Raw genomic sequence first — 576716 nt, 5'->3', positions numbered from 1 at the left:
TCCCTATCAGTTGGGACTCTCAGGGTGCAAATATCAGCCTTATCGGTGTTCTCAGGGTTCTCCTGGGCCAAGCATATACTCATACAACAATTCTTCAAAGGTGCGGTCAGACTCAGACCTCAGAGGAAGCCAAGGTTCCCAAAATGGGACCTTCCCCTTGTCCTTAACGTCCTTTCAAGATCTAGTTTGTCGGACTCCATTAAAGATCTTACCATTAAAACAGCCTTTTTAGTAGCAATCACTTCAGCTAAAAGAGTTTCTGAGATCAGTTCTCTTGGTTATAAAGAACCTTTTCTCACGTTTTTCCCGGACCGAGTAGTCCTAATTCCGATGCTCAATTCCAATCCGAAGGTATCATCGGTTTTTCATGAGAACCAGGAGATTGTACTTCCTACCTTTCGTTCTTCAGAGGATAATGAACCTCATCCCTTGGATGTAGGGAAAACTCTTATGGAATATCTCCAGTCAACGTCTTCTTTCAGACAATCGGATAATCTCTTCGTCCTTTTCTCAGGCAAGAATAGAGGGAAACGGGCCTCGTCAAGGTCCATTGCGGCCTGGATTGTGTCTGCCATTCAGCGAGCTTACTGTGTAGAGGGTTTGGCTCCTCCGGAGGCGGTGACAGCCCACTCGACGAGAAGCATCTCAACGTCCTGGGCAGCTTCACATCATGTTGCACCAGAAGTAGTCTGCAGAGCAGCTTCATGGTCTTCTGTAAATACGTTCATGACACATTATTGTGTGGAGCCAGCCTCCTTATCTTCAGTTAATTTTGGCTTGACTGTTTTGTCTGCTAATAATTTGAAGTAAAATTTGATTTGAAACATTCCCACCCGTGTGGTTTGGGCTAGTTATTTCCCACACGTAGGCTGCCATGGAGACTGCCAGGAAAACGGAAAATTCCTATCATACTTACCGTAATTTTCCTTTCCTGGTGGTCTCCATGGCAGCCGGAGTTCCCACCCTCTGGTCTTGGATTCGGCTAAGATATGGAACACTGGCTGTGCCTGCAAGCTGAAATTTATAGAGGGGGGTCCTATACCATTGGAGAGGAGGCGGGGTTAACCCACGTAGGCTGCCATGGAGACCACCAGGAAAGGAAAATTACGGTAAGTATGATAGGAATTTTCCGTTTTCTTTTTTTACATTTTCTGTATTTTTTCATTTATATTGCAAAAAGTAAAAATCTCGGTGGAAATTAATTACCACCAAAAGAAAGCTCTATTTGTGCAAAAACAATTATAAAAATGTCATATGGGTATTGTGTAGCATGATCACGCAATTGTCATTTAACCACTTCCCGCCCGCCCTATAGGCAAATGACGGCGGGAATGTGGTTGTATTATCCTGACCGGAAGTCATATGATGGCGGCAGGATTATACAGCTCTGCGCGCCCCCCGGGGGCACGCAGAGCGGCGATCGGTGATGCGAGGAGTCAGTCTGACTCCCTGCATCTCCGATCTCGGTAAAGAGCCTACTGACGTAGGCTCTTTACCATGTGACCAGCCGTGTCCAATCACGGCTGGTCACATAGTAAACAGGAAGAGCCGTTGATCGGCTTTCCTTAGTTCGTGCCTGACAGGCACGAGTAAAGGAGCGCCGATCGGCGGCTCCCCTGACAGGGGGGGGTCGGCACTGGTAATCAGATCATTGATTACCAGTGCTGACCCTCGGGGGGGGGGGTGCCACTAGAACCACCAGGGATGCACACCCATGACCCCAGGGATGCCCACCTATGACCCCAGGGATGCCCACTATGGCCACCAGGGATAGCAACTGGTGCCTCTCCTTGTTCTAACTTCTGACCGTTGGTATCTCTGGGTCTGTGAAAACCCCCTTGTCTGCAAGAGTAAAAAGTATCAGGGCCCGCCCCTGATCGGTTAAATTGACCATAGTGATTACCACTTTGCGGGGTGTTATAAGGGTGATTGGTAATATACCTATCATTATCCCCATCACTATAATATCCATCCCTGTCAAGGGGCTCAAAGCAATTATGGGAGGTGCCACCATCCCTCCATGGGGAACCGTGATTCCCATAACCGACATGATGACTGCCATGATTACGCCAATTATCCCCAAAATCTTGATTAGGGCGAGGAGGATAGTAGATTTATGTTTATTCCCTCTCCTCTGGGCGTAATTCCACCCCCCCTGGGTTGGTGTTCCAGGTACTCTATTATAGGAATTCCCGGATTGGGGGGCATTTCCAGACTGAGGGGCCAGGTTAGGACCAGACAACGTAAGCTGATTCCCTACATCACCTCGTGGCTCCTCTTGGACAGGTTTGTTTTATAATCCTGTAGGTCTCTAGAATATTTCTTCTTTTTCTTGGGTTTTTGTTCCACCTCCTCCTTCTCTAAAACCTTTTTAAGGGCACTGGATCTATTGCTAAATTCAGTGGTACCAGAAGAGGATGCCTAGAGACCTTTAAGCTAGATATTTCCTCATCCAGCCTAGTCAGCTTAAGTTTTTTCCTCCCGATCAAAAACTTAAGCATATTCAAACCGGCATCGTTAAAATATTTGAACCAAACAGCAAGGTCCTTCTCGTCCTCCTGTGGGCTAATCTCCCACCTAAGACTCAGAGGGACCATTTATTCAAAAGGGCAATATCCCATTTTGTGTGTAGTTCAGACACCATGATATTTTTCAGCCGCAAGAACGCACCCCCCCAGATCACTAGATGAGGGTGTTTCTAAATCATCAAAGGCCTCTTTGGTGTCAATAACGTGATTAGCCCTAAAGACAAAAATATCCATGGCTAGATATAAAGTCTATGCGGCAGCAAATATGAGTAGTCAGGGAAACAATACAAAAAAGAAAAAAATATTTGCGCTCAAGACATAAATTCAACACAGCATAAATAAAAACATATGAACAAGGCAGCAGCTCTATAGGAAGATTACAGTCCAATGGAGTACATTAACCACTTGCAGACTGCGCACAGTATATTTACTGCGGCAGTCAGCCCCTCACAGGCAGAGTGACGTAGATCTACGTCACTAGCCTTTGAGGGTCTAGGGAGCGAGCGCGCGCCCCCGGAGGCACGCTCCCGCTCCCCCGGAGGTGCGCTCCCGCGTGGTCACGGACCCCCCCGCGCGTGTGACCAGCGGACCCGATGTCCGCCTGTCACTCAGCGATCGTCGGGGGAGAGGGAGAAAGTCAGGCGGCTAGTGTAAACAAGCCGCCTGTCATTCTCCCCTGTGTAGAAACTGTGATCACACGGTTCTACTATGTAGGACCGTTGATCACTGTTTCTACAGCTCAAGCCACAGCCAATCACAGTTAGAATCATGCACCTAGGGACACACACAGCCCCTCCCTCTCAAATAAAGTTAACCCCTTCACTACCAGTGTCATTTTGCACTAACAGTGCATATGTATAGCACTGATTACTGCAGTAATGTCACTGGTAACCCCAAAAGTGTCAAAAATGTCAGTCAAGGGTCCGATCTGTCCGCCGCAATGTCGCAGTACCGCAAAAAAATCGCAGATCGCCGCCATTACGTGTTAAAAAAAAACAACAAAAATGACAAAAATCTTTCCCTTTGTTAGTAAACGCGATAACTTTTGCGCAAACCAATCAAAATACGCTTTTTGCGATTTTTTTTACCAAACATATGTAGCATAAAACCAATTGACCGAAAATGTTAAAACATTTTGATTTTTACATTTTTTTGGGGGGAATTTCATATTAAAAAATGTGAAAAATATTGCTATTTTTGCAAAATTTACGCTTTTTTTTGTTTATAGCGCATGATCAAAAAATCGCACAGGTGATCAAATACCACCAAAAGAAAGCTCCGTTTGTGGGAAAAAAAGGACGTCAAATTAGTTTAGGCACAGCATCGCACGACCGCGCAATTGTCCGTTAAAGTCACGCAGTGCCGAATCGCAAAATACCCCCTGGTCAGGAAGGGGGTAAAATCTTCCGGGGCTTAAGTGGTTAAATAGATAAGGAGCTGCGCCAAATATATGTAAAAACGATGATAATGAATAAAATAATCCAAGACAATGCCATGTCACTTCCAGGCGTCGGGCTTTTAATAATGCGTGCTCACATCATCTTACCACGCCTCTGATGATGTCACAAGTTTGACGATACGCGTAAGGTGGACGTATCGAAGTAGAGCACGCCACACACCGCGGTCCTTTCAAATATTGCAATGCTGTTGATATGACGAGTTAAATGTAAGCGCATTACTTCTAATAAACCCTACTTGTTTAGACTTACTTCACTATTGGCTGTCCTTTGTCTCTCCTCGAGCTTACTTTGCCAGAGACAGCTGTATATGGTTTTGGGAATCATCATATATTTATGTTAAGAAGTCTTGTGTCTGCTGTGGAAGTGAATTAGGATCTACCAGTCTCACCATGGTTTTTATCATCCAATGCCTGTTTTGACCGCTCTGTGAAAAGAGGGTCAATCTCTCTGGTAAGAAGCCATGAGTGTCAGCACACTGGAGATAAAAAGTATGTGAATCAGCGCTCACAGGGGGTGCGACTCTCTGTAGTAGCAGATGGTAGGGGCTGGCAGTCAGATGAGAGACAGTAAGATACTGGCACATAAAGGGGGATGCACGCTGGAGGAGCCTTGGGATGGGGTAAGATATTCCAGTGCCTGTGCTGGCTAATGTTAGGCTGTCCTCGGTGCAAAGGGGAGGGGGGGTGGGAAGTAAAAATCCACTGGTCCGGGTGGATAAGGGGGGGGGGGATAAGAAGCAGTTACTGGGCTGGGCAGCACTCAGGGCTGCTATCCGGCTGAGCGAAGCGGCTCGTAGTGTGCATAAAGGATGAGGGGAGAAGCGCCACTGGAGTACTGTATAAAAGGGTTTTATTAGTTAAGAACAGGCAGGGTAAGGAAAACTCACATCTGGGGTGGAATAAAGCAAACACTGTGTTGCCCTCCGTGGGATGGTCAGGTGGCTGGTCGCCTTCTCTGTGCCTTGGTACCGTCCGATCGTCCGGGAGGAGTCCGAGGTTGAGCTCAGGCGGCTTTCGGGTAGGTACAGCTGGGGAGATGCAGAGAGCTTGTGGTGGCGGCGGCTGGCAGTGTCTGACGTCACGGGCAGTCCTGGTTTAGTGGGCGTATCCGGTACTCACAACATGTTTCGGAGTCTGCGCTGGATGCCGTGGTGGAGCATGCGCACTCCTTTGTCAAGTGTCCGGATATGGGGTAACAGGAGGAGTAATGTTTTAATGTGATCCACGCCCCCTTTGCTTCCTACATAAACTCCTCCTGTTACCCCATATCCGGACACTTGACAAAGGAGTGCGCATGCTCCACCACGGCATCCAGCACAGACTCCGAAACATGTTGTGAGTACCGGATACGCCCACTAAACCAGGACTGCCCGTGACGTCAGACGCTGCCGGCCACCGCCACCACAAGCTCTCTGCATCTCCCCAGCTGTCCCGACCCGGAAGCTGCCTGAGCTCAACCTCGGACTCCTCCCTGACGATCGGACGGTACCAGGGCACAGAGAAGGCGACCAGCCACCTGACCATCCCACGGAGGGCAACACAGTGTTTGCTTTATTCCACCCCAGATGTGAGTTTTCCTTACCCTGCCTGTTCTTAACTAATAAAACCCTTTTATACAGTACTCCAGTGGCGCTTCTCCCCTCATCCTTTATGAGTGTCAGCACAGGGTGCAATTAGGATTTCCTGCTACGCACTGGTGATTGGTCGGCTGAGATCTGGTCTCTTTCTCCCTTTCCAGCTCTATTTATAAGACTGTTTTCTTGGACTTTATTGTCTTGGATTATTTTATTCATTATCATCCTTTTTACATATATTTGGCGCAGCTCCTTATCTATTTAATATTTCATGGGTAACAAAGGCCCAGGTCAAACAATTTCTACTTGCATCTGTACATCCCAGTAAGGTTTCCAAACATACTAAGACCTTTTTTTATTCTAGTTTTTAGCCTTAGGTTTACTGGGGCTATTTTGCTGTTCAGGTTGAGATATCTACGGTATGCAAAAATTAGTTTAGTAAATACATTTCATAGGCTTGACTCTAGTGTGGAATTGAGCAATAAATGGGGGTTGATTTTCATTCAGGATATTCTTATCTTTCTTTCTGATGATACCATCAGTGCTTGACTGATACGCTTCATTGATCTCCCTTTCAGGGTAGCCTTTTTTTTTTAATTTTTGTTTTAGGACTTGACTTTGTATAACATAATCTTTTTTAGTGCAATTATGGCATAGGCTGAAGAACTGACTTTTAGGAATGTTCTTCTTTCATATGGGATGGTGACAGCTAGCTACATGCATATAAGAGTTACCAAATGTCGGTTTGAAATGGTTGGTGGAAATGATTTGTATACCATGTGAATCCAATACTAAATCTAAAAATATTAGGTATTGTCATTAAAGTATGCAACAAACAGGGGTATGGATTCCTTTCTTGATAGGAATTCAGTTATGTTTATTATCCGCACCTGCCTCTGGTATATAGTCTTAGTAAGTGTCTTTATAAATCTGATTGCCACATAAAGCTACTATATAGTAATGTTAGGTCTTGTTCTTTTCAATCCAAAAAAACAATTTGGAATGTTCTAGACATTCATCAGATTTCATGTAGATGCAAGTAATATTTCTTCCAGCATTGAGCCAATTGTTACTAATACATTCCATACGTAGAGGTAAAGTTTTACAAGTTCACAATGCTTATCTGGTTTCCTTGTATGACATTATAATTGCACATTTACAGAGAGTCTGTGACGTCTAGAAAATACCACCTGTAAGAACAACAAGTTTAAGATCTTGTAATTTGTCTACTCAGGTAACATGTTTGCATGTCCATTGAACCAGACTTTACAGATTAACTTAACCACTTGCCAACTGCCAGCAGTACATATACTGCAGCAGGTCGGCTCTGTCCCGTGAAACAATGTAACTGTACATCGATTTGCGGGACTGCGAGTGGGGGCGCCCGCCCATTTGCCACGGGAAAAGCTGATCTGCAGGTCAAGCGGCCGCAAATGCTGCCGGGCAACCACGATCGCTCCTTGTGGAGACAGAACGGCGGTCTCCCGTTGTAAACACGGCAGGCCGCTGTTCTGTCAGTAATAAACACAGGGATCCTATGTTCCTCTTATTTAGGAACACAGGTCCCTGTGTTCATTCCATAAGTACATCTCCCACACAGTTAGAAAGCACCCCCTAGGGACACATTTAACCCTTTTATCTCCCCTGGTGTTAACCCCTTCCCTGCCAGTGTCAGCTGATTACTGTAGTAATGTCACTGCTCCCCCCAAAAGTGTCAAAAATGTCAGTTGGGTGTCCAATCTTTCCACTGCAGTATCGCAGTCTCGCTAAAAATCGCTGATCGCCGCCATTAGTAAAAAAATACAAATAAATAAAAATGAAATAAATCTTTCCCCTAGTTTGTAGACGCGATAACTTTTGTGCAAACCAATCAATATACACTTATTTACCAAAAATATGTAACAGAAAACATATTGGCCTACAATGATTAAAACATTTGATTTTTTTTTTTTTTTTTTTTTTTTTATTGGGAATGTTATATAGCAGAAAGTTAAAAATGTAGTTTTTTTTCAGAATTGTCAGTCTTTTTTTTATTTATAGTGCAAAAAACAAAAACTGCAGAGGTGATACAATACCAACAAAAGAAAACTCTATTTGTGGGAAAAAAAGGACATCAATTTTTTTTTTGGAATAGTGTCGCATGAACAGGCAATTGTCAGTTAAAGTAATGAAGTGCCGAATCGCAAAAAATGGCCTGGTCATTAAGAGGGAAAACATTTCGGTCCAGAAGTGGTTAAAATGCAATTTTTTTTCTGGGAATACATCACTGCTATGTTCACTAAAACTAGGTTTGTGGAACTAGATATTTTTATGTCCTTGCTTTCTATTATATTATAATTTTCTAGTTCTAGACACCTAGAATAACATGCACTAAATTTCTATATTGAAGGAACAGGCCTGAATTTATACTTACCTGTACTTGCAGGAAACTTGCTTCTACCCTAGGGGACTGGCTAACCTCTGACAGCAGTTTGGGTCCACTTATATTGAGTAGATGAGCTCTAATTAATACAATACAATATTGCAGCAACACAAACCATGCTGGGGCAGCATCAGTGAGAACCTGCCCATGTAGTGCTTACTCCCGATGGAGCCGCTTGATATATTGGATTTTCTGTTCCTATGCCTTGACACTGTGAACAGCCTCATCCCCTCTGACACACCTGGTTGACTAAGGGTTATTGCAAAAACCTATGTGAGCAGAAGTATTAGTGTCCTACACACAACTATATATAGGGCATCAGGAAATAAACACCAAACTACTTAACTGTAAGTAAAATATGTATATTGTCTCAGATTGAGAGTAAATAGCAACACACAAATGAATGAACAGGTAGAAGAAACTGCTTGCTCACAGTTAGCTAAATTACATAGTTACTAGGTTATTGCAGTTAAGTCACCGCACTGGGTCCTGTTCTATTTAATCTCTATGTAAGTTGATGATACAAAGGTGTGTAATCGGGTTGATATCCCCAGAAGTGTCTTTAGTATGAAACATGATTTGGCATTGCAGTAAAATTGGTCAAAGTAGTGGAAACTGCAGTTCAATGTATTTAAATGTAAAAAATTGCACCTAGGGAAGAATAATCTAACATTTGGGGTACACATTGGGGGTACAGTGATGGTCAGCACTTCAGAGGAAAAAGATTTTGGGGTACTTATTTCAGATGATCGCAAAATGAGCAAACAGTGTGACCAGGCAGTGAGAAAAGTGAAGATAATTCTAGTATGCAACACTAGAGGGGTCACCAGCAAGAGGAAGGAGGTTCTTATTCCTCTGTATAGATCTTTAGTGAGATCTCATTTAGAATACTATGTCCGGTTCTAGAGATCTTCCTTACAGAAAGATATTGATAAAATAGAAGGAGTCCTGGGATGCGTAACAAAAATGGTGAAAAGTCTGGGGAGTAAACATATCGATAGTGACTTCAGGAACTTAATTTATAGAGTCTGGAGGAAAGAAGGGAAAGGGTAGACAGGAGTGAAACCCTGAAATACATCAAGGGGGTGAATAAGGTTCAGGAGGGCAGTTTTTTCAATATGCAACTGAAATCAAGAACACGGGGACATGCCCTCAAACTAACTGGAGGAAAGTTCAAAACTAACTTTAGAAAGTATTATTTTACTGAAAGGGTCATTGATGCTTGGAATAAACTTCCAGCAGAGGTAGTGAGACAGTCAACAATAAATGACTTCAAATATGCTTGGGACAAATATAGCTCTATACTCAGAAAAAAAAGTTAAGTTCCTTTGACTATTGGTAACTCAGTCCAGGATCACTGTGGAGCCGTTGGTAATTATATGGCTCCCGAATTGTAATCTTCAGCTGGCTAATCAGTGGGGCCCAGTCTTTAAGGTGGTGCACATAAGTACAGTCCTGTTAAACCTCTGCATGCAGTGATTTAAGACTACTAGAAGAATGGTCAGTCCCTTTCTTACTCAGTCTCTTAGAAGTGATAAAGTCAAACTCTGCTATTGGCTGCTCACTAGTCCCAGACACACAGCGATGTGGATTCTTGTCTGTCAGCAGTCCTTTTAGCTCTGCACTCAGGGTACTCTGGTACTCAGTGCTCTGGTCTTTAGCATTTTGGTCCTTAGGATACAGACCATGAGTACACACATAGCAGAGATGATGTGCACTTTTTGGTTCTTAGGATACAGACCATGAGTACACACATAGTAGAGATGATGTGCACTCTGCAGTCCCCTCCAGCAAGAGGAAGTTATCTTCTCTACAGCCTGGGATAAATCTGCTTCTATCCCCTCCAATTAATAGTCTATATCTGGGAGCTGTAGTCCATCATTCTGTTTACTCTTATGCAAGATTCTCTTCTTAGAATACAGTTCCCAACCATTTAGTGTGGCCAGCACCAAGGTCTCTTGAGCTTCTCCTGCATGTTAGCTCCCTCTGCTGGATGGAGGCAGACAGTGTTAACTAATTTATCACAACAATCTGGTGAGTGCACATAATGCAATTGCAGCACAGTGTCCTAGATTGCTCCTGTTACTTAGCAAAGCACGTGGCTACACCTGCATGCCACTAGCAGGCAAGGTGTCAGTCTGGAATTTTTAATTATAGACAGAAATGTGTTACTGGTAGGTAACAATATGTTGTTAGGGGGTCTGTGTGCCACCCCTGTTAGTCCTGCTTCCCTAGACCAAAGCCTATATTGGCTATGTAGAAATCCAGCCCTCAGGATAACCTTTCTCTCGAAAACTATCAAGTGGAATACACACACAGTGCTTGGTAAACTCTAAAGTGACCTTCACCTCTACTTGAAAGAAGAAGTAAGAAAATTGTTCTCTAAACTGGTGACTTCAGCAGTTCCTGAAGTGGTGAAATGGAGTATATTTATTTATAAGGCCAAGACCCATCATGTCACTTTACCTCACTTTAAATGGCTTAATTTGAATCATTTAGATTTTATTGCTCCGCTCTCACTGCTCCGCTCTCACTGCTCCGCTCTCAGAGGGTGTCATCATTTTGCATGTGAGATCCCCACAGGTTAGCTTCTAAAATGCTAGATGAAAATAAAAGATATTGGCCAGTGCATTCCAACAGGAAATAAGATTAAATTAGCTAAAATAAATCCTGGGCAACTAAACTCTAACGTAAAAATGCATATGAAAGCAAAAGAAAAGGCATTTAAAAATACATGGCTGAGAGGTCATTGTCAGCATTCCAACAATACAAAGAATACAATAAGAAATTTAAGAGCACAATCAGGGAAGCTAAAATAGACCACAAAAGGCACATAGTAGAGGAAAGTAAAAAAAAAAAAACAAAGAAATTCCCTAAATATATAAACAGTAAGGAAGTGATGCCAGAACATATTGGCTCTATAAAGGATGATGAAGGGAATTTGGTTACAAAAGACAAAGAGAAGGCAAAGGTGTTAAATATTAAAGGCAAACTGAGTAGCGCAAGTCCGCACACCACAATAGGGGCTCTCTTTGGTGCTACGCACAAAATACATATAATAACCAATTGTCTAAAAAAACAAATCATCTCAAAGCCTTACCCCTCTAAAATGCATACAAAGAAGTGCAATATCAGAAAATAGCAACAATAAAAGTGCTCTATTAAAGTGTTTCAGTGCAAAATAAATATATACTCTTTTACAGTGATGGCATATACATGCTTCACTGATAGTTTGTATAAATAAAAACAGTGTCCATGAAAATATTCTCAAAACTCCAAAATATTTTATTCACAGTAAAAAATCTACCCAGGTGTTACACTGAAAAAGAGTCCTTCACCACTCTCGCTAGATCAAACTCACAGGATTGTTGGGCCAGTCAGATTATAGGCAAGCAAAATTTCTCCAAAAAGATCCCTGAGTGCTTTCTTCTTATTGGCAATAACAATTAGAGTATCCTCCCACATACCATAGTATCCAGTATGGAAGATAGAAAGAAGGAAGAAGGCTGCCATTGTGTAAAAATTTATTAGCAGGCTTTATTTAAAATATACAATATGATTCCACTCACATGAACCCAGTGTCCACCTGACACTAGGGATTACAGGCTTAGGTTTTAAATGCATTCTTCTCAGTTGTCACAAAGGAAATGGGGACCAGTGACCAAGACTGTAATGTTAATAAAATGTCACAGAATGTACTCTCGTGGCTAACGAAAGCCAGTATCAGAAAAAGACTTGAAAAACCTAACATAAATAAGTCACCAGGACCAGATGGCTTACACCTGAGGGTCCTTAAGGAACTCAGCCAGGTGATAGCCAGACCATTGTTCCTAATTTTTAGGTTTACTAACTGAAATGGTAACAGCTAATTGGAGAAAAGCCAACATGGTACCAATAATTTAAAAAGGGCCAAGCTATAACCAGGGAAACTACAGACCAGTCACCCTAACATCGATATTATGTAAGCTAATGGAGGGGATAATAAAGGACTATATACAGGATTTTAGTAATAAAAACTGTATTATTAGTGGTAATCAGCACAGATTCATGAAGAATTGTTCTTGCCAGACCAATCTCTCTTTTTTTTTTTTTGTACCTGTTTTTCACATAGTGTGGTTTTTGTCCATCATATAATTTTTGCCCATATAATTTTTTTCTTTTATCAATTAATTATATGTGTATATCATATTGTGTTATTCGTCTAATTGACAACATTACAATACAGTTTTCTACATATTTGATTCAGTTGTTGGACTGTTATTTTCCCTTGCTGGCACTTGGCGGCATCGGCTGTTTGGGCGGACATATGTGTGTCCACAGGCATAGTTTCCCCTCTCCTCTTGGTATGGGGTTGTCTTCACCTGCATTGGGAGGGACTCCCTCCGGCTGTCTCCCCTTCCACCGCCTCGACTGGTGTTCAGGGTATGGTCGGGTGGTTCGTCACTTCCCTGAAGACGGCGCATCCGGTTTTGTGTGCCATCTCTTTGGAACGCACATCATGCAATACATCAGATGGTGTCACTCCCAATGACATCATCGACCAATGCGGTTTGGTTTAAATGTGGCGGCGGGATTGTGCTGCATGATGCGGGGTATTTAAGGGCTGGGGCTACAGTCAGGGGCGACATATTAGTGGGCTACTCATCTGTCTGGTACGTAGCGTTTGTTATTATTTTTAATGACTTTGGGCTCCACTGTTCTATGTTTGGGATTACACCATTCTCCCGTTTACCTTTAGGTCCTAGGGGCTACCTCCTATATGTGGTTCTGTGGGGCCCACTGTTAAATGTGGAGCCTTTGATATTGTTTTTTTCCCTCTTCTCCATTACATATACTCCTTACCTGATCTCACTACTGAACTATTCAGGATAGATCCTTCTTACCTTATATTGGTAAGTTTTGGCAATCATGTGAAGTATATTGCTTTTCCCCCTTGTTTTATCATGCGGGAGATTTTTACTTACTCATTTTATTTTAATTTTCATGCTACTATCATTATCCCTATTACTATTCTTTCCAGATCCCATATAGGAACCCATACTCATAACAGTGGATATTGTGTTAAGCCCAATAACCAGACCCCTCATATACGCCATCAGCTGCACATTTCATAAGTGGTATATATTCACTTTTTATTTGCATAAGGTAACTCTTATTTTTATATTTCTTCATTATTAGTTTATCTTTATTATCACAGCCCATAATGTATTTTTACCCCCCTTTTTCTTCTCTTTTTTCGTTGTAATATGATTGGATAAAATTACACTATACATATATCTTCTCTCATCCCACATTAGTGTAGACATTTACTGGTGTTCTTGGTTCCACTTACTCCCTGTGTCCGCCCAAAGCCAATTTTCTACCTTGTTTGCTTGGAAAAGGTTTGTCCAACATTGGAATCATATTTTTCTGTGTATTTACTATGTTGATTCAATGTGTACACATACTATTATGTACAATTACTAATATTGTTCTTTTTTCTGTTTAAAGAGTATTATGGTCTGTATCTGGTCCTGATGAAGCTCACCACAAAACGCATTGACTCTTAAGCAGATGTATTCTCATATCCACGCATTGTTTGATATATATTGTACTTTCTTGTATATACATGACTCACAATTTTGTCATGTCCATTTGCACACATGTTTGGTGACTTAGACCTGTATTTGGTCAGTTTTATAATTTTTTATGAATTAGTGGTTTTAACTATTGAATCAATAAATGTGTTTTTATATATTTGTGTCCAAGTCTATCTTATGATGTGCCCTTAAAGTCCACACATGTTTTCAGTTGTCCTTCTCAACTGGCATTTTTTTTTTTTGTCTGTTTATTTGGATTATGGCACGCTCCTGATAGCTCCCTTTCGGTTACCAATCTCTTAACGTTCTATGAAGAAATGAGCTGCCATTTAGATAAAGACCTGTGAATATGGTGTTTCTTGGATTTTGCAAAGGCATTTGATACAGTTCCCCACAAATATTTACTTCACAAACTGAGGTCTGTCGGCATGGACCATAGGGTGAGTACCTGGACTGAAAACTGGCTACAGGGGCAAGTCCAAAATAAATAGAAAGTACACAGAATGGTCCGGTGTGGTAAATGGGGTTCCCCAAGGATCTGTCCTCGGACCTATTGTGTTTAATTTATTCATAAACGATATAGAGGATGAGATAAGCAGCTCAGTCTAAGTATTTGCAAATTATACTAAGTTAAGCAGGACAATAACTTCTGTGCAGGATGCGGAAACCTTATAAGAAGACCTAAATAAAATAATGGGGTGGGCAGCTACATGGCAAATGAATGGCAATAGGTGGAGAACTTCTGGGGGAATCCAGGATGGAAAAGGACCTGGGAGTCCTAGTAGACAACAGGCTCAGCAATGGCATGCAATGCAAAGCTGCTGCAAGCAAAGCCAACAGAATATTTGCATGCATTAAAAAGGGGATTCACTCCAGAAAAAAAACAATAATTCTCCCACTCTACAAGACTCTGGCCGGCCGCATATTGAGTATGCCATCAAGTTCTGGGCATCAGTCTTCAGGCAGGATGTGTTGGAACTGGAGAGCATTCAGAGAAGGGCAACAATGCTAATAAAGGGACTAGAGGATCTCAGCTATGGGGAAAAAACTACAAGCATTGAGCTTAGTCTCTCTGGAGAGGATGCGCTTAAGAGGAGATATGATAGCGATGTACAAATACTGTACTGATGACCCTAGCATAGGGAACAAACTTTTCAGTGAAAGATAAAAAAAGTTAAAAAGACACGCAGCCATTCACTGAAATTGGAAGCAAAGTGGTTTAAACTTAAACTGCGAAGAGGGTTCTTTACTGTCAGAGCAGTAAGGATGGGGAATTCTCTTCCACAAGCAGTGGTATCAGCAGGAAGCGTTCATAGTTTAAAAAACTATTAGATGGGCACCTTAACAATCACAACATACAGGGATATACAATATACTATTGACATAAACACATACACCCACACACACACCATAGTTCGAACTGGATGGACAGGTGTCTTTTTTTCAACCTCACCAACTATGTAATTACAGTATGTAACTATGCAACTCAGAGTGTTTCTCAACTTTTTTTCAGTCAAGGCACCCTTTAAAATTATAGACAATCTCAAGGCACCCTTTAATATACAAATTAAACAACCTTAGTACATGTCAGTTTAAACCATGGTGCTCATGTTGAGCATTTCGTTGAAATTGTTACTGTAACGCACATTCATTAATAAAAAAATGTAAAAAAAATAAATAAATAAATTATGGACAGTCTCCAAGCACCCCATTCTAAAATGTAAAAAAATATTCTAAATGCAGCAACATTCACATGTTGGACACCCAAAGTTAAAGGTGATTTATTCTTCCAAGGCAAATACACTTTTGCACACTGGTACTGACTAGTATTCCAATGTTTCTCTTCTCCCTCAGTTTCTCTCAATCAGTCAGCTAATGTTACCCCAGTGCTGAGACAGAAGGGCACAGGAGGGTCAAACAAGGATACTGTGGAGGCAACAGACATCCTCCTTATCAACTGATGACATCATTGGTTGTTAGGATGCCAGTGTCTAGAAAGTCCAAATGGTGGATAATGAAAACCCATGGCTTTGTGTTTCTAAAAGACAGGCTTGATCCACCTGCTGGCTTGTATACAATTTTTGATACATTTTTAGGCATTTTGCCAAGGCACCCCTGAAGAAACCTAATTGCATCCCAGGGTGCCTAGGCACCCTGGTTTAAAAAGGCTGATGTAGTTATATTATAAAAATCCTCATACTCAGACACAACCGTAGCATTGCTCCAACAAGCTGACACTTGAATAATCTTTATAATGCTAATAATGAGATACAGCTTTGTTCTTGTCAACGTTGGGATCTAAAAACTTTTTGCTTACTAGATTTTAATTTTTCACAAAAAAAACAACAACTACAAAATAGATACTGTGGAGTGTATGTATAAACAATTTGCATAACAATTTGCACAGTGAAAGTTGTATGTACATTCATTCTGGGTTAATAGGGCAATAATGTGACTGTTATTAGGCTATTTTGCATGCTGGACTAATGTTTTTCATTGTTTTAAACAGAAAATACTGCAGTTATCCACTAGATGGTGATACGTATTACAGGAAATGTCCAAATAACTGGTATTTCCAAAGCTCAAGGGCCAGCAATCATGCAGCCCTTAGCATGCTGATACTAGGACGGTATAACTTTCAGCATCAGGAAGTGCTTACAAAGAGGTCCCTAAGGATTATGCTTCACAAAGCAGTGACATGACAAATGCTCACAGGTGCAGGGCTCTTCTTCACCTCTACTTCCCAAGAGGAGGTGCAGAAAGCAGGTGAGAGGTGATAAGCATCTTGCTTTATATGGCTCTGAACCAAAGCCAGGTCTATTACAATGCATCAAAGGCAGGAATTCACTCACTCTATTGTATCCATGGAGGGGACTGTCACTAGGCAACTCTCCTAATTTGGACTGCAAACTTGTCTCCATAATCTGGCAGGTGGGGGGAATTATTAGTTTACAGGTGAAAGCTTGTAAATAAGATAGCGTTGTTTATTATTTCAGTTTAATTTACAGAAACTTACAAGAACACTGCAAGTTGCAACAACACTGCATTTCAGAAATGCAGTGTTCTTGTAACACTTGCATGCATTCCTACAACACACAAAAACAAGCATTCCATTTGCAGATTTACAACACACCTTGCTAGCGCAAGCACAGATTTGTGTACCAAAACGCATGGTAAAACAATAGCAGTCCTTTTGGGGTGGTACAATTTGAAAAAAAAGGTGCTTACACTTCTTTGGTGCACATAGGGCAGTCCATTGAAATAATGGTCTGTCCTAAATGCGTGTGCACCAGCGCACCAACTTAGGTGTGAATGGAGCCTAAAGCCAGCCATGTACCATTCGAATATCTGCCTGTTCAGCAAGAACCAGCAGTGATTCAGATCATATATGGACATGGTGAATATAACCAAGTTGATGGATCAATCACCTTGAGTACAACCAGCCTGCCAGATTTTACATGTGATTATTGCTAGAGGCTATTATAGCCACTAACAATAGTCACTGTGTTCTCCAGACGAGGATGGCTCCTACCAGTTGGGAGAAGAAAATGGCTCTGAGGGATTGATTACGCTGTCAACACTGTCTGTAATGATGGGGGAATTGGGCGATTTTCTTTCCTGCAAACCTTGGTTGCTCCATGTATGGTCAGCCTAAGGATCAACAGTTTTTTTCTGTACTAGCTGAAAATGTTCCTAATAAAGCCTAAAAAATCAAATGCAGCCACCACATTTAAAGCTGAAGTATAATACATTTTTGTTTAAAGTGGTTCTAAAGGCATAAGATTGTTTACCCTAATGCATTACCTGCATTATTGTAAAAAAGCTTCCAATATCAGCTCCCCCCAGCCCCTCCTTAAAACCTAACTTGGCTTCTTTTTCGATCCAACACCGCATCTCCCTCTTCTCACAGAGGCAGCAGGGGATGCACACAGCCCAGCTTGGGTGTGCATTTGCATGAGTGCCCCCATATCACACATCTTCATATGGGGCCAATCGGAGAAGAGGAGAGCAGAGAGCGCCAGGGGGGAATTTCAGAAGAGGAGGTAAGAGGCAATGGTATTACTCCCTATTAGTAGATACATATAATAGTAATATAAAAGTATTTAAGGAAAACATATACTTTTGCAACCACTTTAAGGGTTTAGCTATCCTTTAAAGGGTTAGCTCACTTTTTCAGCAAAAAACAAAAAGGTGAACTAGCATCCTACACCCCTGTCAGTGCCCACACAGCCGGTGCAGCGGTCCAGGGATTTAAAATCCCCACTCTTTTCCCTCTTTACCCTGCAGGGCTTCTGGAAGAGCTCAGAGTGCTTCTGATTGATTAGCACCAGCACGTTCTGACCACCCATAGAGGGAAGTATAGTGGAGACATGGGTGGGGGAGGGGGGAGGGTTAGGGTGTCAATTCAACTATTCATTTTTCCTGGAAATGAAAAGGGGTACTTGAAGTACATGAAATCAAAGCTGGTTGACTTGTGGGACAAAAGATTTGAGGGACATAATCTGTCAGATCTTTCCTGTATTGCAGGTTTTACTGTTAAGTGGATGCTGGGACATTTCCCACAATCCAGTCAGACAGCAATGATATATTTTCATTGTCATCGTGACTAAGTGACTTGAAAAATGACCTTTTATATATATATATATATACTGCAGGGTGTGGCCATCTGTAGATGCCTTGGACGCCTGACCATGGACTAAATATAGCACTGTTTAAAATTCCAAATAGCTTTACAATGCTGTTTGACCTGACCGGGTTCAAAGAAGGAATGTCCTGTCCAGTGCACTGATAGATTGGATTAAAATCAGTTTGATGAAAAAGTACAGGAATCCCAGAGGGAAAGGGTCACTAATAGGAATGCTAATTGATTTCCATCGGAAATGGGAAGTATAGGGGAAGTATAGGGGGAATACAGATATTGGTGAGCATTACATACTCTAATAATTGATAAAATCCTAATTTAATTCACTTGTCATTGAGAACTGAATGGATGGAAAAAAAAAACAACCATGTCACAAGTTCTAACCCTTCCCCACTCTACAAGAAAATGTGTTTTTGTTTTTTTTTTCTGTGTCCCTTTTGAAGAGATTTCCCATCAATTCCTATCCAAAATAGGAATATAGATGAAAAAAACATAACAGAGGTTCTAACTTTTCCTACTCAAACTAAAACAAAATAAATGGTTTTCACTAGAGTTTGCTTTAAGGTTAAGAGTTATCTGGGAAAAGAACAACTTATTTTTTATTTGTGATGCATTACAGTTGTGCACAAGGTAAAATAGTTTTACTGCATGTGTAGCAAAGTGCCCCATACATTCCCACAAGCCTCTGGACTTCTGGACATATCTAGGGAATATAATTTCCCTGTTCTTTGCCCTTCAGTGCTCAGGTTTACCACACCTGATGAGGAAAAAGTGTCCGGGCCTGGAAAAAGTGGTGGGGACCTGCTACCAGGTGTATGATCCCCCACATTCTGCATGCAGAAGGAAGCAGCCACTGCAGAGAGTTCTAGGGCAATTGTTTCCAGTTTACTGTTCCTCAAATGGAGTGGTCCTATTCCACTCACCTGGACCTAGCCTGCTCACCTGGACTGTCTGGACTACCTGGCCCAGTCTACCTCCCTGTGCACAGTTTACTGATGTAGTTATCCTCTCTATATTTATACTATAGCATTTCAGAGAGAATCTCTGTACTTCCACCTAGTGTTCTAAGTAACAGATATTGCTTTAATGAGCATCTGTTTGCATAGCAACATTATCTCATTGTTCTATATTGAACGCATACTATTTGCCTTTCTGACCCAGTTGATATTCTTCACACTATGGAACCTGTTTAGTAACATTCATCTTAAAGATACCCTCTGACTGCTAATTTGGCAGATCTCTCATCCTGTTACACATTTTTTTCATGCATTATAAGGGAATACCAGGTTTATTTTTTTCCCTAAAAATTAAGCACTTTTTTCAAAAGATTCCAATAAATACACTAGATTTAGAGAGTGGTACCTTCATTATAAAGCCACAATTATTTTTACAGGGTAAGGCCCCATTTACTCATGTACACTTAAGTGTGTGCTTGTGCGAGGGCCATGTTTTCGCACACAGTGTTACACAGGTGTTCTATGCGTGCCTATTCATGTCAATTGGGACACAGCAGTTGTGTGGACACAGCCGCTGCTCATAACTTGACAACCATGTGGGTGCGGACCCCAAACCAGATAGTATGAGTTCAGGGACCTCACCTGCATGCGCCCACACAGATGTCAAATTAGGAGCAGTGTCTGTGCCCCTGCAGCTGCCGCATCCCAATTGACATGAATGGGACTGCTAGCATGAGGATATCCCCATGCGGACAAATATGACCCTCACATGAATTTACGCTCAAAATTGCCCATGTGAAGAGGTTTTCCTGGTAACAAGTAATATTCAACTGGGAACATGGGAATTTTCCATGACAAATAAAATCAATCATATCATTGTTTAACTATATACACTCTTCCTGGGGGCCTGTTTACCAAGTAATGGGCAACAACCTATCTGTTCCCTTTATAGCAGTGTTGCCAACTGTCAGTATTTTTACTTGCAGCCAGTAAAAAAAGGAGCACTCTTCTACTGCCATTAATTTCCAGTGACAGGAAAAGGTTGCCAGTAAAAAATATGGCTGTGATGCTTGGATCAGAACTGCGCATGTGGAGCCAGCCAAGACCATCCAAGTGCCTACTACAATGTGTTTAGGCGGTGCTGGCTGGGGACAGGTCTGGCGAATGTGGTGCCTGAGCATTTCGTGTGATGACATGGTGAAAGGGAGCAGAGCAGAGCCGCTGAAGCCTCATGTGCAGGTCTGCGGGACAGAAGCAAAGCAAGCCGTGTGTGGGACTGTCAGTGCTGTTTAGATTCGAGTGAACTGAAGGGACCAACTTTTGTTGCCAGCGGTTTAGACATTAATGGCTGTGTGTTCAGTCAACTTTTGTTGCCAGCGGTTTAGACAATAATGGCTGTGTGTTGAGTTATTTTGAGGGGACAACAAATTTACACTGTTATACAAGCTATACACTCACTACTTTACATTGTAGCAAAGTGTAATTTCTTCAATGTTGTCACATGAAAAGATATAATAAAATATTTACAAAAATGTGAGGGTTGTACTCACTTTCGCGAGATACTGTATATATATATATATATATATATATATATATATATATATATAGATATATATATATATAGATATATATATATGTAGATATATATAGATATGTATATATCTATATATATTATTTACAGCCTTGTCCAAAAGTTTTGAGAATGACACAAATATTAATTTCACAAAGTCTGCTGCCTCCGTTTTTATGATGGCAACTTGCATATACTCCAGAATGTTATGAAGAGTGATCTGATAAATTCCAAAAAATTCCCTCTTTGCCATGAAAATGAACTTAATCCCATAAAAAGCATTTCCACTGCACTTGTGAAGATTGAAGAAGGCTACAGGGCACTCAAGAAAGTCCAGCAAGCACCAGGACCATCTTCTACAGTTGATTTAGCTGCAGGATCAGGGCACCATCAGTGCAGAGCTTGCTCAGGAATGGCAGCAGGCAGGTGTAAACGCATCTACAATGAGGTGAAGACTTTTGAAGAATAGCCTGGTCTTAAGAAGTGCAGCAAAGAAGCCACGTCCCTTCAGGAAAAACATCAGGGACAGACTGATATTCTGCAAAAGGTACAGGGATTAGACTGCTGAGAACTGGGGTAAAATCATTTTCTTTGCTGAATTCCCTTTCCCTTGTTTGGGGCATCCGGAAAAAACGTGTCCGGAGATGAAAAGGTGAGCGCTGCCATCAATCCTGTGTTATGCCAACAGTAAAGCATCCTGAGACCATTCATGTGTGGGGTTGCTTCTCAGCCAAAAGAGTGGTCTCACGCACAATTTTTCCTAAGAACACTGCCATAAATAAAAAATGGTACAAAAACATCCTTTGAGAGCAATTTCTCCCAACCAACCAAGAACAGTTTGGTGATGAACAATGCCTTTTTCAGCATGATGGAGCAGCTTGCCATGAGGTGTATTTTGCACCCCCCTTTTTTTTCTCTTTTTTCATTGTAATACGATTGGATAAAATTACACTATACATATATCTTCTCTCATCCCACATTAGTGTAGACATTTACTGGTGTTCTTGGTACCACTTACTCCCTGTGTCCGCCCAAAGCCAAATTTCTGCCCTGTTTGCTTGGAAGAGGTTTGTCCAACATTGGAATCATAATTTTCTGTGTATTTACTATGTTGATTCAATGTGTACACATACTATCATGTACAATTGCTAATATTGTTCTTTTTGTTTGTTTAAAGAATATTATGGTCTGACTGGTCCTGATGAAGCTCACCGCGAAACACGTTGACCCTTGAGCAGACGTATTCTCATATTCACGCATTGTTTGATCTATATTGTACTTTCTTGTATATACAGTACATGACTCACAATTTTGTCATGTCTATTTGCACACATGTTTGGTGACTTAGACCTGTATTTGGTCAGTTTCACAATTTTTTATGAATTAGTGGTTTAACTATTGAATCAATACATGTGTTTTTATATATTTGTGTCCAAGTTTATCTTATGATGTGCCCTTAAAGTCCACACATATTTTCAGTTGTCCTCTATAACTGGCGTTTTTTGTCTGTTTATTTGGATTATGGCACGCTACTGATAGCTCCCTTTCGGTTACCAATCTCTCAACTTTCTATGAAGAAGTGAGCTGCCATTTAGATGAAGGAAGGCCCATGAATATGGTGTATCTTGGATTTTGCAAAGGCATTTGATACAGTTTCCCACAAACGTTTACTTCACAAACTGAGGTCTGTCGGCATGGACCATAGGGTGAATACCTGGACTGAAAACTGGCAACAGGGGCGAGTCCAAAGAGGCAGTGATAAATAGCGAGTACTCAAATGGTCCGGTGTGGTAAGTGGGGTTCCCCAAGGATCTGTCATGGGACCTATTCTGTTTTTATTTATTCATAAACGATAGAGGATGAGATAAACAGCTCAATCTCAGTATTTGCAAATGATACAAAGTTAAGCAGGACAATAACTTCTGCGCAGGATGTAGAAACCTTACAAGAAGACCTAAAAAAATAATGGGGTGGGCAACTACATGCCAAAGGAAGTTTAACGTTGAAAAATGTAGACTAATGCATTTGGGTGCTAAAAATTTGAACGCAAGTTACTCGCTAGGTGGAGAACTTTTGGGGGAATCCAGGATTGAAAAGGACCTGGGAGTTCTAATATACAACAGGCTGAGCAATGGCATGCAATGCCAAGCTGCTGCAAGCAAAGCCAAAAGAATATTGGCATGCATTAAAAAGGGGATTCACTCCAGAAAAAAAAATATTTTTTATATAATTCTCCCACTCTTCAAGACTCTGGCCGGCCGCATATTGAGTATGCTGTCCAGTTCTGGGCATCAGTCTTCAGGTAGGATGTGTTGGAACTGGAGAGCATCCAGAGAAGGGCAACAAAGCTAATAAAGGGACTAGAGGATCTCAGCTATGGGGAGAAAACTACAAGCATTGAGCTTATTCTCTCTGGAGAGGAGGAGATATGATAGCGATGTACAAATGCCGTACTGGTTACCCTAACATAGGGAAAAAACATTTAAGTGAAAAGTAAAAAAGATTTAAAAAAATTAAAAAGACACGCAGCCATTCACTGAAATTGGAAGAGAAGTGGTTTAACCTTAAACTGCGTAGAGGGTTCTTTACTGTCAGAGCAGTAAGGATGTGGAATTCTCTTCCACAAGCAGTATCGTCAGGAAGCGTCGATAGTTTAAAAAACTATTAGATGGGCACCTTAACGATCACAACATATATGGATATACAATATACTATTGACATAAACACATACACCCACACACACACACACACCATAGTTCGAACTGGATGGACTGGTGTCTTTTTTCCAACCTCACAAACTATGTAATTATATAACTATGTAACTCAGAGTGTTTCTCAACTTTTTTTCAGTCAAGGCACCCTTTAAAATTATAGACAATCTCAAGGCACCCTTTAATATACAAATTCAAAAACCTTGAAACCTTAGTAAATGTCAGTTTAACCATGGTGCTCATGTTGAGCATTTTGTTGAAATTGTTACTGTAACGCACATTCGTTAATAAAAAGTGTAAAAAAAAATATATATATGGACAGTCTCCAGGCACCCCATTCTAAAATGTAAAAAAATATTCTAATAGCTTTACACAATGCAGCAACATTCACGCGTTGGACGCCCAACGTTAGAGGTGATTTATTCTTCCAAGGCAAATACACTTTTGCACACTGGTACTGACTAATATTCCAATGTTTCTCTTCTCCCTCAGTTTCTCTCAATTGGTCAGCTAACGTCACCCCAGTGCTGAGGGAGAGGGGCAGAGGAGGGTCAAACAAGGATGCTGTGGAGGTGACAAACATCCTCCTTATCAACTGATGACATCATTGGTTTTTAGGGTGCCAGTGTCTAGAAAGTCCTAATGGTGCACAATGAAAACCCATGGCTTTGTGTAACTAAAAGACAGGCTTGATCCACCTGCTGGCTTGTATACAATTTTTGATCAATTTTTAGGCATTTTGCCAAGGCACCCCTGAAGAAACCTAATTGCACCGCAGGGTGCCTAGGCACCCTGGTTTAAAAAGTCTGATGTAGTTATATTATAAAAATCCTCATACTCCGAGCACAACCGCAGCATTGCTCCAACAAGTTGACATAATAATAATCTTAATCATGAGATACAGCTTTGTTCTTGTCAACTTTGGGATCTAAAAACTTTTTGCTGGCTAGATTAAAATTTTTCACAAAAAAAAAGAAAAAAAAAAAACAACTACAAAATAGATACTGTGGAGTGTATGTATAAACAATTTGCATAACAATTTGCACAGTGAAAGTTGTATGTACATTCATTCTGGGTTAATATGGCAATAATGTGACTGTTATTAGGCTATTTTTCATGCTGGACTAATGTTTTTGATTGTTTTAAAAGGAGAAGAGGAGAGCAGAGAGCGCCAGGGGGGATATCAGAAGAGGAGGTAAAAGACAATGGTATTACCCCCTATTAGTAGATACATATAATAGTAATATAATAATATTTAAGGAAAACATATACCTTTGCAACTACTTTAAGGGTTTAGCTATCCTTTGGGTTAGCTCACTTTTTCAGCAAAAAACGAAGAAAAAAAATGCAACACTGCACAGTTAGCCACTAGATGGTGATACGTATTACAGGAAATGTCCAAATAACTGGTATCTCCAAAGCTCAAGGGCCAGCAATCATGCAGCCCTTAGCATGCTGATACTAAGACTGTATAACTTTCAGCATCAGGAAGTGCTTACAAAGAGGTCCTTAAGAATTATGCTTCACAAAGCAATGACATGACAAGTGCTCACAGGTGCAGGGCTCTTATTCACCTCTACTTCCCAAGAGGAGGTGCAGAAAGCAGGTGAGAGGTGATAAGCATTTTGCTTGATCTGGCTCTGAACCAAAGCCAGGTCTATCACAATGTAGCAAAGGCAGGAATTCACTCATTCTATTGTATCCATGGAGGGGACTGTCACTTGGCAACTCTCCTTATTTGGACTGCAAACGTGTCTCCATAATCAGGCAGGTGGTGGAATTATTAGTTTACAAGTGATAGCTTGTAAACAAGATAGCGTTGTTTATTATTTCAGTTTAATTTACATAAACTTACAAGAACACTGCAAGTTGCAACGACACTGCATTTCAGAAATGCAGTGTTCTTGTAACACTTGCATGCATTCCTACAACACACAAAAACAAGCAGATTTACAACACACCTTGCTAGCGCAAGCACAGATTTGTGTACTAAAATGCATGGTAAAACAATAGCAGTCCTTTTGGTGTGGTACAATTAGGTGCTTACACTTCTTTGGTGCACATAGGGCAGTCCATTGAAATAATGATCTGTCCTAAATGCGTGTGCACCAGCGCACCAACTTAGGTGTGAATGGAGCCTAAAGCCGGCCATGTACCATTCGAATATCTGCCTGTTCAGCAGGAACCAGCGGTGATTCAGACCATATATGGACATGGTGAATATAACCAAGTTGATGGATCAATCACCTTGAGTACAACCAGCCTGCCAGATTTTACATGTGATTATTGCTAGAGGCTATTATAGCCACTAACAATAGTCACTGTGTTCTCCAGACGAGGATGGCTCCTACCAGTTGGGAGAAGAAAATGGCTCTGAGGGATTGATTACGCTGTCAACACTGTCTGTATTGATGGGGGAATTGGGCGATTTTCTTTCCTGCAAACCTCGGTAGCTCCATGTATGGTCAGCCTAAGGATCAACAGTTTTTTTCTGTACTAGCTGAAAATGTTCCTAATAAAGCCTGAAAAATCAAATGCAGCCACCACATTTAAAGCTGAAGTATAATACATTTTTGTTTAAAGTGGTTCTAAAGGCATAAGATTATTTATCCTAATGCATTACCCGCATTATTGTAAAAAAGCTTCCAATATCAGCTCCCCCCAGCCCCTCCTTAAAACCTAACTTGGCTTCTTTTTCGATCTAACGCCACATCTCCTTCTTCTCACAGAGGCAGCAGGGGATGCACACAGCCCAGCTTGGGAGTGCATTTGCATGAGTGCCCCCATATCACACAGCTTCCTATGGGGCCAATCGGAGAAGAGGAGAGCAGTGAGCGCCAGGGGGGAATTCCAGAAGAGGAGGTAAGAGGCAATGGTATTACTCCCTATTAGTAGATACATATACTAGTAATATAATAGTATTTAAGGAAAACATATACTTTTGCAACCACTTTAAGGGTTTAGCTATCCTTTAAAGGGTTAGCTCACTTTTTCAGCAAAAAACAAAAAGGTGAACTAGCATCCTACACCCCTGTCAGTGCCCACACAGCCGGTGTAGCGGTCCAGGGATTTAAAATCCCCACTCTTTTCCCTCTTTACCCTGCAGGGCTTCTGGAAGAGCTCAGAGTGCTTCTGATTGATTAGCACCAGCACGTTCTGACCACCCATAGAGGGAAGTATAGTGGAGACATGGGTGGGGGAGGGGGGAGGGTTAGGGTGTCAATTCAACTATTCATTTTTCCTGGAAATGAAAAGGGGTACTTGAAGTACATGAAATCAAAGCTGGTTGACTTGTGGGACAAAAGATTTGAGGGACATAATCTGTCAGATCTTTCCTGTATTGCAGGTTTTACTGTTAAGCTGATGCTAGGACATTTCCCACAATCCAGTCAGACAGCAATGATATATTTTCATTTATGTCATCGTGACTAAGTGACTTTAAAAATGACCTTTTATATATATATATATATACTGCAGGGTGTGGCTATCTGTAGATGCCTTGGACCCCTGACCATGGACTAAATATAGCACTGTTTAAAATTCCAAATAGCTTTACAATGCTGTTTGACCTGACCGGGTTCAAAGAAGGAATGTCCTGTCCAGTGCACTGATAGATTGGATTAAAATCAGTTTGATGAAAAAGTACAGGAATCCCAGAGGGAAAGGGTCACTAATAGGAATGCTAATTGATTTCCATCGGAAATGGGAAGTATAGGGGAAGTATAGGGGGAATACAGTTATTGGTGAGCATTACATACTCTAATAATTGATAAAATCCTAATTTAATTCACTTGTCATTGAGAACTGAATGGATGGAAAAAAAAAAAACATGTCACAAGTTCTAACCCTTCCCCACTCTGCAAAGAAATGTGTTTTTTCTTCTTTTTTTTTCTGCGTCCCTATTGAAGAGATTTCCCATCAATTCCTATCCACAATAGGAATATAGATGAAAAAAACATAACAGAGGTTCTAACTTTTCCTACTCAAACTAAAACAAAATAAATGGTTTTCACTAGAGTTTGCTTTAAGGTTAAGAGTTATCTGGGAAAAGAACAACTTATTTTTTATTTGTTATGCATTACAGTTGTGCACAAGGTAAAATAGTTTTACTGCATGTGTAGCAAAGTGCCCCATACTTTCCCACAAGCCCCTGGACTTCTGGACACATCCAGGCAGAGATGTATAGTAACGAAGTAGAACTACTTAAGTACTGTACTTAAGTACCGAAATGCGGTATCTGTACTTTCCTAGAGTAGAATTTTTTTCTCCTACTTCTACTTTTACTTCACTACATTTTTTCGATGATTTCGATACTTCTACTCAAGTATTTTTTTTTTGTGCTGCATAGTTACTCGTTACTTTTAAAAAAAATTACCACTGCCAGAACAGTAGATGGCAGGTTACATAAAGCTCAAAAAAATGTGTATAATGTCATTTGTAAATCAGCGCATACGAAAATAAAGGCTGTGTATAATAAAAGCTGCTATACCAAATCTTTCCAATAAAAAGAAAATATGAAACAAATAAATAAATTGTGCTACAGCGCTTAAAGTGCATCAAGAAACTACTAATAAACACAACTTGCCTGTGCGAATAAAGTGCCTGTGCAATCGATATAATATCATTGTTGCCCCCAGTGCCCTGCCCACACTCCACACAGTATCAAAAATAAAGTGACATGAATGTGCTAAAGCCTAAATGCATTGAAAATAATTATTCCCACAATGTAACAGTAAATTCAATTCATATAAAATATGACAATAAATCACAATAAAATAAGTTATGAAATAAGTTAGGTCAGGTGCGTGCAACAAGTTGAAGTGTGTAAACCTATCTATAACGAAAAGTCCATAAATGAATTCCAGTGTGCAAATCTAAAGTGTCACTTCACTTGTCAGATGCTTCCACCTCCTTCAGTGCTCGAGTGACCGACCAACACACTTAATGGTGGTGGCACTGGTGGATAGCGTCTGGGTGGCACTGTGGCACTGGCATTGACTGCACTGGTTCAAAAAGCCATATATATTTAATTATTTCAATTCTAAATCTCATAGGTCCTCTCCTCATAAGATATTAAAAACTTAAGATTAGGTGATGAACTTCTTGGCGGCCCTGGCAGGATGACGGGGACACCCGCCACTTCTGGAGCCGAGCCGCTGTGATTCCCCAACATGTGACAAAGTGACAGCCAGGAGATCTAGTGGTTAGTAGTGCTCAACAATACCGCTTTTATATATAAAAATGAAATAAAATATACTGACTCACAATTTAGTAGTAGGTAGCGTGTAGCAGTAGGCAGCACAACTCAATTCAATCAATCCCACAGCCTCGCTCGCGCCGCGGCCCGCGGAATCACTGTCATGATCATCAAGTTAAGACCGCACTGGAGGAGCCGTGCTGCCGTCTTCCCGCTCGAGGTCTCTGCCTCTAGACGTGTTGTGTGTCACTCAGACTCCACCCCTTAGGGCCCTTACTGAGAGGAGTTGTGACACGGGCGGCGGGACTCGGAGCATTTTCTTCGTTATCTCATCTTCTTCTCTATGAGGTGAGTGAGGTGGACTGTAGAGAGGGCCTAATCCTTGCCATGGCAAATGTGCCATTTGAGAATCAAATAATCAATATAAAATATTAATATACAGTGGGTACGGAAAGTATTCAGACCCCCTTAAATTTTTCACTCTTTGTTATATTGCAGCCATTTGCTAAAATCATTTAGGTTCAATCTTCTTCCTCATGAATGTACACATAGCACCCCATACTGACAGAAAAACACAGAATTGTTGACATTGTTGCAGATTTATTAAAAAAGAAAAACTGAAATATCACATGGTCCTAAGTATTCAGACCCTTTGCTCAGTATTTAGTAGAAGCCCCCTTTTGATCTAATACAGCCAGGAGTCTTTCACACCTGGATTTGGGGATCCTCTGCCATTCCTCCTTGCAGATCCTCTCCAGTTCTGTCAGGTTGGATGGTAAACGTTGGTGAACAGCCATTTTTAGGTCTCTCCAGAGATGCTCAATTGGGTTTAAGTCAGGGCTCTGGCTGGGCCATTCAAGAACAGTCACGGAGTTGTTGTGAAGCCACTCCTTCGTTATTTTAGCTGTGTGCTTAGGGTCATTGTCTTGTTGGAAGGTAAACCTTCGGCCCAGTCTGAGGTCCAGAGCACTCTGGAGAAGGTTTTTGTCCAGGATATCCCTGTACTTGGCCGCATTCATCTTTCCCTCGATTGCAACCAGTAGTCCTGTCCCTGCAGCTGAAAAACACCCCCACAGCATGATGCTGCCACCACCATGCTTCACTGTTGGGACTGTATTGGACAGGTGATGAGCAGTGCCTGGTTTTCTCCACACATACCGCTTAGAATTAAGGCCAAAAAGTTCTATTTTGGTCTCATCAGACCAGAGAATCTTATTTCTCACCATCTTGGAGTCCTTCAGGTGTTTTTTAGCAAACTCCATGCAGGCTTTCATGTGTCTTACACTGAGGAGAGGCTTCTGTCGGGCCACTCTGCCATAAAGCCCCGACTGGTGGAGGGCTGCAGTGATGGTTGACTTTCTACAACTTTCTCCCATCTCCTGACTGCATCTCTGGAGCTCTAGGAAGGGTTCTGGTCATCCCAAACGTCTTCCATTTGAGGATTATGGAGGCCACTGTGCTTCTTAGGAACCTTAAGTGCAGCAGAAATCTTTTTGTAACCTTGGCCAGATCTGTGCCTTGCCACAATTCTGTCTCTGAGCTCTTCAGGCAGTTCCTTTGACCTCATGATTCTCATTTGCTCTGACATGCATTGTGATCTGGAAGGTCTTATATAGACAGGTGTGTGGCTTTCCTAATCAAGTCCAATCAGTATAATCAAACACAGCTGGACTCAAATGAAGGTGTAGAACCATCTCAAGGATGATCAGAAGAAATGGAAAGCACCTGAGTTAAATATATGAGTGTCACAGCAAAGGGTCTGAATACTTAGGACCATGTGATATTTCAGTTTTTCTTTTTTAATAAATCTGCAACAATGTCAACAATTCTGTGTTTTTCCGTCAATATGGGGAGCTGTGTGTACATTCATGAGGAAGAAGAATGAACTTAAATGATTTTAGCAAATGGCTGCAATATAACAAAGAGTGAAAAATTTAAGGGGGTCTGAATACTTTCCGTACCCACTGTATTATATACACACGGGTCATGGGTGGCTTTTTTGAACCAAGAAGAGTGAGACTGAAGGCTATGATGATTATCCGACCATCCATGATCCATGGACCATAAGTGTTGTGTTGTGGTGGTGCCTGTGCTTCCTGCGGCCTGCCTCTGCCTGTGCGGCTGTGCCTGCACTGCAGTGGCCACTGGCAGTGGCACTTGACTTAAACAAAGCAAATGAGCACTACTAGTGTGAAGGACAGGTGGTGGAAGCATGTTCTGACAAGTTCTTATAATGAAAATAATATAGACAGCTTTTTGAACCAGTGCAGTGCCAGTGCTACTAAGGTGAGAGGCAGAGAGAGAGGCTATCCAGTCTACCACTTTACTTGAGCAGATCACAGAAGAAAGGTGGAAGCATCTGACAGCAAGTGACAAGCACTTCTTAGATTGCACACTGGAATTCAGTTATGGACTTTTCGTTATAAAGTTTAGTTTACACACTTAAACTTGCACCTAACTTATTCACAATCACAACTTATTTTATTGTGGTATTGTCATATATATTTTATATGAATTAAATTTACATCGTGGGAATAATTTGCACTGCATTTAGCACAGACATGTCACTTTATTTTTGATACTGTGGGCGATGATTTTGAATACAAGAAGAATATATATAATTGCAGGCACTTTATTAGCATTTTTAGCACAGCCACTTTGTTAGTAGTTTTTGATGCATTTTTCACTTTAAGCATTGTAGGTTTGAAGAAGCTGGCCTGGCACATCATCATCAATTGAGCAAATCAAATCAAACCGCGATTAAGAAGACTGCGCATGCTCCTGTTCTGCCTTTTGATCAGCTGAAAAGATGGACGAACCAAAAACACCACCTTCCACCCCTGGCCCTTCAACTTCAAGTGATCTGCCTGGCTGTGAGAGTGAGGAAGCTCAGGAAGGAGACCACCCCTGGCTTTAAAAGGTGGATGCTTTAAAAGGGGAAGGGAGGGACATACTTTATCTGTTTTTTGTTTACAAAAAGTTACAGCCTAAGGAATTGTGATTGTCCTTTAGGTTAATCATTTGAATAAATCATTTGAAATAATAAAAAACAATATGATGTTCAAACTTTTGACTTCTTTCTTTGTTGCCCCCAGTGCCCTGCCCACACTCCACACAGTATCAAAAATAAAGTGACATGAATGTGCTAAAGCCTAAATGCATTGAAAATAATTATTCCCACAATGTAACAGTAAATTCAATTCATATAAAATATGACAATAAATCACAATAAAATAAGTTATGAAATAAGTTAGGTCAGGTGCGTGCAACAAGTTGAAGTGTGTAAACCTATCTATAACGAAAAGTCCATAAATGAATTCCAGTGTGCAAATCTAAAGTGTCACTTCACTTGTCAGATGCTTCCACCTCCTTCAGTGCTCGAGTGACTGACCAACACACTTAATGGTGGTGGCACTGGTGGATAGCGTCTGGGTGGCACTGTGGCACTGGCATTGACTGCACTGGTTCAAAAAGCCATATATATTTAATTATTTCAATTCTAAATCTCATAGGTCCTCTCCTCATAAGATATTAAAAACTTAAGATTAGGTGATGAACTTCTTGGCGGCCCTGGCAGGATGACGGGGACACCCGCCACTTCTGGAGCCGAGCCGCTGTGATTCCCCAACATGTGACAAAGTGACAGCCAGGAGATCTAGTGGTTAGTAGTGCTCAACAATACCGCTTTTATATATAAAAATGAAATAAAATATACTGACTCACAATTTAGTAGTAGGTAGCGTGTAGCAGTAGGCAGCACAACTCAATTCAATCAATCCCACAGCCTCGCTCGCGCCGCGGCCCGCGGAATCACTGTCATGATCATCAAGTTAAGACCGCACTGGAGGAGCCGTGCTGCCGTCTTCCCGCTCGAGGTCTCTGCCTCTAGACGTGTTGTGTGTCACTCAGACTCCACCCCTTAGGGCCCTTACTGAGAGGAGTTGTGACACGGGCGGCGGGACTCGGAGCATTTTCTTCGTTATCTCATCTTCTTCTCTATGAGGTGAGTGAGGTGGACTGTAGAGAGGGCCTAATCCTTGCCATGGCAAATGTGCCATTTGAGAATCAAATAATCAATATAAAATATTAATATACAGTGGGTACGGAAAGTATTCAGACCCCCTTAAATTTTTCACTCTTTGTTATATTGCAGCCATTTGCTAAAATCATTTAGGCTCAATCTTCTTCCTCATGAATGTACACATAGCACCCCATACTGACAGAAAAACACAGAATTGTTGACATTGTTGCAGATTTATTAAAAAAGAAAAACTGAAATATCACATGGTCCTAAGTATTCAGACCCTTTGCTCAGTATTTAGTAGAAGCCCCCTTTTGATCTAATACAGCCAGGAGTCTTTCACACCTGGATTTGGGGATCCTCTGCCATTCCTCCTTGCAGATCCTCTCCAGTTCTGTCAGGTTGGATGGTAAACGTTGGTGAACAGCCATTTTTAGGTCTCTCCAGAGATGCTCAATTGGGTTTAAGTCAGGGCTCTGGCTGGGCCATTCAAGAACAGTCACGGAGTTGTTGTGAAGCCACTCCTTCGTTATTTTAGCTGTGTGCTTAGGGTCATTGTCTTGTTGGAAGGTAAACCTTCGGCCCAGTCTGAGGTCCAGAGCACTCTGGAGAAGGTTTTTGTCCAGGATATCCCTGTACTTGGCTGCATTCATCTTTCCCTCGATTGCAACCAGTAGTCCTGTCCCTGCAGCTGAAAAACACCCCCACAGCATGATGCTGCCACCACCATGCTTCACTGTTGGGACTGGATTGGACAGGTGATGAGCAGTGCCTGGTTTTCTCCACACATACCGCTTAGAATTAAGGCCAAAACGTTCTATTTTGGTCTCATCAGACCAGAGAATCTTATTTCTCACCATCTTGGAGTCCTTCAGGTGTTTTTTAGCAAACTCCATGCAGGCTTTCATGTGTCTTACACTGAGGAGAGGCTTCTGTCGGGCCACTCTGCCATAAAGCCCCGACTGGTGGAGGGCTGCAGTGATGGTTGACTTTCTACAACTTTCTCCCATCTCCTGACTGCATCTCTGGAGCTCTAGGAAGGGTTCTGGTCATCCCAAACGTCTTCCATTTGAGGATTATGGAGGCCACTGTGCTTCTTAGGAACCTTAAGTGCAGCAGAAATCTTTTTGTAACCTTGGCCAGATCTGTGCCTTGCCACAATTCTGTCTCTGAGCTCTTCAGGCAGTTCCTTTGACCTCATGATTCTCATTTGCTCTGACATGCATTGTGATCTGGAAGGTCTTATATAGACAGGTGTGTGGCTTTCCTAATCAAGTCCAATCAGTATAATCAAACACAGCTGGACTCAAATGAAGGTGTAGAACCATCTCAAGGATGATCAGAAGAAATGGAAAGCACCTGAGTTAAATATATGAGTGTCACAGCAAAGGGTCTGAATACTTAGGACCATGTGATATTTCAGTTTTTCTTTTTTAATAAATCTGCAACAATGTCAACAATTCTGTGTTTTTCCGTCAATATGGGGAGCTGTGTGTACATTCATGAGGAAGAAGAATGAACTTAAATGATTTTAGCAAATGGCTGCAATATAACAAAGAGTGAAAAATTTAAGGGGGTCTGAATACTTTCCGTACCCACTGTATTATATACACACGGGTCATGGGTGGCTTTTTTGAACCAAGAAGAGTGAGACTGAAGGCTATGATGATTATCCGACCATCCATGATCCATGGACCATAAGTGTTGTGTTGTGGTGGTGCCTGTGCTTCCTGCGGCCTGCCTCTGCCTGTGCGGCTGTGCCTGCACTGCAGTGGCCACTGGCAGTGGCACTTGACTTGAGCAAAGCAAATGAGCACTACTAGTGTGAAGGACAGGTGGTGGAAGCATGTTCTGACAAGTTCTTATAATGAAAATAATATAGACAGCTTTTTGAACCAGTGCAGTGCCAGTGCTACTAAGGTGAGAGGCAGAGAGAGAGGCTATCCAGTCTACCACTTTACTTGAGCAGATCACAGAAGAAAGGTGGAAGCATCTGACAGCAAGTGACAAGCACTTCTTAGATTGCACACTGGAATTCAGTTATGGACTTTTCGTTATAAAGTTTAGTTTACACACTTAAACTTGCACCTAACTTATTCACAATCACAACTTATTTTATTGTGGTATTGTCATATATATTTTATATGAATTAAATTTACATTGTGGGAATAATTTGCACTGCATTTAGCACAGACATGTCACTTTATTTTTGATACTGTGGGCGATGATTTTGAATACAAGAAGAATATATATAATTGCAGGCACTTTATTAGCATTTTTAGCACAGCCACTTTGTTAGTAGTTTTTGATGCATTTTTCACTTTAAGCATTGTAGGTTTGAAGAAGCTGGCCTGGCACATCATCATCAATTGAGCAAATCAAATCAAACCGCGATTAAGAAGACTGCGCATGCTCCTGTTCTGCCTTTTGATCAGCTGAAAAGATGGACGAACCAAAAACACCACCTTCCACCCCTGGCCCTTCAACTTCAAGTGATCTGCCTGGCTGTGAGAGTGAGGAAGCTCAGGAAGGAGACCACCCCTGGCTTTAAAAGGTGGATGCTTTAAAAGGGGAAGGGAGGGACATACTTTATCTGTTTTTTTTTTACAAAAAGTTACAGCCTAAGGAATTGTGATTGTCCTTTAGGTTAATCATTTGAATAAATCATTTGAAATAATAAAAAACAATATGATGTTCAAACTTTTGACTTCTTTCTTTGTTGCCCCCAGTGCCCTGCCCACACTCCACACAGTATCAAAAATAAAGTGACATGAATGTGCTAAAGCCTAAATGCATTGAAAATAATTATTCCCACAATGTAACAGTAAATTCAATTCATATAAAATATGACAATAAATCACAATAAAATAAGTTATGAAATAAGTTAGGTCAGGTGCGTGCAACAAGTTGAAGTGTGTAAACCTATCTATAACGAAAAGTCCATAAATGAATTCCAGTGTGCAAATCTAAAGTGTCACTTCACTTGTCAGATGCTTCCACCTCCTTCAGTGCTCGAGTGACCGACCAACACACTTAATGGTGGTGGCACTGGTGGATAGCGTCTGGGTGGCACTGTGGCACTGGCATTGACTGCACTGGTTCAAAAAGCCATATATATTTAATTATTTCAATTCTAAATCTCATAGGTCCTCTCCTCATAAGATATTAAAAACTTAAGATTAGGTGATGAACTTCTTGGCGGCCCTGGCAGGATGATGGGGACACCCGCCACTTCTGGAGCCGAGCCGCTGTGATTCCCCAACATGTGACAAAGTGACAGCCAGGAGATCTAGTGGTTAGTAGTGCTCAACAATACCGCTTTTATATATAAAAATGAAATAAAATATACTGACTCACAATTTAGTAGTAGGTAGCGTGTAGCAGTAGGCAGCACAACTCAATTCAATCAATCCCACAGCCTCGCTCGCGCCGCGGCCCGCGGAATCACTGTCATGATCATCAAGTTAAGACCGCACTGGAGGAGCCGTGCTGCCGTCTTCCCGCTCGAGGTCTCTGCCTCTAGACGTGTTGTGTGTCACTCAGACTCCACCCCTTAGGGCCCTTACTGAGAGGAGTTGTGACACGGGCGGCGGGACTCGGAGCATTTTCTTCGTTATCTCATCTTCTTCTCTATGAGGTGAGTGAGGTGGACTGTAGAGAGGGCCTAATCCTTGCCATGGCAAATGTGCCATTTGAGAATCAAATAATCAATATAAAATATTAATATACAGTGGGTACGGAAAGTATTCAGACCCCCTTAAATTTTTCACTCTTTGTTATATTGCAGCCATTTGCTAAAATCATTTAGGTTCAATCTTCTTCCTCATGAATGTACACATAGCACCCCATACTGACAGAAAAACACAGAATTGTTGACATTGTTGCAGATTTATTAAAAAAGAAAAACTGAAATATCACATGGTCCTAAGTATTCAGACCCTTTGCTCAGTATTTAGTAGAAGCCCCCTTTTGATCTAATACAGCCAGGAGTCTTTCACACCTGGATTTGGGGATCCTCTGCCATTCCTCCTTGCAGATCCTCTCCAGTTCTGTCAGGTTGGATGGTAAACGTTGGTGAACAGCCATTTTTAGGTCTCTCCAGAGATGCTCAATTGGGTTTAAGTCAGGGCTCTGGCTGGGCCATTCAAGAACAGTCACGGAGTTGTTGTGAAGCCACTCCTTCGTTATTTTAGCTGTGTGCTTAGGGTCATTGTCTTGTTGGAAGGTAAACCTTCGGCCCAGTCTGAGGTCCAGAGCACTCTGGAGAAGGTTTTTGTCCAGGATATCCCTGTACTTGGCCGCATTCATCTTTCCCTCGATTGCAACCAGTAGTCCTGTCCCTGCAGCTGAAAAACACCCCCACAGCATGATGCTGCCACCACCATGCTTCACTGTTGGGACTGTATTGGACAGGTGATGAGCAGTGCCTGGTTTTCTCCACACATACCGCTTAGAATTAAGGCCAAAAAGTTCTATTTTGGTCTCATCAGACCAGAGAATCTTATTTCTCACCATCTTGGAGTCCTTCAGGTGTTTTTTAGCAAACTCCATGCAGGCTTTCATGTGTCTTACACTGAGGAGAGGCTTCTGTCGGGCCACTCTGCCATAAAGCCCCGACTGGTGGAGGGCTGCAGTGATGGTTGACTTTCTACAACTTTCTCCCATCTCCTGACTGCATCTCTGGAGCTCTAGGAAGGGTTCTGGTCATCCCAAACGTCTTCCATTTGAGGATTATGGAGGCCACTGTGCTTCTTAGGAACCTTAAGTGCAGCAGAAATCTTTTTGTAACCTTGGCCAGATCTGTGCCTTGCCACAATTCTGTCTCTGAGCTCTTCAGGCAGTTCCTTTGACCTCATGATTCTCATTTGCTCTGACATGCATTGTGATCTGGAAGGTCTTATATAGACAGGTGTGTGGCTTTCCTAATCAAGTCCAATCAGTATAATCAAACACAGCTGGACTCAAATGAAGGTGTAGAACCATCTCAAGGATGATCAGAAGAAATGGAAAGCACCTGAGTTAAATATATGAGTGTCACAGCAAAGGGTCTGAATACTTAGGACCATGTGATATTTCAGTTTTTCTTTTTTAATAAATCTGCAACAATGTCAACAATTCTGTGTTTTTCCGTCAATATGGGGAGCTGTGTGTACATTCATGAGGAAGAAGAATGAACTTAAATGATTTTAGCAAATGGCTGCAATATAACAAAGAGTGAAAAATGTAAGGGGGTCTGAATACTTTCCGTACCCACTGTATTATATACACACGGGTCATGGGTGGCTTTTTTGAACCAAGAAGAGTGAGACTGAAGGCTATGATGATTATCCGACCATCCATGATCCATGGACCATAAGTGTTGTGTTGTGGTGGTGCCTGTGCTTCCTGCGGCCTGCCTCTGCCTGTGCGGCTGTGCCTGCACTGCAGTGGCCACTGGCAGTGGCACTTGACTTGAGCAAAGCAAATGAGCACTACTAGTGTGAAGGACAGGTGGTGGAAGCATGTTCTGACAAGTTCTTATAATGAAAATAATATAGACAGCTTTTTGAACCAGTGCAGTGCCAGTGCTACTAAGGTGAGAGGCAGAGAGAGAGGCTATCCAGTCTACCACTTTACTTGAGCAGATCACAGAAGAAAGGTGGAAGCATCTGACAGCAAGTGACAAGCACTTCTTAGATTGCACACTGGAATTCAGTTATGGACTTTTCGTTATAAAGTTTAGTTTACACACTTAAACTTGCACCTAACTTATTCACAATCACAACTTATTTTATTGTGGTATTGTCATATATATTTTATATGAATTAAATTTACATCGTGGGAATAATTTGCACTGCATTTAGCACAGACATGTCACTTTATTTTTGATACTGTGGGCGATGATTTTGAATACAAGAAGAATATATATAATTGCAGGCACTTTATTAGCATTTTTAGCACAGCCACTTTGTTAGTAGTTTTTGATGCATTTTTCACTTTAAGCATTGTAGGTTTGAAGAAGCTGGCCTGGCACATCATCATCAATTGAGCAAATCAAATCAAACCGCGATTAAGAAGACTGCGCATGCTCCTGTTCTGCCTTTTGATCAGCTGAAAAGATGGACGAACCAAAAACACCACCTTCCACCCCTGGCCCTTCAACTTCAAGTGATCTGCCTGGCTGTGAGAGTGAGGAAGCTCAGGAAGGAGACCACCCCTGGCTTTAAAAGGTGGATGCTTTAAAAGGGGAAGGGAGGGACATACTTTATCTGTTTTTTGTTTACAAAAAGTTACAGCCTAAGGAATTGTGATTGTCCTTTAGGTTAATCATTTGAATAAATCATTTGAAATAATAAAAAACAATATGATGTTCAAACTTTTGACTTCTTTCTTTAATAACTACATAACACAGTACTTCTACTTCTACTTTCAGTACTTGAGTAGAAATTTTTTTTCTAAACTACTGGTACTTTTTACTTTTAGTACTTAAGTAGCAAATTTTTTGAAAAAACTACTTGCAATACTTAAGTAAAAAAAATGTTGAATACTTTAGTACTTCTACTTAAGTAACTTTTTCTGCGAGCACTTCCACTTCTACTCAAGTCACTTTTTGATCGAGCACTTGTACTTTTACTCAAGTAGAAATTTTGAATACTTTATACAAGTCTGCATCCAGGGAATATCATTTCCCTGTTCTTTGCCCTTCAGTGCTCAGGTTTACCACACCTGATGAGGAAAAAGTGTCTGGGCCTGGAAAAAGTGGTGGTGACCTGCTACCAGGTGTATGATCCCCCACATTCTGCATGCAGAAGGAAGCAGCCCTGCAGAGTGCTAGGGCAATTGTTTCCAGTGTACTGTTCCTCAATTGGAGTGGTCCTATTCCACTCACCTGGACCTAGCCTGCTCACCCGGACTGTCTGGACTACCTGACCCAGTCTACCTCCCTGTGCACAGTTTACTGATGTAGTTATCCTTTCTATATTTATACTATAGCATTTCAGAGAGAATCTCTGTACTTCCACCTAGTGTTCTAAGTAACAGATATTGCTTTAATGAGCATCTGTTTGCATAGCAACATTATCTCATTGTTCTATATTGAACGCATACTATTTGCCTTTCTGACCCAGTTGATATTCTTCACACTATGGAACCTGTTTAGTAACATTCATCTTAAAGATACCCTCTGACTGCTAATTTGGCAGATCTCCCATCCTGTTACGCATGTTTTTCATGCATTATAAGGGAATACCAGGTTTATTTTTTTCCCTAAAAATTAAGCACTTTTCTCAAAAAATTCCAATAAATACACCGAATTTAGAGAGTGGTACCTTCACTATAAAACCACAATACTTTTTACAGGGTAAGGCCCCATTTTCTCATGTACACTTAAGTGTGTGCTTGTGCGAGGGCCATGTTTTCGCACACAGCGTTACACAGGTGTTCTATGCGTGCCTATTCATGTCAATTGGGACACAGCAGTTGTGTGGACACAGCCGCTGCTCATAACTTGACAACTATGTGGGTGCGGACCCCAAACCAGATAGTATGAGTTTAGGGACCTCACCTGCATGCGCCCACACAGATGCCAAATTGGGAGCAGTGTCTGTGCCCCTGCAGCTGCAGTTGGAAGTCATCCCAGTTGACATGAATGGGACTGCTAGCATGAGGATATCCCCGTGCGGGCAAATATGACCCTCACATGAATTTACGCTTGAAATTGCCCATGTGAAAAAGTTTTTCTGGTAACAAGTAATATGCAACTGGGAACATGGGAATTTTCTATGACAAATAAAATCAATCATATCATTGTTTAACTATATACACTCTTCCTGGGGGCCTGTTTACCAAGAAATGGGCAACAACCTATCTGTTCCCTTTATAGCAGTGTTGCTAACTGTCAGAGGAGCACTTTTCTACTGCCAGTAAATTCCAGTGACAGGAAAAGGTTGCCATTAAAAAATATGGCTGTAACGCTTGGATCGGAACTGCGCATGTGGAGCCAGCCAAGACCATCCAAGTGCCTACTACAGTGTGTTCAGGCGGTGCTGGCTGGGGGCAGGTCTGGCAAAGGCGGTGCCCAAGCGTGTCGTGTGATGACATGGTGAAAGGGAGCCGAGCAGAGCCGCTGAAGCCTCATGTGCAGGTCTGCGGGACAGAAGCAAAGCAAGCCATGTGTTGGACTGTCAGTGCTGTTTAGATGTGAGTGAACTGAAGGGACCAACTTTTGTTGCCAGCGGTTTAGACAATAATGGCTGTGTGTTGAGTTATTGTTAGGGGACAACAAATATACACTGTTACACAAGCTGTACACTCACTACTTTACATTGTAGCAAAGTGTAATTTCTTCAATGTTGTCACTTGAAAGGATATAATAAAATATTTACAAAAATGTGAGGATTGTACTCACTTTCGTGAGATACTGTACATATATATATAAATATATAGATAGATATGTACATATAGATAGATAGATAGATAGATAGATAGATAGATAGATAGATAGATAGATAGATAGATAGATAGATAGATAGATAGATAGATAGATAGATAGATAGATAGATAGATAGATAGATAGATAGATAGATAGATAGATAGATAGATAGATGATAGATAGATAGATAGATAGATAGATAGATAGATAGATAGATAGATAGATAGATAGATAGATAGATAGATAGATATTATTTACAGCCTTGTCCAAAAGTTTTGAGAATGACACAAATATTAATTTCACAAAGTCTGCTGCCTCTGTTTTTATGATGGCAACTTGCATATACTCCAGAATGTTATGAAGAGTAAACGGATGAATTCCAAAAAATTCCCTCTTTGCCATGAAAATGAACTTAATCCCATGAAAAGCATTTCCACTGCACTTGTGAAGAAGGCTACAGGGCACCCAAGAAAGTCCAGCAAGCACCAGGACCGTCTTCTACAGTTGATTTAGCTGCAGGATCAGGGCACCATCAGTGCAGAGCTTGCTCAGGAATGGTGGCAGGCAGGTGTAAACGCATCTACAGTGAGGTGAAGACTTTTGAAGAATAGCCTGGTCTTAAGAAGTGCAGCAAAGAAGCCACGTCTCTTCAGGAAAAACATCAGGGACAGACTGATATTCTGCAAAAGGTACAGGGATTAGACTGCTGAGAACTGGGGTAAAGTCATTTTCTTTGCTGAATTCCCTTTCCCTTGTTTGGGGCATCCGGAAAAAACTTGTCTGGAGATGAAAAGGTGAGCGATGCCATCAATCCTGTGTTATGCCAACAGTAAAACATCCTGAGACCATTCATGTGTGGGGTTGCTTCTCAGCCAAAAGAGTGGTCTCACGCACAACTTTTCCTAAGAACACTGCCATAAATAAAAAATGGTACAAAAACATCCTTTGAGAGCAATTTCTCCCAGCCATCCAAGAACAGTTTGGTGATGAACAATGCCTTTTTTCAGCATGATGGAGCAGTTTGCCATGAGGTGTATTTTTGTAACGCTCCTGCGTTTTACGTATGATGTGGATTTTCAGCTGCAGAAATATTCCACTTCAGTAGTCATGTAGAGAAACGCTGAGACACCATTCCCAACTCTCAATGACTCATCATGTGTGGATGATCTCAATTCAGCAAGTAAATACACACACTCAATAAGATGTTTCCTAGAGTGACTTATGTATATAGTAACACAGTGATGATAGGCTGAAGAGACAGGTTGGGTAGAGATGGTAGATGACAGACACTTGAAAGGAAATGTTTCTTGAAAGTAAGATAGTAGCAGATGGGATGCAGATAGGTTTAGCAATCATGTATGGTAGTAGATGACAGAGTAACAGGTGGACATACAAGAGAGATCAACCCAGTGCAAGAACAGGTGGTAGTAGGCTCAAGAGCTAGCAATCTTAGATAATGCAGATGTAGTAATAGTCCTTAGTATGCAGAGCTAGATAGTGTAAGCTTTAGTATAAAGGTTATAGAGGTTTCCCCTGTGGAGTACTTATCACTAATAGCAATGTAGCAGAGGAGAGGTTCGGCAAGAGCGGATGATCCGGTAGCGGGATACAGGGATCAGCGCAGCGTGGTTCCGACAGCGAGGTATGCTTGCAAGCATGAGAGCTTCAAGACAGGTTAGCATCAAGGCACAAAGCAGTTTGAACGAACACATGTGAGTGAGAGCCGGCGATCTAAATAGCCATCCAGTCCGGCGCTCAGTGATGACAGCATCAGTCTTAAAGGTGTACGCGCACCTTACCAAAAGAGAATGGTGGGGCGCATACACTTATGAAAGAGTAATTAGGGTACCCAAAGGTACCAGAAAATTACAGTACCCCCCCCTTAAGGCCGGCTCCTGAAGGCCTCTGGAGCTGGTTTGTCTGGGTACTTCGCATGAAAATTGCGGATTAATCTAGAGGCATGTATGTCAGAGGTGTTTAGCCAGGTGTCGTCTTGGGGCCCATAGTTCTTCCATCGAACCAAGTACTGAAGTCTTCCTCTGTGGATACGAGACTCCAGAATCTCTTTTATCTCATATTCTTCTCCACCTTCAACTTGTACAGGAGGAGGAGGTGGGATAGTAGGCCTTATTCCTTGGTCAGGAACATGGGGCTTCAGTAGCGACACATGGAAAATGGGATGTATTTTGAGGTCTATTGGCAATGTAAGCTGTACTGCAGCTTTTCCAATAAGTTTCTTGATTGGGAAAGGTCCCAAGAACAGAGGTCCAAGCTTTTTGCTAGGGATTTTCAGTCTTAAATTTTTTGTTGAGAGCCAAACGAGGTCCCCGATAGCGTACTGAGGAGAAGGTTTTCTGCGAAGACCATAGTACTTCTTTTGTTGACTATGAGCGTGTGCAATGGTAGTATTAAGCAAACCCAGAGAGTCCTTTATTTGGGTAAGATAGTCTGAAGCTACTGGGTTATTTGAAGGAAGGATGCGTGGTGGAAGAATAGAGGGATGAAACCCATAGTTCAAGTAGAACGGACTCTGCTTGGTCGTACTGTGGGTTGCGTTGTTGTAGGCAAATTCTGCCAGAGGGAGAAGATCCACCCAATCATCCTGTTGGTAAGAAGTGTAACAACGTAAATATTGCTCGATGCATTGGTTGACTCTTTCAGTCTGTCCGTTAGTCTGCGGATGGTAAGGAGAAGTGAGCTTCCGCTCGATCCGTAGTATGTGACATAGTTCTTGCCAGAACTTGGAAATAAATTGTGATCCACGGTCAGACAGAAGAGTTTTTGGGATACCATGTAACTTAAAGACATGTTTCATCAGGAGTTCTGCCGTTTGTTTGGACGAAGGTAGTCTGCGAATAGCAATGAAATGTGCCATTTTTGTCAGATGGTCCACTGACACTAAGATGGTATTAAATCCTTTGGAAGGAGGCAATTCCACTATAAAGTCCAAGGACACAACTTCCCATGGAGTTTGGGGTATTGGTAGACTGCATAGTAGACCGGATGGTCTCGTAGTGTCAATTTTGGACCTGGCACAGACATTGCATGAAGAGACAAATTTTTGTATAGATGTTTTAATGTCAGGCCACCAGAATTGCCTGGTAATCAGATTAAGAGTCTTTGTCATACCCATATGTCCTGCCATAGGCACATCATGCGATAATTCCAAGATCTTGGTGCGTATGGTAGGTGGTATGTAAAGTTTGTCGTTGTAGTAGAGGAAGCCTTCTGCATCAGTATTTAGTTGTGGTGGGGGTGAATCCAAACTTATACCATGCAAAACCTCTTCCTTCAAGGAACGGACAACTCCAATAATGCATTTGTGAGGTATTATAGGAACGGAAGGGATTTCGAAGTAGTTTTCTTCAGTTAGTCGTGATAGTGCATCCGCCTTTTTGTTCTTACCTGCAGGTGTGTAGGTCACTAGGAAGTTAAACCTTAGAAAGAATAGTGACCATCGTACCTGTCGGTGCGAGAGAGTTTTGTTAGTCTGAAGATATTGGAGATTTTTATGGTCCGTGTATATAAGTATTGGTAATTGGGTGCCTTCGAGTAGATGTCGCCAATTCTCCAGAGCCAATTTTATAGCAAGCAGTTCCTTTTCACCCACGGGGTAATTTATCTCTGGACTGCTTAGGGATTTAGAAAAAAAGGCGACTGGATGAAGTGGTGAAGTGTGAGTTGGTCGTTGGGAGAGTATTGCTCCTACTGCCATGTTTGACGCATCTACTTCCAGAATGTATTGGAGGGATGGGTCTGGATGGCGTAGTATGGGAGCAGAAGTAAATCTTGTCTTTAACAGGTGAAAAGCTTTATTTACTTCCTCTGACCATTTGAATGGTTTTTTAATGCTAGTGAGCTGTGTGAGGGGTCTCACAATAGCAGAAAAGTTTCTAATGAACTTCCTGTAGAAATTCGAAAATCCAAGGAATCGCTGTAGCGCCTTGCGTGTGGTTGGTGTAGGCCAATCCTGAATGCAGGATATCTTACTCATGTCCATCTCGATTCCTGTTTTGGATATAATGTAGCCTAGAAACAGTACCTCTTCTTTATGAAACAAGCATTTTTTCAGTTTCACATAAAGGTTGTGTGCAAGCAATCTCGATAATACTAGTCTTACATGTCTTATGTGTTCAGACAGGGATCGTGAATATATAAGTATATCGTCCAGATATACCACAACACAGACATCTAGTAAGTCTCTGAAAATATCGTTTATAAATCGTTGAAAAACTGCAGGGGCGTTGCATAGCCCGAATGGCATTACAAGATATTCGAACAATCCGTATCTGGTTCTGAATGCAGTCTTCCACTCGTGTCCATCATGGATTCGAATGAGATTGTATGCTCCTTTCAGGTCCAATTTTGAAAAATAGGTAGCTCCACGCACCTGCTCAATGAGCTCAGGGATAAGCGGTAGAGGATAGCGATCTTTTATTGTAATAGCATTCAATTGCCTATAGTCGATGATAGGCCTGAGACTTGAGTCCTTATTGCGGACAAAAAAAGAGTCCTGCTGCTGTGGAAGAAGTGGAAGGTCTAATAAAACCTTTTTCCAAATTCTCATCCAAATAGTCTTTGAGATGGGAAAGTTCATCCTGTGAAAGAGGATAAACATGACCGAACGGCAATTTGCTATTTGGGAGTAGATCAATGCTACAATCATAGTCTCGATGGGGAGGTAGTGCTTGAGCATTTTTCTCAAGAAAAACCTCAGAGAGATCCTGATAACATAGTGGTGCAATCTCATCTGTCACCACAGACAGGATCTTCCCGAAAGACGGGAGGTTACACGTACCCTCGCAATAGCAAGAGAGGAAGGTCAGGGTCCGTTCCTTCCAATCTATGGTTGGTTGATGTGTGTGCAACCAGGGAAGTCCCAAAACAATGGGAAAGTGGGGTGAAGGTATTAGATTGAAGGTAGTGGTCTCCATATGAGACCCGTTAGTAGTGACTAGGAGTGCCTGTGTCTGATCAGTGATCGGACCAGAGGATAAAGGAACACCGTTAATAAGACTCACTGAGACAGGTTTAAGTTTAGAAATAATAGGAACTTTATTTAAAGCAGCAAAACGTATGTCAATATAATTTCCACAAGATCCTGTGTCAATCATGGCCTTAGTAGTAATCCTGTTCTGGTCCCACTGTAATGTTAAGCAAACAGAAAGGTAAGGGTTAGTGATTGAAGTTGTCAATCCCCCTAGGAGGACATGTGAACACTCACCCTTTTTTTTGTAGACTAGGGGACAGACGTTTATCTTGTGATCCGGGGATGCACAGTACAAGCAGAGATTACCAGATCGTCTTCTGGCTCTTTCCATAGTTGATAGAGGTGGGCGTATGGTTCCTACCTCCATAGGAACGGGGTCAACGGCCGAAATCCGAGAAGAACTGGATAATGGCATTCCCATTTTCTCAGCCTTTCTTTCTCGTAGTCTTCTATCTATGGTGATACTGAGTTGTATCAATGCATCCAGGGTTTTTGGCAGATCCGCTCGGGCAAGCTCGTCTTTAACGGCCTCTGATAGGCCAAGCCTAAATTGGGATTTCAGAGATGCATCATTCCATTCTGAATCAAGGGTCCATCTCTTGAATTCTGCGACAAAGTCTTCTACAGGTCTCCCACCTTGTTTCAAGGATCTTAATTGAAGATCGGCAGTACTCTGCCTATTGGGATCATCATATAGGCTAGTGAGTTCTGCTAGGAACAAGGCATAGGAGTTGAGAAGCTGGTCGCTTTTCTCAAAAAGAGAGTCTGCCCAGGCCCGAGGATCGCCTGTTAGGTAAGAAATAATAGTACAAACCTTAATGTGATCAGTAAGGTAGGTACGGGGTTTTAGCAAGAAAAGTAACTCACATGCGTTTTTAAATTCGCGAAATTTTTTGCGATCGCCTGTAAATACCAAAGGAGGATTTATTTTGGGTTCAGGGGACTGAGCAGTGGTAAGTTGTGTCAGTCTAATTACCTGCTGCGACAGAGCCTGATTGTCTTCTTTTAATTCAGCAAGTGCGTGTATTAACGCAGGTACTTGCTGTTTTAATTGTGTCATCTGAGTGGTTATTTCTGCTGAATCCATTTGTGGTTCGTTCAATCTGTAACGCTCCTGCGTTTTACGTATGATGTGGATTTTCAGCTGCAGAAATATTCCACTTCAGTAGTCATGTAGAGAAACGCTGAGACACCATTCCCAACTCTCAATGACTCATCATGTGTGGATGATCTCAATTCAGCAAGTAAATACACACACTCAATAAGATGTTTCCTAGAGTGACTTATGTATATAGTAACACAGTGATGATAGGCTGAAGAGACAGGTTGGGTAGAGATGGTAGATGACAGACACTTGAAAGGAAATGTTTCTTGAAAGTAAGATAGTAGCAGATGGGATGCAGATAGGTTTAGCAATCATGTATGGTAGTAGATGACAGAGTAGCAGGTGGACATACAAGAGAGATCAACCCAGTGCAAGAACAGGTGGTAGTAGGCTCAAGAGCTAGCAATCTTAGATAATGCAGATGTAGTAATAGTCCTTAGTATGCAGAGCTAGATAGTGTAAGCTTTAGTATAAAGGTTATAGAGGTTTGCCCTGTGGGGTACTTATCACTAATAGCAATGTAGCAGAGGAGAGGTTCGGCAAGAGCGGATGATCTGGTAGCGGGATACAGGGATCAGCGCAGCGTGGTTCCGACAGCGAGGTATGCTTGCAAGCATGAGAGCTTCAAGACAGGTTAGCATCAAGGCACAAAGCAGTTTGAACGAACACATGTGAGTGAGAGCCGGCGATCTAAATAGCCATCCAGTCCGGCGCTCAGTGATGACAGCATCAGTCTTAAAGGTGTATGCGCACCTTACCAAAAGAGAATGGTGGGGCGCATACACTTATGAAAGAGTAATTAGGGTACCCAAAGGTACCAGAACATTACAATTTTGCACCCCCCTTTTTTTTCTCTTTTTTCATTGTAATATGATTGGATAAAATTACACTATACATATATCTTCTCTCATCCCACATTAGTGTAGACATTTACTGGTGTACTTGGTTCCACTTACACCCTGTGTCCGCCCAAAGCCAAATTTCTGCCTTGTTTGCTTGGAAGAGGTTTGTCCAACATTGGAATCATAATTTTCTGTGTATTCACTATGTTGATTCAATGTGTACACATACTATTATGTGCAATTGCTAATATTGTTCTTTTCTTTTGTTTAAAGAATATTATGGTCTGACTGGTCCCGATGAAGCTCACTACGAAACGCGTTGACCCTTAAGCAGATGTATTCTCATATTCACGCATTGTTTGATATATATTGTACTTTCATGTATATACATGACTCACAATTTTGTCATGTCTATTTGCACACATGTTTGGTGACTTAGACCTGTGTTTGGTCAGTTTCAGAATTTTTTATGAATTAGTGGTTTTAACTATTGAATCAATACATGTGTTTTTATATATTTGTGTTCAAGTCTATCTTATGAGGTGCCCTTGAAGTCCACACATATTTTCAGTTGTCCTCTACAACTGGCGTTTTTTTGGTCTGTTTATTTGAATTATGGCATGCTCCTGATAGCTCCCTTTCGGTTACCAATCTCTCAACGTTCTATGAAGAAGTGAGCTGCCATTTAGATGAAGGAAGGCCCGTGAATATGGTGTTTCTTGGATTTTGCAAAGGCATTTGATACAGTTCCCCACAAACGTTTACTTCACAAACTGAGGTCTGTTGGCATGGACCATAGGGTGAGTACCTGGACTGAAAACTGGCTATAGGGGCGAGTCCAAAGAGGTGGTGATAAATAGCGAGTACTCGAATGGTCCAGTGTGGTAAATGGGGTTCCCCAAGGATCTGTCCTGGGACCTATTATGTTTAATTTATTCATAAACAATAAAGAGGATGAGATAAACAGCTCAATCTCAGTATTTGCAAATTATACAAAGTTAAGCAGGACAATAACTTCTGTGCAGGATGCGGAAACCTTATAAGAAGACCTAAAAAAATAATGGGGTGGGCAACTACATGCCAAATGAAGTTTAACGTTGAAAAATGTAGGGTAATGCATTTGGGTGCTAAAAATATGAACGCAAGTTACTCCCTAGGTGGAGAACTTCTGGGGGAATTTAGGATGGAAAAGGACCTGGGAGTTCTAATAGACAACAGGCTCAGCAATGGCATGCAATGCCAAGCTGCTGCAAGCAAAGCCAACAGAATATGGGCATGCATTAAAAAGGGGATTCACTCCAGAAAAAAAAACAATAATTCTCCCACTCTACCAGACTCTGGCCGGCCGCATATTGAGTATGCTGTCCAGTTCTGAGAGCATCCAGAAAAGGGCAACAAAGCTAATAAAGGGACTAGAGGATCTCAGCTATGGGGAGAAAACTACAAGCATTGAGCTTATTCTCTCTGGAGAGGAGGAGATATGATAGCGATGTAACCGTACTGGTTACCCTAACATAGGGAAAAAACATTTAGGTGAAAAGTAAAAAAAGCTAAAAAAAATGAAAAAGACACGCAGCCATTCACTGAAATTGGAAGAGAAGTGCTTTAATCTTAAACTGCGAAGAGGGTTCTTTACTGTCAGAGCAGTAAGGATGTGGAATTCTCTTCCACAAGCAGTGGTATCGGCAGGAAGCGTCGATAGTTTAAAAAACTATTAGATGGGCACCTTAACGATCACAACATGCATGGATATACAATATACTATTGACATAAACACATACACCCCCACACACACACCATAGTTCAAACTGGATGGACTGGTGTCTTTTTTTCAACCTCACCAACTATGTAATTATATAATTATGTAACTCAAAGTGTTTCTCAACTTTTTTTCAGTCAAGGCACCCTTTCAAATTATAGACAATCTCAAGGCACCCTTTAATATACAAATTCAAAAACCTTAAAACCTTAGTAAATGTCAGTTTAACCATAGTGCTCATGTTGAGCATTTTGTTGAAATTGTTACTGTAACGCACATTCGTTAATAAAAAGTGTAAAAAAAAAAAAAAAAAAAAAAAACAGTCTCCAGGCACCATATTCTAAAATGTAAAAAAATATTCTAATAGCTTTACACAATGCAGCCACATTCACGCGTTGGACGCCCAATGTTAGAGGTGATTTATTCTGTACTGACTAGTATTCCAATGTTTCTCTTCTCCCTCAGTTTCTCTCAATCGGTCAGCTAACGTCACCCCAGTGCTGAGGGAGAAGGGCACAGGAGGGTCAAACAAGGATGCTGTGGAGGTGACAGACATCCTCCTTATCAACTGATGACATCATTGGTTTTTAGGGTGCCAGTGTCTAGAAAGTCCTAATGGTGCACAATGAAAACCCATGGCTTTGTGTAACTAAAAGACAGGCTTGATCCACCTGCTTGCTTGTATACAATTTTTGATCAATTTTTAGGCAATTTGCCAAGGCACCCCTGAAGAAACCTAATTGCACCCCAGGGTGCCTAGGCACCCTGGTTTAAAAAGGCTGATGTAGCTATATTATAAAAATCCTCATACTCCGAGCACAACCGTAGCATTGCTCCAACAAGTTGACATAATAATAATCTTAATAATGAGATACAGCTTTGTTCTTGTCAACTTTGGGATCTAAAAACTTCTTGCTGACTAGATTTTAATTTTTCACAAAAAAAAAAAAAAACTACAAAATAGATGCTGTGGAGTGTATGTATAAACAATTTGCATAACAATTTGCACAGTGAAAGTTGTATGTACATTCATTCTGGGTTAATAGGGCAATAATGTGACTGTTATTAGGCTTTTTTTCATGCTGGACTAATGTTTTTCATTGTTTTAAAAGGAGAAGAGGAGAGCAGAGAGCGCCAGGTGCTTACACTTCTTTGGTGCACATAGGGCAGTCCATTGAAATAATGGTCTGTCCTAAATGCGTGTGCACCAGCGCACCAACATAGATATGAATGGAGCCTAAAGCCGGCCATGTACCATTCGAATATCTGCCTGTTCAGCAGGAACCAGCGGTGATTCAGACCATATATGGACAGGGTGAATATACCCAAGTTGATGGATAAATTACCTTGAGTACAACCAGCCTGCCAGATTTTACATGTGATTGTTGTTAGAGGCTGTTATAGCCACTAACAATAGTCACTGTGTTCTCCAGACGAGGATGGCTCCTACCAGTTGGGAGAAGAAAATGGCTCTGAGGGATTGATTACGCTGTCAACACTGTCTGTATTGATGGGGGAATTGGGCGATTTTCTTTCCTGCAAACCTTGGTAGCTCCATGTATGGTCAGCCTAAGGATCAACAGTTTTTTTCTGTACTAGCTGAAAATGTTCCTAATAAAGCTTGAAAAATCAAATGCAGCCACCACATTTAAAGCTGAAGTATAATACATTTTTGTTTAAAGTGGTTCTAAAGGCATAAGATTATTTACCCTAATGCATTCCCTGCATTAGGGTAAAAAAGCTTCCAATATTGGCTCCCCCTAGCCCCTCCTTAAAACCTAACTTGGCTTCTTTTTCGATCTAACGCCACATCTCCCTCTTCTCACAGAGGCAGCAGGGGATGCACACAGCCCAGCTTGGGAGTGCATTTGCATGAGTGCCCCCATATCACACAGCTTCCTATGGGGCCAATCGGAGAAGAGGAGAGCAGAGAGCACCGGGGGGATTCCAGAAGAGGAGGTAAGAGGCAATGGTATTACTCCCTATTAGTAGATACATATACTAGTAATATAATAGTATTTAAGGAAAACATATACCTTTGCAACCACTTTAAGGGTTTAGCTATCCTTTAAAGGGTTAGCTCACTTTTTCAGCAAAAAACAAAAAGGTGAACTAGCATCCTACACCCCTGTCAGTGCCACACAGCCGGTGTAAAGGTCCAGGGATTTAAAATCCCCACTCTTTTCCCTCTTTACCCTGCAGGGCTTCTGGAAGAGCTCAGAGTGCTTCTGATTGATTAGCACCAGCACGTTCTGACCACCCATAGAGGGAAGTATAGTAGAGACATGGGTGGGGGAGGGGGGAGGGTTAGGGTGTCAATTCAACTATTAATTTTTCCTGGAAATGAAAAGGGGTACTTGAAGTACATGAAATCAAAGCTGGTTGACTTGTGGGACAAAAGATTTGAGGGACATAATCTGTCAGATCTTTCCTGTATTGCAGGTTTTACTGTTAAGCTGATGCTAGGACATTTCCCACAATCCAGTCAGACAGCAATGATATATTTTCATCTATGTCATCGTGACTAAGTGACTTGAAAAATGACCTTTTATATATATATATATATACTGCAGGGTGTGGCTATCTGTAGATGCCTTGGACGCCTGACCATGGACTAAATATAGCACTGTTTAAAATTCCAAATAGCTTTACAATGCAGTTTGACCTGACCGGGTTCAAAGAAGGAATGTCCTGTCCAGTGCACTGATAGATTGGATTAAAATCAGTTTGATGAAAAAGTACAGGAATCCCAGAGGGAAAGGGTCACTAATAGGAATGCTAATTGATTTCCATCGGAAATGGGAAGTATATGGAAAGTATAGGGGGAATACAGATATTGGTGAGCATTACATACTCTAATAATTGATAAAATCCTAATTTAATTCACTTGTCATTGAGACCTGAATGGATGAAAAAAAAAAAAAAAAACATGTCACAAGTTCTAACCCTTCCCCACTCTACAAGAAAATGTGTTTTTTTTTTTTTTTTTTTCTGTGTCCCTTTTGAAGAGATTTCCCATCAATTCCTATCCAAAATAGGAATATAGATGAAAAAAACATAACAGAGGTTCTAACTTTTCCTACTCAAACTAAAACAAAATAAATGGTTTTCACTAGAGTTTGCTTTAAGGTTAAGAGTTATCTGGGAAAAGAACAACTTATTTTTTATTTTTTATTTGTGATGCATTACAGTTGTGCACAAGGTGAAACAGTTTTACTGCATGTGTAGCAAAGTGCCCCATACTTTCCCACAAGCCTCTGGACTTCTGGACACATCCAGGGAATATCATTTCCCTGTTCTTTGCCCTTCAGTGCTCAGGTTGACCACACCTGATGAGGAAAAAGTGTCCGGGCCTGGAAAAAGTGGTGGGGACCTGCTACCAGGTGTATGACCCCCCACATTCTGCATGCAGAAGGAAGCAGCCACTGCAGAGAGTTCTAGGGCAATTGTTTCCAGTTTACTGTTCCTCAAATGGAGTGGTCCTATTCCACTCACCTGGACCTAGGCTGCTCACTAGAGATGTATAGAACTGTTCGCCGGCGAACAGTTCCCGGCGAACTTAGCATGTACGCGTTCGCCGCTGCCGGCGAACATATGCGATGTTCGGTCCGCCCCCCATAAGACATCATTGAGGCAAACTTTGACCCTGAACTTTACAGTCAGCAGACACATTTCCAGCCAATCAGCGTACCTCCCTCCCACACCCTCCCACCTCCTATAAATAAGCAAGGGCAGCATCCATCTTAGATCATTCTGAAGCAGTGTGTGTAGTGAGAGTAGGGAGAGAGCTGCTGCTGCTGCTGCTGCTGCTGCTGTTAAGCTAGGGACAGTTAGTCAGTGTTCCTGGTCTTGCAGTGTTCTTGGTCCACTACTGCTGTAATATCAGCACCCCAAAAAGCCCTTCTAAGGGCTGGTATTTGTGTTTTTTTTTTTTTTATATATATATATATATATATATATACCTAGCGTCCCCAAAAGCCCTTTTAAGGGCTGGTAATTGAGTTGTTTCTTCATATATATATATATCTATATCTATATCTATCTAGTGTCCCCAAAAGCCCTTTTAAGGGCTGGTAATTGAGGATTTTTTTTATTTATATATATACATATATATATATATATATATAGTGTCCCCAAAAGCCCTTTTAAGGGCTGGTAAGGTAATAGATTTTTTTCTTTATATATATATCTATATATATCTATTGTACACTGCAGTTGCCTGCCCGCTGTGTGTGAGAGGCCACAGACCTACCACAGACTGTACTGTGTGCACACCACACTAATTTCGGGTGGCACAGGCACAGTACCTGGCATTTTAAAAAATATTTTTTTTTCCTCTGTCATAATTGCAGTGAGTGCTGTGTCAGGTCCACAGAGTGCACTGTACCCACTGCAGTGCACTGCCCACCACTGATATATATACGGTGGCACAGCATCTTGTTGCAATAAATTGAAAAAAAAAATATTTTTTATTATTGCAGTTGCCTGGGCTGCCAGTTACTGTCAGGTCCACAGAGTGTACTGTGCCCACTGCAGTGCCACTGTGTGCCCACCCACCACTGATATATAAGGTGGCACAGCAGCTTGCAAAGTAAAAAAAAATATATATATTTTTTAATTGCAGTTGCCTGGGTGCCAGTGACTGCTGTCAGGTCCACAGAGAGTGTACTGTGCCACTGCCCACCCACCACTGATATATAAGGTGGCACAGCAGCTTGCAAAGTAAAATAAAATATATTTTTTTAAAATTGCAGTTGCCTGGGTGCCAGTGACTGCTGTCAGGTCCACAGAGAGTGTACTGTGCCACTGCCCACCCACCACTGATATATAAGGTGGCACAGCAGCTTGCAAAGTAAAATAAAATATATATTTTTTAAAATTGCAGTTGCCTGGGTGCCAGTGACTGCTGTCAGGTCCACAGAGAGTGTACTGTGCCACTGCCCACCCACCACTGATATATAAGGTGGCACAGCAGCTTGCCAAGTAAAAAAAATATATATATTTTTTAATTGCAGTTGCCTGAGTGCCAGTGACTGTCAGGTCCACAGAGTGTACTGTACCCACTGCCCAACACTCCTATAGGGTGGCACAGCACCTTGCACTCATAGTACACAACACATTAAAAAAGAAAATGACAGGCAGAGGCAGGCCACCCCGCAAGGGCCGTCGTGGTCGTGGTGCTGTGATTTCCTTAGGCCCTAGAATAATGCCCAGTGTTCAGAGGCCACCACAGACCCTGAACTCAAAAAATTCTGAGGCCATAGTTGACTGGCTTACACAAGACACCCAATCGTCTACAGCTTCCGCTCGGAACCCTAATGCACCATCCTCCTCCAGCTCAGCTTCGGGCACCTCTCAATTTACCACTCGCCAGCCCGCCGGCACCACCACCAACACTAGCACCACAGCCGCTTCACTTGATCCGTCAGAGGAGTTATTTTCACATCTGTTTGAAGAAATAAGTGATGCGCAACTATTAGTGCCAGAGGATGTAGATAACGGGGATATGTCTCAGTCAGGCAGCATTATACACATGGACGTACATTGTGATGATGATGATGTTGTACCTGCTGCCTTTGCTGAGTTGTCAAGTGAAGCGGCTGATGATGACGATGTGTCTGTGAATGTCACCTGGGTGCCTGCTCGAAGAGCAGAAGAAGAGGGGGAAAGTTCAGATGGGGAGACAGAGAGGAGGAGGAGACGAGTTGGAAGCAGGGGGAGGAGGTCATCGCAAGGAGCTAGTGGCGCAGTCAGACAGCATGTAGATTCGGCACCCGGGGTCAGCCAGACAGCACGCCAATCAACGCAAGCTGTTGCCACCACCAGAATGCCGTCCTTGCAAAGCTCAGCAGTGTGGCATTTTTTTTGTGTGTCTGCCTCTGATATCAGCGATGCCATTTGTAACCTGTGCCAAAAGAAACTGAGTCGTGGGAAGTCCAACACCCACCTAGGTACAACTGCTTTGCGAAGGCACATGATCTCACATCACAAACGCCTATGGGATCAACACATGAGTAAAAGCAGCACACAAACTGAAAGCCACCATCCTCCTCCTGGTCCAGCATCTTCAGCCACGTCAACCACTGCTGTCCTCCATGCCCCCTATCAACAACCCGCCCCTCCGCCTCTCACCTTCAGCAGTTCCTGCTCGTCACCTGCCCACAGTCAGGTGTCTGTGAAGGAAATGTTTGAGCGTAAAAAGCCAATCTCGCAGAGTCACCCCCTTGCCCGGCGTCTGACAGCTGGCTTGTCGGAACTCTTAGCCCGCCAGCTTTTACCATACAAGCTGGTGGAGTCTGAGGCCTTCAAAAAATTTGTCGCTATTGGGACACCGCAGTGGAAGGTACCCGGCCGAAATTATTTTTCACAAAAGGCAATCCCCAACCTGTACTCTATTGTGGAAAAGGAAATCATGTCACGTCTGGCACACAGTGTTGGGGCAAGGGTCCATCTGACCACTGATAGCTGGTCTGCAAAGCACGGTCAGGGCAGGTATATAACGTACACTGCGCATTGGGTAAACCTGCTGGCGGCTGCCAAGCATGGAATGCGTGGCTCTGCTGCAGAGGAGTTGGTGACACCGCCACGACTTGCAGGCAGGCCTGCTGCCACCTCCTCTACTCCTCCTACTCCATCCTCTTTGCTAACCTCCTCGGCTGAGTCCTCTTCTGCTGTTGCGTCTTGCTCCACACCAACTGCACCCCCCCAGCTCCCCAGGGGCTATTCCACATGCCGGATACAACAGTGTCACGCTGTCTTGGGGTTGACTTGCCTGAAAGCAGAGAGTCACACCGGACCAGCACTACTGTCCGCCCTGAATGCACAGGTGGATCAATGGCTGACCCCGCACCAACTGGAGATCGGCAAAGTGGTGTGTGACAACGGGAGCAATTTGTTGGCGGCATTGAATTTGGGCAAGTTGACACATGTGCCGTGCATGGCACATGTGTTGAATCTGATTGTGCAACGTTTTGTGCAGAAGTACCCAGGCTTACAGGACGTCCTCAAGCAGGCCAGGAAGGTGTGTGGCCATTTCAGGCGTTCCTACACGGCCATGGCGCACTTTGCAGATATTCAGCGGCGAAACAACATGCCAGTGAGGCGCTTGATTTGCGACAGCCCGACACGTTGGAATTCAACACTGCTAATGTTTGACCGCCTGCTCCAACAAGAAAAAGCGGTCAACGAGTATTTGTATGACCGGGGTGCTAGGACAGCCTCTGCGGAGCTGGGTATTTTTTTGCCACGCTACTGGACGCTCATGCGCAATGCCTGTAGGCTCATGCGTCCTTTTGAGGAGGTGACAAACCTAGTGAGTCGCACTGAAGGCACCATCAGCGACATCATCCCATATGTTTTTTTCCTGGAGCGTGCCCTGCGAAGAGTGCTGGATCAGGCCGTAGATGAGCGTGAAGAGGAAGAGGAAGAGTTGTGGTCACCATCACCACCACCAGAAACAGCCTTACCATCGATTGCTGGACCTGCGGCAACACTGGAAGAGGAGTGTGAGGAAGAGGAGTCAGAGGACTCAACAGCGGCTGCAACAATACCTACTTTTTCATGCATGTGTACATGCCTAATTTTTCTGGCCTCTGGTGCTACACTGTGGCTGCAAAAAAACAAAAAACAAAAAAAAAGGCACATACATGTGTCAATTCCCCTTCGTGATCGTTACCTTGTCGTGGTGAAGGGGCTTGCGTATCACAATGAAGCGATCACCTCTAGGATTGTGTTGGCACACCCCAGATGATAAGGTCGTTGCTTCATTGTGTACAGACCAAAAGCGATTCGCAGGATAATTTTTCATAAAAAAAAACATTAATTTTCTTTCATTCTTTCTGCGGAGCTGGGTATTTTTTGGCCGCGTTACTGAATGCTCATGAACAATGGCTGTAGGCTCATGCGTCCTTTTGCGGAGATGACAACCCTGGTGGTCAGTCGAACCCAAGGCAACATCATCGACCTCATCCCATATGCGTTTTTTCTGGAGCGTGCCCTGCGAAGAGTACTGGATCAGGCTGTAGATGAGCATGAAGAGGAAGAGTTGTGGTCCTCATCACCACCAGAAGCAGCCTTGTCGTTGTCAATTGCTGGACCTGTGGCAACGCAGAGAGAGGAGTCTGAAGAAGAGAAGTCAGAGGAGGAAGGTGGCTTTGAGGAGGTGGAATACCAGCCACAGCAGGCGTCCCAGGGGGCTTGTTCTCACCTTTCGGGGACCCTTGGTGTTGTATGTGGCTGGGTGGAGGAAGAGACCTTCAATGATGTCAGTGAGGACAAGGAACGGGACATGGCTAGCTTGGTATCCAACCTTGTGCAAATTGGGAGTTTGCGGTTGTGCAAATGGACTGACTGACTGTTAAACGGGGAGTTTGGTCTGTCAGAGTTTGGTCTGTCACTGTGAAGCGGGCGACGGGCGTAACCCTTACACTACTTGACCGATAAAACATCATACCTGATCGTATTCACACACTGGATGTTTTAGTGCTGGTTTACACTGCCGCTACCACTAAAGTAGCGTCGCTTCCAGTGCGACTTTGGCGCGACTTAGCGCGACTTTGGCGCGACCTCTTTGCGAGGCGACTTTTTATTTGGCCAATCACAATATCATGTTTTGTGACCGTCACCTAATTTCCTTTTCCTGTTTTTTGTTTTACATATTTCCCCATGTGTGCAGTGTTGTCTGTGTCATAGCTCAACTGATAGGCATGTTTGCCTTGGCATATCATATTTCAGCTTGCCAGAAAGAAAAAAAGACAGCTGGAAAGACACTGCATTAGTTTTCTACTAAAAATCATAAGAAAAATGCTGTTTTTTTTGGGTTGTGGACATACTACAGAGCTGAAACTTGACAGGTACACTTTTTAGACCACCCAGACACTAAATACAAAAAATGACATGCCTGCCTAAAAAAATGCCCGATAAATGCCTGCAAGAGAAAAAGCCAGCCGCAGAGAAGCCGTATTCCTGAAAATATAAGAAAAATGCTGTTTTTTAGGGGTTCTGGACATGCTACAGAGCTGAAACTTGACAGGTACACTTTTTAGACCCCCCAGACACTAAATACAAAAAATGACATGCCTTCCTAAAAAAATGCCCGATAAATGCCTGCAAGAGAAAAAGCCAGCTGCAGAGAAGCCGTATTACTGAAAATATAATAAAAATGCTGTTTTTTAGGGGTTCTGGACATGCTACAGAGCTGAAACTTGACAGGTACACTTTTTAGACCCCCCAGACACTAAATACAAAAAATGACATGCCTGCCTAAAAAAATGCCCGATAAATGCCTGCAAGAGAAAAAGCCAGCCGCAGAGAAGCCGTATTACTGAAAATATAAGAAAAATGCTGTTTTTTAGGGGTTCTGGACATGCTACAGAGCTGAAACTTGACAGGTACACTTTTTAGACCCCCCAGACACTAAATACAAAAAATGACATGCCTGCCTAAAAAAATGCCCGATAAATGCCTGCAAGAGAAAAAGCCAGCCGCAGAGAAGCCATATTCCTGAAAATATAAGAAAAATGCTGTTTTTTAGGGGTTCTGGACATGCTACAGAGCTGAAACTTGACAGGTACACTTTTTAGACCCCCCAGACACTAAATACAAAAAATGACATGCCTGCCTAAAAAAATGCCCGCTAAATGCCTGCAAGAGAAAAAGCCAGCCGCAGAGAAGCCATATTCCTGAAAATATAAGAAAAATGCTGTTTTTTAGGGGTTCTGGACATGCTACAGAGCTGAAACTTGACAGGTACACTTTTTAGACCCCCCAGACACTAAATACAAAAAATGACATGCCTGCCTAAAAAAATGCCCGCTAAATGCCTGCAAGAGAAAAAGCCAGCCGCAGAGAAGCCATATTCCTGAAAATATAAGAAAAATGCTGTTTTTTAGGGGTTCTGGACATGCTACAGAGCTGAAAATTGACAGGTACACTTTTTAGACCCCCCAGACACTAAATACAAAAAATGACATGCCTGCCTAAAAAAATGCCCGATAAATGCCTGCAAGAGAAAAAGCCAGCCTCAGAGAAGCCGTATTACTGAAAATATAAGAAAAATGCTGTTTTTTAGGGGTTCTGGACATGCTACAGAGCTGAAACTTCACAGGTACACTTTTTAGACCCCCCAGATGCTAAATCCAAAGAAATTTTTTATTTTTATTTTTTTTTAATTTTTCCAATAATTGGCTCTCTATCAAAAAATTATAATTTTTAAGAACTTTTTTTTGCGTGATCCCTCTCCGGCATGCCACAGTCCAGGTGTTAGTCCCCTTGAAACAACTTTTCCATCACTATTGTGGCCAGAAAGAGTCCCTGTGTGTTTTAAAATTCGCCTGCCTATTGAAGTCTATGGCGGTTCGCCCGGTTCGCCGGTTCGCGAACATTTGCCGATGTTCGCGTTCGCCGTTCGCGAACGGCGAATTTTAGGTTCGCGACATCACTACTGCTCACCTGGACTGTCTGGACTACCTGGCCCAGTCTACCTCCCTGTGCACAGTTTACTGATGTAGTTATCCTCTCTATATTTATACTATAGCATTTCAGAGAGAATCTCTGTACTTCCACCTAGTGTTCTAAGTAACAGATATTGCTTTAATGAGCATCTGTTTGCATAGCAACATTATCTCATTGTTCTATATTGAACGCATACTATTTGCCTTTCTGACCCAGTTGATATTCTTCACACTATGGAACCTGTTTAGTAACATTCATCTTAAAGATACCCTCTGACTGCTAATTTGGCAGATCTCCCATCCTGTTACACATGTTTTTCAGGCATTATAAGGGAATATCAGGTTTATTTTTTTCCCTAAAAATTAGGCACTTTTCTCAAAAGATTCCAATAAATACACTAGATTTAGAGAGTGGTACCTTTACTATAAAACCACAATATTTTTTCAGAGTAAGGCCCCATTTACACATGCACACTTAAGGCTCCTTTCACACACTCCGTCCGTTGGACGGAGTCCGTTTTTCTCAGCGGGGGATCGATCCGCTGATCCCCCGCTGAGCAGGAGGATGACAGTTGTGTCTCCGTGCTGTGTGCAGGGACACAGCTGTCAGTTCCCCATGCATCTCTATGGGGGAAATCGGATGGGAATGGACCATCAGTCAGTTCTCATCCGATCTCATCTGATCCGATCCGCTGGATGGATGGAAAATAGGGTTTCCATCCGTCCAGATTTGACGGATCGGATGTCAGTGGACATGTCTCTGCTGACATCCGATGCCCTATAGGGATGCATGGGGGAACCGTTCAGATCCGCCAAAAAAAACCGGACAGGCAGATCTGAACGGTCCGCCTGTGTGAAAGGGGCCTAAGTGTGTGCTTGTGCGAGGGCCATGTTTTCGCACACAGTGTTACACAGGTGTTCTAAGCATGCCAATTCATGTCAATTGGGACACAGCAGTTGTGTGGACACAGCCGCTGCTCATAACTTGACAACACGTGGGTGCGGACCCCAAACCAGATAGTATGAGTTTAGGGACCTCACCTGCATGCACCCACACAGATGCCAAATTGGGAGCAGTGTCTGTGCCCCTGCAGCTGCCTCATCCCAGTTGACATGAATGGGACTGCTAGCATGAGGATATCCCCGTGCGGGCAAATATGACCCTCACATGAATTTACGCTCAAAATTGCCCATGTAAAGAGGTTTTTCTGGTAACAAGTAATATGCAACTGGGAACATGGGAATTTTTCATGACAAATAAAATCAATCATATCATTGTTTAACTATATACACTCTTCCTGGGGGCCTGTTTACCAAGTAATGGGCAACAACCTATCTGTTCCCTTTATAGCAGTGTTGCCAACTGTCAGTATTTTTACTTGCAGCCAGTAAAAAAAGGAGCACTTTTCTACTGCCAGTAAATTCCAGTGACAGGAAAAGGTTGCCAGAAAAAAATATGGCTGTGACGCTTGGATCGGAACTGCGCATGTGGAGCCAGCCAAGACCATCCAAGTGCCTACTGCAGTGTGTTCAGGCGGTGCTGGCTGGGGGCAGTACTGGTGGAGGCGGTGCCCGAGTATGTCGTGTGATGACATGGTGAAAGGGAGCCGAGCAGAGCCGCTGAAGCCTCATGTGCAGGTCTGCGGGACAGAAGCAAAGCAAGCCATGTGTGGGACTGTCAGTGCTGTTTAGATTTGAGTGAACTGAAGGGACCAACTTTTGTTGCCAGCGGTTTAGACAATGTGTGTTGAGTTATTTTTAGGGGACAACAAATGTACACTGTTATACAAGCTGTACACTCACTACTTTACATTATAGCAAAGTGTCATTTCTTCAATGTTGTCAGGATATAATAAAATACATTGCATACTAGCTCATTATGCGGTACTTACCTTAAAACGAAGCCCTCGCAGTGCCGCCCGCTCAGCGATAGGGCGGCCGACATGTCTGGCCGTCCTGCTTCCTTGTTCGCGTCCTTCGGCCATCTGATTGGCCAGAGGCACAATTACATCACTCCCGCACATGCACGCGGGAGCCGCCGTTCACGGCACTGGGCTCTGAAGGAATGGCACAGGTGGCCGTTCCTTCAGAGCGCATGCGCCGATGATGTCATCGGCTGCATGCACTGTAAATATCTCCTAAACGGTGCATGTTTAGGAGATATTTATAGCACCTATAGGTAAGCCTTAATATAGGCTTACCTATAGGTAAATGTCAAAAGTGGGTTTAATAAAAAAATTGCGAAAAATTTTGAGAAAAAAATTACATTTTCTACTTTGTCTTTTAAAAATATCCAATATGCTAAATGTTTGTCATTTATTTCGGCCAAAATGTATTTAGCTACGTCTTTGACAAAAAATCTTGATAAGCGTATTTTTATTGGTTTGTGCAAAAGTTATAGCGTCTACAAACTATGGTGAAAATACTGGAATTTATGCAGCTTTTACTTTCTGACTGCCTATCTCATTTCTTGAAGTGCTAAAATGGCAGGGCAGTACAAACTCCCCCCAAATTACCACTTTTTGGAAAGTAGACATCCTAAGGAATATCCTGAGAGGCATGCTGAGCCCATTGAATATTTATTTTTTTTGTCACAGGTGTTTAAAAAAAAAAAATGTAGGGCGGGCTAGGCGGAGGAGCTAAATGCAGGTGCTGGCAGGTGTCGTGACCGGTAATGCTAACGCTGCATTTTAGGAACCCTAAACTATTTGGGATGCTAGTATAGTTCTGATCAGAGCAAAGATATTGATCCGTTCAGATACTATACTATTAATGGAGGTGTTTGGTGTGTGTATGTGTGTGTGTATGTGTGTGTTACTGGCAATCAAAGGGTTAAATTATATTTCTAAATATGCGGCGGTGATCTGCGCTGTCCTAGGCTGACGTTAACTATTGTTAACGCTAACTAATGTCACCTGTGACACTAATATAGTGATCAGAAAAAAGATCTGTACACTATAAAAGTAACACTGTGACGGAGCAATGAAGGGGTTAACTGGGGTGATCATGGGGTTAAATCTTTATTGGGGGGATGGCAGGTACCCTAAATCTATTTGGGACAGAAGCTAGCGCTAAATTAAGTCACAGGGCACACTATTACAGAAATCAGCAAAACCGCTTTATACTGTATATAGTGTGCACTGTGACAGGGGGTGAAAGGGTTAACTGTGGGGGGGGGGGGGTGATCAGGGGCTTAAATGTGCCTATTTAGGCGTGTGCAAGTGTGCCGTTTGGTGTACTTACAGTTGATGCTCTCTTCTCTCAAGCTGGAACCGAAAAGGACTCCAGGAGGGAAGAGAGCACCGTTTCCTGCGCCTGTGTTTACAAAACACAGACACAGGTTGGTCTGCCATTGGTCAGAACCAAACACTAGGACCAGGCCAAAAATCATTGGCCTGGACCTGATGACTGATCGGTTCTGTACTGAATCAGACCATCGCGGGGATGGAGGGTGCGTGGGGGCGTGCCCCCGAGCCCCAGGAGCGAGCGCCGTACAGTTATGGTGATTTGCCTGGGAGTGGCTGCCTGCCGCAGTTCATCTGCGGTGGGTGGTCTTAAAAAGGTTAATCTTCATAAATAGTCAAAAGCTGTAATTGTTTTAAACGTCTGATCATGTGCTAGCAAACATCCTTTTTTTTTTTAAATAGTCTTACTTCTTCTTAATTCTTCATATTAAAAGTAAAAATTGCTTCACCTCATCGTTTACTTTTCTGTGTGACCAGTCTTCTAAAATACTTTAACTTCAATGTGTCATCACCTGATAACCCCCTAATGTGGAGGTAACTAGATGAAAACAAAGTGGATGATTATAGGATTCTTAGTTCCATACAGGCAGTTCCTGGTTTTCATACATCTGACTTACATATGACTCCTACTTACAAATGAAGGGAGACAACAGAAAGTGAGAGGAAATCTACCTCTAGGAAAATAAATTAACTCCTGGAAGAGTTATCATTGGGAAAAAGGTGTCTCCACTAAAGATTTATTATTATTATTTATTATTTATTTATTATTTATTTTCTAATACCATTTCACCTAAATGGTCGGATTCATCTCACCCTCACTTATTGATCGGGGGGCGGAAACCGTGGCCCCCCCCCCCACCCTTCCTCTCTCCCCTCCCCCCCTTTCCTTTCCCTATCCTCCTCCTTCTCCTTAAGCTCAACCAGGGAAGTGGTCTCTCCCTTCCTGGAGACATCACTCCCCTCCTTGATTTAATATCTGCACATACAGTCACTGATATACGCATCCTGACTTGGTCTCTCACCAAGTCACCTTCCTTTTTTTTTGTCACCCCTCTTTCTTGTTTGCAACACTCCCCAAGTTTTACATCCGAGAACCACATAACACCTACAATTACGCCTGTGATTTAGATAGTTACTCTACGTTTTATAGATAACGCTGAGCCTGGGTCATACACGTTTTAATGGGCTTCTCCATTCAATATGCCCCCTGCTTTAGGCTCATTAAAGTTACTTTTTTCTTTTGTCATAAGTATTTTAAATGTAGTCTTATGGGATACACTTTTCCTAGTTACTTAGATAAGTGCTATGTTGTTATCACCAATATTTTTGGTTATTGTTCTCCATGCGTTTCAATTCAATTATTGACATGTAATACGTACCACCCTTTAAACAAACTGTGTTGCTTAACTTTGGTTGTAATGTTAAACATTCTCAAGAGACTGTATGCCATCTGTATATGCTTATATTTTCCTCAATAAAAACTTTTTTGGAAAAAAAAAAAGATTTATCACCAATCATTGTTTCCACGACAACCCAAAATTTCCAAAATTCAATTGTCACAAGGACAGAACGTGAGGTAGAATCTCCTAAACAGGGGTACAAACAGAAAAACAAATGTTACAGGGGCGTTAACCATTCCCTATGTTATCCAAAAAACCTAAAAATGATGTTTTTGGCTGGAAAAACCTACAGAACCTTTCCGGTGTATACAGTACAGTATATAAATGCAATATATACATGTACATAGATCTGACTGCATAAAAAAACATAACATCTGAAAATAATGCACCTGTAACATATAAATAATCTGAAATACATGTGTTTGTTGTCCCAGTTCATGTCTAGTTTCAGTTGAATAATGTCATCTACAAACTCGAACCAATATGAACAATTTGTACTGAATTTCTCTACTATATTGTAAATTGTAATATTTAATTACAGTATGCAGTGACAGTGGTTTCTTTTCATTACTGTAAATTGTAGTGTAGTTAAGTCACAATGGGCAGCCAAATCCCCTCCTCCTCTCACACCTTCAGGTAATATTACTAACAAGCCAAGCAGCAGTTTGCATATCATCAGTCCCATTGTGTGATACACATCCACCTGCTGAATACTACTTGGACTTCTTTAATACAGAGCTTGAATCGTAGGGTCAGAATGAGGAAAAAGCAAAAACATTTCATATTATTAACAATGATATGGTTTTGGGCTCAGACATCAATTTCAGGTAATACTACAGGTAAGAATGCAAAATTACCAATACTTTAATTTATTTATTTATTTATTTTTATCAAGGAAATATTTTTCTATTATTTAAAATTTAAACTGTTTTAGTTGAATGTTGCAATTGTGTTTATATATTCTCATTCATAATAATTTTTGTTGTTACTTTGTATTCCTGCATATTACTTTGCAAACTGCATAAGTTATAAATCTTGATCATGTGTTGGAAACAATAGACAGAGTGGTGGAAACATTAATAATTTATTATTAATTGTATAACGCATATTCACATTTTGTTTTTTAGTTTTTATCTTAATTTGCATTTTTACACACACATATTGCTTTGCCCTTTTTATATATTATTACACATTTTACTTCCTTTTTTTTTTAACTTTTAAATTGGGTGATATGTGATTACTGGAAAATCTCCAATTATATATATATATATATATATATATATAAAATTGTGGTGTATAAACCGTAATTTATGTTTTTTTATGGTTTTTATTGTGGAACTGTTACTAGATATTGCATTGATTAGCTTTTCACTGTTGGACTTTCTTGTCTGTCTGGGATATCAGTTCCCAAATGTTTTTTTTCTAATGTATGAACTATATCATCCTGGCTCAAAAATACTAGTTTACCTATTCTTATATGTAATAGCTTTTGAAACCTTGCCGCAATTTAATTTAAATTGATTTATTAATATTTGTCTGCAGCCTGACACTGGGTTTGCTACTCGCACAGTTTAGTTTGACCTGGCCCTGGGCATTGTCACACCCAGAATTGTGTAGAATTGTCCCCTGGAAGCAGGGGATTGTGTACAGTTTTTGGTAGCTGAGAGACCTACAACACATATCAGACATTTCCAGAAGAGCCAGTTATCTGTGACTGTTTTTGGCAAACACCATTCTTGCTCTCCAGGAGCCTGAAATTATACAACATTATCCTTATTTCATCTTTTTTGTTGCCTAAATGTTTTGCTTTGAAAACAGTATTATTTATGGGATGCGGAACTTGAAGAACCAACAGACCTAATTAGCATTAATTATAAAAATCAAGCAAAGTTTAGCTCTTCAATTAAGTTAACTGAAATCTGTAAATAAGTGATAGGAGAATGAATATGGAAAATTACTTATAGTACATAAAAAAAGCAAAAACCTATCTTTTAGTTTTGGATAGAGTAGAGACTAGTTAGAAAACCCATTTTTTGGTTTAAGTTCTGTTGAGTTAATTACTTTTCACTTTCTGCCTTAATGACTTAACAGGAAGTTAGAGAGGGGGGAGAGGGAAGGGGGGGATTTTCCCTAAGAACAGGTTTTCCCTTTTGCCTTATCTCCTGTTCTGGTGATATCTGTCCAGTTTTGGAATTCCCATCCCTTTCTGTCTTGGTGACAATGGTCACCAGGACAAGTAAATAGGGTGAATCTCCCCAGTGGGAAAACAGACAGCAACCTTGCCTGCTCAACTGTTGAATTTGAGCTGGATTAGGTAATACAAAAATCCATAGCAACTATTCATTTTACTGAATTATAAGCCCAGTCCAGAACCTAATCCTTTATTTTAAAGCTCTAAAGAAAGGGGAACCATTATAGTCCCTAAAATGCATAGATCCACCTTGTAAAACATAAGAATAAAATGTATTTTGAAGTTTTATCAATTGAGTCTCACTTTTATGTTTCAAATTTCTTTCATAATTCCACAGGGCTGAATTAAAAGGGTCCTTGGTACTAAAGAGCGGTTTACTAATCTCCAAGCACCTCCCATTATAAAGTGCAACATACCAAGCATTCCAGTTCCCCTCTCCTTTACCAATACATAGGCAATGGCATTACATATCTGGAGAAAGATAACAAAAAGAGGGGCACACTGACCTAATGCATTACCACTAAAAACATTTATTAAAATAGTAAAATGCATAGAATATACTCACAAAAATGGTGTGAAAGTACACACATATCAACAAATCAATAAATCAGTAAAGACGTCTCCAAGGTAGCCAGGCACTGCGTAATGCTGGACGGCGTGTGGCAAGAAATGTTGCTGGGAGGGGGTTCGCCCTCGAAACGTGTCAGCCTAGCCACAGCAGCTCCGTGCGGTTTGCCGCATGCCGTCCAGCATTACGCGGTGCCTGGCTACCTTGGAGACGTCTTTACTGATTTATTGATTTGTTGATATGTGTGTACTTTCACACCATTTTTTGTGAGTATATTCTATGCATTTTACTATTTTAATAAATGTTTTTAGTGGTAATGCACTAGGTCGGTGCGCCCCTCTTTTTGTTCTTTTTTTTTTTCTTTCTCCAGTTTGTATTGGATACCCTTGGTCCCAAGGTGGCAGCAAGACCTTCAGTCATACCCATCCAAATTTGTTGGAAACTTTCCTCTTTCTTCCCATTATTGCACTTGAGCGCAGGAGAATTGAACAGCATTACATATCTGACAGGGGTTCTAACCTTCCCCCGATCTATCCATAACTAAAGTTTGGCTATGGTTTAAAGCAAATTAGTCCTAAAACTGCTAGATCTGGACAATTCAATCAAAGCAAATGATTAATAAAAATGAAAGATGTTACCTTATTTTAAATTTACATTTCATATCAAATAAGTAGATCAAAAGATATAGGCAGTCAATGTTATATGCAACTCAGTGGCGTAGCGTGGGGGGGTGCGGAGGGGGCCACTGGCACCGAGCGCAACATTTAGGGGGGCGCATCCCACGCCCGCCATCCGCAAGATCATAGTGTCTCCCATCCCTTTATTGTGACAATGCCCCGTCCGGCAGCCCGCCCACTCTTTCCTGCACTTGGCTCCTTTACTGCCTCTTTGTGCAGGACGAGCGGTGGATGCTGAAGGTGTCATGTGTGGCCAGGGGGCGGGGCTGGTCGTGGGTGAAGATGGCAGCTGGTGGCTCGGTGCATGTGCAGCACCGCTCTTGGAGTCTCTCCCTGCTGTCTGGACCGGCTGCCTCCACGCTGGCTGCTGCTGCTGCTGCTGACACGCTGTGTCTCTCCTTCGCTCCAGATCGCCTCTTCAAGTCACCAGTGTCTGGACACAGAAAGAGGCGAGTGATGTGCTGCCTGCCCCGGGAGCCCAGGGAAGTGGACATGGGTGGGGGGAGATAGGTCAGTGTAGGGGGGTGTCAGTGTATGGGGAGGTCAGTGTAGGGGGGTGTCAGTGTATGGGGGGGTCAGTGTAGGTGTCAGTGTATGGGGGGGTCAGTGTAGGTGTCAGTGTATGGGGGGGTCAGTGTAGGTGTCCGTGTATGGGGGGGTCAGTGTAGGTGTCAGTGTATGGGGGGTCCAGTGTAGGTGTCAGTGTATGGGGGGTCAGTGTAGGTGTCCATGTATGGGGGGGGGTCAGTGTAGGTGTCAGTGTATGGGGGGTGGGGTCAGTGTAGGTGTCAGTGTATGGGGGGGTCAGTGTAGGTGTCAGTGTATGGGGGGGGTCAGTGTAGTTGTCAGTGTGTGGGGGGTCAGTGTAGTGTCAGTGTATGGGGGGGGTCAGTGTAGGGGGGAGTCAGTGTATGGGGGGGTCAGTGTAGTTGTCAGTGAAGATGTCAGTGTGGGGGGGGTCAGTGTATGGGGATGTCAGTGTAGGTATAAGGTAGGTCTCTGTAGTGGTCAGGTAGGTCAGTGTAGGTGTCAGTATAGTAATCAGGTAGGTCTCTGTAGTGGTCAGGTAGGTCTGTGTAGTGGTCAGGTAGGTCTGTGTAGGTGTCAGTATAGTAATCAGGTAGGTTTGTGTAGTGGTCAGGTAGGTCTGTGTAGGTGTCAGTGTAGTGGTCTAGTAGATTTGTGTAGGGGGCGCAAATTACCTTGCCCCGGGCGCTGACAACCCACGCTACGCCACTGATGCAACTCTTACTACTAGCCTCTGAAACTTACTATTAATCATTTAACTGAAGGAGGTAAGACAGGGTGCTTCAAGCTTGATTTATATGGGAAAGTCAACATTACTTGATCTGCCTTCATCTCTGGATCTACCAATTGTTTTGGAGTGAAGTTATTAATTTTTTTGTGCTTATTAACCAATTGTATTGACTTTAAATTACCCAGATTTGTGTTATGTTGGTGAAGGTATAAGACTAGTAAAGTAGGACCATGGCAGATAATGTACCTACTAATGGGCTCAGAAACCATTATTGTATTTTTGTAAATTGTGAATTAAAGGTATTTTTAAATAAAATTACTGTGGAATTATCAGCCAAAGTGCATGGGAAGCCAGGTATAAAAACAGTTACGGTAGTTAACGTTTAAAAATAAATTGGAATTCAATTTGAAATATTGGAGAGCCTGGGAACCCGTAAAGATTATGTTTTGGGCCCCCTTTATAATTAAAGTGGTAATAAATTAATTGTTTTAAAAAAATTGTTGACAGGTAGGGTTTTATGACAGAATACACCCTACTGGTCTCTTCTGTCATAAATGCTTCCTTCTACCTGTCAGCTGTCATGTACAGTGAGCCACATGTGTGTAGCTCAGCGTACATTCACGCCACCCAATCTGTGCCACGAGGATGTAACTCCTGTGCGTATGTAAAGTAGTGATGTCATTGTGACCCAGCTATTCAAGCGGCCAAACCGATAAAACCTGGAAATAATCCCAGTCGAAGGTGGAAGTGCCTGGGAACCACAAAATCAGTAACAGTGCGACAATAGAGGGTACTTTATGACAGGTAAGTATGTCATAATGGGGGTGATTTACTAATACTGGTGCACACACAATCTGGTGAAGATGTGCGTACCTTGTTACCCCGAAAGTAAGACATCCCCCAAAAATAAGGCCTACTTACAGTTTTGCCTCTCGCTGAAATATAAGGCATCCCCCTGAAAATAAGACCTCCCCGATAATAAGGCCTCCCCCGAACATAAGGTATCCCCGATAATAAGGCCCCCCGCAGCTACCGTAACTCTGGACCGTAGCGGCGGGCACCGCCACGCATCTCACTGTTGGCCGCAGTGCAGCCGGAGCAGAGAGGAAGTGCAGGGTCTCTTTTAATCAGAGAGCCCACGCCGCCACTAAGGACAAGCTGCCGCCTGCTGCTCGCTTTGCCCTGACGGAGTCTGGCTGACTCACAATTAGACAGTGAGTTGCACGAGGCAGGAGTCGAGCACATTGTGTGGACACACAGGGGTGACTGAGGTAGGGGGAAATGTCTGATAAAGGGGTGGGGGGGGGATGTCTGGTGAAGGTGTCCACTGGCACAGGGGTGGGGGGTAGGGATGATCGAACTTTTCAAAAGTTCGGTTCGGCCAGAACATCCGAACATCACGAAAGTTCGGCCCGGATTTCAGAACCCCATTGAAATCAATGGGACCCGAACTTCGGTAATCAAAAAACACCATTTTGAAGCCCTAAAACCCAATAAATGCCCCTAAAAAGTGCTTAGGGTTCTGGGTCATGCCCCAGGGACTATTAATCACACAAAAAAAAGTTCTTAAAAATTGTCATTTTTGATAGAGAGCCAATTATTGAAAAAATTAAAAAAAAAAAAAGATTTTTTTGATTTTGACATTGGATTTAGTATGTGGGGGGTCTAAAAGGCGTACCTGTGAAGTTTCAGCTATTTAGCATGTCCAGAACCATAAAAAAGATTGTTTGTATTTTGTCACTTAGAACATAGGTTGTTGGCTTCTCGCTTTTCACACATTGCCGGTTTAATAGCAGGCGTTTTTTTGGGCATTTTTTGGGTTCTTTTGAGGCAGGAAAAACATCTGAACTTGTGTATACGGGTATATATACCACTATACACAAGTTCAGATGTTTTGCCTGCCTCTACAGAACCCAAAAAAAACGCCTGCTACTAAAACGGCAAGGTGTGAAAAGAGCGAAGCCATATTACAGATCTATAATTGCACTAATACAACTGATCTTTTTTTATGGTTCTGGACATGCTACAGAGCTGAAACTTCACAGGTACACCTTTTAGACCCCCCAGACACAAAATCACACAAAAAAAAAAGTTCTTAAAAATTGTCATTTTTTATAGATTTTTGATAGAGAGCCAATTATTGAAAAAATAAAAAAAATAAAAATAAAAAAAGTGTCTGGGGGGTCTAAAACGTGTACCTGTGAAGTTTCAGCTCTGTAGCATGTCCAGAACCATAAAAAAAGATCATTTTTCAGTAGAGCAGGGATGATGGGACCCTCCTTTTACACCTATATGATCTTTTTTTGGGTGTTCTGGACATGCTACAGAGCTGAAACTTCACAGGTACACATTTTAGACCCCCCAGACACAAAATCACACAAAAAAAGTTCTTAAAAATTGTAATTTTTGATAGATTTTTGATAGAGAACCAATTATTGAAAAAAAAAAAAAAAAAAAAAAAATTCTTTGGATTTAGTATCTGGGGGGGTCTAAAAAGTGTACCTGTGAAGTTTCAGCTCTGTAGCATGTCCAGAACCATAAAAAAAAGATTGTTTGTATTAGTGCAATTATAGATCTGTAATATGGCTTCGCTCTTTTCACACATTGCCGGTTTAGTAGCAAGCGTTTTTTTGGGCATTTTTTGGGTTCTTTGGAGTCAGGAAAAACATCTGAACTTGTGTATAGTGGTATATATACTACTATACACAAGTTCAGATGTTTTGCCTGCCTCCAAAGAACCCAAAAAAATGCCCAAAAAAACGCTAGCGTCAAAAAAAAAACACCCAGGTGTGTTGTTGCAGGCATTATTTGGGGGTTTTTGGAGCTACTTAACAGGTACACTTTTTAGACCCCCCCCCCCCCCCCAATACTAAATCCAAAGACATTTTTTTTTTTTTTTCCAATAATTGGCTCTCTATCAAAAATCTATCAAAAATTACAATTTTTAAGAACTTTTTTTGTGTGATTTTGTGTTTGGGGGGTCTAAAAGGTGTACCTGTGAAGTTTCAGCTCTGTAGCATGTCCAGAACCCCAAAAAAAAGATCATATAGGTGTAAAAGGAGGGTCCCACCATCCCTGCTCTACCGAAAAATGATCTTTGTTTATGGTTCTGGACATGCTACAGAGCTGAAACTTCACAGGTACACTTTTTAGACCCCCCAGATACTAAATCCAAAGACATTTTTTTTTAAATTTTTTTCAATAATTGGCTCTCTATCAAAAATCTATCAAAAATGACAATTTCTAAGAACTTTTTTGTGTGATTTTGTGTCTGGGGGGTCTAAAAGGTGTACCTGTGAAGTTTCAGCTCTGTAGCATGTCCAGAACCATAAAAAAAAGATAGTTTGTATTTTGTCACTTAGAACACAGGTTGTTGGCTTCTCGCTTTTCACACCTTGCCAGTATAGTAGCAGGCGTTTTTTTGGGCATTTTTATGGGTTCTTTAGAGGCAGGCAAAACATCTGAACTTGTGTATAGTGGTATATATACCTGTATACACAAGTTCAGATGTTTTGCCTGCCTCCAAAAACCCCAAAAAAATGCCTGCAACAACACACCTGGGCGTTTTTTTTTTTTTTGACGCTAACGTTTTTTTGGGCATTTTTTGGGGTTCTTTGGAGGCAGGCAAAACATCTGAACTTGTGTATAGTGGTGTATATACACACATACTTATATGTATATACACACCTAGACATATATAGGTGTAATAGGAGCGTAACTATATTGGTGTTAATTATTTCATTAGCGCAAGTAGTTTTTTCTGCTCCTTTCACACCTATATATGTCTAGGTGTATATATACAGACATGGGTGTGTATAAATACCCCCTATACACATGTTCAGATGTCATGTCTGACTCCAAACATGTGCTCAAAAATCACTAGCAACGCCTGCAGCCAAAAACAATGCTGGCGGCGGCGAAACCATATTACAGAAGCGAAAGTGACTTGAGAGAAACTAGCTTTTCTCTATAGCGGTCACCCTGCTATGGAAGGGTTTGGTCACCCTGCCATAGCAGTCACTGTCAGTTCACCCTACACTACATTTCGGTCACCCTGGCACTTAACATTTTCCCTACAGAAACTAAATTTTTGAAGCTAACTAAAGTGTAACGGAGCACTCTAACTACACTAGATATCCCTTTCCTCACACTAATAAATGCTAAATGACACTTTTAAAGTAAAATTAACAGAACTGCTTCCACTCTCTTCCATGTCCAGTATAACAATTCTAGGAATTTGGCGGGGGCTATCTTATATACTGGGGGGCGTATTCACTAATGATTGGCCTAGGGACCCCCTAGTCACTCCAATCACATTCCTAGCATTCTCCTGCCCCCTCAATTGGCTTTTGCTAATGGTTCTGGTCCAATCACAGGCTTTTAAAGCCCATTTCCTAAACCATTGCATTTTGGTCGGTTCTGGTTGCCGAATTCTGAACTTTTTGGGCAAAAAGTTCTAAATTCGGCCGAACCTCGAACACCCAATGTTCGGGCCGAACCGATGGTCGACCCGAACTGTTCGATCATCCCTAGTGGGGGGGAGTGGAATCACTTAAAATGACACAAGCGGATCAGAGAGGGAAATCAAAATGACACAGGAGGATGTAATTTGCTGGTTTGTGATGACAACTACTACCGTACCGTATACAGGTAATAACTTTCCTTTTTTTTTGTTCAACAATAAATGTGTACCATATTCTTCTTCATGGAAAAATAAGACATCCCCTGAAAATAAGACTTAGCGCATCTTTGGGAGCAAAAAGTTATGTAAGACACTGTCTTATTTTCGGGGAAACAGGGTAGTAACTAATCAGCTTCTATGTTTGAGCTCTTGTTCACATTGAACGTGGCTTTGAAATATTGAAACTTTATATGAACTTGCATGATTTCAAAGTCAAATTTCAGTCTGACTTTGGGGATGACTTGAAAGACATTTGTGCGGGTTTATGCATAGACGTCTATTAAAGTCGCCCCAGAAGTAATTAAAAGTACTGCAGGAACTATTTTTGAAAATCAGTGGGGCGCCGCAGAGTCAACGTCGCACTGATTGGGAAGGTGTCATTGCCAGCAATAGGCTGCGATTTGTCATGTGATTTGAACTGTCACATCGCAAGTCAAATCGCTCTGATATGAACAGGGGCTTATTGTCAAAGCTTAATTAAAGAAGCTGAAGTTAGAAGCTGATGTGTTACTATGCACAGCTGCACCAGATTCTATGTGCTCCAGTTTTAGTAATTACCCTAACTGTGCTAATTTGCGGTGCATACTAGCACATCATGACTTAACCCACCTGAGGACCCATGTAATTAAAAAAATGCATTTAATGCCACTTTAACATGGTTTCCAAGACTTATTCCTTTTGGAGGAATCCCTTGACAGAAGTTATATTCAGTAAAGTCAGGTAAGGATACCTTTGGGTATGAAATATAACGATGAACTGGATTTTTTTTTTACCAAAAATATGTAGCAGAATACAAATTGGCTTAAAATGATGAAAAAATTAGATGTTTACATTTTTTTATTGGGAATATTATATAGCAGAAAGTAAAAAATATTGCTTTTTTTCAGAATTGTTGCTCTTTTTTTGTTTATAGCGCAAAAAATCAAAATCAAACAGGTAATCAAATACCACCAAAAAAAAAGCTCTATTTGTGTTAAAGTAATGCAGTGCCGAATCGCACAAAATGGCCTGGTCACTAAGGGGAGAAACCTTCTGGTCCAGAAGTGGTTCATGAAATTCTTCTTCATGGTTAGCTTAGTCAGACAAAGTGATATTTTTTTGTGTGTAGAAATGCAAATGTAATGGAAGCGTTTAAGTTTTAAAAAAATAATCCTTTGTCCTGAGGTTTTTTTTGTGTCTTCGTCTCTGTGAAATTGCCCCATGTGGTACAGTATTTATAAGTATTTTGTGGGTACAAGGACTGTGGCATATACTGTATGTGTGCAGTGTACAAAGAAACTAGAAACTGATTATGTTCAATCATCCCCCTTTAAACCCCTCCCACTGTTAGGCAAAATATGGCCATACTCATTATTCGTGCACCGCAGAACTTTTCTGTTTCTGTTTTATCCCAAGGTTGTTCAAATCTTTCATAATCCTACTTGTGCTTATATTTTGGCACACAGTTTTGCCTTTTTTTATTGCAAAGTTAGGTAGATTACTTAGTATTATGAGTATTGGTAATGTTTACATATTGTTTATACTTTTTAATTATCATTTGTCTTAGTTATTAATAGGAGTTTCTGTCATATTTAACCACTTGCCTTCTGTGCACTTAAACCCCCTTCCCATCCAGACCAATTTTTAGCTTTCAGTGCTCTCACACTTTGAATGACAATTGCTTGGTCATGCAACACTGAACGCATATGCATTTTTCGTTCTTTTTTTCACACAAATAGAGCTTTCTTTTGGTGGTATTTAATCATCTCTGGGTTTTTTATTTTTTACAAAAAAAAAAAAGAAAAAAGACAGAAAATTTTGAAAAAAAAAAAGTTTTTCTTATTTTCTGCGAGTAAATTTTGAAAATAAATACATTTTTCTCCTTCACTGATGTGCGCTGATGAGGTGGCACTGATGGGCACTGATAGGCTGCACTGATGGGCACTGATGAGGTGGCACTTATGGGCACTGATGAGGTGGCACTTATAGGGCACTGATGAGGTGGCACTGATGAGGAGGTACTAATATGCCGCACTGATGAGCACTGATAGGTGGCACTGATAGGCAGCACTGATGAGCACTGATAGGCAGCACTGATAAGCACTGATAGGCGGCACTGTTGGGCACTGAGAGGTGGCACTGCTGGGCACTGAGAGGTGGCACTGACGGGCGGCACTGATGGGCACTGATAGATGGCACTGATGGGCACTGGCGGGTGGCACTGATGGACACTGACGGGTGGCACTGATGAGCACTGATGGGCGGCACTGATGAGCACTGATGGGCAGCACCATCAGTGCCCACACTCAGTGCCCATAGTGCTGCCAGTCAGTGCTTATCAGTGCCTAGATGAGCAGGCACTGATGGGCACTGACTGGCAGCACTATGGGCACTGATTGTGGGCACTGATGGGGGGCACTGATGGCGGGCACTTAGTGTGTTTTATTTACCTTGTGTAATCAGGGCACTGGTGATCAGTGCCCTGATTACATTCCTCTGTGTCCCCGATGGCTGATCGTCTCTGCTCCTTCCTCACACTGCAGTCTCTGTGTGAGGAAGGAGCGCTGGCGATGAGAGATGATCTCATATGTTTACATATGAGATCATTTCTCATTGCATGGGCCGATCACGTGGTAAATGGCCGCTGTGATTGGCCATTTACCATGATCTGTGATTGGCTGTGTCCAACAGATTTCCCCCGATGCACGCTCGCAGGAGCGCGCGGGGAGCCTGTCTCTGGGAGGCCGTTTAAAGACGGCCTCCCGGAAATTCGAGTCCGCGCTGCAGCCGTACTTCGGCTATAGCGCGGATGTGAAGAAGTTAAGGTTGTCAGTAAAAAACGTGCTTTGTCCATGTTTTGTCAGTAAAAAAAAACGTTGTAGGAGGTTGACTGCCTTATTAACTACACACACACAAAAGTAAAAAGGTCATGCCAATAAATCATATCTCAGATAAAATGTTATGAATTGTGAGATAGAAAGGGAAAGTAAGTATCTAATGTCACCTTGTTTCTTTTTTGTTCTAGTTTACCACATTGTATATATATATATATATATATATATATATATATATATAGAGAGAAGGGTTGGGACTTTAGATGAGGTCACAACTAACCATTGTACCTCCATCCCTAATTATTTGAAAACAAAAAGAAAAAAGGTTGGGACTTTGAGTGAGGCATAAGACTGAGTCTGGTTGTAAAACAAGGACATATAAATGTAGATAATCATGAATTTTATTGAGTCCAACCAATAATGACAATGTTAAAAATGTATGAATACAAAATAACATGCATAGATAGTGCCAATCTGGCCAGGACTTAAATGGGTATGCAGTATCACAGTGATCTAAATTCCAGAATAAAAATAAATATAAAAGAATGGTTAAGACAGACATATGTATGCTATGGCACGCTGCCAACATAGTGGCGGCATGTCGAGCACGGAAGAGGCGTGGCACGGATGCGCTGCAGCCACAGCCCACCCACATCTCTCCCCCGTCATAAGAGGGGAGGAAGAGGAAGTGAGCAGGGAGCGGACGGAGGGCATAGCAGCTCCCGGGGTGGGGCAGAGCAAAAACCATCCATCATAAAAAGTCAGAGAGGCCAGAACTAAAATAAAATAGAATGAACAACATCATAACATATGTCTGTCCAAGAATGCAAACATTGTAAATGCATAAAAAAGGATAATAAATGCTGACCCAAATGTGAGAAAGGGGCAGCCCCCTGGATGTCAATGAAACAATTAACAGGGTACAATCAGGGTAGGTAAAATGCCTCCATCCCGGGGACATGTATATATATATATATAGAGAAGGGTTGGGACTTTAGATGAGGTTACAACTAACCATTGTATCTCCATCCCTAATTATTTGAAAACAAAAAGAAAAAAGGTTGGGACTTTGAGTGAGGCATAAGACTGAGTCTGATTGTAAAACAAGGACATAGAAATGCAGATATTCATCAATTTTATTGAGTACAACAAATAATGACAATGTTAAAAAGGTATGAATACAAAATAACATGCATAGATAGTGCCGATCTGACCAGGACTTAAATGGGTATGCAGCATCACAGTGATCTAAATTCCAGAATAAAATGAAATATAAAAGAATGGTTAAGACAGACATATGTATATGGTATGGGAAGATTTTCCATGAAGATTGCATCTTGTAATGCTCTACGTGTTTCGTGTTTCTACACTGGTCAGGAGCAGAAGCAATCATTGTATCTATCAAGGAATAACAATGTCAAAAGGAGTGCCAAAATGTCTGATAGTATCATCGCCAAAACATGGCAATGTCTGTCAACAAAAGGTGTTCTACTTACAAAAAGATACAAAATTCCACCACATGGGGCTTGTAAAGGAGGGTGCTCTGAAACCGTCTCACCAGGGAGCTGAGGGGGCAATGTCCTGTACTTGTGGGGTAAGAAAGCAGAGATGTGAGAGAAGTGTCATCTCCATGGGAAAGGAACCACAGCCTCAGCTAGTCATCCAATATAGTACCTAAGAATATATGTGTGAAGTAGTAGATTCATATATAAAAGGTATTATTATCGGGAAAAATATGATTAATAGATGTCATGCATAGTGAGGCAGGGAATAAGTGCCAAACACCCAAAGGAGAAGAAGAGGAAAAGCATAGTCAGATATATTAAAGCATTTACAGTCCTGTACAGTACAGTACAGAATGCCACAAACAATGGGCAGGAAATTCCCAGCATCACAACTTCCTTGTATTAGATTCACTAATAAGTAGGTTGGAACGATGTCATACAACTGGTATAACATGGTATTTATTGCTAAATTAACTAAAACCATGTAAATTATTTTATTGAAATGTTAGCTACCAACAGGCCTTGGGGACAAAATCTGAATTCTTGTGAACGATCTTTGTGTTAATACACACATTCCAAGTGTGCATGTTTATACAGTGAAAAAGAGAAAAGGGGCATCTCCCACATTGGCTTATCTTGAGGGTTACAAGTACTAATTAGCTAAAAAAAAGTCCAGCACAGCAACTACTTCCCTTAAATTAGTCAGCTGTTGTTAACCAGGCAATGATTATCTCAAGTTTTCAGAAATTGTGGGTAATAAGTGTACCTTTGTGTATACATTGTCGGTTGATTTACTAAAGGCAAATTGGCTGTTCACATTGCAAGGGAAGTTGCACTTTGCAAGGGAATAATCCCCAATGCTTAGTAAATGCAGTGAAATGTCACTTTTCAAAGAATACCCAATCATGGGCAAAAGCAATAAAAATAGAATGTTTGCCTTTACATGATCGAATAATGGAAGTCAGAAGAGCGTGACCTCATTGACTAAGCTCTGTGGAAAATTCTATTTGAAAGAGCAACTTCCCCTGCAAGGTGAACAATATTTTGCCTGTATTGAATCAATCACATTAATACCATTTTATAGAACGTTTTTTTCATTTTTTTTTAATGTTGTTGTTTTATCAGTTACAAAAATAAACAAACAATATTATGTGAATGTATAGACAAATGTGATCCCTGATAGAAAAATACATTATTTGATAACCAAATTATTTACATAACATATAGATATCTCTTTGAAACATTATAGTGGATTATTTGTGTAAATATGTCTCATGAACAGAAAATTGCAGCGCATAAATGAACAATGTGAATAAATTTGTGACATAAAAAAAACATTATACAAATCAAACACAACGTGACAAGCATTAATGAGTGCACCTCCAGATAATTACAAAAGAAGGTGAGTTAAAAGTAAAAAGTCCTAAATATAGATCCTTATGTGCTTAAAAAGGAATCCAGGAGCAGCCAAAGTGACATTCAAAAGCAAATCCATACAGGAGGCTTACCAGAAAGCCAGTGACCTCCTTATTTAGTGTGGTCAATGCTCGCTTGTATAACCAGACATGGATCACAAAGAGGAAAAATGAACGTCAACACACGGAAATCCCTGTGGCAATATGAGTGTTATCTGATGTTCAGGTAATCTCCCATTTGCTCTTAACAAACCAAAGTGTATGTAAAATATGGGCTCAATATAGTGTGATACCATAAAAAACAATCATTTATTAAGAAAGTAATGCACTTACAAAGTGAGGTCTTGCAAACAGCATGTAAAACACCAGAGGACAGAAGTAATCCTTTCCCCCAGCAACCAAAATGGCTGTCGTCTGGCCATGAATGTGCAGTAGCGTGTGTAAGTGTTCTTCCCTATGGGTTTTGTCATACATGACGCCATCAGGGGCACGTACACACACCTCGACCATGCCTTTATATAGTGGCTCGAACGGGGAGGATCCACGTGCAATTGGATACTTACCATTCCAAATCAGGTTCAAAACTAATCAGCCCAAAGAACTTATAAGAATGAACTTTATTTTTTAGCTACCGCCATCTTGTGAATTAAAACAAGAATGCACCTGAATTACCATAAAAGTTAATAGGAGGGATTAATATTAATAAAATGAACATGTCGCGCCCTCTAGTGACTTATTAAAAAAAACACATAATACGTTCCAGCACAGGACGAATACAGTACTGCGCCATTTTGTGGCCAAAATCAAATAACCACAAGAAAGTGATATGATAAAAAATTTAATGTAAACATTGTTCTAAATGTAAAAAATGTGTACATGTGGATTACATTTTGGTCTGATGAGAGCAAAGGGGAGATTACCTTAGCACCGGATAACACTCATATTGCCACCAGGATTTCTGTTCGTGAGCGTTCGTTTTTCCTCTTTGTGATCCATCTCTGGTTATACAAGTGAGCATTGACCACCCTGCATAAGGGGGTCACTGGCTTTCCGGTAAGTCTCCTATGTGGATTTGCTTTTGAGTGTCACTTTGGCTGCTCCTGGATTCCTTTGCAAGCACATAAGGATCTATATTTAGGACTTTTAACTTTTAACTCTTCTTTTTGAATTATTTGGAGGTGCACTCAATAATGCTTGTCACGGTGTGTTTATTTTGTAAACTGTTATTTTATACAAATGTATTCACATTGTTCATTTATGCGCTGCACTTTTTTGTTTATGAGATTTTTATGTATCTCTTATCAGAGATTTTAGTGTTCAGCTGCATCACCTATTAAGTATCACTAGCGCAGATTTAGGTTTTTTATTCATTTTTTGTGTAAATAAGTGATGGATAAAAAGATAAGTGATGGATAAAAAGATTGTAACTGAATGTTTGAGGGGGTTATAAAAGGATTACCAAATATCCAATTTTTGGCAAAATGTCTAATGAAGTTATGAGCTGAGTGGAAAATATTTTATGAACGTTATGGAGTCCATTCTGGTAAAAACCTGAGATTATGACAGATTGAGAGTGCTAGGCTAGGCTAGGTTTGCATTATTACACATTTTAAATAGGACGCCCATATACTGCAGAATGTGATATATTATCTTTAAGCTGCAACAGAAAAAAACATATTTCTTATGGGTCCACACTGGCTGGTACTGTGCAGAAAACCAAGAGGCCGTTTTGAGAAGAAAACGTGTGTGGCTTGTGCGACAGTCACAAGAAATAATGACTTTGCACAGCACATTCATCACCTTGCATCCCCCCCAACATTTTGAGATGGGAATGAGAGACACCAATTAGCAAAAGGATGTAGGCATAGGACACACCCCTGCCATGCCCCCTTTAAAGGAGAATTATACCAACAAAAATTATTAGAATTAACCCACAAGTTCTTTTCTTGTTTATACCACTACTATTCCTTTATAATGGCTTTTGAAATTTACAAATGCAGCAATTTTGATGTCATTCACTGGTGCATGCCAGGTCAGTAACGTCACAAGGGGCGGTGCCACCAGGTGATGTCACCAGGTGGCCCTGCCCCTTTCCCTTCCCTTTTTAGGAATTGTTAAATGACAGATCAGGCATTCTGTGGTTAGCCTATGACATGGGTGGAGACTTTTTTTTTATTCTTTGGGTTTGGCAGAGCAGCAGGCATCATGATTAATGATGGATACAAAATGGGGGCATTTTTTCCTTTTCAATAAACAAATTTTAAAAAACTGCCTCCTGTCTTTATTTTTTACACTTTTTTGCATAAAGCACGCTGCGCTTTGTGAATGGACCGGCGGCGGGGAAATGAGAAGGGGTGTCAAAACTAGATACCAGTTCCCCCCTCCCCACCAAAAAGTACCAAATGTGGCACCAGAGGGGGGGGGGGGGAGGAGGCAGATAAGTGGAGCTTCCCCTTTTGCCTAAATTAAATTCACTGTAAAAGAGAGTGTAAAAAATGGTTAGTTGAAAGGTTTTTTACACTCAAAACTGCAATTGCAATATTCAGAGTACACAACTTATCTGAATTCTCAGCTTTCTACTTAGATCTCTTACTTAGATTCTCTACTTAGACTTGTAACAAGTATTTCCCACAACAGTTGTGCATCCATTCTCCTCCCCTAAGGTCATAACAATTGTGATGTAGAGTTTTTAAGACTCCTTAATTGTTTAGATTATCAGGAATTCATCAGGGGAGTATGACGTCAACACTTTGCTTTGTAAAAGTTGTGCTAAACTGGAAATTCCAGTCAGGCTACCTTGCCATTCGAGTCTCCAAGACTGGCTATTGAAATTCTGTATACTGGAAAAATTTTGGTATAAATAACCTTTAAAATAGGCTATATTGATATGTATCATGGGCAGCTTCGGCACACAGTAGTTGAATGTATGTTATTTTTTATTAATATGGTTATGTTTACATTTCTGTTCCAACTACGGCTAGTTTGTTTGTGTATGAAATATCAAGGAAAGCAATAAAAAATGTGTTTAAGGCCTCTTTCACACTATCCGTCCGTCGGACGGATTCCGTTTTTCTCAGCGGGGGATCGGCGGTTGGATGACAGCGTTGTGTCTCCACGTTGTGTGCGGAGACACAGCTGTCAGTTCCCCATGCATCTCTATGGGGGAAATCGGATGGGAACGGACCGACGGTCCGTTCTCATCCGATCCCATCCGATCCGATCTGCTGGACGGATGGAAAATAGGGTTTCCATCCGTCCAGATTTGATGGATCGGATCGGATGTCAGCGGACATGTCTCCGCTGACACCCGACCCCCCATAGAGATGCATGGGGGGGACCGTTCAGATCCGCCAAAAAAACGGACAGGCAGATCTGAACGGTCCGCCTGTGTGAAAGGGGCCTTAGGCTTCTTGCTGTCACCTCTAACACTGCTACCCTTGGCACTAACCGGAACGTGTCTTATAATAAATACAAACCTAGCAGTAGAACTTATAATAACCTAAAATATTTTCACATTTTGTTTAAACCTGAACTCCAGGCGTGGCAATTTTTACATTGTTATATTGGTCCAGCTTGAGGATCCTTGAGGATGCTGAAAAACACTGTAGTAGGAACCTAAAACTTCAATGACTGCCACTAGCTTCTCGGTCCTGTGCCAAGCCACTGCTTTCCTCTTACTGAACAAAGGAGGTTGCCAGCTCAGTATGGGTGCCATTCAGAGAACACTTTGCAGGTCTCAGTGTTCCCTGATTGGATAAAGTGGTAACAAAGTGGTGATCCCCCCCCCCCCCCTTCACCTTGTGCAGCCAGAGTATACTGTAGCACCCTATAGTGTGCTAGAATAGGTTAGCTGTAGAGTAAGAAAATTTTGCCTGGCTCATCTGGGTCAGGGATGAGTGACTCAGGGAGGCTGGGTGGCTCATCAAGCAACACCACTGGCAACTCCCTCTGCTCTTTGGAACCTTGGAGAAACTTCCAGATGTAGAGGGTGGAGTCTTAGAGAAGCTGTATTGAGGAGGGCCCCAACCCAGCAAGTGGGCTGGAAAGGGGTAGGCACCTCTTAAATAATCTTAAGTTATGCCAGCAAGGGGACAGTCAGGTGGAAGGTGGAGATGAAGTGCTGAGAAGGCTGTCGGTGGCCCTTAAGGGTGCCAACTAGTCTGGGAGGTGACCCTGGGGCCTGGAGCTTGGGTGCTAGAGGGACCCTTCCCAACACATGGAGGACTCCCTCTTGGATGCATGGGAGCAAGTGTGAGGACAGCACAAGTGTGAGTCAGCACATCCAGGAGATCTCCTGAGGAGTCAGCCGGGTGGGCTAGTGAGTGAGCAGTCTGTGAGGACTGTGGAGAGAGAGAGTGCCAGCTTGGGAGAGCTGTGGAGAAGTAGCAAGAAGGGCTTCTGAAAGAGGCAGCTGCAGCCAGGCCTGAAGAGGTGCTGCTGGAATCAGTAGCCACAGGGATGTAAGCTGGACACTAGACTTTACTACACAACCTAGGAGCCCAGGGTCCCTGCCTGTAAAGACCTTCTTGCTTTGCTGATTGCTTTGCCAAATTTAAAGTGTCCCAACTGAGTCTGAAGTTCTGCAAGTAAGTGTGCTGGAGGCAGTGAGGAGTGTATAAAGCTGTGTATAAGAATAGTTGTCCCTGATTTGACTTCTTAGGTCAAGTGGGCATCCCATAATACCCCTATCCACATCCAAGATATATCCTTTATCCACTAAATAAAATACAAAAACAAAGCACTGGACTGTTTTCTGACTCTGGGAGCCTTAAAGCTAAATGTGGATTTACAGAACATTACAATTCTCAGGGACAATATCAGTGATGTATGTAGAAATTTACTATACTTTTACATTATCCATACCTTCCAACATTTGAACTTCGGAATGAGGAACACTGAAAGAGAACAAAACCTGCGGTGCGCAGAGCGCGCCGTGGCAAACTGTGGGTGTGGCCAATCGCTTAGCAGTAGGAGGGGATTAAGGGATAGGGTAAACAAAACCCAGACTTCCTAGTACTCATAAAATATGCTTTGATTGCTCAGCCTACCTTCATAACAACTTCATTAAAATAGTCAGATACTGCATAGCAACCAGCAACTGTTGAGACAACGAAGACTTTGGTGAGAAGTATATAATGTACAGTATTGTGTATATAGTGCAGGAGAGTGTAATGTACAAAATGCAGGAGACAGGAGTATGTAATGTACAGAATGCAGGAGACAGGAGTATGTAATGTACAGAGTACATGGGACAGGAGTGTGTAATGTACAGAATGCAGGGGTCAGACTCTGCACCATCCACCCCCCAGCTCTATCCACCCCAAATGCCCATCCCAGCTCCATTCACCCCCCAGCTCTATACACCCCAAATGCCCACCCCAGTTCCATCCACCCCCCAGCTCTATACACCCCAAATGCCCATCCCAGCTCCATCCACCCCCCAGCTCTATACACCCCAAATGCCCATCCCAGCTTCATCCCCCCATGCTCTATACACCCCAAATACCCACCCCAGCTCCATCCACCCCCCCACCAGCTCTATCGACCCCAAATGCCCACCCCAGCTCCATCCACCCCCCAGCTCTATACACCCCAAATGCCCACCCTAGCTCCATCCACCCCCTCACCAGCTCTATACACCCCAAATGCCCACCCCAGCTCCATAACCCCCCCCCAGCTCCATACACCCCAAATGCCCACCCTAGCTCCATCCATCCCCCAGCTCCATCCACCCCCAGCTACATCCCCCCCTCACTTACATTCACCCCTTTCCCAGACTCCCATCCCAGCCCTATCCATCCCAAACACCTACCCCAGCTCCATATACCCCAAATGCCCAACAAAGCTCCATCTATCCCCCAGCTCCATACACACCAAATGCCCACCCCAGCTCCCTACACCCCCCCCCAGCTCCATCCACCCCAAATGCCCACCCCAGCTCCATACACCCCTCCCCCAGTTCCATCCACCCCCCAGCTCCATCCACCCCAAATGCCCACCCCAGCTCCATACATCCCTCCCCAAACTCCATCCACCCCCCAACTCCTCAGCTACATTCACCCCCTTAGCAACCTCCCATCCCAGCTCTATCCATCCCAAACACCCTTCCCAGCTCCATATACCCCAAATGCCCAACAAAGCTCCATCTACTCCCCAGCTCCATATACCACAAATGCCCACCCCAGCTCCATCCACCCCCCCAGCTACATCCCTCCCCCAGCGCTCCATCCACCCCCCCCCAGCTTCATACACCCCAAATGCCCACCCCAGCTCCATACACCCCTCCCCTAGCTACATCCCTCCCTCAGCTCCATCCACCCCCCCAGCTACATTCTACCCCTTCCCAACCTCCCATCCCAGCTCTATCCATCCCAAACACCCACCCCAGCTCCATATACCCCAAATACCCAACAAAGCTCCATCTACCCCCCAGCTCCATACACCCCCCCCAAGCTCTATCCACCCCAAATGCCCACCCCAGCTCCATACACCCCCCTGGCTAAATACCTCCCCTAGGTCCACCCCCCCAGCTACATCCCTCCCCCAGCTCCATCCACCCCAAATGTCCACCCCAGCTCCATACACCCCCGGCTAAATACCTCCCCCAGGTCCATCAGCCACCCCCCCAAGCTCCATACACCCCCCCAGCTACATCCCTCCCCCAGCTACATCCACCCCAAATGCCCACACCAGCTCCATACACCCCCCGGCTAAATCCCTTCCCCAGGTCCATCCACCCCCCCAGCTCCATACACCCCCCCAGCTACATCCACCCCAAATGCCCACCCCAGCTCCATACACCCACCTGGCTAAATCCCTCCCCAGGTCCATCCATCCCCCAGGTCCATCTATCCCCCCAACTCCATACACCCCCCCAGCTACATCCACCCCAGCTCCATACACCCCCCCCAGCTAAATCCCTCCCCCAGGTCCATCCATCCCCCCAGGTCCATCCCCCAGGTCCATCCATCCCTCCCAGTTACATCCATCCCAGCTCCATACAACCCCCCCCAGCTAAATTCCTCCCCCAGGTCCATCCATCCCCCCCAGCTACATCCACCCCAGCTCAATACAACCCCCCCGGCTAAATCCCTCCCCCAGGTTCATCCACCCCCCCAGGTCCATCCGTACCCCCCAGCTACATAAAATCCCTCCCCCAGGTCCATCCATCCCCCCTAGCTACATTCACCCTCTTCCCATGCTTGAAATGTCAGACCTCAGATCAGAGGACCATTGTGGCAGCTTGCTCCCCGGCTCCTCCTCTGTGTACAGGAAAACACAGGAAGGAGGAGGGGTGGGCTCAGTGCACTCCGCTCTCTCTCTCTCTCTCTGCATGTTACAGGCAGCTGAGAAGAGAGAGCGGCTGCTATATTGCTTGCGGCGGTGCGGGAACCAAGCCACACCGCAGCGCCATTGCGGGACTCAGCCTGATTTGCCGGGATCCTGGGACACGGACCATTTTCCGGGACAATCCCGGCGAATCAGGGACGGTTGGGGAGTATGCATTATCCTGTGACATACATACAGCAGCAGCAACCCAATCTTATTGATTTCCACAACAAAATACATTTTTATTAGGTGTTTTTGCAAAAACAGCTGTCAGGAAAGAGCTCACCTGCTGGTGGCACTGTAGCTCCCAGATCCATAGGCTGCAGTTCCAGTGTCCACCAGCGTGTGTCTCCCAGCAGTCAGAAGCTGACCTCTAATGCAATCAGTCATCACCTGATGCTGGTTGCAGTAAGTGTATTTAAACCCTGTGCATGCTCCTCCTCACTGCCTTGATGTTGTCTCCATGTGCTCCTGACCTGCGTTCCTGTGTCCCTGCATCCTGAGCCTGGACTCTGATCCTGACCCTGCAGCCTGATTCCTTCCTTCCTTCCTTCCTTCCTGCTTGCTTACTCCATCTCTTGTAACCCTCTCCCTGTTCTGTCTTGTTCCCAGCTCCCTCTGCTTGATCTCCCGTGTATGACCCCAGCTCTGTTACAATTATTATTCATTTATCCTGTTTTCTGTATATATTTGGTTTGAGCAGTTGTTCGCTATGTGTCACTATTGTTTGGTTATCTGGTTGGATTTACACAGTTGTAGCTTTCTGGAGGTGCGTTTACATTTGTGTTATTCACTTATTTTTAAATAAATTATGTTCTTTACACTTTAATCATGCCTGATATTCTCTGTGTCAGTCCACACATTTCTGGTCACACCTGTTGCTGACATAACACCAAGGCCAGTCCTGACGAGAAGTGGCTGCACAGGGAAGCCATCTTGGCTCTGCTGTTGTTTGTTGCAAGATGCATCTTGAGGAGGTAATCTACTTTTCTTTGCTAGTGACAGAGGAAAAAGAATACTGCTGCCAGATATTAAAGGAGTGGGCCAGGGACCAGCTGTTAGAATGTATTTGTCTTGCTTATTCCCTAGTTGATCAGGGCAGGGTGCTGTTGGGTGATGTTCAGCCATTGATTCAGGTTTGTGCAGAGTTGGCTTTGTCCAGTAATCCTAAAGGCAGTGATGACTTTTCTCCCCCCTTTAGTATGGCTCAGGTAGAATTACTGGTATGGTTATTGGAGGATGACTCATCTTATTTCTTTGAGCACTATTCAGCATGTTCCCAACAGGTGCTAGTAGAGTGTATTAATGCAGTGCAGTCTTTTGTCAGGCAGGCAGAGTGTAAACTAAATCTTGTTCAACCGTTTCTACAAGCATGGTCAGATATATTGCACTCAGCTTCAGTCAGTTTGCAACAACCCCTTCCTACTGCTAGACACCTGCCTGCTCAAAGATCTCTCTTTCCATCACCCACAGCAACCACAGTTGCAGCCCAGTATACCCTACTACCAACCATATCTCAGTACCCTGTTCCCACTTGCTGCACCTACCCTGCCTTTAACCCCTTGAAGCTTACCTCTTCTCTGCTGCCTGCACCCATCCCTCAGAAATCCTCCTTAGCAACTGCTTCCTCTTTTTCAAAATCCCCCAGCTTTTCTTTGCTATCAGCTGCTCCCCTACTCGCAGCCCTGTGTTAACATGCAGAACCTCAGTGGCAAAACCCAAAAATAAACTAAAGTTTCCAACTCGCAAAATCTTGCCACTATCCAATTGTGGCTCTACGCCAGCCAATCTGCTCCAGCTTGCCTCAGCTTCGGGTGCACTAGGGGACCCGGGTCAGGTAACCAGTGCCTCAGATACCTAGGTGGCTTTTGAAGTGCAGAGTAAGTCCTGGAAACCAGGCAAGCTACTTGGCTATGGCGAGACACTTCTTGTCAGAGTTCCGGTATTGTCACATTACCCCATGGCTAAGTCTGCAGACAACTTGTGGGACCCCAGCATTGGGGTACCTGCTGTTTTGCAGGACTTGAAGTATCAAATTCTGTACATCTCAGAGGATCTATCCAGCAGGACACCCAGCCAGTTGCTTGACCTCAACGGTGGGATACCCAGTCAGTCACCTGACCCAGGCAGTGGGACACTTTGCCTATTGTTGGATCTTGGCAATGGGACATCTCGCTTGGAACCCGGTACTTCTTCAGCCTACAAGGAACTTTTGCTCTGGACTTATGCAGCAAATGACTGTCTTTTATGGACTGGTTTAGCTAGGGTTGTTTGGAGCGTCCTGAGGCCGCTCCTTAGAGGGGGGGGGGGGGTACTGTCAGGAAAGAGCTCACCTGCTGGTGGCACTGTAGCTCCCAGATCCATAGGCTGCAGTTCCAGTGTCCACCAGCGGGTGTATCCCAGCAGTCAGAAGCTGACCTCTAATGCAATCAGTCATCACCTGATGCTGGTTGCAGGAAGTGTATTTAAACCCTATGCATGCTCCTCCTCACTGCCTTGGTGTCTCCATGTGCTCCGGACCTGCGTTCCTGTGTCCCTGCATCCTGATCCTGGACTCTGATCCTGACCCTGCAGCCTGATTCCTTCCTTCCTGCTTGCTTACTCCATCTCCTGTAACCCTCTCCCTGTTCTGTCTTTTTCCCAGCTCCCTCTGCTTTATCTCCCGTGTATTACCCCGGCTCTGTTACAATTACTATTCATTTATCCTGTTTTCTGTATATATTTGGTTTGAGCAGTTGTTCGCTGTGTGTCACTATTGTTTGGTTATCTGATTGGATTTACACAGTTGTAGTTTTCTGGAGGTGTGTTTACATTTGTGTTATTCACTTATTTTTAAATAAATTATATTCTTTACACTTTAATCATGCCTGATATTCTCTGTGTCAGTCCACACATTTCTGGTCACACCTGTTGCTGACAACAGCTGATATTTGTGTAGCAGCAATACAATCAGCCAATACAGCTAAAATCTATTGGAAGGTATATACTATAAAAAAAAGCTAAAGCTATCCTTGCCATACAAATTGCATAAAAGTCACATAGTATATAGCTTTTTGTGATATCATTTTCAGTAGCACACTGTATTTTGTACAAGGTTTCCTAAAATATCAAGCCAGAGTGCACCAAACCATCAACCAACCCCAAACCCCCATTGCAGACCTGAGGCAGTTATGCCCCACAAAAAAAAAGTGGCACGTTTTAGAGACAAAATGTCACATACCTGATTGGAGGGTGGTCTCTGTTGTAACTCCAGCCCAAACACCCCTGGAAGTGGAACAAGCAGTGCAAAGCGACAGAAGGAACAAGAGTGCAGGAAAATGTTTATTACAGGACCTCAGACTGAGATGCCCACCTGGAAGATCCAGCAGAGCATATGGCCAGAATTGTCAGTTGAGGGATCAACAGCACCATGAGGGAAACCCGCAAAGGTTATAGGGGGAACTCTAATAGGGCCAAAGGGTCGGGATAGCGGAATCCTCAAGTGATCCCAGCAGGCAGGAAACATAAATACACATATATGACTGTAGCTGGTTCTAGCGGGTGTCCAGAGCGGGCACTAAATGATTACGTGGACTTAAATCTAAGACAGTAGCTGGGGTCAGCAACAAGTGTACAGCGAGGTATGGAATCACAAGCTGAATCTGAGAAATAGATGAAGCTGAGTTTAGGAACTAGTAGGCAGGGTATAGCTAGGTCAGTAACAGGATTTAAATGCAGGACACAGGTCAGAACACAAGCTGAAGACCAGTCAGCACTGACTCTGAGTTAAAGCATCCCTTAAATAGACTGTCTGGCAACAATACTGAATGTGGGCATGCACATGCCTCTGTGCTCACACTATGAAGCATAAGAACAAATGTGCGTACTTATGGGCACAGGAACAAACCTAGCCACAATTCTGTGCACAGAGCCACTAGAAAAAAACAATGCTTTGGGTTGTTTACCCGCTATGCTTCTGTTTAAACCCTACCTTTTACATCTGCTAATGAACCCCAAGTTGATAACCTCCTGGTGGCCCAATACTGGGGACTGTGGCCTGGCATTAGCACACAGCCAAACCCATCTCCACCATCAGGAACTCTGGTGAAAACTGGTTAGTGCTTGGACCCTGTACCCCGGGTGAGCCTGCATCATCCCCCAAGGAGACCTGCTTGTGCATTTTTCTTCCTGGTTTCTATGTGAACCTTTATGGTGCTATAGCTACTGGCCTCCAAGCCTGAACCCTGACCTGATAGAATAATCTGGCCTAAACATGGAGGCGGCTATAGCAACTACTGTGACTCTTTTCAAGCAGCAAATTGTAGAGCTGCAATAGTTTGGGGTACCTACCAAGAAACATTTTCTGAGCCCGAAAGTTTGATGAAAGTGCAACAGGAGGCAATCCATGTTCTGCAGAAACAACTGCTGGACTTATGTTCCCAAGATGATGCTAATGCACATGTGCCTCTACCACCCAAATTCAATGGAGTCTGCCGCCATTAGAGGTTTCCTTAACCAATGTTGTATATATCTCCAGTTGCAACCTGCTGGGTTTATTTCTGAGAGGAAGAAGGTAGTATTTGTTATCAACCTCCTGACTAAGGAAGTCCTAGCTTGGACCTCCCCTTATGTAGAACAAGATGATTTTGAATAATTTCAAGTCATTTATGACCACAACAGATGCTCTTCTGCTGAAGCAAAGGTGCAAAGCTTGTGACAGGGTAGATGCTCTGTTGCTGAGTACATAGCTGAATTCTAACACTTGTCTCAGATACCACTTGGAACCCAGTGGTGCAAAAAACTCACTTCAACCAAGGGCTCTCTGAACAGGTAAAAGATGAGCTAACTAGAGTAGAGACTTCTCATGATCTCAAGGCTTTCATCCAATTATGCATCTGAATCCGGTTAGGCAGTGACCAGTGGATATTTGATCCATCTATGGGCAGACTGATTGTACCCAAGCTGATCCATCAATTGACTTGGGTACAAGCAGAAAATTGGATTTTAGCACATGATTACTGCCTGTGGCTATAGCCACTAGCAGTAATCATTGTGTTCTTCCAGCCAGGAAGACTTTCCCCCATCAACACTGACTGCATTGATCGGGGGAATCAAGTGATTTCCCTTCCTTACACCCATGGGGGAAGGAAAGAAAATCGATTGATCTATGGCTTGCTTTAGAGAACCTATGTCTATATTGTGTGGACTTTGGGCATCACACAGTTAATTGTTCTAGCAAAGCTAAAATAACGATTGCTGTGTCTGATGGCATAGTACTTGAACAAATAAATTCTATTCTTCTACTAGTCTGTTCCCTCAATTGATTAATTAAGAAAATACAGATAATGCTCTACTATCATCCTTGCTCTCCTATGCTGGACTTGGGGGGCCATGGTGAATATTATGAACATGGAGTTCATCCGAATCAATATTATTGAAAAAATAAATAAACCAAACTCTATTAATATGGAGACGGTTGATGGTTCACCTTTATCTTCAGAACCTGTTACCCATGAAACTGTTCCTCTTGTCACTTAAGATTCCTTATCATCCTGGGCATTCCTTGGTTTTCTATCCATAATTTCTCCATTAACTTGGGGGCACAGACTACAAATTTGACATCCCCCATTGCAAGGAACATTGCAGAGAACCTTATCAATAAGTTCTCTACTAATCAAGGAACCACATGTTGATGTCACAACTACCAAGTCGTTAGCTGCCTCCACAGTACTACAATTTCTGGGATGCCTGTGATAAAAAGTATGCTTTTCCTTACCCATTCAATTTTCCGGTTAAAGTGCCCTCATGGGCAGAAATACCTTTTGGTCACATTTATTCTCAGGTGCTCAGGGACTGACTTGATGAGAACTTTAAGAAAGGAACACTCAACATGTCCTGCAGGAGCAGCCCTGTTCTTTGTTTGAGAAGAAAAGACTCCACCTTGCATCCATGCATCAATTACAGGGATTTAAAAAAAAAAAAAACATTTTTAAAAACCGCTATCCAAAAATGCTGAAAAGGCACTGCACTGCTAAAGTCTTTACCAAACTAGATTTACAGGAGGCATATAACACTCTCTGCATTTGACAACGAGACAAATGGAAGACTGCTTTTTTGCATACTAGATATAAACATTTTGAGTCTTTGATCAAGCCTTTTGACCAAAGTGGTGGATTGGCCTGCCTCTAGAAATGTCAAGGAATGGTATGCCTTAATATATGCCAAATATATATTCCTCACTTTCAGAATCAAGTGCTTTCTTTTCCTTATCCACAACCAGTACGACTGATTTTTTTCAACTGCACCATAAGTGTGCTTTTAGAATCTACATCTTACATAGTTACATAGTTACATAGTAGGTGAGGTTGAATAAAGACAATAGTCCATCCAGTTCAACCTGTGTAGGTGTGTGTGGCTGTACTCATCTCACATACCCCTGAATGTTCTGATCCTTGAGATGTAAGTCTAAGAGTCTTTTGAAAGCCACCATACTACCCGCAGAAACCACCTCTTGTGGTAGAGAATTCCACAATCTTGTAGCCCTAACAGTAAAGAACCCCCCACGTTGCCTGTGGTTAAAATGCTTCTCCTCTAATCGCATTGTATGCCCTCGAGTCCTCATGCAATCTCTTCGAATGAACAGCTTTTTTTCTAAGCTGGGATCCCCATTAAGATATTTATAAATTGCTATCATGTCCCCCCTCAGACGTCTCTTCTCCAGGGAGAATAAATCAAGCGATTGTAGACGCTCTTCATAGTCAAGGTCCTCCAATCCCCTAATTAGTTTAGTTGCCCTTCTCTGGACTCTCTCCAGCTCCAACACATCCCTCCTGAGGACTGGCGACCAGAACTGGACAGAATACTCCAGATGCGGTCGGACCAGAGTTTTATAAAGTGGAAGGATTATAGTCTTATCTCTGGAATACATCCCTTTCTTTATGCATGCTAATATTCTGCTGGCTTTGGCAGCTGCCGCTTGACATTGCATGCTGTTGCCTAATCTATCATCAACCAAGACTCCCAGATCCTTCTCCATTTTTGATTCCCCCAAGGGTACCCCTCCTAACGTGTATTGTGTTTTTATGTTTTTAGTCCCCAAGTGCAAAACCTTACACTTCTCCACGTTAAACCTCATTTGCCATGTCGTTGCCCACTCTGTAATTTTGTCCTGGTCATTCTGTAGGATATCTGCTTCATGCTGTGCAGTTATTGCCCTGGCCAATTTTGTGTCATCTGCAAAAACTGATAACGCACTACTGATCCCGTCCTCAATGCTGTTTATGAATAAATTGAACAAGGTTGGTCCCAGGACTGAGCCCTGGGGCACCCCGCTTACAACCTCAGACCAGTCTGAGTATGCGCTGTTTATTACCACCCTTTGGACACGCCCTTTAAGCCAATTCCGCATCCAAGAGCAAACTCTGCTGTCGATACCTGCAGACCTTATTTTATAAATTAAGCGCTTGTGGGGAACTGTATCAAACGCCTTAGCGAAATCCAAGTACACCACATCCACTGGTCTCCCCCTATCTAGCTCACAGCTTACCTCCTCGTAGAATGCTAAGAGATTGGTTTGACAAGAACGCCCATTTGTAAACCCGTGCTGATTAGAGATGTATAGAACTGTTCGCCGGCGAACAGTTCCCGGCGAACTTAGCATGTTCGCGTTCGCCGCTGCCGGCGAACATATGCGATGTTCGGTCCGCCCCCCATAAGACATCATTGAGGCAAACTTTGACCCTGAACTTTACAGTCAGCAGACACATTTCCAGCCAATCAGCGTACCTCCCTCCCACACCCTCCCACCTCCTATAAATAAGCAAGGGCAGCATCCATCTTAGATCATTCTGAAGCAGTGTGTGTAGTGAGAATAGGGAGAGAGCTGCTGCTGCTGCTGCTGCTGTTAAGCTAGGGACAGTTAGTCAGTGTTCCTGGTCTTGCAGTGTTCTTGGTCCACTACTGCTGTAATATCAGCACCCCAAAAAGCCCTTCTAAGGGCTGGTATTTGTGTTTTTTTTTTTTTATATATATATATATATATATATACCTAGCGTCCCCAAAAGCCCTTTTAAGGGCTGGTAATTGAGTTGTTTCTTCATATATATATATATCTATATCTATCTAGTGTCCCCAAAAGCCCTTTTAAGGGCTGGTAATTGAGGATTTTTTTTATTTTTATATATATACATATATATATATATATATATATAGTGTCCCCAAAAGCCCTTTCAAGGGCTGGTAAGGTAATAGATTTTTTTCTTTATATATATATATATATATATATATATCTATTGTACACTGCAGTTGCCTGCCCGCTGTGTGTGAGAGGCCACAGACCTACCACAGACTGTACTGTGTGCACACCACACTCATTTCGGGTGGCACAGGCACAGTACCTGGCTTTTTAAAAAATATTTTCTTTTTCTCTGTCATAATTGCAGTGAGTGCTGTGTCAGGTCCACAGAGTGCACTGTACCCACTGCAGTGCACTGCCCACCACTGATATATATACGTTGGCACAGCATCTTGTTGCAATAAATTGAAAAAAAAAATATTTTTTATTATTGCAGTTGCCTGGGCTGCCAGTGACTGTCAGGTCCACAGAGTGTACTGTGCCCACTGCAGTGCCACTGTGTGCCCACCCACCACTGATATATAAGGTGGCACAGCAGCTTGCAAAGTAAAAAAAATATATATATTTTTTTAAATTGCAGTTGCCTGGGTGCCAGTGACTGCTGTCAGGTCCACAGAGAGTGTACTGTGCCACTGCCCACCCACCACTGATATATAAGGTGGCACAGCAGCTTGCAAAGTAAAAAAAATATATATATTTTTTTAAATTGCAGTTGCCTGGGTGCCAGTGACTGCTGTCAGGTCCACAGAGAGTGTACTGTGCCACTGCCCACCCACCCACCACTGATATATAAGGTGGCACAGCAGCTTGCAAAGTAAAAAATATATATATATTTTTTTAAATTGCAGTTGCCTGGGTGCCAGTGACTGCTGTCAGGTCCACAGAGAGTGTACTGTGCCACTGCCCACCCACCACTGATATATAAGGTGGCACAGCAGCTTGCAAAGTAAAAAAATATATATATATTTTTTAAATTGCAGTTGTCTGGGTGCCAGTGACTGCTGTCAGGTCCACAGAGAGTGTACTGTGCCACTGCCCACCCACCACTGATATATAAGGTGGCACAGCAGCTTGCAAAGTAAAAAAAAATATATATATATTTTAAATTGCAGTTGCCTGGGTGCCAGTGACTGCTGTCAGGTCCACAGAGAGTGTACTGTGCCACTGCCCACCCACCACTGATATATAAGGTGGCACAGCAGCTTGCACTCATAGTACAACAGTAACAACACATTAAAATAAAAATGACAGGCAGAGGCAGGCCACCCCGCAAGGGCCGTCGTGGTCGTGGTGCTGTGATTTCCTTAGGCTCTAGAATAATGCCCAGTGTTCAGAGGCCACCACAGCCCCTGAACTCAAAAAATTCTGAGGCCATAGTTGACTGGCTTACACAGGACACCCAATCGTCTACAGCTTCCGCTCGGAACCTTAATGCACCATCCTCCTCCAGCTCAGCTTCGGGCACCTCTCAATTTACCACTCGCCAGCCCGCCGGCACCACCACCAACACTAGCACCACAGCCGCTTCACTTGATCCGTCAGAGGAGTTATTTTCACATCAGTTTGAAGAAATAAGTGATGCGCAACTATTAGTGCCAGAGGATGTAGATAACGGGGATATGTCTCAGTCAGGCAGCATTATACACATGGACGTACATTGTGATGATGATGATGTTGTACCTGCTGCTGCTGCCTTTGCTGAGTTGTCAAGTAAAGCGGCTGATGATGACGATGTGTCTGTGGATGTCACCTGGGTGCCTGCTCGAAGAGCAGAAGAAGAGGGGGAAAGTTCAGATGGGGAGACAGAGAGGAGGAGGAGACGAGTTGGAAGCAGGGGGAGGAGGTCATCGCAAGGAGCTAGTGGCGCAGTCAGACAGCATGTAGATTCGGCACCCGGGGTCAGCCAGACAGCACGCCAATCAACGCAAGCTGTTGCCACCACCAGAATGCCGTCCTTGCAAAGCTCAGCAGTGTGGCATTTTTTTTGTGTGTCTGCCTCTGATATCAGCGATGCCATTTGTAACCTGTGCCAAAAGAAACTGAGTCGTGGGAAGTCCAACACCCACCTAGGTACAACTGCTTTGCGAAGGCACATGATCTCACATCACAAACGCCTATGGGATCAACACATGAGTAAAAGCAGCACACAAACTGAAAGCCACCATCCTCCTCCTGGTCCAGCATCTTCAGCCACGTCAACCACTGCTGTCCTCCATGCCCCCTATCAACAACCCGCCCCTCCGCCTCTCACCTTCAGCAGTTCCTGCTCGTCACCTGCCCACAGTCAGGTGTCTGTGAAGGAAATGTTTGAGCGCAAAAAGCCAATCTCGCAGAGTCACCCCCTTGCCCGGCGTCTGACAGCTGGCTTGTCGGAACTCTTAGCCCGCCAGCTTTTACCATACAAGCTGGTGGAGTCTGAGGCCTTCAAAAAATTTGTCGCTATTGGGACACCGCAGTGGAAGGTACCCGGCCGAAATTATTTTTCACAAAAGGCAATCCCCAACCTGTACTCTATTGTGGAAAAAGAAATCATGTCACGTCTGGCACACAGTGTTGGGGCAAGGGTCCATCTGACCACTGATAGCTGGTCTGCAAAGCACGGTCAGGGCAGGTATATAACGTACACTGCGCATTGGGTAAACCTGCTGGCGGCTGCCAAGCATGGAATGCGTGGCTCTGCTGCAGAGGAGTTGGTGACACCGCCACGACTTGCAGGCAGGCCTGCTGCCACCTCCTCTACTCCTCCTACTCCATCCTCTTTGCTAACCTCCTCGGCTGAGTCCTCTTCTGCTGTTGCGTCTTGCTCCACACCAACTGCACCCCCCCAGCTCCCCAGGGGCTATTCCACATGCCGGATACGACAGTGTCACGCTGTCTTGGGGTTGACTTGCCTGAAAGCAGAGAGTCACACCGGACCAGCACTACTGTCCGCCCTGAATGCACAGGTGGATCAGTGGCTGACCCCGCACCAACTGGAGATCGGCAAAGTGGTGTGTGACAACGGGAGCAATTTGTTGGCGGCATTGAATTTGGGCAAGTTGACACATGTGCCGTGCATGGCACATGTGTTGAATCTGATTGTGCAACGTTTTGTGCAGAAGTACCCAGGCTTACAGGACGTCCTCAAGCAGGCCAGGAAGGTGTGTGGCCATTTCAGGCGTTCCTACACGGCCATGGCGCACTTTGCAGATATTCAGCGGCGAAACAACATGCCAGTGAGGCGCTTGATTTGCGACAGCCCGACACGTTGGAATTCAACACTGCTAATGTTCGACCGCCTGCTCCAACAAGAAAAAGCGGTCAACGAGTATTTGTATGACCGGGGTGCTAGGACAGCCTCTGCGGAGCTGGGTATTTTTTTGCCACGCTACTGGACGCTCATGCGCAATGCCTGTAGGCTCATGCGTCCTTTTGAGGAGGTGACAAACCTAGTGAGTCGCACTGAAGGCACCATCAGCGACATCATCCCATATGTTTTTTTCCTGGAGCGTGCCCTGCGAAGAGTGCTGGATCAGGCCGTAGATGAGCGTGAAGAGGAAGAGGAAGAGTTGTGGTCACCATCACCACCACCAGAAACAGCCTTACCATCGATTGCTGGACCTGCGGCAACACTGGAAGAGGAGTGTGAGGAAGAGGAGTCAGAGGAGGAATGTGGCTTTGAGGAGGAGGAACACCAACCACAGCAGGCATCCCAGGGTGCTCGTTGTCACCTATCTGGTACCCGTGGTGTTGTACGTGGCTGGGGGGAAGAACACACCTTCAATGACATCAGTGAGGACGAGGAATTGGACATGAGTAGCTCGGCATCCAACCTTGTCCAAATGGGGTCTTTCATGCTGTCATGCCTGTTGAGAGACCCTCGTATAAAAAGGCTGAAGGAGAACGACCTGTACTGGGTGGCCACGCTACTAGACCCCCGGTATAAGCAGAAAGTCTGTGACATGTTACCCAATTACCGGCAGTCGCAAAGGATGCAGCAGCTACAAAATAAGTTAAAAACTATGCTCTACACAGCGTATAAGGGTGATGTCACAGCACAACGGGAATCCAACAGGGGAAGAGGTGAAAGTAATCCTCCTCCTACCACCACAACCACGCCGGCAAGGACAGGACGCTTTACAGACGTCTTGTTGATGGAGGACATGCGGAGCTTTTTTAGTCCTATGCATCGCCACAGCCCTTCGGGGTCCACCCTCAGAGAACGACTCGACCGACAGGTAGCAGACTACCTTGCCTTAACTGCAGATATCGACACTCTGAGGAGCGATGAACCCCTTGACTACTGGGTGTGCAGGCTTGACCTGTGGCCTGAGCTATCCCAGTTTGCCATTGAACTTCTGGCCTGCCCCGCTTCAAGTGTGCTGTCAGAAAGGACCTTCAGCGCAGCAGGAGGTATTGTCACTGAGAAGAGAAGTCGCCTAGGTCAAAAAAGTCTTGATTACCTCACGTTTATTAAGATGAATGAGGCATGGATCCCGAAGGGACTGACAGTGGGGGATGCATTTGACTAAAAAAGGCCTGGTGATGACTGAGATGCCTTGGCCTAAAAATGGTCCACACGCTGCTGTATATAATCATTCTCTGCATGCCGGATGACTTACGTGACGTCTCCGCCACCAACTACGGTTCAAGCAGCAATGTTTTAGTGCACTTTCTGCCTTAAAACCTCAATTTTTCAGGCCGCTGCTACAGCAGCGGCTGCAACAATACCTACTTTTTCATGCATGTGTACATGCCTAATTTTTCTGGCCTCTGGTGCTACACTGTGGCTGCAAAAAAACAAAAAACAAAAAAAAAGGCACATACATGTGTCAATTCCCCTTCGTGATCGTTACCTTGTCGTGGTGAAGGGGCTTGCGTATCACAATGAAGCGATCACCTCTAGGATTGTGTTGGCACACCCCAGATGATAAGGTCGTTGCTTCATTGTGTACAGACCAAAAGCGATCCGCAGGATAATTTTTCATAAAAAAAAACATTCATTTTCTTTCATTCTTTCTGCGGAGCTGGGTATTTTTTGGCCGCGTTACTGAATGCTCATGAACAATGGCTGTAGGCTCATGCGTCCTTTTGCGGAGATGACAACCCTGGTGGTCAGTCGAACCCAAGGCAACATCATCGACCTCATCCCATATGCGTTTTTTCTGGAGCGTGCCCTGCGAAGAGTACTGGATCAGGCTGTAGATGAGCATGAAGAGGAAGAGTTGTGGTCCTCATCACCACCAGAAGCAGCCTTGTCGTTGTCAATTGCTGGACCTGTGGCAACGCAGAGAGAGGAGTCTGAAGAAGAGAAGTCAGAGGAGGAAGGTGGCTTTGAGGAGGTGGAATACCAGCCACAGCAGGCGTCCCAGGGGGCTTGTTCTCACCTTTCGGGGACCCTTGGTGTTGTATGTGGCTGGGTGGAGGAAGAGACCTTCAATGATGTCAGTGAGGACAAGGAACGGGACATGGCTAGCTTGGTATCCAACCTTGTGCAAATTGGGAGTTTGCAGTTGTGCAAATGGACTGACTGACTGTTAAACGGGGAGTTTGGTCTGTCAGAGTTTGGTCTGTCACTGTGAAGCGGGCAACGGGCGTAACCCTTACACTACTTGACCGATAAAACATCATACCTGATCGTATTCACACACTGGATGTTTTAGTGCTGGTTTACACTGCCGCTACCACTAAAGTAGCGTCGCTTCCAGTGCGACTTTGGCGCGACTTAGCGCGACTTTGGCGCGACCTCATCGCGAGGTGACTTTTTATTTGGCCAATCACAATATCATGTTTTGTTACCGTCACCTAATTTCCTTTTCCTGTTTTTTGTTTTACATATTTCCCCATGTGTGCAGTGTTGTCTGTGTCATAGCTCAACTGATAGGCATGTTTGCCTTGGCATATCATATTTCAGCTTGCCAGAAAGAAAAAAAGACAGCTGGAAAGACACTGCATTAGTTTTCTACTAAAAATCATAAGAAAAATGCTGTTTTTTAGGGGTTCTGGACATGCTACAGATCTGAAACTTGACAGGTACACTTTTGTGACCCCCCAGACACTAAATACAAAAAATGACATGCCTGCCTAAAAAAATGCCCGATAAATGCCTGCAAGAGAAAAAGACAGCCGCAGAGAAGCCGTATTCCTGAAAATATAAGAAAAATGCTGTTTTTTAGGGGTTCTGGACATGCTACAGATCTGAAACTTGACAGGTACACTTTTGTGACCCCCCAGACACTAAATACAAAAAATGACATGCCTGCCTAAAAAAATGCCCGATAAATGCCTGCAAGAGAAAAAGACAGCCGCAGAGAAGCCGTATTCCTGAAAATATAAGAAAAATGCTGTTTTTTAGGGGTTCTGGACATGCTACAGATCTGAAACTTGACAGGTACACTTTTGTGACCCCCCAGACACTAAATACAAAAAATGACATGCCTGCCTAAAAAAATGCCCGATAAATGCCTGCAAGAGAAAAAGACAGCCGCAGAGAAGCCGTATTCCTGAAAATATAAGAAAAATGCTGTTTTTTAGGGGTTCTGGACATGCTACAGAGCTGAAACTTGACAGGTACACTTTTGTGACCCCCCAGACACTAAATACAAAAAATGACATGCCTGCCTAAAAAAATGCCCGATAAATGCCTGCAAGAGAAAAAGACAGCCGCAGAGAAGCCGTATTCCTGAAAATATAAGAAAAATGCTGTTTTTTAGGGGTTCTGGACATGCTACAGATCTGAAACTTGACAGGTACACTTTTGTGACCCCCCAGACACTAAATACAAAAAATGACATGCCTGCCTAAAAAAATGCCCGATAAATGCCTGCAAGAGAAAAAGACAGCCGCAGAGAAGCCGTATTCCTGAAAATATAAGAAAAATGCTGTTTTTTAGGGGTTCTGGACATGCTACAGATCTGAAACTTGACAGGTACACTTTTGTGACCCCCCAGACACTAAATACAAAAAATGACATGCCTGCCTAAAAAAATGCCCGATAAATGCCTGCAAGAGAAAAAGACAGCCGCAGAGAAGCCGTATTCCTGAAAATATAAGAAAAATGCTGTTTTTTAGGGGTTCTGGACATGCTACAGAGCTGAAACTTGACAGGTACACTTTTGTGACCCCCCAGACACTAAATACAAAAAATGACATGCCTGCCTAAAAAAATGCCCGATAAATGCCTGCAAGAGAAAAAGACAGCCGCAGAGAAGCCGTATTCCTGAAAATATAAGAAAAATGCTGTTTTTTAGGGGTTCTGGACATGCTACAGATCTGAAACTTGACAGGTACACTTTTGTGACCCCCCCAGACACTAAATACAAAAAATGACATGCCTGCCTAAAAAAATGCCCGATAAATGCCTGCAAGAGAAAAAGACAGCCGCAGAGAAGCCGTATTCCTGAAAATATAAGAAAAATGCTGTTTTTTAGGGGTTCTGGACATGCTACAGATCTGAAACTTGACAGGTACACTTTTGTGACCCCCCAGACACTAAATACAAAAAATGACATGCCTGCCTAAAAAAAATGCCCGATAAATGCCTGCAAGAGAAAAAGCCAGCCGCAGAGAAGCCATATTCCTGAAAATATAAGAAAAATGCTGTTTGTTAGGGGTTCTGGACATGCTACAGAGCTGAAAATTGACAGGTACACTTTTTAGACCCCCCAGACACTAAATACAAAAAATGACATGCCTGCCTAAAAAAATGCCCGCTAAATGCCTGCAAGAGTAAAAGCCAGCCGCAGAGAAGCCATATTCCTGAAAATATAAGAAAAATGCTGTTTTTTAGGGGTTCTGGACATGCTACAGAGCTGAAACTTCACAGGTACACTTTTTAGACCCCCCAGATGCTAAATCCAAAGAAATTTTTTATTTTTATTTTTTTTTAATTTTTCCAATAATTGGCTCTCTATCAAAAAATTATAATTTTTAAGAACTTTTTTTTGCGTGATCCCTCTCCGGCATGCCACAGTCCAGGTGTTAGTCCCCTTGAAACAACTTTTCCATCACTATTGTGGCCAGAAAGAGTCCCTGTGTGTTTTAAAATTCGCCTGCCTATTGAAGTCTATGGCGGTTCGCCCGGTTCGCCGGTTCGCGAACATTTGCCGATGTTCGCGTTCGCCGTTCGCGAACCGCGAATTTTAGGTTCGCGACATCACTAGTGCTGATTACTGCTGATGATGTTGTTGTCTTTAGCAAACTCTACGATATAGTCCCTTATCATCCCCTCCAGAAGTTTACATACTATTGATGTCAAACTGACAGGCCTATAATTTCCCGGGATATGCCTCTGGCCCTTTTTGAATATCGGAATACATCCAGTTTGTCTACATCTACAGTTATAGAAGAAATTAGCTCTTCAGAGTCATCAGTTACAATTTTAGCAAGTACAATTGGTATCACAAGTGTAGAGAGTGAAATGTTCCTTTTTCACTCAAAATTATCCAGTCTACTGATTTAAAGTCTGTCAGTCCTGAAATCACTTCATTGCAGACTTCCCCTTTTTTAACCGGTTGCCGACCGCCGCACGACTATATACTGTGGCGGTCAGCCCCGGCCAGGCAGAGTGACGTATGGATACGTCACTCGCCTGTCACTGACTTGAGAGCCAATTGCGGGCGGGCGCGCGCCGCCCGCCGCGGCTCGTTCACTGACAAGTCAGTGCGTGTGACCGGCAGACGCCATGTCCGCCGCTCACACTACGATCGCTCCGGTGAAGGGAGAAAGGCGAAGCGGCTTATGTAAAAAAGCCGCCCGTCATTCTCCCTGGTGTAAAAATGAAGATCAGACGGTTCTACTATGTAGGACCGTGGATCTTTGTTTTTACACCAATAGCAATGTCCCTATACAGTTAGAATCACGCCCCTAGGACACACTTAACCCCTCCCTGTCCAATACAGTTAACCCCTTCCCTGCCAGTGTCATTTTTGCAGTAACAGTGCATATGTATAGCACTGATTACTGCAGTAATGTCACTGGTACCCCCAAAAGTGTCAAAAATTTCAGTCAAGGGTCCGATCTGTCCGCCGCAATGTCGCAGTACCGAAAAAAAAATCGCAGATCGTGGCCATTACGCGTTAAAAAAAAACCCACCAAAAATGTCAAAAATCTTTCCCTTTGTTAGTAAACGCGATAACTTTTGCGCAAACCAATCAAAATACGCTTTTTGCAATTTTTTTTAACCAAACATATGTAGCATAAAACAAATTGGCCGAAAATGTTAAAAAATATTAAAAAATGTGAAAAATATTGTCATTTTTGCAAAATTGACGCTATTTTTTTGTTTATAGCGCATGATCAAAAAATCGCACAGGTGATCAAATACCACCAAAAGAAAGCTCTGTTTGTGGGAAAAAAAGGACGTCAAATTTGTTTAGGTACAGCTTCGCACGACCGCGCAATTGTCCGTTAAAGTCACGCAGTAAAAAATCGCAAAAAACCCCCTGGTCTTTTAGCAGCCAAATCCTCTGGGGCTTAAGTGGTTAACTGTAACATCATCAGATACAAGCAAGTTGGAAATATCACTTTTCAAGAATTTTTTACTTCAGAAGCTGTAGATGGGTCTAAGCTATCAATGCCAGAAAGCACAAGTTTTGAAGTGTTTTTGAAGTACTAAAACCAAAGAAAAGCTTAAAGGAGTTGTAAACTCAGAAGGATTTTGGTCTCAATGCATTCTTTGTGTTAAGAAAAAAAACCTTCTGGGTGTAGCAGCCTCCCCAGCACCCCCTAAAACATTCCTGAGCCCCATCTCTCTCCAGCGATGTGCACGAGTCCCTCGGCCGTCCAAGAGTCTCCCTCCTGATTGGCTGGGACACAGCAACGGCGCCATTGGCTCCTGCGGCTGTCAATCAAAGTCAGTTGGCCAATCAGGAAATAGAGGGGATGGGGCCTAACTGCAGCTTCGTGTGTCCATTCAGCTCAGCTCGGGTGCCCGCATAGCAAGCTGCTTGCTGTGGGGGCACTTGATAGGAGGGAGGGGCTAGGAGCAGCAATGAGATACCCAAGATCAACTGCATAGAGGAGGTAAGTATAACATGTTTGTTATTTAAAAAAAACAAAAACAAAAAACAAAAGAGACTTTACAATCACTGTAAGCCTAATATTGTGACCATATGCAACATTTTATAGTGCCATTGCTGATTTTTTTTAACTGTATGAACAAGAACACTCACTCAGCCATGCGAAAAACTCCAGTATGTCTACTTTGACATCAGCAGACAAAATGAACACCTGCCCAATACCCACACCTCCAACAGCTCCTGGTTTAAAGCAGGTATAAAAACTATTAGATAACTCAATGCAGGCACCTCCCTAACCTCCTTCCAACAATTATGCCAAAAATGACATCTAAATGCCAGGCACTTCTTCGTGTTCCTTCAGCACAGATCTGCTCTGAACCAAGTCCAACTCTCTTCATGCCCCTTGCTCCAGGATTTAATATGATTCTATGATACTCCGTGACCACATATCAAAGGTATAGCCTTTATCTGCAAGCTTTTACTCACTCCTCTCCCTCATGTCAAGACTTCTTTGATGCATAAATGGGAGCAAAGAACCAACCAGACTTATACATCTGATCAATGGAGTCTAGCTCTTACTTCAACACCTAAAGCATCCCACTGCATAGCACAGTGGGAAGTGGTGCAAATTTTTCAAAACTGGTATTTATGTACCCCTCCACCTCATCAAACTGTTGGAGAGAATGCGGTGACTATGGTAAATATAACAAATTTGAGACTTGACTCAGAAATAGGTGGCACCACATTCAACTCAAACTGAACCGCATTCTCCTCAGGAACTGATGTGTGTGGGACCTTTCCTATATCACCGTATTGGTTGGTGCTTCATGTACCTTTTCTTTTCCCCTTGGGAATAGGATCTCCTGAGGAAGCTATATGCAAAACGCGTAGCGATCTATTGGCGTATAATACCTGAGGCCTTTGTTCGGCCCAGACTATCCTAAGACCATCGCAGACCTAGTGTGCTTTCCACCACATACCAGATTATAGTCTGATACGGGCTTGTAACAGGCTCTATGTTATTACCTCATTCGGGACATATTGTTTTTGTATCTATAATACATTTTTTGTCATATGATACAATTTTAATACCTAACATTTTTACTATGTTTTCATAATAAATTTATATTTTTTTATTTGTTGAGTATGTGTTTTTTCTTTATGGGATTACTGGTGGCACCTTAAATGTCCTATTTTTTTTAATGCTCTTCTTTGTTCAATGCGGTGACTATGGCTCTCTATTTCACATTTGGTGGAGCTGTACCAAGCTCTCTAAATTTTGGATGGATCTAGCTCAATTTATCACTTCCATTACTCACACCACCTTCTCTCCTGCTCCTCAATCTATACTCCTAGGCATGGACTCACACCTCTGGCCTTCTAAATTGAAAACTCTTGTGACCCATATTTTCATAGCAACTCGACTGGCCATTGCCAGAAAATGGTAGTGCTTTTACCCCCCCCCCCCCCTCTGTAGAGGAAGTCATATCCATACTAAATGATAACTGCCAACTTGAATATGCTTTTGCTAGGGCCTATCTTCAATTACATTAATTCTATGCCATGTGGCAACCTTGGCTAATGGACTCTAGAAGCCCTAAGAATTCAAATGATCTGAATGATCACCAGAGGTCTGACCCCTATCAAGCCACCCGTTGGCTATCATAGTGACATATTTTCTACTTCGTTCCTAGAATCCTTTATATACAATATGCTCTTCTCAAGTCCTTGTTGTTCTTACAAACTTACCAGGCTCATGTTTGCCTTTCTTCTACATTGTACACTGCTACTAATGCTTGTCAATTGTTTATTTTGTTCTTTAAAAAAACAATAAAAAAACAAAGCAAAAAAAAAAGAACACCTGCTCTTTAGCTAGTGTTTAATAATACATACAACATTAGAAGTGAGAGTGAAAGTGTTTCTGCCTCATCCACATCCCAGTCTGCTCTTCTATCATCCTTGAAACCACTCCACTTTAGCCTCTCATTACCTCAAAGTAGTTATCATCACAGCCATCAAGAGTTAAAACATCAAGTGCTCTTGGTATTTCAACTTTAGAAGCTGAAGAAAGATATTCTCTATCAAGATTTGTACAAAAATGTCAAATTGTGTCTTCATCACTCTGTTCAGAATCAAGTTCTTCTTTGTCCTCCTTTATAAAAACAACTGTTGAGACCAGAATGCCTTTGGAATTTATTTCTGATACATCCAGTTTTACGTTAGTCTTTTGGTTCTTTAAATGCTGCATCATCACAGCCAACCAGATTTAAAACATCAAGTGGATTTTTCAACGTCAGAAACAGGAGAAAGATCTGAAAATTCAACAACCTCAGATTTTTTAAGTGCAAAAAATCTAAATATGTTTTAACTATGTTCTTTAGAACCAAAGCAGGACTAAACCCGTAAGCAAGTATTTGTTTTTTTTTTTTTGCAGTTTACCATTTCTTAGATGTGATGGCTGCATTATTTTTCTTTTGTAGGCTTCCTTTCTTTTGTTTTCACCGGATGATCTAGCCAGCAAGTAAGAACAAGCTGTCTTGTAGAAGTATCAGTTACAGAATTGAGACAATCCATTTAATAATGATAGAGGTGCTTTCAATGATCAGCTTTTATCTATTTATGTAAAACCTTTATCCCAAAAGGAGAAAAAACTGTTTGCTGTAACTGCTTATATAGTGTTAGCTGGAGTTCAGCTCCCATTTGCTAGTGTATCTAAATCTGCTAGTGCATCTAACACTTCCCTCACCCCTTCGTCCAGAGTAGAGGAATACATACGGAAGAGTCTGTCAGTGTCGGTACAGATAGATATCCAGCATGATATTTTTCCCCATTGAGATCTTTTTAAAAATGTTTAAATTGTTTTTTAAACTGTTTTTAAATTGTTCCTTTAATTTTTTTGAGCAGTGTACATTCCACATTAATAATTTTGCCACCAAAATGGTTGTGTGCTGTATATTGCCTCCAGCATTGTTCCTGTTTCTTCTTGCCAGAGGCTGCCATTTTGCTGAAACCCAGAGCCCCTGAACAACCCCTTAAGGTTGTCAGCAAATTGGCCTTTACATTTTTGGCACAGTGATGAAAAATAGAGAGCAACTGAGCATGTGCAGAGCAGAGTGAGACAGTGTATTACTGAATTTTAAGCAGTATACTGTAGGCACTTATTTTAATCGTTTCACATAGCTATACCTGCAAAATGTCCCAGCCTGAAGAGATCTAGCAGGACTTCATTTTCTGATTAAAGTTCCACTTTAAGCTGACCATATACTACATTGACACGTATACTGATATTTGTATAAACATTTATAAAAATGTTGTGTTTGCTTTTAACATTTGATTTTGGGGTGAATGGACTTTCCTGAATGAAAACCACATACATTGTTAGAAATTAATTCATTCAAAAAACAATTTCCATCCTGCTTCTTGGAATTTTCTCATCCTTATGGTCAAAAATGAATGTTGATTTAACCCAACTAAAATTGAAAAAGTAAATGAGTGTTATTAGAAAGAACATAGAAGAACTTAACATTTTTAAAACAAATGATACTAGTGTATGCCCAGCTTTGGAGTGGTTCCACATTTTGGAAGAGCAAAAAAGCCAAACTTGGACTGCAGTATTGTCAATCGGTTGAGAGGGTAGTGTTAAAAGCACTAGTAAACTTAAATGAACTTGACTAACAAATTAAAGCTGCAATGAAACTAACGTTTTTTTTAAGCAGTTACAACAACAGGTTTTTTTTTCTGCTTTTGGAGTGAAGGGTTTACATACTGTAAATCAATAAAACGCTAATCATTATAAGCACCCTTATTAGTGTTAAATGGCTTGTCTCAACATTCTATTTGCCACTTTCCTGGACAGCTTGTTAGATTGTAGAGAGAAAAAGTATTCCTGCTTCACCAATAAGTCACCAGTCTACTCTGTTCAATGTCTACTTGACAAGTGCAATCTGTTTCGTTATGAATCAAAATTTGGACAAAGTCTTGGTTTATTAAGAGATTTGGATGTATCTGAATCTCCAAATCACAATAGTAAGGAATTTCAACAATTCTGAAATAAAGTATAACGAAACAAAACTAAATAGTTTCATTCAGACCTTTTGTTAATGCTTGAAGTATCCGAAATAATGTAACAACATAATGTTTACAAACAGAATGAAGCCAGCAGAGAACTGTCAGTTGTGACCAGAGAGGGGTTACCTTCATCAGGTGTAGCAGGTCATTGTGTTGTCAGGCACCGCTCATTGCAATTAAAGAGGTTGTAAACTCGGTAAAATTTTTTTTTTTTTTTTTACAACCTGAAAGAAAAATACATAATGAGCTAGTATGCATCTCATTACTAGCTCATCATGAAATACTTACCTTAGAATGAGCCCCCGCCGTGCTGTCCGCTCACCTCTATGACGGGCGACATGTCTAGGCGCCCGTCTTCCGGGATCGCGGCATCCGGCCATCTGATTGTCCGGAGCCGCGGTGACATCACTCCCGCGCACGCGCGCGGGAGCAGACAGTCACGGCACGGGGCTCTGAAGGAACGGCATGAGCGGCCGTTCCTTCATAGCGCATGCGCCAGTGACGTCACTGGATGCATCGAAGGTAAATATCTCCTAAACGGTACAAGTTTAGGAGATATTTACAGTACCTATAGGTAAGCCTTATCATAGGCTTACCTATAGGTACAACTTGCAGAGGAGGGTTTACTTCCTCTTTAAGGTTGGATCTACATCGATGGATTCAACTTTTGACATTGGATTTACATTGTGGGACATTATTTTTTGTGTTGCAATTACTTATTTTAATTAAGAACTTTTTTTCTATGGCGCCTGTGTTTTTTTTATCTTTTCAGTTTTCTTTTGTAAATAAGTAAGAGGGAGTATTATGTACCCTATCCATTTTCACATAGAGGGGTTAAATATTTGGGCCCCTTTGTTCTAAAGTGGGATTCTGGATTCTTGCAGAACCCCACATCTGTTTTAGTGGGACAGGATGTAGAGGGGAGACCCTTATCTCCATCTTGCCATTTTGTTCACCCATTTGCTGAACTTCAAGTCTGGTTTTGGGTGGAAATCATCTTTAACCAATACCCAAAGCCCATCCTTATTCACACTTGCACAATCCTTCATTCCCCAAGGCTGTGCATTACTGAGCTGGACACACAGTAAAGAACTTGGAGAAATGTACATAAGTATGATCTATTATGAATGTGCTGGAGAAAGGGGTCCACTATTTAAACTAATTTTAACCAAAATAAAATGTATTACAATGTATATGTTTTGGAAAAATGATTTTTATTCTTAGTTTACATTTGCATTTGTCTTTTTTTGGTTTTTCTAGCTTACAATGAATCTACTACGTCTTCCATTGACTTCACAGGTAAGTGAAAAACCTGCTTCTAGCTCTGCTTGCGGCTTAGTTCACATATGTGTGGCTGCAAGTTCATGCCTGGGATCCAGTATGTCTGTTCACCGGTTCAGGTGTGATTCAGGTCTGAATTTTTGCCTGAATTCACACCTGAACCCGACCCAAACACACACCAAACCCTTTTTCAATCTGGACTGTGGCTGCCGTGGACATGTGGGAACCGGCTCCATTGAGAGCGGGTCACACTTGCCTGTCATGCGAATTGGATGTGGAGAGACCCGTATCCAAATTGCATATGTGTGGACCCAGTCTGAGGAAGGGATGCTAATTCTATTTGTTTAATTAACATTCAGTTTACCACTACAGAAAGTATTTACAAATCTGTTAATTAATGCACAGAGTAGGAGGCAACTAAAATGAGGAATAAAAGGATAAGTTCACCTTTTAAGAAAAAATAATGAATTCACATATTTTTGCTGGAAAAAATCAGCATTTATTATTTTTTCCTACAGGAGCCTTGAAAGTATTGTACTTGTGTTTAGTGGATCATTGGGTGCAATGTCGGGCTTCTGCGGACAAGCTATGCAGCTTTCAGCCCATATGTCTGATACAGGCTGACTGTTTCCAAACTGCAGGGCTTGTGAACGAACTATGAGAGCCTTCATCAGTGCCCTCACAGTCCATTCAGAACTACAAGCTGTCAACCACAGTGGCTGACGCGAGTTGTAGTCTATCTATTCACAAGGATGAATGAATGATGTGACTGTGTGGGCATGAAGTTTTCTGAATTGTGACAGAGGGTGCTGGGAGAAGATCCCCCACCCACTGTCACACTGAGTTGGAGAGAAGGGGGAGAGCCTGCAAAAGCTGGGACATGTTACACGTTCCACTCTAACAACCCCAGCAAAGCATGATCCAATTTGCTACAGCAGGGGAAAAAATTCCTTCCTGATACCCTGGGAGGCAATCGGATATTCCCTGGATCAACTTTACCTATAAATATTAGTACCCATTTATATTATGTACACCTAGGAAAGAATCATAAAGTGGTTGCATGATAAAGTAGTGGTACTGCTACTAAATGACAGACCCAGTCTTCATTCTGTTTGTGAACAAACTGGCTTGCAGGGATTGTTCACAAATGAAGTCAGGGGGGAACTGTTGGTTGTGACCAGAGTAGCTGGGGTTACCTCCGTCAGGCGTGGCAGGTTGTCATCTTGTCAGGCACTGCTCATTGGGACTGAAGCTCAATCTACATCACAGGATGAAGTGATTGAAGTTGGATTTACATTGTGGGACGTTATTTTTTGGGTTGGAGTAATTTTTCTTATAAAGAACTTTTTTTCTATGGTATCTGTGTTTTTTTTTAACTTCTTAGTTAGCTTTTGTGAATGAGTAAGTAGGGGCAATATGTACCCCATACATTTTCACATAGGAGGGGTTAAATATCTGGGCCCCTTTGTTCTAAAGCAGGATTTTGGAATCTGATAAGCCCCCCTCCACAGACCCCTATATCTGTTCTAGGGGACAGGATGCGGAGGTGAAGCTCTTGTCCCCATCTGGCCATTTTGATCACTGATTTTCTGAATCACAGGCAGGCTGGGTTTGGGTCTAAATTCTCCTTAACCGAAACCCAAAGCTTATCCTTGTTCATAACAAATCATACTTGCCCAAACCTTTACGCCCCTGGATAGGGCTATGCATTGACTGGCTGGCCACATAGTCAAGACTTTGGAGGAATGGAGATATACATAAATGTGATCTGTTCTGAATGTTCTGGGCGAAGGGGTCCACTACCTACATCAAGTTTAAGTAAGAGTACCACAATGTACATGTGTTTTTTGTGAATACTAATTTTTATTCCCAGCTAATTTGTATTTGTCTTTTATTTTGTTTCTAGATACCAATGAGTCTACAATGACTTCCGTTGACTTTACAGGTAAGTGAAAAACCTGCTTCTAGCTCTGCATGAGGAAAGGATGCCGATACCATTACCAATTCAGTTTACCATTAAAAGAAGTATGTACAAATCTGAATATGAATAAGTAGAGCAGAAGATAAAAAATAAATAAAAAAATAAATAAGTCAAATGGAAATACACTTTTGTTTTCCTTTAAAGCATGTGTAAACCCCAAAACACAAATATCATATATTACAGCTTACCAGTCCTGAAATATGATGGTTGTATTCATTTTCTTTTTTTTTTGGGCTTGATTTTCTTCCGACTTAACTGGCCATACACTTTTAGACCTTTGAATGAATGTCTAAACGAATATTCATATGAACATTTATAGAAAAATGCTCAGTACATTAGATGACTTTAAACTTTTTTTCGCTTTTAACATTTGATTATGATTTTTCCTCACCAAAAACCACATACCCTGTTAGAAATCCATTCATTCATAGGAGTTTGCCAATTAGCCTTAAAAGGGGCCAAACTTTAGCAGGCAGATGCAACTGCCCCTACCCCTCTTCCTAAGGAATTCTTTAATATTTGCCTGTAAAAACCAAATTTTTAATAAGGGTTGCCAAACCCTAGGAGAAGCACACCTAAGCAAATTCACCTAACCTACAGTTGTGTATTTAGCCTATTCTTTTACAGGGTGTCTACACATTACCTATTTTAGAATTTAAACAGGGTTGCTTTAATAAAACAAGTGTTCAGGCAGTCGGTACTGCTCTAGTGCTTTGAAGTAACTCAATTTTTAGGGCTCCTGGCTTAATTAGCTGTTTCCTTCTGAAGGAAATGAGGGAGATATAGCAATGTCACGGACCTCTATTCTTACAGAGACTGGCCAGTATGTCTAAGGTTTCAGACTGGAATATTTGAGGGCAACACAACATCTTTTGAAATTTGTAAAACAAAATAAAAGGGTAGGGGATGGTGTAAAAAACTTGAATTCCAACACATGGAATATAAATAGGAAATGTTCGAGCAGGAGTATTAAACTGAATTGGCACTGAAAACGTTTTCAAACTCTGATCATTTCTGATTGAAAACCCACAAGAATTCAAGTAAAACTATGGATACAACTTTTTTTTTTTATTTTGGATCCAGCAGGGGAAGGATATAACCCCTGTCAGATTTTTTTTTTTTTTCATTCACAGCCTGTCCCATAGTCAAAACAGTAAGTGAGAGGAAATCCCTACAAATTAAGGGAATTCCTTGGGGTCTCCCAGGTCACCTGAACTAGTGTCCCCATTGGAAGATTTCCCCTCTATTACTTTTCTGGAGACAACCCAATGTTGTGATTTTATTTATTTTTATTTATTTTTAATTTTGCTAATGGTAAGCAGGACTAATAGAGAGAATGGAAGAGGGGTAAAGGTAGCAATAAAAAATGTTGTTCTAATCCCTCTTCACTGTAGCCAAATCTAATATGAAAAGCTTTGCTGTTAGTAATACTTTATTAGATGTAACAATAATAGTTACAATCTATTATAGTGACACTTTGTTATAACAACTAACTTTAGCTTAATCAACATATTAAACCAAAGTGAACATATTTTAAAACACTGCAATTTTCCTTTTCCAGAACCCAGTGCACTTCCTACATTGGCTTCGGAAACTCTTAAAACATCCTCTATTATTCCTAATGCTAGGACTTTTACAGTTCCCACAACACAACTCCCCACTAGAGCTGCAGGCAGTGAAAGCTCTGCTGCTTCTATAAATGCACAGTTAACCTCTAAGGCTGCCAATACCACTTCAGTTGACTCATCTAGATCTTTAATCATGCCATTGCCAGTTGCAACAAATATTGAAATATCAACTCTAAATAATTTCACATTTCTAAAAGCAACAAAAACCCCTACACAATCAGAAACAAGAACTTTAAAAACCTTACCTGAGAAATCATCCAGCAAAACTGGACTTTTTTCAACAATAGATAGCAGCATACTTATGTTATCTGTTTAGTACTATTAGTACATTTACAGTGCAAACATGTGTGGTCACTATTACACTTGATGAAAGTGAAAGTACCCTTGTTTCCTCAACAACTATACCATTTACTGTACTGACATCTAACACCCATAAAATCTGAATCTGAAAAATCTCTAACTTTAGATCTACTGAACCCCTGTTTACATCATCTTTATTTACTTCATAACCCATTGTTTCATTTTCCATTTTCTTCATTTGCAGAAACATCCTCATCAAAAATTCAGACATCAATATTCACTGATACAACTGATGAAAGGGAAAGCACCTCTACTTCACCATCAACTGAACAGTCTACCCTATCTCCTAGTTCATCTGCTGTTTTATCGACATCAGAAAACAGGACAGTTTCTTTGCCACCCAGCCCAGTTCCAATATATACCTCACAGTTCACCGATGCATCTGCTTCCTCATCTACTGAGAAAATCACTACTTATGAGTCATCAACAAAATTTCAAACATTTACTGATGCAACTTTCAATGAATCATCTGCCTTTTCATATATAACATCACCAGGGGTAACAATTAAGGAAACCTCAGATACAAATATGATATCAGCTTCAGCAGCAACAAGCAGATCTGAGCTGTCATCCTCTGAAAATTATCCACAAGAAACAGTGAAGCAAACATCAAGCACAAGTATGATTTCAGCTGCAGAAACAGCAAGTGGACCTGAGCTGTCAGCCTCTGAATTTGAAACAATCTTTAACTCTACATCTACAGAACCACTGACTACATCCTCATTAATTACATCAGAACCTCTATCTATATCTACAGAGACATCTAGTTCAGCCACTCTTGTTTTTACAGCAGAACCCAGCACAGCTGCCAAATATACCTCAGAATATTCCAGCACATTTGCTTCCACATTCACTGAAGAAAGTAATGAGTCATCATCAAAAATGCTCACATCTATATTTACTGAAACAACTGCTGAAAGTGAAAGTGACCCTGCTTACCCAAATACTGAACAATCTACTGAATTAAATTCTTTCCCATCTGAATCTACCTCTGATTTCCCAATAACTGAACAGTCCACTGAATTAATTTCTATTCCATCTGAAACTTTCACAAAAGAGACACCTATTACTTCACACTTAACATCATTAGAAGAAACAGTGAAGCAAACATCAAGTACAATTTTGTCATCAGCTGCAGAAACAGTAAGTGGACCTGAGCTGTCAACCTCTGAATTTGAACCAACCTTCAAAGTTACATCTACAGAATCACTGACTACATCCTCTTTAATTGCATCACAACCCGGCATTTCCCAATCCTCATCTACAGAGCCATCCAATTCAGCCACTCTTCTTTTCACTACAGAATCCAGCACAACTGCCAAACATGCATCTGAATTTTCCAGCGCAGTTGCTTCCACGTCCACTGAAGAAAGTAATACTTATGAGTCATCATCGCAAATGCTCACATCTATATTTACTGAAACAACTGCTGAAAGTGAAAGTGACCCCGCTTACCCAAATACTGAACAACCTACTAAATTACATTATTTCCCATCTGAAACTACCTCTGCTTTCCCAATAACTGAACAGTCCACTGAATTCATTTCTATCCCATCTGAAACTTTCACAAAAGAGACACCTATTACTTCACACTTAACATCACTAGAAGAAACAGTGAAGCAAACATCAAGTACAATTTTGTCATCAGCTGCAGAATCAGTAAGTGGACCTGAGCTGTCAACTTCTGAATTTGAAACAACCTTCAAAGTTACATCTACAGAATCACTGACTACATCCTCTTTAATTGCATCACAACCCGGCATTTCCCAATCCTCATCTACAGAGCCATCCAATTCAGCCACTCTTCTTTTCACTACAGAATCCAGCACAACTGCCAAACATACATCTGAATTTTCCAGCGCATTTGCTTCCACATCCACTGAAGAAAGTAATACTCATGAGTCATCATCGAAAAGGCTCACATCTATATTTACTGAAACAACTGCTGAAAGGGAAAGTGACCCTGCTTACCCAAATACTGAACAATCCACTGAATTCATTTCTATCCCATCTGAAACTTTCACAAATGAGACACCTACTACTTCACACTTAACATCACTAGAAGAAACAGTGAAGCAAACATCAAGTGCAATGATGACATCAGCTGCAGAAACAGTAAGTGGACCTGAGCTGTCAACCTCTGAATTTGAAACAACCTTTAAAGTTACATCTACAGAATCCCTGACTACATCCTCTTTAATTGCATCACAACCCGGCATTTCCCAATCCTCATCTACAGAGCCATCCAATTCAGCCACTCTTCTTTTCACTACCGAATCCAGCACAGCTGCCAAACATACATCTGAATTTTCCAGTGCATTAGCTTCCACATCCACTGAAGAAAGTAACACTCATGAGTCATCATCGAAAATGCTCACATCTGTATTTACTGAAACAACTGCTGAAAGGGAAAGTGACCCTGCTTACCCAAATACTGAACAATCTACTGAATTACATTCTTTCCCATCTGAGACTACCTCTGCTTTTCTAATAACTGAACAGTCCACTGAATTCATTTCTATCCCATCTGAAACTTTCACAAAAGAGACACCTATTACTTCACACTTAACATCACCACAAGAAACAGTGAAGCAAACATCAAGTGCAATGATGACATCAGCTGCAGAAACAGCAAGTGGACCTGAGCTGTCAACCTCTGAATTTGAAACAACCTTCAAAGTTACATCTACAGAATCACTGACTACATCCTCTTTAATTGCATCACAACCCGGCATTTCCCTATCCTCATCTACAGAGCCATCCAATTCAGCCACTCTTCTTTTCACTACCGAATCCAGCACAGCTGCCAAACATACATCTGAATTTTCCAGTGCATTAGCTTCCACATCCACTGAAGAAAGTAACACTCATGAGTCATCATCGAAAAGGCTCACATCTATATTTACTGAAACAACTGCTGAAAGGGAAAGTGACCCTGCTTACCCAAATACTGAAAAATCTACTGAATTACATTCTTTCCCATCTGAGACTACCTCTGCTTTCCCAATAACTGAACAGTCCACTGAATTTATTTCTATCCCATCTGAAACTTTCACAAATGAGACACCTACTACTTCACACTTAACATCACCACAAGAAACAGTGAAGCAAACATCAAGTGCAATGATGACATCAGCTGCAGAAACTGTAAGTGGACCTGAACTGTCAACCTCTGAATTTGAAACAACCTTCAAATTTACATCTACAGAACCATTAACTACATCTTATTTAAATACAGCAGAACCCAGCATTTCTCTACCCTCATCAACAGAGACATCTAGTTCAGCTACTCTTGTTTTTACAGCAGAACCCAGCACAGCTGCCAAATATACTTCAGAATATTCCAGCACATTTGCTTCCACATCCACTGAAGAAAGTAACACTCATGAGTCATCATCGAAAATGCTCACATCTATATTTACTGAAACAACTGCTGAAAGGGAAAGTGACCCTGCTTACCCAAATACTGAACAATCTACTGAATTACATTCTTTCCCATCTGAGACTACCTCTGCTTTTCCAATAACTGAACAGTCCACTGAATTCATTTCTATCCCATCTGAAACTTTCACAAAAGAGACACCTATTACTTCACACTTAACATCACCACAAGAAACAGTGAAGCAAACATCAAGTGCAATGATGACATCAGCTGCAGAAACAGCAAGTGGACCTAAGCTGTCAACCTCTGAATTTGAAACAACCTTCAAAGTTACATCTACAGAATCACTGACTACATCCTCTTTAATTGCATCACAGCCCGACATTTCCCAATCCTCATCTACAGAGCCATCCAATTCAGCCACTCTTCTTTTCACTACAGAATCCAGCACAGCTGGCAAACATACATCTGAATTTTCCAGCGCATTTGCTTCCACATCCACTGAAGAAAGTAACACTCATGAGTCATCATCGAAAATGCTCACATCTATATTTACTGAATCAACTGCTGAAAGGGAAAGTGACCCTGCTTACCCAAATACTGAACAATCTACTGAATTACATTCTTTCTTATCTGAGACTACCTCAAATGAACCATCTGATTTGTCACATCTAACATCACCAAAGGCAACAATAATGGAAACACTAAGTACAAATATGATTTCATCTGCAAAAGCAACGAGCAGATCTGGGCTATCGACCTCTGAATATCAAACAACTTTTGACTTTACATCTCCAAAACCATTGACTACATTATCTACATTTACATCAGAACCTGAAATGTCTTTATCCTCATCTACTGACACCTCCAGTATCTCTACTCTTTTATCCACTCTGGAACCCAGACAAACACCTATATATACCTCAGAATTTACCAGTTTATCTGCTTCATCATTTACTGAGAAAATCACTACTTATGAATCATCATCAAAATTGCAAACTACTATATTGACTGAAAAAACTGCTGAAAGTGAAAATGCCCCTGCTTCCCTAACAACTGAACAGTCTACTGAATTACATTCTATTGAGACTACCTCAAATGAATCATCTGCTTATTCACATCTAACATTACCAAAGGCAATATTAATAGAAACATTGAGTACAAATATGATTTCAGATTCTGAAGCAACAAGCAGATCTGACATATCAACCACATCACTTAATCATTCTTTTTATTCAATTGTCACTTCACCAAAGCCATCAGGTGGTGATGATTTTTCATCTTCACAAATCCCTAGCAGCTCTACAGAATCACAATTAAAAAGTTCCTCTGCATCAACCCCTAACACAACTACTAAATCAAATATTGCTACTACATTTCCTGAAAATAACGGTTTATCTACATCAACTAGCTCAGAGTCAACATCAACTTTGTTTTTTGACCCATCATCCAGCACTGTTTTGAATTCAACAGCATTTCCGAATTTTTCATCTTCATCATCACCACTAACAGGTACATTTTTCTTTTCATGTAATAGATGCAAAAAATGACCTATTTATTCATCTTGATAGAGCTGATCTAGTCAGATTGCTTCTTTTAGAGATCCACATTTGTATTATCAAATTCATTTCTCCTTTGCTTTTGCTTGAAAGTATTATCCTGTTTAGCAAAGAAAATACAGTAATTAAGAGTTGATGATATTTAGTTTCAGTACATCAGTTTGATGTTTAGTTTTTATTGTCAGCCCTAAACCTCATAGAACTGGGTGGAAAAAGCCTCTATATACTTCTGCTCTTCATAAACTCCAGCATTTTTCTTCTTGAGGAAACAGTTTTACACCTTCACACAGAATTTTAACTAAAGCAAAAATAAGAATTTATCTACAAACTACAGTGCACCTGACAGACTGTAGGTGGACCTTCATGTCCCCATGAAGCTTATTCCTCCCCACTTTGATTACTAATCTCTCCAGTGTGAAATATGCTCTCTCTCTCTTTTTCTCACAGTAGTGTCTTCACTCCTTAAACTCTAGTTTCGGTGTAGCACACAGACCAGGTTAATCCAGTGGTTTGATCATAGGTTCTGATCCCTTAGTGGAGCAAGCAGCCAAGCACAGAGTATTTTCAACCAGATGTATCAAATCTCACTCAGTCCTCAGACAGTAATCAGGCACATAGTACCTTTTTTGTTGTTTTTATTTGTTTTGTACAACTGGGATGGGCTCCTCTAAGGGCACAGCCCCAGCAGCATGTCTGGGACATTCCCTCTAGCAAAAAGAGGTGTAAAGGTCACAGTTTTTCTCCTGAGAATTCTCTAAGGCCTACTTACTGTGATCTAGGCAATCTGAAGGCCTTCTTTCAGCTTAATTTGATGTTGACATAAAGCATCCCAGGAAGATCCCCTCTGGGTGTTGCCTTGAGTGTTCCTTCAACTTTAGGGGTGATCTTTCAGCTCCTTTGTAAGCTAGAATCATCCAGGACTTCTGCAAATTTCTTCTACGCCTGGAAAGGTTTAACAGCTTTTTGAGGCTGGGTCAATCTCCAGCAGGTGAAGGACCCTGCTATTCTCTGCTCTCACCCTTATTTACCACTCTCAGCCCCCTCTTGGTCACTTAATCGACCAGGGATTGGCAGAGTCTGCATATAGGGCCAGCTCAGACTTTCCTCTTTCCGGCTCACTATGTTTCCAGAAAATTAGGGAAAGACAGGAGGAGACGGGCAAGCCTTCAATTGCAGAACCAGAGTAGACAAAAAGTGATCCACAAGCTCCGCTGGCTACAGCAGAGCCTAATCACTACATTTACCTCTCACTACCCTAAGTAGCACTTGGCAAGCATGGTGATACACCTGTGTTCCTCTTCTTTTCTCCACAGCTTATATAGATTACCCTCACTTCTGCCCTATTGGCCAGGGACATGTGCATTTTTATAAATCTTCTTTCCATCCTATTTACCCCCTGCTTTTCCAAACTTTTTGGGAGATTTCACACATTCTTGGCCCTCTTCTCCTCTATCTAACTTTCACCCCCAAGCCTGACACCCTCCTTCCTCTGACAGCAGCAACTATCCACACACTTTCATTTCTATGCCCCTGTTACCAAGAGCCATTCCCCCCCTCTGATCCCTTGCCTCCATCTTCCCATGTGTCCACTCAGTCTGTAACAAGTTTTCCTCTGTTCATGACCTCTTTATCTCCAACTCCTTTAACTTACCTGCTATTACAGAAACATGGCTTCAGAAATCTGACTTTGCCCACTCCCCAAATCCAGCGAATGAAAATTAGATGGAGTTTGAATCCTTCTATCTCCACAAAGCACTTTCAGGCTATTTCTATACCTGTGTAAAAAAATATACAGAATATATTCCACGCGCCAATGGGAAAGGGTGTATTATTATGTGCAAACAATCTGTATACTTGGGAATAAATAAATAAATAAGTTGGTGAAGAAGCAGTTGCTGTAGGAAAAAAGGGTATGCTAAAAGGTGAATGGTCTTGTAAAAAGACCAAATACAGTGCTTGCTGTTAAATAACTAATGGATAGCAATATACATGCCAACTTCTTATGGTAAACGTGAGTGTGTGTTAAAAAAATATATCATAAAATGATATCAATAAATAAATGAATATACGTAGATCATCAAAATTCCCAATAAATAGTTAAAACGGTGCCATAAAAGTGCATAGGTGACTAAGTGTATAAAGTATAAAAATATAAAATAAATAGATCACAATCAACAATATACAAAAGAATAAATGAACAGTCCAGAGTATATGGTGACTTTGTGCTCAAAAAAAAATATATATAATGTCCTTAGTGAAAGTGAATCTTCAAAATTCAAGGTGCACATGCTCAGGCTTGATTGGCTGTGTCAGCGATTTCAGGTCCCAAGTGAATTAATAAGTTTGATCACTTACCAGATCTAGTGGGTCCTAAATGCCATATGGCACTAGAACCATTCGAGCTTAAAAGCCCCCTGGGCTAGATGGGTTCCCTTTATGTGTAGTCCTATGGGCTGGTAACGGCTCCTTAGGCTCCAGGGCAAACAACCCGGTGTAGTAGGGAGGGAAAAAGAATGCTCCAAATAGTATCGTATATTAGAGTTCAAAAAGTTTATTACCTAATACACGGGTTCAAGATAATAAAAAGCAGAAATACAGTGTCATTGGTGGTCAGCGGTGCGGGCTGCACGTCCTCCTCGCGGAATGGTGAGCTGGCTCCTGGCTTGTGCTCCACCTGCGTGACGCAACAAAGCTATGCGGTCCAAGCTGACGTGTTTCGTCACCGGAAGTGACAAAATGCGTCAGCTTGGACCGCATAGCGTAGTAACATCCCAGCTTCTCTGAAGACGTCACAGGAAGCGACAAAACGCGTCACGTCGGGGCACGTCTAGGTGGAGCGCAAACTGGAAACCTCCACTCGCTACTCTGCTGAGAGGACTTGCAGCCTGTATGTTTGACTGCTTGGCATTTGTTTTAAACGTTTTTATGCAATTTTACCCACCGAATGGGAATAAATAGCTTTCATACTATACTACACCATCTGGAGCATTTTCCATTTTCCTATATACTGGACCCCACCAGTCTGAACAAGCTAGGATCCATCTCCTTGCTCCTGTTTACCTTCAAATTTCTAGTAAGTCTACAACCATTGTAAAGCAGAGTGCAAACTGTTGGCACTATATAAATCCTGCATAATAATAATAGACCTACTCATAAAGTGTATTATACCTATATTTTTTTTTAACAAGGGTATGGTGACTTATATCCTGGTTTCGCAATCTCTCTGCTTTGTTATTTCCCAGCTTTACTAAGTGCCTTTTTAACGCTTCCACTGTTGTAAATGTAGGGCTTTTGTCAGCAGCAGCATGGGCTTTCACACCTATGTACAATATAGCAGCAGCAGGTTTTTTACATTTGTTAATCCAACCTGGCTTACTGATGGAAGCCTGATCATTTCCATACCTCCTATGAGGTACAACCTTCCTCCACCCCTCCCATCCCCTCCTGCTATGTGTCCTGGGCTCCATTGCCCATTACAAAAAATAATAATGATCAATGGGGTTAATAAACTGACTGTTTCTCTACAGTGCCATCACTAATCTGTGTGAGCCGACCTAACCAGAGCATAAATCAAAAAATATGTCCCATATAGATCTCAGGACAAAGAAGTTATAAAGTCAGCTCAGAATTGGCCGAAGGAAAAAGTTCTATCAGAAGTGTTCTGAATCTTAAATTGTATTTATTGGATAGATTGTCACATAAGCTGATTGTATGCCGTGACAATAGTAGTTATATTAGCTACATACATAGAGTGTTTTAAAGACACTCACATGTGTGGTTAAACAAATACCTCTGGCTGGTAAATAAAGTTGTCTTTTCTCCCTTCAAGAAGCAAGTAGAGACTTGAGGATAAGATTCCGATATTGATGCCTCTACTGAGTTCAGAGATAGCTGGAAAACAATGTATCAATCTCCGTAGCCCGCCATCTAACAGGGATCTGAATTGCAGTGTCACGGCCACTAGTGAACGTGTTTCGCAAGAGAATTGCATAGCTTCGTCTGGACCATTGCCCATTAGGCTGCGAAGCATAGTGATCAGTGAACATTCTCATGTAGCACCCTCCTCTAGATAGGCTGCTAAGTTAAATATAGTTTTTGGCTTCACTGTAGTGAGTGAAGCATTGATTGATTGTTTTTGCCTGTTAGGGGTTACCTGAGCAGAGTGTTTGATTTCTCCCACATGCCCCTGAAAGGGGTTTCCAGAAAGGTTTTTCTACTTAGATGTTTGTCCTCCTACTAACTGCTATTAACGATTGTGGAGTACCCTATGATTCAGTGCCCCCCTCCAGGGGTAAGTGCTATATGCATGTATATATATATAGATATATATATCTATATATATATATATATAAGAAAAAAAGTCCACAGGGATTTCTGCACTATATATATATATATATATATATATATATATATATATATATATATATTCGGATCTATTCAGGGAGATTTTGGGTGGGAAAGAGCCTCCAACCCTGACTGTGGGTGTTTTGGTCCTAAAAGGGTTAATACATCTGCAGGAGAGGGCAGAAAAGGACAGAAAGCAGTCAGCAGGTGTCCATGAGGTGCGGCGTGGGGCAGGATACACTTTTCAGGGGAGCTGCACCCTGTTTTGCTACTGAGATACAGCTGTGGTGAATTTTCTTTGGACCCCTGCAGCACGCAGGAACTTTAAACCCTTTTATGAGACAATGTTATACCGTACTAAGGGTGAGCTGATGGAATGATGGAATGATTTGTTTTTCATGCTCCCAAATAAGCTATATTTGTTCATTTTATAAGCAGGTGATATCTGGAACCTCAAATATCACTATATATATATATATATATATATATACAGTGGGGATCGAAAGTTTGGGCACCCCATGTAAAAATTTGTATTAATGTGCATAAAGAAGCCAAGGAAAGATGGAAAAATCTCCAAAAGGCATCACATTACAGATTAGACATTCTTATAATATGTCAACAAAAGTTAGATTTTATTTCCATCATTTACACTTTCAAAATAACAGAAAACAAAAAAATGGCGTCTGCAAAAGTTTGGTTCGGGTGGTTGTTCACCCCTTGGAGTATTGGTGATGTCTCTCTCTGGGGTTGTGTTAACTGATATTGTAGTTATATTATTCTGCCATTTATAAGCTGTTTCATTCCTATAGTCACTCACATCCCTTGTGTATTTCCTCTTTTTCCTTGCTGCAGTCTTCATCTTTTATCTCCATATCTTTATTGAGTCTGGTAGAGAGACTATTAAAATCAGGTAGATCTTGTAGAGGATCTATGAGTTTTTTTAACTCACCAATTTGTTCATCAATTTTTCAAATTTTCTGTTTTCTTTTAATAAGAAAGTGAAGTATCTCTAATCCTTGGTTATTAAATTATTTATAGTTTTAGGAGTTTTTATCTCCATTACTTATAGCCATCACAATTTTTACCATTATTGTGTAGACCGATTCGATTTATTATTAATGGCATTTTTTTAGGGGATCTTTTTTCCCTAGTTTCGAAAGGCTATATTTATTTATTAGGCAGATATATTTATTAGGCAGTTATTGCTATTTTTAACTAGCCTATTTCTAAATTAGTTTATTATGGGTTTTATTTTAGCTCATTTACTGTCATTTCTTGATTATTATCCATTCCGATTTTTAATGCATCTGTGTTCCATTTCATTACTGTCATTTTGATGCATATATTGTTGTTAAGACTTGCTCTGTTACTGAGCCCCAATCTGGTGGTGGTTCTGTGAAATATATGTTGTTTAGCGGTCGCCATGGTGACCGCTTGCTATAGCCGGTACGTCAGTCGTCTTCTTATCCCTTGATAAAGTGACGTTGTGCTGTGATGCAACGCGTCCGGAGAAGCCATCTGAAGTCACTTCCGGTCCTCGGCCGAGACCGGAAGTCCCCGGAATACACCGCCATACCGCTGCCACGCTACAAATGCTGTATTACTTTGGTTAAAATGTGAGTTTTTTTACCTTATGCTTTTACAAATAAATGGTTTTATAAAAACTTACTACACTATGAAGTCCTCCCCTTTATCTGTGGTTTGAGTTTCAAACCCTACCTAGGATATTTCCCCTTTGATGTTTGATGCTGGCTACCTAAAAGGATTTACAAGCTTGCCTTAAAGGGACCAACACCGGACCATTACCTCTACATTGGAGACCCTGTTGCCTATTCGTACAAACACTCATTAAGAGTGACTTGGAGGTGAGCGGCCATTTCGCTCATTTATGGATACATGCTCACCACCACAGTGAAAGTAGTTTCCCGCACCAACTGAATGACCACAGTTTCCCGCACATCCGGCAACAATTTTAGACACCAGCACTTTTTCTATGAACTTTTATGCTTTCCATGAACTTATGAACTTTTTTGATTTATCTTCATCCATATAAAGTGATTTTCTTTATATGTGATTTCTACCCCTGCTCTTGGTTTTTTGGGGTATTTTTCACCATCATTACTGTTCACAGTTTTTTATGTCACACAGCTTCATCTGTTTACTGTGTATATATATCACTTTTATGTTCCTTAGATCAGACCATTTTTCCTTTTGCCTTGGATCTGATCAGCTAGTTGCACTTTGCACCTTAAGCTCACTGTCACTTTTTCTTTTATAGTGACTTTCTGTGGATTTTTATTGTTGAATATTACTGTGGTTCACCTTATTTGCACCATTTGCACAGTGCACTTTACCACATCACTTTAATATTTATATTCAATATTTATTTGATGCTATTTACGATCATCACCTCCTATGTATGTGTTTATTAATTCTTGCATTTTTATATAATCTATGGGGTTGATCTAGCGTGGGTTTTATTTACCCTTTCTATTTGCTTTTATGTATGTGGTGGCACTACTAAGAATTAGCTGCTAATCTCTGTTCAACATTTACACTCTATATCTATTATCTGCTTACTACATCTGGTTTATGGTCAGCGCATAGGCTTTTCTTACCTTTATCCTAATCTGTAATTTGATGCCTTTTGGAGATTTTTCCATCTTTCCTTGGCTTCTTTATGCACTTTAATACAAATTTTTACCTTTGGTGCCCAAACTTTCGATCCCCACTGTATATATATATATATATATATATATATATATATATATATATATAAATATATAGTATCTCACAAAAGTGTGTACACCCCTCACATTTTTGTAAATATTTTATTATATCTTTTTATGTCACAACACTGAAGAAATTACACTTTGCTACAATGTAAAGTAGTGAGTGTACAGCTTGTATAACAGTGTAAATTTGATATCCCCTCAAAATAGCTCAACACACAGCCATTAACGTCTAAACCCCTGGCAACAAAAGTGAAGATGTCCAAATTGGGCCCAAAGTGTCAATATTTTGTGTGGCCACCATTATTTTCCAGCACTGCCTTTATCCTCTTGGGCATGGAGTTCACCAGAGCTTCACAGGTTGCCACTGGAGTCCTCTTTCACTCCTCCATGATGACATCACAGAGCTGGTGGATGTTAGAGATCTTGCGCTCCTCCACCTTCTGTTTGAGGATGCCCCACAGATGCTCAATAGGGTTTAGGGCTGGAGACATGCTTGGCCACTCCATCACCTTTACCCTCAGCTTCTTTAGCAAGGCAGTGGTCATCTTGGAGGTGTGTTTGGGATCCCAGTCTCCAAAGGGAGGGGATCATGCTCTGCTTCAGTATGTCACAGTACATGTTGGCATTCATGGTTCCCTCAACTGTAGCTCCCCAGTGCCGGCTGCACTCATGCAGTTCCAGACCATGACACTCCCACCACCATGCTTGACTGTAGTCAAGACACACTTGTCTTTGTACTCCTCACCTGGTTGTCGCCACACACACTTGACACCATCTGAACCAAATAAGTTTATCTTGGTCTCATCAGACCACAGGACATGGTTCCATTAATCCATGTTCTGGCTTGTCTTCAGCAAACTGTTTGGGGGGTTTCTTGTGCATAATCTTTAGAAGAGTCTTCCTCCTGGATCGACAGCCATGCAGACCAATTTGATGCAGTGTGTGGTGTATGGTCTGAACACTGGCTGACCCCCCACCCCTTCAACCTCTGCTGCAATGCTGTCAGCACTCATACGTTTATTTCCCAAAGACAACCATAGGATATGACGCTGAGCATGTGCACACAACTTCTTTGGTTGACCGTGGCAAAGCCTGTTCTGATTGGAACCTGTCCTGGTTAACCACTGTATGGTCTTGGCCACCATACTGCAGCTCAGTTTCAGGGTCTTGGCAATCTTCTTATAGCCTAGGCCATCTTTATGTATAGCAACAATTCTTTTTTTCAGATCCTCAGAGAGTTCTTTGCCATGAGGTGCCATGTTGACCTTCCATTGACCAGTATGAGAGAGTGAGAGCGATAATATCAAATTGAACACACCTGCTCCCCATTCACTCTTGAGACCTTGTAACACTAATGAGTCACATGATACCGGGGAGGGAAAATGGCTAATTGGGCCCAATTGGACAATTTTATGTTTGTGAGATACTGTATATATATATATACATATATATATATATATATATATATATATATATATATATATATATATATATATATATATATATATATATATATATATATATATATATATATAATGTATATATTTAAAATGTTTTAGTTTTTTATATATATATAAATATATATATATATATGAGTAGGCGGGTGGTACCTCCTACATGTTCCCCTCCTCATTAGGTGCCTAGTGTGGTTCACATAGAAGGCCTACCCTGGGATGGGTTCAAACAGAATCATTTAATTACACATGGGGTACCTTTTCTTTCTGTGCCATTTTCATTAATGCCTTGGGACAAGGCTGAGGCTGCTGTGGAGGACTACTCAACCTTAAGGCGGGCTTCTGCTTTTAGAGATGATTGCATATCATGTACACTTGCACCATAAATGTTCTCAAGATAACTCTCAGGTCCCCCTGACAATGTACACCTTACTGTAACTTGCATTTAGGAGGGACACACTGAACCTTGCCCACATTCACCCTTCCAGCGCATCACAGCTACTGCTCTCCCAGTAATGGTATGGGGTTCATTTGTGCGCCACTGGGGCGCAAGTCTGTTCCTGTTGCTATGGAAGACCCACCACTCATGGAGAGAGGCACAGGCACATGCTTCATGACAGGCTGCTTGGTAAACCTTGATTACCTGTGGTGACCATTTTTATCTCCATAATGTATGGACTCTTGTACTAATGTCTTCATGCTCCAAGGAGACTTAGTGTCCTAGTTGTAGAAATGTGCCTGTTATTTGCATTCCTTGCAACTGAGCAACTGACTTCATCCCTGATCCTAACTCAGGCTATGTGCTGCCCCGAGATATCTGCAAAGGTAGAGTTCTTGTGTAATAAATGGGTTCCATCAGTGGCATTCCCCAGTGGTTGGTGTTATTGGGGATGAACCCTGGGTCTTGATGATGACCTCCTACATCACGGTCAAAGCAGCAGGTGACATTCTCTTACTCCTCATAAGTGCGGCTTTCCTACTCTCTACCCTTCAGGCTCACTGCCCCAGACCACTTTCTCTCCTTTATAACACAGTGGTCAGACCCAAAGAAAAACCAGCCAAACAAAAGAACTGGGAGAAAAAAAACATTAACCCTCACCCTCCTATCCTAGGCAGCACCTAACTAGGTTGGTTACAATCAGCCTACATATTTATAACTATCTATCTATCTATCTATCTATCTATCTATCTATCTATCTATCTATCTATCTATCTATCTATCTATCTATCTATCTATCTATCTATATATATATATATATATATATATATATATATATATATATATATATATACACTACATTACTAAAAGTATTGGGACACCTGCCTTTACACGCATATGAATTTTAATGGCATCCCAGTCTTCATCTGTAGGGTTCAGTATTGATTTGGCCCACCCTTTTCAGCTATAACAGCTTTAACTCTTCTGGGAAGGCTGTCCAAAAGGTTTAGGATTGTTTCTTTGGGAATGTTTGACCATTCTTCCAGAAGCGCATTTGGGAGTTCAGGCACTAATGCTGGACGAGAAGGCCTGGCTCACAGTCTGCTCTCTAATGCATCCCAAAGGTGTTCTATGGGATTGAGATCAGGACTCTGTGCACACCAGCCAAGTTCCTCCAACCCAAACTCGCGTATCCATGTCTTTATGGACCTTGCTACACAAGGTGTTCTGGAAGAATGGTCAAACATTCCCATAGACACACTCTTAAACACTTAAAGAGTGTATGCTTTTTGCAGACTCCGAGGACATAGTCTCCTTGGCAGGGGGAGAGTGCAGCACCCTTGTCATGAGCAGGGTTGCTAGTAAAATTTAGTTTGCTGGGCAGTAACTAGTTTGGCTGATTATTACTGTGGTAAATTTGACTTCCTCTTAATCTGGGTTTGGCTGTAGTTCTCCCTTCTGTCAGTAGGTGGCACTGTTGCCTCTGACATTAGAGTGAGAAATACAGTTAAACAGGCTATGAATATTTATGTCTCTTTTAGCCAATTACATTGCAACTGGTGTGTGCTGGGAGAGACTATTTATCTGAGGGAAGTCCAATGCTTGCTCTCCTGCCCCCCGGACCTCCTCTGGGGTGGGTGTGTGCTACTATGCTGCTGCTGGGTAGGCCTGAAGCCTGGGGCCTAGCCACATGCCTGAGACTCTGAGGAGGAGAGCCAGTGTTCTGCATGGAAGTGAGCACCCACAGAGCTCCAACAACCTTTTGTGAGTTACCTGCCTTTTTTAAAAGAAGACAGCTGACCAGCCAATACAGATTGCTGAAATAGATTGGACCCAGGGGAGAGGAGTTGCCTCCGAGGCCAATCTGAAGCTTCACAGATTATTGAAAGGGACTGAATCCAGGGAAGAGGAGTAGCCTCCCAGGTCAGTCTGAACCTCATGTCTGTTTTCCTGTACCGCTGTCTAAGTGCCTGCCATCATTTGTAAACAGTGTCTGACAATTTGACTGTTTTCTAAGGGTGTCCTGTGCCCTACCCCTCTCTCCCTTATCTTATTTTTGTCCTGTTGAGAAGAAATAAAGCTCTTCTGTTGTTCAAGTATAAAAGTGACTGGCGCCCATCGTTTCTTTACTTGTTCATTACCCACCATGCCTAACAATCCACACCCAAAGGAGGTATGTAGGCCCTCTCTGCCTCTGAGGGTCACCACCAGGCCCTAGGAGGTTTGGGGGGATCCACTACAGAAGAGAAAAGAGTTTGGAGGTGGGCTCTGTGGGGTGCGTATATCTAAAGGGATCTGGGGGGCGCTGAGGGATAAAGGGGGCTGAAGGGCTCTAAGGGAGGAGGTAAGACCTTTTGATGGGTTCTGAGAGGAGAAGTCTAAGGTTGAGTTGTCCCCCACCCTCTGTATACTTACTTAGTACAGACCTCCTTCTCAGCTCTGCGCTCAAGGGGAATGAAGGCAGCTTCTCCTTCTTTCCATCTCAGGTCATGTGATATGCCACATGACAAACGTAAACGGGAAGATGAGCAATCTGCCCTCACTCCTCAGTGGCATTGTGTTGAAATGGAAGGGTGTTCTCAGCAGGCACCTGTTCTCTTCTGCTCACAGCAGGCTGCATTTGGAGGGAGGGGAGAGCAGAATTCTCCCTCCAGTAGCTATCAAGGCACCTGCTTCTTCTGACAGATGAACAAAGCAGTTGAAGCTCCCAGCATTTTCCTCCCCCCATTCCTTCCACATATCAACACTGTGCCCCTTCTGTCCCCCTGCCCCATTTCCCCTTTTCCCAGCCCTAATTACATTGTTCTTTGGCTACCCTGCATTTTTATACCTTTGTGATAGACAGATGTGTTTCCTTGCAGACCCTGACGACTGTGCCTCAAGCCCATGTAATAATCGCAGTACCTGTATTGATGGATACCATAGTTTCTCCTGTCTGTGTCCTGCTGGTTGGAAGGGAAGCACATGCAATGAAGGTAAGAAAATGTGCATACACATCTGTGTTATTGCATTTCTGTGTGAAAAAGTGGTACCAAAAACTCAACCCAATACTTTCTTTTACCTGCAACACAGAATATAATTGGTTGCAACAGACAACTCGTTTTCTTGCTGGCAGCCACTCAATTTTGTTTGTGCATGGGTTGGAGCCTATTGATTTTTGTTAGAGGTATTTAAATCATCCTGAAATCTCTGTTTGACATTTTAGAGCCTGTCTGGGGAATTAACTAAGCTTCCAATGCCTTTATAATGATGGGGCTAGCATCACATTAACAAGAGACCTGTTTCAAGTCTATCTTCGCCACCTCCTCTAGTTTTTCTTTCAGCATGAAATAGAAACTAGCACAGGTCTGCACCTGATTAACAGAAAACTGCCACAGATTCCCACCATTGTGCGACCACCCACATTCCTCTCTCTGCCACTGCAGTGAACACACAACATGAGCAGAGACTACACAGGGTAAACACCCTCCTCCTCTCTGCTTTTAGCCAAAAGGGAATGGAGACAGGCATGCAGCAACAGCTCTCTCTGTTCTCTGTGCTGTGTGCTTTGCCCGTCAGAGCCACAGAACAGAGAACGGATCAGCTACAATTAACAAAGGAACGTGCTCCCCTTTTACTAAAGGAGTTGCAAAGGCAGAAGGTTTTTTTTTATCTTAATTCTATTAATTATATTCATTAGGATAAAAAAAAACTTCTGTGTGCAGGAGCCCCCCCCCCCTCCCCCACCCCCAGATACTTATCTGTGCCCATCTTTATCCAGTGATTTTGCAGGAGTGTCTCAGCTTCCCAAGACTCCCCTTCTCATTGGCTAAGACAGCAGTGTGATGTGATTGGCTACCAGGTCAGTCAGCCAATCAGGGGAAAGAGGGGGAGGGGCCAGGTCACGGCTCTGTGTCGGAATGGACACAGGGAGCTGTGACTCTGCTCGGTGCCCCCTCAGCAAGCTGCTTGCTGTGGGGGTACTCAACAGGGGTGAGGGGCCTGGAGCACAGAAGAGGCACTCGAGAAGAGGAGGATCCAGGCTGCTCTGTGCAAAACCAACTGCACAGAGGAGGTAAGTATAACATGTTTCTTATTTATAAAAAAAAAAAAAAAAAACAAACAAGACTTTACAATCACTTTAATTAAAAGCAACATCTGCATGTTTTAAGTTTAGAAGAGTTGCGCAATCATTGTGCCAGCCCAATTTTTTGTTAATTGCCCTCAATATATCTACATTTTATTTATTGCAGTTCTGAATATTTTTATACTGGATGTTTCCTATGGATATACTGGATATAGCTAAACTTTGTTTGCTTTACAGATGTTGATGAATGCTCCCTGGGAACCGCAAAATGTGACCCCAATGCTGCATGCACTAACACTGAAGGTTCCTACATATGTACCTGCAAGACAGGTTATAGGGAAACTGGCAAAGGTTGTGAATGTAAGTGTGAGATTCACTGCAATAATCACATATTATTATTTTGAAGTTAAAATAATCCTTTAAAAAACACATTTACCAGGACTATAAATTAATACTTGAATCTGCTCTATGATGTCATTCAGCACACTCACTTTACTTTCATTGGACATAGAATCCAGTGAAGGGCAACACAATTAATGGAGGAGGGGGGGGGAGCTCAGCTTTGAGGATTGATTACAAATATTACAGGTATTTACTCTGAAGAAGATGTGCTGACCCCGTTCAGACTGGGGCGACACGACTTGGTGGGGCGACCTGTGAAGTCGCGGTGCACAGCGTGCACCGCGACCTCGGCGCGACTTGCACTGACTTCATATCATTGAAGTCAATGCAAGTCGCCTCCAGGTCGCCCCAAAGTAGTACAGGACCCTTTTTCTAAGTCGGAGCGACTTGTGTCGCTCCTATTAGAACGGGTCCTGTGCTAATCAATGTCGCGCTAGTGTGAATGGGGGCTAAGAGGGGATATGAATATATTGTACAAATATATCCAGGTTAAATCCAAACATTGTAATAAACTGCTTACTCTTAAGGTTCTTGAGGAGGACACGTGATCATGATTTAAAGTTAGAAGAAAGGAAGCTAACCTTAGATTGCGAAAAGGCTTCTTCACTGTTAGAGCAGGAAAAATGTGAAACCTTGCCCCCCAGGAAATGGTTCTAGCTGCCAGTGTCAACAACTTCAAAAAACATAGACATCTTCCTCAGAAAGAAGAATATACATAACTATGGGAATTGTTAGAGAATACATATCACATACAAAGACACACCTTTTTTTTTAACCTTAAAATCTATGTAACTGCTGTGTGTATGTAAGTTTTTCGGTCCAATAAGGCCAAAACAGAGCTTTTCGATCTTAGTGCAAATCACTACAGTAGTAAATTAAATCATTTTAACCCAATTTTTGATTTTTAAAACCTTGAAAGCTCACCACATAAGCTATGGAAACGTTATACCCCTTATCCCTATTTAGATGTAAAGAAACATATTGGAGAATTAGAGCCCATTCACACTAGCGCGACTTGTGAGGCAACTTGAGGTGCCCCAGGTCGCTTGACATAACAAAAGCAATGTTAATTAATCAGTGCCGTCTTAATTGGCACTACTGAAGTCGCTCCGACTTCAGAAAAGAGTCCTGTACTACTTTGAGGCGACCTGTGATCCGACTTGTCCCATATACTTCAATGGGAGTCGCCTCCTTATCTTAATTGAAGCGACTTGTTATCAGACTTTCCAGGAAGAAGAAAGAGATTAGCCAGGCATTCCCCACATTGCAGCCATGCCTATATGGTATATATATATATATATATATATATATATATATATATATATATATATATATATATATATATATATATATATATATATATGTAATGGTATATATATTCCATTATCTCTGCTTGGTCTGTGTTAGTGGCACTGGTGGACACAGATAAGTGGCACTGGTGGACACTGATTCATAGCACTGATACATGGCACTGATACGTGGCACTGGTGGACACTGATTCGTGGCACTGGTGGACACTGATTCGTGGCACTGATACGTGGCACTGGTGGACACTGATACGTGGCACTGATACGTGGCACTGATACGTGGCACTGGTGGAAACTGATTAGTGGCACTGATACGTGGCACTGATACATGGCACTGATACATGGCACTGGTGGACACTGATTCGTGGCACTGATATGTGGCACTGGTGGACACTGATTCGTGGCACTGATACGTGGCACTGGTGGACACTGATTAGTGGCACTGATACGTGGCACTGGTGGACACTGATTCGTGGCACTGATATGTGGCACTGGTGGACACTGATAAGTGGCACTGACACATGGCACTGGTGGACACTGATTAGTGGCACTGATTCGTGGCACTGATACGTGGCACTGGTGGACACTGATTCGTGGCACTGATACGTGGCACTGGTGGACACTGATTCGTGTCACTGATATGTGGCACTGGTGGACACTGATTCGTGGCACTGATACATGGCACTGATGGACACTGATACGTGGCACTGATATGTGGCACTGGTGGAAACTGATTTGTGGCACTGATACGTGGCACTGATACGTGGCACTGGTGGACACTGATTTGTGGCACTGATATGTGGCACTGGTGGACACTGATTCGTGGCACTGGTGGGCAGTGGCACTGGTGGACACATACGTGGTACTGGTGGGCAGTGGCACTGGTGGACACTGATACGTGGCACTGGTGGGCAATGAGGAAATGAGTTTAAAAAAACAGAAAAGGGGAATTAGGTCACAACACATCATATTCTGATTGGCCAAACACAAAGTCGTCTGCCATATAAGTCGCGCAAAATAATTCACAAGGCGCGCTGAAGTCGCTGTAAAATTGCGGTAAAGTCGTGGTAAAATCGCGGTAAAGTCGTGGTAAAATCGCGGTAAAAAGTCGCTCCGACATGGGTCGACTTTATGGTCGCGGCAGTGTGAATCGGCTCTTGTACATGTGTGCTCAAAGTGTTGCAAATTTGCTCATCAAAACCAGAAGTACCCACAGCAACGTCAGCTAGTAGTTTGTTAGTTTGTTAGAATTTAAACAATTAGGTCATACACAAAATGTATTAAATGTATTTTTCTCTTGGCAGTTATAAACTTGTGTCTCAGCAATCCTTGTTGGAATAATGCAACTTGTATAAGTTCTCTGAATTCCTTTTCCTGTTCATGCCCCATGGGATACATTGGGAAGTTATGTGAAATTGGTGAGTGCATCAGAATATTCCGTATGTGTTATTTATTTCGTTTATTGTACAAGAAACACCTGAAAATGTATTTCTGCTAGAAATTGGTCATTTGGATCCCTAGATCTAATTTTATAGAAAAGTGATTACTTATAGTATAACTAAACTGTATTTATGTGTATAAAAAGTCTGGTACAGAAAAAAAGGCCAAAGAGTTTAAAAGTGAGTTTGTGGGCTCACTGCACATATGGACATCCCAGGTTCACATGTTTGCTTTCATCCTTGATTAATTTTCAGGTGCTCAGGTAAATCCATATATGGGTATACGAATATGGATACAGTATTTCAACCACAGATTTTGCTGGTGATCCCTATCTTATTTGCTTCTCCATCTGACACATTCCTAATGGTCACCAAATGCAATAGGTGACCTGGCTGGCCAAAGCTCATATGCGTTGCAGATAAATCAATAAACTGATAGACCATGAGGCTACCCTATAAATTTAGAAGCTTAAAATAAGGTGTGTGTGTGTGTGTGAGTGTGTGTGTGTGTGGGGGGGGGGGTTGTCCATGGTTGGAGATACCTATTGTAGCACCCTACAGGTAGGTGCTAGGTAAAATATAGTGGGCTTTGTCTGCCTAACAGCAGAGCCATATTTTCTTTTGTGAGGTAGGTTGTCATGGCTACCAAGTGTGTCTGCTGTGAGGGGAGTCTCCTCACTGGCCCTGTGAGAGGCTTCTCATTGGGCAGTGAAGGAAGCCCAATTGGTGACACATTCAAGCGTGAAACTATCCCAGAAGGCAGATTCTGCCGCAAAGAATTCTGGGAGTGGATAAAAGTCTTAGGGGAGTGCATGACTCAGCGTCTTTGACAGGATCAGAGTCCCAGGAGGGAGAGTGCGGCTGCCTCTCTCCTTCTGTCTGAGGAAGCGGATATCTTGGGGTGTCGCCTGAGTATCCAGAGAGTGCTGAGTTGAGCTGAGGGGATCCGGTGTGCCGAGAACCTGCGGAGAGCCAGAGGGGTCCAGTCCTAGGAAAGCCTACACAGGTTGTGAGTACTGAGGATTGCCCTTGGGGGTCTGCCTGATGTTAGAGGGGACCACTCCGGAAGAGGTTCTGGGATCCAGTGTCAGGTAGCAAGTAAAGGGGGTACCTAGGTTGAGGACCCTAAAGCTACATAGGGGGTATATAGTCAGTGGACCCTGAAGAGTGTGTCAGTTGAAAGTACAGCTATACAGAGTTCTACTTCATACTACCTCAAGCTAGTCAAAGCGGGGGACAGTATTCAGTGACTTCCACAGCACAACAGTGTCAGGAGTTCTACAGTTCTCAGTCCAGCATCTTCTGGACTAATAGTCGAAGATTCAGCACTTCTGTGTTCTACAGGATATTTACAGTGTTAGAGAGCGTTGGCTGGTGCCGACTGATGTCAAGGAAGCGCCAATGGGCATTTTCCAGGTGTACAGTCCCACATGTAATTAGTTCAAGCCTCCAGGAGTATCCCACTCATTCCCTTCTCCCATCCCCTTTAAACCAAATAAAAACCACAAACAAAGATACCGGAGTTGTCGCTGCTTCAGTTGTCACACCCAGGGTCACAGCTCACATGGGCTGGAGAGAGTACCGGTACTGATGGCAGACCCACATCAGGCCACAGGCCTGGAAACCTTGCTACACTATGCATTTTTAAAAATACATTTAATTTGGTCACTGTGAAGATGCTGCTCAAGGCAATCTCACACGTTGACATATGAGTCCATACAAAATAAGATTATAACATGGCAAACTACAGCACTATTGACAGTGTGCACTTAGCACTGTTGTCTGCTGTCATTCTGAAATTCAGAAAGGTATTATTTGATAGAAAAGCTGGACATGTGATTAGGAAATCTGCCATGTGGTGATTGTTCTATTGTCCTCCATGTCCTCCATGCAACCTAGGCATTGCCTGTTGTTCAGAATGACATTTCTTTTTATATCTTTATAGAAATTGATGATTGCGCAAGTGCCCCTTGTAAGAATGGTGCAGTCTGTATAAACAAAGTAAATGCTTACTCTTGTCTGTGCCAGAAAGGCTGGACTGGCATCAACTGCACTACAGGTAAGAGGATACTGAATTTTCTATTCCTCTGCAGCAAGTAGGTGAGCTGTGCAGATAACAGTATGAATTATATTGTCAATATTTTTTTTTCAGATGTGGATGAATGTTCCCAAGGTCTTAGTAACTGTGACCAGCATGCAATGTGCACCAATACACCTGGATCCTACAAATGTACCTGTACCAGTGGCTATAGGGGAGACGGCTTTACCTGTACTGGTAAGTGTACAGATCCCCTACTTGGCATGAGTATACAGCTTTTTTTTTATTTTAATACTTTTTTTTTTCTATTAGTTTTTTTTTTTCTATTATTGGTACATGTTACTTAACTACTTAAAGAGTAACTCCACTTCCATGGGAAAAAAACACATATTAAAAAAAATAATATAGCATATACAATTGCAAAATAAGCTAAATTGTAACATACCATATAAAAAGTTACGTTTCTTTTTCAAACTGTAGTTTTGTAGTTTTCTGTAATATGCAATGCAGCATAGCAACCTGGAGGCATTCTATATAGAGACGGTGTACAGATTGCCCCCCAGATATGTCATTTCCTGCTTGTGTGATTGGCACACTGATTTTCCTTGAAGTGTGCACAAAGTTTCAAATCAGATTTTGGGCATTATCTGCAATAAACATTTATGTTTTGGTGAGATACTCCCAACGGTTTAATCACGTGAAAAGGGATTCAGACCCTGCTACTTTCCTCATTAGAACCCTGCAAGTACAGCAGTTATTGATAATTAAAGTCACTCTCATTCACATTCACTTTGCATATGGACAAACACGAACAAACAGCTATATCTCCAATAGAACAAAAGGTTTGAATCTGCAACATAGTTTGTTAAATTCTTTCAATGCACATAGATCACCTAGAGGGGAATGTTTTTTTCTTTTTTTCTCAACAACAGTGAAGTTACTGTTTAAAGAATATCTATGGTCACAGCGTACACTTTCATTTTATAACATCAGCTTTGTAATCGCAATCCATAAAATAGTTTTTTTTTTTATGACAATCAAATATAAGTTTCCTTGATAAACCTATTTTCATTATGTGAGTGCTGCCTTTCTACTGGCATGTCTTTCCACAACTTCTTGTAGTCCATAAATGCTTTGCAGCTTCTCCTCTGTTCACTTTAAATTGCTAAAGAGTATATGTTTCATGGTACCTTGCTGGCTGCAAGCTGTGATTCCTGTACTGATTTGACCTCCTAAAACTCTTCCTCTCAGCACCCCTGTAGTTCAGAAGGCAGGCTCTGTGAATTCTATGACACAGCAATGCCTTACTCACAGGGCATAGTGAATATATGTCACAGAATACAAGGAAGTAAAATGTGTGGGGATCTTCCAAAAGTAAGTATAAAAACTTCTAAACATTTTGGATTAGTAGGAGTTGGCTGTAAAAAAATTGAAATACAATGTGGAAATGAATACATGGTTTTTATTTTGACCTTAGATACACTTTAATTCCGGAAACATGATTGTGGGTTGCAGCTGTTTTTTGCAGAGATAATTCCTATGATGAATTAATATTGGGGATTCATACCAAATAAGATTTCACTGTCATTTCTTTTATTCAGAAATACGTTTATTCAGCTATGGCCCTTCAGTAGGGGACAGAAAAGCAACAAAACGCCTGCAAGACTTTGTTTCTCCTTTTATTAATGTCCCTGTTGGTTTTCCATTTGACTCCGCATTTTATAACAACCTATATGTAAGTATGACATTACTTATTGTAAGATGTATTTCCCAGAGGTATTGGTGAAAGCTGCCTGTTGTTTAATTACCTATCATATGTATGTGTCTATTTAACTCAAGCCACATAAGATAATGTTAAGATGTGATCATTTTCTTTGTGTTTTCCAGTTCACAGATAATGGTGTTGTTGTTTTTCAACGCAACATTTATGACCGCCCCTATGTACTGAGTTATCCTTACACAACCTTCGAAAGCAATGACACATATACACCCTCAATTCTAGCTGCCTTCTGGGCTGATGTTGATGTCTCTGGTTTCGGGGATATCTTTTATCAGGTAATGTCATGTAGGCTATTGGACAGTTACAATTTCAATACTCTTTGAAAGGTTGGTCCACCAAAAAATTATATTTATTTATAGGTGGAGAAAGGTTGACTGAGTAAATAATGATTCTTCAACAGAGAGCTCTTTCTGCCATAATTTCCAGCTCTGATCTTTGATTGTTCCCACCCACTTTTGACCTTTCTAGTATCTCTTTTAGTATTTACCATATTTTAAAATAAATGAAAAAAATCTAACAGACTGGGAGCCCCTCATAATGGCTCCAGGAACCCAAAACACAGAGAGCTCAACAATAGAAAACCCAAAACTCTCCGGCATCTAGCAATGAACCATCAAATTCAGGCAAACATGTTTTTTATCATTTTTTAAAAGGATAATACAATGAACAACAAAGGTAACACACCATATATCTGCAGAAGGGTTATCCAGTTGTATACTGCAGGGAGAGTATAAAGGTACAGGAAGAAGAAACTGTAGTAGCAGAATGGAGACATCCTGTGTAATTGAATAAGTCATAGTAATCCGAAGGGATGGAAGGGAACAAATGTACCATGAATCTCTACTTTGAAACTCTCCAAAGGACAATATCTGAAGGAGAGAATAGAGTAGAGATAAATAGATAAGAAAGGGGAAAACAGGGAGTGAAGAGCAGGGATAGAAAGGGTGTAGGTCCATAAGTAAAAGTTGGCAGTGGATCTCGCACAGTGGTGGGGATGTCAGGGGGGAACCCCTAGTGACAGCAGAAGTGCTAAAAAAGACAGTGGCTATAAAAGAAGTAAGTAAATGAATGGGACCACAACAATGGAGTTCAGTGAATGTCTTCCAAAAAATGATGTAGTTAGGGAGAGTCCTTGAACATTAACCATACCAGCCAGACCCCTTTGGACTTCTCAAAGGTGTCATGATTTTCGGCTACCAATTCTTCTATATAAATATTGCTATTGAGCTGGTCTCAAGCCATTCAGGGAACAAAGCTGAAGATTTTCAGTGTCTAGGAATCAATTGTCTCTAGTATCTAAAAAAATAAATAAAAAAAAAGCGGAACAGAGAGTTTTTGTTCAAATTAGTGATTTAGGTAAAAGTATTTGGTGGGCAAGTTCAGGTAAACTGGAAATACATTTTTGGGTAAGTACATTGTAAAGCAGAAACAACAACACCCCAAAGCTTTGGGATGGCGTGGAGGGGCATGCCCACCAGATATGAGGAAGAGTGCCTTGATAGGCTTGACAGAGCCAATAAGAATCCAAATGGGATGGGAAAACAGGGTACACTCTGGAGAGGGTAGGGTACCATCTTGAGAGTAATTTGAAGTTACGTTCTTGGGTGGCTCAGGCCATGGACAGTTTATGGGTATTGATGAAAATATGTCCCCATTTATCATCAGTAAATGAACGGCCAAGTTCAGGCTTCCAAGAAATGTTTATTAGATGTACCTTTATTCAAAAATAATTAAATGTTTAGTATTTGTTATAGCGATTTCCACTAAGTAAACCATGCTTAGCACTAGGGATGATCGAACGGTTCGGGTCCACCATCGGTTCGGCCCGAACATTGGGTGTTCGAGGTTCGGCCGAATTTAGAACTTTTTGCCCAAAAAGTTCGGAATTCGGCAACCAGAACCGCCCAAAATGCAATGCTTCAGGAAATGGGCTTTAAAAGCCCGTGATTGGACCAGAACCATTAGCAAAAGCCAATTGAGGGGGCAGGAGAATGCTAGGAATGTGATTGGAGTGACTAGGGGGTCCCTAGACCAATCATTAGTGAATACGCCCCCCAGGATATAAGATCGCCCCCGCCATATTCCCAGCATTGTTATACTGGACATGGAAGAGAGTGGAAGCAGTTCTGTTAATTTTACTTTAAAAGTGTCATTTAGCTATTTTTAGTGTGAGGAAAGGGATATCTAGTGTAGTTAGAGTGCTCCTTTACACTTAAGTTAGCTTCAAAAATTTAGTTTCTGTAGGGAAAGTGTTAAGTGTCAGGGGACCGTAGTGTAGTGTAGGGTTAACTGGCAGTGACTGCTATGGCAGGGTGACAAAACCCTTCCATAGCAGGGTGACCGCTATAGAGAAATGATAATTTCTCTGAGTTGCTTCGGGACAGGATTATGGCTTCTCACCAGCAAGCATTTTTTATGCTGCAGGGGCTGCCACTGCCAGTGCTTTTTTGAGGACATGTTTGATGTCAGACATGACATCTGAACATGTGTATAGGGGGTATATATAGACATATATGTCTGAATATGTACCCCTAGACATATATAGGTGTGATAGTAGCAGAAATAAATGCTTGCGCTAATGAAATCATTTACAGTAATATATTTCTGCTACTATCACACCTATATATGTCTAGGGGTATATATTCAGACATATATGCCTATATATACCCCCTATACACATGTTCAGATGTTTTGCCTGCCTCAAAAGAACCCAAAAAAATGCCAAAAAAACGCTAGCCTCAAAAAAAAAAATGCCCAGGTGTGTTTTTGCTGGCATTTTTTGGGGGGTTTTGGAGGCAGGCAAAACATCTGAACTTGTGCACAGTACCACTATACACAAGTTCAGATGTTTTTTCTGACTGGAAAGAACCCAAAAAAATGCCTGCTTTGAAACCGGCAAGGTGTTACAGCAGCGAAGCCATATTCCTGTGCTCAAAGTTTTCTAATACAAACAATCCTTTTTTTTCTGGTTCTGGACATGCTACAGAGCTGAAACTTCACAGGTACACCTTTTAGACCCCCCAGACACAAAATCACACAAAAGAAGTTCTTAAAAATTGTCATTTTTGATAAAAAAGCCAATTATTGAAAAATTAAAAAAAAAAAAAAAAAAAAAGAGTTTTTTTGGATTTCAGATCTGGGGGGTCTAAAAGGTGTACATGTGAAGTTTCAGCTCTGTAGCATGTCCAGAACCCCCCAAAAATTAGCATTTTCTTATAATTTTTATTAGAACAGGAATACGGCTTCTCTACGGCGCTTTTTCTTGCATTTATCGGGCATTTTCGGAGGCAGGCATGACTTTTTTTGGATTTAGTGTCTGGTGGGTCTAAAAAGTGTACCTGTGAAGTTTCAGCTCTGTAGCATGTCCAGAACCAGAAAAAATATCATTTTTCAGTAGAGCAGGGATGGTGGGACCCCTCTTTTACACTTATATTATCTTTTTTTGGGGGTTCTAGACATGCTACAGAGCTGAAACTTCACAGGTACACCTTTTAGACCCCCCAGACACAAAATCACACAAAAGAAGTTCTTAAAAATTGTGATTTTTGATAAAAAAGCCAATTATTGAAAAATTAAAAAAAAAAAAAAGAGAGATTTTTTGATTTTTACTTTGGATTTCAGATCTGGGGGGTCTAAAAAGTGTACATGTGAAGTTTCAGCTCTGTAGCATGTCCAGAACCATAAAAAAAAGATTGTTTGTATTAGAAAACTTTAAGCACAGGAATATGGCTTCTCTGCTGTAACACCTTGCCGGTTTAATAGAAGGCATTTTTTTGGGTTCTTTGCAGTCAGGAAAAACATCTGAACTTGTGTATAGTGGTACTGTGCACAAGTTCAGATGTTTTGCCTGCCTTCAAAACCCCCCCAAAAAATGCCAGCAAAAACACACCTGGGCATTTTTTTTTTTGACGCTAGCGTTTTTTTTGGCATTTTTTAGGGTTCTTTTGAGGCAGGCAAAACATCTGAACTTGTGTATAGTGGTACTGTGCACAAGTTCTGATGTTTTGCCTGCCTCCAAAACCCCCCAAAAAATGCCAGCAAAAACACACCTGTGCATTTTTTTTTTGACGCTAGCGTTTTTTTTGGCATTTTTTGGGGTTCTTTTGAGGCAGGCAAAACATCTGAACTTGTGTATAGTGGTGTATATACACACATACATATATTTATATACACACCTAGACATATATAGGTGTGATAGTAGCAGAAATATATGCTTGCGCTAATGAAATCATTTACAGTAATATATTTCTGCTACTATCACACTTATATATGTCTAGGTGTGTATATAAATATATGTATGTGTGTATATATACCACCATACACAAGTTCAGATGTTTTGCCTGCCTCAAAAGAACCCCAAAAAATGCCAAAAAAAACGCTAGCGTCAAAAAAAAAATGCCCAGGTGTGTTTTTGCTGGCATTTTTTGGGGGGTTTTGGAGGCAGGCAAAACATCAGAACTTGTGCACAGTACCACTATACACAAGTTCAGATGTTTTGCCTGCCTCAAAAGAACCCCAAAAAATTCCAAAAAAAACGCTAGCGTCAAAAAAAAAATGCCCAGGTGTGTTTTTGCTGGCATTTTTTGGGGAATTTAGGAGGCAGGCAAAACATCAGAACTTGTGCACAGTACCACTATACACAAGTTCAGATGTTTTTCCTGACTGCAAAGAACCCAAAAAAATGCCTTCTATTAAACCGGCAAGGTGTTACAGCAGAGAAGCCATATTCCTGTGCTTAAAGTTTTCTAATACAAACAATCTTTTTTTTTTTATGGTTCTGGACATGCTACAGAGCTGAAACTTCACATGTACACTTTTTTGACCCCCCAGATCTGAAAATCAAAAAATCTCTTTTTTTTTTTTTTTTTTAATTTTTCAATAATTGGCTTTTTTATCAAAAATGACAATTTTTAAGAACTTTTTTTGTGTGATTTTGTGTCTGGGGGGTCTAAAAGGTGTACCTGTGAAGTTTCAGCTCTGTAGCATGTCCAGAACCAGAAAAAAAGATCATATAGGTGTTAAAGTTAAAGGAGGCTCCCGAACCACATCCCTGTTCTACTGAAAAATTATCTTTTTTTTTTTCATGGTTCTGGACATTCTACAGAGCTGAAACTTCACATGCACACATTTTAGACCCCCCAGATACTAAATCCAAAGTAAAAATGAAAAAATCTCTTTTTTTTATTTTTTTAATTTTGCAATAATTGGCTTTTTTATCAAAAATGACAATTTTTAAGAACTTTTTTTTGTGTGATTAATAGTTAATGGGGCATGACCCAGAACCCTAGGCACTTTTTAGGGGCATTTATTGGGTTTTGGGGCTTCAAAATGGTGTTTTTTGATTACCGAAGTTCGGGTCCCATTGATTTCAATGGGGTTCTGAAATCCGGGCCGAACTTTCGGGAAGTTCGGATGTTCTGGCCGAACCGAACTTTTCAAAAGTTCGATCATCCTTACTTAGCACAGAGGCTTCACCTTATTTCCTAATCGTAACAGCCTCTACCTCTACCTCTTTAGTAATTAACCCCATTCTGAGCATATATCCTATGATTTGCAAGAGAGAGACCAAAGAAAAGTATAATTAACAGATATTTGTCATTCATAATCTTGCTCTCCATTTATGTCCCTCTCTCCAAAATTGTTCACAGGTCTTCTGTTTGTGAGTTTTGTATAATCGACTTCACTTTAATAATATAACTTAACTTCCATGACACTTAGAAGGCAGGTTTCATGTAATGTCAAATGGAATGTTGTATGTCCATCCAGCTGCCACTGCGGTTCTTTAAACAATTTTGCAGATTATTAATGAGTTATGTCTGGCAAGGGGAGCCTGGTTTATTCTTTTTTTTTTTGTGTACAAAAGCTTTTATTGGAAAGTCAAAACCAAACACTACAAAGCTGATTAAATGTCAATCACAATATGGCATATACAACAATATGTCTTTGGTTTAGTGATGTACATCATGTCAAGCAGATCATGAAAATATCAAAATAGTAACATACTTAAGATCCTGATAACATTTCAACATATATAAAGAAGATTAGGGACATTTGTCCCATCTATCCAATTTGTTATGGACCAGATGTAAAGAATTCTGTAATTAGTGGTGAACATATTCTGAGATTCTGAGGGCCTCCAGCCTAGAGATCATAAAACCGTGGGAGGCCTCCAATTGAGTGCAATCATCCATTGGATAGCACTTAATAGGGTATGAAGCAACCTAGACAAGGGAACTGGAACATCCGGAATATTTGCAAAAAGAATGCACATCTTGAGACAAATAGAAACATCTCTGTCTGATAACTGCATAATTTTGGCTTTAGTTTGGTCCCACAGTCCTTTAAGGCGCTTACAACTCCAAAATAAATGTAATAGTGTGCCCTCCTCCGAGCAGCCCCTAAAACAGGTAGGAGGTGTGGAGGGGTAAAATGAATGCATTAGAGCGGGGGTCATGTACCATCTGATAAAAAGCTTAAGCAGGGTTTCTCTGCTAGTGGTACAACGGGCACACTTATGAAGGTTATGCAACATCTTCTCACAATCTAAGAGAGTAATGGAGCACTCCAAGTCCCGTTCCCAGCCCAGCATATATTTATGCCTCTCTGGGAGTGGAGACTCGTTAAGAAGGAAATACATAGTTGAGATCAGACCCCTACCCCAAGGGGAGGAATATCAAATGACCTCAAATGGTGTACGAGGGGGGCAAAGATTCAAAGAGCACTGAGTTTGAAAAAATTCTCTAATGAGGTTATAATTGTCAACTTCAGAGCTGGGAATCTTATGAATAGAACGTATCTGTTCAAATGAGCAAAATTTATTATTAATAAAAAGGGCCTTCAGAGACACCAACCCCTAGAGATCCATGGAGTGAGAGAGCTTGGTTCCACAGGGAAGGAGGGGGTGCCAAACTCCCCCAGATATGTAGACAGTGGAGAGACTTCAGAGACTAGTCTATATTTGTCTCTGGATCTTGTCCATACCTGGTGTAAATGATTAATGATTTTATTAGTTTGAAGTACAGTATGTGTTTTGATACCTTATTTTTGGACCAAAGTAAGGACTGTAGGAAGCAGGGGAAAATGGATACCAGTTCAAAAGCCAGCTATGGAATATCCTTCTCAGAAGAATGACATTGGGCGATTTGGGTACATTTTGCAGACAGGTAATAGGACCAGAGGTCCGGAAGACCCAAACCGCCCAACTGCTGAGGAGTATGGAGGACATGTCTATTGCATCTAGGCTTCCTACCATTCCAGATGAATTTAGATAAGTCTCTCTGGAGAGAGGATATGTGAGAAATGGGACATTGACCAGAAGCGCCCTAAAAAAAACCAATAATTTCTGTAGTATGATCATCTTTATCACAGCAATTCTGCCTAGGAAGGAAATATGGAACGAGGACCAAGAGGATACAAGGGATCTAATTTGAGCAAACAGGGCAGGGAAGTTGGTAACAAACAATGATTCGTAATAGGGTGTAATATGCACACCCAAATATCTGAAGGATTTAGCACACCATGAGAAGGAGAAGCTCTCTTTCAGAGAAACTTGTAACCAATTGGGCACATTCAAAGGCAAAATAGAGCATTTAGATATGTTAACTCCCAAACCAGATATACCCTGAAAGGCCCTCAGCTCCAAGATTAATTGGGGGATTGAGATATGTGGATCTGATAAAAACAGAAAAACGTCATCAGGATAAAGGCTGATTTTAAATTCCCTGCCCCCTTGCAGTAACCCCTGATCTTTTGGTTATTTCTGATAGCACAAGCGAAAGGTTCAATTGCCAAGGCAAACAAAAGAGGGGGGAGAGGGCATCCCTATCTGGTACCCCTTTTAAGTTGAAAAAATTCGGAATTACAGCCAGGGATAGGAACTCTAGTTTGGGGAGAGTTATACAAGGCTCTAAAACTCTGAAGAAATCTATCGCCTAAACCGAATCTAGGAAGGAGAAGCTCAAGATATGACCAACTGACACTATCAAAAGCCTTGTGTATATCTAGGCTAACTATGCAAGTAGAGTGTTTAAGTACATTAGCATCCTGTATAATATTAGTGACCAGTTTAATATTATCTGTAAGTTGTCTATGTGGAATAAATCCAGTCTGATCCGGATCTATGAGTGAGGTGATATTGCCTGCCAGTTTGTTGGCCAGGAAACGCCCAAAGAGTTTTAGATCATTATTCATGACTGAAATCAGTCTAAAGTTTTGGGGAAGGGAGTGATCCTTGTTAGGTTTGGGGAGCAAGGACATATTCGCCAAGAGTATTTCATCCGGGAATCAATTACCCTGGAGGATAAAGTTGAATAATGTATTCAGGTGAGGGACCAAGATGGGGGAAAGGTTTTATAATAGGATGTGGAAAAACCATAGAGGCCAGGAGCTGTGGAGGACTTTAGAGACTTAATAATCTCCAGGACCTCTGCCTCCATATAAGGAGCATTTAGGGCTTCACTTTGCTGAGGAGAAAGGGATGGGATTGATACCCTATCCATCCAGGAATCAAATTCCTCCCAAGATGTACTTGAGGGATCTGAAAGGAGAGACTTATAAAAATCCGTGAAGATCCAGAGAACATCCTTAGGGTGAGACACCAATCTGCCATCGGGTCTTCTCAATTTGTACACATGAGTGGGTTTAGCAGCTTGATTGAGCTTCCTAGCGAACATGGTGGAAGATGAGTCGCTGTGCATTAGAAATTTAGCTTTGGACCATCTTAGCGCCTTTTCAGTGTCAGTAGACAATAAATCGTCCAAAGCCTTATGTTTGGAGAAAGGAGGGGGGCAGAGGGGGTTTGATAATGCATGTTATAAAGATGATCAAGGTCTCTAGTGCAAATCCTGATGTCAGCTACTCTGGCCCTATTCTTAGCTGAGGCCAGGCCAATTATACGGCCCCTGATAACCGCCTTATGAGCAGTGCAGATGGTTGTCAGAGGCACATCACCATCATCATTCAACTCAAAATACTCATTCAGAGAGGAGGTCAATTGGTTAACAATAGAAGGGTCATTCAGAAGAGAGTCATTCAGCCTCCAACAATGGGAAGATTGTTCCAAACAAAGTCTGGAGGTACTGAAAGTAATGATGTGGTTATCCAACCAGGGACAAACTTGGATATCAGTGTTAGAAGAGTTAGCCAATAGAATAGGTGTGCAGAAAATATAATCTAGTCTGGCAAAACTATCATGGGGGTGGGAGTAAAATGTATAGGCTTTTACGCCAATATTATGGGCACACCAAGCATCAACCACCTGAGCATTACTAAGAGAACATGTCAAACACTTAGGAAAGGCCTTCAAGGAAGAGGTGACACAGCTCCTGTCCAACTGAAATCTCCTCCAACTATCATATGAGGAGACTGGAATTTGTCAAGGGTATCAAAAAAGTGTTTAAAGAAGGAAGAATGAGATTCATTAGGGGCATATACGGAAACTATAGTGACAGATTTACCACAAATCTTGCCCTTCAATATTAAAAATCTACTCTCAGGGTCACTGTATGTAGAAGTAATATCAGAAATGATGTTATTGCGAATAAAGATTGCCACGCCCCTCATTTAATTTGTGAATGTTGAACATCTAAACTGTTGAAATGACTTGTTAAAAAACTTGGGGTGTTTATCCAAAGCAAATGGGTTTCCTGTAGCAGGACTATATCTGCTCCAAGTCTTTTATAATGTTTAAATGCTATTTTTTTCCTTTTTTGAGGGAAGTTAAACCCTGCACATTATGTGATAAGATTCTAAGACCCATAACCAAGCCAGAAAATAAAGCTCATAATAATGAACGCAACCAGAACATATATGAGAATCAACAATATTAGAACAATAGGGAGCGGGATAGGCCAGCCCCAGCAAAAAATTATAGCCCTGTATCTAGGCCTCGGTATGGAGCAACAAGGGGAGGGACAATCTCACCAACCAACAGACCAATCGGCAAATAAACCACTTGCAGAACATAATATTGCATTGCATAAGAAAGTATGATTTTGGTGTTGGGTACATGTGGCTTTCCATTTTTAAAACATAAACATGTAGATTGCAGATAAAAGTAATAAAAAAAATAGTGCAATCAAGGGAAATAGGCATAAAATAGAAACCTATCCATATAACAAAACTCCAGTGGACAATTAAGTCCAACATCCACGCACGGAATCTCGCACAGTGCCAAAAAAGAACCATCAGCCCCAGGAGGAGCGGACTCCAGGCACTTAGTATAAGACGCCGTGAGCGAACAATGGGGAGACAAACCAACGGGAGGGGAGAGAGAAAAAGCCTATATCAAAAAATGCAAACACAGGCAATAATAATATATATATAAAAAAAAACGAGTCAGCCCATAATATGACAAAGAGAGTAAGCCTTAGCCTGGCTCGGGCAAAGGTATCCCCAAAAACAAAAATGAAGCATAGACTTTGGAGATAGGGGAACTGAGGGACCCCCCTGCATGGAATTCAAAAATAAGTTCCTAAAAACTTGGATGAAAAATTCGCTCAGACCAGGCAAGTATCAAACAGGTTTGACCAAGGAAGAGAGATAACAGTGCTAGGCCGCCAAATCTCTAAATGGTTGTCTCCATCTGCGTTGATCGCGACGAGTGGCTGGGGTGGCCCAAACAGGAGAGGATCTTGGGGTAACTGGCTGATGAACACTGGGCTCGGCCTCCAACAATCCAAGTTTGATCAGCAAATCCTTTCCTTCTGTTACGTTATACACCACATACAGTGAGCCATTATGAGGAACTGTAAGCTTAAAGGGGAATCCCCATCTGTATCTAATACGAGCAGATTGCAGCACTGATGTAACTTCTTTCATCTTGCAACGTTTCTCCAATGTGGCCTGTGAAATATCAGGGAAGATCTAAATACTGGGCCCCCTCGAATGAGATATTTGGGACATTTCTAGATGCACGCAGGAGGTCTTCTTTAAGAAGAAAGACCTTAAGGCACAAAACTACATCCCGGGGGGGGGGGGGGGTTATCAGCAGGAGGTTTTGGGCGAAGAGTCCCATGGATTCTGTCACAGGTGAATGAAGATTGAGATCTGTCTGGCAATAAATCATTAAAGATCTTAGTGACTGCAGGTGTAAGATCTGTGATGGACTCCGGAATTCCCCTGATGCGCAGGTTGTTTCTGCGATTCCTATTGTCCTATAATCCTCCACCTGTGCCTGCAGTATATTGTAATTCTCTGCCAAAATTTCGAAATGCTTCCTGAGATCATTATGGGCAAGAGAAAGTTCATCATGTTTGGTTTTTGGTATTAGTAGATTTATGCATTTCTAATTGAATCTTATCAGCCAATTTTTAATACATTAAGGAGAGTCTTGCATCAAGATCTGCTTTGGTGATTTGGTGACAGTACTCACGGTCCTTGTCAGGAGTAGCATGTGCTGGAGGCGGTGTATCTTATTCTGCAGGCCGCAGGGACTGGGTGCCATCTTTGGTCATCTTTGTGATCTCTTTGGTGCGGAGAAGATAGGTAGTTATAGAGTGCTGCCGCGGGCGACCCCGACTTTTTCTGCCTGAAGGCATGCACAAAATTGTTCTCCAGGGGTGCTGGGTGAAAAAAACTTGATTTGCTGTATTATAGTCCTGGCAATCCGGCTTTCTCTCTTCCCTCCAGTGAAGCTCTCAACAAGCTGCCGTCCAGCATTGCGCCGCGCATGGGCCCCCTGCCTGGTTTATTCTATCTTACGCAGACTAAAATGAACAAAAGCCTGGGCCTCCCTGACATTAATCTATATTACAAAACAATGGCAATAGTGCTTATTCTCAATTGGCACCATAGCACAGAGTTTAAACTCTGGGTGGCCTTAGAATAGACAATAGCAGGATGCAACTTAGCAGTTGCGTCCTGCTAATGCCTTTACTGGTTTCCATGGATACCAGCAAAACAGCGGGGTCTGTTGAGCTGGACATCACCTCTTATATCAATCATGCTTAGGATAAAGGACAGATTGAACATAACTGGAGACACACATTGCCTTTAGTCCCCCAGGGGATATCCCCTCAGGGGATATCCTTGGTTCCCACCAGGGGAGGATATAGGATTTTTCAGAACTTGAGGCAGAGGAGGGAATGTGGGCTGATTTTACCTGGCCCTCTCAGAAATCCTAGAATTTCTGAACAGGCTGACCTCTAAGTTACAGACATCTATTTCTCTTATGGAATTTTAATCCATCTGTGCAGCAAATCCTGTGTTTTGTGAGAGAATTGGAATGGAACTTGGTCTGGAAATGACTCCCGCCCAACTGCAAAAAATTATTTAATTATCACACATCTCATTTATCAGTTCCAAAACTCAGGAGATATGTTATAGATTTTTCTCACACTGGAATACAGTGTTATTGGCAAAAATCTTTTCAGGCTCCTTTCGCTGTAGACTCTTGTGGGCATCTGTGGTGGTCCTGTCCTAAGATACAGAAGTTCTGAAAGTCAGTATCACCATGGATTAAAGAAAAATACCCTTAGACATATACAAATTCAACTCTGCATTATATATTTTATGATGTCCCCTTATCTTTAAAAGCCTACGAAAAGAGTGTCATCCCGCACACCCTGAATGCGGTGAACAGCCTGATATCCCAGTCCTATAGACAGGACATATTATATACAATATATATATATATATATATATATAACATTTTCACAAAAATGCTCAGGCATAATTTAGTAAGAAAGAAACAGCAGAAATGATTATTGAGAGAACATAAAGCACATGGTCACTTCTATTTGCTTTAAATATATCATCATATACCAATACATACTATATTAATATAAACATTTAATATTATGATTAATAGAATCATGATTTAGGTTAATTTATTTGATATGTTGCTGTCCTATCAACATATACATGTCATTTTCTAATTATTGTATGGCATTTTTACTCTCTAATCACAGGCTTATGACTTCCAGTCCTCCAATGTGAATACAACATTCAAAGAATTACTAGAAAGCACCGTTGCTGCATATTTTAACTCAACTCAGTTTAAAGCTTTATGGGCTCTGAAAATAACATGGGACAATGTTCCTCCATTCAAGGGGATTTATAACTCAGAGGCTTATTGGAACACCCAAGTCAACAATGTAAGTGTTGCGCTGTGCTAGTGACTACCCATACTGTTAGAGATGAATTCCCTGTGTATAGAAGGATCTTAGTGTGTGTAGATGGATCTCAGCGCTTGTACTTTTGATATTATTTTTATTTTGTAAAGCAAAATGGCCTTTTTAAATCTTTGCCTATAAGGCGCATTAGGTGTTATTGTCAGTGGGCATCTAAATATTAATTCTAGTAGCCCAATATTGTACACTATTCAAACTGCAGTTAGTACTTAAAAGCAGAAAACACATCTTTGATTAATTGTTATGGTTTTTAAACTAGAACAATACAAAAAAAAAAACTTAAAAAAGGAACAGCTCAAGTTTACTTTAACATTATGTAAAAACCAGTCTATTTTTTTTTTTTATGCAACAAGCAGAAAAGGGGCAATTCACCCTATTGCATTGACCGGTGTTCCACCGCATAATTTACCACTACGACACAAAGAAACCAATTGTGTCCAATTCATACTGCAACACAGCCTGGAGCTCGTTATATGGTAATGGAAATAGGAGCTGGATTATGCCATTAACAAATATTCATAATGAAATCCAGCACTACAATAATGGATACACAATAAGAGGTCCAGAACATTTAATATTTTTCTCATTGTTTTTTTCTTTTTAGACAAACACTTTCCAAGTTGTCTTGGTTACTGATGGAATATATTCGTTTGCACTAATCCTGTTTGATGATGGAGGAATGAAGTGGAACTTCAACTCTCTTACCACATCTTATCTGCCAAAAATGGGTTATTACAGGTAAAGACTTTTAGTAGAGTACCCTGCACTTCTTCTTCTTTTAGCCCATTTTAACTTCCACAGTGGTATCGGTAACTGCATGTAAATATGACAAACAGATTTAGAATTATTCTCTTTTTCTAGTGGTATCCCTAGTGCACGTAATGTCAACAACTTCCCGGCTTTCAATGATCCACAGACAGACACATCTGTAAGCATTAGGCAGAGATACCGTCCAGATCAGTACATCGGCTACAACACAGGTGAGATGTGGACACATCACTCAGGTAAAATGTTGTAAGTTTAACAGACACAGTTTTTATTTCTATTATTTTGCCTTACTTTTCAAGGTAAAAAAGGAAGATGGGCTTATCGTCTAGACAGTAACAGCCAGAGCACCATCAATTCAAGGTTACAATGTCTAAAGTGGTATTATAAAGAGGAAATTCCATATTGGCTCTCTAGCACATCACCATGTCCCTGTTCTTACAATCAGGCAACTTTGGACTCCTCTTTTACTGATGGATTTAACATTCGGTACTATGGCTTTGATATCAAGAACGCATCTGGTAAGGTTTAATACTTGATTTTCCATTGGGACACTGCTTAAATCAGTAGATAATAGTCCAATGTTTTATACCCAACAAACAGAATGTTACAATACCTGCAATACCCCATAGCAGTAGCAGTATGTCTACCTTAACATCATATAAGTTCCTTGCATGCAGAAGTTGGATGCAGTTATGCTTTTTTGATGGAGAGGACTCACATTTATCAAGTCTCAACCTACCTGAAAGATATAGGATGACTCAAAATACATGGGACTGTAAAGAACATTTAGGTGTTAGGAGGATCTTTTTGTGGCTAATAGCCTGTGAATCACTGGAGACCCTGTGCACTGAGTATGCAGTACAACTGTGTCATTAGTAAGACCTCATCTGGAATATGCAGTTCAGTTTTGGGCACCATTTCCTAAAAAGGATATCGGGGAACTGGAGAAAGTGCAGAAGGGCAACCAGAATGATAAGAGGCATGGAGGAGCTCAGCTATGAGAAAAGATTGGAGGTACTGAATCTATTCGCTCTTGAGAAGAGGAGATGAAGGGGGGGATATGATCAACATGTATAAATACATAAGGGGTCCATATAGTGAACCTGGTGTTGAGTTGTTCACTTTAAGGTCAACACAGAGGACAGCAAGGGGGCACTCTTTACGTCTAGAGGAAAACAGATTTCTTCACTGTAAGAGCTGTGAAAATGTGGAATAGACTCTCTCCAGAGGTGGTTCTGGCTAGCTCACTAGATTACATTAAAAAAGGCCTGGATTCTTTCCTAGGTGTACTTAATATAAGTGGGTACTAAAATTTCTAAGTAAAGTTGATTCAGAGAATATCCGATTGCCTCTCGGGGGATCAGGAAGGAATTTTTTTTCCCTGCTGTAGCAAAGTGTATCATGCTTTGCTGCAGTTTTTGCGCCTTCCTCTGGATCAACTGCGGGTATAGGATTGTGTATATGGGATTGTATGGTTGAGTTTTCATTACTGTTTTTTTTGTTTTTTTTTGGTTGAGCCAGATGGACTTTTTTCAACCTGACTTAGGCCCCGTTCACACTGGGGCGATCCGTCTTGCCGGGGCGACCTCATAGGTCGGGCGCGCTGCTCGCACCGCGACCTCAGAGCGGCCGGCACGGACTTCATAACATTGAAGTCTATGCAGGTCGCTCTGGGTCGCCCCAAAGAAACTCCGGACCCTTTTTCTAAGTCGGAGCGACTTGTGTCGCTCCTATTAGAACGGGTCCATAGCTTCTCTATGGCGAGCGACCTGTCAGGCGACCAGGTCGCCTGACAGGTCGCCTCAGTGTGAACGGGGACTAACTATGTAACTTTATAAATATTAATGTATTGGCATAATTATTGTTGTCTATATATTTTTTTGAAAGGATGATGGTCATTTAATTACTATACACAGAATCCTTTTAATGGCATATTCATACACCTGCTAATGGACAACTTATTGTATATTTATACACCTGTTAATGAGCATTATTGTAACCAGTGTAACTTACCGTAATTCTAATAATTTGTCCGTTTCAGAACAATACTTGACAGTACAAAATATGTTCCCCTCCAGAAATGGGGCTGGGAGTAGATGTTACTATAGTAGTTGGAGTGGAGCCCTTGTTTACGGTGAGAAGGAGCGATACCTCCCAACTCCATGGACCTCCTTTAACATCTTTAGAAATCTCTCAAACCCAGAAGCTTATGAAAACTACTTCTATAATACAGTTATTCCTCCTCAAAGACAACAATATGAAGGTATTGAATGATATAATCATAATAATAAAACATTATACTATAGCTAATATACTAATCAATTGTTCACATAAACACACTGTGTCTTTATTTTTCAGTTGAGGAGATTGACCCCTACAACGCTTGTTGCAGATATTCAAAATCCACTTATCTGTGTAACCTTTACAGACAGAAAAGACCTCTGGATTATTGTGAAAACTATGTGCCTCCACGCCTAGGTATGTAGAACTAATTTCTTAAAGCCTTCATGTCCATATCATAGACAAAGAAAAATAAAGGCAAATCCTTCTACTGTAGACCTATCTATTCAAATTGGGTGGGTACTTTCTTTTGTCATCTGATTTCATGAAATTTAAAAAAAATATATTTTATTTTTATATAAGTATCAGGATTCTAAAAACATATTTTTACCACCAAAGTACCGCCACACCATCTATGGGGTAGATTTACTAAAACTGTACAGTGCAAAATCTGGTGCAGCTGTGCATAGAAACCAGAAGCTAATTGGCTACCGTGCACAGCTGCACCGGATATTGCACTCTCCAGTTTTAGTAAATCAACTCCTATGTGTCCAAGAACCAACACCAAAGACAATACCATAATGTAAAACATACATTAAAAACAGTTCTATAACCTAGGTATTCAGTAAATAGTTTCATATATTCAACAAATAATTGTACTTTTTTATATAGGTATAATATGACCAGGATCAACTAAAGGTGTTTTTTTTTTTTTTGGCGATTTCAACATAATAGTCCATTTGAAGGTGTATGAAACATGCTTAGTGTGGAAATTCATCATTGCACATTCACCATTTAGCACCTTCAGGCAGTCTTTTTATATTGAGATGGTCTTCACCCATAACAAGATCTGTTTATCTTTCTTATTGTAGGGATATAAAACATGAAATTCTCACAACACATTAATCATTATAAGTTAATTATTCACCATATAGCTTGTTTTAACCCCACCCATAATGGGATTGATTTATCCTTCCTACAAATAATTATTCATGGCCCAAACTGACATTTCCACAAGGATTGTATAAAATAGCAGTAGCAAGTGCATATTAAAGTGAAACTTTACTCAGAAAATTTACTTCTGCTGGATCACTTCAGGCACTACACTTGGGGAGATTTACTAAACTAATGCACACAGAATCTGGTGCAGCTGTACATAGTAACCAATCATCTTGTAGGTTTTAGCCCCCATTTACAAAGGTGCGACTTGTTATGCAACTTGATAGTTCAAAGTCGCATGACAAGTTGCACTCTATATGTGCCTATAGTGCGACTGCCACTTGCATCGATTTGAAAAAGGTTACTGCATTATTTTTGGCGATTTAATGTGTGACTTGCATTGGCATCTATATATATGAAATCGCACTGACTGGTGGCTTTAAAATCGCACTGAAGTAGTTCGATTTCAAAGCCGCATTCAGTATGAATGGGGGATTATTGTCAAAGCTATATTGAACAAGATGAAGTTAGAAACTTTGAGTTTTAGGAAATCTCCCTCATTGTCTCACCCTGCTCTGCACATGCTCAGTTACTCTCTATTTATAGCAATCTACTCAAAATCAGAGCCACTAGAGGCAAATCTGCTGACAGCTTAAATATTTACAGCTGCTCAGGGCCTCTGGGCTTCAGCAAAATAGCAGTCTCCAAGAAGAAGAAGCAGGGACAATACTTGATGCAATTTTCAGCACCCACTAATTTTGATAACATAGTTGTTAATGTGGAATGTATGTGATATTGTAGGCCACACCCTTTTTCCCACAAAAAACCAACACCCCATTCTTAAACCACTAAAGTAATCCAGACTAGACTCACAGTTTTGGCAAAGAAAAGGCCACGGCACTCTTTGTTGGTTTTAATATATATGAAACACATTACAAACATTTAAATCGATCATATAAAACCACTTTAATGAGAACAAAAAGAGTTGTTATTGCTCAGCTTTCAGAACCTCGAGCAACAGTAATCTTAAATTAACATAGAAAATACAACGTCCCCCCTAGAAATCCAGGGTGACCCAACCACACAAAGGTGCTCATGACAGGGGGGGGGGGGGGGGGAGCTTCTTCCTGGTGCTCTTCGGATGCAAAGGGGGGAATTCTAGACCACCATGGCCTTATATAGCCTTCCTCCACTTCCTAGAACATTCCCTATCATCCAATTGGCTAATCCCTGCTCCATACTTAAAGGAACATTAACCTATTATCCTGATATTTTTTAGACATGCCTATAAGCCTTACACTAAATTTCTTAAATATGCTGAGGGCAGCCAAAATCCCACGCAAGTGGGCTCTTATTGTGCCCCCTTTTTATTCCTTGCTAAAGAACAATATTTTTTTATCAAGTTGTTATGGGTAAAGTTTTTCATTAAAGCTTTTCAAGTTTTCTTCGCTTCCAAAGAAGATATACATAGTTTTAAAGAAAGTTATAAATCTTTTTTTTTCACTGGAAGGATTTTTCTATGGAGATCCTCATATTAACACTTTGGATGGGTTGAAGTATACATTTAATGGTCTGGGTGAATTCATTTTGACCAATGTGAAGAATGAAAATGACACAGTTGTCTTCAGACTTCAAGGACGCACGGCCCTCGCTGGTAATGGAACCAGCTATGCAACCAACTTTGTGGCATTGGCAGCTTCCACATCCTACGGTGACCAGGTAATGAACACAGGAAGAAAATATACAAAGGTCTTGTTTAACAATCCGTGTAAACTAATTATTAAACTTTGCATGTCAGATTCAATGGAGCTTAAAGAATGCTAACGAAACCACAGTAAGCTACAATGGGACCTTCATTGAACTCTCAGGTGGGTAAAATTAGTTTTTTAAACGTTCCTCTCTTATGGGTGGTTGTTCAGTTCACACTGTTGTTGTAGTCTTGGAAAAGGAAGTAAATGAAGATGCATCTAAGATCATCTGAACATATCAGCCTTTTTGAGGTGAAAAAGATGTTATGTTGATATATTTGCATAGACATGGCAAAGCTGGGATTGTACCAATAAAGTAGTATTAAACCCAAACATGTGTTATATTATAGATTACCTTTTTATAGATGTAATGGCAGTATTTGTCTTATTTTTATGCTTTTGCAATGTATTTTCACCTGTTGATCCAGCAAGTAAGTCTGTTATTTTTCAATGTCCTTTATTAGTGATGAGCTGAACACCCTCCCTCGGTTCGGTTCGCACTAGAACACTGCGAACGGGGGAAAAGTTTATTAGAACTTTCAAACTTCATTGAAATCTATGGGACTTGAACATGAAAAATCAAAAGTCCTCATTTTAAAGGCTTAAATACAAGTTATTGCCCAAAAAAGGTGTATAGGGGCCCAGGTATTGCCCTGGGGGACATGCATCAATGCACATTTTTTTTTTTTAAAACAGGAGCAGTGATTTTAATAATGCTTAAAGTGAAACAATAAAAATGAAAAATTTCTTTCAATATCGTGCCTGGGGGGTCCCCTTAATGTGCCTTTAAAGTGGCGCATTTGTGCGATGTATGTAGCCTGCTGCAGCAATACTGACATTTCTAAAGGAAAAAATGTAATTTAAACTTGCTCGCAGCTGTAATGTATTGATGGCTCCCGGCAATACAGATAAAAAACAATCACGTCGCCCGCCTCACCCAAAAAATAGAAGAAAAAAAAAGTCACTCCCGCCTCTTTACATGCCTCCCGCGTAATGAGCTGTTTAAGCTGTTTTAGCTGTGACAGCTTTTTTATAGGAAAGGGGCAGGGACACCTGGTTACATCACCCGGTGGCACTTCCCCTTTTATTCACTGCACCAGCCCAGTGCATTATGGGGTTCACCTGGCGTCAGGCATGTGAAGAGACGGTAGCTTCTTTTTTTTTTTCCTATTTTTCGGTTGCGGCAGGTGACGTTATTGACAAAGGATTTACATCAGGGGACACTATTTTTTAATAAAGGACTTGTCAAAAACTTTTGTCTTTATTTTGCACACTTTTTTGGTGAATGGGTCGGGGTACGATGTATCCAATATCCATTTACATGGGGGTGGGATCTGTAGACCCCCTTGTTAAAGGGGGCTTCCAGATTTCGATAAGCCCCCAACCACAGCCCAGGGTTGTCCGGAAGAGGCTCTTGTCCCCATCAACATGGGGACAAGGTGCTTTGGGGGGCATCCCAAAGCATCCCCCCATGTTGAGGGCAAGCGGCCTGGTATGGTTCAGGAGGGGGCGATCGCTCATCCCCCCTCCATCCTGGTCAACCAGGCTGCTTTCTCGGATCAGGGTCTGGTATGGATTTGGGGGGGGGCCCACGCATTTTTTTTTTAATTTTGGCATAGAGTTCCCCTTAAAATCTGTACCAGACCCAAAGGGAACACACGAACAGGTGATGTTCGAGTCAAACTCAAACCTCATCCCTATCGTTTATCAGATCAAGCTGTCTAGCAAAAGTGGCAAAGGGTAGGGCGAAGCATTTAACATGACAAACATGAGAGGGGTGCCTTCAATGATCAGCTTTTAATCATTTATGTAAAACCTTTATCTCTAAAAAAAAAAAATAAAACTGCTGCTAAAACTGCTTCTAAAGCGCCAGCTGAAGTCCAGCTTTATTTTTTAGTAAAGACCATCTAAAGCTGCTAGTGCAGCTAACACTACCCTCTTCCTCAATTGACAATTCAGCTACCCAAAGGTGTCTCTGTTGCTCCTCCATATAGTGAAAAAAACACCCAAGGAGAGGGAGTTTGTTACTGGCTGGATCCCCAAGTAAAACAAAAGGAAAAAAGCCTAAAAAAAGAAAACGAATGCAGCCACTGCATTTAAGGTTTAGTAAGCTGCAATATATGTAACACATTTTTGTTTTTCAGTTTAATGCCACTATAAACAGTAAATGATATTTTAAGCCTCTTAGTTTCACATTGGCACCGCCCTTGTACATAGCTATTTGGTTGCCCCTAGTAAAACTTTATATGTGTAAATATTATATCTTAATAATTCTGGAAATAAAATCAAGATAGAGAGTATATTCAATTATTCAATATGGCACATTGCAAGGTGTTCTCTATTGTGTAGAGATGGGAAGGGTACATCATAATGGAATGTGGATGTCATGAGGCTGATTTACTGAAGGATTTAATATTCTTCACTGAAAAAAATGATGTGAATGTGCCTGCTCCTGATGAAGTGAAATTCTTTTCACGAAACGCGTAGAGCTAAGTAGACCATTTACATTTATGGCCTATTTCAGCATGCATCCAATTATCATTTTTTACCTACATTTTATGTCTGTTGGTCTATTCTGTTATTGTTTTTATTATTCATTATGGTCTTATCATATTATCCATTTGTTCACTGTTTATGTCCCCTTTGATTGGTTATGTACCTATTGTACCTATGCAAACTGCTATAGAACATGTTAATATACATGTGATGTTAATCATATGCCTCTTTTACCAGCAAGTGTATATGTACTACCATTATATAATTATGTGTATACTGGCCACACCTCAAACAAAGTCCCACTTTTTTATTTTTTGAAAACTATGTGTTCCTTATGTCCATCTGATGTTCATGTGAATTGTCCATCTGATGTTCATGTGAATATTCACAATTATCCAATCATGCCAATCATGGGAAAAGCAAATTCCCAACTACCCATCTCTTTTGCACATGATTTGGTATTCAGATGCACAGGAATTTGCATTTCAAATGGTTGTGTTATTCAATGAATATTCACACAATTTAAATAATCAACTCCTTTAGTAAATCAGTCTCTGCCTCTCTTTTACTGGTTTAGAAAAAAATACCACCTAATACGAACCATTTTCATTTGAGTATTCTTACAATTTGTCACTATGTACATGCAATATTTTTAGTGGGATTATTTTTTTTAGACAATTTTACTTATGCTGACCATGTGGGATTTGGAAGGACAAAGACCGGGGAAGCAAAAGTCCTGTTTGACAATGGCATCTCTGTTTCTTGTTCTGCTAACCTGGGCGTCTTGAGTTTTGTGGTGACATTGCAATCGACATATCAAAACAGGACTGAAGGTCTCCTCGGTAAGTGACTTGTGTTAATATGAAGCATCTGATAAATATGTTCACACCAGCTCAGTGCAGAATAATGTGTCAAGACTACAATATGTAAATATTTAATATGTGTTAGTTAAAGTTTATGTTACACTAACAATGAAATTCTTTTATTTGCTCTATGCCATTGAAAATGTTTTCCATAACTTTTCAATAAGCACAAAAATGACATGTTGATTTTGTCAGAAATCCTGTGACCTATTAACTTTCTGTGCTCTCCGGCTGTACTCAAGGAGGGGTTCTACAGATGAGGAGAGGACTGTTTTCCTTGTAATCCATCAGAAATAAAGAAGGCAGGGCTGACACCATATGTTTAGGAATTTATAACCGTGCTGTCATGTCAAAGAGAAAAGTTGGAATATAATATGGTATATTGCTGGCAAATCTACAGTTATTTTTCTGTACTTGCAGCGTGGGAATTTGTACATATTCCAGAAATGTACAAAAAGTTTATTTTTTATTCTTTTATTTTACCTTGAGATATCCTTTAAAGAGACCCATGTGTTGTGAAAAATACATGCAAAATGCAAAAATTTTCAATTTAAATATAGTGCCTGGGGGGGCGTGGCCTGAAGCTTCATGTGAGCAGACGTGCGTGAGCTCCTCTCTCCCGGCATTAACGGTTTCTTATCATCCTGTGACCCGATACTCACCGCATCTCCGTTCCAGTGTGCCTGCCTACTTACCGTGCCTCTCTGCCGCCATGTCTCCACCGTCCAAACGCTCCGAGGCCGCTGCCAAACTCGATCGTTTCCGCCGCCAGGAGGACGGCGCGCAGGCCCAAGATGGCGGCGATCCACCCTCCGCTCCGGATCCGGCCGAGCGCTCCTTGGACAGCGGTAAGATCCTGGAGGCTATCTCCCAATGTCAGGCCACTCTTACCTCAAAAATCGAGGAGGTTAAGGTGGATATTTCGCTGATCCGCCAGGACATGCAGACACTCAGGGGGCGGATAACCGAGGTGGAGGATCGTTTGGGTGTTGTGGAGGATGAACTCCCACCTCGGTGGAGCAGGCCTCCAGGGACATTGCACAACTTTATGCTAAACAGGACGATATGGAAAATCGTGCTAGGCGGAACAACATCCGTTTTATCGGTCTCCCTGAGGGATCGGAGGGCACCGACCCAGCCACCTATCTGGAGAACCTGTTGGTCACTACCTACAGCCGTGCCGTCTTTTCCCAGGCTTTTGTGGTGGAAAGAGCCCACAGGATGCCAGCGAAGCGACCCCCCCAAGGTGCCCCTCCTAGGGTCTTTATTGCACGCTTCCTTAACTACAGAGACCGGGATGCTGTGCTTCGCCTTGCCCGGGAAAAGGGCAACATCCCCTTGGACAATCACACTGTTATGGCACTCCCCGATTTCTCGGCTGCTGTTCAGAAGCAGCGCAGCCAGTTTACTGAGGTCAAGTGCCGGCTGCGTGTCCGCAATCTCAAAATACTCCATGCTGTACCCTGCGAGGCTGCGCGTGGTGGCCGAAGACAGAGTGAGGTTCTTTGAGGATCCTGATTCCACCGTGGCTTGGCTTGATGGCCTCCAATGAATAAGTGCTCTGCTGCCTGTTTGTATGTTTGATGTCCTTTTGCCCTGATGTTCCTGTTTTCCGCCGGGGTCTCCGCCTGCAGTCCTTACCGTTCCCCGATGGATTTGACTCTATGGACATGCCTCTCTGTTGCGGGACGCGGGATTCCCTGCCTGGCTGAGTCTTGAGTGGTATCTCTGCATGTGTTTTTCCCCCATTGATGCGGACCCCCTCCCCCGTGGCTGTTCTGCACCCCCACCCGCCGGACATGCCTCTTTGCTGTTTGACTTTGCTCTTCAAACTGGTTCGGGTGTGGGTGTTGGGTGGCACTGGGGTTCCGAGGGAGTCTGCTGCAATCACTGCTGCTCCCCTGAGCCTCCTACACTCCCTTAGTTCGGATTACTGACTGTTTACAGCCCGGGTTGCACATAGCTCACGCTGTGTTTTTTCCTATCTGCTGCCTCACGCTGTTATAGGGCCCTGGTCGTGGGCTCTCCCTTCGGAGAATATTCGCCCCCGTTCCCCCCTGTATTGGGGGCTGTTATTTTTGTTAAGTTTGATACCCCAGCGGGCGACCCGTGGCCCTTTTTGGGTCGGCTTGACCCGCTGGCGTTTCTCATACCTATGCAACTGTTTGTTTTTTTGCTGTTTGTTCTGGGTTGATGCTCCCACGTGTTGGGGTTTGTGTGGAGCCGGGTGGACGGGTGGGGTTACTGTATTTGAGCTGTGTGTGCCCCTATTTTGGGGCTTTTATTTGGGTTCACTTTTATATGTATTTCTTTATATGCTATGCACTGTCACATTTGTTTGTTACATGTGGTTGGGGGGGGGGGGGGTGCACTGCCTGCGCTGGGGGTCCTACTGCTCCTCCTGCCCATTCCCGTTTTGTCTTTGTTACTATGGCCTCCCTGAAAATCCTTACTTGGAACGTCCGTGGGGTGCGGGACAAGATTAAACGCTCTGTTGTCCTGTCCTATTTGAAAGATCAGCGTGCGGATATTATGGTCTTGGTTGAAACGCACGCGGATGACGGCCTGCTCAGAGCTCTCCGTCGCCCATGGATTGGATGGTCGTTCCACGCTACCTATTCCTCGTACTCGAGGGGGGTTTCCCTACTTATTTCCAAATCCATTTCTTTCCAGGTGCGGGATGTGCTCACGGACCCTCAGGGCAGGTATGTTTTTGTTAGAGGGGTAATTGTTGGTCGGGAGGTACTGCTCCTGGCGTGGTACGTGCCACCCCCCTATGCTGCCTCTCTCCTCACGGTGGGTTTTGACTTCATGGCTAGGTTTCCCTCCCTCCCGGCAATCTGGTTAGGGGATTTTAATATGGTATCCAATACTGTACTGGACAGACAGAGTGCCTCCTTAGTGGATGATGCCCCTGTACCCAACACTAGATTTAGTAGACTGCTTACTGACTTTGACTTGGTCGATACCTGGAGACATCTTTACCCCTCCACCCGTGCCTATTCTTGCTACTCTGCCTCCCACTCCTCCATGTCTAGAATTGACTCCATTTGGCTCTCGCGCTCGCTGACGCCTGGCCTGCGGGCTGCGGGGTTTGGGCCCCGCTTGCTCTCCGACCATGCCCCTTACTGGGTGTCGCTATCATCCTTCCCTGGCCCTCCGCGGAGCCACTGGCGCCTGAATCCTTTCTGGCTCTCTGTGGTCCCGGGTTTGGACGGCCTTGGGGAGGAATGGACGCACTTTTTTGCTAATAACGACCTCACCACCTCGCCCCTGTTGGTGTGGGAGGCGTTCAAACTTCATGCTAGGATGCTATTGTCAGAGCGCATATCCAGGTTCAAGCGGTCTTCGCGGGTGGAGTTCTCCTCCGCGGAGCACCGACTTGCGGAACTTGAGAGTCGCTACGCCCTTGCACCTTCCCCGGAGTTGCTTGCGGACTTGAATCTACAGACACGGGCGATGGAACAGCTGTGTCGGGAACGTGCGAATCGCAAGCTTTTTTTTTGTAAACAGCGGTCGTTTGAATCCGGTGAGAAAGCCGGTAAGCTTCTTGCTTATTTGGCTCACCTACACGAGAGGCCCCCGGTTGTAATTAACCTTCGTCGTCTTACCTCTGGGGATCCGGCTGATCCCTCTGCGGTTGCGGAAGAATTCGCATCTTTTTTTCGGGACGTCTATACGTCTAAAGTGGAGTACCCTCCTTCGGATCTCTCGGCTCTACTTGACACTATCTCATTTCCTACCTTATCCCCCGAGCAGGCGTCTGCCCTTGACGCCCCCCTGTCAGTGGGTGACATAGTTGAGGCCCTCTCCTGTTTTGCGTGGGCTAAGGCTCCAGGGTCGGATGGTCTCCCTGCCGAGTTTTATTCCCTGTACTCGGAGACCTTGGCCCCCAAACTTCTAGAGGTTTATAACGCCATGTTTGAAGCTTCTGCCGCCCCGACGTCCATGGGTGAAGCTTTGATTGTCCTTATACCCAAGCCCGGAAAAGACCCCACGTTGCCTGAGTCCTATCGCCCTATTTCACTCCTTCAGTGTGACATTAAGATCCTGGCTAAGATACTTGCTCTGCGACTTAACAAGGTCATTCACTCTCTCATACATTCAGATCAAACGGGCTTCATGCCCTCTAAAAACACGGCATGTAATACACGACGTCTGTTCATGAATGTACAGGCGACGCATGATCTGGTGGGTACCCGGGTACTGGTGTCCTTGGATGCTGCCAAGGCCTTTGATTCGGTGGAGTGGCACTACCTATGGCAATGTCTGGGGCGCTTTGGTTTTGGGCCTAAATTTGTGAAGTGGTTGACCATCCTCTACCATCGTCCTTGCGCCAGAGTGGTGGCGAATGCACACACCTCCGGGTCGTTCCCCCTTTCTAGGGGAACTCGACAGGGTTGCCCGATCTCCCCACTGCTGTATGCGCTGGCGGTCGAGCCCCTGGCCATTGCCATACGTGCACACCCAGATGTTGTTGGCCTTGGTCGCGGGGATCACGTTGATAAAATTGGATTATACGCCGACGATATGATTCTCTACCTAGCTGACCCTGGCCCCTCCCTATCTAGAGTCCTGGACCTTATCACTACTTTTAGCGGGTTCTCCGGCCTGTCCATTAATTGGGATAAGTCGCAAATTTTGTCCCTGGATGTTTTTGCCCAATCGCAGGATCAATCCCTCCTCCCTTTACTTCGCGTTTATACGCTTAAACATTTGGGGGTGCAGGTATCCCGTACCCTCGCTGATTATATCGCTCTTAATATTGAGCCTCTGTACGCCCTAGTTAAGCATAAGACCCAAATATGGTCCCGTCTTCCCGTCGGCGTGATGGGCTGTGTAAATTTGATTAAAATGATCCTCCTACCTAAAATTCTTTATGTTTTATGGCACTCCCCTGTGTATATTCCTTACAAATACTTCGCAATTCTTGAACGTTTGCTGAAAACTTTTGTGTGGGGTCCCAGTAGACACAAGCTGGCGTGGCGTCACGCTCAGAAGCCGACTGCACTGGGAGGGCTTGCTGTTCCGGATTTTGGGGCGTACTACCTTGCATCGCAGTTATCCCATTTATATCACGTCAATGCACTGGATGCTCCCAGATATATGGCCTTGGCCTGCCCCCCAGTATTGACCTCGAGTCCTCACCCCTTCTGTGATATTCTCCGGGGCGCGGGTGGGCCTTCAAACACCCAGGTGACGAGTGCTGTCTCTTCTCACTATAGGAGGATATGGGATTTGGCGCTATCCAGGACTGGTGACTCGCTGTTCCACGCTAAAACTCCCTTGTGGTTCAATAGACATTTACCTGAATTACTACAACTACCGGACCCTGGACTGTGGATGGCCAGGGGGGTCGTGTATCTCTCCCATGTATTGCGGGGGGGAGCACTTAGGCCCTTCTCCCAGTTACGGACTGACTTTGACCTCCCCCCCTCCATGTATTATCGGTATTATCAACTTCGCCATGCCCTTCACGCTCAGTTTGGGGGCCGTTACCCGGACTTGCCCACTGTTGACCTGTTGGATGTCCTGACTGGTTCTGACTCCCGTAAACTTATCTCCCTTTTATATGAGATGCTGACAACCAAAACGGCCACGGCCCTGGCGTTCAGTGTTCGCCCTCGCTGGACTGACGATGTTGGAGACCTTGACGATGATGACTGGACGGAGGCTCTTGGGGCCTGTAAGCTAGTCTCGCCCAAGTTGTCTGACAGATTGACACAGGTGTATATATTACATAGAGCGTACCTCTCTCCTGACAGAATAGCCAGATTCGTTCCCTCCAGAGACCCTGTGTGCCCCAAGTGTTTATTGTCACCGGGCACCTTTGGACATCTGTTGTGGCACTGTCCTCGGATCCAGGGCTTCTGGGTGCAGGTGGTTCGCTTCCTGCACGACCGTATGGGGGCTCCTGTCACACTAGATCCTAGGGTCTGCCTGCTGGGTATTATACCTGATGAGGACGTTGATAAATACACCATAAAATTCCTACATGAAACCCTCTTTAGCGCAAGAAAACTGATTGCCCGCACGTGGATACAGTCCGTCTGGCCTGATCTAGCTATGTGGAAGGCTGACATCAATCAATCCTTGTCCTACAAGAAAGTCATATATACTAACCGGGGTTCTCTTGGCAGTTATCATAGGGTCTGGGACAGGTGGCTTCAGTCCTCTGACACCTGTTCTCCTGGGTGATCTCTGGGATTGTGGTGAGCCTTGTGTACCCTGCTTATACTCATGGACGCTATGGGATGGGGTTTCAGTTATACTTGCTGTTATACTTGCCTGTGTGCGATGCTATTTCCCCCCATGGGCATGTATTTTGTTTTTTTTTCTTTTTCTTGCCTGATTTCTGTACCTTATGTGACAATGTTGTATTATATACTACTGATGTGATGTGACCTGGTGTGCTGACTGCATACGTTTGTTTTGTTGTTATTATGTGAACCCACTAAACGTTTGTTTTCAAAAGAAAAAAAAAATATAGTGCCTGGGTGGTCCCCTTAGTCTGCCGGTAAAGTGGTGCATCCGTAGCATGCATAGAATATGCTGCAGCAAAAATTAAATTTCTAAAGAAAAAAAACGAGTCAAATCAAATTTAAAGTGACTCACGGTTGCAACTGCCGTCACTCGGCTATTGAAATAAAATAAAGAAAAAAACAGCGTGGGACCCCCCCCCCCCCCCCCACCAAAAAAAATTCCATACCAGACCCTTATCCGGGTATGCAGCCTAGCAGGTCAGGAAAGGGGGAGGCAAGCGCCCTCCCTTCAGAACCATACCAGGCCACATGCCCTCAACATGGGGGGGATATATGCTCTGCCTCCCCACCCCAAAGCATCTTGTCCCCATGTTGATGGGGACAAGGGCTTCATGCCCGCAACTGTGGCCGGTGGTTGTGGGGGTCTGCGGGCAGGGGGGCTTATCAGAATCTGGAAGCCACCTTTAACATCAGGGCCCCAGATCTGCCCCCCCATGTGAATGAGTATGGGGTGCATAGTACCCCTACCCATTCACCAAAAAAAAAAAAATGGGTAGGGGACAGTTTTTGACAATTCCTTTAATAAAAAATTTAAAAACAGTGTCACCCGATGTAAATTTATCGCCAATCACGCCACCCGCCACACCCAAAAATAAAAAATAAAAATGCTCCAACCGCCTATGTTAAAAAAAACCCTGCAAAGCAATTGCATAATGTGCTAGTATGCATAGTATACTAGCACATGATGAAATACTTACCTTGGAAGGAAGCCCTCCAGTGCTGTTAAGTCAATGCTGAGAGGGCTGACATGTTCTCCCTGTCTGTCTTCTGGGTTTGCAAGCTCTGGCCGAAGCCGTGATGATGTCACTCCCGTTTCAAGCACGGGCTCTGAAAGTACGGCACTGTAACCCAGACCTTCAGAGAGCATGCGCCGATGATGTCATGTGCAAGCTTAGGAGATATTCACAGTACCTACAGGTAAGCCTTATTATAGGCTTACCTGTAGATACAAGTGGTAGTACAGAGTTTACTATCACTTAACCACTTTACGACCGCCCACTACAGATATACTGTGGCTGGCAGCCGCTCCTGGGCAAAGCGACGTAGGTATATGTCGCTCACTCTCGTCAGCGGGGAAGCCAATGCGTGTGTCAGGTGGCTCAGATTGCCGCCTGACACCAGCGATTGTTCCCCGCTGAGAGAGAAGAATGGTCAGCTCTTCCTGAGGTCCAATCACAGTCCCACAAAAAAATCGCAGATTGCCACCATTAATAGTAAAAAAAAAAAAATTATATAAATCTTTCCCGTAGTTAGTAGACGCAATAACTCTTGCGCAAACCAATCAAAATACGCTTATTGCGATTTTTTTTTAACCAAAAATATGTAGCAGAAAACAAATTGGCCTAAAATGTTAAAAAAAATTTGATTTAAAATTTTTCTTTTTTTTTGAGAATGTTATTTAGCAGAATGTGAAAAATATTGTTTTTTTTTTTTTCAAAATTGTTGCTCTTTTTTTGTTTATAGCGCAAAAAATAAAAATTGCACAGGTGATCAAATACCACCAAAAGAAAGCTCCATTTGTGGGGAAAAAAAGAACATCAATTTTATTTGGGTACAGCGTCGCACGACCGCGCAATTGTCCGTTAAATTAACATAGTGCCGAATCGCAAAATAGGGCCTGGTCATTAAGGGGGCAAATCCTTCCGGTCCTAAAATCGTTAAAAGCTGACCACCTACTGCAAGCTAAGACATTTATCAGTTCTTATATAGGTAAGGGGCAGGGCCACCTGGCTATGCCACCTTGTGGCTCCACCCATTTCTGATGTCATGGACCAGTGCATAGCCAGGTGGCCCCACCCCTTAACAATCAAAAAGAACAGATCCTGCACATGCTGATGTACAACAAGTACAAAGAGGAGTACTTCACCAGCCCATGGCGCTGTCCATGTGTTCACCTCCTTTGTTTGTATGCTTTTAAGCTGAAATGTCCTGGTTGCTGCTGCTCCTCTCTCACTCCACTGGGGGGGGGGGCAGATCAAAACAATTCAAATCTGTAAAGAGAAGTGCATGCAACCTCGGGCAATAACGCTTTATTAAAGGACAATAACACAGTACATTGGAATTGCACTCACACTTTTTCTTTAAGGCAATCGCTTTACAGCATTCCAACAGGAGCTACTCGCTCCTCCCGTCCCTCCTGATGGTGACTCTGCAGTCTCCTCATCCGCGGCTACCGCCGCTGTATCCCCGCTCTCCTTCACTTCCTGTGTTGCCAACTGCAATCCATAGGAGGTCTGGAGCATAACCAAAAAAAAAAAAGAAGACACCCCTTAACTATATATGGAATGTCAATTGGCGTAGCCTGCAGTAGGCAGGCAGCCTTCATGGACAGTGGTAGGCTTTTTTTTTTTTTTTCGGGTGCAGCGAGTGGCATTATTGATGATGAATTTACATCGGGGTACACTGTTTTTTTATTTTTTTTTTTAAAGGAATTGTTAAAAACATTTTCTGTGTCATTGTTACCTTTTAAAAACTTTTTTGGTGAATGGGTAGGGGTACTATGTACCCAATACTCATTCACATAGGGGAGGTGGGATCTGGGGGCCCCCTTGTTTGATTCTGATAAGCCCCCTGCCTACAGATCCCCACAACCACTGGCCAGGGTTGTGGGGATGAGGCCCCTGTCCCTATCAACATAGAGACAGGTGCCCATATTGAGGGCATGTGGCCTGGTATGGCTCAGGAGGGGAGTGGCGTTTGCTTGTCCCATCCCTTTCCTTACCTGCCGGGCTGCATGCTTGAAATATGGTCTGATATGAATTTTGAGGGGAACCCCATGCCGATTCTTTAAAAAGTTTCGGCGGGGGGGGGGACCCCACGCTGTTTTTTTTTTTTTACTCAGCTGTCAGCAGGGAAGCCCATTGACAACTGATAACTCATTGGTTGTAAAGGACGCCACGGCTGGCTTCCTGGCCCAGCTCATTAACAAACAGCTTATACTGCACCCTGATTGGGGCTGAACCATTCGCCCAACTCTAGCAGACACTACAGTCCAATTGACTAATACCTATTTTGCCATTTAGGGCTTGTTGACAAGTAGCAAAATGTTACTGCTTTTATTGATAGGGATGTAACTATTCAATTTTCCCACACACTGCAGAAATCTACTTATTCCTGTGTAACTTGAAACAAAGTCACATCAGGAGGAACAGACTTCATTGTTGTCACCTTGGTGTTTCATGATTTGTCAAATGTATATTTACCTCTTCTATTTTATTTCAGGGGTACTAAATGGAAATCCAAATGATGACTTCCTAAATGCTTATGGCTACACATTACCATATAATGACAATACAAAGCCAAACGACTCACAGATTTTCGACTTTGGCATGTCATGTAAGAGAATATTTAATTGTCATAGCTGTTTGTTCTACACAGAAGGTGGCACTGAAGTGATAGGTTGCCAGTACTGCAATTTCTTCACAACATTCGTGTATTTCTTTTTTTTTTTTTTTTTCTTTTTTCTGTGTAGTCATAACAGAAAATGTATTTTCAAGATAAATGGGGGAATCCTCCCCACTGGGCAGTGGCCACCAGCTTCTTTGCAACCAGTGATGTATCCCTGCCCTGCCATTTAGTTGGCAGCTGGGGATTTTCTGACAAGTGAACGTAAGCAAACAGAGCAGAGATGGTGGCTGACATCATTGGCCATGATTATATTTGACTATGGACTATAGCCATAATTGGTCATTGACATCAGCTACCATCTCTGCCCCTTTATTTTCAAGTCAGCTGTTAGCCTTGGAACAAAAAGAAACCAAATAAAAATTATATAAATCTTTCCCGTAGTTAGTAGACACGATAACTCTTGCACAAACCAATCAAAACCAATCAAAATACGCTTATTGCGATTTTTGTTTTCCCAAAAATATGTAGCAGAAAACAAATTGGCCTAAAATGTTAAAAAAATTTGATTTAAAATTTTTTTTTTTTGAGAATGGTATTTAGCAGAATGTGAAAAATATTGTTTTTTTTTTTTTTTTCAAAATTGTCGCTCTTTTTTTGCTTATAGCGCAAAAAATAAAAATTGCACAGCCTTGGATCTGTCATTAGGTACTAGTTTTCATAGAGAGGTGGATTGGCATGCTTTTTATTTCCAGAGGGCATTGTTGATCATGAGGATCTGCATCACTAATTTATGATGGATTTACATCATGGGACATTTTTTTTTTTACAAAGAACATGTCAAAATGTGTTATGTGTGGAGGCGGTATCAGAATTTAGTATCTGGGATTTCTGGATTCCAATAATCCCCCTAGCCACAAATCCCCAACAACCACTTGGCCAGGATTGTAGGGAAGAGGCCCCTTGCCAGAAGAGTCCCCCCTGGCAAGGTACCCTTCCCAGATTGAGGGAATGTGGCCTGGTATAGTTTAAAAGGAAGGAGTGGGGCGCATGCTTACTCCCCTTCCCTTTCCTTACCAACTACTGGTAAGACCCCTTATTTTTTTTTTCTGCACGGGTACCCCCTTAAAATCTAAAACAGGTTGTCATAAAGGATAGGTTTGAGGAGACCCCCTACACACACCATTTGTTTAATAATCTCTGGCTTATTGGCTCAGCTCATCTCTATTTATAACCAAATACACTGAGTACAAACATAGGTGCAGTTATATATATATATATATATATATATATATATATATATATATATATAGATAGATAGATATATTTGTTTTTTTAAACAGTATATATTCAGTGTATATTTATGTATAGCTTCAACCATATTTTTAATGACTGTTCTATATTTAAAAAATAAAATGTTATTTTAAACGTTACCGCTATTTACCACTAAAAACCTGGCTGGTGGTACATTGTAAAACAAAATATATTTTTTTAATCTGTAATTCTGCAATCACCACAGAGTAACTAAAGCAGATTAGCGTGTGATAAAAGTATAGCTGTAATATGTTTTTATATTATCGATTATCCATATGCACATTTGATTTTTTTAGGGAAAACTACACCCAAGGATACAATATTCCTTTACAACACAACTATTGAAGAAACCTGGTACACGTACAACAACAATAGTTTTATACCAAAGTTCCTTGATGAGCTGCTCTTGTCCAGTGACCCTGCATTCATCCAGAAAGCAAACAGCACTTGTGGTGGAAATACAGACTGTCTCTATGATATTCTGAGCACTGGAAACTTCGCTATAGGATCTGCCACTATGACCAGTAATACTGTATATAGTGAGAGGAGATCTCTGATTTGTAAGTATAAAAATCAAGCAAATGGTGGTGACTGTCAGACTATACATAATTCACAGCGACAATATTGTATATTAAAACCCTGAGGTGAAGGGTTTCAGAGAATGATTGTATGGCTGCCTCCCATACTCACATCAGATTCTGAAAGCATGAATGTGCTAGTGACAAGAGGGCATTAACAAACAGGTCCAGAGATGCAGAGAAGTCAGCAGTGTAGATCTTGTGTTGCTCTAATCCAGTGACAAAATCATTGTAATAAAAAATAAATGTCACAAGCCTCGCAACTGCGACCCCGCCCATGCTCCAGGGGGCCTGTCATGTCAGCATACCCCCCAACTCAACAAAACCCAGGAGCCCTGGCTCGGATCCAGCTTGTGTACTATAGGAGCTTCCACTTTGCCTTCTACACCCCTCTGCTCTTATTGACTCGAGTTCCCAGTCTAACTACATTGCTAAGTTGACAGAGATGAAGGAGTATGCTGCAGCTCTTCTGGTAAAGAGATATTACAATTTAGCTGGACAATTGAGTTGCTAGGGGTGCCATCTACACAGGGTGCAGGCTCTTGGGAGGTGCTGCAGGGCTGCCTGTAAAAATGTTTGGTGACCAATTATTCTTCAGCGACTGCCCAACAATGTTTTTTGTATGTGTGTGTTGCACGGCGCTGCAAGTGCCTGTTATATGTGCACTGCAACACCCCCTCTGGCTACCTCATAGAGCCCGCTGAGCAAAGGGAGGATAGGCTGGTGGGGGGTCTGTACTGGGGAGTGGGTCAGGTGCCTGTAATGAGCAAGGGGAGTCTCTACTGGGGGGGGGGGGTCTTTACTTAGCGGAGGAGGGTTCTTTACTGACAGGGTACGTTGGTAGGGTCTATCCTAAGATGTACGGTCTCTTTAGGCCTCTCTACAGGTATTCAAAAGAATCAGAGAGGTATGTGTAAATGTGGACAGTTTCTCCAAAATCTTTTGAATTACCCTCTCAATATGCAAATAAAGATCTGCAAAATTCTTTAGCCACTGGGAGTATCTTGGCGCGTGGCGGAATCGGTGGGTGGTAGTGGGGGGTCAACAAGCTTCAAGCTACGCTTCTGATTGTAGTAATGACAATGTGTCATAATTAAGACTAAGCCAAATCTGCAGTCCCCTTGCACCACAAGGCTATATATGTTTTAGATGTGCATTGTGCAGGCAGAATAACTTCAAGATGTTCAATAAAATAAATTCAAAACAAATTTAAAATATCTTAAAGCTGATCTCTGGCCTCCTCCTCCCCTCACTTACTAATCTCTGGCATGAAGATAAAAAAAACACTCCTTTTTTACTCGACTATACTAAAGTACAGCTAAAGCCCAAACTTTTTGTTTTGTTTTGGATAGAGTGAAGAGTGATTAGAACACCTGTCAGTTTTCATGGCTGTCTGTGCAATAAAAACCGCACTGACAGCACTTCAAATCTTCCAATGGGGACACTAATTTTGGTGACCTGGCGGTCTCCAAAGGATTCCCTTAATTCATAGACATTTCCTCTCACTTCCTGTTTTGGTTATAGGACAGGAAGTGAAGGGAAATCTCCAAAATGGGACACAGGTGGTGGAAAAAAGGGATTATAACCCTCCCTTACTCTATCCAAAATGGAAATAAAAGCTTTGCCTGTAGTTCTTCTTTAATGTTAACATGACATTCAGGTTTTAGAAATCTATCTTTTGTGCAGAGGCAATTAGATCCTTCTTTAGTTGTCCACATCACCATCTGTATGATGCTGAAGCCATATAAAGTGGTTCACAAGTTTAATTGTTTTTTACATTATTGCATTCCCTGCAAAAACACCTCAGTAAGTTTCCAGCAACCAAACGCTTCTCCACCAATCCAGCACTGTCCCATCTGCAGCAACACTGTTCTCTCTTCTTATTCTCACAGGAGACTCTGAGAGAATTGGGAGCCATAGACTCCTGCTGCTGTCAGTCAAATCCTCTAAGGAAGGAGGAAGGCATGGTCGAGGAAACGACTATCAATCTAGAAAGCAATGGACAGGACTAGTTGTGGCCAGGTGCCCTGTTGACAGGCTACAGGTTTCTAAATCAGCAGTTATTATAATGCTGATCGCCACGGGCCCTCCAACATTTTTTTCATCCCACTGTAGTATAAGCAAACATGTGTTCCTATGTGGGGACTTTGTGGAAAAATGAAAGTGCAAATTTACTTATAATTAAGTGCTGAAGAACATTTTTTTTGTTGGAGGCCATAGTCCTATTAAAAAAAAAAATGAAAGGAGTGGAATAAGAGAAAAACATAGTACTTGCATGAAACCTTTAATTATAATTGATCATAATGCTAACAATATTTTGTACTTCAGTTGTGGTGTTGTTTTTTTATTTATATAGCCATTTTCCCTCCAAATATCTCTGGCCCTGCAAGTATCATGAGCTCCTTCGGTGAAGAGGTCCTGATTGGCTACTCTGCTGAAGACTCTGTGTTCAGTCTGCAAACAGAATCCACTGACATCATCATTTCAGGTATGACATCCTCATACTCTAAATAATTCTCTAACAGTCTTTTGACATATTATATTGGATCTGTGTAAACTAAATAATGGCCTAATGATGACATCTGTTACAATGGTTATTGTGAGAGTGGCAGCAAATATGGGAAGATTTCAAAATATTGCAGCACTATATTTATAGGAGGAGTTGTTATTTTCCTGGAAAATATGCAGCAGTAAAAAACAAAATTGGATAAAAGGAAAGCATGTTTCTAAATTTCCCCTGCACGTTATCGATTGTTTGATTGTTTAGGTTGTATGTGAATATGGTTTTATTTCACATCACTTTGCTTTACTTTAGAGTTCAAGTACAACTAAGGGTTCCTGTATGACATTACAAACTAGTACCTAATCCATTTACTATGCAATATTCAAGCCCCAAACTAAAAACTTCCTTTACCTTCCCTGACTGCGCCAAATCCTCCTTCATGTATGTCTCACATGCTTCTCCTCACAGACATTACTGATCGCAGTGGGATGGTTTCAGAAACAGAGACAGTTTTACCAACCCAGAAAGCAGTTGGCAGAACTAGGTGTGGCTAGACTACAGATTAGTGAATGACATTGCTGATAGCCACACCCCCTGCAACATTTTCCCCTCCCACTGTAGTCCAAGCAGATACAGCCTACATGAGTGGCAACTGAATTCAGTAGCAGTGAAGCATTGTTGTCACACCATCCCATCACAGAAAGCAGTTACGGTAGACCTTACTGGTAGACTCAGCAGGTATTTTGCAGCAGTGTTACATTCATCAATGTAAATATTTTCGTAGAAATTTTCATCAGCTGCATGTTTTCAGTGACGAAAACTAAACTAAACTAAAATTCAAATTAAGTCAATTGATGAAAACTGTGATGAAAATCAATTACAATTTTCGGCAACGAACAAAAACTTGAGGGAGGGATGTTTACCCACCTGAAGTTCCACTTTCCTCGGAGCTCCACCTGTCTGTTAAAGACCCAGTTCCCTGATTCTATCAACAAGCTGCATTGGCTTTCCCTTTCCTATGCAGTTCCACAGATTAGACTTGTAGTAGGTTTTCCAGGCCTGTGGCCTGATATGGGTCTGCCATTGTTACCGGTTACCTCTCCAGCCCATGTGAGCTGCGACCCTGGGTGTGAGAACTGAGGCATGGATGACTCTGGCATCTTGGTTTTGTGGTTTTTATTGTAGAAAAGGGGATGGGAGAAGGGAATGAGTGGGATACTCCTTTAGGCTTAACTAATTACACTTGGGACTTAATTCTAGAAAAATGTTTGTTGGTGCTTCCTTGAGGCCAGCCGACGCCAGCCAACGCTCACTAACATTGAGAACACACTGTAGCTTGAATGGATCCTCGACAATAAGTCCAGAAGACCCAAGACTGTGAATTGTAGAATTACTGACACTGCTGTACTGCAAAGTCACTGAATACTCCCCTCCCGCCTTGCACTGGCTTGAGGTAGTACACTGTAGATTTCTGTAAAGCTGCAACTCTCAACGGTCACACTCTGTCCAATTCAGGGCCCATATGCAGGTGCCCCCTTTAACTTTAAACTCTTCGGGGTTCACTGACTATGTACCCCCCCTCTGTAACTTCAGGGTCCTCAATCTAGGTACCCCCTTTCAGCTAGCTGGCACTGGATCCCAGAACCTCTTCCGGAGTGGTCCCCTCTGACTCTGTCAGTCCCCCAGGGGCAATCCTCAGTACTCACGACATGTGTAGGCTTTCCTGGGACTGGACCCCTCTCACGCTCCGCAGGTTCTCGGCAGACCGGATCTCCTCAGCTCAGCACTCTCTGGATACTCAGGCGGCACCCCGAGACATCCACTTCCTCAGACAGGAGGAGAGACAGTCATTCTCTCCCTCCTGGGACTCTGCTCCCACCAAAGACACCCTGTCACGCACTTCCCCCAAACTTATACCCACTCCCAGAATCTTTTGCAGCATAATCTGCCTTCTGGGGTAGTTACAAGCTTGGATGTGTCCCCTGATTGGGCTTCCCACACTGCCCTATGATAAGCCTCTCACAGGAGCCAGTGGGGATACTTGTCCCCTCAGCAGGCACATCTGGAAGCACTGACACCCTAACTAAATAAATCACAGCCCTGCTGTTAGGCAGACGAAGTCCACTATACATTTACCTAGCCCCTGCCTGTAGGGTGCTACACACTTATTCACACTCACATCTCTTTGGCGCCCTCTGCTGATGTTTTCTATATCAACAACACAATTCCATTCCCAGTCTATAAATATGGCGCATTGAAGTTTAACCTCTTAATGACCGCTCGCACAGTTTTACTGCGGCAGGTAGGCTCTGTCTCATGAAACAACGTAATTGTACATCGCTTTGGGGACCGCTAGCGGAGGCCCATTCGCCACAGGGGAAGCCAATCAGCGGGTCCAGCAGCCGCAATCACTCCCTGTGGAGACAGAACGGCGGTCTGCCGTTGTAAACACGGCAGACCACTGTTCTGTCAGTTATGAACACGGGGATCCTGTGTTCCTTTTATTTAGGAACACAGGTCTCTGTGTTCATGCAGAAAGCCCATCACCCACACAGTTAGATAGGACCCCCTAGGGACACATTTAACCTTTTGATTACCCCTGGTGTTAACCCCTTCCCTGCCAGTGTCATTAGTGCAGTAACAGTGCATATTTTTAGCACTGATTACTGTAATAATGTCACTGGGCCCCCCAAAAGTGTCAAAAATGTCAGTTAGGTGTCTGATCTGTCCACTGCAATGTCGCAGTCCCGCTAAAAATCACTGATCACCGCCATTACTATTAAAAAATAAATAAAAATAACAGAAATCTTTCCCCTAGTTTGTAGATGTGATAACTTTTGCACAAACCAATCAATATATACTTATTTGGATTTTTTTACCAAATATATGTGGCAGAATACAAATTGGCCTAAAATGACGAAAAAATTTGATTTTTAATTTTTTTTTTTTATTGAGAATGTTATTGGAAATTGTCGCTCTTTTTTTGTTTATAGCGTGAAAAATAAAAATCACATAGGCGATCAAATACAACCAAAAGAAATCTATATTTGTGGTAAAAAATGTCTTTGCCTCAGTCTGTACTCAAATTTTATTTGGATACAGAGTGGCACAAATGCAAAAATGTCAGTTAAAAATAACGCAATGCCGTATGGCCAAAAATGGCCTGATCATTAAAGGGGTAAATTCTTCCGGTCCAGAAGTGGTTAAACATGTACTGGACTACTACATAAGAAAAAGTAGGGGCCAGTACTAAGCTGCTGAAAGAAAAAAAGAATAAATAAGAAAAAGGCTTTTCTTTTTTTTTCTTAATATTTAATGTTGGTAATATAGTGCAATATAATATAATATAAATAATATAAATATAATATGTGCAATGACATTACAGCCAGTGGTGTTTACAGTTTTTTTTTGTTTTATTTTTATATTTTAAAGTTGCACTTTAAAGCAATATTTTTGTTTGTTTATGGAACTTGGTTTTATTGATAAAGCCGTTATATATCTACATCTGTGTCTGTAGTGCATGCTCAAACCTTTATACCACAAATAATAACATGTTTTTAGATTCTTACTCCAGGAGTATGAAATGAAACTGAAAATTCTAGAGAAATGCCTAACTAATGCATTCCAATTTAACTAAACCCATAAGATTTTAGCTGACTAAAATGACTGGAGATTTTAGTCGACAAAAATATGACTAAAACTAAAACCATTCAGATGACTAAAATATGACTAAAACTAAAATATAATTTTAGTCAAAAGACTATGACACCGTTTCTTTATACTGAATGGTACATTAAAGCAAATATGAATAATTATCTAGGCATACTAAGAATTAAACTCAAGTGATTCCTAATATCAATAACTTTTCTCCACCAAGTGTCTGTGGAAATTCTAAGGCCCTCCACAATACTATCGAGAAACAACTAATATAAATTATTTTTCTTTATTCTATTTCTGTTTTCTTTCTCTGTTCTTTTCTTTTTCTATATTTCATAGTAGACCTTCCATAAGGATTAATTGGTTATATAATCAGTTAAATGCAATTACTCATACATGCTTCCAATAAAAAATGAATATTTTGTTAATATTTACGTATTTACATAAATGTTAACATGAATAACACTGCACAATATTAGGCACAGAGACATAATATCAATTCCGTAAAAAGAAAACATTGGTAGTGGGTTGGATACAAGCTTTGTAAATCTGTCCCTTTCTGTTTTTGTTTGACGCTTGTAACTTGGACATTTTCAAACAAAATATTTGAAAAAAATAAAATAAAATAAAAGACTATGACTAAAACTAATTTGAGATCTGATGTCAAAATGAACACTGCTTTGCCTTGCTTCAATGGAAGGCCATAGTTCTATTTTAACTATCACTGCCTATGATTTTCTGATTGAGTTGGGGACTCTCTCCTTCAGTACAATGGAAGTTGGCCAATTATAGTCTTCATCTTCAAGCCTTTTATACTGAATGTGTTTTGTATATTGCTGTAAAGAGCCTATGATATTAACCTAACGATTGCACTGCCCTGTGAAAGTAGCTACATGTTTGCATTAGGCCATGATACACTACCACTGACTTAAAGCGGAGTTCCGGGCACAGAATCGTTTTTTTTTTTTCAATCTCCCCCTAACAATCACCCTTACACATCGATACATCCGCTAATCCTGGTTAGAATGGTGAAATAATGAGTTTGCAAGAATAAAATCTTACTTTATATAATTTCTGATGTGCGGCGCCATCTTTGTTGTGGATTGCCGAGTCCGTTGTGGGGAAATGTCTTCCCTTCTTCCTGATTCCAGTGGGCGTAGGCCTGTGAGTCAAGAAATGAGAACAGTGGTCGGCCGCCCATGTGACTGCAAAGTGCATCATGGGAGGGCCGAGGAAGAGCTCCCAGGACGCATTGCGGCAGGAAGTGACGAGGAGAGCCGAGGCACAGGAGGGAGGAAGTCCTTTGAAAGGTGAGTATACAAACCTCTGTAAACAGGTAAGTGAAAAAAAAAAAAACTATGGGAATATCCAATTCTGACTCAGCGGAGAGTAAGGAATACAATGCAGTAATTATTAGAAATTGAATTTTGTGCCCGGAACTCCGCTTTAACACAGTTGTGGCAATATGTACTTAATTTGTTGTGTATGATATAAATCAATCAATCAGAACTTAGGACATATGTGCACAGTCTTTGCAGCTAAATATTACCTTCAAATTTAAGCCCAATGGCATGTCATTTCTGGTTTCATGATGAAAGCAATAATAAAACTATTCTGTTTCAAATCCTTGTTATTGTTTACAGTAAATGGCACTCTTAGATGGTTGCCTTCATCTTCCTCACCCGTGTTTGCAACTGTAATAGCCAACAACTCCCAAGCCACCGCAGAGAAAGGCCTTACATTAATACTGTGCAACTGCAGCAACAACGCCACCTGCGACTATGAGAACACCGTGCTGAGGGGTCAGATGAACAACTCCAAATTCATGGTATTGTCTGTTTTTATATAACTGACTAGGACTTTACACTTTTTTTTTACAGTATAATATCTTAGGTCAGTGTTTCTCAATCTTTTTTCACTCAGGGCGCCCTTTAAAATGATGCATACTCTTGAGGCACCTCATAGTAAAATGTAAAAAATGAAACGAATAGTTTTATATAATTACATAGTTACATAGTTACATAGTAGGTGAGGTTGAATAAAGACAATAGTCCATCCAGTTAAACCTGTGTAGGTGTGTGTGGCTGTAATCATCTCACATAGCCCTTAATGTTCTGATCCTTGAGATGTAAGTCTAAGAGTCTTTTGAAAGCCACCATAATACCCGCAGAAACCACCTCTTGTGGTAGAGAATTCCGCAATCTTGTAGCCCTAACGGTAAAGAACCCCCCTCGTTGCCTGAGGTTAAAACGCTTCTCCTCGGCGGGTGTGGCAGGAGGATGAAGCCGTGAGGAGGCTCACAATAGAGGTCCGACACCCGTAAGCAGGCATCCGCCCATTGCAGCGAGCAGCAGCATCCTCCCCCCTCAGACGCCGGAAGCGAGTGCACGAGGCGGTAACAGATTCCTCCGAGAGCGGCAGTCTTCTGAGACCGGCGTGGACTCCAGAGCGGAGCCCAGACCTCACTACACAGGGACCCGGACCCGGGGAGAACAGAGCAACGCCAGGACTCCCGCATATTGGGTCATAGACCCGGGGAGAACAGAGGGTCGCTGAGGTGCCCAACATAGGTACCGAGACCCGGAGAGGACAGAACCACGCTGAGACTACGGAAATACAGGGGCCCAGACCGGTCCCAAAAAATATACTGAGTCAAACAGGACGGATATCAGTGTACCCATACTAATGTGGAGGCAGGTGGGAAACAGCCAAACCGATACTGCGGGAGTACAGGGATTGAACCTGAGCATAGAGAAAGTGCAGCAACGGCCCTGGTGAGTGAAAAATCTGTATAAACTGTGGTTACATTCGGGGGGGGGCTGTGTACTATGGTATACTGGGGGGATAGAGACTGAAGGGCAGAATCACGGATATATCTAATTAGCGGCTGGTGGGCTAGTGGTGAAGAAGTCTCAATGTCAACTAGCAGCTAAGTTCCCATCCCCCATATCCTCCATGCAGAGAAATGAACCCCAGAATATAAGAAGATCTGGCAGGAGGGCGGACATCTCTGTTTACTTTCTCAGGGGTGCACAAAGTGGGAGAGTGGAGGAACCGTCCAGAATGGCACCAACAAGACCAGGGGCTTCTGGAAATACAGGAGTAAAGAAGGACAGTAAAAGCAGTAATAATAGTAAAGAGGCACAAGCCCAGCAAATGGAGGACAAACTGGAGCAGATTGTCTCTCCAAGTGATGAGCATCTAACCCCACAAGAATCCCCCCAGCAAAGTACGCCCGCACAGACTTTGGAATGGAAGGAGCTATTTGCCAGTATGCCAACAAAACAAGATCTATCAACTATTGCAGCCTCCATAGTAAGCTCACTCACCACTGAAATTAACTCCTTGAAGGGCCAAATGCAGACAATGGACACTAGAATAGATGGAGTGGAAAAAGAGCATACCCAGATTATAGAGAAAGTTGAAAGTATAGAGGTGCAGCAGAAACTATTATCCAAACAGCTAAGTGTGATCCAGCTGCAGCAAGACGATGGCGAGAATAGAAATCGACGCAATAATATACGTCTTAGGGGGTTACCTGAGACGATAAAAGGGCCGGAACTGTCAGACAAGATAACAGGCATTTTCAATGGACTTCTGGATAGATCTCAATTGGAGCCAATTGAGATAGACAGGGTCCATAGAGTAAGGGCCCCGCGGAGTATGGGGGAAGGCTACCCACGAGACGTCTTAGCTAGGATCCATTTCTTCGCACTAAAAGAAAAAATAATGAAGAAAGCATGGGATAGGGGCCCCTTTGAATATGAAGGTTCTATGATTCGTCTCCTACCAGATCTATCCAGGAACACTCTCAGAATGCGTGCAGTAGTTAAACCTTTACTGGAAGAAATTCAGAAAGCGGGGGCTACCTATCACTGGGGTCACCCTTTTCATCTCAAGGTTACGAAAGGGGAATTGCTTTTTACACTACGATGGCCTGATCAACTACCGGGACTGTTTGCTTTTTTGGGGTCACAGCCGGTGCAAGTTCCTGATTGGCTTGACCCCCAAGTGATTAAGAGAGGCCCAGGAATCACTTTACAGGAACAGTGACATGATTACAGTTGGATGATGCCAAGCAGTAAATGTTCTTATTTTCTGTGGTTTTTCTTTTTTGCTTGTTTAGATCTTGGACTTTTTATATCAGCGGGGAGGAGATCAGTGAGGGTGAGGGAAGATACTGATCCTAGGAGTAAGGGAGGAATCCTGACTTCTTCTTTTTGATATTATTATGTGAGCAGTGCAAGGGCTTCTAATGGAGAAGTCATAAGGATTTCCTTCTGATACAAGCACGGAGTGAGCCTAGCCCTGGTTGAGAAGGAAAGGGTTTAGAGTGTAACGAACCAACAGGAGAGAGACAAATAGTGATAGCAAGTTGAGTAGGGGGTTTAGAATAGGAGATGAAGGGAATATAGGTGGTTAGTGAGTAATAGGAGGGAGGGATAATGGTAGGAGGATGGTTTAGATACCAAGTACCGGTGAGGGCTTTGGGGGGTAAGATAAGGATAGCCTCTTAAACAATGAGCAAGTTCAGGGACACCGATAGATTGAAGCATGTATGGAGGCAGATTGGTAGGGAATAATATATGGGGACCCCCAAGGCATCTCTGGTGAAGGGCGGATGCCCCGGGTGCACGGACTCGCTGAGATTGATGTGTTTTACTTTTTGTGTCTTTATTTGTGGATTTTTCTATCATTTTTTTCTTTTTTTTTTTTTCTTTTGGTTGTTAGTGTGTAAACACATGAAGAGAAACAGTTATTTTTGACAACTGATTTGGTCCTCCTCACGGTGCGAATCCTTGGATCGCACACCCAAATAGGAAGCGTCTCGGTACGCATGGTCAAAAGTTGACCACATAGGATCCCGACTTACTGGCATATCCGCGGAGAGGGGGGGAAGGGAGAGTAAATTGGTGCTTAGGGGGGGGGGGGGGAGTTTTTTTTTTTTTTTTTTTTTTTTTTTTTTTCCTCCGAAGGAGCGACCATGGACTCACGGCACCTCTTTTAGTGTGAGGGGGACGACGACAGCGGGAGGGGGGGGGGACGGGAGTACGTATAACCAAGGGAATAAGATTTGTAGACAGTACGTGGGGATAAAAATGCAGAAAATTAAAATCACTTCATTGAATGTTAGGGGACTGTCTACACCCGAAAAACGAGTACGTTTACTGGCAGATATGAGACGAAATCGGACACAAATACTTTTCTGCCAGGAAACGTATTTTAAAAAGGAAGCAACCCCAAAATTACAGAACAAAGATTTCCCTTGGTCGTATCACGCCCCCACCCCCATCCCTAAGTCGAAGGGGGTGAGCATTATTGTAGCCAAAGAGATACCATGGACATTTCTGGAAACACGTGTCGACCCACAGGGAAGATACCTGATGGTCAAGGGCAAGATAGGGGAAAAAACAATTACCCTGATAAATGTGTATTTCCCTAATCATAATCAAATTTCATTCTTAATGCTTATTACACCAATCCTATTAGAGTTCCAAGAAGGGATGGTAATTATGGGTGGAGACTTTAATTACGCCCCAGAGCCAATCATAGACACCTCTCAAGGAACATCACATCTCTCATACGCTAGACTAAAAAAACTTAGTAGGGAAATTACACTCCTCAATCTCGTAGACCCATGGCGCATTATGCATCCTAGTGAAAGGAACTATACGTACTTCTCTATGGTGCATAATAGATATTCTAGAATAGACCGTATTTTAATATCTCGGGGAGACCTACACAAAGTGGTAGCTACACAAATTGGTTCTTTCTCCATGTCGGATCACTCTCCAATTGATATTACAATTGACTTTGAAGAAGGACCTACAAAACTTCCGTCATGGAGACTGAACGAATCATTATTACAAGGATTAGAAACAAAAACAGAGATAGAGGCAGAATTGAGGAGGTATTTCCAAGAAAATCAAACACCACAAGTGACACCATCTAGCATATGGGAGGCACATAAATGTGTAATCAGGGGAGTGTTGATCAAAATGGGAGCAAAACGGAAACGAGAAAAGGAAGAGAAGATTGTTGAGCTGCTGACACAGATAGAAGTTTTGAGCGCCAGTCATAAAAAATCAGTGGCGAGGGAACAGCTGATGCCTCTCACCGCGGCCAGGGAAAAATTGAACGAGTTACTTTATGAGAAGGCTATTCGAGTAATAGTGTCACAAAAAAGGCATTATTACGAATATTCTGACAAACCGGGCACTATGTTGGCTAGAGCATTAAGGGGACCCCAGAGAAGGACGGTAATAACACAAATACAAACAAGAGGGGGACAGATGAAACATGGACCATCAGAAATAGCGGAAGAATTTAGCAGATTCTATCAAGAGTTATATGACATTGCCTCATCGGAGACAGCTGGAGGGGGGGAGGCTGGCTTCGATGAGGCGATCAAATATATCAGATCTACGAATATGCCCACCCTAAAGGAAGAGCAAATCTTAGCATTAGAGGGGAAAATAACAGAGGAAGAATTAAAAGTGGCAATATCACAAGTAAAGCCACATAAAGCACCAGGCCCAGACGGTTTGACGCTGATATATTATCAGAAATTTTATGAAAGCCTAAAGACCCCCTTATTAGAACATTTGAATTATATTGGGGAGGGAGGGAGAGTGCCACTGGATTCGTTGCGAGCATACATCACATTGATTCATAAAGAGGGGAAGGACCCAGCGGCGTGTGGGAGTTACCGCCCAATATCGCTATTGAATTTAGACACTAAATTGTTTTCCAAAATATTGGCTAATCGAATTCTACCCTACATTCCACAACTAATCCACTACGATCAGGTCGGTTTTGTTCCCACGAGAGAGGCAAGAGATAACTCTACTCGAACAATCGATGTGATAGATGGCATGCGAACACGGGGAATCCCGATGATGATCCTCTCAGTTGATGCTGAAAAAGCATTTGACAGGGTGGCATGGAATTATATCCGTGCCACCCTGTCACATCTTGGCCTGGGAATATGGATGAGGACAGCTATTCTGTCAATGTATTCTAATCCCACGGCGGCGGTGAGAGTAAATGGCTGGTGTTCTAACTTCTTTCATATAAAAAACGGGACCAGACAAGGTTGCCCGCTATCGCCACTGATTTTTATATTAGCTCTAGAACCCTTTTTATGTAAGATCCGTCAAAATGCTGAAATAGAAGGAGCACAGATGGGTGGGGGACAGCATAAAGTAGCGGCCTATGCAGATGATCTTTTGTTCTATATAACAAATCCTGATAGAACACTCCCACTGATACTAGGGGCGATCCGAGAGTATGGGGAGGTCTCGTATTTTAAAATGAATGTGTCTAAGTCGGAGGCATTGAACGTGTCAATACCAGGGAATAAGTGGAATCAAATGAGAGCCTCTTTTCCATTCCAGTGGAAGAATAAAGCAATAGTATATTTAGGGATCCATATCACTGCAGATCCTAGGGATTTATTTGAGACAAACTTTATCCCACTGACAAAATCCATTAAAGCTGATCTACAAAAATGGCAGACACTAGTGCTGTCTTGGTTTGGGAGGTGTAGCGTAGTAAAAATGAACATCTTACCAAGACTATTATACATGATACAGGCCATCCCGATAGCAATTCCAATGACGTTTTTTACACAGATCAGGGCAGCTTTAAGGACATTTGTATGGGCTAGAAAATCCCCACGAATTGGTATACAGACCTTAACATTACCAAAGGTGAGAGGAGGGGTGGGTCTACCAGACCTAATACGCTATTATAAAGCTGCACATTTAATGCGAGTGTTGGACTGGCATTGCAACAGGGAACATAAGCAGTGGGTGCAAGTAGAAAAGGAGATCATGTGCTCTACAACTATCTTAGCAGCATGGACGCCTATACCAAAAGATGACAAGATACATTTACATCCGACGATCGGAGCGACATTAAGCGAAATGAATAAGGTACAGAAACATAGCTTAGTGGCACCAGCAATATCACCGATGACACCCCTGGCAGGTAACACCAACTTTCCCCCAGGGAATTCCAACGCTAAAATTATAGGACTAATCAAGAGGGGCAGGGTCAGATTATGTGATTTTTGGACCCAGAGAGATCCCCCGACGATAACAGAAATGCTATCTTGGCCAGAAGGAAACTTAGACATGCTCAGTGCTTACCAGATCAGACATTACTTAAAACAAATACAGAGGATGGGATTTACTCCACGCCCCCTAACTCCATTTGAGACCTTATGCAGGGAAGGGATCAGAATACCACATGCTCTATCCTATCTGTACGAGCTTCTGGGGACATCACAGGAGGGAAGACCACTTAAATTTATACAAAAATGGGAAAGAGAGTTGGAGATACCTCTAAATCAGAAACAGGTAAATAAAATTCTAAGACTGACACATAAAACATCGATATCAAGCAGATACCAAGAGATTAACTACAAAATTTTGACCAGATGGTACCGTGTACCAGCTAAATTACATAAAATTGACAGAAAACATCAAGACAGATGTTGGAGATGTGGAGAGGAAGGCGGAACGATGCTGCATATTTTTTGGACGTGTGCATCGATGGGGGGTTTCTGGGACGAGGTAGCTCGCTTTACCGAGAAGTTAACGCTGACTAAAATACGGGAGGATCCCGTGCTATGTTTACTACATGGCACGAGGAGCTCGGTCAAGAAATACAGGAACTCCCTATTGATGCACCTTCTGAATGCAGCAAAAGCTTGCATACCGGCTCTATGGAAACAAACATACCCACCTACAGTACAGTTATGGTTTACCAAAATTAGGGAAATATACAGGATGGAAAAGCTAACTGCAGCTCGTCTATGTATGGAGGAGCGATTTAGGGTAAGCTGGCAGCCATGGTCCCAATTTACATGCTCGGAGGATTATCTTAGACTGATAAGTTAGAGGGGATGTTGTGAGGAAGGGATGCTCGAGGAGATGGGGAAAGACATAAAGTTAAGGAGGGAGGGGGGAGGGTAGGGGGGGTCTTTTTTTTTTTTTTTTTTTTTTTTTTTTTTCTCTTAATGGGTGCTAGTACCTTTCCCAGACACCCCTCTCCGCGGGGAGCCAGTGGAGGGATCTTTAGGAGGCCTGACGAGTAACGTCAGGAGGGATTGTATGTAATGTACATAAGATGTATATAATGTAATAAGATGTCTGTATGTTTTGAAGGAAGCAAAGTATTGGTGTCGTGATATGAAATATGGTTCCTCCCCCCAATGTTAAAGGTAAAGGGGGGGTGGGAGGGGGGGCTCACGGGGGTACAATTTTCCCCTTTTTTTTTTTTTTTTTTTTTTTTTTTTTTTTTTTTCTCTCCCTTCTCTAAATGAGAAGAAGGGTCATACACCGCTCACTTATTCTTCCTGATGAGGAAGTCTTATAGGATGGAACACGATTGGAGAGGGACCCCCCCTCCTTGTGCTCAGGGAGCATAGGGGAGGGGAGGAGCCCAAATATGCGGGGGTTTTTTTTTTTTTTTTTTTTTTTTTTTTTTTTTTTAGCACTTAGAGAATGATCACGAGGTTTGACAAGTGTGGCACGGTTCGGGGCATGAGATTATAGGGAACACTATTATGTTTTTGTTGTGATATGTGCGGAGGAATTTATATATTGTGGGTGGGATGTGCTTTTTTTTTTTTTTTTTTTTTTTTTTTTTTTTTTTTTTTTTTTTTTTTCTCTCTCGCACCTTGAGTGCGAACACGTTGGTAGATAAGCATAAGTATGTCACGGATGAGGGTAATATACGAACATGTTTTTTTTTGTTTTTTTTAGGTTTCCTCTGAGTTTTGCCTGGAGGAATTCTTACACTGTGGGGGGGGGGGGATGGTGTGTGAGTTTTTTTTTTTTTTTTTTTTTTTTTTTTTTTTTTTTTTGCAACAGGAGGGATAACGGGGGGGAGGGGCCAGGAGAGTGTTTTGGATTGTGATTGTATACATGTAAGTAATAATATGTAATGTATTGAAAACAATAAAAACTTGTGAATTAAAAAAAAAAAACGCTTCTCCTCTAATCGCATTGTATGTCCTCGAGTCCTCATGCAATCCCTTCGAATGAACAGCTTTTTTTCTAAGCTGGGATCCCCATTAAGATATTTATAAATTGCTATCATGTCCCCCCTCAGACGTCTCTTCTCCAGGGAGAATAAATCGAGCGATTGCAGACGCTCTTCATAGTTAAGGTCCTCCAATCCCCTAATCAGTTTAGTTGCCCTTCTCTGGACTCTCTCCAGCTCCAACACATCCCTCCTGAGGACTGGCGACCAGAACTGGACAGAATACTCCAGATGTGGTCTGACCAGAGTTTTATAAAGTGGAAGGATTATAGTCTTATCTCTGGAATACATCCCTTTCTTTATGCAAGCTAATAATCTGCTGGCTTTGGCAGCTGCCGCTTGACATTGCATGCTGTTGCCTAATCTATCATCAACCAAGACTCCCAGATCCTTCTGCATTTTTGATTCCCCCAAGGGTTCCCCTCCTAACGTGTATTGTGTTTTTATGTTTTTAGTCCCCAAGTGCAAAACCTTACACTTCTCTACGTTAAACCTCATTTGCCATGTCGTTGCCCACTCTGTTATTTTGTCCAGGTCATTCTGTAGGATATCTGCTTCATTCTGTGCAGTTATTGCCCTGGCCAATTTTGTGTCATCTGCAAAAACTGATATCGAACTACTGATCCCGTCCTCAATGTTGTTTATGAATAATAATGCAGCAACATCCCCATGCACAGGACACCCAGCATTAGAGGTGATTTATTCTTACAAAGCAAACATACACCTTTGCACACTGGTATGCCAATGTTTCTCTTCTCCCTCACTCAGCTAATGTGACCCCAACGCTGATGGGGAGGGGCAAGCACGGATGCTGTGCCAGTGCCCAACATCCTTCTTATCAAGCAATTACATTAACTGGATGTTAGGATGCCAATGGCTAGAAGGTTGTAATGGTGCACAATGAAAACCTGTGGCTTTGTGTAACTGAAAGGCAGGCTTCATCCACCTGCTGTCTTGTATGCAATTTTTGGGCAAATTTTAGGCATTTCGCCAAGGCACCCCTGAAGAAACATGAAGGCACCCCAGAGTACCTGGGCACCCTGGTTGAAAAAGGTTGTCTTAGGTTCTTAAATACAGCTCATTTATACATTCAATTAACATAACTTTTTTTTACAAAGTGGATTACTGCCACTATATGAAACTTGTTATATCCCTTTATTATTAACATACTACTCAACAATTTCACAAACTTATAATACCCCCAATTATTGATAACTGTAGTATAACAATATTTGTAATGAATGTTTTATATTCAGACAGCGGGCTGCAATTGTTCTTCTGGATGGACAGGAGAGTTCTGTACTGAAGATTTAAATGCCTGTCTAGAGAAAAGCTGTTTTAATACATCATCCTGTAGAGACAATCCTGCTCCCAGTGATAACTACATGTGTTCACCTTGTCCTACTGGACTGTATGGCGATGGAATAAAATGCTATGGTGAGAATAAGATAGCGGGTTACCATAAATATGTACAGGTAAAATGTTAGCATACATTACCATATAATTGACCTAACTCATGTATTTTACAGGTGTTGATGAATGCTTTGCTAATACATCCAAATGTGAGCAAATATGTATCGATACATGGGATGGGTACAACTGCTCCTGTAATACAGGTTACAGAATTGATCCAGCTAATGCATACCGTTGTGATGGTAAGTGTTCTAAATATAACTGCCTTGGCAGTGTTCTTCTCATAAGTACCAAGCATTTACTATGGCTATGAAAATGAATCAGGTAATTCCAATTTTGATCTAGGAAATGTAATAATCAGGCCCATGAAAGGAAAGTACCCCATATCATGCTATGTTACCACATGATATACAGTATATAGGTCAGTGCCCAGTGAAGCATGAGAAAAATATGTTAACTGCCACAGATGTCCTCCCCCTGAAAATGCTAATTACCTGCTGACTCTCGCTTAAATTATTTTTCAACACTGACTTATGCATGCAGGTAGGAAAATTCAAGTGAAGTCAGAATTTTTAAAGTGTAACTGTGGGCAAACCACAAAAATAAATACTGTAAGGCCCTCTTCTCAAGCTTATACAGTTTTTACTGCATGTTTATTGTAGGCGAGCTTAAATAACGTGTATTACTTACCTTACCCCAGAATTTCCTAGGCTTCCTATCTATCAGCATCTTCACTTTTCTGATCTTGTGGCTCCCCCATTGCTGACATCATCATGTTCTTTGCAGAACCTGCAGCCACCACTGATCCTGTATTATATGTGATGATGTCAAGGACCTGCCCACATTCCGGTGTGGGAAAAAATGCTGCAATGGCAGCTTCTATGCTACCGAACTATAGCTTTCAGTAAGGGCATAGTACAGTGCTTACAATTTTTCTGGAGTGGATAAATGCTGTTCACATCACCATGGTGTGATGTGTAGTGTGGTGAGCTGCGGTAACATGCAAACTGCTGTGCCAAGACTTTAAAAGCTTAAAAAAAAAAGTTTAAAAAAGATTAAGCAGTGTAATGTGCTGAAATGCACGTCACACTTCTTCCTGGTTGAATTCACCCTGACCGCTGCTTGCATGGCAAAACACTGCATTTTTACCATGCAGGTTATTGTGAATAAATCACTTCTGGCCAAGACCACTTGGGGAGAAATCAAGATGTTAACATTTCTGTCCATTGGCTGTTTAGAGTAGTTTCAACTACAAATTCTTATGTCTTCATTTTACAGAATAGCTTATTAATTATGGCAACTTATTAAGGTATTCCCATTAAACCCTTATCTGTTCTTGTTCCAGACATTAATGAATGCTTGAACATATCAAGTTGTGCTGAGAATGCTGCATGCACAAACACACCAGGAAGCTATAACTGTCAATGTGCCAGTGGCTATAATGGAGATCCACGTATCTACTGCACAGGTGTGTTAACTATAATTTTTTGATACATAATCTAATCATACAAGCATTGGGTTCATGTACACCCACATGGAAGAAAAATATATTTAAAATATGTTTTAAAAAAACATTCTTTTTTTCCCCCAAATATATTTGAAATGCTACAATTTTGGCCATATTCAATATATTTCAAAAATGTTTTCCCTAAATATATTGGAAATATATTTTTCTTCCATATGGGCACATCCAGCAAATGCAGTGGGTTTCTTTACATTTTCAATGGCTTTACAAGAAAGAGTTTTACTTTGTGATAGTAATTGATTTACTAAAATGGAGGATTTACAAACATTTGTCCACTGCTTACATTTATTTGATTTAGAGAAAAAACATTTATGCACACATAATTTAACACATATTTTTTATATTTAGTTAAAGTTCTAACTTAATGTACTGTTTTTTCTTTTGCATTTATTACTTTCCCAGATACCAATGAATGTGCTACACCTTCTCTCAACAATTGTTCAAGCAATTCTCTTTGTATAAACACAAATGGCTCCTATAACTGCGAGTGCATCCGAGGATATTCTGGCCCCAACTGTACAGGTAAGGAAAAGCCCTCTTCTAACTCTTCATGTTGAGTAATAGTGACAGAATTTGTAAGATAAACCCAATTAAACGTAAATGTTGTTACTATTATTATATCACGAAATGTTATTGTAAGCCCTGACCGTCCCAGAATGGTTCACTAAACTAATGAAGAAGTGTGAAGAATGAAGAGTGACTAGGCAGAATAGCTGAGATGGAAGAACTGGTCCATAGATCACATGATATTCCCTCTAAATTCACTACCATTTGGTCCTACTGGATTCAATTTCAAATTACTGCGGGATATGCACAGCTCAAGTGCAAACTATTCTAATTATATTAGCCTTTTTTTGGTGACTTTTTCCCAGATTGCTAGGACCGATTATGTACTGGGAGGTGGTGGAACTTACTAACCTAGTCCTCACCACCATCAGACTCTTTCCCTCCTCTGCTTTTAAAGCCCTGCTGATCCCCCCTCCAACCTCTGTCCTCCTACCCTACTCATCCCCTCTTCCTTTCTCCATTTCCCCTCCTCCTTCCCCCTTACCACCCCCCTTTTTTCTCTCTCTCCTTTCACCCTTATTGTTGTATGTTCCCCTTAGCCTCCTTTTTAGCCATCTGTCCCATACCTCCTTCCTTCCTTCCCATTTTGAATGGACCTTTCCCCTTACCTACCTCTCCCACTAGTGTAACTATGACAAGAGCCCTATCATACACCCTAGCCTATTGGGCAGTTATCAATATTTCCATCTCGCTAGTAGCCCGCGGCTCTTTGCATAATGCTCATGACTCCATACCACAAAAATTGGTCTGTTGGGATTTACTTGCCTGCATTTCCTGAATGTATCTGTAGTCTGTTCCTATAAACAAGAAACTATGAGTGCTTTTTCCTTAATATGATGATGTACTGTACATTGTCCTTTCTTTTCAGTTTATTTGATGTCCTCTTCTCTAGCTATGGAATGAGCTTTATAATTCCTGCATACATTGTTTTTGTTCAGTATCAGTTTCAATAAGTCCTTATGGATCTATGATGAAATGTTATGTAAACTAGTTTAACTGAATATCACAGTTATGGCATATACAGTATTATTATAGTCTATGAACGTGGCAGTTGATTTACTTTACATAAAGCCTGTATACTTAAAATAAACCTTTAATAAAACCAGGTGCTTTTGATTTAGAATTAGTTACAATTGTTTTTTTTTGTTTTCTGCTGTCTGTAGCCCAGTGGTCACCAGTAAAGGAATTGAGGGGAAATTTCTCTAACAGGGACACATAGCTACAAGGGCACCTTTTATTAGAGTGGTTGAAGAATGACTTCTGTTGAATGGGAATGTTGGAAAACTTTTGTCAATCAGCAGCTGAAGCCACTGATCAGTGCATTTTGATAGCGGAGTCCCACTGTCAAAATACAATGTGCCAGTGAGGAGGATTCCTCCATGTTACCTCAATTGTGTGGATGGGGGAATCCCTTTAATTTTTTTTTTGTTTCATTCAGCCCACTGGGGAGCTTCAGGTAATCCCAGGATAACTAGTTAAAAATAGCCTAAAGAAAACCTGTCATGAGGAAAACACAGAGGCAGCTACTGCTGAGCTCTCGTTCAAAAAATTATACTTGCCTGGCTGTCAGTTGTTTTAATAACTTAATATTGATGGGGACAAGGGCCTCTTCCCGACAACCCTGGCCAGTGGTTGTCTGGGTCAGCGGGTGGGGGGCTTATTGGGATCTGGAAGCCCCCTTTAACAAGGGGCCCCCCAAATCCTGCTGCCCTCTCCCCTATGTGAATGGGTAAGTCCTTTATTCAAAAATAAAAATAAATAGTGTCCCCCAATGTAAATCCATTGTCAGTCACGCCACCCGCCACACCCCCGACTGGAAAAAAATAAAAAAAAAAAGTCTGCTCTTGTTACGTCACGGACTGGTAAATGCTGGGCCAGTGATGTCACTGGTGTGGCCCTACCTATTCCTTATATTGACAGCTGGTGACTCATTGGTTTTAACGACGTTGCTGCCTTGCTTCTTAACAACCAACTTATACTGCACCCTGATTAGGCAAAGATTTATCAGTCAGGGCACAACATTGCAGGGTGTTCGGCGAGGCAAACATCTGGCGAACGCCCTGCAAATTCGGGTGTTCGGTGAACAGCCGAACAGGCAAATGTTTTCAAAATCAACACCATCATTATAAGGTTGCATGTTCTTTACACAGACTGTGCACAGATTTATTAGTATTCTTACTAAAGAAAACTATAGTTATATACTTAAACATAAAAAATAATCTTTCTTTCTTTCTTTCTTGACAGATCTTGATGAGTGTTCTGCAGGCATCGCTGCTTGTGAGCAAATTTGCATCAAAACACCAGCTAGTTTTACCTGTTTATGTAATCCAGGTTATAGAATTAACCAGCAAAATCCTTATCGATGTGATGGTAAGAACTTATGTTTCACCAGATATTCCATTGTGAATATATTATTATTATCCGGCAGATTAATGGTATTATATGGGAACTGTAGCAAAGATGGACCAATGTTCATACTAGCTATTCAGATGTTTTGTTTTCCTACAAGGTAAAACCTGCTTTTTTTAGGTACTAGCTCCACTTTAGCTCCAGCTTTTTTCTTTGTTTCAGTTTTGTTGATCGGCTCTATTGTAGAGAGATTATTCTGTATTCTTTAAATAAACCACTGAGGATGATTTACTAAAAGAGCAGTAAATGCTCAAGTAAATAAGGTGATGCTGTGCTTACTTCAATTATCCAAGAATTTTTTTTTTATTTCCTGTTGAGTATTTATAGTGAACACAGCTTTGCAATATATTGACACTGAAAAAATTAAAGTGGATATCGCAGGACCAGCAGCCACCCTGGTCATGTATGGTTTGTAATGGCATTAGGGCCTGCCCACATTCTAGGGCAGAGAAAGGGGGGGGGGAACCTATAACAGGCTCAAATAGTGCATATTACATACCTTACTCTGCAGTCCCCAGACTTCCTTTCTGCCAAATGACAGTTCGCCTTAAGCTTCTTCTCTTATCTGATCAAATGGCTGTTCCCTCACCAAAAACATCATCTGTAATGTTGAACCAGGAGCCACCCACTGGTCTGGAATTGTACATGATGACATTAAGGGCCTAGCCACAAACTGAGGTGGGGGTGAATGCTTAAAGTTATCATGTGTAGAAAATGCTGTTTTCAACAACACAGTGGGAAGTTGTATCTGTCAATGTGTCATTGACTATAATTGAGATCCATATATCTGCTGCTTAAATATAGTAACAATATCTTTCTGATAAATAATGTAATCATACAAACATCAGGGTTTCCTGCAATAGGTTTCTTTATATTTTCAATACCTTTACAACATCAAGTTTGACTTGGACATTTAGTGAGTGATTTACAAAATCGTGGATTTAAAAACATTTGTCCACTGCTTCCACTAATTTGATATAGGGGGAATAAAAAATGATACACATATAATTTAACACATTTGAGCAAAGTAAAAACATTCTAGTGTCTTTCGTTGTTCTGGGTTATTGTTCTTTTTTAATTTACTCGATTTTTTTGCATTTATTTCTGTTCCAGATATCAATGAATGTGCTACACCTTCTCTCAACAATTGTACAAACAATTCTCTTTGTATAAACACAAATGGCTCTTATTCCTGCCAGTGCCTCTCAGGACATTCTGGCCCCAACTGTACAGGTAAGAGAAAGCCTACTTCTAGCTCAGTATTTGTAAGATAAACCTAGTTAAATTGAAATTGATTGATGCTACCTTTCAAAATTACTAGGAAGAGAGTGATTGTGCTAATGAGGTACACTTTTATAGCACAGGACTTTTATATTTATATATTTGTTCTTTTTTAAAGAGTTTTTCAATATTTATTCACTTTAAAATACTTTTTTTTCACTATTTGTATTTACTCAATATGAATGAAATATTTACTTATTTCACTTAGATTTACTTATATTTATGATTTTTTTTTATAATATAAAATATGTTTTCATTCAAGTGGCGCTGCACTCTTTTGAATTAACTAATGAGGTACCTTCATCCCACATGGATGACGAATGATAAGGCAGCAATTGCCAAATGGGAAAGAAAAAAAGAGGGAGAGGGGAGGAGAAACAGAACAATGGTAAATGAAAAGGGGAAGGAGGAAGAAGGGGGCAGAGGGATTTTAATGGTACCATAAGAATTGAGGTAAGCTTTTACCTAAAAAATACTTATTTGTTAACAAATATAATACATTATTTAAAATTGAATATTTGTTACAATCACAGATACAGTTACATACTGGTATACAAAGGTCACTTCACATATAGGCTCAAAAAAGCAGGTGACTGTGATTTGGCCTTGCCCGGCATATTTCGCTGTCTTATTATTGCTTCTTCAGGAGCATAAATCTGAGAAGAGACCAAATCATCCTGCAAGGACATGGAATAATCTAACAATATCTAATAATCACATGTCGTTCATTACATATTACATGGTAACTGCACAATAATAGGAAACAGCTCACCCCTTGAGTGTGGCCTTCAAGGGGACATCAACAAAAAGTAATCCCCTGGAGATTAATGTGGGAATGAAAACGGTAAATCACCCTAAATAGTGTGTTATAATGAAAAATGACAGAAACGGTTTTGGCAATAACATACCCACCAATTCTGTTGCCAACCCTCCTATATACCCTATTATAGTCCAATGAGAAGTCAGAAAAGGCAGCTGACAAATCAGTTTTTAATATAAAACTTATTAATTTAGAACCTCCTGCAAGGGGATCTATATGCTCGCTAGTATTAGATGGCAAATTTCGCTCAATTATCTCTGCCAGATATAGATAAATAAAATAAACCATTTGATGCATTGATCTGAGCAAGGGGAAATAAGGTAGAGTATATAAATGCTATGTAAGAGGTAAAAAATTTACCCATTAAAATACATACTAAAAGAGGTAGATGAAGGCAGAGAGCTCTAGAGGATAACTGAGCACTGTAAAGGGTATTATTAATTCAATAGATTGGTGATAAAGCAAAGGTCAGATCGTTCCTAAATCAGATAACATATAAAAATAGTAGTATTGATTTAATACACATTATTCATAGAAGGAGAGAAAGTCTCCATATCTGACTTAACTCGTAAATTTATAGGGATACTCCAGTATAAAAGTACCTTACCTCCTTCCCATCCAGAATAAACATAGTCAGGACAGATAGGGCTTGAATAGTGTAAGCCCTGATGTAACCCCTGGGTTGCAGCCTTTCAGGAAAGAACCTAATATGTAGCTAGGAAGTATAGGGCTCAGATAGTGATGGCCCAATGTAACCCCTGGGTTGCAAGCTATAAAGGATGATAGTCTCAATTATAATGAAATAAGTCGTGCAACAGTTCTATGGTTTTGCATAATGTTCCCCGCTATTGAATACCTCAGTGTCTGTGATCTTCCGATGCCTTCCCACCAACTAGACGCTGAGTGCGGCTGTGGCGTCTTATATTTCATTCCAACCTGACACATCATATCCAGCATGCACCAGAAGTGATGATGTTTTGGGCCCAATCCCTAACTGCGCATATGTCACAATGGCGCATGCGCAGTGCAAAAACGAAACTGCTGTGGATGGAGCAGTCACTCCACGAAAGGGTCCATAGAACGAGGGAAGGGGGCAGGACAAGTCGTTCTACCAACCACCTCCGACAAGGGAGCACACATTAGTCCCCAGGAGACTACAACGTTCCCCCTAGTGGTGGAAATATGCATCACAGGGTGAAAACCAAGACCATCCTACACAGCACCCAGCAACATGCAATAATCCCACTGTAAGTAAAAAAGGAAAAATATAAATAAATAAGAATGAAAATGAAAATTGATAATAGAAATAAAAATAAACTGACAAAGCATAATATCATATAAAGATAGGACATTTTAACAAGATAAATAGAAAGCAAAAAGAATAATAACACAGTGATTATGCAAATGTATATCTACAATATGACCATCCAGAAAATCATGGCATTAACATGGGTGGCAAAGCTGAAAATTCCAAGATCCACATCAAAGCCGCAATTTCACATATTATCATCCAAGCCAAAGGCCTGTATACTTCCCAGTTGTAAAGACATCAGATGCAAGCATCAACCAGTAATACTGTCTATTATAAAGTGTATATGTGCTAGTGCGCTCAAAATAATTAAATTAAACCAAAATGTTTATACTCAAACAAAAATATGAATGTTATGAATTCATTTAACCTTGTACAATGATTTAAAAATATAACAAGTGCTGAAGTGCATACAATTGTAAACTGTTAAACAACAATGCTTAAATTAAAATGATAATACATATATCTGACACACAAAAGTGCAAAATGCTTAGTGCATGAAAATAAATATATCTGCGACTCCAGTGATAATAATCCTGTGACACATCCAGCGTCTGGATGATAAGAAAATATAGTTTGTCTTGCATGCACAGGTGTATCTTAATTAAGGTGAATTTATGAAGATCTCAAAGTCTTTGAATTATAAAATATTTTGAAAGCTCAGATGCTCAGATAAATTAGTGCTGACTGGATTCACACCCCAAAAACTTTCTTCGGTGCTGCATGCAACCCCCAGATGTCCACACACAAACGTCAGATGGCAGCTTGCCAGAAAGGCGTTTAAATCAGCATAAATATCAAGAGCCTCATAAGAGAGATAGCCCCACTTCAGGGAAAGGATTCCTTCCAGCGACAATACCCCTTCAATTCTGAGTAATGCAGATGGAATTCAGAACAATCCACTACCCAGAGGAAGGTACTAAAATTTGAAACGATAGATCATTGAAATGATAGACAAAAAGACAAACGCTTCCTCCATCCTAAGTAGGTCTCCAATGCGTTCGCGCGTTAACATGTGGATGAATGAAAGAGATGGATAGTGCATTATCCTAAAAAACTCTTTATTGTAGATAAAAGAATCGCACTTACATTAAAGATGAAATACTCCAGCATAAATTATCATGCACGGCCGCCTGCAGTGCGGACCACGCCAGAGTGACGATGCAGCTTCTCCACCCGACGCATGTTTCCCCTCAGAAGGCATCAACTGGGAGCACATTCATTGATATCTGGAACAGAAATAAATGCAAAAAAATCCAGTAAATTAAAAAAGAACAATAACCTAGAACAACAAAAGACACTGGAATGCTTTTTACTTTTCTCAAATGTGTTTAATTATATGTGTTTCATTTTTTATTTCCCTATATCAAATTAGTGTAAGCAGTGGACAAATGTTTTTAAATCCATAATTTTGTAAATCACTCACTAAATATCAAAGTCAAACTCGTTGTTGTAAAAGGTATTGAAAATATAAAAAAAAACTATTGCAGGAAACCCTGATGTTTGTATGATTACATTATTTATCAGAAAGATATTGTTAATATAAGTATGCAGCAAATATATGGATCTCTTGCTGGGCGCAGGAACTCGCATCTGCGGGTAAAAATTCCATACAAATTTTGAAATCGCATGTACTTGTCATACAGGTGCAGAAAAATTGGGCCTTGGTTGTTGGTGGTGCCTGAACAACGCAACCCCTCACAGTTACTCTTGCTGGGCGCAGGAACAGGCCCCCTGCTGGTAATAATTCCATACAAATTTTGAAATCGCATGTACTTGTCATACAGGTGCAGAAAAATTGCGCCTTGGCTGTTGGTGGTGCCTGAACACTGCAACCCCTCACAGTTACTCTTGCTGGGCGCAGGAACAGGCCCTGCTGGTAAAAAGTGCATACACATTTTGAAATCGCATGTACTTGTCAAACAGATGCAGAAAAATTGGGCCTTGGTTGTTGGTGGTGCCTGAACACAGCAACCCCTCACAGTTACTCTTCCTGGGCACAAGAACGGGCCCTGCTGGTAAAAATTCCATACCAATTTGTAATTGGCAAAGATCAAGTGTTGTATGTGTCCTTATCAGTGATCTAGTGGGGGCGCTGTGCTGTCATCTGACCTGGCCAAGGTTGGGTGTCGGCTATGCAAACCTGCTGGAGTGGTGAGGACCTGGAAGGTTAGTATCAGCAGGAACTGAAACTGACATTAGGCATTTGGTGTTGGTGGTGCCTGAACAACGTAACACCTCATAGTTACTCTTGCTGGGTACAGGAACGGGACTTGATGGTAAGAATTCCATACAAATTTGAAAACGCATGCACTTGTCATACAGGTGCCAAAAATTGGGTCTTTGCTGTTGTTGGTGCCTGAACACCGTAACCCCTCACAGCTACTCTTGCTGGGCGCAGGGCAAAATTACATACAACATTTAAATTGTATGCAGCTGTCATACAAGCGCAGAAAAATTAGGCCTTGGGGGTTGGTGGTGACCTAAACCAAAAACATTGTTGGAAGCTAGCAGAATCAAGGCTGAGGATTAGGATAGGCAGCATATGCAGTCTTCAAGGGATGGCAGACTCCCTAGAAAATTCAATCAGTTACATCAGCATCAGGGGCTTGATAGCTACTGTTGATCCAGGACTGATTAATTTTGATAAAAGTCAGCTGGTCAACAGAGTCTGGACAGACACACTCTTTTGTCCGTCACAAAACCTCCAGCAGCACTGAACGTTCGTTCAGAAAGCACACTGGAAGCAGGACAGGCCAGTAGCTCCATTGCATGTTGAGCAATCTTGCCAGTGGTCCATCCTGAAGACCCAGTAACCCAGTGGATGCTCAGTTGGAAAGGTCTCCAAGTCAGCTCTTGCCCCTAGATAATCATGCACTATATGATGGAGACGCTGCCGATGGTTGCTTAAACCTAACAGCCATGGGTGCTGCTGAGGACTAAAGAACTGTTTAAAGGTATCGGTCAGCCGGCCGCCTTCTGCACCACTCCTCCTTTGGCTGAACGATGCCTAAGAAACAAGTCCAGAGAATGTTGACCTCCCAGTGTCTGGAAAGGTGTTACACTAATTTTTTTTCAAGGCCTCCTCAAGATGTTTCATCCTCTGCTCCCTATGCGAAGGCAGGATGAGCTCTGCAACTTTACCCTTGTAACGTGGATCAAGAAGGGTTGCCAACCAGTAATTATCCCTCTCCTTGCTAGCACAAATCCTCTGGTCCTTTTGCAGGCTTTGCAGAATCAGGGAGCCCATGCAATGTCTTACCTTACAGAGCTGACAGACTCTCTGCCCTGGCGTGACTCTTATCCCCTAGACAGACCAACTGAAGCACTATATGGCATTTTTTAGCATGACTGCTTGCGCAGCCCCTTGAATGCTTAGAGAGCACTGCTGCTTCAGAGGACAATTCAGCAGAAGAGGACATAGAGGAAGAAGAAGAAGCAGAGGAGGTGGAGTAGCCAGATGTGGCAGAACCAGCACCAGCTTTTTGCAGGCGTGGTGGAAAAACAAGCTGCAACACTGAACCCTGTCCTGCATCCTTCGCAGCTGACAGTAGAGTTACCCAGTGCACCATGAAGGAAATTTAACGTCCCTATCCATGCCTGCTGGACCAAGAGTCAGCAGTAATGTGAACCTTCCTGCTGACTGCTCTGTTCAACGAGGCCAAAACACTACCTTCCACATGATGGATGGCCTTATGCGGAAAAAAATGTCTTTTTTGGAGCCTGCCACTGTGGCACAGCACATTCCACAAATTCACAAAAGGGGGCAGAGTCTACCAGATGAAAAGGCAGGAATTGTAGAGCTAGTAATTTGGCCAAGCTAGCATTAAGACTCTGAGCATGTGGATGGCTGGGACAGTATTTTTTTCTATGGTTCAGCAACTGGGGTAGTGAAATTTGCCTGCTGGTGAAATCAAGAGGTGGTGTACTGCTAGCAGATTGGGTGCAAGTCTCTATGGCACTCATTGCTATACCATCATCCCTCTCAATGCAGGCTTTTGAGAAGATATGAGGTTTAGTAGGGTTAGAGATCTGAGATGAGGAGCAAGGTGAAGTATGCTTGTTTTTATCTTGTGGCTCTTTCAGTTGCTGTTGACAACAGACTGCATGGCATGTCATCATATGTCTTGTCAAGCATGTGGTGCCCAAGTGGCTGGTGTTCTGGCCACGCTTTATCCGCTACTGCACGTGTTGAAAAAAGTCTACACTAATGAACTTTTGGAAGTCCGCGGTGAGTTTGCAGCACCCTGCACCTGTGGAGCTCTGTGGTGTGATACAATAGGTTGGCTACTCCTATGGTGGCCCCTGGAGTGCATCCTGCCTCTTTGGAGTTGTGCCAACTCCTCCTCCTTCCCCTCACTTTCCTCCTCTTTTCTCTCAGGCACCCAAGTACAGTCAGTGACCTCATCATCCCCTCCCTCTTCATCACTGGAGCAAACTTGGCAATATACTGCAGCTGTGGCCAAGGACCAGTACTGGGTGGCAATGTACTTAGACCCCCGGTACAAACAAAAAATGGCGGAATTGTTACCACAATCACAGAGGGCGGTCAGAATGCAATGCTTCCAGGCCTTGCTGCGGGAAATGGTGCATTCTGCTTTTGCGTGCACTGGCAGAGGAATTTCCAGTCACAGAGAGACAGTTGCGGGTAGCAATCCAACAGCGCCTGCAAGAAGAGGGCGGTTTTAAGATGTCTTGGTCACTTCAGATATGAGATCCTTCTTTCAGCCAAACTATCGACAGCTGTACTAATCAATGGGTCTGTAAAGGTTCCGCCAAATTGTGGAATGAATGAGGACCCATTTTACAGATGTGTGAATGGATCCTATATGTATTTGATATGTATTTACCGGCTGCTGTCAGTTCTGGCTGATTTATGAAAAAAAAAATAATAATTTTTTGCTGTAAAAAAATAAATAAAAATTTAGGGCAACTTTTCCAACTGCAATACTTCTGTTATGACATTGTCCATGTGCTGGGACTATTTGTGCACAGCTAGTACGTCTTTTGTGGCTGCAAATATGACCTAAAGGTTTTTAAAGTTCGCCTCCCATTAAAGTCAATGGGGCCTGCCGCAAACTTGTGGTTTGCAGACTTTTGAGAAAATTTCCGGCTGACGTTCACGAACCGCCCCAGCCGATGTTCGTCCATCACTAGTCCCCTTCCTGGGCAGATCCTTAGGCAAGATCCTCTGTACTCATGATACTGCTTTCCAGATTCTCGCAGGGCCTCAATTCCTCCAGTCATCTCTCCTGGACCTCTGGGCTCAGCTCCACACCTATGGCTCCTCAGGCCGACCGCCTGCGGCCACATACCAACCGCTGCAGAAGAGAATGCAGGCGCCACCCTCCTTCTGGAACTCTGCTGCCTGCCAAAGACCTCGTGCCCACATGCCCCTGGCTTTTTATACCCCACCCCACAGTGCACCAAGACAGCGTCTGTGCCAATCCCTGGGGCTGTATCAAAGCCTGTGTCCTCATTGGCCAGGTTTCCTCTACTGTCCAATGTGCCTCCATATTGGGCACAGCAGGGACACCCCCTCAGACCATATGAATCATTCACTGGGCACACTGAGCAGACCTAACTCACAGATCCTGCTCCCTGTTAAACAGAGTGCAATATAGAATTTATCTGCTGCTCCTCTGAGCCAAAAACTATACTCACTCTCTAGCACCTACCTAGGACGGTGCTACAGTAGCAAAGTGTCATTTCTTCAGAGTTGTCACATGAAAAGATATAATAAAATATATACAAAAATGTGAGGGGTGTACTCACTTTTGTGAGATACTATCTATTTATCGGGTGTTCTCACTTTTGTGAGATACTAACCATCAATCCATCTATCTTGAAGTGCACAGGTTCACAGGAAAAACAAACAAGAATAAGTGTTCTGTAAAATGTAGTTTCAGAGGTCATGAGCAAGGTTATACCCAAGGACTTGGTAATCACAGAGCGTGCTGTCTGCGTGCTGCAGGGGATGTGTGGGCAGCGCAAGAATGGGGCGAGGTCTAAGTACGCCCTCCCGGCAATTTAAGTCCACGCAGTAGCCATCTTTCGGCTATAGCGTGGGCATCAAGTGGTTAAGCGCTAAATATGCCTAGTGTTAATGTGTGTTTAGACGTGTTTATGAGCGCCAAATGTTTTTTCTACCATAACGCTGCTGTTCCTGAATGCACTGGCAGTGGGTTTTTATCTGCCTCTAAATGTCTATGTGCATGGACACATTTACTAAAATTGAAGAGTGCAATAACGGGTGCAGCTCTGCATAGAAACCAATCAGCTTCCAGGTTTTATTGTCAGAGCTTAATTTAAAAAGCTGAAGTTCTGAAGCTGATTGGCTACCATGCACGCCTTCATCAGATTCTGGGTACTCCAGTTTTAGTAAACCCCACCCATAGGCTAACGGTACTTTCACACTGCTCTGTAGCAAAATTGCGCTAAAAACGTATTAGCGTTTTTACTGCGATTTTGCTGTGTTTCAGATGCATTTGTTGTGCATTTTTGGGTTGCCTGCACCTGTGGAAAAAGGACAAGTGACTAAAAAAAAAGCACCAAAACGCAAAATCGTGATTTGTTTTTACTGAGGTTTATGGCAATTTTGTAACAATTTCTATTCACTTCAATGGGAAGCTGCATTTTTGGTGTGGGTTTCAAAACTGCATCAAAGATTCAGTATGTGGGACTTTTCACTGCACACTTCACTCTTAACTCAGTAGTGTGCAAAGTCCCATAGGATATAAGGGGAAACATTTTTCTAACAGGGAGGGGTGTTTAGAGACAGAAAACAAAATGTCAGATGCCCCTAGGAGCAGCGCTAAAAACACTCAGTGTGTATGAGGCCTATAAAAAATAACACTAAAAATGTAGATCAATAATGAATATAAATTTGTATCCATAAGGTATATATTAAAGGGCCAAAGTGAGAAAAAAAATCCTGAAATAATATCAAGAGGAGGACTAGAGGAAAGTAAAAGATGCAAAAAAAAAAAGAGGACTAATAAATTGATAAAAATGAATCTGTTTTCCCACCAACTGTCCCCTGTATAATGCCCCGTTCTTATGGAATGGTCATCTATATCCCTTTTGACAGCTAGCAGCCAAAACTCTGTATGGCTGTCAGCTGTCAGGCTCAGGTGTTGCTGACAGCCCATGTCCCCAAAAACTGATTTTTTTTTTCTTTTTTCAGAAATCATTAAAAGTAATTTCTAGTCATATGATCATTGTCAGCTAGGACATAATGCAGGCTGGAGGCTTAATTCACTGCTTAAAGCAGAATTCCAGCCTCAAAATGGAAAAAAAAAAAAAAGATTTTGGGCCATCCGCTTGCTGAGTACAACCTGAAAAAGAAATGGATACTGACGATTTTTTTTGGTCATTTACCTTATTATAGAAGAAGATATGCTCACCTTCCTTCCACTTCCTCCCTCTGCGGCCACGGCCCGCGCCGTCTCTTCCGGTTTGCGATGACTCCTGGGAGCTGAACGTCATCGCTCCCAGGAGTCAATGCGCCTGCACCGGCCCTGCTCGTCACTTCCGGTGCAGCCATGGCATTCCCTGTTAAACAGGTTCTGGGCATGCCCAGAAGCTGTGCAGGGATGCCGCGCCTGCACCGGAAGTGACGAGCAGGGCCAGGCCATGACTGGGACAAAAAATAGGCCCGGGCATTTTGGACTGAGCAGCCCAGGAGGGGGGCGTGACGGGGGCGTGACGTTCGTCGGGATGGTTGATGACAGGATTTAATGTTCCAGGATGTTTGGATTCGATTACGGTACCTTTCTTTTAGTTTAATCTGACAGACTGGGTCCAATTTAGATCAGAGCTGCCATATGATGCTGTTTTTTTTGTCTTACTTTAAATCTTGATGGTTGAGTCCTAAAAATAGTATGAAGCAGCACAAGATGAGGGTTACTCTAATCAAGGGGTAGACAACCTTTTTGGCCACAGTGTGCCGAAAAATGTTTTAAAAAAAATTGTGAGTGCCAGATACATAAAAAAACAACTGTCAACTTCATATAAAGTAACTGCTGTAAACCGCTTGAATAATAGTAAGAAATCAAGTGAGCTTTGCACCTTCACAAATCAGATCACCTCAATTCCTGCACCTTCACAAATCAGATCACCCCAATTCCTGCACTATCACACCTCAGATCACCCCAATTCCTGCACCTTCACATCTCAGATCAGCCCCAATTCCTGCACTATCACACCTCAGATCACCCAAATTCCTGCACCTTCACACCTCAGATCACCCCAATTCCTGCACCTTCACACTTCAGATCACCCCAATTCCCACACCTTCACACTTCAGATCACCCCAATTCCTGCACCTTCACACCTCAGATCAGCCCCAATTCCTGCACCTTCACACCTCAGATCACCCCCAATTGCTGCACCTTCACACCCCAGATCAGCCCCAATTGCTGCACCTTCACACCTCAGATCAGCCCAAATTCCTGCACCTTCACACCTCAGATCACCCCAATTCCTGCACCTTCACACCTCAGATCACCCCAATTCCTGCACCTTCACACCTCAGATCACCCCAATTCCTGCACCTTCCCACCTCAGATCAGCCCCAATTCCTGCACCTTCACACCTCAGATCAGCCCCAATTCCTGAACCTTCACACCCCAGATCACCCCAATTCCTGCACCTTCACACCTCAGATCAGCCCAATTCCTGCACCTTCACACCTCAGATCAGCCCAATTCCTGCACCTTCACACCTCAGATCACCCCAATTCCTGCACCTTCACACCTCAGATCAGCCCAATTCCTGCACCTTCACACCCCAGATCACCCCAATTCCTGCACTATCACACCTCAGATCAGCCCAATTCCTGCACCTTCACACCCCAGATCACCCCAATTCCTGCACTATCACACCTCAGATCAGCCCCAATTCCTGCACCTTCACACCTCAGATCAGCCCCAATTCCTGCACCTTCACTCCTCAGATCACCCCAATTCCTGCACTATCACACCTCAGATCAGTCCCAATTCCTGCACCTTCACACCCCAGATCACCCCAATTCCTGCACTTTCTCACCTCAGATCACCCCAATTCCTGCACTCTCACCTCAGATCACCCCAATTCCTGCACTATCACACCTCAGATCACCTCAATTCCTGCACTTTCTCACCTCAGATCACCCCAATTCCTGCACTTTCTCACCTCAGATCAGTCACTGCTAGAAAACATGTGCCATGCGGCATGCCAGTTTGCTTGTTACATGTGATGTGCCAGCCAGGTGCACATTTTCAAGTTGAAAATGTGCACCTGGCTGTCACATCACATGTAACAAGCAAACTGGCATGTCGCATGGCACATGTTTTCTAGCAGTGACAGTGTGTGTGTGTAGCTGTTTTCAAAACAGCTACACACTCACTGCTAGAACATGTGTCATGTAAGGAAAGGGCACAAAAACAAACACAACACCGCTGGGATTTGTGGTTCTGGCCTCCGGCAGAGCATTGCTCACTTCTGGCTTAGCAGCAGGCAGGCAGGCCGCAAGCATAAAAAGCAGAAAACAGCTACACTCTGTCACTTCTAGAAAACATGTGCCATGCCAGTTTGCTTGTTACATGTGATGTGACAGCCAGGTGCACATTTCCAAGTTGAAAATGTGCACCTGGCTGTCACATCACATGTAACAAGCAAACTGGCATGGCACATGTTTTCTAGCACTAGTGACAGAGTATAGCTGTTTTCTGTTTTTTACGCCTGTCTGCCTGCCTGCTGCTAAGCCAGAAGTGAGCAATGCTCTGCTGGAGGCCAGAACCACAAATCACAGCGGTGTTGTCATGTTTGTTTTTGTGCCCTTTCCTTACATGGCACATGTTTTCTAGCTGCAGTGTGTGTGTAGCTGTTTTCAAAACAGCTACACACTCACTGCTAGAACATGTGCCATGTAAGGAAAGGGCACAAAAACAAACATGACAACACCGCTGGGATTTGTGGTTCTGGCCTCCGGCAGAGCATGGTTCACTTCTGACTTAGCAGCAGGCAGGCAGGCCGCAAGTGTAAAAAACAGAAAACAGTCAGCTACAACACTGTCACTGCTAGAAAACATGTGCCATGCCAGTTTGCTTGTTACATGTGATGTGACAGCCAGGTGCACATTTTCAACTTGAAAATGTGCACCTGGCTGTCACATCACATGTAACAAGCAAACTGGCATGGCACATGTTTTCTAGCAGTGCTGTGACAGTGTGTAGCTGTTATCTGTTTTTTACACCTGTGGCCTGCCTGCTGCTAAGCCAGAAGTTCCAGACCAGAACACTGCTCTGCTGGAGGCCACCCAGAACCACAAATCCCAGCGGTGACAGTGGTGTGTTCTCTGTGTGGTGTTGTCACTGTGTTTGTAAATTGTGCTGCTGGCCTGCTGCCATTCTTTCCTTACCTGTTGTTGAGGCCTTGGCTCCTGTCCTGGTCGTGGGTGGTGCAGTGCTGGTGTTAATGCAGCTCCAGGGCAGGCAGGCACTAGACTTGACACTCTGACAACTCCTCCACAGTCCACACTCTGACTCACTGTCTCACTCTCAGACTGAGACTCAGACACACTGTCAGTGTCTGTCTGCGGTGTGCGGCGCTGGCTCGCTTCCCGCTTCTTCCTGTGACAAAGCAGCATGGGGTCCCCGCCGGCCTCTAGCTCCACCCCCGGCCTTAGTCACATGACGGTCACACGGTCCACCCACCGACTCCACCCCCTCCTGAGCTACACTGGAGCCTGGATGCCGCTGCGGAGCCGGCTGCCAGGCCAGCTGAGCAAAGTTAGCAAGGAGTGGGGACTGGAGTCGGGGATAGCGGCCGGCGGGCAGCCAGATTGCCGTAATGCTGTGTTGGGGACAGTGGCGGGGGCCGGGGCGGGCGGCCAGATTGCGGTAATGCGGTGGCCGCGGCCCTCAGACTCCGCGGAATCGGCCGCAGAGAGGCAAGCAACGGCCGGACACTAGTGTCTTGTTGTCTTCCATTATAATACGCCCGGACTCTGAGCGGAGGCCTCGGCGGCCCACCGGGCATATGCCCGCTGTGCCCTATGCTCAGTCCGGCCCTGAGCGGGGCCGATGCAGTGTATTGTGGGACTCCAACGTCACGGAAGAGGACACGAAGAGGGACGCTGCGGCTTCAGCTGCCCACACCTGAGATAGCAGCGCTGGAGAAGATCTTTTCAAGGTAAGTATTTCTTCTTACATGTAAGTGCTACCCGGGACATTTTAGAGGGTATCCATTATAGCATGTACTAGCCCTGACTGTCCCAGGGGTATTTTTAGCTAAAATTGACCCTCGAGGCCTGAACTCCACTTTAATACTCTAATGGCATAATACGTTTAAAAATAATGCATGTGTTTAATCAATACATTTTGAAGTAAAAGTAGAACTAAAGGCAAAACTTTTTTTTTTTCATTATAGATGGGAGGGTTATTATCCTTGTCAGGATTATTTTTGCCATCTGTGTCCCATTACACAGATTTCACTTCACTTCCTGTCCCATAGGCAAAACAGGAAGTGAGAGGAAATTCCCTACAAATTAAGGGAATTTGTAAAGGGAAACCAGAACTAGTGTCCCTCTTGGAATATTTACCCTCAATTACTTTTCTGGGGAGAACCCAAAATTTGGGAGTTTATTGTACTTTCAATGATAATGGTAAACAGGACAAATAGGGAGGCAGAATCTCCCTAACGCACAGAAATAAAAACTGACAGGTGTTCTAATCCCTCTGCACTCTATCCAAAACTTAAAAAAAAAAAAAAAAGCCTTTAGTTATATTTTAAAAGTAATTTTTTAAAACTTTTTTGTCCGCTTGTCAGCTCTTTTTTCTTTAGTTTAAATTGGTTTACCAAATAAAAGCCCTATATAACAAATTATTCAGTTAGCTTTGCCAAGTTACCTGATATATACTGATACTGCTAAATTTGACTAGGCAAACTGAGAGGACCTTTGCAGCACATATTAGTTCAGTGTTCAGAAACCAAACTTTGTCACAAAATGTCTTCAAAAGGTCTTCAGCTGATCCTTTTCAGAGTGTCAATTTCTTCTACGTGCCATTGATGCCCTTATAGACTTTAACTAGGTATTTCTGCTGTAAGTATGTGCACAGCAAAAACAATAGTGACATCTCCTGGGTGAGCATGAAAATTCAGTTAAGTACAGGTTATACTCCAATAATGTGCTGATAGTACTTTAAAAAATTGGAGCTGATTTAATTAAGGGGTAAAGAACATAAATTGGCAGTTTAGAATTACACATTAATATAGATATATGCAGTATTTACTCAGCAGTGTAAAATCAGTGATTGTGTTGGCCATTAGTTCAATTTTGAACACTTTAAGAGATAGAAGTGTTACAAATCTACTTATAGCAAACCCATGGGCAAATGTGGATATTAAGTCTTAATTAAGTGCATAGAATCTTCTGACAGGCTTTGGTGGATAAAAAAAAATTTCTTAGGTCACTATTCCTTCCTGAAATTACAAAGCAGGATCTAATTTATAAATCATTGTAATGGTGTCACGGTTTTATTATTCTCAGTGGCAGAATCCACCAACCGAACCACAACCGCATCTATTTATTCAGAATCTTCATCTGAAGATACCTTGACTAGTAATATTATTGACAGTATTAAAATACTAAAAGTATAAATATTAATTTATCCCCTTTTTTTAGATCCTTCTACTACACAAATCAACACTACACATTCCGGTTCAGGAGATGTTCCTACAGTAGATCCAGAAACTACTATAACAAATACATCAACAAGTGATTATATCAGTAGTACAACTCCAACTGCTGGAAGTACAGATAACGAAACAACTACAGTTACTGCAACTACCAGCGCAGCTAATGAAGAAACTTCAACTAGTGGTAACATATTTGATAAAAGTACCAGCTCAGCAGAGTTGACCACAACCAGGGGATCTGACATAATTACCAGCTCAGCAGACGAACCAACCACACACAAAACTACCAGTGCAACAGAAGTATCAGTTACAATCTATGGTACGTCTCGTCTTAGCATATCAGAGGTATTGACAACGCAAGAAACATCCAACCTAACTATAGCTAAAGAATCATCCACAACTGATGATACAACAGATGTAGGTACCATAACGGAAAAGCCAGCTATAACTGGGGACACAACTAACCTAACTACCAGCATAGCACAAGTATATTCTACAGCTAGTCACTCACCTGATGCAAGTAGCAGCACAGTAGAGGAGCCAAATACAGCTAGTGACACATCTATCATATCTACCCCCACTGCAGAAGTAACAACCACAACCAGTGACACATCTGACTTAACTGCCACAAATGATTACGCATCTGTTACTTCCAGCTCAGTCAATGAACAAACTACATCTGCTGATACAACTGACAAGTCTTCCAGCACAGTAGAGAAACCATCTACAAATGGTGACTTAACTGAAATAACTTCCGGTATAGCAACTGAACTAGCTACATCTGCAGGTACGCCAAAAACACCCATAGACACATCAATTGCTGAGACATTACAGACCACTAAACATAGCACATTTGATGCCGTCACTACTAATGCAGTTGATCAAAGTACATCTATTAATCCTGAATCAAGCAGACCTGGAGATAGAAGTACCCCTGATATAATTTCTAGCACAATACTAGATGTAAGCCCAACTGACAGAGGACCTACTGATGGTACCACCTCCAGTTTCATTCCTGAGACTAGCACAACAAATACTGTAAGAAGCAGTCCTGATGTTATCACTACTGTACTTGTAGACCTAGGCACATCTACAGCAATGTCTACAAGGGATGTCACTAACAGTGCCATATCAGAAATAAGCTCTACAAGAGAAAGTTCAACGACAGAGATAACTAACACCGCTGCATTTGAAATAAGTTCAGATTCTGGGAGAACTGTTATTCCCACAACAAATGGTCCAGTCACAAATATACCACTAGAACCAAGTACCACACGAAGTATAACCTCTGGCAGCATCATTGCCACATCTGAACCAGGGCAAAAGACAACAGAAGAAAGAACAATGCCTTTTATAGGAACCAGCATACCACATGAACTTAGTACTACTGAAGAAAGGCCTTCAACGGCTGGTATCACCACAAATGCTGACATCAACACCAGGAGCAGTGAAGTAAAAACTACAGCAGAAATACTTTTAACAACATCACAAATCAATGTTGAGCAAACCACTGGTGTGATAAGTCCTACTACTCAGCCTGAAGTTATCACCACTAGAAACAGGACTACAGACGCTATTATCACAGAGGAGACCAGTGTTAGTGCTGGACCTCAGCTAACTACTACTAGCTCTGCAATTGCAGTTACAAGTCAAACTCCTAAAATCAGTACTTCTGAAGTAAGAACAACTGAATCTGAGCTGGAATCCAGCACACCTGGAACACATTCTACAGTTGTTACTCTCACCAGCACACAATCTCAGCCAAGCACAAATGACAGCATTACAAGTTCAGCTTCTGTGCCAAGTTCAGCTCAATCTACAACTGAAAAGACAACAACCTCTGAAACCTTTAGAACAACTGAACAGGCCACGCCACAGGTTGTCAGTTCTACAACAACTCAGATAACCAGTACATACAGTCCTACCATTATAATCTCCACACTCACCACAGAAGCAACCAATACTCCCACTACCATTACACCTAATTCAACCATAATATCCACCGGCACTACAACCCCTGGATACACAACTACAGTAACCTCTGTGGGAATTTTAAATCCTACTACTCAGCCTGAAGTTACCACCACTGTAAACAGGACTACAGAGACTATTATCACAAGGGAGACCAGTGTTAGTTCTGTACCTCAGCCAACTACTACTAGGTCTGCAATTGCAGTTACAAGTCAAACTCCCCAAACCAGTACTTCTGAAGAAACAACTACATCTGAGCTTGAAACCAGCACACCTGGAACACCTTCTGCAGTTGTTACTCCCATTGGCTCACAATCTCAGACAAGCACAACTGGCATCATTACCACTATCACTTCTGTGCCAAGCTCAGCTCAATCTACAACTGAAAAGACAACAACCCCTATAACTTTTAGTACAACTAAACAGACCACACCACCGGTTGTCAGTACTATAACAACTCGGATCACCAGTACATATAGTCCTACCACTAAAATATCCACACTCACCACAGAAGCAACCACTACACCCACTACCAGTACTATTAAACCTACTTCAACCATATCAACCTCTAGTACTACAACCCCTGGATACACAGCTACAGTAACCTCTGTGGGGATTATCAATACTACTGTGACAACATACACACCTTTGGCAACCACCAATGGACCAATTTCTACTTTAGGCACTAGATACGCAAGTATAACAACAGCTTCTTTGCCTTTAACGTCTACATCATCCTGGATAAATTCCACAACTCTGGCCATAACAACACAAGGTGAGTAGGTTGCATTTAATATGACTTGAGTAGTTTTAACATTAAAGATGAATTCCAGGCTGATATAAAGACACCAAAGAATGCAATTCTTTATTATTAAAAATACATTACTAAATGCATTTGAAGTAGTGTAAGTACTTCGATTTTATATCTGCCTTCTGCAACCCCCTTTACAACAGAGTTTAGACAGGGACAGAGAGAAGCAGCATATGGAACCAATCAGTTATGCTACAGTGCTCATGTGTTAAAAAAAGGGAAAGGCTCATAAGAAGAGAAAAAAAGAGGAGGAAAAAAGAGAAAAAAAAAAAGAGAAAGAGAGAAAGAAAGAGAAAGAGAGAGAAAGAAAGAGAAAGAGAGAGAAAGAAAGAAAGAAAGAAAGAAAGAAAGAAAGAAAGAAAGAAAGAAAGAAAGAAAGAAAGAAAGAAAGAAAGAAAGAGAGAGAAAGAATAAATCTGCTGGATTTCTTGTTCACTAGTCAGTCACAGAGTGGGGGGCGGTGGGGGAAACATGACCTGTTAGGTGTTAATTAACCTCCTTAGCGGTATTCCCGAGTGTGGCACGGGGTGAAATTTCAGAGCCATTAGCGGTAACCCCGAGCCACACTCGGGGTACCGCTAGGGAGATCGCTGGATCCTGTAAGAGAGGGTACTCACTTTGTCCCCGGGATCCAGCGATGTATCCCGGCAGTGTGCGGCAGCCGAATCTTCCTCCCGATGCTCTACGCCCCGGCTTCCATCTCCTGCGATGTGACGCTCGCAGGGGGGTGGAATCGGGGGCAAATTCAAATAGTAAAACACCAAACACACTGATACATTAAAAAATAAAATAAATTCACATTAGTTTGCCCCCCAGTGCCCTTTCCTGCAGTTTCACTGTACTTTTTATGTATATATGTTGTAGGGGATCAGACTCAAGGCAGGGACACACTCACAGTTTCTTTAGAAAATGTCAGGTTTAATTCAAACTCAAAGTTCATAACAAAAGAAACTGGCTCCTGGCCAAACAAACAAAAGTAAACTTCCGCTCAACTTACCTTTTCTATGTAGTGCAAGGGCCTGCTGGATTGCATACAAATTGAAAGTGTTTAGGTTTGACCTCATATTATATGGTTTTGGTAAGTCTACAGACAAAAGTCTTCAGATAATCTGCACGTGTGTACGGGGCATAAGGCCCCTTTCACACTATCCGTCTGTCAGACGGATTCTGTTTTTCTCAGCGGAGATCGAGCCGCCGATCCCCCGCTGAGCAGCAGGATGACAGCTGTGTCTCCGCGCTGTGTGCGGAGACACAGCTGTCAGTTTCCCGTCTGTCCATTCTCATCCGATCCCATCCGATCCGCTGGACGGATGGAAAATAGGGTTTCCATCCGTCCAGATTTGACGGATCGGATCGGGTCGGATGTCAGCGGACATGTCTCCGCTGCCATCCGATGCCCCATAGGAATGCATGGGGGGACCGTTCAGATCTGCCAAAACAATGAACAGGCGGATCTGAACGGTCTGCCTGTGTGAAAGGGGCCTTACTGTGTTTGTAGTCCGTTTAAAGTCCTTGTTCAAAGGTAAGTGTCCTTTCTGGAACAAACGATAATATCCAAGTTTCAGGGACAAGCAGCCATGCTCCCATTTGCTTCCTCTAATGGAGACATCCACACTCTCTCTGAGATCCAGGTCCAGCTGGCTTAACCACTTAAGGCCCGGAAGATTTTACCCCCTTCCTGACCAGGGGGTTTTTTGCGATTTTTTACTGCGTGACTTTAACGGACAATTGCGCGGTCATGCGATGCTGTACCTAAACGAATTTGACGGCCTTTTTTTCCCCACAAACAGAGCTTTCTTTTGCTGGTATTTGATCACCTGTGCAATTTTTTGATCATGCGCTATAAACAAAAAAAAAGCGTCAATTTTGCAAAAATAACAATATTTTTCACATTTTTTTATATGAAATTCCCCCCCAAAAAAATGTAAAAATCAAAATTTTTTAACATTTTCGGCCAATTTGTTTTATGCTACATATGTTTGGTAAAAAAAAATCGCAAAAAGCGTATTTACCAGCACCCTGCTACAATATATATATATACATACATACTTTAACTTATTTATAGTTATTTATTATATTATAATTTTGTGTTTCAAACTTTATCATACCCGAGATGTTATAAAGAAGAACGCACAGTAAAAAAAAAAATCATATGTAAATAGTTGGTTTGGGCTGCTCGTTCTTAAGAATTACATGCAAAATAATGGTACCGCTTTCAGCAACTAAAATCGGAAAGAATCATACCGCCAGGGAGGTTAACTGGTTTTCTATCCTGCTATGGTTGTGTACATCTCAGAACTAGTTGGACAAATGGACAGAACTACACATCCCAGTAAAAAAAACATGCCTACAGTGTATTTTATTAGGGTTTTTCTATTTTGCGGATTTTCACTTTTCGCGGGTTGGTCCGGAACGTAACCCCCGCGATAGAGGGGGGTTTACTGTAAAGGTTTTACATAAATAAATAAAAGCTGATCATTGTGAGCACCCCTGTCAGTGTTAAATATATGTGATTTATCTAATTTCTGTAACTGGTATTTGCTGGAGAACTTTTGCCTTTAAAAAAATAGACTAACTGGCGGGATCACGAGATGAAAAGAAAGAAAGAAAGCATAAAAAAGAAAACGAATGCAGCCATCCTATCTAAGAACTGATAAGCTGCAATAAAATAAATGTATGTGTTTGTGGATTTATACCACTGAAAAAAAAAAGAAAAAAAGAAGAAGCTCCAATTGACTGTAATATAAACATTTGTCAGCAAAAGTTGTTCTTTCCTGTGTCTAGAGAAAGTGTTTTTTTTTTTTTTTTAAATAGAGAAAACTTGGCAAAAATGTTACTGATAATGTTATATAAAGTTGTTGCCTTTTCTTATCCTTTTACGACACTTGAAGCTTAAAGTGATTGTAAACATTAAATTTTTTAAAAGATAAAAAAACATGTCATACTTACCTGCACAAACCAACCCCAGGGCCTTCTCTTCATGGGTCTCCCATCGGCTTTAGGCTCCTTTCACACAGTAAGCCCATCAAACGGACTCCGCTTTTCTCAGCGGGGGATCGATCCGCCGATCCCCCGCTGAGCAGGAAAATGACAGCTGTCACAGCCCCATAGATCTCTATGGGGGAATCGGATGGGAACGGACCGTTGGTCCCTTCTCATCCGATCCCAACCGATCCGATCCGCTGGACGGATGGAAAATAGGGTTTCCATCCGTCCAGATTTGACGGATCGGATCAGATCGGATCGGGTGTCAGCTGACATGTCTTCGCTGACATCCGATCCCCCATAGATATGCATGGGGGGACCGTTCAGATCCGCCAAAAAAACGGACAGGCGGATCTGAATGGTCCGCCTGTGTGAAAGGGGCCTAAGTCTGGAGTATTCCTGATGCTTCTTTTAAACTTCTGTTGAACAGGTTGAAGTTAGAAGCTGATTGGCTACCATGCCCAGCTGAACCAGATTTTGCACTCTCCAGTTTTAGTAAATTAACCCCATAATTTGGTTCAGTTTAGCACCTCAATTACCACTTTGTCGCTATAAACATAGCAAATAGGGCGCAACCAGCTTTAAAAGACATAAGTTAAGCTCTTGCACAAGAACATTATGTGCTCTATGTCATTTCTTATTTTTGCATCACATTTAGGCTTTCTAGACCTATTTTCCAAGAACAGTTGGAAAAAAAAACACATATGCAACTGAATGCAAACAGCTGATCTGCTAAAGCATGCATTCAGGACCAAATAATTATGTATAAAAGTACTCTTGCGCTATCACTAGAGGGAAATCAATTAGCCGACTGCCGTATGCACCGGTCAGCAAATCGGTAGCCAAAAGAGATCAAATAATACAGTATTGGTGCTGCGCTGTCGAATGACAACTAAGTAAGAAATAGGTGATCATGAAGGAATATTATAAGTGACAAAAGTGCATATAACAATAGAAAATGTGTGCAATGATAAATATAAATGAAAAGATCCAGATAACATACATAAAAGCATACTACGTGGATGCAGGTAATCAAAGCAATGTTGAAGTGGTAAGTAACAGTACAAATGATAAACCATAAACCAAATCTCCAATCACCCATACAAAACCATATATATCAATATAGTGATCAATAAGTGTCCATCGCAAGAAACATCAAAAAATGTCCATAAGTTAATAGCGAAAATTAAACTGAAGAATCTGGCTCAAATCTGGGTGAAATCCCAACACCATTCAAAAAAATGAAGAAAGTGACTGGTGTCTCAGTTATCCAATTTTGTGACACCTCTGTATGTGCTATTCTCTCACCTTACAGCTGTAAGGCTACAGCATAGATAGATGTCTTTGGACTGAATTTTATTGTATTTCCAGGTGCCTCCAGGGGGCCTCCTAAAATGGCCTCAACTGTTGACCCTCTGAAATGGGTAATATCCCATCTGTGGTGGTCTAGTAGGTGGTCCAGATATCCCCCCAATGTGAATGATGTGTAAAGAGAAGAAAGCTCCACTTAGTGTGATAATGTTGTCAGAATTAATTAATAATAATTAATAATATCTCACTGTGCTTCCATTATGTCAGAATGTTTATACTGCTCTGAATATAACAGTGTCTATTTATGGTTAATAATAAGCAAAGATCTGTGCGAAAGGAGAATCTCAACTTATTCCATAAATCAATATGTAGCGAGTTCTTTTTATTGATTAATTTCTTTTTAAAAGCATATACCAATCTTAGTGAAAACAGTCTACAGTATGGAATATATAAAAGTTTTATTCACGAGACATGTAATCACGATAAATGATCAAACTTGAGATGACACAAAAAGATAACTTTACAAAAATACAAACTTCAAACAATAAATGCAATGTAATTGGTAGCTCAATAATAATGAAAGTGAAACTGAAACAAAGTTAAAGTGAAACAAAAGCAAGATTACCATTTCCCCAGATGTAGTAGAAACCATATTTAAGTATACTATACAATCAGACCACAATTGTCTGCGCAATCACACGGCCGAAAGTCATTCCACTGCAGATGGAGTGAGAATAAGCCATGCAAAACGGAAGACTAAATTCGCAATAATGCGCTAAATCTGATATTAATAAAACATTTTATAAAAACAAAAATCATCTCTTTAGAGAAAAATCTACATATGGTTTATACGGCTGGGATTGTACTCTCGTTACCCTTTAAATATGAAATGTAAAACATTTAAGGAAGTACATAAACAATATTGAATAATAATCAAATAAACAGCAAGGCATATTTACCATATTTAAAATGGCCGCTAGCTTTAGAATAGTAGTTACCAGGTTCCTTAAGATGGCTGCTTTTCCAAGATGGTGGCCAATTAGGGAGGAGTTTCGTTTGGCGTCCCTCAAAGGTTCAGATACATGGCAGATTGAAATGGAGTCTGTGTAGATGAGTCTGTGCATGGTTGTAGTAGTGTGTATGTTGTAAGTGTGATGTATATTGGGCAAAATGTGATGTGTGATGTGTCTCTCTCATCTGGGCTTTTATATGACATAGAACAAAGGATTATTAAAATTACCATAAGTTAAACCCAGAGGGAGTAACATGATCATCATTGGTTGGAACATCTTACTCATTAACTGGTGATGTCATAGGGTGACACCTCTTGGTCAACCAGTATATTAAAATTAAATAAAGATTTCTCCATTTAAGACTATTATAAAACAACATAAAATGTAACCATGCTCTCATCTATGACATGTCCATTTCATATCCATCATGTATCTAAATAAGGAATTAATCTTGATAACACCATTCTAATATTTAATATATCTTATTTAAAATATATTGGATTTTACTTTTTAACCTAAGACTTCAATTAGTAGCAGTCAGCAAAAATGGCAGTATTGCATTGCTCTTTAGGTTCAGTATGTAGCAATATTTGCCTACAAATAAACTTCAAACCTTATATTGACCCAGAGCTTACAATCCAGACCTTCTAAATTAAACACCTGGCAAGGCCAGAAAAGTTTTATGATGCTTTCTACATCTTACAATTTACAAATGTTTACTGAAGTCTGTCTTGACATACAGAGATGAGTCATCAAAATCAGTAAAGTTAGAAGTTAGCAAAATATGAAACAATTATAATATATAACGGTCTTCTACATATCTATGTATGCTAGTTATATATATATTTCAGTGTTAATATTCCTTTACATATAAGATATAACGTATCTGTAAATCCTATTTTTAAATTAATTTAAACACAGAATACCTAACCAGTGTTTTATGATTACCACATAGACAAGATTATCCTGGTATAGCGTCAGCTAGTCTTTGTCTAAAGAAAGTCAACAGACTATTTATTTATTACCTTAGGTCAACACAGCATATCTGGGGTAAACATGTTTAAGAATTTCCTGAACAGGCACTTTTAAAGGAAATTTAACCTTTCAGTAACCTAACAAAAATAGACGCCATTGCTTCAACAGTTCTATGCAGAACAAAATATGACATTTCATTTCTATTTGTGAATTTAATCTCCCCAAATAACCCTGACAATGTTTCCCAAATTTTATTAAAAAAACAGCTAAAACACTAACTTTTTAGACAATAAACAAGACAGATCATCCACCAGAAGCAAGCTCATCATCCGGCGACACTTCCGATTTGCCAGGCTATCTCTCAATCCCCATGCGTAGCGTCACACCCACGTGACTTCATCAGGGTATGCCGATAGGCTTATAAGCATGTCTTTTTGTTGTTCTGAACAAAACTTTTTTATTATGTCGGGATTGAGCAATAGGCAAACCTGGAGTGTCGCCGGATGATGAGCTTGCTGCTCGTGGATGATCTGTCTTGTTTATTGTCTAAAAAGTGAGTGTTTTTATTTGTTTTTTAATAAAATTTGGGAAACATTATCACACTATGTGGAGCTTTCCTCTCTTTACACATCATTCACATTGAGGGGATATCCGGACCACCTATTGGACCACCACAGATGGGATTTTACCTATTTCAGAGGTTCACCAGTTGAGGATTTGAATCCAGATTCTACAGTTTATTTTTCACTGCTTACTTATGGACATTTTTTGATGTTTCTTTATCGGATCCTGCCATTAAGAAAAAAAAATTGAGTTATCAGAAAGGACTTGCTTAATGGATTAAACCACATATAAAATGTGCAATACTGTATTTGTATCCACCCAAGCCTCTCCAATCGACTTTAGGTCTTCAGTAGCACTAAGTAGTAGTTCATCATACATTATACCAATCATGTACAATCCATAAGGGAGTGATGGGAAGAGGTGTAGGTGCATAGCAGACAAAATACTTGTGTTGCATCCGGAGCTTAAAAATCAGATTACGAAAAAATAAGATAAAGCTAAAAAAAAGTTGGCATATATACATCTTTCATAGATTAGCCTGGGCAGTTATAATAATTCTTCTATAAAACCTGGGTAGAAAAAAGTGCACTGGTCCTCTATTGACTTATACAGTATAATCTGCATTGTGCTTGAATATTCATAAATGACAGTCACAGTCAAGTTTGCATTCTTCAAGTATCCATGTTGTTTGTCAATAGAGGCGATATGACCAGATTGGTACAGTAAGATGCAAATTTTGAAAAAAACTAAAAAGGCTGGTTAGTATAACCAAAAAAATTTAAAATGCATGTTCTAGAATAAATGTTATAAACGTCATTTCTGCTTGCCTATCATATCAAATTCTTACTTTTGCTATTCTATTATTGTTTTATTTCATATATCTATAGTTATATGATATATACGTTCTGTTTTTTTTTTTTTTTTTGCAGTGAATGATTATTGTAGTAGCTCTCCCTGTGTTCATGGTCAGTGTTATAGTACTCTCTATAACTATGTATGCCTGTGCAATGCTGGTTGGGAGGGATCCACATGTAACACAGGTAAGTCACGGTAATAAGTAAACTGGATGTACCGATTCACTAGGATATAGAATGCAGTGACACTAGAAGCGCTAATAAATCATAAACATGAATACATGACATATATAAAATAAATACATGAATGTAATATTCAAATTGAGTGATAGAAAAATGTATATGGTGATCACAGAAAGTGTGCAGCATGCAAAAAGCGAAAATGAACAAAAGTCCAATTCACATCAACTGAATTGTCATGCACATAAAGTCCAATACAAGTGCAAACGTCCTTAGACTATATAATAGAAATATGGGATTCCTCCATGCACCAGTGCGCCTCCACCATCAAAAAGGGCCACCCCCGTCAGAATGGACACTCACCAAAAGGCTGATCAATATACGCCTGTATGAACAGAGTGGATGATCCCCCAAAACAAAAAGGTACAGCTGCAACTTGTCTCCAATGGATCTGTGTCTCCAAATGGAACTCACTCACACACGCCAGCAATATCATGGAAGTAAAGCACAAGAGCGGAGACTCATAGTGTAATTCCGTACAGTTTTATTAAAGATATCACAATAAAAGTACCCCGTTCCCATCAGAATGCTACTCACAAAGTTGTAAATATCATCAGGCGTTGAAAAAATGTAATCAGGCATTGAAAAAATTTAATAGTTGCCGTTAGCCCTACGCTTTTCTTTAATGTGCGACCTCTCGGTACCAGGTAGTGGGAATTTTATATATACATTTTTTCCTACTCCTGAGTTTTAAAGTCATGGTAATAGTTTCCATTTGGTATTAGATACAGTTTTTTTTTTTTTGATTATTAACATTTGTCAGATAGTTCTAACATTCATCAAGGGATAACAAATTATTTTAATTAGGAGGTTTTTGAGAAACAGTTTTTTAAATCTGGTCAAAGAGCTCCAATGCAGTCACCTAATGCATATGTGCATGCGCAGCACAATCATGTCCAGCAGAGAACCTTCATTGTTTACACACAGGACATTCAAAAGGAAATTTACATCACTGTCTGCTTGTTGCCAGGCCATGCTGTTACAGTGTTTAGAGTGTGGGGTTGACTGATACTGTACATTACAAAATAAAATAGATTCACATTAGTTTGCCCCCCAATGCCCTTTCCTGCAGTTTTACTGTACTTTTTATCTATCTATATATATATATATATATATATATATATATATATATATATATATATACATACTTTAACTTTATAGTTATTTGTTATATTATAATTTATGATTTTGTGTTTCAAACTTTATCATACCCAATATGTTATAAAGAAGAACGTACAGTAAAAAAAAAAAAAAAAAAATCATATGTAAATAGTTGGTTTGGGCTGCTCATTCTTAAGAATTACATGCAAAATAGCTTTCAGCACCTAAAATCGGAAAGAATCCTACCGCCAGGGAGGTTAAAGTGCTGGTTATCATATTCTTCCAGTGCTAGTATAAAACTCTGGTCCGACCGCATCTGGCGTTTTCTGTCCAGTTCTGGTCGCTAGTCCTCAGGAGGGATGTGTTGGAGATGAAGAGAGTCCAGAGAAGGGCAACTAAACTAATTGGGGGATTGGAGGACCTTAATTATCAAGAGCGTCTACAATCGCTTAATTTATTCTCCCTGGAGAAGAGACGCCTGAGAGGGGACATGATAGCAATTTACAAATACCTCAATGGTGATCTCAGCAGTCGTATTCAGTCGCAAGGATTTCATGAGGATGCGAGGACATACAATGCGATTAGAGGAGAAGCGTTTTAACCTTTGGCAACGCGGGGGGTTCTTTACTGTTAGGGCAAAAAGATTGTGGAATTCTCTACCACAAGAGGTAGTTTCTGCGGGAAGTATGGCTACTTTCAAAAGACACTTGGACATACATCTCAAGGATCAGAACATTCAGGGGTATGAGAGATGATTATGGCCACACACACCTACACAGGTTGAACTGGATGGACTATTGTCTTTATTTAACCTCAACTAAGCGCTGCGCAAACTGTTGGTGCTATATAAATCCTGTATAATAATAATAACTACTATGTACCTATGTAAGTATGTTCCAACAAGTGCCGTTGTGTTGCCCTCCTTATGTGCCCTTATTTACCGACTAGTGATGGGTTAAACGCTTGGGTTTCAAAAATAATCCTTCAGTGGCAAAAAATTTTTTTTCTTTCTTTTGTGACTCCGACAGGTAGGTCCAAGAACCTCATATGCAGGGCTGGCCCAAGACATTGTGCTGCCTGGGTCCGAGAATGATATGCTGCCCCCCCCCCAAAAAAAATTCACGCCCTCCAAGAGGCCCCCACATTCTATAGGACTATGAAAGCAGTCAGAGGGGTGTGAGTGTGTACGGAGTGACAGCAGGAGCAGGACAGAGCAGTAGACACTGGGCAGATGAGCGCACCAGGCTTTCTACTGTCTATAGTGCCACAGTGCCCTGCAGGGCTGCGGGCATGGTACAGGAGAATGCAGTGCTGCGGGCATGGTACAGAAGAACGCAGGGTTGTAGGCATGGTACAGAAGAATGCAGGGCTGCAGGCATGGTACAGAAGAATGCGGGGCTGTGGGCATGGTACAGGAGAATGCAAGGCTGCGGGCATGGTACAGGAGAATGCGGGGCTGTGGGCATGGTATAAGAGAATGCAAGTCTGTGGGCATGGTACAGGAGAATGCGGGGCTGTGGGCTTGGTACAGGAGAATGCGGGGCTGCGGGCATGGTACAGGAGAATGCGGGGCTGCGGGCACGGTAGAGGAGAATGCAGGGCTGCGGGCATGGTACAGGAGAATGCAGGGCTGCAGGCATGGTAGAGGAGAATGCGGGGCTGCGGGCATGGTAGAGGAGAATGCGGGTCTGCGGGCATGGTAGAGGAGAATGCGGGGCTGCGGGCATGGTAGAGGAGAATGCGGGTCTGCGGGCATGGGGCAGGAGAATGCGGGGCTGCGAGCATGGTACAGGAGTTGCAGTGCTGTGGGCATGTACCATGCCCGCAGCACTGCATCTTCTGTAGTATGCCCGCAGCCCCGCATAATGGCAGGTAGTGTGACTGTGGAGCAGTCTCACTTGCCTCTTTCTAAAGGCACCTTAGGATTTAAAAATGGCGCCGCCCGGCGCCAACACGTCCGCGGCCGGCCTGACATGCACACTGCGCATGCGCCGCCACCGCTCGGGAGAGCCCATATGTTTGACTATTCCTCGAAATAGCCGAGCGGCAGCGGCACATGCGCAGTGTGCATGTCAGGCTGGCCGCTGACCTTTTTTTTATTTTTTTTTTTTTTTTAAGCGATAGCCGAAGAAGAGAAGAGGTGGCCGGGGGCCGCCCCTCAATAAGGGCCGCCTGTTTCCAATGGTCCCACCGGGACCCATGGTAGGGCCGGCCCTGACTCTTACTACAAATACAAATCTCATGTTGTAAACTATACATGCTCTGTTCCAGGTTGAATCCATGGAGGAAAAAAGCCAGTCTAGATACTGGCAAGCAATAGATTCATAGGTGCCCTGTAAAAGCCTGTCATTGATGCTGTCTAATGTCAACCCCTTTTAGACTGTTTACTCTCCTTATACACCATGTGGTCTAGATTACTAGGGAAAGTATTTGTAAACAGTATTTAAACATGGATAACTTCCCCAGGACAAATTTAGTCCCTGTTTAAGATTTATGACACATACTCACCAGCAAAGTCTTGCTTTCTGGTAAGCCAAAGCGGGTTCTTGCGCTGCTGCCTGGTGCCTCCTGCCTGGAAACGTAGCTGCTCCGCTCTCTTGCTCTGGCTCCGCCTCCGACCCACAAGCCCGCACAGCCCGCCCACCCACACTGCTCCAACCAACCGGCATTGCCGCTCGCCTCGGCCAGTCAGCAGCATAGGGAGGAGGTGACACTCTGATGCTGTCACACTGTCTAAAACACTCTGGAGCCGAGACAGAGACGGCGGCCAGCAGTGTAATTTGAATACACCTGAGAGTCTCAGCAGTGGCCGCCGGCTGCAACACTTACGTTTGTGGCAATTCATTTTTTTCTTCTTCTACACTGGCTCTGGCATAGTGGGAATGTGTGGTCACGTGGCGGGCGCGATGCGGCCGCCCCTGCTCAACTGCCGCCTGGGTCCAATGGACCCACTGGGACCCATTGTAGGGCCGGCCCTGCTCATATGAGTGTAGGGAGATAGAATCAGGAGAAATCCACATATAACTTATAAAAGTCAATTGCGCACTTACAAAACTCTCCTATTGGATGTGAGCATGTAATGACGCTGTTCTGGAATTCAAAAGTCGCTGTTTGCATTCCAAAAAGTGGATGTTACATAACTAGAAGTATCCACCTGCTTAATGCATTTCGCTCCACCCAGGAAGCCTCCTCAAAAGATGGGGGATTTTGGTATCCGATTCTATATTTATATGGTTAGCACCTCCTACTACATTCATTAATTCCTCCTTTACCTATTACACCCATACTTACCCCTTCCTGTTAGCTCAGTTATTTCTCCCCCATCTGCAGTCACTTCCTCCCCATACTGCATGACTATATTGTATGGATTTTCTTTTCTGTCACTGTTAGTTATTTCTATGACTCTATCTTTCTATCTTTTTCCCCACTTACTTTGTATGTAAACTGTTTCAGAGCGGCATCACACATCTCCACGTTCACATTATTTGAATCACAATTAACTTAATCAATGTTTAAAAATATAAACATATAATGATATTTTTTTAAAGCTTAAAGAATGTTTTATAAATGTGCCCCTGAATATCGGCATTGATGATCATTAGCAAATTCCATCACATAGTTAAAAAATACAGTGTTGCTTTCTATTGCAATCATTTGCCTAAAGCAAATATTTTTAGCCAGGAATATCCTGTGATTGCTTCAACTACAATAGGGTAGCCAAAGAAAAAGACTTTATTTTTAAAATGTTACTAAAATGGATCTTTGATGTGCTGAAGGTTGCAGGTCTTATAAAAATGATACAAGTAGATCATGCTCACTTTGTTTAGTACAGAAAGCATAGTACTGTACCTGAGTGCTGCTGCTAATGAAAGGCAATGAAGCAGAAAGAAAGCCAAAAGGGGAATAAGAGAGTGATGCTGTGATTTGCTTTTCTGTTGGGGGACCCGCTGAAACCCCGGGTATCTAAAACTCATATTAACTGCAACCTCTCTGATCCCTATTTCAAAGCCACTTGTACTGCATACTTCAAAGTAGTTCTATATTTTAATGTACTGATGTAGATAAGTGCTACCATTGTATGCTCAGCTAAATTATTTTCTTGCTCCATTAGATATTAATGAATGTGTGAGAAACAATCCCTGCAGCTCGCATGGCACTTGCAATAACACCCTGGGCTCCTACACCTGCATTTGTATGCCTGGTTGGACTGGACCATTATGCACTATTGGTAGGTATCAAATGAAGAACTAAATGTCTCTAATCTTGAAGTGATCTTTCCCTTTACCCACGCAAAAACAAAGCAAAACAAAATATTTTTTATGATGCATGCCCCCCCCACCCCCCTATCCTTCATACCTTCACCCCCCCCCCCCCCTGTTTTGCTCAACTGTTTAAAGGGAAGGGGCATTTCTGGGCATGGGGGAATGTAAACCTTGTCCCATTCTCCTATTCTCCTATGATGGAGCACTTAATGCCTGAACAACCAAGCATTAGGTAACATTTAAACCTGTTGATTTAACCTGCATGACCAAAGCACAGGTTCGCTTTAAAGTAACAACAATACATCAATCGTGACTCTGAATAGACACAACATATAACTTAATATTTATTACCGTGTTAAATCTGTATATAACTGTGTAGGCAGGCATAGGCTGACCTCCCTACACATGTAGTGCTGTCACAACCACCTGGCAGGGAGGGTGCAAGACAGGAGGAATGCACAGGAGGGTCATCGGGTGAGTAGCTATCTGATTGGAACCTGCTGACCCGGATGACCCCTATGGCTATCTTTAGAGAGGGCAGTGCTTATAAAAGGCACAGGCTCACTGCAGTTGGCACACATTGTGCGTCTGGCTAGGTCAGGGACAGGAATCTGCTGGACACAGATAGTGTGCCTAGTGTAGGGAGAGCACATAGGAGGAGGGACAGCATAGGAACTGCTCGCTAGTGCTGCTGTAGAGAACCCCTTTAACTACTAGTCCTTCACTGCTTACTACTTACTACCCGCCTTTTGTGCCTGGTCCTGTCAGTCTCTGCTCCCCGCAAATACTGTACATTTATCTGTGAGTGTTGCCACAAGTGCTAAGTCTGGTACTGTTTGCTAGAAGGTTCTTGACAATACAATTCCTGCAACTCCTCGGGGTGCCTACCAGCTGGGCCTTTCCATAGTCACCGTTAGTTACTGTATCTGATTGCCCCCTTCATGCCATCAACTACACAGTGGTAAATATTTTTGTGTGCTTATAAAAACAATAGTAGCAACCCATGCTCTTTTTAGAGGAATGTTTAGGAAAATGACTTATTATCCAGCATGCAACTTGCCCTAGAATGGCTGGTTTTGCTCAGTTTAGTAGCTCACAATATATTTGCATTATTGATGTGAATGCCACTTCACCTTATTAACTATATTTTACAAAGTAAACATACACTTTGCAAAATAAAATGACATACTCCTTAATTACCTAGACTGTAATATTTATGAATAATTCTGATTCAATTGTTTTATTTTATTTTTTGCTTCATTGTCTGCAGCTAGCTTTTAATATCATACATGTCTAATTTAATTCATTTTAGATATCAATGAGTGCCTTTATAACCCATGTGGCAGTAATGGAATTTGTTACAACACTCCAGGAAGTTATGTATGTTCCTGTAATTCTGGATTCACTGGGGTCAACTGTCAAACTAGTAAGTGAACCAATAAAATCCTTTCAATTTGCATTGCATTCAAGACTTCATCTCTGTAATCTCTTTATTTATGTTTGCAATAGTTATTGTGCACTTCACTAATATTTGTTTTTACACCCACAGATATTAATGAGTGTCTGAGCAATCCCTGTAGGAATGGTGCCACATGCAATGATCTTATCAATGCGTTCTCCTGTACCTGTACTCCAGGTTTCACTGGCAGGTTCTGTGAAATAAGTAAGTAGCAAACATCCAAATTTGTGAACTTATTTGGGTGGTAAAGTACCAATGTTTGGGTCCCAAATAGGCAAAGCTTAGGCAAAACTGGTGAGGTGTGTCCAACTGTGGGCATGGCTGTGTGTGAATGGAAAGAGGTTGGATGGATGGATCATAGCTTGAATAAGACAAAAATGAATCTGCCTTTATATTGCTGCCAGTATACATATTTGGCGTACATAAATGTTCTTCTCTTTTGTCATTACAGGTATTAATTTCTGCAGCAGCGCTCCATGCAGGAATGGGGGCATCTGCACTAGTCTGAAAAATTATTTCATGTGCTTTTGTCCATCTAACTGGCAGGGGAAGACGTGTAGTGATGGTAATAATATACCTATTATTATTGTTATTGATATTATTGTGGCTATTGTTATCATAACGCAAATGTTATCAATTAGGAAAAAAATAATTGAGCTGATAAACACTTTTATGTTTCAGATGTGAATGAATGTATAAATGGGCAAAGCCGATGCAGTCCTTATGCAAGCTGTACTAACACTGTTGGATCATATTATTGTACATGCAAGTCTGGATACATTGGGGATGGATTTACCTGCAGAGGTATATCTAAATGTTTATTTTGAATTGCTTCTAGATAGGCAGATTTTTAGGGTATAGAGGAATATATTTTTTATTTTTATATTCTACTGCATCTCATTTCATTTATCTTCGTTATCTTATTCTTTAGTAATAGTTTAGAGTTTCGGCCTTCTTCCTACATAGGCAGATCCATTACCTGGAACTGCAGACCCTGCAAATGACTTTCATTTTCAGATGTTTTTGCACATTATTTTACCATTATTAGTTGAGCTAAACCAAAATATTACTCACGTTCTAAGCCAGGACTGCAAACATCATTTAATTATTTTACCTTCTGAATATGTGCATATAGTATATCATGACAGTGACCACATATCCACTGTGAAAAGAAGGATATGTTTTAGTCTGAGTATCTCCTCAGTTTATGCAGATGTTACAGACAGTCCCACATTGTCAATGAAGCTGGGGGAAAGTGGAATATAGTTAGTACATAGTATGTATAGTTTGTAACCAAAATAAATGACTGATTTATTTTTATTTACTTTTTAGAGAACAGACTGTTTGATTATTTAGGTGGGAACAGAGTAACCCAGCGCTACAAGGATTTTGCCTCTCCTATATTCAACGTCCCAATGGAATTTCCTTTTGGTGGCTCTTTTTACAGCTCATTATATGTAAGTCATACATTTATTACTACTGTTATAACATCAGGGACAGGCTTACAATTCTGGCAAAATGAAGGATCTCAACTTTTATTGCTAAGGGTTTTGTAGGGAGAACAAACATGGGAGCATTTATAAAAAATCAGTTTGGGCAGTGATTTCTAGCAGTCTCATATAAAATGTTCCCATCTCTGACCATCTTTTGCTGCATGTCCACAGTCTCTGACAATCTGTAGCATTACATATGCGGAATATAATGAGCAGCTCTTTGGTAATGTCAGTGACCACACATGATGCCTCCTATATCTGGTACATTGGTCACCACTGCATGTCCATGAGTGGATGTGTGTGTGAGATACAGCCCCTGTTCACATGATTTTAACATCTTTGACAGCTGAAGAAAGGATATGATTGCACTATTGCAAATGCAGAAGAAAACCCCACTACACACACACTTGCAAATAATGAAGAAAAACAAAATGAAAAAGCTAAGAGAAAAATATAACGGTGTTAAGCAATCTTTATTTTACAATACGTATACATTTAAAAACGTATATTTTATGAGTTTTTTATATGTTTAAATTATTCTCTTTAGTGTACTGGAAAAAAAAATCTTTATGGTATAAATTTATACATTGCATTAGTGTCACATAGCATTAAAGGTTTATATAGAGCGCTAAGGGAGGTTATGAGTCACTTTGCTCAATAATTCTGCTGTTCTTGAATAGTAACTCTAGCTACTGAGCCCTGTAAACAACACACATTTTCAGTACAGCAGTTAGGATTAGCCTGGGGACACGAGAAAATGAGCCTCAAGCTCCATGTGCTGGCTGGAATATACAAATATAATGCCATATTTATCTGATGACACTAAAATCTTAATAAATGCTTTGTCCTGCACATAAATAGTTAAAGGGAATATATACAAAGAACACTGTAGCTTTAAGTACTTTTACTCCAAAAATAACTCAGAAATCAGAATGAAATAATTGAAAGCAATGCTGGATATAGTAAATACTAGTAGCCTTGCCATTAGAGCAGCAGAAAGCAGAATCTTCTGAAAAGGCACACAGAAGAGAAATCATTAGAAATGTGCAAGACAAATTTACCATTCGCTTGTACATTATTTTGTGAGTTTCTTACTGCTCAGACATAGCATTGGACCAACTAAAATGGCACATTTGATCAGATCCAAGAAATCTTTGAAGTGAGAAAAATGCTGCAGAATTGATTGTAAGTTTGGCTCAATATTTTTAAATGTCAGAGCTTGTTTTCTGAGTCTCCAAATCATGTACAAATGGATCTATACTATATCTAGATCTAAATCTAGACTATAGTAGTAGTAGTAATAGTAGTAGTCAACTTCCCTCCCCCCATGTTTTTTTCCCCACTTACTTGTAGTGTTACAGTATTCTTAAAAGCACATACTAACTCGCTGCTTTGGGTGCCACACAGAGGGTCCCATGCCACCATCTCGGTCCTCTTCAAGTGCCTGCCTCCTCCGAGTGTAGGTAGCCAACTCTGATGATGCACATGCTTTGTCTCCAGCCTGTCGTCAAGACATTCCCTCCCTCGGTGTGCAGATCCTGCAGCCTCCTGGGAGATGTGATGTAAGTATCCCAGGGGCTGCAGGACAAGGTACACATAACTCTGGCCTAGGTTTCAATGGTGGTGGGTGGCACAGCTAAAAATGTAAAAAAATTAAAAGGTGGGAATTCAATTCCTCTTTAAGCTTAAACATATCCAGTATGCAAATGCTGTGATAAATTCTTGATTAATAGTCCACAATTTTTTTAGGTTAAAACAAAGGGAAAAATGAATAAACTGAATGATTTTCATAATGTACATGACAATATAGTATAAACAAATGAATAGCTACAATACCGTTACATGTGGAAAACAATGCCATACATTTAGCTGTAGAGTAGTACTGCAACTATTTTTGTATTGAACAGAGTGAGAAAGGGTTAGAATATTTACTAGGAGTTTGTTGTTTCAATGCCAGTGTTGGGAAAATTACCGTTCACTTCCTATCATGGTGACAAAACGGTAAGTAAGGAAACTTTTGTCAACCGCACACATACAGCAACAAGAACTTTTTCCCATTCTACTAATAAAAGCACTTTTATTGCTGATTGTGTTAGAGATATTCATGGTGATGTACTGAAGAAGTTGAAAATCTTCACTCAAAAAACTGCAAGTATTAATTTTAATCATGTGAAAAAAAAAGTCCCTGTTTACTTTCAAATATCTTTTTATATGATTAGATATTTGAAGTATTTTTAAATAAATAGTGGGTATGGCGGGAATTATTTTTGATATGGGCACAATGGTGTCTGCCCTTTTAAGTGCACCTGAGGTTGGTGTGCTAGGTATAGTGATTTGATGTGCAAATGAGCAGTTAAGATGTGAAAACAAATAAATATGTACTGTATATGACGTGCTCCGGTGTACAGGTTGTGTGCACCTGACTGACAGCCTAAGCGGACAACTGCTGAACTGGCCCAGAAGCAGCCTAGGGTGAGGCAGACACCCATAGGATTCTCTGTTCCGTCTTATCACTGAGCGCCCAGTCTGGAGCGGAGGACAGCGCTGTGATAGCCCCGCATACCCTGACATCATGCAGCACACAAGAACTGAATAGAATGATCAATCCCGTTTTCAATAAACAGTTAAACGAATTTGCACTTTGGGGCCCGTTTGTTGTTGTTTCTGCACGTGAGGAGTCTGGAGAGACAGGCGATTGTAGGTGAAACCGAAACAGTCACGTATCTGGAAACTGTGTACAACCACAGAGTGCTGTGAATGTTGGCATACCCCTTAAAGGGAAAAACCCTAGTGAGTGAGGAGAAAAAGGGGGAGCACATGTGAAAACCACCGACACACCGTGAGATTTATGAACCTAAATAATACTACATTATGGAATTTGCTTTATTAGCACATGTCACTTTATGGATTTATATATTGTATTGCAGCACGTGTCACCTTTTCAAGGGTGCTAAAGAATTACTTTAAACATAGCACATTCAGTTTATTGTATATTATGTGTTTTGTAAAGGGTGTAAGTTTGATGATTTGAACACTTTATGAATGTATCCATCAATATGATACTGAAACTATATATTCACTAAAAGTTCCTTTTACATATTTATTTGTTTTCACATCTTATCTGCTCATTTACACATTAAATCACTTTACCTAGCACATCAATCGCAGGTGCACTTAACCACTTAAGCCCCGGAAGATTTTACCCCCTTCCTGACCAGGGGGTATTTTGCGATTCGGCACTGCGTGACTTTAACGGACCATTGCGCGGGCGTGCGACGCTGTACCTAAACTAATTTGACGTCCTTTTTTTCCCACAAACAGAGCTTTCTTTTGGTGGTATTTGATCACCTGTGCGATTTTTTGATCATGCGCTATAAACAAAAAAAGAGCGACAATTTTGCAAAAATAACAATATTTTTCACATTTTTTTATATGAAATTCCCCCCCAAAAAAATGTAAAAATCAAAATTTTTTAACATTTTCGGCCAATTTGTTTTATGCTACCTATGTTTGGTAAAAAAAAAAATCGCAAAAAGCGTATTTTGATTGGTTTGCACAAAAGTTATCGCGGGAAAGATTTCTGTCATTTTTGTTGTTTTTTTTTAACGCGTAATGGCGGCGATCTGCGATTTTTTTTGCGGTACTGCGACATTGCGGCGGACAGATCGGACCCTTGACTGACATTTTTGACACTTTTGGGGTTACCAGTGACATGTCTACAGTAATCAGTGCTATACATATGCACTGTTACTGTAAAAATACACTGGTAGTGAAGGGGTTAACTTTATTTGAGAGGGAGAGGCTGTGTGTGTGTCCCTAGGGGTGTGATTCTAACTGTGATTGGCTGTGGCTTGAGGTGTAGAAACAATGATAAACGGTCCTACATAGTAGAACCGTGTGATCATCGTTTCTACACCGGAGAGAATGACAGGCGGCTTGTTTACACTAGCCATCTGACTTTATCCCTCTCCCCCCGACGATCGTCGAGTGGGGTCGCGCGGGGGTCCGTGACCGAGCGCAAGTGGTTAAAGGGGAACACATGATTGGGCCCATACCAAAAATAGGCAGCGCCATACCCACTCTTTATTTAAAATTATCGCAGACTCTACCACGATGGTAGTCTTAGTGGAGAAAGCAGCTTATCAACAAAGAATTCTTTATATCTTGTCCATAGTGTGGAATAGGGATGGCCTTGCAGTTCGCCCGGCGGTCGGTTCGCGGCAAATTTTGCTTGTTCGCTACCTGCCAATTTTGCGAACACATGGCGTTGTTCACAGTGGCCATATTAGTTTACATTGGGAAGAACTTTGACTAATGACACAGCCGTCAGGTGGAACGGGACAACCAATTGAAACATTTCAGCACATGGACATGTCCCCTACCTTATAAATAGACCAGAGCAGGCGGCCATTTCCCATTCTGCTTTTTGTCAGCATAGGGAAAGGTCTGCTGTGTTCATCAGAGAGATATTGTCAGACACAAATAGCTCTGTTAAGATCCACAAAAGTCCTTTTCAGGGCTGGTATTTCGATATAGGTCTACTACAGTCTCTTTTCAGTTTAGGGACAGGTATCCAGTCTGTGCTCCAGGGACAGATAGAGATCGGCAGTGACACAAATCGCTCTGTTAATGTCCACAAAAGTAATTTAAAGGGCTGCAATTTATTTGGTATAGGTGTGCAGTGCACTATATAGGGGTGTAATCCATGGTATAATATACTTTGTAATATAGAAAGCATATTCTAGGGGATTTGTATTGTGCACTGTGCAGCATTGTGACTGGTGTGATAGACCAGTGGCCCCCCAATACCACATATTGAAGTGGGGAGTTATCTAAGTATACTTTTACAAGTGTATTTGTGTAATTTAACAGTATACATTTCTAAGAGTGTATTTTAGTCCTGCAAAAATGTGGCCTCTTTTGCTGTGTTAACTGTGCTACACACAGTGACAACAGTTACTGGCCAATTATTTGTAGAACTGGTGTAATAAACCTGTGCCCCCCCCAATACCACAGATTAAAGCGGGGTGTTATCTGAGTATACTTTCCTAAGTGTATTTGTGTCCTGCAACAATATTGCCTCTTTTGCTGCATTAACTCTGATACACAAAGTGCCAAACTCCCTGGCCAATTTTTTGAACAACTGGTGTAATAAACCCTTGGCCCCCCAATAACACAAATTGAAGTGGGGTGTTATCTGAGTATACTTTCATAAGTGTATTTGTGTCCTGCAACAATATTGCCTCTTTTGCTGCGTTAAGTCTGATACACACAGTGCCAAACTTACTGGCCAATTTTTTTGAACAACTGGTGTGATAAACCGGTGGCCCTCCAATAGCACATATTGAAGTGGGGTGTTATCTGAGTATACTTTTACAAGTGTATTTGTGTCCTGCAACAATATTGCCTCTTTTGCTGCGTTAACTCTGCTACACACAGTGACAACACTTACTGGCCAATTATTTGTAGAACTGGTGTGATAAAACCGTGGCCCCCAATACCACATATTGAAGTGGGGTATTATTTAACAGTATACTTTTCTAAGAGTATATTTTAGTCCTGCAAAAATTTGGCCTCTTTTGCTATGTTAACTCTGCTACACACAGTGACAACAGTTACTGGCCAATTATTTGTAGAACTGGTGTGATAAAACTGTGGCCCCCCAATACAACATATTGAAGTGGGGTGTTATTTAGCAGTATACTTTTCTAAGATTGTATTTTAGTCCTGCAAAAATTTGGCCTCTTTTGCTGTGTTAACTGTGCTACACACAGTGACAACAGTTACTGGCCAATTATTTGTAGAACTGGTGTGATAATCCTGTGGCCCCCCAATACCACAGATTGAAGCGGGGTGTTATTTACCTTTTTCCAGATATACTGCGATTCTCTAGAGACTTTTGTCACAGTGTAATTTAAAAACATGACAGGCAGAGGAAGAGGCAGACACTTACGCAGGGGTGGAAGGGCTAGGGCAGGAGCAGTAGGCCGGAGCCAAAGTGGGAAGTTTCAGAAGGTGCGTTCGATTACGTCAAAGGATGCACCAGACTTGGTTGAGTGGCTCGCTCAGCCTTCCTCTTCTGCACCCTCCTCATCCTCTCTATCTACACCCTCTTCACTCTCTGCTGTGTGCACCCCCAAAGACACCACAACAAACACCACCACCACCACATACCCTCTTGAGTCACTGGAATTATTTTCAACATTCATCACAAGACATTTGCGATGTGCATCCATTGTTGGCATCGGATCAGGAAGAGGAGGTCGCAAAAGCCACCACTCAGCAGTCTGACGACAGTACCCAGATCAGCCCAATGAGGTTGGTCCTCGCTGTTGCTGCCTACTCCGAGATCTTGAATATTTGTGGTGGGGAAGGTGACGTGGATGATGACGTATGTATGGACATCACGTGGGTGGCCACAAGAGAGGAAGAGGAGGGCAGTTCAGAGGGAGTGATGGACCGGCAGATAGGGAGGAGAGGCAGGCAGAACTTGCATTGCACAAGAGGTACAAAGCAGACTGCAAATGCATCAGGAGCGAGCCATCAACCATGTACAGTCACAGCTGGCATTCCCAGGACGTTGGCACATGGCTCCGCAGTGTGGGCTTTTTTTAATGTGTCCATTGCTGACAAAAGTGTTGTCATCTGCAGCCTTTGCAGTCAACGCATAAGTCGCGGTAAGCCCAACACTCACCCAGGGACGACCGCCTTAAGAAGGCACCTGAACTCCCATCACCGAGGCCCAGAGGGAGCAACACCGTCAGAACCCACAAAGCCACACTCCAGGCTCTCACCATCCAGACTCTTCTCCTCTCTCCTCACATTTGTCCTCCACTCCACCTTCCATCATGCCGTTGTCACGTTTTCTGGAAAAAGGCAGGCCTCTGTGGCCCAAATGCTGCAGCGGAAAAAAATGATGACGCCGGATAACCCTCTTGCCCAACATTTGACTGCTGGCTTGTCGGAACTGATAGCCCGCCAACTACTGCCATATCAACTGATGGACTAGGAGGCCTTTCGTAAATTTGTGGACATTGGAACACCACAATGGAAGGTCCCAGGCATTCCAGAGCTGTATGGCCATGGATGGAAGGGCATTCCAGAGCTGTATGGCCGTGTTCAGCGGCAAGTGAATATATCTCTGGCACACAGTGTTGGTGCCAAGATACATCTGACCACAGACACATGGTCTAGCAAACACGGGCAGGGAAGGTATATCACTTTTACTGCCCACTAGGTGATCCTTCTGATGGCCGTCAAGCATGTAACCCGTGGCACCCGTGTAGATTTGGTTGTACCGCCACGGATTGCATGCAGGCCTGCCTCTTCCTCCATCCTCCCTCTCCTCTTCAGCTAAATCCTCCTTTTCCGCTGCTACCAACTCTTCCGCTGCGCCGCCCAAGATCCCCAAAACCTATTCCACATGCCAGGTGAGACGTTGCCATGCTGTCTGTTGTGCCTGGAAGCCAAGAGCCATACTGGTCCTGAACTCCTTTCAGCTTTGCGTTCACAGGCAGATCAGTGGCTGACACTGCTGAATTTGACAGTTGGTAAAGTGGTGTGCGACAACGGTACCAATCTGCTGAGCACGATGAAACAGGGCAAAATACAGTGCCTTGCGAAAGTATTCAGCCCCCTTGAACTTTTCGACCTTTTGCCACATATCAGGCTTCAAACATAAAGATATAAAACTAATTTTTTGTGAAGGATCAACAACAAGTGGGACACAATCATGAAACGGAACGAAATTTATTGGATATTTCAAACTTTGTTAACAAATAAAAAACTGAAAAATTGGGCGTGCAAAATTATTCAGCCCCTTTACTTTCAGTGCAGCAAACTCTCTCCAGAAGTTCAGTGAGGATCTTTGAATGATCCAATGTTGACCTAAATGACTAATGATGATAAATAGAATCGACCTGTGTGTAATCAAGTCTCCGTATAAATGCACCTGCACTGTGATAGTCTCCGAGGTCAGTTTAAAGCGCATAGAGCATCATGAAGAACAAGGAACACACCAAGCAGGTCTGAGATACTGTTGTGGAGAAGTTTAAAGTCGGATTTGGATACAAAAAGATTTCTGAAACTTTAAACATCCCAAGGAGCACTGTGCAAGCGATAATATTGAAATGGAAGGAGTATCAGACCACTGCAAATCTACGAAGACCTTGCCGTCCCTCTAAACTTTCAGCTCATACAAGGAGAAGACTGATCATAGATGCAGCCAAGAGGCCCATGATCACTCTGGATGAACTGCAGAGATCTATAGCTGAGGTGGGAGACTCTGTCCATAGGACAACAATCAGTCTTATACTGCACAAATCTGGCCTTTATGGAAGAGTGGCAAGAAGAAAGCCATTTCTTAAAGATAACCATAAAAAGTGTAGTTTAAAGTTTGCCACAAGCCACCTGGGAGACACACCAAAAATGTGGAAGAAGGTGCTCTGGTCAGATGAAACCAAAATCGAAATTTTTGGCAACAATGCAAAACGTTATGTTTGGCGTAAAAGCAACACAGCTCATCACCCTGAACACACCATCCCCACTGTCAAACATGGTGGTGGCAGCATCATGGTTTGGACCTGCTTTTCTTCAGCAGGGACAGGGGAGATGGTTAAAATTGATGGGAAGATGGATGGAGCTAAATACAGGACCATTCTGGAAGAAAACCTGATGGAATCTGCAAAAGACCTGAGACTGGGACGGAGATTTGTCTTCCAACAAGACAATGATCCAAAACATAAAGCAAAATCTACAATGGAATGGTTCACAAATAGTGTTGAGCGAACACGGACTGTATTATTCGGGTTCGTACCGAATAATTGGATTTTTGTTACCCGAAAACTTTACTGTATGTTCAGGTTTAAAATCCGTGTTCGGTCATTTTATTTCCGGGTTTGTATGTAATGGCGCGCTTTTAATGGCTGGCTTTCAACAGCCAATCAACAAGCTTTTAACTGGTGTGCCTTAAGCCATCCCAGCCATGACTACTAATGTATTAGTAGCTGTGATTGGCCATCTGAAGCATGTGACCATGTCTTTATAAGTTCGAGAGCCCCAGCGCGCTGCGCCATTCTGCTGTAGTTTAGGGACAGAGCACACATCATATGTGCTGGCTGCTGATTAGGGACAGACAGTGAAAAATTGTATTGTGTCCGAAAAGAATGCAGGGACAGGTCGGAGTGCTGCAGGCAGGGCGAGTTATTAGGGCATTTTAGGGCGAGGCTGGAGAATAGGCAGGGTCAGTGTTCTACATCGATTTTGCTGTGTGGGGGGTTGTGCCAGTAAACAATCTTATCGATCATATTAGGGACAGGCTGGAGAATAGGCAGGGTCAGTGTTCTACATCAATTTTGCTGTGTGTGGGGTGGTGCAGTGAACACAATCTTTTTGCCCGCTAAGGAGGAGGGAGAAAAAAATCTATTTTTATCAGTCAGTTGTGTGCAGCGTTTTTGCTTCAGTGCTGCTGACTGTGATAAGACACTGCTGTGTTCACATGTGCTATTATTGAGTGATGATTTTCAATTTTATACACTTTTTTCTATTCTGCTATTCAATATACACCCTTTTGGGTTAAAAAAATTAAATTGTGGCATAGTCTGTACTAATCTATTTAAAAATTACAAACTTAAAGGGGAATTTTCTTTTTTTTTTCCCTTCATAGCCTGCAGCAGAGCTGACTGACATAAGACACTGCTGTGTTCACATGTGCTATTGAAAAATCACCAATTTTATATCATATTTTCTATTCCGCTATTCAATCTACACCCTTTGGGGTAAAAAGATTTAAATTGCGGGATAGTCTGTATCGGTACGTGTGAGATACACCTTTCCAATTTTTGGGGCGCATCTTATACCGCCGAGGATTGCAGGGTGCTTCAGTTTGCCTCCTGCCTGTTCTGAACTCCTCCTACTCCTCATCCTGCCTTTAGGGTACAAAATATTGAAATCAGAGCCTAGTCTGGGTCTATACGTGTGAGATAGATACACCTTTTGATATCATATTTTCTATTCTGCTATTCAATCTACACCCTTGGGGTAAAAAGAATTAAATTGCGGCATAGTCTGTATCGGTACGTGTGAGATACACCTTTACAATTTTTGGGGCGCATCTTCCACCGCCGAGGATTGCAGGGTGCTTCAGTTTGCCTCCTGTTCCGAACTCATCCTGCCTTTAGAGTACAAAAAATTGTAATCGGGGCCTAGTCTGTTTGTACGTGTGAGATACACCGTTTTATAAAATTTTTTCTATTCCGCTATTCAATCTACACCCTGTTTGAGGGTAAAAAAAATTAAATTGCGGCATAGTCTGTATCGGTACGTGTGAGATACACCTTCCAATCTTTTGGGGCGCCTCTTCCACCGCCGAGGATTGCAGGGTGCTTCAGTTTGCCTCCTGTTCCGAACTCCTCCTACTCCTCATCCTCATCCTGCCTTTAGGGTACAAAAAATTGTAATCGGGGCCTAGTCTGTGTTTGTACGTGTGAGATACACTGTTTTATAATTTTTTTTCTATTCCGTTATTCAATCTACACCCTGTTTGAGGGTAAAAAAGATTTAAATTGCGGCATAGTCTGTATTGGTACGTGTGAGATACACCTTCCAATCTTTTGGGGCGCATCTTCCACCACCGAGGATTGCAGGGTGCTTCAGTTTGCCTCCTGTTCCGAACTCCTCCTACTCCTTATCCACATCCTGCCTTTAGGGTACAAAAAATTGTAATCGGGGCCTAGTCTGTGTTTGTACGTGTGAGATACACCGTTTTATAAAAATGTTTCTATTCCGCTATTCAATCTACACCCTGTTTGAGGGTAAAAAGAATTAAATTGCGGCATAGTCTGTATCGGTACGTGTGAGATACACCTTCCGATCTTTTGGGGCACATCTTCCACCGCCGAGGATTGCAGGGTGCTTCAGTTTGCCTCCTGTTCCTAACTCCTCCTACTCCGTTTCCTCATCCTCTACTGCCTCCTCATCCGGTCAGCGTAACACCTTCACCACCAACTTCAGCACAGCCAGGGGTAAACAACAGCAGGCAGTTTTAAAACTTGCCTGTTTGGGGGGAAAACCACACACCACGCAGGAGTTGTGGAGGAGCATGGAACAGCAGACAAATGAGTGGTTGCTGCCAGCAAGCCTCAAGCCCGGCCTGGTGGTGTGCGATAACGGGCGAAATCTCATAGCAGCTCTGGGCCTAGCCGGTTTGATGCACATCCCTTGCCTGGCGCATGTGCTGAATTTGGTGGTGCAGAAGTTCCTTAAAAATTACCCCGATATGTCAGAGCTGCTGCAGAAAGTGCGGGCCGTCTGTGCGCACTTTCGGCGTTCTCACCCTGCTGCTGCTCGCCTGTCAGCGCTGCAGCGTAACTTCGGCCTTTCCGCTCACCGCCTCATATGTGACGTGCCCACAAGGTGGAACTCCACCTTGCACATGCTGGAAAGACTGTGCGAGCAGCAGCAGGCCATAGTGGAGTTTCAGCTGCAGCACGCACGCGTGAGTCACTCTGCGGAACAGCACCACTTCACCACCAATAATTGGGCCTCCATGCGAGACCTATGTGCCTTGTTGCGCTGTTTTGAGTACTCCACCAACATGGCCAGTGCCGATGACGCCGTTGTCAGCTTAACTATCCCACTTCAATGCCTCCTTCAAAAAACGATTCGGGCGATGATGGAAGAGGATGTGGCACAGGATGAGGAGGAGGAGGAGGATGAAGAGGTAACATTTCCAAGACTTTCAGGGCAGTCATTCACAAGTGGCTCCGAGGGTGGGTTCCTGCACCCACAAACGCCAGGGACACAATTGTCCAGCAGGGGCACAGTTCTGGAGGATGAGGAGATGGAGGAGGAGATGGAACCATGTTCACAGCAGGGTGGCACCCAGGCCAGCTCATGGCCATCACTGGTGCGTGGCTGGGGGGATACAGAGGACACAGACGATACACCTCCCACAGAGGACAGCCTTTCATTGCCTCTGGGCAGCCTGGCACACATGAGCGATTACATGCTGCAGTGTCTCCACAACAACCGCGAGTTGCCCACATTCTAACTTGTGCTGATTACTGGGTGGCCACGCTGCTGGATCCCTGTTACAAGGACAACGTACCATCCTTAATTCACTCACTGGAGCGCGATCGCAAGATGCGCAAGTACAAGCGCACGCTGGTAGACGGGATGCTGCTGGCATTCCCACCTGACAGCGGGGCCACAGTGGAAGCACAAAGCCAAGGCAGAGAAGGAGGAGGAAGAGGACGCCAATGCAACCAGGGCACCGCCAGCACCTCAGAAGGCAGGGTTAACATGGCCGAAATGTGGAAAAGCTTTGTCAGCACGCCACAACAAACAGCAGCACCAGCAGCTCATATGGAACGTCTTAGCAGGAGGCAGCATTTGACCAACATGGTGGAGCAGTATGTGTGCACACGCCTACATGTAGTGAATGACGGGTCTGCCCCCTTCAACTTCTGGGTCTCCAAATTGGGCACATGGCCTGAGCTTGCCCTTTACGCCTTGGAGGTGCTGGCGTGCCCTGCAGCCAGTGTATTATCTGAACGTGTATTTAGCACGGCTGGGGGCGTTATCACAGACAAGCGCAGCCGCCTGTCCAGAGACAATGTGGACAAGCTCACGTTCATTAAAATGAACCAGGCATGGATCCCACAGGACTTTTCCGTACCTTGTGCAGAATAGAGATGGATACTGACCTTACCCAGCCATTGTTCTATTTTTGCTCTTTCTCACTCTTTTGGGGTGTACCCTCATTTAAAATGACTGAAAAAAAGCAGTGTTGGCTACCTCGTCCTCCTCCACCGCCGCTTCCACCTACACCGCCCATAGGTGTGCACAGCCTATTGCATTAGGGTGTGCACCCCAAAGTTTAAATACACATTCATGTGTTTGCCTACATGTATATGGCCCCGATACATTACTCTCCCTGCTGGCAAAGTGAAATAGAAGTGTGTGGCACTTTGCTTATGGCAGAGCAGGTCCGAGGGAGATCTTTCCCATCTCCTCACTGGCAAACAGAGCGATAATGCTAATGTACCCTAGGTGATTAGGGTGTGCCCAGGCACACCCGGCACACCCCGTGCGCACGCCTATGACACCGGCACATCCACCACCACCTCAACCTCCCTCCTACTCCATATGGGCCTCGTCCTTCACAGATGAAGAACATTGTTTTATTTTTCTGTTTTTTTTTTTTGTTGTTTTAAGTTATTTCCCTATCCACATTTGTTTGCAGAGCACTTGCCATGCTCTTAACTTACGTTTTGCTGCCATTTGCAGCACTCTAGCCCTTTCCATTGGTGTTTTAGAGCCATTTTAGTGCCTGAAAGTTCGGGTCCCCATTGACTTCAATGGGGTTCGGTGTCCGGGTAAAGTTCGAAAAAAGTCCGGGAAACGGACCCGGACTTTTTTTTCAAGTTCGACCGAACCCGACGAACACAGACATCCAGGTGTCCGCTCAACTCTATTCACAAATAAACATATCCAGGTGTTAGAATGGCCAAGTCAAAGTCCAGACCTGAATCCAATCGAGAATCTGTGGAAAGAACTGAAAACTGCTGTTCCCAAACGCTCTCCATCCAACCTCACTGAGCTCGAGCTGTTTTGCAAGGAGGAATGTGCAAAGATTTCAGTCTCTCGATGTGCAAAACTGATAGATACATACCCCAAGCGACTTACAGCTGTAATCGCAGCAAAAGGTGGCGCTACAAAGTATTAACTTAAGGGGGCTGAATAATATTGCATTCCCAATTTTTCAGTTTTTTATTTGTTAAAAAAGTTTGAAAATATCCAATACATTTCATTCCACTTCATGATTGTGTCCCACTTGTTGATTCTTCACAAAAAATTACAGTTTTATATCTTTATATTTGAAGCCTGAAATGTGGCAAAAGGTCGAAAAGTTCAAGGGGGCCGAATACTTTCGCAAGGCAAGGTAACACATGTGCCATGCATGGCGCACGTCCTGAACTTGGTCGTGAAGCAATTCATTGCCAAATACCCTGGGGTCCAGGACGTCTTGCGGCAGGCCAGGAAAATCTCGGGCCATTTTAGAAGATCTTACATAGCCATGGCTCGCCTTGCTGACATTCAGCGGCGACACAACCTGCCCATCAGGCATCTTATTTGTGACTGCCCAACGCAATGGAATTCAACGTTGCATATGCTTGATAGGCTGCTCCAGCAGAAACGTGCAGTTAACGACTACCTGTATGAACTCTGCGGTAGCTTGGGTTTCTTTCACCTCGCCAGTGGCTGCTCATGCGTGACGCATGCAGACTTCTGTGGCCATTCGATGAGATCACCAAACTCATCAGTCACGGCCAGGGTGCCATCAGTGACATCGAGGAGCACAAGCAGGAAGATGAGGAAGTCGCAATGTTGGATGAATTCCCAGTGGGTGCTACTCCATCTGACACAAGTCAACAGCAGGAGTCTGAGGAGGAGTCAGAGGAGGATGGTGCCGGGGGGGGCGTATGAGGAGGAGCAAGAAGAGCATGCTTTAAACCTTTCTGGGATCCCTTGTGTTATCCGTGGATGGGGGAGGAGAACAAGGACAACATTATCCTGGATGATGAGCTGGAAGCAGGCCACTACACCGCTTCCAGTTTAGTGCGAATGGGGGCCTTCATGCTCCAGTGTTTTAAGGGGGACTCCCGTATAAAAAGCATAAAGGCCAAGGACCAGTACTGGGTGGCAACGTACTTAGACCCCCAGGACAAACGAAAATGGTAGACATGTTACCACAATCAGAGAGGGTGGTCTGAATGCAGCACTTCCAGGCCTTGCTGCGGGAAATGCTGCATTCTGCTTTTTCCTGCGCTGGCAGAGGAATTTCTAGTCACAGAGAGACAGTTGCGGGTAGCAATCCAACAGCGCCTGCAAGAAGAGGGCGGTTTGAAGATGTCTTAATCACTTCATATATGAGATCCTCCTTTCAGCCGAACCATAGACAGCTGTACTCTGGATCCAGCATCAGTGAATGCCTAGACCGACAGATTTCCGACTACATGAGAGTAACGGCCTATGTGGATGCTCTGAGTAGTGATGAGCCCCTGGACTACTGGGTGGGCAGTCTTTACCTCTGGCCAGAGCTTGCAAAATTTGCAATGGAAATGTTGGCTTGCCCCCCGTCCAGTGTCCTGTCCGAAAGGACGTTCAGCGCAGCAGGGGGGATCGTGACTGATAAGCACACTCGCCTAGCTCATGACAGTGTAGACTACCTCACATTTAGAAAAATGAATGAGGTATGGATCTCTGAGGAATTCAACACATGTGACCAGTAGACCATGTTTCATTGAAATTCCTCATGCCATGCCACAAATATCTGCCAGACCGCCATCCACCCACAACAATTCCTGGTCCTTGTCTTCGCTAAATACAGCAGCATAAAAGGCATTTCATGTCCATTGAATCAAAATTGTTGCGGCCTTTAAGAGCAGGCAATTATTTTTTCTGTGAATGCCCAATGTACCTTCAGCCACAGAATACAACTTTCTTTGCTGTCAGGTAAACCCATGTGGGCTAATATTTGGGGCCTATACTGGCCGACACTTAATTCTGTATCCTGTGAATGCCTAATGTACCCCCAACCACTAAATACTATGTTCTTAGCTGTCAGGTAAACCCATGTGGGCTAATTTTTGGGGCCTATACTGGCCGACACTTACTTCTGTTTCCTGTGAATGCCTAATGAACCTTCAGCCACAGAATGCTACGTTCTTAGCTGTCAGGTAAACCCATGTGGGCTAATTGTTGGGTCCAATACTGGCCGACACTTACTTCTGTTTCCTGTGAATGCCTAATGTACCTCCAGCCACAAAATACTATGTTCTTAGCTGTCAGGTAAACCCATGTGGGCTAATTTTTGGGGCCTATACTGGCCGACACTTACTTCTGTATCCTGTGAATGCCTAATGTACCTCCAGCCACCAAATACTAAGTTCTTAGCTGTCAGGTAAACCCATGTGGGCTAATTGTTGGGGCCTATACAGGCCGACACTTACTTCTGTATACTGTGAATGCCTAATGTACCTCCAGCCACCAAATACTACGTTCTTAGCTGTCAGGTAAACCCATGTGGGCTAATTTTTGGGGCCTATACAGACCGACACTTACTTCTGTATCCTGTGAATGGCTAATGTACCTCCCTCCAGCCACCAAATACTACGTTCTTAGCTGTCAGATAAACCCATGTGGGCTAATTTTTGGGGCCTATACTGGCCGACATTTCCTTCTGTATCCTGTGAATGCCTAATGTACCTCCAGCCACAAAATACTACGTTCTTAGATGTCACTTAAACCCACGTGGGCTAATTTTTGGGGCCTATACAGGCCAACACTTACTTCTGTATACTGTGAATGCCTAATGAACCTTCAGCCACAGAATGCTACGTTCTTAGCTGTCAGGTAAACCCATGTGGGCTAATTGTTGGGTCCTATACTGGCCGACACTTACTTCTGTATCCTGTGAATGCCTAATGTACCTCCAGCCACCAAATACTAAGTTCTTATGTCATGGACTTGCAATAGAGCTTGGCCAGCTTACCTGTACCTTCATGTCTGTATTAGAGGTCAGACTGCATTTCTGGATCCTTTTTATCACTTCTACTTCCTGTTCCTGCCCCGCCCAGGTCATCACAGGAAGTCTATATTAACCAATGCACTGCAGGTCTGCTTTGCTGTTCAACAGTATTAGTTTCCTGTTTGCCGTGTGCTTGAACTACTCTTCTATTGTACCGACTTGGCTTGTCTCCGACCATTCCTGTTTGCCTGTTACCCTGACCTCTGGCCTGTCCCTTGACTACCCTTGTTTGCCTGTTACCCTGACCTTGGCTTAACCATCACCATTCTGTCCTGAGTGGCTGCTTCCCTTCTCTCCCTACGGAGCGTGACCTGGGGGACCCCAGGGGCAGCGACCTGGGCCCAGCTGCAGCGAAGTCCATCCTCACCACTAGAGGCTCTGGTGAACACCTGCTGGGTCTTAGACTCCGCGCCCGGGGGAATCTTGGGCTCACGTTCCAGTCCATTCACAGCAGTCTGCTATTGGGTTCACTACCTTGCGCTGCGCCCCTGCCTCCAACAGGGTGCAGTTGTCACCTGGCCACAGGTGACCTGACATCTTAGCTGTCAGGTAAACCCATGTGGGCTAATTGTTGGGGCCTATACAGGCCGACATTTCCTTCTGTATCCTGTGAATGCCTAATGTACCTCCCTCCAGCCACCAAATACTACGTTCTCAGCTGTCAGGTAAACTAATGTGGGCAAATTTTTGGGGCGCTTCATGGCCGACGCTTACTTCTGTATCCTGTGAATGCCTAATGTACCTCCAGCCACAAAATACTACATTCTTAGCTGTCACTTAAACCCATGTGGGCTAATTATTGGGGCCTATACAGGCCAACACTTCTGTATACTGTGAATGCCTAATGAACCTTCAGCCACAGAATGCTACGTTCTTAGCTGTCAGGTAAACCCATGTGGGCTAATTTTTGGATCCTATACTGGCCGACACTTACTTCTGTATCCTTTGAATGCCTAATGTACCTCCAGCCACAAAATACTATGTTCTTAGCTGTCAGGTAAACCCATGTGGGCTAATTTTTGGGGCCTATACTGGCCGTCACTTATTCTGTATCCTGTGAATGCCTAATGTACCTCCAGACACCAAATACTAAGTTCTTAGCTGTCAGGTAAACCCATGTGGGCTAATTGTTGGGGCCTATACATGCCGACACTTACTTCTGTATACTGTGAATGCCTAATGTACCTTCAGCCACAGAATACTACGTTCTTAGCTGTCAGGTAAACCCATGTGGTCTAATTTTTGGGGCCTATACTGGCCGACACTTACTTCTTTTTATTGTGAATGCCTAATGTACCTCCAGCCACCAAATACTACGTTCTTAGCTGTCAGGTAAACCCATGTGGGCTAATTTTTGGGGCCTATACAGGCCGACACTTACTTCTGTATCCTGTGAATGGCTAATGTATCTCCCTCCAGCCACCAAATACTACGTTCTTAGCTGTCAGATAAACCCATGTGGGCTAATTTTTGGGGCCTATACTGGCCGAAATTTCCTTCTGTATCCTGTGAATGCCTAATGTACCTCCCTCCAGCCACCAAATACTACGTTCTCAACTGTCAGGTAAACGCATGTGGGCTAATTTTTAGGACCTTTCATGGCCGACACTTACTTCTGTATCCTGTGAATGCCTAATGTACCTTCAGCCACAGAATACAATGTTCTTAGCTGTCAGGTAAACACATGTGGGCTAATTTTTTGGGCCTGAAATGGCCGACGCTTACTACTTTATCCTGTGAATGCCTAATTTTTCAGACTGGAATTGAAAATCAATGGGTCTGTAAAGGTTCCGCCAAATTGTGGAATGGTTGCGCACCCATTTTACAGATGTGTGAATGGACCCTATATGTATTTGACATGTATTTACCGGCTGCTGTCAGTTCTGGCTGATTTATGAAAAAAAATAAAACATTTTTTGCTGTAAAAAAAAAAAATTGAGGGCAACTTTTCCAATTGCAATACTTCTGGTATGACATTGTCCATGTGCTGGGTCTATTTGTGCACAGCTAGTAAGTCTTTTGTGGCTGCAAATATGACCTAAAGGTTTTTAAAGTTCGCCTAAAAAGTCAATGGGGCCCGCCGCAAACTCGAGGCTCGCAGACTTTTGAGAAAATTTGCGTCTGACGTTCGCGAACCGCCCCGGCCGCTGTTCGTCCATCACTAGTGTGGAACAGCTTTCCTTTGTTTAATTTAAGTTATTATTCACCCAATTTTTTAATTATGATTCTCCTCACTTCCTCACTAAACTCACTCTATTTTGATGAGGCAATATGGAGCTCTGCATTAATTGTTGTGAATAATATTGTACTATGGCTGAAAAAAAGCTGGAGACTCAGTTCCATCTTGTAACCCATTCTTAAATGCTTGGCTGTAAATAATTGTATAATATTTGAAATACTAATTTATCATCAACCCTTATGTAATATACATTTATAGATCGTCTGCCTAAACTGATTAATATGATTTTTTTTTCTTATTTTCTTATCCACAGTTCACAGACAATGGTGTTATCATATTTCGTCGGAATTCTTATGACCCCATTTACACAATGCCTTACCCATTAAGTAATTTCTACAACAACGACAATTCCACGGCACCCATGATTGCTGTTTTCTGGGCAGATGCTGACTTTTCCCGTACAGGGGATTTGTACTACCAGGTGAGACTAATCTATATCTTAAGATAGTTTATAAAAATGTATTACAGCCTGATACATTAAAACCAATGTTGCCTATTTTTTTTACTCTTTCTGCCATCTGTTTCCCATTGGGTAGAATTACTTTCACTTCCTGTCTTGTCCTGTAGACATAATCAGTTAGTTAGAGCAAACCCTAGTTGTCACCAGTGCTCATTGAAAGAATCCTCTTTCTGCCTCTTCCCTTGACAACTTGAAATGTTGGATTTTCCATTACTTTCAGGTGCTATTTATGTTTTGGAGATCATATAGAGAAGATGAATCTCCCCAGTGAGGACACAGGCAGCAATACAATATGACAGATGTTCAATGTTGTATCCCTTTCCTACTCTATTATAAGTAAAAAAAAATGTTTTGGTTTTAGATAAACTTTAAATCTCTGACCAGAAAGCCAGTAGTACTGTCAGTGACAGTACTGTTCTGTAGATATTTATTCAACTTATAGTGACTTTTTTTAATTATAATATAGCATTAGTCTAGAAATTATAGATTTAGAATAATGATGCTATCATACTTAATTAGTAAACATCTGTTTTTTTCTAATTGCTGTATTCAGTAATCAGTTATATAAATATCATTCATTATCACTTCCAGAGGCATAACTAGAACCTTCAGGGCCCCAGTTCAAGAAACCATGATGGGCCCACCTGACCCCCGGGGTGACCCAGCCCCATGCATCACTCCTGTACACCTGGATAGACGGGGCGACATATAAAGGAACTCCTGCAGCAGAGAAGGGATTGCATAATCTATATGGCACCCCACTGCCCCTCCTATCCAGGTGTACAGGGGTGAGGCATGGACCCCCTGGAGCATGGGGTTGGAATGAGTGGTGTTAGTGATTGGGGGATGGGATGGGATCAGTGGCAGCGGTGGTGGGATGGGATGGATGGCAGCAGTGATGGGATGGGATGAGTGGCAGCAGTGATGGGATGGGATGAGTGGCAGCAGTGATGGGATGAGTGTCAGTGGTGGTGGGATGGGATGAGTGTCAGTAGTGGTGGGATGGGATGAGTGGCAGCAGTGATGGGATGGGATGAGTGGCAGCATTGATGGGATGGGATGAGTGCCAGTGGTGGTGGAATGGGATGGGATGAATGTCAGTGGTGGTGGGATGGGATGAGTGGCAGCAGTGGTGTGATGGGATGAGTGGCAGCAGTGGTGGTGATATGGGATGAGTGGAAGTGGTGGTGGTGGTGAGATGGGATGTGTAGCAGTGGTGGTGGTGGTGAAGAGGGTGGGATGAGTGGCAGTGATGATGGTGAGGGGGAAGATCAGTGGCAGCAGTGGTGGTAGTGAGGGGGGTAGCGAGTGGCAGCAGTGGTGAGGGGGAAGGGATCGGTGACAGCTGAGGTGGGTTGGGATGAGTAGCAGTGGTGGTGGTGAAGGGGGTGGGATGAGTGGCAGCGGTGGTGGGAAAAGGAGGTGGAATCAGTGGCAGCAGTGGTGGTGAAGAGGGTCGGATCAGTGGTGGTGGGATGGTGGGATGGGATGGATGGCAGCAGTGATGGGATGAGTGGCAGCAGTGATGGGATGGGATGAGTAGCAGCAGTGATGGGATGAGTGTCAGTGGTGGTGGGATGGGATGAGTGTCAGTAGTGGTGGGATGGGATGAGTGGCAGCAGTGATGGGATGGGATGAGTGGCAGCATTGATGGGATGGGATTGATACCAGTGGTGGTGGAATGGGATGGGATGAGTGTCAGTGGTGGTGGGATGGGATGAGTGGCAGCAGTGGTGTGATGGGATGAGTGGCAGCAGTGGTGGTGATATGGGATGGGTGGAAGTGGTGGTGGTGGTGGTGGTGAGATGGGATGTGTAGCAGTGGTGGTGGTGGTGAAGAGGGTGGGATGAGTGGCAGTGATGATGGTGAGGGGGAAGATCAGTGGCAGCAGTGGTGGTAGTGAGGGGGGTAGCGAGTGGCAGCAGTGGTGAGGGGGAAGGGATCGGTGACAGCTGAGGTGGGTTGGGATGAGTAGCAGTGGTGGTGGTGAAGGGGGTGGGATGAGTGGCAGCGGTGGTGGGAAAAAGAGGTGAAATCAGTGGCAGCAGTGGTGGTGAAGAGGGTCGGATCAGTGGCAGTGTTGGTGAAGGGGGTAGGATTAGTGGCAGCTGTGGTGGTGGGAAAGGGGGTGGCCAGTTGCAGTGGTGGTGGTGGTGAGGGGGTGGTATCAGTGGCAGCTCTAGTGGGACGGGATGAGTAGCAGTAGTGGTGGGAAAAAGAGGTGGGATCAGTGGCAGCAGTGGTGGTGAAGAGGGTGGGATCAGTAGCAGTGGTGGTGGTGAGGGGGGTGATCAGTGGCACCGGTGGTGATGGTTAGGGGAGATGGGATCAGTGGCAGTGGTGGTGGTGAAGACAGTGGGATCAGTGGCAGTGGTGGTGAAGGGGGTGGGATTAGTGGCAGCGGTGGTGGTGAGGGGGTGTCACCAGTGGCAGTGAGGGGGTGGGATTAGTGGCAGTGCCTGTAGTGAGGGGGGTGGCACCAGTGGCAGTGAGGGGGTGGGATTAGTGGCAGTGAGGGGGGTGGGATAAGTGGCAGCTGTGTTGGTGAGGAGGGTGACAGCAGTGGCAGTGAGGGGGGTGGGATTAGTGGCAGCAGTGGTGGTGGTGAAGGGGGTGGGATTAGATGGTCCAGGTTGTAGCGATATGGTGCTGCTTAGCTCAGCCTCCCCTCAGTGACCGGCTGTACATTCCCCCCCTTCCATGCTCGGCAGAACGGACCCCTAAACAGCAGCACAGCCGAAATGGGCGGGCCCCTCAGGGTGGGAGAGCGGGGGTGGGCGGGCCCACTGCGGGGGCGGACGGGCCCCCCTTCAGTGGCAGAACTCCAGGGCCCAGTCACAGGTGCGACTGCTGCACCCCTGGTAGTTCCGCCACTGCTCACTTTCTATAATGCAAATAAGAATTTCCGTGCCTTTGATTGGTGCATCTAAGTGGTTTAATGTCTTGTTTATAACAATTTTATATATATTTTTTCCAGATTTATGACTTCCAGGCCAATCCAAACCAGAATTCAGATTTTAAAACTGAACTGGAATCGCAAATAAAATTGAATTTCTCCAACAATTTTTCGAATTTCAAGGCTCTCTGGGCAATAAAGATAACTTGGTATCAAGTTTTACCATATCCTTCATACTACTTCAGTTCTTCACAGGTACAATTGTACTAGAATGCTTGCATGCCATTCACATGTGTTATGATGGCCACACATTTTGTTTCAGATTTTATATGTTGACACAAAAACATTTTCCAAAAACTTTATACCATGAGGATCGTCCTCTTTGGATATACGAAGATATTGTTTAGCCAGGCCCTTAACTGTTGATACATTTTATGGACCTGACAGATTATAGTTGCGAAAAAATCCAAGTGTATGCAGACAGCTTTACATATAGTTTTTGGTAAGAGAACATGAATTCATTATAGGAAATCATTTATGACAGCGTAATAGGGTAGATGTTGTAACTGAGGATGCAATAAGTTATCACTGTTACCATTTTATATATTTATCATATTAAGTGTTTATGGTATATTTTAATGATAACAGTTGACAAAGAGGTTTTAGTGGTCAAGTGGTGCAGCTTTATTTCATTAATATTTAACCACTGCTTAAAGGGTTAGTTCACCTTTACCAAAAAAAGGTCTATTCAGTAACATCTGTGGACAAAAACAAACTGTGCAGCTTTGACTAAAGTTGAATAATGCCTTTGCTACAGGTATAGGCTAGTCACATACCTCCTGAAGGTCAGCTGGAATACTCTTTGGATGTTGCTAGGACCAGTGTTGGGGGTAACTAGTTACAAAGTAACTGATTACAGTAACTACATTACTTTTTTTGGTAACTAAGTAATGTAACTAGTTACAATACTAATATTGGTAACTACACTACTTTACTAGGCTATAGGAGGTAACTACACTACTTTACTAGGCTATAGGAACGCGCTTTCCTGCGTTACCCAAGCCGTGCGATACAATCGTTATTTGGAAGAATAGAGAGGGATGAAGTTTATGACTTTTTGTTGCACTTTATGTTTTATTCTGTTTTTTTCAGGTTTTGTTCTCATGTTTCCCAAAGCCTGTGTTTATATAATAAACTCTATGCAGAAAGAGTGTCATGTATCTTCTTCTACACGGTCAATTAAGAAAGAGGAAAGTAAAGTAATAAGTAGTGAAGTTACTTTTCAAATGCAGTAACTAGTAAAGTAATCTAATTACAATTTACAGAAGTAACTAGTAACTAGTTACATTTTTTGAGTAACTACCCCAACACTGGCTAGGACATTGCTAAGGGAAGCCTTGTTAGTGTTCACCATCACAGAATTGAGCTCTCAAAAGCTCAGCTCAGAGATGCTGTATAAGGGGAGAGAAAGAGCATACAAGGGTATTTGAAGAATCAGAGAAAGTTTTCACTCCTGTGGTGGTGGAGGTGAGCAGTAATGGCTGAGTTGCACAGTTTGATTTTATTGTCAGATGTCATTTATATGCATAGACAGTTTTTGGTAAAGGTGAACTAACCCTTTAATGAAAGCTTTGGAGGGGTTGTTACTTAAAGAAATGAACTCTGAAAGCTGTGACAAAAAAAGCCATTCATAGAGCAAAGGACTAATCTCCAGTATAGCCATTTATATCTCTGCAGCTGCCCCTTGTCCTGTTACTTATTCTGCACTGTGTCTCTGTGTGACGGTACTGCTTTCCCATGTCATAGCCTTCAGCAGACAAAAAAGTGAGAAGTACAGTAATGATGTCACCAATTGTTGCTCAAATTTCCTGAGACTAGTTTTCAGAAGCACAGTGCCTTCATCTTACACTACAAATGTACAGTTATTATGAGGCCATAGGCACAGGCGTGCCTAGGCACCCTTGTGTAGCAGAAGAAATTCCAGACAAAAGGCACATTTTTAGGGTCCTTTAACATATTCCTAACCTTATTCCTATAACTTAAGAAATCTTCACTTTTTGAGTTCAGTTCCAATTTAAATTTACAAGATTGCTTTCTGCTTGAAGAAACAACAGTAAGTATAAAGTTCTTTCTATCAGCTGCGTTACAACAAAGCTTTTTCTGCCACTCATGTGCTCATCAGCTTTAAACTTCCATTTTCTGAGCCCTTGCTCAGTACAATTTAAGTATGCACTTGATTATTGTATGAGAGAAGTTATTAGTTTGCCTATGGCCTCCAAGTAACGCCTGGCCTTAATTTTAGCTAAGAATCATATGACACCAATAAACTTTACTCTATTTAGTTCTGTGATGCAGCAATGGAGGGATTGGCTTTCTCCCTCAATTCAGAATAGCTGCCTCCAGATCTCACACAAATACTGTCATTAAGCTTTTAATATATATTTCCTACTGATTCACGGTCACTCACTGAGATGTAACTGGGACACATTTCTGAGGCCTGACAGGGTCAGTGGTGTAGAACAGTCACACACTGATGATTACTCATTTTGATAAATTTTTACCTTTAAGCAAATGCCATAAAAGCAGCTGAAATGGAGGCTTGGAGCAGCGACTTCTGCATGACTCACTGACAGTATGTTCAATTAACTACTTCAATCTACTAACTGTGTGCTGCCAGAGCTCTCCTTTTGCATATAGTTCCATTTGGTTGATGTCTGTTACCAGAGCGCAGGTGCACCAGTATGTTATTTATACACGTGTATATCTTTAAATGTTTGCATGTATTATACAAAAGCTCTGAAATATTAAAGGGACATGCTCTTTTCATAAAACCATTTTAACTCAACCACTTCCCCCGATACACTTGTAAAGTGCAACAATTGCGGACCATGGCAGAACAGAAAGCAGAACCTGATTGTGTAATGTATGCAATGTGAAGGTTAATCACTTTTACTTGTGTAGCTAAACAAATAATAAATTCAACTATATTTCCTCTGTAATGCAATCGTAACTTTTGTATTTTGTAGCAGGTAGAAGGTTACAGGTTTGTTTGGCTAGCATAACATTTCATTGTCCCCTTAGTTTGTGATATAGACTATCCTGCATGCCTAGCCTGTTTTCATGATTTGCTTTCATGTGTCCCTTTTCAGGCCAGCACCTATCAAGCTGTACTTGTCACAGATGGCATCTACTCGTTCTGCTTAATGTATTTTGAAGAAGGAGGAATGAATTGGAATTATTTATCAATTCCTTCAAACTACTTACCCAAGATGGGCTACTTTAGGTACTTTTTGCTTTAAGTAAACATGTCTAACAACTAAGTATGGAAATGCCAAATGATTTATTAATGTTTTATTTTCAAAGTAAGGTAAAGAACTCATTCATGTTCAGTGGCTAAATTCTTAGCAGTTTGTACACACAACATACTTAAAGCAGAACTAAACCCCCTTATTCTTTACAGCCAAGGAAGCTGTCACCTTTGCCACTTTTTGATTTGCGGTTGCCATGGGGTTGTGCAAGTGATCAGTAATGACACCAGCAGTTTGATGGCTTGGCAGTTCGGTTGGGAGCAGCTGTAACAGTTCTCATTTATGGCATGCCTTAACCACTTAAGCCCCAGCCCTATTTCGGACACTTTTTGTTTACAAGTTTAAATCAGTATTTTTTCCTAGAAAACTACTTAGAACCCCCAAACATTATATATATTTTTTTAGCAAAGACTCTGGAGAATAAAATGTCGGTCATTGTAATATTTTTTATCACGCGGTATTTGCGCAGCGGTCTTTAAAGCGCCATTTTTTTGGAAAATTTTTGAAAAATCACATTTCACTAATTTTAAAAAATACTAAACAGTAAAGTTAGCCCATTTTTTTTGTATATTGTGAAAGAACATGTCACGCCGAGTAAATAGATACCCAACATGTTATGGTTTAAAATTGCGCCCCCCCCGTGGGATCGCGACAAACTACGGTCAATAGAGATCTCAATCTGCGAGGCTTTAAATTTATTTAACGGTTACCAGTTTTGAGTTAGAGTGTAGCTCTTTTTTTTAAATTATTGCTCACGCTCTGGCGATCGCGGCGATACCTCACATGTGTGGTTTGAACAGCGATTTCATTTGCGGCTAGACTTCCGTATACGTTTTTTTTTGTGCGCGAGCTAACGGTGACGGGGGCGGCTAATTTTTTTTTTTTCCCATTTATTTTATTTATTTTTTTAACTTTATTAAAGTTTTAAAAAAAAAAAAAATCTGATCACTTTTATTGCTGTCACAAGCAATGTAAACATCCCTTGTGACAGCAATATGTAGTGACAGGTACACTTTATGGAGGGATCGAGGGTCTAAAAGACCCTAGACCCCTCCACTATACTTCCCTGTATGCAAAACGCCGAAAACGGCATTTTTGCATACAGCCGTTTTTCAAATTTGCCGCCTTTTGCAGCACAGTAACCCGGAAGTGACGTCATGTACGCCGCCTCCGGGTTACGTCATTGGAGACCCGATCGATGCCGTTTCCGGCATTCATCGGGACTCCATCCAGCCGGCTGACGTGCCGGCTGGGTGCTCGGGGCTCCCAGTAGAACGGGAGCCCCGGGCAAAGCCACGGAAGGCGGCGGGAGGGGGGGGACGTCCCCTCCCGCCCCCCCGGGTACCGATCGAGCGGCTCCCGAGCCGCATCGGTCGGTACCAACGGAAAGCCAACCGTCGGCTCTAAACCACAGTACCGGGATGGTGCCTCTAGCTAGAGGCATCATCCCGGTACACTACCACAAAGTTTACCGACGTAGACCTACGTTAGTATGCGGTAAGTGGTTAAATATAACTGTTTTGGGAGACAGTTAAATTGGTGGGTTTAGTTCTGCTTAAAATTAACAAAGTAAGCTAGCTTGCCCATTCTTCATTGGAAAATTGGAGAGTTCTATAACAATCATGATATTTATGGTTTGGTAAATGTTACTTATGCGAGACTCTGGTTTTAACTCTCGCCATTTGGACACAGTGAATCACTGAATTTTTCAGTAATTCAAAATGGAATCCAAAGAATCACCTGGAACATCCTTCCCACCACACACTTTCACTGTCCATTGGACACTCTATAAATGAGTAGCTTAGTTTAAAAAGTCATTTGAATTTGCCCCATCCACATGCCTTTGTTTCACATTTTAAATAATAATAAAACATTCCTACCCTTAAGTTTTCCAATAAGAGGCAGATAGTTGACTGGAGAATAGAGTTGGGCGAACAGTTCAGGCTGAGCAAAAGTTAGATCCAAACATTACCTGTTCGCCCGTTTGGCAGGATGCGAGTGCCCCACCCTGCACTGCATGCTGAACAGTGCATTCTAAGCAACCATACCAGACCCTTGGTAAAATCCATACCAGTACTTTATCCGAGCATGCTGCCTGGCAGGCCAGGAAAGGGGGGGGGAGCGAGCAGCTCTGCCCTCCCACCCAAAAGCACCTTGTCACCATGTTGATGGGGTTAAGGTCCTCTTTCCGACAACCCCTTCTGCGAAAAGGGGGCTTATCAGAATCTGGAGGCCCCCTTTAACAAGGCACCCTTCTACAAAAAAAAGTGTCAAAGAAATAAAAACACACACAGTTTTTGACAATGACTTTTAAAAAATTAAAAAAACAATGTCCCCCCAATGTAGATCCATCATCAATCACTGTGCAGCCATGCTGCTCCTGTAAAACAATCTTTTATAAAAAAAATGTTTGCATTGATACATGTCCCCCAGGACCTGGGCCCCCATACCCTTTCTATGGCCAATAACTTGCATATAAGCCTTCAAATTGGGCAATTTCGATTTTTCAAGTTTGGATCCCATAGCTTTTAATAGGTTTTGGGGTTCAGGTCCAAACTTCTGTGATGTTAAAGAGTGCTGGTGTTAACGGAACCGGGGGGGATGGGGGGGGGTGTGTTCGGCTCAACTCTATTGGGGAAAATAAAATTTAGTTGCCCAGTGTATAAACCATGTAATTTAGTTTACATAATCCATGCAAATTTTTTATGAAAAGAACCATGACAGCTTGAATTTTATCGGAAGAACTATAATAGAAAGTTATTAGATTGTAAAACGTGGTCTACATATTGCAATAGGTTTTGATTCTTTGTTTACAGCATGATTGTAAAGTTTTTATGAGCAGCAAAGCTTTTTAAGGTGTATCTAAACCCCAAGCCAAAAATGAAACATATTACAGCTTACTAGTTCTTGGTGTTGTGGCTGCATTGATTTTCTTTTTCCAAGCTTCATTTGCTTTATTTCACCAGAAAATCCTGCAAATAACACACTTTCTGTCCCTACGCACTTCTCCAACGTATCTATGGAGTGAGCAATGGTTGTCACCCTAGTCTGCTCTCCTGATATAGAATACAAACATATCTGTATCTTTGTATCTCAATATTATGGGGTGGTAGGGCGATTTGTATGTTATTGAAGAAAGCTAGGAATATTCTTTGGTGTAGCTTACCGTAAGTGTTAGGGACATGGCCTTTATGACAAGATCGAGATTTTCTGTATGTGCTAAAAAAGTTCTTAGTTTGAAAAAAATAAAAATAAAACAAATGCAGCCACCACATCTAAAGATTGTAAGCTGCAAAATATTGCATTTTTATTAATGGGTTTAGTGATCCTTAACTCTATCAAACTGTAACTGATGTTAAATATTTACTGTGTTTTCTATGACTGTGTTTTATTTGTAGTGGAGAATCTTCATATTCCAGTCCTGCTACCAATTTCCCAGCATACAATGACCCACAAACAAGTTCTGGTGCTAGTATCCAGAGAAGGTACACTCCAGATCAGTACATAGGACAAAACACAAGTAAGTGCATTGATATTGCACCTGAAAAATGTTACCGATGAAATGCCTCTTACATAGAAAGCAGTTGGTAAACAAAGCATTCTGAATTCTGAAAAATCTCACATAAATGCATTTTTTCTTTGGGTTTTTTTTGGCAGATAAAGAAGGCTACTGGGCATATCGGTTGGAATATAACTCACCAAACACAACAAATTACAGAAAGCAATGTTTAAACTGGTATTATAATGAAATTTACTCAAATTTATACCCTTATTGGAGGTATTATTCACGCCCATGCCCATGTACATACCAGCAGGCCGTATTTGATTCTTCCTACAGACAGGCAAATGTTCTTTCCAACTATGGCATTCCTCAGAAATATACAGGTCAGTCTTTTTGTGTCAGTGTCCATTTTTCAACATCACATTAGGAAGTAAGAGTGCAAAGCACATTTATGTCAGAGCAGAAAACCCCAAATCTGAGAGCCCTATGCCGGAAACATCACACCATGCATATACAGTATGTCTCTCAGCCTGAGTTTATTTTTATTCCCTCATATTTCTATCATATTGCATTTCCCCTTTACTTTGCTCTTCTATTTGATCTAACAACCTGTTCATGGAAAAAAAATAACCACACTCTATAAACATGTATTGCCTCAGCAAATATTACTTCCATAATGTTTAATGCTCATAAAAGCTGTATAATAATCCGTGTAACAATTATGGTGGAGGAGAGGGGGGTTCATTTCAGGATGAAAAAATTAGACAACCACTGCATGAAACAATACATTTTGCTTTTATGCACAAAATGCATGTACTGTATGATATGCCAGGCTATGATGGAATTTTCTTCAGGTTAATAATAAATAGTTAACTAGCACTTTTCAATTTAATTTAGGGTGGATTGTTAAAATCCAACTCCACACCACGACTGAGGTTTTTTTTTATGCTGCCATTGGTATATATTTTAGAAACTTCATGCAGGAAACAGTCAGTTACATCTGTGCTTCTCCCCATCAGATGTTTATGTAGCACTGTCCTAGTAGGGCCTGCTGTATGACTTCTCGGGCCTCCTCTGATTACCAGCACACAGTCGCTTAGGGTATAGTTCACCCATCCCTACTTACTCCCAATGGATCATCACACAATAACAGTCCAGGGGTATTGTTTTTTAGTGTTTATTTTGGAACTTGGATGGGAAAAGGGAATAGTGGGATACTCCAACTATAACTATTCCCAATGGATAAGGAAAACTCTCACTTGGCCTCACCAGGTTGTTTGTGGAAGCAGCTGCACTGCTTAATCCATACTGACACATGTATGGAAAAGGTTAAGTCTCCTTGCACTTTTCTCTACAGCAATAGACTTAGTGAACCTACATTATCTTCGGGACACTCACTAGCATCCCCTTTACTGACACCCGTCCACTGACTCTTCTAGCTTCAGGGGTGGCCCCCTCAGGCCAGGCCTCTTGACACAGATCTGTACTCACTGTACTGCAGATTTAGATCCTCCAGTGTCTCCCCTCTCAGTCAGCTTCACAGGACCTCTGGGTTGAGCTCCTCACTAGCACTCTCCAGGCCCTCAGGTCAACTACCTGAGGCCTCATGACACCACTACAGAGGAGGAGGCAGCCGACCCTCCGTCCGGGACTCCGCTATCCAGCGAAAAGACCCCGAACACATGTGCTCCTTGCTTTTATACAGTATCCCAGCATGCACCAATGCACTTTCCCTTTGCCAAATCATCAGGGCTGTATCAAAAGCCTGTGCACTCATTTGCCAGGTTTCCTTCGACTGTCCAATATGCCTCCCTATTGGACCAGTGTGAAACACTCTGCCGACAGAATGAGTTGCACCTGAGCACAATGAGCAGACCCCACTAACAGATCCTGCTCGTAAGCAGCAATAGAGATTTACCTGCAGTCCTTCTGGTAAGCAGACAGGATCCAAAACAATACTTTCTCTCTAGCACCTATCTAGAAGGGTGCTACATTTACAATAAAGGTGTAGCAAAGGTGTCACTTTTTCACATCTGGACTCCCTAATAATTTGTTACATTTTGCACTATAGAGAATACAATAGTGTAGTGGGATACCATCTTTGTGATAGCCAGAATTGGGGGCTACTAGAGAGCTTTCCATTAAAACTTTCCAAATTCTTTACGGAATTTCTTTTTAATGACCTGCTTTAAGTAGTTAGAACCAATTAGCCATCAGTACAGTTGATGATAAATTTCAATCAGCCAGGTTGTTGGTCAGAACATTATTGTATATGGTATGGTAGTGTTCTGGAATCTGGTTACTTTATTATTATACCGGATTTATTTAGCGCCAACAGTTTGCGCAGCACTTTACAATGTGAGGGAAGACAATACAATTCAAAACAGGAGGAACTAGAGGGCCCTGCTCATTAGAGCTTACAATCTAGAAGGTTACTACCCCCAGTCATGGCCTGAGCTCATGCTGTAACATGCACTGTGACATGAGAGTTTGCATGTTACACAGAATGTATCTGTCTGCAGAAGCAAATAAACTTCAATTACATCAGAACAGGTTCTTCTCTCGATCCCAGTGCTTCATGTTTTCTGTGCAGGACTACTGGTTATCAGCAGTGCTTGGGTTCCTGAAGCTGGACGAGGAAAATATGCTCAGTTTAGGGGTTGGTTTTAGTGTTAGGCTTGCAGGAAATTTAAATGAAATTTATAGTTATAGCATATATTTTCAGTCTAGAACATCTGAATTGTAAAAACAATACAAATACAAGTTATTTTTGACAATTGAATTAATAGTAATAAAATTACTTGCAAAATCTCCTCACATGGTGTGAGTGCTGCCTGTCTGCAGGTCATCTCTTTCCACAATTTCCTGGATTCCCTGCATGCTTTAACCACTTCTGGACCGGAAGGATTTGCCCCTTTAATGACCAGGCCATTTTTTGCTATTCGGCACTGTGTTACTTTAACGGAAAATTGTGTGGTCGTGCAACGCTGTTCCCAAATACAATTGATGTCCTTTTTTTCCCCACAAAGAGAGCTTCCTTTTGGTAGTATTTGATCACCTCTGCGGTTTTTAGATTTTGCGTTATAAACAAAAAAAGAGCGACAATTTTGAAAAAAAAAAACTTCATATTATTTACTTTCTGCTATAAAAAATTCCCAATAAAAAAAATTTTAAACATTTAATTTTTTTATCAGTTTAGGCCAATTTGTATTCTGCTACATATTTTTGGTAAAACAAATCCCAAAAAGCGTATTTTAATTGGTTTGCACAAGAGTTATAGCGTTTACAAACTATGGGATAGATTTTTGCACTTTCTATTTATCTATTTTTTTATTAGTAATGGCAGCCATCTGCGGTTTTTAGCGGGACTGCGACATTGGGGTGGATAGATCGGACCCCTAACTGACATTTTTTACACTTTTTGGGGACCAGTGACATTAATACAGTAATCAGTGCTAAATCATATGCATTCTCTCGGTTCCCCGGACGATTGCGGGAGGGCAGCGGCAATCACCGCCACTCCTCCCGTGCGTGCCGCCGAAACCACACGCACTCCAGTCACATAGTACTACGTGACTGGACGCAGCCAAGCTGCCCTGCCGCAGTAAGGTGCGGCGAGCGGTCGGCAAGTGGTTAAAGATTCTTCTCTGCTGTTTATTTTTAAAGTCTAAGGACTACATATCCCATGATGCCTTGCTGCCTACAAGCTGTGATCCTTGTAATGATTCTGCATTCTAAAACTCTCCCCTGAGCACCTCTGTAGCTCAGAAGGCAGGCTCTGTGAATTCTATGACACAGTAATGCCTACTTACAAGGCATAGCGAATATGTGTCACAGAATTCAAGGAAGTAAATGTGGGGGGGATCTTCACAGGATACATTTTTTAAACTTCAAGATTGTTCATATTACTAGGAGTAGGCTAGAAATAATAGAAATACAATGTGGAAAAATAATATAGGATTTTACATTTTGAACATAGACATGGTTTAAGTGTTTTTTTTAGGGGTTATGTTTTAGTGAAGAATTTAAGCATGAAGAGCTCGCTCTAGGTGTTAGTAATGTTATAATTGTGGAGGAGGTGGGATAAAGTGTTAATGATTTGCTGCAGGGGTGAGTGTTAGGGGTAGGCTCATTTTGTTGTGAGTTACATTTTAGAGAGTGCTTTAGTACAGGAAATAATACACAGACCAACTCCAATGTTCACACTGATTCTCAGCTCCAAGTTTTTTTTATTCAGAAACACTTATAGTGTCAAGTTGAATTATCATCAAATCATACATTTTCAGATGGTTCTGTTGTTATGTTTTTGACTCACAATTTGAATTATTTCCAATGTCCATCTGACGGGTGTGATGTTATTATTCAGACATGTATACATAAATGTGTTGTCTATGGTATTCACTATTTGTTATTCCGCCCTTTCAGATTGGTATAGTCAGTCCTACACTTTTCAGACTGCATTTTCAACTAGGGTTGGAGGAGGAACCAGGTGCTACTACAGTTACTTGGGTAGTTTGACCTATGGAGAGAAAGAGAGATATTTACCAACTCCCTGGGTGTATGAGAACAGTTGGCTTCGGTTGCATTACCCGTACTATTACTACACTTGGTATTCTAGCTATTACGTGTCACGGATGCAAATGATCAGACGCCAATACCAAGGTAACTATTGTCACAATGAGAAAAAAAAAAAAAGTGTTTTAAAATGACTATTTTCTACATTATGCATTATCTAAACCTAGACTATACTTTTTGCAGTGGTTGCGCTAAATATTTGTAGTATTGAAGGCATTTCTACATCAGATTTTGTAAATTCTCATATAACCTGCTATTTTTTTTTTTTTTTTTATACCCTACACCAGTGGTTCTCAATTCCGGTCCTCGGGACCCACTAACAGGCCAGATTTTAAGTATTACCTTGGGGGATGCAGACTAGAATACTGCAATCACTGAGCAGCAAATGAGATCACCTGTGATGTAATTTAGTTATCTTGCAAACCTGGCCTGTCGGTGGGTCCCGAGGACCGGAGTTGAGAACCACTGCCCTACACTAACCTAAGTCTATACAATAATTATAGAGTGATTTTACCATTGGTGTATTAGAATTTTTACATGTTTTCTTTTTTGTGCTTGTAGAAAATGAAGTGGATCCTTATAACAACTGTTGTTTATACTCTGGTTCTTCACAACTCTGTTCCTTATACCGACAAAGAAGACCTTATGATTCCTGTGCTGGATATGTTCCACCAAGATTTGGTAAGCTATTAGTAAAGCACTACTAAGCACATTTTAAAGTAGAATTACAACAAAATGCATATTTATATTTTAAAGTGAACCTGTCCCTAGGCCGTGTTGTATAATGCTGCATCAAGTATTTATTTGCAGGTTTTAATTTCACCAGAGTTCTTAATCTTTTACCTTACAGTATTTATAAAATAGTGTGGGATATTGCTAAACAAGGCTTTATAAGTAGCTTGAAACTCAAAAAGAGCAAAAAATTTGACAAAATTGCTTTTTATGCTTTTAACCTCTTGCCGACTGTGCACATTATATTTACTGCGGCAGTCAGCCCCGGCCAGGCAGAGTGACGTAGATCTACGTCGCTAGCCTGTCACCGGGTCTTGAGCCATTAGCGGGCGAGCGCGCGCCCGCCTCGGCTCGTTCACAGAGGAGTCCGGGCGTGTGACCGGCGGACCCGATGTCCGCCGGTCACACTATGATCGTCGGTAGAGCGGGAGAAAGGCGGACGGCTTATGTAAACAAGCCGCCTGTCATTCTCCCCTGTGTAAAAATGGAGATCAGCCGGGTTCTACTATGTAGAACCGTTGATCTCTGTTTTTACAATAGGAGACCTGTCCCACTACAGTTAGAAACACGCCCCTAGGACACACTTCCCCTCCCTGTCCGATACAGTTAACCCCTTCCCTGCCAGTGTCATTTTTACAGTAACAGTGCATATGTATAGCACTGATTACTGCAGTAATGTCACTGGTACCCCCAAAAGTGTCAAGGGTCCGATCTGTCCGCCGCAATGTCGCAGTACCGCAAAAAAAAAAAAAAAAATCGCAGATCGCCGTCATTACTCGTTAAAAAAACACCAAAAATCTTTCCCTTTGTTAGTAAACGCGATAACTTTTGCGCAAACCAATCAAAATACGCTTTTTGCGATTTTTTTTTTACCAAACATATGTAGCATAAAACAAATTGGCCGAAAATGTTAAAAAAATTTGATTTTTACATTTTTTGGGGGGGAATTTCATATAAAAAAAAAAAGTGAAAAATATTGTTATTTTTGCAAAATTTACACTCTTTTTTTGTTTATAGCGCATGATCAAAAAATTGCACAGGTGATCAAATACCACCAAAAGAAAGCTCTGTTTGTGGGAAAAAAAGGACGTCAAATTCGTTTAGACACAGCGTCACACGACCGCGCAATTGTCCGTTAAAGTCACGCAGTAAAAAAAAAAAAGAAAAAAAAAATCGCAAAAACCCCCTGGTCAGGAAGGGGGTAAAATCTTCCGGAGCTTAAGTGGTTAAAACAGACTCATTATTGTGAGTTTATCTATGTAATTATTTTTGCAGGATTCCTGTTTGGAGACCCTCATATCAACACACTGGATGATGTACAGTATACTTTCAATGGACTGGGGGAGTTTACCTTGGCCAATGTTAGAGATGAGAACAACACACTTATCTTCACACTCCAAGGACGCACAGCCTTGGCTGGCAATGACACACAAGCAACTAACTTTGTTGGACTAGCTGCAATGATTCAAAATCAAACAACGGTAAGATTCATGTATCAGGTAGTGGAGCCTTTATGGTGCTTTATAGTAGTTGTGTATGGTTACAGAAATAACAAATAAACTTCCACATGATACAATTTTTTTTTTTAATTTGCATTGCCCAAAGCTAAAAACACTGCATAACTGATGGTTGTTGGTTATTTGTTTTAGGTGGAGTGGTTACTGCAGGACAGCAATACAACCATTGTGAAGATTAATGGAACCGCATTTACCTTACCAGGTAACACAGCTTCAGTTTTTATTAATAAATAGGGTGTTGAATAGGAATGAGCTCAGTGTTTGGTCCTAACGTAAGTTTACAGCGTTCTGCGTGGATGAACAAGACAGTTAATGGTTGCAGGGGGACCTGGAGGGGTTACATCATTGCTTAAATATAGCCACAAGGCCAAATTTGGGCAATAATTATCAGGGCTGTGTCCACCACCAACTATTACTCACCCCTCCCCCCCAACACCCTTGCTATGTTTTTTTTTTTTTTTTTTTTTACAATCCTTTGCCTATTAGCCTAGAACATGATCATTTTTGATTTGACAGATTTGGCTCCATTGACTTCACTAGGGTTCACATTCAAACTTCTTTGACATTCGCCGAACCCAGCTCAAACCGAACCAACAAGATTCACTTACATTTATTAGTCACATGTTTATAAATATATTAATGGGTTAGAAATATGTCACTATTAATCACTTTCTGTACGTCTCTTAAAAGCAATTTGAAACAAGCTGAATTTTTGAAACATTAACGTATACATATATTACTTGATCATTTTAGCTGTGTCACATGAATATAATTTAATTTTCAATGATTTGCTTTTTTTTTTTTTTTTTTTTTTTTTTTAAAGATAATTCTACACAGTTGGATAAGTTGACCCTGGAGAAGACAGAGAAAAATAAAATAATGGCTACTTTTGAAGGTGGGATCTCAGTCACAGTGTCTGCTAAGGTGGGAGCTTTGAGCTTTACCACAATGCTAGACGTTATTTACAAGAACAAGACAGAAGGCCTTTTGGGTGAGTTATATTTTAAAACTCTGACTGCAAAAGTGACCCCTACTCCATTCATGGAGATTGATTAATCATGATAGCAAGTCCAGCAGTGAAAGTGAAAATTAAATGGTGAAATGTCATTTTAGGTGTGTTCAATGATGATAAAACTGATGATCTCATGGCTTTCAATGGAACAAAACTGGAATTTGATGGAGTAAAGCTCCCCAATGAATCCCTTATTTTTGAAATTGGAATGACATGTAAGTATCTGTTCCAACCAATTACATACTGTTTGGTAAGAAAAAAAATAAAAAATAAAATAAACTGAGTGCTAGATATAAAAGACAAAAAATAATGCAACTTTAATCAATTATTAAGTGGAGTAGATTTACTAGAACTGGAGAGTGAAAACTCTGGTGCAGCTGTGCATGGTAGCCAATCAGCTTCTAACTTCAGATGTTCAATTAAGCTTTGACAAAAAAAAAAAATCTGTCAGCTGATTGCTTTATATGCAGAACTGCACCAATCTCCAACCTTAGTAAATAAACCTTGTTAAATGTTTTTTTTTTTTTTATTGCAAGCAGTGTAAGTACCTTAATTTGCCTTGGTACAGTATCAGCCATTTGCAGTGAAATGCAGGAGCAGCACAAGAAGCCAATGACTTTATGTGCTAAAAGAAGCATGCTAAAAGAAAGAGAAAGCAGAGTGACAAAGAGATGAGCTTTTCACTGTGCTGCATCTCCTTTCACTGTCCAGTCACAAGGTGAGGCGGGTCCAGTAGGACCAGGGCTCAGAGAAATGGGTTGAATGATGCTGAAAAAAGTACTGCAGAGGAAATCTCTATATTGTAGGTGAATACTGTCACACAAACTGGTTTTGTTAATGTATAATTTAATGGGATATATATATATATATATATATATATATATATATATATATACACTGTAATTGTTTGTTATTTTTGGCTGAAGTTGTGTTTTATTGTTTTAGTCCTTCACCTGCTGCCCTTGCACATGAATCTCTTTACTGGCTTAAATCAACCAGAGGATAAAATACAAACTACTATGCTTTCACTCTTCTTTGGCTATTTATAACCCATTATCTACTTCTATTTTTGGACTTCTATACAAAAACTCTCCAAACCGCTCTCTCTGCTCCCCCCCACTACCCCCACTAGCCAATTACTGTTCTCCTCACACTTCCTATACATGACAATATAATTTTTCTGAAGCAGCCCCCATTTCTCTGCAATTATCTAACTTGTCCCATTAAACTAAATTCAATTTTTAAAATGTTTAAGGGCTAAGTTCACCTTTATGAGCATGTTACAAGTTACACCCATATTTAGGATATTACCCGTGAAATGGTGCCAAGCAGACTTCTCCATCCCCAAAAAGGCCTCCCTCTGACAGCATGCTGGGGGGGTTCTTCTCCCTAGCAGTAGCTGTCAGATTTGAACTGTGTAGGACTCTGCCCACACAGCCATGACTTTCATTCCCAAATGGAATGTAGATCTCAAGGTAATACAAGTGAGGCGATCACCACACTCATAGTCCACTGACGCTTGCTCTAGTTCTCTAACTGAAAGCCTGTACCTCGCTATGAACAGGAACCTGCAGGAGCCTGGGACTGCATCCATGGCCCACTAGTCATGGCTGCAATGCTTTGCAGGCTCATTTGCAAAGAAAAAATGCACATTTTTTTCTGCAAATATATGTACATTTACATTTTACTTCTACAGGAATTTTTTGTTTTGCCTGTAGAAGCATCTCAACGTTATCCTATGTGTTCATGCACAATAGGACATTTTGAGGCATGTTTAAAGCTAAGCATTTAGAGGCAGGAAAAAAAAAAAAAACTACTGGTTTGTGTTTTTTGATTGGAATTTTCTGGCAGAAAAAATGTTAAACACTCCTAACCGTGCCTAAACATGTGTACATAAGCATAAGCATTTTTTTCTTTTCTGCCAAGGGAACTGCCGTTTAAGCCCAGTGTGAAAGGAGCCTAAACACTCTCCTAAAACCTACCTTATCATGTTTCTCGGTCCATATTTCTCTCTACCCTAGCCATTCATTACTATGTTCCCATCTCCAAATGCCTGCAGTCTAATGTTTCCTGACCCCTTAAGCTAAATACGTATGTTACAATCTGTTTGTACCAATTCCTTTAGATGCACTCACAGTTATGTAGTACAAAGGTCTGCCTGATTCAATTCAAACTGAGTGTTTTTATAGGTAGGCAGATTGCATATTGACAGCTTTAGACTAAGAGATCATTCATACTAGACTGTCCTTTTGATTGTAGTAAAGCATGTTTAAAACCATTGGTGAACACTGTATTGCTTCCTTGTGAAGTAAACTATGCAGACTCTTTCTTCTACTCACACATTTTCTATAACTGTCTGTAATAAGAGTCAGTGCATGCGTATGCATCACATTGCATATATAGATTTATTATGTCTATGTCTATCATCGCCTAGTGTTATATAGGGTCCTTTAACAACTAAATGGCAGAAGCTTTATACCTGGAATTAATTCCAGACGTACCACTTTGGTGTTCATTTATAAAATCTAGTGCAATTAAAAAAAAAAAAAAAAAACTTGTAGATAACTTTGCTTTGTATTAAGATGTAAATATATTATTTTTTTTTTCTTTTCAGGGAAAACAACTCCCTTAAGCAGTATTTTTAATTACAATGAGACAAAAGGAGAATCCTGGAACACCTACAATAATAACAGCTTTGTGCCATTGTTTTATGATCAGTTGCTACTGACTAGTGACCCCGCACTTATCACCAGAGCAAATGATACATGCAAAGGAAATGATGAATGTATTTTTGACATTCTAAGTACTAAAAATTTTGAAGTGGGACAGAGCACTCTGGACAGTGTGAATGCTGCCCAGGAACAGAGCAACGCAATGAGTAAGACACGATCAATCATAGCAATCAAATTATGCTTTTATTGTTTAATTAACTAATCATGGCAAATAACAGAAAATAGGCAAACTTGGAAAGCAAAAGTATTTTAAAACAATGTTTCTGTTGGCATTACGATTGTAAGGTGAAACTCCAGTTTTCATGAGATTTTGTGAGTATTAAGAAAGAAAAACATCCAGGTGAACTATATACATGAATTTTACATTGCAAAATCGTTGTTCATATTGCTAAGAAATTACAGTATAATAACAGGCTGAAGATTGAAATGACTTGTGTAGAAATTATGTACATTATATTATATTTAACACATCTGCAGCCATTTGTGTTCAGTACCAATATTTATATGCAATGCAAAGATGTGAAGATATTCTCAACTTGAAACTGAGAAACCCATTATATAGGCCAGAACTTACCTTTGTGATGTTATTTTAAAGTGTATGCCACTTAAAATTACATTTTTATTTGTGTCGGTCTTTCTATGTAGATGATTGCAAAGGTGTCTAATGATCCTCCCTGTCCCACTTCTATCCTTTTTCCAAGCACAGAAGCAGATACATGCTGGCATGGTCAGTTTGCAGTGCTTCCTTCTTGGTGATGCATGATGTTCATGTGTCCCATATTTGGTTTTGCCACCACATCCCCCACTACAACTGCAACAATGCTGTGACAATGGCTGAGAACCAATAGCCAGTCACAGCCTGCTTTATGCAACTGTTGCTTATAGGTGGATGGTTTGCAGAAGGAACACCGTTCTGAAACACCACGCTTACACAGACACAGAACATACTCCTCTGCTCTGTGTGATTTAATTCTCTGTCTGCCCATTCACTGGTTAAACACTCACACTCCCCACTATGAGGCTGTGCGGGCAAGTGACTGCAGAATAAAACTTAACAACAGGTAAATAAATATTTTCATAACAATGTTATTAGAGAAAAATACTATTTGGCCTTATACAACGGGCTTTTGCATTAGGATGTTCACAAATACCTAAAAAGTACACCTCTCATTAAAAGAAAGCTACCTAACAACATGCATAAGTTTCAAACACCTAGTTTCAGATATCCTCAGGAGTGCCACGCTACCCATACATGATGGGCACTCTGATCTAAAAAAGTTGCAATACTTCCTAATGCTGTTGAAGCTTGGCCTACTTCCTCCTACCTACTCGACTTTCCAAATGGCCAGTTAGACCCACTCATTATAGAGATGGGAATGCTGTGGGAGACAGGGGCAGGTCAGCCTTCATATCTACCAGGAACTTGCAGATGATAGCTTGTGGGTACTCTTGTATAATTTTGCTGGTATACCCTGATTGTTTATGAATGGTTCTATAACTGAAATTGTAATTATATACATTATATATATATATATATATATATATATATATATATATACACACACACACATATATACTTACATACATACTTGCTGAGAGTTTTGATCTTTTGAAAGTGAAAGTGTTTTTAATGCTTTTGCTAAATCAGGCATACGCAAACTGAACTTAGCGCAATGTAATAAAACACATTAGCTGAATTACAGAAGAAAGTGAGAATCTTTACTCAAAAAATGGTGAATAATGACTTTAAATATCCAGTTTATTTATTACAGACATTCATACAGTGACATCAATTTATACAGCGCTTTACATTATATATTATATTATATTGTACATACATATCAGTCCCTGCCCTTATGAAGCCTAAAGTCCGTATCTCACATACATACAAACATACACAGGCCAATTTACACAGAAACAAATTAAAAGCTATATTCATCTTTAAGGAAAAAATAAAAAATACACATATTTTTGCCAGAAAAAATGGCATGCATTATTTTTCCCACAGGAGCCTGCAAAGTTTTGCACCCATGATCAGCGAATCATGGGTGCAGTGTCAGGCTCCTGCAGACTCTTCCTTCAGCTTTCTGCTGTTTCCTCTGTACGGGTTTTCAGTTTGAAAGATGGAAGAAGATTTTTTGGACTACAAGTGTACTGAATTCTGCGCTCATAGTTCTTTGAAACTACAAGTCTGTATGCCACGGTGGCCGATTGACTTGTAGTTTATTCTTTCACATATCTCTGTGAATGAATAACTCGGCTGTGTGGGAAGAGCTCCACACAGCTGCGCCTATTTTAAATGTGACAGTGGCTGAGGGGGAGAGAAACCCCCACATTCTGACACATTGTGGGAGGAAGCTCAGGGGATGAGGATTGGGGTGCTTAGCAACATGTTACATGTTACTCCCTAAATACAGGTAGTATTTTTGCCTAAACAATGTTTTCTTCTACAGACAGCTTTCCACCTAATGTGACCGGACCAACCACCCTCCAGACCAAACTCCTTGAATCTGTGACAGTATTCTATACAGCCACCGATAACAACAATGACACAGTGACCTTTTCCTTGCAGACAGACTCTTCTGATATCAATATAACAGGTGAATAAATTGCTTTCCAGTACCATGATTCTTTTTCATGACTAGAAATTCACCTTCTGATGCTTCACTAATTATGTGATCTCTCTATCATGCAGAGAATGGAATGCTAGTATGGCTTCCCACCAGTTCTTCTCCCGTTAATGTTTCTATAATAGCTAATAATTCCAAAACCCCTGCTTTGGTTGTCCTAACCTTGGTTCTCTGTAACTGTACCAACAATGGCAGTTGTTTGTATGACAGCGAAGTAAGCTTGGGAAATGAAACCACAACTTTCATGGTAAGCAGTAAAAACATGATTTTTTTAACTTAAAAAAAAAGATGTAATATCAATTACAATGGGCACTATTCAAAACACTGTTGTATGTATATATGTTTTAAGTCACAAATGATTTATTGTCTTTTTGCAGGTTGCAGGATGTAACTGTTCTGCTGCATGGACCGGGATGTACTGTGAGGAGGATTTCAATGCTTGTGAACAGAACCAATGTTTTGATAACAAAACTTGTGTAGACAAAAAAGCTCCAGAAACAGGATTTACGTGTGGAGCATGTCCTCCTAGTCTAACAGGAGATGGAATAACCTGTACAGGTAGGGAAACGGATCTCTCTACATGTTGTGACATTCGGTAGCCAAGTTTACATTGTATTTATAACAATGAGAATTTGCTTGCTGGGCAAGTGCTAGAGGGATTCCCCTATTATCATTGGCTAAAAGAGGACAAGACAATATGTCTCTGGCTTGGGACTACATACATGTATTGTAGTCATACAAATAACATTAACATTTATTATTATTATTACAATGTTATTGTGTTTAAACTATTAATTGTAAGCTTGAAATAATTTTGTGCCATTACACTTACTTTGTAGGCCCTTCCACCCTCCTAGTTTTAAGCTAACCTTTACCTGACTGGCCATAATATCAGCTATGGGGCCTCCTTGGCACGACACCTCTTCAGGAAGAAACTCCTCCTTTGGGCCCGTGCTGCAATGGATAGGTCTTGTAGAAGCCTTTTAGTGCATTAGTGGATTTATGATAAGGAAAGGGTGAATTTTCCAAGAAGCTGACATCATAAATGTTAAAGAACTAATCTAAAATATTCCTGTTTCTTTTTTCTAGCTATTAATGAATGTTATCTAAATATTTCGACTTGTCAGCAAATCTGTAACAATAATGTAGACGGATACAACTGTAGTTGTGAGGAAGGCTATAAAGTGAACTCACTGAACAGCTCCTTGTGTGATGGTAAGTCCATGATTATAAACACATGCTTCATAACAAATAATGTTACATGAGAAGGTGACACTTTAATGGCATTCATTTATGTAAAGTTAGATCATTTGAATACTATTGAGATGAGATATTTCCTTGGTTAAAAGTATATGTTAACAAATGTAAGGTTTGCGCTCTTCTTTTCAGACATTGATGAATGTGTCAACGTCACATCTCCATGTGGTATAAATGCCAACTGTACAAATGTCCCTGGAAACTACTCCTGTGCGTGTTTGCCTGGTTATAAAGGTGATCCATCTTGGCTGTGTGTGGGTAAGTCTAACAGTTCCCCTGTCCTACAGGTCCCTCTCAAAAAATTAGCATATTGTGATAAAGTTCATTATTTTCTGTAATGTACTGATAAACATTAGACTTTCATATATTTTAGATTCATTACACACAACTGAAGTAGTGCAATCCTTTTATTGTTTTAAATATTGATGATTTTGGCATACAGCTCATGAAAAACCAAAATTCCTATCTCAAAAAATTAGCATATCATGAAAAGGTTCTCTAAACGAGCTATTAACCTAATCATCTGAATCAACTAATTAATAGTGATGTCGCAAACATAAAATTTAATGTTCGCGAACGGCGAACGCGAACTTCCGCAAATGTCGCGAACCTGGCGAACCGCCATAGACTTCAATAGGCAGGCGAATTTTAAAACCCACAGGGACTCTTTCTGGCCACAATAGTGATGGAAAAGTTGTTTTAAGGGGACTAACGCCTGGACTGTGGGATGCCGGAGGGGGATCCATGACAAAACTCCCATGGAAAATTACGTAGTTGACGCAGAGTCGGGTTTTAATCCATAAAGGGCATAAATCACCTAACATTCCTAAATAGTTTGGAATAACGTGCTTTAAAACATCCAGTGTGTGCATACGATCAGGTATGATGTTGTATCGATCAGGTAGTGTAAGGGTTACGCCTGCTTCACAGTGACAGACCAAACTCCCCGTTTAACGCACCGCAAACAGACCAGAACCGACCAAAAATGGGACAGGAACTGGGCTTTAAGGGTTAGGGTTATGGCTTAGGGTTTAACATTAAGGTTAGGGTCAGACCTAGGGCTAGAGTTAGGCTTAGAATTAGGGTTAGGGCTAGGGTTAGAGGGTTAGGGGTAGGGTTAGAATTTAGGGTTAGGGATTTAGGGTTAGATAGAGTTTGTTTTAAGGTTGGATAGGGTTTGGGGTTAGGGTTAGAGTTTAGGGTTTGGGTTAAAGGTTAGGGTTAAGGGTTAGGGTTAGGGTCACGCCTAGAGCTAGGGTTAGAGTTAAGATTAGCATTAGGGTTAGGACTATCGTTTCGGCTAGGGTTTTTTTAGTGCTAGGTTTAGAGGGTTAGGGTTAGAGGGTCAGGGTTAGAATTAGGGCTAGGGTTATTTTTAGGGCTAGGGTTAGAGTTAGGTGGTTAGGGTTTCGAGGGTTAGGGTTAAGGTTAGATACTTAGGGTTAGAGTGTTAGGATTAGGGTAAGGGTTAGGGTTATGGTTAGAGGGTTAGGGCTTAGGGTTAGGGATAGATACTTAGGGTTAGGGTTAGAGTGTTAGGATTAGGGTTAGGGTGTTACATTTAGGTTTATGGTTATAGTTAGAGGGTTAGGGTTGGGGTTAGAGGGTTAGGGTTAGGTTTATTTTTATGGCTAGGCTTAGAGGGTTAGGGTTATGGTTAGAGGGTTACGGTGAGATACTTAGGGTTAGAGTTAGGCTTAGGGTTAGAGCGTTAGGATGAGGGTTAGGGTAAGGGTTTGTGTTAGGGTTAAACGGTTAGGGTTATGGTTAGAGGGTTAGGGTTAGGTTTAGTGTTAGGGGATATGGTTAGGGTTATGGTGAGATACTTAGGGTTAGAGTTAGTAATCCTACGCCTCTAACCCTAACCACTAAAAATAACCCTAACCCTAGCCCTAACCCTAATTCTAATTTTGTTTCTGGTTCGGGACATGCTACAGAGCTGAAACTTCACAGGTACACTGTTTAGACCCCCCAGACAATAAATCCAAAGAATTTTTTTTTTTTTTAATTTTTCCAATAATTGGCTCTCTATCAAAAATGACAATTTTTAAGAACTTTTTTGTGTGATTTAGTGTCTGGGGGGTCTAAAAAGTGTACCTGTGAAGTTTCAGCTCTGTAGCATGTCGGGAACCAGAAAAAAATTGTGAATTAGGGTTAGGGCTAGGACTAGGGTTAGGGGGTTAAGTTTAAGGTTAGAGGGTTAGGGTTAGGATTAGGGCTAGGGCTAGGTTTATTTTTATGGCTAGGCTTAGAGGGTTAGGGTTATGGTTAGAGGGTTAGGGGATAGGGTTAGGGTTATGGTGAGATACTTAGGGTTAGAGTTAGTAACCCTACCCCTAACCCTAAGCACTAAAAATAACCCTAACCCTAATTTTTTTTCTGGTTCTGGTACACTTTTTAGACCCCCCCCCCCCCCCCAGACACTAAATCCAAAGAATTTTTTTATTTTTTCAATAGTTGTCTCTCTATCAAAAATGACAATTTTTAAGAACTTTTTTTGTGTGATTTAGTGTCTAGGGGGTCTAAAAAGTGTACCTGTGAAGTTTCAGCTCTGTAGCATGTCCAGAACCAGAAAAAAAGATAATTTTTCAGTAGAGCAGGGATGGTGGGACCCTCCTTTTACACCTATATGTTCTTTTTTTTCTGGTTCTGGACATGCTACAGAGCTGAAACTTCACAGGTACACTTTTTAGACCCCCCCCCCCAGACACTAATCCAAAAAAGTAATGCCTGCCTCCAAAAATGCCTGATAAATATATAGAAAAAAAATAAATAAAAGCAGACTGATGTACCAGCCCTAAAAAGGGCTTTTTGGGGTGCTGTCAGGATGCTGTCCTTACAGCAGGAGTGGACACAGAACACTGGCCTAGCTAATGATTTCCCTATCAATTCAGCAGCAACAGCAGCCCTCTCCCTGCTCTAACTAACTCTGCAGCTTCAGAATGAATCTAAGATGGATGCTGCCCTTGCTTTTTTTATAGGAGGTGGGAGGGAGGGTATGCTGATTGGCTGGAATGTGCCTGCTGACTGTGAGGTACAGGGTCAAAGTTTGCTCAATGATGATGTATAGGAGGCGGACCGAACATCGCATATGTTCGCCCGCCGAGGCGAACATGCGAAGTTCACCGCCAGCGAACAGTTCGGGACATCTCTACTAATTAACTCTAGACACCTGCAAAAGATTCCTGAGGCTTTTAAAAACTCCCAGCCTGGTTCATTACTCAAAACCGCAATCATGGGTAAGACTGCCGACCTGACTGCTGTCCAGAAGGCCATCATTGACACCCTCAAGCAAGAGGGTAAGACACAGAAAGAAATTTCTGAACGAATAGGCTGTTCCCAGAGTGCTGTATCAAGGCACCTCAGTGGGAAGTCTGTGGGATGGAAAAAGTGTGGCAGAAAACGCTGCACAACGAGAAGAGGTGACCGGACCCTGAGGAAGATTGTGGAGAAGGACCGATTCCAGACCTTGGGGGACCTGCGGAAGCAGTGGACTGAGTCTAGAGTAGAAACATCTAGAGCCACCGTGTACAGGCGTGTGCAGGAAATGGGCTACAGGTGCCGCATTCCCCAGGTCAAGCCACTTTTGAACCAGAAAAAGCGGCAGAAGCGCCTGACCTGGGCTACAGAGAAGCAGCACTGGACTGTTGCTCAGTGGTCCAAAGTACTTTTTTCGGATGAAAGCTAATTTTGCATGTCATTCGGAAATCAAGGTGCCAGAGTCTGGAGGAAGACTTGGGAGAGGGAAATGCCAAAATGCCTGAAGTCCAGTGTCAAGTACCCACAGTCAGTGATGGTCTGGGGTGCCATGTCAGCTGCTGGTGTTGGTCCACTGTGTTTTATCAAGGGCAGGGTCAATGCAGCTAGCTATCAGGAGATTTTGGAGCACTTCATGCTTCCATCTGCTGAAAAGCTTTATGGAGATGAAGATTTCATTTTTCAGCACGACCTGGCACCTGCTCACAGTGCCAAAACCACTGGTAAATGGTTTACTGACCATGGTATTACTGTGCTCAATTGGCCTGCCAACTCTCCTGACCTGAACCCCATAGAGAATCTGTGGGATGTTGTGAAGAGAAAGTTGAGAGACGCAAGACCCAACACACTGGATGAGCTCAAGGCCCCTATCGAAGCATCCTGGGCCTCCATAACACCTCAGCAGTGCCACAGGCTGATTGCCTCCATGCCACGCCGCATTGAAGCAGACATTTCTGCAAAAGGATTCCCGACCAAGTATTGAGTGCATAAATGAACATAATTATTTGAAGGTTGACTTTTTTTGTATTAAAAACACTTTATTGGTCGGATAAAATATGCTAATTTTTTGAGATAGGAATTTTGGTTTTTCATGAGCTGTATGCCAAAATCATCAATATTAAAACAAGAAAAGGCTTGCACTACTTCAGTTGTGTGTAATGAATCTAAAATATATGAAAGTCTAATGTTTATCAGTACATTACAGAAAATAATGAACTTTATCACAATATGATAATTTTTTTGAGAGGGACCTGTATATAACAAACAACTTGCATTGATAAATTCATGGAAATGTTAGATAACTAACATGCTCTCTTGCAAAGAAATTACTTTGAAATCCAAAGAAATCTGGTCTTTGTGTAAACCTCATTGCCAAAAGTTTACATAGGACCCTGGTTTAGGGTTCTACACAGCCATTTTCTGAAATATGGATACAATTACAGACAAGGCAGTCGATTTGTTAATGTTTTTATGACATGCATTTAAAAATGATCAGCCTAAATGAACTTTTATCAGTGTCTGTTAGTATATTTAAAATCTACCTGGTTTTTATATTTGGATATACATAAGGGAATTCCTATTTGCTCATTATACGCAAGCTGTACTGTTCATCTTTCTCATTGTATATTTACCATTTAGATGCAACTGGCTAAACTAATCAAACTCTCTGTGTAGCCTAGATTATATAAGATTCTGATCAGAGAGGTCTGAATGACTGCAGGGAAATAAAGATAACCACTAGAGGTAGAATCCTTCTGTGTGTAATTCAATGAAGTAGTACATCAAACATATGATATGTGAAAATTACTCTAAAACACTTAGGGGTCTATTTATAAATGTTTTCACCAAAAACTCACTGAATTTTCAGCCAAGATTTAAACAATTTTCTAGTTGGATTATTTAGATAAATGCGTAAATCCTGGGCGAACATTGTGTGAATCTTGTGTAAACAATTCATAAATAGACCCCGTTATTGTGAACATAAAAATAATTACGCAAAAGCAGAGATGTATAGAAAAACAGCCACAATTTTTGACCAGTAATCTTAATTTTCTTTAGTTGGAAAAATTACATCATTGTAATCTTTGCAGATATCAACGAGTGTGCCATGAATGAGACTGTGTGTCCCGAACAATCTCTATGTATTAACACTAATGGATCCTATCAGTGTGACTGCCTACCGGGATTTGATGGAGCCAATTGCTCTGGTAAGATTTAGTCTCAAGTCTGAGACAAACAATGAGCAAAAAAGATTTGTTAGCTTTTCAGTGGATTTATTTTTGCTACACCCATTGCCCCCAAAATACTCGTTTATGGTTAAATCTGGTTTTATTACCTAATTCAAGTGTGTTTAGTACACTAAAATGGTATAAAAAAAAAAAAAAAAAAAGTAGGTGTGAGGAGCAGATTGTAAACATTTTTGATGACCATGCATTATGTTTTTTGCTATATAGTATGTCCATCAAGGTTTTTTCCCTTGGGAGTTTTGGGGGTTAGGTTAGGAGGAGAATAAGGTAGAGGATATAGTCTAGGAAGCATCAAGAATTAAACATATTTTTATGTGTTTATATGTTACAGATATAAATGAATGTTTGGCAAATTCCACAATCTGTCCCCCAAATTCGTACTGTAATAATACTATTGGCTCTTTCGTCTGTACGTGTGAAGTTGGTTTTGGTGGAGAAAACTGCACAGATATTGATGAATGCGCTCTTGGAACACACAACTGTAGTTGGGCAGACTGTGTGAACACTGTAGGATCCTATAAATGCAACTGTAGGACAGGATACACTGGTGATGGGGTGCAATGCGTAGGTAAGTCTTCAAACTTTAACACTTCCATTATTACTAATAGAACATAACAGGCTCTATCTAACAGCCACTTACACAAGATTATGTCGGTTTTCAAAGCAGCAATCATAAATGATTACAACAATTGTTTTCATTTTCATTTATTGCCTTAGTTCTGGCCTTCTTATCCTCTTATAACACCTATTTTGTCATCCCTAGTTATATTTCTATTTGTATTAAATCTTAAATTATATACAATTTTTCAGATATTAATGAGTGCCAAACAAAGGCTTCCATTTGTGGAGCACATGCTTCCTGTAACAATACCGTTGGCAGCTATGAATGCCACTGCAATGATGGATTTACGTTGGTGAATGGAACTTGTAAAGGTACGTATTGTTTAGATGGTTTTGGATATTCCCCTGTCAACTTTTTCCAAGTCCCAGTAGCAAACATAAATTCAAAGAATGTGCCTTTTTAGTTTTAAAGCCTTTGGACTGTGTTTACCTGTATGTACTGAATTGTACATGAATTATGTGATAAAGTCTTCTGAGCACATGGAGATAAAAGTTTTAAATATTGTCTGTGCATCCTTACTCTATTACAACATGCTTCACTTCGTTGTTTTTGGATTCTGAGCCCGGTCTGTCTTACCTAGGCCTCACCTACCATCCCACTTTTTACTAAATGTGCTTTATTGGCCACAAAGAACTCTCTCACTAAATAGTGAAATATAGGCAGGTCAGTAGCGACTCTAGGAACAATATGTAGGAGGGGGGCACTCATTTTCACCACTGTATCATACCACTGAAAAAAAAGAAAGAAAAAAGTATATATATATTGTAAGGGATTAGCTCGGTGGTAGGCGTGGATGACCCCTTTGGGGGTGCGTTTTCACAGAGAGATAGCCGATTAGAGGTTGAAAACAAGACTGATTTATTCATGCAATTTACTTAACACAATTGCAAGCATCAAAACAGCCAAAATAAAATAAAAGACAAAATAAATCCTTGCCTCGGTGGGCGGCTACCTTCTCACAGCTGGAACCTACCTAAGAAGTCTTTCCAACCTACTGTTGGGCCGACACTGCTGATCCTACAGCAGACACTCAAATGTCCATTTGTTTGCTTTTCACACAGCACAAACATTGTCCATTGAACATGTCCCTTTGTTTTCTTTCACACAGCACATGTTCATTTATAACAGGATCCTTTACTCTTCAGATTCTTCACATTGAACACAGTTCATTTAACAGGTCCCTTTACTCTTCACACTCTTCACATGGAACACTTTGTCTTCTCACCTTTGAGACGTCTTCACTTGTGGTTACCCTCCTTAGCTTCACATCGCTGTAGGGGGTCTTCTCCCATGCTCACCAGCTTGTCGGGAGGCACACATCCGACTGTCCCCCTCTCCCAGCCCACACGGCGACAGGAGGCAGCAGTCCTTCTCCCATGCCCACACGGCGTCGGGAGGTACACGTATGTCTGCCTTCCTCTCCCAGCCCACACGGCGACAGGAGGCAGCTTCTGGAGGCAGCACTCAATAGATTTTCTCTGGACAAATTATAGAGGCCTTGATCTCCTCATTCTGAACAGCTGAATGGTTTTCAACTTCCTGCTGGCTCTCTCTGCAGCCAACACCCTATAGTATCAGTGAACTTTCAAAGCAGGTGGGAATGTGTCTCCTCTCAGTGACTACATTCCCAGATTTACCTGACTTCCTGTCACATACCCCCCCCTCTTGTTTCAACCCTAGGGTTGGGACACATATTTCCAGGCACGCATGTGTCAGGCACTGCTGACTCACTGATAAGCCTCCTATTATCCTCAAGCTTCCGGATGAAACTGTTTCTGTCATCTTCATTGACAGTTTTCTCATAAATGCCACACAGTTTGTCTCTCATCTCATATACACATTCTTCAACTGCATTTTTGGCATCATTTTGCTCCTTCTCGTTTCTGTCATCTTCATTGACAGCTTTCTCATAAATGTCAGACAGCTTGTCCCTCATAACCGTCTGTCCAATCCACCATGGAGGTCCGTGATCCATAGGCAACTCAATTGGGCTAGTCTTAATGTCTTCAACATTCTTAAGACGCCTCTCTCTGCAATCCATAAATGATTTCCACAACACTTTGAGAACCTCTGCTTCACTTAGCTTTGTTCCAAGAACTGTCTGTACTTTATCAACTTTCCTTCCATCATCATATGGGTCAAAGGCAACAACACAGTTGAACCCAGCGATCTGGGTGGTATCCATTATAGACCTCCTCTCTGCATCAGTGAAGAAGCATGGAACTGCAACACATTCTTTTACAGGTTTCTTCAATGCACTTTCTGCTGAACTATTTGACCGCTCAAGGTCACCTAGTTCCTTTTCTCTATCTGAATTCCACATGGAATGCATCTCAAGATCACGATCAAACTTCTGCCACCTGTCTTTCACCAGTTTCATTTTAGAAATATTCTCTGAAAGGCACTTGAAATTCATTTGCTTCACGTTTTCACCAACAGCCTTAGTTTTCTCCACTAGGTGGCGTTTGCTTTTTCCTCCCAGATTTATATCACTTGCTTTAGTTTTCTCCGCTTTAGTTTTCTCCACTAGGTTTTCAGCCTGAACTGAGAAATCATCACATTTCTTACACAACTCCTTTATTTGCTGAAGTTCTAATGATACATTTTCCAATGCTTGAAGTTTTTGAAGGAACGGTTTATTCCAAAGGGGTGATTCAAGCCACGTGTCATCACATTTCTGAGGCTCACTCAGGACAGACCCCAAAACACTGATCCTTTTAAAAACTGCATCAGGCACACTATCCCCTCTTTGGGACAGATCCTCTGTTGCCTGGAATTCCTCTTCCAGTTCCTGCAACGGAATCTTCATCTCTTCTACTTGCTGTTCTAAGGCTCGTTTAGACTTTTCTAGCTCCTGAACGCTTTTCACAACATCATCCTTGGAGCTGACCAATTCTTCCATTTCTGTACGCAGCTGTTTGTTAACACTTTCTAGTTCAGCCTTACACTCTAGAACTTCCTCCAAAGAGCGAGCCAAGAACAGGGCTTTGCTCTCGTTATCACGCGCCTCCGTTTTTGCACGGTCGCGTTCTTCTGCATATTTTGCAGACACAGTCTTCTCTTCACCAAGCATCTGATCAAACTTCTTTTTCACATCTTCAACACACTGTAATGAACCAACGCTTTCTTCCATGCGTTTTTTCATATCCGCTATCTGAGCTTGCAATGTTGCGACTTGCTCTGATAGGTTTTTCTTTGCTTCCGCCTCCTCTTTTAATTGTTCCAGGAAGCCATTTTTCTCATCTTCCATTTGTTTGAGCTTTGTGCTAAAACTCAGCCTTTGACACCTCTCTTCCTGTAAGAGTTCCTGCGTGTCTTGCAGCTGCGATTCCAAGATAGAAAAATCTTCCGCAATTTCTCTAGATTTTCTGTCTGCTTGAGAAAGCCGATTTGTGACACTGTCCAACTCAACCTGCAATCGGTTTGCCTTCTCTGACAGCTTAGCACACAATCGGTCACCTTCTGACACCTTGACTTGCGATTCCAGAAGCTGTGCCTCTACTTTTTCCCTCTTATGTTCACAATCTCCTTTTCCCTGCATAAGAGCCTTCACCTCATTGGCTAGTTTCTGGGAATGAGACTGTAATTCTGCCACACAGGCTTCTTTCTCCTTTAACTGCTGCTGGAAACGTTGGGCTTCACCTTTCCAACTTTCACAGTCTGCACGTAATTCATCTACCACATTGCTCAAAGTGGTGAGCTCATACACAGTACTCAGTAATTTAGCCTCTCTTTCACTTTTCTCGTTGTCGCTGAGAGACAATGTCGTTTTCAGAGCGACATTCTGTTCCTGTGACTCCTGCAGGTCTATTTTTGTAACTTCCAAACACTGAAGACTTTTTTCCAGCTGATTACGCAACTCCAACATATCAGCCATACTTTGCTTCTGCAAAGTCTGAATTTCACTTTCCTTTTCCATGAGGATGGTATCTTTCTCCATTATAGTCTCTCTGCGTTTTTGCAACTCGACCAAAAGAAGAGCAGTGGATTCTTCCCACTGTAACACATGAGACTTGAGTAGTTCATTCATTTCCTGCAAGTTTCTATGCTCCATTTTAAGCAATTCCAAGGCTTGTTCCTTTTCTTCCATTTTCCGTTGCAAGGCATCCAACTTAGCCCTGCACACATACTCGGTTTCCTCCATACCGATGGCCTCCATTGGCTGCTGGCGTCTCTGTTTCCAGCCTGCCATGCTCTCTTGATGAGCCTTTTGTTGAGCTGCAAAGCTCCGCTGAAAATCCGCATTTGCCTGCTGTTGAGCTGCATTTGCCTGCTGTTGAGCTGTATTTGATATAATCAGTTGTTTCAGCATCTCCTCCATTTTGAGCTTACTTTTCATCTGAGCACACTGCGTCTCCATAGCAGTTTCATCAGTGTTGCTAGGGACAACAACCTTCCTCTTTAGTAGACTCTCTTTAGGCATGGATGGGGCTGGTTCAGACGGTAGCATCCCCTCCATCCATAGAATCCGGTCTCTCATTTCATCTATCTTTGCATTTTTCAGGCGTTTGGATCGCCCCATCTTCAATAACTCCACAAACAAATTTTTCACAGTCCAGCAAACAATTTTCAGACCACTGTCTCTTCAACACATGTCGTTTTTCTCTCTCTTGCAGGATCTCTTTTCCTGCGCACACAGTTTGTGCAGTCACTTGCACCAGACACAACAAAGTTCATCAAAAAATTTTGAGACCCCTGTCTCTTTAAAACACTTTTTTTTTTTTTTTTTCTGTCAGGATCTTCTCTCCTGCACACATAGATTGTGCAATCTCATGCACCAGATAAAGTTCATCAAACATTTGCACTTCCTTGCAGGGATCTTCGCTTCTGCCCACTGCATACCTCCACCATATGTAAGGGATTAGCTCGGTGGTAGGCGTGGATGACCCCTTTGGGGGTGAGTTTTCACAGAGAGATAGCCGATTAGAGGTTGAAAACAAGACTGATTTATTCATGCAATTTACTTAACACAATTGCAAGCATCAAAACAGCCAAAATAAAATAAAAGACAAAATAAATCCTTGCCTCGGTGGGCGGCTACCTTCTCACAGCTGGAACCTACCTAAGAAGTCTTTCCAACCTACTGTTGGGCCGACACTGCTGATCCTACAGCAGACACTCAAATGTCCATTTGTTTGCTTTTCACACAGCACAAACATTGTCCATTGAACATGTCCCTTTGTTTTCTTTCACACAGCACATGTTCATTTATAACAGGATCCTTTACTCTTCAGATTCTTCACATTGAACACAGTTCATTTAACAGGTCCCTTTACTCTTCACACTCTTCACATGGAACACTTTGTCTTCTCACCTTTGAGACGTCTTCACTCGTGGTTACCCTCCTTAGCTTCACATCGCTGTAGGGGGTCTTCTCCCATGCTCACCAGCTTGTCGGGAGGCACACATCCGACTGTCCCCCTCTCCCAGCCCACACGGCGACAGGAGGCAGCAGTCCTTCTCCCATGCCCACACGGCGTCGGGAGGTACACGTATGTCTGCCTTCCTCTCCCAGCCCACACGGCGACAGGAGGCAGCTTCTGGAGGCAGCACTCAATAGATTTTCTCTGGACAAATTATAGAGGCCTTGATCTCCTCATTCTGAACAGCTGAATGGTTTTCAACTTCCTGCTGGCTCTCTCTGCAGCCAACACCCTATAGTATCAGTGAACTTTCAAAGCAGGTGGGAATGTGTCTCCTCTCAGTGACTACATTCCCAGATTTACCTGACTTCCTGTCACAATATGTTACAAAATACAATACGAGAGTAATGCAGTATGCAATGATACCTTTTTATTGTACTAACCTAACACTTAAAAGACAAGCTATTCAAAAGTTTTCCTTTTATCTTTAGGTATTGCTTCAGTACTGAGAGGAAAACTCTTAAAAGCTTTACTTTAGTTTAATGCAATCTCAGCAAACAGTTTACGCAGTAAACACCCCTAGTATTGGTGCCAGTTTACGCAGTAGTAACCCCTAGTAATGGTGCCAGTTTATGCAGTAATGGCCCCTAGTATTGGTGCCAGTTTACACAGTTCATAATCCCTAGTTATGGTGCCAGTTTACGCAGTAAAATATCCTATTAGTGCCAGTTTACGCAGTAATAAAGCCTAGTATTGGTGCCAGTTTATGCAGTATTAAAGTCTAGAATTGGTGCCAGTTTATGCAGTAATAAAACCTAGTACTAGTGCCAGTTTACGCAGTAATAAAGCATAGTATTGATGTCAGTTTATGCAGTAATAAAGCCTAGTAGTATTGCCAGTTTACACAGTAATAAAGCCATGTTCTCAGCACGGAGGATGTAGGGAAGAATAGTGGGACCTACCAACCACAGTGATGAAAGTGTTAAGGCCAGCCGTGACAGTGGCGGCAGTCTTAACACTTTTATCAACTTCATGGGAGATCTTTATGATTTCCCTGAGGGTTTCCTGATGCTTTACAGTACAGTGCACCTCTCCATCCGTGACTCCTTCGTTCTGCCCTACACCGTGGCGAAACTAAGGGGGAAGGCTTCTACAGCACACCTCTCCATCTGGGACTCATGCCCCTACAGCAGGGGTGCCCAAACTTTTGAGGATTGAGGGCCACTTTAGCGACTTGGTAACTGGTCATGGGCCACAATGAGTGAAGCGGGCAGATGAAAGGTCTGCGTCCACTAACCATATGCAGAGCAGACATGGACACAGCCCACTTTACTCTATGGGTCTTTCCAATGTGATCCGCCTAGACAGAAGGGGATGAATCCCCTTCTGTTTTTTTAAGTTGATCGGATTGGAGATATGCGGATAGAATTGGACACAAGTCCGTTTACATCTGCCACTCTGTAGAGGTGAATGGGGGGTCAGATTGGGTCCACCTTAAAAACAGACAGGTGGACCCGATCGGACTGATGGTGTGAAAGGAGCCTAAGGCTGCTTTCACATGGATGCACTGCGGTTTACCTACGCCCCAACTGACCTGAATGTTCACTTCTTCCTCAGGATTCCTGCAGGTATAGCTGGCTGCTGCTGTCCCTCAGGTGGGTATGACTGGTGGCTGCTGCTGCTGGCTTCCAAGGCTGGTGGGTACTGCTGGAAGGTGCTGCTGGCTGGTATTGCTGGCTGGCGGGTTTTGCTAGTTTGTACTTCTGGTGGGTACTGCTGGTTAGTACTGCTGGGCTGGCTGGCACTACTGGTGGGTACTTCTGGCTGGTACTGCTGGTGGGTCCTGCCGGCTTTTAATTCTGGTGGGTACTGCTGGCTGTTACTGTTGATTGGGAATGCTGGTAGATACTGATGGCGGTTACTGCTGGCTGGTACTTCTGGCTGCTACTGCTGGTGGGTACTGCTGGCTGGGACAGCTGGCTCCTCTGAGACACAAACAGAGTGTGGCAGGAGCGGCACTGGAGGAAGCATGTGGCTGCAGTAGAGAGCAGAGCCAATGCTTCCTGTATCACTCCTGTCACAGGTAGAGTACATTTGATATCACTCCGACTGACAAGAACCAGAACTATACAGGAACCATTGGCTCTGCTTCCTCTAGTGCCGACTCCGTTCGCCACAGTAATGCTTGAGGATGGTGGGTCGGGGTCCCACAATCCAGGTTTACCAACCCACCATCCCAGAGGAGGACGTTGGATCCTGTTGGGGGGGGGGCACGGTATATTGTTGCGGGGGCCATGGCCCCTCTGCCCCCCCTAGTGACATCACTGAGGCAGGTATGCCTGGGAATGACCAAAGTTGTAAATTTGAGGAAGCAACTTCTAATAAAAGAATTACACCTGAAAGGGGAAAATCCTTTTCTAGATAATAAAATAAGAGAAGAAACTTCATTAGGAGTAGAGTTGAGCGGACACCTGGATGTCCGTGTTCGGCGGGTTTGGCCGAACTTGAAAAAAAAAGTCCGGGTCCGTGTCCCACACTTTTTCCGAACTTTACCCGGACACCAAACCCCATTGAAGTCAATTGGGACCTGAACTTGCAGGCACTAAAATGGCTCTAAAAAAACAATAGAAAGGGCTAGAGTGCTGCAAATGGCAGCAAAATGTAGTTAAGAGCATGGCAAGTGCTCTGCAAACAAATGTGGATAGGGAAATAACTTAAAACAACAAAAAAAGAAACAGAAAAATAAAACAATTTTCTTCATCTGTGAAGGATGAGGCCCATATGGAGTATGAGGGAGGTTGAGGTGGCGGTGGATGTGGCGGTGTAGGTGGAAGCGGCGGTGGAGGGGGACTAGGTAGTCAACACTGCTTTTTTTTTTTGTCATTTTAAATTAGGGTACACCCCAAAAGAGTGAGAAAGATCTGGGTAAGGTCGGTATCCATCTCTATTCTGCACAAGGTATGGAAAAGTCTTGTGGGATCCATGCCTGGTTCATTTTAATGAACGTGAGTTGTCCACATTGTCTCTGGACAGGCGGCTGCGCTTGTCTGTGAGAACACCCCCAGCCGTGCTAAATACACGTTCAGATAATACACTGGCTGCAGGGCACGCCAGCACCTCCAAGGCGTAAAGGGCAAGCTCAGGCCATGTGCCCAATTTGGAGACCCAGAAGTTAAAGGGGGCAGACCCGTCATTCACTACATGTAGGCGTGTGCACACATACTGCTCCACCATGTTGGTGAAATGCTGCCTCCTGCTAAGACGTTCCATATGAGCTGCTGGTGCTGCTGTTTGTTGTGGCGTGCTGACAAAGCTTTTCCACATTTCGGCCATGCTAACCCTGCCTTCTGAGGTGCTGGCGGTGCCCTGGTTGCATTGGCGACCTCTTCCTCCTCCTCCTCTGCCTTTGCCTTGTGCTTCCACTGTGGCCCCGCTGTCAGGTGGGAATGCCAGCAGCATCGCGTCTACCAGCATGCGCTTGTACTCGCGCATCTTGCGATCATGCTCCAGTGAATGAATTAAGGACGGTACGTTGTCCTTGTAACGGGGATCCAGCAGCGTGGCCACCCAGTAATCAGCACAAGTTAGAATGTGGGCAACTCGGCGGTCGTTGTGGAGACACTGTAGCATGTAATCAATCATGTGTGCCAGGCTGCCCAGAGGCAATGAAAGGCTTTCCTCTGTGGGAGGTGTATCATCTGTATCCGCTGTATCCCCCCAGCCACGCACCAGTGATGGCCATGAGCTGGCCTGGGTGCCACCCTGCTGTGAACATGGTTCCATCTCCTCCTCCCATCTCCTCCTCCTCATCATCCTCCATAACTGTGCCCCTGCTGGACAATTGTGTACCTGGCGTTTGTGGGTGCAGTGACCCACCCTCGGAGCCACTTGTGAATGACTGCCCTAAAAGCCTTGGAAATGATCCCTCTTCCTCCTCCTCCTCCTGTGCCACATCCTCTTCCATCATCGCCCGAATAGTTTTTTGAAGGAGGCATAGAAGTGGGATAGTTAAGCTGACAATGGCGTCATCAGCACTGGCCATGTTGGTGGAGTACTCAAAACAGTGCAACAAGGCACACAGGTCTCGCATGGAGGCCCAGTTATTGGTGGTGAAGTGGTGCGGTTCCGCAGAGCGACTCATGCGTGCGTGCTGCAGCTGAAACTCCACTATGGCCTGCTGCTGCTCGCACAGTTTTTCCAGCATGTGTAAGGTGGAGTTCCACCTTGTGGGCAAGTCACATATGAGGCGGTGAGCGGGAAGGCCGAAGTTACGCTGCAGCGCTGACAGGCGAGCAGCAGCAGGGTGAGAACGCCGAAAGTGTGCACAGACGGCCCACACTTTCTGCACAGCTCTGACATATCGGGGTAATTTTTAAGGAACCTCTGCACCACCAACTACTCATCTGTCTGCTTTTCCATGCTCCTCCACAACTCCTGCGTGGTGTGTGGTTTTTCCCCCAAACAGGCAAGTTTTAAAACTGCCTGCTGTCGTTTACCCCTGGCTGTGCTGAAGTTGGTGGTGAAGGTGTTACGCTGACCAGATGAGGAGGCAGTAGAGGATGAGGAAACGGAGTAGGAGGAGTTAGGAACAGGAGGCAAACTGAAGTGCCCTGCAATCCTCGGTGGTGGAAGGACATGCGCCAAATTACTATCCGGCTCAGGTCCAGCCGCCACTGCATTTACCCAGTGTGACCGTGCTTACTGGTCCACGTATCGGTAGTTAGGTGGACCTTGCCACAGATGGCGTTGCGCAGTGCACACCTGTTTTTTTTCCCCCACTTGGTTGTGCAGGGAAGGGATGGCTTGCCTGGAAAAGTAGTGGCGGCTGGGCACGACGTACTGTGGGACAGCCACCGACATAAGGCTTTTAAAACTGTGCGTCTCCACCAGACGGAATGACAGCATTTCAAAGGCCAAGAATTTTGAAATGCTGGCATTTAGGGCCAGGGATCGCGGGTGGGTAGGGGGGTACTTCCTCTTCCTCTGAAGTGTTTGGGAGATGGAAAGCTGAACGCTTCCACGGGACATTGTGGAGATGGTTGGTGACCCAGGTGGTGGTGTTGCTGACAGATCATCTGTTTGCAGTGTGGCAGGTGTCGGTATCACTACAGAGGTGGATGAAGAGGCCGAGACTGCAGCAGAAGAGGAAGCAGGAGGAGCCAGAGACCTTTCTTGGTTTTGAAGGTGTCTACTCCACTGCAGCTCGTGCTTTGCACTTAGATGCCTGATCATGCAGGTTGTGCTCAGGTTGAGAAGGTTTATGCCTCGCTTCAGGCTCTGATTGCACAGGGTGCAAACCACTCGTGTCCTGTCATCAGCACATTGTCTGAAGAACTTCCACGCTAGAGAACTCCTTTGACCTGGCTTTGGTGCGCTTGGTCCCTTGCTGCGTTGGGCAGTAGCAGGCGTAGTAATCCAAACAAATAATCAGCCAAGCGCTCACTCCGAAGGGGAAGACTGGCGTGCTGCTCTCCTCAGGCAGGGAACTCCAAACGGATGCATAAAAGAAAAGAAAAGGAGGCGCAAACACCTAGTGCATTACCCGTGGTACTGTTAAAATTGGTTTAATAAAAATGCTGAATGCATACTCACAAACATGAAGAATAAAAATCGTATTGCAAATTCCCGTCACCCATGTGTTGGACCATGTCCTGGAAATTGCGACCGCTAACGCGTTTCGGGAGTCAAGCTCCCTTCCTCAGAGCTGGTCATGTCATAGCAGATTGAAGTTCAATCTGCTATGACATGACCAGCTCTGAGGAAGGGAGCTTGACTCCCGAAACGCGTTAGCGGTCGCAATTTCCAGGACATGGTCCAACACATGACCAGCTCTGAGGAAGGGAGCTTGACTCCCGAAACGCGTTAGCGGTCGCAATTTCCAGGACATGGTCCAACACATGGGTGACGGGAATTTGCAATACGATTTTTATTCTTCATGTTTGTGAGTATGCATTCAGCATTTTTATTAAACCAATTTTAACAGTACCACGGGTAATGCACTAGGTGTTTGCGCCTCCTTTTCTTTTCTTTAGTACAGGCGTAGTGTCTAGGGAACGGCCGCTCCGCTTCTGCACCCTGCTCCCTCTTCTGCTGTGCTGGTGGCTCTGTGCGACCACCGCCTCTTCCTCCAAACTACTCAGGTCACCTGCATGACCTTCATTCCATGTGGGGTCGAGGACCTCATCGTCCTCCACATCATCTTCCACCCAGTCTTCACCCCTGCCCTCCTTGTCGGTCTCCACTATTCTGAGTGCCGCAGCAGTTGGCACCTGCGTTTCGTCATCATCGGAGACGTGCTGCGATGGTCCTTCCATGTACTCATCTTGAGAAATAAGTGGTTGGGCATCGCTGCAATCAATCTCTTCCACTTCTGGGGCAGGGCTAGGTGGATGGCCCTGGGAAACCCTGCTGACAGAGTCATCAAAAAGAAGAAGAGACTGCTGCATGACTTGGGGCTCAGACTGCTTGCCTGATTTGCAAGGGGGTGAGGTGAAAGACGGTTGGACATCGGCTGCAGGTGCCAACTCTGACCTTTCTGCAGTAGACTGGGTGGGAGACAATGTGAAGGGGCTGGAGGCACTGTCAGCAACCCAATCTACTATCGCCTGTACTTGTTCTTGCCTCAACACTTTGTAGAGGCGCATGATGCCCTACCAAATACTGCTGCAGGTTCTGTCGCCTACTCACACTTGAGGAAGGTGTTTCACTTGTGCGTGTAGCTGGCACAGATCGACCACGTCCTCTCCTTGCAACAGGAGCTCTACCAGCAGCACCACGACCCAGGCCACGGCCCCTATTTGACGTTCTCATATTTCTGTAATTTATGATCTTGCCCTAAAAAGGTGTTTATTGAATAGCGGAACAAAACAACAACAGTATCGCACGGGTGTATCTCACAGTCAAATATGCAAACTATGCCACAATTTAATTTTTTTTTACCCCAAAAGGGTGTTTATTAAATAGCGGAATAGAAAAACAGTATACAAATACAACGGGTGTATCGCACAGTCAAATATGCATAGTATGTCGCAATTTAATTTTTTTCACCCCAAAAGTGTGTATATTGAATAGCGGAATAGAAAAAAGAATATAAAAAAGGTGTATCTCAGACGTACAAACACAGACTAGGCCCCGATTACAATTTTTTGTACCTTAAAGGCAGGATGAGGATGAGGAGTAGGAGGAGTTCAGAACAGGAGGCAAACTGAAGCACCCTGCAATCCTCGGCGGTGGAAGATACACCTTTCAAATTTTTTGGGCGCATCTCACACGTACCGATACAGACTATGCCGCAATTTAATCTTTTTTACCCCAAAGGGTATAGATTGAATAGCGGAATAGAAAATAGTATATAAAAAGGTATCTCACACGTACAAACACAGACTAGGCCCCGATTACAATTTTTGTACCCTAAAGGCAGGATGAGGATGAGGAGTAGGAGGAGTTCGGTACAGGAGGCAAACTGAAGCGCCCTGCAATCCTCGACGGTGGAAGATGCACCCAAAAAAATTGAAAGGTGTATCTCACACGTATCGATACAGACTATGCCACAATTTAATTTTTTTCACCCCAAAAGGGTGTATATTGAATAGCGGAATAGAAAAAAATATATAAAATTGGTGATTTTTCAATAGCACATGTGAACACAGCAGTGTCTTATGTTTTATGTCACGGTCAGCAGCAGGGACATAAAGGGAAAAAAAAAAATCCCCTTTAACTTTGTAATTTGTAAATAGCAGATTAGAACAGCACTCTGTAGTAAAATATAGCTGAACGCTGCACACAACAGACTGATAAAAATATATTTTTTTCTCCCTCCTCCTCCTCAGTGGGCTCAAGTGAGTGCAAAAAGATCGTTCACTGCACCACCCCCCACACAGCAAAATCTATGTAGATCGCTAACGGACGATTGTTCTGTCCTGTGTCTCCTATCTGTCCCTGCCTACTCTCTCCAGCCTGTCCCTAAAATGCTCAAATATCTTTGCCTGCCTACACTCCGACCTGTCCCTGCATTGTTTTCGGGCACAATGTTGTTTTTCCCTGTCTGTCCCTAATCAGCAGCAGCCAGCACCGTTATGTGTGCTCTCTCCCTACACTACAGCAGACTGACGTACCGCGCTGTGTCTCTCGAGGTTATAAAGACCTGGGTCACATGCTTCAGCTGGCCAATCACAGCCATGCCATTAGTAGGCATGGCTGGGATGGCTTCTAAGGCACACCAGTTAAACGTTGTTGATTGGCTGATGAAAGCCCGCCATTACATACAAAAACAGGAAATAAAATTACCGAACACGGATTTTAAACCCGAACATACAGTAAAGTTTTCGGGTCCGTGTCCGGGTAGCAAAAATCCAATTATCCGGTACGGACTCGAATAATACAGTCCGTGTTCGCTCAACACTAATTAGGAGCATTCAGAGGCTCCTAATTAAGGTAAGATATAGCAAAATAGCGACTTACCAGTTAGGGCTGCAACTGTATAAATGCTTTTTGCTCCTGTACATTATAATGAACCAGGTAAACTCTGCTTGTCTCTGTTGTCCATATCAACCAATAAACCTTTTCTTTCATTCTTTTTTTAATGCCCTAGAAACATGAAAGGGAACAAAAGAATGGTGGCTAACCAAGGTCTCAGTTGTGAAATTGAATTCTGTGCTATAGACGTAACCCCCCCCTCCTCAAATGATATAATCTTTAGTAGATGCTGTAGTTTGTTGATTGCCATTCAAAGCTTAACTTATGTTTTTTTTGTGTTGAAGATGTTGATGAATGTGCCTCGCCAGAGTACTGTAAAGGTGCTGGAAGAAGTTGTATAAACACAGAAGGCAGCTATAATTGCAGTTGTCAGCAAGGTTACCAATCAGTCAATGAGAGCTGCGCAGGTATGTATAATTACTGTTCATAAAGATTTTACAAAGCTAAATCTGAGTCCAATATCATTGGTTGAAACTGACTTTTTAAGGTCATCATGAAAACAGCAACAAAGATACCAGTCGTGTAGTATAAATTACACTCATGGTGAACATACTGTGTAGAATATATAGATTTTTTTTAGGGTTTGCCAAAGAAATGGGGCATGTAGCACATGTGGTACTCACCCTCTATGTAGGTGGGACACTGCAAAGCTCATGATTTCTGTAAAGAACTGCCCTGTGGGAAAATAGATTTATTCTTGTGTCAGCTGCCATTAGATACCATGGGGTGCAATACAGCAGAGTATACCCTCAGATGCCTAAATAATACTATCAACAAATTGTTTCTGATTTTTTAAACTAAAATTATCTGTATAATTGCAAGAAACTGAACTCATTGGGTTAAAGTAAAGTTTGGATGAACACTGTAGTAAATGAGGGTAAGAATCAGGGGAGTATCATGAAATGAGTGGGCCCGTGTGCAAGATCAAAAGTGGGCCCCGTGCATTGATAGGGAGGAGTGTGAAGTGTATGGCAGTCGGTAGTATGTGCAGAAGAGGAGTGCTTAGTGTATGGAGGTGGGTAATATGTGCAGGAGAGGAGTGCAGAGTGTATGGAGGTGGGTAGTATGTGCAGGATGGTGTCAGTAGGGCAAGTTCTTTATTATTATTATTTTATTTTTTTTACAAATGTAGCACTGCCCCCTTGAGGACTGCTGAATTCTTCACCTTCGGATCCCCCTGGGTTACTGTTAGCAACTGCAGCATGGACAATTTAACACTTTACTCCTTGGCTCAGTCAATGAACAGTCTAGGGGATGTCATTTTTTTTTTGTTGTTTTATTTAATTAGGGATGGGAGAAGGGAAGAGTGGGATACTCCAAATTAAACTATTCACAATGGATGAGGACTCTCACTGATGATGCAGCCAGACTGCAGATTCACCGTGCCTCTAGATGAATTTGGGTTAAGTCTTTGTATAGATGACTTGTTTGGGTAGATTATCTTCAGGATACACTCCTAGTATCCCCTTTCACTCAACAGACTGACACCCGTCCTCTGACTATCCTACATCGGAATGGCCCCCTTCAGGTCAGGCTCCTAGACACAATCTCCTGTACTCACAATACTGTTTTTCGAGGGTCTCCAGTGTGTCTGCCCTTCCAGTCAGCTCTCCTGGACCTCTGGGTTCAGTTCCTTTCCTCTGGTACCCAGGCCGACCACCTGTGACCACATGCCACCACTACAGAGGAGGAGGCAGCCACCACCCTCCCTCCGGGACTCTGCTCACCAGCCAAATACCCCGCAGCACATGGGCTCCTGGCTTTTATACAGTATCCAATAATGCACCGAGACAGCCAATCTCTGCTAATCCCTGGGACTGTATCAAAGCCTGTGTACCCATTTGTCAGGTTTCCTGCCACTGTCCAACATGCCTCCCTATTAAACCAGTGTGAAACACTATCTAAACCCAATAAATCACACACTGAGCACATAGAGCAGACCTAACTCACAGATCCTTGTCTCTGGTAGGCAGAAAGAAATATAGATTTGCCTGCTGCTCCACTGATAGGCAGACTGAGCCAAAAACTATACTCTCACTAGCACCTACCTTGAAGGGTGCTAAACAAATAATTTTCTTTGTATTCTTTTTTTTTTCATTTTTTCAAAATACTTTTTGTGGGCCAGTGAATGGTGTCAGTAGGGTAGTGGACTGTGTCAGTAGAGCAATGCACAGTGTCAGAAGAGAAGGACAGGGGGGCCAAGGGAGGACACAGAGGGGACGGAAAAAGACACAGGGGGACAGTTGGGGTGATTGGTGCAGTGGTGGGGGGCAGTTACAGCAGGGCCATTGTTAGAAATCATGGGGCCCCCTGCAGCCTATCTTATGGGGCCCTCAACCCTACCCTTGACCCTGCATACCTGCCAAAAGAATGCAGCTTTGTCTTCAAGGGGGACAAAAGGGAGCACTGGTGCTCAGTCAGGGGAGATTTGGGTCCTGATGCTTAGTGGGGAGAGATTGGGGGTCCTGATGCATAGTGAGGATAGATAGGGGTTCATGGTGCATAGTGGGGAGAGACGAGGGTCCTGGTGCATAGTGGGGGGGAAATGGGGGGGGGGTGTCCTGGTGCTTTGTGGAGAGAATTGGGGGCTCTGGTGCTTAGTGGGTAGAGATGGAGGGGTCTTGGTGCTCAGTGCGGGGTCCTGATATTTAGTGGGGAGAGATGGGGTCTTGTTGTTTAGTAGGGGGGAGATTGAGGGGGTTCTGGTGCTTAGTAGGAGGAGTTGATGAGCCCTGGTGCTTAGTGGGGAGAGATGGGGGGTCCTGGTGCTTAGTGGGAAGAGATGGGGTGGGGGCCTTGGTGCTTAGTGGGAGAGATAGGGAGTTCTGGTGCATATTAGGGAGAGTCGGGGGGGGTCCTGGTGCTTAGTAGGGGAGATGGGGGGTCTTGATGCTTAGTGGTGGCAGATTGGGGGGCACTGCCAGTCAGTGGGGGGGGGGGGGAGAGAGGCACTTGTGCTCCTTAACTGGCTGCTTTATCCATATGGAATCCTGTTTAGAAGGACCATCATCCTCTCGCTTTTCTTCCCGGCTGATTTTTCTAGTCTGAAAGGATGCCAGGGATGCCAGTGCAGTGATAGTTTAGATGGGGGTTACCGGTGCATAGTGGGGAGAGACGAGGGCCCTGGTGCATAGTGGTGGGGAAATGGGGGATCCTGGTGCTTAGTGGGGACAGATGGGGTCTTGCTGCTTAGTAGGGAGGATTGAGGGGGTTCTGGTGCTTTGTAGGAGGAGATGATGGGTCCTGGTGCTTAGTGGGAAGAGATGTGGGGTCCTGGTGCTTAGTAGGGAGAGAAGGGGTGGGGGCCTTGGTGCTTAGTGGGAGAGAAAGGGAGTCCTAGCGCTTATTAGGGAGAGATGTGGGTCCTAGTGCTTAGTAGGGGAGATGGGGGGGTCTTGGTGCTTAGTGGAGGCAGATTGGGAGGCACTGCCAGTCAGTGGGGGAGGGGCACTGGTGCTCCTTACCTGGCTGCTTGATCCATATGGAATCCTGGTTAGAAGGACCATCATCCTCTTGCTTTTCTTCTCTTCTGATTTTTCTAGTGTGAAAGGATGCCAGGGATGCCAGTGCAGTGATAGTTTAGATGATCTCACAAAAAGCTAAAAGTAAAAGAAAACGTCAGGCTCTGACTTATGACCCATCTATTGCAGAGCCCAGCAGAGGAGGTCAGTGGTGGAAGTCTTCCTTTGCTGCCACTTTTTTTTTACTTGGCTGAGCTGTCACTGCACTGGCTTCCCCATCGTCTCTCAAGGCGTGCTGGCCTGGCCACAGCAGCAGTGATATCACTATTACTTGTCAGCAGCAGCGGCGCCCCACCTCCCTCTTCCTTCAATGCGGTGCCTGGGGCCCTCTGGATGAAAAGATGGGCCCCTACCGCTGCAGCAATCATCCCCGACAACCCTGTATCATCCATGCGTGCAGGGTGGGTCAGCACACAGTGGGCCCCCCACCCTCGGGGCCCATATGCAGTGAACACCCTGCACACATGGATGATATGCCACTGGTAAGAAGGTAAATGCATTGGTACTAGCCGCAAGTAGAAAAAACTGTTAAATCTGCATGTCTGGAAAAGGTTGGACTACATTTTGAAGGATGCAAAGATCATTCTGTGAGAGCAGTTGATTAGCTAAATAACAAAGTTAAATCGTTATATAAATGTGCTTGCTGTAAACATTGATACTTAACCACCTAAGCCCTAGGCCTATTTCTGACACTTTTTGTTTACAAGTTAAAATCAGTATTTTTTTCTAGAAAACTACTTAGAACCCCCAAACATTATCTATATATTTTTTAGCAAAGACTCTGGAGAATAAAATGGCGGTCATTGCAATATTTTTTGTCACGCGGTATTTGCGCAGCGGTCTTTAAAACGCCATTTTTTTGGAAAGATTTACGAAAAAAAAAATCACATTTCACTGCATTTAAAAAAAACTAAACAGTAAAGTTAGCCCATTTTTTTGGTATATTGTGAAAGATGATGTCACGCCGCGTAAATAGATACTCAACATGTTACGGTTTAAAATTGCGCACACCCGTGGAATGGCAACAAACTACGGTCAATAGAAATCTCAATAGGCGACGCTTTAAAATGTTTTAATGGTTACCAGTTTAGATTTAGAGTGTAGCTCTTATTTTTAAACTATTGCTCACGCTCTGGCAATCGCGGCCATACCTCACATGTGTGGTTTGAACAGCGATTTAATTCGCGGCTCGACTTCCGTATACATTTTCTTTCGTGCGCGAGCTAACTGTGACGACTAACATTTTTCCTATTTATTTTTTTTAAACTTTATCACAGGTTTTTAAAAAAAAAAAAAAAATCTGATCACTTTTATTGCTGTCAGAAGCAATGTAAATATCCTTTGTGACACCAATATGCAGTGACAGGTACTCTTTATGGAGGGATCGAGGGTCTAAAAGACCCTAGACCCCTCCACTACACTTCCATGTATTAAAAATGCCAAAAACTGCATTTTTGAATACACTCGTTTTTTTTAAATCTGTCGCCTTTTGCAGCAGAGTAACCCAGACGTGACGTCATGGACGCCGCCTCCAGGTTACGTCATTGTAGACCCGATCAAAGCCGATTGCGGGACGATGGGACGGGAGACCCGGGCAAAGCCATAGAAGGCGGCGGGAGGGGGAGGGGACGGACGTCCCCTCCCACTCACCCGGGTAACGATCGAGTGGCTCCCGAGCCGCATTGGTCATTACCGACGGAAAGTCGACCACCGGCTCTAAACCACGGTACCGGGATGGTGCCTCTAGCTAGAGGCATCACCCCGGTATAACACCGCAAAGTTTGCCGACGTACCCCTACGTCACTTTGCGGTAAATGTTAAATACTGAGACGTAGGCGATCCCTGAAAACTCACCTCTTCAGGGAAGCATATAACACCTCCAACTAATCGTTTACTACTTCACCTCCTCCCTCAAAGTTATAACCTTTTGAACCACTTGCCCCACCCTCTTAGATTGTAAGCTCTCATGAGCTGGGCCCTCTTTATTTTATTGTATTGTAACTGTACTGTCTCCCTTTTATATTGTAAAGTGCTGCGTAAACTGTTGGCGCTATATATATATATCCTGTATACTAAAAATAATAATCTGATAAACATACTGTTACAGTATGCTGCATATTAAATTATAAAATATGTTATGTTTTTGGCAGATATTGATGAATGTCTTTCTTCTGCACTAAACAACTGTTCTGAGCATGCCATCTGCACCAATGTAGCTGGATCTTTCTTGTGTGAATGCATGGCAAACTACACAGGGAATGGTGTTATCTGCACAGGTAAGTTACCACAATAGTATTTATTTCAGATAATGTACACTTTTAAGCAGGTAAAAAAAAAAAAAAAAGAAACGTCTGTCCAGAATTTTCTGTCTAGATCCAAAGTTCTGTTGGTTATTGGATGGTGACCAACTCTTATCTGTGCTGATATTTGGGATACTTTTTATGACTTATGATAGTCACATATTGTCATGGTTTAACCACTTTACCACCGGAGGATTTTGCTGTCTTACACCCAGGCCACTTTTTGCGATTCGGCGCTGTGCAACTTTAACTGACAATTGCGCAGTCGTGCGACGCCGTACCCAAACTAAATTTATGTCCTTTTTTCCCACAAACAGAGCTTTCTTTTGGGGATATTTGATCACCTGTGCGATTTTTACTTTTTGCGCTATAAACAAAAAAAGAGCGTTTATTTTGAAAAAATAATATTTTTAACATGTTTTTTTTTATATGAAATTCCCCCCCAAAAAATGTAAAAATCAAATTTTTTTTAAATTTTTGGCCAATTTGTTTTCTGCTACCTAGGTTTGGTAAAAAAAAAAAAAAAAAAAAAAAATCACAATAAGCGTATTTTGATTGGTTTGCGCAAAAGTTATTGCGTTTACTAAGGGAAAGATTTGTCATTTTATGGTGTTTTTTTTTTTTTTAACGAGTAATGGCGGTGATCTGCGATTTTTTTTTGTGGGACTGCGACATTGCGGCGGACAGATCGGACCCTTGACTGACATTTGACACTTTTGGGGGTACCAGTGACATTACCACAGTAATCAGTGCTGTAAATATGCACTGTTACTCTAAAAATGACACTGGCAGGGAAGGGGTTAATTTTATTGGAGAGGGAGGGGTTAATGTATGCCTGATGCTTACTGACATGTGTGGGGGGAGGTGACTGAGTGACACAGGGACAGATCGCATGTTCAGCTATGCTGAACCATGCTATCTGACCCTGCCTGTCACTTAGGAGAACCGCCCGCTCTGTTTACACAAGCGGGCGGATCTCCAAACTCGATTCCCCGACGATCGGGGAAGAGCAGCGGCGATCGCCGCCGCTCCTCCCCTGGCCCGACTCCCGCTGTGACTGAAAACAGTGGGAGCACGCCTCGGCCGCCTACAGGGGGAGGAGTCCAGCGATGTAGGTTTACGTCGCTGGATGGGATTGTGCCACATTGCCGCAGTAGTGTCAATGTGGGCGGTCGTAAAGTGGTTAAGTAATTGTAAATTCTCTTTTTTTTTTTTTTTAATAACAAACAGGTTATATTTACCTGCTCTGTACAGTTGATTTTGCACAGAGTGGCCCGCATCCTCCTCTTCTCGGGTCCCTGTTTGGCTATCCTGGCCCCTTCCTCCTGTTGAGTGCCCCCACAGCAAGCAGCTTTCAGTTTCAGTCCATTCAGAAATGGAGCAGTGATCCTGCCCCGCCCCCTCTCTCTCCTGCTTAGCTGATTGTATTTGATTGACAGCAGCGGGAGCCAATCGCTCCACATTGCTGTCTCAGTCAGTCAATGAGGAGGGGGCACCTGAGACATTCCTGCAACATCGCTGGATAAAGATGAGCTCAGGTAAGTGTTTGGGGGCTGAGGGGGGCTGCTGTACATAGAATGCATTAAGATATAAAAACCTTCTGCATTTACAATCCCTTTAGGCCAGGGTTGTGCGATATATTTACATTATGCAAGGTGCATTGGGTAATCTTATTTATCTCTATTTTAAACACACAAAATTAGCCACAGGAGTTGTTCACTTTACATGTGGAAAGTTGGAAACTTTACATTTCCCTTATGAAATATTAGTGATATAATTATGTGCAATATTAGCTTAATTATCTCATCAGATTTAATAGTAATGGGCCCCTTGTAAGTTGGAAAAAGTCATTTCAGCAATACAGCAAATATTTGTAACCACTTAAACTATACATATTATGCATTAATAAATATGCTGCAAAACTGCAAGACTGATAATACAAAGTATAGTAATTCACCAAAGGGAGTACACCCCTCACATTTTTGTAAATATTTCATTATACCTTTTCATCTGACGACACTGAAGAAATTACACTTTGCTACAATGTAAAGTAGTGAGCGTACAGCTTGTACAACGGTGTAAATTTTCTGTTACCTTAAAAATTACTCAACACACATCCATTAATGTTTAAATCACGGCAACAAAAGTGAGTACACCCCTAAGTGAAAATGTCCATATTGGGCCCAAAGTGTCAATATTTTGTGTAGCTTCCATTATCTTCTGGCACTGCCTCAATCCTCTTGGGCATGGACTTCACCAGAGCTTCACACTTTGCCACTGGAGTCCTCTTCCACTGCTCCATGATGACATCACAGAGTTTGGTGGATGTTAAAAACCTTGCGCTCCTTCACCTTCCGTTTGAGGATGCCCCACAGATGCTCAATGGGGCTTAGGTCTGGAGACATGCTTGGCCAGTCAATAACATTTACCTTCAGCTTCTTTTGCAAGGCAGTGGTCATCTTTGAGGTATGTTTGGGGTCATGTTGGAATACTGCCCTGCGGCCCACTCTCCAAATGGGAGGTGATCATGCTCTGCTTCAGTATGTCACAGTACATGTTGGCATTCATGGTTCCCTCAATGAACTTTAGCTCCCCAGTTCTTGCAGCACTCATGCAGCCCCAGACCATGACACTCCCACCCTCGTGCTTGACTGTAGGCAAGACACACTTGTCTTTGTACTCCTCACTAGGGATGATCAAACTTTTGAAAAGTTTGGTTCGACCAGAACACCCGAACTTCCCAAAAGTTCGGCCCGGATTTCAGAACCCCATTGAAAGCAATGGGACCCAAACTTCGGTAATAAAAAAAAAAAAACACAATTTTGAAGCCCTAAAACCCAATAAATGCCCCTAAAAAGTGCACAGGGTTCTGGGTCATGCCCCAGGGACTATTAATCACACAAAAAAAAAAAAGTTCTTAAAATTGTCATTTTTGATAGAGAGCCAATTAATGAAAGAAAAAAAAAACTTTTTTTGATTTTGACTTAGGATTTAGTGTCTGGGGGGGGGGGGGGGGGTCTAAACAGTGTACCTGTGAAGTTTCAGCTCTGTAGCATGTCCAGAACCATAAAAAAAGATTGTTTGTATTATGTCACTTATAGAACAGGGATATGGCTTCGCTATTTTCACACCTTGCCGGTTTTGTAGCAGGCGTTTTTTTGGGCATTTTTTGGGGGTCATTGGAGGCAGGCATAACATCAGAACTTCTGTATAGGGGTATATATACACACACACAATTATATGTTTATATACCCATACACATATATAGGTGTGAAAGTAGCAGAACACTATACTTGCGCTAATTAAATAATTAACACCAATATGGTTACGCTCCTATCACACCTATATATGTGTAAAATACATACAAGTGTGTATATTTATATATATATATATATATATATACACACACACAAGTGTGTGTGTGTGTGTGTGTGTGTGTGTGTGTGTGTGTGTGTGTGTGTGTGTGTGTGTGTGTGTGTGTGTGTGTGTGTGTGTATATATATATACCCCTATACTGAAGTTCAGATGTTTTCCCTTCCTCCAAAGACCCCCCAAAAACACCTGGGCGTTTTTTTTTTGGGCATTTTTTGGGTTCTTTGGAGGCAGGCAAAACATCTGAACTTCTGTATAGGGATATATATATATATATATATATATATATATATATATATATATATATATATACATATATATACACACACACACATATGTATTTTACACATACACATATATAGGTGTGATAGGAGCGTAACCACATTGGTGTTAATTATTTAATTAGCGCAAGTATAGTTTTCTGCTCCTTTCACACATATATGTGCAGGTGTATATATACAGACATGTGTGTGTATATATACCCCAATACACAAGTTTAGATGTCATGCCTGACTCCAAACTTGTCCTCAACTTGTCCCTGTATTACAATGCTAGGAATTTGGCGGGGGCTATCTTATATACTGGGGGGCGTATTCACTAATGATTGGCCTAGGGACCCCCTAGTCACTCCAATCACATTCCTAGCATTCTCCTGCCCACTCAATTGGCTTTTACTAATGGTTCTGGTCCAATCACAGGCTTTTAAAGCCCATTTCCTGGCCCATTGCATTTTGGTCGGTTCTGGTTGCTGAATTCCAAACTTTTTCAGCAAAAAGTTCTAAATTCGCCCGAACCTCGAACAGTCAATGTTCGGGTCGAACCAATGGTCGACCCGAACCGTTCGATCATCCCTACTCCTCACCTGGTTGTGGCCACACACGCTTGACTCCATCTGAACAAAATATCTTGGTCTCCTCAGACCACTGGACATAGTTCCAGGCTTTCTTGTGCATCACCTTTGGAAGAGGCTTTCTTCCTGGACGACAGTCATGCAGACCAATTTGATGCAGTGTGTGGCGTGTGGTCTGAGCACTGACAGGCTGACCCACCAACCCTTTAACCTCTGCAGCAATGCTGGCAGCACTTATACGTCTATTTCCCAAAGACAACCCCTGGATATGAAGCTGAGCACTCAACTCCTTTGGTCAACCATGGCGAGGCCTGTTCTGAGTGGAACTTGTCCTGTTAAACCACTGTATGGTCTTGGCCACCGTGCTGCAGCTCAGTTTCAGGGTCTTGGCAATATTTTTATAGCCTAGGCCATCTTTATGTAGAGCAATAATTATTTTTTTCAGATCCTCAGAGAGTTCTTTGACATGACGTGCCATGTTGAACCTCCAGTGACCAGTATGAGAGAGTGAGAGGAATAACACCAATTTAACACATCTGCTCACCATTCACACGTGAGACCTTGTAACACTAACGAGTCACATGACATCGGGGAGGGAAAATGGCTAATTGGGCCCAATTTGGACATTTTCAGTTAGGGATGCACTCACTGTTGTTGCCAGTGGTTTAGACAATAATGGCTGTGTGTTGAGTTATTTTGAGGGGACAGAAAATTGACTGACACTATTACGCAAGCTCTACACTCACTACTTTACATTGTAGCAAAGTGTCATTTCTTCAGTGTCGTCACATAAAAAGATATAATAAAATATTCACAAAAATGTGAGGGGTTTACTCACTCTTGTGAGATACTGTAGGTCATCTATGTAGATGGAGCAACATAATCCAATTCTTTCTAAACATCATCACTCTTCTTACAAATTCTTTTACCATAATTCATCACATAAATAAAGCAAATATGTTTCTTCTTCTGTTAAGAAAGAAAAGCTATCTTCTTGTGCTTTTGTGTAGTCCTTAGTATGCGTAGAAATGAGTCCTCTGTCACCACCCTAGTTCCTGTCACTAATGCCAGCAGTGTCACACCTGGTGTAAATGAAACTATTCAGAGCCCGAGCCCAACATCACCTGTAAACCAGACCACAGTGACGACTCCAGTGCCTAGGACAAACACAATTCTTGTCACATCTGATGTAAATGTAACAGGTCAGGGAACAAGTCCAGCAGGACCTACAAACCAGACTGGGATCACCACTGAAGCTCCAGTCACAAATATAAGCACCCCTGTTGTTAATTCAACTGTTTAGAGCAAAAGGCCAACAATGCTACCAACAAACCAGACCACAGTTACCACCCCAGTACCTGAAGCACATACTACTTTAGTCACATCTAGTGTAAATGTAACAAGTCCAACAGGACCTACAAACCAGACTGTGAGCATCACTGAAGGTCCAGTCACAAATATAAGCACCCCTGATGTCAATTCAATCGTTCAGAGCCAAGTACAACAGTGTTACCAAACCAGACCACAGTTACCACCCTAGTACCTGAGGCAAGTACTACTTTAGTCACATCTAGTGTAAATGTAACAAGTCCATTGATTCCTTCTACCCAGACAACACCCACCATTGCAGCACAAGTCACAAACATAAGTGTTGCCACCACTAATACCAATTTACCTGTACAGACCCAAAGCACCACAATACTGCCAACAACACAGACCAAAATAACCACTTCAGTACCTGAAACAAATACAACTTCAGTTACATCTGATGTAAATGTAACAGTCCAGGGCACAACAGTACCTGGAAACCAGATTACAACCAGCACTGCAGCTGTTCAAACTCCAAGTTCAACCACACATATAAACCAGACCACAGACACATCAGTTACACCAGTGTCTACTAACAGCACATCTGTGGTCTCTACAACTGGATAAACAACAACAACAACAGCTACAAATATTACTGCTACCTCAACTCAAAAAACTTCATCTACAGCAAGAACAGCAGCCACAACTACTGTGCCTACCACGAGTGGGAGTTCAGCTGCAGGTAAAAGCAATGCTAAAAGAAGATAAATGTCAATGAAGAGGCTATATATGTTTTGATGATGTATACTTTTTATGTCAAGTGTACCATTTAAAGTTGAAATCTGACCTTACGTTCAGTCTTGCACAGTTGTACAGGCTTCTGTCATGTACTGAAATGGCTTACTCTAGAAGACTCTTTAGCATCATTTGGTCCTAACCTGCCCAGTAGAGATGGCTTTGCGGTTCGCCCGGTGGTCGGCTCCTGGCAAATTTTGCTTGTTCGCTATACGCCAATTTTGCGAACACATGGCGTTGTTTGCGGCGGCCATATTAGTTTACATTGGGGAGAATTTTGACCCATGACACAGCCGTCAGGTGGAATGGGACAGCCAATTGAAACATTTCGGCACATGGACATGCCCCCTACCCTATAAATAGACCTGAGCTGTCGGCCATTTCACATTCTGCTTTTTGTCAGCGTAGGGAGAGGTCTGCTGTGTTCATGAGGGAGAGATTGCCAGACACAAATAGCTCTGTTAAGATCCACAAAAGTCCTTTTCAGGGCTGGTATTTCGGTATAGGTCTACTACAGTCTCTTCATTTTAGGGACAGGTATCCAGTCTGTGCTTTAGGGGCAGTTAGAGATTGGCAGTGACACAAAACGCTCTGTTAATGTCCACAAAAGTCATTTAAAGGGCTGCAATTTTTTTGGTATTGGTGTGCAGTGCACTATATAGGGGGGGGGGGGGGGTAATCAACGGTATAATATACTTTGTAGAAACCATATTATAGTGGGTTAGTATACTATTGTGCACTGTCCAGCATTGTGACAGGTGTGGTGACTGAGCATTGCTGCAGCAATACTACAAACAGTGACAAAAGCACTTTTAATGTATTATAACGGGTGTGATAGACCATTGGCCCCCAATACCAGTGGCCCCAAATACCACATATTGAAGTGGGGTGTTATCTGAATATACTTTTACAAGTGTATTTGTGTCCTGCAACAATATTGCCTCTTTTGCTGTGTTAAGTCTGATACTCACAGTGCCAAACTCACTGGCCAATTTTTGAACAACTGGTGTGATAGACAGTGGCCCCCCAATACCACATATAGAAGTGGGGTGTTATTTAACAGTATACATTTCTAAGAGTGTATTTTAGTCCTGCAAAAATTTGGCCTCTTTTGCTGTGTTAACTCTGCTCCACACAGTGACAACAGTTACTGGCCAATTATTTGTAGTGTTGGTGCTGGTGTGATAAAACTGTGCCCCCCCCCCCCCCAATACCACATATTGAAGCGGTGTGTTATCTGAGTATACTTTCATAAGTGTATGTGTGTCCTGCAACAATATTGCCTCTTTTGCTGTGTCAAGTCTGATACACACAGTGCCAAACTCACTGGCCAATTTTTTGAACAACTGGTGTGATAAACCTGTGGCCCCCCAATTCCACAGATTGAAGCGGGTGTTATATACCTTTTTCCAGATATACTGCGATTCTCTAGAAACTGTTGTCACAGGGTAATTTAAAAACATGACAGGCAGAGGCAGACACTTACGCATGGGGTGGTAGGGGTAGGGCAGGAGCAGTAGGCCGGAGCCACAAAGTGTGAAGTTTCGAAAGCCGCGTGAAATTACATCAAAGGACGCACCAGGCTTGGTTGAGTGGCTCACTCAGCCTTCCTCTTCTGCACCCTCCTCATCTTCTCTATCTGCACCCTCTTCACTCTCTGCTGTGTGCACCCCCAAAGACACCACAACATACCCTCTTGAGTCACTGAAATTATTTTCCGATCCATCACAAGACATTTACGATGCGCAGCCATTGTTGGCATCGGATCAGGAAGAGGAGGTAGCAACAGCCGCCACTCAGCAGTCTGACGACAGTACCCAGATCAGCCCAAGGAGGTTGGTACTCGCTGTACTGCCTAATCCGAGATCTCGATTGTTAGTGGTGGGGAAGGTGACGTGGATGATGATGTGTCTATGGACATCACGTGGGTGCCCACAAGAGAGGAAGAGGGGAGTTCAGAGGGAGAGATGGACTGGCAGATAGGGAGGAGAGGCAGGCAGAACTTGCATTGCACAAGAGGTACAAAGCAGACTGCAAATGTATCAGAAGCGAGTGAAATGTACATCAACCATGTACAGTCACATCTGGCGCTCCAAGGATGCCGGCACATGGCTCCGCAGTGTGGGCTTTTTTTAAATGTGTCCGTTGCTGACAACAGTGTTGCCATCTGCAGCCTTTGCAATCAACGCGCAAGACGCGGTAAGCCCAATACTCACCTAGGGACGACCTCCTTAGGAAGGCACCTGAACTCCCATCACCGAGCCCAGCGGGAGCAACACCGTCAGAAACCACAAAGCCACACTCCAGGCTCTCACCATCCAGCCTCTTCTCCTCTCTGCTCACATTTGTCCTCCGCTCCATCTTCCATGATGCCGTCGTCACGTTGTTCTGGAAAAAGGCAGGCTTCTGTGGCCCAAATGTTGGAGCATAAAAAAATGATGACGCCAGATAACCCACTAGCCCAACGTTTGACTGCTGGCTTGTCGGAACTGATAGCCCGCCAACTACTGCCATATCAACTGGTGGACTCTGAGGCCTTTTGTAAATTTGTGGCCATTGGAACACCACAATGGAAGGTCCCAGGCAGGAAATATTTCTCGCAGAAGGGCATTCCAGAGCTGTATGGGCATGTTCAGCGGCAAGTGAATATATCTCTGGCACACAGTGTTGATGCCAAGATACATCTGACCACAGACACATGGTCTAGCAAACACACGTGCCATGCATGGCACACGTCCTGAACTTGGTGGTGCAGCGATTTGTTGCCAAATACCCAGGGGTCCAGGACATCTTGCGGCAGGCCAGGAAAATCTCGGGCCATTTCAGAAGATCTTACACAGCCATGGCACGCCTTGCTGACATTCAGCGGCGACACAACCTGCCCTTCAGGCGTCTTATTTGTGACTGCCCGACGCGATGGAACTCAACGTTGCATATGCTTGATAGGCTGCTCCAGCAGAAACGTGCAGTTAATGACTACCTGTACGAACTCTGTGGTAGGACAGGTTCTGAGGAGCTTCGGTTTTTTCACCTCGCCAGTGGCTGCTCATGCGGGACGCATGCAGACTTCTGCGGCCATTTAATGAGATCACCAAACTGGTCATTTTACGGCCAGGGCGCCATAAGTGACATCATACCTTACGCCTTATTTCTGAAACATGCATTGCGTCGTGTCATTGATCAAGCAATCGAGGAGCAGGAAGATGAGGAAGTCGCAATGTTGGATGAATTCCCAGTGGGTGCTACTCCATCTGAGACAAATCAACAGCAGGAGTCTGAACAGGAGTCAGAGGAGGATGGTGCTGAGGGGGGGGGGATGAGGAGGAACAAGAAGAGCATGCTTTAAACCTTTCTGGGATCCCTGGTGTTATCCGTGGATCGGGGGAGGAGAACGAGGACGACATTATCCTGGATGATGAGCTGGAAGCAGGCCACTACACCGCTTCCAGCTTAGTGCGAATGAGGGACTTCATGCTCCAGTGTTTTAAGGGGGACCCCCGTATAATAAGCATAAAGGCCAAGGACCAGTACTGGGTGGCAAAGTATTAAGACCCCCGGTACAAACAAAAAATGGCGGAAATGTTACCACAATCACAGAGGGCGGTCAGAATACAGTGCTTCCAGGCCTTGCTGCGGGAAAAGCAGCATTCTGCTTTTGCGTGCGCTGGCAGAGGAATTTCCAGTCACAGAGAGACAGTTGCGGGTAGGAATCCCAACAGCACCTGCAAGAAGAGGGCGGTTTGAAGATGTCTTGATCACTTCAGATATGAGATCCTTCTTTCAACCGAACCATCGACAGCTGTACTCCGGATCCAGCAACAAGGAACGCCTAGACCGGAAGGTGTCTGACTACATCAGGTTAACGGCCGATGTGGACACTCTGAGAAGTGATGAACCCCTGGACTACTGGGTGGGCAGGCTTGACCTCTGGCCAGAGCTTGCACAATCTGCAATGGAAATGTTGGGGGGGGGGGGATCGTGACCGATGAGCGCACTCTCCTAGCTCATGACAGTGTAGACTACCTCACATTTATAAAAATGAATGAGGCATGGATCTCTGAGGAATTCAACACATGTGACCAGTAGACCATGTTTCATTGAAATTCCTCATGCCAGGCCACAAATATCCGCCAGACCGCCATCCACCCACAGCAATTTCTGGTCCTTGGCTTCGCTACATACAGCGGTATAAAAGGCATTTCATGTCCATTGAATGGCAAATTTTTGGGGCCTATACAGACCGACACTTACTTCTGTATCCTGAATGCCTAATGAACCTTCCGCCACAGAATACTACGTTCTTAGCTGTCAGGTAAACCCATGTGGGCTAATTTTTGGGGCCTATACTGGCCGACACTTACTTCTGTATCCTGTGAATGTCTAATGAACCTTCAGCCACCAAATGCTACGTTCTTAGCTGTCAGGTAAATCCATGTGGGCTAATTTTTGGGGCCTATACAGGCCAACACTTACTTCTGTATCCTGTGAATGCCTAATGTACCTCCAGCCACAGAATACTACGCTCTTAGCTGTCAGGTAAACCCATGTGGGCTAATTTTTGGGGCCAATACTGGCCGACACTTCTGTATCCTGTGAATGCCTAATGTACCTCCAGCCATCAAATACAACGTTCTTAGCTGTCAGGTAAACGCATGTGGGCTAATTTTTGGGGCCTGGAATGGCCGACACTTACTTCTTTATCCTGTGAATGCCTAATTTTTCAGACTGGAATTGAAAATCAGTTGGTCTGTAAAGGTTCCGCCAAAATGTGGAATGGATGCGGACCCATTTTAGAGATGTGGGAATGGACCCTATATGTATTTGACATGCATTTATTGGCTGCTGTCAGTTCTGGCTGATTTATGGAAAAAAAAAAAAGAAAAAAAAAAATTTTTGCTGTAAAAAAAAAAAAAAACAAAAAAAACCAAAAAACAAATTTAGGGCAACTTTTCCTATTGCAATACTTCTGTTATGACATTGTCCGTGTGCTGGGACTATCTGTGCACAGCTAGTACATCCTTTGTGGCTGCAAATATGACCTAAAGGTTTTTAAAGTTCGTCTCCCATTAAAGTCAATGGGGCCCGCCGCAAACTTGTGTCAGCTGTCAGGCTCAGATGTTGCTGAAAGCCCATGTCCCCAAAAACTGAAAAAAAAAAAAAAAACAGAAATCATTAAAAGTAATTTCTAGTCATATAATCATTGTCAGCTAAGACAAAATGCAGGCTGGAGGCCTAATTCACTGCTTAGAGCGGAATTCCAGCCTCAAAAAAAAAAAAAAAAAAAAAACGATTTGGGGCCATCCGCTTGCTGAGTGCAACCTGAAAAAGAATTTTTTTTTGGTCATTTACCTTATTATAAAAGAAAATATACTCACTTTCCTTCCACTTCCTCCCTCTGCGGCCGCGGCCCGCGCCGTCACTTCCGGTTTGCGATGACTCCTGGGAGCTGATCATTGCACCCAGGAGTCAATGCGCCTGCACTGGCCCTGCTCGTCACTTCCGGTGCAGCCGCGGCATTCCCTGCTAAACAGCTTCTGGGCATGCCCAGAAGCTGTGCAGGGATGCCGCGCCTGCACTGGAAGTGATGATCGGGGCCGGTGCAGTGCATTGTGGGACTCCAACGTCACGGAAGAGGAACGCAGTGGCTTCAGCTGCCCACACCTGAGATGGCAGCGCTGGAGAAGAACTTTTCAAGGTAAGTATTTCTTCTTACAGGTAAGTGCGACCCGGGACAGTTCAGAGGCTATCCATTATGGCATGTACTAGCCCTGACTGTCCTGGGGGTATTTTTAGCTAAAATTGACCCTCGAGGCCAGAACTCCGCTTTAATACTCTAATGGCATAATACGTTTAAAAAGAATGCATGTGTTTATTTAATACATTTTGAAGTAAAAGTAGAACTAAAGGCAAAAAACTTTTTTTTTTCTTTATAGATGGGAGGGTTATCATCCTTTTCAGGATTATTTTTGCCATCTGTGTCCCATTACAGAGATTTCACTTCACTTCCTGTCCCATAGGCAAAACAGGAAGTGAGAGGAAAATCCCTACAAATTAAGGGAATTTGTAAAGGGAAACTAGAACTAGTGTCCCTCTTGGAATATTTCCCCTCAATTACTTTTCTGGGGACAACCCAAAATTTGGGACTTTATTGTACTTTCAATGATAATGGTATACAGGACAAATCTCCCTAACGTACAGCAATAAAAACTAACAGTTTTTTAAAAAAAAGTTTTGCCTTTAGTTATATTTTAAAAGTAATTTTTTAAAACTTCTTTTTCACATGTCTGTCCACTTGTCAGCTCTTTTTTTTTAGTTTAAATTGGTTTACCAAATAAAAAAGCGCTATTAAACAAATTATTCAGTTAGCTTTGTCAAGTTACCTGACATATAATGATTAGAGATGTATAGAACTGTTCGCCGGCGAACAGTTCCCGGCGAACTTAGCATGTTCGCGTTCGCCGCTGCCGGCGAACATATGCGATGTTCGGTCCGCCCCCCATAAGACATCATTGAGGCAAACTTTGACCCTGAACTTTACAGTCAGCAGACACATTTCCAGCCAATCAGCATACCTCCCTCCCACACCCTCCCACCTCCTATAAATAAGCAAGGGCAGCATCCATCTTAGATCATTCTGAAGCAGTGTGTGTAGTGAGAGTAGGGAGAGAGCTGCTGCTGCTGTTAAGCTAGGGACAGTTAGTCAGTGTTCCTGGTCTTGCAGTGTTCTTGGTCCACTACTGCTGTAATATCAGCACCCCAAAAAGCCCTTCTAAGGGCTGGTATTTGTGTTTTTTTTTTTATATATATATATATATATATATATATATATATATATATATACCTAGCGTCCCCAAAAGCCCTTTTAAGGGCTGGTAATTGAGGATTTTTTTTATTTATATATATACATATATATATATATATATATATATATATATATATATATATATATATATATATAGTGTCCCCAAAAGCCCTTTTAAGGGCTGGTAAGGTAATAGAGTTTTTTCTTTATATATATATCTATATATATCTATTGTACACTGCAGTTGCCTGCCCGCTGTGTGTGAGAGGCCACAGACCTACCACAGACTGTACTGTGTGCACACCACACTCATTTCGGGTGGCACAGGCACAGTACCTTGCATTTTAAAAAATATTTTTTTTTTCCTCTGTCATAATTGCAGTGAGTGCTGTGTCAGGTCCACAGAGTGCACTGTACCCACTGCAGTGCACTGCCCACCACTGATATATATACGGTGGCACAGCATCTTGTTGCAATAAATTGAAAAAAAAAAATATTTTTTATTATTGCAGTTGCCTGGGCTGCCAGTTACTGTCAGGTCCACAGAGTACTGTGCCCACTGCAGTGCCACTGTGTGCCCACCCACCACTGATATATAAGGTGGCACAGCAGCTTGCAAAGTAAAAAAATATATATATATTTTTTAATTGCAGTTGCCTGGGTGCCAGTGACTGCTGTCAGGTCCACAGAGAGTGTACTGTGCCACTGCCCACCCACCACTGATATATAAGGTGGCACAGCAGCTTGCAAAGTAAAATAAAATATATTTTTTTTAAATTGCAGTTGCCTGGGTGCCAGTGACTGCTGTCAGGTCCACAGAGAGTGTACTGTGCCACTGCCCACCCACCACTGATATATAAGGTGGCACAGCAGCTTGCAAAGTAAAATAAAATATATATTTTTTAAAATTGCAGTTGCCTGGGTGCCAGTGACTGCTGTCAGGTCCACAGAGAGTGTACTGTGCCACTGCCAACCCACCACTGATATATAAGGTGGCACAGCAGCTTGCAAAGTAAAAAAAAATATATATTTTTTTAAATTGCAGTTGCCTGGGTGCCAGTGACTGCTGTCAGGTCCACAGAGAGTGTACTGTGCCACTGATATATAAAGTGGCACAGCAGCTTGCAAAGTAAAAATATATATATATATTTTTTAAATTGCAGTTGCCTGGGTGCCAGTGACTGCTGTCAGGTCCACAGAGAGTGTACTGTGCCACTGCCCACCCACCACTGATATATAAAGTGGCACAGCAGCTTGCAAAGTAAAAAAATATATATATATTTTTTAAATTGCAGTTGCCTGGGTGCCAGTGACTGCTGTCAGGTCCACAGAGAGTGTACTGTGCCACTGCCCACCCACCACTGATATATATGCCTGCAAGAGAAAAAGCCAGCCGCAGAGAAGCCGTATTCCTGAAAATATAAGAAAAATGTTGTTTTTTAGGGGTTCTGGACATGCTACAGAGCTGAAACTTGACAGGTACACTTTTTAGACCCCCCAGACACTAAATACAAAAAATGACATGCCTGCCTAAAAAAATGCCCGCTAAATGCCTGCAAGAAAAAAAGCCAGCCGCAGAGAAGCCGTATTCCTGAAAATATAAGAAAAATGCTGTTTTTTAGGGGTTCTGGACATGCTACAGAGCTGAAACTTGACAGGTACACTTTTTAGACCCCCCAGACACTAAATACAAAAAATGACATGCCTGCCTAAAAAAATGCCCGCTAAATGCCTGCAAGAAAAAAAGCCAGCCGCAGAGAAGCCGTATTCCTGAAAATATAAGAAAAATGCTGTTTTTTAGGGGTTCTGGACATGCTACAGAGCTGAAACTTGACAGGTACACTTTTTAGACCCCCCAGACACTAAATACAAAAAATGACATGCCTGCCTAAAAAAAATGCCCGATAAATGCCTGCAAGAGAAAAAGCCAGCCGCAGAGAAGCCGTATTACTGAAAATATAAGAAAAATGCTGTTTTTTAGGGGTTCTGGACATGCTACAGAGCTGAAACTTGACAGGTACACCTTTTAGACCCCCCAGACACTAAATACAAAAAAATGACATGCCTGCCTAAAAAAATGCCCGATAAATGCCTGCAAGAGAAAAAGCCAGCCGCAGAGAAGCCATATTCCTGAAAATATAAGACAAATGCTGTTTTTTAGGGGTTCTGGACATGCTACAGAGCTGAAACTTCACAGGTACACTTTTTAGACCCCCCAGATGCTAAATCCAAAGAAATTTTTTATTTTTATTTTTTTTTTAATTTTTCCAATAATTGGCTCTCTATCAAAAAATTATAATTTTTAAGAACTTTTTTTTGCGTGATCCCTCTCCGGCATGCCACAGTCCAGGTGTTAGTCCCCTTGAAACAACTTTTCCATCACTATTGTGGCCAGAAAGAGTCCCTGTGTGTTTTAAAATTTGCCTGCCTATTGAAGTCTATGGCGGTTCGCCCGGTTCGCCGGTTCGCGAACATTTGCCGATGTTCGCGTTCGCCGTTCGCGAACGGCGAATTTTAGGTTCGCGACATCACTAATAATGATACTGCTAAATTTGACTAGGCAAACTGAGAGGACCTTTGCAGCACATATAAGTTCAGTCTTCAGAAACCAAACTTTGTCACAAAATGTCTTCAGCTGATCCTTTTCAGAGTGTCAATTTCTTCTACGTGCCATTGATGCCCTTATAGACTTAACTAGGTATTTCTGCTGTAAGTATGTGCACCGCAAAAACAATAGTGACATCTCCTGGGTGAGCATGAAAATTCAGTTAAGTACAGGTTATACTCCAATAATGTACTGATAGTACTTTTAAAAAAACTGGAGCTGATTTAATTAAGGGGTAAAGAACATAAATGGGCAGTTTAGAATTACACATTTAGATATATGCAGTATTTACTCAGTAGTGTAAAATCAGTGATTGTGTTGGCCATTAGTTCAATTTTGAACACTTTAAGAGATAGAAGTGTTACAAATCTACTTATAGCAAACCCATGGGCAAATGTGGATATTAAGTCTTAAAATAAGTGCATAGAATCTTCTGACAGGCTTTAGGTCACTATTCCTTCCTGAAAATACATACCAGGATATAATTTATAAATCATTGTAATGACATCACTGTTTTATTATTCTCAGTGGCAGAATCCACCAACTGAACCACCACCGCATCTATTTATTCAGAATCTTCATCTGAAGATACCTTGACTATTAATATTGACAGTATTAAAATACTAAAAGTATAAATATTAATTTATCCCCTTTTTTTTTTTAGATCCTTCTTCTACACAAATCAACACTACAGATTCCGGTTCAGGAGATGTTCCTACAGTAGATCCAGAAACTACTATAACAAATAATACTTCAACAAGTGATTATATCAGTAGTACAACTCCAACTGCTGGAAGTACAGATAATGAAACAACTACAGTTACTGCAACTACCAGCGCAGCTAATGAAGAAACTTCAACTAGTGGTGACATATTTGATACAAGTACCAGCCCACAAGAGTTGACCACAACAAGGGGATCTGACATAATTACCAGCTCAGCAGTAAAATCATCTACACTTGATGAAGAGGTTTCAACTAGTGGTGACATATTTGATACAAGTACCAGCCCAGCAGAGTTGATCACAACCAGGGGATCTGACATAATTACCAGCTCAACAGAAAAACCAACCACAGCAGATGAAGAAGTTTCAACTAGTGGTAACATATTTGATAAAAGTACCAGCTCAGCAGAGTTGACCACAACCAGGGGATCTGACATAATTACCAGCTCAGCAGACGAACCAACCACACACAAAACTACCAGTGCAACAGAAGTATCAGTTACAATCTATGGTACGTCTCGTCCTAGCACATCAGAGGTATTGACAACGCGAGAAACATCCAACCTAACTACAGCTAAAGAATCATCCACAACTGATGATACAACAGATGTAGGTACCAGAACAGAAAAGCCAGCTATAACTGGTGACACAACTAACCTAACTACCAGAATAGCACAAGTATATTCTACAGCTAGTCACTCACCTGATGTAAGTAGCAGCACATTAGAGGAGCCAAATACAGCTAGTGACACATCTACCCCCACTGCAGAAATATCAACCACAACCAGTGACACATCTGACTTAACTGCCACAAATGATTACACATCTGTTACTTCTAGCTCAGTCAATGAACAAACTACATCTGCTGATACAACTGACAAGTCTTCCAGCACAGTAGAGAAACCATCTACAAATGGTGACTTAACTAAGAAAACTTCCAGTATAGCAACTGAACTAGCTACATCTGCAGGTACGCCAAAAACACCCATAGACACATCAATTGCCGAGACATTACAGACCACTAAACATAGCACATTTGATGCAGTCACTACTAATGCAGTTGATCAAAGTACATCTATTAATCCTGAATCAAGCAGACCTGGAGAAAGAAGTACCCCTGATATAATTTCTAGCACAATACAAGATGCAAGCCCAACTGACAGAGGACCTACTGATGGTACCACCTCCAGTTTCATTCCTGAGACTAGCACAACAAATACTGCAAGAAGCAGTCCTGATGTTATCACTACTGTACTTGTAGACCTAGGCACATCTACAGCAATGTCTACAAGGGATGTCACTAACAGTGCCATATCAGAAATAAGCTCTACAAGAGAAAATTCAACGACAGAGATAACTAACACCACTGCATTTGAAATAAGTTCAGATTCTGGGAGAACTGTTATTCCCACAACAAATGGTCCAGTCACAAATATACCACTAGAACCAAGTACCACACGAAGTATAACCTCTGGCAGCATCATTGCCACATCTGAACCAGGGCAAAAGGCAACAGAAGAAAGAACAACGCCTTTTATAGGAACCAGCATACCACATGAACTTAGTACTTCTGAAGAAAGGCCTTCAACGGCTGGTATCACCACAAATGCTGACATCAACACCAGTAGCAGTGAAGTAAAAACTACAGCAAAAATACTTTTAACAACATCCCAAATCAATGTTGAGCAAACCACTGGTGTGATAAGTCCTACTACTCAGCCTGAAATTATCACCACTAGAAACAGGACTACAGAGGCTATTATCACAGGGGAGACAAGTGTTAGTGCTGGACCTCAGCTAACTACTACTAGCTCTGCAATTGCAGTTACAAGTCAAACTCCTGAAATCAGTACTTCTGAAGAAAGAACAACTGAATCTGAGCTGGAATCCAGCACACCTGGAACACCTTCTGCAGTTGTTACTCTCACCAGCACACAATCTCAGACAAGCACAAATGACAGCATTACTAGTTCCTCTTCTGTGCCAAGTTCAGCTCAATCTACAACTGAAAAGACAACACCCCCTGAAACCTTTAGAACAACTGAACAGACCACGCCACAGGTTGTCAGTTCTACAACAACTCAGATAACCAGTACATACAGTCCTACCATTATAATCTCCACACACACCACAGAAGCAACCAATACTCCCACTACCATTACACCTAATTCAACCATAATATCCACCGGCACTACAACCCCTGGATACACAACTACAGTAACCTCTGTGGGAATTTTAAATCCTACTTTTCAGCCTGCAGTTACCACCACTGTAAACAGGACTAAAGAGACTATTATCACAGGGGAGACCAGTGTTAGTTCTGTACCTCAGCCAACTACTACTAGGTCTGCAATTGCAGTAACAAGTCAAACTCCCCAAACCAGTACTTCTGAAGAAACAACTACATCTGAGCTTGAAACCAGCACACCTGGAACACCTTCTGCAGTTGTTACTCCCATTGGCACACAATCTCAGACAAGCACAACTGGCATCATTACCACTACCACTTCTGTGCCGAGCTCAGCTCAATCTACAACTGAAAAGACAACAACCCCTAAAACTTTTAGTACAACTAAACAGACCACACCACCGGTTGTCAGTACTATAACAACTCAGGTCACCAGTACACATAGTCCTACCACTAAAATCTCCACACTCACCACAGAAGCAACCATTACACCTAATTCAACCATAATATCCACCGGCACTACAACCCCTGGATACACAACTACAGTAACCTCTGTGGGCATTTTAAATCCTATTACTCAGCCTGAAGTTACCACCACTGTAAACAGGACTAAAGAGACTATTATCACAGGGGAGACCAGTGTTAGTTCTGTACCTCAGCCAACTACTACTAGGTCTGCAATTGCAGTTACAAGTCAAACTCCCCAAACCAGTACTTCTGAAGAAACAACTACATCTGAGCTTGAAACCAGCACACCTGAAACACCTTCTGCAGTTGTTACTCCCATTGGCTCACAATCTCAGACAAGCACAACTGGCATCATTACCACTACCACTTCTGTGCCAAACTCAGCTCAATCTACAACTGAAAAGACAACAACCCCTAAAACTTTTAGTACAACTAAACAGACCACACCACCGGTTGTCAGTACTATAACAACTCAGGTCACCAGTACACATAGTCCTACCACTAAAATATCCACACTCACCACAGAAGCAACCACTACACCCACTACCAGTACTATTAATCCTACTTCAACCATACCAACCTCTAGTACTACAACCCCTGGATACACAACTTCAGTAACCTCTGTGGGGATTATCAATACTACTGTGACAACATACACACCTTTGACAACCACCAATGGACCAATTTCTACTTTAGGCACTAGATACACAAGTATAACAACAGCTTCTTTGCCTTTAACGTCTACATCATCCTGGATAAATTCCACAACTCTGGCCATAACAACACAAGGTGAGTAGGTTGCATTTAATATGACTTGAGTAGTTTTAACATTAAAGATGAATTCCAGGCTGATATAAAGACACCAAAGAATGCAATTCTTTATTATTAAAAATACATTACTAAATGCATTTGAAGTAGTGTAAGTACTTTGACTTTATATCTGCCTTCTGCAATCCCCTTTAGACAGGGACAGAGAGAAGCAGTATATGGAACCAATCAGTTATGCTACAGTGCTCATTTGTTAAAAAGGGAAAGGTTCATGAGAGAGAAAGAGAGAGAAAGAGAGAGAAAGGAAGAGAGAGGTCATGAATCTGCTGGATTTCTTGTTCACTAGTCAGCCACAGAGTGGGGGGCGGTTTGGGGAACATGACCTGTTAGGTGTTAACCTCCTTGGCGGTATTCCCGAGTTTGGCTCGGGGTAAAATTTCAGAGTCATTAGCGGTAACCCCGAGCCACACTCGGGGTACCGCTAGGGAGATCGCTGGATCCTTATATCTGCAACCCCCTTTACAACAGAGTTTAGACAGTGACAGAGAGAAGCAGCATATGGAACCAGTTATGCTACAGTGCTCATGTGTTAAAAAAAGGGAAAGGCTCATAAAAAAGAGAAAAAAAAAAAAGAGAGAAAAAAAAAAAGAGAGAAAAAGAGAGAGAATCTGCTGGATTTCTTGTTCACTAGTCAGCCACAGAGTGGGGGGCGGTTGGGGGAACATGACCTATTAGGTGTTAATTAACCTCCTTAGCGGTATTCCCGAGTGTGGCTCGGGGTGAAATTTCAGAGCCATTAGCAGTAGCCCCGAGCCACACTCGGGGTACCACTAGGGAGATCGCTGAATCCTGTAAGAGAGGGTACTCCCTTTGTCCCCGGGATCCAGCGATGTATCCCGGCAGTGTGCGGCAGCCGGATCTTCCTCCCGATGCTCTGCGCCCCGGCTTCCGTCTCCTGCGATGTGACGCTCACAGGGGGGGTGGAACCGGGGGCTAAGTCAAATAGTAAAACACCAAACACACTGATACATTACAAAATAAAATAAATTCACATTAGTTTGCCCGCCAGTGCCCTTTCCTGCAGTTTCACTATATATATATATATATATATATATATATATATATATATATTGTAGGGGGATCAGACTCAAGGCAGGGACACACTCACAGTTTCTTCAGAAAATGTCAGGTTTAATTCACACTCAAAGTTCATAACAAAAGAAACTGGCTCCTGGCCAAACAAACAAAAGTAAACTTCCGCTCAGCTGAGCCTTACTGTGTTTGTAGTCCGTTTAAAGTCCTTGTTCAAAGGTATGTGTATTTTCTGGAACAAACGATAATATCCAAGTTTCAGGTACAAGCAACCATGCTCCCATTTGCTTCCTCTAATGGAGACATCCACACTCTCTCTGAGATCAGGTCCAGCTGCCTTAATCAAGGCCTAGCCAGAGACCAATAAACTATGGTCCACGGAATTGGGAATCTGTCCCACCCAGAGCACTATCAGATTCCCAGTAAAATCAGCCCCGGATCAGACTTTACTAATAAAGGGTAAAGAACTAGCACTCTTTACCATAATGTCTTTGTTGATTTTACCGTAGATTGAAAAATCTAAGAATCCGTGGAGGAACATAGACCCCATCAACCATTTCCCCAGCCATTTGGAGCTGTTTTACCAGCACCCTTCTACAATATATATATACATACATACATACTTTAACTTATTTATAGTTATTTATTATATTATAATTTTGTGTTTCAAACTTTATCATACCCGAGATGTCATAAAGAAGAACGCACAGTAAAAAAAAAAAAAATCATATGTAAATAGTTGGTTTGGGCTGCTCGTTCTTAAGAATTACTGGCAAAATAATGGTACCGCTTTCAGCACCTAAAATCGGAAAGAATCATACCGCCAGGGAGGTTAACTGGTTTTCTATCCTGCTATGGTTGTGTACATCTCAGAACTAGTTGAACAAATGGACAGAACTACACATCCCTAGGCAGGAAACACAGTTCCCTTTATTGTATTTCATCATCTGTATATTTATTAGTTTGCCCAGAGTTCATCTTTGCAGTGACACTAAACGATACCCTTATGCTCCAAAAATAGTTTATAGCTATTCACTACCATATGACCTTCTAATCTATTTTTCATGACTTGTTTTTCTTCCTCCTAGAAAAGTCCTCTGTGAGCCCCCAAACCCCCCTTTTTCCCCTAGCTTCCTTTATTTTTAAATGAGCAGTGCACTTCAGTTATGATCATGTGCACTGCTCTATGCACTACAAATCCCATCCTCCATAGTTCCTAGTCCATCTAAAGAGTGAGTAAGAGAGAGTGGCTATTGTAAGGGATTAGCTCGGTGGTAGGCGTGGATGACCCCTTGGGGGGTGCGTTTTCACAAGAAGATAGCCGAGAAATGCTTGCAAACAACAGTTTGGTTTATTAATGTATTTTTCTTCACCAGACTGCAAGCGTCAAAACCAGCAAAATAAAATAAAAGACAAAATAAATCCTTGCCTTGTGGGTGGCTACCTTCTCACACTGGAACCTATCTAAGAGTCTGTCCCCAACCTACTGTTGGGCAGACTTTCGTATCCTACAGCGGATACTCAACAGTCCATGTTTTATCTCTTCACACAGCACATGTTCATTTAACAGGTCCCTTTACTCTTCACAATGAGAATGTCCCCTTGCTTGTCTCTGCACATGGCAAACATTCCTTTATTTATTCCACATAGAAATAGTTTGTTTTCTCACCTTTGAGAAGTCTTCACAACTGGTTAATTTCCCCTTCACACAGGAAATGTCCATTGGTTTCTTTTCAGCTAGAAACGATCCAAGACCTCACTTCAAGTAGTCTTCACACTTGTTACCCTCTTCAGCTTCACATCGCTTTAGGAGGTCTTCCCCATGCTCACACAGCTTTCAGGGGGCACACGTCTGTCTGTCCTCCTCTCCCAGCCCACACGGCGACAGGAGGCAGCAGTCCTTCTCCCAGGCTTCCTCGGCGTCGGGAGGCACACATCTGTCTGTCCTCCTCTCCCAGCCCACATGGCAACAGGAGGCAGCAATCCATAGACTTCCTCTGGACAAATTATAGAGGCCTTCATTTCATCATTCCGAACAGCTGAAGGCCTTTCAACTTCTTTACACCTTCCTGCTGCCTTTGGCAGCTGACACCCTATAGTAATTGGTGAACTTTCCAAACCAGGTGGAAATGTGTCTCCTCTCTGTGACTACATCCCCAGATTTACCTGACTTCCTGTCACATACCCCCCCCTCTTGTTTCAACCCTAGGGTTGGGACACAGATTTCCAGACATGCATGTGTCAAGCACTGCTGACTCTCACTGATAAGCCTCCTATTATCCTCACGCTGACGGATGAAACTGTTTCTGTCATCTTCATTGACAGATTTCTCATAAATGTCACACAGTTTGTCTCTCATCTCATATACACATTTTTCCACTGCATTTTTGGCATCATTTCGCTTCTTCTCAAGTTTCTCTTGCATACAAGTTTGTCCTATCCGCCATGGAGGACCGTGATCCATAGGCAACTCAATTTTGCTAGTCTTAAAGTCTTCAACATTCTTAAGACGATTCTCTCTGCAATCAACAAATGATTTCCACAACACTTTGAGAACCTCTGCTTTACTTAGCTTTGTTCCAAGAAATGTCTTCTTGAGCTTGGCTTGCTCTAAGAGGCTGTGCAGAAGGCGTTCCATTTGCGACAACAGGCTGTCACACATTTCTTCAAAGTGACCCCTGTTCATTTTTCCAGCGACATCATCAACTTTCCTTCCACTAACATATGCGTCAAAGGCAACAACACAGTTGAACCCAGCGATCTGGGTGGTATCCATTATAGACCTCCTCTCTGCATCAGTGAAGAAGCATGGAACTGCAACACATTCTTTTACAGGTTTCTTCAATGCACTTTCTGCTGAACTATTTGACCGCTCAAGGTCACCTAGTTCCTTTTCTCTATCTGAATTCCACATGGAATGCATCTCACAATCACGATCAAACTTCTGCCACCTGTCTTTCACCATTTCCATTTTGGAAATATTCCCTGAAAGGCACTTATTCATTTGCTTCAAGCTTTCACCAACAGCCTTCGTTTTCTCCACTAGGTGGCGTTTGCTTTTTTTCTCTCAGATTTATATCACTTGCTTTAGTTTTCTCCGCTTTAGTTTTCTCCACTAGGTTTTCAGCCTGAACTGAGAAATCTTCACATCTCTTACACAGCTCCTCCGTTTGCTGAAGTTCTAATGATACTTTTTCCAATGCTTGAAGTTTTTGAAGGAACGGTTTATTCCAAAGGGGTGATTCAAGCCACATGTCATCACATTTCTGAGGCTCACTCAGGACAGACCCCAAAACACTGATCCTTTTAAAAACATCATCAGGCACACTATCCCCTCTTTGGGACAGATCCTCTGTTGCCTGTAATTCCTCTTCCAGTTCCTGCAACGGAATCTTCATCTCTTCCACTTGCTGTTCTAAGGCTCGCTTAGACTCTTCTAGCTCCTGAACGCTTTTCACAACATCATCCTTGGAGCTGACCAAATCTTCCATTTCTGTACACAGCTGTTGGTTAACTCTTTCTAGTTCAACCTTACACTCTAGAGCTTCCTCCAAGAAGCGAGCCAAGAACAGGGCTTTGCTCTCGTTATCACGCGCCTCCGTTTTTGCACGGTCACGTTCTTCTGCATATTTTGCAGACACAGTCTTCTCCTCACCAAGCATCTGATCAAACTTCTTTTTCACATCTTCAACACACTCTAATGAACCAACGCTTTCTTCCATGCCTTTTTTCATATCCGCTATCTGAGCTTGCAATGTTGCGACTTGCTCTGGTTTTTCTTTGCTTCCTCCTCCTCTTTTAATTGTTCCAGGAAGCCATTTTTCACATCTTCCATTTGTTTGAGCTTTGTGCTAAAACTCAGCCTTTGACACCTCTCTTCCTGTAAGAGTTCCTGCGTGTCTTGCAGCTGCGATTCCAAGATAGAAAAATCTTCCGCAATTTCTCTAGATTTTCTGTCTGCTTGAGAAAGCTGATTTGTGACATTTTCCAACTCAACCTGCAGTCGGTTTGCCTTCTCTGACAGCTTAGCACACAATCGGTCACCTTCTGACATCTTGAGTTGCGATTCCAGAAGCTGTGCCTCTACTTTTACCCTCTTATGTTCACAATCTCCTTTTCCCTGCATAAGAGCCTTCACCTCATTGGCTAGTTTCTGGGAATGAGAATGTAATTCTGCCACACAGGCTTCTTTCTCCTTTAACTGCTGCTGGACACGTTGGGCTTCCCCTTTCCAACTTTCACAGTCCGTACGCAATTCATCTACCACATTGCTCAAAGTGGTGAGCTCATACACAGTACTCAGTAATTTAGCCTCTCTTTCACTTTTCTCGTTGTCGCTGAGAGACAATGTCGTTTTCAGAGCAACATTCTGTTCCTGCGCCCCCTGCAGGTCTATTTTTGTAGCTTCCAAAGACTGAAGACTTTTTTTTCAGCTGATTACGCAACTCCAACATTTCACCCATTCTTTGCTCCTGCAAAGTCTTAACTTCAATTTCCTTCTCCATGAGGATGGTATCTTTCTCCTTTATAGTGTCTTGACGTTTTTGCAACTCGACCAAAAGAAGAGCAGTGGTTTCTTCCCACTGTGACACATGAGACTTGAGTAGTTCATTCGTTTCCTGCAAGTTTCTATGCTCATCTTAAGCAATTCCAAGGCTTGTTCCTTTTCTTCCATTTTCCGTTGCAAGGCATCCAACTCAGCCCTGCACACATACTCGGTTTCCTCCAAACCGATGGCCTCCATTGGCTGCTGGCGTCTCTGTTTCCAGCCTGCCATGCTCTCTTGGTGAGCCTTTTGTTGAGCTGCAAAGCTCCGCTGTTTCAGCATCTCCCCCATTTTGAGTTTACTTTTCATCTGAGCACACTGCGTCTCCATAGCAGTTTCATCAGTGTTGCTAGGGACAACAACCTTCCTCTTTAGTAGACTCTCTTTAGGCATGGATGGGGCTCGTTCAGACGGTAACATCCCCTCCATTCATAGAATCTGGTCTCTCATTTAATCTATCTTTGCATTTTTCAGGCGTTTTGATCGCCCCATCTTCAATAACTCCACAAACAAATTTTTCACATTCCAGCAAAAAATGTTCAGACCACTGTCTCTTTAACACATGTAGTTTTTCTCTCTCTTGCAAGATCTCTTTTCCTGCGCACACAGTTTGTGCAGTCCCTTGCACCAGACACAACAAAGTTCATCAAAAATTTTGAGACCGCTGTCTCTTTAAAACACGTTTTTTTCTCTTTCAGGATCTTCTCTCCTGCACACATAGATTGTGCAAACAACAGTTTGGTTTATTAATGCATTTTTCTTCACCAGACTGCAAGCGTCAAAACCAGCAAAATAAAATAAAAGACAAAATAAATCCTTGCCTCTGTGGGCGGCTACCTTCTCACACTGGAACCTACCTAAGAGTCTGTCCCCAACCTACTGTTGGGCAGACTTTCGTATCCTACAGCGGATACTCAACAGTCCATGTTTTATCTCTTCACACAGCACATGTTCATTTAACAGGTCCCTTTACTCTTCACAATGAGAATGTCCCCTTGCTTGTCTCTGCACATGGCAAGCATTCCTTTATTTCTTCCACATAGAAATAGTTTGTTTTCTCACCTTTGAGAAGTCTTCACAACTGGTTAATTTCCCCTTCACACAGGAAATGTCCATTGGTTTCTTTTCAGCTAGAAACGATCCAAGACCTCACTTCAAGTAGTCTTCACACTTGTTACCCTCCTCAGCTTCACATCGCTTTAGGAGGTCTTCCCCATGCTCACACAGCTTTCAGGGGGCACACGTCTGTCTATCCTCCTCTCCCAGCCCACACGGCGACAGGAGGCAGCAGTCCTTCTCCCAGGCTTCCTCAGCGTTGGGAGGCACACATCTGTCTGTCCTCCTCTCCCAGCCCACACGGCGACAGGAGGCAGCAATCCATAGACTTCCTCTGGACAAATTATAGAGGCCTTCATTTCCCCATTCCGAACAGCTGAAGGCCTTTCAACTTCTTTACACCTTCCTGCTGCCTTTGGCAGCTGACACCCTATAGTAATTGGTGAACTTTCCAAACCAGGTGGGAATGTGTCTCCTCTCTGTGACTACATCCCCAGATTTACCTGACTTCCTGTCACACTATGTTCTTACATTCAGGGGGACCATAGACAACAAACGAGGCCACCCTCTAACAGGAAGTCAGATTACAGCAGCAACAGGAAAAAAAATAAAAAAAGAATTTGGAGATTTGGAGGAGTCTGAGTGTAATAGAGCGTACTTTCTTCAGTTACAAATACATACTTTGGTAGATTCTTTTTAAAATCAGAGTTTAGTGTCAAATATATGAAAAAATATGAGCAGCACTCCAGAACTTAGCTCCTCTGTTTGTGGTTATTGATTGTTACAAAAGACTGCATAAGCCCCGTACACACGTACCGATTGTCGGCCGTAAATATTCGGCCGCCGAACGATCGGCCGATTGTCGGCTTGTTAGTATGATGCTTCCGACAACCGACAGCGACTTTTCGGCCGAACAGAATCGGGTGTGCAGGCTATAAAATTTTTGTTGGCCGTCACCAGAATGGCCGATTGTTCACCAGTCAGTACAGAATTCGGCCGACAAACAGCAGATTAGCAAGACTGGGCATGCTCAGAAAAGAAAAAACACACGGAAAGTTAACCATCACATGACATCACTTCTGCAGTCGGCTGTTGTTGGCCGACAAAATTTGTGTGCGGTCTTTTGCACTTTTCAGCCTACAGGACAGCACCGGACAAAAGACGGCCGATCGTTCGGCCGACATTCGGTACGTCTGTACGGGGCTATACAGTCATTTCTCCACCCAAAAAACATCCTCCCTTGATGTGTTTCACCATTGCTGGTTTGCTCACTCCTATCCTTATGAGCAAGTCAGCAGTGGTGAAATGTGTGTAGCAATCAATAGGCACAAGAATTGTTTTCACCCCCATAGATCCCCCTTTGGAGCAGGCCAGGGTCCCCTATAGATCCCCTTTAGAGTAGGGTCCCCATTTAGCATGCCTTTTTAGAGCAGGCCAGGGTCCCCATAGATCCCTCTTTAGTCTTAATCTTACCTTTTCACCTATATTCCCTATGCTACCAGGTTTCCCTGCACCACCAGATACTCCAGACACTCCCTGCAAAGAATATATATATATATATATATATATACAGTAAATATATATATATATATATATATATATATATATATATATATATATATATATATATATAGCCAATATGACCCGCTTTGGAGCAGGCCAGGATCCCCACAGATCCCCTTTAGGGCAGGCCAGGGTCCCCATAGATCCCCCTTTAGAGCAGGCCAGGCCAGGGTCCCCCATAGATCCCCTTTAGAGCAGGGTCCCCCATAGATCCCCTTTTAGAACAAGGTCCCCATAGATTCCCCTCTTAGAGCAGGCAAGGAAATTTCTAGTAGGGGGGGGCACTTGCCCCCCCTTGCTGACGCCCATGTTAAAATGTTATACTATTATAGCATGAGACAATAGACTATATAAAGCTTTGCAGCCAATGTGAAAACCTTTATTTTCTGAAAACCTCTCAATATGTACAGACAATTTTTATTTTGTTACACAATATCTAATAAACGTGCCTAATGTTTTCCAATGCTTCTTTCGAATAGCAATTATTGCTTGCAACCTGCTATGTACCAACGGTCAGTGCTACATCAGTCCTGGAACTACAAACCCTGAGTGCCGCTGTAACAGTGGCTTTATACCAGACTCATCACAGTCTAACAGGATGTGCACAGGTAAGTTATATAACATAAATATATTACTCTATTTTTTTTATTAATGGCTATATATTACATTCAGGCAAAGCAAGACTAAGTTTTACAGCACTGTTTGTGGGGGCGCCTATTTTTATCAGTGTTTATGGCAATTGTAATTATTGTTTATTATTTTATTTTTTTCCTTAAAATATACTATATCTGTATTTTTTTATTTTAGAATAGATGAGTTTGGTTTAAACTGTGTCATGAATATCTGTAGAGAGATGGCTAAAACAAATGTTTACCTCCTTTTTGAAGTCTGGCCTGTGGAGGATTTTTGCAGAATTGTTTGCCTGTACTGTATGTAGTAAATATATACGAATGACTGTCCATTATTATTATAGTATTTAATCCAAAACAATTATGTCTTACAGATTTCAATGAATGTAGCCAAACGCCATGTGAACAGATCTGCTCCAACACACTTGGCTCATATTCATGCTCCTGTCAAGATGGGTATTCTAAAAACCCAAGCAACACAAATCAGTGCATCAGTAAGAATAACTTTTTTTTAATTTTATTTTTCACTTTACAAAAAAAATCACAAATTTGTTAAGATAGATTGCTATCGATGGTATTTTGATGGTACTTAAAGAGTAACTCCACCTTTGTTAAGAAAAAAACTTTTCCCTCTGGGATGAATCTTTGTTGCAGAATTCTACCTTTTTGTTATTCTTAAGAAATAGCTTGCTGTATCCATGTGCAAAGTAAATGTGAATGGGAGTGACTTTATATTTATCAATCAGATGCCCAAAATCTGATTTGTATTTTAGTGTAGACTTCTGGGAATATCAGTTAGATAATCACCCAAGCAGGAAATCACATTTCTGGGGGGCATTTTCTACACCATCTGAGTGAATACCTCCAGGCTGCCATATTACATTGCATTTTACAGAAAATTACAGAGCTGCAGCTTGAAAAGGAAAGCTCATGTTTAATAACGTCTTGTTACAATAAATGTATTTTTTTTTTTAATTGGCAATATTTTTTCCAATTCCTCCAGCAAATACCAGTTACAGAGATGAGGTATAAATTACACATATATATATATATATATATATAATACATTTTTAGTTTTAGGCCTGCTTTAGGAGAAAATCATACTTCTCTTCTAACTTCTATTTTAGTGAATTAACCCCATTAGGTACATATAAACATCCATTATTATGTTTTCACCTGGTGATCTGGCCAGTAGTAACACACCTCCTGTATTAGAGTGCCCCCACCCTGGATAAAGGGGCACCTTTGGACAGCATCATTGTCAGTCTGCAGGGAGGTGAATGTTAGATGTACTAGAACAGGGGTGTCAAACTCAAATTTCATTGTGGGCCGCATCAGCATTATGGTTGCCCTCAAAGGGCTGGTTATATATGTAAGATTAGATGTCCAGAGCACCCCACACCCCCATACATGAGATGTCAAGAGTCCACCCCCCCACCATAAGTCAAGAGTCACCCTCCCTTCCTTACATCACAATGCACCCCTTTACCTTGTACTACTGCCAGGAAGAAGATGCGGGTGGATCTGGGAAGAAGAAAGTGCAAGATCTGAAGGAGTGCAAGGTCTGGAGGAGGACCAGAGATCCGCTTACAGAATCTGCTAAATGCTCAGACCAGGGGAGGCAAAGACAAGGTGGTGTTGTGGCTGCACAGAGAGGCACAAGATCTGTAGGAGGAGTTCTGCCCTCCTCTCTGCTGCAGACTGCTGAGAGGGGGGGGGGGCAAAGACAAGCCTTTCTGCAGCAGCACAGAAACTGGCAAAGGAGTTTGTCCTTTCTGCTGTTTTACATAAATAAATAAATAAACGCTGATCATTGTGAGCACCCCTGTCAGTGTTAAATGACAAATCTCAACTCTGTAACTGGTACTTGCTGGAGAGCTTTTGCTTTTAAAAAAATAGACTAACTGGCTGGATCACGAGATGAAAAGAAACAAAGAAAGCCTAAAAAAGAAAACTAACGCAGCCATCCTATCTAAGAACTGATAAGCTGCAATAAAATAAATGTATGTGTTTGCGGATTTATACCACTTAAAAAAAAAAAAGAAAAGAAGAAGAAGAAGCTCCAATTGACTGTAATATAAACATTTGTCAGCAAAACTTGTTCTTTCCTGTGTCTAGAGAAAGTGTTTTTTTTTTTTTTTAAATAGAGAAAACTTGTCAAAAATGTTACTGATAATGTTATATGAAGTTGTTGCTTTTTCTTATCCTTTCACGACACTTGAAGCTTAAAGTGATTGTAAACATTAGATTTTTTAAAAGATAAAAAACATGTCATACTTACCTGCACAATGCAGCCCCAGGCCTCCTCTTCTTGGGTCTCCCATCGGCACTTCTGGCTCCTTTCCCAGCTAAGTGCCCTCAGAGCAAGCAGATTGCTATGGGGGCACTCGTGTGGATTTGCTCTTGAGCTGGCTCTGTGTGTGTGTCCATAGACACAAAGAGCGTGGCTCGGCCCCGCCTACCACTCACTCCTCACTAGTTGTATTTGAGCCAATGAGGAGGGAGAGAACCACTGCTCTCATGCACATTGTTGGATCGAGACCAGGCTCTGGTAAGTATAAGGGAGGGCTGGAGGGGAGCTGCATACAGAAGGTTTTTAACCTTAATTTAGAGAATGCATAAAGGTAAAAAAAACCTTCAGCTTCTACATCCACTTTAAGTGCAAGTAGAATCAAGGGTCTGCTCACGTTAGCAAGATGTATTAGGGTTCCATTAAGAAATAATGGTGCTGCAGCACGCCTGAAATAAGGATGTGTGTTTTTGTGTGCTGCAGGAGTGGGTGTTATTTTGCCTGCATTCCTGCACTGTACAAATGTAAATGGAACCTAAAGCTGACCATACATTTTACAATTTTCTAATTGAATTTCCTTTAGATTTACCTTTTCTATGTAGTGCAAGGTCCTGCCGGATTGCATACAAATTTAAAGTGTTTAGGTTTGACCTCATATTATATGGTTTTGGTAAATCTAAAGGAGACTTGTACAAGAAAATTGTACAATGTATGGCTAGCCTTATGCCCCGTACACAAGTGCAGATTATCTGAAGACTTTTGTCTTCAGATTTACCTTTTCTATGTAGTGCAAGGGCCTGCCGGATTGCATACAAATTGAAAGTATTTAGGTTTGACCTCATATTATATGGTTTTGGTAAGTCTACAGACAAAAGTCTTCAGATAATCTGCACGTGTGTACGGGGCATTAAGCTGGATACACACTATCCAACTTTTGTGGTTAGATTTCCTTCAGATTTACCTTTTCTATGTAGTGCAAGGGCCTGCCAAATTGCATACAAATTGAAAGTGTTTAGGTTTGACCTCATATTATATGGTTTTGGTAAGTCTAAAGGAAAAAGTCTTCAGAAAATCTTATAGTGTGTATGGCCCATTAGTCTGGTGTATTCCTGATGCTTCTGTTATGGGCCATACACACTATAAGATTTTCTGAAGACTTTTTCCTTTAGATTTACCAAAACCATATAATATGTGGTCAAACCTAAACACTTTAAATTTGTATGCAATCTGGCAGGCCCTTGCACTACAGCTAAAAAAAAAACAGCTAAAAACACTCACTTTTTAGACAATAAACAAGACAGATCATCCACCAGAAGCAAGCTCATCATCCGGCGACACTTCCGGTTTGCCTATCGCTCAATCCCCATGCGTAGCGTCACACCCACGTGACTTCATCAGGGAATGCCGATAGGGTAATAGGCATGTCTTTTTGTTGTTCTGAACAAAACTTTTTCATTATGTCGGAATTGAGCAATAGGCAAGCCGGAAGTGTAGCCAGAGGATGAGCTCGCTGCTCGTGGATGATCTGTCTTGTTTATTGTCTAAAAAGTGAGTGTTTTTATTTGTTTTTTAATAAAATTTGGGAAACATTATCACACTATGTGGAGCTTTCCTCTCTTTACACATCATTCACATTGAGGGGCTATCCGGACCACCTACTGGACAACCACAGATGAAATATTACCCATTTTAGAGGTTCATCAGTTGAGGATTTGAATCCAGATTCTACCGTTTATTTTTCACTGTTTACTTATGGACATTTTTGATGTTTCTTTCTTCATCTGATCCTGCCATTAAGAAAAAAAAAATTAAGTTATCAGAAAGGACTTGCTTAATGGTTTAAACCACATATAAAATGTGCAATACTGTATTTGTATCCACCCAAGCCTCTCCAATCGAATTTAGGTCTTCAGTAGCACTAAGTAGTAGTTTACCATGCATTATACCAATCATGTACAATCCATATGTGAGTGATGGGAAGAGGTGTAGGTGCATAGCAGACAAAATACTTGTGTTGCATCCGGAGCTTAAAAATCAGATTCCGACAAAATAAGATAAAGCTAAAAAAAAGTTGGCATATATACATCTTTCATGCATTAGCCTGGGCAGTTATAATAATTCTTCTATAAAACCTGGGTAGAAAAAATTGCACTGGTCCTCTATTGACTTATATAATATGCACTGTGCTTGAATATTCATAAATGACAGTCACAGTCAAGTTTGCATTCTTCAAGTATCCATGTTATCTGTCAATGGAGGCAATATGACCAGACTGGTACAGTAAGATGAAAATTTTGAAAAACTAAAAAGGCTGGTTAGTATAACCCAAAAAAATATAAAATGCATGTTCTAGAATAAATGTTATAAACGTCATTTCTGCTTGCCTATCATATCAAATTCTTACTTTTGCATTTCTCTTATAGTTTTATTTCATATATCTATAGTTATATGATATATACGTTCTGTTTTTTTTTTTTTTTTTTGCAGTGAATGATTATTGTAGGAGATCTCCCTGTGTTCATGGTCAGTGTTATAATACTCTGTATAACTATGTATGCCTGTGCAATGCTGGATGGGAGGGATCCACATGTAACACAGGTAAGTCACGGTAATAGTTTCCATTTGGTTTTAGATACAGTTTTTTTTCGATTATTAACATTTGTCAGATAGTTCTAACATTCATCAAGGGATAACAAATTCTTTTAATTAGGAGGTTTTTGAGAAACTGTTTTTTAAATCTGGTCAAAGAGCTCCAATGCAGTCACCTAATACATATGTGCATGCACAGCACAATCATGTCCTTCATTGTATACACAAAGGGCATTCAAAAGGAAATTTACATCAATGTTGCCAGGCCATGCTGTTACAGTGTTTAGAGTGTGGGGTTGACTTTTGCATCCAAGCATGTATGTATCTATGCACGTATCTCAAATTGTACTGAAGCTACAGTGGTGATCGAAAGTTTGGGCACCCCAGGTAAAAATTTGTATTAATGTGCATAAAAAAGTCAAGGAAAGATGGAAAAATCTCCAAAAGGCATCAAATTACAGATTAGACATTCTTATAATATGTCAAAAAAAGTTAGATTTTATTTCTATCATTGACACTTTCAAAATTACAGAAAACAAAAAAATGACGTCTGCAAAAGTTTGGGCACCCTGCAGAATTTATAGCATGCACTGCCCCCTTTGCAAGGCTGAGACCTGCCGGTGTCATGGATTGTTCTCAATCATTGTCTGGGAAGACCAGGTGATGTCAATCTCAAAGGTTTTAAATGCCCAGACTCATCTGACCTTGCCCCAACAATCAGCGCCATGGGATCTTCTAAGCAGTTGTCTAGAAAAACTGAAACTGAAAATAGTTGATGCTCACAAAGCTGGAGAAGGCTATAACAAGATAGCAAAGCGTTTTCAGATGTCAATATCCTCTCTTCGGAATGTAATTAAGAAATGGCAGTCATCAGGAACAGTGGAAGTTACAGCAAGATCTGGAAGACCAAGAAAAATATCAGACAGAACAGCTCGCAGGATTGTGAGAAAAACAATTCAAAACCCACGTTTGACTGCACGATCCCTCCAGAAAGATCTGGCAGACACTGGAGTTGTGGTACACTATTCCACTATAAAGAGATACTTGTACAAATATGGTCTTCATGGAAGAGTCATCAGAAGAAAACCTCTTCTACGTCCTCACCACAAAAAATCAGCGTTTGAACTTTGCAAATGAACATATAGACAAGCCTGATGCATTTTGGAAACAAGTTCTGTGGACCGATGAGGTTAAAATTGAACTTTTTGGCCGGAATGAGCAAAGGTACGTTTGGAGAAGAAGGGGCACAGAATTGAATGAAAATAACCTCTGTCCAACTGTTAAGCATGGGGGTGGATCAATCATTGTTGTATTGCAGCCAGTGGCACAGGGAACATCTCACGAGTAGAAGGAAAAATGGATTCAATAAAATTTCAGCAAATTTTGGATGGTAACTTGATGCCATCTGTGAAAAAGCTGAAGTTAAAGAGAGGTTGGCTTCTACAAATGGATAATGATCCTAAACACACCTCAAAATCCACGGGGGATTACATCAAGAGGCGTAAACTGAAGGTTTTGCCCTGGCTTTCACAATCTCCTGACCTCAACATAAATTAAAATCTAGGGATAGACCTTAAAAGAGCAGTGCGTGACAGACAGCCCAGTAATCTCAAAGAAGTGGAAGACTTTTGTAAGGAAGAATGGGCAAAGATACCTCTACCAAGAATTGAAAGACTCTTGGCTGGCTACAAAAAGTGTTTACAAGCTATGATACTTGCCAAAGGGGGCAGTACAAGATATTAACTCTGCAGGGTGCCCAAACCAGACGCCATTTTTTTGTTTTCTGTTATTTTGAAAGTGTAAATGATGGAAATAAAATCAAAGTTTTGTTGACATATTATAAGGATGTCTAATCTGTAATTTGATGCCTTTTGGAGATTCTCCCATCTTTCCTTGGCTTCTTTATGCACATTAATACAAATTTTTACCTGAGGTGCCCAAACTTTCGATCACCACATTTCCACTTGGCATTACACTAAGGGGTATATTTATTAAGCAGTGAATGTGACTTTCATCAAATATTCACTGGTAGTAAAGCAATCATTGTCATTTAAAACAAATGTACAAGGAAGGTTCACCTGCAATTAATGTTTAAAGAATTTTTATGTGTGTACCCAGCGCTGTCTAACCATAAAGTGCTTAATATGTATCTCTATTTATTATTTGTGCAGAAACATATTTAAATCACAATACATAATCCTTTTTTAAAAAAATTAAAGTACAATCAGTGCAAAAAATGTGCATGAACAATAGGTCCTTTAACCTCCTTAGTGGTATTCCCGAGTGTGGCTCGGGGTGAAATTTCAGAGCCATTAGCGGTAACCCCGAGCCACACTCGGAGTACCGCTAGGGAGATTGCTGGATCCTGTAAGAGAGGGTACTCACCTTGTCCCCGGGATCCAGCGATGTATCCCAGCAGTGTGCGGCGGCCGGATCTTCCTCCCGATGCTCTGTGCCCCGGCTTCCGTCTCCTACGATGTGACGCTCGCAGGGGGGGCGGAACCGGCAGCAAAGTCAAATAGTAAAACACACCAAACACACTGATACATTACAAAATAAATTCACAATATATATATATATATATATATATATATATATATATATATATATGTATGTATATATATTTTTATATATATATATATATATACTTTAACTGATTTATAGTTATTTATTATATTATAATTTATGATTTTGTGTTTCAAACTTTATCATACCCGAGATGTTATAAAGAAGAACGCACAGTAAAAAAAAAATCATATGTAAATAGTTGGTTTGGGCTGCTCGTTCTTAAGAATTACATGCAAAATAATGGTACCGCTTTCAGCACCTAAAATCGGAAAGAATCATACCGCCAGGGAGGTGCTGGTTATGATATTCTTTCAGTGCCAGTATAAAACTCTGGTCCCACTGCATCTGGAGTATTCTATCCAGTTCTGGTCGCTAGTCCTCAGGAGGGATGTGTTGGAGATGGAGAGAGTCCAGAGAAGGGCAACTAAACTAATTAGGGGATTGGAGGACCTTAATTATCAAGAGCGTCTACAATCGCTTAATTTATTCTCCCTGGAGAAGAGATGCCTGAGAGGGGACATGATAGCAATTTACAAATACCTCAATGGTGATCTCATTATAGAAAAAAAGCTATTCAGTCGCAAGGATTGCATGAGGACACGAGGACATACGATGCGATTAGAGGAGAAGCGTTTTAACCTCAGGCAACGCAGGGGGTTCTTTACTGTTAGGGCAACAAGATTGTGGAATTCTCTACCACAAGAGGTAGTTTCGGCGGGAAGTATGGCTACTTTTAAAAGACTGTTGGACATACAGCTCAAGGATCAGAACATTCAGGGGTATGAGAAATGATTATGGGCACACACACCTACACAGGTTGAACTGGATGGACTATTGTCTTTATTCAACCTCAACTAATATGTAACTATGTAAGTATGTTCCAACAAGTGCAGTTGTGTTCCCCTCCTTATGTGCCCTTACTCACCGACTAGTGATCGGTTAAACGCCTGTGTTTCAAAAATAATCCTCCAGTGGCAAAAAAGGTTTTTTCTTTCTTTTATTACTCTGGCAGGTAGGTCCAAGAACCTCATATGAGTGTAGGGAGATAGAATCAGGAGAAATCCACATATAACTTATAAAAGCCAATTTCGCGCTTACAAAACTCTCCTCTTGAAGGTAAAGAGGAAGGTGTATGGCACTGCCAAAGTGTACTAGTGATTCCGTATGTCCAACAATGATGCTAAATGTGTATTCAATATCTATCTCCACTGTGAATCCTAAATTAATAAAGTGTCGGGTGCATCATATATGTGACAAGTATAAATATGTGCAAGAATATAGGGGATCCAACTCTGTGAGGAATTAGTAATAGTGCTAAAACCGTGAAGGAAAAAATGTATGCAAATAGGTGTAAAATAGTATTGGATAAAAATATATATATATAATTGATGAGTAATATCTAGACAATAAATAAGAAAAAATGGATGAAGAATATAAAATCAGTTGGATCCACTTAAATAAACTGTGAAGATCTAAAACCTTATGATCGTACAGTAAAAAGCATCATATATGGCATAAACTGAGTAAACGATAGATGTATAAATCTTATGGCAGCAATAGTCCAAGTATAAGTAAGTCCGTGATAACTAAAAAACCTAAAAAGGGAGGGTGGTCCCACAATGGGAAAAAAACCCTTCCTAAAATAGGGAGCAGAAAGTGACTTGAGTGCAGGTGCTCTAATGACGAATATTTGGAGGTGCTCAGATGTTTAGTGACAATTCAGTGCTCCCCGCACCCCTTGGACCGCACTCACCAGAGCTGTACACCCCTACAGGGGTATCAGGCCTTGGATATATAATCCTGGGGTCTCCTTCACTGGTTATCAGAGTGATTGGGTGATCCAATTTTCTGCCCGAATCTTGCAAACCAGGGTCCTTGGTATTAGGGTCCACAGGTGCACCGATATATATGGGGGAAGAAGGCTCACATAGAGTAGTACCGCTTTTAAATTGCTTTATTAAGAATTAAAAATAGGTACTCACAAACGAAAAGAGGGTATTAGCATGAAAAAACAGCAATAGTAGCGCACTTCCGGGACGCCGTGCGTTCCACGGGGCGGATGTGCGTTCCACTTGGGCGGATGTGGCGCGATGACGCTCTACGTACGTTTTGTCGTGATGACGTCTTCAGGAGTAGCGTCATCACGCCATCTCCGCCTCTTTATACCAACATGGTAAACGGGACTTAATGCGTGCTCCAATCAGAGAGCCGTATACAGCGTAAAAAATCGAGACGCACGCTGTTGCCGGGTAGAATTGTGTATCTTTAAACTTGGTGGATTTACATGCTCACGGCTGTATAGCTAAAATTCCAGAGATGGACATTTGTAACCAAAAAAGTATGCAGTGTACCATGTTCAAACTAAGGAAAAACAAGGAAGAAAAAACGGACTATAAGGAAGTCAAGTCCTCCCTTGTTCCCGCTAAATCACTAATATTCTAACAATGCCTGCTTGGGTATCGAGTCTGTTTACCATCTTGTTCAAAGAAATACATCATCAAATAAGATACAGTAGCATACAGTAGCATATAAATAACATATAGTACTAAACTAGTAGTGATAATCAAAAAATGTGAATAATATAATACTTATAAATATAAAATATATAAATATAAATAACCTTACATCCAATCCAAGGGTATAGACAATTAATATAAATAAAAATATATATGGATTGCTACATATAAAAAAAGATTGATATGTGAACTAAAACGATAGTAATAGTGATAATAGGTAAAAAATGATATTGGTGATAGTGGATACATAAAAATATAAATAAATATAATAGAGGTGAAATAGAATAATATGGTATATGCTCTATCCTATGGATAAATAAATAAAATAGGAATAAATATAATAGAAGTGAAATAGATGGTGTATACTCGTTCCTGTGTGAACATTATAAGGCTATTAGATGTACCAACTTCAACTCCTAAATGGTACTCACTAGCTAATATACATTCAAAGTATAATGAGGGCTGGTAACTTAATATGAGGGACTGTACTCAGTATGGAGTCGAAGAGAAAGAGGTAGGTATTGACAGCATTATGGTATGAACAAATACAAATAACGGAATAATTAGTGGCTCATATATAATCATTGGGGGTAGAGTACCCATCCAATTGGAAGAAATCTGAATAGAGGAATAAATAAGGGGAGATATGAATGGGGGAATGGTAATAAAACCTTCCCACCCGAAAATCAATTGTTAAATATTCAAGAAATGAGGGTGGGATAGAAAAGGAACACCATTTGGTGTGTCCAAAAAGTCTAAAGGTGGTCCTTACAGACATATGATCAAATTTGATGGGTAATCCCGTAATCTCAACCAGAGGAAGAAGGTTAGGTGGGCCATAGGGTTAAACCTGGTGTTGAATTAGGTCTAAAAATTATTAAAATGTTTAAAATATAAATATACTGAATTTTAAAAATTAGAAATAAAACAATTTAAATCAATATCCAGGTTAAGTCCTTTGGGTTGAAGTGAATCGAGCAGATATATCCACTTCGTTTCATTTTGAGAAATTTTTCTCAGTTTGCTTTCACCTCTCCAGTGTCCCTGAATTGAATCTATACCATAGAAGACTAGCCCTTCAGGGTTTTTGTGATGAACTTCTAGGTAATGTCTGGAGAGGCTGTGTTTCGGAAAGCCGTTTTTAATATTGGTTATATGCTCTCTAATCCTAACATGAAGAGGTCTGGTAGTACATCCTACATATTGCAAATTGCAAGTGCATTCGACAACATAGGTGACATGGGTAGTATTACATGTAATAAGGTTGTTAATCATATATCTTTTGTGGTTCACTTTTGATTTGAAGTCCAGTATTTTTCTCGGCTGGGTAGGATTGTTCCTACAGGCTACACATTTTCTACACCTAATAAACCCCTTCATATCGGGAAAAATTTTGACATTTTTTGGAGGGTCAATCACATTTTTGACCAATCGGTTTCTCAGGGTGGGTGCTCTACGGTAGATAAATTTAGGTCTTTCTGGGAGTATCTTGGCAAGTATTTTGTCACTTTTCAACACTGGCCAATATCTCCTGAATATCCTTTCTACCTCCTTATATTGTCTGTGGTATCCTGAAATGAAAGCACCTTCAAATGGTCCCTTATTCTCCTTTATTTTAGTTTCCAGTAGGATTTCCCTGTTCATGTTTCTAACTTCTTCCCTGGTTTTTTATAAAAGGTCCTTTTGGTACCCTTTCTCCTCAAATCTTTGCATTAAAACAGATGTTTGTTGGTCATAGTCTTCTAATTTCCCACAATTTCTCCTCATCCTCATGAATTGTCCTTTCGGGATATTGTTCTTCCATTTTGGATGGTGACAACTAGTTTTCGGAATATATCCATTCTTGTCTGTGGTCTTAAAAAAAGTCTTTGTTTGTAGACGGCCCCCTTCTTTAAAAATTTGTAGGTCAAGAAAATCAATCTTCTGCAAATTCCAATGTCCGGTGAAAGTCAACCCGTATGGGTTGGAATTGATTTCTTCCAAAAATTCTTGTAAGGACTCTCTTGTCCCCTCCCAAATCATTATAATGTCATCTATGTATCGTTTATAAAATTTGATTTCCGGTAAATTTTGGTTGTAAATATGCTGCTCCTCCCACATGTTCATAAAAACATTTGCCACACTGGGGGCATATCTTGCCCCCATGGCCACGCCTTTTGTTTGTACATAAAAAGATTTATTGTACCAAAAGTAATTGCTTTCCATGGATAGTTTAAGGCCTTCAAGTATATACTGTATCTGAGTTCTCTTCAAACTGTTGTCCTCATAAAGTGCTTTTTTTATTGCACTAAGCCCATCTTTTTGTTTGATGCTGGTATACAACGAATTAGCATCTATTGTGACCAGGAACTGAGATTCATCTGTATTCAGATTCTTAATTTCTTTAAGTAATTGGGTACTGTCCTTTAAATAGGACCTTCCCTTAGATACTAATGGTTGGAGAAATTTATCTAAATATTCCCCTAATCGAGAGAACAGGAACAATCCTACCCAGCCGAGAAAAATACTGGACTTCAAATCAAAAGTGAACCACAAAAGATATATGATTAACAACCTTATTACATGTAATACTACCCATGTCACCTATGTTGTCGAATGCACTTGCAATTTGCAATATGTAGGACGTACTACCAGACCTCTTCATGTTAGGATTAGAGAGCATATAACCAATATTAAAAACGGCTTTCCGAAACACAGCCTCTCCAGACATTACCTAGAAGTTCATCACAAAAACCCTGAAGGGCTAGTCTTCTATGGTATAGATTCAATTCAGGGACACTGGAGAGGTGAAAGCAAACTGAGAAAAATTTCTCAAAATGAAACGAAGTGGATATATCTGCTCGATTCACTTCAACCCAAAGGACTTAACCTGGATATTGATTTAAATTGTTTTATTTCTAATTTTTAAAATTCAGTATATTTATATTTTAAACATTTTAATAATTTTTAGACCTAATTCAACACCAGGTTTAACCCTATGGGCCACCTAACCTTCTTCCTCTGGTTGAGATTACGGGATTACCCGTCAAATTTGATCATCTGTCTGTAAGGACCACCTTTAGACTTTTTGGACACACCAAATGGTGTTCCTTTTCTATCCCACCCTCATTTCTTGAATATTTAACAATTGATTTTCGAGTGGGAAGGTTTTATTACCATTCCCCCATTCATATTTCCCCTTATTTATTCCTCTATTCAGATTTCTTCCAATTGGATGGGTACTCTACCCCCAATGATTATATATGAGCCACTAATTATTCCGTTATTTGTATTTGTTCATACCATAATGCTGTCAATACCTACCTCTTTCTCTTCGACTCCATACTGAGTACAGTCCCTCATATTAAGTTACCAGCCCTCATTATACTTTGAATGTATATTAGCTAGTGAGTACCATTTAGGAGTTGATGTTGGTACATCTAATAGCCTTATAATGTTCACACAGGAACGAGCATACACCATCTATTTCACTTCTATTATATTTATTCCTATTTTATTTATTTATCCACAGGATAGAGCATATACCATATTATTCTATTTCACCTCTATTATATTTATTTATATTTTTATGTATCCACTATCACCAATATCATTTTTTACCTATTATCACTATTACTATCGTTTTAGTTCACATATCAATCTTTTTTTATATGTAGCAATCCATATATATTTTTATTTATATTAATTGTCTATACCCTTGGATTGGATGTAAGGTTATTTATATTTATATATTTTATATTTATAAGTATTATATTATTCACATTTTTTGATTATCACTACTAGTTTAGTACTATATGTTATTTATATGCTACTGTATGCTACTGTATCTTATTTGATGATGTATTTCTTTGAACAAGATGGTAAACAGACTCGATACCCAAGCAGGCATTGTTACAATATTATTGAATTAGCGGGAACAAGGGAGGACTTGACTTCCTTATAGTCCGTTTTTTCTTCCTTGTTTTTCCTTAGTTTGAACATGGTAAACTGCATACTTTTTTGGTTACAAATGTCCATCTCTGGAATTTTAGCTATACAGCCATGAGCATGTAAATCCACCAAGTTTAAAGATACACAATTCTACCCGGCAACAGCGTGCGTCTCGATTTTTTACGCTGTATACGGCTCTCTGATTGGAGCACGCATTAAGTCCCGTTTACCATGTTGGTATAAAGAGGCGGAGATGGCGTGATGACGCTACTCCTGAAGACGTCATCACGACGAAACGTACGTAGAGTGTCATTGCGCCACATCCGCCCAAGTGGAACGCACATCCGCCCCGTGGAACGCACGGCGTCCCGGAAGTGCGCTACTATTGCTGTTTTTTCATGCTAATACCCTCTTTTCGTTTGTGAGTACCTATTTTTAATTCTTAATAAAGCAATTTAAAAGCGGTACTACTCTATGTGAGCCTTCTTCCCCCATATATATCGGTGCACCTGTGGACCCTAATACCAAGGACCCTGGTTTGCAAGATTCGGGCAGAAAATTGGATCACCCAATCACTCTGATAACCAGTGAAGGAGACCCCAGGATTATATATCCAAGGCCTGATACCCCTGTAGGGGTGTACAGCTCTGGTGAGTGCGGTCCAAGGGGTGCGGGGAGCACTGAATTGTCACTAAACATCTGAGCACCTCCAAATATTCGTCATTAGAGCACCTGCACTCAAGTCACTTTCTGCTCCCTATTTTAGGAAGGGTTTTTTTCCCATTGTGGGACCACCCTCCCTTTTTAGGTTTTTCAGTTATCACGGACTTACTTATACTTGGACTATTGCTGCCATAAGATTTATACATCTATCGTTTACTCAGTTTATGCCATATATGATGCTTTTTACTGTACAATCATAAGGTTTTAGATCTTCACAGTTTATTTAAGTGGATCCAACTGATTTTATATTCTTCATCCATTTTTTCTTATTTATTGTCTAGATATTACTCATCAATTATATATATATATATTTTTATTCAATACTATTTTACACCTATTTGCATACATTTTTTCCTTCACGGTTTTAGCACTATTACTAATTCCTCACAGAGTTGGATCCCCTATATTCTTGCACATATTTATACTTGTCACATATATGATGCACCCGACACTTTATTAATTTAGGATTCACAGTGGAGATAGATATTGAATACACATTTAGCATCATTGTTGGACATACGTACACTTTGGCAGCGCCATACACCTTCCTCTTTACCTTCATTCTTACTATATTTCTAGGAATATAGTGTACAGGTGGGCTGCAGCCAATATCAAATATTAGAGTCTAAAATTATCCTAAGCGCGGATTTTCTACATTTCAAAACTCTCCTCTTGCATGTGAGCATGTAATGACACTGTTCTGGAATTCAAAAGTCGAGGTTTGCATTCCAAAAAGTGGACGTGACATAACTAGAAGTATCCACCTGCTTAATGCATTTCACTCCACCCAGGAAGCCTCCTCAAAAGATGGGGGATTTTGGTATCCGATTCTATATTTATATGGTTAGCACCTCCTACTACAGCCATCATTACTTCCTCCTTTACCTATTACACCCATACTTACTCCTTCCTGTTAGCTCAGTTATTTCTCCCCCATCTGCAGTATGGATTTTCTTTTCTGTCACTGTTAGTTTTTTCTATGACTCTATCTTTCTATCTTTTTCCCACTTACTTTGTATGTAAACTGTTTCAGAGTGGCATCACACATCTCCACATTCACATTATTTGAATCACAGTTAACTTATTCAATGTTCAAAAATATAAACATATAATTATATTTTTTTAAAGCTTAAAGAATGTTTTATACATTTACCCCTGAATATCGGCATTGATGATCATTAGCAAATTCCATCACATAGTTAAAAAAATACAGTGTTGCTTTCTATTGCAATAATTTGCCTAAAGCAAATATTTTTAGCCAGGAAAATCCTGTGATTGCTTCAACTACAATAGGGTAGCCAAAGAAAAAACTTTATTTTTAAAATGTTACTAAAATGGATCTTTGATGTGCTGAAGGTTGCTGGTCTTATAAAAATGATACAAGTAGATCATGCTCACTTTGTTTAGTATAGAAAGCATAGGACCGTACCCGAGTGCTACTGCTAATGAAAGGCAATCAAGCAGAAAGAAAGCCAAAAGGGGAATAAGAGAGTGATGCTGTGATTTGCTTTTCTGTTGGGGGACCCACTGAAACCCCGGGTATTTAAAACTCATAGTAATTGCAACCTCTCTGATCCCTATTTCAAAGCCACTTGTACTGCACACTTGAAAGTAGTTCTATATTTTAATGTACTGATGTAGATAAGTGCTACCATTGTATGCTCAGCTAAATTATTCTTCTTGCTCCATTAGATATTAATGAATGTGTGAGAAACAATCCCTGCAGCTCGTACGGCACTTGCAATAACACCCTGGGCTCCTACACCTGCATTTGCATGCCTGGATGGACTGGACCATTATGCACTAATGGTAGGTATCAAATGAAGAACTAAATTTCTCTAATCTTGAAGTTATCTTTCCCTTTACCCACAAAGCAGAACAAAATATTTTTTTATGATGCATGCCCCCCCCCCCTACCCCCCTATCCTTCATACCTAACACCCCCCCCCCCTGTTTTGCTCAACTGTTTAAAGGGAAGGGGCGTTTCTGGGCATGGGGGAATGTAAACCTTGTCCCATTCTCCTATTCTCCTATGATGGAGCACTTAATGCCTGAACAACCAAGTATTAGGTAACATTTAAACCTGTTGATTTAACCTGTATGACCAAAGCACAGGTTCACTAACAACAACACATCAATCCTGACTCTGAATAGACACAACATATAACTTAATATTTATTACCGTGTTAAATCTGTATATAACTGTGTAGGCAGGCATAGGCTGACCTCCCTACACATGTAGTGCTGTCACAACCACCTGGCAGGGAGGGTGCAAGACAGGAGGAATGCACAGGAGGGTCATCGGGTGAGTAGCTATCTGATTGGAACCTACTGACCCAGATGACCCCCATGGCCATCTTTAGAGAGGGCAGTGATTATAAAAGGCACAGGCTCACTGCAGTTGGCACACATTGTGCATCTGACTAGGTCAGGGACAATAATCTGCTGGACACAGATAGTGTGCCTAGTGTAGGGAGAGCACAGAGGAGGAGGGACAGCATAGGAACTGCTCGCTAGTGCTGCTGTAGAGAACCCCTTTTACTACTAGTCCTTCACTGCTTACTACTTACTACTCGCCTTTTGTGCCTGGTCCTGTCAGTCTCTGAGCATTGCTCCCCGCAAGTACTGTACATTTATCTGTGAGTGTTGCCACAAGTGCTAAGTCTGGTACCGTTTGCTAGAAGGTTCTTGACAATACAATTCCTGCAACTCCTCGGGGGTGCCTACCAGCTGGGCCTTTCCATAGTCACCGTTAGTTACTGTATCTGATTGCCCCCTTCATGCCATCAACTACACAGCGGTAAAAAATGTTTGTGTGCTTATAAAAACAATAGTAGCAACCCATGTTCTTTTTAGAGGAATGTTTAGGAAATTGAGTTACTATCTAGCATGCAACTTGCCCTAGAATGGCTGGTTTTGCTCAGTTTAGTAGCTCACAGTATATTTGCATTATTGATGTGAATGCCACTTCACCTTATTAACTATATTTTATAAAGTAAACATACACTTTGCAAAATAAAATGTCATACTCCTTTATTACCTTGACTGTAATATTTATGAATAATTCTGATTCGATTGTTTTATTTTACTTTTTGCTTCATTGTCTGCAGCTAACTTTTAAAATCATATATGTCTAATTTAATTCATTTTAGATATCAATGAGTGCCTTTATAACCCATGTGGCAGTAATGGAATTTGTTACAACACTCCAGGAAGTTATGTATGTTCCTGTAATTCTGGATTCACTGGGGTCAACTGTCAAACTAGTAAGTGAACCAATAAAATCCTTTAAATTAGCATTGCATTCAAGACTTCATCTCTGTAATCTTTTTATTTATGTTTGCAATAGTGTTTGTGCACTTCACTAATATTTGTTTTTACACCCACAGATATTAATGAGTGTCTGAGCAATCCCTGTAGGAATGGTGCCACATGCAATGATCTCATCAATGCGTTCTCCTGTACCTGTGCTCCAGGTTTCACTGGCAGGTTCTGTGAAATAAGTAAGTAGCAAACATCCAAGTTTGTGAACTTATTTGAGTGGTAAAGTACCAATGTTTGGGTCCCAAATAGGCAAAGCTTAGGCAAAACTGGTGAGGTGTGTCCAACTGTGGGCATGGCTGTGTGTGAATGGAAAGAGGTTGGATGGATGGATCGTAGCTTGAATAAGCCAAAAATGATTCTGCCTTTATATTGCTGCCAGTATACATATTTGGCGTACATAAATGTTCTTTTCTTTTGTCATTACAGGTATTAATTTCTGCAGCAGCACTCCATGTAGGAATGGGGGCATCTGCACTAGTCTGAAAAATGATTTCATGTGTTTTTGTCCATCTAACTGGCAGGGGAAGACGTGTATTAATGGTAATAATATACCTATTATTATTTTTATAATTTTTATTGTGGCTATTGTTATCATAGCGCAAATGTTATCAATTAGGAAACAAAATTATTGAGCTGATAAACACTTTTATGTTTCAGATGTGAATGAATGTATAAATGGGCAAAGCCGATGCAGTCCTTATGCAAGCTGTACTAACACTGTTGGATCATATTATTGTACATGCCAATCTGGATACATTGGGGATGGATTTACCTGCAGAGGTATAGCTAAATGTTTATTTTGAATTGCTTCTAGATAGCCAGATCTTTAGGGTATAGAGGAATATATTTTTAATTTTTATATTCTACTGCATCTCATTTCATTTATCTTCGTTATCTTATTCTTTAGTAATAGTTTAGAGTTTCGGCCTTCTTCCTACATAGGCAGATCCATTACCTGGAACTGCAGACCCTGCAAATGACTTTCATTTTCAGATGCTTTTGCACATTATTTTACCATTATTAGTTGTGCTAAATCAAAATATTACTCACGTTCTAAGCCAGGGCTGCAAACATTTAATTATTTTACCTTCTGAATATGTGCATATAGTATATCATGACAGTGACCACATATCCACTGTGAAAAGAAGGATATGTTTTAGTCTGAGTATCTCCTCAGTTTATGCAGATGTTACAGACAGTCCCACATGGACAAAAAAAACTGGGGAAAAGTGGAATATAGTTATTACATAATATGTATAGTTTGTAACCAAAATAAATGACTGATTTATTTTTATTTACTTTTTAGAGAACAGACTGTTTGATTATTTAGGTGGGAACAGAGTAACCCAGCGCTACAAGGATTTTGCCTCTCCTATATTCAACGTCCCAACAGGATTTCCTTTTGGTGGCTCTTTTTACAGCTCATTATATGTAAGTCATACATTTATTACTACTGTTATAACATCAGGGACAGGCTTACAATTCTGGAAAAATTAAAGATCTTAACTTTGATAGCTAAGGGTTTTGTAGGGAGAACAAATATGGGAGCATTTATAAAAAATCAGTTTGGGCAGTGATTTCTAGCAGTCTCATATAAAATGTTCCCATCTCTGACCATCTCTTGCTGCATGTCCACAGTCTCTGACAATCTGTAGCATTACATATGTGGAATATAATGAGCAGCTCTTTGGTAATGTCAGTGACCACACATGAGGCCTCCTATATCTAGTACATTGGTCACCACTGCATGTCCATGGGTGGATGTGTGTGTGAGATACAGCCCCTGTTCACATGATTTTAACATCTTTGACAGCTGAAAAAACTATATGATTGCACTATTGCAAATGCAGAAGAAAACTCTACTACACACACACTTGCAAATAATGAAGAAAAACAAAATTAAAAAGTTAAGGGAAAAATATAATGGTATTAAGCGATCTTTATTTTACATATATATATATTTACATATATAAATTTAAAAACATATATTTTATGAGTTTTTTATATGTTTAAATTATTCTCATTAGTGTACTGAAAAAAAATCTTGATGGTATAAATATATACATTGCATTAGTGTCACATAGCATTAAAGGTTTATATAGAGCGTTAAGGGAGGTTATGAGCCACTTTGCTCAATAATTCTGCTGTTCTTGAATAGTAACTCTAGCTACTGAGCCCTGTAAACAACACACATTTTCAGTACAGCAGTTAGGATTAACCTGGGGACACGAGAAAAGGAGCCTCAAGCTCCATGTGCTGGCTGGAATATACAAATATAATGCCATATTTATCTGATGACACTAAAATATTAATAAATGCTTTGCCCTGCACATAAATAGTTAAAGGGAATATATACAAAGAACACTGTAGCTTTAAGTACTTTTACTCCAAAAATAACTCAGAAATCAGAGTGAAATAATTGAAAGAAATGATGGATATAGTAAATACTAGTAGCCTTGCCATTAGAGCAGCAGAAAGCAGAATCTTCTGAAAAGGCACACAGAAGAGAAATCATTAGGAATGTGCAAGACAAATTTACCATTCGCTTGTACATTATTTTGTGAGTTTCCTACTGCTCAGACATAGCATTGGACTAACTAAAATGGCACATTTGATCAGCTCCAAGAAATCTTTGAAGTGAGAAAAATGCTGCAGAATTGATTGTAAGTTTGGCTCAATATTTTTAAATGTCAATGCTTGTTTTCTGAGTCTCCAAATCATGTACAAATGGGTCAGAAAAATCTAGACTATAGTAGTAGTAGTAATTGTAGTAGTCAACTTCCCTCCCGCCATGTTTTTTTCCCCACTTGTAGTGTTACAGTATTCTTAAAAGCACATACTAACTCGCTGCTTCGGGTGCCACACAGAGGGTCCCACGCCACCATATCGGTCCTCTTCAAGTGGCTGCCTCCTCCGAGTGTAGGTAGCCAACTCTGATGAAGCACATGCTTCGTCCCCAGCCTGCCCTCCAGACTTTCCCTCCCTCTGTGTGCAGATCCTGCAGCCTCCTGGGAGATGTGATATAAGTATCCCAGGGGGCTGCAGGACAAGGTACACATAACGCTGGCCTAGGTTTGAAGGGTGGTGGGTGGCACAGCTAAAAATTTAAAAAAAATTAAAGGTGGGAATTAAATTCCTCTTTAAGCTTAAACATATCCAGTATTATTATGATTAATAGTCCACAATTTTTTTTTAGGTTAAAACAAAGGGAAAAATGAATAAACTGAATGATTTTCATAATGTACATGACAATATAGTATAAACAAATTAATAGCTACAATACCTTTACTTGTGGAAAACAATGCCATACATTTAGCTGTATCGTAGTACTCCAACTATTTTTGTATTGAACAGAGTGAGAAAGGGTTAGAATATTTACTAGGAGTTTATTGTTTCAATGCAAGTGTTGGGGAACTTACCGTTCACTTCCTATCATGGTGACAAAACAGTAAGTAAGAAAACTTTTGTCAACCGCACACATACAGCAACAAGAACTTTTTACCATTCTACTAATAAAAGCACTTTTATTGCTGATTGTGTTAGAGATATTCATGGTGATGTACCGAAGAAGTTGAAAATCTTCACTCAAAAAACTGCAAGTATTCATTTTAATCATATGAAAAAAAAGTCCCTGTTGATTTCAAATATCTTTTTATATGATTGGATATTTGAAGTATTTTTAAATAAATAGTGGGTATGGTGCTGATTATTTTTGATATGGGCACAATGGTGTCTGCCCTTTTAAGTGCACCTGAGGTTGGTGTGCTAGGTATAGTGATTTGATGTGCAAATGAGCAGATAAGATGTGAAAACAAATAAATATGTACTGTATATGACGTGCTCCGGTGTACAGGTGGTGTGCAACTGACTGACAGCCTAAGCGAACAACTGCTGGCCCAGAGGCATCCTGGGGTGAGGCAGACACCCGTAGGATTCTCTGCTCCGTCTTATCACTGAGCGCCCAGTCTGGAGTGGAGGACAGCGCTGTGTTAGCCCCGCATACCCTGACATGATGCAGCAAACAAGAACTGAATAGAATGATCAATCCCGTTTTCAATAAACAGTTAAACGAATTTTCACTTTGGGGCCCGTTTGTTGTTGTTTCTGCATGTGAGGAGTCTGGAGAGACAGGCGATCGTAGGAGAAACCGAAACAGTCACGTATCTGGAAACTGTGTACAACCACAAAGTGCTGTGAATGTTGGCATACCCCTTAAAGGGAAAAACTCTAGTGAGTGAGGAGAAAAAGGGGGAGCACATGTGAAAACCACCGACACACCGTGAGATTTATGAACCTAAATAATACTACATTATGGACTTTGCCTCTTAGCACATGTCACTTTATGGATTTATATATTGTATTACAGGACGTGTCACCTTTTCACGGGTGCTGAAGAATTACTTTAAAAATAGCACATTCACTTTATTGTATATTATGTGTTTTGTATAGGGTGTAAGTTTGATGATTTGAACACTTTATAAGTGTATCCATCAATATGTTACTGAAACTATATATTCACTAAGAGTTCCTTTTACATATTTATTTGTTTTCACATCTTATCTGCTCATTTACACATTAAATCACTTTACCTAGCACATCAATCACAGGTGCACTTAAAGGGGAACACATCATTGTGCTCATTCCAAAAATAGGCAGCGCCATACCCACTCTTTATTTAAAATTCTCGCAGACTCTACCATGATGGTAGTCTTAGTGGGGGAAGCAGCTTATCAACAAATAATTATTTATATCTTGCCCATAGTGTGGAATAGGGATGGCCTTGCGGTTCGCCTGGCGGTCGGTTCGCGGCAAATTTTGCTTGTTCGCTACCTGCCAATTTTGTGAACAAATGACGTTGTTATCAGCGGCCATATTCGTTTACATTGGGAAGAACTTTGACTAGTGACACAGCCGTCAGGTGGAACGGGACAGCCAATTGAAACATTTCAGCACATGGACATGCCCCCACCTTATAAATAGACCAGAGCAGGCGGCCATTTCCCATTCTGCTTTTTGTCAGCATAGGGAAAGGTCTGCTGTGTTCATCAGGGAGAGATTGCCAGATATAAATAGCTCTGTTAAGATCCACAAATGTCCTTTTTAGGGCTGGTATTTCGGTATAGGTCTACTACAGTTTCTTTTCAGTTTAGAGACAGGTATCCAGTCTGTGCTCCAGGGACGGATAGAGATCGGCAGTGACACAAATCGCTCTGTTAATGTCCACAAAAGTAATTTAAAGGGCTGCAATTTATTTGGTATAGGTGTGCAGTGCACTATATAGGGGTGTAATCCACGGCATAATATACTTTGTAATATAGAAAGCATATTATAGGGGATTTGTATTGTGCACTGTGCTGCATTGTGGCTGGTGTGGTGACTGACTGTTGCTGCAGCAATACTACAAACAGTGACAAAAGCACTTTTAATGTATTATAACTGGTGTGATAGACCAGTGGCCCCCCAATACCACATACTGAAGTGGGGTGTTATCTGAGTATACTTTTGCAAGTGTATTTGTGTCCTGCAACAATATTGCATCTTTTGCTGTGTTAATTCTGCTACACACAGTGCCAAACTCACTGGCCAATTTTTTGGACAACTGGTGTGATAGACCAGTGTGTTAACTGTGCTACACACAGTGACAACAGTTACTGGCCAATTATTTGTAGAACTGGTGTAATAAACCTGTGCCCCCCCCAATACCACAGATTGAAGTGGGGTGTTATCTGAGTATACTTTTGCAAGTGTATTTGTGTCCTGCAACAATATTGCCTCTTTTGCTGTGTTAACTCTGCTACACACAGTGCCAAACTCACTGGCCAATTTTTTGAACAACTGGTGTGATAGACCAGTGGCCCCCCAATACCACATATTAAAGTAGGGTGTTATTTAACAGTATACTTTTCTAAGAGTGTATTTTAGTCCTGCAAAAATTTGGCCTCTTTTGCTGTGTTAACTGTGCTACACACAGTGACAACAGTTACTGGCCAATTATTTGTAGAACTGGTGTAATAAACCTGTGGCCCCCCCAATACCACAGAATGAAGCTGGGTGTTATCTGAGTATACTTTCCTAAGTGTATTTGTGTCCTGCAACAATATTGCCTCTTTTGCTGCGTTACCTCTAATACACACAGTGACAAACTCACTGGCCAATTTTTTGAACAACTGATGTGATAAACCAGTGGCCCCCCAATACCACATATTGAAGTAGGGTGTTATTTAACGGTATACTTTTCTAAGAGTGTATTTTAGTCCTGCAAAAATGTGGCCTCTTTTGCTGTGTTAACTGTGCTACACACAGTGACAACAGTTACTGGCCAATTATTTGTAGAACTGGTGTGATAAAACTGTGGCCCCCCAATACCACATATTGAAGTGGGGTGTTATTTAACAGTATACATTTCTAAGATTGTATTTTAGTCCTGAAAAAATGTTGCCTCTTTTGCTGTGTTAACTGTGCTACACACAGTGACAACAGTTACTGGCCAATTATTTGTAGAACTGGTGTGATAAACCTGTGGCCCCCCAATACCACAGATTGAAGCCGGGTGTTATATACCTTTTTCCAGATATACTGTGATTCTCTAGAGACTTTTGTCACAGGGTAATTTAAAAACAGGCAAAAAATTTGGGGGAGCATACCCATGTATTTCCAAAGCTGCTGCAGCTATGAACCAAAAGACATGTATATTAAAAAAGAATAGCTACCAAATCTGAAGAGAATCCATAAATAAAAATGGGGGTTTGGTCCCACCATATGGCCATATCGTGCTCAAGCCCACTACTGCGTCAAAGTACCCCATTATCAGTGGGTCCTACACTATCCATGAAAAAGAGATGAATCCAGCCTTTCTAACCCTTGGAGATAATACTCCTTGCTGGGAAAAATGTGCAAATGCACTACAGGGGACTCCTCCTATATCCACAGATTACTACGTTCTTTGCTGTCAGGTAAACACATGTGGTCTAATTTTTGGGGCCTATACTGGTAGACACTTACTGCTTTATCCTGTGAATGCCTAATGTACCTCCAGCCACCAAATACTACGTTCTTTGCTGTCAGGTTAAACCCATGTGGGCTAATTTTTGGGGCCTATACAGGCCGACACTTACTTCTGTATCCTGTGAATGCCTAATGAACCTTCAGCCACAGAATACTACGTTCTTAGCTGTCAGGTAAACCCATGTGGTCTAATTTTTGGGGCCTATACTGGCTGACACTTATTTCTTTATCCTGTGAATGCCTAATGTACCTCCAGCCACCAAATACTATGTTCTTTGCTGTCAGGTAAACCCATGTGGTCTAATTTTTGGGACCTATACAGGCCTACACTTACTTCTGTATCCTGTGAATGCCTAATGAACCTTTAGCCACAGGATACTACGTTCTTAGCTGTCAGGTAAGCCCATGTGGTCTAATTTTTGGGGCCTTTACTGGCCGACACTTACTGCTTTATCCTGTGAATGCCTAATGTACCTCCAGCCACCAAATACTACGTTCTTTGCTGTCAGGTAAACCCATGTGGGCTAATTTTTGGGGCCTATACAGGCTGACACTTACTTCTGTATCCTGTGAATGCCTAATGTACCTCCAGCCACAAAATACTATGTTCTTAGCTGTCAGGTAAACCCATGTGGGCTAATTTTTGGGGCCTATACTGGCTGACACTTACTTCTGTATCCTGTGAATGCCTAATGTACCTCCAGCCACCAAATACTAAGTTCTTAGCTGTCAGGTGAACCCATGTGGGCTTATTGTTGGTGCCTATACAGGCCGACACTTACTTCTGTATCCTGTGAATGCCTAATGAACCTTCAGCCACAGAATACTACGTTCTTAGCTGTCAGGTAAACCCATGTGGGCTAATTTTTGGGGCCTTTACTGGCCGACACTTACTTCTGTATCCTGTGAATGCCTAATGTACCTCCAGCCACAAAATACTATGTTCTTAGCTGTCAGGTAAACCCATGTGGGCTAATTTTTGGGGCCTATACTGGCTGACACTTACTTCTGTATCCTGTGAATGCCTAATGTACCTCCAGCCACCAAATACTAAGTTCTTAGCTGTCAGGTGAACCCATGTGGGCTTATTGTTGGTGCCTATACAGGCCGACACTTACTTCTGTATCCTGTGAATGCCTAATGAACCTTCAGCCACAGAATACTACATTCTTAGCTGTCAGGTAAACCCATGTGGGCTAATTTTTGGGGCCTATACTGGCCGACACTTACTTCTGTATCCTGTGAATGCCTAATATACCTTCAGCCACAGAATACTATGTTCTTAGCTGTCAGGTAAACCCATGTGGTCTAATTTTTGGGTCCTATACTGGCCGACACTTACTTCTTTATCCTGTGAATGCCTAATGTACCATCAGCCACCAAATACTACGTTCTTAGCTGTCAGGTAAACCCATGTGGGCTAATTTTTGGGGCCTTTCATGGCCGACACTTACTTCTGTATCCTGTGAATGCCTAATGTACCCTCAGCCACAGAATACAATGTTCTTAGCTGTCAGGTAAACACATGTGGGCTAAGTTTTGGGGCCTGAAATGGCCGGCACTTACTTCTTTATCCTGTGAATGCCTAATTTTTCAGACTTGAATTGAAAATCAATGGGTCTGTAAAGGTTCCGCCAAATTGTGGAATGGATGCAGACCCATTTTACAGATGTGTGAATGTACCTTATATGTATTTGACGTGCATTTACCGGCTGCTGTCAGTTCTGGCTGATTTATGAAAAAAAAAAAAACTTTTCCAATTGCAATACTTCTGTTATGACATTGTCCATGTGCTGGGACTATTTGTGTACAGCTAGTAAGTCTTTTGTGGCTACAAATATGACCTAAAGGTTTTTAAAGTTTGCCTAAAAAGTCAATGGGGCCGGCCGCTAACTCGCGTTTCACGGACTTTTGAGAAAATCTGCGGCTGACGTTCGCGAACCGCCCGGCCGATGTTCGTCCATCACTAGTGTGGAACAGCTTTCCTTTGTTTAATTGAAGTTATTATTCACCCAATTTTTTAATTATGATTCTCCTCTGCATTAATTTTTGTGAATAATATTGTACTATGGCTGAAAAAAAGCTGGAGACTCAGTTCCATCTTGTAACCCATTCTTAAATGCTTGGCTGTAAATAATTGTGGAATATTTGAAATACTAATTTATCATCAACCCTTATGTACTATACATTTATAGATCTTCTGCCTAAACTGATTATTATGATTTTTTTCTCTTATCTACAGTTCACAGACAATGGTGTTATCATATTTCGTCGGAATTCTTATGACCCCATTTACACAATGCCCTACCCATTAAGTACTTTCTACAACAACGACTATTCCACGGCACCCATGATTGCTGTCTTCTGGGCAGATGCTGACTTTTCCCGTACGGGGGATTTGTACTACCAGGTGAGACAAATCTATTTCTTAAGATAGTTTATAAAAATGTATTACAGCCTGATACATTAAAACCAATGTTGCCTATTTTTTTGCCAGTTTTTTTTTTACTCTTTCTGCCATCTGTTTCCCATTGGGTAGAATTACTTTCACTTCCTGTCTTGTCCTGTAGACATAATCAGTTAGTTAGAGCAAACCCCAGTTGTCACCAGTGCTCATTGAAAGAATCCTCTTTCTGCCTCTTCCCTTGACAACTCTAAGGCCCCTTTCACACACTCCGTCCGTTGGACGGAGTCCGTTTTTCTCAGCGGGGGATCGAGCCGCCAATCCCCCGCTGAGCAGCAGGAGGACAGCTGTGTCTCTGCGCTGTTTGCGGAGACACAGCTGACAGTTCCCCATGCATCTCTATGGGGGAGATCGGATGTCAACGGACCGTCAGTCCGTTACCACCAGATCCCATCCGATCCGCTGGACGGATGGAAAATAGGGTTTCCATCCGTCCAGATTTGACGGATCGGATCGGGTCGGATGTCAGCGGACATGTCTCCGCTGACATCCAATGCCCCATAGGAATGCATGGGGGGACCGTTCAGATCCGCCAAAAAAACGGACAGGCGGATCTGAACGGTCCGCCTGTGTGAAAGGGGCCTAAATGTTGGATTTTCCATTACTTTCAGGTGCTATGTTTAGGAGATCATATAGAGAAGATGAATCTCCCCAGTGAGGACACAGGCAGCAATACAATATGACAGATGTTTAATGTTGTATCTCTGTCCTACTCTATTATAAGTAAAAACAATGTTTTGGTTTTAGATACACTTTAAATCTCTGACCAGAAAGCCAGTAGTACTGTCAGTGACAGTACTGTTCTGTAGATATTTATTCAACTTATAGTGACTTTTTTTTAATTATAATATAGCAGTCTAGAAATGATAGATTTTGAATAATTATAATATCATACTTAATTAGTAAACATCTGTTTTTCCAATTCCTGTATTCAGTAATCAGTTATATATATATCATTCATCCTTACTTCCAGAGGCGTAACTAGAACCTTCAGGGCCCCAGTTCAAGAAACCATGGGCCCACCTGACCCCCGGGGCGACCCAGCCCCATGCATCACTCCTGTACACCTGGATAGAAGGGGCGGCATATAAAGGAACTCCTGCAGCACAGAGGGGATTGTATCATCTATATGGCGCCCCACTGCCCCTCCTATCCAGGTGTACAGGGTTGAAGCATGGACCCCCTGGAGCATGGTGTTCGAATGAGTGGTGGTAGTGATTGGGGGATGGGATGGGATCAGTGGCAGCGGTGGTGGGATGGGATGGATGGCACCAGTGATGGGATGGGATGAGTGGCAGCAGTGATTGGATGGGATGAGTGGCAGCAGTGATGGGATGGGATGGGATTAGTGGTAGCAGTGATGGGATGAGTGGCAGTGGTGGTGGGATGGGATGAGTGTCAGTAAAAGACAAAAAGAAAAGCGCTCTAAGTGCAGACAAATTTATTGTAAAATAAAAACAATAGCTGTAGCGACTCACAAGATGCCACAGTATTCAGGCTTTTTTGCATCAAATATGATATGAAGCTCTTCAAATATGATATGAGGCTATCTAAGAGATAGCCGGCTCTCTTCCTCCCATGTGACGGACGGTGTTTCAGTGTATACTGCCTGTAGTGTGGATAGATGGCACCACCTAGAAAAGCTTCATATCATATTTGATGCAAAAAAGCCTGAATACCGTGGCATCTTGTGAGTCGCTACAGCTATTGTTTTTATTTTACAATAAATTTGTCTGCACTTAGAGCGCTTTTCTTTTTGTCTTTTTCTGCTTCAGAGTCTTCCTCACTTATGAGAAGAGCTGCTCAGTGCCATTGGACATATAGATTTGGGACTTTTATTCATTATCTACTGGTATTTATTTTATATAGAAGTCCCCTTCCTTTTTTTTTTTCTTTGAGATTTCCCATTCCCCTTCCCCCTCCCCAGTCTGGTAGTTTTGCATTCACTCTTCATATGCTAGTGGTTTATTAGCGCTCTACATTTGTGTGTTTTCTGGCATGAGTGTCAGTGGTGGTGGGATGGGATGAGTGGCAGCAGTGATGGGGTGGGATGAGTGGCAACATTGATGGGATGGGATGAGTGTCAGTGGTGGTGGAATATGGGATGGGATGAGTGTCAGTGGTGGTGGGATGGGATGAGCGGCAGCAGTGGTGTGATGGGATGAGTGGCAGCAGTGGTGGTGGTCTGGGATGGGTGGAAGTGGTGGTGAGATGGGATGAGTAGCAGTGGTGGTGGTGGTGAAGGGGGTGGGATGAGTGGCTAGTGATTTTGGTGAGGGGGAAGATCAGTGGCAGCAGTGGTGGTGGTGAGGGGGGTAGCGTGTGGCAGCAGTGGTGAGGGGGAAGGGATCGGTGACAGCTGAGGTGGGATGGGATGAGTAGCAGTGGTGGTGGTGAAGGGGGTGGGATGAGTGGCAGCAGTAGTGGGGAAAAGAGGTTGGATCAGTGACAGCAGTGGTGGTGAAGAGGGTGGGATCAGTGGCAGTGGTGGTGAAGGGGGGTGGGATTAGTGGCAGCCGTGGTGGTGGGAAAGGGGGTGGCCAGTTGCAGTGGTGGTGGTGAGGGGGTGGTATCAGTGGCAGCTGTAGTGGGATGGGATGAGTAGCAGTAGTGGTGGGAGAAAGAGGTGGGATCAGTGGCAGCAGTGGTGATGAAGAGTGTGGGATCAGTGGCAGTGGTGGTGGTGAGGGGGGTGATCAGTGGCAGCGGTGGTGATGGTTAGGGGAGATGGGATCAGTGGCAGTGGTGGTGGTGAAGGGAGTGGGATCAGTGGCAGTAGTGGTGGTGGTGGGGGGGTGGGATTAGCGGCAGCGGTGGTGGTGAGGGGGTGGCACCAGTGGCAATGAGGGGGTGGGATTAGTGGCAGCGGTGGTAGTGAGGGGGGTGGCACCAGTGGCAGTGAGGGGGTGGGATTAGTGGCAGTGGGGGTGGCAGCAGTGGCAGTGAGGGGGGTGGGATAAGTGGAAGCTGTGGTGGTGAGGAGGGTGGCAGCAGTGGCAGTGAGGGGGGTGGGATTAGTGGCAGCAGTGGTGGTGGTGAAGGGGGTGGGATTAGATGGTCCAGGCTGTAGCGTTATGGTGCTGCTTAGCTCAGCCTCCCCTCAGTGACCAGCTGCACACTCCCCCCCCTGCATGGCGAACGGACCCCGAAACAGCAGCAGTCAGAATGGGTGGGCCCCTCAGGGTGGGAGAATGGGGGCGGGCGGGCCCCCCTTCAGTGGCAGTACTCCAGGCCCCAGTTGCAGGTGCGACTGCTGCACCCCTGGTAGTTCCGCCACTGCTCACTTTCTATAATGCAAATAAGAATTTCCATGCCTCTGATTGGTTCATTTGATTGGTGCATCTAAGTGGTTTATATATATATTTTTTTCCAGGTTTATGACTTCCAGGCCAATCCAAACCAGAATGCAGATTTTAAAACTAAACTGGAATCACAAATAAAATTGAATTTCTCCAACAATTTTTCGAATTTCAAGGCTCTCTGGGCAATAAAGATAACTTGGTACCAAGTTTTACCATATCCTGCATATTTCTTCAGTTCTTCACAGGTACAATTGTACTAGAATGCTTGCATGCCATTCATATGTGTTATGATGGCCACACATTTTGTTTCAGATTTTATATGTTGACACAAAAACATTTTCCAACAACTTTATACCATGAGGATCCTCCTCTTTGGATATACGAACATATTGTTATTGTTATATATTGTTTAGCCAGGCCCTTAACTGTTGATACATTTTATGGACCTGACAGATTATAGTTGAGAAAAAATCCAAGTGTATGCAGACAGCTTTACATATAGTTTTTGGTAAGAGAACATGAATTCATTATAGGAAATCACTTATGACAGCGTAATAGGGTAGATGTTGTAACTGAGGATGCAATAAGTTATCACTGTTACCATTTTATATATTTATCATATTAAGTGTTTATTGTATATTTTAATGATAACAGTTGACAGAGAGGTTTTAGTGGTCAAGTGGTGCAGCTTTATTTCATTAATATTTAACCACTGCTTAAAGGGTTAGTTCACTTTTACCAAAAAAGGCCTATTCAGATACATCTGTGGAAAAAAACAAACTGCAGCTTTGACTAAAGTTGAATAATGCCTTTGCTACAGGTATAGGCTAGTTACATACCTCCTGAAGGTCAGCTGGAATACTCTCTGGATGTTGCTAGGATGTTGCTAAGGGAAGCCTTGTTAGTGTTCACCATCACAGAATTGAGCTCTCAAAAGCTGAGCTCAGAGATGCTGTATAAGGGGAGAGAAAGAGCATACAAGGGTTTTTGAAGAATCAGAGAAAGATTTCACTCCTGTGGTTGTGGAGGTGAGCAGTAATGACTATGCTGCTCTTAGCAACATCCTAGGAGTATTCCAGTCTGGTTTAGCAGGTTCATTATGGCCTTCACCTATAGCAAGGGCATTATTTCACTTAAGTCAGAGATGCACAGTTTGATTTTATTGTCAGATGTCATTTATATGCATAGGCAGTTTTTGGTAAAGGTGAACTAACCCTTTAATGAAAGCTTTGGAGGGGTTGTTACTTAAAGAAATGAACTCTAAAAAGCTGTGACAAAAAAGGCATTCATAGAGCAAAGGACGAGTCTCCAGTATAGCCTTTTATATCTCTGCAGCTGCCCCTTGTCCTGTTACTTTGCACTGTGTCTCTGTGTGAAGGTACTGCTTTCCCATGTCATAGCCTTCAGTAGACAAAAAAGTGAGAAGTACAGCAATGATGTCACCAATCGTTGCTCAAATCTCGTGAGACTAGCTTTTAGAAGCACAGCGCCTTCATCTTACACTACAGATATACAGTTATGAGGACATTGGCACAGGCGTGCCTAGGCACCCTTGTGTAGCAGAAGAAATTCCAGATAAAAAGCTCATTTTTAGGGTCCTTTAACATATTCCTAACCTTATTCCTATAACTTAAGAAATCTTCACTTTTTGAGTTCAGTTCCAATTTAAATTTACAAGATTGCTTTCTGCTTGAAGAAACAACAGTCAGTATAAAGTTCTTTCTATCAGCTGCGTTACAACAAAGCTTCTTCTGCCACTCATGTGCTCATCAGCTTTAAACTTCCATTTTCTGAGCCCTTGACCAGTACAATTTAAGTATGCACTTGATTATTGTATGAGAGAAGTTAGTTGTTTGTCTATGGCCTCCAAGTAACGCCTGGCCTTAATTTTAGCTAAGCATCTTCTGACACCAATAAACTTTACCCTATGTAGTTCTGTGATGCACCAATGGAGGGATTGGCTTTCTCCCTCAATTCAGAATAGCTGCCTCCAGATCTCACACAAATACTGTCATTAAGCTTTTAATATATATTTCCTACTGATTCACGGTCACTCACTGAGATGTAACTGGAACACATTTCTGAGGCCTGACAGGGTCAGTGGTGTAGAACAGTCACACACTGATGATTACTCATTTTGATCAATTTTTACCTTTAAACGTATGCCATAAAAGCAGCCGAGAGGCTGAAATGGAGGCTTGGAGCAGTGACTTCTGCATGACTCACTGTCAGTATGTTCAATTAACTACTTCAGTCTACTAACTGTGTGCTGCCAGAGCTCTCCTTTTGCATATAGTTCATTTGGTTGATGTCTGTTACCAGAGCGCAGGTGCACCAGTATGTTATTTATACACGTGTATATCTTTAAATGTTTGCATGTATTATACAAAAGCTCTGAAATATTAAAGGGACATGCTCTTTTCATAAAACAATTTTAACTCAACCCCTTCCCCCCGATACACTTGTAAAGTGCAACAATTGTGCACAATGGCAGAACCTGATTGTGTAATGTATGCAATGTGTTTTACTTGTGTAGCTAAACAAATAATAAATTCAACTATATTTCCTCTATAATGCAATCAAAACTTTTTTATTTTGTAGCAGGTAGAAGGTTACAGGTTTGTTTGGCTAGCATAACATTTAATTGTCCCCTTAGTTTGTGATATAGACTATCCTGCATGCCTAGCCTGTTTTCATGATTTGCTTTCATGTGTCCCTTTTCAGGCCAGCACCTATCAAGCTGTACTTGTCACAGATGGCATCTACTCGTTCTGTTTAATGTATTTTGAAGATGGAGGAATGAATTGGAATTATTTATCAATTCCTTCAAACTACTTACCCAAGATGGGCTACTTTAGGTACTTTTCGCTTTAAGTAAACATGCCTAACAACTAAGTATGGAAATGCCAAATGATTTATTAATGTTTTATTTTCAAAGTAAGGTAAAGAACTCATTCATGTTCAGTGGCTAAATTCTTAGCAGTATGTACACACAACATACTTAAAGCAGAACTAAACCCCCTTATTCTTTACAGCCAAGGAAGCTGTCACCTTTGCCACTTTTTGATTTGCAGTTGCCATGGGGTTGTACATGTGATCAGTAATGACACCAGCAGTTTGATGGCTTGGCAGTTCGGTTGGGAGCAGCTGTGACATTTATGGCATGCCTTGAATATAACTGTTTTGGGAGACAGTTAAATTGGTGGGTTTAGTTCTGCTTAAAATTAACAAAGTAAGCTGGCTTGCCCATTCTTCTTTGGAAAATTGGAGAGTTCGGTAACAATCATGGTATTTATGGTTTGGTAAATGTTACTTATGCGAGACTCTGGTTTTAACTCTCGCCATTTGGACACAGTGAATCACTGAATTTTTCAGTAATTCAAAATGGAATCCAAAGAAACACCTGGAACATCCTTCCCACCACACACTTTCACTGTCCATTGGACTCTCTACAAATGAGTAGCTTAGTTTAAAAAGTAATTTGAATTTGCCCCATCCACATGCCTTTGTTTCACATTTTAAATAATAATAAAACATTCCTACCCTTAAGTTTTCCAATAAGAGGCAGATAGTTGACTGGAGAATAGAATTGGGCGAACAGTTCAGGCTGAGCAAAAGTTTGATCCAAACATTGCCTGTTTGACGGGATGTTTGCCTACCGAGTGCCCCACACTGCACTGCGTGCTAAACAGTGCATTCTAAGCAACCATACCAGACCATTGGTAAAATCCATACCAGTACTTTATCCGAGCATGCTGCCTGGCATGCCAGGAAAGGGGGGGGGGGGGGAGCGAGCAGCTCTGTCCTCCCGCCAAAAAGCACCCTGTCACCATGAGGGGGTTAAGGTCCTCTTTCCCACAACCCCTTCTGTGGGAAGGGGGTTTATCATAATCTGGAGGCCCCCTTTAACAAGGCACCCTTCTACAAAAAAAGTGTCAAAAAGAAAAAAAAACACAGTTTTTGACAATGCCTTTTAAAAAATTAAAAAAACAATGTCCCCCCAATGTAGATCCATCATCAATCATGGTGCCCGCCACACTGCTCCTGTAAAACAATCTTTTTTAAAAAAAATGTTTGCACTGATACATGTCCCCCAGGACCTGGGCCCCCCATACCCTTTCTATGGCCAATAACTTGCATATAAGCCTTCAAAATGGGCAATTTAGGTTTTTCAAGTTCGGATCCCATAGATTTTAATAGGGTTTGGGGTTCGGGTCCAAAATTCTGTGATGTTAAAGAGTGCTGGTGTGAACGGAACCGGGGGGATGTTCGGCTCAACTCTACTGAGGAAAAAAAATTTAGTTGCCCAGTGTATAAACCATGTAATTTAGTTTACATAATCCATGCAAATTTTTTATGACAAGAACCATGACAGCTTGAATTTTATCAGAAGAACTATAATAGAAAGTTATTAGATTGTAAAACTTGGTCTACATATTGCAATAGCTTTTGATTCTTTGTTTACAGCATGATTGTAAAGTTTTTATGAGCAGCAAAGGTTTTTAAGGTGTATCCAAACCCCAAGTCAAAAATGAAACATATTGCAGCTTACTAGTTCTTGGTGTTGTGGCTGCATTGATTTTCTTTTTCCAAGCTTCATTTGCTTTATTTCACCAGAAAATCCTGCAAATAACACACTTTCTGTCCCTACGCACTTCTCCAACGTATCTATGGAGTGAGCAATGGTTGTCACCCTAGTCTGCTCTCCTGATATAGACTACAATCATATCTGTATCTTTGTATCTCAATGAGATTGGTAGTTTATTGAAGAAAGCTAGGAATATTCTTTGGTGTAGCTTACAGTAAGTGACAGGGACATTTATTTATTTAAGCTGCAAAATATTGCATTTTTATTAGTGGGTTTAGTGATCCTTAACTCTATCAAACTGTAACTGATGTTAAATATTTACTGTGTTTTCTATGACTGTGTTTTATTTGTAGTGGAGAATCTTCATATTCCAGTCCTGTTACCAATTTCCCAGCATACAATGACCCACAAACAAGTTCTGGTGCTAGTATCCAGAGAAGGTACACTCCAGATCAGTACATAGGACAAAACACAAGTAAGTGCATTGATATTTCACCTGAAACATTTTACTGATGAAATGCCTCTTACATAGAAAGCAGTTGGTAAACAAAGGCATTCTGCATACTGAAAAATCTCACATAAATGCATGCTTTTTTTCATTGTTTTTTTTTTTTTGGCAGATAAAAAAGGCTACTGGGCATATCGATTGGAATATAACTCACCATACACAACAAATTACAGAAAGCAATGTTTGAACTGGTACTATAATGAAATTTACTCAAATGTATACCCTTATTGGATGTATTATTCACGCCCATGCCCATGTACATATTGGCAGGCCGTATTCGATTCTTCCTACAGACAGGCAAATGTTCTTTCCAACTATGGCATTCCTCAGAAATATACAGGTCAGTCTTTTTGTGTTAGTGTCCATTTTTCAACATCACATTAGGAAGTAAGAGTGCAAAGCACATTTATGTCAGAGCAGAAAACCCCAAATCTGAGAGCCCTATGCCAGAAACATCACACCATGCATATACAGTATGTCTCTCAGCCTGAGTTTATTTTTTTCCCTCATATTTCTTTCATATTGCACTTCCCCTGGACTTTGCTCTTCTGTTCGATCTAACAACCTGTTCATGGAAAAAAATAACCGCGCTCTATAAACTTTTATTGCCTCAGCAATTATTACGTCCATAGTGTTTAATGCTCATAAAAGCTGTATAATAATCCGTGTAACAATTATGGTGGAGGAGAGGGGGGTTAATTTTAGGATTAAAAAATTAGACAACAACTGCATGAAACAATATATTTTGCTTATATGCACAAAATGCATGTACTGTATGACATGCCAGGCTATGAGGGAGTTTTCTTCAGGTTAATAATAATTAACTAGCACTTTTCAATTAAATTTGGGGTGGATTGTTAAAATCCAACTCCACACCACGACTGAGGTTTTTTTTTTATGCTGCCACTGGTATATATTTTAGAAACTTCATGCAGGAAACAGTCAGTTACATCTGTGCTTCTCCCCATCAGATGTTTATGTAGCACTGTCCTAGTAGGGCCTGCTGTAAGATGACTTCTCGGGCCTCCTCTGATTGCCAGCACTTCACTTAGGGTCACTTAGTCACCTAGTCACTTAGGGTATAGTTCACCCATCCCTCTTTACTCCCAATGGCTCATCACACAATAAACAGTCCAGGGGTATTGTTTTTTAGTGTTTATTTTGGAACTTGAATGGGAAAAGGGAATAGTGGGATACTCCAACTGTAACTATTCCCAATGGATAAGGAAAACTCTCACTTGGCCTCACCAGGTTGTTTGTGGAAGCAGCTGCACCGCTTAATCCATACTGACACATGGATGGAAAAGGTTAAGTCTCCTTGAACTTTTCTCTCCAGCAATAGACTTAGTGAACCTACATTATCTTCGGGACACTCACTAGCATCCCTTTTACTGACACCCGTCCACTGACTCTTCTAGCTTCAGGGGTGGCCCCCCCAGGCCAGGCTCCTTGACACAGATCTGTACTCACTGTACTGCAGATTTAGATCCTCCAGTGTCTCCCCTCTCAGTCAGCTTCACAGGACCTCTGGGTTGAGCTCCTCACTAGCACTCTCCAGGCCCTTATGTCAACTACCTGAGACCTCATGACACCACTACAGAGGAGGAGGCAGCCGACCCTCCCTCCGGGACTCCGCTATCCAGCCAAAAGACCCCGAACACATGTGCTCCTTGCTTTTATACAGTATCCCAGCATGCACCAAGGCACTTTCCCTCTGCCGAATCACCAGGGCTGTATCAAAAGCCTGTGCACTCATTTGCCAGGTTTCCTTCGACTGTCCAATATGCCTCCCTATTGGACCAGTGTGAAACACTCTGCCGACAGAACGAGTTGCACCTGAGCACAATGAGCAGACCTCACTAACAGATCCTGCTGGTAAGCAAAGATAGAGATTTACCTGCAGGCCTTCTGGTAAGCAGACTGGATCCAAAACAATACTTTCTCTCTAGCACCTGCCTAGAAGGATGCTACATTTACAATAAAGGTGTAGCAAAGGTCTCACTTTTTCACATCTGAACTCCCTTATAATTTGTTACATTTTGCACTATAGAAAATACAATAGTGTAGTGGGATACCATCTTTGTGATAGCCACAATTGGGGGCTTCTAGAGAGCTTTCCATAAAAACTTTCCAAATTCTTTACTGAATATGGAATTTCTTTTTCATGACCTGCTTTAAGTAGTTAGAACCAATTAGCCATCAGTACAGTTGATGATAAATTTCAATCAGCCAGGTTGTTGGTCAGAACATTATTGTATATGGTATGGTAGTGCTCTGGAATCTAGATAACTACCCCAGTCATGGCCTGAGCTCATGCTGTAACATGCACTGTGACATGAGAGTTTGCATGTTACACAGAATGTAACTGTCTGCAGAAGCAAATAAACTTCAATAACATCAAAACAGGTTCTTCTCTCGATCCCAGTGCTTCGTGTTTTCTGTGCAGGACTACTGGTTATCAGCAGTGCTTGGGTTCCTGAAGCTGGACGAGGAAAATATGCTCAGTTTAGGGGTTGGTTTTAGTGTTAGGCTTGCAGGAAATTTAAATAAAATTTATAGTTATAGCATATATTTTCAGTCTAGAACATCAGAATTGTAAAAACAATATAAACACAAGTTATTTTTGACAATTGAATTAATAGTAATAAAATTGCTTGCAAAATCTCCTCATATGGTGTGAGTGCTGCCTGTCTGCAGGTCATCTCTTTCCACAATTTCCTGAGCTCCCCACATGCTTTAACCACTTCTGAACCGGAAAATTGTGTGGTTGTGCAACGCTGTACCCAAATACAATTGATGTCCTTTTTTCCTCACAAATAGAGCTTTCTTTTGGTGGTATTTGATCACCTCTGCGGTTTTTAGATATTGCGCTATAAACAAAAAAAGAGCGACAATTTTGAAAAAAACGCCATATTATTTACTTTCTGCTATAAAACATTCCCAGTAAAAAAAAATTAAAAATTAGTTTTTTTTTTTTTATCAGTTTAGGCCAATTTGTTTTCTGCTACATATTTCTGGTAAAAAAAATCCCAAAAAGCGTATTTTAATTGGTTTGCGCAAAATTTATAGCGTTTACAAACTATGGGATAGATTTTTAGACTTTCTATTTATCTATATTTTTTTATTAGTAATGGTGGCGATCTGCGGTTTTTAGCGGGACTGCGACATTGCGGTGGATAGATCAGGCCCCTAACTGACATTTTTTACACTTTTTGGGGACCAGTGACATTAATACAGTAATCAGTGCTAAATCATATGCACTGTTACTGTATAAATGACACTGGCAGGGAAGGGGTTAATACTGGGGGTGAGCAAAGGGGTTAAATGTATGCCTGTATGCTTACTGACTGTGTGGGGGGAATGGTTCCGTGATAGGCACAGACAGATCACAGTTTCAGCTTAGCTGAAACTGCTGCTGATCTGTCCCTGCCTGTCTGAGAGAAGACCCGATTGCTTTGTTTACATAAGCAGGCAGGTCTTCTCTCGGTTTCCCGGACGATTGCGGGAGGGCAGCGGCAATCACTGCCGCTCCTCCCATGCGCGCTGCCGAAACGACATGCACTCTAGTAACGTAGTACTACGTGACTGGACGCAGCCAAGCCGCCCTGCCGCAGTAAGGGCAGCGATCGGTCGGCAAGTGGTTAAAGATTCTTCTTTGCTGTTTATTTTTAGAGTCTAAGGACTACATATCCCATGATGCCTTGCTGCCTACAAGCTGTGATCCTTGTAATGATTCTGCGTTCTAAACCTCTCCCATGAGCACCTCTTTAGCTCAGAAGGTAGGCTGTGTGAATTCTATGACACAGTAATGCCTACTTACAAGGCATAGCCAATACGTGTCACAGAATTCAAGGAAGTAAATGTGATGGGATCTTCACAGGATAAGTTTTCAAACTTCAAGATTGTTCATATTAGTAGGAGTAGGCTAGAAATAATATAAAAATGTGGAAAAATAATATAGGATTTTACATTTTGAACATAGACATGGTTTAAGTGTTTTTTTTTAGGGGTTATGTTTTGGTGAAGAATTTAAGCATGAAGAGCTTGCTCTAGGTGTTAATAATGTTATAATTGTGGAGGAGGTGGGATAAAGTGTTAATGATTTGCTGCAGGGGTGAGTGTTAGGAGTAGGCTCATTTTGTTGTGAGTTACATTTTAGAGAGTGCTTTAGTACAGGAAATAATACACAGACCAACTCCAATGTTCACACTGATTCTCAGCTCCAAGTTTTTTTTATTCAGAAACACCATCATCAAATCATACATTTTCAGATGGTTCTGTTGTTATGTTTTTGACTCACAATTTGAATTATTTCCAATGTCCATCTGACGGGTGTGACGTTATTATTCAGACACGTATACATAAATGTGTTGTCTATGGTATTCACTATTTGTTATTCTACCCTTTCAGATTGGTATAGTCAGTCCTACACTTTTCAGACTGCATTTTCAACTTGGTTTGGAGGAGGAACCAGGTGCTACTACAGTTACTGGGGTAGTTTGAACTATGGAGAGAAAGAGAGATATTTACCAAGTCCCTGGGAATATGAGAACAGTTGGCTTCGGTGGTATAACCCGTACTATTACTACAATTGGTATTATAGCTATTACCTGTCACAGATGCAAATGATCAGACGTCAATACCAAGGTAACTATTTTCACACTGAGAAAAACAAAAAAAAAGTATTATAAAATGACTCTTTTCTACATTATGCATTAAAAAAAAAAGTATTTACATTATGCATTATCTAGACCTAGACTATACTTTTTGCAGTGGTTGCGCTAAATATTTGTAGTATTGAAGGCATTTTTACATCAGATTTTCTAAATTGTCATATAACCTGTTATTTTTTATACCCTACAGTGGTCTCTACATTAGGCATAGCATGATTTAACCATTGGTGTATTCAACTTTTTATGCTTTCTTTTTTGTGCTTGTAGAAAATGAAGTGGATCCTTATAACAACTGTTGTTTATACTCTGGTTCTTCACAACTCTGTTCCTTATACCGACAAAGAAGACCTTATGATTTATGTGCTGGATATGTTCCTCCAAGATTTGGTAAGCTATTAGTAAAGCACTACTAAGCACATTTTAAAGTAGAATTACAACAAAATGCATATTAATATTTTAAAGTGAACCTGTAATTAGGCCCTGTTGTATAATGCTGCATCAAGTATTTATTTGCAGGTTTTAATTTCACCAGAGTTTTTAACCCTATACCACTTTTTACCTTACAGTATTTATAAAATAGTGTGGGATATTGCTAAACAAAGCTTTATAAATAGCTCAAAACTCAAAAAGAGCAAAATTTGACAAAATAGCTTTTTGTCAGTGAGTTTATCTATGTATTTATTTTTGCAGGATTCCTGTTTGGAGACCCTCATATCAACACACTGGATGATGTACAGTATACTTTCAATGGACTGGGGGAGTTTACCTTGGCCAATGTTAGAGATGAGAACAACACACTTATCTTCACACTCCAAGGACGCACAGCCATGGCTGGCAATGACACACAAGCAACTAACTTTGTTGGACTGGCTGCAATGATTCAAAATCAAACAACGGTAAGATTCATGTATCAGGTAGTGGAGCCTTTATAGTGCTTTATAGTAGTTGTGTATGGTAACAGAGATAACAAATAACTTCCACATGATACAATTTTTTTTTTTTTGCATTGCCCAAAGCTGAAAACACCGCATATCTGATGCTTGTTATTTGTTTTAGGTGGAGTGGTTACTGCAGGACAGCAATACAACCATTGTGAAGATTAATGGTACTGCATTTACCTTACCAGGTAACACAGCTTCGGTTTTTATTAATAAATAGGGTGTTGAATAGGAATGAGCTCAGTGTTTGGTCCTAACGTAAGTTTACAGCGTTCTGCGTGGATGAACGAGACAGTTTCCAACTGTTAATGGTTGCGAAGGAAGCAGTTGGTGTTTGCACCTGCTAGGTCCTTACCAACCACTGACATCAACCCACTCAATTACTTACATGTCTGTAAATACCCGACCACATAAGCATATGGACAGGGATTGGAGGGGTTACATCATTGCTTAAATATAGCCACAAGGCAAAATTTGGGCAATAACATATGCCACTACTATCTCAGCCTCTTTCGATATTAAGCTGATAAGGGCTCGGGAGCTGTAATTTGTGGCACTTTAAACAGTTTTTTAATTTGTAAACGTCAGTGCTTTAAAAAAAAAAAAATCACTGCTCCCAGCCAAATGTTGTTGTTTTTTTTTTTTTTTTCATTAATTAACAGGGCTGTGTCCACCACCAACTTTTACGCCCCCCAACACCCTTGCTATGTTTTTTTTTTTTTCTTACAATCCTTTGCCTATTAGCCTAGACAATGATCGTTTTTGAATTGACAGATTTGGCTCCATTGACTTCAATAGAGTTCACATTCAAACTTCTTTGACATTCGCCGAACCCAGCTCAAACCGAACCAACAAGATTCACTTACATTTATTAGTCAAATGTTTATAAATATGTTAATGGATTAGAATTCTGTCACTATTAATCACTTTCTGTACGTCTCTTAAAAGTAATTTGAAACAAGCTGAATTTTTGAAACATTAACGTATACATATATTACTTGATCATGTTAGCTGTGTCACATGAATATAATTTAATTTTCAATGGTTTGCTTTTTTAAAAAAGATAATTCTACACAGTTGGATAAGTTGACCCTAGAGAAGACAGAGAAAAATGAAATAATGGCTACTTTTCAAGGTGGGATCTCAGTCACAGTGTCTGCTAAGGTGGGAGCTTTGAGCTTTACCACAATGCTAGACGTTATTTACATGAACAAGACAGAAGGCCTTTTGGGTGAGTTATATTTTAAAACTCTGACTGCAAAAGTGACCCCTATTCCTTCATGGAGATTGATTAATCATGATAGCAAGTCCAGCAGTGAAATTAAAAATTAAATGGTGAAATGTCATTTTAGGTGTGTTCAATGATGATAAAACTGATGATCTCATGGCTTCCAATGGAACAAAACTGGAATTTGATGGAGTAAAGCTCCCAAATGAATCCCTTATTTTTGAGATTGGAATGACATGTAAGTATCTGTTCCAACCAATTACATACTGTTTGGTAAGAAAAAAATTAAAAAATAAAATAAACTGAGCGCTAGATAGATATAAAAGACAAAAAATAATGCAACTCTAATCAGTTATTAAGTGTAGTAGATTTACTAGAACTGGAGAGTGAAGAATCTGGTGCAGCTGTGCATGGTAGCCAATCAGCTTCTAACTTCAGATGTTCAATTAAGCTTTGACAAAAAAATAAAAAATCTGGCAGCTGATTGCTTTATATGCAGAACTGCACCAGTGCACCAATCTCCAACTTTAGTAAATAAACCTTGTTAAACGTATTTTTTTATTGAAAGCAGTGTAAGTACCTTAATTTGCCTTGGTACAGTATCAGCCATTTGCAGTGAAATGCAGGAGCAGCACAAGAAGCCAATGACTTTATGTGCTAAAAGTAGCATGCTGAAAGAAAGAGAAAGCAGAGTGACAAAGAGATGAGCTGATCACTGTGCTGCATCTCCTTTCACTGTCCAGTCACAAGGTGGGGCGGGTCTAGTAGGACCAGGGCTCAGAGAAAAAAGTTGAATGATGCTGAAAAAAGTACTGCAGAGGAAATCTCTATATTGAAGGTGAATACTGTCACACAAACTGGTTTTGTTAATGTATCATTTAATGGGCAATATATATACTGTAATTGTTTTTGTTATTTGTGGCTGAAATTCTGTTTTATTGTTTTAGTCCTTCACCTGCTGCCCTTCTACATAAGTCTCTTTGCTGGCTTTCAATTAACCAGAGGATAAAATACAAACTACTATGCTTTCACTCTTCTTTGGCTATTTATAACCCATTATCTACTTCTATTTATAACCCATTATCTACTTCAATTTTTGGGCTTATATACAAAAACTCTCCAAACCGCTCTCTCTGCTCCCCACACTACCCCCACTACCCCCACTAGCCAATTACTGTACTCCTCACACTTCCTATACATGACAATAGGATTTTTATGAAACAGCCCCCATTTCTCTGCAATTATCTAACTTGTCCCATTACACTAAATTCAATTTTTAAAATGTTTAAGGGCTAAGTTCACCTTTATGAGCATGTTACAAGTTACACCCATATTTAGGATATTACCCGTGAAATAGTGCCAAGCAGACTCCTCCATCCCCAAAAAGGCCTCCCTCTGACAGCCTGGGTTCTTATACCTAGCAGCAGCTGTCAGATTTGAAATTGGCAAACTGTGTAAGACTCTGCCCACACAGCCGTGACATTCATTCCCAAGAGGAATGTAGATCTCAAGGAAATACAAGTGAGGCGATCACCACACTCATAGTCCATTGACGCTTACTCTAGTTCTCTAACTGAAAGCCTGTACCTAGCTATGAACAGGAACCTGCAGGAGCCTGGAACTGCATCCATGGTCCACTAGTCAGGGCTGCAATGCTTTGCAGGCTCATTTGCAAAGAAAAAAGAAAAAATGCACAATTTTTTCTGCAAATATATGTACATTTACATTTTACTTCTACGGGAATTTTTTGCTTTGCCTGTAGAAGCATCTCAACGTTATCCTATGTGTTCATGCACAATAGGACATTTAGAGGCATGTTTAAAGCTAAGCATTTGGAGGCAGGACAAAAAAAACACCTACTGGTTTGTGTTTTTGATTGGAGTTTTCTGGCAGAAAAAATGTTAAACACTCCTAACCGTGCCTAGACATGTGTACATAAACATAAGCATTTTTTTCTTTTCTGCCAAGGGAACTGCCGTTTTTGAAGCCCAGTGTGCAAGGAGCCTAAACACTCTCCTAAAACCTACCTTATCATGTTTCTCGGTCCATATTTCTCTCTACCCTAGCCATTCATTTCTATGTTCCCATCTCCAAATGCCTGCAGTCTAATGTTTCCTGACCCCTTAAGCTAAATACGTATGTTACAATCTGTTTGTACCAATGCCTTTAGATTCACTCACAGTTATGTAGTACAAAGGTCTGCCTGATTCAATTCAAACTGAGTGTTTTTATAGGTAGGCAGATTGCATATTGACAGCTTTAGACTATAAGAGATCATTCATACTAGACTGTCCTTTTGATTGTAGTAAAGCATATTTAAAACTATTGGTAAACACTGTATTGCTTCCTTGTGAAGTAAACTATGCAGACTCTTTCTTCTACTCACACATTTTCTATAACTGTCTGTAATAAGAGTTAGTGCATGCGTATGCATCACATTGCATATATAGACTTATTATGTCTATCGTGTTATATAGGGTCCTTTTTTAACCACTTGCCGACCGCCGCAGTATATGTACTTGCCCCTGGTCATCCCCGGCCAGGCAAAGTGACGTATCGGTACGTCACTAGTCTTCGCCGCTCTGGCGCGCGCTCCCGCGGTCCCGCCGATGACTCGATTGGGTTCAGAACCGATCAGTCATCAGGTCCAGGCCAATCATTTTTGACCTGGACCTGTTGATCGGTCCTGCCCAATCAGATTACACTCTGAGCCTGTGAAATGTAAACACAGGCTCAGAAAAGATGTGCCCTCCCCTCCCATCATCCTTTTTGGATCCAGCGTGAGAGGAGAGCACATCTAACTGTAAGTACTGCATCAAGCACACACTTCTACATTTAGATAGGCACATTTAACCGCCGATCGCCCCCCCCCCCCCCCCAGTTAACCCCTACACCCCCTTTCACAACACACACTGTATACAGCATATAGCATTTTCCTATATACCTGTATAAGTGTGATTTGTGAACAGGTGTAGCGCTTGCGACCCCTCTTTTTTCACTAAAAATACCCGCCACCCCCCCATAAATATTTAACCCCCTGATCACCCCCAGTTAACTCCCACCCCCCTGTCACATTCAACACTAATACAAACGTAATATACTGTATTTCTGTATTTTGTATTAGTGCGATTGTGACTTGACTTAGCGCTAGCGACTTCGTTTCTCTCCCAAAGGAGGTTTAGGGTCCCCGCCACCCCCCAATAAAGATTTAACCCCCTGATTCCCCCCTGATCACCCCTACACCCCTGTCACAACACACACTGTATACAGTATATAGCATTTTCCTATATACCCGTATAAGTGTGATTTGTGAACAGGTGTAGAGCTTGCGGCCCTCCCTTTTTCACTTAAAATACCCACCCCCCCGCAATAAAGATTTAATCCCCTGACCCCCCTGATCCCCCCCTCATTACCCCCTGTTAACCCCTTCCCCCCTGTCACATTACACCCTAATAAAAACGTAATATATTGTTTTTCTGTATTTTGTATTAGTGTGTTTGTGACTTGAGTTTGCGCTAGCAAGTTAGTTTCTGTCCCAAGGAGGTTTAGGGTCCCCGCCACCCCCCCATAAATATTTAACCCCCCGATCCCCCCTGATCCCCCCCTGATCACCCCCAGTTAACCCCCACCCCCCTGTCACATTCAACACTAATACAAACGTAATATACTGTATTTCTGTATTTTGTATTAGTGCGATTGTGACTTGACTTAGCGCTAGCGACTTTGTTTCTCTCCCAAAGGAGGTTTAGGGTCCCCACCACCCCCCAATAAAGATTTAACCCCCTGATTCCCCCCTGATCACCCCTACACCCCTGTCACAACACACACTGTATACAGTATATAGCATTTTCCTATATACCCGTATAAGTGTGATTTGTGAACAGGTGTAGAGCTTGCGGCCCTCCCTTTTTCACTTAAAATACCCACCCCCCCCTGCAATAAAGATTTAATCCCCTGACCCCCCTGATCCCCCCCTCATTACCCCCAGTTAACCCCTTCCCCCCTGTCACATTACACCCTAATAAAAACGTAATATATTGTTTTTCTGTATTTTTTATTAGTGTGTTTGTGACTTGAGTTTGCGCTAGCAAGTTAGTTTCTGTCCCAAGGAGGTTTAGGGTCCCCGCCACCCCCCCATAAATATTTAACCCCCTGATCCCCCCTGATACCCCCCTGATCACCCCCAGTTAACCCCCACCCCCCTGTCACATTCAACACTAATACAAACGTAATATACTGTGTTTCTGTATTTTGTATTAGTGCGATTGTGACTTGACTTAGCGCGAGCGACTTCGTTTCTCTCCCAAAGGAGGTTTAGGGTCCCCGCCACCCACTCAATAAAGATTTAACCCCCTGATCCCCCCTGATCACCCCTACACCCCCTGTCACAACACACACTGTATACAGTATATATCATTTTCCTATATACACGTATAAGTGTGATTTGTGAACAGGTGTAGCGCTTGCGGCCCTCCCTTTTTCACTTAAACCACCACCCCCCAATAAAGATTTAACCCCCTGATCCCCCCTGATCCCCCCCTGATCACCCCCAGTTAACCCCTTCCCCCTGTCACATTACACCCTAATACAAACGTAATATATTGTTTTTCTATATTTTGTATTAGTGTGTTTGTGACTTGAGTTTGCGCTAGCAAGTTAGTTTCTGTCCCAAGGAGGTTTAGGGTCCCCGCCACCCCCCCAATAAAGATTGCACCCCCTGATCACCCCCAGTTAACCCCTCCCGTGCCCTGTCACAGTGTCACTTTTATAGTGTACAGTTTTTTTTCTGATCACTATTATTAGTGACACAGGTGACATTAGCTAGTTTAGTGTCAGTCTAAAAAAGTGCAGATCCCCGGCGCATAGTTAGAAATAACCCCTTGATTACCACACACACACACACACAAACACACACACATACGCACACATACATTTCCATTACTAGTATAGTGTTTGAACAGATCAATATCTGATCTGATCAGAACTATACTAGCGTCCCCATAGTTTAGGGTTCCCAAAATGCGGTGTTTGCACGGTCAGCACTGATTCCTGCCAGCGCCTGCGTTTAACCCTTTCACCCAAGCAAGTGTAGTAATCAATAGATTACTGTCACTTCCAAAAAAACACAACACACAAAACCGCTGTGTTAGCAGAGTCAGGCCTGATCCCTGCTAGCATTAGCAGTTTTTTTGGTAGCGCTTGAAATAGTCCTTGACAACCAGGTGCTTTTATTACCTGTGAGTCAACACTACTGTACAGGTAAATTTAGTTACCAAAATGTCCAAACGTTTGTACAGTGGTGAAGAGGCTTATAGTATACTGGCTGTGTCAGATGATAGCGATGGGGAAGCTACACTGGCAGAATTAGGGTCAGTATACAAACCAGATGACAGCACCGGCTCCCTGACAGATAGCTCCGAGGACAGATGGGTCCCTGTTAGACCCAGGTGTTCCCGACCCCATTCTGGAGTTGTTGAGATGCAGAAATAGCAGGGTGCTCGTATGGAGCAGAGTGGGGTTATAGTACCGCTCATCCTTCTGGCGACCTGGCAAGCGCCAGCGGCCTAGTACACCCTGGACCTAGTGCAACAAACACTGCAGTGTCAACTGGTGACGTGGCGAGTCCCCTAAGTGCAGTTGAAGCTGGTGCGGTGGCTAGCACGAGTAGTGGCCCGCAGCCACCGTGTATTCGAAGACAGGCCCGTAGAGCCCATAGTGCCCTCCCTGATGCGCTGGCATATCCCAATTGGCAACCCACTGATTCTACAGCGCCAGCACTTCCCCCATTCACTGCCCAACCTAGAATCCACGTGGAAACAGATGGTTTTACGCCCCTGAACTTTTTTGAGCTGTTCTTCACGAAGGATCTTTACGGATCTATTGTGGATCAATCAAATTTATACGCACGACAATTCATCGCCGCCAACTCAAATTCGCACCTTGCCAGACCATTCGGCTGGAAACCTATAAAGGTTTCTGATTTTAAAATCTTTCTGGGCCTTTCCCTCCACATGGGCATAACTAAACAGAGTGAATTGCGGCTATATTGGTCCACTAGCCCAGTTCACCATATGCACATGTACTCTGCCTCCATGTCCAGGGTGAGATATGAGCAAATTCTGCGATTTATGCATTTCAGCGACAATGAAATCTGTCGTCCTCGGGGAGACCCTGAATATGATCGGCTCCACAAAATTCGGACCCTCATAGACCACTTCAATCAGCGGTTTGCAGCCTTGTTTACCCCCGAACAAGTTGTCTGCGTTGACGAGTCCCTGATTAAGTTTACTGGCCGCCTTGCTATGAAAGGCCACAGGTTATACAGTTAGTTTCCGGGTCTATGAGGGAAAAGATAGCTGTGTGGAGCCCCTGAACTGCCCAGACTACATAGGGAGCAGCGGCAAGATTGTTTGGGACTTGGTGTCACCCTGATCCGATAAGGGGTACCATTTGTATGTGGACAACTTTTACACAAGCGTGCCACTATTTAGTCATCTTTCTGAATTACAAATTGGCGCATGTGGCACTGTGCGACCTAATCGCCGGGGCTTCCCCCAACGGCTTGTAAATTCCCGTCTTAGTCGGGGGGCGAGAGCCTGCTTGAAAACGGACAAATTGCTTGCAGTGAAGTGGAGGGATACACGGGATGTTTATGTTCTGTCCTCCCTTCACGCAGACACGACGATCCAAATTCCTACGGCAACTGGCGTTATGGAGAAACCCCTCTGTGTCCACGAATATAACCTTAATATGGGAGGGGTGGACCTTAACGACCAGCTTTTGGCGCCGTATTTAGTTGCCCGTAAAGCCAGACGCTGGTACAAAAAAGTGTCTGTTACCTTTACCAATTGAACGGATCCTTCCGGGAATTCCAGGAAGCGATCATCCTTGCCTACCTGTACCCAGGAGGCAGCCTGCCCAACTTCCCCTTCCAGATGCAGTGAGCCGGCTGCATGAGAGACATTTTCCTTATGTCCTTCCGAGTACCCCTACCCAAAGACGACCCCAAAGAAGAGTGTGTAGGGTACAGCACGACACAGTGTAGGGCACACAAATACAGGGTCTCGAAAGATGTTGGATGTCCGTCGACATTTTGAGAGACCCAAGCTGGAAAATCGCAGTCGCAAATCAAGGAACAACAGTTAGAAAGAAAAATAAAAGGATCCAAAAACTGTTGTTGTGTCAGTCATTTTATATGTTCTTCTACTCTTCCTACTGTACTTCTACTGTACTTTGTTTGTTTTTCATTCTTTTGTGACCTGTTTCTCTTGCAGGTACTCGTCGGCTGCCACGGCATTGATTTTATATATTCTGACACAAACAGCGTTTGCGCTCAGCATATATGGATACCTTTGCTGGCAGCAGCTGTGGTGATTTTCTGATTTCAGCACTGCAGTTAAAATCCTATTTTGGTATACGTGGTTAGTGTCGTGTATACCCATCATTACATTAAGTGGGTGGATGTTTGGGTGGTTAATGGTGGGTAATACTACACATTATTCCTGTGCTGATTTCTGATGGGTTCTCTTTTTTTTTCATTCAGCCCACAGGCTGCATGAAAAAAAAAAAAAACCTACACTATATGCCAAACAAGGACCAGCAATGTACTGGTACGTTGCTGGACTTTGAGTGGTTATACCAGGATGATGCCTGCAGATTTAGGCATCATCCTGGTATCTTTTTTTACAGCCAGCAGTCGGCTTACATGTAAAAGCAATCCTAGCAGGTAATTGGCCGCTAGACTGCTTTTACATGCAGTGGGAGGGGACACCCTCCCCCCACCGCCGCCTTCCGCAGCCTTCCGTGGTTTTTCTCGGGCTCTCCTGTCCCACCGGTTAACCCGAAACCCGAGAGTGCAGCCGGTGGTTCAATTATCTAACCATAGAGCTAATTGGAAATGAGAATGGCTCCAATCATCTCCTGCCTAAGATACCGGAAGCTACGAGCATTTCATGACTTCTGTTTCTCCAGAAATAAACAGGGCCATTGGGAAAGTATTTTATCACACCAATTTTGGTGTGGCCAGATGCATTAAGGTCAGAGGAGAGATCTAGAGTCTAAAATTTTAATTTTAAAAAAGAGTACCTGTCACTACAGATTGCTATCATAGGGGATATTTAAATTCACTGTGATAACAATAAAAATAATAAAAAAAAAAAATGAAAGGAAAGGTGTCAAAATAACATAAAAAGGCAAAATAAAAAAAAAATCAAGCCCCCCCCTGTCCCCCCGTGCTTGCGCGCAATGGCGCACGCAAGCGTTGGTCTACTGTCATATGTACACCGCAATTGCAGCATGCATGTGAGGTATCACCGCGAACGCCAGGTCGAGTGCAGTAATTATTGCAGTAGACCTCCTCTGAGAGTCTAAAGTGGTAACCTGTAAAGACTTTTAAAAGTTTTTAAAAATGTACGTAATTTGTTGCCACTGCACAGGCGTGCGCAATTTTTAAAGCATGTCATGTTTGGTATCTATGTACTCGGCATAAGATCATCTTTTAAATTTTACCAAACAAATTGGAATTATATAGTGTATTTGTGCAATAAATAAAAAAAAATGTATTTTTTTCGCAGAAATTGCGTTTGGAAAATCTGTGCGCAAATATCTGTGACAAAATTTGCAACATCCACCATTTTATTCTATAGGGCCTCTGCTTTAAAGAAATATATAATGTTTGGGGGTTCAAAGTAATTTTCTAGTAAAAAAAAATATATTTTTTCATGTAAACAAAGAGTCACAGAAAAGGCTTGGTTTTCATGTGGTTAGAAGAGTGCCGGGACAGTTCAAACATCCCCCAAATGACCCCTTTTTGAAAAGTAGACACCCAAAGCTATTTGCTGAGAGGCATGGTGAGTCCATGGAATATTTTATATTTTGCCACAAGTGTCGGGAAAATTATTATTTCTTTTTTTTTTTGTTGTTGTTTTTTTACAGAAAGTTGTCACTAAATTATATATTGCTCACGCATGCCATGGGAATATGTGAAATGACACCCCAAAATACATTCTGTTGCTTCTCCTGAGTACAGGGATACCACATGTGTGAGACTTTTTGGGACCCTAGCTGTGTACGCGACCCCGAAATCCAATCCCCATCTTTTTTTCTAATGGCGTAAATTGCTGATTTTACCAGTGCACTACCTGTCACAGTTTCAGAGGCCCTGAAATTTCAAGATAACACAAAACCCCCTCAAATGACCCCATTTTGCAAAGTAGACACTCCAAGCTATTGGCTGAGAAGCATGGTGAGTCCATGGAATAGTTTATATTTTGCCACAAGTTTCGGGAAAATTATAATTTTTTTTCTTTTTTTTGTCTTTTTACACAAAGTTGTCAGTAAATTATATAATTCTCACACATGCCATGGGTATATGTGAAATGACACCCCAAAATACATTCTGCTGCTTCTCCTGAGTACAGGGATACCCCATGTGTGAGACTTTTTTGCAGTCTAGCCGCGTACAGGACCCGGAAAACCAATCCGTACCTTCTGGCTTTCTAAGGATGTAAATTGTTGATCTCACTCCTTACTACCTATCACACTTTTGAAGTCCATGAAATGCCAAGATGCCACAAAACCCCCCAAATGACCCCATTTTGCAAAGTAGACACTCCAATCTATTTGCTGAGAGGCATGGTGAGTATTTTGCAGCTCTCATTTTTTTGGGGAAAATAAAGAAAATACAGGAAAATGCATTTTTTTTCCTCTTTTTTCAAATTCCAAAACTTTGTGACAAAAAGTGAGATCTGCAAAACACTCAACATGCCTCTCTGCAAATAGCTTAGGGTGTCTACTTTCCAAAAAGGGATCATTTGGGGGGGGGGGGGGGTTGTGCTGTCTTGGCATTTCATGGCCTCCGAAACTGTGATAGGTAGTCAGGAGTGAAATATAATATATATATTTCCCGGAACTTGTGGCAAAATATAAAATATTCAATGGACTCACCATGCCTCTCAGCAAATAGCTTGAGGTATCTACTTTCCAAAATGGGGTCATTTGGGGGGGGGGGGGTTGTGCTATCTTGGAATTTTAGAGCCTCCGAAACTTGACAGGTAGTGCAGAGGTGACATGCACAATTTACGCCATTAGAAAACCTGAGAGTGTTGATTGGTTTTCGCGGTCCTGTACACAGCTAGGCTCCCACAAAGTCTCACACATGGGGCATCCCCATACTCAGGAGAAGCGGCAGAATGTATTTTGGGGTGTCATTCCACATATACCCATGTCATGTGTGACAAATTTATCTTTTAGTGACAACGTTGTGTAAAAAAAATAAATAAAAACAAAATTGTAATTTTCCCAAAACTTGTGGCAAAATATAAAATATTCCATGGACTCACCATGCTTCTCAGCAAACAGCTTGAGGTGTCTACTTTACAAAATGGGGTCATTTGGGGGGGTTTTGTGGTATCTTGACATTTCAGGGCCTCCTAAACCGTTATAGGTAGTGAGAAAATGCAATGAAAAATGTACGCCCTTTGAAATTCTGATGGTGGTGATTTGTTTTCGGGCTCCTGCTAGGCTGTCAAAAATTCTCACATATGTGGTATCCCTGTACTTAGGAGAAGCAGCAGAATATATTTTGGGGTGTAATTACACATATACCCATGGCATGTGTGAGCAATATATCATTTCAATGACAACTTTGTGTAAAAAAAAAAAAAATTTTTTTTTTAGTCATTTTTCAAACACCTGTGACAAAAAAATGAAATATTCAATGAGCTCAACATGCCTCTCAGAACATTCCTTAGGATGTCTACTTTCCAAAAAGTGGTAGTTTGGGGGGGGGGGGGGGTTTGTACTGCCCTGCCATTTTAGCACTTCATGAAATGAGATAGGCAGTCAGAAATTAAAGCTGCGTAAATTTCAGTATTTACACCATAGTTTGTAGACGCTATAACTTTTGCACAAACCAATAAAAATACGCTCATTTAATTTTTTTTTGTCAAAGACATGTAGCTAAATATGTTTTGGTCAAAAAAAATGACATAAATTTAGTATATTGGATATTCTTTAAAAGACAAAGTTGAAAATGTCATTTTTTTCGCAAAATTTTTGCTCTTTTTTTATTAATATCGCAAAAAATAAAAAGCGCAGAGGTGGTCAAATACCACCAAAAGAAAGCTCTGTTTGTGGGAAAAAAAGGACGTAAATTTAGTTTGGGTACAGCATTGCATGACAGCGCAATTGTCAGTTAAATTCACGAAGTGCCAATTTGAAAAAAGGGGTCTGGTCAGGAAGGGGGGTAAAATCTTCCGGGGCTTAAGTGGTTAACAACTAAATTATGGCAGAGGCTTTATACCTGGAATTAATTCCAGACGTACCACATTGGTGTTCATTTATAAAATCTAGTGCAATAAAAAAAAAAAAAAAAAACTTGTAGATAACTTTGCTTTGTATTAAGCTGTAAATGTATTATTAATATTTTTTTTTCTTTGCAGGGAAAACAACTCCCTTAAGCAGTATTTTTAATTACAATGAGACAGAAGGAGAATCCTGGAACACCTACAATAATAACAGCTTTGTGCCATTGTTTTATGATCAGTTGCTACTGACTAGTAACCCCACACTTATCACCAGAGCAAATGAAACATGCAAAGGAAATGATGAATGTATTTTTGACATTCTAAGTACTAAAAATTTTGAAGTGGGACAGAGCACTCTGGACAGTGTGAATGCTGCCCAGGAACAGAGCACCACAATGAGTAAGACACGATCAATCATATCTATCAAATTATGCGTTTATTGTTTAATTAACTAATCATGGCAAATAACAGAAAATAGGCAAACTTGGAAAGCAAAAGTATTTTAAAACAATGTTTCTGTTGGCATTAAGATTGTAAGGTAAAACTCCAGTTTTCATGAGAGTTGGTGAGTATTAAGAAAGAAAAACAAGGTCCAGGTGAACTATATACATTAATTTTACATTGCAAAATCGTTGTTCATATTCCTCAGAAATGACTGTATTATAACTGGCTGAAGATGGAAATGACTTGTGTAGAAATTATGTACATTATATTATATTTCAACACAGCCGCAGCCATTTGTGTTCAGTGCCAAAATTTATATGCAATGCAAAGATGTGAAGATATTCTCAACTTGAAACTGAGAAACCCATTATAAAGGCCAGAACTTACCTTTGTGATGTTATTTTAAAGTGTATGCCACTTAAAATTACATTTTTATTTGTGTCGGTGTTTCTATGTAGATGTTTGCAAAGGTGTCTAATTGTCCTGCCTGTCCCACTTCTATCCTTTTTCCAAGCACAGAAGCAGATACATGCTGGCATGGTCAGTTTTGCAGTGCTTCCTTCTTGGTGATGCACGATGTTCATGTGTCCCATATTTGGTTTTGCCACCACATCCCCCACTACAACTGCAACAATGCTGTGACAATGGCTGAGAACCAATAGCCAGTCACAGCCTGCTTTATGCAACTGTTGCCTGTAGGTGGATGGTTTGCAGAAGGAACACCGTCCTGAAACACCACGCTTACACAGACACAGAACATACTCCTCTGCTCTGTGTGATTTAATTCTCTGTCTGCCCATTCACTGGTTAAACACTCACACTCCCCACTATGAGGCTGTGCGGGCAAGTGACTGCAGAATAAAACTTAACAACAGGTAAATAAATATTTTAATAACAATGTTATTAGAGAAAAATACTATTTGGCCTTATACAACGGGCTTTTGCATTAGGATGTTCACAAATACCTAAAAAGTACACCTCTCATTAAAAAAAAAGCTACCTAACAACAAGCATAAAGTTCAAACACCTAGTTTCAGATATCCTCAGGAGTGCCACGCTACCCATATAAGATGGGCAGTCTGATCTAAAAAAGTTGCAATACTTCCTAATGCTGTTGAAGCTTGGCCTACTTCCTCCTACCTACTCGACTTTCCAAATGGCCAGTTAGACCCACTCATTATAGAGATGGGAATGCTGTGGGAGACAGGGGCAGGTCAGCCTTCATATCAACCAGGAACTTGCAGATGATAGCTTGCGGGTACTCTCGTGTAATATTGCTGGTATACTCTGATTGTTAATGAATGGTTCTATAACTGAAATTTTAATTATATATAAATATATATATATATATATATATATATATATATGTATGTATATATATACATATATATATATATATATATATATATATATATATATATATATATATATATATATATATATATATACATACATAGGTACTTGCTGAGACTTTTGATCTTTTGAAAGTGTTTTTAATGCTTTCACTAAATCAGACATACACAAACTGAACTTAGCGTAATGTAATAAAACACATTAGCTGAATTACAGAAGAAAGTGAGAATCTTTACTCAAAAAATGGTGAGTAATGACTTTATCCAGTTTATTTATTACAGACATTTATACAGAGACATCAATTTATACAGCGCTTTACATTATATATTATATTATATTATATTATATTATATTATATTATATTGTACATGCATATTAGTCCCTGCCCTTATGAAGCCTAAAGTCTGTATCTCACATACAAACATACACACATACATGGGCCAATTTACACAGGAACAAATTAAAAGCTATATTCATCTTTAAGGAATAAATACACATATTTTTGCCAGAAAAAACGGCATTCATTATTTTTCCCACAGAAGCCTGCAAAGTTTTGCACCCATGATCAGTGAATCATGGGTGCAGTGTCAGGCTCCTGCAGACTCTTCCTCCAGCTTTCTGCTCTTACCTCTGTATGGGTTTTCAGTTTGAAAGATGGAAGAAGATTTATTGGACTACAAGTGTGTTGAATTCTGCGCTCATAGTTCTTTGAAACTACGAGTCTGTATGCTACGGTGGCCAGAATGACTTGTAGTTTATTCTTTCACATATCCTTCGGCTGTGTGGGAAGAGCTCCACACAGCTGCGCCTATTTTAAATGTGACAGTGGCTGAGGGGGAGAGAAACCCCCACATTCTGACACATTGTGGGAGGAAGCTCAGGGGATGAGGATTGGGGTGCTTAGCAACGTGTTACATGTTACTCCCTAAATACAGGTAATATTTTTGCCTAAACAATGTTTTCTTCTACAGACAGCTTTCCACCTAATGTGACCGGACCAACCACCCTCCAGACCAAACTCCTTGAATCTGTGACAGTGTTCTATACAGCCACCGATAACAACAATGACACAGTGATCTTTTCCTTGCAGACAGACTCTTCTGATATCAATATAACAGGTGAATACATTGCTTTCCAGTACCATGATTCTTTTTCATGACTATAAATTCACCTTCTGATGCCTTACTAATTATGTGTCCTCTCTATCATGCAGAGAATGGAATGCTAGTATGGCTTCCCACCAGTTCTTCTCCCGTTAATGTTTCTATAATAGCTAATAATTCCAAAACCACTACTTCGGTTGTCCTAACCTTGGTTCTCTGCAACTGTACCAACAATGGCAGTTGTTTGTATGACAGCGAAGTAAGCTTGGGAAATGAAACCACAACTTTCATGGTAAGCAGTAAAAACATGATTTTTTTAACATAAAACAAAAAAGATGTAATATCAATTACAATGGGCACTATTCAAAGCACTGTTGTATGTATATATGTTTTAAGTCACAAATGATTTTTTGTCTTTTTGCAGGTTGCAGGATGTAACTGTTCTGCTGCATGGACCGGGATGTACTGTGATGAGGATTTCAATGCTTGTGAAAAGAACCAATGTTTTGATAACAAAACTTGTGTAGACAAAAAAGCTCCAGAAACAGGATTTAAGTGTGGAGCATGTCCTCCTAGTCTAACAGGAGATGGAATAACCTGTACAGGTAGGGAAACGGATCTCTCTACATGTTGTGACATTCGGTAGCCAAGTTTACATTGTATTTCTTACAATGAAAATTTGCTTGCTGGGCAAGTGCTAGAGGGATTCCCCTATTATCATTGGCTAAAAGAGGACAAGACACATACAATATTTATCTTGCTCGGGACTACATAAATTTATTGTAGTCATACAAATAACATTAACATTTTTACTACAATGTTATTGTGTTTAAACTATTAATAGTAAGCTTGAAATAATTCAGTGCCTTTACATTTACTTTGTAGGCCCTTCCTCCCTCCTAGTTTTAAGCTAACCTTTACCCGACTGGCCATAATATTAGCTATGGGGCCTCCTTGGCACGACACCTCTTCAGGAAGAAACTCATCCTTTGGGCCCGTGCTGCAATGGATAGGTCTTGTAGAAGCCTTTTAGTGCATTAGTGGATTTATAATAAGGAAAAGGTGAATTTTCCAAGAAGCTGACATCATAAATGTTAAAGAACTAATCTAAAATATTCCTGTTTTTTTTTCCTAGCTATTAATGAATGTTATCTAAATATTTCGACTTGTCAGCAAATCTGTAACAATAATGTAGACGGATACAACTGTAGTTGTGAGGAAGGCTATAAAGTGAACTCACTGAACAGCTCCTTGTGTGATGGTAAGTCCATGATGATTAACCCATGCTTCATAACAAATACTGTTACATGAGAAGGTGACACTTTAATGGCATTCATTTATGTAAAGTTAGATCATTTGAATACTATTGAGATGAGATATTTCCTTGGTTAAAAGTATATGTTAACAAATGTAAGGTTTGCGCTCTTCTTTTCAGACATTGATGAATGTGTCAACGTCACATCTCCATGTGGTATAAATGCCAACTGTACAAATGTCCCTGGAAACTTCTCCTGTGCGTGTTTGCCTGGTTATAAAGGTGATCCATCTTGGCTGTGTGTGGGTAAGTCTAACAGTTCCCCTGTCCTATATAACAAACAACTTGCATTGATAAACTCATGGAAATGTTAGATAACTAACATGCTCTCTTGCAAAGAAATTACTTTGAAATCCAAAGAAATCTATTTTTGTATAAACCTATTTGCCAAAAGTTTACATAGGACCCTGGTTTAGGGTTCTACACAGCTATTTTCTGAAATATGGATACAATTACAGACAAGGCAGTAGATTTGTTAATGTTTTGAAATGCATTTAAAAATGATCAGCCTAAGGCCTCTTTCACACGGAGCGGACCATATTGTGATCCGCTCCGGCACTTTTTTTTTTTTTTTACGGACACGGATGACACTTGTGTCATCCGGTCCGTTTGTCCGCATATCATCCTATCCGTTTGCGGATGATATACGGACATAATGTATGTCTATGGGATTGCAGATGTCAGCGGATGACACCGCGGACATCTGATTTTGCGTCCTTTCCATTTTTTAAACGGAAGAAAAAATAGGGTTCTGTTCTGTTCCAAAAGAGGAACAGAACTGAAAGGACGCAAATCGGATGTCAGCGGATGGTCATCCGCTGACATCTGCAATCCATCCCATTGACATGCATTATGTCCGTATATCACCCGCAAACGGATGGGGTGATATACGGACATACGGAACGCCCGTGTGAAAGAGGCCCAAATGAACTTTTATCAGTGTATGTTAGTATATTTGAAATCTACCTGGTTTTTATATTTGGATTGCAAAGTATATACATAAGGGAATTCATATTTGCTCATTATACACAAGCTGTACTGTTCATCTTTCTCATTGTATATTTACCATTTAGATGCAACTGGCTAAACGAATCAAACTCTCTGTGTAGCCTAGATTATATAAGATTCTGAGAGGTCTGAATGACTGCAGGGAAATAAAGATAACCACTAGAGGTAGAATCCTTCTGTGTGTAATTCAATGAAGTAGTACGTCAAACATGATATGTGAAAATTACTCTAAAACACTTAGGGGTCTATTTATAAATGTTTTCACCAAAAACTCACTGAATTTTCAGCCAAGAAACAATTTTCTAGTTGGATTATTTGGATAAATGCATAAATCCTTGGCGAACATTGTGTGAATCTTGTGTACACAATTCATTACGTAGACCCCATTATTGTGAACATAAAAATAATTACGCAAAAGCAGAGATGTATAGAAAAACAGCCACAATTTTTGACCAGTAATCTTCATTTTCTTTAGTTGGAAAAATTACATCATTGTAATCTTTGCAGATATCAACGAGTGTGCCATGAATGAGACTGTGTGTCCCGAACAATCTCTATGTATTAACACTAATGGATCCTATCAGTGTGACTGCCTATCTGGATTTGATGGAGCCAATTGCTCTGGTAAGATTTAGTCTCAAGTCTGAGACAAGCAATGAGCAAAAAAGATTTGTTAGCTTTTCAGTGGATTTATTTTTGCTACACCCATTGCCCCCAAAATACTCTATATGTTTATGGTAAAATCTGGTTTCATTGCCTTATTCAAGTGTGTTTAGTACACTAAAATGGTATAAAAAAAAAAAGAAAAAAGAAGTAGGTGTGAGGAGCAGATTGTAAACATTTTTGATGACTATGCATTATGTTTTTTGCTATATAGTATGTCCAACAAGGTTTTTTCCCTTGGGAGTTTTGGGGATTAGGTTAGGAGGAGAATAAGGTAGAGGATATAGTCTAAGAAGCATCAAGAATTAAAAATATTTTTATGTGTTTATATGTTACAGATATAAATGAATGTTTGGCAAATTCCACAATCTGTCCCCTAAATTCGTACTGTAATAATACTATTGGCTCCTTCGTCTGTACGTGTGAAGTCGGTTTTGGTGGAGAAAACTGCACAGATATTGATGAATGCGCTCTTGGAACACACAACTGTAGTTGGGCCGACTGTGTGAACACTGTAGGATCCTATAAATGCAACTGTAGGACAGGATACACTGGTGATGGGGTGCAATGTATAGGTAAGTCTTCAAACTTGAACACTCCCATTACTGCTAATAGAACATAACAGGCTTTATTTAACAGCCACTTACACAAGATTATGTAGGTTTTCAAAGCAGCAATCATAAATGATTACAACAATTGTTTTCATTTTCATTTATTGCCTTATTTCTGGCCTTCAGGCCTTGTTATCCCCTTATAAACACATATTTTGTCATTCCTAGTTATATTTCTATTTGTATTAAATCTTAAATTATATATAATTTTTCAGATATTAATGAGTGCCAAACAAATGCTTCCATTTGTGGAGCACATGCTTCCTGTAACAATACCGTTGGCCGCTATGAATGCCACTGCAATGATGGGTTTACGTTGGTGAAAGGAACTTGTAAAGGTACGTATTGTTTAGATGGTTTTGGATATTCCCCTGTCAACTTTTTCCAAGTCCCAGTAGCAAACATAAAGTCGAAGAATGTGCCTTTTTAGTTTTAAAGCCTTGGACTGTGTTTACCTGTATGTACTGAATTGTACATGAATTATCTGATAAAGTCTTCTGAGCACATGGAGACAAAAGTTTTAAAATCTTGTCTGTGCACCCTTACTCTATAACAACATGCTTGACTTCTTTGTTTTTGGATTCTGAGCCCGGTCTGTCTTACCTAGGCCTCATCTACCATCCCACTTTTTACTAAATGTGCTTTATTGGCCACAAAGAACTCTCTCACTAAATAGTGAAATATAGGCAGGTCAGTGGCGACTCTAGGAACAATATGTAGGAGGGGGGGCACTAATAATTTTCACCACTGTATCATGCCACTGAAAGAACGAAAAAAGTATATATATATATATATATATATATATATATATATATAAGGTTACAATATACAATACGAGAGTAATGCAGTATGCAATGATACCTTTTTATTGTACTAACCTAACACTTAAAAGACAAGCTTTCAAGAGTTTTCCTTTTATCTTTAGGTATTGCTTCAGTCCCGAGAAAGAGGAAAACTCTTAAAAGCTTTACTTTAAAGTTTAAAGCAATTTCAGCAAACAGTTTACGCAGTAAATACCCCTAGTATTGGTGCCAGTTTATGCAGTAATGGCTCCTAGTATTGGTGCCAGTTTACGCAGTTCATAACCCCTAGTTATGGCGCCAGTTTACGTAGTAATAAATCCTAGTATTAGTGCCAGTTTATGCAGTAATAAAGTCTAGTATTGGTGCCAGTTTATGCAGTATTAAAGTCTAGAATTGGTGGCAGTTTATGCAGTAATAAAACCTAGTACTAGTGCCAGTTTACGCAGTAATAAAGCATAGTATTGATGTCAGTTTATGCAGTATTAAAGTCTTGTACTGATGCCAGTTAATGCAGTAATAAAACCTAGTATTAGTTCCAGTTTACGCAGTAATAAAGCATAGTATTGGTGCCAGTTTATGTAGTATTAAAGTCTAGTATTGATGCCAGTTTTTGCAGTAATAAAACCTAGTATTGGTGCCAGTTTACGCAGTAATAAAGCATAGTATTGATGTCAGTTTATGCAGTAATAAAGCCTAATATTATTGCCAGTTTACACAGTAATAAAGCCTAGTATTCATGCCATGCTCTCAGCGTGGAGGAGGTAGGGAAGAATAGTGGGACCTACCAACCACAGTGATGAAAGTGTTAAGGCCAACCGCGACAGTGGCGGCAGTCTTAACACTTTTATCAACTTCATGGGAGATCTTTATGATATCCCTGAGGGTCTCCTGATGCTTTACAGTACAGCGCACCTCTCCATCCCTGACTGCTTTGTTCTGCCCCCCATCGTGGCGAAACTAAGGGGGAAGGCTTCTACAGCACACCTCTCCATCTGGGACTCATGCCCCTACAGCAGGGGTGCCCAAACTTTTGAGGATTGAGGGCCACTTTAGCGACTTGGTAACTGGTCATGGGCCACAATAAGTGAAGCGGGCAGATGACAGGTCTGCGTGCACTAACCATATGCAGAGCAGACATGGACACAGCCCGCTCTACTCTATGGGCCTTTCCAATCTGATCTGCCTTGTCACAAGGGGATGAATCCCCTTTTGTTTTTTTAAGTTGATCGGATTGGAGATCTGCGAATAGAAATGGACACAAGTCTGTTTACATCTTCCACTCTGTAGAGGTGAATGGGGGGTCAGATTGGGTCCACCTTAAAAACAGACAGGTGGACCCGATCGGACTGATGGTGTGAAAGGAGCCTAAGGCTGCTTTCACAAGGATGCACTGCGGTTTACCTAAACCTCAACTGACCTGAATGTTCACTTCTTCCTCAGGATTCCTGCAGGTATAGCTGGCTGCTGCTGTCCCTCAGGTGGGTATGACTGGTGGCTGCTGCTGCTGGCTGGCCTCCAGGGCTGGTACTGCTGGTGGGTACTGCTGGAAGGTGCTGCTGGCTGGTATTGCTGGCTGGTACTGCTGGCGCGTATTGCTGGCAGGTACTGCTGGTGGGTTTTGCTGGTTTGTACTTCTGGTGGGTACTGCTGGTTAGTACTGCTGGGCTGGCTGGCACTACTGGTGGGTACTGTTGATTGGTACTGCTGGTAAGTCCTGCTGGCTGGTACTGCTAGTGGGTACTTCTGGCAGCTACTGCTGGCTGGTACTGCTGGTGGGTACTTCTGGCTGGTACTGCTGGTGGGTACTGCTGGCTGGTACTGCTAGCTGGTACTGCTGGCAGGTACTGCTGATGGGTCCTGCTGGCTTTTAATTCGGGTGGGTACTTCAGGCTTTTACTGCTGATTGGGACTTCTGGTAGATACTGCTGGCTGTTACTGCTGGCTGGTACTTCTGGCTGCTACTACTGGTGGGTACTGCTGGCTGGGACAGCTGGCTTCTCTGAGACACAAACAGATTGTGGCAGGAGTGGCACTGGAGGAAGCATGTGGCTGCAGTAGAGAGCAGAGCCAATGCTTCCTGTATCACTCCTGTCACAGGTGGAGTACATTTGATATCACTTCGATTGTGACAAGAACCATAACTATACAGGAACCATTGGCTCTGCTTCCTCTAGTGCCGACTCCGTTCGCCACAGTAATGCTTGAGGATGGTGGGTCAGGATCCCACAATCCAGGTTTACCAACCCGCCATCCCAGAGGAGGACGTTGGATCCTGTTGGGGGGCACAGTATAATGTTTTGGGGGCCATGCCCCCCTCTGCCCCCCCCCCCCTAGTGACATCACTGAGGCAGGTATGCCTGGGAATGACCAAGTTGTAAATTTGAGGAAGCAACTTAAGAATTACACCTGAAAGGGGGAAATCCTTTTCTAGATAATAAAATAAGAGAAGAAACTTCATTAAGAGCATTCAGAGGCTCCTAATTAAGGTAAGATATAGCAAAATAGTGACTTACCAGTTAGGGCTGCAACTGTATAAATGCTTTTTGCTCCTGTACATTATAATGAGCCAGGTAAACTCTGCTTGTCTCTGTTGTCCATACCAACCAATAAACCTTTTCTTTCATTCTTTTTTTAATTCCTTAGAAACATAAAAGGGAACAAAAGAATGGTGGCTAACCAAGGTTTCAGTTGTGAAATTGAATTCTGTGCTATAGACATAACCCCCCCCCCCCCCCTTCCATTGATATAATCTTTAGTAGATGCTTGTTGATTGCCATTCAAAGCTTAACTTATGTTTTTTTGTGTTGAAGATGTTGATGAATGTGCCTCGCCAGAGTACTGTAAAGGTGCTGGAACAAGTTGTATAAACACAGAAGGCAGTTATAATTGCAGTTGTCAGCAAGGTTACCAATCAGTCAATGAGAGCTGCGCAGGTATGTATAATTACTGTTCATAAAGATTTTACAAAACCAAATCTGAGTCAAATATCATTGGTTGAAACTGACTTTTTAAGTTTATCATGAAAACAGCAACAGAGATACCAGTTGTGTAGTATAAATTACACTCACGGTGAACATTCTGTGTAGAATATATAGATTTTATAGGGTTTTCCAAAGAAATGGGGCATGTAGCACGTGTGGTACTCACCCTCTATGTAGGTGGGACACTGCAAAGCTCATGATTTCTGTAAAGAACTGCCCTGTGGGAAAATAGATTTATTCTTGTGTCACCTGCCATTAGATACCATGGGGTGCAGTACAGCAGATTATACCCTCAGATGCCTAAATAATACTATCAACAAATTGTTTCTGATTTTTTAAACTAAAATTATCTGTATAGTTGCAAGAAACTGAACTCATTGGGTTAAAGTAAAGTTTGGATAAACACTGTAGTAAATTAGGAGGGTAAGAATCAGGGGAGTATCATGAAATGAGTGGGCCCGTGTGCAAGATCAAAAGTGGGCCCCGTGCATTGATAGGGAGGAGTGTGAAGTGTATGGCAGTCGGTAGTATGTGCAGAAGAGGAGTGCGTAGTGTATGGAGGTGGGCAATATGTGCAGGAGAGGAGTGCAGAGTGTATGGAGGTTGGTAGCATGTGCAGGATGGTGTCAGTAGGGCAAGTTCTTTATTATTATTTTATTTTATTTTTTTTTTACAAATGTAGCACTGCCCCTTTGAGGACTGCTGAATTCTTCACCTTCGGATCCCCCTGGGTTTCCATTAGCAACTGCAGCATGCACAATTTAACACTTTACTCCTTGGCTCAGTCAATGAACAGTCTAGGGGATGTAGTTGTTTTTTTGTTGTTTTATTTGATTAGGGATGGGAGAAGGGAAGAGTGGGATACTCCAAATTAAACCATTCACAATGGAAGAGGACTCTCACTGATGATGCAGCCAGGCTGCAGATTCACCGTGCCACTAGATGAATTTGGGTTAGGTCTCTGTATAGATGACTTGTTTGGGTAGATTATCTTCAGGATACACTCCTAGTATCCCCTTTCACTCAACAGACTGACACCCGTCCTCTGACTATCCTACATCGGAGTGGCCCCCTTTAGGTCAGGCTCCTAGACACAATCTCCTGTACTCACAATACTGTTTTTCGAGGGTCTCCAGTGTCTCCACCCCTCCAGTCAGCTCTCCTGGACCTCTGGATTCAGTTCCTTTCCTCTGGTCCCCAGGCCGACCACCTGTGACCACTTGCCACCACTACAGAGGAGGAGGCAGCCGCCACCCTCCCTCCAGGACTCTGCTCACCAGCCAAAGACCCCGCAGCACATGTGCTCCTGGCCTTTATACAGTAGCCAATCTCTGCCAATCCCTGGGACTGTATCAAAGCCTGTGTACCCATTGGTCAGGTTTCCTCCCACTGTCCAACATGCCTCCCTATTAAACCATTGTGAAACACTATCTTGGCCCAATAAATCACACACTGAGCACATAGAGCAGACCTAACTCTTTTCTTTGTATTCTTTTTTTTTTTTCATGTTTTCAAAATACTTTTGGGGGGCCAGTGAATAGTGTCAGTAGGGTAGTGGACTGTGTCAGTAGAGCAATGCACAGTGTCAGAAGAGAAGGACAGGGGGCCAAGTGAGGACACAGAGGGGACGGAAAAAGACACAGGGGGACAGTTGGGGGTGATTGGTACAGTGGTGGGGGGCAGTTACCGCAGGGCCATTGTTAGAAATCATGGGGCCCCCTGCAGCCTACCCTTGACCCTGCATACCTGCCAAAAGAATGCAGCTTTGTCTTCAAGGGGGACAAAAGGGGGCACTGGTGCTCAGTAGGGGGAGATTTGGGTCCTGATGCTTATTGGGGAGAGATTGGGGGTCCTGATGCATAGTAAGGATAGAAGGGGGTTCATGATGCATAGTGGGGAGAGAGACGATGGTCCTGGTGCATAGTGGGGGGAAATGGGGGGGGGTCCTGGTGCTTAGTGGAGAGAATTGGGGGCTCTGATGCTTAGTGGGTAGAGATGGAGGGGTCTTGGTGCTCAGTGGGGAGAGATGGGGTCTTGCTGCTTAGTAGGGGGGAGATTGAGGGGGTTCTGGTGCTTAATAGGAGGAGTTGATGAGCCCTGGTGCTTCGTGGGGAGAGATGAGGGGTCCTGGTGCTTAGTGGGGAGAGATGGGGTGGGGGCCTTGGTGCTTAGTGGGAGAGATAGGGAGTTCTGGTGCATATTAGGGAGAGTCGGGGGGTCCTGGTGCTTGGTGGTGGCAGATTGAGGGGCACTGCCAGTCAGTGGGGGAGAGGCACTTGCGCTCCTTAACTGGCTGCTTTATCCATATGGAATCCTGTTTAGAAGGACCATCATCCTCTCGCTTTTCTTCTCGGCTGATTTTTCTAGTCTGAAAGGATGCCAGGGATGCCAGTGCAGTGATAGTTTAGAAGATGATCTCACAGAAAGCTAAAAGCAAAAGAAAACCTCAGGCTCTGACTGATGACCCATCTATTGCAGAGCCCAGCAGAGGAGGCCAGTGGTGGAAGTCTTCCTTTGCTGCCACTTTTTGTTTACTTGGCTGAGCTGTCACTGCCCTGGCTTACCCATCATCTCTCAAGGCGTGCTGGCCTGGCCACAGGAGCAGTGATATCACTATTACTTGTTAGCAGCAGCGGTGCCCCGCCCCCCTCTTCCTTCAATGCGGCGCCTGGGGCCCTCTGGATGAAAAGATGGGCCCCCACCGCTGCACCAATCATCCCTGACAACCCTGTATCATCCATGCGTGCAGGGTGGGTCAGCGCACAGTGGGCCCCCCACCCTTGGGGCCCATATGCAGTGAACACCCTGCACACATGGATGATATGCCACTGGTAAGAATGTAAATGCATTGGTACTAGCTGTAAATAGAAACTGTTAAATCTGCATGTCTGGAAAAGGTTGGACTACATTTTAAAGGATACAAAGATCATTCTGTGAGAGCAGTTTATTAGCTAAATAACAAAGTTAAAATCTTTATATAAATGCGCTTGCTGTAAACATTCATACTTAAATACTGAGACGTAGGCGATCCCTGAAAACTCACCTCTTCAGGGAAGCATATAACGCCTCCAACTAATCGTTTATTACTTCACCTCCTCCCTCACAGTTATAACCTTTTGAACCACTTGCCCCACCCTCTTATGTAAGCTCTCATGAACAGGGCCCTCTTAACCCTCTTTATTTTATTGTATTGTAACTGTACTGTCTCCCTTTTATATTGTAAAGTGCTGCGTAAACGGTTTGCGCTATATATATCCTATATAATAAAAATAATAATCTGATAAACATACTGTTACAGTATGCTGCATATTAAATTATAAAATATGCAATGTTTTGGCAGATATTGATGAATGTCTTTCTTCTGCACTAAACAACTGTTCTGAGCATGCCATCTGCACCAATGTGTCTGGATCTTTCTTGTGTGAATGCATGGCAAACTACACAGGGAATGGTGTTATCTGCACAGGTAAGTTACCACAATAGTATTTATTTCAGATAATGTACACTTTTAAGCAGGAAATGGAGAAATGTCTGTCCAGAATTTTCTGTCGAGATCCAAAGTTATGTTGGTTATTGGATGGTGACCAACTCTTATCTGTGCTGATATTTGGGATACTTTTTATGACTTATGATAGTCACATATTTTCACGGTCAAAGTATTGTAAATTTTCTTTTTTTTTTAAAAACAAACATGTTATATTTACCTGCTCTGTGCAGTTGATTTTTCACAGAGTGGCCCACATCCTCCTCTTCTCGGGTCCCTCTTTGGCTCTCCTGGCCCCTTCCTCCTGTTGAGTGCCCCCACAGCAAGCGGCTTGCTATGGGGCACTCGAGCTGGGTCCATTCAGAAACGGAGAAGTGACCCGCCCCCTCTCTCTCCTGATTAGCTGACTGGATTTGATTGACAGCAGCGGGAGCCAGTCACTCCGCATTGCTGTCTCAGTCAATGAGGAGGGGGCAGTTGAGACACTCCTGCATCATCGCTGGATAAAGATGAGCTCAGGTAAGTATTTGGGGGCTGAGGGGGGGGGGGCTGCTGTACACAGAAGGTTTTTTTTTTTTCTCTTAATGCATAGAATGCATTAAGATAAAAAACCTTCTGCATTTACAATCCCTTTAGGCCAGGGTTGTGTGATATATTTACATTATGCAAGGTGCATTGGGTAATCTGATTTATCTCTATTTTAAACACACAAAATTAGCCACAGGAGTTGTTCACTTTACATGTGGAAAGTTGGTAACTTTCAGGAAACTTTACATTTCCTTTATGAAATAATATAGTGATGGTGATATAATTATGTGCAATATTGACTTAATTATCTTATCAGATGTAAAAGTAATGGGCTCCTTGTAAGTTGGAAAAAGTCATTTCAGCAATACAGCTAATATTTGTAACCACTTAAACTATACATATTATGCATTAATAAATATTTAATAAATATGCTGCAAAACTGCAAGACTGATAATACAAAGTATAGTAATTCACCAAAGGGAGTACACCCCTCACATTTTTGAAAATATTTCATTATACCTTTTCATGTGACGACACTGAAGAAATTACACTTTGCTACAATGTAAAGTAGTGAGTGTACAGCTTGTATAACGGTTTAAATTTTCTGTTACCTCAAAATTACTCAACACACAGCCATTAACCGGTTGCCGACCGCCGCACGACTATATACTGCGGCGGTCAGCCCCGGCCAGGCAGAGTGACGTATCGGTACGTCACTCGCCTGTCACTGACTTGCGAGCCTATCGCGGGCGGGCGCGCGCCCGCCGAGGCGCGCGCCCGCCGCGGCTCGTTCACAGGCAAGTCAGTGCGTGTGACCGGCGGACTCGATGTCCGCCAGTCACACTGCGATCGCTCCTGTGAAGGGAGAAAGACAGAGCAGCTTGTGTAAACAAGCTGCCTGTCAGTTCTCCCTGTGTAAAAGTGAAGATCTGACCGTTCTACTATGTAGAACGGTGGATCTTTGCTTTTACACCAATAGGAATGTCCCTACACAGTTAGAAGCACGCCCCTAGGACACACTTAACCCCTCCCTGTCCAATAAAGTTAACCCCTTCCCTGCCAGTGTCATTTTTGCAGTAACAGTGCATATGTATAGCACTGATTACTGCAGTAATGTCACTGGTAACCCCAAAAGTGTCAAAAATGTCAGTCAAGGGTCCGATCTGTCCGCCGCAATGTCGCAGTACCGAAAAAAAAATCTCAGATCGCCGCCATTACGCGTTAAAAAAAAAACACCAAAAATGACAAAAATCTTTCCCTTTGTTAGTAAACGCGATAACTTTTGCGCAAACCAATCAAAATACGCTTTTTGCGATTTTTTTTACCAAACATAGGTAGCATAAAACAAATTGGCCGAAAAATGTTAAAAAATTTTGATTTTTACTTTTTTTTTGGGGGAATTTCATATAAAAAAATGTGAAAAATATTGTTATTTTTGCAAAATTTACGCTCTTTTTTTGTTTATAGCGCGTGATCAAAAAATCGCACAGGTGATCAAATACCACCAAAAGTAAGCTCTGTTTGTGGGAAAAAAAGGACGTCAAATTCGTTTAGGTACAGCGTCGCACGACCGCGCAATTGTCCGTTAAAGTCACGCAGTAAAAAATCGCAAAAAAACCCCTGGTCCTTTAGCAGCCAAATCCTCCGGGGCTTAAGTGGTTAATGTCTATACCGCTGGCAAAAAAAGTGAGTACACCCCTAAGTGAAAATGTCCATATTGGGCCCAAAGTGTCAATATTTTGTGTGGCCACCATTATCTTCTGGCACTGCCTTAATCCTCTTGGGCATGGACTTCACCAGAGCTTCACAGGTTGCCACTGGAGTCCTCTTCCACTCCTCCATGATGACATCACAGATTTTGGTGGATGTTAGAGACCTTGTGCTCCTTCACCTTCCGTTTGAGGATGCCCCACAGATGCTCAATGGGGCTTAGGTCTGGAGACATGCTTGGCCAGTCAATCACATTTACCTTCAGCTTCTTTTGCAAGGCAGTGGTCATCTTTGTGTTTGGGGTGTGTTTGGGGTCATGTTGGAATACTGCCCTGCGGCCCAGTCTCCGAAGGGAGGTGATCATGCTCTGCTTCAGTATGTCACAGTACATGTTGGCATTCGTGGTTCCCTCAATGAACTGTAGCTCCCCAGTTCTTGCAGCACTCATGCAGCCCCAGACCATGACACTCCCACCCCCATGCTTGACTGTAGGCAAGACACACTTGTCTTTGTACTCCTCACCTGGTTGCCGCCACACACGCTTGACTCCATCTGAACAAAATATCTTGGTCTCCTCAGACCACAGGACATAGTTCCAGTAATCCATATCCTTAGTCTGCTTGTCTTCAGAAAACTGTTTGCAGGCTTTCTTGTACATCACCTTTGGAAGAGGCTTTCTTCCTGGACGACAGCCATGCAGACCAATTTGCTGCAGTGTTTGGCGTGTGGTCTGAGCACTGACAGGCTGACCCACCACCCCTTTAACCTCTGCAGCAATGCTGGCAGCACTTATACGTCTATTTCCCAAAGACAACCCCTGGATATGAAGCTGAGCACTCAACTTCTTTGGTCATCCATGGCTAGGCCTGTTCTGAGTGGAACTTGTCTTGTTAAACCACTGTATGGTCTTGGCCACCGTGCTGCAGCTCAGTTTCAGGGTCTTGGCAATCTTTTTGTGGCCTAGGCCATCTTTATGTAGAGCAACAATTATTTTTTTCAGATCCGCAGAGAGTTCTTTGACATGACGTGCCATGTTGAACCTCCAGTGACCAGTATGAGAGAGTGAGAGGAATAACACCAATTTAACACATCTTCTCCCCATTCACACCTGAGACCTTGTAAGACTAACGAGTCTCATGACACCGGGGAGGGAAAATGGCTAATTGGGCCCAATGTGGACATTTTCACTTAGGGATGCACTCGCGTTTGTTGCCAGTGGTTTAGACAATAATGGCTGTGTGTTGAGTTATTTTGAGGGGACAGAAAATTGACACTATTATGCAAGCTCTACACTCACTACTTTACATTGTAGCAAAGTGTCATTTCTTCAGTGTCGTCACATGAAAAGATATAATAAAATATTCACAAAAATGTGAGGGGTTTACTCACTTTTGTGAGATACTGTAGGTCATCTATGTAGATGGAGCAACATAATCCAATTCTTTCTAAACATCATCACTCTTCTTACAAATTCTTTTACCATAATTCATCACATAAATAAAGCAAATATGTTTCTTCTTCTGTTAATTAAGTAAGAAAAGCTATCTTCTTGTGCTTTTGTGTAGTCCTTAGTATGCGTTCAAAGTTATATATGTTAATATACTTGATTTACTATACAATATTTTTTTCTAATTTAGTTTTAGATGAATGCCTTCTAAACACAACACACTGTGAACATAACTGTACCAGCTTTCTTGGTGGGCACATTTGCAGCTGCAAGGATGGCTACAAAGTGAATGCACTCAATAGCTCTAAATGCGATGGTAATTACTTTTGTGTTTTCACTTATCTCCATTGTCTGTTAGTATGAACTTTCATTCTGGAATGGGATGTTTGGAGTTGTTTTATATAAGTTTATACACTGTAAATTAGAAAACTGTTTTTTCAAAATCTCAGTCTTGTTTACTAAACACCCTTAAACTGAAATTCCTTGGCAACCTTGATAAAAAAAAAATCATAATAATGTAGAAAACATAATCTGTCTCCATACATACAAAAATATGTGTATGTAAGTGTTTAATCTATTTTAAGTTCTCTATTATTTGTTCTATACATTTATATGTATGCCATTATACTATACAACTCTTTCTGGTGTACAGAGTGCTAATTAAAAGAGTCCAGGGTAGCTGGCAATGTAATAACTCTAACACAGATATACAGATTGATAACACAATACCAACTTTGATGGCAGTCAATTAATATGCTTTTATAATATGGTTTTGGAATATGGAAAGTGACCAGTCTTTGCTCCCCTCTAATAGTTATCTTTCTTATGTAATCTCCCTATAGTGGTCTCCTATATATGACTATACAGTATATGTTAATGTAGGTAAACAGAAGAGCCGTGTATGATATCTGTACACTGTGTCCATTTTTAGATATTGATGAATGCGCCAATGCTACTTCTCCATGTGCTGTGAACGCCAATTGCACTAACTTACCAGGAAACTACACCTGCCATTGTATGCCAGGATACGAAGGTGATGGCTATCTACAGTGTACTGGTAAGCCAAACGCCCGTGTCTGCTCTTTTAACAATAAATGTTGTTTGACAAAATAGATAAATTGAAAAATTCACATCAATTAGCCACCTCTTTGGCACCTGCAATATGTTTTGGTTTTCTCCAGTGTAGAAACATATGGGTTAACATATGGGCTTCCATTTAATCCAGGTTTTATATATTTTCTTAGCCAAGACCGTATGGCACAGTTCATACTGGTATTAAAACTTACAGTAATTGCTAGTAAATTTTGTAGTAAATGGATAGGTTCTATGTATTTATTTATGATAGTACAGTTGTAAATTGGCTTATCTTAGGATATTACATATCATGGACACTTTCGGTGTAAGTGCAATTGTCCACTTGCTACACAAAATCCCTAATACATTTATAATGAATGAATTTGTTTGTGTTAAAAAGGTTTTCCAAATGTATTCTTTCCATTTAGAAATGCAGAGTTTTTCTTCCTTACTGCACATCCATTTGGGAACTTAGTACAGTATTTCTAATACAAAACAAGTTGAATGAAAGGGGAATTTAGATTAAAGTAGTACTTCATTTTTGTGAATTGATAGAGACCTTTAACTGTTTCTGTTTTGTAAAATAAAACATGGACCCTGTACTAAATTAGAGTTTTCCTTCTAACTGTATGTCAATACAATCTATGTTTGGGCATTTATGCTTATTACTAAAAGGTGTATAGTTTTTTTTATAATCTTTGTATTCAGCATCCTAAGAAACTTAGGCACATCATGACAATTTTATTTTTATTTTTTTTAGTCATAAATATGACAACTGAAGCTCCAACTACTCCTCATCAGAACAGTACAACAACAATGGGATATACAGCTACACCCTCAGGAAATGAGTCCTCTGTTACCACCCTAGTTCCTGTCACTAATGCCAGCAGTGTCACACCTGGTGTAAATGAAACTATTCAAAGCCCGAGCCTAACATCACCTGTAAACCAGACCACAGTGACGACTCCAGTGCCTAGGACAAACACAATTCTTGTCACATCTGATGTAAATGTAACAGGTCAGGGAACAAGTCCAGCAGGACCTACAAACCAGACTGGGATCACCACTGAAGTTCCAGTCACAAATATAAGCACCCCTGTTGTCAATTCAACTGTTCAGAGCCAAAGTACAACAGTGCTACCAACAAACCAGACCACAGTTACCACCCTAGTACCTGAAACAAGTACTACTTTAGTCACATCCAGTGTAAATGTAACAAGTCCATTGATTCCTACTACCCAGACAACACCCACCATTGAGGCACAAGTCACAAGCATAAGTGTTGCCACCACTAATACCAATTTACCTGTACAGACCCAAAGCACCACAATACTGCCAACAACACAGACCAAAGTAACCACTTCAGTACCTGAAACAAACACAACTTCAGTTACATCTGGTGTAAATGTAACAGTACCTGGAAACCAGATTACAACCAGCACTGCGGGTGTTCAAACCACAGACACATCAGTTACACCAGTGTCTACTAACAGCACATCTGTGATCTTTACAACTGGATCATTAACAACAACAACAACAACAGCTACAACTATTACTGCTATCTCAACTCAAAAAACGTCATCTACTACTACAACTACAGCAAGAACAGCAGCCACAACTACTGTGCCTACCACAAGCGGGAGTTCCGCTGCAGGTAAAAGTAATGCTAACAGAAGATAAATGTCAATGAAGAGGCTATATATATTTTTTGACGATGTATACTTTTTATGTCAAGTGTACCATTTAAAGCTGAACTCTGGCCTTACATTCAGTCTTGCACAGTTGTACAGGCTTCTGTCATGTACATAAATGGCTTACTCTACAAGACTTTTTAGCATCATTTGGTCCTAACCTGCCCAGTAGAAATGGCCTTGCGGTTCGCCCGGCGGTCGGTCCACGCCAAATTTTGCTTGTTTGCTACCTGCCAATTTTGCGAACACATGGCGCTGTTTGCGGCGGCCATATTAGTTTACATTGGGGAGAATTTTGACCCATGACACAGCCGTCAGTTGGAATGGGACAGCCAATTGAAACATTTCAGCACATGGACATGCCCCCTACCCTATAAATAGACCTGAGCTGTCGCCCATTTCACATTCTGCTTTTTGTCAGCGTAGGGAGAGATCTGCTGTGTTCATGAGGGAGAGATTGCCAGACACAAATAGCTCTGTTAAGATCCACAAAAGTCATTTTCAGAGCTGGTATTTCGGTATAGGTCTACTACAGTCTCTTCAGTTTAGGGACAGGTACCAGTCTGTGCTTTAGGGGCAGTTAGAGATCGTCAGCAGTGACACAAATCGCTCTGTTAATGTCCACAAAAGTCCTTTTCAGGGCTGGTATTTCGGTATAGGTCTACTACAGTCTCTTCAGTTTAGGGACAGGTATCCAGTCTGTGCTTTAGGGGCAGTTAGAGATCGGCAGTGACACAAATCGCTCTGTTAATGTCCACAAAAGTCATTTAAAGGGCTGCAATTTTTTTGGTATTGGTGTGCAGTGCACTATATAGGGGGGGGGAGGGGGGTAATCCACGGTATAATATACTTTGTAGAAACCATATTATAGTGGATTAGTATACTATTGTGCACTGTGCAGCATTGTGACAGGTGTGGTGACTGAGTGTTGCTGCAGCAATACTACAAATAGTGACAAATGCATTATAACTGGTGTGATAGATCATTGCCCCCCCCCCCCCCCCCCCAATACCACATATTGAAGTGGGGTGTTATCTGAGTATACTTTTACAAGTGTATTTGTGTCCTGCAACAATATTGCCTCTTTTGCTGTGTTAAGTCTGATACACACAGTGCCAAACTCACTGGCCAATTTTTTGATTTATTTTTGGTCTTTTTTTTCTTCTGACTTAATTGGCCATACACCTTTAAACTTTTGAATGAACGTTCATACTAATATTCGTATGAACTTTTATAGAAAAATGCTCAGTACATTCAATGATTTCAAACTTTTTTTTTTGCCTTTAACATTTGATTATGGATTTTCCTGACCAAAAAACGCATATCCTGTTAGAAATTCATTCATTCACAGTAATTTTCCTATTAGCCTTTAAAGGAGCCAAACTTTAGCAGGCAGATTCAACTGCTCCCTACCCCTCTTCCTAAAGAATTCCTAAAGATTTGCCTGTAAGTTTGAATTAACCAAATCATCTACACTACAATTGAGCAATAAGCCTATTCTTTTACAGGGTGTCTACAAATTACCTATTTGTAGTGTTCAGGCAGTCTGCACTGCTCTACTGATTTGTAATAACTACATTTTTAGGGCTCCTTGTTAAATTAGCTGTTTCTTCTGAAGGAAATGAGAGAGATATAGCAATATCATGGACCTTTATCCTTACAGAGACCGGCCAGTATGTCTAAGGTTTCAGAATGGAATCTTTGAGGGCAACACAACATCTTTTGAAATTTTTAAAACAAAATAAAAGGGTAGGGGATGGTGTAAAAAACTTGAATTCCAACACATGGAATATAAATAGGAAATGCTTGAGTAGGAATATTAAACTAAATTGGCACCAAAGAACTTTTCAAAAGTTGTTCATTTCTGATTGAAAACCCTCAGGAATTCAAGTAGAACTATGGTTAAAACTTTTTTTTTTCATTTTGGATCCAGCAACGGAAGGATATAACCCCTGTCAGGTTTTTTTTTTTTCATCTGTGTCCCATTGGGGAGATTTACCTTCACACCCTGTCCTATAGTCAAAACAGGAAGTGAGAGGAAATCCCTACAAATTAAGGGAATTTCTTGGGGTCTCCCAGGTCACCAGAACTAGTGTGCCCATTGGAAGATGTCCCCTCTATTATTTTTCTGAGGACAACCCAAAATTTGTGATTTTATTTTATTTTTTTTTAAAAATAGTTGTTCTAATCCCTCTTCACTTTAGCCAAAACTAATATAAAAAGCTTTGCTGTTAGTTATACTTTATTAGAGGTAACAATAATAGTTACAATCTATTATAGTGACACTTTGTTATAACTACTAACTTTAGGGGGTTGGTTTTGGTCTCTAATAAGCTTATAAAATGTGAGTGTCTGCCACGTCCCTGGATTGTACATATATATTGGGTTGGTACCTCAAGCCAAGTTTGAATGGGACTTTAGGGGCAAGTAGAGTTGATACAAGATATAAAATAATATAATTTATTAAATAAAAGGATTTCGTTACATCAAAGAAATAAGGTGTTTTGTATAGTATATAATACTGTGAGGGGTTATAGACCCCAGTGGTTAGGTGCTAGAAGGTTGGAAAAGCAGTGACATGTGTCAAAATGGTGACTGTTTGTAGGAATGGATGTCTCTGTTCTTCCCTGCTGTGTAGCCTGGAAGTTTTTTTCAGAGACGATTCCTGCGTATCCTACGCGTTTTGGCTTTCAGTAAGCCTTTTTCAAGGAGTATCGTCACAATTTCTATAACAATATTGTACAGAAGGCGTATATTATTATTAGATTGTATATACCGCTAGTTGCAAATAATAGTATAATAATGGTTGTACATACATAAATTGTTTTTTCCATGCGTGGTTCTTATGTCCAATACTGTTCAGCGAGAACCTAAAGGAGCATCCTGTAGGGATATATATTTTGTGAATGGTTGTATGGAGACTGTGCATGAAGATAGTCATGTCCGTAATATGGATGAGCTACTTACAGTATCAGAATTTTCACCAATAATTCTTAGAGCATCTAAAGTGGATATAGGCTCAGATAGGGGTAAACTTGTAGAGTTTAATAGTGGTCCCATCTGTGTCTGCAAGATATATTCTGCAGATTATAAAGGGTTAATGGTGTTAACTGGCATGTATCATATGATATAAAATGAAATAATATTATATATTATGCCAGGATCCACAATTGTAGTGAAATTACTAATCCAGATGAGGGACTATCACAGAGTTCTTGTTTTATCTCTTGATGATATGCAGCAAGGTGGTACATGCTCCGCTGCAGATATTAATATAAAATAATTATATAGATTTTTGCAAAACCTTTCTGTATTGTGGGTTAAGATGTGGTAAGTGATATATAACTCACTATTTTTCAGAGTGGGTTATCCCATCTGTCTTTATTCGCCTTTGTAGGTTTTCTTCTGTCATGAAAAAATAAAGACAGTTTCTGGTTTTGTGGCAGTGTTGCTTTCTGGTGATAATAGGCTGGTTGGATGAGTTAAAAAACTTACATTTGTAAGGGGAGGTTTGTTTGGTCCCAGCTGCGATCGCTCCTACATCCTGCTTTCTCCCTCTTTGCGAGGGAAGTGAAAGTGGACGGCAGTTCCCTGGCCTTTTAAAGCCGATTCGCTGGGTGAGTCATAGGGGTGAGCGTCAGGCCACCGATGCGGGATGTGTACAGTATGCCGATCCCCGAGCTGAGAGGGGCGGGGGGAACGGTGGAGAGATGGTACCTCCTAGAACTGACAATTTTGCCCCTGTTGTTTGGAAAAACACACAGGGGCTACCCGTGCCGGGTGAACAGTGTGGAAATGAATCAATTACATGGAATTACATTCATTCATAAATAGAATCACTTGTGTTCATAGTAGTTATTAGTAAATTGTAGTATAATCATTTATTAATACGTTTACAGTTTTAACAGCAGTTAATAACACTTAGAAACATTGGGGGAGATAGGGAAAATTGAGGATTTTTTTGTCTCAGAAAGATGTTGAGGAGATATTGTTTCGGTTTGTGGGATTTGTTTGATGGAACAATATATATTTGTCAGGGACTCAGACGCCGCTGTGCAGCCTACGATCCATCTAGGCGAGTGCTCATGCATATGCGTCATGTCGCACATCGTACCAACCCAGCCTCCTCTTAAGGATCGCTCACCCTCTCATCCAGTGCTGGATTATCGTCAGCTTCCTGTTTCCTGTTTCCTGCTTCCTGCTTCCTGTTTCCTGTTGTGACCCCGGCCTGCTCCACGGACTTGTCTCTGCCTGTTTGCTTGTGTACCGACCCCGGCTTTCTCCACGGACTTGTCTCTGCCTGATAACCTGTGTACCGACCCCGGCTTGCTCTACGGATCTGCTTCTGCCTGCTAAACTTGTGTACTGACCCCGGCTTGCTGTTACTTGGACTGACCACACGTGTATGACCCCCGGCCTGGCATTTACCACTGCACTGCTTGCTTTCACTGGAGCTTCTCAGAAGGGACCCGGATATCCCTCTCAGCCATCCACCTGCACCACCACAAGCATCCAGTGCTACTTGGGTCGCGTCACCTCCTGTCTCACTTCCAGGGGTGATTCGCACCGAGCTGCAAGGGAAGCCCTCTCAGCACATCGGCCTCCACCCAGTGATCTGACAGTATAATCCAGCCATGTCAGAGGCCGACAGAGGCGCTTCCCAGCTCGAGGCACTGTGTCAGCAAGTTTCCAGTCTGACCCAAGCAGTTCAAAGACTGCAGGATGGCTACTTCCAGCTGGAGGGTCGAGTATTAAATCTTGCAGGCTCACCACCTCCTGCTAACCCCAATCAACCTCCTGCCAGCTCGGTGCCTGTCTCCCCTCCGCAAGGACCAGTTACGGCTACCACACCTGAACCCAGGGTCCCCACTCCTGAACGCTTTCGTGGGGAGCGAAGAAAATTCAGGTCTTTTAAAAACGCCTGTCTTCTGTACTTGGCACTTCAACCTAGAACCTTCTCTTCCGAGACGGTCAAAGTGGGGTTTATAATCTCTCTGCTGGCTGAAGAGCCCCAGACCTGGGCTCATAACCTCCTGGAGCAAAAGAGTCCAGCCCTGAATTCCGTGACCTCTTTCTTTGAGGCCATGGCCCAACTATATGAGGATCCGCAACGTACAGTCACGGCCGAATCCGCTCTGCACGCCCTACAGCAGAATAAACGTCCTGTGGAGGATTACACCGTTGACTTCCGCCGATGGGCCGCGGACACGGACTGGAATGAGGCAGCCCTTAAGTACCAGTACCGACATGGACTGTCTGAAGCCCTTAAGGACGAACTAGCTCGGGTAGAGGCCCCCGCATCTCTGGAAGACCTGATCTCGCTAGCGATTCAGCTGGACAGGCGCTTGCGGGAGAGACGCTCGGAGCGTCTTCAAGGGGCTCGGCCCACCTGGGTAATGCCCAAGGTTCCACTTGCTGCCTCACCGCATCCTGAGCCTTTTGCCACCACGGGACCTGAGGGGGAGCCTATGCAAATAGGGCTGATCCGTTCCTCTTTGACCCCTGAAGAGAGGCAACGTCGACGCCAGGCTAATCTCTGCCTTTACTGTGGGGAATCCGGCCACTTCTTGCGCAGCTGCCCAGTAAGGCCCAGTAAGTGCTACACCCGACCTCTGCTGAATTGTCAAATTGCCAAACCATCCCCTGCTCATCTGGTTCTCCCTGTCTCTTTACAGGTAGCAGAAGAAAAGATTCCGCTCCTGGCAATCATTGACTCTGGGGCAAGCAGCTGCTTCTTGGACCACTCACTAGCCAAGAGATTGGGTGTCCCTCTGCAAGCCAAGAAGCAACAACTCCATATCCTGTTAGCGGATGGCACCCTGCCCAGTTCTGGACCAGTCAGTGAAGAGACACACCCTATCTTCACCACAACGGACTCCCATCACCAAGAGTTCCTTTGCTTTGATGTCCTGTCCTCACCTATGTTTCCTATCATCTTAGGACTTCCTTGGCTTCAGGCCCATAATCCGCAAATTGATTGGGTTAATAAAAAGGTCGCCTTTACCTCTAACTATTGTCTGAATCATTGCCTTCCTTCAGGATCCAATATCCCTGCTGCCTGCCTGGCCGTCGGTCCAGTATCGGATCTTCCCGAAAACGTCCCCACAGTCTATGGGGAATTCACAGACGTTTTTGACAAGAAAAAGGCCGAAGCTCTTCCTCCGCACAGACCCTACGACTGTCCTATCGAGCTTCTTCCAGGTGCAGAGATTCCTTTCGGGAGGATATTCCCTCTGTCAGAAAAAGAATTGGAGACCCTCCGAGTCTATGTTAATGAAAACCTGGAAAAAGGTTTTATTCGCCCCTCTTCTTCACCAGCAGGAGCGGGCATATTCTTTGTGGAAAAGAAGGACGGTACCCTCAGACCCTGTGTGGACTACAGGGAACTTAATAAGATCACTATTAAAAATCGGTACCCTCTACCCCTTATTCCAGAACTGTTCCAACGCTTCCGCTCAGCCCGGGTCTTCACAAAATTGGATCTCCGCGGAGCTTACAACCTGGTCCGCATCCGGAAGGGGGATGAATGGAAAACGGCCTTTAGAACTCGTTTTGGCCATTTCGAGTACTTGGTCATGCCCTTCGGGCTATGTAATGCTCCGGCCACCTTCCAACATCTGGTCAACGATATCTTCCGGGAATTTCTGGATAACTTTCTCATCGTCTACCTGGACGATATACTCATCTTTTCTCCCAACCTCGAGCTCCACCGGGTCCATGTTAAGAGAGTACTGTCTACCCTAAGGGAACATGGTCTTTATGTAAAGGCAGAAAAGTGTGAGTTCGAAAAGAGCTCCATCCAATTCCTGGGGCTTATTATTTCCACCAACGGCATTTCCATGGACCCACAAAAGGTGAAGTCCATCCTGGAATGGCCAGCCCCCACCGATAAGAAGGGGGTCCAACGATTCGTGGGGTTTGCCAACTTCTATAGAAGATTTATAAAAGGATTCTCCACAATTATTTCACCTATTACCCAGCTGACTCGTCAACAGGTGCGTTTCCATTGGTCGCAAGATGCTCAAATGGCTTTCGACAAGTTAAAAACCTTGTTTATCTCGGCACCTATTCTTCAGCATCCTGACCCAACCATGGCCTATGTGCTTGAAGTAGATGCATCAGAAATAGCCACTGGAGCAATTCTGTCTCAACGTCTAGGCCCAAAGGCCCTTCTTCACCCCGTTGCCTTTTTCTCCCGGAAAATGACTCCTCCTGAGAGGAACTATGATGTGGGGGACCGGGAACTTCTGGCCATAAAATGCGCCTTGGAGGAATGGCGATACCTACTGGAAGGGGCTGCTCATCCCATCATGATTTACACAGACCACAAAAACCTGGAGTATCTCAGGACAGCTAAACGCCTGAGACCCCGTCAGGCCCGATGGGCCTTATTCTTTTCTCGATTTAACTTTCACCTAACCTACAGACCAGGATCAAAGAATGGGAAGGCAGACGCCCTTTCCCGGATGTTTCCAGACATTCCAAATACGACTGAGCCTAACACCATTCTTTCGGCTCAAAATTTTTTACTTATCCAGACTGATTTACGGTCAGCAATCCAGCAAGCTTCCGTTCACTGTATAGAGCCGGGTGTCTCTTCCTTGAGACGACAAGAAGGATTCTTATGGTACCGTGAAAAGATCTTTGTCCCAGCACAAGCTAGACTACAGGTCTTGGAAACCTTACACGACCACAAGCTGGCCGGCCATTTCGGGGTCAAGAAGACGTGTGAGCTCATTCAGCGTCTCTTCTGGTGGCCAAATCTGGTCCGGGACTGTACCAACTATGTAAGTTCATGTGTCACGTGCCAGCGGAATAAGGGAGCTAAAACTAAATCCTGGGGTCTACTGAGACCACTGCCAATCCCTGAACAACCATGGAAGGGAATCTCTATGGACTTCATAGTGGAACTGCCACCCTCGGAAGGGTTTACCACCGTTCTGGTGGTTGTAGACTGTCTCTCTAAGATGGCTCACTTTCTGCCCATGATGGGCACACCCTCTGCAGTTGACACAGCCAATGCCTTTATAAAAGAAGTGGTCAGGCTACACGGATTCCCGGACAGTATAGTCTCAGATAGAGGTGTTCAGTTCACTTCCAAGTTCTGGAGAGAACTCTGTAAGTCTCTGTCTATTGAGGTTTGCCTATCGTCTGCCTATCATCCGCAGAGTAATGGGCAAACCGAACGAACCAATCAGACCCTTGAACAGTATCTGCGTTGCTTCTGTACCTGCTCTCAAGATAACTGGGTCCCGCTTCTTCCCTGCGCGGAGTTTGCATATAACAACTCTTTGCACTCTGCAACTAACCAGACTCCGTTTTGGGCAAACTATGGGTTCCATCCATCCTTTTTACCCAACATCTTACCTGAGTCATTAGTTCCTGCAGTACAGGATCGGATAACTACCATTAAAACCAATTATCGACTGCTACAAGATAACATCGCAAAAGCGCAACAGGAGTACAAAAGATTCCACGATCTCGGGAAAAAGGAAAATCCTGCATTTAAGATTGGGGATGAAGTCTGGCTCTCCTCAATCAACCTAAAGATCTCATGTCCTTCTAAGAAATTAGGACCAAGGTTTATCGGACCCTTCAAGATCAGGAGGATCATCAACCCTGTGGCCTTTGAACTGGCCCTACCAGGCTCCTACAAGATTCATCCTGTGTTCCATGCTTCCCTGCTGAAGCCTGCAATGCCTAGTCCCTTCCCAGGGAGGGAAGAACCGCCTCCACCCCCAATCACGGTGGAGGGGGAATCGGAATTCGAGGTCGAGTCCATCCTGGATTGTCGGAAGAAGGGTAATTCTACGCAATACTTAATCAAATGGAAAGGTTACCCCCCTGAGGACAATTCATGGGAACCTGTAAGTAACATTCACGCCCCTAAACTCATAAAAGAATTCCATGACAAGTTCCCTGAAAAACAAGCCCAGTTGGGCATCCGGAGGCTGCCCTTTGGGGGGGGGCACTGTCAGGGACTCAGACGCCGCTGTGCAGCCTACGATCCATCTAGGCGAGTGCGCATGCATGTGCGTCATGTCGCACATCGTACCAACCCAGCCTCCTCTTAAGGATCGCTCACCCTCTCATCCAGTGCTGGATTATCGTCAGCTTCCTGTTTCCTGTTTCCTGCTTCCTGCTTCCTGTTTCCTGTTGTGACCCCGGCCTGCTCCACGGACTTGTCTCTGCCTGTTTGCTTGTGTACCGACCCCGGCTTTCTCCACGGACTTGTCTCTGCCTGATAACCTGTGTACCGACCCCGGCTTGCTCTACGGATCTGCTTCTGCCTGCTAAACTTGTGTACTGACCCCGGCTTGCTGTTACTTGGACTGACCACACGTGTATGACCCCCGGCCTGGCATTTACCACTGCACTGCTTGCTTTCACTGGAGCTTCTCAGAAGGGACCCGGATATCCCTCTCAGCCATCCACCTGCACCACCACAAGCATCCAGTGCTACTTGGGTCGCGTCACCTCCTGTCTCACTTCCAGGGGTGATTCGCACCGAGCTGCAAGGGAAGCCCTCTCAGCACATCGGCCTTCACCCAGTGATCTGACAATATTACTCAGTTATTGCAAACTATTTGAGCATATATAATGAATGGATATGTCCGTTGGCAGATCAGTTTTATTGGGATTTTTTACTCTTGGAAACGGTAATTTAGTGTGACTGGATGTATATTATTCTTTGGTTTTATAATTGTATATATATCTAATTGTATGTATTACAAGGGATATATATATTAGTGTCAGTATGTTTTGTTTTTATCCATTCTCAAGAGTTTATGTAAATGGATGAAATTTTCCGTTTTTTGTATTTAGTCCATTTTTCCAGATGAGAATCCTTGTAAGAAAGGATGGAAACTTTCTGTTTCATTGAGTCCTGGGGGTGAGGTTGCTCTTAATCGTCTGATCCACCTCATTTCGAGTTGTAGGAGGGTTTTGTCCCAATCCCCCCCTCTAGTTGGAATGTGGATCCTGTCTAATGCCATAAATGAAATGTCCGGCATTTTATAACTATGCTGGTAGGCTACATGCCTGCCCAGGGGTAAATAAAAATTACAGATTTCCATGTTGTTGACGTGCTTATTAATCCTCTTTCCAAATTCTTGTTTTGTTTTCCCCACATAAAATGCTCCGCACTCGCATCTCATGAGGTATACGATGCCTCTGGTGCGGCAATTAGCATAGTGTAGGGGTTCGAACTTTTCCCCGTTGGGTAGTATTGTTTGTGTGCATTTTTTTATCACCTTACATTGTGCACATGACCCGCACGGGTAGGTGCCTTTGGTTTTACATGGGTCTTTTTGTGTCCCCCTCTTTGAATTCACTATGGACTAAGTTGTTTTTAATGGTTCCAGCTTTTCTATAGGTTACTGGTGGGTGGTCAGGTATGAAGTCCTTAATGGTCGGATCTTCTTTTAAGATGGGCCAATGTTTTTCCAGAATATTCTTGATTTTTTTATGTTCGTTTGTGTACCTCATGATGATACGTGTTTTTTTGTTTTGTTCTTTCGAGTTAGTCTGATTTTTAAATAGGACATCTTGTCTGTCTTTTGTTCTGAATGTGTTGTAGGCTTTTTTTTAGAGAGGTTTTTGTGTATCCTCTCTTGAGTAGTCTTGCTGTAAGCAGATCCGCTTCCTTTTGGAAGTCAGTGTTCTTTGTACAATTTCTTTTTATCCTGAGATATTGACTATACGGCATTGCTTTTTTTAGTGGTGTGGAGTGAAAACTGGAGGTGTGGAGTATCGTATTGCCTGCCGTCTCTTTCCTGTATAAGGTGGTTTTGATGGTTCCGTCCTGGTCTTTTCTTTCTCATCTGGAAAAACTGACTAAATACAAAAAACGGACCATTTCATCCATTCACATAAACTCTTGAGAATGGATAAAAACAAAACATACTGACACTAATATATATATCCCTTGTAATACATACAATTAGATATATATAAGATTTTAAAACCAAAGAATAATATACATCCAGTAACACTAAATTACCTTTCCAAGAGTAAAAAATCCCAATAAAACTGATCTGCCAACGGACATATATATTCATTATATATGCTCAAATAGTTTGCAATAACTGAGTAATATATACCAGCATATTGTTCCATCAAACAAATCCCACAAACCGAAACAATATCTCCTCAACATCTTTCTGAGGCAAAAAAATCCTCAATTTTCCCTATCTCCCCCAATGTTTCCAAGTGTTATTAACTGCTGTTAAAACTGTAAACATATTAATAAATGATTATACTACAATTTACTAATAACTACTATGAACACAAGTGATTCTATTTATGAATGAATGTAATTCCATGTAATTGATTCATTTCCACACTGTTCACCCGGCACGGGTAGCCCCTGTGTGTTTTTCCAAACAACAGGGGCAAAATTGTCAGTTCTAGGAGGTACCATCTCTCCACCGTTCCCCCTGCCCCTCTCAGCTCGGGGATCGGCATACTGTACACATCCCATGTCGGCGGCCTGACGCTCACCCCTATGACTCACCCAGCGCACGGCGCATGCACAAAAGGAGGAGATCAAGTGATGGACGTCATAAGCAGATACGTGCAGTGTGAATCGGCTTTAAAAAGCCGGGGGAACCACTGTCCACTTTCACTTCCCTTGCAAAGAGGGAGAAAGCAGGATGTAGGAGCGATCGCAGCTGGGACCAAACAGGATCTACCACCTTGCTTCATATCATCAAGAGATAAAAAAAGAACTCTGTGATAGTCCCTCATCTGGGTCAGTAATTTCACTACAATTGTGGATCCTGGCATAATACATAATATTATTTCATTTTCTATCATATGATACACGTTAACACCATTAACCCTTTATAATCTGCAGAATATATCTTGCAGACACAGATGGGACCACTATTAAACTCTACAAGTTAACCCCTATCTGAGCCTATATCCACTTTAGACGCTCTAAGAATTATTGGTGAAAATTCTGATACTGTAAGTAGCTCATCCATATTACGGACATGACTATCTTCATGCACAGTCTCCATACAACCATTTACAAAATATATATCCCTACAGGACACTCCGTTTAGGCTCTCGCTGAACAGTATTGGACATAAGAACCACGCATGGAAAAAAACAATTTATGTATGTACAACCATTATTATACTATTATTTGCAACTAGCGGTATATGCAATCTAATAATAATATAAGCCTTCTGTACAATATTGTTATAGAAATTGTGACGATACTCCTTGAAAAAGGCTTACTGAAAGCCAAAACGCGTAGGATACGCAGGAATCGTCTCTGAAAAAAACTTCCAGGCTACACAGCAGGGAAGAACAGAGACATCCATTCCTACAAACAGTCACCATTTTGACACATGTCACTGCTTTTCCAACCTTCTAGCACCTAACCACTGGGGTCTATAACCCCTCACATTATTATATACTATACAAAAACACCTTATTTCTTTGATGTAACGAAATCCTTTTATTTAATAAATTATATTATTTTATATCTTGTATCAACTCTACTTGCCCCTAAAGTCCCATTCAAACTTGACTTGAGATACCAACCCAATATATATAACTACTAACTTTAGCTTAATCAACATATTAAACCATAGTGAACTTACAAACACTGCAATTTTCTTTTTCCAGAACCCAGTGCACTTCCTACATTGGCTTCGGAAACTTTCAAAACATCCTTTGTCATTCCTCATGCTAGGCCTTTTACAGTTTCTACAAGACAGCTCACCACTACAGCTGCAGGCAGTGAAAGCTCTGCTGCTTCTATAAATGCACAGTCAACATCTAAGGCTGCCAATACCACTTCAGTTGACTTATCTAGTTCTTTAATCATGCCATTGCCAGTTGCAACAAATATTGAAATATCAACTCTAAATAATTTCACACCTCTAAAAGCAACAGAAATCTCTACACAATCAGAAACAAGCACTTTGAAAACCTTACCTGAGAAATCATCCAGGGAAACTGGACTTTTTATGACAATAGATAACAGCATACTTACATTGAGGGATGGCCTTGTGGTTCGCCCGGCGGTCGGTTCGCGGTGAATTTTGCTTGTTCGCTACCCACCAAATTTGCGAGCACATGGCGTTGTTCAGTGTCAAATTACAGTGCAACAAGGTATTAAATACATATATATATATGTGAAATTATCATAAATAAATAACTAGTGCAGCGTGCAATTAATGTGCAAAAAACTTGTAGTTTCCCCACTTCGGGGTTAGATACAATGAATAAATATAAATAGTGCCAATCCAAAATATATGCAGAATAAGCAATAATATTCCAATAATTAAATGATAGCATCAGAAGTCCACATAAGTCCCAAAAAAGTGCTTGAGTGCCAAGAGAAAAGGTGCAAAATCATACCATCAATCCAGTGCAGTGAATAGTGCCGATCCTCCCCCTTTGGGTGTTCACTTACCGGACAGAGATGACCCCTGAGCTATATAGCTAAAAAGGGTCAGCAGAGCTTGTGTCCCAGTAAGGAACCTGGTGTAGCAATCCTTAAGGGCAAGGTATCTGTGACCTTCAGTGGCTCTCAATTACCCGATGCACATAAATGGAGATGTGTTTATGTTGGAGTGTAACTCCGACATAAACTTTTATTGTGTAAAAGCAAGAGTAAAACTCACATTTGGTAGTGTAAATTTAGGCAGACAGTAAATGTAGGCTGATGTGGAATCGTTCCTGGCCACGGTGTGCGCTCGGGGTTGTTCCTTGGTCCCGGCGTGCGTTCCACCGCACCGGAATTGAGGTACGGCTAGTCGTAGACCGTAAATTGCGTCGACGCGTTTCACCCTCCTCTTTGGGTGTTATCACAGACGTATTTCCGGTCTGCGGTAGTGGAGGTAATATATACCTCCACAGCTAATTAGCTAGATCCACTTCCTGTTCCTGTTGGGTGCACTAGAAGAGACGCCGGATAACCCTCTTGCCCAAGTTTGACTGCTGGCTTGTCGGAACTGATAGCCCGCCAACTACTGCCATATCAACTGGTGGACTCGTAGGCCTTTTGTAAATTTGTGGCCAATGGAAGGTCCCAGGCCGGAATTATTTCTCGCAGAAGGGCATTCCAGAGCTGTATGGCCATGTTCAGCGACAAGTAAATATATCTCTGGCACACAGTGTTGGTGCCAAGATACATCTGACCACAGACACATGGTCTAGCAAACACAGGCAGGGAAGGTATATCACTTTTACTGCCCACTGGGTGATCCTTATGACGGCCGTCAAGCATGTAACCGTGGCACCCGTGTAGATTTAGTTGTACCGCCACGGATTGCAAGCAGGCCTGCCTCTTCTTCTCCTCCTCCTCCATCCTCCATCTCCTCCTCGGCTGACTCCTCCTCTTCCGCTGCTACCGTCTCTTCCACTGCGCCGCCAAAGATCCCCAGAACCTATTCCACATGCCAGGTGAGACGTTGCCAGTCTGTGCTGCGTCTGTTGTGCCTGAAAGCCAAGAGCCACACTGGTCCTGCACTCCTTTCAGCTTTGCGTTCACAGGCAGATCAGTGGCTGACACCGCTGAATTTGACAGTTGGTAACGTGGTGTGCGACAACGGTGCCAATCTGCTGAGCACACTGAAACAGGGCAAAATAACACACGTGCCATGCATGGCACACGTCCTGAACTTGGTGGTGCAGCGATTCGTTGGCAAATACCCTGGGGTCCAGAAAGTCTTGCCGCAAGCCAAGAAAATCTGGGCCCATTTCCGATGGCTCGCCTTGCTAAGATTCAACGGCGACACAACCTGCCCATCAGGTGTCTTATTTGTGACTGCCCGACGCGATGGAACTCAACATTGCATATGCTTGATAAGCTGCTCGAGCATAAATGTGCAGTTAATGACTACCTGTTCGAACTCTGCGGCAGGACAGGTTCTGGGGAGCTTGGGTTTTTTTCACCTCGCCAGTGGCTGCTCATGCGGGACGCATGCAGACTTCTGCGGCCATTCAATGAGATCACCAAACTGGTCAGTCACGGCCAGGGCGCCATAAGTGACATTATACCTTACGCCTTCTTTCTGGAGTGTGTATTGCGTCGTGTCATCGATCAAGCCGTCTAGGAGCAGGAAGATGCGGAAGTCGCAATGTTGGATGAATTCCCCGTGGGTGCTACTCCATCTGAGACAAATCAACAGCAGGAGTCTGAAGAGGAGTCAGAGGAGGATGGTGCTGTGGGGGGGGGGATGAGGAGGAGCAAGAAGAGCATGCTTTAAACCTTTCTGGGATCCCTGGTGTTATCCGTAGATGGGGGGGAGGAGAAAGAGGACGACATTATCCTGGATGATGAGCTGGAAGCAGGCCACTACACCACTTCCAGTTTAGTGCGAATGGGGGCCTTCATGCTCCAGTGTTTTAAGGGGGACCCCGTATAAAACGCATAAAGGCCAAGGAGCAGTACTGGGTGGCAACGTACTTAGACCTCCGTTACAAACACAAAATGGCGGAAATGTTACCACAATCACAAAGGGCAGTCAGAATGCAGGGCTTCCAGGCCTTGCTGCATTCTGCTTTTCCGTGCTCTGGCAGAGGAATTTCAAAGTCACAGAGAGACAGTGGTGGGTAGCAATCCAACAGCGCCTGCAAGAAGAGGGAGGTTTGAAGATGTCTTGGTCACTTCAGATATGAGATCCTTCTTTCAGCCAAACCATCGACAGCTGTACTCCGGATCCAGCATCAGGGAACGCCAAAACCGACAGGAGTCTGACTACATCGGGTTAACAGCCGATGTGGATGCTCTCAGGAGTGATGAACCCCTGGAATACTGGGTGGGCAGGCTTGACCTCTGGCCAGAGCAACCGTCCAGTGTCCTGTCTGAAAGGACGTTCAGCGCAGCAGGGGGGATCGTGACCGATAAGCGCACTCGCCTAGCTCATAACAGTGTAGACTACCTCACATTTATAAAAATGAATGAGGCATGGATCTCTGAGGAATTCAACACATGTGACAGGTAGACCATGTTTCATTGAAATTCCTCATGCCAGGCCACAAATATCCGCCAGACCGCTATCCACCCACAGCAATTTCTGGTCCTTGGCTTTGCTACATACAGCGGCATAAAAGGCATTTCATGTCCATTGAATGGCAAATTTTTGGGGCCTTTCAGGGCCGACAATTATTTTTTCTGTGAATGCCTAATGTACCTCCAGCCACCAAATACTACGTTCTTACCTGTTAGGTAAACCCATGTGAGCTAATTTTTGGAGCCTATACAGGCCAACGCTTACTTCTGTATCCTGTGAATGCCTAATGTAACTCTAGCCATCAAATACTACGTTCTTAGCTGTCAGTTAAACCCATGTTGGCTAATTTTTGGGGCCTATACAGACTGACACTTACTTCTGTATCCTGTGTGAATGCCTAATGTACCTCTAGCAATCAAATACACTACATTCTTTGCTGTCAGTTAAACCTATGTGGGCTAATTTTTGGGGCCTATACAGGCCGACACTTACTTCTGTATCCTGTGAATGCCTAATGTACCTTTAGCCATCAGTTAAACCCATGTGGACTAATTTTTGGGGCCTTTTATGGCCAACGCTTACTTCTGTATCTTGTGAATGCCTATTGTTCCTCTAGCCATCAAATACTACGTTCTTTGCTGTCAGTTAAACCCATGTGAGCTAATTTTTGGGGCCTATACAGGTCGACACTTCTGTATCCTGTGAACGCCTACTGTACCTCCAGCCATCAAATACTACATTCTTTGCTGTCAGTTCAATCCATGTGAGCTAATTTTTGGATCCTATACAGGCCGACACTTACTTCTGTATCCTGTGTGAATGCCTAATGTACCTGTAGCCATCAAATACACTACGTTCTTACCTGTCAGTTAAACCAATGTGGGCTCATTTTTGAGGCCTATAGTGGCCGACACTTACTTCTGTATCCTGTGAATGCCTAATGTACCTTCAGCCACAGAATACTACATTCTTAGCTGTCAGGTAAACCCATGTGGGCTCATTTTTGGGGCCTATACTGACCGACACTTACTTCTGTATCCTGTGAATGCCTAATGTACCTCTAGCCATCAAATACACTACGTTCTTTGCTGTCATTAAACCCATGTGAGCTAATATTTGCAGCCTATACAGGCCGACACTTCTGTATGCTGTGTGAATGTCTAATGTACCGCTAGCCATCAAATACACTACATTCTTTGCTGTCAGTTAAACCCATGTGAGCTAATTTTTGCAGCCTATACAAGCCGACACTTACTTCTGTATACTGTGCGAATGCCTAATGTACCTCTAGCCATCAAATACACTACGTTCTTAGCTGTCAGTTAAACCCATGTGAGCTAATTTTTGGGGCCTATACAGGCCGACACTTACTTCTGTATCCTGTGAATGCCTAATGTACCTCTAGCCATCAAATGCACTACGTTCTTTGCTGTCAGTTAAACCCATGTGAGCTAATTTTTGGAGCCTATACAGGCCGACACTTACTTCTGTATCCTGTGTGAATGCCGAATGTACCTCTAGCCATCAAATACACTACGTTCTTACCTGTCAGTTAAACCCATGTGGGCTAATTTTTGGGGCCTATACTGACCGACACTTACTTCTGTATCCTGTGAATGCCTAATGTACCTTCAGCCACAGAATACATCATTCTTAGCTGTCAGGTAAACCCACGTGGGCTAATTTTTGTGGCCTATCCTGGCCGACACTTCTGTATCCTGTGAATGCCTAATGTACCTTCAGCCACAGAATACAACGTTCTTAGCTGTCAGGTCAACCCACGTGGGCTAATTTTTGGGGCCTATACTGGCCGACACTTCTGTATCCTGTGAATGCCTAATGTACCTTCAGCCACAGAATACAACGTTCTTAACTGTCATGTAAACCCATGTGGGCTAATTTTTGGGGCCAATACTAGCCGACACTTACTTCTGTATCCTGTGAATGCCTAATGTGCCTTCAGCCACAGAATACAACATTCTTAGCTGTCAGGTAAACCCATGTGGGCTAATTTTTGGGGCCAATACTGGCCGACACTTACTTCTGTATCCTGTGAATGCCTAATGCACCTTCAGCCACAGAATACAACATTCGTAGCTGTCAGGTAAACCCACGTGGGCTAATTTTTGGGGCCTATATTTGCAGACACTTCTGTATCCTGTGAATGCCTAATGTGCCTTCAGCCACAGAATACAACAATCTTAGCTGTCAGGTAAACCCATGTGGACTAATTTTTGGGGCCAATACTGGCCGACACTTACTTCTGTATCCTGTGAATGCCTAATGTACCTTCGGCCACAGAATACAACATTCTTAGCTGTCAGGTAAACACATGTGGGCTAATTTTTGGGGCCTGGAATGGCAGACACTTACTTATTTATCCTGTGAATGCCTAATTTTTCAGACTGGAATAGAAAATCCATGGGTCTGTAAAGGTTCTGCCAAATTGTGGAATGGATGTGGACCCATTTTACAGATGTGTGAATGGACCCTATATGTATTAGACATGTATTTACCGGCTGCTGTCAGTTCTGGCTGATTTATGAAAAAAAAAAAAAATTTTGCTGTAAAAAAAAATAAAATTTAGGGTAACTTTTTCAATTGCAATACTTCTATTATGACATTGTCCATGTGCTGGGACTATTTGTGCACAGCTAGTATGCCTTTTGTGGCTGCAAATATGACCTAAAGGTTTTTAAAGTTCACCTCCCATTAAAGTCAATGGGGCCCGCCGCGAACTCGCGGTTCGCGGACTTTTGAGAAAATTCACGGCTGACGTTCGCGAACCACCCCGGCCGATGTTCGTCCATCTCTACTTACATTATCTGTTCCAGAAATCTCCATATCCACTAAATCTATTAGTACATCTACAGTGCAAACAAATGTGGTCACTGTTACACTTGTTGAAAATGAAAGTACCCTTGTTTCCTCAACAACTATACCATTTACTGTACTGACATCTAACACCCATAAAACCCCTTCTAAATTTGAAAAAATCTCTCACTTTAGATCTACTGAACCCCTGATTACTTCAGCTTTATTTACTTCAGAACCTAATATTTAATTTTCTTCATTTGCAGAAACATTCTCATCAAAAATCCAGACATCAATATTCACTGATACAACTGATGAAAGGGAAAGCACCTCTACTTCACCATCAACTGAACAGTCTACCCTAGCTGAAAGGACCTCAAATGAATTGCCTACTTCCTCAGACCTTACTTTATCAATGGTAACTAATAAAGGAACAAACAATGCAAACACGTTTTCAGCTTCCGAAGCAACGTATAGAACTGGGTTACGTTTAGAAGCTACAACTGCATCTGGCTCATCAGCATCAGAATATGAAACATCTACAGAACCACTGACTGCATCATCTCTATCCAAATCAGGACCCAGCATTTCTCTATCCTCTTCCTCTAAGGCCTCCAGTACATCTGCTATTTTTTCAGTATCAGAACCCAGCTCAGCTCCAGTGTATACCTCAGATTTTGCTGATTTATCTGCTTCCTCATTTACTGAGAGTATCACTACTTATAAATTATCTTCAAAATTGCAAACAGATTTATTGACTGAAAACACTGCTGAAAGTGAAAGTGTCTCAGCCTCCCTAACAGTTGAACAGCCTAATTCTATTTCATCTGAAACTACCTCAAACTGGATTTTGGTTTCTAAAGGAACAAGTCTATCTGCTCCTTCAACCTCTGAATATAAAACAACCAATGATATTATACCTACAAAACCAATGACTACTTCACTTCTATTCTCATCAGAACCCAGCATTTCTCTATCACAGCCTATCGAGGCTCCTAGTTCATCTGCTGTTTTATCGACATCAGAAACCAGGACAGTTTCTTTGCCAAATACTGAACAGTCTTCACATCTAACATCACCAAAGGCAACAATAAGGGAAACATTGCATACAAATATGATTTCAGCTTCAGAAACTACAAGCCAATCTACTCCATCAGCCTCTGTATATAAAACAACCATTAGCATTAAATCTACAGAACCACCGACTACATCATCTCTGTTCAAATCAGAACCTCGTTTTTCTTTATCCCAGTCGACTGTGGCCCCCATTTCATCTGCCGTTTCTTCCACATCAGAACCGAGAACAGTTCCAGTATATATCTCAGAGTTCAACAGTATATCGAGTTCCTCATCTACTGAGAAACTCACTACTTATGAGTCATCACCAAAAATACAAACAACTTTATTCACCAAAACAATTGCTGGAAGTAAAAGTACCTCTGCTTTCCCAATAACTAAACAGTCCACTGAATTCAATTCTATCCCATCTGAAACTTTCTCAAAAGAGACACCTACTACTTCACACTTAACATCACCACAAGAAACAGTGAAGCAAACATCAAGTACAATTATGTCAGCAGCTGCGGAATCAGTAAGTGGACCTGAGCTGTCAACCTCTGAATTTGAAACAACCTTAAAATTTACATCTACGGAACCACTGACTACATCCTCTTTAATTACATCACAGCCCGACATTTCCCAATCCTCATCTACAGAGCCATCCAATTCAACCACTGTTCTTTTCACTACAGAATCCAGCACAGCTGCCAAACATACATCTGAATCTTCCAGCGCATTCGCTTCCATATCCACTGAAGAAAGTAACACTCATGAGTCATCATCGAAAAGGCTGACATCTATATTTACTGAAACAACTGCTGAAAGGGAAAGTGACCCTGCTTCCCCAACAACTGAACAATCTACTAAATTACATTCTTTCCCATCTGAGACTACCTCAAATGAACCATCTGCTTCTTCACATCTAACATCCCCAAAGGCAACAATAGGGGAAACATTGCATACAAATATGATTTCAGCTTCAGAAGCAACAAGCCAATCTGCTCCCTCAGCCTCTGAATATAAAGAAACCATTGGCATTATATCTACAGAACCACCGACTACTACATCATCTCTGTTCACATCAGAATCTAGTTTTTCTTTATCCCAGTCTACTGTAGTCCCAAGTTCATCTGCTGTTTCTTCCACATCAGAACTCAGGACAGTTCCAATACATGCCTCAGAGTTCACCAGTATATCCAGTTCCTTATCTACTGAGAAAATTGCTACTTATGAGTCATCATCAACATTGCAGACAACCATATTAACTGAAGCAACAGCTGGAAGTGAAAGTGCCTCTGCTTTCCCAATAACTGAACAGTCTCCTGAATTATATTCTATCCCATCTGAGACTACCTCAAATGAACCATCTGCTTCTTCACATCTAACATCACCAAAGGCAACAATAATGGAAACATTGCATACAAATATGATTTCAGCTTCAGAAGCAACAAGCCAATCTGCTCCCTCAGCCTCTGAATATAAAACAACCATTGGTATTATATCTACAGAACCACCGACTACATCATCACTATTCACATCAGCATCTAGTTTTTCTTCATCCCAGTCTACTATAGTCCCAAGTTCATCTGCTGTTTCTTCCACATTAGAATCCAGGACAGTTCCATTACATACCTCAGAGTTACCCAGTATAACCATAATAACTAAAGCAACAGCTGGAAGTGAAAGTGCCTCTGCTTACCCAATAACCGAACAGTTCACTAAATTCATTTCTATCTCATCTGAAACTTTCACAAAAGAGACACCTATTACTTCACACGTAACATCACCACAAGAAACAGTGAAGCAAACATCAAGTACAATGATGACATCAGCTGGGGAAACAGCGAGTGGACCGGAACTGTCAACCTCTGAATTTTCACATCTAACATCACGAAAGGCAACAATAATGGAATCATTAGGTACAAATATGATTTTAGGATCAACATCAACAAGCACTGTCCTATCGACCTCTGAATATCAATCAACCTTTGACTTTTCATCTACAAAATTATTGACTACATTAACTACATTTACATCAGAACCTGGCATGTCTTTATCCACATCTACTGACGCCACTATCACCTCTACTATTGTATCCACATTGGAACCCAGACCAACTCCCATATATACCTCAGATTTCAGCAGTATTTCTCCTTACTCATCTACTGAGAAAATCACTACTTATAAGTCATCATCCAATTTGCAAACAACCATGTTAAATGAAAAAACTGCTAAAAGTGAAAGTTCCTTTGCTTCTCTAACAACTGAACAGTTTACTGAATTGCATTCTATCCCACCTGAGACTTCCTCAAATAAACCATCTGATTTTTCACATCTAACCTCACCAAAGGCAAAAATAATGGAAACATTAAGTACAAACATGATTTCAGCTTCAGAATCAACAAGCAGTTCTAGGCTATCGACCTCTGAATATCATAAAACCTTTGACTTTACTTCTACAAATCCATTGACTACATTATCTACTTTTACATCAGAACCCAGCATGTCTTTATCCTCATCTACTGACACCTCCAGTACCTCTACTATTGTGTCCACATTGGAACCCAGACCAACTCCCATATATACCTCAGATTTCAGCAGTATATCTCCTTCCTTATCTACTGAGAAAATCACTACTTATGAGTCATCATCCAAATTCCAAACAACTGTTTTGACTGAAGAAACTGCTGAAAGTGAAAGTTCCCTTGCTTCTCTAACAACTGAACAGTCTACTGAATTATATTCTATTCCACCTGAGACTACCTCAAATGAACCATCTGATTTTTCACATCTAACATCACCAAAGGCAACAATAATGGAATCATTGAGTACAAATATGATTTCAGATTCTGAAGCAACAAGCAGATCTGACATATCAACCACATCACTTAAACATTCTTATTCTTCAACTGTCACTTTACCAAAGCCATCAGGTGGTAATGATTTTTCATCTTCACAAATCCCTAGCAGCTCTACAGAATCACAATTAAAAAGTTCCTCTACATCAACCCCTAAAACAACTACTAAATCCAATACTGCTACTACATTTCCTGAAAATAACGGTTTATCTACATCAAATAGCTCACAGTCAACATCAACTTTGTTTTATGACCCATCATCCAGCACTGTTTTGAATTCAACAGCATTTACGAGTTATTCATCTTCATCATCGCCACTAACAGGTACATTTTTTTTTTTTTTTCGTGTAATAAATTAAAAAAAATATGACCTATTTATTCACCTTGAAGGAGCTGATCTAGTCAGATTTCTTCTCTCAGAGATCCACAATTGTATTTTCAAATTAATTTCTTCTTTGCTTTTGCTTGAAAGTTTTATCCTTTTTAGCAAAGAAAAAAATTTGAAGTTGATAATATTTATTCAGTTTGATGTTTAGTTTTTAATGTCAGCCCTAACCCTGATAGAACTGGGTGGAAAAAACATCTATATACTTCCGCTCTTTGTAAACTCCAGAATTTTTTTTCTTGAGGAAACAGTTTGACACTTTCACACAACACTTTAACTAAAGCAAAAAGAAGAATTTGTCTACGTACTACAGTGCACCTGACGGACTGTAAGTGGACTTTCATTTCCTCATACAGCTTATTCCTCCCCAGTTTGATTACTAATCTCTCGAGTGTGGAATATGCTCTCTCTCTCTTTCCTTCTCACAGTAGTGTTTTCTCTCCTTAAACTCTAGTTCCTGTGTAGCACAAAGACCAGGTTGATCCAGTGGTTTGATCACAGGTTCTGATCCCTTAGTGGAGCAAGCAGCCAGGCACAGGGTATTTTCAGCCAGATGCATCAAATCTCACTCAGTCCTCAGACAGTAATCAGGCACATAGTACCTTTTTTGTTGTTTTTATTTGTTTTGTAGAACTGGGATGGATATTGGAAAAGAACTTTGGGATACCCAGAACTAACAACTTAAAGGAGGACACTATCTTGCAATGGTTAACTGAAATAGAGCACTATCTTCTGTACAGACAGTAGCAATAGCTCAGCGCGGGGGGGGGGGGGCTCCTCTAAGGGCACAGCTCTGGCAGCAGGTCCGGATCATTCCCTGTAAAGGTCCTGAGAAGTTTCTTTCAGCTTCATTTGACATTGACATAAAGCATCCCAGGAAGATCCCCTCTCGGTGTTGCCTTGAGTGTTCCTTCAACTTTAGGGGTGATCTTTTAACTCTTTGGTGAGCTAGAATCATCCAATACTTCTGAAAGCTTCTTGCACGCCTGTAAAGGTTTAACAGCATTTGCAGGCTGGGTCAATCTCCAGCAGGCAAAGGACCCTGCAATTTTCTGCTCTCACCCTTATTTAGCACTCTCAGTCCCCTCTTGGTCACTTACTCAACCAGGGATTGGCTGAGTCTTTATATAGGGCCAGCTCAGACTCTCCCCTTTTCTGCTCACTATGTTTCCAGATAATTTGGGAAAGACATAGTTACATAGTTTGTGAGGTTGAAAAAAGACATCAGCACATCCAGTTCAACCTATGATGTGTGTGTGTGTGTGTGTGTGTTTGCTGTTAACCGTACATTGTATACCCCTGTATGTTGTGGTCTTTAAGGTGCCCATCTAATAGTTTTTTTAAACTATCGATGCTCCCTGCTGATACTACTGTTTGCAGAAGAGAATTCCACATCCTTACTGCTTCTACAGTGAAGAACCCCCTACGAATTTTAAGGTTAAACCGCCTTTCCTCTAGTTTTAGTGAGTGGCCACGTGTCTTATTGTATTCCCTTTCTCTGCATAGTTTTTTACTTATGCTAGGGTCGCCAGTACAATATTTGTACATTGATATCATATCCCCCCTCAATCGTCTCTTCTCCAGAGAGAATAAGTTCAGTGTTTGTAGTCTTTCCTCGTAGCTGATGTCCTCCATTCCCCTAATTATTTTTGCTGCCCTTCTCTGGACTCTCTCCAGTTCCAGCACATCCTTCCTGAGGACCGGTGCCCAGAACTGGACAGCATACTCCAGATGTGGCCGGGCCAGAGTCTTGTAGAGTGGGAGAATAATCTCTTTATTTCTGGAGTGAATCCCCTTTTTATACATCCCAGTATTCTGTTGGCTTTGTTTGCAGCAGCTTGGCATTGCATGCCACTGCCAAGCCTGTTGTCTACCAGTACCCCCAAGTCCTTTTCCATCCTAGACTCACCCAGAGGTTCCCCCCCAGTGAGTAACTTGCTTTCTGGTTTCTGGCACCCAAGTGCATTACTTTACATTTTTCAACATTAAACCTCATCTGCCATATAGTTGCCCACCCCATTATTATGTTCAGGTCCGCTTGTAAGGTTTTCACATCCTGTATAGAAGATATTGGCATGCTTAGTTTAGTATCATCCGCAAATACTGAGATTGTACTAGATATCCCCTCCTCTAGATCATTTATGAAAAAATTAAACAGGATTGGCCTCAGGACAGAACCCTGGGGGACCCCACCTTTGCCTCCATCTTCCCATGTGTCCACTCAGTCTGTAACAAGTTTGCCTCTGTTCATGACCTCTTTATCTCCAACTCCTTTAACTTACCTGCTATTACTGAAACCTGGCTTCAGAAATCTGACTTTGCCCACTCCCCAACCAAGTGGATGAAAATGAGATGGAGTTTGAATCTTTCTATCTCCACAAAGCACTTTCAGGCTATTTCTATACCTCCCTCTCTATCTCTCTCCTCTGTTGAAACTAGTTGTATTTGTCTTTTTCTCTATCAGAGAATTTTATGTGATTGTTTGTCACTGCTGAGAGGGCTGACATCTTCCCCCGGTCTTTCTTCTGGGTTTGTACTCCAGCTGTGTGATTGGCCGCCACAATGACGTCACTCCCATGCATGCGCATGAGAGCCCTCGGTTCCGGCACAAAGCTCTGAAGTTCTGACAAGGTATGTCTGACCTTCAGAACGCATGCGCCGATGATGTTACTGGCTGCACCCAGGGTGAATATCTCCTAAACTGCACGTTTAGGAGATATTCGTTTTATCTACAGGTAAGCCTTATTATAGGCTTACCCATAGGTAAAAATAACAAAGCACGAAGCAGGCTTTACTACCTCTCTAAGTCTCTACTTTGCCCCCCCCCCCCCCCCCATGTTCGCCTTCTGCTAACTCATTTACTGCCCAGGACATTGTCAACCTTTTCAAAAACAAAATAGATGCAGTTGGAGATGAGATTTCCACAATCCAGCTATCTACTCTATTCATCTTACCATGTCTGTCACCACATTTCTGTCACTACATGTCTGTCACAATATTCTCCTCTTCTAACCTTGTCACTACAAAAGAGGTTTCTAAACTTTTCTCTGTCGATCACCTTACCAACTGCAACAGGAACCTGTTTACTCACAAATACTCCAGTCACCTGTTTGCTCTATTCTATGCTTTTTTTAACACAAATCTTCAAACTCTTCCTCTATAACATCTTCCCCTCTCATTGAAAACATACACTTGTCACCACAAATAAAAAAAAAAAATAAAAAAAACGATTGGACCCCACCAGTCTGAACAAGCTAGGATCCATCTCCTTGCTCCTGTTTACCTTCAAATTTCTAGTAAGTCTACAACCATTGTAAAGCAGAGTGCAAACTGTTGGCACTACATAAATCCTGCATAATAATAATAGACCTACTCAAAAAAGTGTATTATACCTATATTTTTTTAACAAAGGTATGGTGACTTATATCCTGGTTTTGCAATATCTCTGCTTTTTTATTTCCCAGCTTTCCTAAGTGCTTCTTTAATGTTTCCACTGTTGTCAATGTAAGGCTTTTGTCAGCAGCAGCATGGGCTTTCACACATATATACAATATAGCAGCAGCAAGTTTTTTACATTTGTTATCCAACCTGGCTTACTGATGGAAGCCTGATCATTTTCCATACCTCCTATGAGGTACAACCTTCAACCCCCCACACCCTCCCGTCCCCTCCTGCTATGTACCCTGGGCTCCACTGCCCATTAGGCTGCAAAGCAGAGTGATCAATGAACATTCTCATGCAGCACCCTCCTCTTGGTAGGCTGCTAAGTTTATTTTGTTTTTGACTTCACTGTAGTGAGTGAAGCAGTGATTGATTGATTTTGTCTGTTAGGGGTTACCTGAGCAGAGTGTTTGATTTCTCCCACATGCCTCTGGAAGAGGTTTCCGGAAAGGTTTTTCTACTTAGATGTTTGTCCTCCTACTAACTGCTATTAAACTTTTTGGAGTACCCTATGATTCAGTGCCACCTCCAGGGGTAAGTGCTAACTATATACACAGTCTATGGTCAGGTCCATAAATATTGGGACATTGACACAATTCTAATCTTTTTGGCTCTATACACCACCACAATGGATTTGAAATTAAACAAACACTATGTGCTTTAACTGCAGACTTTCAGCTTTAATTTGAGGGTATTTACATCCAAATTACATTCAAAAGATTAGAATTGTGTCAATGTCCCAATATTTATGGAGCTGACTGTATATATATATATATATATATATATATATTTATATATATTTATATATATTCGGAGGCTCGGAGGAGATTTTGGGTGGGAAAGAGCCTCCAACCCTGACCATGGGTGTTTTGGTCCTGAAAGGGTCAATACACCTGCAGAAGAGGGCAGAAAAGGACAGATGTCCATGAGGTGTGGAGCAGGATACACTGGTCAGGGGAGCTGCGCACTGTTTTGTTACTGAGACACTGTTTTGTTACTGAGATACTGCTGTGGGGTGACCTTTCTTTGGACCCCTGCAGCAGGCGGGGACTTTAAACCCTGTTATGAGACAAGGTTATGCTAAGGGTGAGCCAAAAGTTGGTTCTGCTCCCAAATAAGCTGTATTTGTTCGTTTTTGGGAAAAAATAAAGACAAATGTTTACAAGCAGGTAATATCTGGAACCTCAAATATAACTACATATATATATATATATATATATATATATATATATATATATATTTACACAGTATCTCACAAAACAAATATTCTCAAAATGTTCTCAAGATAACTCTCAGGTCCCCCTGACAATGTACACTTTACTGTAGCTTGCACTTAGGAGGTACACATTGAACTGTGCCCACATCCACCCGTCAGGCGCATCACGTCTACTGCTCTCCCAGTAATGGTATGGGGTCCAGCTATGCACCTCTGGGGTGCAAGTCTGCTCATGTTGCTATGAGAGACTCACTGTTTATGGAGAGAGTGCCAAAAACAACTCCCTCCTGGAAGAGACTATCCCTCCTGCCACAGGAACACGCTTCACGACAGACAGCTTGGTAAACCTCTATTATCCTTGGTGACCACTTTTATCTCAATAATGTATGGACTCTTGTACTGATGTCTTCATGCTCCAAGGTGACTTAGTGTCCTAAGTCGTAGAAATGCACTGGTTACTTGCATTCCTTAGACCTGAGCAACTCTGCAACTTCAGACCAGGTGGGAACAAGGTTCCAAATGCTTTATTTAAAAAAAAGTTTGACACATTACAAAGTCCAACATGCGAGAACAGTCTTTTCTCCTACATCGCTAATCCTAACTCAGGCTATGTGCTGCCCTGAGATACCTACAAAGGTAGAGTCCTTGTGTAATAAACAGGTTCCATCAGTAGCATTCCCCAGTGGCTGGTGTCTTTGAGGATGAACCCTGGGTCTTGACGATGACCTCCTACGTCATGGTCAAAGCAGCAGGCGACATTCTCTTACTCCTCATAAGTGCAGCTTTCCTACTCTCTCCCCTTCGGGCTCACTGCTCCAGACCACTGTCTCTCTTTTATAACACAGCAGTCAGACCGTAAGAAAAAACAGCCAAACAAAAGAACTGGGAAAACATTAACCCTCACCCTCCCATCTTGGGCATCACCTAACTAGCTTGGATACCACCCGCCTACATATCTATATCTATAATATATATATATATATATATATATATATATATATATATATATATATATATATATATATATATATATATACATACACTACATTACCCTAAGTATTGGGACACCAGCCTTTCCATGCATATGAATTTTAATGGCATTCCAGTCTTAGTCCATAGGGTTAAGTATTGGGTTGGCCCTCCCTTTGCAGCTATAACAGCTTCAACTCTTCTGGGAAGGCTGTCCACAAGGTTTAGGATTGTTTCTATGGGAATGTTTGACCTTTCTATCGGAAGTGCATTTGTGAGTTCAGGCACTAATGCTGGACAAGAAGGCCTGGCTCACAGTCTGCGCTCTAATTCATCCTAAAGGTGTTCTATGGGGTTGAGGTCAGTACTCTGTGCAGGCCAGTCAAGTTCCTCCAACCCAAACTCGCTTATCCATGTCTTTATGGACCTTGCTACACAAGGCGCTTCCAGAAAAATGGTCAAATATTATCATAGACACACACTACTAAACCTTGTGGACAGCTTTCACAGAAGATTTGAAGCTGTTATAGCTGCAAAAGGCGTTCTAACCCAATATTTAACCCTACGGACTAAGACTGGGGCACCATTAAAGTTCATGTGCGTGTAAAGGCAGGTGTCCCAATACTTTTGGTAATATAGTGTATATAAATCTGATGGAAAAAGGAGACAGAGTTAAAAAATTGTATCTATCTATCTATTTATCATATATATATATATATATATATATACTGTATATATATATATATATATATATATATATAGGGGAAAGGAGAAGGAGTTACATTTACATTTACGAATGAAGGCTATAACAGCATAGGTCTGTTTTGCCTCTTTTCTATTAGGCAGTGAATCAACAGGAATCAATCTGCTTGGAACAACCAAAGTCAGTACTCTTGCAGCTACTACAACAGCAACTACAATTACAACTACAACAACAACACTAACAACAACAACAACTCAGAAACCTACCACTAAAGCAACAGGTATAGTATATACCAAAACAATAAAATATAAAGAGTTAAAAGTTTATGTATTTTACTCCACAAATTATTTTCTGTATACCTATAAAAAGATTTCTAAAAAAAGGTGATTGCAAAAGGGAACAACTCTTCAGTAAAAAACAAGTCCTCACTTTCCTAAAAGACCCATTCACACAGGAATGTACTGCCTTTGTTAGACACCACAATTTGTTAATTTCATTATTTGGTAATGGCACCCCAAATACAACGTGTTTTTGGCCACCAAACTGCAAAGTACTGCAGTACAATGTGGTTTGGTACAGTACAATTGCTAAAAGTTGTGTACATTTTGCACATTCAGATGCATTTGGAAGCCTACTGAAATGAATAGGCTGTCAAAAAAGGAACACAAAAAAACACGTGCACTTTTTAATGTGATCCGGCCTTAAGAGCTAGAGTTCATTATTCATTGCAATCTTCAGTATCTTACATTTTTGAGTACGTTAGATTCCTGCATTCCGTCAAATAATGTGCTTTCATCTGCCAGCCACTTCAGGTCATAGGTGTGTTTCAATGTGATTTAACCAAAGTGGTTTATTCATAGTCAGGATGTTAAACAGAGTCAGGATTCCAGTACACATTAAAAACAGATAGCTAAGGGAGGAATGGGATGAATGAGTTAAATAAAAATATAGCCACAGAGGATATAAATTCACGTTTAGTGCCCCAGATGCCTTTACAAACCCAGCTATTATCATAAAAAAGTAATAACGACATCAACACTGTGCTAAACGTAGCAAAGAGCAGAGCAGTGGGAGGGACCCAGCATTCTCCACCCACTACAGGCTGCCTGCATAAAACAAGGGGCGAGGACAAGACCAGTCGCATCATACAAGGAGAGAACACAGCAAGAGAACTAACTGGATTACTGCACAGATCTGGAAGAGATTCACAAAGCCCACCAAGAGTCACATTACACATGACTATTGTATTCACACAATATTTGTTTTCCCAGAGCCCAGCTTAAAATTAGAGCCTAGAAGAATAAAGCAATAAAAAAAAAAAAATGTTTGCAATTAACAGGAGGGCAGTGTTTCCAATGAAAAGCTAACTTTAGGAACTCTGGGACATGAACTCAAATTGGCAGGAGCAAAGTTTAAAAATGATCTTAAAATGTATTATTTTACTGAAAAAGCAGTAATAAACTTCCAGCAAAGGTAGTGAGTCGGTCAACGGTAAATGGCTTCAGACACAGTTGCGACAAGTATAACATAAAAAAATAATACAAAAGAAAACAAAAAAATAATTTAAAATAAAGAAAAAAAAAAAAACAGTAGACTCAATGCACCATGTGGTCCTTTTTCTGCCATTACTCTTCTATGATGGTATCTTTCTAACAGTAATTTTAGAATGAAGACTATAACAACAGTTTTCACAAGGTCACTTTTACTTTTCTTCCAATAGGTAATAAACCAACAACTGCCTATCAGCTTGAAACAACCGAAGCCTTTACAAGCCTCAGTTCTGCAACTACAGCAATGACAACTCAGAGCCTTTCCACTAATACAACAGGTATGGTAAATTATAAAGAAATATAGAGAGTAAAATGTATGTAATTATATTTTAGTCTACAAATGAATATATGTATCCCTATAAAGCAACTCTGAAAAAAAAAATGCTTGCAAAACTAGAATTTTGGATGTAATGGGAAAGGAGAGGGACTCCAGTCTGGTACATATTCTATCCTGGGTTCTTTTACAGAGAGATTTACTTAATTTCCTTTCCACCTAAAGCTGGCTACCCATTATACAATTTTCCTTTAGATTTACCAAAACATTATAATATCAGGTCAAATTGTCCATGCATTTTGATACAGATTAAAAAAACACTGGACTGCTTGTGGGGTGAACCAGCCCTCAGTGGGGAAAAATATGCCCCTGTGTCAATGGTGTAAGTCTAAGGAGGACTGATTTGGCATCTATGTCAGTGGGATAAAGGAAGGGAAAAGAGTTTGGAGGTGGGCTCTGTGGGGTGCGTATATCTAAAGGGATCTGGGGGGCGCTGAGGGATAAAGGGGGCTGAAGGGCTCTAAGGAAGGAGGTAAGGTATTTTGATGGGTTCTGGGAAAGAGAGGAGAAGTCTAAGGTTGAGTTGTCCCCCACCCTCTGTATACTAACTTAGTTCAGACCTCCTTCTCAGCTCTGCGCCCAAGGGGAATGAAGGCAGCTTCTCCTTCTTTCCATCTCAGGTCATGTGATATGCCACATTACAAACGTAAACGGGAAGATGAGCAATCTGCCCTCCCTCCTCGGTGGCATTGTGTTGAAATGGAAGGGTGTTCTCAGCAGGCACCTGTTCTCTTCTGCTCACAGCAGGCTGCATTTGGAGGGAGGGGAGAGCAGAATTCTCCCTCCAGTAGCTATCAAGGCACCTGCTTCTTCTGACAGATGAACAAAGCAGTTGAAGCTCCCAGCATTTTCCTCCCCCCATTCCCTCCACATATCAACACTGTGCCCCTTCTGTCCCCCTGCCCCATTTCCCCTTTTCCCAGCCCTGATTACATTGTTCTTTGGCTATCCTGCATTTTTATACCTTTGTGATAGACAGATGTGTTTCCTTGCAGACCCTGATGACTGTGCCTCAAGCCCATGTAATAATCGCAGTACCTGTATTGATGGATACCATAGTTTCTCCTGTCTGTGTCCTGCTGGTTGGAAGGGAAGCACATGCAATGAAGGTAAGAAAATGTGCATACACATCTGTGTTATTGCATTTCTGTGTGAAAAAGTGTTACCAAAAACTCAATCCAATACTTTCTTTTACCTGCAACACAGAATATAATTGGTTTCAACAGACAACTCGTTTTCTTGCTGGCAGCCACTCAATTTTGTTTGTGCATGGGTTGGAGCCTATTGATTTTTGTTAGAGGTAGTTAAATCATCCTGAAATCTCTGTTTGACATTTTAGAGCCTGTCTGGGGAATTAACTAAGCTTCCAATGCCTTTATAATGATGTGGCTAGCATCACATTAACCTCCCTGGCGGTATGATTCTGTCAGGAATTCTGTACCAAAAGTGGTACAATTGTTTTCATGGAAATTTGGCGTTATGTATTATAGGCCTACAATTCTTAGTAATTACTGACTTAAACCTGACCAAAACAAGACTCTAGTAGACATCCCAGATGTGATAAATTTGAAACACAAACACGTGAATTATAGTCGAATCAATAATATTATTTTATTATTTAATATATAATATATATAATAAAATTATATTATTGATTAGATTATAATTCATGCATTATATATTATATATAGATATATGTGTGTATATATAATATAAAATGTGTTTTGTGTTTTGTGCAACATTTTTTTTTTTTTTTTAATTTCCCTCCCTAGTTCCGCTCCCATGCAGCACTGCTGCTGCAGGGAACGGAACTAGGAAGTGATCAGACCGACGGAGGGACGGAGGAGCGGCGGGACTCTCTGCTGGTGATCTCAGCAATGAGAGATCATCGCTGGATCGCCAGGATAAGGTAAGAGAACACAGCTGCGCTCTCTGCAATCCACCCTGAGCGTGACTCGGGGTTACCGCTCCTGATATGAAAAATCAACCCCGAGTCACGCTCGGGATTACCGCCAAGGAGGTTAACAAGAGACCTGTTTCAAGTCTATCTTCACCCCCTGCTCCAGTTTTTCTTTCAGCATGAAATAGAAACTAGCACAGGTCTGTACCTAATTAACAGAAAACTGCCACAGATTCCTGCCATTGTGCGACCACCCACATTCCTCTCTCTGCCACTGCAGTGAACACACAACATGAGCAGAGACTGCACAGGGTAAACACCCTCCTCCTCTCTGCTTTTAGCCAAAAGGGGATGGAGACAGGCATGCAGCAACAGCTCTCTCTGTTCTCTGTGCTGTGTGCTTTGCCTGTCAGAGCCACAGAACAGAGAACGGATCAGTTCCAATTAACAAAGGAGCTTGCTCCCCTTTAACTAAAGGAGTTGCAAAGGCAGAAGGTTTTTTTATCTTAATGCATTCTATCCATTAGGATAAATAAAAAACCTCCTGTGTGCAGCAGCCCCCCCCCTCCCCCATACCCCAGATACTTTCCTAAGACCATCTTTATCCAGTGATGTTGCAGGAGTGTCTCAGCTTCCCAAGACTTCCCTCCTCATTGGCAGCAGTGCTGTGTGATTGGTTCCTGCTGCTGTCAATCAAGGTCAGTCAGCCAATCAAGAGAAAGAGAGGGAGGGGGAGAGGGATGGGCCGGGACACGGCTCAGTGTCTGAATGGATATAGGGAGCTGTGACTCTGCTCGGTGCCCCCACAGCAAGCAGCTCAACAGGAGGGAGGGGCCTGGAGCACAGAAGAGGCACTCGAAAAGAGGAGGATCCAGGCTGCTCTGTGCAAAACCAACTGCACAGAGGAGGTAAGTATAACATGTTTGTTATTTAAAACAAACAAAACAAAAAAAAAACAAGACTTTACAATCACTTTAAGGCTCCTTTCACACGGCCGCTCCGTGTGTCCGCAAATCATCCAATCCGTTTGCGGATGATTTGCGGACATAATGTAAGTGAATGGCACTGCGGGTGTCAGCGGAATACCACCCGCTGACACCCGATTTTCCTCCATTCAGTTCTGTTCCGTTTTTACAAATGGAACAGAACCCATTTTTTCTTCCGTGTAAAACACGGAAAGGAAGGAAAATCGGGTGTCAGCGGTGTCATCCGCTGACACCCGCAGTGCCATAGACATACATTATGTCCGCATATCATCCGCAAACGGATAGGATGATATGCGGGCACACGGAGCGGATGACAGAAATGTCATCCGCTCCGTGGTAAAAAAAAAAAAAAAGTCCCGCAGCGGACCTTTCACACGGAGCGGCCGTGTGAAAGGAGCCTTAATAAAAGCCACATCTGCATGTTCTAAGTTTAGAAGAGTTGCGCAATCATTGTGCCAGCACAATATTTAGTTAATTGCCCTCAATATATCTACATTTTATTTATTGCAATTCTGAAATATTATTATACTGGATGTTTCCTATGGATATACTGGATATAGCTAAACTTTGTTTGCTTTTCAGATATTGATGAATGCTCCCTGGGAACCGCAAAATGTGACCCCATTGCTGTATGCACTAACACTGAAGGTTCCTACATATGTACCTGCAAGACAGGTTATAGGGAAACTGGCAAAGGTTGTGAATGTAAGTGTGGGATTCACTGCAATAATCACATATTATTTTGTAGTTAAAATAATCCTTTAAAAAACACATTTACCAGGACTATAAATTAATACTTGAATCTGCTCTATGATGTCATTCAGCACACTCACTTTACTTTCATTGGACATAGAATCCAGTGAAGGGCAACACAATTAATGGGGGGGGGGGGGGGCTCAGCTTTGAGGATTGATTACAAATATTACAGGTATTTACTCTGAAGAAGATGTGCTTAAGAGGGGATATGAATATAGTGGACAAATATATCTAGGTTAAATACAATAACTGTAATAAACTATTTACTCTAAGGTTCTTGAGGAGGACACGTGGTCATGATTTAAAGTTAGAAGAAAGGAAGTTTAACCTTAGATTGTGAAAAGGCTTCTTCACTGTTAGAGCAGAAAAAAGCAGGAACCTCGTCCCCCAGGAAATGGTTCTAGCTGCCAGTGTCAACAACTTCAAAAGACATTTAGACATCTTCCTCAGAAAGAAGAATATACATAACTAGAAAACATACAATTTCGGGAGAAATCGTGTGAGGTGTTCTTGCCGCCACAAGTAGTCTCCAGCTGTAGTGGGTGGAGTAACTATGTGTTTGTGGGAGTGGCAGAAGTTTGTGTGGTGTGTATGGGTGTGGTGTGTGTGTGGTGTGTGTGTGCATGTGTGTGTGTGTGTGTGGTGTGCGTGTGTGTGCGTATGGTTTGTGTGTGCATGTGTGTGTGTATAAGTGGTGTGTGGGTGTTTGTGTGGTATGTTTTGTGTGTGTGTAAATGTGGTGTGTGTGTGTGTGTGTGTGTGTGGTGTGTGTGTGTGTTGTGTGTGTGTTTAAGTGTGGTGTGTGTGTTTGTGGGGGGGGGGTGGTGTGTGTGTGTGGTGTCTGTGTGATGTGTGTGTGTGGTGTGTGTGTGTGTGGGTGTGGTGTGATGTGTGTGTGTGGGTGTGGTGTGGCATGGGTGTGGTGTGGGTGTGTTGTGGTGTGGGTGTGTGTGTGTGTGGTGTGTGTGGGTGTGGTGTGGGTGTGTGTGTGTGTGGTGTGGGTGTGGGTGTGGTGTGTGTGGGTGTGGTGTGTGTGTGTGGTGTGCGTGGGTGTGTGTGGTGTGCGTGGGTGTGTGTGTGTGTGGTGTGGGTGTGTGTGTGTTGTGGTGTGTGTGTGGGTGAGGGTGTGGTGTGTGTGTGGGTGTGGTGTGTGTGGGTGTGTGTATGGTGTGTGTGGTTGTGGCGTGGTGTGGTGTGGGTGTGGTGTGGTGTGGGTGTGTGGGTGTGGTGTGTGTGGTGTGGGTGTGTGTGTGTGGTGTGGGTGTGGTGTGTGTGGGTGTGGTGTGTGTGTGGGTGTGGTGTGTGTGGGTGTGTGTGTGGTGTGTGTGGGTGTGGCGTGGTGTGGCGTGGGTGTGGTGTGGTGTGGGTGTGTGTGTGTGGTGTGTGTGGGTGTGGTGTGGGTGTGTGTGTGTGGTGTGGGTGTGGGTGTGGTGTGTGTGTGTGTGTGTGGTGTGTGTGGGTGTGGTCTGTGTGTGTGTGTGTGTGTGGGTGTGGTGTGTGTGTGGGTGTGGTGTGTGTGTGTGTGTGTGGGTGTGTGGTGTGTGGGTGTGGTGTGTGTGTGTGGGAGTGGCAGCAGTTAAGAAATGTTGGCAGTTAGAAACAAACAGTCTAGTTTTGAACATTCCGGAACATTCCGCCATTCATTCTTGTGAGGCAACTTACATTCATTTGTATGGGGCCAATTTTGCCAAATTTCACCACAAAAACCATTTGGCAAAACCTTCCAAAAAGTAATAGCAACAGGATCAGAAATGATCCGCTCGTCTTGGTATGTTACTTGTCTATGTAGTGTAAAAACTGTGGGAGGAGTTAGGGTGCTACATTTTCCCATAGGCTTTCACTGTAATAAGATTAATATATATGTGAAAGAATAGTAAGTGTACTTGCCATAGGCGAGAACACTTTATGGGAATTGTTAGAAAATACATATAACATACAAAGACACACTCAGACTGAACTGAATGAACCTGTGCATTTTTTTAACCTTAAAATCTATGTAACTGCTGTGTGTATGTAAGTTGTTCGGTCCAATAAGGCCAAAACAGAGCTTTTCGATCTTAGTGCAAATCACTACAGTAGTAAATGAAATCATTTTAACCCAATTTTTGGTTTTTAAAACCTTGAAAGCTCACCACACCACCCTAAGCTATGCAAACGTGATATTCCTTATCCCTATTTAGATGTAAAGAAACATATTGGAGAATTATACATGTCTGCTCAAAGTGTTGCAAATTTGCTCATCAAAACCAGAAGTACCCGCAGCAACAGCAGCTAGTAGTTTGTTAGTTTGTTAGAATTTAAACAATTAGGTCATACACAAAATGTATTAAATGTCTTTTTCTCTTGGCAGTTATAAACTTGTGTCTCAGCAATCCTTGTTGGAATAATGCAACTTGTATAAGTTCTCTGAATTCCTTTTCCTGTTCATGCCCCATGGGATACAGTGGGAAGTTATGTGAAATTGGTGAGTGCATCAGAATATTCCGTATGTGTTATTTATTTTATCTATTGTACAAGAAACACCTGAGAATATGCTTCTGCTAGAAATTGGTCATTTGGATCCCTAGATCTAATTTTATAGAAAATTGATTACTTTTTTTTTTTTACTGTAATCACTGCATATATGGGCATCCCAGGTTTAGAGAACAAACATTGCTTCTCAATCTGACACATTCCTATTGATCAGCAAATGCACTATTGACAGTGTACATTTAGTACAGTCGCCTCCTGTCATTCTGAAATTCAGAAAGGTATTATTTGATAGAAAAGCTGGATTAGGAAATCTGCCATGTGTTGATTGTTCTATTGTCCTCCATGTCCTCCATGTCCTCCATGCAACCTAGGCATTGCCTGTTATTCAAAATGACATTTCTTTTTATATCTTTATAGAAATTGATGATTGCGCAAGTGCCCCTTGTAAGAATGGTGCAGTCTGTATAAACAAAGTAAATGCTTACTCTTGTCTGTGCCAGAAAGGCTGGACTGGCATCAACTGCACTACAGGTAAGAGGATACTGAATTTTCTATTCCTCTGCAGCAAGTAGGTGAGCTGTGCAGATGACAGTATGAATTATATTGTCAATGTTTTTTCCAGATGTGGATGAATGTTCCCAAGGTCTTAGTAACTGTGACCAGCATGCAATGTGCACCAATACACCTGGATCCTACAAATGTACCTGTACCAGTGGCTATAGGGGAGACGGCTTTACCTGTACTGGTAAGTGTACTGATCCCCTACTTGGCCTGAGTATACAGCTTTTTTTAATTTAATAAAAGAAATGTTCTACTAGTTTAATTTTTTTTCTTCTTTTATTGGTACATATTACTTAACTACTTAAAGAGTAACTCCACTTTCGTGGGGAAAAAAAATCACATATTAAAAAAAAATAATAATAATACAGCATATACTGTATAATTGCAAAATAAGCTATATTGTAACATACCATATAAAATGTTACCTTTCCTTTTCAATCTGCAGTGCTGTAGTTTTCTGTAATATGCAATGCAACATAGCAACCTGGAGGCATTCTGTTCACAGACGGTGTACAGAATGTCCCCAGATATGTCATTTCCTGCTTGTGTGATTGGCACACTGATTTTCCATGAAGTCTGCACAAAGTTTCAAATCAGATTTTGGGCATTCTCTGCAACAAACATTTCTATTTTGGTGAGATACTCCCAAAGGTTTAATCACGTCAAAAGGGATTCAGACCCTGCCACTTTCCTCATTAGAACCCTGCAAGTACAGCAGTTGATTACTAATTCCCATTCACATTCACTTTGCACATGGACAAACACAAACAAACAGCTATTTCTCTAGAATAACAAAAGGTTTGACTCTGCAACAAAGTTTGTTAATAAATGTACATAGATCACCTACAGGGGAATGTTTTCTTTTTTTTTGTCAACAACAGTGAAGTTACTTTTTAACCACCTCCCGCCCGCGCTATAGCCGAAAGACGGCCACAGCACGGGCTCTAATTTCCGGGAGGCCGTCTTTAAACGGCCTCCCAGTAACAGGCTCCCAGCGCGCTCCTGCGCACACGCTTTGGGGAAAATCTGTGTCGGCCGTGTCCCTTGGACACAGCCAATCACAGATCGTGGTGAATGGCCAATCACAGCAGCCATTAACCATGTGATCGGACGTGCAATGAGAGATGATCTCAAATGTAAACATATGAGATCATCTCTCATCGCCAGCTCTTCTTCCTCACACAGAGACTGCCTGCGAGGAAGAGGAGAGCCGATCAGCGGTAAGGGGACACAGAGAAATATAATCAGGGCACTGATCACCAGTGCCCTGATTACACAAGAGGGAAAAAAATGCCATAACTGCCCACAGTGCCCGCCATCAGTGCTCCCATCAGTGCCCACAATTAGTGCCCATGGTGCCACATATCAGTGCTCATCAGTGCCGCCTATCAGTGCTGCCTATCAGTGCCACCTATCAGTGCTCATCAGTGCGGCATATTAGTACCTCCTCTTCAGTGCCACCTCATCAGTGCCCATAAGTGCCACCTCATCAGTGCCCATAAGTGCCACCTCATCAGTTCCCATCAGTGCAGCCTATCAGTGCCCATCAGTGCTGCCTCATCAGCGCACATCAGTGAAGGAGAAAAAATTATTTATTTTCAAAATTTACTCACAGAAAATAAGAAAAACTTTTTTTTTTTTCAAAATTTTCTGTCTTTTTTCTTTTTTTTGTAAGAAATAAAAAACCCAGAGATGATTAAATACCACCAAAAGAAAGCTCTATTTGTGTGAAAAAAATGATAAAAATTTCATATGAGTACAGTGTAGCATGACCGCGCAATTGTCATTCAAAGCGCGAGAGTGCTGAAAGCTGAAGATTGGCCTGGGCAGGAAGGGGGTAAAAGTGCCCTGTAGGCAAGTGGTTAAACAAAATCTATGATCACAGCATACACTTTCATTTTATAACATCAGCTTTGTAATCGCAATCCAAATAATATTTTTTATGACAATCAAATATAAGCTTCCTTGATAAATCTCTTTTTTTATTATGTGAGTGCTGCCTTTCTGTTGGCATGTCTTTCCACAAATTCCTGTAGTCCCTAAATGCTTTGCAGCTTCTTCTCTGCTGTTCACTTTAAATGTCTAAGCAGTAAAAGTTTCATGGTACCTTGCTGGCTGCAAGCTGTGATTTCTGTACTGACTCCGCCCCCTGAAACTCTTCCTCTCAGCACCCCTGTAGTTCAGAAGGCAGGCTCTGTGAAATGTGTGATACAGCAGTGCCTACTCACAGGGCATAGTGAATATATGTCACAGAATACAAGGAAGTAAAATGCGTGGGGATCTTCCCAAAGTAAGTATAAAAACTTCAGGATAGTTCAGATTAGTAGGAGTTGGCTAGAAAAAATTGAAATACAATGTGGAAATGAATATATGGTTTTTATTTTGACCTTAGATACACTTTAATTCCAGAAACAGGATTGTGGGTTACAGTTGTTTTTTGCAGAGATAATTCCTATGATTGGTGGTCAGTGATTGCAGCGCTGCTTTAAAATTATTGTGCAAATATGCTTAAATTCATGTAAAATTCCTATGATGAATTAACATTGGGGATTCATACTAAATAAGATTTCACTGTGATTTCTTTTATTCAGAAATACGTTTATTCAGCTATGGCCCTTCAGTAGGGGACAGAAAAGCAACAAAACGCCTCCAAGACTTTGTTTCTCCTTTGATTAATGTCCCTGTTGGTTTTCCATTTGACTCCGCATTTTATAACAACCTATATGTAAGTATGAAATTTATTGTAAGGTGTATTTCCCAGAGGTATTGGTGAAAGCTGCCTGTTGTTTAATTACCTATCATATGTATGTGTCTATTTAACTCAAGCCACATAAGATAATGTTAAGATGTGATCATTTTCTTTGTGTTTTCCAGTTCACAGATAATGGTGTTATTGTTTTTCAACGCAACATTTATGACCGCTCCTATATACTGAGTTATCCTTACACAACTTTCGAAAGCAATGACACATATACACCCCCAATTCTAGCTGCCTTCTGGGCTGATGTTGATGTCTCTGGTTTCGGGGATATCTTTTATCAGGTAATGTCATGTAGGCTATTGGACAGTTACAATTTCAATACTCTTTGAAAGGTTGGTCCACCGAAAAATGATATTTATTTATAGGTGGAGAAAGGTTGACTGAGTAAACTCTAGGCTCTTTTTTTTTTATCTTTATTCTCCAACAGAGAGATCTTTCTGCCATAATTTCCAGCTCTGATCTTTGATTGTTCCCACCCACCTTTGACCTTTCTAGTATCTCTTTTAGTATATTTCACATATTTTAAAATAAATAAAAAAAATCTAACAGACTGGGAGCCCCTCATAATGGCTCCAGGAACCCAAAACACAGAGAGCTCAACAATAGAAAACCCAAGACAGAAGAAATTGTCAGGTGATTTAACTCTCCGGCATCTAGTAATGAACCATCGAATTCAGGCAAACATGTTTTTTATCGTTTTTTAAAAGGATAATACAATGAACAACAAAGGTAGCACACCATATATCTGCAGAAGGGTTATCCAGTTGTATACTGCAGGGAGAGTATAAAGGTACAGGAAGAAGAAACTATAGTAGCAGAATGGAGACATCCTGTGTAATTGAGTCATAGTAATCCGAAGGGATGGAAGGGAACAAATGTACCATGAATCTCTACTTTGGAACTCTCCAAAGGACAAGATCTGAAGGAGAGAATAGAGTAGAGATGAAGAGATAAGAAATGGGGAAAAGAGGGAGTGAAGAGCAGGGATAGAAAGGGTGTAGGTCCAAATGTAAAAGTTGGCAGTGGATCTCGCAAAGTGGTGGGGATGTCAGGGGGGATTCCCTGGTAACAGCAGAAGTGCTAAAAAAGAAAGTGGCTATAAAAGAAGTAAGTAAATGAATGGGACCACAACAATGGACTTCAGTGAAGGTCTTCCAAAAAATGATGTATTTGGGGAGTCCTTGAACATTGCCCATATTAGCCAGACTCCTTTGGACTTCTCAAAGGTGTCACGATTTTCAGCTACCAATTCTTCCATATGAATAATGCTTTTGAGCTGGTTTCAAGCCATTCAGGGAACAAAGGTTAAGATTTTCAGTGTCTAGGCTTCAATTGTCTATCTGCAAAAAAAAATAAAAAATAAATAAAGCAGAAATTTTGCTCAAGTTAGCGATTGAGGTAAAAGTGTTAGGTGGGCAAGTTCAGGTAAACTGGAAATACATTTTTGGGTAAGTACCTTGTAGAGCAGAAACAATAATGCCCCAAAGCTTCGGGATGGGGTGGAGGGGCATGCCCGCAAGATATGAGGAAGTGTGCCTTGATGATATGCTTGACAGAGCCAACAAGATTCCAAATGGGATGGGAAAACAGGGTACACTCTGGAGAGGGTAGGGTACCATCTTGAGAGTAATTTGAATTTACGTTCTTGGGTGGGTCAGGCCATTGACAGTTTATGGGTATTGATGAAAATACATCCCCATTTATCATTAGTAAATGAATAGCCAAGTTCAGGTTTCCAAGAAACACTGATTAGAGGTACCTTTATTCAAAATTAATTAAATGTTTATTATTTGTTATAGCAATTTCAACTAAGTAAACCATGCTTAGCACACAGGCTTCACATTTTTTCCTACGCTTAACAGCCTCTACCTCTTTAGTAATTAACCCCATTCTGAGCATATATCCTGATTTGCAAGAGAGAGACCAAAGAAAAGTATGATTAACAGATATTTGTCATTCATAATCTTGCTCTCCGTTTATGTCCCTCTCCAAAATTGTTCATAGGTCTTCTGTTTGTGAGTTTTGTATAATCGACTTCACTTGAATAATATAACTTAACTTCCATGACACTTAGAAGGCAGGTTTCATGTCTTGTCAAATGGAATGTTGTATGTCCATTCAACTGCCACCGCGGTTCTTTAAACAATTTTGCAAATTAATAATGAGTTTTGTCTGGCAAGGGGAGCAATTTTGTCTGTTTCAGTCAATCTTACGCAGACTAAAATGAACAAAAGCCTGGGCCTCACTGACATTAACCTATATTACAAAACAATGGCAATAGTGCTTATTCCCAATTGGCACCCTAACACAGAGTTTAAACCCTGGGTGGCCTTAGAAAAGACAATAGCAGTATGTAACTTAGCAGTTACGTCCTGCTATTGTCTTTACTGGTATCCAGTGCCATGGATACCAGCAAAACAGCAGGGTCTGTTGAGCTGGACATCACCTCTTATATCAATCACACTTAGGATAAGGGATAGATTGAACATAACTGGAGACGCACATTGCCTTTAGTTCCCTTGGTTCCCACTAGGGGAGGATATAGGATTTTTCAGAACTTGAGGCAGAGGAAGGAAAGTGGGCTGGTTTTACCTGGCCCTCTCAGGCCGTATGCTCTCTTTAGAGCAGTTACATCAAAAATTAGGGGTGGACCACTGTCACCACTGACAGCTTCTAGAATTTCTGAACAGGCTGACCTCTAAGTTACAGACAGAAACTTCTCTTACGGAATTTTAATCCATCTGTGCCGAAACTGCCAATCCTAACACATCCTGTCTCAAATGTATAAAATTCTGTTGTCTCGCTGTTCGCAGAACATCCTGTGTTTTGTGAGAGAATTGGGATGGAACTAGGTCTGGAAATGATTCCTGCCCAACTGCAAAAAAATATTTAATTATCACACATCTTATTCATCAGTTCCAAAACTCAGGAGATGTTATAAATTTATCTCACACTGGTATACAGGGTTATTGGCAAAAATCTTTTCAGGTTCCTTTCTCTTGAAAGGGTGCCCACAAGAGGACTCTTGTGGGTATCTCTAGTGGTCCTGCCCTAAGATACAGAAGTTCTGGAAGGCAATATCACCATGGATTTAAAAAAAAAAATACCCTTAGACATATACAAATTCAACTTTTCATGATATATTTTATGATGTCCCCTCATCTTTAAAAGCCTACCAAAAGAGAGTCATCCCGCACCCCCTGAATGCGGTGAACAGCCTGATACCCAAGTCCTATAGACAGGACCATTGTCCTATGATCCAGGACTGGAAGAAGGAAGTAGACAAATAATAAAATCAGAGAGATGGGTCTATATATATATATATATATATATATATATATTTTTTTTTTTTTTTTCACAGAAATGCTCAGGCATGATTTAGTAAGAAAGGAACAGCAGAAATGATTATTGAGAGAACATAAAGCACATGGTCACTTCTATTTGCTTTAAATACATCATCATATACCAATACATACTATATTAATATCAACATTTAATATCATATTATGATTTAGATTAATTTATTTGACATGTTGCTGTCCTATCAACATATACATGTACGTTTCTAATTATTGTATGGCATTTTTACTCTCTAATCACAGGCTTATGACTTCCAATCCTCCAATGTGAATACAACATTCAAAGAATTACTAGAAAGCACAGTTGCTGCATATTTTAACTCAACTCAGTTTAAAGCATTATGGGCTCTGAAAATAACATGGGACAATGTTCCTCCATTCAAGGGGATTTATAACTCAACGACTTATTGGAACACCCAAGTCAACAATGTAAGTGTTGCACTGTGCTAGTGACTACCTATACTGTTAGAGTTTAATTCCCTGTGTATGGAAGGATCTTAGTTTGTGAGATGATCTCAGCGCTTGTACCTTTGAAATTATTATTATTTTGTAAAGCAAAATGGCCTTTTTAAAGCCTTGCCTATAAGGCGTATTAGGTGTTATTGTCAGTGGGCATCTAAATATAAAATCTAGTAGCCCAATATTGTACAATATTCAAACTGCAGTTAGCACTTAAAAGCAGAAAACAGATCTTTGGTTGCTTGTTATGGTTTTTAAACTAGCACAATACAAAAAAAAAAAAAAAAAAAGAAAAACCTTAAAAATGGAACAGCTCAAGTTCACTTTAACATTATGTAAAAAGCAGTCTATTTTTTTAATGCATCAAGCAGAAAACAAAGAAGGATAAAGGGTCAATTTACGCTATTGCAGTGACCGGTGTTTCACCGCACAATTCACCACTACGACACAAAGAAACCAATTGTGTCCAATTCATACTGCAACACAGCCTGGAGCTCGTTATATGGTAATGGCAATAAGAGCTGCATTATACCATTAACAAATATACATAATGAAATCCAGCACTATAGTAATAGATGCACAATAAGAGGTCCAGAACATTTAATATTTTATTTTATTTAAATATTTTCCCATTGTTTTTTTTTTCTTTTTAGACAAATACTTTCCAAGTTGTCTTGGTTACTGATGGAATATATTCGTTTGCACTAATCCTGTTTGATGATGGAGGAATGAAGTGGAACTTCAACTCTCTTACCACATCTTATCTGCCAAAAATGGGTTATTACAGGTAAAGACTTTTAGTAGAGTACCCTGCACTTCTTCTTCTTTTAGCCCATTTTACTTTCCACATTGGTATTGGTAACTGCATGTAAATATGACAAACAAATTTAGAATTATTCTCTTTTTCTAGTGGTATCCCTAGTGCACGTAATGTCAACAACTTCCCAGCTTTCAATGATCCACAGACAGACACATCTGTAAGCATTAGGCAGAGATACCGTCCAGATCAGTACATTGGCTACAACACAGGTGAGATGTGGACACATCACTCAGGTAAAATGTTGTAAGTTTAACAGACACAGTTTTTATTTCTATCATTTTGCCTTACTTTTCAAGGTAAAAAAGGAAGATGGGCTTATCGTCTAGACAGTAACAGTCAGAGCACCATCAATTCAAGGTTACAGTGTCTGAAGTGGTATTATAAAGAGGAAATTCCATATTGGCTCTCTAGCACATCACCATGTCCCTGTACTTACAATCAGGCAACTTTGGACTCCTCTTTTACTGATGGATTTAACATTCGGTACTATGGCTTTGATATCAAGAACGCATCTGGTAAGGTTTAATACTTGATTTTCCATTGGGACACTGCTTAAATCAGTAGATAATAGTGCAATGTTTTATACCCAACACACAGAATGTTACAATACCTGCAATACCCCATAGCAGTAGCAGTATGTCTACCTTAACATCATATAAGTTACTTGCATGCAGAAGTTGGATGCAGTTATGCTTTTTTGATGGAGAGGACTCACATTTATCAAGTCTCAACCTACCTGAAAGATATAGGATGACTCAAAATACATGGGACTGTAAAGAACATTTATGTGTTAGGAGGATCTTTTTGTGGCTAATAGCCTGTGAATCACTGGAATCCCTGTGCACCGAGTATGCAGTACAGTTGTGCCATAAATATTAATGTATTATCATACCTAATTATTGTTATCTATATATTTTTTTGAAAGGATGATGGTCATTTAATTACTATGCATGGAATATTTTAATGGCATATTCATACACCTGCTAATGGACAACTTATTGTATATTTATACATATGTTAATGAGCATTATTGTAACCAGTGTAACTTAATTCTATTCATTTGTCTGTTTCAGAACAATACTTGACAGCACAAAATATGTTCCCCTCCAGAAATGGGTCTGGGAGTAGATGTTACTATAGTAGCTGGAGTGGAGCCCTTGTTTACGGTGAGAAGGAGCGATACCTCCCAGCTCCATGGACCTCCTTTAACATCTTTAGAAATCGCTCGAACCCAGAAGCTTATGGAAACTACTTCTGGAATACAGTTCTTCCTCCTCAAAGACAACTATATGAAGGTTATATATAATTATAATCATAATAATAAAACAATCTACTATAGCTAGTATAGTAATCAATTGTTCACATAAACACACTGTGTCTTTATTTTTCAGTTGAGGAGATTGACCCCTACAACGCTTGTTGCAGATATTCAGAATCCACTTATCTGTGTAATCTTTACAGACAGAAAAGACCTCTGGATTATTGTGAAAACTATGTGCCTCCACGCCTAGGTATGTAAAAGAACTAATTTCTTAAAGCCTTCATGTCCATATCATAGACAAGGAGAAATAAAGGCAAATCCTTCTGCTGTAGACCCTCTCTATCAGATGCTAACTCTCCTCAAATTGGGTGGGTACTTTCTTTTGTCATCTGATTTCATGAAAATGTAAAAAAAAAAAACATTTTTTTTTTTATATAAGTATCAGGAGTCTAAAAACATATTTTTACCACCAATGTACCTCCACACCATCTATGGGGTTGATTTACTAAAACTGTACAGCGCAAAATCTGGTGCAGCTGTGCATAGAAACCAGAAGCTGATTGGCTACCATGCACAGCTGCACCAGATTTTGCACTCTCCAGTTTTAGTAAATCAACCCCTATGTGTCCAAGAACCAACACCAAAGACAATACCATAATGTAAAACATACATTTTAAAACAGTTCTATAACCTAGGTATTCAGTAAATAGTTTCATATATTCAACAAATAATTTTGCTTTTTTATATAGGTATAATATGACCAGGATCAACTAAAGGTGTTTTTTTTTGTTTTGTTTTGGCAATTTCAACATAATAGTCCATTTAAAGGTGTATGAAACATGCTTAGTGTGGAAATTCACCATTTAGCACCTTCAGGCAGTCTTTTTATATCGAGATGGTCTTCACCCATAACAAGATCTGTATATCTTTCTTATTGTAGGGATATAAAACATGAAATTCTCACAACACATTAATCATTATAAGTAAATTATTCACCATATAGCTTGTTTTAACCCCACCCATAATGGGATTGATTTATCCGTCCTACAAATAATTCATGGCCCGAACTGACATTTCCACAAGGATTGTAAAAAAAAAGGAATAGCAAGTGCATATTAAAGTGGAACTTTACTCCTGAAAATTTACTTCTGCTAGATCACTTCAGGCACTGCACTGGGGGAGATTTACTAATACTAATGCACACAGAATCTGGTGCAGCTGTACATAGTAACCAATCAGCTTCTAGGTTTTAGCCCCCATTTACAATGGTGTGACTTGTTATGCAATTTGACAGTTCAAAGTCGCATGACAAGTTGCACTCTATATGTGCCTATAGTGCGACTGCCACTTGCATCGATTTGAAAAAGATTCCTGCATTATTTTTGGCAATTTCATGTGTGACTTGCATTGGCATCTGTATATAAAATCGCACTGACTGGCGGATTTAAAATCGCACTGAAGTAGCTCGATTTCAAAGCCGCATTCAGTATGAATGGGGAATTATTGTCAAAGCTATATTGAACAAGATGAAGTTAGAAGCTTGATGGTTAATAATGAATACAGTTTTAGGAAATCTCCCTCATTGTCTCACCCTGCTCTGCACATGCTCAGTTGCTCTCTATTTATAGCAATCTACTCAAAATCAGAGCCACTAGAGGCAAATCTGCTGAAAGCTTAAATATTTACAGCTGTTCGGGGGCTCTGGGCTTCAGCAAAATAGCAGTCTCCAAGAAGAAGAAGCAGGGACAATACTGGATGCAATTTTCAGCACCCACTAATTTTGGTAGCATAATTATTAATATGGAATTTATGTTCCTTGCTAAAGAACAATATTTTTTTTATCAAGTTGTTATGGGTAAAGTTTCACATTAACGCTTTTCAAGTTTTCTTCGCTTCCAAAGAAGATATACATAATTTTAAGAAAGTTATAAATCTTGTTTTTTTTTCACTGGTAGGATTTTTCTATGGAGACCCTCATATTAACACTCTGGATGGGTTAAAGTATACATTTAATGGTCTGGGTGAATTCATTTTGACCAATGCGAAGAATGAAAATGGCACAGTTGTCTTCAGACTTCAAGGACGCACGGCCCTCGCTGGTAATGGAACCAGCTATGCAACCAACTTTGTGGCATTGGCAGCTTCCACATCCTACGGTGACCAGGTAATGAACACAGGAAGAAAATATACAAAGGTCTTGTTTAACAATCCGTGTAAACTAATTATTAAACTTTGCATTTCAGATTCAATGGAGCTTAAAGAATGCTAACGAAACCACAGTAAGCTACAATGGGACCTTCATTGAACTCTCAGGTGGGTAAAATTTGTTTCAAACGTTCCTCTCTTCTGGGTGGTGGTTCAGTTCACACTGTTGTTGTAGTCTTGGAAAAGGAAGTAAATTAAGATGTATCTAACATCATCTGAACATATCAGCCTTTTTGAGGTGAAAAAGATGCTATGTTGATATATTTGCATAGACATGGCAAAGCTGGGATTGTAACAATAAAGGAGTATTAAACCCAAACATGTTTTATATTATAGATTACCTTTTTATAGATGTAATGGCCGTATTTGTCTTATTTTTATGCTTTTGCCATTTATTTCCACCTGTTGATCCAGCAAGTAAGTCTGTTATTTTTCAATGTCCTTTATTAGTGATGAACTGAACACCACACACCCCCCCCCCCCCCAGTTCAAAAAATCAAAGTCCTCATTTTAAAGGCTTAAATACTAGTTATTGCCCAAAAAAAGTGTATGGGGGCCCAGGTACGGCCTTGGGATCATGCATCAATGCAAAAATGTTTTTTTTAAAAACAATCGTTTTTACAGGAGCAGTGCTTTTAAAAATGCTTGAAGTGAGACAATAAAAATGAAAAAATCCTTTAAATATCATGCCTAGGGGGTCCCCTTAATGTGCCTGTAAAGTGGCGCAATCGTGCGATGTATGTAGCCTGCTGCAGCAATACTGACATTTCTAAAGGAAAAAAATGTAATTTTAAACTTGCTCACGGCTGTACTGTGTTGTTGGCTCCCAGCAATACAGATAAAAAAACATGAAAAAAACGCTGTGGGGTCCCCCCCCCAGTCCATACCACGCCAAAATAAAAAAAAATGGATGGGGGGGATGAGCGAGTGCCCCCCCCCCCTGAAACATACCAGGCTGCTTGCCCTCAACATGGGGAGGGTGCTTTGGGGTGCCCTTAAAGGACCTTGTCCCCATGTTGATGGGGACAAGAACCTCTTCCGGAGTGGAAAAGAATCCGCGCTTAGGATAATATCGAAGGGAGGGGGTAGAAAAAAGCGATTGGCTGCAGCCCACTTCAGAATATAACCCACTAGAGATTATATTAGATATATAGAGGAAAAAGGAGAAGTGCTTGGCGCTGCCAATATATGCGTTTAGAAGTGTGGAAGGTAGAAGCTAGTATAGACAACACAGATGTCACAAATATTATAACTATTATGCACGTTTGAAAAAATGAATATTAAATAAATAAGTGAGGTTTTAAATGAGGTAAAAACAGGAATAAAGTGTAAGAGCATAAAACCTAGAGCCCAATATTTAAATGTATAAAAGTAAATAGGTATGCAAAAAAAGAAGGTGACATATACATCCACAATATACTCTAATAAAGGATATATATATATATATAGTGCCCTTCAAGTGAGGGTGAAGTAGTGGTGTATAAGTAATAATAAAAAGGTAGAGTAGAAAAAATTAATATATATAAATAATTTTACAGTGACTTGAGTGACCATAAAGTGACATGTGCAAAAAAGGAAAAGAGACCTCAATCCCAAGCCTGGGAAGAGAGAGTGCCCAATGTGGTTCCCCAAAAATGACAATGGGGTGGGCCACAGATGGAGGAAAATAAATCCAAAAAATAAATAATAAAAAATGCTGAAAAAAATATATATAAAATGGTGGCTAAGTGATTGATACACAGAATATCTCAAAAACAATAGTGTGCTAGTGAAAAAATGCGCAAAGAAAGTGGTCAAAAATGCATAAGAAAAAACATCCACTGAGTCCTTAAGAAGCGCATAGAGGTATATCAGTCCAAAATAGTGGTGAGGTGCCAAAATCACAGGTGCGACCGGTTGGATGATTCTTAGAGTGAAAACTAAGGTGCTCCCCTATTCAGTGGGTCCGGTGCTCCCCTTTCTAGTAAATACCGAGCTTACCAGAAAGTACTACCCCTACAGGGGTAGAGCGCAGGTCGATAATTGTAGGGATCGCTCCCAAAGCAGAGGGGTCCGGTCACCTGGTCCACTTCTAATATTCCAATTGCCCGAGTCACAACTAATTGGCGTGTTAGTAGGGGTGTTCCAACATTAATGCTCCAACCAAGCCATTCCAGGACATGTATATAAATAAAGAAAGATGCCTCCAAATGGTGAAATACCGCTAGACTCCTCTGCTACCACTTCCAACAATGTCTTCTCTCTACTTCCTCCCGGGAGGAAGTAGAGAGAAGACATTGTTGGAAGTGGTAGCAGAGGAGTCTAGCGGTATTTCACCATTTGGAGGCATCTTTCTTTATTTATATACATGTCCTGGAATGGCTTGGTTGGAGCATTAATGTTGGAACACCCCTACTAACACGCCAATTAGTTGTGACTCGGGCAATTGGAATATTAGAAGTGGACCAGGTGACCGGACCCCTCTGCTTTGGGAGCGATCCCTACAATTATCGACCTGCGCTCTACCCCTGTAGGGGTAGTACTTTCTGGTAAGCTCGGTATTTACTAGAAAGGGGAGCACCGGACCCACTGAATAGGGGAGCACCTTAGTTTTCACTCTAAGAATCATCCAACCGGTCGCACCTGTGATTTTGGCACCTCACCACTATTTTGGACTGATATACCTCTATGCGCTTCTTAAGGACTCAGTGGATGTTTTTTCTTATGCATTTTTGACCACTTTCTTTGCGCATTTTTTCACTAGCACACTATTGTTTTTGAGATATTCTGTGTATCAATCACTTAGCCACCATTTTATATATATTTTTTTCAGCATTTTTTATTATTTATTTTTTGGATTTATTTTCCTCCATCTGTGGCCCACCCCATTGTCATTTTTGGGGAACCACATTGGGCACTCTCTCTTCCCAGGCTTGGGATTGAGGTCTCTTTTCCTTTTTTGCACATGTCACTTTATGGTCACTCAAGTCACTGTAAAATTATTTATATATATTAATTTTTTCTACTCTACCTTTTTATTATTACTTATACACCACTACTTCACCCTCACTTGAAGGGCACTATATATATATATATATCCTTTATTAGAGTATATTGTGGATGTATATGTCACCTTCTTTTTTTGCATACCTATTTACTTTTATACATTTAAATATTGGGCTCTAGGTTTTATGCTCTTACACTTTATTCCTGTTTTTACCTCATTTAAAACCTCACTTATTTATTTAATATTCATTTTTTCAAACGTGCATAATAGTTATAATATTTGTGACATCTGTGTTGTCTATACTAGCTTCTACCTTCCACACTTCTAAACGCATATATTGGCAGCGCCAAGCACTTCTCCTTTTTCCTCTATAAGAACCTCTTCCGGACATCTCTGGGTTGTGGTTGTCGGGGTCTGCGGGAGGGAGGCTTATCAGGATCTGGAAGCCCCCTTTAAGAAGGGGGCCCCCATATCCCGACCCTCCCCTATGTGAATGGATATCGGTTGCATCGTACCCCTACCCATTCACCAAAACGTATACATAAAATCTAAAGACAAAAGACAGTTTTTGATTAAAAAATAAAAATAAAAAAATTGTGTCCCCCGATGTAAATCCATTGTCAATCACATCGCCCGCCTCACCCGAAAAATAGGGAAAAAAAAAGAAGACGCTCCCGCCTCTTCACACGCCTGCCGCGTGAGCTGTTTAAGCTGTTTGAGCTGTGACAGCTCTTTTATAGGAAAGGGGCAGGGACACCCGGTTACATTACCCGGTGGCACCTCCCCTTTTATTCACTGCACCAGCGCAGTGCATTGTGGGGTGCTCCTGACATCATGCGTATGAAGAGGCGGAGCTTCTTTTTTTTCTTTTCTATTTTTTTTGGTGCGGCGGGCGACGTGATAGACAATGGATTTACATCAGGGGACACTATATTTTATTTTTTAATAAAGGACTTGTTAAAAACTGGCTTTTGTCTTTATTTTTTTTTACACTTTTTTGGTGAATGGGTAGGGGGTACGATGTATCCGATATCCATTTACATGGGGGGGGGGGGGTTGAGATCTGGGGACCTGCTTGTTAAAGGGGGCTTCCAGATTCTGATAAGCCCCCACCCGCAGACCCTGACAATCACAGCCCAGGGTTGTCCAGAAGAAGCTCTTGTCCCCATCAACATGGGGAAAAAGGTGCTTTGGGGGCATCCCAAAGCACCCCCCATGTTGAGGGCAAGCGGCCAGGTATGGTTCAAGAGGGGGGGTACTCGCTCGTCCACCCCCCCCCCATCCTGGCCAGCCAGGCTGCTTTCTCAGATAAGGGTCTGGTATGGGTTTTGGGGGGGACCCCACGCCTTTTTTTTTATTCTGTCGTAGGGTTCGCCTTAACCACTTAAATACAGGACACTTTCACCCCCTTTCTGCCTAGACCAGTTTTCAGTGCTCATCAGCGTCTATGGGAAATCTCGGTCAGCTTGGCATTGCACTGCTCACAAACTATAAGTGACAGGGACACAAAACTTGGGGAGCACTGAGAGGGGACCCAGAACTACAACATATCTATACATTATAAAAGTGGGGTATGCCTGTTCACTACACTGACTGCACTAAACAAACTCAACTCACTATCCACTAACTACCTGCCTAATCTCCATTACCACACACTATACACGACTGCCATGTAAGCAGCAGCCTTATATAATGTGTGGCGTGGACTAAGCCCATGAGCCATGATTGGCTAAAGGCAGCCTGCCTTTGGCCAATCATGCCTCTGGCAGGACACTGTACTGTGATTGGCCAAAGCATACAGGTCATGTGCATGCTTTGGCCAATCATCAGATCATCAGCAATTGTTCAATGCATTATGGGGCACTCATCGGCGGGCGAACTTCCCGCTGAGCACCCCATTTGTTTGTGTGTTCAGCGAACACATGAACAGCTGATGTTCGAGTCGAACTTGATGCTCATCCCTTTCTTTTATCAGATCAAGCTGTCTAGCAAAAGTGGCAGAGGGTAAGATGAAGCATTTAACAAACATGACTGGGGTGCCTTCAATGATCAGCTTTTAATCATTTATGTAAAACCTTTATCCCTAAAGAAAAAAAAAACTGCTGCTAAAACTGCTTCTAAAGCGCCAGCTGAAGTCCAGCTTTATTTTTAGTAAAGACCATCTAAAGCTGCTAGTGTAGCTAACAATACCCTCTCCCACCCAAAGGTGTCTCTGTTGCTCCTCCATATACTGAAAAAATGCCCAAGGAGAGGGAGTTTGTTAGTAACTGGATCACCAAGTGAAATGAAAGGAAAAAAAGCCTAAGAAAAGAAAACTAATGCAGCCACTGCATTTAAGGTTTAGTAAGCTGCAATATATATAACATATTTTTGTTTTTTGGTTTAATGCCACTACAAACAGTAAATGAGCTTTTAAGCCTCTTAGTTTCACAATGGCACCGCCCTTGTACACAACCATTTGGTTGCCCCTAGTAAAACTTTTTATGTGTAATAATTATATCTTAATAATTCTGGAATAAACATCAAGATAGAGAGTGTATTCAATTTTTTTAATATGGCACATTGCAAGGTGTTCTCCATTGTGTAGAGATGGGAAGGGTACATCATAATGGAATGTGGATGTCATGAGGCTGATTTACTGAAGGATTTAATATTCTTCACTGAAAAAAAATGATGTGAATATTCACAATTATCCAATCATGTGAAAAGCAAATTCCCAATTACCCATCTCTTTTGCACATGTTTGGGTATTCATATGCACAGGAATTTGCATTTCAAATGGTTGTATTATTCAATGAATATTCACACAATTTAAATGATCAACTCCTTTAGTAAATCAGTCTCTGCCTCTCTTTTATTGATTTAGAAAAAATGCCACCTAATACGAACCATTTTCATTTGAGTATTCTTACATTTTGTCACTATGTAAATGCAATATTTTTTCGAATCACTGATCCATTATGGGATTATTTTTTTTAGACAATTTTACTTATGTTGACCATGTGGGATTTGGAAGGACAAAGACTGGGGAAGCGAAAGTCCTGTTTGACAATGGCATCTCTGTTTCTTGTTCTGCTAACCTGGGCATCTTGAGTTTTGTGGTGACATTGCAATCGACATATCAAAACAGGACTGAAGGTCTCCTCGGTAAGTGACTTGTGTTAATATGAAGCATCTGATAAATATGTCCACACCAGCTCAGTGCAGAATAATGTGTCAAGACTACAATATGTAAATATTTAATATGTGTTAGTTAAAGTTTATGTAATACAAACAATGACATTATTTTATTTGCTCTATGCCATTGAAAATGTTTTCCATAACTTTTCAATAACTACAAAAATGACATGTTGATTTTGTCAGAAATCCTGTGACCTATTACCTTTCTGTGCTCTCCGGCTGTACTCAAAGAGGGGTTCTGCAGATGAGGAGAGGACTCTTTTCCTTGTAATCCATCAGAAATAAAGAAGGCAGGGCTGACACCATATGTTTAGGAATTTAGAACTGTGCTGTCATGTCAAAGAGAAAAGTTGAAATATAATATGGTATATTGCTGGCACATCTACAGTTATTTTTCTGTACTTGCAGCGTGGAAATTTGTACATATTCCAGAAATGTACAAAAAGTTTATTTTTTTTTTTTATTTTACCTTGACATATCCTTTAAAGAGACCCATGTGTTGTGAAAAATACATGCAAAATGCAAAAATTCCTTTAACCACTTTAACCCCGCCCACCGTACATTTACTGCGGCACTCAGCCGCTGCTGGGCAAAGCGACGTAGCCCTACATCGCTCGCTCAGGAGACTGTAGGGGGCAAGCGCGTGCCGCTGGCGGCGCGCTCCCACCCCCGCTCATTTCCTGGGGAGCCAGCGCATGTGACCAGCGGCTCTGATGGCCACCGGCCACACGCGATCTTCCACAACAGAAGGAGAAAGACAGACGGCTGATGTAAACACAGCTGTCTGTCATTCTCCCTGAAGTGATCACAGAGGCTATGTGATCCTGCTATATAGGATCACATGTCTCTGTGGTTACTTCACAAGCCACGCCCCCTGACAGTTAGAATCACATCCCTAGGGACACACTTAACCCCTTGATCACCAGTAAAGTTAACCTCTTCCCTGCCAGTGTCATTTTTACAGTAACAGTGCATATTTTTAGCACTGCCTGCCTGTATGGTGGGTATCAATAAATAAATAAATAAGTATGGTATAAAAAAGTGTGGTATAACTGTGCACTAAAAATATGTGTATAAAATTTAAGCAATAATAAATAAATATAATTGAGTATATACTTTAAAAATATATATGCAATCCACACATAATAAAATGCAATCTGAGTGAATAACCAGTGGTAAAGTGCAATGTGCGTGCCAAAGCAAAATATAAATTATCAAGTGGTATAATAAATACAATATCTAGATAAATAAATAGATGCAAATAGTGGAAATAGTATGTGCTAGTGATACACGGTGCTTATAATGGTATAATAAATACAATATCTAGATAAATAAATAGATGCAAATAGTGGAAATAGTATGTGCTAGTGATACACGGTGCTTATAATGGTATAATAAATACAATATCTAGATAAATAAATAGATGCAAATAGTGGAAATAGTATGTGCTAGTGATACACAGTGCTTGGTGAATTGCACTGAAGGTGAAGTGAAAGTAAAAAATGGTAAAAACAGATAAATAAGTGAATATCACAACAAATAGTGCAAGAAAGTGCACAGTAAATGACAACTAGATGTCTGGCTGAAATAAAGTCCAATAGGCCAGTATCGGAAAAATGAAAAGAAGAAAAAGATTTAATCCATAACTTGATAGGTGTACAGGTGAATGGTGGGAACAACCTTACGATAAACCCGAGGTGGGTGACTGGCGAGGGGCAAGGTGACCCCTAGTGAAAAAAGACCTACTAACCAGATATACCCACCCCACAAAGGGGTATAGGGCAGGTATTTGGGATGTGGTTAAGTGCTCCTTCCATTGACTCCTTAGCTCCCTTCTGTGCTGGGGGAGAGTATTGCGGGGCGTCCCTGGGGGTCCGGGGTATCCCAAAGAGGAAACAGGCTTAGTGGGTCTTCTCCTGATATAGTAATGTGATATCCGGCGGTCCGTGAGTGGAGTCCGGTCACTCGATGGTATGTAAGGGCGGGAGGGTCATATAGGGCAAAGAAAGGCTTTACGAGGGTAGGCCGCAGCCTATTTAAATTTATATCCTTCCACATTCCTTGGATATCCTTAGCGCGGATTTCACTCTTATCAATATTTTTAGCACTGATTACTGTATTAATATCACTGGTACCCCCAAAAGTGTCTAAAATGTCAGTTAGGGGTCCGATCTGTCTGCCGCAATGTTGCAGTCCCGCAAAAAAAAATTGCAGATCGCCTCCATTACTAGTAAAAAAAAACAATAAAAATGACATAAATCTTTCCTGTAGTTAGTAAACGCAATAACTTTTACGCAAACCAATCAAAATACGCATATTGCGATTTTTTTTTTTACCAAAAATATGTAGCAGAAAACAAATTGGCCTAAACTGTTGAAAAATTTTGATTTTTACATTTTTCTGAAAATTTCATATAAAAAAATTTGAAAAATATTGTTATTTTTTCAAAATTGTCGCTGTTTTTTTTTTTTTATAGCGCAAAAAATAAAAATTGCACAGGTGATCAAATACCACCAAAAGAAAGCTCTGTTTGTGGGAAAAAAGGACATCAATTCCATTTGGGTACAGCATCGCACGACTGCGCAATTGTCCGTTAAAGTCACACAGTGCCAAGTCGCAAAATAGGGCCTGGTCATTGAGCAGCCAAATCCTCCGGGGCTAAAGTGGTTAAATATAATGCTTGGGTGGTCCCCTTAGTCTGCCTGTAAAGTAGTGCATCCGTAGAATGCATAAAACATGCTGCAGCAAAAATGAAATTTCCAAAGAAAAAAAACGAGTCAAATCACATTTAAAGTTTATTATGCATTTTAAAAACTCGCTGTTGCAATTGCCGTCACCCAGCTATTGAAAAAATAAAAAATAAAGAAAAAAAACAGCGTGGGACCCCCCCCCCAAAAAAAAATCCATGCCCTTATCTGGGCAGGCAGCCTGGCAGGTCAGGAAAGGGGGGGCCAAGCGAGCGCCCCCCCTTCAGAACCATACCAGGCCACATGCCCTCAACATGGGGGGGTGTGTGCTCTGCCTTCCCACCACAAAGCATCTTGTCCCCATGACAAGGGCTTCATGCTCGCAACTGTGGCCGGTAGCTGTGGGGGTCTGCGGGCAGGGGGCTTATCGGAATCTGGAAGCCCCCTTTAACAACAGGGCCCCAGATCCTGCCCCCCATGTGAATGAGTATGGGTACATAGTACCCCTACCCATTCACCAAAAAGAATGGGTAGGGGCAGGGCCGCTGATAAGTCAGTACAACCAGCCCTGTTGTACCGGGCCTGGGCTCTATCAGTCCAGCAGGGGGGACTGAGCAGCTTTCTGCCTAAATAAATAAAACGTTTTTTCTAAACCATACCCTCTTCAACTTGCTTATCAGAGGGTATTTTCCTGGGCCCCATTGGGTTAACATAGGGGCCCAGGAGATGTCAGTAGAGGAGGGACTTTTTTTCCTTTTTCGGGGCGCAGGGAGACAAGCACATGCGCTGCCCGTATCATAGTTCCGGTCGTGGCCACCCACTGCCTATGTTTTCACTGGCGGAGTGATATTTTTCTACACTGCTCCCTCAGTAAGTTCCACGGACAGAGGAAGAGACTGATGTGAGGCGGGCTGGAGGCTGAGAGGGCACTGCAGACTTAATCTGATGGCGGGTGGCGCTGCACAGCCTCACACAATGACCCTGACTACTAAGGAAGGAAGGAACACTCTCTGACTCCCCACTGTATGCCTACCATCATTATGACGATCTGAGCACAGCAGCTGCTCTATTGCTCTGTCACAGTGTCATATTGCTGTTGGGTGCTGATTTTGTTAACTGTATGGCTGTACTGTGTTACAGATTGTAACATAGTACAGCCATAACAGAATCAGCAACCAACAGTGACACTGACAGAGCAACAGAGCAGCTGCTGTGCTCTGATCATTATAATGATGGTAATCATAAGCATGAGATGCTTGCTTACATTTCTGTTAGGGGGGCAATGAATTGCTGAGCTGTGTTTTTAGGGCCCCCAGCAATTCCCCATAAGAAATATTTGCCCAAGCTTTCCACTTAGATCTGCCAGTCAAGTTTTTGTGCAGACCTCTATGTAGGTCTACAGAAGTCTGGATGTAAATGAACGGCTGTCTGTTTACATCCACCTACCTCTGGATCTGTTCAGTTCCTGAAAAAAAATGGAAAAAGGACTGCATCCTTTTTTATTTATACAGACCTAAACATGACAGATCAAACATAGGCTGATGTAAATGGACACATTTCCATTTACATCTGGCCACCCTTAGAGCCATCACAAGTCACCCCTATCCACTGTGTGGTGTATGCGGTCACAGACTGAACTGGCACAGATGTTTTAACACTGACATCTATACCGATAAGCTTCAGTTCAGCAGGGAATCCACTTACGGATCCCTTGCTAAGCAGAGAAGCTCTGTTTGAAAGAGCCCTTATGCTGGAAATGTAGCGGCATGAAAAGTACATATGTTACAACTACAAAGCGTTTTTCACAGCAAAAATTATCCCCACTGGACCATCCACCATGTTGCCTGCTGGCCACGATCCTATTCAACTGTTATCAGGATTTTTAAGTGGTTAAAACAGGTGCTGAAGAGGTGATGCAATGCCTCCTTCCCACCAGCCAAATGCTCTCTGAAGAAAGAGATCTGGATGCAGATCACTCTTCAAAGAGCAATGCTAGTGTGAAAAAGCTCATAAAGATTTTAAATAATTATTGGAGTGCATGCTTCAGCTGATTTAAAGGCATCATAGATGTACCTTAAGGCTTCAAGGATAAGTTCACCTGTTAAAAAAATAATAAATACACATTTTTTTGCAAGTAAAAAAATGTGCATTTATTATTTTTTTTCTTTTGGAGCCTGTAAAGCATTGCACCAGCAATCAGCAGATCCCTGGTGCCATGCAGGTCTTCTTCAGATCGTCAGTATATCTGTGTACCTTGTACATCCCGTATGGGCTTGCAGATACACTGACAAGAAATTAATGAACTACCACGGCACTCCACAGCACCATTGTAGGTCTTTGAGAACTATAAGTCGACAGCCACAAAGGATGTCAGGCCTTGTAGTTCATTCACACACTGAATGAACTACAAGGTAGGTGTGTGAATGAATGAATGACGTGGCCATGTGGGGTTGGTTTTAAAAAAAGTGATAGCTAGTATGGGAAACGTCTTCCCATACTGCTGCCAGGGGGGGGGGGGGGGGGGGGCAACAAGCAGCGGCTGCAGGATTTGGAACATGTTGCATGTTCCATCCTAAAATTGGGTGGAATATGGAACATGTTCCCAAAGGTCAACTTATGCTTTAAAGGAAATGTATGCCTTAAAGTCAGCGGCAACATTCTCATTAAAAAGGGATGATCTCAGGTGTGTTTGAAGCCTCAAATTTATAATAGGCAGGAGAAAAGCAAATATCACTTGAGCACAAGGCTGCATTTTGTTGAGGTGGGCGCGGTCAGGGGGGGCCCTTAGGTAGGCTGTATGGGGCCCCGTGATTTCTAACAGCGGCCCTGGGTAGGGGACAATTTTTGACAATTCCTTTATTAAAAAATGTAAAAACAGTGTCACCCGATGTAAATCCATTGCCAATTATGCCACCTGCCACACCCAAAAAAAAATAAAAATGCTCTCAAAGTCCATGAAAGCGGCGGGTAAACCGCTGATGTTCAAAAAAAAAAAAACTGCGAGGCAATGGCATAATGTGCTAGTATGCATTGTATACTAGCACATTATGAAATACTCACCTTGGAATGAAGCCCTCCATCGCTGTTAAGTCACTGCTGAGAGGGCTGACATGTTCCCCTTGTCTGTCTTCTGGGTTCGCAAGCTCTGGCCGGAGCCACGATGACGTCACTCCCGTTTCTGACATGGCTCTGAAAGTCCGGCACTTTAAGCCAGACCTTCAGAGCGCATGCGCCGATGATGTCTTGTGCAAGTTTAGGAGATATTCACAGTACCTACAGGTAAGCCTTATTATAGGCTTTCCTGTAGGTACAAGTGATAGAACATAATTTACTACCACTTAAAAGCTGGCCGTCTACTGCAGGCTAAGCCATTTGACAATTCTTATATAGGTAAGGGGCGGGGCCAACTGGCTATGCCACCTACTGGCACCACCCATTTCTGACGTCATGGACCAGTGCATGTTTGGTCAGTGAAGTCAGAAGGGGGCAGTGCCCTCAGGTGGCATAGCCAGGTGGCCCCACCCCTTACCTATATAAATGTTAAATGGCTTAGCCTGCAGTAGGCGGCCAGCGTTCATGGACGGCAGTAGGCTTTTTTTTGGGGGTGCGGCAGGTGGCATGATTGATGATGAACTTACATTGGGTGGACACTGTTTTTTATTGGAATAGTCAAAAACGTTCTCTATGTTTTTAATTACCTTTTGACACTTTTTTGGTGAATGAATAGGGGTACTATGTACCTCATACTCATTCACATAGGGGAGGTGGGATCTGGGGGCCCCCTTGTTAAAGATTATGATAAGCCCCCTGCCTACAGATCCCCACAACCACTGGCCAGGGTTGTGGGGGTAAGGCCCTTGTCCCTATCAACATAGAGACAGGTGCCCATATTGAGGGCATGTGGTCTGGTATGGCTCAGGAGGGGGGTGGCGTTTGCTCATCCCATCCCTTTTCTTACCTGCCAGGCTGCATGCTCAAATAAGGGTCTGGTATAGATTTTGAGGTGGACCCCATGCCGTTTCCCTCAAATATTTTGTCGGGGGGGGGGGGCCCACGCTGTTTTTTTTTTTTTTTTTACTCAGCTGTCAGCAGGGAAGCCCATTGACAACTGATGACTCATTGGTTGTAAAGGACTCCATGACTGGCTTCCTAGCCCAGCTCCTTAACAATCATCTTATACTGCACCCTGATTGGGGCTGAACCATTCACCCAACTCTAGCAGACACTACAGTCCAATTGACTAATACCTATATTGCCATTTAGGGCTTGTTGACAAGTAGCAAAATGTTACTGCTTTTATTGATAGGGAGGTAACTATTCAATCTTCCCACACACTGCAGAAATCTACTTATTCCTGTGTAACTTGAAACAAAGTCACATCAGGAGGAACAGACTTCATTGTTGTCACCTTGGTGTTTCATGATTTGTCAAATGTATATTTACCTCTTCTATTTTATTTCAGGGGTACTAAATGGAAATCCAAATGATGACTTCCTAAATGCTTATGGCTACACATTACCATATAATAACAATACAAAGCCAAATGACTCACAGATCTTCGACTTTGGCATGTCATGTAAGAGAATATTTAATTGTCACAAAAGGTGGCACTGAAGTTTTTTTTTTTTTTTTTCTGTGTATTGTAGTCCTAACAGAGAATTTACTATCAAGGTAAATGGGGGAACCCTCCCCACTGGGCAGTGGCCATCAGCATCTTGCAACCAGTGATGTATCCCTGCCCTGCCATTGAGTTGCCAGCTGGGGATTTTCTGACAGCTGAACGTAAGCAAACAGGGCAGAGATGGTGGCTGACATCCTTGGCCATGACTATATTTGACTAAGGACTATAGCCATAATTGGTCATTGACATAAGCTACCATCTCTTCCCCTTTTTTTGCAATTCAGCTGTTAGCCTTAGATCTGTCATTAGGTACAAGTTTCCATAGAGAACTGGTGGATCAGCATACTTTTTTTTCCAGAGGGCATTTGTACAAAGGACATGTCAAAATGTGTGGTGTGTAGAGGCAGTATCTGGATTTAGTATTCATATAATCCCCCTAGCTGCAGATCCCCAACAACCACTGGGCCAGGATTGTGGGGAAGAGGCCTTTTGCCAGAGAGGTCCCCCCTGGCAAGGTACCCTTCCCAGATTGAGGGAATGTGGCCTGGTATAGTTTCAAAGGAAGGGGTGGGGCGCATGCGCACTCCCCTTCCCTTTCCTTGCCAACTACTGGTGAGGCCCCTTATAATTTTTTTTTCTGCGTGGGTTACTCCCTTAAAATCCAAAACAGGTTGTCATTAAGGATAGTTTTGAGGAGACCCCACCATTGTTTTTAACTTTTTAATCATTCTTGCTGTAGGATGAAGAACAGCAAAAGTGAAAGTGAAGAAAGTAAAAATGCTAGTGATTTGAATTTCCCTGTCAGCGTTTTTTTTTTTCTAAATGGCAGGGGACCCCCAAAGGTCCCCTAAAAAAATACATAGGAGACCTGCAGGGGTTTAGTATGTGCATTGTTGGGGGGGGGGGGGTCCGTGTGCTGTTTTTTTACAAGTAAAACCAAGTTGATAGGAACCAATTATTTATTGGCAATTTAAACAGCAGTTTATGGTCTTTTTTTGGTATATACACTGTATATATTGTACAGGTGCACCACTTCATAGGCAAGTTTAAAGGGGTTCTAAAACCTGAAGGTTTTTTACATTAATGTAGGGTGTGAGGGGCAGGACCAAGCTGCCCATTCTGTGTTGGCTCAGGAGCGAGCCCACACAAGTGTCCTTATAGAAAGGGGCTTTTCATAGGGAAACTCGCCAAAGAGGAGGAGCCTGGAGTGTCAGCGGGAAACCCCAGAAGAGGAGAATTGGGGCTGCTCTGTGCAAAACCACTGCACAGAGCAGGAAAGTGTATGTTTATAATTTTAATTTAAAAAGCAAAACAAAATTTGAATGTTACCTCAGGCTTGTTTTTCAAAAGAATTGGGCATTAAAGTGCTGCCCCCTATATTTATTTTTGCATTGGTACACATCCCCCCTGGCAGTGCACAGCCCCCCCCCCCCCATACACCATTTGTTAAATATTCTTTGGCCTATTGGCCCTAATAATGGTTCTAATTGATTTTAAAGATTTGGTTCCCATTGGCTTTACTGTGGTTCCAATTAATATCCAAACTAGTGAGCTGGTTGGCAAATGTCTCATGAACCAAACCCAGGTATCCTTAGCTCATCTCTATTCATAACCAAATACACTGAGTACAAATATAGAGGCAGCTTTTGGTGCAGTTTTATATATATATATATATATATATATATATATATATATATATATATATATATATATATATTTACACAGTATATATACAGTGTATATTTATTTATAGTTTCAACCATATTTTTAATGAGTGTTCTATATTTAACAAATAAAATGTTATTTTATATTTTCCGCTAAAAACTTGGCTGGTGATACAATGTAAAACAAAATATATTTATAATCTGTAATTCTGCAATCACCACAGAGTAACTAAAGCAGATTAGCGTGTGATAAAAGTATAGCTGTAATCTGGGCAGAATATAGAATATTTGACACAGTCCTGACCTCAGTATCTGAGGAAAGGGATTTAGGAGTAATTATTTCAGAAGACTTAAAGTTGGGAAGACAATGTAATAGAGCAGCACGAAATGCCAGCAGAATGCTTGGATGTATAGGGAGAGGTATAAGCAGTAGAAAGAGAGAAGTGCTTATACCGCTGTACAGAACACTGGTGAGACCTCACTTGGAGTATTGTGCGCAGTACTGGAGGCCATATCTCCAGAAGGATATAGATACTCTAGAGAGAGTTCAGAGAAGAGCTACTAAACTAGTACATGGATTGCAGGAAAAAACTTACCAGGAAAGGTTAAAGGACCTTAACATGTATAGCTTGGAAGAAAGAAGAGACAGAGGGGATATGATAGAAACTTTTAAATACATAAAGGGAATCAACTCGGTAAAGGAGGAGAGCATATTTAAAAGAAGAAAAACTACCACAAGAGGACACAGTTTTAAATTAGAGGGGCAAAGGTTTAAAAGTAATATGAGGAAGTATTACTTTACTGAGAGAGTAGTGGATGCATGGAATAACCTTCCTGCAGAAGTGGTAGCTGCAAATACAGTGAAGGTGTTTAAGCATGCATGGGATAGGCATAAGGCTATCCTTCATATAAGATAGGGCCAGGGACTATTCATAGGATTCAGATATATTGGGCAGACTAGATGGGCCAAATGGTTCTTATCTGCCGACACATTCTATGTTTCTATGTTTCTCTGTTTGTATATTATCGATTATCCATATGCACATTTGATTTTTTTAGGGAAAACAACACCCAAGGATACAATATTCCTTTACAACACAACTATTGAAGAAACCTGGTACACGTACAACAACAATAGTTTTATACCAAAGTTCCTTGATGAGCTGCTCTTGTCCAGTGACCCTGCATTTATCCAGAAAGCAAACAGCACTTGTGGTGGAAATACAGACTGTCTCTATGATATTCTGAGCACTGGAAACTTCGCTATAGGATCTGCCACTATGACCAGTAATACTGTATATAGTGAGAGGAGATCTCTTATTTGTAAGTGTAAAAATCAAGCAAATGGTGGTAACTGTCAGACTATACATAATTCACAGCGACAATATTGTTTATTAAAACCCTGAGGTGAAGGGTTTCAGAGAATGATTGTATGGCTGCCTCCCGTACTCACATCAGATTCTGAAAGCATGAATGTGCTAGTGACAAGAGGACATTAACAAACAGGTCCAGAGATGCAGAGAAGCCAGCAGTGTAGATCACGTATTCCTCTAATCCAGTGACAAAATCATTGTAGTCATGGGCATAACAATAAGTGTCACAAGCCTTGTAATTGCGACCCTGCCCATGCTCCAGGGGGCCTGTACGGCCTCTCTGTCATATCAGCATATCCCCCAACTCAACAAAATCCAGGAGCCCTGGCTCGGATCCAGCTTGTGTACTATAGGGGGCTTCCACTTTGCCTTCTACACCCCTCCGCTCTTATTGGCTTGGGTTCCCAATTTAACGACATTGCTAAGTTCAACAGAGATGAAGGAGTATGCTGCAGCTCTTCTGGTAAAGAGATATTACAATTTAGCTGGCCAATTGAGTTGCTAGCGGTGCCATCTGCACAGGGTGCAGGCTCTTGGGAGGTGCTGCAGGGCTGCCTGTAAAAATGTTGGGTGACCAATCATTATTCAGCGACTGCCTAACAATGGTTTTTGTATGTGTGTGTTGCACGGCACTGCAAGTGCCTGTTATATGTGCACTGCAACACCCCCTCTGGCTTCCTCATAGAACCCTCAGAACAGAGGGAGGATAGGCTGGCAGGGAGGTCTATAATGAGCAAGAGGAGTCTCTACAGGGGGGGTCTATACTTAGTGGAGGAGGTTTCTATACTGAGGGGGTGCGCTGGTAGGGTCTGTCTGTCCTAAGATGGATGGTCTCTTCAGGCCCCTATACAGGTATTCAAAAGAATCAGAGAGGTATGTCAAAATGTGGACAGTTTCTCCAAAATCTTTTGAATTACCATCTCAATATGTAAATAAAGATCTGCAATAACTCTTTAGCCACTCAGAGTTTGGCACACTTTGGGAGTATCTTGGCGCGTGGCGGAATCGGTGGGTGGTAGTGGGGGGGGGGGGGTCCTGGGTCAACTTTTGCATCAGGGTCCACAAGCTTCAAGCTACGCTTCTGATTGTAGTAATGTAGTAATGACAATAAGTATCATAACTAAGACCAAGTCAAATCTGCAGTCCCCTTGCAATACCAGGCTATATATGTTTTAGATGTGCATTGTGCAGGCAGAATAACTTCAAGATGTTCAAAAAAATACATTTAATACAAATTTAAAATATCTTAAAGCTGATCTCTGGCCTCCTCCTCCCCTCACTTACTAATCTCTGGCATGAAAATAAAAAAAAAACAATACTCCTTTTACTCGACTATATTAAAGTACAGCTAAACTTTTTGTTTTATTTTGGATAGAGTGAAGAGTGATTAGAACACCTGTAAGTTTTCATTGCTGTCTGTGCAATGAAAACCGCACTGACAGCACTGCAAATCTTCCAATGGGGACACTAATTCGGGTGACTTGGGGGTCTCCAAGGTATTCCCTTAATTCATAGACATTTCCTCTCACTTCCTGTTTTGGCTATGGGACAGGAAGTGAAGGGAAATCTCCAAAATGGCACACAGCTGGTGGAAATTAATTTGACAGGGGTTATAACCCTTCCTTACTCTACTCAAAATGAAAAAAAAAAATAAAAAAAGCTTTGCCTATAGTTCTACTTTAATTTTCACATGCCATTCATGTTCAGAAACTTGTATCTTCTTCTGTGCAGAGGAAATTAGATCCTTCTTTAGTTGTCCACATCACCATCTGTATGATGTGGACACTTCCTAATGTCTGTTCAGTGCTGGAGTCATCTACGGATCCAGAAGTGGGTCTGCAGGCAATGACATCAGCACAAGGACTGCCAGGGACTGGCATAGGCACATTTGCTGCACTGGATTACTGGTTCTGCACACAGAAACAGAAATGACGAGGAACCCAAATGCCAGACTTAAATAAGTAAAGCACTGTTTCAAGAGGTATTTAAACTGCAAATGTAGGATCTTGTGTGACAGTCTATGGCAGTCTCAAAAAGTACCAGATCAATAATGTTCAAGCCATATTAAAGTGGTTCAAAAGTTTAACTGTTTTCTTACATTATTGCATTGAATTAAATTAAAAAACACCTCAGTAAGTTTCCAGCAACCAAACGCTTTTCCACCAATCCATCACTGTCCCATCTGCAGCAACACTGTTCTCTCTTCCTATTCTCACAGGAGACTCTGAGAGTATTGGGAGCCATAGACTCCTGCTGCTGTCAGTCAAATCCTCTAAAGGAAGGAGGAAGGCATGATCGAGGAAAGGACAATCAATCTAGAAAGCAATGGACAGGACTAGTTGTGGCCAGGTGCCCTATTGACAGGCTACAGGTTTCTAAATCAGCAGTTATTATAATGCTGTTCACCACGGGCCCTCCAACATTTTTTTCACCCCACTGTAGTATAAGCAAACATGTGTTCCTATGTAGAAAAAAAGTACAAATGTACTTATAATTAAGTGCAGAAGAACATTTTTTTGTTGGAGGCCATGGTCCTATTAAAAAAAGAAACATGGAAGGGGTGGAATTAGTAAAAAAACATAGTACTTACATGAAACTTTTAACCATAATTGATCATAATGCTAACAATATTTTGTACTTCAGTTGTGTTGTTTTTTTATTTATATAGCCATTTTCCCTCCAAATATCTCTGGCCCTGCAAGTATCATGAGCTCCTTCGGTAAAGAGGTCCTGATTAGCTACTCTGCTGCAGACTCTGTGTTCAGTCTGCAAACAGAATCCACTGACATCATCATTTCAGGTATGACATCCTCATACTCTTAATAATACTCTAACAGTCTTTTGACATTACTAGACATATTATACTTGATGTGTGTACACTAAATCCATAGGAATTATTATAATGGCCTAATGACACCTGTTACAATGGTTATTGTGAGAGTGGCAGCAAATATGGGAAGATTTCAAAATATTGTGTAGCACTGCCACCTAGAGGACTGCTGAGAATTACACTTTTTGGATCCCCCTGGGTTACCTGTAGCAACTGATGGCAGATAAAGAGCAAAGAAAAACCTTGGCTCAGTCAATAATCAATCCAGGGGATGTTGGTTTTTATGGTTTTATTTAGAACTGGGATGGGAGAAGGGATGAGTGGGATACTCCAACTATGAACTATGCACAATTTAGAGGACAACTCACTGTAGAATGCGGCAAGGCCGCTGCTTCACCCTGCCACTGAAGTGCAGATAGTTTTAAAGTTTCCTGCTTGATTATCCTCTTCAGGGTTCTAAACTTGGCACCCCTTTTACTTTCACTGCCTGTGTGTGCTGACACCCCTCCACTGACTCTATCCACTGGAGTGGTTCCCTTCCTGGGCAGACCCCTGGCGAGCTTCCTGGTACTCCCGGACACTGTTTTTCCCAAGGTTGCTCTGCCTTCACCTCCACCAGTCAGCTTTTCTGGACCTCTGGATTCAGCACCACACTCCTGGTCCACAAGGCTGACTGCCTGTGACCACCATCCTCAGCAAACAGAAGGAGAGACAGCCATCACCCTCCTTCTGGGACCTGGCTTTCCGCTCAAAGATCCCCTGCCTCATGTGCTCCTGGCTTTTATACCCTATCCCATGATGCACAATGTTCTGTGCCAAACCCATGGGATGGTAGCTAAGCCTGTGTGTCATTGGCTGGGTTTCCTCCACTGTCCAATGTATCTCTCTATTGGATGCAGTGGGGACACTCCCCCAGCCCAAATGAATCACACATGGAACACATGAGCAGGCCTAACTAATGATCAGGCTCCCCTGATAAGCAGAAGGAGCTACTAGGCTTTACCTACCTAGCACCTGCCTAGGAGGGTGCCACAATTGCAACACTATATTTATAAGAGCTGCTATTTACTGGAAAATATGCTGCAGTAAAAAATAAAAACAAAATTGGATAAAAGGAAAGCTTGTTTCTAAATTTCCCCTGCACGTTATCGATTGTTTAGGTTGTATGTGAACATGGTTTTATTTCACATCACTTTGCTTTGCTTTAGAGTTCAAGTACAGCTAAAGGCCCGTACACACGTACCGATCGTCGGCATACAAACGTCGGCGGACGAAAGATCTGCCGATTGTACGCTTGTTAGTATGGTGCCTCCGACAGCTGTCTGCGCACATTCTGCGGACAAGAGTCTTTCTTGCAAGCATTTAAATTTTTGTATGCCGACACCAGAACGGACGATTGTTCGCCAGTCAGTACAGAATTCTGCCGACAGACCGCAGATTTGCAAGACTGGGCATGCTCAGAAAAGAAAAACACAGGGAAAGTTAACCATTACATGACATCACTTCTGCAGTCGGCTGTAGTCGGCGGACAAAATTCTTGGGCAGTCTTTGCACTTTTCAACAGACACCGACATCCCGGGGAGAAAAGACGAACGTTTGTATGCCGACGATCGGTACGTGTGTACGGGGCTTAAGGGTTCCTGTATGACATTCCACACTAGTACCTAATCCATTTGCTATGCAATGTTCAAGCTCCAAACTAAAAACTTCCTTTACCTTCCCTGACTGCGCCAAATCCTCCTTCATTTATGTCTCACATGCTTCTCCTCCCAGACATTACTGATCGCAGTGGGAGGGTTTCAGAAACAGAGATAGTTCTACCAACCCAGAAAGCAGTTGGCAGAACTAGGTGTGGCTAGACTACAGATTTGTGAATGACATTGCTGATATCCACACCCCCTGCAACATTTTCCCCTCCTCATTGTAGTGCAAGCAGATACAGCCTACATGAGTGGCAAATAAATTCAGTAGCAGTGAAGTGTTGTTGTCACACCATCCCATCACAGAAAGCAGTTCTGGTAGACCTTACTGTTAGACTCAGAAGGTATTTTGCAGCAGTGTTCATTTCATCAATGAAAATATTTTTGAGAAAATTTTCATCAGCTGCATGTTTTCAGTGGCGAAAACTAAACTAAACTAAAATTCAAATTAAGTCAATTGATGAAAACTGTGATGAAAATCAATTCCAATTTTTGACAACGAATAAAAATGGAACAAAAACGTGAGGAAGGGATGTTTACCCACCTGAAGTTCCACTTTCCTCAGAGCTCCACCTGTCTGTTAAAGCCGCAGTCCCCTGATTCTATCAACAAGCTGCATTGGTTGAGAGATACAGGCCCCCATCAATCCTTTTATGCAGTTCCACACACTCTCTAGCACCCTCTGCTGGTCTTTTCTATATCCGCAACACAATTCCATTCCCAGCCTAGAAGTATAGCGCATTCAAGTTTAAACATGAATTGGACTACTACATAAGAATAAGTAGGGGGCAGTACTAAGCTGCTGAAAGAAAAAAAAATAAGAAAAAGGCTTTTCTTATTTTTTTTTCCTTAATATTTAATGTTGGTAATATATTCAGATAATATGTGCAATGACATTACAGCCAGTGGAGTTGTTTACAGTTGTTTTTTTTTTTATTTTTTATTTTTTATATTTGTAGCACTGCCCCCTAGAGAGCTGCTGAAAATTACACTTCTTGGGTTCCCCTGGGTTACCCCTAGCAACTAAAAGCAGATGAACATCAAATACAGTCCTTGGCTCAATCAATGATCAGTCCAGGGGATGTGGTTTTTGTGTTTTATTTAGAACTGGGATAGGAGAAGTGATGAGTGGGATACTCCAATGTTAACTATGCACAAATCCTGAGGACAACTGACTGTAGAATGTGGCAAGGCCGCTGCTTCACCTTGCCACTGAAGTGAAGATAGATTAACTGTTCCTGCTTTAATATACTCTTTTGGGTTAATAACTTGGCACCCCCTTTACTCTCACTGCCTGTGTGCTGACTCCTGTCCGCTGACTCTAGCCACTGCAGTGGTCTCCTTCCTGGGCAGACCCTTCGGCAAGCTCCCCTGTACTCACGGACACTGTTTTTCCAGAGTTGCTCTGCCTTCACCTCCTCAGTCAGCTTCCACTGGACCTCTGAGTTCAGCCACACTTTGTTGGTCCACTAGGCCGACTGCCTGTGACCACCTTCCACACCTTCAGAAGAGGATACAGCCGTCACCCTCCTTCTGGGACTTGGCTTCCCCCCCAAAGACCCCCTGCCACATGTGCTCCTGGCTTTTATACCCTATCCCAGGATGAACCTCTCTCTGTGCAAACCCATTGAGAAAGTACAAAAGCCTGTGCGTCATTGGCCAGGTTTCTTCCACTGTCCAATGAACCTCCTCATTGGATATAGTGGGGACACTCCCTCAGCCCACATGAATCGCACATCGAGAACACCCAGCAGGCCTAACTAATGATCAGGCTCCCCTGATAAGCAGATAAAGCAACTACCTTTTACCTGCCTGGCACCTACCTAGGGGGTGATACATATTTTTAAAGTTGCACTTTAAAGCAATATTTTTGTTTGTTTATTGAACCTGGTTTTATTGATAAAGCCATTATATATCTAAATATGTGTCTGTAGTGCATGCTCAAACCTTTATACCATAAATAATAACATGTTTTTAGATTCTTACTCCAGGAGTATGGAATGAGTTTGGAAATTCTAGAGAAATGCTTAAATAATGCATTCCAATTTAACTAAACCCATAAGATTTTAGCTGACTAAAATGACTGGAGATTTGTGTAGACTAAAATACGACTAAAACTAAAACAATTCAGATGACTAAAATATGACTAAAACTAAAATGTAATTTTTTTGTCAAAAGACTCTGACACCATTTCTTTATATTGAATGGTACAGTAAAGCAAATATGAATAATTCTCATAGGCATACTAAGAATTCAGCCAAGTATTTCCTAGTATCAACAATTTTTCTCCAAGGACCTCCACAATACTATCAAGGAACAACTGTTACTATTACTTTATATTATTACTACTACTACTACTCTTTCTGTTTTCTTTCTTTCTCTGTTCTTTTCTTTTCTTTTTCTATATCTCATAGAAGATATTCCATATGGAATATTTGGTTATATCATCAGTTAAATGCAATTACTCATACATGCTTCCAAAATAAAATGAATCATTTGTTAATAGTTATGTATTTACATAAATGTTAACATGATGAATAACACTGCACAATATTAGGTACAGAGACATAATATCAATTCCGTAAAAAGAAAACATTGGTAGTGGGTTGGATACAAGCTTTGTAAATCTGTCCCTTTCTGTTTTTGTTTGACGCTTGTAAATTGGACATTTTCAATAAAAATGTTTGAAAAAAAAATAAAAGACTATGACTTCTTTCACACGGCCGCTCAGTTTTTTTCCTCCGCTGCGGCACTTTTTTTTTTTTTTTTTCACGGACACGGATGGCATTTGTGTCATCCGGTCCATATGTCCATATATCACCCCATCCGTTTGCGGATGATATACGGACATAATGTATGTCTATGGGAATTGCGGATGTCAGCGGATGACACCGCTGACATCCGATTTTGCATCCGTTCCGTTTTTGAAACGGAAGAAAAATAGGGTTCTGTTCCATTCCAAAAAATGGAACAGAACTGAAAGGACGCAAATCGGATGTCAGCGGATGATCATCCGCTGACATCCGCAATCCCATTGACATGCATTATGTCCGTATATCACCTGCAAACGGATGGGGTGATATACAGACATACGGAACGCCCGTGTGAAAGAGGCCTAAGACTAAAACTAGATCTGATGTCGAAATGAACTCTGCTTTGCAGAGGGACAGCTGTAAGTACATAAGCACTGCTGCAGCACATATTTTTTCAATGGAAGGCCATAGTTCTATTTTAACTATCAGTGCCTATGATTTTCTGATTGAGTTGGGGACTCTCTCCATCAGTACAATGGAAGTTGGCCAATTATAGTCTTCATCTTCAAGCCCACTATACTGAATGTGTTTTGTATATTGCTGTAAAGAGCCTATGATATTAACCTAACTATTGCACTGCCCTGTGAAAGTAGCTACATGTGTGCATTAGGCCATGATACACTACCACTGACTTAACACAGTTGTGGCAATATGTACTTGTGTACAGTTGTGTATGATATAAATCAATCAATCAGAACCGAGGACATATGTGCACAGTCTTTACAGCTAAATATTACCTTCAAATTTAAGCCCAATGGGATGTCAATTCTGGTTTCTTGTTGAAAGCAATAATAAAACTATTCTGTTTCAAATCCTTGTTGTTGTTTACAGTAAATGGCACTCTTAGATGGTTGCCTTCATCTTCATCACCCGTGTTTGCAACTGTAATAGCCAACAACTCCCAAGTCACCGCAGAGAAAGGCCTTACATTAATACTGTGCAACTGCAGCAACAACGCCACCTGCGACTATGAGAACACCGTGCTGAGGGGTCAGATGAACAACTCCAAGTTCATGGTATTGTCTGTTTTTATATAACTGACTAGGACTTTACACTTTTCTTTTACAGTATAATATCTTAGGTCAGTGTTTCTCAACCTTTTTTCACTCAGGGCGCCCTTTAAAATGATGCATACTCTTGAGGCACCTCATACTAAAATGTAAAAAATGAAACTAATAGTTTTATATAATGCAGCAACATCCCCATGCACAGGACACCCAACATTAGAGGTGATTTATTCTTACAAAGCAAACATACACCTTTACTGACTAGTATTCCAATGTTTCACTTCTCCCTCAGTTTCTCTCCCTCACTCAGCTAATGTGACCCCAATGCTAATGGGGAGGGGCAAACACGGATGCTGTGCCGGTGCCCGACATCCTTCTTATCAACCAATTACATTAACTGGATGTTAGGACACCAATGGCTAGAAGATTGTAATGGTGTACAATGAAAACCTTTGGCTTTGCGTAACTGAAAGGCAGGCCTCATCAACCTGCTGGCTTGTGTACGATTTTTGGGCAAATTTTAGGCATTTCACCAGAAACCTGAAGGCACCCCAGAGTGCCTGGGCACCCTAGTTGAAAAAGGTTGTCTTAGACTAGGTTCTTGAATACAGCTCATTTGTACATTCAATTTACTGAATTTTTTTTACAAAGTGGATTACTGCCACTATATGAAACTTGTTATATCCCTTTATTATTAACATACTACTCAACAATTTCACAATTGTGAAAAACTCCCTATTATTGATAACTGTACTATAACAATATTTGTAATGAATGTTTTATATTCAGATAGCGGGCTGCAATTGTTCTTCTGGATGGACAGGAGAGTTCTGTACTGAAGATTTTAATGCCTGTCTAGAGAAAAGCTGTTTTAATACATCATCCTGTAGAGACAATCCTGCTCCCAGTGATAACTACATGTGTTCACCTTGTCCTGCTGGACTGTATGGCGATGGAATAAAATGCTATGGTAAGAATAAGATAGCAGGTTACCATAAATATGTACAGGTAAAATGTTAGCATACATTACCATATAATTTACCTAACTCATGTATTTTACAGGTGTTGATGAATGCTTTGCTAATACATCCAAATGTGAGCAAATATGTATCGATACATGGGATGGGTACAACTGCTCCTGTAATACAGGTTACAGAATTGATCCAGCTAATGCATACCGTTGTGATGGTAAGTGTTCTAAATATAACTGCCTTGGCAGTGTTCTTCTCATAAGTACCAAGCATTTACTATGGCTATGAAAATGAATCAGGTAATTCCAATTTTGATCTAGGAAATGTAATAATCAGGCCCATGAAAGGAAAGTACCCCATATCATGCTATGTTACCACATGATATACAGTATATAGGTCAGTGCCCAGTGAAGCATGAGAAAAATATGTTAACTGCCACAGATGTCCCCCCCCCTGAAAATGCTAATTACCTGCTGACTCTCGCTTCAATTATTTTTTAACACTGACTTATGCATGCAAGTCAGAAAATTCAAATGCATGCAGGTCAGAGAATTCAAGTGAAGTCAGAATTCCTAAAGTGTAACTGTGGGCAAACCACAAAAACAAATACTGTAAGGCCCTCTTCTCAAGCTTATACAGTTTTTACCGCATGTTTTTTCTAGGGGAGCTTAAATAACGTGTTTTCTTACCTTATCCCACAGTTTCCTAGGCTTACTATCTACCAGCATCTTCACTTTTCTGATCATGTGGCTGCCCCTTTGCTGACATCATCATGTGCTTTGCAGGACCTGCAGCCACCACTGATCCTGTATTGTATGTGATGATGTCAAGGACCTGCCCACATTCCGGTGTGGGGAAAGATGGCTGCAATGACAGCTTCTATGGTTCCTAACTTTAGCTTTCCTTAAGGGCATAGCGCAGTGCTTACAATTTTGCTGGACTGGATAAATGCTGGTCACTGCTAAGGCACATAGAAAACAATTACTTTCCATGTGCCCCTGTTCACATCACCACGGTGTGATGTATAGTGTGATGAGCTATGGTAACATGCAAACTGCTGTGCCAAGACATGAATGAAGGACCACTTTTAAAGCTTCAAAAAAAGGTAAAAAAATGAAGCTGTGCGATGTGCTGAAATGCACATCACACCTCTTCCTGGTTGAATTCACACCGACAGCTGCTTACATGGCAAAACACCACACTTTTACCATGCAGATTATTGCGAATAAATCACTTCTGTCCAAGAACACTTGGGGAGAAGTCAAGATGTTAACATTTCTGTCCATTGGCTGTTTAGGGTAGTTTCAACTAGACATTCTTATGTCTACATTTTACAGAATAGCTTATTTATTGTGGCAACTTATTAAGGTATTCCCATTAAACCCTTATCTGTTCTTATTCCAGACATTAATGAATGCTTGAACATATCAAGTTGTGCTGAGAATGCTGTTTGCACCAACACACCAGGAAGCTATAACTGTCAATGTGCCAGTGGCTATAATGGAGATCCACATATCTATTGCACAGGTATATTAACTATAATTTTTTGATACATAATCTAATCATACAAGCATTGGGTTAATGTACACATGCAGCAAATGCAGTGGGTTTCTTTATATTTTCAATGGCTTTATAAGAAAGAGTTTGACTTTGTGATAGTAATTGATTTACTAAAATGGAGGATTTACACACCTACTGCACGATTGCTAGGAGGTACTGTTGTGTTATTTGCTTACATAGTGTTGTATTTTTCTGAACGGCTTGGATGTATCTCTGACATATATGTTGTGGAATGGGTTGCTTGTCATGTGCTTTGATATTATTTGCATGATTGTGTTGGATATTAATAAAAATGTTTTTTAAAAAAAATAGAATGGAGGATTTACAAACATTTGTCCACTGCTTACATTTATTTGATTCAGAGGCAAACCATTTGTACACACATAACTTAACATTAAATAAGAGCATCAATGCGCTACCCAGAGGGGTTTGATAGGAGTAAATCAATTCCAAAAAATCAAATAAATAAAATAATAAAATAAAAAATATAGAAAAAGCTGCCAATCTAAATCGGTGTCCCCACCGTGAATTGATACGTGTATGGTGTATAAAATCGGCGCTAATTCAAATCATAAATAAATGTGATACATTCTGTGACAATAACGGTGTCCACCACTGTGGATAGTGCTCTATGTGATTAAACCTGATGCAAAAAATTCGAAGTAAAATCAATCCTCAATATAAAACTGTAAAAGCGAGCCTATACACAAAAGATCTTCAGTGGATGACTCTGAAAAGACTGTGCATAAATAAAGTCCTCAAATAAATAAATAGTGTGTCAATCCCAAGGAAATATATATATATATAATGCAATCACAAAATCAATGCAATCGATGAAAAAGGGCGATGATCAATATAATCGTTGATGACTGATATGTGATGAAAAAATTCCTAAAAATATTTCATAAAACAATTCATATAAAAAGTTGTGTATAAAAATATAAGTATGTGAGAAAATCCCACAGTGTCCAATATACAATCAAAGATGAATGAAATAAATCTTCAAAGGATCAACCAATCGTAAAATATAGCACCAATAATCTGGATATCGATCCAATCTCCAACAAACAGGTGTGTAGTGGCCGCTTACCTCCCACACACACTATCTGCACATGTTCAAAGGAAAGCAATTGGCTTGTTTGGATTACACACATGTGCAGATAGTGTGTGTGGGAGGTAAGCGGCCACTACACACCTGTTTGTTGGAGATTGGATCGATATCCAGATTATGGATGTTATATTTTACGATTGGTTGATCCTTTGAAGATTTATTTCATTCATCTTTGATTGTATATTGGACACTGTGGGATTTTCTCAGATACTTATATTTTTATACACAACTTTTTATATGAATTGTTTTATGAAATATTTTTAGGAATTTTTTCATCACATATCAGTCATCAACGATTATATTGATCATCGCCCTTTTTCATCGATTGCATTGATTTTGTGATTGCATTATATATATATATTTCCTTGGGATTGACACACTATTTATTTATTTGAGGACTTTATTTATGCACAGTCTTTTCAGAGTCATCCACTGAAGATCTTTTGTGTATAGGCTCGCTTTTACAGTTTTATATTGAGGATTGATTTTACTTCGAATTTTTTGCATCAGGTTTAATCACATAGAGCACTATCCACAGTGGTGGACATCGTTATTGTCACAGAGTGTATCACATTTATTTATGATTTGAATTAGCGCCGATTTTCTACACCATACACATAACTTAACATGTCTTTTTTGTCTTTAGTTAAAGTTCTAACTTAATGTACTGTTTTTTCTTTTGCATTTATTACTTTTCCAGATATCAATGAATGTGCTACACCTTCTCTTAACAATTGTTCAAGCAATTCTCTTTGTATAAACACAAATGGCTCTTATTCCTGCCAGTGCATCCGAGGATATTCTGGCCCCAACTGTACAGGTAAGGAAAAGCTCTCTTCTAACATAGCATTTGTAAGGTAAACCCAATTAAACGTAAATTATGTTACTATTATTATATCATGAAATGGTATGCAAGCCCTGACTGTCCCGGAATAGATCACTAGACTAGTGAAGAAGTGTGAAGAATGAAGAGTGACTAGGCAGAACAGCTGAGATGGAAAAACTGGTCCATACATCGCACAATAATCCATCAAAATTCACTACTATTTGGTCCTACTGGAATAAATTTCAAACTACTGTGGGATATGCACAGCTCCAGGGCAAATCATTTGTAATTATATTAGCCTTTTTTGGTGACTTTTATCCATATTGCAAGGACCGATTGTGTACTGAAGGGGGGGGGGGGGTGGGACTTACTAACCTAGACACCACCACCATCAGACTCTTTCCCTTCTCTGTTCTTAAAGCCCTGCTGATCCCTCCCCTCCAACCTCTGTCCCCCTGCTCGTCCTCTCTTCCCTTTTCTTTTCTTCATTTCCCCTCCTCCTTCCCCCTTAACACCCCCTTTTTTTTTCTCTCTCTTTCCTTTCCCCCTTATTGTTATATGTTCCCCTTAACCTCCTTGTTAGCCATCTGTCCCATACCTCCTTTCTTCCCATTTTGAGTGGATCTTTCCCCACCTACCTCTCCCACTAGTCTAACTATGACAAGAGCCCTATTATACACCCTAGCCTATTAGGCATTTATCAATATTTCCATCTCACTGGTAGCCCACGGCTCTTAGCATAATGCTCATGACTCCATACCACAGAAATAAGTCTGTTGGGATTAACTTGCCTGCATTTCCTGAATGTATCTGTACTCTGTTCCTATAAACAAGAAACTATGAGCGCTTTTCCTTAATATGATGATGTACTGTACATTGTCCTTTCTTTTCAGTTTCTTTGATGTCCTCTTCTCTTGCTATGGAATGAGCCTTATAATTCCTGCATACATTGTTTTTGTTCAGAATCAGTTTCAATAAGTTTTTATGGAACTATGATGAAATGTTATGTAAACTAGTTTAACCAAATATCACAGTTATCAGACATATACAGTATTATTATATTATATGAACGTGGCAGTTGATTTACTTTACATAAAGCCTGTATACTTAAAATGCACCTTTAATTAAGCCTGGTGCTTTTGATTTAGTATTGGTTACAATAGTTTTTTTTTTTTTTTTTGCTGTCTGTAGCCCATCTGTCACCAGGACAGGAATTGAGGGGAAATTTATCCAACAGGGACACATAGCTACAAGGGCACCTTTTATTAGAGTGGTTGAAGAATGACTTCTGTTTAATGGGAATGTTGGAAAACTTTTGTCAATCAGCAGCTGAAGCCACTGATCAGTGCATTTTGATAGAGGAGTCCCACTGTCAAAATACAATGTGCCAGTGAGGAGGATTCCTCCATGTTACCTCAATTGTGTGTATGGGGAATTTGTTTAAATTTTTTTTTTGTTTCATCCAGCCCACTGGAGAGCTTCAGGTAATCCCAGGATTACTAGTTAAAAATAGCTTAAAGAAAACCTGTCATGAGGAAAACACAGAGGCAGCTACTGCTGAGCTCTCATTCAAAAAACTCTTGCTGTCTGTAGCCCATCAGTCCCCAGGACAGGAATTGAGGGGAAATTTCTCCAATAGGGACACATAGCTACAAGGGCACCTTTTATTACAGTGGTTGAAGAATGACTTCTGTTTAATGGGAATGTTGGAAAACTTTTGTCAATCAGCAGCTGAAGCCACTGATCAGTGCATTTTGATAGAGGAGTCCCACTGTCAAAATACAATGTGCCAGTGAGGAGGATTCCTCCATGTTACCTCAATTGTGTGTATGGGGAATTTGTTTAAATTTTTTTTTTTTGTTTCATCCAGCCCACTGGAGAGCTTCAGGTAATCCCAGGATTACTAGTTAAAAATAGCTTAAAGAAAACCTGTCATGAGGAAAACACAGAGGCAGCTACTGCTGAGCTCTCATTCAAAAACTCTACTTGTCTGGCTGCCCATTGTTTTAATAACTTAATATTGATGGGGACAAGGTCCTCTTCCCGACAACCCTGGGCAGTTGTTGACCGGGTCAGCGGGTGGGGGGCTTATCGGAATCTGGAAGCCCCCTTTAACAAGGGGCCCCCCAAATCCTGCTCCCCTCTCCCCTATGTGAATGGGTAAGTCCTTTATTTAATAATAAAAATAAGAAAATAGTGCCCCCCCATGTAAATCCATTGTCAATCACGCCGCCCGCCGCACCCCTGACGGGAAAAAAAGTTTAAAAAAAAATGCTCTTGTGATGTCATAGACTGGTGCATGCTGGTTCAGCGACATCACGAGAGGTGGGGCTGCCAGGTGAAATCCCCAGTGTGGTCCTACCCATTCATTCCCTGTATAAGAACTGTCAAACCACGGAGCAGTCAGACAGCAAAAAGCTTTCCGCCGTTTTTTTTTTCTTTTTTTGGGTCGGTGGGTGGCGTGATTGACAATGGATTTACATTGGTCGACACTGTTTTTCATTTTTCTTTTTGAATAAGAGCTTGCCAAAAACTGTGTGTGTGTTTATTTTTTTGTACACTTTTTTGGTGAATGGGTAGGGTACTATGAACCCCACACCCATTCACATGGGGAGGTGGGATCTGGGGGCTTCCAGATTCCGATAAGCCCCCCCTTCAGACCCCAACAACCACCAGCCAGGGTTGTTGGTAAGAGGCCCTTGTCCCCATTAACAAGGGGACAAAGTGCTCTGAGGTGGGGGGGCTGCCCCCCCTGTCCCAGAGCACCCCTCATGTTGAGGGCATGTGGCCTGGTATGGTTCAGGAGGAGGGGCACTCTTGACCTGCCAGGCTGCATGCCCGGATAAGGGTCTGGTATGGTTTTTGGGGGGGACCTCACGCCATTTTTTAAAAAAAATTTGGCGTGGCTCATTTTTTTCTTCAATTTTTTAATAGCTGGGAGGCGGCATTTGTAACCACTAGCCATTTTAAATGGGATTTGACTTGTTTTTTTTTTCTTTAGAAATGTAAATATTTGCTGCAGCATGCTTAATATATGCTAAAGATTTACACTTTATAGGCAGACCAAGGGGACCCCCCAGACACTATATTTAAAGGAAGTTCATTTTTATTTTTAAACTACACTTTTTGTTTTTGTTTAGCTGTCAGCGGGGAAACCCATTGGTTGTTAAGGTCGCTGCGGCCCTGCTCCTTAACAACCAGCTTGTACTGCACCCCGATTGGACAAAGATTTACCCAGTCAGGGTCGCAGAATTGTAGGGTGTTCGGTGGGGCAAACACCCGGCCAATGCCCTGCAAATTTGGGTGTTCGTTGAACGGCCGAACAGGCAAATGTTCAGCCCATACTCATGCTTGGGCCAAACCATTCGCCCATCTTTAGGTTTTTACGATATATTCCAATTTTGCACAACTTTTTTCAAACTCAATGCCATCATTATAAGGTTGTATGTTCTGTGCACAGATTTATTAGTATTCTTACTGTAAAACTGCCCCCTTAAGAGCTGCTGGTTTTTCAAACTTCTGGATTCCCCTGGGTTACCCGTAGCAACTGCATGCAGAATCTTAACACTTTACTTTCTTGGCTCAGTCAATGAACAGTCTAGGGGTTTTTGTTTTTGTTGTTTTATTTGATATTGGGATGGCAGAAGGGATGAGAGGGATACTCCAACACTTGAACTATTTACAATGCTGAGGACTTCTATCTGAGAATGCGGCAAGGCCGCAGCTTCATCCTGCCACTAGATAAATCTGAGGTAATGTTCCTTTTAGTACTTATCTTTAGGGCACACACCTAGAACCCTCTTTATATCCACCAGCTGACACACATCCACTGACTACTCTACTCCAGACTGGCCCCCTTTCTGGTTAGGCCCTTAGGCATGATCCTCTGAACTCACGATACTGCTTTCCAGGTTCCCCAGTGCCTCAACTCCTTCAGTCAGCTCTCCTGGATCTCTGGGTTCAGCTCCACACTTCTGGCTCACCAGGCCGACTGCCTGGAGCACATGTGCCCCTGGCTTTATATACTACACCCTACAATGCACCGAGAAAGCAGTCTGTGCCAATCACTGGGGCTGTATCAAAGCCTGTGTGTCCATTGGTCAGGTTTCCTCCACTGTGCAAAGTGCCTCCCCATTGGACCAGTGGGGAAACTCCCTCAGACCACATGAATCTCACACTGAGCACATTGAGCAGACCTAATGTACAGATCCTGCTCCCTGTTAAGCAGAGAGAATATAGAATTTACCTGCTGCTCCTCAGATAGGCAGACAGAGCCAAAAACTTTACTCACTCTCTAGCACCTATCTAGGAGGGTGCTACACTACTAAAGAAAACTTCAGCTATATCCTCAAAAATTAAAAAATAATCTTTCTTTCTTTCTTGACAGATCTTGATGAGTGTTCTGCAGGAATCTCTGCTTGTGAGCAAACTTGCATCAATACACCAGCTAGTTTTACCTGCTTATGTAATCCAGGTTACAGAATTAACCAACAAAATCCTTATAGATGTGATGGTAAGAACTTATGTTTCACCGGATATTCCATTGTTAATATATTATTATTATTCAGCTTAGTACAGTTTAATGGTATTATATGGGAACTGCAAAGATGGACCTACAGTATGTCCATACTAGCTATTCAGATGTTTTGTTTTCCTACAAGGTGAAACCTGCTTTTTTAGGTACTAGCTCCACTTTAGCTCCAGATTTTTTTTGTTTTAGTTTTGTTAACTGGGTCTATTGCAGAGAGATTATTCTGTATTCTTTCAATAAACCACTGAGGATGATTTACTAAAAGAACAGTAAATGCTCAAGTAAATAAGGTGATGCTTTGCTTACTTCAATTATACAAGATTTTTTTTTTATTTCCTGTTGAGTAATCATAGTAAATACAGCTTTGCAACATATTAACACTGAAGATATTAAAGTGATTATTGCAGGAACAGCAGCCACCCCGGTCCTGTGTTGTTTGTAATGGCATTAGGGCCTGCCCACATTCTGGGGCAGAGAAAGGGGGATGGGAGAAACCTATAACAGGCTCAAATAGTGCATATTACATACCTTACTCTGCAGTCCCCAGACTTCCTTTCTGTAAAATGACAGTTCCCCTCAAGCTTCTTCTGTTCTCTGATCAAATGGCTGTCCCCTCACCAAAATCATAATCTGTAATGTGGAACCAGGAGCCACCCACTGGTCTGGAATTGTATGGGATGACATTAGGGGCCTAGCCACAATCTCGGGTGGGGTGATTGCTTAAAGTTATCATGTGTAGAGAATGCTGTTTTTAACAACACAGTGGGAAGTTGTATCTGTCAATGTGTCATTGACTATAATTGAGATCCATATATCTGCTGCATACATATATTAACAATATCTTTCTGATAAATAATGTAATCATAAAAACATCAGGGTTTCCTGCAATAGGTTTCTTTATATTTTCAATACCTTTACAACAAGGAGTTTGACTTGGATATTAAGTGAGTGATTTGCAAAATTGTGGATTTCAATACATTTGTCCACTACTTACACTAATTTGATATAGGGGAATAAAAAACGATACACATATAATTTAACACATTTGAGCAAAGTAAAAAACATTCCAGTGTCTTTCGTTGTTCTGGGTTATTGCTCTTTTTTAATTTACTAGATTTTTTTGCATTTATTTCTGTTCCAGATATCAATGAATGTGCTACACCTTCTCTCAACAATTGTACAAGCAATTCTCTTTGTATAAACACAAATGGCTCTTATTCCTGCCAGTGCCTTTCAGGACATTCTGGCCCCAACTGTACAGGTAAGAGAAAGCCTACTTCTAGCTCAGTATTTGTAAGATAAACCCAGTTAAATTGAAATTGATTGATGCTACCTTTCAAAATTACTACTTTGTTTAAAATTCATTCTAATATCCAAAATTATGTAAACCCAATTAAACTTAAAGTTGATCACCAGGTGAGATATTAATTGCATACTTACATTGGTCCAGCTCTCACATTGGTGCATATCTCATGCCTTATGGATTGCTATGGAAGCTGACAATCACTGTAGTAGTCAGCAGATTCTGCTGCCATTTACAGAATGGCTTGTATTTTTTCAATGAATACAAAGTGTTTTCTGACTGGAAAAGGTGGTGGAGAGATGGGGTGGTAACTATTTCCACCTCATCCAGTTAGACAAATCTTTGTATTCACTGAAATAATACAGAGAATTATGTGATTGGCGGCAGTTACGAGCGAGTGACCCCATATGGTCAATGTACCGTGGGGCAGCCACTTAGCACAGAGGATCATGGGACTACTATAGTGATTATCAACTTCCAGGGTGGTCCCTCAGGCATGGGGTATGCACACTTACAGTACATTGGTCTAAGTGGGTGTAGAGCTAGGTGTAATCCTTAATCCTGATCTCTCTTTTAGCCCCATATCCTACCCTTAAGATTAAAAAATATGTCCTTCTTAACCAATAACACCATCAAGCTACTAATTTAATGTTTTGTTATCTTTTGACTATTGAAATTTCCTCCTCCTTGACCTATCTCTATAAAGACTATCCCCTCTGAAGTCTGTCATAAATGCTTCTTGCCAGGCTCTTCCAACTTACCTACTACTTAGCTTCCACCATCACTCAATCTTTGTCCAAAGAATAAAATTCAAAATTCCTAGCAACTACAAAGAAAGCCATGCAAACCTTTGCCCCGAGCTTCATCTCCTACTCTGTCAACCTTTAGACAATTCCTAAAAATTCGTCTTTTCAGGGAAGCCTCTTCCGCCTCTACCTAACAGCTGAACTTTTTTTCCTCCATCAAATTATTCATACACAGCTATTTTATGTTATATCACTTGATCCTGTCTGTTAGAATGTAAATTATTTTGAGCAGGGCTCCCCTAACCCTCTTGTCCTGAATTGTTTTATAGCTGTGCTTGTCTCCTTTAGGCTCCATTCACACTTGTACGACTGTAAAGTTGCGCCTACTTTGGAGTGCAACTTTGATGCAACTTTTACTCAACTTTGAATGGGAGCAAGTTGGCTATGACTTTGGTTTTGACCAGTGATAATGGACAACTGTTGCACAACTGTTGCATTGTATAACATTTAGGAATGACTTTCATGCAACTTTTGAGAGTTAACATTGAAGTCTATGGTCTTCAAGTTGTATGAAAGTCGGACTAAAGTAGTGCATGAACAACGTTGAAGTTGCTGCAACTTTAAGTTGCACATATATGAGTAGTTATTATTGGAAAACATGGGGGATGATTTGTCATGTGACTTTGATGTCCAAAGTTGCATGATAAGTTGCACATGTGTGCATGGAGTCTTACAATGTAAAGTACTGCACACACTGTTGCCTCTATATAAATCCTGTATAATAATAATAATATATTATTATTGTCAGTCTGGACACGATTTAATGGTGTTTCATGGGAACTACAGCAAGATAAAAATGAATTTCTTGTTGTAGGTAGCAGCTTAACTTTTGGTTCAACTCCATTTGCCTCAGTTTTGTTATCCAACCTTATTGCAGAGAGAATATTCTTAAATTTTCCAATAAACCACTGGAGATGATTTACTAAAAGAGGAGTAAATGTTCAAGTAAATAAACTGATGCTGTGCTCACTTCAATCATCTGGGTTTGTGCAGGCCATTTTTTTCTTGCACATGAGTAAAGTGAACACAGTTTCACACATTTTTACTAAGCTAAGTGAACGCAGACACTGCAAAATTAATATTGCAAGACCACCAGGACCCTTGGTCCTATATTGTACCAGTGGCAGCTGGTGCTCCATGGGCCGGGGGGGGGGGGGGGGGCGGTAGATGGACCGCACCATACCCCCTCCACCCCCCCAGACCACACCAGGCCGCACACCATATCCCCCCCCCAGGGCCACAGCAGGACGCAGGACTCCACCCCGGCTCACTCACGTGGCGGCGGCTTCGGCTTCTTCCCCCTCTTCTGCGTCTCCTCCCTCCTCCTTCATGCCCAATGGCATGGCTTCTCCTTTTGGCCAATCAGAAAACTGGTCTCAGGACCCGCTTCCTGATTGGCCAGGAGGAGGATTAATGTGACAATAGTGAATATTCATTCGCTATTGTCACACAACTGGGTGGGCGTGGGGCGAAGTGCTCTGCGCCCCAAGCCCACCCTTTTTTTAGCCTATTAGAGCCTCTGGCTCTAACCACATGGTTAAAAAAAAGCCCCATTGAACTCCATGCGTCCGGCACCCCGCATATAGATTAGGGGGCTGGATGCATGGATAGGGGGGGCGGCGCCCCTGCCCCCCCCCCCCCCCCCAGTGCACCAGCGAACATGTATCAATGCAATAATTTTTTTTTTTTTTACCAATTCCACGCAGCCAGAAGTAGATATTTTTTTTTTTTTTAAATGACATTTAGAAATGAAAAAAGTTTTAATATTTACTGGCAAACTACTTTTTTGTTTAAAGAAAAAAAAAAAACAGCACTCAGACCCCCCCCTATAAAAGTGTCTTCAGTGTTTGTGTGATTTTTTTTTTTTTTTTTTTTACGAATGAATGCTATTTGTCTGCAATATAACCACTTCAGCCCCAGAAAGTTTTACCCCCTAAGTGACCAGGCCATTTTTTGCATTACTTTATCTGACAATTGCGCTGTCATGCATCCACTTGGATGTATGCACTGTGTGTATGTATGCATGTAAATATGCACTGTTACTGTACTAGGGACACTGGCAGGGAATGGGTTAAAACCAGGGGTGATGAAACAAGAAATGTGTGCCTAGGAGGTGCTTTCTAGCTGTGTGGGTCTTGCTCTGACAGGGGGAAGACAGAGATCCTTGTTCCTGCTTAGCACGAACACAAGATCTCTATCTTCTCCCCTGTCAGAATGGCGATCTGCCTTATATACATAGGCAGACCTCCATTCTGCCTCTCTCAGGAACAATTTCAGGTGGGCAGCAGTGTGCCGGACCCACTGATTGGCTCCTCCTCTGTCCAGTCAGTGTGCTATCACGCCTCTAGTGGTGTGCTTGCACCCCCTAATGGCTTTTGCATGAAATGACATACAGGTACAGGATTTGGCACAATAGAGCCGACCTGCTGCAGTACATGTATGTTAGGCGGTCACCAAGTGTCTTTTTCTACAACACTGCTCAAATATGGCTGTGTGGCCAGATTTAGGTAATGATGTAACCAGCTTCATTTCTGTCCCATTTGCATATGTGGCCATGGATTCCCATCAATGTAAGTGAATGGGTTGGGTGACATCAGTGGATGGTAAGGATGCAGCTGCAACAAGCAGCAGCTGCTCCCATAGCAATAATTGACAGTCAAAAAAAGTGTCACATGTGTCCATGTTGAGCTTGATAAATAATATAATGGTAATGCTGCAAGTTCTGCAATATTGTTCATGGTCAGTGCTGTTAGTTTCAGTAGTTTAAGCTCAAAAACATTGTCATCTACTGTTGCTAGAGACTATACAACGCCACATTAAAACACCATGGGGCAATCAGTGTAACAGATGCTTTCCTTTATTTTTCTAAAGGCAATACAGCTGTAACCACCTCTGCATATTCAACAAACATATCAACCACCAGTTCTGGAAGATCTACAACATTATCTTTAACCACCAATATGCCCACTGCAAGGACACAATACAATGTAACAGAAACTGTGTATCCATCCATGACCTCAGCCTTCAACAATATTAAAACAGAAGTTAGCACAAGTTCCACAGCAGCAGCCACGAGCAATACGGCTAGCACAACAAATTCATCAACTGCTGCACAGAACTTAATCTCAGAATTAACCACTACTGGATCCACAGCTAGAACATTAAATGTAACAGACCATTCAACCACCTATATACCCACTGCAAGGACACAATACAATGTAACAGAAACTGTGTATCCATCTACTACCTCAGCCTTCAACAATATTAAAACAGAAGTTAGCACAAGTTCCACAGCAGCAGCCATGAGCAATACAGCTAGCACAACAAATTCATCAACTGCTGCACAGAACTTAATCTCTGAATTAACCACCACTGGATCCACAGCAAGAACATTAAATGTAACAGACCATTCAACTTCTAATCCCAATATGACTGTAACCACCAGAATTTCAACAACCACACCAACTGAAAATGCTGTACATTCAACATCTCCCCCTCCAAATACTACGGTGTCATTTGCAAGCACAAAACTAAATGTAACAGAGATTTTTAATTCAACCCTGAGTTCTTTTTCTATTAATGAAACAGCAGGTAACACTAATAGCACAACTCATACTACCAGCTTTAGAGAACCAACTACAACTACAATACCAACTTCTGGTATTGAAAGGTCCACAAGTGCACACGCTATGACTCCCAAGGTTGTAACATCACAAGTAAACATCACTGCAACAACAGAAAACAAAATGTCATCTGTCACACAGACTGACTACGCAAGTATGAACGCTACATCTAATACTAACACAACAGGAACGGGAAGTTCATCAATAACACAAACCAGCAAGGGTGGCATTCAGACCAATGTCACAACATCTCTAACTTCTACCTCTAAGGCTGACACTGCTGTAACCAGTACTGAAACTACAAGTGTACAACAAGCAACATCGCATACAGGTGCCTCAGTCACAACGACTACAAAGTCAAATTATACAGTAATAAACTCTTCAACCCAGAGTTCAGCAGCTCATAATAGTACTACAGCAACAACAGCAGCAGCAGTGGATGTTACAAGTATGTCAACTAGTATCGAAACTTCAAATGCGTCCACCATTGCTAAAACTACAGCTTCCACCAGTGTACCAAGCACTGTAACATCTACAACCACATCTAAAGGTGAGCTGCTACCAGACATGGTTTTGCATGTTAATGTGTATGGCAAATTAATTCTGGATAGAGTGGTGAAGCATTAGAACCCCTGTTGGGTTTTTACAGCTATCAAGGGCTCTGTTAACGAGATTTTACCTCACTTCCTGTCTTTACCATGCAGGAAGTGAACTGAAATCTCCAACAGCAACTGATACAGAAATATAAATACCTTCCTTGTGTTAGAAAGGGGAAAGCTACAATCAGTATCAGATTTATATTTCTGTCTGTGCCCCTGTTGCAAATTTTTCCTCACTTTTGTTCTGGTAAAACCATTGCCAAAGAAGGGAAAGAAAGTAAAAGTCAAAAAGAGGCACTAAACATTCTCCCCATTGAAAAAAAAAAATGGCTTGACATAAACTTTAATGTATACCCTGCTCATAACATGTTATTTAATATATGTAATGTTACTTTTTCTGCTTAGGCACTACAACCTCTAGCTGCAGCTCAACATCCTGCCCATTAGGATATTGTCGCAATGGAGGAACATGTACCTATAATACAGTAACTTGCAACCCGGAATGCAAATGTCCTTCACCGTACACAGGCAGTAAATGTACATCTGTTGGGTACACCTTCAATCCTCAGCCTTACAAAGGTGTGTATAACATATAGATAATAACCGATAACACAACCGAATGTTGCTAAAAAAATAAATAAAAAAAAGCAAATTCTGCAATGATATGTGATTTTAAGAATTATATAAAAGTATTGTAAAAACATAACAGTTCACATTAATTATACTATTGCGGAGAAAGCATGTGACCTCAGGGCTCAGTCCAAGGATTATGCTGGTTTACACTCATGGGAAGGTAACCACTACTGGGACTTTTCTTAGCTTACTTGCCAGTGCTAGTGTTCTGCTTCCTTTGAGCTCTGTTATAGGAGTATTAGAAATATCCAGAACTTGAGTGTTTGTACAAGACTTCAGAAGTGAATAGGTGAGATAATCCTGCTGAGAGAGGTATTGCCCTGTTAGTGTGAGCTCAGAAATCAGTATTAGGCCTTATGCACATTGTGCATCAAAATTGCCATTTTTAAGGGCGTTATAGGTTTTTTTTTTTTTTTATGCCTCTAAATGCCCCTCTATTTTACCCTATTTGCACACAGGTGTTTACAGACGTTTAGAGGCAGAAGCATTAGAGGCAGAACAAAAACAAAAAGTGCATTAAGGAGAAAAGCATTTTGTGTCAAAAATTGTCCAATTAATCTAAGTGCCTGTAATCTCGTCTAAACGTGCTTAAGCGCTAGGCATGTTTAGCACTAGAGCATTCATTCATTCCAGTGGCAACAATACAATATTATTCTGGCCAATTAAAGAATAGAACGTCCAAATGCTTGATGCGCCAAAATGCGGCCTTTTTTAAAGCTGCTTTTTTCCTCTCCTGGAGCAAAGGCATCCATGAAAAAATAACCTGTGTGCACGAGGCCTTACAGTTGAAAGCTGTCATAGAGCAAGCCTCCATCACAGTTGCAGTTACTAGTAATCATGTTTATATATTACAGGATTTAATGATTTTACTGGTGTATTCTAATTTACCTGAAATTATTTTTATATTATGTGTTGTAGTTCTTAGAACTGATCACACATGCCCATTAAGTTCAACCTTATAGCATACCTGTACTTTGTCCATATTATGATTGCATGTGGGAAATCCCATGGCTAGACTTTATTTATGTTCCTCAAACTTCCATGCCATCCTTTTTTCTACCAGAGCCACTACCCCCTCCCCAAAGTGCCTATGTGAGTTTTGACTTTGTGGAATTAAAACCCGAACAGGGTAAACAGCAGGGCCAGATTTGTGGTTTTTGCCTCTATGCAAACTGTTTTGTGCTGCCCCTCTCCTACTCCAATAAATTAGCTACTCTTAGTAACCTTTATCACAGCCATCATAGCTGCAAAAGGCATGTCAGCAGGTTTGCACTTGCAGTCATGAAAAAAGTTTGGAACTTTTTATTATACACAGGAATCTGTTGGCAACAGGCAGCAAGATGGTGTAAGAGTGTACTGCTCTGCCTACTTCAGCCACAGCCCATGTTGCCTATGCAGGAAATTTCTTTCTGTTCAAAAAGCACTTCCCTACCCTTTGTGACAGTGTTCTGTCCTGGTGACTAAACACTGAGGCTCAGCTACTTAGTATTAAATTGGATAGGTTGGGAGCGTCTTGTGTGTCCCGATGTGCAAAACTGACAAGTATGTCTGAGGGTTCCAGGGACAGACGGGGCAGCAGGATATATTAGGAAGGCAAGTACATCATGTTTCTGGGGCATTCTAAGGCAAATAAACCGATATACCTTCATTTAAATTATATATTTATTTAAAAGTTACACAAAATTGCATTGCATCCCACACGTATAAACATATAAACTAGTGCAAAACAATTTAGGAAACATGTTGGAATAGGTGTACCCTAAAGGATAGGCTCAATCCAAAATTAAATGTTATGTTTTTTTTTTTTTTTTACATCTACAATTTCAATTGCCAACATTGTGCCTAAATTTAATAAGACATGCATATGTTAGAGACTTCTTCTGTATTCTGCTTAACTTGCAACAGTTATGTTGCAGAGAATGTAGTGGAAATTATTATGGCACAAATCTGATGGTAAAATAATTGCAGAAAGAGCTTATCATTATAATATCAATAGTAACACTAATTATCTTATTTGGTTCCTATAGAATTTCCTAAAAGAATAGTTGAAATTAGGCTGTGGCTCAAAGGTGAAAATGTTTCTGGGCTAAGTGATATATCTTCAACCAGATATGTTCTCCTTCAGCAAGCAGTGAACAGCACGGTAACTATCAAAGAGAATGTCGCAAAGATCTATGTATTTAATATCTATGTAAGATGTACAGTTTTTTTTAACATGAAAAAGGTCCTTACATGAGAAATTAGTAGTTTATTATATGCTCCAAAAACATATAGAGTACAAGTTGTGTACTCATTTTTGTTATAAGCATCAGACAGTGGTGGGGGTTACCTCAAGTAAGGATCACCTTCCTTGGGAAAAAAGCAGTCCAAACATAAAGTCTTTCCTAAAAGTCTGACTTGTAGTCAGTTTTATTTTAAAAGGTTGCAAACATAACAAATATAACAAAACGGAAAAAAAAAAACCTTGTAATCCAGGCACTAACTAAACAGGACAGATTCCTGTCTTATAGGTGAAGGGCTTCTCCTAGTCACCTACAAAACAAGCATTTTGCAAACCCTTTCTGTCTTTTACAGAGTGGTTTCCACATGTAGCTCTCTCCCAGGTAGTTTTCCAGAGCCCCAGGTAATAGCACCCTATTGTTCCAGTCCTTCCTTCATTATACCACCTGCTACTGATCACAAATGGGAAGCTTGTATTCGACACTATCAAGGTGGCCAAGAAAACGTGGACCAGATTCCACCTTAGTTTCTCACATATGAAAGTAAGCGAGGGGAAACATACGGGTTGATTTACTAAAACTGTAGAGTACACAATCTGTTGCAGCTGTGTATGGTAGCCAATCAGATTATAACTTCAGCTTGTTCAATTAAGCTTTGACAAAAAAAAAAAACTGGAAGCTGATTGGTTTCTACCTAGAGCTGCAGCAGATTTTGCACTCTCCAGTCTTAGTAAATTAACCCCAGAGCGTCCATCAATCACCTCACCTTTCAAATATGTCACAGCAGATTTTAACCACTTTACCACCGGAGCATTTTGCTGTCTTACGTCTGGGCCACTTTTTGCGATTCGGCGCTGTGCGACTTTAACTGACAATTGCGCGGTCATGCGACGCCATACCCAAACGAAATTTACGTCCTTTTTTTCCCACAAACAGAGTTTTCTTTTGGTGGTATTTGATCACCTGTGCAATTTTTACTTTTTGCGCTATAAACAAAAAAAGAGCGTTTATTTTGAAAAAATAACAATATTTTTAACATTTTTTTATATGAAATTCCCCCCAAAAAAAGATGTAAAAACCATTTTTTTTTTAAATTTTTGGCCAATTTGTTTTCTGCTACCCATGTTTGGTAAAAAAAAATCGCAATAAGCGTATTTTGATTGGTTTGCGCAAAAGTTATTGCGTTTACTAACTAAGGGAAAGATTTCTGTCATTTTTGGTGTTTTTTTTTTAACGAGTAATGGCGGCGATCTGCGATTTTTTTTGCGGGACTGCGACATTGCGGCGGACAGATCGGACCCTTGACTGACATTTTTGACACTTTTGGGGGTACCAGTGACATTACTGCAGTAATCAGTGCTATAAATATGCACTGTTACTATAAAAATGACACTGGCAGGGAAGGGGTTAATTTTATTGGAGAGGGAGGGGTTAATGTATGCCTGGTGCTTACTGACGTGTGTGGGGGGAGGTGACTGTGTGAGCCAGGGACAGATCGGATGTTCAGCTATGCTGAACACTCCGATCTGTCACTCCCTGTCACTTAGGAGATCCTCCCGCTCTGTTTACACAGGCGGGCGGATCTCCAAACTGGATTCCCAGACGGTCGGGGCAGAGCAGCGACGATCACCGCCGCTCCTCCCCTGGCCCGACTCCCGCTGTGAATGAAAACAGCGGGAGCGCGCCGCCTACAGGGGGAGGAGTCCAGCGACATAGGTCTACGTCGCTGGACGATAACGAGCCACTGTGCCGCAGTAGCAGCACAGTGGCTAGTGGTAAAGTGGTTAAGATTAAATCCACCACCAAGCTATATGTGAGCCCTTTCAACTGACACAGATATTTGAGCACAAACTGTACTGCTGACCATGTAAATGAAATTAGACAAACGATTTTTTCCTTATACCAATCGTCCAGTGGTGTCTGTAGTCTGAGTTCACCACCAACATCATGATTTAGTTAAATACTTTGCTTTTTTTTTTGTTTGTTTTTTTTAGGCTACGGGATACCTGCAATCAGTCATGGCTTTTTACATGAACAGTAATGTTTCTCTCAGGTGAGTATACAATAAAGATCTAGTATAAAAAAAAATCAAGAGGTAGTTACTGAGACTTCTTTTAGAACTCAAGTTTGCCTATCCTTTACAAATGCTTTATGACAATGGTTAATTAAAGTCCATGGGTCTATTGCCTAGCAGACACACCCATGACAACCTGGATACGTATACATATAATAGTGCGGTCCGATTGCCTTAATGAATGCTACTTTTATTGAAACACTCATAAAAAATGTTTAGATTGGAAGGATTGGGAAGACAAGGATTTCGGGCACAAGGAGATAAATAAAATTAACTTTTTATTTGAATTCAGAGATAAAAACACACCACATAAAGTGAACATATACTTCTTGTTTAAAAGAGAAAGAAGGGCCTATACAGGGCCTTATTGTGTAACGGTTCACAGTTCGTAAGATCACAGTTTATATACAGAAAACAATATAGAATACATAAGATACTTCACATCAAGGACTGCCCGCGGATGGATACCCAAATACATAAGGTGCCGTCCAGTCGGGTTAAGTGATGTTTAGTCATACATTCGCCATATTCGTCATATGGCGAATGTATGACTAAACATCACTTAACCCGACTGGAGGGCACCTTATGTATTTGGGTATCCATCCGCGGGCAGTCCTTGATGTGAAGTATCTTATGTATTCTATATTGTTTTCTGTATGTGATCTTACGAACTGTGAACCGTTACACAATAAGGCCCTGTATAGGCCCTTCTTTCTCTTTTAAACAAGAAGTATATGTTCACTTCATGTGGTGTGTTTTTATCTCTGAATTCAAATAAAAAGTAAATTTTATTTATCTCCTTGTGCCCGAAATCCTTGTCTTCCCAATCCTTCCAATCTAAACAATTTATAGAGGATAGGGGCACCCAATTTTTGTATTGTCCACATGCCCTGAATGCCGCTGTCTGAAGGCATGTTTGTCCAATAACTCATAAAAAATGTACATGACAAAACAAATGTAAAGGATCATTTACTGGGACAATAAGCACCAATGTTACTAGGTACGATATAAGCATATGCATATCTAAATAACTAAATAATCAGACAGAAGAAAACAAACTTTTGTTTGGTTGCAATTGGCAAATTTACACATACAGGAGTTCTATGTTAAAAAAGTAGCATGTTTTCTCAAAACAGCACAAAAAGCAGCAATTTGAAAATGCAGTAACCAATAACAATGTGTTAAATCAAAAATGTGATCTGTTGATAAGGTTAACTGCAGATGCCTTATCCTTATCGTAGATGATTCACATGAACATGAACATGACAGTCACCAGGGAGAATTTACTAAAACTGGAGCAGACAGAATGGGTCATTTTCGGCAGGAAGTAATGCCCGCCAAATAAGATGGGAGGGTTATTTCTTTTTTTCTTGGACTATGATGCTTTGCATGCCATGGCATGTGTGTACCTAAAAAATAACTGCCATTACAGCTTAGGGAATCAGTTGGGAGATTTTTTTTTTTTTATGCCACCGCCAACCATAAGTGTAAAACAGGCCTTAGTGTTTATCTCATCGTTATAGTTTTATTACAATTTTGTATCAAAGTCAGCTTTATGAATGTTTATTGTGTTTTTCTTTAAAACAAAATAGTGGAATCAAGGATTTGTGCTAAGAGTAATGTTTCACACCATTCAGATATTATACCTTCAGGCAGGGGACTGTATTAGATATTTACTAGTAGAAATTCCACTCTTGGTGAAGAAAACCTGTATATGTGCCAAACATATAGTTGTGCCAAGGAATTTCATTGTTTAAAGTTGGTTGGCAATTCCTGCCAAGTTAACTGTGATACCACCCTGATTCTTCTTGGATGGGATAGTCACATACCTGTTGTCTGCAGATAATCCGCCATATTGCTTCGCATTTCTTGGCTGGAAGTCCATCTCATCACATTCCTGGCCTAAGGCATAATACACAGAATAAAGGAATATCCAGTCGAAAAGGCTTTTCAATGCTTTACTGCATAATGTCACTTCAACATATTGTCACTCCAGCACAACTCTTGTAGTTGCAGGCACTTTTAGTACATCCCAGCAGAATTTCAGTGTCTTAAAAAACAGATCTATCTTTCCCAGATATTACAGTCTCTTGTCATAGGCATTACTCACACGAGGTGTACCTTCCTCTGACAAAAGGTAAATCCTCCACAGGCCGAGGGATCAGTCTAAGCAAAGCCACAGGACCTGCTAGTGTAGGGTCAAGGTTTCTCTGTCTTCTCCCAAGTGTCCTCACTTACCACCCTGGCAGTTCAGTCCTACAGAAGGTTCCTGCGATCCTCACAGCATTACAGCTTTTAGATCATAGGTGTCCTGTTCTCATACCCTAAGTGCACTGGGCCCCACTTACAACTGGCATATAAACGAACACTATCTCTTCCCATTACATCACTACAGGAGGGTCAACAATTAGAGGGCAGTAACACCTGCCAACAAGTAAATCAATATAGCCTAGTCATTTCCCTGACCTCAGACTGCAGATTTTGCATTACTATAATCTGAATGGCTTACTGTGCTGCCCTACCTTTGCCAAATCTAGGGCTTGTTGTATGGGGCAAAGCTAAATAAACTTTTATCCAGGTACTTATACTTCTGTATGCATTTCTAACATTATTTCAATCCACACATCTAAAAAATAAAAGATGGATATGAGTATACGTGTGTGTGTGTTTGTGTGTATGTTACAATAAAAAACAGTAACTGGCAATGTGTGTCATTATGATTGCACTAATCTTTTCTCTGTCATTGCAGCAATGTGGATGGAAGAGCCCAAACCACTATTGTTTCAGAGTTTACATATAGTATCAATCGTACAATCATTACATTCTTAAATGAGAATCTGGTGCAGACCATAATCACCGTGTTTAATTCCAAACTGACTGGCCGTAGGAGACGGGAAACATCTACAGCCTCATTTGAAATCATGAGTACAGATAATATTACCAATATACAACTCGGTAAGGATTTTCTGACAGTAGAATAATAATCTAGTATGTGTTAAAAGCCCGGTGTACCATTTCCTAAATCTTTTCAGTGAATGCATTGTAATTATGTCATGTTTTTGTCCTGCAATGGTCAAGACGATGTAGCTAAGAGACGAGACTATGAGCACGTGTTACCTGGATTTGCAGTTTCTGCTTGTAGGATCCATAAATCCGCTCAAGTTCAGCAAATGATTGAGTCTGGATAGAAAGAAAATATTTCCTTTGCTAATATAACACTCAGTGATACCCCAGCCATGCTACGTCTTCCCATGTTTCTGCACATCTTTCACATCTACAGTACACACATTTATACAGTAATGGCTCATGTAAATTGTGCACTGAGGGACCTGTGCACACCACTGTGAACTTGCACTTTTTCCACATCTATTATGATTTCTACAGCAAGAAACTTGTGTGTATGTTCGTATTTATGTTTAAAAATCTCAGACATGTGCATTAATCTTTTTTATTTTTTTTCTTAGTAAAAGCAGACCAATTGCAAAACTACCTTAGCTGTAACAGCACAGGATTCTCAGGTTATACCCTGAACTATTCAGCTAATGGATTTACCTGTGTGTCTCCATGTTCTATGGATTTCTGCCAGAATAATGCAACATGTGAACACACTGAGAGTGGACCCATCTGCAGGTAATAGGGACAAGAGTCTGTTTATTATTACACTTTGATTAATATTACACAGCACTTTAATAATAAAGACAAGCTTCCAGTTTAGTCTAAACACAGATTCAGAATGTTTTTCTGAACGCAAGACTTTTAGTTGTATAGTGTAGTGTTTTGTTTTTTAGCTGGTGTTAGTTTTAAAGTGTAACTAGATAAAATGTATAACATTTATTCATTGATTTGCCCTGTTTATAATTTTACCCAAATTGTAGATTCTGGTACAAAGCATAGCGAAGTTATTTAGAAACCAAATAAAGGCATTCAGTTATGCAGGTAGTTTATAATTCAATATTTCAAAAAATATTAAAAAAAGAATGAAAATGATGTAAATCATAATAAATGAATAAATAAAAATATGAATTAAAAAAAAACTGAAAAAAACACCAGCTAAAATGAGAAGGGAAGAAACAACTTTATTAGAGCTGAGTAAAAATATACTGGCAGAGTTGCTTTAAATTACATAACTTGCAGATCAAAGGTTAGCCATTTGATTTTTAGGTGAATGCAACAGAGTAATTACATGCTATTTCTGAATAAACCTTTTATATAGTGTTCTCCTGTGCAGCCACCATTGTGACACAGAGCAAGTCCTGGCTGTCATTTTGACATCCAGGATTTACCAGCAAATACATTGGGGGGGGGGGGGGTGTATGATTACCAATGTTCACCCCATGTATGGATATGCGTGTTACTAATAATGAATATGTACCACGTTTTTGGTAATAATAAGATCAATTTATGTTCAACTGTAGACTGAAACTAACAAATCTGTTAAAACTACATTAGGATTTAGTTTTAGTATTTATGTCAATCTATTCTAAGGATCAAACCCTGCTCAATTCAACTCTTGAAATACTTAATAAAGGAGTTTTATACCCCATTGATTACACTGAGTATTAATAAAGAGCATTCATCACTGACTCAAAACATATTAGTATTGTTGAAATAACAGCCAGTGGAAAATGGATGGGAAGAGGGATACATATGCATGTTTCATGGAGTAAGGTGACTACTGCATGGTGTAGACTTTAGTGATGCTGTTTGTCCATAACTTAATTGATTACATGATAGCAGACCTGTGTTTAGAACAGTAATCAAGCAGCTGATAAGCACAGCTAAATTGTGCACCATCAAGTGGCCATGGGGGAGAAACATGCTCGTCTAAAAGAACGATGGGGATGTGTTCTTTTACTTGGGCGCATCATTTATCACAACGTATACTCTCTGCTCTCAGTGCATCTAAATGGGTGGCTACGAAGGGAGATAATAGGAGAGCGGAATGAACTGTAGACACGAGCATAAAGGAAATGAATGCAGATACGATCTCTAGAAAGATTTTAAGGTATTTATAGGGAATATATTATAAAGAAACAAGATGAGACAATTGCATATATGTCATTTTAGTTTTTTTACATTGAGTTATGCTTGAAAGAATCCCCGCTGTCAGAATACAATAGCTTAGCTGGAGGGACTCCCCCATCCACATCAAATGTGTGGATGGGGGAATTAAGTCACTTTCTTTTGCTCACACACTGGTTGAATAAAAAAAAAAAAAAGACTCATGTATGGTCAGCCTCATTCCTTTACTACCATAGTGGCAGCATTGCATCTCTTCCCACCCTCACACCTATGGTTATATGAAGTCTCAGTTAGAAAAAGACAGTCAGAAAGTGAGCACTTAAGGGTTTCCTATTAGAAAGCCTGGAATTTTTTGCACTATACAACTGAAGAATCTCATTTAAGTAATGATTACACACTAAAAATGAAATGTATTTTATATAAAAACATTGTTTTTAAACATGTAACCAGTAAAAATAACAAAATGTAAAAAAAAAAAAAAATTGATCACCAATTGCGATACAAACTTTATATGTTTACACTCTAAGGCTAGGTTCACACTTATGCAGTGTGGGGCTCTTATTTAGCAGTGGGAAACACAGGGAAAAAGTCCCCAAACCTATTTTAAAACTGCAGCTGCAGGGAAACTGCATAGTGCTTTGTGTTTCCCAACACAGAAAAAAATGTAGTGCAGTTTCCAATGCCTGGTGGTGTCATGAGGAATCAATGGCACCCACACACGTTTGCTAACAGCAGGTCTTTATTACTGTGAGGGCAGAAAAACCAATAAATTACATGCAGACCCACACTCGCATGATATACACCTAGCGTAAGATAACAGATAGATGAAATAGAGTTCTTCTAATTCACACAAAACATATACTAGCAATGGCAGTATTAGATTCTGTCCGGCATCTTTTACTGAAAATATCCCTTCATTAATCACCCCAGCAAACAACCTCATTTTGTTTTTGTATTTTCCAGGTGTACTACATTTACCATTTATGCCTCATATGGTGAAAATTGTCAGTACCTTTCCATGAACCTGAATGCCTTCTTTGGAATACTTTTTGGTGCTATCGCCTTTGTCGTCCTTTTTATTGCCTTTACCCTATTGATTGTGTATTGCTGTCGAAAAAGAAGACGCTCTAAGTCCAGGTATTACATGAGCAGAATTTATTTATTCTATGGATATAACTCAAAAATGCATATGTGAATTACCATTATTATTATTTGTTATAGTTTGTATCTGTGTTATTGAAGTTAAATACTATTTTATATACTGCTCAAAAAAATTAAAGAAACACTTTTTAATCAGAGTATAGCATCAAGTCAATTGAACTCCTGGGATATTGATCTGGTCAGTTAAGAAGCAGAGGGGTTGTTTATTAGTTTCAGCTGCTTTGGTGTAAATGAAATTAACAGGTGCACTAGATGGGCAACAAAATAGGAATAGTTTTATAGGTGGAGGCCACTGATATTTTTTTCCCTACCTTTTCTGACTGTTTTTCACTAGTTTTGCATTTGGCTAGGGTCAGTGTCACTACAATGTCTAACATTAGACGATACCCTGGACCCCATAGAGGTAGCCCAGGCAGTCCAACTCCAAAATGACATATCAATACGTGCCATTGCCAGAAGGTTTGTTGTGTCCCCCAGCACAATCTCAAGAGCATGTAGGAGATTCTAGGAGACAGGCAGTTATACTAGGAGAGCTGGACAGGGCCGTAGAAGGTCCTCAACCCATCAGCAGAACTGGTATCTGCTCCTTTGTGAAGGGGGGGGACAGGATGAGCACTGCCAGAGCCCTACAAAATGACCTCCAGCTGGCCACTGGTGTGAATTTCTCTGGCCAAACAATCAGAAACAGACATCATGGCATCTGCCATTGAACACCAGAATTGGCAGGTCCGCCACTGGTGCCCTATGCTTTTCACAGATGAGAGCAAGTTCACCCTGAGCACATGTGATAAATGTGAAAGGGTCTGGAGAAGCCGTGGAGAATGTTATCCTGCCTGTAACATTGTCCATCATGACCGGTTTGGTGGTGGGTCAGTGACGGTCTGGGGAGGCAGATCAATGGAGGGGCGCACAGACCTCACCAGGCTAGACAATGGCACCCTGACTGCCATTAGGTATCGGGATGAAATCCTTGGACCCATTTTCAGACCCTACGCTGGTGCAGTGGGTCCTGGGTTCCTCCTGGTGCATGACAATTCCCGGTCTTGTGATGAGGGTATGCAGCCAGTTCCCAGAGGATGAAGGAATTGATACCATTAAATGGCCCCCACGCTCACCTGACTTAAATCCAATAGAACACCTCTGGGACATAATGTTTTGGTCCATCCAATGCCGCCAGGCTGCACCTCAGCCTGTTCAGGAGCTCAGTGATGCCATTGTCCAGATCTGGAAGGAAATATCCCAGGACACCATCCGTTGTTTCATTAGAAACATGCCCTGACTCTGTCAGGCATGTATAGAAGCACATGGGGGGGGGGGGGGCATACAAATTACTGAGGACCATCTTGAGCTCTCTTCGGCAAAGTGGACTAGCTTGCTGCATCATTTTGATTTTCGGGATGTCTTTGAATTCAGCCCCCTATAGGGTGACAATTTTTATTTCCATCAATTGATATGGCATTCTTTCGTTCCTAACACATTGTGCATTCCATATCAGTATACTGTAAATATCCAGCATGATATTTTTCCGCATTGAGTCCTGGTGTGTTTTTAAAGTGTTCCTTTATTTTTTTAAACAGTATATAATTCCATATACTATATTTACTGTCAAACCATAAATATCCTTACACAAAAAAATATCAGATATCTGTATCAGAATGAGAAGGAGGACTGAAAACACAGGGGCATCACTATTATTGAAATAAAAATAAAATGTTTAATAACGAGATTTAGAACATTTTAAATGTACAAAGAGCCTTGACTACACTGAGGCCTCATCTAAGTCCAGTGCAGGAAAAATAAAGCATGTTTGATTTTTTTTTTCTGGTACTGGAACACCCTGGAACTGACAGCACTAGTGTGATCTATGCCATTGGAAAACATATAACCTGTTTGATGCAAAAAAACAAATGCACTGGACTGCATGTGGTGTGGATTGGCCCTAAATGTAATCAGGTGTGGACTCAGTACTAAATAGGTTAGAAGGAGGGTTCGTGGTCAACACAAAAAAGAATCACTGCAAAACAATGCCCCTTCCCAAACCCTGCATAAACATACAATGAGTATGTCCAAAAAAACAGTTAATGGCATACTGTTACTGCTTGGGTAATAGTGAGACATTGGGTGATGTGCAGTATAGGCAATTTATCAGTCTTACTATACAACTACATGTATTTATTTATTACAGGTACTTATATAGAGCCATCAATTTACGCGGTGCTTCACATATATATTGTACATTCACATCAGTCTCTACCCTCAAGGAGCTTACAATTTAAGATCCCTAACTCACATTCATACATACACAGGCCAATTAACCTACCAGCGTGTCTTTGGAGTGTGGGAGCAAACCAGAGTACAGTACCTGGAGGAACCCACGCAGGCACAGGAAAAACATGCAAACTCTAGGCAGGTAGTGCCATGATTGGGATTCAAACCAATGACCCTAGTGCTGCTAGATGGAAGTGCTAACCATTTAGCCACTGTGCTGACAAATCCGTTCCCATTCCATCAGAAATTCGGGAAAATGGGCCACACAATAGAAGCCTGTATTTTTTAATGTGGGGCTGTCTTTATACAGGCAGGGCATATAACTGTTGGATACTATAAATAAGGCCTTGTTTACACTAGGGGATGAGAGGCAGTAAAACCGTTGAGCCACCCTTTTACAACCCCCAACCGTTCCTTTTTTGCTGCAAAGGTAGCAGAGGGATATGTATATATACTTCGGTTGTGATGCTTTGCAAAAACAATTGCAAAAAATGATCTTTGCTGTCACATTCAGCAGGCATTATTTAGGCATTGATTATGACTGTTAGCTATGTTTGACTTAAGATCCTCTTTAGTTACAGAGAAATGTTAAATGGACATATGTCCATCAGGTTCCTCCTATAAAATCTATGAATTTTCCAGAGAAACTAGAAAACCCAAGTGGTGTATCAGGTAACTGTCTCCAAATTTATTTGCAAGGGGAAAATTCCCCTGACCCCATGAATGTAATTAGATTTATTCCCCGGGACAAAACATTCCTATACTGTATTATGCTTTAGTCATTTTAAGTGTAGATACCATTGGAGACAAAAGAAACATGGTCTAAAAAAAATTGTTTTTACTTGTTATTACATCCACAGATAATGCTGTACTTATGTATTTTAATATTTTTGTTTTAAAGGGATCTAACATTCTCCTGGGGATCAAAACCTATTACACGTGAGTTCTTTAGTGAATTACTTTTCTAGCACGGTCAAGATTTATGCCAAACCCATACACCTGCATTTAAACCAAATACAGAAAAATGTAGTTTCATTTTTCCATTCTCAGATTTTTCAACGATATCTTAACAAGAGTGTTTGAACAGTAGTAAAAGTATATATAAAGTTGTATAAGCCCCCACAGCATTTTCTTATATCCTGATATATATAAACATTTTACTTACTGTATATGTCCAAGGTCTATATTGTTTGTATGTTGGTCTAACTTTTTGGGCTGAAGAAACCAACCACATATGGTCAGAAAAATATACAGCAAAATATCTATGTTGCACATAACAGCAAATCAGATTCCAGCAGTTGTTTTTATTCTAGGATAGTGCCAATATAATCAATTTGATTGATTACATGTCATTGGACAATATTTGTAAATGGATTGAATGATATTTACCTATTCTTTCTCAGATTTATGTAACTAACCATGTTAAACTTATTGTAAAATCTCCTTTTTTATTTCGATTTTTTTTTAATAACAAACAGGTTTATACTTACCCGCTCTGTACAATGGAATTGCACAGAACGGCCCTAAACCTCCTCTTCTCAGATGCCCCATCGGTGCTCCTGGCTCTCTCTGCCAAGTGCCCCCATAAGAAAGCCACTTTCTATAAAGGCACTCATGTGGGCTCATTTCCAAGCCTCACTGTCTGCTTCTATTGACATAGACAGAGGGACTTGGCCCTGCGCCCGCCCCCTCGTCACTGGCTTTGCCTCAGGGTGGTTCTGATGCCTAAATATTTTTTTCCTTAATGCAAGAAATGCATAAAGGAAAAACATGTTTAGCCTTTATAATCACTTATTATCTTGTTTTGTGTCCTCGTCTATTATTATTATTATTATTTGTTATTATTTCGATCTTGCATATTTTTATCATTATTATTATCATCGTTATAGCTGTTGTTATTATTATTTTTATCTTAATATTGGTTTTATTTTGCATACTAAACCCACATGTATGTCTTTTTACAGCTTTTGGAAGGCTGCTAGAGACTGACATGGCTGGGAAGCCTGAGCTCAAGAGCTTTACTCCTCGCTTGGAAAATGTTCCAGTTGCACCTCAGGTAACATATTCCTCTCTTCAGTAAACCAAATACATGTGAAAAAAAAAAAAAAAAAAACTACAGAAATGCAAAATATAAGTGCGGCGCAATCACATGTTAAACATAAAAAATCAGCAAAATACAACAACTCAAATAGCTAATGTGGTAAAAAACAGTGTTATAGTCCCAAATAAAAGAGCTGTGCTTGTTCCCTCTGTACAAGTAAAAAGGCTAGTGTGTATGCATACATCGCTTGGAGCACAAGCTTCTTGTCTTTTGTCCTCTGAATACATCATTCCTTAGAAGCCATAGTGATGATCTTAGCGGGTGCCTGATACAAGCTGTCCATGCATCTTGTCTTGGTGATTACACATGCAAGCATTGACTTCTCTATAACTTGAGGATCAATGCCATTTGGAAAGCAGGATTGCCCCTTTCCTCACAGCGGTGACGTGTGCCTTCATAGTCGTCGTCATAACAGCTGGTGTGTGGGATTTTTCTTCTATCATCTCTATCATTTTTACCCTCTTCAGTTGGTGAACTTTATGTGACGTTTTTTTTAGGACATTTATTAATATTTTGTTTGCGCTGCACCCTCTGTGTCTTTTATTTGTTTGCAGATGTATGCTCAAACCTATTGGTGCTGACCTAACATTCTCTTAGCCAAGCGCAGATATTTTCTTGGTTTTATTAATGCACATGTGTGGTTACTAGTGGATTCATTGTTGAAAATATATGAGAAACTAACCAGTTCCAATTTAGCCACCCTTCCCTCCCAATAAAAATGTCTCCATCCTCTCTCCCCAAGTGTAAATTCCCCCTTTTCCACAAGCAAAGATTTCCCTCACCCAACAAAAATCTCCTGGTCCAGTGAGGGTAAATTCTTCCAGGCCTTTATGCCATGCCAGGTTTGTTAAGGCAGGAACATTGCCAAGGTGTTCATGCAAAGCCATTGGCAACATAACCATTGGTTTTGCAGGGGCTCCTTGTTAGTAGTAATATACAGGAGAAATGGGAGGTGCATCACTAGAGCATCTTACAGCTGGCTGCACCCAGGACAGGCATTTACTACCTAGAAAGCAAGGGTAACTTGCCATAAATTTGTTGAATTGTAAGTCTGTTAACTTGCATTACATTTTTACTGACAAGTTGTACACTTGCAAAGCACTTGAAGCACAAGTTCTTGTTGACACTTTTCTAATTTGTAGAAAATTTGTGTGGCAAGTCTCTAGCAAGAGCAAAGTTGCAGTGGTGAGTCTACAGCATGCTTGTCCAACCTTTTGGCTTCTCTGGGCCACATTGAGTGTAGAGAAATTATCTCGGGCCGCATATAAATTATATACTATAGTTAAGGTATATAAGTAATAAAATGCCGCTGCGCCCTTCCCGTGCCGCCACGCCCCCCGCACTAATTTAACACAACTAGAGGATGATCAAATGAAATGGAACAGTATACAGAGGTTTACTTCTTCTGAGCGATAATAAAGGAACACTCTAACCACCATGACCACTTTAGTGATTTGAAGTGGCCATGGTGGTAGGAGTCAGAAACACTGCACATGCCCCCCTCCCCTCTGAGGCAGCCTCTGCCTACCGTTAGTTGGCAGCTGCTGTAGCTGTGCCCCCGACCTGACTTCCTTCCTCACCAGCAAAAAAAAAAATTGTCAGGGGGCACTGGGCCGCATTGCCTGAGGTTCCAGGCTGCAGGTTGGACATGCCTGGTCTACAGCAAGAGCTCTGCAAGTCTACAGCATGAAAATTCAGCCACAGTGACCCCTGTGGTGGCATGACTATTGCACAACTGAACCAGAACTTGCAGCAGACTTGCAGAATATTTGCTAAGAAAGTTGATCTGGAGTCATGCAATGTGGACTTGCTGCAATTGTGCATCAAACTTGTGGGCCTGGCAAGTCTAGCGATAGCTTAGCAAGTTATTTTCAAATTTGCAGCACAATTGATTGCTATCTGCGTAGATACACCACTGCTTCCAGTTTAAGTAAATCAGGCCCTTCATTTCAATTTTTCTCTTTCTTCTAGATTAAAATCCAAAGGCCATCTCTTGCAAAACATCAAACAAGCACAGATCATTGACGTAATAACATTACATTCTGTCTATACAAAGCAGAGAAAGAAAGCAAAAGGGATTTCTTTGCAAATCTAAATCAGAATGTTAAACCAGAGCAAGAGAAATGAGGATATGGATTTTACCGATCTTTGTGGTCTGGAAACTTCTGATTAATGCCATGTTGACAAACTGTGTTTTCTAAAACAAATTATTTTCTCTTTGTGAAAATGTTTATTTTTATATGACATATATTTTATGTACACATTACTTGTATATTTAAATGTAAAGTGGCATTCTGTGGGACTGTCAAATGTATTTTGCCATATAAGGTTTATATTAATCTTACGCCTGAAGTGATTGCTATTTTAATTTAATGGCATTCTGATCTGACCTTATCTTCTATGTCACATTTTTGCACTTTATATTGTTTCTATAGCGATTATTGACAAAGTCTTAATAAACATTATCATCAGTTATTATTTAATTGTTTTTGTATACTTCAGATTTTCACACACATGTAATGAAACATAAAAACAAAGAAATAGAAGAGTGATGGCATTAAAAAAGAACAAGTGCTCCATCAAAAATTGTAAAATATATATATAATAAATATCCACAAGTGATAAATATGATATACCCCCTGCGCACAAGATTAAATGTATTGAATGAGTCCGATTCAAGACCTATCGCAGCTACTTTGAAATTGCAAATATAAAGAAATTACCAGAAATGAGTCCCATATATCAAACAAAAAACTAGTAATAGTAGCGCAGATAGTTCAAAGGGTAATCCTCCACACAGAAAAAATAAATGTCCTTTTAAATTCCTTATGCAGAGTCTCTTAGAATTCCTCTCCACCAATTGGGAACAATAGTGAATTTACGGGGTCACCACACCACACATCCTCCACCTTGGTGCTAAATAAGGGGGGTGGCAACTCACCAGACAGCGTAGCCCACCTATTCTCATAGGATAGGCAATAAGGCAAAGAACACAAATCTCCTCCGATCAAATTACAGCAGCCGACTGTGTCTTTCCTTGTAGCTTGTCATTAAGGCATTCCCTTCTCCTCACAGCAATCCTGTGGGGTATACAAGATAGAGTCTTCTATGTTTCTTGGTAATACGTCATTTATTTTGCAATATCATCTGAGTATGGGTATGGAGTCTGTCAAAAGGCTGACCGGTCCGGACATCGGATCCGACGTGCTCCATCAAGTCTGCCCCCCCCCCCTCCTTTTTTTTTTCTTAATTATACATTTTTTTATGTTTTTTATTCATTTATACATTTTTTTTTTATTTATTTTGTTTATAGATAGTATGTATTGACTAATTCTCTACTTCTGCTAGAAGTATATTGCAAGCATTAACTACCTTTTCTTTTTAAACCCCTTGATGTATTAAACCACTTCCCTCAAATGGAAGTACCTGTACATCCTTTGGGTTTTAGTGATCCTGGTATCTTTTTTTGAGCCAGAGATACTCTATAATGTAAAAGTGATCTGAGCAGCTATAAAGCCACCATATCACTTCAACAGGGATTGGAAGATGGTCTTCCACTCCCGTCTCCACCCGCTTCCACTCGCCACCTTTCCCAGGCTCTTCTGTTCTACCAGAGAGCCCAGGACTGATGTAGGCAGTCACGTCGGCTTACCATAGAGATGAAGTAGGGCTTCTGCTTGCCGTTCATCTCTGTGCTGTATGAAACCGGAAGTTATAAGGATTTTGTCGCTTCCAGTTTCAGTTTGTTGTTTAACCACATCCATACCGGCGTATAGGCAAATGACGCCGGTAGGATGGCTTTCTAGACCCGGGCGGCTGTCATATGACGTCCGCCCGTTCTAGCTGCTACTGCGCCCAGCGATGAGGGATGAGGCTTGTCCCTCGGACATAGCCCATCCCTGATCAAGGTAAACAGCCAATAGAAATTGGCTGTTTACCACGTGATTGGCTGTGTCAATCACAGCCGATCACATGAGCAGCTCCAGCGCGAGCCACTCGTTCTTTCTGCAATGCGCTCCCCTGGGGAGCCAATCCCCGATCTAGGTAAAGAGCCAATGAAATTGGCTTTTTACCACGTGACCGGCTCTGTCCAATCACAGCCGGTCACAAATGTCAACAAAGATGAGGGTAACTCACTGTTACCAGGCTCTTCTCCTCACACACCGATCCAGTGTGAGGAGGAGATCTGCAAACAGTGAGTTACCAGAGTATTACCAGAGAATTGTGAAATTACTGTGCCCTGATTGCCCCCATCAAATAAAGAGGACCTGTCACCTGCCCATCTGAGTACCTGTCACCTGCCCATCAGCATACCCGAGTACCTGTCCCCTGCCCATCAGAGTACCCGAGTACCTGTCACCTACACATCAGAGTACCGGAGTACCTGTCACCTACCCATCAGAGTACCAGAGTACCTTCCACCTGCTCATCAGAGTACCTGCCACCTGAAGTACAGGAGTACTTGCCGCCTGCTCATCAGTACCCATCATTACTCATCAGTACCCATCAGTACCTATCAGTGCCAGTACTGATCATCAGTACCCATCAGTATCCATCAGTACAGTATCAGTACTACACATCAGTACCCATCAGTACCTATCACCTGCCTGTCACCTGCCCATCAGAGTACCCGAGTACCTGTCACCTGCCTATTGGAGTACCCGAGTACCTGCCACCTGCTCATCAGTACCAGAGTACCTGTCACCTGCCTGTCACCTTCCCAGCAAAGTACCCGAGTACCTGTCACCCTTCATACAGCTACCATGTCCAAGTCCAAAAAGGTTTTCACTGCCGAAGAGGCCTGTCAATTATTATCCTTGACGGATGAGAGCAGCGGGAAGCTTTCACTTTCCGATGCCGAAACCCTTTCTGAATCTGGTTCCGAATTTGAGCCCTTTGAAGGCTTTACATCGGGAACTGAATCGGAGGAGGAAGAAGTTTCGGCCTAAAAGACGTCGCACTGAAAACCAGGCAGACACCAGCAGCGCCAATGGCCAATCGGCAAACGCCAACGGTGCTGGACCCCAGGAGGAAATGCCCAGTACAAGTACTGGAATGTCACACCAGCCCCAAAGAAGCAGAGCCCAAATGCAGCTTTCCGGATGCCTTGGCAAACCCATTGTGGCTGCCTTCTAGCTCTGGGTCAGCTACAATCCCCCCCTTCACAGCACAGCCAGGTTTGCAGATCAACACCCAAAATTTTGTTCTAATTGATTTTTTTAAATTTATTTTTCCCTATGGAGTTCCTTCAAAGCATCGTCGACCAAACAAATCTTTTTACCCAACAGTTCATAGAGAACAACCCCACCTCATATCATGCCCGTCCTTTTGAATGGAGACCCCTAACAGTAGAAGTGTTCAAAGTGTTTTTCGGCCTTACACTCAATATGGGGGTTACAAAAAAAAAAAACGAGCTGCATTCTTATTGGTCCACCAAACCCATCCACCATATGCCACTTTATTCATCAGTCATGTCCAGGTCCCGCTATGAAATTATAATGCGCTTCCTAACCAAAAAGTTCCTGCGAGCAACCTCTCTGTATCTGGTGTATAAATATGGATAAAAAGTGATCATATATACATGTAATCAAATTAAATATGTGCAAAAATAATCAATCAAAATTAATGTGTAAAAGACAAAAAAGTGCAAGGTGCAAAAAGGTGTCTAAAAAGTCTTCAATGTGCTAGTCCCAGTGGTGATATATATATATATATATATATATATATATATATATATATATATATATATATATATATATATATATATATACAATTATATACAAAAATATGCACCTTTAAAACGCCATGTGGGTAAAGCCGATGTACAAGTAAGTACCGTGGTGGTGTAGTGGGAGACACTGCAGCTGTGTGTGTCCTCCTACGCTGGCACAGCCCGACAGTCTCGCTGGCAGCGAATCGCTCCATCTGTCCTTGCCCCTCCTCTACGCGTGACGACACAAGGGACCACGTGTCTTCATCAGGGGGATTTGATTGGACTTAATGCTTTATATACAACAAACGGTCGCCATTTTACCGGAGCTCAACAGACTGTGAAAGAGCTCAACAGACTGTGAAATGCTAATAACAGATGCAAATTCCAAACGTTCATTAGAAAAAAGGACAAACAGGAGCTGACTGCCTATAGGTGCCACCCTCATCACCACTTCAGTACCCTACATTAAAAAAAAATTACATTTTATAAAACAGCTAATCCTTAACAGATTCATATAACAATATATAGTGTATATAATATGTATAAAATCACAATGGAGAAATGTATAAAATCAATATTCAAAGGTCATGAACTATAAAAATTATTAAATACATGATCTATGTAGGTTAAAATCTCTCAATAAATATCATAAAAACATACTAATAATTACTAATAAAACAATTCAGGTCAAACTCTTTATTAATCCCCCCTGGAGACCCCTAACTGTAGAAGAGTTCAAAGTGTTTTTCAGCCTTACCATCAATATGGGGGTTACAAAAAAAACGAGCTGCATTCTTATTAGTCCACCAAACCCATCCACCATATGCCACTTTATTCATCAGTCATGTCCAGGTCCCGCTATGAAATTATAATGCGCTTCCTGCATTTTAATGATAATTCCAGAGATGATCCCAATTTTGATAAACTATAAAATTCGCCCCCTAATTGATTTCTTTTCCAGACGGTTCCCCGAAGTTTATGTCTCTGACCAAAAGATCGCTGTGGACGAATCATTGGTCCATTTCACAGGCCGGCTGGCATTTAAGCAGTGCATTCCCAGCAAGAGGGCTAGGTACGGCTTAAAACTTAACAAGCTCTATGAGAGCAAAACTGGATATGTGTACGCCTTTCGCGTGTACGAAGGCAGAGACTCCAAGCTCCAGCCCCCTGAGTGCCCAACGTACATGGGAATAAGTGGGAAGATTGTTTGGGACCTAGCCTTCCCACTGTTGCAAAAGGGATACCACATTTATATGGACAACTATTATACCAGTTTGCCCCTTTTCCGCCACCTGTACCTGAAGAAAACCTTGGCCTGCGGTACAGTAAGAAAAAACCGGAAGGGCTTCCCGCAGAGTCTTGTCACCACTCAAAATTAATGTGTAAAAGCCAAAAAAGTGGTGCAAGGTTACAAAATGGGGAATCCGAAAGCCTAAGGAACGAATAAGTAATGGCTTTGAAGTGGAGGGATAGTAAGGACGTTTACATCATGTCCACAATCCACAATGACACCTCAGTGGAAATTGGAAGATGACGCGGTCCCGTTCGAAGTCCCTTTCGAAAGCCTGCTTGTATACAGGAGTACAATAAGTACATGGGGGGGGGGGTGGATTTAAACAATCAAATGCTGCAGCCCTATCTCCTGACATGAAAGACCCTCTTTTGGTACAAACAAGTTGCAGTGTACTTTTTCCATTCGGCCATGTACAACGCATATGTCACATATAAAAAGTCCACAATAACACCAATCCCCTTCCTCCAGTTTATTGAAGATATTGCCACTGCCCTGATTTACCAGCAAGGATCCCCCACAGAAATCATTCGTTCTGATTGTGTCAGCAGACTTCATGAGCGCCATTTCCCTTTCCATATCCCACCATCAGAAACCGGAAGAAGACGCCAAAAAAAGTGTTGGTGTGTAGCAAAAAAGGTATTAGGAAAGACACCAGTTTTCATTGTACCGAGTGTCCCTCCCAACCTGGCCTATGCATTGGAGAATGCTTCAAAATCTATCACACTGCCCTAAACTTTTAGCCCATATTTCAATCAGACTGCTATTTTCCCTTTTTCAATTTTTGTGCTGAATATTTTCCTGCTGCCTCAACCAACCATATCACTGCCTTCCTTGTGAACCAACCCTGGCCTGTATATCGACTATGCCTCTGCCTGCCGTCTGCATTATTTATCCGCCATGTTTCTGCCTTTCACGGGAACTGACCCTGGACTGTTTATCAATTATGCCTTAGCCTACCGTCTATTTCTGCCTTTTACCTGCACTGACCTCGGCCTGATACGACCATGTTTTTTGCCTGCCACTTAGACTGATCTTTCACCCTGCTACTGTAGTAGTGGGATTCAAAATGACACAGGGGTCTCACTTTTGTGAGGGACTTCAGAATATAGTGTTCTGATATGAGAAAAACAGTTTTTGGTTTTCTCTGGGTTTGTAATCTCGGAACAGGGTCTGGAGTCCGGAGGCTTCAAAGCGATTTGGGTGGGAGAAGCCTCTACCCCTGTACCCATTTTTTCCCGACCGCGGCCCTAAGCTTGATGGTCCTGCCTGCTGCCTGGACCAATACTTTGGCTGTGCTGATCATATCCCTGCCTGCACTGACCCAGGACTTTTTATGGAACATGTGCCTGTTGCCTGGACCAATACTTGGGCTGTACTGACCATATCTTTGCCTGCTGCCTGTACTAATTATGGACAGTATTCCTGCCTCCTGCATGGACAATCCTTTTTTCTGCTGCTGACCATATCCCTGCCTACTACCTGGACCAATGCTTTGGCTGTGCTGACAATATCTCTGCCTGTACTGACTATGGACAGTATTCCTGCCTGCTGCCTGGACAATCCTTTCACTGTCGCTGTCTACGTTCCTGCCTGCTGCCTGGACAACTGCACTGCTAAAACCACAGGTAATTTTTTGTTTATCCGTTGCTCAGCAGAATGTATTTTGGTATGTATTATGCTATGTGTTAGGGGCCTTCAACAATGTGATAGGTTGTCAGGAATTTATGTGTGTGTGATTTATGTCCCTAGCCACTTGCCAATCGGCCAATGTATATATACGTCCTCCGTTTAAACCTAAATACCGGTGTTATGGCAGCAGATAGCTGCCATAACCCTGGTATTTTTTTAAACGGTGGATGGTTGGCTTTCCGATAAGGGTGGTCCCAGTGGCGGATTCGCAGTGGGATCACCCTTTCGGGATGGCGGAAAAGGTGCCCCCTCCCGCAGCGTCCCGGTCCTTTTCCTCGCTTACCGGACCCGCCGGCAGCGGAGAAAACGACAGACAGGATGTCGAGTGAGGGCAAGCTTGCCCTCACTCGACTCTATGGTCTTGGAGGACCTGAGCTACGGTAAACATTGTTGCCTAGCAACCGGTTTAAAGGTCCCTTTTTTTTTCATTTTATTTATTTTTTCTATCTTTTAGTGTACTTGTGAGATCTGAGGACTTTTTGACCCCAGATCTCACAAAAAAGAGGTCCTGTCGTGCCTATTTCTATTACAAGGAATGTTTACATTCCTCGTAATAGAAATAAAAATGATAATTTTTTTTTTAAAAATGGTGTAAAAATAAAATAATAAATAAAATAAATAGTAAAAAAAAAAAAAAAATTAAAGCACCCTGTCCCGTTAGCTCGCGTGCAGAAGCGAATGCATACGGAAACCCCCCGCCCACATATGTAAACGGTGTTCAAACCACACATGTGAGGTATTACCACAAGCAATAATTTTAGCCCTAGACCTCCTCTGTAACTCTAAGATGGCAACCTGTATACATTTTTAAAATGTCGCCTATGGGGATTTTTAAGTACCAAAGTTTGTCGCCATTCCGTGAGCGTGCGCAATTTTGAAGCATGACATGTTGGGTATCTATTTACTCGGCATAACATTATCTTTCACATTATGGGAAAAAATTGGTCTAATTTTACTGGTTTCTTATTTTTTAATTCAAAAAAGTGAATTGTTTCCAAAAATATTGCGTTTGGAAGACCGCTGCGCAAATACGGTGTGATAAAAAATATTGCAATAATCTGCATTTTATTCTCTAGGGTCTCTGCTAAAAAAAATATATATAATGTTTGGAGGTTCTAAGTAGTTTTCTAGCAAAAACAACTAATTTCAGCTTGTAAACACCAAATGTCAAAAATAGGCCTAGGCAAGTGGCTATGCATGATGGTGCTCCTTGGATGTTGGGCCCTTCTTTATGGCTAGGCTGTGAAAAAGTCTCACACATGTGGTATTGCCATACTCAGGAGGAGTGGCAGAATGTATTTTGGGGTGTCTTTTTTGCTGTGTACATGCTATGTGTTAGGAATATCCTATAAATTGACAACTTTGTGTAAAAAAAAAGGTTTTAATTTTTTTCTCACGTTTTCCAAAAACTTGTGGAAAAAAATGACACGTTCAAAAGACCCATAATGCCTCATAGAATATACGCTGGAGTGTTTGCTTTCTAAAATGGGGTCATTTTGTGGGCGTTTCCAATGCCTTGGTGCTCTAGGGCCTTCAGAAGTGTGATAGGTAGTCCGAAAATGATGTGTGTAATTTATGCTCCTAGAACGCCTGAAGGTGCTACTTGGATGTGGAGTCTCTGTATGTGGCCAGGCTGTGTAAAAGTCTCACACATGTGGTATCGCCATACTCAGGAGGAGTAGCAGAATGTATTTTGGGGTTTCATTTTTGCTATTTACATGCTACAGTCAGGTCCATAAATATTGGGACATCAACACAATTCGAATTGTTTTGGCTCTATACACCACCACAATAGATTTGAAATGAAACAAACAATATGTGCTTTAACTGCAGACTTTCAGCTTTAATTTGAGGGTATTTACATCCAAATCAGGTGAACGGTGTAGGAATTACAACAGTTTGTATATGTGCCTCCCACTTTTTAAGGGACCAAAAGTGATGGGACAGATTAACAATAATAAATCAAACTTTCACTTTTTAATACTTGGTTGCAAATCCTTTGCAGTCAATTACAGCCTGAAGTCTGGAATAGACATAGACATCACCAGACACTGGGTTTCATCCCTGGTGATGCTCTGCCAGGCCTCCACTGCAACTGTCTTCAGTTCCTGCTTGTTCTTGGGGCATTTTCCCTTCAGTTTTGTCTTCAGCAAGTGAAATGCATGCTCAATCGGATTCAGGTCAGGTGATTGACTTGGCCATTGCATACCATTCCACTTCTTTCACTTAAAAAATTCTTTGGTTGCTTTCGCAGTATGCTTTGGGTCATTGTCCATCTGCACTGTGAAGCGTCGTCCAATGAGTTCTGAAGCCTTTGGCTGAATATGAGCAGATAATATTGCCTGAAACACTTCAGAATTCATCCTGCTGCTTTTGTCAGCAGTCACATCATCAATAAATACAAGAGAACCAGTTCCATTGGCAGCCATAGATGCCCACGCCATGACACTACCACCACCATGCTTCACTGATGAGGTGGTATGCTTTGGATCATGAGCAGTTCCTTTCCTTCTCCATACTCTTCTCTTCCCATCACTCAGGTACAAGTTGATCTTGGTCTCATCTGTCCATAGGATGTTGTTCCAAAACTGTGAAGGCCTTTTTAGATGTTGTTTGGCAAACTCTAATCTGGCCATCCTGTTTTTGAGGCTCACCAATGGTTTACATCTTGTGGTGAACCCTCTGTATTCACTCTGGTGAAGTCTTCTCTTGATTGTTGACTTTGACACACATATATACCTACCTCCTGGAGAGTGTTCTTGATCTGGCCAACTGTTGTGAAGGGTGTTTTCTTCATCAGGGAAAGAATTCTTCGGTCATCCACCACAGTTGTTTTCCGTGGTCGTCCGGGTCTTTTGGTGTTGCTGAGCTCATCAGTGCGTTCTTTCTTTTAAGGGTGTTCCAAACAGTTGATTTGGCCACACTTAATGTTTTTGCTATCACTCTGATGGGTTTGTTTTGTTTTTTTCAGCCTAATGATGGCTTGCTTCACTGATAGTGACAGCTCTTTGGATCTCATATTAATAGTTGACAGGAAAAGATTCCAAATGCAAATAGCCCACTTGAAATAAACTCTGGACCTTTTATCTGCTCCTTGTAAATAAGATAATGAGGGAATAACACACACCTGGCCATGGAACAGCTGAGCAGCCAATTGTCCCATTACTTTTGGTCCCTTAAAAAGTGGGAGGCACATATACAAACTGTTGTAATTCCTACACCTTTCACCTGATTTGGATGTAAATACCCTCAAATTAAAGCTGGAAGTCTGCAGTTAAAGCACATCTTGTTTGTTTCATTTCAAATCCATTGTGGTGGTGTATAGAGCCAAAAATATTAGAATTGTGTTGATGTCCCAATATTTATGGACCTGACTGTATGTGTTAGAAATATCCTATAAATTGACAACTGTTTTTAAAAAAAAAGGGTTTTAATTTTTTTCCCACATTTTCCAAAAACTTGTGGAAAAAAATGACACGTTCAAAAGATCCATAATGCCTCATAGAATGTAAGTTGGAGTGTTTGCTTTCCAAAATGGGGTCATTTTATGGACGTTCCCATTGTCTTGGTGCTCTAGGGCCTTCAGAAGTGTGATAGGTAGTCCGAAAATTATGTGTGTAATTTATGCTCCTAGAACGCCTGAAGGTGCTACTTGGATGTGGAGTCTCTTTATGTGGCCAGGCTGTGTAAAAGTCTCACACATGTGGTATTGCCATACTCAGGAGGAGTAGCAGAATGTATTTTGGGGTTTCATTTTTGCTATTTCCATGCTATGTGTTACAAATATCCTATAAATTGACAACTTTGTGTAAAAAAAAAAAAAAGGTTTTAATTTCTTTCCCACATTTTCCAAAAACTTGTGGAAAATAATGAAATGTTCAAAAGACCCATAATGCCTAATAGAATATACGTTGGGGTGTTTGCTTTCCAAAATGGGGTCATTTTGTGGGCTTTTCCATTGTATTGGTGCTCTAGGGCCTTCAAAAGTGTGATAAGTAGTAAGAAAGTTTTATGTGTATTTATGCTCCTAGAACGCCTGAAGGTGTTACTTGGATGTGGAGTCTCTTTTTGTGGCCAGGCTGTGTAAAAGTCTCACACATGTGGTATTGCCATACTCGGGAGGAGTAGCAGAATGTATTTTGGGGTGTCATTTTTGCTATGTACATGCTATGTGTTAGAAATATCCTAAAAAATTGACAACTTTGTGTAAAAAAAATAGGTTTTCATTTTTTCCCACATTTTCCAAAAGCTTGTGAAAAAAAATGACATGTTCAAACGACCCATAATGCCTCATAGAATATACGTTGGAGTGTTTGCTTTCCAAAATGGGCTTTTACATTGTATTGGTGCTCTAGGGCCTTCAAAAGTGTGATAAGTAGTAAGAAAGTTTTATGTGTATTTATGCTCCTAGAACGCCTGAAGGTGGCCAGGCTGTGTAAAAGTCTCACACATGTGGTATCACCATACTCAGAAGGAGTAGCAGAATGTATTTTGGGGTGTCATTTTGCTGTGTACATGCTATGTGTTAGAAATGGCTTATAAATTGACAACTTTGTGGAAAAAAAAAAAAGAAAAAAAAATGTTTTCTTCATTTTCCCAAGAATTGTGGGAAAAAATTATAACTTAAAAAAACTCACACGCCTCTTACTAAATACCTTACACTGTCTACAAAAAAAAGGGGTCATTTGGGGGGTATTTTTACTGTCCTGACATTTCAGGGCCTCAAAAAAGGAGATAGGCCATCAGTACATCTGGTGTGATCAATTTTCAGTAATTGGTAGCATAGCTTCTAGACTCAATAACTTTCACACAGACTAAATAATATACACTAATTTACCAGAGATATGTAGCAGTATAAATTTTAGCCCAAATGTATGAAGAAAAATTAATTTTTTGCAAAATTGTATAATAGAAACTAAAAAAAGTGTTTTTTTTTTTTTAAAATGTTTGCTCTTTTTTTGCTTATATCATGAAAAAAAAAACCCAGTTGTGATCAAATACCACCAAAAGAAAGCTCTATTTGTGTGAAAAAATGATAAAAATGTTGTTTGGTTACAGTGTAGCATGACTGAGCAATTGTCATTCAAAGTGTGAGAGTGCTGAAAGCTGAAAATTGGTCTGGGCAGGAAGGGGGTCTAACTGCTCTGTATAGAAGTGGTTAAACAGACTCTGACCGTCTCTTATATCATGTCCGCAGTCCCTAACTATCTCTAGTAACATGTTAGCGGTCTCTGACCATCTCTTGTAATATGTCCAGAGTCTCTGACCATATATGCTGTTGTGCATCTGCTGTTTCTGATACTTAAAATTCTCTGAATTTTATATGTGGACTTTTGGTCATATTGGGGGCCTCTCATATCAAGAAAGTTGACCATCACTAATCTCGAGCACCAGAAAGAGCACAGGGGTCACTACAGCAACAGGAACACACTAAGCTACAATATAATTACTAAGACTTGAGGAGCCAGAATCTGGAACAGCTATGCATGGCAACTAGTACTTCTAGCTTTTACATTCAAAGCCTAACTATACAAACTTTAGATACAAGCTGATTGGTTGCCACGCACAGCGTTCCAAATGCTGTTTTAGCAATCCCCGCTGTAGTAACAAGCTAGGCAGGGACCACTCATTTATACCGCAGCCAGTGAAAAACAAAATCAATGAACAGATCAAAATCCAGAAAAATTATAATTTAAAAAAAAAATATGGTGTACCAACACCTCCTGTAGGAAAAAAACTTGACCAAAGTAGGATGTGCTTGATGGTACTTCACACAAAACATGAAAATTACAATGGAATGCATGTATGCGATGCATACTAGCTCATTATGTCTTTCTCTTGCAGGGTGAAAAAAAAAATGCACGGGTTTACAACCTCTTTAAGGGGGAAAATCTTCCAGTCCAGAAGTGGTTAATATTTTGTTTAACTTTAAATATATATTATCATTACTTGGGGTACAGTTTTGCTGTACTAGGTCTAGGCTCTTCTATTGTTAAACCCTAAACAGTATGCATCGAAGTTGCTCTGTCTTGCAGCCTCTGTCCAGGACCAATCAGATGCTGACAGAGAGGCAGGAGCAGGCAGCTCTGTGCTTCGAGGACACCTCACAGCTCAGTCATCAGAGCTGTTGCAGATCCCCTCTAATACCCAGAAGAGACATCCGTGTATCAGAAGAAGAGGACTGCCTGCTCTGAACAGTGCTCTGTAACTATGTAGAGATGGAACTGTTACAAAAATGACCACAACAAGCTCTAGAGGTTAGTGTATATGTGATCTGGCCCTCCCAAGCAGATCTGCAGGTAACACATTACCTGTAATAATAATCCATGGCTGCCGGAAGAGGCAGGACAGAGCTGCATCAAAACTGGTGCTAAAGCCAAGTTGTCACAACTTCGCTTCCAGTTTAAAAAGCTGATTTCTAAAAATCCAAAGTAGAGTCCATAAAGAGTACCTGTCACTGCCTACTACTGTCACAAGGGATGTTTACATTCTTTGTGACAGCAATAAAAGTGATCAGATTTTTTTTAAAAGAGACAGTGTAAAACAAAATGAATAAAATAAAATAAATAGGAAAAAAAAATATTTGAAGTGTCCTCGTCCCTGCGCACCACAGAAAACGCAAATGCATAACGTAACATGCTAGGTATCTCTTTACTCGGCATGACATCATCTTTCACAATATAAAAAAAATTGGGCTATCTTTACTGTTTAGTTATTTTTTAATTCAGTGAAATGTATTTTTTGCCAAATTGAATTTGAAAGACCGCTCTACAAATACCGTGTGACATAAAATATTGCAACGACTGCTACTTTATTCTCCAGAGTCTTTGCTAAAAAAAAGTCTATATAATGTTTGGGGGGTTCTAAGTATTTTTCTAGCAAAAAATACTGATTTTAACTTGTAAATAGGCTTGGTCCTTAAGTGGTTAAAGACACAGTCCAGAGCGTACACTCAGGACTGACCCGGCCCAACCAAGAAATCACAACAGAAAAGCAGAGAACAGCTTCCCATTGCATCATGGTACTTGTAGGAGAGAAGAAGTGAACACACCTATTGTTACTGCAGGTGGGAACCATCATAAGACTGCCCACTTTCAGATACTCTATATGGAACTCTATATATAACTCACTAAAACAAACCTTTACAACTAAACAAAATCAGCTGCGAAAAATTAAAAGAAGACAGGTTTTATAAGGGCGAAAAAAAAAAAATTTGACTGATTACTTTACTTAATAGAATCCAAAAATTGAGATTTTAAACTAGAGTTACACTTTAAATATTATATTGCCCACACATGCCATGGGTAGATGTGAAATTACACCCCAAAAAACATTCTGCTGCCTCTCCTGAGGATACCCCATGTGTGAGACTTTTTGGCAGCCTAACAACATACAAGACCCAATCACCGCCTTCAGGCTTTCTAAGGGTGTAAATTGTTAATTTCACTTCCTCAATACCTATCACAGTTTCAAAAGCCAAGATAGCACCCCCCCCCCCCCCCCATGACCCATTTACGTTTAAGTAGACATCCCAAGCTATTTGCAGAGAGGCATATTGAGTATTTTGCAGATTTCACTTTTTGTCACAAAGTTTTGAAAATTTAAAAAAGAAAAGAAAAGTTACATTACATCTTCCTTTTCTTTCTACAAAATACTCACCATGCCTCTTAGCAAGTACCTTTGGGGTCCTATATGCAGCTACACTGCCAAAAAGTCTTTCCCGTGTGGTATCTCCATACTCAGGAAAAGCAGCAAAATGTATTTTGGGGTGTAATTTCACATATACCCATGGCATGTGGGAGAATATATCATTTAAGTTACAATTTTGTGTAAAAAAAAAAAAATTCCAGAAACTTGTGACAAAACATAAAATATTCCATGGACTCAACATGACTCTCAGAAAATAGCTGGGGGTGTCTACTTTCAAAAAGGGGTCATTTGGTGTCCTGGCATTTTATGCCCAACATTAGAAATGTATGCCACACATCATCCTCGCTTCTAACCACTTTAAGACTAAGCCTTTTCTGACACTTTGTGTTTACATGAAAAAATTATTTTTTTTTTTGCTAGAAAATTACTTTTAACCTCCAAACATTATATATTTTTTAAAACCAGAAGCCCTAAAAAATAAAATGGTGGGTATTGCAATTTGTGTTGCCACATAGTATTTGCGCAGCGATTTTCCAAACCCATTTTTTTGAAAAAAAAAAAAAACACTTTTTTGAATTGTAATGCACAAAAACACAATATATTGCCCAATTGTTTGGTAACATATAAAATATGATCTTACGCTGAATACATAGATACCAAACACGACATGCTATAAAATTGCACACACCCGTGTATTGGTGACACAGTACGTAATTTACCACTTTAGATTTACAGAGGAGGTCTACTGCTGGAATGACTGCCCTCAATCTGAAGTTCACGGTAATACCACACATGCATGGTGCAATTGCTGTTTTACATATGAGACTGATGTTTACCTTACACAAGACTGATGCTTGCGTTCGCCATTGTGTGCAAGCACGGGGGGACAGGTGTGCTTTTTTTTAAATCATTTATATTTACTTTTTTATTTTATTTTTACACTGTCCCTTTCATTTTTTTACATTTTTTTAATCACTTTTATTGTTGTCACAGGAAATGTAAATATCCCCTATGATAGCAAAAGGTAGTGACAGGTACTCTTTATTGAAAAAATTTGGGTCTATTAGACTCTAGATTTCTCCTCTGCCCCTAAAGCATCTGACCACACCAAGGTTTAAAAATGGTGCTGTTTATATCTGGCAAAACTGAAGTGATGAAATACTTGTCATGGAGATGATTGGAGCCGTCTGGTCTCCAATCAGCTCTATGGTCAGCTAGCGTAATCACCGGCTGCATTCTCAGGTTCCCCGGTGGGACAGGAGAGCCTGAGAATACCGTGGAAGGCGGCCGGGGGAGGGGGGGCATCCGACCACCGGCTGAAAAAAACAAAAAAACAATACCAATGTGATGTATGTCCAGGGGGAAGTGATTGGCGCTGCTTAGATGGAGGTCAGATAATGGGAAATCTGAATTGGGCTGCTTTAGTCCAAAGTGAGATAAGACAATTGTACAATAAATATTGTGTATGTATAAGGTGAATAGATATGTACAGTCCCAAGATTGGACATGTACAGAGTGTGGTGAGGGGAAAAAAACGCACAGTATGTGTGGTATGTGTGTGCAAAATCAGCACTACAATTATGTGTCCTATGGAAAAATAAATAAATAAATAAATAAATAAATAAATGTATTCACTAACAGTGATGCGTGTAAAAAACAACGGTGAATTCATGCGGGTCTGAGAACATAAAAAGTTATTTAGAAATTATATATGGGTGTGTGCAAATCTACTGGACCTGTGGTTAGAATAAAGTGATTGTGTGCATGTGGATAACAAAGTGAAAAGATGTGTATATGATACAATAATAGATAAAAATGGCTATGTAAAATATATCTTTAAAACAGAATCAAGATATGAACTCTCATAAACATCTTATCTCATTAATAAATAAGATAAAAATTCATGCTCATGCCCATAAAATACATGTATGACTACATAGGTGAGTGTACAAAGTGCATTCTACACAGGTGACAAATATACCTCCCAGTAGATAAGTGCAGCGGTGCAATATTTAGGCACCTTACACACGATACTCCTGTTCGAGCATCTACGTTTTCTGGCGTAATTGTAATGCGCGCATTTTCGCGCATTTGCGCGCATTTTCGCAAATGCGCGTAATTGCGTGCAAATTTATTCTAGCGTTCTTGATATGCAAATTAGCAAATTAGCATTTTTGGCGCAATTTTCCCTCCTACTCCAGTGTTGGGTATCTGCAGCTGTGTCAGGCTTTTTGTTTTGCTCTTGAATATGGAATTCCTGGATAATTTAATGATTGCAGGTATTTTTCTGTTCCTGATGAGGAAAAGAAGACAGCAGAGGCAGTTGGAAGAAAATCGAAGACGTCGCCGTCGTTACTGGGCACATCCGTTGGTGTCACAACGTCTGACACGGGGATTTTTTGCTGCTCGGTATGAAGGCCTTCGCACTTATCCAGAGAAGTTTTTTAATTTTACACGAATGTCCATCTCCACATTCGATGCACTGTTGCATATTCTGACACCGAGACTGACAAGGATGGATACCAACATGAGGAGAAGTGTGTCCCCTGAAGAGCGACTACTTGTCACACTCAGGTATGTTGTGATGTATGTTAAAACTTTACGAAATTTATTTGCACAAGCAGTCCCTACCCAAATGCAAAACTAGTCAAAAACTGTCTTCAGTAGAGAAAACAATGTCAGTGGCCTCCACAGTCCTGTTAGGAGGTCATATAATTGATGCCCAGTTATGTCATGGATGAAACTGATTAACTACCCCCTCTGCTACTTAACTGACCCGATTAATATCCCAGGAGTTTAACTTGATGCTATACTGTCATGTTCCTTTCATTTTTTGGATCATTGTATATAAACACACACACACACACACACACATATAGACAAAAAAACAATAACGTATTATTATATTCCACAGGTTCCTTGCGACTGGACAGAGTTTCTCTTCCTTGCATCATTATTTTCTGCTCGGTGTGACAACAGTAGCCAAGATAGTCCGTGAAACGTGTCACGCGATGTGGGAGGAGCTGCATGATGTTGTGATGCCGCAACCCACAGAGGAGCTTTGGCAAAAGGTGTCTGAGGAATTTTGGCAAAAGACACAATTCCCAAACTGTATAGGTGCCCTGGATGGCAAGCACATTCGTGTGAGAATGCCTGCAAAGTCAGGATCAAAATATTTCAATTTTAAAAAATACTTTTCAATTGTGCTTCTGGGGCTAGTTGACGCCAACCTGCGCTTTATTTATATTGATGTTGGGGCCTACGGGATTTCTGGTGATTTTCCAGAATATTTCGTCAATCCGCAATGGGACGAAGACTACATGAAGGACGTTTGCATATCCCCCCTAGGAGGCCACTACCTGGAACCACAGGACCAAGCCTTCCTTTCGTTATTGTTGCTGATGAGGCGTTTGGACTTTCCGAAAACATAATGCGTCCTTATGGTGGACACGGATTAAGTCACGCACAAAAAATATACAATTATCGGCTTAGCCGTGCCCGTAGGATGGTTGAGTGTGCTTTCGGAGTTTGCTCTTCAAAGTGGCGTGTGCTCTTATCCGCCATGCAGTTGGATGTCGAGAATGCCATCAAGGTAGTATTGGCTTGCTGTGTACTCCACAATTATGTCATTGAAAAAGAAAATATATCACCAGACACAGAACATCTTTCCACACAGCAAGAAAGTGTGCAGTTTGTGGGCTTGCGGCCTCCAACACATGCATTGCATATAAGACAGGCCTTTGCAGATTTCTTTGTGTCAGAGGAAGGACAAGTTACTTGGCAGAATGATCACATTTGACTGATTGTTGTGGTACTTTCTGAATTGCAAAATTCACAAATAAAGAAAACATTAGGGGTTAAGTTGTTGTCATCTCTGATTTTTTTTCTTTTTTTTGTATGCAGTTCTGGAACCCATGACCATGTGAACTTGTGAACAAGTGTGTAGCATGAACAAGCACTTTCTAGATCAGTGTTTCTCAACTCCGGTCCTCAGGGCACACAGGCCAGGTTTGCAAGAAAACTGAAATACATCACAGGTGATATAATTTTCTGCTCAGTGATTGCAGTATTCTAGTCTACATCTCCCCAAGGCAATACTTAAAATCTGGCCTGTTAGTGTGCCCTGAGGTCCGTAGTTGAGAAACACTGTTCTAGATCATACTAGCTCATTATGCCTTTGTCTTTCAGGTTAGTGATCTCAAAACTGTGGGCTGGGTGCCAGATTGAAGCCCTTTGCTTTGCTGTATCCACCCCTTTGGGATGATTTTCCTGACAGCAATAAGGCACCATTACTCACAATGACATCCAGGCACTATCCATCCTACTGACACCGCTGTAGGGCGCTATACCACCTGCTAAAACCAAAAATGGGACCCTATTCCTCCGGTGAAAACCAATGATGGGGCATTCTTACTCCCATTGATGCTGGTACATTTTCTACAATTACTGGCCACAGTACAGCCCCCCACAAAAGTCTGAAGGACAATACATAGGCCCTTATAGGAAAAAAATATTCAATAGACAGAAATGGAAAACAAAAATGTTTTATTTTTTTTTAAACTTAGCCGCCACACAATGTACGGCAACAGTGCAAACGTAATGCCATTATGGCATACAACCGCCACACAATGTATGGCAACAGTGCAAACATAATGCCATTATGGCATACAACTAAAGTGCATAAATCTTCCATACAACTAAAGTGCATAAAACATCCAAATCAAACTCTATAGATTTTGATAAACACCATACTGGGAGGATCCAGATGTATCAGAACTCAGAGCAGGGTCCATGGATACTTGGGAGGTTGGCACTGGATGGCGGAGGGGAGTAGTCGGATATGATGAAGTGTGGTAGGTAGGTTGATGGGTACGCTGGGGGTAGGTTGAGTAGCCATGTAAAGTGGGTGAAGAATAGGTTGAGCTGGGGCAGGGTGGGTCTGTGATCAGTGACATCCGCGGAGGTGTAACATGTCTCCTATCAGCTGTTCTGCAGGCCACCAAATATGTGTAAATGTCATCGGTAACCTGCAATGCCAGTTGCTCAGGAAGATCTTGGATCATGGGCAGGATACTGCGGCAGAATGCTACCCATCTATTATTAATATTTTGAAAAAGATCTGAAGTAGCACTTGACTGCTTGGCTTTCATGTCCCTCATAAATTCGATAAATTCGGATTCCATAGAGGATCGTGGTTGCGGCTGCTGCTGTTGTTGACGACGTCTCCGCTGTGGTCTTGTAGGTATCTCCTCATCTTCTATTTGTGATCTGTGTGTTTGTTCTTCTGATGCAGTTTCCTAGTGGGGTAAAAAAATTAAAAAAATTAATAAGAGTAGATAGGGAAAGATATTATGAGAGAGGGATGGGAGGGGGGAGAGACACAGTGAGGGAGAGCGAGAGAGATGGGGGGGGAGAGCGAGAGAGATGGGGGGGAGAGCGAGAGAGAGAGATGGGGGGAGAGAGAGCGAGAGAGATGGGGGGGAGAGAGAGCGAGAGAGATGGGGGGGAGAGAGAGCGAGAGAGATGGGGGGAGAGAGAGCGAGAGAGATGGGGGGTAGAGAGCAAGAGAGAGATGGGGGGTAGAGAGCAAGAGAGAGATGGGGGGTAGAGAGCAAGAGAGATGGGGAGGGAGAGCGAGAGAGATGGGGAGGGAGAGCGAGAGAGATGGGGGGAGAGCGAGAGAGATGGGGGGAGAGAGAGATGGAGATGGAGAGTAAGAACGTGAGTGTGAATGAGACAGAGAGAAAAAGAATAATAGTGGAGTGAGCATGAGAAAAATATACAATAAAATACCTGCACACTGTGCCTAGGAGACAGTGACACCTCTTCAGACTGTGGAGGCAGAATTGGTTCTGCATTGTCCACAGAGGGACATACCTCACTTCCAGAACCCTCATCGTAATCCTCACACTCCTCTCCACTCCAGCTGCTTGTAGTTCTGAGAAAATATGAAAAAGAAAGTGCATTTACCCCATTTCCTCATTACACATAGCATTATTATGTTATATACTTACGGTCTTGACTCCATTACACGCTTCAAAAAGGCAAGTTCACTTGAATAAGGATGCCGCTTGCGACGACCATGACGTGCTGGAGCACCGCTGCGAACTGTTTGTTCATCATTAAGATCACGCCTATAGCGGTCTCGTAGGGATTTCCAGCGAATGGCAAAATCATCCACTAAAGTAAAAATAAATGTGATGTGATGTAATGTGTGTCAGCTCTGTGTGCTACACTATTGAATAAAATTCACATGTCAATAGGCCTTAATACTTACTTCGTTTTTGCTTTTGTTTCCAGCTTAGGATTTCCCAATTCTGTGTCAGCCTCTTGCTGATCTCCTCCCATGCTTTCTTCTTGCGATATCTGTCCGAATAGTGGACATGTGCATTGTCCCACAGGACTGGGTGTTCCTGCACTGCAGCAATGAGGTCTGACTGCGGGACATCTTTGGCATGGGCCATGGGTTAGGAGCTGGAGTGCTTCTCTGTGCTTCTCTGTGGCAATGGTGGCTGGACAGGAAGTTACTCTGGAAGGACAGGAAGTTAAACTTTGAACTTTGAAGCCAAACCCTTTGAATATGCAAATGTGTGTTGTAAGCTCATTTGAGCGCATTCGCGAATATTCGCGCGTATTTGCGCGTATTCGCGCGCATCGGGCGTAAATTACTGACCAAAAATGCAGATTTTTCTATTCTGTTCTTACTGAAGAATAAGCGGCGCTCAATTACGCGGCTGTGTGCATAGGCACATAAGAATGAATGGGCTCTATTTTAGCACAGAAAAAAAAAATGCTGTACTGAGCATTTTTAAGCTGCAGTGTGCAAGAGGCCTTAAAAGGTGAAAACTGTGTAAACCCAGCATAAACAAATAAAGTTCACTATATATTCAATTGTTCCAGGTGTCATGCAATCAGAGCTGGTAAGAAAGTCTGAAGAAGTCCTAGGGATGTATAGTCCATATAAAGATGGTTAAAGTGCTCTTTTTTCTATATAGCCGGAGTGCAGTGAGTGGGCAGAAGGTAAGGTGCTCCCCTGCTCGTGGAGTCCTGCGCTTACCAGATTTCCGTACCCCTACAGGGGTAAATGGCAGGTCGATATTGGGGATCGCTCCCATACACCGGCAACCTGGTCCGTTCCTATCCCTCCCGACTCCACTCGGTTCCACTCCGCACTTCAATAGGTATATGGCTTACAGCATCAATGTGTTAAGGAAAAGCTCCAGTGCAATTCCCAGGTATGAAAAAGGAAAAGAAGCCTCCAATAGTGAAGAGTCGCCTTAAAAACTTTTTATTCAAATAAAAATATACATGTACTCACATAGATTTACAACATATGGCATAGGGTCCGCAACTTCCTCGTTCGCGGTGCACGCCTGGGATTAGCGTGCATGCCAGCCGCCGGATGTGCGTTCCGAGCCTCGGGATCGTTCAGACGGAAGTGATGTGGTCACGCTCTCGACGCGTTTCATCACACTGACGTCATCTGGAGAAGCGTCGACCACGTCCATTCCGTCTGCTTAAGTATTGAATGGTTACCAGGCAACTCGGCCGGGGGATGTCCGATTGTTTATTGTTCGGCCAATTGGCGCGGAGGATGGTTTAATGTCATATGTTACTAGGCAGAAGTGATTTGATTAAGAATAGTTTTAGAATTTTCTCGTTCTACAACCAATTAGGAAAATGGGAGGATTGGTATAATCTGTTGCTAGGCAGCATTGAATAGTTTTAATCTTAAAAAGTAGGCTGGTGGACAAAAAGGTAAACAAAGAGATACCCATCTAAAGGGGAATAAAATTTAATATATATTTCTTATATGGAGCATGGTATATATTATACCTCCAATTGTAAAAATGCTAGTATAATGTATACATATGATGATGGATTGATTAAAAATAGGGGTATTTGATGTCATACTAAAACTTTTAAATGTCCAGAAAAATCATGTCCTTAAAAAATTCATTAAAAAGGGGAATTGATTAATAAGGCTATCCGAGTAAAAAATATTCATCAAAAAATATATGTTTTGTGTATATTAAAAAATAATAATTTAAAACCAGTGGTCTGGTAAGCACTCAATATCATATTTGTTACATTATTGACAAGTATCATAAAAGGATATAAATACAAATATTACACATACCCTAATCATTCCTAAGGCATGTGTTAAATGATGTGTAAACTAAGCATCGCTTTTCCTGAGTTGTTTTCTATATATGTGGCAAAAAAATAAATAAATAAATAACCGATATATTTATATTGTGTAAGTAAATATAGAAATCTATATATGTGACAAAAAATTCAACCGATATATTTTTAGTAAGTAAATATAGAAATCAGTAATATTAAGCGGGCGGACAATATGTATATAATTTCGACCCTTTGATATTATCTCTAATATTGGGGTCAATATATGATGTATATATATGTACATGGTAGGAGTTGTTTGATGGTTGTTACTTTCCGGATATTCATATGGAAAGAGTGGCAGTGATATGCAGATAGAAAACAAAGGGAAGTGTCTATGAAAATAGAGCTTATCTAAACTTAGGCCCAGTGTAAGTATATTCCCAGAATAATCGTGCACCAAATGTTAATTCCTATTTTTCTATACCGAAGAAACTATACTCATAAAAAAGTTAACTATTTCAAGGTGGAGACCCTAAAATAGTGTGTATATCGGAATATATGTCCTCCTAAAAAGGTGTATTCAAAGATATTTGAAAAATAGGTTAGTGGTTAGTGATAAAATGGTTAAAAATAATTTAATAGTTAGAAATAAAACAGTTCAAGTCTATATCGAGGTTCAACCCTCCAGGTTGGAGTGATTCCAGTTGAAAAATCCATTTTGTCTAGTTTTTAGAGATTTTCCTCGTTTTATTCTCTCCCCTCCAATGTGCTCTTATGGTGGCGATGCCATAAAACAATAATCCCTTTGGATTTTTGTTATGCGTTTCAAGGAAGTGTCTGGATAGACCATGTTTTGGGAAGCCATTCTTGATGTTTTTTATGTGTTCTCTTATACGTACATACAACGGTCTGGTGGTTCTACCCACGTATTGTTTATGGCAAGGGCACTCAATAACATAAGTAACGTGGGTGCTGGAGCACGTTATCAGTTCGTTAATTTAAAATTTCCGTTTATTGACAAAGGATCTAAATTCCGTCATTTTCCTTGGTTGTGATGTATTGTTTCTGCATGCAAGGCACTTCCTGCACCTTATGAATCCTTTTATGTCGGGGAAGATTTTCGTTTGCTTCGGTGGGTCTATCACATTATGGACTCACCTGTTTCTAAGTGCAGGTGCTTTTCGGTAGATAAACTTAGGTTTACTGGGTAAAATCTTGGCCAAAGTCCTGTCTGATCTTAAAATCGGCCAATATTTTTAAAAAATGTTTTCCATTTGTTTATGTTGGTTGTTAAAACCGGTGATAAAAGCAAGGTCAAATTCATTATTGTTGTTTTTGGGTTTCTCAATCAGTAGTTCTTCCCTTCGCATATTCTTAACTTTATACAATATACAATCGGACATCCCCCGGCCGAGTTGCCTGGTAACCATTCAATACTTAAGCAGACGGAATGGACGTGGTCGACGCTTCTCCAGATGACGTCAGTGTGACGAAATGAGTCGAGAGCGTGACCACTTCACTTCCGTCTGAATGATCCCGAGGCTCAGAACGCACATCCGGCGGCTGGCACACACGCTAATCCCAGGCGTGCACCGCGAACGAGGAAGTTCCGGACGCGCTATATGTTGTAAATCTATGTGAGTACATGTATATTTTTATTTGAATAAAAAGTTTTTAAGGCGACTCTTCACTATTGGAGGCTTCTTTCCCTTTTTCATACCCGGGAATTGCACTGGAGCTTTTCCTTAACACATTGATGCTGTAAGCCATATACCTATTGAAGTGCGGAGTGGAACCGAGTGGAGTCTGGAGGGATAGAAACGGACCAGGTTGCCGGTGTATGGGAGCGATCCCCATTATCGACCTGCCATTTACCCCTGTAGGGGTACGGAAATCTGGTAAGCGCAGGACTCCAGGAGCAGGGGAGCACCTTACCTTCCGCCCACTCACTGCACTCCGGGCTATATAGAAAAAAGAGCACTTTAACCATCTTTATTTGGACTATACATCCCTAGGACTTCTTCAGACTTTCTTACCAGCTCTGATTGCATGACACCTGGAACAATTGAATATATAGTGAACTTTATTTGTTTATGCTGGGTTTACACAGTTTTCACCTTTTAAATATTGCACCGCTGCACTTATCTACTGGGAGGTATATTTGTCACCTGTGTAGAATGCACTTTGTACACTCACCCATGTAGTCATACATGTATTTTATGGGCATGAGCATGAATTTTTATCTTATTTATTAATGAGATAAGATGTTTATGAGAGTTCATATCTTGATTCTGTTTTAAAGATATATTTTACATAGCCATTTTTATCTATTATTTTATCATATACACATCTTTTCACTTTGTTATCCACATGCACACAATCACTTTATTCTAACCACAGGGCCAGTAGATTTGCACACACCCATGAATGAACGCATGAATTCACTGTTGTTTTTTACACGCATCACTGTTAGTGAATACATTTATTTATTTATTTATTTTTTTCATAGGACACATAATTGTAGTGCTGATTTTGCACACACATACCACACATACTGTGCGTTTTTTTCCCCTCACCACACTCTGTACATGTCCAATCTTGGGACTGTACATATCTATTCACCTTATACACACACAATATTTATTGTACAATTGTCTTATCTCACTTTGGACTAAAGCAGCCCAATTCAGATTTCCCATTATCTGACCTCCATCTAGGCAGCGCCAATCACTTCCCCCTGGACATACATACTTGATGTTACCCTTCTAGGGCTGCATCTCTTGAAGTGGACAGCAGCATGACATGGAAAAGCAACTCAGAGTCTGGTGGGACATCTCCACATTGGAGATGTACAGCAAAGAAAAGATGACACCAAGGAGACTAAGATGGGAGGTTCACCCCAATGATGCCCTCACAGATGAGGGACTAATGGATGAATGGTACCACTTTTTCAACAGATGCGAAATCGAACTACTAAAACAAATTATAGGAAGGAGAAAATTCAAACTAAGAGAAATAGAAGAGAGGATCACTAATTTGAAGACCCTCTTGACTCCGTTTGCAGACACCAACGACTATAAGAAAAAAGAAAGAGAATTGCATACCTATATTGCTAAATATGACACAGAGGTACAGAAAAAGAAGCAAAAGAAGTTTATTAGGGACACGTTGGACTATAAAAATAACAAAGTCTATAAATGGCAAACATCACTAGGAGAAGAAGCAATGGAAGTACAAGATTCAGTACCGGCCTATCTATCAAGGGAAACCACTCCAGATGAAGACGAGGGAGAACGTGATGAAGAATCCACTACACCTATGACCAGGACACCGGCCACACCCTTTCCCAGAACACCCCAGGAATTGGTATTTAGGCCTGCAAGGCCAAACAGAGAACCAGGACCCAATGCCACCCGACAAGATAGGAATCAGCGGGAACCCCCTCCCAGACCCCCCAGGACCCCAAGGGAACCCAGGAATATAAGATATGACAACACAGGATATGAAACACAGAGGGATCAGAGGGATGCCAGATTCCTGAACCGGGAATACATATCTCCATATTATCGAATCCCTACCTATAATAGATTCTCACCACTGGGGAACAGAAGAAATTTCACACCTAGGGAGGAAGGATGGAATGATAGGAGACATATTTTTCAAAGGAACAATCGTGGAAGACCCCCGAGACAACAGTGGTGGCACTATCGTCCAGGAGGACCAGGAGGAACGAGACACCCGGGCTATATGGACAACCGATGGAGACAAGACCACGACAACAATCCTGGACCAGGATACACGGGCAACCGTTGGAGACAGGACCACGAGAAACAACCTCGGACCAGGATACATGGGCAACCGTTGGAGACAAGATCAAGGCTACAACTTCAGACAGAATTTCCAGAGAGGGGGAATGAACCAAGATTCTGGGAGGCAGAATTTTGGGAACGGGGAATGGAGAGGAGGAAACGTACAAGGGGCAAACGGGGGGCAGAAAGAAAAAGAAGGCGCAAGTTTTAGGGAAGGGTATTTTTAATTTGAGTAGGGTTATTTTTAGTAAAGAAGAACTTGAAGTTTTAGACCTCAGGCTTAAGTATGCACCAAGAAAAGATATGGACAAATTTGAGACCTATATTGATGTACAAAAATTTATTAGGAAGTTAAACATAAAAAAAATTTTAGTTTAAAGGGGACACAAAGTCAAACTACCAATACACATTTTAAACACACCAACCTTAGAAACAGATCAAATTTTAATCCTAAAGTTCCTAACAATGAGTGCACTAATGCTTTTAAAAAAATGGTCCAACACGAGATAAAGAGTTTAAATATAGAAAGTAAGAACAATAAAAGGATCTGGAAAACCATAAAAAAACTGGAGGACAATAAACACGTGGTCATCCGCCCCGCGGACAAAGGGGGGGGGGTCTGGTAATCCTAAATAAAGAGGATTGTGAAGAAGAGATGCGCAATTTGATAATGACCCCGGATACCTACCAGAAGTTGAGAACGAACCCCATGAAGGAGTATAAGAAAAAACTAGGGAGGTATATAGAAAAAGGAAAAAAATTAGGAATCTTAACAGATAAAGAAGCAAAATATCTGATTCCATCCTCATCCAAGACACCTGTGATGTATTATCTCCCTAAGATCCATAAACGACTAGAAAACCCCCCGGGCAGACCCATCATCAGTGGGGTAGACTCACTCTTCTCAAGACTTGGGGAGTACTTGGATCAATACCTCCAGCCATTGGTACCAAAAGGGAAATCCTATCTAAAAGACAGTGCACAACTCATAAGGGAACTACAAAACCTGGAAGTAGATGAACAGTGTTTTCTAGTTACAGTGGACGCCAACTCACTGTATACGAGCATCAAGCAAAAAGACTGAATTAAAGGGGTAGAGAGAGCATTACATGAGGACTCTAATCTTAAACAAACACAGATAAATAATATTTTAGAAGGACTGCAATTGGCTATGTCTAGTAATTACTTTTGGCATTCGAGTAATTTCTATGTTCAAACTAGGGGAGTCGCTATGGGGGCTAGATACGCCCCTAGCGTAGCTAATTTATTTATGAACCTATTAGAAGATGAACTTATTTATACTACGCATAGACCCCACCTGAGTTTTTACCGCAGATATATAGATGACATTTTTATGGTATGGAAGGGACCACCAGATACACTAGATGCTTTTATCAACGAACTGAATAACAACAAGTATGGGATCAAATTTACGAGTAACCACGATCTAGGACAAGTGGACTTTTTAGACTTACAAATTTTTAAAGACAATGATAAACTGACCACACAGACTGTTTTTAAACCGACCGATAAGAATGGGTACATCCCTACATCAAGTTGTCACCATCCTAAATGGAAACAGAACATACCGAAGGGACAGTACATGAGGTTGAGAAGAAATTGTGGCAGAATTGAGGAATATGATACACAAGCGAAAGTACTCACTGAGAAATTTATAGAAAAAGGATACGATAGGAAAACATTAGAGTCTATTATGGCTAAAGTTAAGAATATGCGAAGGGAAGAACTACTGATTGAGAAACCCAAAAACAACAATAATGAATTTGAACTTGCTTTTATCACCGGTTTTAACAACCAACATAAACAAATGGAAAACATTTTTTAAAAATATTGGCCGATTTTAAGATCAGACAGGACTTTGGCCAAGATTTTACCCAGTAAACCTAAGTTTATCAACCGAAAAACACCTGCACTTAGAAACAGGTTAGTCCATAATGTGATAGACCCACCGAAGCAAACGAAAATCTTCCCTGACATAAAAGGATTCATAAGGTGCCGGAAGTGCCTTGCATGCAGAAACAATACATCACAACCAAGGAAAATGACGGAATTTAGATCCTTTGTCAATAAACGGAAATTTAAAATTAACGAACTGATAACGTGCTCCAGCACCCACGTTACTTATGTTATTGAGTGCCCTTGCCATAAACAATACGTGGGTAGAACCACCAGACCGTTGTATGTACGTATAAGAGAACACATAAAAAACATCAAGAATGGCTTCCCAAAACATGGTCTATCCAGACACTTCCTTGAAACGCATAACAAAAATCCAAAGGGATTATTGTTTTATGGCATCGACACCATAAGAGCACATTGGAGGGGAGAGAATAAAACGAGGAAAATCTCTAAAAACGAGACAAAATGGATTTTTCAACTGGGATCACTCCAACCTGGAGGGTTGAACCTCGATATAGACTTGAACTGTTTTATTTCTAACTATTAAATTATTTTTAACCATTTTATCACTAACCACTAACCTATTTTTCAAATATCTTTGAATACACCTTTTTAGGAGGACATATATTCCGATATACACACTATTTTAGGGTCTCCACCTTGAAATAGTTAACTTTTTTATGAGTATAGTTTCTTCGGTATAGAAAAATAGGAATTAACATTTGGTGCACGATTATTCTGGGAATATTCTTACACTGGGCCTAAGATAAGATAAGCTCTATTTTCATAGACACTTCCCTTTGTTTCCTATCTGCATATCACTGCCACTCTTTCCATATGAATATCCGGAAAGTAACAACCATCAAACAACTCCTACCATGTACATATATATATACATCATATATTGACCCCCAATATTAGAAATAATATCAAAGGGTCGAAATTATATACATATTGTCCGCACGCTTAATATTACTGATTTCTATATTTACTTACTAAAAATATATTGGTTGAATTTTTTGTCACATATATAGATTTCTATATTTACTTACACAATATAAATATATCGGTTATTTTTTATTTATTTTTTTTGCCACATATATAGAAAACAACTCAGGAAAAGCGATGCTTAGTTTACACATCATTTAACACATGCCTTAGGAATGATTAGGGTATGTGTAATATTTGTATTTATATCCTTTTATGATACTTGTCAATAATGTAACAAATATGATATTGAGTGCTTACCAGACCACTGGTTTTAAATTATTATTTTTTAATATACACAAAACATATATTTTTTGATGAATATTTTTTACTCGGATAGCCTTATTAATCAATTCCCCTTTTTAATAAATTTTTTAAGGACATGATTTTTCTGGACATTTAAAAGTTTTAGTATGACATCAAATACCCCTATTTTTAATCAATCCATCACCATATGTATACATTATACTAGCATTTTTACAATTGGAGGTACAATATATACCATGCTCCATATAAGAAATATATATTAAATTTTATTCCCCTTTAGATGAGTCAAACATGCCGTTTTCTCAATAAATTGTTTTAAAATACATTATCCACTAATGGCAGTTAGAACTGCGAGATAGGGAGATCCCGAGTTTTCGTGCATCCTATCTCTTTGTTTACCTTTTTGTCCACCAGCCTACTTTTTAAGATTAAAACTATTCAATTCTGCCTAGCAACAGATTATACCAATCCTCCCATTTTCCTAATTGGTTGTAGAACGAGAAAATTCTAAAACTATTCTTAATCAAATCACTTCTGCCTAGTAACATATGACATTAAACCATCCTCCGCGCCAATTGGCCGAACAATATACAATCGGACATCCCCCGGCCGAGTTGCCTGGTAACCATTCAATACTTAAGCAGACGGAATGGACGTGGTCGACGCTTCTCCAGATGACGTCAGTGTGATGAAACGCGTAGAGAGCGTGACCACATCACTTCCGTCTGAACGATCCCGAGGCTTGGAACGCACATCCGGCGGCTGGCACGCACGCAAATCCCAGGCGTGCACCGCAAACGAGGAAGTTGCGGACCCTATGCCATACGGACGCGCTATATGTTGTAAATCTATGTGAGTACATGTATATTTTTATTTGAATAAAACGTTTTTAAGGCGACTCTTCACTGCTGGAGGCTTCTTTCCCTTTTTCATACCCGGGAATTGCACTGGAGCTTTTCCTTAACACATTGATGCTGTAAGCCATATACCTATTGAAGTGCGGAGTGGAACCGAGTGGAGTCGGGAGGGATAGGAACGGACCAGGTTGCCGGTGTATGGGAGCGATCCCCAATATCGACCTGCCATTTACCCCTGTTGGGGTATGGAAATCTGGTAAGCGCAGGACTCCAGGAGCAGGGGAGCACCTTACCTTCCGCCCACTCACTGCACTCCGGGCTATATAGAAAAAAGAGCACTTTAACCATCTTTATATGGACTATACATCCCTAGGACTTCTTCAGACTTTCTTACCAGCTCTGATTTCATGACACCTGGAACAATTGAATATATAGTGAACTTTATTTGTTTATGCTGGGTTTACACAGTTTTCACCTTTTAAATATTGCACCGCTGCACTTATCTACTGGGAGGTATATTTGTCACCTGTGTAGAATGGACTTTGTACACTCACCCATGTAGTCATACATCTATTTTATGGGCATGAGCATGAATTTTTATCTTATTTATTAATGAGATAAGATGTTTATGAGAGTTCATATCTTGATTCTGTTTTAAAGATATATTTTACATAGCCATTTTTATCTATTATTGTATCATTTACACATCTTTTCACTTTGTTATCCACATGCACACAATCACTTTATTCTAACCACAGGGCCAGTAGATTTGCACACACCCATATATAATTTCTAAATAACTTTTTATGTTCTCAGACCCGCATGAATTCACTGTTGTTTTTTACACGCATCACTGTTAGTGAATACATTTATTTATTTATTTATTTTTTTCATAGGACACATAATTGTAGTGCTGATTTTGCACACACATACCACACATACTGTGCGTTTTTTTCCCCTCACCACACTCTGTACATGTCCAATCTTGGGACTGTACATATCTATTCACCTTATACACACACAATATTTATTGTACAATTGTCTTATCTCGCTTTGGACTAAAGCACCCCAATTCAGATTTCCCATTATCTGACCTCCATCTAGGCAGCGCCAATCACTTCCCCCTGGAAATACATACTTGATGCTCCCTTTCTAGGGCTGCATCTCTTGAAGTGGGACGCAGCTGTAATTGTTTTTATATTTTTTAAATTTTTTTTATATCTTTTATCCTAAGCTCGGATTCCTCTTTCTTTTTTTTTTTTTTTTTTTTTTCAATACCAATGTGATGCCTAAACCTGCAGGCATAACCCCAGTATAACTGCCTAAATTCCAGCCACATACTGGTTCTTTGCTGGTTCTTGTTGGGAATATAATGTTATTTTTTTTTTTCATGCAGTTTGTGGGCTGAACGAAAAAAGAGAACCTAACAGATGCCTCCATTCTCATAGATTGATGTATAATGAAGAAATCTCTGCCAGAAAAAGTGTGTGGTATGCCCATCATTAGAATTTATCGCTCTGCATCCGCCCATTTCTAATGATGGCCATACATGCAATGCTCTTTTTTTTTTCACTTCGCCCATTAACATCGATTGATGTGGATGAAGAAATCTCTGTCAAGAAAAGTGAAAAAAAAAAAAATATGCCAAAGCATTGGGGTGATCAGCCCTCTGTCCACCCCAGCCCCTATGCTTTGGCATGTATGCCCTTTTTAACTGTGGTGGTGAAATCACCTTCTACAGCTCTGTAGTCACTGATTTACGTATGCTGAAAGCAAACCCTGTTGCTGTCAGACTAAACAGATCAGCGCTGCAGCTGAATTGCGTAACCTGCAAAGTAAACAACGGTTAACAATAAAACCCAATAACAATAAAACATTAACTCAAAAAACAACAACTTTTTTATTGCAATCAAAAAAGACAAAAAATATATGGCGAAGCATAGGGGTGATCTGCCCTCTGTCCACGGCAGCCTCTATGCTTTGCCATTGTCAGGAAGGGCTTGCCAGCAGGCAAGATGGCTCCCTCAGGCAGTCTCCTGCCCTCTGAACTTTACCTGGAAGAAGGCTGCAAGCACGTTCTAACGTGCATGCGCATTTGCAAATGCGCACCAATGTGTGCCAGAATGCAAATAGATTTGCACGTGCAGATGAGGGCCCCAAATGGACTATTTAAACTGAGTCATTACCCAGGATCAGAGCTGTCTTCTCTACAATGTTCATAAAATTGTCCTGCTCCCTGTTACCTGTATCTGCTTTCAGTTATCCACCTGGCTTGTTCTGACTACTCTTGCTCTCCACCTGTATTGCCCCTGGCTTGCTCTTGACCACATGCATCTCCGCATCTATGCCTGATCTGTCTGCACGTGTATGACCCCGGCTTGTCTGACCCTGTTTATGTTCCTGTCCCTATGGAACCACCCAGCTGCATGTACCTGTCCGTTGGCCAATGGGTTTTGCTCTTCTGCCAACTACATCCTAGTTCCAGTCATCTGGCATACCAGCCTACCAGAAGCCTACCAGAAGCCCAGCAGCTGGCAAGACTACCAGCACTTGTGCGACTCTGCACTCCTGCACTAATCGTCTACTCTATCCGGGGCTCTGAGTCAGAGGGGTAAGAGAGGCCTTCCTCTGCATAACAGTCTCATCCCACCAGGTACAGGACAGTCATATATGCTCCTTTTTTTAACTGCAGTGGTGAAATCACCTGCTACAGCGCAGTAGTCACTGATTTACATATGCTGAATCAAATCCGGTTGCTGTCAGAATAAATAGAACAGTGCTGTAGCTGAATGGTATACCTGCTAAGCAAACAATGGTTAATAATAAAGCACAGTAACAATAAAACATTACAATATAGCAGTATAGTATACAGTACAGTCAAACGATAAGAACAGAAACAGAAAATTAACTATTTTTGGCTTTTTAATTTCTTTTTTTTCTTTTTTTTACACTTTTTGTAACTATAAAAAAATTTAAACATTCCAGGCTATTGTCTCTAAAATGCGATAACATCTAACATCTTTTGAGACCCTGTGTGAATGTGTGCCCTAGACTGTACCATGCTGTACTCAATACTAATATGCCATAAGCTTGTGGTAGCAACGGAAATGGTTCTGGATGCAGAGACCAGGTTGGCCAGGACAGGGATATGCAAAGGGAAATCTGATGCTGTCTGTGATTGACGCTAACTGATGCAAACGCTATCTGGTGTCACCCATGACACTAATACAGTGATCAGGAAAAAGATCTGTACACTGTACTAATGACAGTGTGACAGGGCAGTTAAAACTTTATTAGGGATTATATGGCGGGTACCCTGACCCTATCTGGGACTGCCACTAGCACTATCTAGCATCACCAGTGAAACTAAATACAGTGATAATTAAAATATATGTACAATGTACTACATGACACTGTAACAGGGAGAGAAAGGGTTAACTGGGGGGCAATCAAGGGGATAAATGTGCCTAACAAGGTGAAGTGAAGTGTCAGTGAAGTGCTTGTACTCTCTGTAGATGCTCTCTTCTCTCATGCTGGAACCGAAAAGGGTTCAAGGAGAGAAGATTGCATAATTTTCTGTACTAGTAAAGAAAATGCGAAGGCGCCTGGCCCTTTTTGAAGATGTTAAAAAACCTGCTGCCCTTTTAATTGTTAGATAACAATAAATAGATAGATAAATGGTAAAAAGGCGCTGGTAATCTTAGGTGAAAAATATAAATTATTTAAAAGTGTGTGATCTTATTTAACCACTTTACCACCGGAGGATTTTGCTGTCTTCCGTCCAGGCCACTTTTTGCGATTCGGCGCTGTGCAACTTCAACTGACAATTGCGCGGTCGTGCGACGCCGTACCCAAACGAAATTTACGTCCTTTTTTTCCCACAAACAGAGCTTTCTTTTGGTGGTATTTGATCACCTGTGCGATTTTTACTTTTTGCGCTATAAACAAAAAAAGAGCGTTTATTTTGAAAAAATAACAATATTTTTAACATTTTTTTATATGAAATTCCCCCCCAAAAAAGATGTAAAAACCAATTTTTTTGAAAATTTTTGGCCAATTTGTTTTCTGCTACCTATGTTTGGTAAAAAAAATCGCAATAAGCGTATTTTGATTGGTTTGCGCAAAAGTTATTGCGTTTACTAACAAAGGGAAAGATTTCTGTCATTTTTGGTGTTTTTTTTTAACGCGTAATGGCGGCGATCTGCGATTTTTTTTGCGGGACTGCGACATTGCGGCGGACAGATCGGACCCTTGACTGACATTTTTGACACTTTTGGGGGTACCAGTGACATTACTGCAGTAATCAGTGCTATATATATGCACTGTTACTGTAAAAATGACACTGGCAGGGAAGGGGTTAATTTTATTGGAGAGGGAGGGGTTAATGTATGCCTGGTGCTTACTGACATGTAGGGGGGGAGGTGACTGAGTGAGTCATGGACAGATCGGATGTCCAGCTATGCTGAACAGTCCGATCTGTCACTCCCTGTCACTATGGAGATCCGCCCGCTGTGTTTAAACACAGCGGGCGGATCTCCAGACTCGATCCCCGACGATCGGGTAAGAGCAGCGATCGCTGCTGCTCCTCCCCTGGCCTGACTCCCGCTGTGAATGAAAACAGCGGGAGCGAGCCTCCGGCGGTGCGCAAGCGCCGCCCAGAAGGGGGAGTGTCTGACGACGTAGTACTACGTCGTCAGACGATAACGAGCCACTTTGCCGCAGTAATATTACTGTGAGCGGTCTTAAAGTGGTTAAGAAACCTTTTTTAAAAAATCCTATAACCAGGTACAAATATCAGTGGTGCATACATATACAATCTAAATATATAATTCATATTTAATATATAAAGTGCAGGTGCTGTGCAACAATTTGTGCAGAAAAAAATTGTGCTTACATGTGCAGCCACAGATAGATTAAATATCATAAATTAGTGTACCAAAAAATAAATAATAAACAAATATTGTGACCACTATTATAGTGCTTTAAGTGATTTGGTTAAAGTGCTTATGGGTAATTCATAGTCCAAGTCAATTCATGCAGGGAAAAAACTCGATATATTAATTGCTTGGATCTTGGGTGCTCCGGTGATGGGGTGTATCACTCTTTGCTTCTTACCAGATTGAAGCAGGTCGCAAAGACCCCCAACGCCTGCGATCCCTTTAAATAGGTGGATCAGACCTTACCGACTCCTCTTTCTTTAAACAGAATATCCTGCTCCTTTCTCCTATTTTTCCTTAAGCATTACTCATACGGTTGAGAGTAGAGCCCACATATAGAAAGACACATAAGACAGCCAAAATAGTGTGATACTGTTTGGTTTAATAAAAGTGCATAGTAATTACAATGATTGGCTCCTTACATTTAGTTGTGCCCTCCTGGCACTGGGCAATTCGCATTGGTTGCTGCGGGTATCAGGAAAAAGCTCTAGACATGAGGATCTGCAGTAACCTCTCTTGAGTCTCCTTCCCCCCTGCTAGAGTGCGGCGGTCGGCGTGCGTCCCAGCCTGCGTTCCAATGCTCTTACTCGTTACTTCCGGGTTTAACAGAGACCACAATGCATTTCGCTATGCTTGCGTCATCAGGCGGTCTCTGCTACCCGGTCTATCGCCTATAAATATCGCTGTCTCTAATCCAATTGGCTGACACTATATTTCTCTAGTACGATCTCTCAAATCATTCCATAAGCCGTATTTCATGTTTATCTTGCCAGTTATTTAATTTCTATGCCAAAAGACACTATTAAAATCTTATTTTTATTTCGAATTCTATATAAAAACTGATCTGTCCTTTATGTTATCAGCGCTAAGTATTTGATTCCTAAAATTTGTTAAAACGATTTATTAAAACATTAAAACATCACTATATATTTCTGTGGGGTAGTTTTTTAAAATCCTGTTTCCCATATCAACCATTGCAATTTGTCCAAAACATACATGATCGATAATATTCATATAGATACCCCAACCTTATGTTATTTTTTACATAAATACATATATTTAAAGAAATTTATATTAATTTCAAAAATATGAATATATGGTAAGACATATGCATATATATATATATATATATATATATATATATATATATATATATATATATATATATATATATATATATCTATATATATATATATATATATATATATCTATATATATATATATACATGCAAATCCTGTGAAAGTATACATCAATTCATATTTAGGTGTTTTAAAACCAATTATTGCTTTACCGTCATCTAGTGGATTTTTATGGGAAGAGTTTTTTCTTTTTATTTCATAGTTCTTTTATAGATATACGTGGGAGAACTTTTAATAATTATATGTATATATTTTTAATATCTCTTTATCTTAAAATTCATTTAAAAAATCAATAAAATATGCATAGGGAGAAAGTGCTCAGTTGTTTATTATAGTGGTTTTATTACCTGTGATACGAGATTTGTCACTTATATGTGTATATGCCCTTGCGGGCTAAAATACATAGGACGCACTACACGCACCTTATCTGTAAGAATAGGGGAACATGTTGATAATATAAGGAAAGGTTTTAAGAAACACAGTCTATCCAACCATTTCAGAACACACCATAATCAAGACCCCTCCCTCCTTTGGTTTTGTGGAATAGATAAAGTATTCAACCATTGGAAGGGTTCGGATATGAGAAAAAAGATATCCCAGAATGAGACATTATGGATACATGGATACATAGACTCAAGACACTAAAACCTTCGGGGTTAAATGCAGATATAGATCTCAACTGCTTTCTTAATAATTTTTAAGTAATTTAATTTTTAGTATCCCTTGCACATTTTTTTAGAAAATGGATTTTAATAACAAAGAACATTTTTTTAATATTATACATTTATATAAAGAAATGAAAAGCAACTGAGCACTTTCTCCCTATGCATATTTTATTGATTTTTTAAATGAATTTTAAGATAAACAGATATTAAAAATATATACATATAATTATTAAAAGTTCTCCCACGTATATCTATAAAAGAACTATGAAATAAAAAGAAAAAACTCTTCCCATAAAAATCCACTAGATGGCGGTAAAGCAATAATTGGTTTTAAAACACCTAAATATGAATTGATGTATACTTTCACAGGATTTGCATATATATATATATATATATATATATATATATATATATATATATATATATATATATATATATGCATATGTCTTACCATATATTCATATTTTTTAAATTAATATAAATTTTTTTAAATATATGTATTTATGTAAAAAATAACACAAGGTTGGGGTATCTATATGAATATTATCGATCATGTATGTTTTGGACAAATTGCAATGGTTGATATGGGAAACAGGATTTTAAAAAACTACCCCACAGAAATATATAGTGATGTTTTAATGTTTTAATAAATCATTTTAACAAATTTTAGGAATCAAATACTTAGCGCTGATAACATAAAGGACAGATCAGTTTTTATATGGAATTCAAAATAAAAATAAGATTTTAATAGTGTCTTTTGGCATAGAAATTAAATAACTGGCAAGATAAACATGAAATACGGCTTATGGAATGATTTGAGAGATCGTACTAGAGAAATACAGTGTCAGCCAATTGGATTAGAGACAGCGATATTTATAGGCGATAGACCGGGTAGCAGAGACCGCCTGACGACGCAAGCATAGTGAAATGCATTGTGGTCTCTGCTAAACCCGGAAGTAACGAGTAAGAGCATTGGAACGCAGGCTGGGACGCACGCCGACCGCCGCACGCTAGCAGGGGGAAGGAGACCCAAGAGAGGTTACTGCAGATCCTCATGTCTAGAGCTTTTTCCTGATACCCGCAGCAACCAATGCGAATTACCCAGTGCCAGGAGGGCACAACTAAATGTAAGGAGCCAATCATTGTAATTACTATGCACTTTTATTAAACCAAACAGTATCACACTATTTTGGCTGTCTTATGTGTCTTTCTATATGTGGGCTCTACTCTCACCCGTATGAGTAATGCATAAGGAAAAATAGGAGAAAGGAGCAGGATATTCTGTTTAAAGAAAGAGGAGTCGGTAAGGTCTGATCCACCTATTTAAAGGGATCGCAGGCGTTGGGGGTCTTTGCGACCTACTTCAATCTGGTAAGAAGCAAAGAGTGATACACCCCATCACCGGAGCACCCAAGATCCAAGCAATTAATATATCGAGTTTTTTCCCTGCATGAATTGACTTGTACTATGAATTACCCATAAGCACTTTAACCAAATCACTTAAAGCACTATAATAGTGGCCACAATATTTGTTTATTATTTATTTTTTGGTACAATAATTTATGATATTTAATCTATCTGTGGCTGCACATGTAAGCACAATTTTTTTTCTGCACAAATTGTTGCACAGCACCTGCACTTTATATATTAAATATGAATTATATATTTAGATTGTATATGTATGCACCACTGATATTTGCACCTGGTTATGGGATTTTTTAAAAAAGGTTTCTTAAATAAGATCACACACTTTTAAATAATTTATATTTTTCACCTAAGATTACCAGCGCCTTTTTACCATTTATCTAGCATAATTTTCTGTGCCTGTGTTTGCATTACACAGGCACAGGATATTCTGCCAGTCGTTAGAACCGATCAGCAGGTCCAGCCCATGAATCATTGCCCTGTACTTGATGATTGATCGGTTCTGAACCTAATCCAATCACCGCCGGGCCAGGTACGTGACTTTGCGCAGAGAGGCTGCAATAAATTTACGTGGGGCAGTTCGGAACTAGTTAAGGTGCTCTAAGGATAGTGCAGAAAGAAACTGCACTTGCTAATGCCTAAACACTACTGTAGGCAGGAGTTTATGAATGTTAACCAGCTTAAAAGCATAAACTTCAAGCTTAGACGCAGGCAGTGAGTTACTTAACTCTTCTGTAACTCGTTGCCAAACTTATCTTCTGTTAATACTAAGCACTCTAGGTACAGCTACTAGTTAAAGAACACCATTTACCAGGTGTGCAGCATTTAGGGACCGGCACTAGAGGGCCTGTACTGGTGTCCACCAATATAGCAAATCTTGTCACCTCACTCCCAGTGACATATCCGGCTGTTGCTACTGGATACAGGGAAACGCATTCTTGCCAATGACCCTTTCCCTGCCTGGTTGGCTCTTCTGTGCTTTTTTTTTATTGCAACCTTCTTTTTTTAATGTATTAAGATCATAGGAACCAAGGATTTCCAGTCCTTTTGAGCAAAGCTACCCTGCGGTGTTTGACCATTTTGTAACAATTGGTCAATCAAATCTAATAAATGGGTTATACCACTGTATAGTTGTTTAAATGTTTTTTAAAAATTAAAGGGACACCTATTTTTCTGTGAATCTAGCAAGCCCCTGTAGGCAGAGAGTGTCATTTAATTAGAGGCGGGGCATTCATTTCAAATGGTCATGGTTTTACAAGAGGCATACCATTAAACAAAGAAACCATAGAAAATACCATAGAAAAAAAGGGGGGGGGAACCAATGCGCTACCACTGAGGTAAATGTAAGGAATAAAAAGGTGAGATGATGAAATAATGGTGGAACACCGAAATCAGCAGCTGATTAAGTAGTGTCACAACATACTCAAAGAGATAAAAAAGAAGGAAAAAATCAGCGCTCGATTTATAAAAATGGTGGACTATGGATCAGCGTTCTGGCGGCTTCCTAAGACACTCACTCTTCCAAATGATAAGAGGGGGGCTCTCATAGTGTAGACATAGTGAGTCCCCCCTCTTATCATTTGGATGAGTGAGTGTCCTAGGAATCCGCCAGAACGCTGATCCATAACCACCCTATAGAAGGAAAGGGAACATCCATTGGAACTATCTATTTGAGGAGCCCTCCACTTCTATAAGCTCCTATATCGTTGGAGAACATCTTGATGTCCATTATGGTGATTTACTACACCAAAACGCTCATTTGAGTGTTAATGGAGGTGAGCGGCCATTACACTTAATTTGGGATAAAAGTTCACGAATAATCGCACACTGTTGTCACCGGATGCGATTTTTAGCAAAGTTACTGGATCATCATTGAACTTTTATTAGAATCACTTTTAATGAATTAGCACTTTATTTGTGCACATTGCTCATTTGCATTTGGACTTTTGGTTCCTGTGTTTACCCATTGTAGGCACTCCACAGCACTTCCTGCTGCTTACAATTGTTACTTTTATTTTTGCACTATTTAGCACTATTTGCACTTTCATCACAATTATTTATAGTGCTTACTTGCACATTGACTTTTGTTTCATTTGTTAACTTATTGTTAGCACATCACAGCACTATTTGCTGTTTACAGCTGCTATTTCTTTCTTTGCATCTTTAGCACAACCAGCACTTTCATCATTATAATCTATTGATTGATCACTGATCACGTTATTGATCTATCTACTTATCAGCACTTCAGCACTCATCTTGCTATTTTGCACATTTTGCATTGCCATGTACGTTTATTTATTTCATAGATGGATTGATATATGAATATTTTATACCACTTTGCTATTATTCTTACTTTTATGATCACTATCTTTGGATATTTCCTAAATTCCTTGTATTTTTATTGACCCTGCACACAACATTGGTTTTATCTCCACTTCATCTCCACGTTTTTATTGGTATTTCTGTGGTCCACCATTTTCAGAAATCGAGCTCTGATTTTCCCCTCCTTTTTCATATCATTAAATAGTGATGGACTTGCGTTTCTCCCGGCGGTCGCTTCGCAGCGAATTTTGCTTGTTCGTTACCCGCCGATTTTGCGAACACATGGCGTTGTTCGCAGTGGCCATATTAGTTTACATTGGGGAGAACTTTGACCCATGACACAACCATCAGGTGGAACGGGACAGCCAATTGAAACATTTCAGCACATGGACATGCCCCCTACCTTATAAATAGACCAGAGCAGCCAGCCATTTCACATTCTGCTTTTTGTCAGCATAGGGAAAGGCTGGCTGTATGCATCAGGGACAGATTGCCAGACACAAATTGCTCTGTTAAGATCCAAAAAAGTCCTTTTCAGGGCTGGTATTTTGGTATAGGTCTACTACAGTCCCTTTTCAGTTTAGGGACAGGTATCCAGTCTGCGCTCCAGGGACAGAGAGATCGGCAGTGACACAAATCGCTCTGTTAATGTCCAGAAAAGTCCTTTCCAGGGCTGGTATTGGTAAAAGTGTACAGTTTCTGTTCAGTTTAGGGACAGGTATCCAGTGTGCTCTAGGGACAGATAAAAAACAGCAGTGACACAAAGCGCTCTGTTAATGTCCACAAAAGTCATTTAAAGGGCTACAATTTATTTGGTATAGGTGTGCAGTTTGTGTTCAGTTTAGGGGCAGGTATCCAGTGTGCTCTAGGGACAGATCAGTAGTAACATAAATCGCTCTGTTAATGTCCACAAAAGTCATTTAAAGGGCTGCAATTTATTTGGTATAGGTGTTCAGTGCACTATATAGGGGTGTAATCCACGGTATAATATACTTTGTAATATAGAAAGCATATTATAGTGGATTTCTATTGTGCACTGTGCAGCATTGTGACAGGTGTGGTGACTGAGCATTGCTGCAGCAATACTACAAACAGTGACAAAAGCACTTTTAATGTATTATAACTGGTGTGATGGACCAGTGCCCCCCCAATACCACATATTGAAGTGGGGTGTTATCTGAGTATACTTTTACAAGTGTATCTGTGTCCTGCAACAATATTGCCTCTTTTGCTGTGTTAACTCTGCTACACACAGTGCCAAACTCACTGGCCAATTTTTTGAACAACTGGTGTGATAGACTAGTGGCCCCCCAATACCACATATTGAAGTGGGGTGTTATTTAACAGTATACTTTTCTAAGAGTGTATTTTAGTCCTGCAAACATTTGGCCTCTTTTGCTGTGTTAACTGTGCTACACACAGTGACAACAGTTACTGGCCAATTATTTGTAGAACTGGTGTGATAAACCTGTGGTGTGATAACTGAACTGGTGTGATAAGCCATAACACAGATTGAAGCGGAGTGTTATATACCTTTTTCCAGATATACTATGATTCTCTAGAGACTTTCGTCACAGGGTAATTTAAAAACATGACAGGCAGAGAAAGAGGCAGACACTTACGCAGGGGTGGTAGGGGTAGGGCAGGAGCAGAAGGCTGGAGCCAAAGTGTGACATTTCAGAAGGTGCGTATGATTATGTCAAAGGACGCACCAGACTTGGTTGAGTGGCTCACTCAGCCTTCCTCTTCTGCACCCTCCTCATCCTCTCTATCTGCACCCTCTTCACTCTCTGCTGTGTGCACCCCCAAAGACATCACCACAAACACACCACCACATACCCTCCGCTTGAGTCACTGGAATTATTTTCCGATCCATCACAAGACATTTGCGATGGGCAGTCATTCTTGGCATCGGATCAGGAAGAGGAGGTAGCAACAGCCGCCACTCAGCAGTCTGACGAGACCCAGATCAGCCAAAGGAGATTGGTCCCCGCTGTTGCTGCCTACTCCGAGATCTCGAATGTTAGTGGTGGGGAAGGTGACGTGGATGATGACGTGTCTATGGATGTCACGTGGGTGGCCACAAGAGAGAAAGAGGATGGGAGTTAAGAGGGAGAGACGGACCGGCAGATAGGGAGGAGAGGCAGGCAGAACTTGCATTGCACAAGAGGTACAAAGCAGACTGCAAATGTATCAAGAGCGAGCCATCAACAATGTACAGTCACATCTGGCCAGGGGAGGGCTGGGCCAGGGGGCAGGGGGGCAATTGCCCCCTGGGCCGCTCTGATGTCCTGTAAAAAGGCTGCACCGCTTCTGCCACAGACATGCCTAAAGGATTCCTGGTGAGGAGAAGTAAAACGTCTAGCACTGACCTTCTGAGTGTGGGGTGAAGACAGGGACAGAGCACAGGCCTCCCTCCCCAGCATGGATGGTGTAAACTGTCTGAACAGAGACTGGTTCCCTGCCCCACTTGAGACTCTCCTCCCCTGGCCAGCCCCCAACCGAGCTGTCCCAGCTCCCCCAACCACCCCCTGCTGGCCAGGTTGGGAACCCGGATTCAGCCTGGGGAAGAGTAGAGAATACCTGGAGCAGGGCTTCAGCCTGGAATGGGGGTCAGGAGGAGTACGGGAAGAAGGAGAGTGGGAGGGGGGCTGAGTCGCTGCACCATGGGCCTCTGGTTTGTACCTGCCCCCCTGGGCTGAAAGTTGCCAGTCTGCCCCTGCATCTGGCGCTCCCAGGACGCCGGCACATGGCTCCGCAGTGTGGCCTTTTTTCAATGTGTCCGTTGCTGACAACAGTGTTGCCATCTGCAGCCTTTGCAGTCAACGCATAAGTAGCGGTAAGCCCAACACTCACCTAGGGACGACCGCCTTAAGAACCCACAAAGCCACACTCCAGGCTCTCACTGTCCAGCCTCTTCTCCTTCTCCTCTCTCCTCCCAATTGTCCTCCACTCCACCTTCCATTATGTCTTCGTCAGGTTGTTCTGGAAAAAGGCAGGCTTCTGTGTCCCAAATGTTGGAGCGGAAGAAATTATGACGCCGGATAACCCTCTTGCCCAACGTTTCACTGCTTGCTTGTAGGAACTGATAGCCCGCCAACTACTGCCATATCAACTGGTGGACTGGGAGGCCTTTCAAAAATTTGTGGCCATTGGAACACCACAATGGAAGGTCCCAGGCAGGAAATATTTCTCGCAGAAGGGCATTCCAGAGCTGTATGGCCATGTTCCGCGGCAAGTGAATATATCTCTGGCACACAGTGTTGTTGCCAAGATACATATGACCACAGACACATGGTCTAGCAAACACGGGCAGGGAAGGTATATCACTTTTACTGCCCGCTGGGTGAACCTTCTGACGGCCGTCAAGCATGTAACCCATGGCACCCGTGTAGATTTGGTTGTACCACCACGGATTGCATGCAGGCCTGCCTCTTCTTCTCCTCCTCCTCCTCCTCCTCCATTCTCCCTCTCCTCCTCGGCTGACTCCTTCTTTTCTGCTGCTACTGTCTCTTCCGCTGCGCCGCCCAAGATCCCCAGAACCTTTTCCACATACCAGGTGAGACGTTGCCATGCTATGCTGCGTCTGTTGCAGAGATGTATAGTAACTAAGTAGAACTACTTCACTACTGTACTTAAGTACCGAAAGGCGGTATCTGTACTTTTCTGGAGTAGATTTTTTTTCTCCTACTTCCACTTTTACTTCACTACATTTTTTCGATGATTTCAATACTTCTACTCCGATATATTTTTTTTTGTGCTGCATAGTTACTCGTTACAATTATAAAAATTACCACTGCCAGAACAGTAGATGGCAGGTTTCATGAAGTTCAAAAAAATGTGTATAATGTTATGTGTAAATCAGCGCATACGAAAATAAATGCTACTGTATGTATAAATAAAATGGTCTACATATCTGCTGTTAAGGGGAAAGAGAACATCCCCCAACCAAGGAGAGTCACAAGCGTACATAGACCTTTTTTCTGGTAAGAGGCTGATTTTGCTTTTTTCACTGGAAGTTGAGAGCACAGGTTTTGCAGTTTTGTTTCACTGGAAGAGTCTATTTGGATATTATTTTGCACTTACCTTCATCCGCCGGGTAAGGTGGAAATCCACAAGGTGGTGGGAGTCTGCACCTATTATTTGGAATAGCACCTGTTTAATTCCTGCACCTTTGAAAATATATTCATCTTGTTTTGTCACATATATATGGTAATATGGCATTATGACATTATATATATGGACTTTTTATTGACTTTGATTTCATACACTCTTCCTTTATTTCATTATTGGAATATATTGTTGTATATCACATTGGTTTATATATGATTTTGCGCACCAATAAGCTGTGGAGAAAAAAAAAATGCAGGGAAGAGGAGGGATGCTTTAAAGGGAAAAGGGAGGAGGGACATACTTTATCTGTTTTTGTTTACAAAAAGTTACAGTCAAAGGATTTGTGATTGTCCTTTAGGTTAATCATTTGAAATAATAAAAAACAATATGATGTTCAAACTTTTGACTTCTTTCTTTAATAACTACATAACACAGTACTTGTACTTTTACTTTCAGTTCTTGAGTAGCAAATACAATTTTTTTTTAAAAAAACTACTAGTACTTTTACTTTCAAGTAGCAAAATTAAAAAATAAAAAACTACTTGCAATACTTAAGTACAAAAAATGTTGAATACTTTAGTACTTCTACTCAAGTCATTTTTTGATAGAGCACTTCCACTTCTACTCAAGTCACTTTTTGATCGAGCACTTGTACTTTTACTCAAGTATGGGTTTTGAGCACTTTATACAAGTGTGGTCTGTTGTGCCTGGAAGCCAAGAGCCACGCTGGTCCTGTACTCCTTTCAGCTTTGCGTTCACAGGCAGATCAGTGGCTGACACCGCTGAATTTGACAGTTGGTAAAGTGGTGTGCGACAACGGTGCCAAACTGATGAGCGCGCTGAAACAGGGCAAAATAACACACCTGCCATGCATGGCACACGTCCTTAACTTGGTCATGCGGCGATTCATTGCCAAATACCCTGGGGTCCAGGAGGTCTTGCGGCAGGCCAGGAAAATCTCGGGTCATTTCAAAAGATCTTACACAGCCATGGCTCGCCTAGCTGACATTCAGCGGCAACACAACCTGCCCGTCAGGTGTCTTATTTGTGACTGCCCGACGCAATGGAACTCAGGTTTAGAGCCGACATGGGACAGCTGCAGCATCACACAGATCCTGCAGCATAGAGGTGACTATAGATTTTTTTTTTTTTACAAACCAGATACTTATCCTTTAAGCATATATAAGAGTAGTTAGGAGTAGTTATGGGGCTAAAGAAATACAAAAGTAAACAAAAAAGTATGTAAAGATCTATGGAGTGCATGGTATGCAGTAGCCTGGCAGTCAGAGAGGAGTATATAGGGGCAGGGCAGTCAGTGAGGAGTAGGTAGTGTCAGGTTAGGACAGTGTGTAGTGACAGGGCTGTAAGTCAGTGCTATGTAGTGTCCTGGCTGGGGTATTATGTCGTCGCAGGGCAATCAGTGAGCAGTATGAAGTGACAAGGCGGTAAGTGGGCGGTAGAGTTGGGCCGAACACTCCCCGGTTGGGTTCGTGCCAGAACTTTCAAGCATCGCAAAAGTTCAGACCTGAACCACAAACCCTATTAGTCTATGTATAAGTATATGGGACCCAAACTTGAAAAATCAAAAGCGCCCATTTTAAAGGCTCATATGCAATTTATGGGCCCTTAGGGACATGTATCAGTGCAAATATTTTTTTTAAAATATTGTTTTTACAGGAACAGTGATTTTAATAATGCTTAGAGTGAAACTACACAAATAAAAAAAATCATCTAAATATAGTGCCTATGGGGGGTCCACTTAGTCTGCCTGTAAAGTGATGCATCTGTACCATGCATAGAACCTGCTGCAGCAAAACCGACATTTATAAAAATAAAAATAACATTGCCAGCAATACAAAAATGTAAAAAAAAAGAGGCATAGCCCCCCCCCATCCATACCAGGCCCTTTGGGTATGGTACTGATTTTAAGGGAATCCACCCGCCAAAATATTTTTTTTAAAAATGGTGCGCCGTTGGTTTCCGGAGTCTGGGCGCGGCTACTCATCCACATAGGTGGGGAATCTTGTGTCTGGGGCTTTTCTTAAAATGGGCTTCTAGATTCTGATAAAAGACAGGTTGCTCTCAGCGAGGACTCTGATATAGGTGCCACATCCCTTAATTATTGAGAAAGAAAGATGTTTCCCCTTGTGGTGGGACTTTAGAGGCACTCTAAAAAGTCATAAACATAGAATATAGCAAAAATAAATTTTTATTTAAACAACTATTTGACAAAAAATGAAGATATTAAAATATGCAAACAGTATATTACATAGTATACATAGTGCAAGTTTTAGTCAGCTTGTACAGCGAAAGATACCCAATGCATTTCGAAGTCAGAGAACTTCTTCCTCAGGGGTAGTTCTTACATCTGTGGCTAGACTTCTATGATCAAACCATATAGATTGAAATTAGTAAATATGTTCATTCAATATTATACAGTACATGAGTTTGTATATCTAGACCTGACATTGGAAGGGGTTAATAAGCACTTACATCCATTGCACACTATATCGTTTCCACGTTTCATTTTTTGTCAAATCGTTGTTTAAATAAAAATGTATTTTTGCTATATACTATGTTTATGACTTTTATGAGTGCCTCTAAAGTCCCACTACAAGGGTAAAAATCTTTCTTTCTCTAGATTCTGATAACTTCCTTACCCCCAGATCCCCACAATCACCAGGCTGATGTGGGAAATAGGACCTTGTGCTGATCAACATGGGGACAAGGTGTTTTGCCAGGGAAGGTTCCCCCCATGTTGATGGCATTAAACTGGTATGCTTTGGGGGATGTATGCTCGTCCTTCTTTTCTTGTCCAGCCAGGCTGCATGCTTGAATGAGGGTCTGATATTGATTCTTGGGGGGGGGGGGGGAGGGAGACCTCATGCGTTTTGTTCTTGTTTTTGTGTGGGGCCCCCCTTGACATCCATTCCAGACCCTCATCAAGGATAAGGGTCTGGTATGTTTTTTTAGGGGAAACCCAAGCCGTATTTTTTTTAACTAAATTCACATGTAATTGTTCCTTTAACTTCTTCCCGCCTGCGCTATAACCAAAAGCCGGCTACCGCGCGGACCATAATTGTCATCCATGTACGTCCTCCCGTGCATGAACTGCCTGCGCGCTCCCTGTGGAGCATGCACGGCTCGCTCTGTGATCAGCGAGTCCATGAGATTTGGCTGATCACAGATCGGAGTAAGGGGCCGGTCCCAATGACGGCTGATCACGTGATGTAAACAGCAGCCGGCGATCAGCTTTTTTTTTCTCCTCACGCTGTCAGTGCAAGGAGAAAAAATCATCCGGAAGAGGAAGAGCAACTGTGCCCACTAGTGCCACCTACCAGTGCCCACCAGTGCAATCTACCAATGCAGGTCAATGCCACCTACCAGTGCCCACCAGTACCAACTATCAGTGCCCACCAGTGCACCTATCAGTGCCAATCAGTGCCCCATCATCAGTGCTGCCTATCAGTGTCACCTACAATTGCCTATCATTGCCCATCAGTGCCACCCTTTCAGTGCTCATCAGTGCCACCCATCAGTGCCACCTATTAGTGCCCTTCAGTGTCACCTACCAGTGCCCATTTGTGCCACCCATCAGGCACTGCCCATCAGTGCCAACTATCAGTGCCCACTAGCGCTGCCTTATCATTGCTGCCTTATCAGTGCCCATTATTGCCACCTTATCAGCGCCCATCAGTGTTGCCTATAAGTGTCCATTAGTGCATCCTATCAGTGCCTATCAAGGCCTCTCAGTGCCGCTTCCTCAGCGCACATCAATGAGAAAAATTACTTGTTTTCAAAATTTTATAACAAGCTATAAAAACTGTTTGTTTTTTTCAAAAATTTCTGTGTTGATTTGTTTGTTCAGCAAAAAATAAAACCGCCAGTACTGATTAAATACCACCAAAAGAAAGCTCTATCTGTTTTAAAAAAAATTATATGAATTTAATTTGGGTACAGTGTTGCAAGCAGTGGCGGCCGGTCTATTGAGGGCGCAGGGGCGCCCCCCCATCCATGCTTCCAGCCCCCTGATCTGCATGCAGGGGCGCTGGACGCATGGAGCTTAATGTTTGTTTTTTTTTTAAATCACCTGATTAGAGCCAGAGGCTCTAATATGGTGATGCAAAGGGTGGAGCCAGGGCGCAGAGCAGTGCGCCCCGAGCCCACCCATTGTGTGACGATAGCGAATGAAAATTTGCTATTGCCACACCGATCCTCCTCCTGGCCAATCAGGAAGCGCGTCCGATACGCGCTTCCTGATTGACCGCAAGGCAAACCCCATGCCATTGGCCAAGGAGGAGGCGGGAGCAGGAGGACTGGAGGAGACGCGCCGCCAGGACTGATGAGAAGCCGACGCCAGGACACTGATGAGGAGCCGCCCGCCGCTGCTGCTGCTCCAGGTAAGTAAGGGGGCACGCACGCTGATCTCTGCATTGGGGGCATGTATGCTGGTCACTGCATTGAAGGGGGCACGCACGCTGATCTCTGCATTGGGGCATGTATGATGGTCACTGCATTGGGGGCACGCACGCTGATATCTGCATTGGGGGCATGTATGCTGGTCACTGCATTGAAGGGGGCACGCACGCTGATCTCTGCATTGGGGGCATGTATGCTGGTCACTGCATTGGGGGCACGCACGCTGATCTCTGCATTGGGGGCATGTATGCTGGTCACTGCATTGAAGGGGGCATGCATGCTGATCTCTGCATTGGAGGCAAGTACGCTGGTCACTGCATTGAAGGGGGCACGCATGCTGATCTCTGCGTTGGGAGCATGTACACTGGTCACTACATTGAAGGGGGCATGCACGCTGATCTCTGCATTGGGGGCATGTATGCTGGTCACTGCATTGGGGGCATGTACGCTGGTCACTGCATTGGGGGCATGTATGCTGGTCACTGCATTGAAAGGGGGCATGTATGCTGGTCACTGCATTGAAAGGGGGCATGTATGCTGGTCACTGCATTGAAGGGGGCACGAACGCTGATCTCTGCATTGGAGGAATGTATGCTGGTCACTGCATTGAAAGGGGCATGTACGCTGGTCACTGCATTGAAAGGGGGCATGTACGCTGGTCACTGTATTGAAAGGGGGCATGTATGCTGGTCACTGCATTGAAAGGGGCATGTACTCTGGTCACTGCATTGAAAGGGGGCATGTATGCTGGTTACTGCATTGAAAGGGGGTATGTATTCTGGTCACTGCATTGAAGGGGGCATGTACGCTGGTCACTGCATTGAAGGGGGCATGTACGCTGGTCACTGCATTGAAAGGGGGCATGTATGCTGGTCACTGCATTGAAAGGGGGCATGCTGGTCACTGTGCATTGAAAGGGGGCACGCTGGTCACTGTGCATTGAAAGGGGGCACACTGGTCACTGTGCATTGAAAGGGGGCACGCTGGTCACTGTGCATTGAAAGGGGGAATGTATGCTGGTCACTGCATTGAAAGAGGGGCATTTACACTGGTCACTGCATTGAAAGGGGGCATGTACGCTGGTCACTGCATTGAAGGGGGCATGTACGCTGGTCACTGCATTGAAAGGGGGCATGTATGCTGGTCACTGCATTGAAAGGGGGCATGTACGCTGGTCACTGCATTGAAAGGGGGCATGCAGGTCACTGTGCATTGAAAGGGGGCACACTGGTCACTGTGCATTGAAAGGGGGCATGTATGCTGGTCACTGCATTGAAAGGGGGCATGTACGCTGGTCACTGCATTGAAAGGGGGCATGTACGCTGGTCAATGCATTGAAAGGGGGCATGTACGCTGGTCACTGCATTGAAAGGGGGCATGCTGCTTACTGTGCATTAAAAGGGGGCACACTGTTTACTGTGCATTGAAAGGGGGCACGCTGGTCACTGTGCATTGAAAGGGGGCACGCTGGTAACTGTGTATTGAAAGGGGGGACGCTGGTCACTGTGCATTGAAAGGGGGCACGCTGGTCACTGTGCATTGAAAGGGGGCACGCTGGTCTCTCTGCATTGAAAGGGGGCACGCTGACCTCTCTGCATTGAAAGGGGGCACGTTTGTCACTCTGCATTGAAAGGGGGCACGCTGGTCTCTCTGAATTGAAAGGGGGCCCCTTTCACACTTTTGCGACCTCAAAGTCACACAATTTTTTACAGCGTTTTTTGCCGCAAAGCAATGCCTATTACATTTTTCTGTTTGCGCCCCCCCCCCCTCCCCCCCTCAAAAAAATTTTTTGAGCACCAGCCCTCACTGGTTGCAAGACCGTCTTTCAAAGTGTGACAGTGCTGATAGCTGAGAATTGGCCTGGGCAGGAAGGGGGTTTAAGTGCCCAGTAGGCAAGTGGTTAATACCGACACTTAGTATATCCAGCATCCACTGAATGTTTTCCCGTCAGCACATCTGGATTGATCAATTTTCAGATATTTATACCATAGATTGTAGACTCTATAACTTTCACACAGACTAAATAATATATAATATATAATAGCAGACTACATTTCGGCCTAAATTTATAAATAAAAATTAATTGTTTTGAAAATTTTATAACGGAAACTAATAAATATGTGTTTTTTTTTTTTTTCAAAATTTTCAGTATTCTTTCTTTTTTTTATAACAATAAAAAAAATTACCCTGTGGTAATTAAATACCACCAAAAGAAAGCTCTATTTGTGTGAAAAATGTATATAAATCTAATTTGGGTACAGTGTTGCATGACCGTGCAATTACCAGTAGCGCAGAGCTGAATAACAAAACATGCCATGGTCATGAAGGGAGTAAAACCTTCTGAAGGTCAAGTAGTTAAAATTTCCACTCCCTATCAACCTAATGTGTTTTTCCTTTGGTATATGATCCTGTGGGCAATACCTAGTATCCCATGTTATGTGTTTGACAATCCCTTTCCTATTGGGACAGGAAGTGGTGACACATCAAAAGGTATACAGAAAAACATAAAAACACAATTTTAGTAGGGTTGGAAAGGGTTACAATCGAGTCTTGTTATTCCTGTCTGTGCTGCCCTAGTCACAACTTCTACTTCCATTTCTTGCATAGGCATCATAGGTACAGAAAGTGAGGGAAATGCTTCCTAATTAAGTCTCAAACAGACATAAAAACCTGGCAGATAAGTTACCAGTTCATGCTCAGGGTCAAAACAAACCCTAAAGCCCAAGCCAAATTTTGCAATATTGACATGCGTTAATATAACCGTATATATCATCCCAACTACTTAATGTATCCAGGAGGTTTATAACTTGTTCTTTTTCAAGATAGATTGGACTTTCATTTGGTGGTAAATGTAATGAACATATACTGATTTTGTTTTAATATCAAAGGAAAACTATACTAAAATACTAAAAATTATTTTTTTCAAATTAAGTTGTATATTTGTATGCCATTACCATATACCACCACCAAAAAAAAACCTGCAAAATAAATTCTCCTATTCTTGAGGATTGTGGGAAAACCACATATGTGTATGTTATATGTCCTTTGTACTCGTAGTAGGGTAACGAACAATAGTATGCATTTTGTTTGTTTTGGGTTTCTTTTGTCCTACCTAAACACACTGACACTAACATTCACACTGGCATATGTTATGCAGTGGTATAGGAGTTATATCTTTTCCACTTGCTGCAAAACTAGAAAAAAAAAAGATTGGCTACAGTTAGGCTTTTAATTATGAAATTGCTATCTGATGATTTGGACCAATCTTTAAAATAGTAGTTTCCAGCCTTAGTTTAGATGGGTACTATAGTGTGTTAAACTCCTCCTCTGCAAATAATAGATAAACAAGTAAAAAACAGATTACGCCCATAAACCCACAAAGTAAAATGAAATTCAAAGAGGTGAAATGAATAATTTTTATTAAAACTGTAAGGCATATAAATAGGAAGAACTACACCATCATCAATTTAGGTTCTAATCATTGTCATATTAGAAGTTCAGGTGCATTGTATAAAAGATGTTCTGTTACATAGTTTGATACATTAATATACATTAGAGAATAAAAATACAACTTCAAAATCAAAAGCTATACATGGCTAATACAAAAATATACTCTTCAGTCTTTTATGGTATGCAAAGACAGGAACAGTGCATTATAATATTGAGAAAAACCCTAATCTTCGGATATACTCAAATTAAAAATTTAAATGGTTAGTTTTCTAGTAATTTTTGTGTACAAACCATTCACAATTGCACATACTATGAACTTTATCCCCATAAAACTACCCTTCATTATGGTACAAACTTGTGACAGATTTGAGACCTTTTAGAGCATTTCTGTAAATGTGAGGAAGGTTGGTTGCTAAAAGCAACCCCTCAGGGTTCAATTAGGATTATATCATGTAGGTTTGAAAAGGGGATTTCAATTGGTTGCCAAATGTAACACTTTCAGTTTTCCTTTAGTTCTCTGCAATAAAACATTGCAGATAGTGAGGACTGGCATGGGCATAGACACTGCTCTGCATATTTTAATCAAGATAGAATAGGAGTATATGTTTATACTTGTAGTGCATCCTTTTTTAGCTTAGGGATTTCATCAATAACATAAAAACAATAGATACGCAGCATATTGTTCTTTTAGGTCAGAGTTATTATTATTTAATACATTATTTTACATGTATTTAATACAGGAGACATTTAGCCTGTAATTATATAGGGATACAATTACATAAAGATTTTATTACACTTTGTAATTATTAGACAGTCTGTTCTCTGGACAGTTTTAGGAAACTGGTTGAAACATCAGCTTGAATTTCCCAGAGCTGTCTATTCATACAAGTTTAGATTAGGTTTAACTTCAGGTCGTTTAATCTTGACCTAGAAATAAGTAAAGAAAATAAATCAGAAATATGATATGTATTATATATTAAGCATGCAAAAAAATATAACATTTTATCCTGCCATGCAGGGTAGATAAGCCGATTTGTTTGAGTAGCATATATGCATATATTTTTCACTCCACCACTGCTCTGTACAGCTGCTGAGTCAGAAGAACATACCCCTTTCTTCTACGTTTTGAGAAGCATGTGACTCAATACATGTGACAGTATTGCTGGACCAATTACCAAGCACCAAGGCTGTCAAATTGAGTGAGTTTAGAGACCTATGTACAATGTAATCTACCACTTGAATGACTCATTGGGGTTGATTTGCTAAAACTGGAAAGTGCAAAATTTGGTGAAGCTTCTAACTTCAACTTGCTCAATTAAGCTTTGACAAAAAAAAAAAAACAAAAAACTTGGAAGCTGACTGGTTTCTAAGCAGATCTGCACCAGGTTTTGCACTCTCCAATTTTAGTAAATCAACCCCATAGTGCTTACACAAGGTTGCTTTTCTGGCTTCCAACAACCAAGTGAAATTGTTGGAAAATGAAGGAAAGATAAGTATATGAATTAAGTCAAATATTGAGATATTTCAATAGAACGCACCAAATTGTTGACACATCTCCATTTTTATGATAAAAATAGTTAATTGCTAATCTGTTTTTTATTTGGGTTGATAAACACTTTTTAGAGCCTCTTAAGGATTTGTTCATACTGTATTTGTGCATTTGCTGTAGTATAATTATGTAGTATGCTTTGCTGCAAAAAGCAGTTCTGTCCAGAGATGATTCAGTTCTATGTAGCCTGCTGAGAGCACCACAATGCATTCCAAAATGTTTTAATTCTAGAAATGAATGGAGTATACTATGGGAAGAGGACTTGGCTGGGTCTTGTTTGCAAAGGCTCTGTGGCAGAGCCAGACGATGCAAGTTTTGCCAAATGGATGTATATAGTAAGCCCAAAACACACCATTACAGAGACTATGAAAAGGAAAATTTACTAGGGCTAAACTGTTAATAATCCTACATCAAGTAAATTAAAAAAATCAATACAAACATAGTGATGAAGTTTGGACTAGAAGTCAATAAATGTAAAGTGTTACCAGACCCACAACAATAAAATCAGTCTGTATATGCAGTAAAGCATGACTGTTATAATCATTGTGGAACCTAAGGGTTTAATCATGTGCATTGTGTAGAGAGCTGTTTGATCCTGTCTTCTCTGATCTTCCCCTGCTTTTACTGTCACCAATCCATCTGTTGATAGTACAGAGCCTTTGGGACACTCCTCACATGCTCAGTTTGGTGTGTATTTCTAGAATTGTTTTTTTTTTCTGGGGAGGGTGCTTGTGATCAGCAAAGGGTCAATCAGCAATGTCCAGACAGAGAGCCAAGGGTTCTGCAGCCTCATAGGACAGTCAGAGGAGAATGAAAACTTCTCCTACAAGAAATAACCAGACACTGATAGAAGTCACAAGACTACTATAAACTGCTGATGAGAAAAGGTATTTAGCAGTTTATATTTACTAAAATATTTGCATTTCCATGTTCTGTGTACTGTGGGAGACCAGATATAGTGAATGCAGGGTCCTGGGTTTAGTAACACAAAGTAAAGTGATACATACCTCTGCCGTACTGTTTACTTTGTCTAAGTGTGGTTTCCAGGCAATCAAATTGGGTGACGTATCTGTGTTTAAAGAAGGGATCTCCTTATCTCCCAATCTTTGAAAAGCTAGAAGTTTAAATGCAAAGAAATGTTACATACCTTTCTGAGCAGCATGTGCCACTAAAAGCAAATACAAATACATTGAATAATTAATAAATATATACTCACGTGGAAAGATTGGTGGTTTCCAGCTAAATCGTGTTTGGTACAACCTGAATGAGAAAGAATGCATTTCATTCATATTATTGCTAGGGCATATGTAAAGGCAGAAGGAATATAAATGTAATAATAATAATAGAATGTAATATAGAAAAAGCAGACAGTCACAGACTAATTAAAAAGGAAACAGTGCTAAGGGAATAAAAAGGTTCATGAGGTTGTTTTGCTACAGCAATATAAAGAGCTTTGCAAACTTAAAGTGGTTGTAAACCCTCACGTATACCCAGTAAGGTGAACAGCATCAGATGATACACAGAGATGAAACACATCCTCCTACATAAGTTTTACTTGTATATCTACCGTCTTCCCCTTTCTATACTCTTTGAAAAGTGCAGATTGTGTTAAAAATCTTTATCTTTCAGTAATACATAGGGGTGGGTGGGGAGACTGGACTTACAATGTGTGGTAGCTTATTGGAGAAAAGGGACAACCCCCCCTCCCCATAGGCAGAGGAATGATGGAATATGCAGAGCTGTATTCTGAATCAACAAGCTCCCTGTTTATCTCCCTCTAAGCTCCCTCCTCAACTCCCCAACACAAATTTTCAGCTGCTATCTCATGTGTTGGAGAACCTGTCAGAAGTGACTCATGCTGATAACAGACGAACGAAGCACCAGAGAGAAAGGAAACTTAGAGCTTTGGAGAGAGATAAATAAATGCTACATATACAGTGCCTTTGCGAACTTATTCGGCCTCCTTGAACTTTGCGACCTTTTGCCACATTTCAGGCTTCAAACATAAAGATATAAAACTGTAATTTTTTGTGAAGAATCAACAACAAGTGGGACACAAACATGAAGTGGAATGAAATTTATTAGATATTTCAAACTTTTTTAACAAATAAAAAAGTGAAAAATTGGGTGTGCAAAATTATTCAGCCCCGTTAAGTTAATACTTAGTAGCGCCACCTTTTGCTGCGATTACAGCTGTAAGTCGCTTGGGGTATGTCTCTATCAGTTTTACACATCGAGAGACTGAAATTTTTGACCATTCCTCCTTGCAAAACAGCTCGAGCTCAGTGAGGTTAGATGGAGAGCAGCTTTCAGTTCTTTCCACAGGTTCTCGATAGGATTCAGGTCTGGACTTTGACTTGGCCATTCTAACACCTGGATACGTTTATTTGTGAACCATTCCATTGTAGATTTTGCTTTGTTTTGGATCATTGTCTTGTTGGAAGACAAATCTCCGTCCCAGTCTCAGGTCTTTTGCAGACACCATCAGGTTTTCTTCCAGAATGGTCTTGTATTTGGCTCCATCCATTTTCCCATCAATTTTAACCATCTTTCCTGTCCCTGCTGAAGAAAAGCAGGCCCAAACCATGATGCTGCCACCACCATGTTTGACAGTGGGGATGGTGTGTTCAGGGTGATGAGCTGTGTTGCTTTTATGCCAAACATAACATTTTGCATTGTTGCCAAAAAGTTCGATTTTGGTTTCATGTGACCAGAGTACCTTCTTCCACATGTTTGGCGTGTCTTCCAGGTGGCTTGTGGCAAACTTTAAATGACACTTTTTATGGATATCTTTAAGAAATGGCTTTCTTCTTGCCACTCTTCCATAAAGGCCAGATTTGTGCAGTATATGACTGATTGTTGTCCTATGGACAGAGTCTCCCACCTCAGCTGTAGATCTCTGCAGTTCATCCAGAGTGATCATTGGCCTCTTGGCTGCATCTCTGATCAGTCTTCTCCTTGTATGAGCTGAAAGTTTAGAGGGACGGCCAGGTCTTCGTAGATTTGCAGTGGTCTGATACTCCTTCCATTTCAATATTATTGCTTGCACAGTGCTCCTTGGGATGTTTAAAGCTTGAGAAATCTTTTTGTATCCAAATCCGGCTTTAAACTTCTCCACAACAGTATCTCAGACCTGCCTGGTGTGTTCCTTGTTCTTCATGATGCTTTCTGCGCTTTAAACGGACATCTGAGACTATCACAGTGCAGGTGCATTTATATGGAGACTTGATTTCACACAGGTGGATTCTATTTATCATCATTAGTCATTTAGGTCAACATTGGATCTTTCAGAGATCCTCACTGAACTTCTGGAGAGAGTTTGCTGCACTGAAAGTAAAGGGGCTGAATAATTTTGCACGCTCAATTTTTCAGTTTTTTATTTGTTAATAATGTTTGAAATATCCAATAAATTTCGTTCCACTTCATGATTGTGTCCCACTTGTTGTTGATTCTTCACAAAAAAATACAGTTTTATATCTTTATGTTTGAAGCCTGAAATGTGGCAAAAGGTCGCAAAGGGGGCCGAATACTTTCACAAGGCACTGTATGTGCTTAGTTCAATTTTCATGAATGGGGTTTACAACCACTTTAAGGTGCCTCATATTAGGGCCATCACATACATCATCAAATTAACTCTCCAGCATTTACAAAAACTAACATATCTGGTTGGGTGGGCTGACCCTTTAAATCCTATGTATAACTTTTTTTACATATGACATACATGAACAGATGTGTTAAGTCTAATGTATGGCAATTAAATGAAATAGATTTTTCCTATTAGAGTATTTTAAGGTAACTGCAGAGAAATATAAATCAGCCACCTACTGTATAATACTTGTCTCCTTACAGGAAAATAACCAACACAAAGCATGGTGATTATTGTGTACTTTTCACAGCTACATACTGTATATCACAGCTATATATTGCTAATAGTGGCAATAGCCCTTTCCCTGTAATTTCATACATTGTATGTTGTTTTTTTTTTTTTTTACGTAATACTTTTAATATTAGCACAACAATAGCATCCAAGTACATATTGGCAGATAGTTATCACTTACTGGTCTGTATCATCATGACTATTTTTGCTTCGCCTCTTTCTATAGATGTATATTCCCAACACTATGCCCATGATCAACAGGAAGAGGAATGCCAAAGCTCCAAATAATATTCCAAAGAATGCATTAAGGTTCATTGAGAGGTTTTCACATCGTTCACCAGAGGTGGTATAAATAGTGAACGGTTTGCAACTGAAAGAAAAAAGATAATACATTTTAAGTTACAAGACATAAACTGGCTGTTGATATAGTGATAATATTTAAAATGCTAAAAATACATTTGTTTTTAGGAAACATTTTTGTTAGGAAAATGTACTGATTTTACCAAAAAATAAGCAAATAGTGTGTCTTTCTCATAGAAACAAACAAAAAATAGTCCACGAGAAAAGAACCCAGGGTGGCATTAATCTTTTCTATATGACTGCTATATGACTGCTTGTAAATTTAACTTAATGAATTCAACTATATATCATAAATTCAAAAGTGTTATTGTAGCACAGTGGCATAGGAATGGCAGTTTCCAAAGTGGGACAAAGCTGCATTTGTTTGCTGTCAACTTGCAGATACCCAAAATAAGGCTCTATTAATTATTTTTAACAGTTAGAACAGAGATACTCACAGGTTTTGATGTCTAAAGGGTAAGAAACATGTGTGCTGCTAAGACTCTGTCTGTAATTCAAATGGACAAAGACCTGTGCGTGTCAGGTAGGAATTATGGTGAAAAGAAAAGAGGGTGCACTAGTGCATTATCCAACAGATTTATTAAAGGATATGATAACAATCATAAAGATTTCTACTCACAAACATAAGTTAAAAACATGTTCGTCAGGCTACATGTGCGCTATCGCTCATCAGTTGCTCGAATCACCGAACCTAGGAGTGGGGGGTCCTGGATGAGACCGCTCAAGCTGACACGTTTCGAAGGACTGGCCTTCTTCTTCAGAGGCTCCCAGGTTTGGCGATTTGAGCAACCAATGAAAGATGGCCACACATGTGGCCTGACGAGCGTGTTTTAAATTTATGTTTGTGAGTAGAAATATGTATGAACTTATTCATATCTTTTAACAAATCTGTTGGATAATGCACTAGGCCAGTGTACCCTATTTTCTTCTTCTATTTTCACAACACTGTCAGGAAGACCCCAGTCCTAGAGGGCAGCAAAGCATCTATGAGATTTTCCATGATTTGACCAGGCTGTGACACTACACAGTCAGCTTACTCTAGCACAGGATTGTGTTGTTCTTTTCTATAGGAATTATGGTACTGAAGACTCTTGGGTATATGAGGTGTGGATAAAACTGTGTGTAAGGTAGGAATTACGGTGCTGAAGATGCATGGGTAAATGAGGTGTGCATAATACTGTGTGTGTGTAGGGTTGGGATTATGGTGCTGGAGATTTTGGGTTATATAATGTATGGATAGATAGATATTTCTGTAGGATTGGATGAGAAAACATCACAAGAAGAGCATGTTTACTTACGTGCAGGTAGCGTTGCCTTCAATCAGAGTACAAGTTCCATCATTCATACAGTATGAATTACACTTAGAAATACATTGGAAAGTGTTAGGATCCAATACAAAGCCATTCACACATGAGAAATTCTGTGCCAGCTCAAGCACGGTTACTAAGAGAAAGACAAGGATATACAATTATTAGGATAGTTAAGCAAATTTATGGTGCTTTCCTAACATACATTTAAAAACAAATTCCTGAATTGTAGACATTTACCTTGGATGAGTTGAATGTCAAAATATAATGACTAAAAAAAACTAGAGCATTCACACAAAGTCAAGCGATTTAGCATAATGTTGCATTTTGAGAAAATGGGAATAAACCCTTGATGAGGTGGATGGATGTAATCAGGTGCATGCAGACCTGCCTATAATTTGGGACCAGTATTATATGATGAAATATATTTCATGAGGCAGTGGTATGCTAAAAAACGATTTTCACTAACTGATGGGATGGTGATGTTATAGAAGGAAACTTAATTATGGGCTTTAAGACACACTTTTAGTAAAGCCATTGGCACTGTTTTCTGGCAATATAGCCCTTTAACCTGGCCTGCTCCAAATTCAAATATTCCTTCTGCCCATTTCTGTAGCTTTACTGAGATGTGCATCAGAATCTGGTAGATCTTAATAGCGCTGATACTGCACAAAATTCAAAAATATTCGCCTCTACTTAATGAAACTCTAAGTTGGTGTACAGAGACAAGCACAGTGCCTGTCTCTGTGCACTGTGTAGCAGGTGGTAGGTTTGCTGCTGATAGCCTTTCCCTTCTTGTCACTGGCTGTTAAGGACAATGTCAGCTTTAGAGCCAATAGCCTTCTAACAACCACTGACACTGACAGTAAGCTGGGCCTGATGGGGATTCACAGGCACTAGTTTTTTATCCGGTCTGCTCTCACCTTGTGATTGAGAGCAGGCAGTGAGCAGATTCTATAGCCAATAACAGGCTGTCTACTGGATACAGATAAACTCACTGCCTGCTCTCAATCACAAAGGGAGCAAACCTGATGGGGAACTAGTGCCTGTACATTCCATCAGGCTAAACTCATTCAGCTTTAAACTTCTTGGTACTGTGCTATCTGTTTGACAGCTGAAGTGTCAGGAGGAAGCTCAGCTACACAGTCCCAGCACTTTCCCATATGCACCATGTGCTCCAGATTCGTGTACCTGTTTACAACAGGTACATTATTTTGTCACCTGCGTTTACATTTGTCATGCAGAGGCACATTGGAAGTTTTTTTTTTTTTTTTAAAGTCCCCTGACTGCTTTATGGGGACTTTTTTGTTCACGAGCACTGGATGTGTAGTGCTTGATAATTTTTTTTTTGTTTGTTTAAATTTCTACATTATACTTTGTGAGCTACTTTGCCTTTATTTAAATGTGCAGTGTTTCATTGTATTATATTTAACTTAAACAAGTGCTGCAATTAAAAAATAAATAATTTATTGGGCATCTAAACTGTCTTCAAAGCAAAATAATTTTAACTGCACAGTTTCAGAACAGGCAAACATTTAATATAAAAATAAGGAAAAAAAAAAAAAACAAACAAAATGCTATTAGTCCATTAAAACAGGTCATATCCTTAACTCCCTCCCTGGGCACGCTGCAAACACTGCCCCTCTAACCACCTTTTTATAAACCACATTTTATAAACCCACTATAAATGTTGACCCTATATTACTGATTAAGCCACATATAGTAATCCAAATGATACTATAGTTTTCTCCTTCCGTACCATGCGAGACAACCATCCCCTATTTGTAAATGTACAACTATACTACTCAATTTGCATTTATACATGATTAGTTTGTAATCTCAGTCCTTGTACTGGGCATGCTGTTTATTACTGCTCTTTCTATCTTCTGAAATTTCCAATAAAAGATAAAAAAAAAAAAAACAGGTCATAGGTTTTCACTATAAAATGTATTGCTTACATATTACTTATTCAACTGTATCAAAGTGAATTCATCAAATACATTTTAAAACAGCAAGGTCATGATATTTCAGAGTTTATTAATTGCATCCTCAATCAAAATATTTTTTGTATTGTAGTATATGATATAACTATCTAATTGTACTTCCAACAAAATAGATTTTGCAGTTTCTGAGTGTTGTAGGCCTTTAATATTTATTTTTTTAAACAAAAAGTATTTTCTAGACGGGACTTAAAATACTCCATATACTTACACGGAATCTGGCCCTGGTTAATAGCACATACCAATCTACATCATTTTTTGTTGGTTATAGCAAGCCTAGCAATTTTAGAAATGGATCTTTTAGCATAGTAAAGGATACAATAAGGATTTAGTAAACAGTAAAGGGTGGTAAACACTTACACATGTCACCACTTATGGCGTTAGATATTGTAGGCACTGTTGAACGTGTACTTCTTTGTTTAGTTGTAAAAATGTGATTCACCAATTGGTCATTTAAGAATCCAATTACTGTGATATTTGCAACATATGTAAACCGTGCTGTGAAATATGCGGTCCAACTATTACTATTATTCCTGAAAAGATCAGAAAAATACAAAAATAATCAAACCATAAAAATATAAACATAATTACTAAAAATGAAATTCTAGCATTCACATCTAAATTCATGTGTATTGAAACAGCAACACGTAACATGTCAAAGCAGCAATTTAATATACTAGACATCTAATAATGTAGACACCAAAATACTTGAAGCTGTGGCACTAATTGAAAATGGTTAGCGCTTCTGTACACATTCCCAATGGTAGCTAAAAAATTATTGCATCGTGAGAAAATATTATTACATGTAGGAAAGGGATTCAATTGCAATTGTCAGCATATAGTTAAACCTCATTCTAGCAATTGATGAAACACACGTGCATTACATTTCCAGTACAGTGACATCATCTCGCATATTTGTGCCTTTAGTTCCGATTTAAGGTGAAGTGGTCTGTATTTTAGTTATATACTGTAAAGTGCACAGTCTCTACTTCTTTAAGCAATTCAACTACACAGAACTGAATAATATATATGATTAAAAAAATTGAACATAGACTGTATATATTCTGGTACCTCATCCGTAATTGACACCCAGAAAATTATATTTTAGAACCTTGAGGATTTTACTAATACCAGAGAAGGACAGTGAGACGATGTATTATAAAAAGAATATTTTATCACAAAAAGCTAAAAAAATGTCATAAAACCATACAAATCAGTGCTTTTATGGATAATACAGGCCATGAATATGAGATTTCTTCAATATTCCTTTGCTAATGCTTCAAGAGGTCGACCCGTTTTGCAATTATTGCTTCCTCAAGACCTCAAATTTTGTCATTTTCAAAGAAAACATTGGTATGCAATATCAATAATAGCCAAATATATGTTGTATGACCAAGGGTGGATGGTAAAATGTAGCTGCTTTGGCTCATGGGAACTTTTGGTGTGGGTCAGTACTATATATGAGGAAATACCGGTACATTGGATATGGCATACCCCAGGCGGTGAAGGATGCTCTGTGATAACACATTTCTTAAGGGATTGAACATCTGAGATGTTGTTGTGCTGAACTACAGTATATATAATTTAAGGCTATGTTACTAAGGTATTACAGCCATATTTGCTGGCACCACAATTTTGTTGTTCTGTGTCACATGTCACATGATATCCCTGTGTCATACGACATATATTCGGCAATTATTGATACTTACATTGGCGCATACAAATGCCTGTACTATCCATATAAGCACTGATTTGTATGGTTTTATGATATTTTTTAGCTTTTTGTAATAAAATATATTTTTTAAAATACGTAAAGTTCGCAAGGTTTTAAAATTTTTATTTTTGTGTTATATATGATTATATATATATATATATATATATATATATATATATATATATATACTGTATATTTCTATTGTTCAAAATGATTCTCTAACTTCATTCTCTGGGGTTCTTCAGTGTCACTTTCCGAGAGGAATGCTATCTCTACATATAATCATGCAGAGTATAGGGTAGTTACAGTCTACAAGATATATGCTGCTGTTTAAAGAACAAAAAAAAAAAATCACATTTGTACTAGTCCCACAAATATATTGCCTATTCATTTAGGCCAGTTTCACCAACAACTTTATTTGATTTATTTTGAAGATTTAGAAACATTTGTCTGTCTATAATCAGACTTGGTTTTTTGTTTTCTGCAGCCACACTTAGCATATTATCCTGCAGTTTTGTTATAAGAAACAAGTAACAAACCCATTTTGTAAAAGGTCCACATTCCACTTCTGTATATGGTGAGAGTATATATGGCTCATGTCATATTAAAAGCATTCTGAGTGTATTGTAGACATCACTATTGCAACATATTTTTGCATTACCTAATTATACAACAAATATAATAAGGATGTGCTGCAACAGTGATTTGTACAATACACTTGGAAAGCATTTAAAGGTGTATTGTGAGAATGATGGTAATCCAATTCATACCCCATCTATTAAAAGCAAGTAATTTATCTCTTACTAGTATAATTATCTGATAGAGTTTGTATGTATTGCTTTATTGCAAATTTTTCTTAATATCTAAACTTGTTGGATTGCTGATTGATTCAATGTTAATGGTCATAGCAACAGGATTTAACTGCACATGCATTGTTATAAAGTATGCTGCATCGTAAAAATCCTGGATACATTTATCATATGTTGCATATGTTGCATTTCTATTAAAACCGGTGCTTTTTTGTTGCTTATTTGTTGTTACATTTTTAGTGATTATTTTGTTCAATATTGATCTTGTATTTCACATAATAAATAAACAGTTTTCTCTACGACATTGGGGTCGATTTACTAAAGGGAAATAGAATATGCACTTGCAAGTGCGATTGCACTAATTTTTCCTAGAGCTTAGTTAACCACTTGCCGACCGCCCCACGCAGATTTCCTGCAGCAGGGCGGCTCGGCTGCGCATAATCACATGGATATATGTGACTATGTGCCGCCGGAGCTGTGCTTTCCTATGTGATTAGACACAGTGGGAGTCAGACAGCAAGAGGAGTGGGCTCAATCGCCGCCGGCCTCCCGCTATCTTCAGAGAAACTGACAGGAGAGCCACCTGACTATGTAAACAAAGCAGGTGGCTCTTCTGTCGGACAGGCACAGTGCTCAAACAACAATCTCTGTGTGCCTGTCACAGAGTCCCCCCCACACAGTTAGCAAGCACATTTAGGTTTACATTTAAATCCTTGATCACCACCAGTATTAACCCCTTCCCTGCCATTGTCATTATTACAGTAACAGTACATATTATTTAGCACTGATTACTGTAGTAATGTCACTGGTTAGGGGTCCGATCTGTCCGCCGAAATGTCGCAGTCCTGCTAAAAAAATTGCTGATAGCCACCATTACTAATAAAAATAAAAAAATAAAAAGTCCAAAAATCTATCCCATAGTTTGTAAAAGCTATAACCTTTGCGCAAACGTTTTTTGGGATTTTCTTTACCAAAAATATGTAGCAGAATACAAATTGGCCTAAAGTGATAAAAAATTTTTTCATTTTTTACATTTTTTTATCGGGAATGTTTTATAGCAGAAAGTAAAAAATATTGTGTTTTTTTCAAAAGTGTCGCTCCTAAAAACTACAGGAGGTGATCAAATACCACCAAAAGAAATCACTATTTATGGCAAAAAAAGGACATCCATTGTATTTGGGTATACCATCGCATGACCGCGCAATTGTTAAAGTAACGAAGTGCCGAATTGCAAAAAATGGCCTGGTCATTAAGAGGGTAAAACCTTCCAGGGCTGAAGTGGTTAATGTGGTATAGCTTTATTTTATGAAGAATACCCAATCAAGTGCAAGGAAAAAATCTGCATTTTTGCATGTGATAGGCAGGTGGAAAACAGCAGAGCTATACTACATCTACACAGCTCTGGGCAAAATGAGTGCAACTGCAATTGCAAAGTGCACAGTCTATTTGCCTTTAGTAAATTCACCCCTTTGTGTTTACAGGGAATTTGAGGTTTTCTAATGAGATAAATGAAAATATAAATAAGATAGATAAATAGACAGACAGATAGATAATTTAGACATAGCTGTTTACTGCTAGGCTCTGCAATTTCCATTTATATTCTGAATAGAACGTGGGATCAAATTTTGCTTTTTTTTTACAGCATAGAAGTAAAGAACCTACTGTGCCATTAATATTCTGTTGTTATATAATGAAAAATATTAGAACACCTAAAGATTCATCCTAGTTGTTATGTACTCTACCTGTGATCTTCAATTAAAACCTTAAAACAAGGGGAACATTAACAGAAAAATACTTAAAAAAGAATAAAACAAGAAACATAACAGTTTGCACTTACGTAGGGTTCGTCATGTTATTGTTTTTATTATCAAACACAGAATCTACATCAATTGGAGCAGTTGTAAGGGTTGACCTAATCTGCATGGGAACATGAAGATGAGATAAGTGGTATTAAAATGTTTGTTTGATATTTTCTGAGCAATACTTATTAATTAGAAAGTGATAGAAATACATGATTAAAATCAAGTAGAAACTAAAGAGACATGCCATTAAGATGCACCTCTTCATCAAACCCCTGATACCCTAGCACCATAAACTTTAAAAGATCTTCTGTGTGAAAAAGCTTACAGCAGTAAGAACATGTGTGCACATCCAACCTTCCTGTTATGTCTTTAGATAGCTTATTATAAACTTGCTGTCAAACTATGGACATTCACATGGATATACAGTATATTCCTAACAAACAGAAATTAGCTTTAAAACAAGCCATGACCTCTGTACCGACAGAAACGGTGTAGTTGACTTAGGCCCCTTTCACACTTGTGAGACTTGTCCTGTGACTTGGGACTGCAAAGTCATGTGACAAGTTGTACCCCATGATTTCCAATGAGTACCGTTCATATCTGTGCGACTTCAAGTGGTAGCAACTTTAAAGTTGTCCCTGAACTACTTTGGTCTGACTTTGATGCGACTTGAGGTCCATAGACCTCAAGATTACACAGGCATTGCTTCAAGTCCAGTCAAAGTCACGACAAAAAATTGCGGCAAAGTTGCAAGACTTTCAGGTCGCACAAGTGTGAAAGGGGGCCTTACTAAAACTGGAAAATGCAAAATCTGCTGCAGCTCTGCGTAGTATTCAATCAGCTTCCAGGCTTTTTTGTCAAAGCCTAATTAAATAAGCTGAAGTTAGAAGCTGATTGGC

General features: G+C 41.5%; 4 protein-coding genes and 1 pseudogene across 5 annotated transcripts in view; 4 read left to right on the top strand and 1 right to left on the bottom strand.

Moving 5' to 3' along the window:
* Positions 1–109224: 109224 nt before the first annotated feature.
* On the top strand, positions 109225–250493 carry LOC309550513 (uncharacterized protein; the record flags this gene model as incomplete). The annotated part of the gene is made up of 40 exons (XM_082250876.1): positions 109225–109435; positions 110738–110776; positions 112665–112703; positions 114912–119621; positions 131502–131615; positions 132944–133066; positions 135720–135833; positions 137800–137913; positions 138007–138129; positions 139494–139627; positions 139780–139947; positions 152581–152766; positions 153407–153540; positions 153664–153782; positions 153870–154088; positions 155612–155833; positions 155929–156048; positions 158300–158508; positions 158588–158657; positions 161708–161875; positions 171661–171774; positions 173394–173657; positions 176032–176163; positions 181479–181663; positions 191145–191325; positions 191418–191543; positions 192647–192769; positions 193229–193348; positions 195638–195763; positions 196916–197035; positions 211880–214639; positions 222453–222563; positions 227830–227946; positions 229293–229406; positions 229530–229643; positions 229891–230004; positions 230121–230243; positions 230772–230986; positions 250016–250183; positions 250443–250493. The coding sequence occupies 40 exons, from the start codon at positions 109225–109227 to the stop codon at positions 250491–250493; spliced, it is 12714 nt and encodes a 4237-aa protein (XP_082107002.1).
* A 2470-nt stretch (positions 250494–252963) lies between these two features.
* On the top strand, positions 252964–485940 carry LOC309550512 (uncharacterized protein; the record flags this gene model as incomplete). The annotated part of the gene is given in 90 exon segments (XM_082250875.1): positions 252964–252981; positions 253200–253373; positions 256268–256401; positions 259825–259946; positions 260084–260311; positions 264354–264590; positions 265065–265184; positions 266511–266716; positions 266885–266954; positions 267576–267743; positions 267866–267979; positions 270379–270642; positions 272950–273096; positions 273192–273373; positions 273504–273684; positions 274216–274341; positions 274516–274641; positions 279732–279848; positions 280219–280455; positions 280698–280820; positions 294632–294754; positions 300019–300144; positions 305401–305690; positions 305694–305819; positions 306074–306322; positions 306326–306440; positions 316565–318849; positions 319756–320068; positions 328784–328912; positions 329308–329427; positions 333711–333821; positions 345242–345358; positions 346702–346815; positions 346939–347052; positions 347300–347413; positions 347531–347653; positions 348180–348304; positions 356121–356288; positions 359716–359889; positions 362369–362502; positions 364586–364707; positions 364853–365080; positions 369151–369387; positions 369681–369800; positions 370104–370309; positions 370470–370539; positions 371415–371582; positions 371704–371817; positions 383021–383284; positions 385654–385800; positions 385896–386077; positions 386210–386390; positions 386921–387046; positions 387221–387346; positions 388616–388732; positions 389110–389346; positions 389598–389720; positions 392996–393118; positions 396507–396632; positions 400526–400651; positions 401267–401392; positions 402170–403063; positions 422158–426132; positions 432662–432802; positions 434243–434350; positions 435402–435515; positions 437875–437997; positions 440399–440512; positions 440938–441051; positions 441143–441265; positions 443673–443806; positions 443956–444123; positions 447445–447630; positions 448314–448447; positions 448571–448689; positions 448777–448995; positions 449554–449775; positions 449872–449991; positions 451697–451905; positions 451985–452054; positions 457912–458079; positions 465262–465375; positions 468144–468407; positions 471126–471257; positions 476632–476816; positions 477597–477777; positions 477870–477995; positions 479183–479305; positions 481150–481269; positions 485663–485940. Coding segments are annotated over 90 exon segments (20511 nt in total).
* Positions 485941–490926: 4986 nt separating this feature from the next.
* Positions 490927–509664, top strand: LOC309550511 (uncharacterized protein; the record flags this gene model as incomplete). Its single annotated transcript, XM_082250874.1, has 10 exons — positions 490927–492088; positions 492543–492716; positions 494798–494913; positions 496984–497042; positions 499813–500018; positions 500528–500693; positions 503049–503222; positions 506416–506453; positions 507479–507570; positions 509587–509664. 10 exons carry the CDS (start codon positions 490927–490929, stop codon positions 509638–509640), a joined length of 2241 nt encoding a protein of 746 aa, XP_082107000.1. The 3' UTR covers positions 509641–509664.
* Positions 509665–526209: 16545 nt separating this feature from the next.
* On the top strand, positions 526210–527760 carry LOC309550510 (annotated as a pseudogene). Its single transcript has 2 exons — positions 526210–526535; positions 526876–527760. The product of its transcript is annotated as an uncharacterized misc_RNA (transcript).
* Positions 527761–563078: 35318 nt separating this feature from the next.
* LOC309550509 (uncharacterized protein) overlaps positions 563079–576716 on the bottom strand; it is a gene marked incomplete at its 5' end in the record, with an annotated part of 187921 nt that continues 174283 nt past the window's right edge. The window contains 7 exons of the mRNA XM_082250873.1: positions 563079–563326; positions 564956–565062; positions 565165–565208; positions 568007–568195; positions 569484–569628; positions 571853–572025; positions 575853–575932. Coding sequence (XP_082106999.1) covers positions 563276–563326; positions 564956–565062; positions 565165–565208; positions 568007–568195; positions 569484–569628; positions 571853–572025; positions 575853–575932 — 789 coding nt within the window. The 3' untranslated portion in view covers positions 563079–563275. The remainder of the gene's footprint in view (positions 563327–564955; positions 565063–565164; positions 565209–568006; positions 568196–569483; positions 569629–571852; positions 572026–575852; positions 575933–576716) is intronic.

The sequence above is a fragment of the Pelophylax lessonae genome (genome assembly GCF_965119305.1).
Source record: "Pelophylax lessonae genome assembly, chromosome: 3".
NCBI classification, from domain to species: domain Eukaryota; kingdom Metazoa; phylum Chordata; class Amphibia; order Anura; family Ranidae; genus Pelophylax; species Pelophylax lessonae.
The sequence above is the reverse complement of the archived record's forward strand: the minus strand, read 5'-3'. Positions and strand labels throughout refer to the sequence as shown.